Below are 576,716 nucleotides of genomic sequence, written 5' to 3' on the forward strand. Positions count from 1 at the left end.
AAAGCCATTTCAATAAATGGGAATTGGACATCTAAAACCCTCAGACAACTTTGAACATCCCACCCAATGTTACTAATATTAGGGCTAGTAAGTCACTAACTTGCTCACTATAAATTTTCCCAAATATGAGCATTAGCTGGCCCTTATTTTAGCAGTCCTACAGAATGCTGGAGACCTCATGCAGCAAGTGTGCACAGCTGTGCATAGGCCACCACAACCCAAGCATAGGTGAAGCAAACATAGAACACAAAACTGAAGCCAGAGTAATAAGGGGTATGGTGTAGATCTTCTACCATGTTAGGCCAAAACCTCCTGATGGGGCCACTTGAGTCCCTTGAAGAGGTTCAAAGCAGGTTTTGTTTGTTAAAATAATTGTCAACAATTCTTATTCACAAATGAGTAACTTTTATCAATGAATGTTTAAAGGTAGTCTACTCTTCTCTAGGTTGTGGTGTATTGAAAATCTATGTTAAAATTTTAAGCTATCACTAAGTTGTTGGGAGTTTTTCTGGTCCTATTTGCAGGCTAAGGGCTCTGTAGGAAAGGTGCAAGCTGGGTCTGGCTAGCAGCAGTCAGTCTGGAAAGATCCAGCCTTGAGCAAGCTGGGGTGAGTTGTGCCTCTCTGCCTTACAGACAGCCTGCTTTTCTCACTCTGTGTTTTTGGTTCTTGTGTACAAAGGTTCTGGATTTTAAGAAATAAAGCTGTTTTACATTGCAACTTTCCAGAAACAATATTTTATGCTTTTTATCTAATTTCTCTGCTTTTTATGCTGTGAATATAACATAGGCAGGGCATTTAAAGCAGTCTTTCTCACCACTACACCATCAGCAAAAATTGCCATTGGTAGGGTGACCAAGTTTTGAAATGCCTGGTCACTCAGTGCACTTAGACTCACAACAGTATGGGGGCTACTCTAAGCTACACTTATTAGTTGTGTCCAAACTGCAAACAGAAGGATTCTAGGATTGGCAGTGGTTAGCCTTTCAAACCATGCCCCCTTCCTGTGTTACACAGAAGACACGCAGTGCACATATCCCTTCCATTAATGCCACCTCTGTGGGATTAGACTAGGTAATGTTTTTGACCAAAGTTCTCCAGCAGTGTGATATGAAGCAGCTGCAAAGAATCCTGAGGATCTGGTCCACAACTTTTACACAAACCCCTGGGAAGTGAATACCCCAAGTTTCTCACAGCTTGAGCACTTACTGACACTCATTGCATCACACTAAGGCAAGTCATTTGCCATATTAAAGGTATGTCATAAAATAATATATGTCCACAGAGTCATTCCATTTTACTAACTGTGCTGTTTGCTTTGCCTTCATTTTATTTTGAAAAGCGAAGGAAGAAATCTCTTCAGTCCACAGAGCTTTTGTTGTTTCAAGACAATGGAAGTTTAGGTCTGACATGAGAAAGATTTCCCTGGTACAAGCACCTTGTGCTGTTTACTTTCCACATATGGAGATTCAAGGGCAAATACTGCTTTCCTTGCTTCTGTGGCTCTGTAGCTACTCTTCAATAAAGGAGGAGAACCTAGCTGCCATCTCTCACTCATAGAACAGTTTTCAGAGTAACAGCCGTGTTAGTCTGTATTCGCAAAAAGAAAAGGAGTACTTGTGGCACCTCAGAGACTAACCAATTTCTTTGAGCATAAGCTTTCGCATCCGATGAAGTGAGCTGTAGCTCATGAAAGCTTATGCTCAACTAAATTGGTTAGTCTCTAAGGTGCCACAAGTACTCCTTTTCTTTTCATAGAACAGTGAGGGTGGGAAGGAACAACCCTCCCTCACTTTGACTTAATTTTAAAGCAGTTTTAAAGGTGCTCTCGCTTTTGAAGAAGGATTTTGCTCTGTGATTGGATGTTTAAAATTCTATCCACTTTAAGCTTTTTTTTTTTTTTTTCAATCAATTTCCCCCATTCAAGATGTTACAGGCTGACATTTCTGGAAAAGTCCATTTATTTACCTGGAAAAATCTTTATTTGCAGCAATTATACATTAAATGTAGTTGTTCCTTAGCAGCTGCAAAAACAGGTCATATCCCTCCTGTTTTCCTTGAAAATTGTCGGCTAGAATACTAAGAGCTAGAACGGAATGCTGGTAACTGCAGTAGAAATGACTAGCCACATGGTGGTATTTAACTGTGTTCTTGTGATAGGCCTTTTTATACTGAAGTCTTTTTCTCCCCTTCTACACATGAACGCTTGCTTTATTATGGAAAATGGGTTTCTCAGCAGGAAAACAATGGCAACAAAATGGGCCCCTGGCTCAGCAGCCTAATGTTGTGAGAGCCAAGTATCTGGTTAGAATAGGATTGGATATTCCCTAAAATAAGTTCATTAACTGTTTGACCTTTCCTACTAGCTAGGAAGATAGAAGTATCAATGCAAATTGAACAAAAATGCTGGACCACCTAAGATGTTGCTACATCAGCTTGTCAGTGGAAATCGGTTACAAAAATAGAAACCAGCATACTGATGCATAACTAAGTGGAGCTGTAAGATCCAAGCAATGAAACTGACGAAAAGTCATTAATATTCCCAAACACTTTACTGGTAGGTACACCCTTGTTTAAAAGGGCTTTATCTGCTGAGTTACAGTACAGACAGTACCCTTTGCTCAAACATGCCTAACCCTGCTGTATTCCCAAGTTGACAGGTTGCTTCTGTGTTTACCATACTTTACAAGTCACTAAATGTTACTGGTAAAACAGTAATTATTCTGTTTGTGCTCAGAAGTTTTTTTAAAAAGCAACAACATACCTGTGGATTCATTAACCAGAGTGTAAGAGCCCCAGGTTCCTACCACTAGATGCTAATAACACCACGTTCCAGCCGTTTTTCATACCTAATAAAGAAAGATACGTGGAAATATTTTTTTTATCTATATTGCATGTTTGATTTGTTTTCTGGGAGCTTTAAATAGCCCAAGACGGTGCCCTTGTCACACACTAGAAAAAACAAGTACCTATGGACCTTGTTTTGTGCAGGCTTTGTCCTGCCTTTGCATGTCTATTGTCTCTCCCCATGGAACAGCTAATTTCAGCCCCAATCCTGCAAGGATCAACATACTTGCTTAGCTTTAAGCATGTGAATAGACCCATTGACTCCAAACTGACTTTAAAACCATTTTTAAAAAATCCAACTGATACAACACAGTCACCATAGATGTTGCCTATTCTGAATATAAGAAAAAAACAAACAAACAAAACTATTGTAATCTCTGATACCACTGTGCAGTGATAAATAGCAAATGAGAATTTTTAATGGCAACCACTATACATTTCTATATTCTCCCCATGTGTGGGAAGAGAGATCAGATTCATTACATTACATATACATATATGTGCAAATAAAATGTTATGCATCACTTTACTTTTCAAAGAAGGTCACCACAATTTGTGAATGGGAAAAAAAAATCAAAATGACTTTATTTCAGCATAATCAGAGCCAAAATTACATGGTTGCCCATGTGCAACTGAAATAGGCAAATATAGTGCCCATCTTTAAAAAGGGGAAAGAGGGGAACCCGGGGAACTACAGATCGGTCAGCCTCACCTCAGTCCCTGGAAAAATCATAGAGCAGGTCCTCAAGGAAACCATTTTGAAGCACTTGGAGGAGAGGAAGGTGATCAGGAACAGTTAACATGGATTCACCAAGGGCAAGTCATGCCTGACCAACCTGATTGCCTTCTATGATAAGATAACTGGCTCTGTGGATATGGGGAAAGCAGTGGACGTGACAGAGCTTGACTTTAGCAAAGCTTTTGATACAGTCTCCCACAGTTTTCTTGCCAGCAAGTTAAAAAAGTATGGATTGGATGAATGGACTATAAGGTGGATAGAAAGCTGGCTAGATTGTCAGGCTCAATGGGCAGTGGTCAAAATGGCTCGATGTCTAGTTGGCAGCCAGTATCAAGCGGAGTACCCCAGGGGTCGGTTCTGGGGCCGGTTTTGTTCAACATCTTTATTGATGATGGGATGGATTGCACTCTCAGCAAGTTTGCAGATGACACTAAACTGAGGGGAGAGGTAGATACACTGGAGGGTAGGGTTAGTGTCCAGAGTGACCTAGACTAATTGGAGGATTGGGCCAAAAGAAATCTGATGAGGTTCAACAAGGACAAGTGCAGAGTCCTACACTTAGGACAAAAGAATCCCATGCACTGCTACAGGCTGGGGACCGACCGGCTAAGCAGCAGTTCTGCAGAAAAGGACCTGGGGATTACAGTGGATGAGAAGCTGGATATGAGTCAGCAGTGTGCCCTTTTTGCCAAGAAGGCTAACGGCATATTGGGCTGCATTAGTAGGAGCATTGCCAGCAGATCAAGGGAAGTGATTATTCCCCTCTATTTGGCACTGGTGAGGCCACATCTGGAGTATTGCATCCAGTTTTGGGCCCCCCACTGCAGAAAGGATGTGGACAAATTGGAGAGAATCCAGTGGAGGGCAACAAAAATGATCAGGGGGCTGGGGTACATGACTTACGAGTAGAGGCTGAGAGAACTGGGCTTGTTTAGTCGGCAGAGGAGAAGAGTGAGGGGGGATTTGATAGCAGCCTTCAACTACCTGAATGGGGGTTCCAAAGAGGATGGAGCTCGACTGTTCTCAGTGGTGGCAGATGACAGAACAAGGAGTAATGGTCTCAAGTTGCAGTGGGGGAGGTTTAGGTTGGATATTAGGAAAAGCTATTTCACTAGGGGGGTGGTGAAGCACTGGAATGGGCTGGTGAATGAGGTGGTGGAATCTCCATCCTTAGAGGTTTTTAGGCCCGGCTTGACAAAGCCCTGGCTGGGATGATTTAATTGGTGTTGGTCCTGCTTTGAGCAGGGGGTTGGACTAGATGACCTCCTGAGGTCTCTTCCAAACCTAATCTTCTATGATTCTACAAGCAGGAAATTTGTACTATACAACTCGTCTTTGAGGGGAGGCTGAATTATTAGTCTGATGGGGATTATCTGGTCTGTATGTGGCAAATAAATTGTGTATATATGTTTGCCACAGAAAACAGCACTTCTCAACAGTGAATAATTATTTTTAGAACCCAAGATCAAAACACTCAAGCAGTGGGAGACAATTTGGATATAGACTTTGCAATTTGACCCAACTCTAACCAGCAGTGAAGGGACCTAATGGCTGAATTCTACTTTGGTAATTTGTTTTGCACTGGTGGCGTAGAGCAAGGGTGCTGGAACTAGCGGGTTCGTGGGCGCAGCGGCACTCCCTGGCTTGAAGTGGTTTCCATCATATACAGGATTTACAGTTTTGTTCAATGACTTTCAGCACTCCCAGCACAAAAATTATTCCAGTGCCACTAGTGTAGAGGGACCTCCAGCAAGCAGAACCAGCCTTCAGTAATAGCTGCAACATAAGAGGATTTCCTTGGATGGTGTAGAGCCGACTGGATGACTTCATGCCACCCCACCCCTATCATGATTCCCCAAAGAAATGACTGAGGAAAGTGGGGGTGATGCAACCAGGGCATGGCTGTGCTCTGGCTATTCTCAGTTGCCCCTAGGGGACTTCTGCAATGGAGGGTAAGTTAGAGTACCCCTCACTTACTTTAATGCCGAGTACTGCACAAAGTATACAACAACATGCAAAAGTGGCTTAAAACTAATCTTGAACTCTCAGATCCTGCACCACACAGAGCCTGAATAGAACACACATTCTCCCACATGATTTTTGAGGAGCAGAAGAGTATGTTGGAGCATATCAGTGTAGGGATATGGAAACAAGGCAGACAGTTTCAAGTCTAATATTGTTCTCATCCTTTTTGAAGGATATACACAATGAGCTAAAGAAACCCAGACAGTACCAGTTGTACGAACAGCCCACCAGTCAGTTTTTCCACCTAAACATTCCAATAGACATCTAGAGAGTTGAACATTCTTATAACTGCCACTGTAACTCTCCCACTTACTTTCCTCCCTCCTCCCCCACACTCTTAATATGTAACCAAAAATAAATATGTAGCATTTTTAGTCGCTGGGCTGCTGTTTACCCTATAAATTACTCATGAGATTTTACCAGGAAGAATTCAATGGAATCTGTTTTTGCTTCTGTCTTTACATGCACACAACCATGCACCCTTATCAAGCTAACAATATTAATGATTTCTCATTAAAGCTACCCCAGAGAATGTAATTGTCTAATGTACTCTCCAGGCTGATCAGGAAAAATAAATGTTTTTCAAAGGTTCTGTAAAATATATTTCTGCTGTGAAGTAGATCATCAGCCACAAAACATTCATCCTTGGGTAATTATTAGCCAGTTAAATACAAGGGAGTGTTTTGATATATATCCTTGACAAATTTTTGTTTGTATTTTATTGAAGCATAAATCTTTTCTGAACCCTTAACACTATTCACAAAAGTAAGGTTTTTATGAGCTCAGATATCAAGAGGGTAGAAATCTGGCTTTTTTTTTTTTTAAACCTGACAATTTTCTTGTTAACAGGTAAATTAGGTGAAGCTATTTTATATTTAGACAGAAAAACCTCTTTCAGTCAGAAGGGAAAATAGCCAGAACAGATTTAGTCTTTCACCAGAAAATTACTAAGTCAAAAATAGCTAGCTAAACTAACGCTCAATAAACTGTATGAAAAGCGTCATTCTGAAATATCACTCTTCCTTGTATTGTTTCTGTTTGAAGGGCAGGGCTTTTACAGTTTGCATTTGTTATTTTTAGTTATGTTTTATTTGCATTTGATTTAACCCTCCTCCTTTAAAGGAGACAGTATTAACAGTAACCACAGGAATCACTGGATAACAATCTTTGCCACATGACAGGTACCTGAACATTTTGTATCCCTGTTTTCTCTGTTAGGTGACTGGGCTTTCTTTTTTAATTAATTTGTTTGTCTTATCAGTATTCCTGTGCCTTTTGTGACACTTACCTCGGCCTTCCTACACAACTCTTAGCCCCATAATTCCTTCATACCTCACTTATTCCCTCCTACCCTTGCCCCCACCATTCCACTCACTCAGCCCCCTCACCCGATCCCCTGGCACATCGTGAAGTAGAATTGTGGGAAGCCAAGAGGCAGTGAGTGGACAAGTTGGGCGCAAGGAGAGAGCTTGTTGCTATGGGGATATGGTAAAGATGCAAAGGGGCATGAGGAAGAGGAAAAATGCCAGCAGTTTGTATGCAAGGCCTAGTGTGGAGGAGGCAGCTGTACATGGAAGGTTTGGGGTAGGCGGAGCCAAGCAGCTTCGCACTAAGGCCCTGGTGCCAGTGTGGCTTTCTGGTACACCCTGGCAGCAGAACCTTGGGGAGTCAAGTGGCTCTGAGCTTGGGCCCTTGTTCCTAGACCAAGGCCAACAGCACACCAGAAAAATCATGTCAGCCAATTGGGGAGGAGGTGGAAACCTTGTGTCATACTCTCATGACTCCTTCTGCCTGCAGCGAGTGACTCCTGGGAGAGCCACTTCTAGCCCCTTTACCAAAGGGAGGGTCACCGCTCTGTGCAAAGGGCTGAGGAAGAGCAAAGGTAGAGAAATGAGAGATTCATGGGGCTCAGAAAAAAACGCAGAGACAGCTAAGCCCTACAGACTAAGATCCTGGCCTTTACAGTCCTGGGAGAAGCAGCAAAGGTTAAAAAGGAGCACTGCTCCTGCTATCATCAGAACAGGTTTGTGTATACACCAAAAGGGCAAGGCCTTAGCAACCACCAAATATTAAAGCCAATATTACGGTTGAGAGTGAGTATATAATTAAGTTATTTATTTGGATCTTTTATAAAGGAGTAAACTTCCTTCTTCCGCCAAAATCAGGGGGAGGGAGTGATTTTGTTCTACAGTGCATATTGTGGGACAGGTACAGTGCTAATGTTCTGTATCGAACAGGACTTGGGCAATGTTTCCTATCCAAATCCACACTTAGGCTGTGATAATCTCATGTTGTTGTACACTAGGTGAATGTATATTTTGATAACTTGATCAGGTTTATGTGCATACTTGTCCCCAGGCCCTCGCGGCAGCAAGTTCTAGTCTCCATAGGGCTTTATGATGAGTGATTATTTCTCTATCACACAAAATTCTTTGATCTATCTGAAATTGAATTCCAGGGGTGTATTCTTCCACATGCATCATAGTTAAGGTTATTTGTGATTACAGCTGAGTTCTGTTATGTTGTTTGTTTATTTTGGTTTTTCTGTTTTGCCAAATTTGCTTTTGCACAGCATGATGCCACTCACTGTAATGTTACTCTTTCAACCTTAAAAACATGTCCAGTTAAAACAGCAAAATTTTGAAAACACAGCAATGTGGGGACCAAGTATTTTCTATTTTTAAAAAAGGAAGGACATTACAATTTATTAAATATGTTTTTAAAACAAAGCTGGATACAATAAGTGATTGATTAGGACTAATATCAAAACAAGTTACTCAAATAAGGACTTATCTGAGGTATATTAAACCAGTTATAGGTTGTATATCTGGGATGATGAATAGTTTATAAAGGTAATGACTCTTAGCTATTGTGACAAAGCTCTGTCCTTGCCTCCATGGGTCCCGCATTTCCTGGCAGATTTCACTAGCCTCAGAGGCTCACTGTGACGTTCCACGTAACCCTTCTCTCTCTAGAGACAAGGGTCACAGTCTACTGAGGCATTTTCATCATAAGCCAGCGAGGGAGGTGACAAGAAGTTATCCTTCCTTGCACAGTCTCTCTTGTCTCCCAGTCTCAGTGATCAGGGGGCAAAGACGGGGGAGCCCGGGCCCACCCTCTACTCTGGGCTCCAGCCCAGGGACCCTAATAGTATCAGCTATGGTAGCTGACCTTTTAGAAACATGACATGTACAATTCCCTGGGCTACTTCCCCCATAGCAGCCCTCACTTCCTCAAGCTCCACTTCACCCTTACCTCAGGGCCTCCTTCCTTGTGCCTGATATGGTGTGTACTACTCAGTCTCTCCAACAGCACAACTTCCTCCCACAGCTCCTGACATGCACACCCACCTGACTAACTGGGAGGCTTTTAACTAGTTTCAGCCAGCCCCTGATTGGCTTCAGGTGTCCCAATCCACCTAGCTTTCTCCCTGCCTTCTGGAAAGTTCTTAATTGGCCCCAGGTGTCTTAATTGACCTGGAGCAGCTTCCATTTCACTTATCCTGGTACCAGGGATTTGTTTAGCCTGGAGCTAATATATCTATCTCCCACTACTTTTCTATAGCCATCTGGCCTTGCCCCGTCACACTATGTATACTAGAATAAGATTTATATCTATGACAAAGCTGTTACACTTCAGGAGAGACTTAAAATAATTTATAATTTAACATTGCTGTGTAATTATATCTAAAACTGTGTTGCTGACATAACAGGTGAAAATGTTAGCATAGGCCTCATATTTTCCATTTGAGACTTTATAATACACTAATTTTCCTTGTAGACCACAAAGAAAATAACAGTACTTCATTAGTAGATACAACATTGACATCGTCAGAGTTAATACGAGTGACCTGGAAAGGGGAAGTCCTTTCCCCCCACCCCCTACTCCATTTTTAAGGTTGGGGCAAAGAAGGAAAGCATGAAGGGACAAGACTAATAGCTACCATAGATGACAAGACCACAGACAGGAAGATATAAAGCACATGGGGTGAGATTGTCAGAAGCATTCAATGTTGTCCTAACTCTATTCCGATAGAAAGTCAATGGGAGTTTGACCATAAATTTCAATGGCACAGATTTAGGCCACGACTGGTTGTTTTTGAAATTCCCACCCAGGATGCTCGACTGTGGTATTAGCAGAAAGCTGTGATAGGGGATGTAATGTACTCTAATACAGAGAGGCCACTGGGAAAGAAGGAAACCAGTGTACCAGGAATTACAGACCAGCAGACTGACTCAACACATCTGTGTGATTGAGAGAAATGCTATCAACTCCTTACATGTGCTGTCTTTGACCTGGGCATGTGACTTTAAGATATTCCAGTTATAGAAGATTTTACCTGTAGCTTCTACTTTGATCCCGGAAACTCTTGACTTGGATCTGGGCCTAAATGAAAAAACTCTTTTGTTCCACGAGTTTTAGAGATCTTGACAAAAAAAAGTAAGGAAAAACACTTATATGTTCTGAACACAAGAAACTTGTTCCTTTCTGATTTGTACTATTTAGCTAAAAATACTATGGATACCTTCAAGGAGTTTCACAGATACAAAAACCTAGAACATTCCTCAAAGTTGCTCCTCTGCTGGGATGGCTCCAGTGAAAAAAAAGAGATCTATTGCTCATCTTGGGTACTTTACCATCAGCACCAGCAGACCAGAAATCTGAGCTAGAGCTTAACAGCATGCTTTGGGCTATGACAAGAGGACTACAACAGAACACCAGTGGCTTCCAGACCTGTGCAAGCCAACCATTTGTTCAGAGAAAAAAATAATTTTTTGCCAGTTTTGCTAATACTTTTGCCATTTGAAATTTTGCTCACTTTTTCATGTGTTCACACAGTTTGCCAAAATTGTTTGTTCTTTTTGCTGTTATTTTCTTGGAAAGTTTCACTCATTGCAAGACAAGAATAGATTTTGCTAGCAGGAACAGCTTTATCCTTAAAGCAAGTAACAAGGACACAACAGGACTTCTTTAGCATTTCTATAAGAGCACCCTTCACACATCACAAAATCGCTATCATGCAGGTATATGTTATCATGCAACTCTATGTGCCATGCTCCAAAGATCGAGAAAAAATTGATTTTTTTTTTGTTTTTTTTAAAAACACAAAATGGCATCTACTCCAGCCTCCTGGCAGCCGGGGTTGCTGTGCCACTGCTCTTCCTTCACCGCACTGGCAGCAGCATGCTCTCTGTATGCAGCATCCTCTTCCTGTTCTCAGGGCACCTAGGGACCGGCAGCACAGCTCTGGGAGCAGGCATTGCAGCTGCACTAGAAGGCAGAGTCAGAAGGATGTGTGTGTGTGCAGGCTGCAGAGCCAGAGAGGGGTATATGTGAGCACATGTTGCAGAGGCAAAGGGCTTGCAGTATAGGAACAGACAGGTGTATATGTGGGATTCAAGTAGCAGTGTAGTCAAGGGTAAACACCACTAAACTGAATTTACCCACGTCTCATTTGGGGAGTATGCAGTTTAGTTAAAATTAGTGGTAAAAAAGAAGTGGGTAAACTATCTCACTGGTTGTAACGGGAGGAGGAGTGGAGTTACATGATTAAGGAGAAAGTCCCTGTTTTGGGGAAAGAAGGAAACGTTTCTGAGCCTGTAATCTTCCGTTACGCAATTAGTTAAGTGACCAGGGTGCTGCAGCTAGCACTGTGTCACAGCCATATTAAACCGCACACTGTTTACTTGCACCCACTTCACCAAGCAATCTAGATCGCTCTGAATCAGTGACCTGTGCTCTTCTTTACTGATCACTCCCCCAGTTTTTGGGTCATCTGCAAACTATCAGGGATGATCTTATGTTTTCTTCCAGGTCATTGATAAAGATGTTAAATAGCAGATCACATAGAACTGATCCCTGCAGGACCCCATTGGAAACAGTCCTGTTTGATGACAATTCCCCATTTACAGTTACATTTTGAGATGCATAGACTCATAGATACTAAGGTCAGAAGGGACCATTATGATCATCTAGTCTGACCTCCTACACAATGCAGGCCACAGTATCTCACCCACCCACTCCTGCAATAAATCTCTCACCTATGTCAGAGCTATTGAAGTCCTCAAATCATGGTTTAAAGACTTCAAGGTGCAGAGAATCCTCCAGCAAGTGACCCGTGCCCCATGCTACAGAGACCTATCAGTTAACTAGATTTTAATCCATGTAATGTGTGCCTCATTAATGATATATCATTCTAATTTTTTAACAAAAATGTCATGGCATACAAAGCCGAATGCCTTACAGAAGTTTAAGTATGCAATGTCAACACTATTACCTTTATCAACCAAACTTGTAATCTTATTAGATACATATAAAATGATTCCCAATTATCATTCTGATTTTTCTGATTAAATTCTTTCTCCCAGTTGATCTGACTCATAATTGTTATTTTATATATATAAAGTTAATTTGACAGGATCTAGTTTCCATAAACCCATGTTGATTTGCATTATTTACATTAACCTCCTTTAGTTCTTTATTAATTGAGTCCCTTATCAGCCGCTACCTTATCTTGCTCAGAATCAACGTCAGGCTGACAGGATTATAATTACCCGGTCCTCCTATTTACTATTTTAAAAATGTACACAACATTAGCTTTCTTCCAGTCTTCTGGAACTTCCCCAGTGCTCCAAGACTTATTGAAAATCAACATTAATTGTCCAGTGAGTTCCTCAGCCAGATATTTTAAAATTCTTGGATACCAGTTATCTAGATCTGCTGATTTAAAAATGTCTGACTTTACTAGCTTCTGTTTAACATCCTCCAGTAATACTAGTGGAATGCAAAGAATTTTATCACCATATTATGAGACGATATCATCTGTTTTCCCCATCTACAGAACAGTAGTATTTATTGAACACTTTTGCCTTTTCTGCATTTATTATTGCTAATTGTACCTTTCCATCTAATAAGGGACCAATGCCATTGGCAGCCTTCTTTTTGCTCCTAATATATTCTAAAATCTTCTTTCTTATAGTCCTTAACTCTCCTTGTGTCCCTTGGCTTCCTTTATCAATTTTCTACAATTCTTAATTTCTGTTTTATATTCATTACTGTCAACTTCCACTTTCTTCCATTTGTTGTATTTTGATTATTAATAATCATCATTATTATTAACAGCTGCCTTCACTTCCCCTCTGAGGCAGGTTGTTTTTTTTTTAACCAGCTCAGCCTTCATGTTCGATTGTGGCTTTCGGGGCATCTAGTAAGGTGTTCTTAAATGATTCCCAATTACATTCACATTTTTCTGATTAAATTCTTCCTCCCAGCTAATTTGGCTCATAATTGTTTTCAGCTTTTTTTAAAAAATTGGCCCCATTAAAGCACCCTGTATATATATTACTGGACTAGATTTTATTCTGCTTGCACATTACAAATGTGATCAAGTCATGATCACTCGTACTTAAGCTACCATTAACTTTTAGTTCTGTGACCAGTTTCTCTTTATCTGTTAGGACAAGGTCTAAGAGAGCATTCCCCCTGTTGGCTGAAGCATTTTTTTAATTAGGAAATTGTCAGATATAATGTTTAGAAATTGCACTTATGTTTTAGTACTGGCAGCATGGGACCCCCAGCATTCACTCATGATCATACAGTTTTTCCCCCCTGCATATTATAGACAGGTGTGTAAGGAATTGGTCATCCTGTTCCCCAATGTGATTTGTTGGTCAGTATCAGGCACCAACTAGTACCCCATGTTGTACTTTATCTGTTACAACATTGATCCATAAGCATTCACATAATTTTCTTCTGAGTTATCAGTCACTTGGAAACAGGTAATACCATTTCTGACAAAGTGCGACTCCCCCTCCCCTTTTGCCCACTTGATACTTCCTATATAGGTTAAAACCATTGATTTTAACATTCCAATTGTGTGACTAATCCCACCACGTTTCAATAATAGCAACTAGATCAAATTTATGCTCATAAATGAGCAATTATAATTCCTCTTGTACGTTACCCAGGCTCCTAGCATTAATATACAGGCAATTCAAGAATTTCTTCTCTTCATGTCCTTTGGTTGCGTGATTAATTTTGTTCTCAGCATCTTGATTTTGTGCTGAGTGCTCATATCTTCCCTCTTTTTACCATCCTCTTTTGCTATTAATTTAACATCCTCCTAACTACTCTAGTCAGCCTGTCCCCAAGGAGATTGGTCCCCCTTCTACTGAGGAGGAGGCCATCCAAACTATACAGCCCCCTGTCCCCATGGAAGATGGATCAATGTTCCTGAAAACCAAAGACCTCTGCCTTTTGCCACTTACCTAACCAGCAGTTCACTTCCAGAATCTTCTGCCTTCTCTCTTCCTTTGCTCGTGGAACAGGAAGGATCTCAGGGAAGATTGCTTGGACATTCTTCTTCTTCAGCATGCTTCCAAGTTCCTTCAAGTCATCTACTATCTGCGAGATATCTCATGACAGTGTCATTAGTGCAGATATGAATCATCACCAATGGATCCTTGCCCATTGTTTTCAGAAGCCTATCCAGTCTTAGAATGACAGGTTTCAGAGTAACAGCCGTGTTAGTCTGCATTCGCAAAAAGAAAAGGAGTACTTGTGGCACCATAGAGACTAACCAATTTATTTGAGCATAAGCTTTCATGAGCTACAGCTCACTTCATGTGAAAGCTTATGCTCAAATAAATTGGTTAGTCTCTAAGGTGCCGCAAGTACTCCTTTTCTTTCAGTCTTAGAATGACAAGCCATGTCTTGGCTCGAGGAAGGAAAAACACTGTCCTGTTGTCAACCGGTCCCTTGCAGAATGTTCTTTCTATTCTTCTAAGTGTTGAATCTCCAACAAGGATTGTCTGTCTTCCTTGGATGGCTGGAGAATTCTTCGTCAGTAAGCTTGATTTTCTTACAGGTTGGGCCAAGCTGCCATCCACATGTGTCCCATACATGTCTCCATTCCCTTGGATCTCCTGGATCTTGAGAGGTATCTTATATAGTTTGCATGTTGAGGACGTGGTATCCATTTGAAACTACTAATTGCATGGAATTCCTCCTGCTTGTCCTCTCTCTGGTGGCTACAGTCTTCCTATTCTCAGCTGTCTTTAGTTTTGTATAATGCCATCATGACCTCTTGTGTCTGGTGGTCACGAACTGCCAATCCTCCTTTCTGACTCCCTCTCTCACCAGTTCCTTTGTGGCAAGCTCTATTCTTCCCTGAAATTGGGGTACTGGTGTTTGCCAAATCAGATTGTCCAGAAACTCCTCAGCTTCCCTGATTATTAGTAACACCTCAATTTGCCTAATCCTAATCCAAGAATAATCTCCTACATCATAGCCACCACCTTGCACCTCGTGCACATGAAATCCCTTCTGTCTTCAAGCAGGAAAGAGAATATAGCACATCCATTGCAGATCACTATCACAGTTTCATTGCTGGCCATCTTGAAATCACATGTAGTACTGCACCTGAAAGGAAAGCCTCTCTCACTCCTGTTCCAAACTTCCTCTGACACTTCTCTGATAGCTGCCTCTGTTCTTCACTCTCAAGTTCACCTAGCAAGAGCTTTTTATACCAAGTCTTCCCTGCTAGCTCAGCTGCACCCCTCACCACCAGAGAGTGATTAACCAATCAGAGACTTCAATCAACTGGGCTGGTCAAAGGTCCAAGGGCTGGAGCCTCACAGCCTTTATCAAGGCACTGATCAAAGGCCCAACGGTTTACGGATTACTCAGGGGCCTAAGACCCTTCTACACAGCCTGTACACAGAGAAACTAACAATCTCAGGCAGACCAAACACACTACTCACAAAGTCCTGTCACCTCCAACCACAGGGCTGGAGCTGGAGCTCCTCCCTCTGAAACTCCCATTACCTGTCTCTGTTCTTGGCTCTCAAATTCACTTAGCAAAAGGCTTTTATATCAAGTCTTCCCTGCGAAGCTCAGCTCCACCCCTCACCACCAGGGAGTGATTAACTACAGATGAAGTGATCAACAACGTAAGGAAAATTGCACAGCCGTGATGAAGTCAAGCTATGGCCTGGATGTCACCATCACACCTTTGTGATCTCACAAGTCTACAGGGGGATTGTGAGAAGGGGAAGCGAGAGGAGTCTTGTGGGTACCCACCAAATTTAGCTGACTAACGTTATATACAAACTCTGTGTGCGTGGGGGTGGGTGGGTGTGCAGTCACACATGCACGTGATATGACGACAAGCCAGGGAGGACTTCTTCAGTTCACCTCCAACAGCAAGGACAGTGGAGGCCAGTGGCTCATGCTGGGATACAGGCACAGTTGTCAGCACTTTAAAAAGCTTTACAATGAACAATTTTGCCACGAGATTCCTTGCTACTAGTGGGTGTTGGGTGCGTTCTGGTGAATTTTTTACACTTAGTTAATGTTCGTATAGTCCTAGCTAACTAATGTTTAGCTGCCTTGCCTGGGTATTGTAATTATTATCCCCCTTTGACAGATGGGGAAATGGAGACAAGAAGGTTAAATGACATGGCAGAGGCACTGCCAGCCATGTCTAGTTGCCAAACTACTTTAGAAAGTAAAAGCGAACTGTAAGCAGAATAAAGGGCATGCCCTTATTCTAATAATAATACACTGTTCTTAGCTCAAAAAGGATTCCACATCTCCTTGATGGTCATCACTAGTGACAGCAGGTGAATTCCAGTGACCGTTCAGAGAGAGCCCATGCATCATAGTTAGCAGTGAGCTGAAGTTGTTTGTGGGGTGGGACAGGGCAGGGGAAACATTTATCTGAAAATGAAAGAACTTGCTGATCCCACTAGTGTAGTGGGTGGAAACATTCTGGACTGATTTTATCCAGTGGCTGATTTTATCATTTATAGCTCAGTAGCATGAATTGCACGTAACTGCACTCCCTTCTACTACCTCCCCCCGCCCCCACTGCCTCAGTTTAGCATTTGCACAGTTGTGCCAGCTCTGATGCATTCAGATTTACAGTTTCATCCAGGGATGACCTGATGTGAATCTAATCAAATCAGGACCTTTGTTTAGTTTTGATGAATTATATAATTATAAACAAATCCTGAAGATCTTTCAAAAACATGGGCAGAAACCTTTGTTCAGCAATAAGTACCAGTCATGAGGCATCATCCCTTCTTCCCTGTGTTTTGCATAACTGCACATAGACTATCGTTTGAAATTTGCAAATAAACTAACTGGAGCTTGTGTGTTTATACAAACTAGTTCATCACCCTCAACCAAAAGGAGTAATTAGCCCCATCTTCCAAATAATGCTATGGCTATCATCACATCAACAAAATGAAAAGAGAAAAACCACCATATATTTCCTTAATTTAGTAGCTTAAAATATGGACCCAAATCAAACAAAGCAAGGCTTTAAATGAAGATATTGCGTTTCTTAGAATTACAGTGATAACCCTGTTAAATATTAAATCGATTACATACAAAGCAGCACTAATTTCTATTGTTGGCCAAGACTGAAATGTGTGTAGAATAGCAATGAGTTTGCAAAAGGCATCACCGTAGCACTCTTAAAACAGACAAATTTCAAGCTCACTGTGTGGAAAGAGTCATTGGTGCACTATAATGTTAGCAAAGCACATGGTTTCTTCATCATCAGTTAATATGCTCTCTCCAAATTTTTGTTCATGTAAACCAAACATGTGGCACTGCATTGAAAGAAGATGTTGTGTGACTGTAGTAATTCAGTTCTTGTACAAAACTAAGTGACTTAGCTTTTTTGCAAAATGAAAGGAACCTGTGTTCTGCAGACACTTGTAAAAAAATACAAATAGTAAGAGGTCTTACCCAATTATAATGGAAGGTATGTGAGAATATGTGTTATATTGAATGTAATAGATAAGGCACTCACTCCTTGAAAGTGCTATGCTAGGAATTAATTTGGCCTGTATGCAGTTTTCTAACATGGGGCGGACTGGACAAGCTGGACATGGTTAAACTCCATGTTATTTTCAACAAGCAGTTTTTGAACAGCATTCTGACATAGACTGATACCTGGCTGCTCACACCATGTTAGAAACAGCTCAGCAAGAACCATGTCTGAGCTCTGCTTTGACAGGGTTTTCACATAGAGCCCTGTTCTAGTTCCAGGAAGGGTTACCGCCTAGACTGTTCGACTGGTGTTTGCAGCTGCCCCTGGCAGCTTGTTAAGGGCAGGGAGTCACTTACTACAGGTGCTGCTGGAGAGAGGCAACAAGGAGTTTGCACAGGGAACAGAGCTGGCAAAGCAAATGGAGAGGTTAGAAGAAAATAGTAATTTACAGGAAAAAGTTCAGTAAAATGCTGTTTAATGGGAAGAAATTTGGGCTCCCTGCGATCCATGAGCTGGGATTTTTGAGGGGTTATTTTGGTGAAAAAAGGAAGGAGCTGCCCACAAAAAAAAACACACCACTTTACTGAAAAGCTTCATGGACAGTAGGAACTGCAGTATGTTCCTTATGTGCAGTCTACAGGCAGAGCTCACCACCTGGACCAGCAAACTGAAGGCAGAACTTGAACAGAATTTATGGGGGACAGCACTTCCACCCACATCTTGGTAATTTAACTGCTGCTTAATTCACACTTGTAGGCAACTTTTTTGCCTACTGCTCATAATGTACAGCCCAAACAGGTCTGGTCTCAGCGGAACTGATTTGGAACCAAGTGCTGGGGGGGGAGCAGGGGTGGCGGAGGAAAGCAGACCTGTTCCTCTTTTTTATAGGGAGGTTTATTTGTCATGTTTGTTAAAAGTAACTAAGATTTGTTTGGAAGCTTATGATCTGTTGCTAAAAGCTATACTTATTTATATCTAAATGTATTTAAAAAGAGGAAAATTGTCTTGCTTTTCGTGGTCAGCTTTTCCTTGTGTCCAGTGGATTAGGAAAATCACTGGGGCATTGTTATGGGGCAGCAGCTGGAGCCTTTCATTCTCTAGCCTAGGCTGCCCCACAGCATTTCACTCTCCGACCTGGAAGTGTGTTCCTCGTGCTACCCACAGCTGATAAGGAGTTTCTTTTCATTTAAGTTACAGGTATCTGCAGAGAGTCCCAGCTGAAGTCCTCCGAGGCACGGAAACCTTATGTTGTGTGAGAGGAAAGCTCAGGCGCGTGCTATTAGAAAGAGGTAACTAACAGGTGTGATTTGTAAGTTAGCTGAATCTGCTAACCACAGCAGAAACCCTGATTATGTTAAATTTAACTTTGTATCAAGTAGCGTTTCCCTATACTGCGATGATTCAGGAAGCCTATGTTTCTTACTCATACTAGCTAGGCCTCTAAGGGAACAGGCCCATACTGGCTCTGCTGCAGAGCTGCTCTGCTCCAGAAAGTATAATCCCTGTTGGAGCTCCTGGGGAGCAGGGATGCTGTGACACCCTTCAGAACGATGCAGTGTGTATATTACCTTCCACAGCCTCTTGGCTCTGGTGATGGGCATCCTCTTCACCCTCTTGGGTGACTTGCACCCATGTGAGTGCCAGCAGGGAGCTGGGGACACTAAGGAACACCTGAAATTGGGGGTGGCTCCTGCACAGCCTCTTGACCCCCTACCCCCACACTTGTGCACCCATCCAAGAGCCAGCCACAGTCTGCCCTATATTTCTAAGCTGGCTAGTTAGCTATTCAAAGGGTACTACAGTAAGGCCTGTGGTGTAAAAATCTAGACAGAATATTTCGGCAAACATCTAGACAGAAGCTAGAGACCCCTTTGAAAATGGTGCCCACATGGTACTTACTTGGGCTGTGTACGCAGGTTCTGTGGCATTTGTGCTTGCTCTTTCACACGCTGTTTGCACCAGACAGTGATTTATGAGCTGAACATTTTTTCTTATAGTATTTCAATTGGTAGATGCTGGTTCTGCTGTTAGAGCTTTTCTTCAGCCAGCAATTGGCTCCTTGAGCAATACAGCTGCACATCAAAGGCCTTATTAAAAAAACAATCAGATGTAAAAATGGAACCCTGTACACTCCTATTACTACGTATATGAATAAAGGGCCCCATTTTGTCCTTACTGAATTCCGTGGGCGCATGATGACCTAAAGCCATATACCTACAAGTAAAACTTCAACCATTAGGCTAGGCACAATGCAATTTTTATTTTTTAAATAACTACAACAGGTAATATTAATACACGATCAAATGCACTAAGTAAATATCCTTAAATCAAACTCTAATAAGTTCGCAAGCCAGCATTTTTCTTTCTTTGGCTGTCTCTAAATTTTGATTATCCGTGGAAATATTTTTCATTGGTTTGTGTGTGTATGGTGAAATCAACATTTACCCAATATTTACTGATAAAAACTCAAACCCTTCCAAGCCAAATTATAATCCACTTCACAGGACTAAATTTAAAATGCAGCATGGCATGTTGTTATGACAAAATCAAGCACTGACCCTACATTACTTGTGTGCTTCTGTACAAACCTGCTCACTGACTTCAACGGGACTACTCACATGGTTAAAGTTAAATGTGCTGAAGTGCTTTGCTGAATTAGTGCCTCTAGCCTCACAATGCAGAATTTTTGTAGTTGTTATACTTCTACAAACTGCAGAAGATTTGTGCAGCACCCAATATCGGAAAATTCCTGCTATGGCACCTCTTCTGCATAGGTTTTTGTATTAAACAAAGAATATATATGGTAAAATCTGGCTCTTTTCATTGGCATCCATGGACTACCACATGCCTGTTCAGGTAAGGGAAAAAAGTATTTGGGAGTGGAGAGAGTGGCCATTCAGACTTTGAGCTTGCTGGGTTAGGGTACCTGTAGTCTCGTGTGTGGAAAACCATAGCACTACCTAGGGAGTGACCTGTACATTCTTCTGATATCCCTAGATTTGAGGGAAATCCTGTGGATTATCAAGCTGTTTGCATTTTCCAGGGCATGTGTATGCTGGGAGTGTCCCTCAGTCATGGATTTGATTTCAGGTCCACAGACTGAACTGAGGGATACATAATTATTTGAATTCTGTAGTACTCACAATACATAAAGTCTGGTATCCTTACATTTTCATTATGTTTTTCTTGCCTTTCTGTGATTCTTTTAGTATATAACTGAATAGTTGTCAATTTCCTTAGCTGCAAATCAGACAAATTGTGGACTACTAGATTAAATAATATGAGATTAAATAATAAGAGGCCTGTGAGTTCAAATTGTATTGCAGCACCCCTTTGATTAAAACAAGACCTATTTTTTCCTTGCATGCAAGAATGATTAACTTCTTGCCACAGTTGGTTTTGTCTATAAAATATAATGTCACTTGCTATAGAACATTAAGAACCCTTTTCACTGGAAAAAGTAGACCATAGTAAGAACTTGTTTATGGTGATTATGAATTAAGGACCACATTTTGTTTGAAGTCTTTGCTAAATATATAATCCAGGTGCTGCTGGAATAGTTATATACATTTCTGTGCTGAAATCCAATTAGCATCAAAGCCACACAGGAGATGGACTTCTGCTGAATACATCTAGTCTCTGAATTTAGCAGTGAAGCAGCTAATTCACTTTTTAGCCAATATCCAAATTGCTGTAGCATGCACAAGCAATGAAGGCTCCCTCTGGTGGCTAATTTGCCTACATGTTGTCTTTGTTTTTCAGAAAGATTCATACATTCCAAGGCCAGTAGGGACCACTGTGATCTTGTAGTTTGACCTCCTGTATAACACAGGCCACAGAACTTCCCCAAAGTAATTCCTGGAGCATATCTTTGAGAAAAACATCCAATCTTGATTTTAAAATGGCCAGTGATGGAAAATCCACTACAACCCTTGGTAAATTGTTCCAGTGGTTAATTACCCTCAAATATTAAAAATATGTGCCTTATTTTCCAGCTATTGGATTATATTATACCATTCTCTGCTATATTGAAGAGCTCATTATCAAATATTTGTACTTACAGACTGTAATCGAGTCACCTCTTTGCAGAGGTTTTCAAACAGTGGGTCAGGACCCCAAGTGTGGGTTGTGACCCTGTTTTAATGGGGTCGCCAGGGCTGGCATAGACTGCCTGGCTTTAGTCCTGGGCAGCAGGGCTCAGGTTACAGGCCCCCTGTCTGGGGCTGAGGCCCTTGGGCTTGGGCTTTGTTCCCCCACCACCTGGGACGGAAAGGCTTTGGCTTTGCCCCTCCCCCCACATGGGGTGGCGGAGCTTGGGCCGGCTCAGACTTCGGTCCCCGCCCCCACCTGTAGGCGGACACAGTGCAATGAAGTTTGAGAACCCCTGTGAACCCCTGCTTCTCTTATCTTACCCTAATATATCAACATCCTTCTCGAATTATGGACACCAGGATTTGACACAGTAGCAGTAAATTAGCAATATTCATCATAGATTAGTGTATTTGGATTGCTTCTTGAGTAACTTATTAATATATGGTGCATTTCCCCCCTTACTTTGAATAATAGATGATTTTTACTTTGAGGGATGTAGTAAGACTCAAGCAGTCAGATGGTTGGTGCTACCTCTAGCCCCAGGGATGAATTCCCCAATAGAAATGTATTAAGACTTTTAGTTTTAAACTAAAACATAGAATTTTTAAAATGCTACTTAAAGAGAAATTATACAACCTGTCATTTCAAGACCTTCAAAAACTGAACTGGCACTTTAATTCTACCTCAGTTGCACATAGAGAGAGTAAAAAGTAAGCTTCCAGCCATTCCCATTTTGCAGTTCAGAGTTTTGGAGATGTCCTGGTAAAATGAGATTTTAAAGCCTATTAGGAACACTGCAGGAAAGCTGTTCTCAGTCATATAGTCCAGTTAGGCAGATATCCCTGTTAAAAGCTCACCATGATGACTATATGTATTACAGCAAAAATGTAACTTAGCACCTAACATCAAATTGCCCTAGAACTGGCTATGCTATTGCATGAGTCTGATCCTGCAGCTTTTTTCTCAGGCAAAAGCTCTGATTAGGAGTGTGCCTGCATAAGCACCAAGACATGTTTGTTTTTCACTGAGTATCTAAGTCTGAGTTTTGGTTTAAGTGCTTAGTTAAGATATTGTAAATGGCTAAACATATCCTGCATCTCATTGAGCTGCTTTTGTATAAGAGACTTGCAGGAAGTCACAAGCAAGTGCTCCTAATTCAGATAGGCTGAGGCAATTTTAATAACTCTGCTGTGTGTTTTGCTTCAGGCTAAAGTGATGGTGACAGCCTATAAGGTGAAATCTAACTTAGGCTGACAGCACCTAATGTCTGCACAGCTGGAAATGAGACTTGCGAATAGAACTCTGTGTGTGTGTGTGTAAAATGCCTCTAAATCTTGGATTATTTATATAAGGCTTATTGGAACCACAAAGAAAATCAACACCAAAAGTAACCCAGGCTTTAATAGTAACAGCTTTGGTTTACAAATATCTTTGAAAAGGTGAGTGAACTCTATTGGCTCATCTTTAATTTCTTGTACATTTTCAATCTTGCCAAATACTTCAGTACATGGCTTGTCGTACAATCTTTCTATGATAAATAATATGCAATGCTTTCTAATTCTGAGATATTAATTTGCAGTGCTTTTGCCCTTATTCAAATGGTTCATAGCTATCCAAATCTGTAAATTATTATTCCACTAGTCATCCTTACCTTCCCTGCCCATACTGCCCCTGTTAGGAATTGCCAGAATGCGGTTAAAGGAAACCTGCATCTTTAAGAAATGCTCTTCTGTCAGTTTGTTTCATCTCTTAATCCAGTCTCTCCCAGCATCCCCACCTAGCCTTTATAGTATAGGCGAAAGGAAAATCAGACATGGTTGCTAGGATACTAACAGAAAAGGTAAGTCAGCAACACTAGGAGTAAAACAAAAGGATTAAAGTCACCACAGATTTTGAGTCACGGAATAGAAATTTCTAGAGTGAACAACTGCCACAAACTCATGCACCTTCATTAATAAGAGAAAGAACTACATGGAAGCTGCACCTCACACTGTGGAGGAGCTCCTCATAAGCCTCTGCAAAGCTACCTCTTTATCCACTTTCAGATTCCTCCTTAAAACTCTCCTTTGCCACAATGCCAACAACAACAAAAAATCCTGACGACACTTAGGCAGTGGGTGTGCTGAGACCACTGCCTATCATGCTGACTAGTACTGTCTCACTCTCTTCTCGTGCTCCCCTGTCTTTCTGTCTGTATCCATCTGTTGTTTCTTGTGTTATATATTCCTGTGACTGATGGGAGACTTAGAAAGCATGAATCACATCTGCCACACCTCGAGTGTAATCTCTTTGGGGCAGGGGACCATCTGTTTGCTCTGTGTTTGTACAGTGCTTAGCATAATGCGGTCCTTGACCATAACTACGGCTGTTAGGTGCTATGGGAAGACAAATTATGTATAATCTTATGAGTTTTTAACACATTACTTGAGTGCTTTCATAGATTGAAAATTTCAAGGTCAGAAGGGACCATTGTGATCATCTAGTTTGACCTCCTGTCTTAACAGGCCATAGAATTTCTTCACAAAAAGTTTCTAGAGAATATCTTTTAGAAAAACAGGCAAACTCCATTTTTTAAAAAAAGAGTCCTTTAAGATGTCAAATCATACTTTGCTTGTTCAGTAGTTTTCTTAACTGCTTTGTGTGTCTCAAAATGATCCTGAATTAAATCCTTATTTATAATTCCTTTTGTATTTTTATTTTATAGTCTACATATTTCACTGGGGTCCTGGAGCTTGGAAATGCTGCATGCTCTTCAGGGTGAATTCTATTGTGTAACATTGAGTTCCTTGCTTCCTGAAAGACAGACAGAATTTTAAAGCTTCAGGAAAAGAATGAATTTTTAACATAGAGGTGGTATAATTCTTCTCTCACACCAGTTTAATTGAGCTATTCGTGGCTTACACCACTACAAGCCAGCTGAGACCCAGGCCTATGATGTGAAATGAAATTATTTGCACCCTTTCATTTCTCCTCCTATCTTTTCCACACAGTTTCATGTTCCTGACCCACTCCCACCCTCCTTTTTGTCCTACCTCATGCAAGCATGGCCAAACCCAACAACCAGAGGGCCACATTAGTGATGAACTTCATGCTTAGTTTCCTACAGAACTAGCCAATATTTTTCTGACAAATTAGAGCAATGAAAAAGTCCATCCTCTTTCTGTTAATCTGGGAAGCCTGCTCAAGCATCTTCCTCCCTGGCAGATTGTCATCTCCTCATGCCTTTAAAAAAAAGTGGACAGGTAAATATGATTTGAAAAGGTCTCCACTCCAGTCTTCAAACACCACTTCCTCCCTTGCTGAACTGTAATACCATATTAAGATATACAAAAATGGCTGCTTTTCAGCTTTGAACAGGGCTTGACAAAACCCATTGATTTCACATGGTTGTCCTGTACCATAGCAAGTTTGAACAAACCCCAAAACTTAAGGAAGGTGTGAAATCCCTGTGAACCAGCCAAGAACAACACTTGCTAAAACCCATTGCCAAGTTCACCAAGCTCTTGTTGTAACAACGGTTACAATGGGATACAATGGTTCCCCTTGTGCTTCAGGTCATGGGGATGAAAAAGAAATTACAAAGTTTTGTTGTGTGTGTGTTTGGGGGTGGGGAGGCATAGATATATAACTGCTCTATGCAGTTAAGAAATAAAGCATTTACAATGTGTACTGTCTCTAGAAATGGTCTGGAGCTGCAAAATTCATATCCAGATTATGAATTACCCAAAGTTCAGGAGTTTGGGTTCAGCTCGTTTTATATTATAATGGGGTCAGCTATGAAATTCAGATCAACATTTTTGTTTAGAATCTTTAGATCCTAATTCTCATCCCTAAATTGAAGGATGGACAGGTTTTATTTTGGCTTTTCTGTAGATTTTGTTTTAAAGTAAAGTTTGTGCTGATCTTTGAACTCTTACATTCTTATCAAGTTCTGATCTGTTGTAGGACATAGAGAAGAGCCTGTTAGTATGTATTCCACACTGCACAGGTGTGATAGGTTTGCATTTGGCTATCTTGCTCAGGAAAGTCACGTCATATAATGTGTTGCCGTCAAACAGAGGTGAAAGTGCTGAGGATGTGCCTGTTTCTAGCATGTGCCATCTCTCTCATTCACCCGAGAAAAAAATTCAATAGGGAAAAAATGTTGAGTGTTTGTGTGTGGAGTGCTTTTTCTTTTACCATCTGCTATAATTCACACGACTCTGTAGGCAAGTTTCTAGTTAAAACTCTGGAGAGAATTCAGCCCTCCTTACATAAGACATGCAAAGGATCTTGCCCATTTAAAAGGAAATAAAGCGTTCTGCACGTGAATGTGTGTCTATAAGATACAGTAGTCAGTGACAGGTAAGCATTCTGGAATTGTCGCCACAGCACTTTAGTATACCCACAGAAAAACCCTAAGTAGGTTTAAGGTGCAGACCTATGTTGGGAGCTCTTGAGGACCACTCTTTAGGAAGGATGCTGTGTGACCACCCCTCTGTAGTCTGCCTTCCTTCCACTTGGGTGGGGGCCCTGAGCAGCCTTGTGATTAGAATAGTTCAAAGACTGCAATTGTGGCCATATGCACCCACCCAGGAGCCTGCCACAATCTGGCCCCTGGAAAGCTCATGTGCAGTCATCCTTTGTAAACTATCAGTCTATTACCATTAACAGTTCTTTCTACTATATCTTTTCCTTCTACATATTGCACGAAGTGCTGTCCCTGCTCTAGGGGTATCAAACATAGTAACAATTCCAAATCCTTTCCCCTGACTCTCTCAGTCTTGCTGTGGCACTGAGCTCTCAAAAGCAAAGGCAATTTGTAAGACTGATCTCCTTGGGAACTTAAAAAGAAAAGGAGGACTTGTGGCACCTCAGAGACTAACAAATTTATTTGAGCATAAGCTTTCGTGAGCTACAGCTCACCACATCGGATGCATTCAGTGGAAAATACAGTGGGGAGATTTATATACACAGAGAACATGAAACAATGGGTGTTACCATACACACTGTAAGGAGAGTGATCAGGTAAGGTGAGCTATTACCAGCAGGAGAGCGGGGGGAAAAAACCTTTTGTAGTGATAATCAAGGTGGACCTTGATTGTCCAGCAGTTGACAAGAACGTCTGAGGAACAGTGGGGGGTGAGGCAACACGGGGAGGGAGGGGAATAAACCAGGGGAAATTGTTTTACTTTGTGTAATGATCTATCTACTCCCAGTCTTTATTCAAGCCTAAATTAATTGTGTTCAGTTTGCAAATTAATTCCAATTCAGCAGTCTCTCATTGGAGTCTGTTTTTGAAGTTTTTTTGTTGAAGAATTACCACTTTTAGGCCTGTAATCGAGTTACCAAAGAGATTGAAGTATTCTCCGACTGGTTTTTGAATGATATAATTCTTGATGTCTGATTTGTGTCCATTTATTCTTTTACGTAGAGACTGTCCAGTTTGACCAATGTACATGGCAGAGGGGCATTGCTGGCACATGATGGCATATCACATTGGTAGATGTGCAGGTGAATGAGCTTCTGATAGTGTGGCTGATGTGATTAGGCCCTATGATGGTGTCCCCTGAATAGATACGTGGACACAGTTGGCAACGGGCTTTGTTGCAAGGATAGGTTCCTGGGTTAGTGGTTCTGTTGTGTGGTGTGTGGTTGCTGGGGAGTATTTGCTTCAGGTTGGGGGGCTGTCTGTAAGCAAGGACTGGCCTGTCTCCCAAGATCTGTGAGAGTGATGGGTCATCCTTCAGGATAGGTTGTAGACCCTTGATGATGCGTTGGAGAGGTTTTAGTTGGGGGCTGAAGGTGATGGCTAATTGCATTCTGTTATTTTCTTTGTTGGGCCTGTCCTGTAGTAGGTAACTTCTGGGTACTCTTCTGGCTCTGTCAAGGCTCTCCTGAGCTTTTGTTATGATTTTGTTTAAAAACCCATCCTATACATAGAGCAAACTCTGCAAGAAGTGGCATTCGCTGGCTGGGACTTTAGAGAAGAGTTTGCTCACAACAGTGCTCTGAGGATCCTGATAGTCAGTCTTAGTAGAGGAAAGTTGGAGTTAAAGTGGAGTATATTTTTCCCATGAAAATTCATAAAGAGCTCTTTCTATTTCAGTCCTGTTATCAAGCTGTAGCTCAGACTGTGGATGGGAGCAGTTGTTGCCCTCAATGCACTGTAAGTTAAAGTGTGATGATTGCACACCGGCTTTCTAAATTGCAGGTACTGGAATAGTAGAATGCACCTATATGTTTTCCCACATTGCCTGGAATTGTCAGTATTAGTTTTTCTTGCATGGCCGGACATAACTTTAAAAGCTTCGAAGAAAGGGTTATTCTGTGGGGAAGGGATACAGAGGCAAAATCAGTCTTGCTGCTTTGGAGAAAAATAGACTTACAGCTGGTATTCTGAGGCAGTTAGAAAATTGTAGACCCGTTTCAGCCTGAAACAATCTTCTGGAAGATAAAATGGAATGGATTCATACCCTAAAGCTAAAGAGAGAGAGAGAGAGCTGCAGTGATTTGTCAGGACTGTGGCATCTCCACAAGGCAGACTTTTACAACAATCTTTAGGACTAGATTCTGCCTTTACAGCACAGCCCCTTTTAAGAGGTGGTGTGAATCTGACACCACCTCAGTGGGTGTTGGGAAGCATTCTGCCTCTGCAAGGCATCATGCCTCCCAGAACTTCCTGCCTGCTCTGGGAGGAGAGTATTTTCCATGCAGCTGACCAACTCCAGGGGCTTGAGGGCCAGGATCCCTGTGGATTCTCAGCTCTCCATTCTGCTTTCCAGTCCCATTCTCTGCCTACCCCACATCCCTGGATCTTAAGCAGGGATGAGAAGAAGCTGATTCTTTGTCTACGTGAACAAATTGTACCAATTTAACTAAATTGAGTTAGAGGCTGATTCTGGACTAATTCAAGCTAAGTTAGTATAAGGTGTTCTTAAACCAAAATGAGTGTCCATACCAGGAAGTTGCTCTGATTTAACTAATCTAGTTAGCCAAGACCTATGACTCCACTCGAGCAAAACTTGGCCACTGTTATTTCCTTCCATTTGCTCTTATGTAAGAGAATGAGCCTATGATTTTTTTATTTTTCACCAAGGGATAACTGCAGTAAACACCCCACTTAGCCAAGCAAGCTACTAACATCACAAAAACAGCTGCATAAAGAAGGCTGGGAAAATATTTGGAAAATTATGAACATGGAAAGACAATGAATGTAAAGATATGCCAGAAATGAAGTGTTCTAATCTTTTTTGGCTTCCTGCAAAGCCTGATGGATTGGAAGTATAGAGGCTGTAATACTACAAAGAATGAGACCTGCAAAAGAAGAAAAAGCTTTGTTGTGGGAAATCATCAATGCAAGAGGCAGCGAGGTCCACTAGACAGGTCTTTAGGCTGGGCCTCAGGAGATTGGGAGTCAGGCCAGTGGCAAAGCCTGGATCAGATATCACTTAGCTTCTCTGTACCTGTGTTTCTCTCCTTTGTCCATCTTGATCATTTAGACTGTATGCTCTTTGAGGCAGGGTCTCTCTCTTACTATGTATTTGTACAGTGCCTCTCAAAACAGGATCCTGATCTTGACTGGTTCCTGTGGGCACCAATGTAATACCGAGAAAAGTAATGTACCAGAAAGAATAAATCAAGTCAGATATAAAACAATAGGTTGGCGCAGAACAACTTTCATGGAGAAATAATCAAAGGCCAAGAATTATTGATTATGCAGAAGGCAGGAGAATTCAGAGCTTGTTTAAACTGACTGTGCACAAGCAAGATTATCTGCAGATGGACAACCAAAGAAATTACTAGGAGGGAATAAGAGATGGGATTTTAATTTAAATAAAACCAAGACATTTTACAACTTTCATGTTGTCTCATTCATTCTTACTTGAATCTCATCTGCTTGCATTTCAGATCTGTCTAAAGCATGGCTCAAGTCTTCAGAAGTATGTGTGCCTGCCTTATGCACATCCAGAATCCAAGACTTGCACTCAGGTTAAGTTTCCATGCAAGAGTAGGCATGTGTGGGAGTGCACAAATCCCCAGTATCACACCTGTGCATAACTCAGAGTGCCGCTGGGTTCAGTGGAGATCAGGGTTCAAACAGCAAGGTGCTTCACCGTTGAAGGTCTTAACCAGGATTTGACCTCAAATTTTAAAATTGTCAGCTCACAACACTCTACTGGAGGATTTTGCACTTTGGGGCTTGTATTTCTATAACAGTTTAACACACTTTTTACAATGATGAGGACTTTTTTTTCAGTCCTGCAACTACTTCTCCTAATCTGACTGAAACAGCCATATATCCAAAACCAAATTTTGTTGTCACCTAAAACCAAGCTCAGCTCTAGAGGTAGAAATTGCCTGTAAAACAAAATGAAAACAAATAGCACTAAAACTAGCAACAATGCAACCTAAATTACCTGAATGCCAGTGAGGAACACTGAATGAGTTTGAATAACCAAGTAAAATTTTTGTATAACAGCTATGGGGACATGACCCTGTTACAACAATGTGGAATTACAGATAACTGAGATTGAAATAAACCAACGCTGTATTGTATAATGCACCCTCCCCCACCAAAAAAAATTGAATGACAGTGTCATTAGAAATTAATTCAGGTATTGAAATTCTGCCATCAGATCAGATAATTTGTTTTTCTACATACAGCTTTCATTTCAGAGATAGCAGAAGTTGTACAAAATACTGTGGCTGTTGCAGCCCGCAGTCCGTGATGGAATGAATGATTGATATAAGGTGGCTTTGTGGGGCTTTTTTTTTTTTTAGCTCAAATAATGTTATTCACTTCCTGTAGAATATACTGAACTCACAATGCCTCAGCAACTCCTCAAAATACAAGGAAAAATAACCAACCCATTAAAAAATATTTATGGATGAAGCACAATTGTTTATCTTTCAAATTTCTTAAGTGAGAAATCCATGAAATTCATTGTATCTTTATTTAGGAGGCAGGAGTGATGTTTTTTAAAGAGAAATGTGGGATTTGACGACATAATTTACTTACTTAATGATCCATGTTTCATTAAATATTCTGCATACACAATTTTCTCAACTTTTTTTTTCCAAATTACTCTGAATTATTTAATATGGAGATGAAGTTGTTTGATAGTCTATTATACTTCTGGTTTAAGACATATAATTTAAAGAGTGTTATTAACAATATAAGTAGAGGCTACTGGTGCTCCAGTCTTTGTTTGGTAACCCTAGTAATTCAAGATTCTGTAATTCTAGATTAAGACAAGAAATTTCAAGTAGTTTTTTTGATAAATGTAGTAGGGCTCTCAAGCAATTAAAAATAATCATGATTAATTGTGCTGTTAAACAATAATATAATACCATTTATTTAAATATTTTTGATGTTTTCCATATTTTCAAATATATTGATTTCAATTGTAACACAGAATACAAAGGCTACAGTGCTCACTTTATATTTATTTTATTACAAATATTTGCATCATGAAAGTTGAACTTACAAATGTAGAATTATGTACAAAAAATAACTGCACTCAAATATAAAACAATGTAAAACTTTAGAGCCTACAAGTCCACTCAATCCTATTTCTTGTTCAGTCAATTGATAAAACAAACAAGTTTGTTTACATTTGCAGGAGATACTGCTGCCTGCTTCTTGTTTACAATGTTACCTGAAAGTGAGAACAGGCGTTCACATGGCACTGTTGTAGCCGGCATCGCAAGATATTTATGTACCAGTGTGCTGAAGATTCAAATGTCCCTTTATGCTTTGACTTCAATTCCAGAGGAGATGTGTCCATGTTGATGATGGGGGTCTGCTCAATAACGATTCAAAGCAGTGCAGACCAATGCATGTTCATTTTCATCATCTCAGTCAGATGCAACCAGCAGAAGGTTGATTTTCTTTTTTGATAGTTCAGGTTCTATAGTTTCCACATTGGAGTGTTGCTCTTTTAAGATTTCTGAAAGCATGATCCACATCTCGTCCCCCTCAGATTTTGGAAGGCACTTCAGATTCTTAAACCTTGGGTCGAGTGCTGTAGCTATCTTTAGAAATCTCACATTGGAACCTTCTTTGCGTGTCAAATCTGCAGTGAAAGTGTTCTTAAAACAAACATGTGCTGGGTCATCATCCGAGACTGCTATAACATGAAATATATGGCAGAATGCGAGTAAAACACAGAGCAGGAGACATACAATTCTTCCCCAAGGAGTTCAGTCACAAATTTAATTAATGGATTTTTTTTTAATGAATGGAAGCATGTCCTCTGGAATGGTGGCCAAAGCATGAAGAGGCATGCAAATGTTTAGCATATCTGTCACGTAAATACCTCGCAGCATTGGCTACAAAAGTGTCATGCAAACACTTGTTCCACTTTCAGGTGACATTGTAAATAAGAAACAGGCAGAACTATCTCTCATAAATGTAAACAAACTTGTTTGTTTTAGCAATTGGCTGAACAAGAGGTAGGACTGAGTGGACTTGTAGGCTCTAAAGTTTTACATTGTTTTGTTTTTGAGTTCAGTTATGTAACAAAAGAAATCTACATTTGTAAATTGCACTTTCATGACAAAGAGATTGCACTACAGTATTTGTATGACTGAACTGAAAAATACAATTTTTTTTGTTTATCAAAAATAATACAAAGTGAGCATTGTACACTTTGTATTCTGTGTTGTAATTGAAATCAATATATTTGAAAATGTAGAAAAACATCCCAAATATTGAATAAATTTCAATTGGTATTCTATTATTGTTTAACAGTGCAATTAAAACTGCAATTAATCAAGAATAATTTTTTGAGTTAATCGCATGAGTTAACTGCGATTGACAGCCCTAAACATAGTAATTTTAATCCAGAGTATGTTTATAATATATGATCCTCTGATCCAGATGAGACCCACCTTACTCAGTTTAGCATGTGTCCAGAAAGCCCTATGTAGGAACAAAAGAAAATTTAAGTGGTTTAAGCTTATCTAGATAGTTGGGATCTCTTTTTCCTAATCTTGTTCCATTCTTTTAGGGGGAAAAAATCAGAATATAGGTTTGTCTTCCATACTTGGTACAAGTAAATACATTATACAGATTTTAGTTAGCTTAGATAGCACTGAAGGCACAAACTGCAAACACAAAATCTGAAAATGAATAAAAAGGGTTGCAAAAATGCAGTGAGTGTAGTTTTTACATGGATAACTTATCAGGAATATTTGATGTCTTGTGGAAGCAAATTCAGACACAAACACGGCTTTTAAATAAATAAATAAACGAAGAGCCAAGCAGCCTACTCCATACTCTTAAAGCAGTTCTACAATACTATGGTATACTTAAAGGGATATATCATTACAATATTCACCTACCACAGTTATTATGAATTGTCATAGACAGATGAACAGACAGAAGGTTTGGGGAAGCTTGCTGTTTGCAGCCATGAAAGGAGAATGTGCTTCCTGTAGTTATCAAATCCTTTGAGTGTAAAGGACAAATGATAAGGAAAATTAACTCTGACTAAATGTTAAGAAATACAAGTTTTCCTATTGTAATTTCTTCAGTTTTATTGTTTCAAATGCATTTTCCAATGAGTGTGGATAGTGAATGTACAGGCTATTAGGGAAGTGAATTACTATCATGCTAAGTATATTATCTGAGGTATGGTGATCACTGCTATTGACTCTTATTTTAGACTCAAGGATAAAATTAACAATTGTCATACAGATTTGGATTAATTAATAGAAATTGTAGAAGCACAGTAAGTGGCTCCTAAATAGTTTATCTTAGGAGACATTTTAAAGGGAACATAATACAAGAGAAATGTACATTGTATATTTTGATGGATGAACTCTTTTTGCAAACCAGAGTCGAGATGTTTAAATGGAACCTTGAAAAAATTTTGTTCTGCAATTAAAAACAAAAAACTAAACAAGAACACCAGCAGCACACAAGTGAAAAACTTCAGGAGTCTCATAAGTGTAAAACGATAATATTTTGATTTTGACTAAAATCTCAAGGGTAATTTAGTAGTAAAGGAACCCTGCCATATGCATCTCTGAAAGGTATAAAATTATTGCTGGGGGAAAACAAAATACAGAATTATTAAACCATTTTAAATTATTCAGTAAATAACACCACTCTACTCAGTCAAATGCTTTTCAACAGTAATCAAGAGCAGGTGCAAAGGAGCTTAGTGCACTGTTTCCCAGGTTGGTAATGTTACATAGAGATTCAGTCACTGTTGTCTGACAATCCCACATAGGGCAGATATAATTTTGTGAATTATTTGTTTCTAGATGCCTTATTAATATTTTTACGAAGTCTAGACTTATTCATGAAATGAGTTGCTGATTTAATGCATAAATCAAACTTTTGAACGGAGGATCCATATTTCAAAAGAGTTCCAGGTGAACTCTTTCAATAGTGGCTAGGAATTCTGGCTGAGGCAACTAAAATATTTCTTTGAGCTCCCTCTGAAATATGGCCCCTCTTCATCCCACAGAACATAGGTGGGAGTTTAAAGTTATGCTATTGAGAGAGTACAACAGCAGTTACAGTAACAGCAATTAAAGATTGACTGGAAAGCAAAGATAAAACACTTTCATTAGGAAATGGGTATCGTTATTATACATCAGTGTTAGAATTTTAACAAAGTGGGTGTGCAGAAGGCCTAACTATGATTTAAAGTGATGGCTTGTCTGTTCTGGAGCTTTAAAAGTAGGTTTCCCACCATCTTTATGGGCTAAATGCTGGTATTCTTCATTGTTTCTCATCTATGGGTGAACATTACACTGCAGCGTATCCGAGTACTAGCTACCCATAATCTCACCTGCTTTACCACCCTGTGGTACAAATTGTTCCCATTTTGGGGAGGCTAGAATCTGGACAGAAAAAAAGGCCCACTTTTTCTAGCATGCTCCTAGATGCAGACGCCAGGCAGAATTTGGTTCCTTAGCAACTCTTCTAGGAAGCACAGTATAGAAAAGCCTTCTAAACAGAAATAGTCTAGTATGTTTAATGTTAAATATGCAAAAGAAAGAAGTAATCTCAGTTGAAATCAAGAACCTACTTTCAGCTTTGAAAGAAAATAATGTGGAAGGCCAAGAAGGAATTTCAAACTTACTTTAACTTAATTATCCTTAATTTATTACAGTGTTTGACCCTCTGTGTACATCTATATCTCAATGCTTTAATCCCATTAATAAATTATTCTTGGGCTGTCTGCATATACTGATATTTTTAAAGAATAACGTAGAAGTACACAAGCGAAGGCTAAGTGAAATAAATATTTCAGGAACATAATTAAGAGCCAGTGATCCTCAGTACTACAAATGAATTCTTATCAAATCCATTCTGGAGCCATTTAAAACATTCTGCTTCCCCTAAGAATGCATTTATTCTAACTTTTCCCCAAACTGTATTTGTAGAAGTTTTCACATAGTGTGGTATTAATAGAAACCATTCTCTAGCTGAATTAAGAATGAGCAAAAATCTCTCTGGAAATAGGTTTCTGAGAGAGGTTGAATGGACTAAGTGTCTAAAACAACACACTTCAAAAAAAGAGAGAGGAATAGGCCAGGTCCTTTTGGGAAAAAAAAATCCTTCAATTTGGTAGAGGAGCTAGGAGTCATTAAGATCACACAGAAAACAGAAATCCTGCCAGAAATTCAAATGCCACAGTACATCATAAATAAAGGGCTACAATTTACTTGGAGAACTCTCAGCACCCCATCTTTGGTATCAGTATTTAGTAGAACTACAATTAAAACCTTGCAGTGGATACATTTACATTTTATATTATAGATCAAAAGTTCTCAAACTATGGGCCTCCCTTGCAAGGCATGGATATACATCTGGGAAGGGTCCAGAACAGCTATGCTCTAGCACTTCAGAAATAAAAATCTGTGCTGGATGCACTCCAGCCACTCTCACAGATGGGCTTATGCCTGATTGATGCCTGCTGCATTAAATACCTCCCACCCCCAGTTACTTAAAATGTTGTGCTCTAGACCCACCCCTTTCATTTTAATCCCACCTTCTGTATTAATGAGTCGCTGCTCATTCCTGGACAGCAGGGCTGGGCAAATTGGACTTTGGTTCTTTTTCTGGTCTACCACAGCTGTTCATTTCCTGCTAGGTGTCCCTATCATGGCTGGCTCAGAGCTCTGCAGAAGTGCTTGATGCCACCTTCCTCCCTGTTCCCTGGTGCCAGAGCTTGGATGCTTGCACCAGGTAGGAGCTGCTTTGGGCGCATGATCCCTGTGGCTGGTCCAGGCAGGTACTGGGGGGTTCCAGGGCCCCACATGATTCCGACCTGTGCTGCCTTCCCCTTGGTCCCCGTGCAGCTGGAGAGGACCAGTAAGTTGGTCCCTGGCCAGTGGCCACCCAACTTTGACCCTGGGAACTGGAACAGCCAGTCATGGCTACTGGCTCAGCACCCTCATTGACTTCTTGATGCACTGGACCTATGCTGGGCACTCAGTGCTGGTGGACCTGTGAATGCTACATTTTGACCCCTGTCCTCATTCCCAGGAACCCTATGCCCATGTGACTGCCTGCTTTCTGCCTGTGAGCCCAGCACCATGAACTCCCATCTTGGAGGTCAGTGGAAGATGAATCATAGAATCATAGAATATCAGGGTTGGAAGGGACCTCAGGAGGTCATCTAGTCCAACCCCCTGCTCAAAGCAGGACCGATCACCAATTAAATCATCCCAGCCAGGGCTTTGTCAAGCCTGACCTTAAAAACTTCTGAGGAAGGAGATTCTACCACCTCCCTAGGTAACGCATTCCAGTGTTTCACCACCCTCCTAGTAAAAAAGTTTTTCCTAATATCCAACCTAAACCTCCCCCACTGCAACTTGAGACCATTACTCCTTGTCCTGTCCTCTTCTATCACTGAGAATAGTCTAGAACCATCCTCTCTGGAACCACCTCTCAGGTAGTTGAAAGCAGCTATCAAATCCCCCCTCATTCTTCTCTTTTGCAGACTAAACAATCCCAGTCCCCTTAGCCTCTCCTCATAAGTCATGTGTTCCAGACCCCTAATCATTTTTGTTGCCCTTCACTGGATTCTCTCTAATTTATCCACATCCTTCTTGTAGTGTGGGGCCCAAAACTGGACACAGTACTCCAGATGAGGCCTCACCAATGTCGAATAGAGGGGGACGATCACGTCCCTCGATCTGCTCGCTATGACCCTACTTATACATCCCAAAATGCCATTGGCCTTCTTGGCAACAAGGGCACACTGCTGACTCATATCCAGCTTCTCGTCCACTGTCACCACTAGGTCCTTTTCCGCAGAACTGCTGCTGAGCCATTCGGTCCCTAGTCTGTAGCTGTGCATTGGGTTCTTACGTCCTAAGTGCTTCCATCTCTACCTATCTATACTGCAATCTTGAATTCTACTACAGCAGAACCCTGTTTATCTGATCCAATTGGGACTGGGGCCAGATCAGATAATCAAAAATTCAGATAAACTGGAGAATGGGAAAGCGCAAAGCTGTATAGCCATTTAGCGGCCACAGGAGCGTTCACCCACTTCTAGACCTGTGTGGCTGGTTGTTTGGTTACTAGGGAGAGCTGGATAATGGAGGGTCATATAAATGGGGTTCTACCATAGTTTGTACAGCTAGGAAACAGGCTCACTCCTCCCACTGATAAGGTAAGACTGGTGGATGCTGACACAAAAGAGAGGGGGAGATGGGAAACACCCTTCTTGTCATAAACAAAGTTCATTATTCCTCATTATGCACTGGCAGCTGTTGTTATTTGTATGTCTTAAGGTAACTTCTAGGAACCCCAGGCCTCTGCTCTAGAGAGTCCAGTATACATGATGAGGAAGGGTGAAAAACAAAATGAACAGAATTGAGCAAACACAAGTCACAGCTCATGATTTGCCTAACCAATGTAGCTTGGTGTTGTACAAACCACAAATAGTCTATGCCAGAGGAAGCTTCCAATCTAAGACTGACACAGAAAGCACTGGAGATTTAAGGTAGCGTTTTCAACAACACTCAGCATTGGCCTAACTTTGCTCCCATTGAAGTCAATGGTAAAACTCCCATTCAGTTAACAGGAGCAGAGTTAAGCTCAGCACTTTTTGAAAATCCCACCCCTGGAGCATGGGAATAATTTGATACACGTAATTGTTCAGTGACAGCGCTACTGTGATGAGCTTTGGTGTCAACAGGATTCTCAGATGGGCATTTAATAGGGGCTGGCATGGTTGCACAGTGAGGTATTGTGGAGCTCGCCCCAGAGATAAGGGGAAGCATGGAAAAAAGACACAAATGAGAGTGGGAGAAGAAAAGAGTGATGTGACTGGCATGTTGCAGACAGCGATAAGAAACAGGAGATATGTAGGCAGGGGCAGAGTTACAAAGCGCCTAGAAGGCAGGGAGAAGAATTCTGATTCTGTAGGCAAAGTTATGCTGTAAGTGCCTAATTATTTATTAAGTCATTTCCAATTTGTTGCTATTCAGAAGAAAGATGGAAATGGGCCTTGCAATTAAAAATTCCATACACAAATATATGTTTATATGTGCCAAATACCACCTGAGAGTGTAAAAGTGGGAGCAAATCAGGACTATGTTCTTTTAAAAAATGAATCCATCCAATTATTTTTTTCCAGTTAAGACACTCACATTCTAACAAATGAACATAACAGCCCTGGTAGTATTTTAAGGTGATATTTATAAATCTACGTTAATCAGCAAGGAATCAGGGACTGATATCTTAGAGGTTCAGTCCAAACAAACTAAACAAAACAAGCTTCTTAGGTGTTCCTTAATTCTTTTAGGTCAGCCATTCACTTCAATATCACAGGCATTGTTTAAGAGAGCTATTCTCTCATTGCTGTCACCTTATAATTTGTCAGTAACAAGATTTTCCTATTTGCTTACATCCCTGTGTTTGATATCTTTGAAACTGATCAGAATTTGAAACACAGAACACTTCATTGAGTTTACTTGCTTACCAAACCATTGGGGTTCCAAAGAAGATGGAGCTAGGCTGTTCTCAGTGGTGGCAGATGACAGAACAAGAAGCAATGCTCTCAAATTGCAGTGGGGGAGGTATAGTTGGATATTAGGAAACACTGTTTCACTAGGAGGGTGTCAAAGCACTGGAATGGGTTACCTAGGGAGGTGGTGGAATCTCCATCCATAGAGGTTGTTAAGGCCCAGCTTGACAAAGCCTTGACTGGGATGAGTTAGTTGGAGTTGGTCCTGCTTTGAGCAGGGGATTGGACTAGATGACCTCCTGAGGTCTCTTCCAACCCTAATATTCTATGATTATATGATTGGTTGGGCCTCCTTGCCAAACCCTGGGAGATTAGGGTTTCACATTATGTGGCCCAATCATCAAGTTGATGGTGGGAGGGAGGGGAATTAAACATTTTGAAGTTCATGGAGCCAGGGAAATGTGAATTAGAAATCTAATGTGTGTTTACTTGTGCTGCCACTAGGAGTAAATTGTGAGAGACTGAGGGGAATGCCCAGGGCTCTGTCCTTGGCCCTTCGTCATTTTCACTTTCCACCTGTATCTAGACAATCTCATCTACTCCCCAAACTTCCATTATCATCTCCACACTGATGACTTGCAAACCTCTCTGTCCAGCATTAGCCTCTCAGTTCCTATGTAGGCCCCAGATTTTCCCACCAGATTTTCCCAGCTGTGGCTAGATTTTCAAAAAAGCTCCATACCTAGTATGTTGAGCATTGTTGTAAATCTGATCTCTTATTTTGGTGTTCAAATGGGAGCTGAGATCAGGCCCATGAGGATTAGCTGGTCTCCCAGAGGTATGTTATAGGGGAGGGAGATACTGCTAATCTTCAGTAGTTAATGTGGAGGATATCACTGATTTAGGAACTCACACCTGCCTTTCCTTCTTACTTTATTATTCAAGTATTTTTATGGTAACATTTGTTCATTCTGAGTATCCAATAATCTATTAACTGTTTCCAAAGCAAAGATGACAGTTTTATCTCCAATCATACAAGTGTTAATTCATGCCTAACACTAGCATTTAATTTCAGGAAGGGGAACTACACAAAAATGAGAAGGGTAGTTAAACAGAAATTAAAAGGTACAGCACCAAAAGTAAAATCCCTGAAAGCTTCATGGAAACTTTCTAAAGACACCATAATAGAGGCTCAGTTTAAATGTATACCCCAAATTAAAAAACATAGTAAGAGAACCAAAAAAGAGCCACCATAGCTATACAACAAAGTAAAAGAAGCAGTAAGAGGCAAAAAGCCATCCTTTAAAAACTGGAAGTTAAATCCTAGTATGGAAAATAGAAAGGAGCATAAACTCTGGCAAATGAAGTGTAAAAATATAATTAAGAAGGCCAAAAAAGAATCTGAAGTACAGCTAGCCAAAGACTCAAAAAAGTAATAGCAAAATTAAGTACATCAGAAGCAGGAAGCCTGCTAAACAACCAGTGGGGCCACTGGACGATCGAGATGCTAAAGAAGCACTCAAGGATGATCAGGCCATTGCAGAGAAACTAAATTAATTCTTTGCATCAGTCTTCAGGATTGAGGATGTGAGGGAGATTCCCAAACCTGAGCCATTCTTTTTAAGTAACAAATCTGAGAAACTGTCCTACATTGAGGTGTCATTAGATGAGGTTTTGGAACAAACTGATAAACAAAACAGTCATAAGTCACCAGAACCAGATAGCATTCACCCAAGAGTTCTGAAGGAACTCAAATGTGAAATTGCAAGACTACTAACTGTCATCTGTGACCTATCATTTAAATCAACTTCTATACCAAATGACTGGAGGGTAGCTAATACGACACCAATTTTTAAAAAGGGCTCCAGAGGTGACCCCGGCAATTACAAGCAGTAAGCTGACTTCAGGACCAGGCAAACTGGTTGAAACTATAAAAAAAGCACAACATTGTCAGACACATAGATGAACATAATTTGTTGGAGAATAGTCAACATGTTTTTTGTAAAGGGAAATCATGCCTCACCAATCTACTACAATTCTTTGAGGGGGTCAACAAGCATGTGGACAAGGGGGATCCAGTGGATATAGTGTATTTAGATTTTCAGAAAGCCTTTGACAAGGTCCCTCACTGAAGGCTCTTAAGCAAAATAAGCAGTCAAGGGATAAGACGGAAGGTTCTCTCATGGACTGGTAATTGGCCTGCTAAACCCAGGGTTGTGAGTTCAATCCTTGAGGGGGCCATTTAGGGATCTGGGGCAAAAATTGGGGATTGGTCCTGCTTTGAGCAGTTGGTTGGACTAGATGACCTCCTGACATCCCTTCCAACCCTGATATTCTATGATTCTATGGAAAACAAAGGGTAGGAATAAATGGTCAATTTTCAGAATGGAGAGAGGAAAATAGTGATGTCCCCCAGGGGTCTGTAGTGGGCCCAGTCCTATTTAACACATTCATAAATTATCTGGAAAAAGGAGTAAAGAGGGAGGTGACAAAATTTGCAGATGATACAAAACTACTCAAGATAATTAAGTCTCAGACAGACTGTGAAGAGCTACAAAAGGATCTCACAAAACTGGGTGACTGGGCAACAAAATGGCAGATGAAATTCAATATTGATAAATGCAAAGTAATGCACATTGGAAAACGTAATCCCACCTACACATAAAAAAATGATGAGGTCTAAATTAGCTGTTACCACTCAAGAAAGAGATCTTGGAGTCATTGTGGATAGTTCTCTGAAAACATCCACTCAATGTGCAGCGGCAGTCAAAAAAGCGAACTGAACGCTGGGAATCACTAAGAAAGGGATAGATAATAAGACAGAAGATATCACATTGCCTCTATATAAATCCATGGTACTCCCACATCTCGAATACTGCGTGCAGATGTGGTCGTCCCATCTCAAAAAATATATACTGGAATTGGAAAAGGTTCAGAAAAGGGCAACAAAAATGATCAGGGGTATGGGATGGCTTCCCTCGGAGGAGAGATTAAAAAGACTGGGACTTTTCACCTTGGAAAAGAGTCAACTAAGGGGGGATATGATTGAGGTCTATAAAGTCATGACTGGTGTGGAGAAAGTAAATAAGGAAGTGTTATTTACTCCTTCTCATAACACAAGAACTAGGGGCCACCAAATGAAATTAATAGGCAGCAGGTTTAAAATGAACAAAAGGAAGTATTTTTTCCACACAACACACAGTCAACCTGTGGAACTCCTTGCCAGAGGGTGTTGTGATAGGGTTAAAAAAAGAACTAGATAAATTCATGGAGGATAGGTCCATCAATGACTATTAGCCAGGATGGGCGGGAATGGTGTCCCTAGCCTCTATTTGCCAGAAGCTGGGAATGGGTGACAGGGGATGGATCACTTGATGATTACCTATTCTGTTCATTCCCTCTGGGGTACCTGGCATTGGCCACTGTCAGAAGACAGGATACTGGGCTAGATGGACCTTTGGTCTGACCCAGTATGGCCATTCTTACGTTCTTATAAAGTTGCATTTTTCCTTACAAATAAACAGAACAAACCCCTGTTATCACAACACTGTTCTCCAAATAGCCCCAAGTACTCCAAGAGTAACATGAAACTAATAGCCATGAAGGTGTATTTATGGTGTGTAAAACTTTCTACATCTTCAGTTTTATGGACACACTTTTTATTTAGCTTTTACCGACTGCTCCTTTAAGTTCTGTACCAAACTGTACAGACCCAGCATAAGTTTTAAGGATCGTGGCAGCTGTTTATCAGGAAACCATTCCAGTATCACCTGTGGCCATGGTATCAACTGGGCCATTCTTCCATGAATTATTTGACAGCTAACATACGATACCAGTGGCTCCCAAACTTTAACAACCTGTGAACCCCTTTCACTAAAATGTCAAGTCTCGCTAATGCCCTCCTAAAAATGAATATTTCCAAGGATTTTCTCCTTTACCTGAGTATAAATTATAAGAGCAGTGATCTTGGAAATATAAAATTTGTTTTTATGACATGCTTATTACACACTATTTATTATTAATTATTATTTATCATTACAGTATTTTTATTACATTATGAAAATGGCAACACTCTTCCAAGATCTCACACTCATAGCTTCAATCACTTTGAATAAGCCTGTTATAAGACCAGGCTTCTATGTTCCATCAAGGAGTATCAGATGTGAAACAGCGTGAAGGTATTTAAGAAGCCAACTCAAAGAGTTCCTTCTATACAAGCATTCAGGTCTTGAGCAGTCCAGGCAAACAACACACATTACAACAAAGCTTAAACTTGTTCTTCATAATAATTTTTAAAACAATACTAGCTGCCTATTTAATTTTAGAAACAGCAAAAAATATCCACCTCCCTTTGCATTTCTTATCAGAAGTCTTGACGTTTAAATCTCCTCAGTGTGATAGATATGCTTGCTTTGATCTGATTAGGTCTTGGAAGTCCAGGGGCTCCGGGCTGCTGGCCCCGTGCTACCCGGGGTCCCTAGGGACAGCTCTGTCCACCATTAGGGAATTTTTTCCCAAGAACCCCCTGTAACATTTTGCGAACCCGAGTTTGGGAACAGCTGTACTATACTGATCCATTAGCTGGCCCTATTATTTTCAGTCCCAGTAATCTGAAGATCTGCTGCCATATCAGCATTAGCTCATTTTAATATCTCTAAATTAGATGTAGTTCAATTGTGTGTATTTAGGGATGGGGAGCAGCACTCATGCTTTCAGGAGGCACTGTGCCTCCCGCAGCGATGTTGCCTCTGAAACTTGCCACAGGGCCAAGGCACTTCCACAAGACTCCTAACTCAGTGCTGTGCCCTATTCAAAGATTTTAAGTCCAGAAGGCACCATTGTGCTCATCTAGTAGGTGGTACACCCTAGCCCTGGATATCAGTGAAATCCATGGGCATAAGTTGTTTTTCTAGAGCATCTGGTGTATTCAGTGGCACAATTTTTAGGAAGGAAAGGAAAGCTGTTTGCATTTCAAGCAGTCACTGAGAGACACCATTAGTTGTTTCATACTTAAGGCTGTGTTCAATTTTTCTGTTTAGCTAAAAATTTAATTTAAAAATGACAAATGTGAGATGAATATAATCCAAGCTAGCAATGCAAGCCATATGTCTGTTAAATCCGATAAAATGGCTGGTCATGTTTATGAATCAGCATTTGTTTTTGTAGTTTTATTGCTTTACAGTTATAAATAAAAATTCAGTTTTTGCTGGCATATTGTACTGGGAAAAATTGAGAAAACATCAGAGACTAGCTCTTCAAAGAGTTACTGATTATGTTGCAGCACCTGCTCTGCAGCACAAGCTGCCAAATGGCACAGATACATTGTATAATATGTTTAAATTATTTCAATCTGGATTTTAAGAGGTCCATTAACTAGTGACGAAAATACCACCAGATAAACAGTTGCAATCTGTTTTTAATGTACCAGTAATGACTCAGATATACAGAGTATTTTATATTAATTAAAAATGTAACTACACTAACTTCACAGAACACAATATTATTACAGCATAATACCTTTCCAAGACAAATAGCTGTATCCCTCACCATCTGTACAGTACCTCAATCAAGCATAATGAATAATCCCAGACATGTCCTGGAATGTAACTGTTTATTTCACCAGTTATATCTGGAAATTTTACCATGATGAAGAGAGATGCTTCTTCTAGGGCTGTAATTTGAATTGTGTATTTACATCGCAAGACATTATGAAATAGATTTTGTTAGGAACAATTACAAAAGGCATATAAAAAAAGACAGAAAATATAATGCCACTGTATAAATCCATGGTGTGCCCACACCTTGAATACTGGTCCAGTTCTGGTCTCCTCATCTCAAAAAGTATATAGAGTATCTAGAAAAGATTCAGAAAACATCAACAAAGATGATCAAGGGTATGGGATGGCTTCCATCCGAGGAGAAAGTAAGGAGATTAGGGCTGTTCAGCTTAGAAAAAGAGATGACTAAGGGGATATGATAGAGGTCATGAAGGGTGTGGAAAAAGTGAATTCAGAAGTGTTATTTACCCCCTTTCACATACAAAAACCATGGGTCACCTGATCAAACTAATAGGCAGCAGGTTTATTACAAATGAGAAGTAATACTTTTTCCACACAATGCATGACTAACTTGTGGAACACATTGCCATGGGATGGTGTGATGGTCAAGACTATAGCTGGGTTCAATAAAACTAGATATGTTTATGAAAGGTAGCTCCACCAATGGCAATTAGCCAAGATGGTCAGGGATGCAACCCCATGCTTGGAAGAAACACAAGCCTCTGACTTTCAGAAGCCTGGAGTGAAAGAGGGCTGAATCATGCTCTAATTCCCCTGTTCTATACACTCCTCCTGAAGCTCTGGTATGGGTCACTGTCAGAGCATACTGGCCAAGATGGACCATTGGTCTGACCCAGTATGGCAGCTCTTATGCTTATAGCCAAAAGGAATGATTATGACTATTCAGGCCATAGAATTTCACCTAGTAATTCCTGCATCAAGCCTAGCATCTTGTGGTTGAGCTACAGCGTATTGTTCAGAAAGAAATCCAATTTTGATTAAAGATGGCAAGTGATGGAGACTCCTCTGCTTCCCTGTGGTAACTAGAGCTGTGCAAAGTCACATTTTTGTGAAACTTCACTGGAAATCTATCATCCTTGTTTTCATGCCATTTTGTGACCCAGAAATATAATTTTTCATATCAAAATCATGAGAAATTATTAAGATAATGGTAGCACCTAAAAGGGCACATCCCACAGAGAAAGACAGTCCCTGCTGCAAAGGTCAAGGGCAGGGGAAAGGGATAAAACAATTATTGGAATGATAACTAATAAAATGCACACCAGTTTGTTTTGCTCATTTTTTTTTTTTTACACACTAAATACTCTCCCCACTCTCCCATACTTCAGTATTCTTGGCTTTCTCTTATCCCAGCATCAGTTCTGTCTCCCTGCATCTTATTCCAAATATGCACCTGAGCAGTTCACTCAGGAGATAAATAACTAAAGTAGACAACAATCAGCTAGTTTCTATAGGCATCAATCAAGAAGTAGATGCTCACAAGTGGAAACTACATCAGACTCTCTGCTGCTGCCTCCCTGGACCTCTTCCTAAGCAAGTCAAGTGGCCTCTCCCACAGTCCCTCTAAGTTCACCCATCTTTCCCATGACCCATGACTCTCAGGGCTCTCCCCTGGAATCCCCCAAGAAACCCCCAAACCAAAAGTACCAACTTTTGCCTTCTTTGGGCTTGACCTTTCATTTCCATTACTCAGTTCTTCAATGGAATGTCTCCTGGAGCTTTCTCCCTGGAAGTCCCAAACCTACCCTTTTGTCAGGACTCACCACCAAAGCTTGCTGCACCCCCTAGGGGGTGCTCTGAATCTCTCCTGGCCTCTTGCCAGACTTCTCTACTTCAGGAAGGATCCCTGGACATTCCTCCTTGATTCTCCCAGTCTCTCTAGTCCCAGAGAGTGACTGTTGAGTTCCTCCCTGCAACCCCCTTCTGTTCCACACTTCCCTTCTTTAAAGTCTTCAGTTCTCTGCACAGGGAACATGCTTTGTGGGTCTAAATCCCTGCTCCTTTGAACAGAAATGATTTGAAAGCCCTCAAACCTTCAAAATGGCTTCCTAACTCTACCTCCATAATGGAGTATCTTCATAATTTAATAAGTCAGTCAAATCCCATGAAAGGTGTTAGAGATCTCTACCTTTTCAAAGTATTTTTTATTACAAAATATTACTTAAAAGGAATGTGTGTGTGTGTGTGTACCATTAAGTGTATATTTATGCCATTAAGTGTAATTTCAATTATAAAAGTCTCAGGAAGTTAAGATGAAAGGGCGAACCAGCCTGGAACTTTGCAGAAGTGTTTTGCCATGTCTTGTGAAAGACCTAGCTTGGGAAGGCCTTTTAGACTCCCATTCTCCTGACATTGTTACTGTGGTGAAGGTTTGATCCTGGGGTGATGTGAAGGGGGACTGTGTTAATCTATTCAAGCTGGTATCAACTGATTTATGAAGGATTTGGGCTCTTGGCTAGAGACAAATCTGCCAGCACTGGAGGAAAGAGAAGATATGGTCTGGGAAAGATCATCAGTTTTTACAGTGACCATGTATATGTAACCCCTTTACCAGGTGAAGCCAGCAGGGCCAGGTTCAATATCTAGGGGTTCCTCTCTATCAATACAACACCAAACTGGATCGAGCCCCAACCCAGTAACCTGGGAAAATTATAACCCGGGAGCCTCGAGAGGCAATACTTCCCCACTTGCAAGCACAAAGTCTGAGTATAGAAAAGAAACATTTTAATAAAAGGAGGGAAGTAACTCAGCATTAACTTGAGAAAACACTGCAAACAGGGTTCATAAACATAAACCATGAGCAAAAGACCCACTCTCAAGTAACTTGGGCAGTGTCTTTTTTCCTTCAGGTTCTTAAGTCCAGCAACCCAAAAGTCCCTTTCACGTGCCCAACCCTTCTCTGCACCCCCTCACAGTTGATGTCCTTCATCAGTGCAGACCTAGAGTTCAGAGGCGCATCTGCAGAGTTCATCTCATCCTGGGTGGATGGGGGCAGAGGGTAAAGAGGCTTCTTACACACTTCGGTGCTCGAGCACTCGCTCACCACCCCTCTCTGTGGGGCTCTGATCTGGCCCTCCCTGCCAGCCACTTCCAACACCTCTGCACCAGCTGCCTTACTGGCCAGTTGTCAGGTCTCTCTGCCTCACCAGCCACTTGATCACCAGCCAGCTACCAGTCACCTTCTGCTGCCGCCTGCCTCTCTGCTGCAACCTCTGACATCAGTTTCTTAGTAATTTTCAGCTCTTAGCAGACTGGGCAGTAACACAGCTCGGTCTCAAGTGATTTAAGCTCTCTGGTTTCAGCTTTGATTGAACAATTAAAATAGCAAAGAGGCTCCTAATGAAGTCTATTTAGCTCTATTCTTTGAACTTTGGAAGGAACAGGTTAAACTACTCTAGGGAGAACCCTTGGTGAGGGTTTACAGCCTCTTGACTAGGACATCTGTCCCCACCCTTCATACTTTCACAGGGCTCTGGCATTCGAACCCCTGTCTTAACGAGGTTCTTTCAAGTGAGGGTGACCCCCTTATTTGGGACAGATTAAGCACAGTCTGGCTTTCCCGAATCCCTACAATAATTACAATATTGGTAACTGTATTTCACTACCCCTACATTCAGTACTAAGATGATTTGTAACTCAACACCAGCCAAAGTTGATCATTTTGACACCGCTCTATCTGCTGAATATGTAAGCAGAGCAGGAGCAAACTGTATTTACATAAACACACCCAAAGTCTCTCCCCCTCCCAACTAGCTATCAGGGAAGCATTCATTCAGACCCTGCTTACATCTGGCTTTTCCTAAGAGCACACAAAACCCAATGGACAGCGTAATTAATCACTGGTTAGCTCTAGAAACATGCCTCAAAATGAAAACCTGGGGAAGTTTGTATTTTTAACACCAATTCATTTCCCTAAATTCTTTCAACCAAATAGGAGACAAACATGTCTAGGGTATATTTTATTGCTACAAAGTAGTTAACATGATCAAGGCATGTAGTTTTAAGACTATGGTGTCAGGATAGTATAATTTCAGTTTCACAATATTTTTACCTGATGCAAAATGTGTTCTTTTGGGAAAAAGGGGAGAAAAAGTCTCATTCTAGTGTAGCAAGTGTATCTTCCTATTAACTTTATGGACCTGCTAAAGGAAAGGAATTATTTCATTGTTTGAAAAAGATTGACATTGGTTCTTTATTGACTTGGGGAAATTATTTTCTATGGCTGGCTGCTGGGTAGGATTGTTTGAGACTTAAATTAATTGTAGAACATCCTAACAGCCATACACAAAAGGTTATGACTGCTCCATTAGTCAAATTCTATTGCTGTTTATTTTAGACAATATTTAATTTTTCTTGGATTTATTTCATGTTGATGTATTGAAGGTCAAAACCTTGAGGTATATGCAATTTAAAATTATCATTGCTGATGACAATTCCAACTTGAAAATAGGTAATGACCCATGCAGCAAGTAATTAGTTAAGAATTAAAACCGTGGAAAATCAACCGCAAAATTAGCCACGCCTATTTTATTATGCAGGCACTGATAAGGGCTTCATATTTAAGACTGAGCCAGGATTTCAGTTTTAACAAGACCTTCTAGAGATGAAATAATGACTTGATTTAAGAAAATGAAAAGTGAGAGTATTCTTTTAATGGTCTGTTCATTTTTGACCTTCACTATACACTTTTCTGGACTTTTGCATGATGTTTCTCACCAACTTTTAGAGTCCTTTTACACAAAACATATAACACACAACTTAAATTCTCACATGTCAAAATCCCCCTCATTTGAGCTACAAACCCTCTTTCTGGAACCTCTGTGATGTTCTTTAAAAATAATGGACAGTTTCTACTTAAAAAAAAAAAGTCTTAACAAAGCTGCCATTTCCCAGTATTATGTTGAAATGCACAAATCAACAGGATCTGGACTATTTACATCTCCCATGATGCACTGTGGTTCAGCCAAACGGTGCATTATGGGAGATGTAGTACAACCAGAAAACCTGGTCTAGAGAGGAAAATGAGGCACGAAGCACTCAAACTACAGCTCCCATGAGGCATCAACTCAGCTTTGGTGAGCACAGACTCATGTTGTACTGACCCAAAACTGAAACATTTCTATTTCATTTGACAAACCAAAATGTTTTGATTTGGGTTAAACTGACCCACAAGAAAATATTGGCTTTGTTGTTCTCAATGGAAAATCAAAACATTTCAGCAAAATCTACTGTCCCACAGCAAACACTGATTTTTGTGGAAATTGTATTTTCCATAACCAAATCCAGTGTATAAGTCATTCTATTCAGTAAGAAACTTTTCTATATTAAAACACACACACATATATATATATATATATGTGATTTCCCTTTAATCAATGTTTTGTATGTTCCTTACAGTGAAACCACACACATATAAAAGTAATTTTTTATCCACTGCGTCTCTTTGGCACACAGAACTTGTGTTTGCAAAGGTCCCTATTGATGTGCACAAAAATCGAAGCCCTCTGTAAAATTTGGCCCTGTAATGTTACTTTGGGGAAAATTCTGTAAAAACGTGCATCCCCTTCCTTACAGGGGGATTTAACAGAATTTAGATTAGTGAAGAATTTGGCCTGTAGTTGCTAGTGCAATACAAATGAAAGCAGAACAATGCTTGTGCATAAACCAGAGTAGTTTTTTGAAGCATGAAAAATTGCTGAGGAGTGAAACTAGATAGAGAAAAGTTAAAGGCGATTTTTTCCATTCCCCTCCCCACCACACTCGCGACAAATAGTAAATGACAGTAGAAGGCAATATGCAATGTCGCTACATATGATTTCTTAAACCCAGTGAAAGTCACTAAGTAACATCAGCTTTGAGTAGCATACCAGCTTGATGTCACTAAGTATACAAGGTGTTTGGTTCAGAATGCCTGAAGTACAAAAAGTTGTTAGAAAGTAAGTGGAGGGGAGAGTTCTAAGGCTAAATTAGGGGAGACATCAGTTCAACATACTTGAAATCTAACGGATTGTATGGCAATAAATATGTTAGAAGAATGGAATGTTAGCCCACAAAAGGTGACATACAAGTTTATATTCCTCCTATTCCATCCTGTTGCATCTTTTCATAAAAGTCTCTAACTTCTAATCCTTGATTTGTGATTTTTTGTTATACCTGAATAAAATATTAATGACCTATACCCAACTAATCAACAGATAAATAAGGAATATGGGTGTGAAAGCAAGTCTATATTAAAGAAAGATCATATTGTCTGAAACTTCATAGTTCCTCTTGCAAATACTTATCAGTAGAAGATAAGCCCTTAAACCGGGAAAGGTGGGATTTGTTTTGTTTTGTTTTTTTAAGTGTGAGGCTGGATACAGTATGTTGATTTAACATATGAGGACTAGTCCTTAGATAGAGAATCAACGCAGATAAAATAAAAAGTGATCCACAACTTCATTCACTCTTCAAACACCACACTCATTCAGCTACTCAGCACCATTTGAGAACAAACCTTGTTGCAGAGTAGGTGGGTAGTTCAACTTCTAATATTCACCAAGGAACAGAACAATGATGCCTTCTTCTCTCCCATCCAAGTTTGCTCCTATCCTGAGGGACCCAACAATAACCACTACAATGAGCCTGTTGATCTCCTCTCTTTTATACTTTAAAGTTTCTTTAAGCTTTGAGACAAATTATGCTCCAGAATGCACTGCAAATTGGAGGAATAAAGCCTTTCCTAAAGCTTCCCAAACTGCCTCAAGAGATCATACCTCTTGCAACAAATGCTAATCTCACATGATGGTCTCTCATATGCTTTTGCCTTTTACCATCTCCTGGTACACACATTGTGCCTTTTAAACTTTAAGGAAATGAGATCATCAGGCTCCGCTTCCGAGCAGGGTATGTAAATGAGGTTGGAAGGGTGTAGCAGACCATTCCTCCCCAAGTGGAGAAGAGAGCAGGTGGATGGAACGAAGGTTAGGGAAGGAGCTACCTATAATTTCCTGTAGCTTTAGATAAAATTTTAGTATCCAAACATATGGAAGCTTCTTAAATTGAGTTTCCAGTCATTGTGACATTCACCCATCTCTAATCACTGCCCAATGCTAATTCAATAGTAGCAGCATTGTAGTCTGCAGAAGCATGTGGAGACTTGCACCACTGTAAGAGACAATGTAGACACACTCTAGTATTCTGAGGTTTTAGTGATGTAAATTCTCATACTTTGGAACCTGACCCTAACATCTCCCAGAGAATAAGGCAAGAGTAATTTGTTTTGTGGGCATTAGAATAAATGTTTAGTGTAGGGTTTTGTTTTGGGTGGAGGGGCTTGTTTCTAATTAAAGGGTTTAATGGTATAGACACTCTAGAAATTAAATAAATATGCCTCTATCCCTGAGTTTTCACAGTCACACAACCTGGTGAGAAGGGATTTAGAGTTACAGATGACGTTGTTTATGGAACCTTACTTTTGAATTCAATCGTCAGGTAATTGTTGCCTTTAAAACGTTAGCCTTGACTTAAAATTTCCTACATTTAAAATGTTCTATGCCTATGACATACTAACATACATTTTACAAAAGTAACTAGTGATTTTTGTGTGCCCAGTCTGAGGTGTTAAAAGGGGCATATTTGTCAGATGCTCAGCATTTTCTGAGAAGCGGGTTCTTTTAAGATGTACTCAAAAAACGTAGGCCATCAAAATCATTATTCGTTTTTAAAAATCTTTGAACATCATGTTTATTTTTTCTTAATAATTGATTTGTTTACAACTTTGAACTGAAGTTTCTTGATCAAGGAGTAGATTTAACTTTTTAGTAAAAATACGGGGATGTGCACAGTGCTTTTAATTATTGACTAGAACAGAAACTATTATAATGCAAACTTCTTATTTCAGTCAGTATGTGTCAATACAGTGTGTGTATTACATAACCACTGTAGAATTGCACATAGAAGAAGAAACAGAAAGGTCTTATTTATACAGGTGGAAGTTATTGAACTGACATTTGAACCAAGCAATTTCCTCTCCAGATAGATGACCCAAGGAGGAGTGGGGAAGGGCAAATGGAAATTCTCTTATTCTAAATCTGTCTCCCATTCACATTTACCATGTGCTTATGCCAAGAGCCTGGAGGACTTTTAGATTAGGCCTCTAGGCATTGCATTCTATGATTTTTTTTCCCCAGTAAAGAATGTAGTTAAAACTTTCTGTTGACTTTGCCTTCTTGGAATATTTAATTCATGCATGGCAGGCAGGGAGTTATTCGCTGAGTTTGAAGATTACATTTTTAATTTTTTTCACTTACGCTGGCAAGAACAACCCGCTGCAGATGAAGAGGCAACCAGAATTTAAAGATCACCTTTGGTCCAAGCTAATCCTGTTCTCAAAGCTCTTGTGCTGATTCTGGAGTGTAGCGGGAGAGCTTTCTATTCCCGCATAAGAAACCCAGCTTTCAGAGTGACCTTAAAATTGTTCCCTCTTACTTGTGATTAATAGACCTAGGGCTAGATTCCCTCTAAACTGCTCTCCATGGGAGTATTTCCCCTGGTGCTGCTGCATGCATTCCCCCTGGGATTTGGCCAGCAGAGGGCTGTTGGCTCCATAGGAGCTCTGATGGCAAATGTTCTGAATCATCATGGGTGGGATTTTGAAAAGCACTTTAACTTGGGAGCACAGTTCACATTGAAAGTCAATGGGACATGTGCTTCTAAGTCCCTTAAATGAGTCTGACAATCCCACTCCACATCCCCCTACTTGTGTTGACTACTCCTTTTCTCAGCATGTTGTCTGCCACTTCAGAGGCACAGCTGACCCAACTGGCAGGCATACATTGGGGTAGAAGAGTTATGATGGCTATTCGCTGCTGCAGCCTCCTCCCACAGCGTACGTTCACCTACTGGAGTTTCTGCAGTGGTCTACAGTACACAAGCTGGCCCTGGGTTCCACTCAGAACTAGCGGGCTTAATTATATTTGGATAATTGCTGTTCTTTATGGCTCATTCAGCACCTCATGTCCAATCTCTGTTGTTCTATTTTCTCACTCTTGCAGGACTTGGCTCTCTGTTTATAACTGTGACAGAGCTGTGTAGCTCAGGAGTTTTCCTCTTTCACCAACAGAAGTTGGTCCAATAAAAGATATTACCTCACCACCACCCCCTTGTCTGTATGAAGAACTAGGTATGATACGGGCAAGGAAAATAGGGATTGTGAACCAGGACAGAGCTGTGGTGAGGATCAAGGGGAATGTAGACAAGGCACTGTATCATAATTCTTGGTAGCTCCCAGGCTAATTAGCCACAAGCCCTGCTGCCTGACGTTACAACACAAGGGGGCTTGTGGAGTCACTGACACCTGTGCAAACAGAATGTAAAATGCTCCCATCTGTGCAAGCAGAGAACTCTGAGTGGGTAGCAAGTTACACCCACTTAGTGATGTAATTGACTACACAAGGTGCAAGGCAGTGGAGAATCAGAGCCAGGGTCTGTCTAAATCCTGGAAGGGATTGCTGACTACACTACAGCTCAATCAAATAAAATCAGAATCACATATTCAACCACAAATATAAGCACAAAAACAATCATGTTCCCATGTCAGTATTAAAAGCAACGGGGTACAGTGTTCCATTTGGGATACTGTAGCACCTGGAAAGTCATATTAGGACTTAAAGGTGTGGGAAGTAGCACTGCTCCTAAAAGTTTCAATCGAAACTAATGAGTTAAATTTCTGAGTGGAAAGAGCCCTACAGTAGAATCTGAATAGAGACAAATACGGAGTCATAAGGTAAGTAGTGTTCAGGGAGATCAAAAAGGCAACCACTAAGTCTAATGGTTATTGGCTCAGCTACCTACATATAAACTGGTCAGGTGTTACAATGGGGGAAGGCTTAGAGAGGCTGTGTGTCTAAATGTGTATTCCTTGGAACAGTTAGCTCTGGAGCATGCAAGAGGAGAGGCTATTCCTGACTCTATCCTTAGTAGCATACAAGAGGGATTTCAAGAAGTAGATCTAGTTGAACCCACTTATTAGCAGTGATCACAATATAACAGAGTTCAGCATCCTCAAGGGAGGAATCAGATCAAAAAACTAGCACTAGATTCCCCAAGCTATTGGTAATCTGTAAAAGGTCCCCTAAACAGGACTACAGGTTGTTATGGTGGAAACAACAAAGCCTTACAGGACAATGAAAACTCCCATTCAGGAAATGAAACCAGAGGAAACTGTGTTTGCTTTGGAAAGTGCAGTGAGCCTCAGACCCAGAGCTTCCTACATGGTCTGAATTTAAAGAAGTGACACCTGAAGGACAGCCTCAAGTCCAGGCCTTGATCACAGGGGCAGAAGGGCACATGGAATCTCCTCTCCTGTGCCCCCTGTGCAGGGATCAGTGCCTGAGCTCAGAAACTACCACACCAAAAGAGGCAAAGACGGAGAGAAAGCCTGGCCCCTCCTGCTCCCTCATGCACCTACCTATGGAGGTGGACAGCTGCAAAAGAGACTTCATACTCAAGGAGTGGCAGAGAGCATATGGTCTATGTGCCGGGGAGCATCAGGGGAGCCTGGGTCTCCCTGTAGCACAACGTTTTCCTGGTTCATTTTTTGGGTGGCTCAGCTGTGCCTAAATAGCACAGTCTTGCCCTAAATGACTAGACCAGTGTCATGGAGACTTTGAGCGGTGCTTCTCTTGCGGCAGAGGATATACCACTGCCACTTAAGCTGGACCGTGACCATATAGACCAACATCCCAAGAGAAATAATGAGTTCAAAATGACTGCCAGTATTTCAGCAAGGAGGCTGGAGGGGAGGGCGCTGTTGATAATATGTAACCATCTTCCCCTGTCCATCACTACATGTAAACGGGAGATGTCTCAGGCATTTTCCAAGCAATCAGCCAAGCCACTCCACCCATCTGGTCACTCCAGCAGTGTGGGACTTGAGGGTATGACACCACCAAAGCCATCTCAAAAGAGACGATGTAGCAAATAAATGCTACTTACGTTAACAGCTCATGGTAATCACTAATACACACTAATTACTTGAACATGATGTACTGTAAAGAATAGCAGTAACTGTGGTATCTGTCATAAAACAGAGACCCTTGTGAAGAAAGTGAATCGATGGACATCTGACATGTCACCTCACAGACTCCCATAATCTTCTTGTAACACTTTTCTTAGGGCAGCTTTTCCTTGAGCAGATATTACACAATTCTATTTACCTCTTATGTCGGTGTGTTTTTAAAGGCTTTTGAATGTGAAAGCGTCCATGGGCTGACTAATGGGGATAGGAAAAAAGGCACAAAGAGTTCTCTCGAGTTATTTTCATTCTGACTCCTAGATGATTTATAAAACTGTGCACACTGTGAGTAGTTGGAAAGCATGTGCCTAAGCTCTAAGGAAGAGCAAAATAACAAAAAGCAAACCATGCCAGAAAAGGGAGACTTCTCCTTAAGTGAAACAGATTCCTTTTTTAATGAATACTTTGTTAGTTTCCCATGTCATTCCCACATCCAGTCTGTCCTAATAGGAATTATAGGTATGGTAATCTCATTAGAACAATTAAAAATTGAAGATTAGCAAACACCGTCCTTAAAGACCCTACGTCAATGTAACTTCAGAATCAATCTCTTTATTTATATATAAAATCAACTCCAGCCTTGGCTATTTTTAAAGGACAGTCAATTACCTCTACCACAATTTAGTAGAGAGAAACCAGCATGATTCAAGTCAGCTCCAACAGAGGTCTTATTCTTTAGGGAGATCAGATTGGGTATGGACTTGAATATATTCAGCTTTAAACTCAACCAGGCTGTGGGAGTCTGTGAAGGACTCATCATGCATTCTAGACACACTGTTGCATACAAATGCCAACAAACAGAGCTGCGGCATAGTGATCAGCAGATTTCTTTTGTATCCTAACCAGTCATTTCTTTTCATTTTTGAAACCATACTACAAAAAAGCAAAGTTGAGCAATGCAATTATCTTTTTCTATGGATTATCCTTCAAATGTTCGTGTATTTTAAACTGTAGGGGAGAAAACAATAAGGGCACTGATAGCTTTAAGCAAGAAAAAAAAGCTATACACAAGAGACTTCAAAAGACCAAAACGTCTTGTTTGACTATTTCGATAGATGAGAACTTGCTGTTGCGATTTGTAGTTTGGCTAATTCCCCACCGACGAAGAGAAGAAATTACCTGTACTGAGATTTTTAGAAGCCTCTGTGCTGAGAGGCTGTTTCCCACAGAAACAGATTTGTTTTGTTCTTTATTAATCTAGGTTTTAGCAGGCCCAATACCCAACATGGCCAGTCTCCTGTACCATGCTTTTAGATATGACACAGATAAAACATTTGTCACAGTTTCGGCTACAACAGGAAACCTAAAAGATTTCAAAACAAAGGAAGAAAAATGGACCTTCTTATTCACTCACCGGGCATGCTCCACTAACATTTTACATCATGTGATTACTTGTTTCCAAGGCAACAGCTATGCTGCAGAGTACACAATGTCCCATATTTAAGCAAGGGTTTTGTTTATGATCATTGTAAAAATACCCACAAATCTATCATATTAATTTGTGACAATATACTGACACATGTTTACCAATATCTCATTTTTAGCTCATCATGAGCACAGTCCAAGATATTACAAATCTAAGCTTTTTGGTACAACAGTGACAAGATATTTAATGATAATACTGTTAAAACAGTCACTAAATTATATTGAAATGGAATGGTCTCAGTCTGCTATAGAACAAGGATGCTGCACAGCTACTGTGCCTGAATTATGCCTTTATCTTAATTCCCTACACTTTAGCAAAGAGATTTATTGCATGATGCTTGATTTATGTTCAATAACCACAGAGTGACTATGCAAACACCTCTTCTCTGATTAGTCACTGCCTATGGCAAACGTGGCTAGAACACCTTGTCACCCACCTATCCCCAGATATTAAGCACAATATAACAAGGAATTACTTTTACTAGGAGGAGGAGGGCCCTGAGCAGCAGTAGGGTGATGTTGAGAAGACAGGGGTTAACTTGGAAAGGGTGGAAAGGAGGGAAGAATTGGAAAAGACCATGATAACATTCACATTTGTGTGAATTCTGAAGGCTGGGGTTCATAGAAGCTAGAGAAGACAGTTGAGTATGGTAGTAAGTGGAGAGAGCTCCCACTTCATTTCCCTGACTTAATTGACTCATATGTCTTCAGCCCTGGTGTCAAGTTCAGAATGCAGTTTTTGCACTGTAAGCCCCCAAGCTTTCTAAGTACTCTAGCATAGATTCTGACAGAGTTGTGGTAAGTTCTTTGCTCAGTTACTGCAGGGGCTACGCTATTTTAAATGCATTTGTTTTCCAATCTGTCAATTCTTGTTCTTTGAGCATTACTAATAAAGCCTCATTTCACAGTTAAAACATACCTCAGCAAAGGGACTCCAGTGGTAAGTGGTTTTCTGCCCAGAAACAGTGTCGGCAATTCCATGACCACTTCTTTCTGCCCTGAGAGCAGAAGTGTTCTTAATGAATGCACACAGTGCTTGAGATCTGACAGGCACACTCTATTAGTACCCTGCAGACAGTAAGCAGCACTTTGATGTAACCAGAAGTTGAATGACAGCCAGTGCTGAGTGCAGACAATAGGTGTAATCTGTTGTCATAACTCTACTCAGAAGTTAAGCAGCCACATTCTGTACTAGCTGAAGCTTCTGACGGGTCTGCAAGATTAACCTATGTATGTGGACTGTGTTGTAGTTTCCCAGCACAGAGGCAACAAAAGTGAGGATGACAGTGGAGAGGGCCACATCTTATTGTAAAGGATGTCATCTGCTGGCCAACTTCAGATGGAAAAAAGGCACATCTGGAATCTAATGCAGTTTGGGAATCTAGGAACATTGATGAGTCTAAGACCTTGACACTGCAAATTGTTTAGACAATAGGTAGGCAAACACCCTCAACTGCAGGAGCAGTTATAGATTCTACCCATTCCTCACACTATTTGTCCCAGCCAATTGGCTTCACCTCCACTTAATCTGGGTTAAGTTTAAACCAGCAGCTTTTCATCAAAGTTGCAGAAATTGGGACAGCATGGAGACTCTGGAAACATCTGCAGGGTCCTGTTGACTTCAGTGGGAAATAGATTGAGCCCTCTAAATCTGAGTCAATCAAAATGAGACTATGGGCCTGATTCTGATCTCACTTTCATGGGTGTAAATCAGGAGAAAAGACTGGAGTTATGTGGGTATAAAATTATTGTGAAGAGAACTGGACTCAGTTGTAATATTCCATGTAACAGGGGAGAGCCTGAGGCTAAAATAACCCTGATTACAGAAAAAGCCCCAACTGAGGGAATCAAGTGATTCCAGTATAAAATACCCAGGAGACTGCAACTGTCTGTAGATACTGCAGGGAGCAGTAAGAAGGCCTCATTAGGGCCCAGGCACCAGCTGAGAGAGCCTGAGGAGAAGGGCAAACTCCAGGCAGGAGGTGCTGGGAAGCAGAAAGACCAACCAACCCTCAGAGAGGAGGGACTGTGCCCAGCTGAAACTGGGATGAAGCTCTGAATTTGTGTTCTATTTTAAAGACTTTCTTATTTGGACTTCCAGGAAGGAGACACTGAACTTGGGTTAGAGCCTCGTGGGCTTTTGACATGGTCTCCCACAGTATTCTTGCCAGCAAGTTAAAGAAGCATGGGCTGGATGAATGGACTATAAGGTGGACAGAAAGTTGGCTAGATTGTCGGGCTCAACGGGTAGTGATCAATGGCTCCATGTCTAGTTGGCAGTCGGTATCAAGTGGAGTGCCCCAAGGGTCGGTCCTCGGGCCGGTTTTGTTCAATATCTTCATAAATGATCTGGAGGATGGTGTGGATTGCACCCTCAGCAAGTTTGCAGATGACACTAAACTGAGAGGAGAGGTAGATACCCTGGAGGGTAGGGATAGGATACAGAGGGCCCTAGACAAATCAGAGGATTGGGCCAAAAGAAATCTGATAAGGTTCGACAAGGACAAGTGCAGATTACTGCAGTTAGGACAGAAGAATCCCATGCACCGCTACAGACTAGGGACCGAATGGCTCGGCAGCAGTTCGGCAGAAAAGGACCTAGGGGTTACAGTGGATGAAAAGCTGGATATGAGTCAGTGTGCCCTTGTTGCCAAGAAGGCCAATGACATTTTGGGATGTATATGTAGGGGCATTGCCAGCAGATCGAGGGACGTGATCGTTCCCCTCTATTTGACATTGGTGAGGCCTCATCTGGAGTACTGTGTCCAGTTTTGGGCCCCCACTACAAGAAGGATGTGGAAAAATTGGAAGAGTCCAGCGGAGGGCAACAAAAATGATTAGGGGACTGGAACACATGACTTATGAGGAGAGGCTGAGGGAACTGGGATTTTTTAGTCTGCAGAAGAGAAGAATGAGGGGGGATTTGATAGCTGCTTTCAACTACCTGAAAGGGGGTTCCAAAGAGGATGAATCTAGACTGTTCTCAGTGGTAGCTGATGACAGAACAAGGAGTGATGGTCTCAAGTTGCAGTGGGGGAGGTTTAGGTTGGATATTAGGAAAAACTTTTTCACTAGGAGGGTGGTGAAACACTGGAATGCGTTACCTAGGGAGGTGGTGGAATCTCCTTCCTTAGATATTTTTAAGGTCAGGCTTGACAAAGCCCTGGCTGGGATAATTTAGTTGGGAATTGGTCCTGCTTTGAGCAGGGGGTTGGACTAGATGACCTCCTGAGGTCCCTTCCAACCCTGATATTCTATGATTCTATGATTCAATAAAATGGAGCATCAGGAGGGTATTGTTTGACCTACCTTGGAACTGAATGAGTTCTTACTGGACCTGCAAGAGGGGGCTAACGGGCTGGGTGACTGCAAAGTGACACCTGGCCATGAGGCGGGACTCAAACAGCTACTCCAGTACGTCCCATTACAATAATTTGAGAAAATTAGCAATAGATTGGCTCTCCTAAACCAAACTATGGCTTGTTTACACAGGGAGTTAGTGTGTAGAGAACTAGGGTGTGAAATTAAAACATACTAGCTATTCTGCACTAACTCTCCATGTGGACACACTTCTTGTGCACTGAATTCCCTCAGGTGGTTTAGCTTAATACACTTCCAAAGTGCACAAAGGCACTTTAGGAGTGTCCACAGTGGGACTTAGTACATATCAACTACTGCAGGTTTTTCCCTTGTGTAGACAAACCCTAAGGTGATCAGAATGTATCAGTGTACTGTATGACAGTGTGACTGGTCTGGCACCTTACCGCCCCTTTTGGACAGAGGGGAAATGGGGTGTCGGGACCTCGCCACTCCCAAGCTTGCGTGTTCACCTCTCTGGGGGTGGCCTGATGTGGCCTAATGGCCTCTGTCCACACAATCACCCCTTAGTCAGGGTAGTGTTCCCTAATGTCTGGAGTCCATATAAATTGCTCCCAGTGTCAGAGCAGTGCAGTGCAGTGCCTGGGGCATGGGATATGCATCAAAGCGAGAGACTGCGTTCAGTTTACGGAAATCAATGCAGAACCTGACTCTTCCGTCCGGCTTGGGAACTAGCACTATTGGGCTCTGCCATTTGCTTCTTGACTCTTCGACTACTCCCAGGGCCAACATCACCTCAAGCTCTTTCTGCATGGTCTCCCACATCTTCCTGGGAAGCAGGCAGTGATTCTCCCTCACTTTGTGGCTGGGGATTGTGGTGATATGATGGCTGGTCAATGTGCTGTTCCCTGGCTGCGCTGACAAGTCAGCGGGGAAGGCTGATATCAACTGTCGTACCTGTTCCTGCTGTACCAGGCCAAGCTCTTGGCCTATGGCTGCCGCCCCTGGCTCCGCCGGTTTGCTGGCCAATGGCCCCAGTTGGGGTTCTGGAGGGTATAGGGCGATCATCAGGCCTTTCCGGTCTCTCCAGGCCTTGAGGAGGTTCACATGGTAGACCTGAGTGTCTTTCCTTCGCCCCGACACCCAAATTTTGTAGTCGAGAGGCCTATTCATCTGGTCACCTCGAAGGGGCCTTGCCACTTTGCTAACAGTTTAGATTCAGAGGAGGGTAACAACAAGAGGATATGGTCCCCAGGCTCAAAACTCCTCATCTTCACCCCCTTATTATATTGAGCCTCTTGACTACATTGGGCCTGCACCAGGTTCTCTCATGCCAAGGCTCCCAACTCTCGAAGCCGCTCCCATAGGTGGAGGATATATTGAATGGATCCTCTGACCCAGGTCTCCTATTCTTCCCATGTTTCTCTCAGGAGATCTAAGATTCCTCAGGTTTCCTCCCATAGAGGAGTTCAAAGGGGGGAAACCCTGTGAAAGCCTGAGGCACCTCTCGCACAGCAAAGAGGAGTGCTGGGAGAAGCTTATCCCAGTGCTGAGGGTCGTCTTCCACTAAGTTTCTCAGCATTGCTTTCAGGGTGCCATTAAATCTCTCTACCAACCCCTCTGTTTGAGGGTGGTAGACTGAGGTGTTAAGGGTGTGGATATTTAACAGATGGCATAGCTCCACCATCAATCTAGAAGTTACGTTAGTCCCTTGGTCCATCAGTATCTCCCACGGCAGACCAACACGGGCAAAGATCTGCATTGCTCATTGGCAATGACCGGAGCCATGGCGGTTTGTAAAGGTACCGCCTCTGGGTACTGTGTTGCATAATCGACCATGACGAGGATGTACTTGTGGCCCGAGCTGCTGTTTTCCAAGGGCCCCCCCAAGTCCAGGCCAATCCTCTTGAAGGGCGTCCCAATCACCGGCAAGGGCACAAGGGTGGCTTTCGGTACCCCTTTCAGGCTGGCCTTCTGGCACTCAGGGCAAGAGGTTCAGTAATCCCGCACCTCTGGATGGATGCCCAGCTAGAAGAATCTCTGGGCCACCTGTTGCAGCGTTTTCTCCCTCCCCAGATGCTGGCCCAAGGTACTGAGTGAACCAAGTGGAGTAAGTTCCTCCAGAACCACTGCAGGACCAACAGTTGGTACAGGTCTTCTTTCGACTGGGGCTCCTGGACCACCCAATAGAGTAAATCATTATGGATCTCAAAATGGGGGCCTTGCTGTCAGTGTTGGGGTGGGTCTTCCTTCCTCCTCTGGATTGCTAAGCAAGACTGTATGAAGAGGACACTCCGAGGATAGGAGAACACAAGGATGAATCAACTAGCCCCATCTTTCTCAGGCGCACTGGTAGTCCTCCGAGGCCACACCTGGGGGAGGACTTGGTGCATGTCTTAGCAAGGTTGCCATCTGCTGGAATAGTTGCTCCCAATGTTGCTGTTGTGGTTTGCTTGTTGTTGGGCAGTCAGCTCCCGAATCAGCGGCTGCTGCTGTTCTTGCTGCTGCACCACCTGCAGTTGCTGTTGGTTGTCCAACAGCCATTTCAGAAACTTCTCTGGCTCCATCTTGGGTGTCTGAGTCCTTCTTTCAGGCCCTGATCGATGCCCACATTCTCCACCAGTTGTGACTGGCCTAGCACCTTATTGCCCCTTTGGGGCAGAGAGGGAAATGGGGTGTTAGGACCTCGCCACTCCCAAGCTCGCGTGCTTGCCTCTCGGGGGGTGGCCCGATGTGGCCTCATGGCCTCTGTCCACACAATCACCCTCAGTCAGGGAAGTGTGCCCTAATGTCCGGAGTCCATATAAATTGCTCCCAGTGTCAGAGCAGTGCGGCGCAGTGGCCCAAGTCCATATAACCCCCACCTAGCAGCAGGGCCTCTACCGTTTTTGCAGCCCCAAGCAGTGAAAAAACCTGTTGCCGCTGAATTGCCGCCGCGGATGGCAGGAGAGAGAGAAGCTGCCACCTAATTGCCGCGGCGGCGGAAACTCTGCCGCCCTAACTGCTGCCCCAAGCACCTGCTTGGAATGCTGGTGCCTGGAGCCGGCCCTGCCTAACAGCCGAGTAGTGCGCCCTAGCGGCCAGAGTCCATATAAGTTGCTTCCAGCATCAGGGCAGTGCAGCCAAATGGCCAGAGTCCATATAAGTGACTCCCTGCATCAGGGCAGTGCGTCCCAATGGCCAGAGTCCATACATCACCCTTTGCAGGAGGGGTAGAGTGGCCTAGTGGCTGGAGTCCCTATGATTCCCCCCTCGCAAGGGGGTAGAGCAGTCTAGTGGCTGGAGCCATATGATTCACATGCTAGCCCGCCCCCCCCCCCAGGGGGGCAGGTGGCTGGGAGTAGGGGGACCCGGGCCCATCCTCTCCACTGGGTCCCGACCCAGGGCCCTGGTAGTGGCAAGTTCCTCTTGCCACCAGCTCGGCTGGGATCCGCCCCAAACATGCTGAGCCTCACTTCCTACCCTAATCTCTGGGTCCTCCATGTCGAGGGGTCCTCCGGTCTGTTCCCCTGCTGTGACATGCTCCGCCAGGGCGCATCCTCGCTTGGCTAGCTTCCGGATCCTGGAGCACAGACTGTCCTTCCTCAGAAGCTGGCGGTGTGCCTCCTTCCCCTCCAGCAGTCAGCCCAGACTGACCAGCTCTGCAGGCTTTTATACCTGTTCTCCAGTTGGACCATTCCCAGAAGAGCCTCAGGGGGCGTGGCTTCTCTGCTAGGAAGGAAGGGTTAACCCATGCAGTACCAGAGCGGGGCCACTCCACCCCGTCACAGGCAGGTAATAATATCTCCTCTATTAGAGAGTCACTTAGCTATACTCTGTCATTTTCCTATACCAGATTTGGACTGGCTAGAGAGCTTGCTCATACACACCAGATGTGTTCATCATGAAATCCTTTAATGCTCTGCCAGGTATGGCTGAGGTTCATTTAAATAAGGTATATTACACACAGTGCCACTTTAATAGCTGAACAGTATAATACAATTTAGCATTCTTTTATAGCCTTAAAATCCATGTGCATTAAATGTATTTGTCTAAATCCTCAGCTGGTTTTAATTGTCATAGATCTATCAGTGAATTTACACGAGCTGAGGATTTGACCACTGTTCCCTTGCCTTTGGTGGCTATTGTTGGTAACATTTTTCAGAGTGTCAGAGCAGTGTAGCACAGTGGCCCAAGTCCATATAACCCCCACCTAGCAGGCAGGCAGTACGCCCTAGCGGCCAGAGTCCATATAAGTCACTCCTAGGATCAGGGCAGTGTGGCCCAATGGCCAGAGTCCATATAAATCGCAGTAGGGATTATACTAGTTTGAATTACTTATAGCAACAATCTGGGTCAAAATGAGTGTCAGTTTCTCAAAATTAAGAGAATCCATTCAGCTCAGGGCCTAAATTTTTGACACCTATTCTGTATCTGTTGTATTTCAACGTTAGGAGTAGTCTTCCATCTAGACAAGAAGGTCGCTGTCAGACAAAAAAAGAAACAAAAAATACAAGGCTTCATCAGAAGTATGACTGGTATTATACTTAAACAAGTTAATATGCAGCAAAGAAAAATCCTAGAGTTAATTTCCATTTTTTATAAGCAGTACTGCTTGTATTTGTAGATCACATTCAACTGCAAATGCCAACAGTTTCCTGGGCTTATCTCTAATTTTAAAAATATTCTTCATCTTTCTTTGTAAAACAAATTCTGTCTTCCTGGACTGTTCATCTCAGCCTTTGAGTCTATTAATTTAAAAGAAAGTCTGCCTTTTGACCGTGCATCTTTTCTCTCAATCATTCATTCTAAGGGTGGAATCTGAGCTCTCTCTTCTTTGAGGCTATGATCTGATGATGAGCCCTAATCTCAAAGTTTCAGATATATCCCAGCACGCACTAATGGAGGGTTTACCAGTGACATTCATCTCTCTAGATCTGGGGCTTCAGGAAAGGCTGAGAGGAAGGGTTGCTAAGCAAGACTGTATGAAGAGGACACTCAGAGGATAGGAGAAGACAAGGATGAATCAACTAGCTCTTGCGCTAAAATTGACATGGTCGCAAAATCACATTTTAAGATGCAAAAGAAAAATACAGCTTGCAGGAAAGTATAGTTTGTCTGTAAGCTCACTGTGAAAAGTAAAGCCCAACGCAGGAATATGTGCTAAAGCAGTAAGGTACTGCAGGTATCTGATCACACTGAGATGGACACTTTTTTCCCCTGTAAAGAAATATAGGTATTTTAATATGGAGTGACCACACTAATGCTTATTGTTTCAAAGTAACCACAGGGACTCACTCATGACCACCATGCAGAGTTTGCTTTCAGATAAATGACAGCTGCAAGGCGTGTGCATGTGTTCTGAGATGCAAATCTCATTGGGCCAGAGAGACCATCACAGTAGTAAATATGTCATTGTACAGCCTTTCACCCTTAAGACACCCCCAAAGCTTTATAAACTAGTGAATTGAGATTATGCAACTGAAGCACCTAGTAAGTCTTAGCAATAAAATTTTAGGGTGAGAGCGCAAGAGAGACTGAATGTTAGCCAGGACATTGAGTTTGTCCCAACTTGTGTGAAAAGTGCCATGCGTTCCTTAAACTTCCACCGGAAGAGCAACCCGAGACCTGCAAAAGCACCTCTCAGGAAATACCTTACCTGAAAAAAAGACACAGCTAACTTGGCAAATGTACAGGATTACCTGACACCCCATCCTGTCAGAAAGACTTTCAGAAGCCATTGTAGGCCAGATTTTTTAAAAATGTCACAATGTAGGGCAACTGCACTTGTATTTCCCCCACAGTAGTCCAGCAAGGCACTCGCTGTCAGGCTTCCAGCACCCCATGCTGTTGCCTCTCTTGGGTAGAGAAGACACACATTCACCCCCTCCCCCTTCTAAGTGGGGTATCTCCAGGCTGAACCATGATGCCTTTACTGTGCTGTTCCCAGCAAAAGACAGACTGCCTAAGCAGACCTGTTTGCTTTCTCTTCAGAGTCTAACAACTGCGTAACTACTCACAATTAAGATACCATACAGCTCTTTCTATGCAATTTTATTCCTAGGATAAAAGTATCACAGAGAAAACATCTTAAAAACAATATGAGAGAACCCATGCACTTGCTCATAACCTTCCCAGAGATCACTCTAAATCTAACATGCGCTCTGCCAGATAAATAGTCCTGCAAACCCCTCAGAGGGGCTCTCTCCTATGGTCACAAGTTCATTACAGCCTCAGCACAGAACTAGCACCCTCATGAGAAGTTTATTCTCTCCTTTATACAGTTTTAGGTCTTTGATCTGCAGTTTCTGAGTAAGTAATCAGTAGACAATGGTTTTCTCTCCCCAGGTGTAGCTTCTAAAGGCTTTCTAAGTACATCTTAGGAAACCCACTTCACATGTATTGTCCCAAACAAGTCCTGGAAGTTCCTATCGTTTCCTTAAGGTGTACATTAGTCAGTCTCCTAGAAAAGCTACGTACAAAAACACAAACAATTTCATTTCAATACAATGGACCCAAAGGTATTAAACTTAATTCAATAAAGTTTAACTTAATAAGGTTTGTCCAGGAAGTTGCTCTTGGTCACACTCAGCATGCACAGTCAAGACTAACTTTTCAAAACAGCTCAGCTACCATTTAGATACTTTAAATAAAGACCAAAGTTTCGAAAGCACTCAGCATCTCCAATTGCAACACTCATGGCTAGATTTTCAAAAGAGCTCAGCAGATAAGGTCTACACCATAGATGTTAATACATCTATTCTAGACGTCCTAAGTAAGCTAAATTATTCCAGGAAACAAACACAAGTGTACACAAGTGGCCAAATTTTCAAAGTGCTTATCATTTGTTTTCTGCAATAACTTACTGCAGCTAAAACTTTAAATAATCTAAGTGTTCTACAAACATTGATTAGAGCAGTTAACAACATGCTGCTGGAAAGAAGTCTGTCCACTGAAGATAAAATAGCACCACCAAGGATATGAAGAAAAAAAATACTAAAATACTGAAATTTCTGTGTGAACTTTCTTTTGATTTCTTTTTATCAATCATTACAAAACACTTGGATGTATCCATTCTTCAGACTCCTCTTTCCTGTCCTCAGCATTCAGTGAAAACCCTTTTGAGAAAAGGAAAGAGAGGTTGAGATGAAATAAAACAGAGATTTGAATCCAGAGTTTTTACTTCCACGTCAGTCTGAGGGTGATATTTAGGAATCATATTCCCATACATTTCTATATGTTTTAAAACCGATGCATAGCATTTCTAAATTTGCCAAATCACTAGGACTTAAACTTTTCATTCCCAGGAATTGTCCCTTTGGTGGTTGTGTTTGTCTTAACCTTAAACATTCAAGACTTGATGGAAAATTCACCCTCATCACAGTCAGTAGGGTTACAGCCTCTTACCAGTGGTATATATGGCTCCATTTGCCTTCTTAATGTTTAGTATATTTACTTTTTCCTGAATAGGAACATTTGGGTCTGATGGAAAATCTTTTCCAAGTTTCAGATTGAGTCTAGCAGCTTACTTCCTCTCAAAAGGAAAACACAAGGAGACAGAACTCAAAAGCACGTACATTGTTGGACACTAACCCACAGTTCTGGTGCTTTTCTTGATGTACAAATTGAGTCCCTGGTTCTTCACAGTTAATTCTGAACAGGATTTTCTGCTGAACCAATCTCTGTTTTAAAACAATGAGATTTGTACTATGTTGTTACAAATTTCTCTGTTACAATTCGATACTTCTCTGTTATGTTTCACATGCGCTGCTTTATGTTATGCTTTGACTTCAAAGTAGTACAAAAAGGTATAAACATTTAAAGCTTCAATACAGCTACAACTACATGGAGGAACTTTATGCTTCAAAAGACTCAACAAAGTAATTCATCCTGTTGATTGTTCACTGCTTTATGTAAAGCAAACAAAATATATTCCAAAGATTAAGATCAATAGTCTTGAATTGATTAAAATCCCATCAAACTATCAAGCAGCCATTTTTCAGCAGTAAACCACGTTCTATTTAAAATTACAATATATTAATGTTTAGCAACAGTAGCTGACTATTTTGGGCCTACACTATATTACGTGTTCTATATGGATTTACAGCACCATAATTAAAGTTTGAAAATGTGTCCAATACACTTTAATAATGTATTACCAAAAAGTTGCTTGTGATATAAAAATGTATACTTTTGGCTATCCCAGTTTCACCAGATTTCGTATCTCAGGTCTGGTTGCATAAATCATAAGAATGACCACACTGGGCCAGAACAATGGTCCATCTAGCCCAGTGTACTGTCTTCCAGCAGTGGCTGGTGCCAGATGCTTCAGAATGAACAGAACAGAGCAATTTATCAAGTGATCCATTCCCTGTCATCCAGTCCCACCTTCTGGAAGTCAGAGGTTTAGGGTCACCCAGAGCATGGGGTTGCATTTCTGACCATCTTGGCTAATAGCCATTGATGGGCCTATTCTCCATGGATTTATCAAGTTCTTTTTTGAACCCAGTTATACTTTTGGCCTTCACAACATCCCCTGGCAATGAGTTCCACAGGTTAACTGTGTGTTGTGCAAAGAAGTATTTCCTTGGGTTTATTTTAAATCTGCTGCCTATTAATTTCATTGGGTGACCCCTAGTTCTTGTGTAATGTGAAAGGGTAAATAACAATTCCTTACTCATTTTCTCTACATCATTCATGATTATCTAGACCTCTATCATATCCCCCCTCAGTTGTCTCTTTTATAAGCTGAACAGTCCCAATCCTTTGAATCTCTCCTCATATGGAAGCTGTTCCATACCCCTCATCATTTTTGTTGCCCTTCTCTGTACCTTTTCCAACTTGTATATATCTTTTTTGAGATGGTGTGACTAGAATTGCACACACTATTCAAGGCATGGATGTCAGGCCCACTCAAGACTCACCTGGAACAAAGCACTCCCTATTCACACTTTTCAAACCACCAATCAAGCACATGGTCAAACTGTCAAACTGTCCCCACAACAGACACTCAGATACTCACCAACACAGCCTTCTTAATGCAGCCCTTAGCGTACCTTCTCTCAGGCAGATTCCAGGCAAACTCCCTCTGTTAGCCGCTCTGCTGTTCGCTGCTCAGCTGGTTCGCAGCTGACTGGCTTTTATACAGTGGGTGAGGGAACTGGGATGTTTAGTCTGCGGAAGAGAAGAATGAGGGGGGATTTGATAGCTGCTTTCAACTACCTGAAACGGGGTTCCAAAGAGGATGGATCTAGACTGTTCTCAGTGGTAGCAGATGACAGAACGAGGAGTAATGGTCTCAAGTTGCAGTGGGGGAGGTTTAGGTTGGATATTAGGAAAAACTTTTTCACTAGGAGGGTGGTGAAACACTGGAATGTGTTACCTAGGGAGGTGGTGGAATCTTCTTCCTTAGATATTTTTAAGGTCAGGCTTGACAAAGTCCTGGCTGGGATGATTTAGTTGGGGATTGGTCCTGCTTTGAGCAGGGGGTTGGACTAGATGACCTCCTGAGGTCCCTTCCAACCCTGATATTCTATGATTCTATGATGTACCATGGATTTTTACATTAGCATTATGATATTTACTGTCTTATTATCTATCCCTTTCCTAATGGTTCCTAATGTTCTGTTAGCTTTTTCTGACTGCTTCTGCACATTGAGCTGAGTACGAAAACAGTATTCAAATGCAGCTGGACCTGCAGATCATTTACTACTTTAACTTTTGGACACTGGTCTGCAGATGGACCCTGTAACCTCACAAGTCATTACAATTTCTTTTGGAGGGATATTAGCAGAAGTAAAGCAGCGGAGGAAGAAGAGAGACAGATTTTCTTCTCCAGATTCTAGGGAAGGGGTGGTTTGCACCCAAGTGGTTGTTAGCAAGTAGCAGTTCCTGCAGAGAGGACTGCACAGAGACTGTCAATGATGTGTCCATTCTGCAGGGGAAGGGTTCCTGGTGCTGTGTGCTTCCAAATGCCCCTCCCCCCCAGTATCAAAGTAAAGGCCAGGAAATCTGGGCATGTGTGTTTTACATTGGTTATAGACAGAATAAGTAATGTATAATTAGCAGGACTCTCTTCCTGAAGAATCAGAATATCCCTCCCCTTCTTCTGCTCCCGCGGGCACCTTACCAGATTTCTGAGGTTTGTAAAATGTTATCACTAGCATCTTGGCTGTTGCTTCAACATTCTAGGATACATCCAATCTTATATTTTGCCAGGTTCTTTCCATCCCTTCAGTTTTTAACTGCTCTTGTGCAACATGTTTTTGGCCTTATGTTTTGGTATGTCGCCTTTGGAGCTTTAATTCCTTAGGACTGATGCAGCCAAGCATTTCCAATGTGGGAAAACAAATCCAATCCAGATTGGTGCTGAGCGAGCTTGAGAAACGCCCCCTTGTGAACAAACCTGCATAAAAAAGCATTTTGAATTCAGCTCTAGTCTTGTGAGCTTAATTAGATAAACAGATATTCAGAAGCACAAGTCTCAGGCTGGAAAAGAACTTGAATACATGAATACAAAACAGCCACAGATACCTGAATATTTCAGTAACAGTTTATCATTCAACCCATGTTCTCTCTTTTTTTCTGCTCCTTTATCTCCCAATGTCTCTAATTCTTTTTCGGGACAAATATACAAGAAGTCAGAGCAGGGGGAAATGCACAAGAAGAAAACCCACTGAAGGTAGGCCTGCTATTATTATTCAGTGACATCTCTCTTTATAAAACATTTGGAAACTTTCAAGAGTTCTGCGGAGACTTGATTCCCCAGTGCATTGCTCCAGTTTTAAACCAGTATAGGTCCTTGAATTTCAGTGGAGTTACACTGGCATAAAATGATAGTAACAATAGAAGTGTATCAGAGCCTTACTATTCTGTCCAGGTTCTCATACTGTGTCCCTCTCTGTAGTATTAGAGTTCTTACTGTACTAGTCCTAGTAATTCACACTTATTCTCTATTTCTTGTACCTCTGGCACTAAGTTTGCTGCATTAAGCCCCATTTCAGCAAAGCATGTCAACATGAGCTTAAGTCCATCTCTGTTTGGCACAGCTCGTAATGTGCTTTAAGTAATTTCCTGGAAAAGATGGACGTAAGCATATAAAGCTTATGTGCTATGCTCAACCTATGCCTTAGTCTTATCCTTTCATGGATAATAGTGATCGCCTTACTGCTGTGCAGGTGGTTAAAGCTTGCTGGCACATTGAATGAAGTTTATTTGTACTGAAGGGCATGTGATACGATTTTTCTTGTACCTCAAGTGCAGATATGGTCAAATGCACTTCAGAACATCTTAAGGTTCCTTGATTGTAGCACAAAGGGGCACTTAAGAGAGGCATTTAAACTTTTAGGTTTAGATGCTCTGTGTATTCATTTGACAAAGCCAATTATTTTTCTGACTCTGTCTTGTCCAAAGGAAAAGGAGACTTTGAAATCTACGTACAGGTTTGGCTTAAATAAAGACTAACTTAGACTTTGCTTGTTTAGAAGAGCTTGGATAATTTAAAATAAACTTCCAAAGAACATCCCCAGGTTTTTGCTTACTTATCCCAACATTTATTGCAGTCCAAATTCTGGTTGAGGTTCCTGGGAAGGGCTCATATTTCCTTTCTTAGCTACTTATCCCTGCAATAGAAAGGGCATCAGGTGCAGAGGGGGTATTACAGATAGTGAAAATAGCTGCAGAGCAGGACCTACCACACCCAATAGAAAGATTCGGAGACTTGAAGCAGACGAGATTCACTAAGTGGAGGAACAAATCCATGCATGAACTTGAAGTGTGGGAGAGAGATTTCATGTTGAACATAACTATGGAATAAATTGGGATTTCTCAGAATAGGATAGAACAATGTGAAAATCTGACTCAAAACCCAGTTTGGCCAACTTCATGCCATGAATGATCAGTTTCTGTTCACACGCATCTTGAGAGAGACATTGTTATTTTGCCTAAATATGGGAAGTCGTATCAGAACAAGCATTTCTGTGTGTAGTCAAGGCCATTCATGCCAATAGTGCTGGCATATCTTGCCCACATACCCTGCCTTTTTCTATTTAGGAATAAGGGTGCTAAGGCATGGAGAGCAGTGGAGGAAAGAAGAAGCTAGAAAGGGCATATGCTCTGCAGAAATGGCACTGTATACAGGTGATTAGTGATAGTGAAGACTGGCTGCTGCATAACAGAAAGACATGAAAGAAAGAATAGTGATCCAAGCTATGCATTTGGCAAATATGAAACAGTATGGCATTGCATTTGTACTGTCTGAGGGATGAAGAAAACAGCTACCTGAAATCCTCTAACCAGAATGCTGGCATTTAAATAAGAATTTTGGCTGTATAAGCAATGCAGGATCGAGTACTAACAAAGACCAGCAAAACCACTGTGATCTACACACATTATAATATAGCAGGACAAGTGTAAAAAATAATAGTTTCTCAGTGAAATTTGCACTGCTCTATCATTGAAGAACCACCATGGGGAAAATGTCAGGCAATTGAAATTTACAATAATAAGTCCTAAAAATATCTATCAAATCACAAATGATTATGTGAGCAATTCAGACAGTTCAAAGCACTCTATGTTCTACCAGTCCCATCAACTCTTAATATTTTATTTTAAATTTAAAAGAAAAAAGTGATGAACAAATAAACTGAGCTCATTAGAATATTGATGGCAGTTGCATACATTTACATTACAAATCTCTCACATTGAGGAAAATATGTAAACTATTTAAAATTCAACCACAGCTTACCCTATGTGGTCATTAAAATAACAGGAACATGAAATGTCATTCCTTTACACCATTTGAATCTGATCTGTGCAACAAGGCAAACCTTTTGGAATGTCCCTTGCAAATGTAAAAAAAAAAAAAAAAACCCACAACCAATTTTCTTATCACTGCTAGTAACTTATCTTCCATTAAATAACTGTGGAAGTCATCAAATTGGTTTCCCTTTTCATTAAATTTAACTACTCTGGCTTTTTAAGGAGACTGAATGTGTGACTGTTTGGTTCATTTCCCCTCTCCCCCACAAATACTTCTCAACCCATTTCCTTCAAGGCAGTCTGAGTCCTATTTTGGGACACCGATAAGGGTTCTGAAGATATGGAATTTTTCTCTCTATATATAACAGATAAGGTGACACGATACATCAAGCCAAACACATTTATGCCTTCTCCAGAGTATATTAAGTGCAAAGTAACTATCGGTATGCACATAACAACAATGGCAAAAATACAGAGCCCAGCAGTGCAAACCTTACTTACGCTGATAAGCACATCTCTTCAAGGGTCCTCTTACTGAGTTCCATCATCTCCCATGGAATAGGCCCATCCTCAACCCCGGTGGCTTCTAGTGGGGAGGGGGCAGGTGCTTGGGAAGGTAGAGGGAGTGCACACCTTCTGCCCCCAAGTACCTAGCACAAATAGACCTAGCATATTAATACAGCCAGAAGCCACTGTTAACTTCCTGCTAAGCACCCTCTGTGATGGGATCCCTTGTTTAAGGGGATTCTCAAGGCAGGTACCACCTGGATAGTCCCTGGCACACGGGTTCAGTAGAAGTGTGTTCCCAGGGAACAGCAGCAGACCCCAAGGCTGATGTGGAGGCACAGACCGCAAGAATCAACAGGATTTGCTGGCTGGAATCCCAGTTGCTTCACACCTTTGTATTCCATTACAGATCCCACCATTTCCCTGTGACGGAACGACGCAGGAGAACCTCACCAAGCTCATTAGACCCTCAGCAGGGATTTCCAGATGAGGGTAGAATCCCTCAGATCCCTGTAGTTTTGCCACTTCTTATATATGTATATATAGGATTCTTTAGTCTGCGGAAGAGAAGAATGAGGGGGGATTTGATAGCTGCTTTCAACTACCTAAAAGGGGGTTCCAAAGAGGATGGATCTAGACTGTTCTCAGTGGTAGCTGATGACAGAACAAGGAGTAATGGTCTCAAGTTGCAGTGGGGGAGGTTTAGGTTGGATATTAGGAAAAACTTTTTCAGTAGGAGGGTGGTGAAACACTGGAATGCGTTACCTAGGGAGGTGGTGGAATCTCCTTCCTTAGATATTTTTAAGGTCAGGCTTGACAAAGCCCTGGCTGGGATGATTTAGTTGGGAATTGGTCCTGCTTTGAGCAGGGGGTTGGACTAGATGACCTCCTGAGGTCCCTTCCAACCCTGATATTCTATGATTTTTAAATATAACCACATGGTGGACACCATGCAGTGGGTCTGGCGCTCCACACACAACTGAGACATTTTGTTGGTCTCTTTGCAGATCAGTGCTGTCCACAAGTGCCAGCTTTAAAGTGAATTGCTGCAGAAGCTTTCCATGATTTCCTACTTAGCCGTTATTCACACTTGTAATGTGTGTATCATTACAAGATTTCCTGGAAAGCTGCTGGCTAGTGATCCAGGTTAAAAACAAACAAGAAAGTAACTGACCATTTAAACAAGCAGGTTCCATTTTAGCAGTTGCCGTTACTTAGGAAAATAGATTTCAAGCCCACTTACATTTTGAGTTCAAGAGTCTGTTGATAAATTTTGCTGTCACATGTTGTTCCCCATTTTGTTTGTGTACAGTAATTACAATATAGAGGAACAACAAATACATTTAAGCTAGGGTTTGTTTTAAGTCAAGGAGAAAAAACAAACTACCCAATAAGATAGTTAGGAGACTGATGGCTGTGAAAATCACGGAGGAACATGTGATTCATGTAGATTATAAATTAACTTGGCCCAAACAAGCAGTCACAGATACAAACTCAGAAACAAACTATACTAATTGTTCATTTTCTAACTGTAGCACATCTCCAGATAGTTATTTTAAATGGTAGCATAGTCACCTAATATTCTGATGATAACTAGTGTCTTAACTGGAGATGCTGGGTGTATGTCATTGGGCCCCAGCAACTTTTAGCGACTGACTATGTCATCCACAGCCTTGGGTATTAGAAGAGTCATGGTACCTATGGGTTAAGTCTCAATCTTGTGTGGTGCTAAGCACATTGGAGATGGTGACTCAGCACCTCACAGGATCAGATCTTCAGTAGTGTAGAATCAAGAAATAGACATTTCTTTCAGGAAAAACAAGTAACAGACAAGACACCTAGGAAAACAGACGAACCCCTGGTGTAATTCCATTGAAATTAATGGGACTCGAGTGATTATTTTAAGTATGTGCCTCAGTACTTTGCTGAATCAGGGCCTTAAACCTTAGGACACTGACCAATCCTGAGGCGTTTAAAGCCTCCACAACTGGCCAGATCAAAGGTTGGGGGGGAGAGGGGAGTTGAAAGTGGGTGGGGAGTGAGGAGCATTGGGGGCACACCGATGGAAAGTTCTATGGCTGGCGGCATAAGGAGCGAGGGCAGAACTGTTGGGTGGAGCCAGTCCTTTCCAGGGACCCCAGCTTGCCTCACAGGCTCTGCCCACCTAATCACAGTTGCCAACAGTCCTGGTTTGGCCAGGAATTCCCCAGGTTTTATCAGTTCATTCCTGGTAACTTCAACCCGATCCCATCCCTTAGGAAGGTAGCAGCACTGGAGGAAGAGGTTAAAAGCAGCCAAGGGCAGAATGGGATGGAAGTGGAGCAACTCTGTGCTCTGAGAGGAGCTCGTGGGAATGAGCCAGCTGTTCACACTTGAGTGGGGAGGAAGATTGGGGATTAGAGAAGAGGGCATGTTCCTGATCACAGGGAGAGGAGCAGAATAAAGAGGTGTGGAACTGTTGGCATGGGGAGAAGGATAGTGTGACGGATGCATCAATTTCCTGCAATATCCTTGAAAAACATCACTGAATTAAGTTTAAGTATCTTTAGAGGTTTTTGTATCAAATGCAAAGGTTATGTATTGTTGTGGGCCAATATTGTATGTAATCTCTCTAGTGGGAGATGCGATTGAACCCCAGGAAGTGTTATGAATTTCAAAGGACTGTATTGAACAATGTACCAGACAAGAATGGACTTTTGGGATAGACAGTGTCAAGTGGTTTACTCTGGGAATCTCTAGGGGGAAGTGAATTCAAATTCTCCAGCTCTGGTTACACAAAAAACCTGCTTTTTGAAGCTATGCCCTGAGGAGATGCCCACTGTCTGCTGATTATTTGTTCTTGGAGTCTCAAGATCACAGGCCCAAGCTGTATAAAGGAAAGATTAAGGTCATGCCTACACTAGCAAGCTTTTACCAGCACAGCTGTACCAATGCAGCTTCACTGCTGTAAGATCACTCACGTAGCATCTCTATGTGACGGGAGAGAGTTCTCCCAGTGACATAATAAAACCACCTAAACAAGCGGCAGTAGCTATGTCAGCAGGAGAGCATCTCCCACCTACATAGAGCTGTGCAAATGAGTGTTTATGCCGATGAAACTTATGTTGCTCAGGGATGTGTTTTTTCACACTCCTGAGCAACATAAGTTTTGTCAAAATAATGGATAGTGTAGACATGACCTAACCCATTCATGGGCATGCTATGTCTATACTAAGGCTGTTACAAACTTGTAACCACACAAAAAAACCTTGGTGTTGGGATTTGAAGGACTGACATCTATCAGAGCCCTTATTGGAGTTGTGGGATGATCTCTGGTCAGCTTATTAGCATGTGTGTAGGTTCTTTTTTTGTTTTTAATATGTGTTTTGTATTCCTTTCACCTTAAGAATAAATGTGCTTGCTCACAAAGGGCTGCGTAGTAATTTATAACTGGTGGCAATTACAGCCTCCGGGGAGAAAGCAAAGCATAGACACTGGCCTGTTCAGTCAGTCTGGCTTGCTGGGAATATCACAGTGTAGGCAGCCTGAAAAGGCCCCCGTCAGGAGGGGGAGAGATGTGGGTCTCTGCCCAAGAGAGGTGACAACTAAGGAGCTAGGCACTTAGAATGGGTGCTCTCAAGGGATCAGAGTGGGGCGGGGGATACAGGTGCAGTTGCCCTGAGCAGTGGCATAAGATAGGAAAAAGAATTTTTACAGTTAGTTACCAGCTCCTAGAGTTTTAAAGACCAAGCAGTCATAGATACCTCAGAGTTTTGAGGGTTGGACCTGTACATTCTGTGAAACATCACTACAGCAAATTCCCTCTTGCTCCTCAAGCATAGCTTTCAGGGTAGAACATTACAGAACTGTTATTCAGTGGTGGTTTAAATATGCCACAGTAAGTCCCAGTAGGTCTTGAAAACATCCACTCCAAGTTTTTAAAAGTAACTACTAAATGGTATGTCGGTTAACTAAATAGCATCCTTCTGACAAATTAGCATACACTGACGCATGCAATGTACCTAGATGTAAGGGGAAATACGTTGGAAACCTCCAAAACAATCCGGTATTATCTCTCTTTACTGTTAAGCTGAGCCTAGATACACTGGGGACTGCTGTGCCGTACCACAAGTAGATAGATCAAGAAATAGAAGGCAAACTTACATCCTCCAAAAATATCCTACGTCTAGCTTACTGTCTCTCAAACAGCAGCAAATCTCAGCCTGCATCATCCTTCTACTTTGCCTTATTACACACTTTTCATGTTTGGTTCCCTATCAGATGTAATGTAATTCAACTGCACCAAAGTGAATTAATTTGCATTTCTGATATCTGCTGTGCAAAGTCAAAGAGTCAGAGTTTCTGGGATATGTTGAAAAGTTGCTGGTTTTGTTTCAGAGGAAATTTCAGCAGCTTCAGTGGCAGATTATTTTTCTGCCTCTGAGTTAGGCAGATGTATAATTCAGATGTATAATTATGAATTCTCTTAATTAGCCTTACTGCACCAAGGGGCAGAGGTATGGCCCATTGTGAGATCTTATTCCCAATGTTAATGAAACTGGAGGGGATACCTCTCTATCATATAGAAAGGAGCAAGTGTCTCTTAAAAGTAAGTATGTTGGAATAGACAAATGTGTGACTAAAATTTGCTGGCCTGTGAAGGCATGCCTTATCACCTGATATCCTTTCCCACTGAGGAGACAGTATCTGTACAGCTGACTAGCTTGTTTTTATGTAGAAATTTTATTGTAGCGTGAGAGGCTGGCCATACTTTGTGCTAACTTTGTGCTAAATGGGTTTCATAGTCTTGGCCAGGCTCTCTGGCTTAGCACTGCCTCCGGTATGTTGCTGCAAATAATCACTGTATATTATTTTGCTGATTTTTTTAAAAATCTGCAAACATTATGGGACAGTGCTAGGCATTGCCCCAAAGAGCTTATATATACACAAGGAGCTCAATCCAATGTCCATTGGAGTCAATGGGAACCCTTCGGTTAATGTTAGTTGGGTATTGGATCAGGCCAATGATAAGATACAAGAGATGGATGTAACAAATATGGAGTGAAGATAAGAGCATTTTGGTAAATAAGTTACACAGAAAAGTAATCATGCATAGTATAAGAAAGTGACAGTCTCAGCCTACAGCCACTTACGCATTGGCAAGAGTTTTACAGGTATCCTGGCAGAGATGAGTTTTAAGGGGAGATTTGGGGGATAAAGCTTTGACTTGACAGGGAAGTGTTTCCCAAGCAAGGGGTGTTTCATGGGTGAAAGCACAGAGGTGCTTGAGAGGAATTTGAATGAGCAGGTGGATAACGGCAAGAGTAAGAAAAATGTATTTGACTTGGGATAAGTATTTAGAGCTGAAGGAAATATAATTAAGCACCAATTTTATAGATTCCTGTTAGCTTTGTTTTCCTGAGTGCTGTATAGTTGATGAATGCCAGTGAAAATGAGGTAGGATCAGAGGCTAAAATGGGGAAAGAACAAGTTAAAAATTACTTAGATAATTTAGATGTCTTCAGATCACTAGGGCCTGATGAAATACATCCTAGAATATTCAAGGAGCTGACTAAGGAGGTATCTGAGCCATTAGCAATTATCTTCGAAAAGTCCCATGGAAGATGGGAGAGATTCCAGAGGACTGGAAAAGGGCAAATATAGAAATATGAATCCAAATATGGAAAAGGGCCCATCTATAAAAAGGGGAACAAGGACAACCCAGGGAATTACAGACCAGTCATCTTAACTTCAGTACCCAGAAAGATACTGGAGCAAATAATTAAGCAATCAATTCGAAGACACCTAGAACATAATAAGGTGATAAGTAACATTCAGCTTGGATTTGTCAAGAACAAATCATGTCAAACTAACCTAATATCTTTCTTTACAGGGTAACAAGCCTTGTGGATGGGGGGGAAGTAGTAGATGTGGTATATCTTGACTTTAGTAAGGCTTTTGATACTGTCTCGCATGACCGTCTCGTAAAAAAAAAAACTAGAAATGCAATCTAGAAGGAGCTACTGGAAGGTGGGTGCATAACTGGTTGGAAAACCATTCCCAGAGAGTAGTTATAATTGGTTCATAGTCAAGCAGGAAAGGGCATATAAAGTGGGGTCCTGCAGGGATCAGTTCTGGGTCTGGTTCTGTTGAATATCTTCATCAGTGATTTAGATAATGACATAAAGAGTACACTTATAAAGTTTGCAGATGATATCAAGCTGGGAGGGGTTGCAAGTGCTTTGGAGGATAGGATTAAAATTCAAAATGATCTGGACAAACTGGAGAAATGGTCGGATGTAAATAGGATTAAATTCAATAAGGAAAAATGTGAAGTACTCCACACATACAAAATGGGAAATGATTGTCTATGAAGGAGTCCTGTGGAAAGGGATCTGGGGGTCATAGTGGATCACAAGCTAAATATGAGTCAACAGTGTAACACTACTGCAAAAAAAGCAAACATCATTCTGGGATGTTTAAGCAGGGGTGTTGTAAGCAAGACACAAGAAGTAATTCTGCTCTACTCTACACTGATTAGGCTTCAACTGGAGTGTTGTGTCCTGTTCCGGGCACCATATTTCAGGAAAGATGTGGACAAATTGGAGACAGTCCAGAGAAAAGTAACAAAAATGATTAAAAGTCTAGATTGAAAAAACTGCATTTGGTTAGTCTGGAGAAGAGAAGACTGAGGCGGGACATAACAGTTTTCAAGTACATAAAAGATTATTACAGGAGGAGGGAGAAAAAATGTTCTTTTTAACCTCTGAGGATAGGACATGAAGCAATGGGCTTAAATTGCAGCAAGGGCAGTTTAGGTTGGACATTAGGAAAAACTTCCTAACTGTCAGGGTAGTTAAACACTGGAATAAATTGCCTAGGGAGGTTGTGGAATCTCCATCATTGGGGATTTTTAAGAGCAGGTTAGACAAACACCTGTCAGGGATGGTCTAGAAAATACTTAGTCCTGCCATGAGTGCAGGGTACTGGACTAGAAGACCTCTAGAGGTCCCTTTCAGTCCTGTGATTCTATGATATCTTGATTTAAATTCTATTTGCTAAAAGTTAATTCACAATGAAAAGCATCTTCTTTGACCTTTATATAAAGTCTCTGATCTGATAACGTATTACGATAGGCATATAAATGTCACCAACACAAAAATCAAATCCCAACCATCCAGCAAACAAGGAAAACATGGTTAACAGAGTAACTAGGAATAAACTACTTTTGGTATGAACCAGTGATTAATTCAGCTACTACTATGCTATACAGAAAGCCAATAATAAAATCAGATAGTATTCGGTTACAAAGAAAATTACAACCTTCCTAGGTAAAACTGTGACCAAAAATTAAAGCAATCTGTGTGAGGGGGGAGGGGAGGGAATAAAAAAAGCAACATTTTTTGTTATGGTGCTAAATAAATAAATAAATGTTCTAGGGGGGAAATCCCTAGTAATCCTTTAAATAATGAATATTTTCCAACTATTATACAGACAGATTTTCCTGCTGGGTGGCACTTGGTGATTTAATAAAGGTATCATACTGCTAAAATGTGAGTATAACTTTCTATAGTCTGAGCTCTGGTATACGTGTGCAGTAGTCCACTGCATGGAACAGATTGACAGCCATGTAACTGAGAGAGAGACCTGGACAGAAAGGGTTTGTGCCAGTGATGTGTGTTCCTTTACGATGTGTCAGTAGGGACAAAAGTTAAACAAGGCTCTCATCACGCTTAATAGTAAGGTATGAAAAGAATGAGGAATTACTTGAAAGAAAATTTGTGAGGTTGTCTTGGCACCAGTAATGTGTTATGTGAAAAGTTATTTAGGGATACGTTTTCAGCAGAGTTGAAAAAGATTTGTACAAGGGGATATTCAGAGGAAAAATAGGATGAAATTAAGATAGGAGAATTGAAGGCTGAACTTAAGGAAAGTGAAGGGATGAATTATGCTGTGGAAAATATTTCCCAAGGGAAGCAGTGTAACCCCTGCCACTTGGGACAATTTAAATACTAGACTAGAACTCTTACTTGTAAATGTACAATAGGAAACAATCCTGCTTTGGCAGAAAAACAGACTAGATGACTCTTTTCTAGACCCTACCCATCTCTAAGAACATTCTACGTTCATACTGTGAACGGCCAAACGTCCTTATTGGCCAAAGTCTGCTTTCAAATTCACTGCGTGTCTTCCTTGTGCTAGTCTGAGTGCTTCAAATGATTGCAACTGCAGCAGTGGGACAGAGATGGTCAAAGATAACACATTACATTTTGCTGGTTTAACTGGTAGCCACCGAACCACAAGCGTAATGCGCGCTCTGTGTGTAGAATTGGGCCACTGAATTCTACACTTGATGTCATTTCCAAATGTAGGAGATACTATAATATTGAATTGTGAGATGGCCAAGCCCGGGCTAAGTGTGATGAGGTGTGAATCTGAAAGGAAAAAAAGAAAGATACAACCTCTTTGCCAGGCAGCACTCATGGCAGCCTCTGATCTGGGTCACCAGGCACAGCTGGGGAGCCAACCACAATAAGAACCTTTGAAACGAAAGACAGATCTATCCCCTCAGTTAGGGGTGGTGCTGTAACCTCTGCCAGTTCTCCCATTTGTGTCCCCAGTTATTATGTTGGCCATATATGGGCATGAACGACTGAAATAGATGGGGTGTTGTAGTGACTGCCACAGTGAAACAGCTAGCCAGTTATTTAGCTTGTGTTTTAATTAAAAATGGGTGTGTCAAGGTTCCTCCCCCACTCTGAACTCTAGGGTACAGATGTGGGGACCTGCATGAAAAACCTCCTAAGCTTATCTTTACCAGCTTAGGTCAAAACTTCCCCAAGCTACAAAATATTCCACCCGTTGTCCTTGGACTGGCCGCTACCACCACCAAACTAATACTGGGTACTGGGGAAGAGCTGTTTGGACGCGTCTTTCCCCCCAAAATACTTCCCAAAACCTTGCACCCCACTTCCTGGACAAGGTTTGGTAAAAAGCCTCACCAATTTGCCTAGGTGACTACAGACCCAGACCCTTGGATCTTAAGAACAATGAACAATCCTCCCAACACTTGCACCCCCCCTTTCCTGGGAAATGTTGGATAAAAAGCCTCACCAATTTGCATAGGTGACCACAGACCCAAACCCTTGGATCTGAGAACAATGAAAAAGCATTCAGTTTTCTTACAAGAAGACTTTTAATAAAAATAGAAGTAAATAGAAATAAAGAAATCCCCCCTGTAACATCAGGATGGTAGATATCTTACAGGGTAATTAGATTCAAAAACATAGAGAACCCCTCTAGGCAAAACCTTAAGTTACACAAAAGATACACAGACAGAAATAGTTATTCTATTCAGCACAATTCTTTTCTCAGCCATTTAAAGAAATCATAATCTAACACATACCTAGCTAGATTACTTACTAAAAGTTCTAAGACTCCATTCCTGGTCTATCCCCTGCAGAAACCAGCATATAGACAGACACACAGACCCTTTGTTTCTCTCCCTCCTCACAGCTTTTGAAAGTATCTTGTCTCCTCATTGGTCATTTTGGTCAGGTGCCAGCAAGGTTACCTTTAGCTTCTTAACCCTTTACAGGTGAGAGGAGCTTTCCCCTGGCCAGGAGGAATTTCAAAGGGGTTTACCCTTCCCTTTATATTTATGACAGGGTGTGTTCAGAAAAATCAATTTGGCAAAGTAGTTCTTCAAAAGAAAAAAAGCGCTACACCAAAAACTTTGGGCTTCTAAGGAAGCTGAGTTGTAATCAAAGATCTGGAAAATAGACCCCTTCCATTATGGGATCTGACCTGAAAGCCAAACCCAAGAACAGAGGTTTAAACTTGGGAATGCAAATCCTATCTTTCTTCCCAGAACACCCTCAAAAAGTCAAAGTGCAAGGGAAGACCCCTTTCATCTTCTGGTTTGGGCTATCTTTAAGGTACATTTGTGTTCACTAAAAATAGTATCTGCTTCAGCAGCTGCTGCTGAAGAAATGTAACATACATGCCTTCAAAACTCAAACTTATCTTTCAGAAATCTGCAAAATCTGCACACCAAGCCAGATGTCAAAAAATGCTCTGAAGTTAATATAACATGTCAGTGTCAGCAGCTCAAAAATGCAAATGTAGGGCCCAAGTTCTCTAAGAGGAACAGAAATGAACCAATAAAATTCCATACTGCTGACAGTGATTAGAATGAGACTTAGATATGGCACACTTTCTAAATCAGACCGCTCATATGAGAATTTGAATGAGGACTGCATCCTGGCTCCCTATGCTTGATTTAGTATGAAACAGCTTCCTTGATGGAGCTCATTACTTGATCAGGAAGTAGGAAAGCCTCTTCCAACAATATTTTTAATACAACTATTCAAAGATTAGACTAGATACCTTTCATTAGACTTTTTGATGGTCTAGGGTGACACTATGTGGCTAATCCAAGCACTGAAATATCAGCTGCATTTATCTTGTGGATTTTTTTATTATGAAGCTGCTAGATCTAATCCCTTTATTTCTAAAATTAAAAAAAGTGGTATAGCACATCAAGCTTTAAGACTAAAAACTATAAAGTAATAAGCTTGCCTCGTCTTTGCTTCCTATCTTAAACCTTCATGCAATTTCCTTCAATGTTAGCGCAAAGGGGAAAAGATATACAGGTGAAAGATGTGATTACATTGAGAAAGTTAATATTTGTATCCCTTTTAACCTGAATGGTTAGTAAAGTTCAGAGTTTTGTGGATTGGTTCTGTTAGGAGGAGATATTGAGGAATGAGTCAAGTATTTCTCTGATGCAATTTCTTGTTTGTTTACACCAAACAGACATCATGTCCTGCTTCCGTAAACACAGGAGGAATCATTCAGCAGGAGACAGTTTCTTTACTCACAGTTCCAAGCATTTTTCCAGCCAGCACTCTTCCCAAAAACTCTCTCAGTTTTTTCCTCAGGGTCATCTATATATATTTCTCTGGTGCTTCCTTGCTGTCTTCTCTGTCTGCTTCTGTAGAGTTTCTGCCTCTGAGTCTGTGTGTGTGTGTCACACACACATATCGACTCACTCTCCCCTCCCTCAAACAATACCTAGTCCCCTGCATTTGCATTCAGCACTGTGTGAACACCCCTCGCCCCCCCCCAACACACCTCAACTCCACCTATCATCTCAGCGTAGTCCAGAATGGTGACACCCTCTATGACCCATCCCAAACAGAAAGAAAAATAATTGACAAATCACAAATGATACAAGCCTTAACTATTTACATAGTGGCAAAGAATCCTGTAGAACCTTATAGACTAAAAGACGTATTGGAGCATAAGCTTTTGTGGGTGAATACCCACTTCGTCGGATGCATGTAGTGGAAATTTCCCTGGAGAATACATATTGATTCTGCAAAATCTGCTGGCTGCGACAGACCCTGCCCATTTTGTTCTAATGAAGAACTCTTCTCTCTCACAGCCCTTCCAGCCTCACAGCTAAATCCTCAGGTTCTGGGGACAGCCATGCTGCAACCCTGACCCCAGTACCTTCTCAACTGCTCCTTATGGATAACTCTGGGTTCAGTCCTGGGACCCAACTGTATTCTGTACACCACTTCATTTATTCAGGTCAATACTGTATATGGTTCCTATCAAGGTTTATCAAGTTTTTGCCACTCCAAAATGTCCAGCGGGTTTAAGATCATAATGTAAGCTCAGAACTTCCTTTTTTCAATGTATGTGGTATAACCAGCTGATACCTGTACCCATCACCTCATCACTCGCTGGCTTTTCCCACAACCTCTATACAATATTTCATCCTTAAATTCCAAGTTTTCCAACTGTAAGCAGAAAGCTTTTACTGTGGCATTCAGTGGTGATAACTACATACTAAAGGTGGCTACATTTGCCAAATGATATTCCAATCACACACTATTCTGATATGAGGATCCTCTCTTTGGGAAGCTTTTCACTGCTCTGGACTCCATTTGTGCCATCCCACATCCATTGGGATAAACCAGGAACATTTGCATTTCTGCAAGTTGTGGGAAGAGAGGAGACAGCCAGCTTTTCCTGAGTACCCTCATTCCCTTCAGCAACCAGTTCCTTGCTGTCCTGCTTAGAGCAGTGCTTACAGTTAGCCTCTCAACAAGCATTCCTATAAGCATCACCACACCTGTGCCCAGGCCTCTGAGAGACTGAAATCATAGCGCTGCAGTTTTTCCAACTACCTGGCAAGTTGCTGCTTAGGATTTCTGAATCTAAAGAGCCATTGCAGGAATGCATGGTCTGTCCTGACCACAAGCTATCTCCCAAACAAATAGAGGTGACAATGTTCGATAGATGTAACCACCGCCAGAAGTATTTCAAATGAGGTGTAATAATTTCTCTCCAAAGAACGTAGATTTTTGCTGTAATAAACAACTACCACCTCAAGTCCTTTGTGTTCATATCAATACTGCCACCAAACTGTAAGTGTTAGAATCTGTCTCCGACATGAAATGTGTTTTAAAACACAGGCTGAGACAGAAGCAGTCACGAGTCTTGCTACATCACACTCTGCTGACCACTAAAATGGTTTCTGTTTCTCATCCAACCTATACAATGGTTTTGCCTTAGTGGCAAAGCCACAAATAAACCATCTATGATAGGAGCAGACCACTACAAAATGCTGCACATCTGAGAGTACCTGGGCAGTTCTTCAAAGTCTCAATTTTCTTTTTGTCTTTGAAAAGTCCACCTTCACTGATTGTGTGTCTAAGGTAAATTACCTCTTTGTATGCAACTAATTTCTCTGGGTTCAATTTTCAGATTGGCAGCCTTAAGCTTATCACAGACCATTTGTAAATGCATCATTTCCTGTCCAAGGATTTTAGCATGCACCAAGACATTATCTAGGTATAACACACAGGCGAAGAGTGGCAAGCCATGCACTCTCCATTAGCCTCTCAAAATGTGACAGTTGCATCGCACAGGCTAAAAGCCATCAGTTGAAATTGCATGCCTTGTCCTACTGGGAAAGCAGTCGTTTCCTTGTCCCTTGGGTCCACTTCCACTTGCTGATACCCACTTTCAAGACTCAGTGTAGTAAACCAGTTTGAGCCTCCATACAGCATTGAGCATGGTAATGGATAACAATCCTGTTGACTTTATGTAGTTTTCTGTAGTCCACCCAAATTCTGGTATTTATATCTTTTTTCTTAACCAGGCCTATGGGTGAGGCCTCCCTGAAGGCTCAATTATGCCTGATATTTATTCCTCAATTATTCCTGATACATTTCCTCAATGACCATTAATGCCTCTTCCCTCTTTGCTACAAGTAAAAGGTGAGGTGGCTGTTTAATGGGCCAGTTTCCTTTAGTATCAAGCTTTTGCTGGGCCAGTGCAGTACGAACTATACTTTGTTGGATTAGGAGAACAACTGCTGATTCCTAAACAGAAAGTCACTTAAACCATTCTCCTGTTGTTCAATTAAATTTACAGCACAAGTCCTATAGAAACTCTGGGAATTTACCTTCACTGCTTTACCCCTTGTAGTTTTTTTCTATACCAGTATTTAACTAGATCCACTGGTTCATATTTTGGAACCATGATTCTTTTTTTACTATTTGCTCTGTCACACTTTTTTTTGGGGGGGGCGGCAGGGGGGAGTGGGGGGCACAACACCACAGAAAACTGTTCCTGCTTCAAATCCACAAGGACTTTTGCAGCTAAAATTCCCTTGAGATCCTGGCTTTCAAAGCAGGTTTCAACAACTCTTTTCCTTTTCTTTGCTGAAAAGCTACCATAGCATATAGCTGTTATAATTTCTGCCCCGGAGGTGGACTAACTTGTCCACTGCAAACTCATTGCCTACAAACCATGTGTTTCACATGGGCCATATCTTTAAAGGGAATTTCCACAGATTGAATTTGTAGGATAGCATTCCTGTAATTTACTACACAGTTATAAGCAATAATGAAATCCAAACCTATTAGCTTTCCACTACTTCGGCTATCCAGACTTCATGCTTGAATTCCAGAGGTCCAATTTTCAAACCCAGTTGTGGAGCAGGTGTGTTCCCCAGTCACTGTCTGCATTTGAAACCTATTAGGTGGTTCAATTTTGGATCCCCTATTCCCTAGCATTTTTGCATGTCTGGTCTAATACATTATGTCTGAGCTAGTGTCCATCATTCCTATGCATTTCATAGATCTTATCACTCACTCAATAGCCAAACTTAGTGTTGCTTAATTGCCCAAATCTAAACAAAACAGGTGGGGCTGATCCTCCAAACTTTGCCCCTTCAGCTTGGTGTCCCTCTATTTTCCAAACTGGGTGACGAGCTTTCATTAGACACTTGTGATGCTCTGTCCTGTCCTCCTTTTGTTGATAAGTCCTTTTTATGGCCATTTTTTCATGGTAACAGCATTTAAAAGAACTGCCTCCCTTAATTTTTGCATTACAGACAATTTCTCTTGTTTTATTTACTGAATTTATCACTTTTCTTATTCATTTTAAAATGTCGTGAACCAGATTAGAATCCTCCTTTCCATCACATGTATTAGACACAACTGTACTTCCATCCTCTGCACTAATGCCTGCTTCCTTTTCTGGTGAAAGGTGACCCGGATAGATTTAAGTTCCATGGCAAAGTGCACAGCCTCGGATTGTCTTTGGCCTCCTTTTGCTGATCTTGGTTTGTAAGTCCAAGTCCAGCTGAGCATCAATGAAGCAGTCCATTGCCAGTTTATCCTGGAAGTCCTCACCAGTATCTGGATATGCCAGGAACACAAGTCTTTGCAGGCCCTCTAACACTTCCGGTGGAGCCTCTTTCCCTCTCCTTCCAGCTAGGCAGTGGCCAGCTCAGATTCATGGCTCGCTCCAAACTGTATGTCCAGAGCTTGAACCAGGTCTGAATATGTCCATCTGCAGCACTAGCACAGCTAGGCCCACTCAAGCTGAGTGCTAGAAACCCCAGTCCTGTTCATCTTCCCAGCCATCCGAGTCGAATAAGCCTTGCAGAGAGTTTTCCCTCACAAATAATGAGGTTGTTTGCATTATTTGAGCTGGAATAATCTGCCCTCAGAGTTACAGATGGAGAAAATGTCTGGTCTTACTGCAAGTACTCTGGCTGGCTCAATATCACATCCAGACAGCAGACTTCCACTTTGGTTTGTGTCCCTTTGATTTCCTTCATGACATGATTTCTCAGTACTTCAAGACCTTCCAATAGCTCATTTCTGTTAGCAAGTTCACCAAAGCTTTCCTGGCCTACCCTATATTGTGGAAAACCTTCTGGAAGATGGCATTCAGTTGTTGGCCATCTCATCGATGTGTCTTGCCATTCCAGACTGGAAGTGTTGCATGTGGGCTTCTCGTCTGTCCAGACACTTTGTAGTTGCTTCCCCAACAAAGATTTCATCTGCGTCTGCAGGCATTTCTTGGGCCTTTCTGGGACACCTTCATATGCGGTTTGAATTCCTTTTGCGAGGCCTCCACATCTTGATTTAGATTTCATTCTAACTCCTTTTGGCCATTTGTAAATTGTTCCATCTTGGTTCAACAAGAATACCGTCTCACTGTCTCTCCTTGGAAACAGAATGCCAAAGTTCAAACCAGTGCTCCCCTTTGGACTTGAGCAGTTAGCCAAAATTCAGGGTCTTGCAGGTTGTTTCCAACAGGAGGAGAAATTGATGATGAAGGTATTTCTCTGATGCATGCCTGTTTATATATATGTACAAATAATGTACATAAAGTCTCATTTCCTCAAACATTGTGGGAGTCAAACAGGAGACAGTTTCGAGCCTCTTTCCAGCCAACACTTTTCTTAAATGCACTCTCTGAACTTTTTCTCAAGGTTATGCTACCAGTGCTTCTTTGGAGCTCTCTTTTGCCTTCTTTGTCTGCTTCTGTGGCCCTTCTGCTGCTTTTCTCTCTCATGCACAGCTCCCTCAAATAATACCCCGCCCCCTACATTTGCATTCACATCCCTGAAAGCCCCTCCTCCCACATTGTTCAGACTCCTGATTGGCCTCATATGTGGCCTGTGGTTTGGGCAGTATTGTTTCAGCTACCTTACTTCCACAAAAGCAGTATTTACATTTATCCTGAATGAGAGAAGCTGTTATGCTCAGCTTCAATGAGGTTTCAGCCAACTCCTCCCCACCAGCAGAATAATACTGCTAAAAATAAAGTTTAAAATGAACAGTGACATGAAATACTAGAGACTGATTTTGATCCATGGTTAAAAAGATTGCAATAAAATAATGTGAAGTGATTGTCTGTCAATGCAGAATTCCAGCCTGTTTAAATGATCAGGAATGGCTCTATAATTGTTGAGCGAATGTTTATTCAGCTACCTGGAAAGGATCTAGCAGGGTACTAGAACTGAAAGCATGGCTGCAATTATTTTATGCTGACATAGGCTCTGCTCCTGCTACTGGGGCTTTACATTGGCACTAGTTTCCACTCACATGGATCCAGTTTGCAATATTGGGGCCCTTATGAATTGAGGAGCAATTGAGCAGCTCTCCCTTGACTTCTTTGTTCTTCCTCCCCCACCCAGCAGCCTTCCCAGGACTTACATCTGCCCCTCCATATGTCATGTCTGTGGGCTGCTCTGCTGCCACTGGCAAGTCATCATTGGCAAGTGAAATAACAGAAGGACTTTGATGAGTCATTATGTACCATGAAAAGGAGTACTTGTGGCACCTTAGAGACTAACCAATTTATTTGAGCATGAGCTTTCGTGAGCTACAGCTCACTTCATCAGATGCATACCGTGGAAACTGCAGCAGACTTTATATATACACAGAGAATATGAAACAATACCCCCCCCCACCCCACTGTCCTGCTGGTAATAGCTTATCTAAAGTAATCTTCAGGTTAGGCCATATTGTTTCATATTCTCTGTGTATATATAAAGTCTGCTGCAGTTTCCACGGTATGCATCTGATGAAGTGAGCTGTAGCTCACGAAAGCTCATGCTCAAATAAATTGGTTAGTCTCTAAGGTGCCACAAGTACTCCTTTTCTTTTTGCGAATACAGACTAACACGGCTGTTACTCTGAAACCTGTCATTATGTACCATGACCCTTCTCACAAGGTTGGCAGGTCCAGAGGATGTATTAGATATATTGTGACAGGTTTCAGAGTAGCACCCGTGTTAGTCTGTATCCGCAAAAAGAGGAGGAGGACTTGTGGCACCTTAGAAACTAACAAATTTATTTGAGCACAAGCTTTCGTGAGCTACAGCTCACTTCATTGGATGCCCATCCGATGAAGTGAGCTGTAGCTCATGAAAGCTTGTGCTCAAATAAATGTGTTAGTCCCTAAGGTGCCACAAGTCCTCCTTTTCTTTTTGTAGATATATTGTGAATTCACATGCATGACATTCAATGCTAAAATATAACAAGGTAGACATTAAAATTAATCCTAAAGTAGGGTGTGAGAAACTAAGGACTGCTGTACATGGTGGGGTAATGTGGACTACAGGGGAACGACTTCTAAAGCACATTAACATGCTGCACATTAATTGGTCCACGTAGACCCAGCAGCGTGCAGTGCTTTAGAAATCACAGCCTATAATGCACATTAACCTACCATGTTACCACAGGATGCTAATATTTCATTTCTAATATAATTAAGAAAGAAACTAGGATATTTATTTGATTTTTTTTTATCCTCAAGATGGACAAATGCATGCCTTTTGCTTTAAGAAGAGTTAACTATTATTCCTAGGGACATAAAAATAAGTTGTTCAGTCAGACTACTGTTAAACTTTCGCTGCAACCATATTATAGCTGGCTAGAGTACAAGAATAATGAAAAGTGTTGCAATGTACATCATTGTCTACTTTGGTAGTTGGCATGGTTTCAAAACACGAAAATCCCTTAAATTGGAATTTAAACTACATTTTTAATATTCAAAGCTGCCAAAAAGAAAAAAAACTCAGACGTTAATAAAATCAGTGAAGGAACAGAACAAGCTTAAATGAAAAGATAGAAATAAATGTTTTTATTTCTAACAATTACTGTGAATCTCCATTCTCTGATCCAAACCGATGCAGAGTAGCCTGAAAATCTGCCAACTCTCAATACATACTATGACAAGACGTTTTACCCCCTGGACCATGATTCATTTTAACAGCCAATAAAGTGGCAATTAGAAGAAAACCAAAACTGCATTTGGGGGCGTGAAATTCATTTTTATTTTGTTAAGAAAGCTTAAACAAATGGGCTGAAGTACTGTGAGCTTGAAGTTGGATTTATAATGTTGTTTCAATTATGTTTGTGCACTTTTGGATGTCACTTACGTAGATAAAATTCAAAACTCTAAGCATTAAATTTAGGAACTATAACCTCCAACAGATTTATATTGGCCTACATTCTGAGGTCGAAGAATGCCATCTGCCATGATTTTTAAAACATTCTTCAACCTGGATTGCTTCAGTATCCTCCATTTCTGCTTCTCAATTCCATCACCTAGTTTATATTTTCTTTAAGGGTTTCCTGTTTTTGAGAGCTTGAATAGTTTGTAAATAGTCAGTTAGCTTTGGACTGGCCCTCAGCATAGGGGTGAATGTCATTCTCTATGCCTAATATACCAATTAGTTTAGCTGATCTCTAAGATTATCTGTTTGAACTGCCCTGTTTTTCTAGGTGAACTGTTTTTATCATTATTAGCTGCAGCTCTGCTCATGACACAAACCTCACTGACTAAGCAGAGAAGAGCTTTCTCATGTCTTTCTGCTTATTCAATTAAGCTACAACTTGTGTATTCGGTTTTAATAATAATGTTTTATTCCAAAAGATAAGAGTACAGGGCTAAAGGGGACCATACTGTGCCTTTTCTGATACTGACTTCTGCTTCTGGAAAGGAGAGATTTGCTAATAGGTCCACCAAACTCTTCCCTTGGTTGTCTACACAATTTTGGATACTGCTGTTTATGCTTTAAGAACAGAGGCAGCTTGGTTAATGGAAGACACCTATCCCCCTTGTGGCTGTGTAGAACTAATGCGTTCTCCCTGCTGGTACATGCTCCTGCCCCCACATTTTTGAAAAATTATATAGAAGCACCATTGTGCTGCTATGTAATTGTAAAAGAAACATTCTGATTCCTATCTCTTTACAAACTGTACCTTGAAAGTTCTGCTTGGAGCCAGTCCTGTTAGTGAATTAAAAATTGTTGCTACAGAGTAACATGCTATCTGCTCAGTCTCAGGCACATTGGTTCTCCATTTGGTTTTTTGCGTTCTTTAGTCTCAGATAACTCATCCAGACTAAAAATCTGTGTTTTGTTCATTATGTTAGCCATCTAACAATAGTTGTTTTTTTCCTTTTTAGAGCATTAGTGACACCAACAGTGTTCATGTAATATGTATCTATTTTGAATCATTCTCACCCAGCATAGTCATTTAGGGGAAGATTTGCAAAGACACAAATGGGATTAGGTGCCTAATTGGTACTAAAAGTCAATAGGAGTTGGCACTCTATGCAGTTACATTTTTCAATTTTGTCCGTGATCCACCCATAGTTCTCTTCCACTGATAGGTCTGACATGAAAACAAACTGAGTAGTTCAAGGACTGTTATCAGTCCCTGATTTTCCAACAGAGCAAGGAGTAAAGCAGTCTCTGGGCTGGAGTGCTTTAAAGTTTTGACATCTTTAAAACCAACCCACTGACTCGCCAGCATATTACCTTAGAAGCCCCATGCAGTTTCCAGAGCCAATTAGCTAATAAAACACACTGGGTGAAGAACTCAGTTCAGTGCCTGTTTCAGTTCCTTAGGAGTGATTAGTAGCAACTGCTAGAAATACTTCAGTTCAGAGTAGCCTAGAATTGTCAGAATGCTCCTATAAAATTGTATCTGAAAATAGAGACATCACCAGAAATCCCAGTCTGTGTTGCTCATAGACCAACTGACTAACGTATGCTCTGAAGTAGCCTGAATCCGATTACTTTGGTGCAGGCTTCAAAGCTCAGCATTTTTCCACTCAGCATTTGAATTGTGAGGGTGATTACATGGTTGGAGAGGAAGTCCTGTTTCAAATGGTGTTTTGTCTGTTTTGCTGGCTGGGCGCTCCACAGACGATCCTTGCAGTTATGTTATAATGGAGGCGGTATGTTACATTTGTAACACCTAGAACAGATGCTCTTATTTTATTCTGCATAAATAAACTGAAGCCAGTCTGCACAGGGGATTTTCTGTAACAGCCATGCATTACGTATTCCACACAAATAAATGCTGCACAAGATGGGGAAAGCCTGAAAGTTTTATCATTTGCCCAGGAATAGCCAGAGACAAGAATTGTAATTTGCTTGAAGGTCTTTGCTGATGTCTGCTGTTCTTTCATGCTTCCAAAGGCTGTAGAGCTTCGGGAGAGAGTTACAACCATATGTATTTTACAGTCTTGCCATCTATTGTTATGAATAACAGACAATTTAGCTTGAATCACTTTGACTGACTTGTTTTCTAGTTTTATGGAGGATCTCCTGGTTTGGAGAGAGATCTTTTATGTAATGTGGACCATCACCTGCAAGGAGAATACTCATCCGCCCAGATGCACACTGTGCCAGAGGATGAGGACTTCAGTATACAAACGATGAACCAATTAGATTAGAGCATCATATCAGTTTCACCCCTTTAATTAAAAAGAAAAGGAGGACTTGTGACACCTTAGAGACTAACAAATTTATTAGAGCATAAGCTTTCGTGAGCTACAGCTCACTTCATCGGATGCATTCAGTGAAGTGAGCTGTAGCTCACGAAAGCTTATGCTCAAATAAATTGGTTAGTCTCTAAGGTGCCACAAGTCCTCCTTTTCTTTTTGCGAATACAGACTAACACGGCTGCTACGCTGAAACCCCTTTAATTGCCATTCTACACACATGTAGTACTGAGTCCAGTTTATTACTCTCTCATGCATAAGAAACATGCCTTACAACTTTTCTACTAGGGTATGAAGTAACCATAACTCAGGCCGCTTTTAGAGGGCAAGCTCACCAAAATTTGCTTCAACAGTTCAAAGCCTACCCATTGTTGTTCTTCTCATCCGTCTCTGGTAACTGCTTTTCCTGGGCCAGCTTGGTGCTTCTCCCCATGGATGTGGTGGTGTTATATAAATAGCACATCCCGAGAAATTTTTGCAATGGCCTATAGTGTCTTCTCCTACACTGAGGAAGATGACAGTAATCAACCCCAAAACTCTGAGGGCTCCTCACAATGTCAGAGGCTCCTGGAGTAATACTGACCACAACAGCTTCTGGGTTGGAGTACAGCTTTTCTATTCACTTTATAATTTTATGTTAAAAGGCACATACCTGTGTACTGTGACTATAAATAGCTTATTTAATGTGAGTGTTTGACAAATACCCCTGGCGCCTGGTATTGTATTTCCCTGTAACCACTGCCAAAACATATTAGTCTCGCTACAGCAATTAATTTCAGGAAACTCAGACTATAGAGTTATGTTAGCTTTAAATGCCACAAGAAGTAATTAACACAACATGAGTGACATACTTCCTGTCACTTTGAATATTACAGTCTGAAGAATGGGTTGGCATAGCTCCTGCCAAAAAAAGCTACTTGAAAGAAATAATAAATGTGAGCTGACGTTCAGGGGTGAAGTCTGGTAGCAGCACTCCAGAAGGACAAATAGAGCCACTTTGTAAATGGAATTTCTGCAAAACCTCCCTTTGCAGTCGTGAAGCGACAACAGCATATCTACAGTACCTTCTGTCACTAATATGGGCAGATTTACTAGGATTAGCTGTCAAAACCAAACACAGATACAGCTGTTGGGTGGGGGGAAAGTTCATTTTTATAAAACAGAACACTAAATGGAATATTGTTTGTAAGTCTCCACAGTTATCAAATGCAGTTTGGAGGAAATGGATGCCCTCTTTACTGGGTGATGAGAAAACCACAATACTGAAAGTCAGGAGATCTCGGTTCTGCTCCCAGCTCTGGTTTCCATAGATTTGAGGTTTTTAAGACCAGAGGGACCATTAGGATCTAGTCTGATCTCCAGCTAACACAGCAGTTCCTGCTTCAGGCCCATTTCTTCTTGCTAAACTAGAGTATATCTTTCAGAAAGGTATCCAGTCTTGATGTAAAGACTGCCAAGGACAGTGAATCTACATAAGAATGGCCATACTGGGTCAGACCAAAGGTCCAGCAAGCCAAGTATCCTGTCCTCTGACGGTGGCCAATGGCAGGTGCTTCAAAGGGAATGAACACAGATCATCATCAAGTGATCCATGCCCTATCATCCAATCCCAGCTTCTGGCAGACAGGCTAGGTACCCCATTCTGCCCATCCTGGCTAATAGCCATTGATGGACCTATCTTCCATGAATCTAGCTAGCTCCCTTTTGAACCCCGTTATAGTATTGGCCTTCACAATACCCTCTGGCAAGGAGTTCCAGAGGTTAACAGCGCGTTGCATGAAAAAATCCTTTCTTGTGTTTGTTTTAAACCTGCCACGTATTAATTTCATTTGGTGGCCCCTTGTTCTTGTATTATGAGAAGGAGTAAATAACACTTCCTTATTTACTTTCTCTATAATACTCATGATTTTATAGACCTCTATCATATTCCCCCTTAGTTGCCTCGTTTCCAAGCTGAAAAGTCCTAGTCTTATTAATCTCTCCTCATACGGAAGCCGTTCCATACCCCTAATCATTTTTGTTGCCCTTTTCTGAACCGTTTCCAATTCCAATATATCTTTTTTGAGATGGGGTGACCACATCTGCACACAATATTCAAGATGTGGGCATACCATGGATTTATATAGAGGCAATATGATATGTTCTGTCTTATTATCTATCCCTTTCTTGATGATTCCTAACATTCTGTTCGCTTTTTTGACTGCCACTGCACACTGAGTGGATGATTTCAGAGAACTATCTACAATGACTCCAAGATCTCTTTCTTGAGTGGCAACAGCTAATTTAGACCCTATCATTTTATAGGCAAATTGGGATTATGTTTTCCAATGTGAATTATCATGTCCTTAGGTAGATTGGCCTGATGATTAATTACCCTCACTGTTAAAAATTCCTTATCTTGGAGCGTGACAGTGGGTAAGCCACTTAGGGCCAGATTCTGATTCCGTTGCTCATGTTAATACCTTATACTATGAAGTATTCCCATTGGAATCAACTGGAGTATTCACAGAGCAAGGTATTACTCAACTGGAGTAAGGGTATAGTCCACACCCATAAATTCCCTGCATTTTACATTCTCCTTCTATAAAATGGAGATAATGCTTCACTACTGATCAGGGATTTATATTTAATTCATTAATGTTTGCAATGTACTTTGAAAAAAGAAAAGGAGGACTTGTGGCACCTTAGAGACTAACCAATTTATTTGAGCATAAGCTTTTGTGAGCTACAGCTCACTTCATCAGATGCTGTAGCTCACGAAAGCTTATGCTCAAATAAATTTGTTGGTCTCTAAGGTGCCACAAGTCCTCCTTTTCTTTTTGCGGATACAGACTAAAACGGCTGCTACTCTGAAAAATGTACTTTGAGATCCTCAAATCATAAACGTGATGGAAATTCAAGAGTTATTTTCTTTATAGTACAATCTAACAATATTACGAACAGGCAAGATGGATAATTATTTTAAAGAGACCAAATTTCCAACCTCCAAAGGATCTCATTTATTTATGATATCTTGTCTTGTAGATTGTAAGGGCTTTGAGGCAGAGACTGTCATAGAAGTACTTAACCTGTTTTCTTATGGGGGTGTGGACTAGTAGGTGACCTCCTGAGGTCCCTTCCTTCCATACATGTCTATGATTCACTATATATTCGTAGAGTGCCTAGCACATTGTGGGGTGGGAAGACAACCTGTCCGGCATCTTAGCATTACAGCAATATAAATTGCTTACAGCACCTAGAACAATTGGGTCCAGGGCTAGGGCTCCTAGGTGCTACAGTAGTATAAACAATAATTTCTAATGCAGCACTGGAAACTGCACCAGGGAAATTTGGTTTCCCTGAGGCCATACTTGGGGCAGTAATGTTCCTGCATTTCCATAAGTCTGCTGATGCCAACTGGTAGTAATTTAAATCTGTATTTCTAAGAAGTCCTTTCTCCGTTCTCGTGTGAAATATTCAGTTTTTGCCTGATGCAGGTTAGAAGACTGTGACCTACAGTAATGACTTCACAGCTAATATTACATACTATGTTAACTGGCAAGATCATGTGGTTCTACATCAACTGGGAAAATAACGTGTCACCAGTGTGTCACATTCCATCTCTTCCAAAGGTACATCTATACTTATGGCAGTATGTAAAGTACATTTCTTGCACACCCAGATAGCATGGGAATGCATAGCAGTGTAGATGGTGCTGCACTGCTTAGGTGAGTAGAGTGCACTGGATGCCTGAACCCTAGGGGTCTGTACCATACATGGGTCTCTGCATACCCAGGCAGTGCCTCCCAGGTCTACACTGCTATTTTTAGCAGAGAGGTATCACTGCTTCCCTGCTGCCTGAGCCTTTCCCCATTGCAATAAAAGACTCCGGCAGGGAGGAGGCAGTGGGGAAAGGCTGCCCACTGCTGGAGCCTTTCCATGCTGCCTCCCCCGACCAGAGCCTTTCACTGCCACATGCAGGACCGGCTCTCGGCACCAGCAAAGCAAGCACCTGCTTGGGGCGGCACATTTCCAGGGGCGGCGTTCCGGCCATCCTCCCCCCCCCCCGCCCAGCCCCGCTCAGTCAACCAATGAGCCCCTGCATGGGGCGGGGCGGCTGGCTCAGCACGGGGGTCCCGGCCCATGGGCGGTCCCTGCCCTGGCTCCCCACTACAGGGGGAGTGGGGCGATGCGGCTCCTCCCCCCCGCCCGCCACTGCTGCACGTGTCACAAGCGGTGGAGGGGCCGGAGCCGAGCCAAGTGGAGCGATGAGTCTGCGCCCCTCCCAGTGGCTGACCCACCCCCCAGCTGCTCTGTCAGTTGCTGTTTCCTCTGCGGGGTGCGGCCGGGTCTGAGATCGGGCTGGGGTCCCACGGGCAGGAGGAACAGCCCCGAGCACCTCACTCCAAACACTGGGATAGCATTACGCATTCTTTTAACGTTACTAGTAACAGTGGCTTCTGGTGAGCGCCGTTTCTCAAAACTGAAATTACTAAAAAATTATTTGAGGTCCACCATGTCTCAAACTCGTTTCTCAGGACTCGTATTAATTCCAATTGAAAGTACCACTGCAAAAAATTTAGATTTCACTGAATGATTAAAAGACTACACAAGTATAAAAACTAGAAAAATTCAGTTCATATAAATTCTTTTAATTTATGAGCAACTGGGCACATCGGAAGACACTAACGTTTTTCATTACAGGGTATAGTTGAACCCAAATTGTTTATAATTGTGATTTTGTTAAAATTAAATGAGTACACTTGTAGGAAATTGTTTTATTTCACTAACTACAAATTCTCTGTTTTCATTTTTTTAATTTTAAACAGTCAAAAACAAAATAAAACAAAAACATTGCAAAGTACAAACATGTGTAAAAGCCACACACACAAAGAAAGGGGGGAAACCTAGAGCTGGCCCTGGCCACATGTAAACATTGCAATGAGTTTCAGAGTAGCAGCCGTGTTAGTCTATATTCGCAGAGTGTGGATGCAACCTTTCACTACAGCATGTAGCTACACATATGCTACACACTGCTACAAGTGTAGATGAGGTCTAAGAAGCTGCAATATCATGGCCCTTTATGCTATGTACCATGCATCCTCTGCAGTGTTATATTCTCTGCAGCCTTCCACCTCCACATGCAGATTCAGTTATTACCCCACTGAACCAAGATCTCATGCTTCCGCTGGCCAAGAACACCTGGCAAGAGCAATAAAAGCAAGCTGTAGCGCAAGCTCTGTCTGCTTTGAGACCGAATGCAAAAGTTCTTGGGCCAGCCTTTACAGAGTAACCACAAACACTTATTAACCAATATAACTGAGAATCCACAGACCCCCTTTGGGGGCTCCACCTTACTTCATGAACTTTGTTTCCATCTCTTGGTCTAACAACCAATGTCCTCTTTGTCCATCTGTACGATCTGGTCCCGGTGCTGTGAGAGCTCTCTCATCTATATCTTTTGGAAAAAAAAGCCTTCTTATTTATTTTTATGACTGCCATTGCTGTAGTACTTGAGTATCTCACAAACACTAATGAATTCATCTGCACAACACACATCTGAGCTGAGGTAGAGAATATTGTCACATGCAACTGAGTCACAGAAAGAGCAGATGACTTGTCCAAGGTCACCCGGGGAGTTTGTAGCAAAGCCAGAGGTTGAGTCCCTGTCCAGTGCCCCAAACATGACGCAAGTCTTCATCTCATTTCAAATCATTCTTATTAGTATAACACCAGGGCCCCGTTACTGCAGGCACTGCACACACCCGTAAAACACAGTCCCTTTCGATTGAAAACATGGTCAAGAAGTTCTTAAAATTCAGGAACGTTTGGAGCCCAGTGATGGACTATTTATGTGCTCATAGAAGGAACAAAGTGGCCATGGCTTCAGGATACTTTATCCCTGTCAACATTTATTCACAATATATACAATTTGGAAGAGAGCTATTAAATTGTAGAAGTTAAACACAATTTATAACTCAGAGGGTCTGCATAAGAGACAGAGATCAAGAAAACAGCAGTGTTTGTCTGTTGCCAGTTCATTATTTTAAGCTGCTTTGATAAATCCATTTATTCCAGTGATATTCCAATGATAGCCTGTGTGTCACGATGCTGCAAATATTGTCTGTCCAAAGTCCTAAGCGTCTGGTTCAGGTGTCCACCACAGCCCCAACGGAGCACTCATTTTTTTCTGAGGTAGTACACCTCTACGTGTTCCAGCTGAGAGTTTGTACAAAAAAGACATTGCACACTAGCATGCTGTATTGTAATTGAGAGAGGGGCTGCATATTGGCTGACAAACACCAGCAGAGGCTGTCAACTCCACTCTGAACAGTGTAATTTTGCAGAGCAGCAAAACATTGTTTGCTCTCAGAGATTCAAACTGGTCAGTCATACACTCAAATGCTTGCAAAAATTTATTTTCAACGTGACTACTGCTTGTGCATTAGAGTCAATATGAGGAAGGTGCCCAAGAACTCTCCCAAAACCTTACTAACCAGTTGCTAGGAAATTCAGATTACCTGAAGTGAAAAAGGCAGCAGTGTCAGGGAAGACAGTAAGCTGTGAAAAGAGAGTAGGCCCCTGAGGACAAGTTCATTCCTGGTTTGACTCTCTTGAAGTCAATGGAATTACGGCAGGGGGTCAGTTTGGACCCTAAGACAAGTTATGGAATAATAAAACTATTATTATCTTGGTTATCAACTGAAACAGGAAACAAGAGTTACAATAAATGTGAATTATTTCATCCTAGAGAAGATTCTGGTATGAATTGGAGCAGTTTGGGAGTCAGATCATTTGTTCATTATTTATAGAAATAACTTGGATAATGGTCTTCAAGTGTAATTTCCAAGCACATAGGTAATACAAAATTGGAGTGAATGTGAGGAATAATGAGAACAAATGATATCAGATTCAGAAGGACATATAATTTTATGGGTTTCAGAGTAGCAGCCGTGTTGTCTGTATTCGCAAAAAGAAAAGGAGTACTAGTGGCACCTTAGAGACTAACCAATTTATTTGAGCATAAGCTTTCGTGAACTACAGCTCACTTCATCATGAAAGCTCATGCTCAAATAAATTGGTTAGTCTCCAAGGTGCCACAAGCACTTCTTTTCTTTATATAATTTTATATGTATCTGGGCTAATAGGCTGCAAATGTAGCCCTCATTGCAGGTTATTGTAAAAATGGTGACTCTTGGATCAAAGGATCAAAATAGTTAGCATTTCCTTGGTGCAGTTTTGCTGACCCAGAAAGCTGGAAACCAGGGAGAAAGTTTTTCAAAGCTGTCACTGTCAACGAACAGGAGTTGGTGAAACAAGGTGGTGTATTGCAAAAGGGACATACTGAAGCGTATGTTGAAAGAGGCTGTATGGGTGCAATATAGGCAATTGTTGACTTCACCTGGAATACTGTCCCCCCTCCTAAAATAGCAGTCATTGGCCCCAATGTTCATTGCACCTACAAATCAGGTACTTAGCTGAATGGGAACGTGTACCAACAAAAATAGAGGGTAGGTTGGGGCTTTGAAAGACCAGTCTTCTCCTGAATTATCCAAACCTTTAAGAGGTCTGCAAAATAGGCATTGATATCTATTACATTTCCTGCACCTCATGCTTTCAATGGGACTGGATATACCATGAAAATAGCTTCTCTCATCTCTGTATTGCAACATTTCCACTTCTGAGCTTGAACCATACCTGGCCATGCAAGGGTGTGCGGAACTAAATAGCGATAGAGTGGTTGGCAAGAGATAAGTCCAATTCAACTATTTTTATATTTGCTGTATGTTGTTTTCACCTGTTTATTCTTCTCTGAAGATGGTTTGTGCTTTGTGTGTTCCTCGTAACATTTAGTTAACAATTTTTTAAATCTAGAACTGATTAGCCCACTGAAGATTTCTGAAGTAGGCTGCTTAGCTCTTCAACAGCTCTTCTCCTACTTGTCACAGTAAAAGCTCCAATCTTGTGACACATGAATGAGGATGCTCCATGCCTTTCAGGTTTATGGCAGAATTCAGCATCATGACTTTGCTGAGAGAGAGTCCTTTAAACAACAACAGGAGGCCAAGTTCTGCCCTGATTTAAACACGGTGAGAGCCTCCTGGCTGCAGTGAAGCTTCACATGCTGTAAGGTAGGGTGGGATCAGCCCAGAGAACTTCACTTTTGAACATGTTTCCCTGTTGGCTTTGTCTTTTAGTGAATTCTAACTGGCTTTCGAAACAATTGCTATTGGGATTAGGCGATAAGATAAAAGCCAACCCAGGCCATCCCTCATCTCTTGAAATAAACCTGTGAGAATGGTTAGGCATTTTTGTTTTTATTTTCTGGTTTCAGTCAGGCCTAGGAATTAAAGTATATATGGCTGTATGTGCTATGAAAGTGCTATTTATGCAACATTTCTCATCGATTCATAACCAGGAATATATATAAAAAAACATCACAAGCACCTGTTTCAGAATATTACTAGAATATACATTTTCAAACAAGTATCTATACCTTACAGGTATAGAATGAAACCTGTGAAAAATGTTGGGATTTATCCATAACACTAAAAGTATCTTGATACTGTGACAGATATCACAATCCCAGGGACAATCAACAGCCTCTTAGCTCCTGGAGAAGCTGTAATACTCTCCCCAATAGAGAAGAATGCAGTCATACATAAACCATTCATAAATTTAATACAACAGTCCCCAAAGATACAGCATGCAGTTGCACAATCTGTCACAGATACAGCCTCCCCTCCTCTCTAAGCATCATCCTCTCAGATCACCTTGGTGTATAGATGCCATATAGCAAATGAAACAAGTGGAAGGGCTATATGTGCTGGACGCTTTTCTCTCATTCTGAGGCCAACTGCTTGCAGCAATTGGATATATGTAATCCCATGTTGTGGCTGTGATGGAGAGAAAAGTAGCATTTTTTTCCTTCTTCCCTGTGAGAAGAGCATCTGCCAGGTCTTATTCATTAGAACTGTTCTGAGCGGAAGACAACTTGATGACTGGGCTGCCATTTCTGGCAACAGGATTAAATATTTCTCATTATGACAAATTTTGTGGCTGAGATTCAGAGGAGACCATCTTCATGGGGATGTGTCTCTGTAGGGTTCAAATGCTAGTGTTTGTGATATTTTTCCTCACTGAAATTTTAGAGATGCTGGGGAATTTTTAGGGTGCTACAAATGAGCTAGACTTGGACTCCTATTCATGGCTTATATGAAAACATAGCATGGAGGTGTTGGTTCTTTTTATTGGTGGAGATGACTCCGGCATCCTTCAGGGTGGAAAGATTGCCAGGGTTCCCCAAATAAGCAGCAGTAAGTTATTTGCTCCATCTCTTGATAATTAATCATCAGCCTGTCTCTAGTCTTTCTAGCAAGGTCACTCCAGTGCCGATAGCACCGTGTTACTGCAGATAGCACCTAGAGTTCTCCAATTTCCTTGATCCCTCTCCATCTAGTTTCAGGTGTGGATGTAGCAGAAACTGCACTGGGCTCATTGATGATGTCTCAATAATTAGCAAAAGTCAGCTGTCCGTGCTGATTTTTTTAGATCTGTTTGTAGACTTTGATGTTATCAGCCATGAGGTTTTATTGACTGGACTACAGATGTTGGCTGGAATAGAGGGTATCACTCTTAAACGGCTACTTTCTTTGTTTTCAGAGAGCTCTCCAAGAGAGGTTTTAGGTAGTAACTCAAACTCTTCAAGCTGTCTTGCAATTTTTTTTAATTCACCTTTGCTTTTCCATACGTACATACTTTATGAAGTGTACTTGGAAAGAATTGGGGAACTAGTTCAGCAAGCCTCAGATTCACAGTAACTCCTGCAGGCTTTGTAGGGAATCAGCTGAGCATGAATAGTAAGGAGACCGTGGGAGCCGACTTCCTAGGAGACATAGTAGGGAGGAAGCTTAGGAATTAGCAGAACTTTTATTGCTCCCCAGCATAGTGGGAACTAGGCAAGAAGAAAATAGCGAGGCACTCTCTGAAGCTTCCAGGCTTTGAACGCTCTCTAGAACACATGTGGGGCATTATTCTTGTGAATCTCCTGAATTATACAGTTGCTTGTGAACACCTTAGAAAGTGTTCAGGAATGCTAAGTAATAAGGAGGGGCAGTAATGCCACAGGACAAGCAAGGGGTGACTGGGGAGCAGAAAGGAGCTAACTTAGGGAAGGCTGCTTTGGAGGTAGAGATGGTCCTTTCCATCCTTGCCCTGGTCCATGTTGCCTTTGAGGTTAAGATCTCTGCAGGGTCCCTGCCTTTCCCTGACTCCAGTGCCTACTCCCATGATTTCTCATGCAAATTAGTGTATTCTCCCTGCTTATTTTATCAAGTGAAATATATACACATTATCCTTCAATCAGCATAAGCAAATTGTGTTTAAGTTTCTGCACCAGCTTCAGCCTGCTCCATGAAGCGGGTGTGTGGTATACATGTGCATACATACAAGCAGTTAATTGAAAAGTTTATGCAGTGGCATTTCTTCCTTTATATGCTTCAAGCACAGGGACTCACCAATTGTTTAGGAACATTGTTAATCCTTGATTTACTATTTTCTCTCTAAGAGCCTAGCCTATGCATGATGTAAACTAGTGAGCAAGTGAATCGGGTTAAATTTATCTGGATTTTCACTATATAGGATTACAATGGACACTACTGACTTCTTAACCACAGAGAGACTATTGATCTCTCCATTTATTAAGAGCATAAATTAGAGTCAACATTTTAAAACATGAGTGCGAAAAATAGGCATGTTAATCCATATTGAGATTTCAAAACAAAAGTGACCTAATATTCTGTGATGAGGAGCATCTGTCTCCAAATAAAGTTAATTGGAGTTTTAGGTGCTCAACACCTCTGCTAATAAGGTCACTAAGGTACTCAAAGTTTGCAAATTTTGGTCCAAGCTCCTCCAGGACATGGATGCCTGCAAAGCTGAAGGTTCCTCATATAATGCAACTTTGGTTGCAACCTTAATTCTTCATAATAAATGAATGCTTAGAACTTGCACTGTATTGCAGACTGGAGCAAAAAAATGTAGGAGGACTCTAAAATCATGTGATCTATAATTTATATTTTCCTTGGTTTTTAAATAGTGCCTGATGTTAATCCAGACTTCCCCACCCCTCCTTTTATTGGCGGGATGGGGAATTTTGCACTGTGTCTAAAAAGGTACTTACAATCTTTGTCAAATCAGTTCAGTAGTAGACCTGTAAATTGTAAACAAAAACCAGACACACAAATATTTTCATGAATACAAGCACGGTAAAGTTATGTATGATTCCTGGAGTAATATTATTTGAGGGTATTAAGACCACCAGAGTGCATTTGCGAACCATAAAAAGTCTTACAGAGTTTAGTGCCAGTGTGTGTTATTCTTTTCCGTTATTGTTTAAACAATATCAGAAGCCATACAGGTGATGGAGGTGATAACCCAACACACACAATCAACAGTAAAAGTAAATATTTCTTGAAGGATGCCATAGGATTGAAGCTGTTACTTACAATCACGATTGGATTTGCTACCTTCAGGATTGTTTCCCAGACCATTCATTAACCAAACAATAAGCTAAAACTCATAAGAAATATTATTCTGAACAAATAGTTTTCCCAGCTCTGCTCAGCAGCAGCAACACTGGAAAAGATGCCTAGTAAGAAATAGAGTTAATTAATTTAAAAGCGTGGTAACCTGAGATATACAATTGTGCATTTACAAAGGAATCTTCTTCATACTCAGATGAAGCATTACGCCTGAATATGGAAGATATATAAAATTGGTGCTGTCAGCTTAGATAGAGTAGAACAGAGCCATGAGAAACATTTACTGTGCAGAATTTGAAAGAATAATGAGAGACCAAGGTAGCATGCTTTCGGCCATGCAAAGTTTACACCTTCCTTAATCAATATTCTGTTATTAAGATGTCAGGTTTAACTATGTACATTTATCAAAGACTTAGCCAAGGTTTCTCTTTCATTCCCTACGCCAAATTGTTGTAATTGTCAATGGTTACATTAGATCAGATATTCCAGGATTTTCAAAAGCACCTAGATGACTTCCCATTGGACTTGTGCTTCTGTCATGTGGATGCTTTTGGAAATTCCACCCAAACAACATAAAGTCAGACCGTGGAGGAAGTGGAAACAGGAACAATATCACATATTAGATTTTAAAACAAAGGTAGGGCAACCAAAAAGTGTTTCAAGCCTGCTGACTGCAATCAGGGGAAACATAAGGAGAGCTACAAGAGCAGGATGACAACTAGATGTAGTGGCTTAGAGGCACTGAAGTTGTTCTGGGAATGCATGAGTTCTCCAAGAAAGCTACTAGCCTGTCAATAATTAAATTACTTAGGGAGTTTTCATTTTGAAAAAGAGTAATTTTCCTCAATACATTTTTTCAGAACGAAGCATGTGGTTAAGGTTTATGGGTAGAAATTTTGAAGTGCCTAATTCCCACTGGCTTTCAATGGGAATTGATCTTATAAGTCACGTAGGTGCTTTTGAAAATGGTGCTTTGAGACAGCATTGCCAATTTTATTCCCTGCTTTAGTGAGTCTTATTTCAGCTTGCTAATAACGAAAGCCAAAGAAGCCCTTCTCTAGAAAGTGCCCATTATAAAAATGGGTAGACTGGCCTAAGAGAGAAAATAGGACACACATTTTTTCAAAGCCTTCTCTTCAAAAGAGAGAGAGGCACATTTCCGCTGTGAAGGGATATATTTTTTCAGCAGCTTGGATGAGAATTATTGTCAGGATATTTGGATAGATTCACCTTCTCTGCTTCTGCAACTTAGAGGGTGCAAAGCAGCAGAGTATTCCTCTGGTGTGAGGGAATTCAAAACTGGTAAAGCCAGCTTCTATATCAGTTGCCCTCTACTACTCCTGGCATGTGGGGTATACTGGGGAGGGTAGGGACATAGCAAAGCTTCATTCTGCTATGCCATTCCTCCAGCAGTGACTCTTATGCCAGTGGGGTAAGTTAGAGCAGCCCCTAGGCTGTTTTAATTCATGGGAGGGGCAGGATTTTGCAGAATTAGAGAATCATAACCAGCTCCCCATGGCTTTTTGCATCCCTGCATTGAGAGGAGTTTGGACAAATCAAGCCCTGTGCGCTAACAAGAACAAAAGGCCCTGCAACATCAAATGCAGAATGAGCATATCCCAAAAGCTTGAGGGTCCTTCTTTCAAAGGGAGGGATTCAGATTCTAGATTGAACCCCATGGAGTGGAAAAAGCATTGGTGCTTGCTTTAATATGATTATTGGGGCCAATATGGAGGTGAAGAGGAATGAACAAACAATATCAAGACAGATATACTAAAACTACCGCCACGAGTGCAAAAGTGGTAGGAAAATGTACCTCATTTGTATTAAAATATACACTCAATGCACGGCTAATGTTAAACTACACAAGCCTCCTATGTAGGGGCTTCATCACTACCAACAAACACATAAAACAATAGGCACATCTTACCTGTGATCCCCAGCACCCCAAGCCACTACTACATGGACAAAGTAGTGGAACCAGACTGCAAAACCTCAGTTAGGAATTGCAATCTCTGTCATTGATTGCTAGCACCACAGTTTGTTAGGAACAATGGTGATCTGGGCTGGCTTGTCAGGGTATGTGGTGCAGACCTAAGGTTGTCATTGTAAGCGCTTTACGATGAGAGGCTTTCACAATCATTTTCATACCATTATTCCCCCCCCCCGAGAAAAAGCATGCATGCGTGCAAACACACACACACCCTTTGCATTAAAATATGCCCATGGGGTTCAAGTTATGTTTTATTGATGTAAAGTGAAAATAAAGAAGGATGTTAAGTTCAGACCATTATTGTTCATGCTGCTTTGTGAATTTATTTTTATTTAATTTTCCACTTGTGCTCCTGCCAGGAGATATCTATTAGACAGTAAGCAGCAAGAATAAAACTTTATCATTTTGTTTCAAACTATAAAATAATTTACATCACATATTTTACTTACTTTTGTCTTTTTTTTGTTGTTTGTTTTTTTGTTTTTTTAAACCACAAACATTCCAGCATCACACTGTAGGAATAAGAATAAACAATAGAAAGCATAACCTTTTGCATAGTATTAAATGAACAGAGACAGTAAGTTCTTTATTTACAATTATTTTCTAGATAAAAAAATTCATAAAAACAGATGAATTAATATATATTAATAACCCCTAATGGGACGGATTGCCAAATGTACCACTGTATTGTTTTCCACAAATCTCATGCTGCTAAGTACAGTATGTAGAGAGCAAGCATTTATATATTGCAGTGAATTTTAACAAACTGATCATTTTGGTTTTTGATCCATTGTTCCCATCACAGAGAGGTCAAGCAATAAAAGAAATGAATTGTGATGCATGACTTGTAGTTTGAAAGGTCATAACTATTCTATGTTTTTTTAAAAAAAGTCTATCATTTATCATATACATAAAGCACAGTCTCTGCTCACAGAAGCCCAAGTTTTCTATGCATCTCAGTTTATATATGCTGTTACTATATATACACACAGAATGCTGTGTTCATTTATTTTTAAACAGTTTTTCAAGTCTGCAAATGGTACCCTATTGGTATTCTGAAGGGGTTCTACTCGACGAAAATTAAATCAAATGAAACAGAAAGAATCTGAAGAAAAAGACAGCTTGAAAATAAAAGCCAATCATCATTGTTAAGTTATTGAAAATTATGTTCCAGTACTGACAGATTTTGTAGCTGCTCAAGTCCAATGCAATGACAGAGGCTCTTCCCTATAAATAGAACGGAAAACGTTTTTTTCTGAACATGGTATCCCAAATAGGCCATAGAAACCCAATACATGTTATACAAAGGTCAGTCCCTGTATTTACAATCCAAGGAACAATGCTTACTAAGTTTCAATCACTTTGCTACTAAGAATTAGCTAAATTCAATTATGTTGTCATGCCAGCTTTTACTGTTAAGAAATGAGTAACGGTATCTGTTGAAAACAGTTCTGTAAGCCTTGAAAGATCTGCTGTTCAGTGAAAAGTTTGAATCAGACAGTGAGCTATGAGTCTGAGCCAAAAAAACATTCAAGCTTCTGCACAAAAGTCCGGAAGCTGGCAATTGAAGCTGATTAGAGTTTTACCTGGCTGAATAGTCCTGATGCACCCTGAAAACTGTTTTAGTCATTTCAATCTGCAGTTTGGCCAGGAGTCTAATATTGTTTGGAGAGTTCTCTGGCTTGGAATAGTTCTTGTGACTGCAGAGATGCACCGCTTTCTTAGCCAACTTTAAAACAACACAATACAACAACAAATCAATTTATCAAGCTAGTTTGAAAGTGTTTTTCTGGCATAATTGATCATGTTATTCAAAACGTCTTTTGCACTGTACAAGATTATGGAAAAGATCATATGCTTGCTGAAAATTCTTGAAGCAAACTTTGTATTAAATACAAAATTATTTATGAAAAATCTGTGACCCACAAAGTGCTTAGCATTCAAGTGGTTGACATAGTGATTATATAAGCTCAAAAATTTAAGTTACCAGGGCTGTTACCATCTTGAAAAATATTTCTCACCCATGATACTGCAGGTTTTCAAAACAGCTTCCCTTGTAGAAAGCTCAATACATAGGTAAAACAACTTTGTTAATTAGCTACAGTATATTTTGTGACTACAGGAAGACAAGCTTGATAAAAAAAAATCACACAAAGCACATTTCAGTATACACTTCATAAAATTTCATTCAGATCTAGATAGTGCAGAAAATGATTATCTTTTTCTTTTAAAAAGTCAAAGCAACAAACCATAGTGATTTTCCATCCAAAATGCCAACAGCCCATAGTCTTGTAATTAATAAGGAAATAAATGTCTTAATTACTAACTGAAAAGAATCAACACAATATATCACAATATTTCAACACTAGTTTGATCTCCATACACAAAGCCAAATATAACTTATCTTTGAATTGTTATTCATAAACTAAACTGAGTTTCATATAACAACTTTTTAAAAAAAATACTTTAAAGAAGCCATTGCAATACACTGAAACAATGAAATGGCCTCCATCATTGAGTGTTGCACCGAAACAAGTTCAAGCAATTTATTTATTAAAAAAAAAAAAAAACGGGGGGGCGGAGGGGGGAAGAAAACCTGATCATTTCAACTTTGTATTTGAAACAAAGGAAGCCTGGTCACTGCCCTATATATAGGATAACAATGCTACATCCAATGTGTTACATTTTGGCTTCTTTTGTTATTTGCTAGCAGTATCTACATTATTTAACCAAAAAAAAGAAAAAAAAAAAAAGGGCAGGCAAAATCAGAACACGGTTGTAATAAAACATCCAAGGTGCAATATTACAGAAGTTTTCAAAGAGCTGAGCAATTTTTATACTACTTCGGCAGGAAGTGCTTTCTTAATCCTACAAATAGTTAAGGATATTATCTACAGGTTTGTAAACAAATTACATTCTTTTTTTTTTAGGACATAAATAAGTTAAAATAGTCAGAGCAATTTGAGCAGAAACAAGGCAACATGCCAACAAAGAAACTTTATATATAACTATATAGATAGATAGATATATACATATATATAGTTAATTATGTATATATTTCTATGTATATATCTCTCTATATAATCTCATAAATGTTTATTAAGTTTCTCTGTCCAACTGGTGCAAATCTACTGTGCAAGTTAAGCTTTGCAACTTCAAAACCATTATTTAAATTAATCTATACAACTGAATCCATGCCACACAAGCATTTCAAAAAACTCACAGACCAGTGAATTGGATAAATAGCCTCAGAAAAAAGTCCTCTGCATTTACTGCTTAAAAAAAGAGAGAGAGAGCGAGCCAGTGAGCATGAGAGAGAGCGGGGTGGGGGCTGGAAGTGCACCGTACATTCATGCAGGAGGGTTCTTTGTTTTTGTTTTTCTGCAAGGGAGCAAAAAGGGGTATGTAAATCAGCCATTCATTCTTTCCCCAAAACCACTGTGATCAGCAATCCATTCACTTGTCACAAAGTGAGTAAGAGTTCAAACAGCTTCTCAGCCAGCACAGTTTTTTATATATCTATCTATCTATCTATATATATACTTCTGTCGCTGTTTTATTTATTTATTTTTTGCAGTGAACTTTCAGCTAAAGTGATGTCTCCAGGCTATGTATTGGGCTTCCTGGACTAGAAGAGGTAGCTGATTTACTTGTGTCAGTTGTAAGATTTATTCCACTGTCGATAGCACTGTTGTTTTTGTTCAGCGAAGACGGTGGGCTAGAGTTTTGCTTGAGAGCAGGGTCTTCTTCTAGGTCTGTGTCATCGATGAGTGGGATGTGGGGTTGGGAATCTTCTATCCTAAATTCAGGATGAGTCATAAAGTTGTGAATGGAGGTTCTAGATTCTGGTTTTTCTAACCCTTCATAGAGAGAGCTACGGAATGCCTTCACGACGCGGATCTGAGAGGAAAAAGAGGAAAGAGATGTCAGAGGTAACAACCTTTAGAGAACACTGCCAGAGAATACTTTTTGAAAAATGTAGCATATGGTTAGGGCAGTGCAGGCAGCTGAAGTCCATAGTCTCTGGATGTTATATGCATAAACAAGTGGCTCAGTTTTGTGCATTTAGAGTGTCTGTACAAACTGCAATATTAAAACAAATTGAGTTTAAAGCCATCAAAGAACTGATGGGAAGCACCGGTTAAAGAAAGCGAACGTCCACTCATGTGGTACATCCCTAGTAAAAGACAAGCCATGTTAATTTTAATGCAAATGTAGAACCATGCATGTTGATAGTTTTGCAGTGAGTAAGTAGAAAGGCTTTTTTTTTTTTAAAAAAAAGTCTCATTTGTATCGTAAAAAACCCAACATATAACATATCACACTTCACAAAGGGGAAAGCACAAAACACAGTCAGATCGGTACGTATGAGACACACACACACACATACACACACACAAAGAGGAGCCAAATGTACAAACAGGAAAAAAAATGTTTTCAAAGCAAAAGCAAAATGAAGGCAGCCACGAGCACAAAAAGCCAAGCAGACAAAATACTAGGCAAACCCATGCTACCACAAAGTGGGGACACAGTTACCACACAAACACAGATAACTGGCACACAACGACGACACTTGGAAGCCTGGATAATGTGAACACAGAATTGTTGATCCAACTTTTTTTTTCCCTTCATGCATATGTGAAGTAAACACTCGAGTATAGACCCACTGTTTTAGCCATTTAATTTTTTTTTTACTATATAAAGACCTTCTACAAAATAATGTATTGATTGTTGGGTTGCATAGAATAGCAAGTTCTTTCTTTTTCTGTGTCTCAGTTGCAAATATCCTTCATAAGGTTAAATTCTGAAAGCTGTACATTTTATGCCATGTCTGCAGTCCTTAAATTATGTCAGCTTATTATGCTAAGATGACTATTATTTTTAGCCCCCATCAGTAAGAAGACAGGTGAAAGAAAGCAACTAACATCAGCAACTAGGCTTTCACAGCAGCAGTGCTGCTAGTAGGAACTGACGGAGCAAAAGGAGAGAGCATTGCTGGGAGGGGGGGGCAGTCAGTGTTCTGTGTTTGGGGTGGGGAAGAGGAGGAAGCTAACAATAGCCTGTTGACCAATCCATCGGGTCAGAAAAGAAGTGAAGGGTTGCACTACATGTTATTAGTGAGAAAACACAACTTTTGAGGGGAAAAGTCAAAGGAAAAAACAGAATGGCAAAAATATGAACTGTAGGCAATGTTTTATGACTAAGTATGAGTTCTAATTTTTTCACTCATCCCTTAATTTATCAGTGAATTTTTAGTGTTTATTAGAGTGAGAGACCAATGGCACAGGCAGAAAAGGTGTAGGCAGGCATTTTGAAAGCTTCTCCAGGTAAGTTTGAAATGTACTGGGTGATACACATGCATATTACTGCTCTATGTTTGATTACCCATTAGTGGCTGGCCTACAAAGTAGTTATAGATAAACTTTAGAGTTTTCTTCTAGCTGGCAGAGGCCTGTGTCATAGAAGTGGAATGGTTCAGTCAACATACTGGTGTGATTTAGCTGGTAGTATCTATCTAGGTTCTTATACTATCAACCATCAGCGAGCCTGCCTGAGTTTCAAAGCTTCAGCCAGTGGCTTATAAATGTGTGGCAGTACTGGAGAAAGATCGGACAGATTTAGAGGCTGATTTGGATTTGCTTTCTCCTATCTTTTTTCCTGGTTTATGCCCTCCAAAATAATCATTTATCACATATCTAAACTCTTATCAATAGCATGGGGGTGATGGACTGCAAGTAGATAGCCCCCAGTCAGTCCACACACCACTCCCTACTTAGCCAAAGGCATATGGTAACTGCAGGGAAACAAGCACAAAATAGAATGTTAATGTGATCATCTCCTCGCTATGGCTGTGCGTTTTAGAAGGGAGGGAGGGAGGGAAATAGACTGGCAGAGTAGCACAGAATAGCCTGAGCAGTTCTGGGGTGCAGGAAGAGCCAGCCCTCCAAGAGACTGTTGGGGTGCAGGAGAAAAGCAGAGCTTCAGGAGGAAGTGTGGCTAACTTGGTCTCTATGTAGGATATTACAACCTCATTACATCTGCCAACAGACAATACCTAGAATTTGACCTGCACAGTCCCTGATATTAGAGATGTGGGCTTTATTTGAGCAGAATCCTCTTGAATTGTGCCATGGTACTTGATGGATTTATAATATGCACAAATGGAGACTAGGCTAAGAAACACATTTGCACTCATAACTTAAGATAGGATTTGAACTACATTTCCAGATCAGAAAAGCTGGTATGCTAGTTCCCTAAGTTATCTCAGTCTTTGTACCCTTTTCTAAAGTGCAAAGCTGAATGCAAAACCACCACAGACCAACAATAATTTACAACATATTTCTTATGGTAATCTATAAAGTGGGAGTCTGGTAAAAATCTTCATTTGAGAAATTTTTAAGCATGCCTACTGTACACTGAGTTCATAAGGTAATATTTATTTTCAAAAATGCTGTTTCTTTCATATTTTCTTGATAAGATACTTTAGCCGAATAAAAAAAAATCTTTTTATCACTTAGTTATGGCAGCTTTCTCCACCTTATCTATTGGTGTGAAAAATTCACTTTCATTCTCTTGAACATAGTTCATTCTAATCTAGTAGATTTAGCTTCTAGTGTGTCAAGTGGATTTTTTTAAAATGCGAATTAAATTTTTATGTAAACAAAAGTAATCCAAGATTATGCTTGAATTGACCCGGCCGGCAACCTTTATTCGGGCAAAGGTGTTACTGCAGTCACAGTAATCTGTACTCAAGTCTTTACAGGTTAGCAAAGAAGGAACAGATTTTAAAACTTCAGAACTCATATTTAGGTCTTTAACTAGGCAAAACTCCGGCTATGGTCAGTGGGAGTTCTGCCCAAGTAAGGACTGCAGGATTGGCCCAAACAGAATACTGTGTGTGTAGATAAAATTATTGAGCACAGTTTTAAACTGGAGAGGATTCAGAGAAGAGCCACAAGAATGATTAAATGATTAGAAAACATGGTCTATAGTAATAGACTCACAAAGTTCAATCTATTTAGTTTAACAAAGAGAAGGTTAAGGGGTGACTTGATTACAGTCTGTAGGTACATATGTGGGGAACAAACATTTAATAAAGGGCTCTTCAGTCTAGTAGAGAAAGGTATAGAATGATCCAATGGCTGGAAGCTGAAGCTAGATACATTCAGACTGGAAATAAGATGTACATTTTTAAAAGTCAGAGTAATGAACCATTGGAACAATTTGCCAAGCATCGTGATGGATTCTTCATCACGGGCAATTTTAAAAAGCAAGATTGGATATGCTCTAGGAACTATTTGAGGAAGTTCTATGGCTTGTTATACATGAGGTCAGACTGGATGTTCACAATGGGCCCTTCTGGTCTTGGAATCTGTGAAACAGAATGTGTCCAATCTGCATTCCATACCAAGGCTTTGATCTCAATGGGTGTTTTGCCTGAGTGTGAGAACTGTAGGATTAAATTTAGTATTTGAAAATCACCACCTCTTTTACTGCCTGTCAAGACCCAAGTTCAGAGTTCAGTGCTAACCCAGCTATGATTGATCTAACACCCACAATATTTCTGAAATGCAGTTCCCTGCTCAACTTCAGGTAGTAACATGAACATCAGCATCAGAAGAAACACAAAACACTCAACTCAGGTCTTGGCATGTTTTTGTAACTCAGATATTTGAGTGAAACCCATCAAAGAGGTGTTGAGGCACAAATACAAAAGAATTCTCTGATAAACATTCCACATAAAATATACATTTTAAAAATACTGTTCTCTTCTGAAAGTGACTTGGCATCTTGTGGTTCTGTGTGTCTTCCCCAGTGACTTCTCATTTACTCTTTTTAGAAGTAGAATTTTTTTTTCTGACTGCAGCCCTCACAACCAGTAAAAGATTCTGCAGTAGAAATGTAATTCAAAATCCCATTAGTACATGTGAGGCACAATAGAACCCTGCTGATTATCCCAGAGCTATACTGACTCTGGTGCTAGCAAGAGAAAAAATATTTTTAATATTGAAGTCATTGAAAAAAAATCTGAATACACACAGGGGGTGGGTCTGCTGAGCTCATAGGCGCCATTGTAATTGCACTTCCATTTAAACTAGCACTAAGCTAATTAAAATGTGTTGTTTACAATAATATGGTCCCAATTCAACAAAGCTCTTAAGCATGTGCTTAACTTTAAAAATTTGAGTAGTCCCATCAGAGTAATGCTTAAAGACAGGCACATGTTTAAGTGCTTTGCTGAATCAGAGCCCATGTGTAAATACTGTCTATAATTGTATAACATTTTATTCCTTTAAGTTTAGCATTACACTACAGAGCTCTATACAAGCTTGCTTTCATTGTGCAATGTGTAAAAGCTGGTGACACATCTGCTGTGGATATCTTGGTATGTTATGAGCTACGTAGAATTCATGTCATGATATTTTTTTGTTATGATGCCGACAATGCCAAGGGAAGACAAACAATGAGATACAGCCCTCTTTTCTCACAGTAATGGAGACAACAGAAAAAATGAACTGCTTTTAACAGAAGACTGTGGGGACAACACTTCTTGACATAGCTATAAGTTTCCACTTCTTTCTTCTCTGTAGCTGTAATAAAAAAAAGCTCTTCAGTTTCGTCCCACCCTGAAAGTTAGACTTAAAATACTGCATCAGGCAAGAAAAATAAATGATATACAATTTTTAAATACTACAGATTTTTTCCTCAGAAGAAGAAAAAGATTAAATAGAGGAAATATCACCCCTACGTACAACAGTATAAAGGTGAAATACATAGGACCTGTTTTAAGTTCAACAGGTATAGTACAGTTGGTAGCGCATGGGCTTATACTCGAATGTTTACCCAGCTTCAGATAAGCCAAGTATCTTGAGTTTGGTTCACATTCATTTCAGGCTCAAGGTTAAAGACTCACAACCTCTTTTTATTTCACTCTCTCTTGCTGAACCCTTTTGTCCAGTGATCTCTAGCCCTCTGGGAAAACAAACACATTGAATATTCAGACAGTAGAGAGTAAGATACTGCAAAAGCAAATAAATTCAATTCTACTAAAAGGTCAGTAAGGTGATTAGTATAAAAATGTAAACAAGAGGTCAATTTTGCAAAGAGATGCCAACTCTTAGGGGTACCTGGCAATGTCAAGAATCTGGTTGTGCCAAAGTTACAGTGATGGTGTTTGGTGAAGTACTGTAGCTGGCTTGAAGCTTTGAAACAGAACATGAATCATGTATGGGACCTTTTGTGTGTGTTCTCTTGTGGCTTCTTGCATTTTTAGGTGAGCAAAATCAAAAAGTCCATAAACTGGGATTATGTACGTACTGAAGTCACCTTGTAAATGCTCTGAATAGCATGTTCTGTATTGCATGATGTTGAGATTGTGAAAATTAGAAGCTTCATGAAAATGCAATAACTTTTAAGTGGCAATTTTTATGTTTTTTTTTATTTTTTAAAGAATCAAATGAATACATAGGCTATGGGGTCCATCACCCTCTGTCTCCATGCACATACAGTAACTTAAATTAGAGCTCTTAGAAGTCACATGTGTAGCAGCAAGGTGAGAACAGAACAATGGGTGCACTATTCTAAACACAGAGCGGGCCTGATTCTGATCACACTGATGTTACTCCACTGACATTAATGGTGTGAGACCTGAACCATGACCAGGGTATTTACTTTCTACAGCATCTCATCTTTAACATATCACACAATTGTCAACACAACCCTAACATTTTGAAACTTTTCTAGCAAATATAAACAGGGTTTATATTACAGCTGTCAAATGATCAAGAAAATAATCGCAATTAATTGCAAGATTAAAAATAGTCGCAATTAATCGCAGTTTTAATCACATTGTTAAAAATAATAAAATACCAATTGAAATTTATTATAAATATTTTTGGATATTTTTCTACATTTTCAAGTATATTGATTTCAATTACAATATAGAATACAAAGTGAACAGTGCTCACTTTAGATTATTATTTTTATTACAAATATTAGCACTGTAAAAAATAGTATTTTTCAATTCACCTCATACAAGTAGTGCACTCTCTATCATGAAAGTGCAACTTAAAAATATAGATTTTTTTTTCATATAACTTCACTCAAAACCAAAACAACGTAAAACTTTAGAGCCCACAAGTCAAAGTATGAAGGGGCATATGAATGTTTAGCATATCTGGCACACAAATACCTTGCAACGCCAGCTACAACATGCCATGTGAATGCCTGTTTTCAGGTGACATTGTAAATAAGAAGCAGGCAGCATTATCTTCCATAAATATGAACAAACTTGTTTGCCTCAGTGATTGGCTGAACAAGCAGTAGGACTAAGTGGACTTGTATGAATATATGTGTATTATTATACATTTAAACTGATATTCTGTTATTGTTTAAACTCGATTAATCATGAGTATTTTTATCTAGTTAATTTCTTTTGCATTAGTTCCATGCATTAACTGTGATTTAACTTTCTACATTATGGGCCCAAACCTACAGATGTTGACTTCAGTGGAACTTCTGTAACTAGATAAGTTGAGCAGGATTTGGCTGTATATTTAGTTTTTCAACCTAAATAGTTTCACCGTAGGGGAACCACAGAGGGCCAGCTTCTGATCTCAGGTAAACAAGTGTAAATCTGCAGTAACTTTGTTGGAGTCGGTAGAGTACCCCCTCATCTTATAGTAGTACAACTGAGATCAAACCTGGCATCATCTTTTCCAATAACTAGTTTTTCAAAGGTAAGAAGAATGCATGTAAAGTCAGTAAAATCACAAGAAATACCTTACACAGGGTGGATTCTAGAATTCTGCAACATTTACAGACAAGCTTTGAGATTTTAATTCATTTTAAAATCTAATTCTGCTTATTCTATAAGTCATGTTTGCTTTACTCATCTCAATAGCCTTTATATAATTAGCCCTGTAGAAATCAAAGGGACTACTTGTCTAAGGCTGGCAATCTCGTTGAACTCAGGAGTTAAGTGAGCAGGACTTGGTCCACTATCTGAATATGATTTGATACTGATGGCTAATCTCATTTAATTTAAAGTTAGAAGGTCTTGATGGGGAACATCTCCCTATGTAAACATACTAAAGTTCCATCTATTTTTAGAATATTTTATATTAGATTAAAAATGCACCCACATGTACACACTTCTCTGGCTGCACAGTGTGTGTAATTATAGAAAGCTGTACATGCATGGGACAGGTAAGAACAAAGCTGGAAAATGTTAAAAAAATCACTCTAAACAGGACAGAAGGCCAGATTACTGGTACAAGAGCCATTCTTTATACTACAGATGAAAAACGGCTATGGTAAACTAAAATTAATTTTGTGTCAGAGAAACAAGACTATTTTTAGCACCAAATGCTGGATAAAAAATTTATTTTAGAGTCCACTATATGTAAGTTTCCATTATAACTCCTAATATAGTTTTCATTTTCTCATAGCTCTCCAGAACATTCATCTTTTGGGTCAAAAATGTTGCATGCATGGTGTATATGCCTGTAGATAAATTTTTCTGACAAATATGATCAAAATCTCAGCCATCTTGGAACTATGGGAAAATGACAATTTCCCTCTCTCTCCCATGAGAATAGAGAAATCTAACCCCACTTTTGAACAGAACTGCCATAAAGAACAGCTGAAGGTTGAAACTTGGCATGTACTAGGTCTTAAACTGAAGGCTATTGGCCATTAATTTTCTTTTTGAAAATGTAAAAAACTCCAAAGATATAAGTGATTGAAGATACACTTCTGAGCACATTCAGTGGCCACCTGTTAAGATTTTAATCAGAAGCTAAATAGTTGTGGTTTGTGATCTCATTGTGGATTTTGCCTATCTGACCTTTACAGTTGATAAAGGCCAGTTTTACACTCCCAAGTTTTGCCATCGCAGCTGTCAGTCCAGGGTGTGAACAGGTATGATCTCTGACCAGCATAGCAATGTCAGCAAAAGCCTCTAATATAGATGCAAAACTGTAATTTACATGAGAAATAGTGAAAATATCTCAATGAAATCTACACAGAAAATTATCCAAAACTTCCAAACAAAGACAATAGCCCTAACATAACCACAACCCCAAAAAACTCCCCCAAGTACAGAACCTACTGCACATCGCCTGAGCATACGGTTTTTCTGCAATTTTGCTGCCTTTTACTGTATTTTGCAAGTTCTAAACTTTCATTAAAGAAAATTTTGTTACCTACAGTCATCATGAACAGAAAACCTGTCTCCACTCAGGCAGCAACTTTATGTATCACCTGCCTTATATACATGTTTTTATTTTCTAGGGTTTTTTTAGGTTGGGTTGAGTGGGGTGTGTGTTTATTATGTCTTAAAGGGAAACCGTCAGCTTAGAAATCACACTTCTGTCAGAAGATTTATCTACTAATGATATGAGTAACATACAAGTACTATAATTGAAAAAGATGAGAAAAAAAAACAGCTTGATTAATTTGTGGACAGTTAGATACACTCTTTCCCTCTACAGCTAGTCCCTGCCCTGCCTGGTACAGGTAAAAGGGGGCTTTTCCTGCACCGGCATGGATCTATATGGTCCCTTGTCTCTTCCGGTCACCGGTGTGCGGGGGAGAAATGGGCCAGTGTCCCTGCACTAATGTGGTCTGAAACTGCAGGAAAAAGTCACTCTCTAGCCCTTAAAGGGACACACCTTTTCCAACCAGCCAGCCAACAGCCCCCACCACTTGTGCGGTCATTGTGCGGTCATTGTCTTCAGTGTGACATCGCATGTATTTAAAGTGCTTTGCTGCCTCAGGGCTTTATTCAATTAATTATTTTGTTTTCCCAAAGTAACAGGCAGTAAGAAAATTGAAATGTTACTGTAAAACCACGCAAACTGGCAAGGGGCTCAGGGAAAGGGTGATACCTGAACTTAATATAACTTCTTAAAATTGACTAGATTTCCAATTGATAGTATGTCATATATTACTATTCATAGTATATAATCTATAGTATAAAAATGCATGTAAAGTTTGGAACATGGCCATGTTAATGCTGCAGATAGAACCTTAGCTTGTACATTTCTTTCCTATTTGCAATTTCAAATATGCAAACATTGTGATTCATTTAAATACCTGTTTGTGGGGTTTTCAGGGGTGGTGGTGTTTGTTTCTGTTTGCATTGTTATATAAAAGAAAAGGCTTTATCTCCATCTTAGATTCAGGTTGGTTGGAATACGTACCCAAGCTATATTATTGTCTCAAGCTAAGATCAAGAGAGTAAGACACTGGTACTATTGGCCTTATCTCTTAATTAATACTAAAACATTGTGATAACTAAACAGTATCAGCATAATTTGACATCCTGAGAACCAAAATAAAGTATTTTCCTATAAGATTACTTTTAATGAAAGTACTTTATAACAACTGAAATATTCTTATGTTCCCATATCTATGAGAGGTTGAAAACCCACCCAAGTTCTGACTTGGAAATGCATCTCACAAAGTACTCTGGATGTGGCAATATCTGTCTGATCTGAGGTAATATAAGTAATTATATATCATCAATGAAATAATACATAGCTAAGTGCTAACAGATAAAAATCTCTCTCTATATATTAGAGCATCACAAATAGCATGCACTATATATGGAATCATTTCCATGTGTTTTCTTGCTAGTATGACTCCCCTGTGTATTTTAGAGTACACAAGCTATTATATACCACCATTCAGGCATTTTTAATATGCACAGTCAATTCTGAATGGCTCTTATATTACAGACTTCAAGCCACACACATATAAAATTGGATATGTAATTTTCCCTCCTATCTATGTAGTCTAATAGATTGGCTATTATTGGCCACTATATGAAAAATGGGGAAGCGAGTAATCCTACAGTTGGGTGGTGAGGATTAATAAGTAGTTGTTCAGAGCTTTAATAAGTAAAGCACTGTATAAATGCTTAGTAGTATTAGATCTGCCATATGGTTCCTGATATAACCTATGTTGTCATGCTTAAATTTTCAAGGAGTGACTTTAGATTTCTAAATTTTGGGGACCCCAAAATGACATCTCTAAAGGATCTGATTTCCAGCGAGTGCTTTAAGGCATCTCAAGTTGGCCACCCAAAATCACCAGTAACATTTTAAAATGTAGACCTAAATGCCATGATAAATTGAGCCGCATTAATGGATGAATGGTCAGCCCACTGCTACAACTTCAATACATTTATGTTAAACAGGTGTTTTTACACTCCCAAGGAACTTAACATGTGTCATCCTTACTGAATGTCTCACAAAACATTCTCAAAGAGATTCCCAGAAATTAAAAAAATTGGAAGTTCATATAAAAATAAACAAATTACCCCCAATATAAAAGTAAGTACTGGGTATTAAGCCTCTCTCAGACTCATTTAAGCCTTTTATAAAGCTGTATCTACAGAACACCCGTAAACATTCCAGTGTCTTAGATGGTTAAAATATGTTACTTCTCAGAGACTGAGGTAGCATTTATCCAACCAAAGGAAGAAAGGATTTATTATTTAATTATTTATCTTTTAATTTAGCCTAGGTAGTCAGTGTGATGAAGGTCAGTCCTGGAACATCGCACTAAGAACCAAGAGATTGGGGGCCTACAAGAAAAAGCGAGCAAAACATAGGGAGTGCGCTGTGGGGGGTACACCTTCCTGCTGAACGTTGGTCTGATTCTCTTTGATCTTTTGTGCTTTTTTTTTTTTTTTAATTTTATTGAGCCTGAATATGAGAGGGCTTCTGCAAGGGGGGACAGGGGCATCCCAAGTGCAAATTTGCATAAAAAAAGTGATTGGGCTTCATGAAGAAAAAATAGCTTTATCCAGTTGCTGAAACTAGCTAATGATTCTGCACATAAGGCTTTTCATAACCAATACCTAACCGGAGTGCTTCACAAGCAGCACCATCTAAAATGACTAAAATATTATTTTAAAAAGCTATTGTAAACAGATACCCTAATTCAGTAATAAAGCCTTTGCAGTCTACACAAACTAGTATCTGAAGACCAGACTCTAGTTGCTCTCTGATATGCAGATGCACATCCACAGTTACCTTGAAATATCAGCTACTCTGTGTTATTTTTTCAAATGAATACAAAGCTAGCTTCATGGCCCTGGAGACTAACGTACTCTATTTATTCACAGAATGGGTACAATTCAGACAATGACAGTCTAAGCTTCTCCATGCTGCCCTGGCAAGGTACCTCAAGCATGTCCTGATGAGACCCATCTGTAGGTGCAAGGGTGTGTGTGAGAATTTAGACTCCCTGCCATTCAACCAATGCTGACTTCATTGGATTGATTGTTTGAGACCACTGACTATAAGGTGCTGTTGAAACATTTGTGACCCACAGCAGGATAGCTTTATAGTGGCTCTTCTTCTATTTGCCTGAAAGGACCTAGAGGGCTATTAAAGGAAATTGTTCATCCAATGAGAAGGTTCTTGTATTCTGTTCCCCATCCTGTTCAACATGGATACCCATTGGTTAGGGAGGTTAGTAACTAGACCCTGGATGAGGCACCTTCAGTGTGTTGGCAATATCCATCTCTACTGCAGATACAGTGAAACAGATGACCATCTGTTTGAATAGAGCTAGCAGGCTAAAGCTCAATGAAGATGAGACATTGGGCTGGGAGAAGCAACTGCAGAAATTGACAAAACTACATCTTCACCCAAGTAAGGGTGCTGCCATTTGTGACACACGTTTGAAATGTAGGAAGTAATTTACCCCAAAATCAGCTACTGCATACCAGGGTAGCAGTCTCAGCCAACAAACACTCCTTTTTATCTGAGTGTTGTGAGGCAACTATTCCTTTTGGACGCAGATCTTGCTGCACTTCTCCATGCCCCTGTCACTTCAAGATTAGGCAACTAATCCACTCTATGTGTTGAGACCACTCAGAAATTGAAGCTGGTGTAGAATGTGGCTGCCTATTTACTGAGAGCACATTCGATCTTGTGCTGCACTCTCCATAGGTTACGCTGAGCTTCTGGGTGAAATCAAGTTGCTAGTTTTGACCTTTCAAAGCCTTAAACGCTTACCTAAGATTGCATCACTCCTATATTACTACAAATGAGATCACCAGAGGCACTCAAGTTTGAACCCTTTTATAAATAATGGGGGAGGGTTTTTTGTTGTTTTTTTTTTTTCCTGTGGAGGCCCATGGCTTTGGAATTTACTTCCCTCTTTGGTCTGCCAGCATGTAGATTTATTAAATATTCAGACATGCTGCTAGGCCCAACTTTTCTCTCAGGCTTTCAGGAAGAAGACTGACAAAGGGGGATTTTAAAAATATTTCTTTGGAGGTTTATTTTCTATTCAGAACACTGCAGGAATGGAGCTTTAATGCAGGATGAGACTAATTTTAAGCACTGTAAGGGCAACCAGACTATGTGATGGGTGCCTATTGCATGTGGTTGTAAATATAGGAAAAAGCCAGAGTGACAGTACCAGCTTGTAAGGGTGGGGTTTGGTTCACATGGAAAGCTGCTCTTCACTAAGAAATGGACTGAGAATGTCACGGAATTAATTTGTAAAATAAGCATTGATGTGCACCTGGATTGATGTGCACCTGACAGTAGAATCGTTCCCTAAATATTTAAATATGCTTTTTAATGCTTGCTACAATATAAAATGTAGCTTAACACACTTTCTCTTTAAGCAGAAGAGCTGTAATCATGTTTGTTAACATGAGGCAACAACAGAACGATTTTAAGGAAACCTTTTGTAATACACATAAATACATCAAACGTGATGAGGAAATATGTTAGAGAAAAAATTCACTGTTAGAGAAATCTATGTTTACTGCATAGTGGGTGACCAGAAACTGGTATCCTACTGATCTGAATTCGGACCTGTAATAAAAAGGTCAAAGAAGTGTATCTACAGTATACAAAGTAATTCAGCTATAAAGGTGTTTTGGTGGTGGAGTTGTGTGTGGGTTTTTGCTTTGTTTTGCATTAGTTGATAAGTGGAAAAAGGGCAATATAGATAAGTCCTGAATGACTAGTAGGTGAGTTGGCATCTCTGTAGATCTGATGCATTAAGAATACACACTCACGCCCAGCCGCAGCAGCAGATGTGCTGGTAGGAGAGGAAAGAGCATTGGATAACGATACGTGACTAGGGCTAGAAATATTGGTTACATCCTGGTTCTGGCTTGTGACGGAGGACTGTCTCCTTAGAGCCCCCTGAAAGGAAGTGCCACTCTTGAAAGTATTGACTACCTCGATCTGCAATGGAGGAAAGAATGAGACAAGTTGCTTAAGGAATGGACACAGGTGCACAACTGACAGGAATAATAATTAAAAAAAATACTCAACCATGCAACCATAATGAATCAAAGTCACGAGTGTTCCTTTTAACAAGTGGAAATAAATATGGCCAAATTCTTTCCTGGGGTAGATTGAAGCAGCTCCATGGAGCTCAGGGAAACTGCACCAGTTTACACTAATGCAGGATTTGGACCATAATTTTTGAAATTTAAACCATCCTACATATATGTACACACCAATTGATATACACGGATGACATTGGTCAGTAACACTTAGTCCTGCCTTGAGTGAAGGAGACTGGACTAGATGACTTCTCGAGGTCCCTTCCAGTCCTATGATTTTATAATAATAATCTCCATCTTTTCTATTGAGAATAAATATTACTTGATTACTGCCATCTAGATTTTCTTCCAGAGGGGAAACAAAATTCAGTCACCCAACTCTCTAGTAAAAAGAAATACTAAAAACGATTCAAAATAAGAGGATTTGCTTTTTCAGTTTAGAAATTTCAAGGCTGCAAACATAGTAGCTCAATATAATTACAAGAAGCTTTGATATTAATTCTGAATTGTATTATTATTATTAATGAAGGATCATATAAATTAGGCACAATTGTACAGAATTACTGTATTTTGTAATTGCTGATTAGAAAATAATTCTCTGAAGCAGAATGTTTTTATTTTTGGTGCAGAGCAGATAGGAATTATTCAGAAAATAAAGCTAAGTTGCTTTTGAACTAATAGTTATTTGTGTTTCAGATTGCAATGTTGTATTTTAAATTACAGGGAAATATAGACATGTTCCCATATGCCCTGCAATACTGCCTGTCAATATTACACATTGTAGGTTTTATGAATACTCTTATTGTTGGCCTCAGAGGACATGTTTAACATTTTATACAATTGAATTTTCCTTTTCCCTCATGTTTTATATTAGAATACAACTGCTTTTAGATGAAATCTGGTAACAAATACAGTCTTGTACTTTGCAAGCATTTGTGTCATTAATATAGAGAAGTTTGCATTAAGGAACTTCCTAATTAGTTTAACCTACAAAAGAGTGAGCTCTGAGTTTAGAGGGTCTAAACTCCCTCTGACAGCTGATGATAATGAATGATGAATATTAGAGACAAAGCCCTTTTAGGGATAATGCACCAAATTCTCCTTTCAGTTACACCAGTATAACCACAATGCAATGGGGTAGTATTAGTATACATGAAAAGAGAATTCATCCCATCACTTCTTTAAAGATGCTGTCATCCCTGGTTTTATATTCCTGAGTCTCCAATTTCTGGTGACTCCCAAAGCTAGAGTCATGACACCTGCTCCCCCGCACACATTGGCATGTGTTTTGTCAGCCAGTTTTCAGAAAAAAGTGTTGTTGTTTTAAATCTCATTTTAACATGCAGCATTTTATTTTTGCCATTTGCTGATAAAATATCTACAAGATCATTTTAACCAAAAGTAACTCATTCTGATGTTCTTCTTCCTGTGCAGAGAGAACTCAATGATTTAGGTAAATCAATAAAACCATTGTAAAAACAGAATTATAAACAAAAAACTATTGTATTTTTTTCAAACTCAAAGAATAAACCCATTTTCACTTCGAAGAACAAAAAATATCATTGACACTGGAATCCTGATTTCTTGCATGGCCTTAGTAGGCCACACAACGAAGGGTATCATTATTCTAGCTCAGTAACATAAGTTGCTAGTAATAATGTCACCATTTGAAAACACATGGTCATAGAAGTGGACCTAAAATTGTAAAGAAAGCCCTGAGATATCACACCAATGAATACAACTATGCCTCCTCAGCTACAATACGTTTCAGATTCCCCATCATTTAAAGAGTGAGGACGGAACTTCAAAACAGTACATCCAAAACCAAACAGCAAGCATTTTCCTTTTAACTGGAGAGAGCTAGATTAATCAGCCAGGATGGTAATGGTGCATCTTTACTGATTAGATATCTGCTATGAATCTGGATGCAAGTCCTCGTTGTTTTTCAGAGTCAGAAGTATTAAAATGGTATGGTTAGTCTACAATACCAATTTTAGGAATATGCACATTGCTGCATATTTGCTGAAATAGTTTTACCCTCTTCAGCTCGCTTAGGGAGATAGTTGTTTATTTATGGTTTCTAGTGTCACTTTTTACAAGTGGTTTTCGGATGGACGTTCCATAAATAAACATACAGATCTTATGTAATACAGAGGAATAAAGGTTTTTGGGGGAATATCATTGTGTTACACGTGCAGCACAATATGCATTGAAAATTTCCATATGCAAATAACAACCAGTTGATATGGTCACTGACCCATTGTTTTCCCATATGAATCTGTGTAATAGAGCTAGCCAGGTGTTAGCATGGAATTAAAATATATAAACTTTCTATTAGTTCTTAAAAACTCTGCATTAAGCAAACACAAATCAAGGCATTTTGCTGTGCATATTTGCTTCTGCAGGCAGATTCTGGATTGTAAGCCTGATACAAATAGCAAAGTTATAGAATAGGGCATCAGGTGAACCAGTAAGTGGAGAAGGGCTGTGAGTGAGTCATTAGCTACAGTACAGATTGGCATATGAAAACCAATCTATGGCTCAAAACAACATTAATCACACATTAAGGAACACTAAATTACTTACCTGAAATGTTCATTCTCCAAAGGCAGAATTAAATACAGATCCTGGCTTTCCATGTTGTGACCCAGGGTCATGGAGCACTCTCCAACAGAGACAATTCAAAAGGCTTTTAAGACTCCCTACTAACAGCACCAAGTGTATGCCATTGGGGAAGATATCAATGGTAAATTCTAAACCTTCAGACGCCAGTTTCTTTAAACATGCCTGCAACGAGCCTACATAATAAGCCGAAAAGAAGATCTCCAATATAAACACAGGTGGAAAGATGAGGGCAGATCTGTATTTAATATTGTCTCCAGAGAACAAGAATTACAGGTATGTAATTTGCTCTTTCTCCTAAGGAAAGTAACTAAATACAGATCTCTTTTTGTTGAATCTACCGACAGGAACATCTAACAGATGACTACCCCTGCAGAATTCCAAAGGCTGACATACGTGGTCATGTCCTGCCTGAAGTTAATAAGGACTACATGAAATGCAAAACAGGGAGGAATTTGGTCCAGAATGCCTATGACAAAAAAGAGGAAACAACCAAGAATGAAAAGTTACTGTTAAAAAAGTTAGTATGTTTTCTATCAAGATGCAAAATACTCGACATTGTTAGAGCAAATGAAAACGGTAAAGAAGAGAAAGGTAAGCGTAAGTCATGTCACTTTTATATTGTCTTATTTTGTATCCATTCAGTGTTCTCTTTTTAAAACTGAATTCACAAGAGTTGTCTTTGTGAGCTGCACACAATAAAAATATTAAAAAAGCAGGCTGAAAGACTTCCACTCTGGAACAGCCCTCACAGGACTGATAAGCCAAGCTTTTGTGTTCTTATATTTACAATGGAGTACCTTTTCAGCATGGGGATTTAAGCTGGGATGCTGTCATGAATGTTAATGGGTCTCAGGTAGCTGCATCTCTCTGCCAATCAGTGCGTATGGAATTTTGCATAATAAAAGAACATTTTGGCCTTTATGTAGTTACTTTAAGATAATTTCTCTGAGCCTAGCTACCATATCTTTTTACACAAAAGACTTCCCCATAGCTTTCCAGAGAGCTAAATAAATAACAAGGACAGTGTTTATATTGTACATCGTTCCTAGAGACATCCACTGTCCAAATGTCAAAATAATAATAATAAAAAAGACAGCTAGGTAATCTAAGAGCTTTATTCTGCCTTGAATAAGAACAATCCTGTAGGTTCTACTCAAGTTAGGACCTTGTACATTTCTGAATTTCTAGTTTATGTTTGGTATAAAATGCTCTGATGGAATGACGTAAGATGAGTTGGGCAAACTTATTTTGCTTAAATTTCAAAACCACTTGGAAAGTTTGACTTTCATGCTGCTGGATTTGCATTGGACCAAGGAGAAACTGAAAAAAAAAAACACACCCAGAAAATAAGAGAAGAAGTCTAATAAAAAATGATGTATACATGTCTTATTCATATCTGTAATGGCATCTACTTGTTCCAAAATAAGCTTTTTCAAGGGTGGGTTGAACTCTCCTATCTTTAATGTGTAGCAGAGGATCCCCTCTAACTAGAAAAATTTGGATTTTTTTAATGTTTTATTTATTTATTCCTGTGGCAATCACCATAGCATATGAGCATTTTTACACTTGATTGACATTTAGCCTCAAAATGGCCTTGTTTGGAAGAAAAGTATTACTGTATCACCCCTAGAAAAATAAACATTGACTTGACTTATGAGACAGGAAAAAATGGTATAGACTCCCAGCTTTGGGAATCTGAAAAATAGTTTTAGAGGTTTGGAAAACCTCAGAATCCACAATTTTTGTCCATCCTTAAGTGTGGAAGAACTACTGAAGAATTTCTCATAAATTATGTTTTAATTATATTTTTTATCTGACTTGACCTGGATTTTCTACCCTGCAATTTGTCTGAAGACAGACTATTTTAGCTTTTAGGAGGTCATTAAGGCTGCTTCTGCTGTCTGATCAGTCCTGTTTTAACTACATCAGTTTGTTAGAATTAAGATTTCCTGCACTCACAAGAGTTGTAAAAGACTCTGCAAAAATATTGCTGAATTATTGATATAGGTGAAAAAAACCTGTTTTTATGGAAGTTCATATTACTACCTTTTCTTTATGAAATCTTATGTAGCTACAGTGGGTCACTTATGAGAGCTTATATGGTATTCATTTTATGATCCAACTACCCCATTAGGAGACTATATCCATTCACAGATAAGTATACCAATACAAAGGCTAAAAAGCTTAGTGAACATAAGTAGTGAAGACAAGATCAAGTGCACATAGCCAGACTCCTTAACTTAGATTCTTCCTTTCTTTTAAAACAAATTATTTCAGATCTTTGCAAGTATGAACTAGAGATGCCCCTGATTTTTCGGTATGAGGAAGCAACAGTAAAATCGTTTCCCTTTTGCCCAGGTTTGAATGCTCTATTTTTAGAGAAAGAAATATCTTAGCACTGATGTCTCTAACATGAGTTTGGATGAATATTCTTTGGAGCGATGCAAAGATGTCTGACAGTTATCTGGAAAAAAAACTGGATTCATGGTGAACCTTCTTGGGACTTATAAAGCTTTGTTTGTGCATGTGATGTGATTACCTGTCCAGTAACGACTGAACAGAAAATAACCAAAACTTTAATTCACATTGAACACAGAACAAGTGTCAGATGGTGGAAAGTGGCCTAGTCCAGATTTGAACCAGCAATCTAGTGGTGAAAGATTCTACATCCAATTCCCAATCTCACTGCCATCCTCTTTATATATAAAAGGAGTAGATGCTCTACCTTCTTCTTCTGCATCTCCAGAAGTGCATTAGACATCGGAGGATTCCTGCAAATCCTCCAGCTCCACAAGGATGCTAGAGACATCCTCATCTTCTTCCATCAACTCTTCTTTAGATGGCTTCCTGGGAAATGCAGTACAAGCGTATGAATTCATTTGGATGGGGCACAAAAACTTGGTGCATCAAAATGCACCAAATTCAAGGTAATAGAGGCCAACAATTGGTCTTGCACTAATTTGACCTGCATAGTGAAATGAGAAACTCTCCAAGGGACATCTTGTGATTGCATTTTGAGCCCTTTTTAAAATGTGTTGGCCCATTTCCTTTCTCCAATATCATTCCACAGATGTCAAATAAACGTGAAATCAGAGTCACTGAATAAACAAAATAAGGGGGAGGGGAAAAAATCACAAAAACCTACTGGTAGAAAAGGAAACAATATATCCTACCAAAGATAGTTCTACAACTAAGAATAGAAAAGATACAAAGTAGATGGGGGTTAGCAAGGAAACACAATTAATGTTTATTTTGTTTTAAATAGGGAACAAGAAGAATAATTTATCCATGGATTATGAAGGCAAAGATATATAGAACTACAAGATACCTCTCAAACTAGAAGGGGAACTGAAAGGGTGTAATTTGCTTTTTGATGTTGTTTACACTCACCACAACCAGAAAGACATCCTGACAGAAATGCCAACAGACAACACTCCTCCTACAGCCACCAGGAAGAAAATAATGCAAGTTTAGAGAATAACTCTTGCAATCGATAGTTCTCACCTGGGCACACGTTTGTCACTCTTATCTGCAGGGTCCTTGTAACAGTTTGGATTTTCTCTCTTGATGAGTGCTCCTGAGTCAAGGTACTCTGGACACAGAATCCCAAGGCTGGGGATCTGTATTTAATTACTTATCTTGGGAGATTTGGGATTTAATCTGACCCTTAAATCTATGTAGCACCTTTATGCCACCTTTATTTTTCTGTTTTCCCACAACAGCAACACAATAGTGTCACTGCAGAGACCTGATGCACCAGACATTACTCCTTGCATCTACTAATTCCCTACTTCCTAAAAATTTTTTTAAAAAAATGTATCTTTCTTCAGAAAGGTTTGTTAATGTTTAAAATGGAGAAAGGGGAAAACACTGTCATAACATAAAGCAAATATCTACATTTCAAAAAGCTCAACAAAAGCATCTCAGATGAAAATTCCATTTAAGACCCCTTAAACTAGAAAAAAGTGTTCTTAATTATTTGCATATTTCCCTTTAAAGCCCTGTATAAACTAACCAATCTGATATAATGGGGATCACATACTTGTCTTTTCAAAGCTGCTCTCTGTTGTTGCTGAGACTATGTTAACATGCTATTTTGTTGCAATGAAAATGGCCATGTATGTTGTTAAGAAAAAAATATGGATCCTTACTTAAGACAAATGTTATTTACTTGTGGCCATGTTATTTAGTAAATTGATCTACTTCGCATATTTAGGGTGTCAGTATACATATAAACTTAATTTTCTCTATGTACAGAAGTAATTTTCATGTATATTTTTGCATATTTAGTGAAATATTTCTAAAATACGTAAATGATATATTAAAGTTCATAAATAACAGTAAATAAACAAATACATCTCAACTTTTTGATGGATGTTTTAACTTCCTGTTACTTAAAATAACTACAGGATCACATTTTTCGTGAGTGACAGGCAAAGCTGTACATTCCAATTCAGCTAAAAATACATGTCTGAATGTTCTGATGCAAAAAAGATTTTAAGTTTTTGCTGAGCAGAAAGGGGATTTATTTTTTATCAGAATCAAACCTTGTACTTTACCAATGTCACAATCAATTTAAGTTGTTTTATTATTACAGAAGTAGAGGTCACAAACAAAAATCGGAATCAGTGAAAAGCCTACATTTTCCAACAAAATAAAGCATTTTTTAAAAAAGAATTTGCATAACATTTTTGCTCACTAATATAACAGTTAAAATTCTAAAATAGGAGTATTTTACTTTCTTTGTCAGTTGCTATACCTGTGAAATAGAAAATTCATATCAGCTCTCAGTCTTCAAGGAAACCCATTCTTAGGTCTCTAATTTTATTCATATATTACTGTTTTGCAACTAAACCGTTTTGAGTTTCTCTGATTTACTATTTTATGAATTCTTGATTAGGAAATGGAAATGTAGTTACTGGGGTACCTTCCTTTCCATCCCACACATTCTGTATATGGCTCTACTTTGTGATATTATCTTGTCTGAATGGAAAATCCAGTATATAGTTTTCCAGAGATTCTACATCTGTCCTTTTAACATACCTGAGTTTGGATTCTGTTGAGCCCTCTGAACCAGAGAATTTGTCCACGTCGAAGTTCTCTCTCTGCATGGTCAATTTCTTCAACATCTTCATTCATGTCTTCTTCAGGTACTTCCTCTTTTTCAGTGAGCCGCCCTGCTTCCTTTAAAAATTTTAGCCTACTTGTTGGGATGGTTGCAATGACCTGAAAAATCACGTAACAAAAGGGTACTGAAAATTTAAGCCGTATTAATCAGTGATATTATTATAATCTACTCACTGCAATGAAAAATTTTTCAGTAAGACTTGTAATCCTCCAGGAATGCCAGGTAAACATGTTTATAATAGTGCTTTATATTTATATAACTCCCTGTATATGGCTCCCTGCAGTACCAGTCATAGAAGCTCCAACTCCTCTGTTTCAGCTCCTTTAAAGAATACTTGAAAAGCTTGAAAATAAGTAATCCTACAGAGTTAAATGTCAAACCCATTTAGAATGAAAGTGCGTCAGTGTTTGTGCTCTGTTCCTGTTTCAGTAGGAGCTGATTAAGTACTAGAGGTTGAGATGCATGAAAAACAGGGCCTCCCTGAGAAGGGAAAAAAAATCATAACTAGGACAATCCTTTGCAGATGCCAAACTTTAGTCTAAAGGTGGGATGCCTTTGCTGTGGGAAGCTTTGGCAGCTGAGAAGGTTGCTGACTGGATGAAGAAGGGCATCTCAAGTTTGTGACTATGACCTCCCCATCCAGAGATCTGTTGCAGGGTCCAGTTCTTCTTTGCTGCTGGATCCTGGGACTCCAGACTCAGTTTCTGGGTACTGTGGCATGCAATGCTGCCAAGGACATATCAAACCACAGTGTATGCCTAGCTGAATAGGATCTTAAAATGGAAGTACCAAAGCCACACAACTGGACTTGTATAATCGTTCTTTAAAGGAAGGAAATTGCCAGAGATCTGGGCACTTGAGAAATGGGATGAGGTAGAGGCAAAGAGTAGTAGGAAGGTGGGGAATGGAACAAAATGTTTGTGGGGGTGCCCTCAGCAGGTTTGGGTGTGGCAGTGGTAGGGAGAGCTGGGATGGATATGGAATGGAGATGATGAATGCTTTCAGGAGGGACCTTGCTGGAGATGTTCCTGAACTGAATGATCTACAACTTTAAAGTCAGAGTTAAAAAAGAAATGTGAGGTTGAACTTATTTCTTTTAGGAGTCAGTTTTCCAACCCCTGACTAGACAAACTTGATCTCCCTAATTTCAAGCCCAGGTGAATGTTGCTGGTTTAAAAAGTTTGACATGAACTTGAAAATTAACAAAGTGGCTGTGAAATAGTGAGCACTCTGCAGCAGTGGGGAGAGAGAAAGTGAGTGACACGCAGGATCACTGAGATACTTACTGATTCATTTGGCCTCTCTAGGAGTTGAGCCACCATAACTTAACAGCTTTCAAAAAGTTACAGTACTCCTGTGCTAAATGGATTGTATGGGTTTCATTAAAACTGAAAAGGACGAAGTGATATTTGGCCTAGCAAGACTGCATCGTATGTATAGTGACAACACTGCTGTATTCTGTAGTGACTCTGTATGACAGGTCTACAGATACTTCAGGGCCCAGTGAGTGTCTCCTCTCAGCTGGGATGACACACTCTGCCCATGCTTTGTTTTATTTTTCAATTTGGCAGATACCCACCGAGCCAGCTCACTGCAGTGTCAGGTCCAGGCCAGTAGAGGTGGATTCAGGAAACAAATACCATTTCCCAGGAAACTATGAATTTAACAGTTAGAGCCAAGATTTTCAAAAGTAACTAGTGATTTTGGGAGCCCAACTTGAGACACCTTAAAGGGGCCAAACATTCAGAAAATGCAGAGCACTCACCTTTTGAAAGTAGGGCCCTTTCAAAGTGTCTCAAGTTGGTCTCCCAAAAACTGAAGCACTTGGTCTAAACTCCCAAACCACAAATCCTGACTGGATGTGGTAGATACCTGTGGGCCGGGGGGAGTTCCTGAAGACTGGGGTGAAGCAAAGGGAAACACACGTGTTTTATGCTGAACCTGAATTAAACAGGGCAGGTGAGAACGGACTTCTCTAGGGGATGTGGTGAGAGCCAAAAAGCTTCCCATTAAAAGGTTGCAGGGAGAGAGGAGAAGCCTTGTCACAGGTCAAAAGAGCTTGGTATCTATTAAATAAATTATGCATTCATTTTGTTTGTAATAGTCTGTTTACTGGTTGCCCAATAGCGCTGTTGTGTTTCTGCGCTTGCTTTTTTTGTTTTCCCTTCACACATCTGACACAATAAACTGGTAATCTGCTCAGCGAACAAATCAGTGGGCTAAAATCAGTACAGTTTTACAGATATTGAAGTTTTAACTCTACAAGTTTAAGTGCCTAGCCATTTATAGTGACCTCTGCAAACACTCTCAACGTTGAGTGTAAATCAGACAATTGTTAATCAATCTTCAAAGGGTTATGTTGTAATCTGTGTAACAATGCACACAGAACAAAATACAGAAGCAACCCACTGCCCTCTTTTAAATGTTTTAAACCACAAATCAGAACTGAGTGGTTTAATAAATGGCATAATCACCACCACTTTTTTCCCAAAATGAAGATTTTCCAAGATGCTGAGGACAAGTCCTTTCTTAATAATTGCCATTCAACTGACATTCAGATTTTCCCAACAACTGTGATTCAGTGCCTCCTGGGGGTAATTTCATCAGCAAGATCAAGTAACGATGGCACTCAGCTATGATTGCCAGAAGGCATCTGCTGACACCAGATTGAGTTCTTTTCTTCAAAAATACTTGTGGCCACACTGCCCAAGGTGTCTTGCTTAATTTTTTTTTTCAGAATATGGTAGTCATCCAACCCAGAAGCTCTATGTCCATGAAGACAGTTCAGCCAGAATCACTTTAATGGGTGTCACAATTAATTAACTAATTGCAAGGGCAATTTTCCTCTCTCTGCTGGAACTCATGCCCTTCTCTGGATAATGATAAGTCATCCCTGCCTATGATTTATTTTTATTCCAGAGACAGTAAGATACTCTTGGGGACTTTTGTTTGTTTGGGAGGAGGCGAGCTTTGGAATGCATCAGATTAAACCAACTGGCTGATATTTACAAAATATTTTTAGAAGGAAAATGCTCTTGCTTCTCCCTTCAAACACTATCTACAAATTACTTAGATTGGTGGTTGTCTATGCCATCACTTCCAGACAGCTAATCATAGAGTTAATTATTTTACCTCTAGATTTTTGCAGATGTTTGATGTACTCATCTACATATAATTCTATTAACTCTTGGCACCAAAGGTTGTAGCAGACCTTATCGCTGGCACCTGGATTAAAATGCGTCATGAATTATCAGCTGTTCTGAACGCTCTGCAGAAAGCCGCCATCGTTCAGCTGCCAGTTTTCTTCCTCAGCAAGCTGAAGGGATGGGATGGAAAGTACGGGATCAAGGTCAGCAGTGGGCTACACTAAATGAGCTGGTGGATCTCAGTCTGATTCAGAGGAGAGAAGAGTCCATGTCACAAAACGTAATTGGCATTAATTGCAGCATTGCTAGCAATCTCAGCAAAGAAAATAAGTGGATAAGCATGTGCACTGAACTATTCACCCACCTCCTAGTGCTTGTCATTTTGGAACATATTTAAGTGACATTAGTTGGGGACAACTCAGTGGGGAAGCTTATATTACAACTGCCCTTACTATACTTTTCCTGTGACTAGAGAACTACAGTTCTAAGGGCTATAGATCTAGCATCTTTCACAAACAAATTCACTCAGGAAGCACTTAGTCATTGTATTACTGCACACTATTGGAGAAAAAGTCTGAAAATTAACAAAAAGTTTAAAGGAACAATAGTGGTACTGTACTGAAAAACCACGTATTTTTGAAAGGGTCGTTTATTTCCAGTGAAATGCCAAATCTGATAGAGATGGTTGAGCGGCAATGCTACACACCTTCTTATGAATCAAATTACTTTATGACAAAGTGTTCGCAAAACTAGACCTTCCATCCGTTCGTGAAAACATAATAAATGAGTAGAAAACTATACACTGCTACATGACACTTACCTGACCCCAGACGAGTTCTCCTAGTCCAATAAATACACACCACATCCACTGGTCAAGCTGTAGAGGAGAGCAGCTGAAAGGTTTCCCACCAAACTGCACAATTACTATCTGCAGAGGAAAAATGGGGGGGAGGAAGAAACACTTTATCTCTCTTATGAAAATATATTTTCCCCGCATTTACATGAGCTTTTGCGCTCTCTTTCGGTACACTTGTTTACATCTCACTTTGATTCAGCAAATACATTGCTGGGTGGGACATTTAAGGACACTATAGGCATTTGTTGTTTAGCAGATTTTAGCATGGGGCTGAAGCAGGGAGACCTACATTCTGCCACTTGACATCTTATGTGTCACTAGGTCCAAGTCAGCAAAAGAAGCCTCCATTCAAAACACTTTGGGACTCATTTTCAGAAGTGCTGAGCACCCAATCCCTATTGTGGTCAATGAAGGCTTCAGATGGCAGGAGTTTAGGACCTCTGGAAAATCAGACTCAGGCTATTTTAAATAGGGTGCCCATAAACTGACATATCCTGAATTAGACACACAAGGAAAAGTATTATTTTAGTTTGGAATTTATATAGGGAAGAGACCTTTCTCTAGTGTCAACAGTTTAATCCATTGCTGTTATGGTTTAGATTAAATCCCAATCAATTACAGATCAGTCCTGAATAAATTCATTTATCTATACTCAAACTAGCCTAAAACCATATTAGTTATCATACAAACTCCTCTAAACAAATGCAACTTGACATTCACATGTTGTATCAAATGACTGATTGAGTTCTAGATCATGTAATGTTAATTCTAGCATTTTTTCTTCAATATCTTTCCACTCAAACTGTCTTTTTAACAGCATCCTAGTGATAACAGATATGGTCTGAGGCTAGGGCGGCTGTAAATGAACACATTCAATAGTAAGCTGTGAATGATTGATGGAAATGAAATCTAAGACGCAGTACCAATGGAATAAATTGGTAACACTGGACTGGATTAAAGTTTCTTGCATAATATATATTCAAATGTAAAACTAAGTCATTTATGAAAAACAAATATTGACTTGCAGGAGAGATTAGCAAACATCTCACCATAACAAGATTTCAATTGTTCCATGTGAATGAAACGGAATAAACCAGTATCTAAATTGCATTTGAGGTAATGGGATGGAAACGTCTCAGAGCACAGTGCTGACCAGGTTTATCCTGACTCATTTAGAAAAAAAATCTTAATTTTCATTAATATGCTACCTTACTAATAGCTATGCTTGTTTTTAAGTCGTGTATAATAGTCAGTGCTAGGTACCATAAAAATCTATAAACAAAGACTGTCCCTACACTTCAAAGAACTTACTTTCTTAAGTATAAAAAGAGACAATAGTTGGGACAGACACGGGGAGCACACTAAAAACAATAAGTCAATACTGGGCAGTGGTCAGTGTCACTGATAAATACATATACTAGTATAGTAATGCCAATGACACTAGAATACGGGCCAACGCCCTTACTTCTCCTCATCTCCCTTGGACCTATGTATAAAATAGCTGTTTCTCAGTGAATGGGGGAGAAGAGCTAGAAAGGGACAGTAGATTGAAGAAATGTGGGGAGAGAGAAAGAGGAGAAACAAGCAGAGAGAAATCAGGAAACGGGAAGAACACAAGCATAGAAAATCTACAAACAGGATGCTCAGGAGTAGAGCTGGGTGAATTTTTTTTTTCAACAAAACTTCCCCCCCAAGACACACTAAAAAATGCCAATTCAGACGAACCAAAATATCTCACAAATTCACGTTGAATTCAGTGAATTGTTTCAGATTAAAAAAAAAAACCAAAAAAATTCTGAAAAAAGTGAAACATTTTTTAAATGAAAAGTTTTAATTATTTTATTCAAAACTTTTCCTTTACAATTTTACTTTTTAAAAGGTTGAAAAAATTCAAACAAAATGAAAGATTTCATTCAACTTGAAACAATTTTCTTTTTTAATTTTTGGTTTTACAAGTGAATCAAACATTAAATTATTCACATAGCTGCTCCCAGGAGGAGTAAAGCATTAAAAGGAGAAGACAAACAAGGTAGGGCTCTGAGCAGGGGAGATTTTAGGGGGAAAAAAGAGTGCTGGACTGTAGATATGGTACTGAAAAAAATAGCACAAAGGGATAAGGCTGGGTGGAAGGGGATGCAAAGGTACTCGTGTGGTTTCCTTCCCCTTATCCTTTACTGTAACATATTCCTTAGTTTATTCTGAAAGAGGAAAGGAATGATGTGGAAGGCAAAGGAGGGACATTGTTTGACTGAGGAGGGTAAAGAGGCTACCCCTTTTCTCCCTCCCCGAAGCTGTTCTAACTTTCACAGCTATGCCATCCTGACTTCCAGCAAACCTCTCCTTGTGACTTCTATCCCACTGTAGCTGGATTCCTCATTTTTCACTTTGAAAATCTGGTCACCCTGATGTTATATTTTTAGGACTATGGCACAGAAAATTGAAATACCAGATGCAGTTGCGCTGTACCCAACAAACATAGCAAATACACAAGGAGCTACACAAGTTGTTTTGTTTAAATAAACCACCCATGAAATACAGATCAGACTAGGGATTGGCTCTGTCACACCCATACCATATCCATCCACAGGGACAAGCTGAGGATTGCCTGGAGATCACCACCATTTTTTTATAGAAAAAAAATTCAACTCATAAAGCTGAGCTAGCAACAGACAGCCAATTAAGAACCAGTAAATATAATTCAGAGCTGCTTCAATAAGCTTCATTATGCAAAGTTATAACCCCCACACCCAAAAAAAGCCTCATACAATCCCCTCTCCCCCCCTTGCAGAAGTGGACAAATTGGTTGAAGGAATAACCTGATATTACCTAAGGAAAGATTACCTGGCAGAAAGAGAGAGACTGAAAAGCAAGCAGAAGTTAGATTGACTATGCTCTGAACCTTCATTTTTCTCAAATACACAGCTCCCAGTGGCTTCAGTGGCAGTTGCATATGAATTCAGAGAGCAGAAGTAGGCTCTTGGTTGTGTACAGAGACTAAGGTTTGTGTTTATTTTGGAAGAGTTTTTGTTGGTAGGTGGAGAGGATTCGGAGGAGTGGACAGAATCCATCACTCAGGTCTATGAATATCAACTCCCTTCTCCTCTTAGCCAAAAGCCAGGTATGGAAACACCTGGGAATGGAAAAGATCTTAAAGCCCTGTCCACGGCAAGGACTTTAGATTTGGTTGTGAATTAAAACCAAGTAGGCCCAGATTTGTAAGGGTATTTAGTGTTGCTCCACTCAGTGTTGCAAGGCCTAAATGACTTAGGAGGCCTAAGTCTCATTTTCAATAACACATACTTAGGGCTAGACCCACAATGGGATTTAGGTGCCTAAACTGTCACTTTAGGCCCCTTCATCCAAAATTTAGATTCTCAAAACCCCTGCTCAGCAGCTGCCTAAAGTCCATAGGCAACTCAGTGTTTCCTGGAGAAGTCCCTGTGGTACCTACATGTCTGTTGATGGGCAAGCCTAGTCCTGATGCACAACTCCTCACACGTGCCTATGTCCCAGTAGGATTCACAACCTAGGCTTTCTCCCACCTATCTCACCTGCTGGGCCCAATCTGGAAGGCATGCTCAGAGGCCTGCCCAAAACACAGCTGGTGTGGTGCTGCCGCCCCGCTTTTGCTCAAGAGCAAAATACTCCAAATGGTTAGAGCATTCACCCAAGATGTGAGAGACCGGGGTTCAATTCCCTTCTCTAACTGATGTGGAGCAGGGACTTAAAGCCAGGTCTCCCACCTGCCAGGAGAGGGACCTAAACATCCCCAATCTCACATGCTCTCTGGCCCATTGCATATTCAATTATTTTTATAAAAGTGGAAATACTTCAACAGGGCAAATTAAGAGAGACCTAAAATACTTCACAGCCCAAGGGTTAGGGAGATCTCCGGGAATACAGGGGATTAGGTGCTTAAATATCTTTAAATAGTGAGCCCTTAGTGACTTTGTGGAGCTGCAGCATTCCCCACAAAGGGCTTACCAGGTGATGTTTGGCCTAGGACTGTACAGAGGAATGGATGATGTGGGACTAAAAGAATGACACCAGGGGAAAGAGAAGCTTTCTGCAGTGATAGCCAAACCTATTTCATGCTGGGCTATTAGTGAAGAATACTCTAGGGATATCTGATGGACCTCTGGATCCCAGCTGCCAGGAAGGAAGTGGGTCAGTGCCTGTGCCCATTATTAACAAACCAACTTGTTCATCCCTACTACGGACAATAGTAGTAAAAAAGGGTAAAAAGTTATTTGCTACCATTGGTTAATGATAATGTTATTTATAGTCGCCATGGAAAATAATGAGACTTCTTGTTTCAGCAAATCAGTTACTCATTGTGATTAACCATACTTCTTATAAATCTTAACCATAAGTGTTCTTGTGAAAAAGTAACATACTATACTCTCCTTAGCTTGCTTTTACTAGGTTTGTAAATATTAAGTGTTCTAAATTACCATTACTGATAGAAGCAGTATTTTGATTAAAGCAGAATAGGTCTGATACAGGATGAATGAGCATTTGGATTGGTAAGAGACAACCATGGTCACAAAAGCATTTGGTTTTCCAAAGAACAAAGACAGAAAAATTGTACATTTCTAATGAATAGTTGCTATTTCTTGCATGAATGATTACCTGTACAGCAAATGTACCCAGTACAATAGTGCAAAATATAGGGTTTCTAAAAATGCCATCAAAAACATTCCTCTCGCCGTGGATTTTGCGTGCGTTGATTTCATTGAATAGCTGCATCATGACGAAGGTATTGAAGATAATGGTGTAGTGCTCAGAAGGAGGAGAGTGGAGTGGTGCATTCCGACCACTGTCAATCTTAAACATTTTTTCACCTTAATGCAAAAAAGAATAAAAAAGTTTGTTTCTGCTATCAAAAATTCAGCCTTGAGTTTGTGTTGTATTCCCATTCCTTCTCATGGGCTGCCTCCTCGGTCTTGTGTTGTTTTGTTATTTTTTAGCAGCATTGCTTCCACAGTTACTACAATGGAGGCATAGTTCACAACTCAGTTAGCAAAGAAATACAGAATTCCCACTGTGAAGCTTCATAATGTTGACTATAATCCAGTGACTCAATGTACCAGCTCAAATGATTTTCGGTAGGGTTTTTTCTCCCACCAGGTAGGAACGACTCTAAAGAGTCATTTCTTTCATCTCATTTAGTCAGAGCTGGAGACTTGTTGACGCTGCATTTGCCATTTCTAAAATAATTAGCAGCAACCATCCTTCAACAGTCTCTGCATATTACCTCCTAGTATGCCATATTCTTGACAAGCAGTCAAGGATATTAACTAAAAAGAACAGCAGCTAACACCACCACCACCCAATTTTAAAATGATTTGTTTTTGTCCAAGCACGTAATAGATCAGACTATTATTTAGATAACTGAGAATTGATTGTCAATATTAAAAAAGGCAATATTTTGTACAGTATGAACAGTAATTGTAGAGGTTACATAACACTTGGAAATACATCTACACACAGGGCCACTTTACTTATTCACTATACTATTCATATCACAATTCTTAACACACATATACCTATATATAAAAAGAGACCCTTAGAATAAGGGCAGAACATTAATCTGTATGAGTAAAGAACAGAGATAACATAAATGTAAAGGGGAACTTTTGCTTTGCAGCAAACTTTAACAAAGGTTTGTTTATACCAAACATCATTTACTTGGACAATATTTTTCCGGGCTCCCAGTGGTGTTACTGTTTGAATGAGGGGCTTCCACCTCACAAACAGTTATAGCTCTGAGAGAACTGCAGTAAGATCATATTCTACCAGTAGAGTCATCAGAGAACTGAACTTTGCCTTTGATGTTTGAGCAGCTCCAGTGAAAATCAATGGGAGCTGTGCACATGCATCCAAAGGAAGACTTTGGACTACAGTTTTTTGACATACAAAAGTTGTGATTATATAAATGTAGCATTATAACTTAACTACAGGTTTGAAGCTGAAGATAGAGCTGAGACTCTTAAACACAGATTACAGGATATGTATAATCATTACCAAAGACTTCAAACCAAATAATGAAGACCATTATGAAAGGCAAATGGATTTACGCTTAAGTCTGATTGAATTTTTTCCTGGACATGATTATCCACAATTAAATCTTCAAAAATTCCATTTCACTGCATTACTTCATTCCAAAAACAGGATCTACTGCTACCATGGGATAGAAGTAGATAAGGTTGCACGTAACTTTCCATTGCCCACTCTTCTCCCAATGCCATTAGAAACATACTCGTTTTAAAATTTGGTAGGTCAGGCCTGGGACCAAGATACAATTTTTCTATGCAGCAGTTTAAGTGAACAGGACAATGGCTTCTAGATTTATGACACTCGAAAAATAGAGGCAATCAGCATCCAAACACACTTGTAACATTTTTATTGCCAACTTATAGCAGAAATGGGAAAGGAGGAGGAGGAGAGAGAATGAATTTGATTTGCTGAACTCTTATACAGAAGATTGTTGATCAGAGTCCCGTTTAAACAGTTAACTTATGAATTTGATTTGCTGAACTCTTGTACAGAAGATTGTTGATCAGAGTCCCGTTTAAACAGTCTGGAACTGTGGATTACTGGCCTTGGGAAACTTAGCATAGCACATCAAATGATTCCTAAGATTTCACTAAAGAAAAAAGTATTTAGCCCTTTTCCTTACTGAGGCATTCCTCAAATTGCTAACCTGATTGCTAGGAAGCCTTTGGAAAAGAAAGAAGCATATTTTCTTTTTACCATGTAGGATACAGCTGAACCTCCTGAAGCTCACAAGGGAGGCTGCTGCTGCATTTCCTAAGGCTCTCAGGAAATGGGGTGGGCTGTATGCCTCCTCAGAAATATGAAGGGGGCTGGGGACTCCCCTGAGGCTCACTATGTGTGGGGGGCAAAGGTTCTTCTCTCCTGCAGGCCTTCAACAGGGGTCCTTCTCAGCCTTGGGACGCTCACTGGAGGGCCACCTATAACTCCCACGAAGCGTACAGGATATTAGACTTTTAGATGCACCAATTATGAAGGCTCATGTGCAGAGTTTAGATAGTCATAGGCTGACAAGCTTATTGGGCTTTCTAGGGGCCACCAGAATCCTCCTGCAAACAGTAGGTACTAGCTGGGGGAGATCTCCTCTTCCCACCCCAACCTCAGAAACTTAGGCTCGTTATAGGCCCCTCCTTTGCTTTAATAGGCTTGTCAGCCCGCCTAGCATCCAAAATAGGCTCATAGCTGCAGGGAGGAGCCTAGCCCTCCTAAGGCTTGTACATACATGAATGTACATTCATGACAACTTACTAGGGAGTGTATTACATAGCCTGTAAGATATATACTTCAGGTCATCAACAAATGCCAATTTAACATCAGTTAAGAATTAGATAAGCTCATGGAGGATAGGTCCATCAATGGCTATTAGCCAAGACAGTCAGAGATACAACACCATGCTCTGAGTGTCCCTAAGTCTCTAACTGCCAGATGCTGGGAGTGAACGACAGGGAATGGGTCACTCAATTGCTCTGTTCTGTTCTTTCCCTTTGAAGCATCTGGCATTGGCCACTGTCGGAAGACAGGACACTGGGCTAGATGGACCACTGTTCTGATCCAGTACGGCTGTTCTTATGACATATTGTCATGAATACAGTACATTAGCCCCAACTGCTAATTATTATCATCAGCCCCTTGAGCAAATGCACTAATTGACATAGAGCAAGAGTGGCTATTATTCTTCCTGGGTTATTCCTTGCAATGAGAAACAGTCCTTTTCTCCCCTATATCTCAATGTCCCCAAAGACCCCATTATAGAAGAAAAGCATTCATCATCAATAAAGACTGAATTAGTGTAAGACCATGAGTAGAGGGCTGAAATAATAAATTAGCCAATTTTTTTTTCCTTCCAGCAGTCACAGGTGTTAAATCCCAGAATGGAGTCTATTGTTTGGTCTAAATAGATTCTAATTACTAGCTTGTTTGTCTAGATTATCCAGAAGATAGTATTTATCATGGAAGAATACTGAACAATATTATTAGTTCCCAAATTGAAGTGGCTTTTTGTACTAGCATAACTTGAATCTGTACATTTCAGATTCAACACAAATAAAATATTAAGTTTCCTAGTGAAAAGGAGAAGGCTTGAAATTTGAGCTTAGAAACAGACTGACCAGTTTGGTTAACACCCATACTGACCTAAATCTTTGCCAATGCCTTGAACCTACACTTTTCTTAATATTCCAGAAAGCTAGATTAAGCATATCCCACATTTTTACCAAGAAGATATGAAAGGTTCCAGAATGATTCCCTCCATCCCGTCACCCTCCAATTGGGGCTGTTCCATCTCCCCTTATGTCTTTTGGTCTGGAGCATGTCTCAGGTGAGCCTTGACTAAAGCTTAATGCAAATGTTTGGTACTTTGGAATATGCAGTACATTTTGTGGCACATAGCTAGAGATCAGGCCACTTGTGAATGAAGCAGCAGCAAGCTACAGCAGAGACCTCAAGTGAACAAAAATATGTTTTGTTTATCTTACCAACGAAGAGAAGCGTAAAAATGAGAGTGAGCTGGTAGACAGCATGGCCCAGAATGTTCTTCATCATGGTACGTGATATAAGAGGTTTGTTTCTGCCATATGGTCTCCTTAGCAGTAGAGACTCTGTAGGGGGTTCAGTGGCCAGAGCAAGAGAAGCAAAGGTGTCCATAATTAGATTAACCCACAGCATCTGCACAGCTTTCAGTGGAGAGTCCTTAGGAGACAAAATAAAATATAATGTGTTGCTTTGTTTTGGCTTGCTAAAATGATCACTGTCTCCACCATTTCTTCCCTTAACACTCAATGTCTTATTGTGCTATTGCAACGTAGTAACAGCAAAAAGGGTACAGAGCTGAGCAAAGATGAACAATCAGATTTATCTCCAATCATTTCAGCCAGCAGCATTTGCATCCACGCACCTTATTTAGCATCACACTAATCCCATCTGAATAATTTAATTATACAATATACCATAGAGCGTTACCTCATGGATTGTTTTTAAATGTTCTAGAAGTCAGGTTTGGGTGACTAAATATGAAAGACTATCAAAAAATATGTTTTCCTGGGTTGGGACAGAAAAAACTATATTAAAACAATTTAAAATATCAAGTTGAATGTGAATTTATATCCAAATTGTGTCTATAATTTGCTGTAGTACACACATTGTGTTGCCTGGAATTGATCAAAATCTTGGAACAATTCAATGTGAGATTTCGATAAAATAAACTTACAAAATTTGAATTTCTTTTTAAACACAGAAATAAACTACGTTATACAGCTCAGATGTGGACTGAATGTACTCAACATCCTGTTAAAATCAAGTAGGGAATGAGAAGACTGATTCATCTACTAAATCACAGGAAGAGTCATTAGGAACTATGAAGCAAAATGTTCATGCTCTTCATCAAAAAATATTCACTGGACACCCAAACATCAATATTGCTACCAAAGTGTTAACAGATTTTGGTAGGATTAGGTATTTATTTTCCAAACTAGATTAGCAACCACTAGAAGGAGCTATTTGCTCATTTAATCCAAGATGGAGACAGCCTAAGGTCACACCATACAGGGCTTTAGATCACATTACAAACAAACAGAAAACCTAATACAGATCTCAGGTGAAAAGTAATTGACAAATAGAAATATATATTAAATTGCGGTTTGGCTGATGGTCCGTTCTCAGTAACTATACCTCACGGGACTAATAGTAACAACATGTAATTGTGTTTGCTTCTAAGAGCCATAGCAAGGAAGAAAGAGGTAGAATTTTTTTCTTTCAACACATATGAATAATTCTAGTTCCTGTGCCTTTAGTGTGAATCTGAAATAGACAGCATTAGTGAAATCTATTTTCAGACTCAGAGAGAGAGAGAGAATTCTCAGAAATGATATGAGATAGCACTCTGACATTTTATCACATAACAGGGATAACTTACAGCAGGGGTTCTCAAACGGGGGGTTGTGACGCCTTAAGGGGTCACAAGGTTATTACGTGGGGGGTCGTGAGCTGTCAGCCTCTATCCCCAAGCCCCGCTTCACCTCCAGCATTTATAATAGTGTTAATTATTTTTAAATTTTTTAATTTATAAGAGGGGGTTGCACTCAGAGGCTTGCTGTGTGAAAGGGGTCCAGTACAAACTTTGAGAACCATTGACTTACAGTGTGAAACTTTGAAGATCACAGTATTGTTGTTATGCACCATATATTTTCTACCATGGTTCATAGGTGAGGCAAAGGAGTGTCAGAATAATTTACAGACCAAAATAAATACCATTAAAAACACTTGTTTGAAGCCTGCACTTTTCTTCAGAGATGTAAATGTTTATTTTTAATGAAGCCTTCTCGAGCTTTTATATCAGTTTCAATACCAAGGACCAATTGCTGTTTGTCCTTGGTATTGGAGACAAACTGTAAATGTTTGGTCTCTGTGGTGGCTTGAAATTACAGTCTTGATCTCACTAGGGACACAATAAGTTGATTTTCCTGCAAATAAAGAGACTTGTATTTAAAAAACAATGTTCGGGTTTGGCCTACTTGTGGGGGAGGAGGGGGAGAGGCAATCTACTGCTTTGGCAGACGTTGGGCAAGCTAGGGAGCAGAGACGCATTAGCTAAGGAAGATTAGTCAAGATTCTTGACTTCCTGGCCATGGACAGCATTAACTGGGCTTATCAGGAGGAGAAATCAGTTCAGCCATTTGATATGCCGCACCAGCAAAAGGAAGTGCCTGTATTTGTAGGGATGGGGGGGGAAAGTTAAACAAAGGATAAGCAGGATTAACTAGGTCCCAGATTTTGTGGTTTTACCAACATGGAAAGGCCCAAAGCAGTGGTGACCTTATGCTAAGGGTTTCACCGTCATGGCTTACAGACTCCTAGTGCGGAGGTACCTAATATACATAGAAAGGGGGAAACAATCAAGTTTTTAATGAAGAATTTGCCTCATCCTATTTTCACATTTTGTATGGTTAACAAGAGAGCTGCACAGGCATTTTCTATTTGGAGATAACTTTAGAAGCTAGAATTGCTGCCTCAAGTGTTCATCCCCACATCAACGAAAATGGGATCTGTACATTATTTGTAATAAACCGTCATGTGGGCACTCACTAAGGCCTCAGGTATTCCTGTGAATAATCTTACAGCCAGTTTCTCTCTTTGACCCATCTTCACACAAGTGTAGACAGCAGTAGTCAGCTTGGGCAGCAGCACAGTCTCACCAGTTCTCTGTGCCAATTGCCCCGAGTTCCTAAGGTGCCTCTAATAATTACCAATGTGCTGCACAGCTCAGTCAAGCGTAAAACCTCGTTCTAAGCCCAAGCCCAAAAATTAACACACGTTAGTTTGAGCAACCAGCATAATGAAATTTCCACTGTAACTCTACCTGGTTTCTGATTAGTGGAAACTAAGGAAAATACCTATCAGACATGGAGTTTAGTCTTCCATCATAGTTTTTAGTCTTGTGCTGACTCTATGCAGCACAAGAACTGGTAAGTGGGATGCCAGCTGAATGTTCTTTTGGCACTCTCTGGCCACTGACTAAATGGCCAAAGAATCCTTTGATCTGGTAGGTGAAATTCAAAATAATACATCATCATGTAGCCTCCAACGACTGTTGGGAGGAAAGATGTTCACCTGAGATCACCACTTATTTGTCAAGTTCTTTTCCATTTGACCTTGGAAAAGACTACTATTTGCCTAAAGGTAAAAGTCCCTCATATCAAATGATGCTACACTTTATCTTGGAAAACACTTAAAGTACAAATCACAAGAGATTGGCAATAAACCACAAATCTACTGTGACACATACAGCCTCACAAATTTTAGAGCTTGTTAGTTTTGAGTTAAGATGACAAGCTGTAAGGGGATAAAAGGTGTTTTAATCCTTACATTTTAACTCCCACTTGTCTCTCAGCACACACAAACACTCGCCTACATAAGCATCTTTAATGGGACAGTGGCTATTTTGCAAAACTTTGAAACATTCTCTAGGTACAAACATTTTTACTGCTAGTCCTATTAGATACAAGTTTAACAGAAGCTGTCCAGTCCGTTAAAATCTTCTTGCACACTTCTTGATCTTTAGTTCCAATCTTCAGGTGATCAGTACAGTCTAATTCTATTTACTGTGCAGTATTATTAACCAAAAGCACAGACGACTCCTAAACTGTTAGGATTTGTCAAATGCTGCTTTTTAGAATGCTAGAGTATATCAACACTAATTAGCATCTTTCATCCTCATTATACAGGAGTTGAAGAGTATAGTGACAGTTGTACTTAAGATAGTGTTTCATTTCTAAAGTGCGTTTTCAAGTACTTTTAATTTTTGCCAAATTTTTAGCCTTGTCAGCTGAGACTTTCAAGGTTTAGTCTTTGCCAAAATATGAATTCTGTTTTAAAGTCCAAGAAAAACTCATCAATTTTTGAGTACGGAGCGTTTTAAAAAATGTAACCTTTTACAAACAACTACAAAGCGATTCCCTGCCTCTCTCTTGGGGTTTGCTATTCTATTGTAGAATTAAACAATTTCAAATAGATTTATTCTGATAAAAATGTATTAACCTTGGGAGATGAGTTTATTTTTAACAGAATGATTGTAAATTCAAAAGCATAGGACTGTGGGAAATGAGTATGAAGGAGCAGGGAAGATAGTTACAGGTCACTTGGGCAAAACTTTTCTTCATTATATACTTTTAGGATCTGGTTCAATTCCTGTTGGAAGCCAATGGAAACACTCCCAATGTCTTCAATGGAAGTTGAACAGAGTCCTTGGACTGGCAGGGGGAAAAAAAAATCACAGAGCAAGCTCTGTGTACAATTTTTAAACATTAGTAATTTCTTTATTTGAAAAAAATATATTTTCAAACACAACAAATTAACTACCCACACAATTATGTTTGAGTTATCTAAGCGCAAAAAGGAACATCATTATTTAAGAAGTGGGTTACATTTTCTTTCAAGCTCACAAAGTAATTGAAAATTGCTGGAGACCAAGCATGAGAAATTTAATCCTACAAGAACTGTTTTGGGGAAGGAGGCAGAGTAATGATCGAATGACTGAAAACAGGGATTTAAAAGGAAATGGCCACCTCAACCACAACCATGACATCAGCAACATGATGCTGTAATAATTTGTTTTCTATAATATTTGTATTTTCCTCTTCCTCCTTAGTTACCAGCCATTAGCCCTTAACACTAAATATTCTTTCAATATGCTTTGAAATATTCCTGAAGGGAAAAGGCCATCACCTAACCTCTGCCTCCTCCCCATCCACAATATTTCCTTTCTTCCCACCTGTCCATAGGCTCAATTGTGACGATAAGGCATGGCCAAAGTAGGGATCAATATGGAGGTGCACCAGCAATTCACAGGAGAGCAAGGAGATTGTTGCTACTTTGCTTCCCTTTGACAGGATACAACAGGTATTTCACCTCGTTAAGGTAATTTCCACTGGCTTCTGTAAAGCCATTCCTGCTTCCTCTGGTGAATGGCCCTATGATCACACAGTCCTTGTGCCCAGAGGAGTTAAATGAACACAGTTGTTTCCAGTCCCTGTGAAGGTGCTCACCAGGGCCACCGGGGACTACTTGAGACCTTTCCACACCTTGCCAAATACAACTGAGACCCGAGAATTCAGAAGAATAAGTTGAAAGGAGCTTAACCTCTCGGCTTAATGGAGAGACCAGGTCTCAAGTTTCATGTAATGATTCCATGACTGCAATGTAAGCGTACTCCTGAAGTGTGGCTAATGACTTATTCATTGTTTTGCTCATAGGTGTATGTGTCAGAGATGGAATTTACCTGCAGTGACAGACATGTACATTTGTGTAATGGGCAGTAAGGGGAGCTGCGATGTTCTCACAGGTGTGCATTTCTTCTATCAAGCTTAGGCTTTTGCAACAGCACCTATCTCCAGTATATGCCGCTCTTGAGCATTGTTATTTTGGGGCTATGGTGTAAATGCTAACAGCAATGTCCTTTGCTTTTTAATATTGGAGGAAGAAAACCCACTTTCTCCATTAGTTATACACACGCCCCTGCCCCTTGCTGAACAAAATGAGACAATAAAAAGGAGGTATGCTTATTAAAAAGTGGTGATGTTGAAGTGGAGTTTACTTTGGTTTGGCTTTTTCATGTGTGTTTGGTGAGATAGGTACATATGTAACCTTGCACGTTAGTTGTGGCTAGGGCTGCATCTTAGGGTGCATCTACGTGGCAAAAAACCCAGCACCCGCAGCAGGGTCAACTGACTCGTTCCCACTTGGGCTGGAGCCCAAGCTTTGAACCCTGATTTACACTTAGAGATCTTCCAAACACAGCCATTAACACACCTATGAATATGTAGGTCTCTGCTGTGAAGAGGAGGAGGAGAGGCACAGAAAACAAACATTTAAAACACATCAGATGTCTCTGTCCTTTTAAAGCATGAGTAGAAAAATTAGGCAGGGTATTTGAGAGAGTGACAAGTACTTGGCTGAATAGGGTGACCAGATGTCCTGGCGTCATAGGGACAGTCACAATATTTGGGGCTTTGTCTTACATAGGCGCCTCTTAACCCCCACCCCCATCCCAATTTTTCACACTTTCTGTCTGGTCACCCTATTGCTGAATAGCACAAAGCTGTTGATTTTTGCCCCATTTCTCATAATGGATAAGGTTGCTAAAATAAGATGTAAATGAGGATAGCGATATTAGCAATTAGAACAGATTATTCTGGGGAAAAAATTAGTCAGAAAGACATTTCTGTATATGATATTTTTTGTTTTTAATTATTTGAATCAGAAAACACAAAGCATCAAAATGTTTTCTTCATTTTTAGTTGAAAGTTTCCCTGTCCGGATTACTTCTAAATGACAGTGCTGCCATCTTGAATGTACCAGCAATCGCAGTCCAATCAAAAGTAATACTTCTGGGAATATCTGTATGACTGATAAAATGAATGATTCCAGATGTAACTCTGACATGTAACTAATGATTCCCAAACTTAATACCCAGAAAAAATGCTTGCTAACTATACTGTAGGAATTAAGAATACAATGGTGACCAGTTGAAAGCATCTGTTGAAATTGGGTATTTGGCTCTTTAGATTATCAGGCATTCCAGTATCCCTGCTTCACGTCATCTCTACGACTCAGCTTACCTGTGTAATACATGCCCCAGTGAAAGCCACAATCACAGCCACAACGTTAACAGTAAGTTGGAACTGTAGGAACTTGGAGATGCTATCATAGACATTACGGCCCCACATTACAGCCTTCACAATGCTACTGAAATTATCATCCGTCAAGATAATATCTGAGGCTTCCTTTGCAACATCAGTACCTGCAATACCCTGGAAAAAAATTGCAGAAAATTATGATAAAAATGAGTTATTGGAAAGAAAAGGCAGTAGTTAGAAAATAGATCTTTGGACATCCCTTCCCACTGCACATTTATGCTTTGACCACTGAATGAAATAATAGTATTTGGTGAGTACATGCTGCGTCTTGGACATGTTGGATAACAGGTTTGGAAGTATGTGCCGATAGACAGCAAAGGAACACCTTGTGATGAGCTATTTGAGTATTTTATGATAGCAACCGATGCTGACTAAGGAAGCGAACATCCATGTGTCGCTGGAGTTCTCATGTTTGGGTTTTTTTTTAAATATGCATATACAGAATTGCCAGCACAAATTGGAATTGCACAGCTCAATTTGAATTCAGCATCTATTATGCTGTCAATTTCTTCTGTTTTCAAATGCTGTTGCAGTAGTGCCACAAAATGTTGGAGAACTAGTAAGTTGTATTTGGAGGTGGATTTTTACCAAGTCAAAATAATGTCCTATTAAATTGGAGAGTGTTCTTCCTGCTCCACCTTGCTATCAGGGAGAATACTGAATGCACTTTCCTCTACTGGCATCAGCATTCTGTATATTTTCAATATTTATTTTGATAAGATTCTTGCAAAAACCAGCCAAGCAAAACTCCTCCTCTGTTTATCACAATGTGTAAAAGTGGATTCTGAAACTGCATTAAAACTGCTGACGTGCTGATTACAGCCATTTCTAGAAAACGGAAACTTCACCACATGCTTCTTGCTTCACTAACTGAACAATCACTGAACCATTTCACTCCATGCGTTACATAAACAGAAAAACTCCCTTTAAGCAAATCTATGATGCAAATAAAGTGACAACTGGCTATGTTCAGGGTCATACCATTGCAAAGCCAACATCGGCTTTTTTAAGTGCTGGTCCATCATTGGTTCCATCACCAGTCACTGCAACAACCTGCCTCTGCTCCACCTGCGTGCTGTCAATAATACCTGCAAAATATATCGACAATACATAGAATATTCACCTTAAGAATAAGAGGGTCCATTCTGAAGCAAAATATCTGGCTGATGTGTCATGGGCCCCTACAGAGAACAGATTTAGTTCCCATGAACTAAACAGATTTAGTTCCCATGGAAAACGACGTAGTAAGCCATATAAGTGACTCCTGCCATCATTAGGGAGGATCATACGGGGACTGATCCTGCATCCAACAAAATCATTGGCAAAACTCTCATAAGCTTCAATTGGAACAGGATCAGCCCATTATGTGTTTCCTTGTGAAAGATGAAGATTTCTACTATTTGAAACTTTGTTTCCCAATATTATCCACTGAGGCCCCAATTCCCTGATTAACTGTAACGGGACTTGAGTATGTGCTTCAGTGCCTTGTTGAATGAGGACAGACTTAATAAACAGCTTAAGACAGACATACATGCTTTCCTAAATCCAAGCCTTCATTGGCACATCTGGCTTTTTGGGATATCTCCAGGGAAGTTTAGCCTACATACCCAGACCAAAACTGCTATTTTCTGGAGCTATATTAGGATTTTCCTCGGACATATTCAGCTCTGCCAAGTACTGAAGTGACGAATAAAGCAATATCAACTAAACAAGAAATTCTGAAGTAATACATTTTAGAGTACTAGAAGTATAAATAATAATAATGCTTTGTATTTCTCTAATTACTTCCTTCCAAGGACCTTAAAATGTTTTATAACAGGAACAAATTCAGTCTCCTCTCATCCTGATGCAACAGGAAAGTATTTTCCACACTCTACAGATGGGGAGACTGAGGGAGTGATTTAAATTACTTGCCAGAGGTCACACAAGAAACATTATACTTTAGTCATAAGATCATCATTACACTAAGTTTCATTTCCAAATTTAATTTGGAGTACATGATGAGTTGTGTTTATTGCCTTTGATACACATGCTGAAAAAAATGCTATAATTAAGGCCTGCATTGTTATTTAAGCAAAGTCACAGAGTTAAATCTGTTAGATTATAGGATCTAATAATTACTAGTTATTGAACCACTCGTGTATGCTATGTTTATTGTATATACAGCAAACTTTTCAAATTTTGTTATACTGAACATCAAGATCTTAAACTTTTATATCCACCCATAATTTTCTTTCTGTAATACAGAACAATATGCTATATCTTTAATATTAAAGGCGATACTAATTCACTAACAAGGCTAATTATTGCTATTAATCATTTAGGTATCATTTAAGACAATGTTATATTACAGACTGCAAATAGGAATTGCTTCACACGGGGGCATATTGTGCTAGATCAGACACTGAATGAACCCAAAGGAGGTATAATAGCCTGACGCCTAACTATACAAAAATAACCATTCCCATAAATGACCAAATGAAGGAAGACACTGTCCAGATAAAGGGTAACATTTACAGAAGCATTTGAGTGACTTAGGAGCCTAACTCCCCTTTTCAAAAAGGGCACACACACTGAGACATTGAGTCCCATTGATTTTCAATGAGACAGAAGCATTTTTGACAATTTTACCCAACATCTATAGACTGTATTTCAAAACTAGGGTTTGCTGCTTCTCCCATTGAAGAATGGGAGCTTTATCACCAATTTAAATGTAAGCAGAATCAGATGCAAAGTATTACATGTGTTAACAACTTCCCAGATTATTAAAACTAGTTTTTATTTTAATTGATTTTAATGTCCATAATTTATTCTGGTTGTTTAACCTTTCCACTTAAACCAGCTTGGATGGTGAAACTAGATGAGCCAGTTTAAATCCCCCTGAGACACCCATGTCTGCCATTCTCCTGCAGTGCTTCTAGTTGCCATGCATAAGTAATCCCTATTATTTGTTCCCATTTCCCTGGGCTCTGTTGTCATTTCGGTCAGCTTAATGTGATGGAAGGTGACTGGCCCATCATGGATGCTACCATAAATTAATAAATACAAAGTTTCATTAGGTATTTTTTTTATTGTTGGTTACGTTTCTATTCTCATACTCTAGTGTAGTGTTCTCAAAGTGCAGGGCACATCCATAAAGGACTAGCTGGGGACTGACAGTTAAGAGAGAGCTGAACTCCTCTCTGTTGCTATTCTTTCATTTTAAAGAAATAAGTTTCTAGTTACTGTAATTAAATATTCAAAACATGAAGAGGATTATACCTGAGTTTGCAGAGAGCCTGAAACAATAACTGGGATGTGAAATGTCCAGTACATTTCAATGAGAGCTAAGTCAAATGCATATAATGGCATTTTACATGTAAACATTATTAACTGTGTCACTGCCCATCAAAGCATGTAACTTGAACTACCAGTGTGATGCTGTGGCCAAATGGGCTAATGCAATCCTTGGATGCATGAATAGGGGATTCTCAAGTAATAGAGAGGTTATTTTACTTCTGTATTTGGCACTGACATGGCCTCTGCCAGAAAACTGTTTCCAATTTTGGTGTCCACAATTCAAGAAAGATGTTGAAAAATTGGAGAGGGTTCAGAGAAGAGCCATAATTATGATTAAAGGATTAGAAAACATGCCCTATAGTGACAGATTCAAGGAACAAAATTTAGCTAGTTTAACAAGATTAAGGGTTGACTTGATCACAATATATAAGTACCTACATGGGGAACAAATATTTGAAAATGGGCTCTTCAGTCTAGCAAAGAAAGGTATAACACAAGGAACTTGAAGTTAAATTCACACTGGAAATAAGATACATTTTTAATTGTGAGAGTAATTAACTATTGGAATAATTTACCAAAGCTCGTGGTGTATTCTCCATCACTGGCAATTTTTAAAATCAAGACTGGATGTTTTTTTTTTTTCTAAAGGATATGCTCTAGGAATTATTTTGGGGAAGTGCTATGGCCTGTGTTATACAAGAGGTCAGACTAGATGATCACAATGGTCCCTTCTGGCTTTGGAATCTATGAAAAAAGATAACTGTCATAATATGAAGATTTTACACCTGCGTTTCCCAAAGGGGAGGGAAGCAGAAGCTATATAAATTAAAGAAAAAGGCGCTTAGCAACAAATGTTGGAATTGTCGGGGGCATGACTGGTTTAATTGTCCTGATTGGGAGCTCTGCTTGCAAATGTTTGGAATACACTGCACTTAAATACTGCTGCAGTGTTTGGGTTTCCAACACATCAGGGTAAAGTGTAAATGAAAAAAACCAAAATATTTTAACTGGAATTTTTTTTGTTTGTTTTTTTTAAAAAGACCACGTAAACATTTCTGTTCACATTCAGTTTTGTAGCCCTGAAATTACATTTGTTTGTATTTCATTAACAAACAAGGTCTAGACTACCTGGAAGTTTGCCTTTTCACCACATGAACGTAATCCCTTTTATTTTACATTAATCCAGTCTCATAATACTACTTTTATGTATTATGCTTCATAATAAAGATGCTGAAGGAGAACTCATAATGCTTTATCATTAATACATCACTAATACATTTGCCACAGTGTGTCATGGTTAACAATACCTACATTTAAATGGAATCATTTGGGACAACTCAGTTTATAGGAAAAAAAGGAAGCATTTTAATGCACTTTTAATTTAATTACATTTATTTCAATAGTATAGAAATCTTACCAAGGTTTCAGACTTTCACAATGGTTATGAAAGTCTATCAGTCCAGGTACAAATCTACTAACATCTACCCTTACCCGGGGGAAAATTATCACGAAAAAATTAGTATTTAAAAATTAACAAAATAATATTACTTGTGCTCCCTTCCGGCCTTAAACTCTATGAATCCGTGAACTGGAATTTTGAGACTCTTGTTTAATTAGCCACAGACATACGGAATCTTCTAAAGTTGTAAACAAAGGGAAATAAGTTCCAAGGATGGTCATTGTATTGCCTAGCGGAACTATATTTGTTTCCCTTCCTAATCTGCATCTGTTCCTGTGCCACAACTGGTGTATGACATGCAATTCCCATCTGTTCTTCATGATCTCGTTAAAATGGAACACAGTGGTATCTTGGAGAAAAAGCCTCTTTATTAATATCATGGCTAAACCAGAACAGTTCACCCTTTTAGGCTTTAGGTCAATAAACCACTAGAATGCAACCAGAGAAAAAGAGGTCCTACTGCAATGCCAATGGTTTTGATGATATCATGGAACAATATAATCATCTAGTGCCAATGAAACTGAACTATATAAGATATAGGGCCAAGGTAGAGAAGAAGAATGTCAGTGGTATGAAACACAGTCCAAGTTCATTGGACACTTGCATAGACTCCTTAGAGGAATACACAGCTTCTGTGAAGGATATTTCCTTCTCATTCAATCAGCTGAAAAATCATGACAAAACTGGTCCAAATAGCAAAACCGCCAGTAACTTGGATCCCATAAAAGACAATCATCATACCCCAGGACATACCTTTGTGAAAAGCTCTCAAATATTGGATAAACTATCTGGGGTAGATGATCCGAGATTGGGGAGCAATAACCATCCCACCACTCTTGATAAAGTTGAGGCTTATCATACACCCAGAAGCACTGAAAGCTCTGAGCAGTGTACTGTCACTCCTTCCAGAGCCAATTAGTGTTCTTCTAGACTTACTAAAAGTCAGAAAAGAGCAAGTAGGCTAAAATCATCACTGAAGGCAATCTTCCAACCTTCCTGAAGGATGCAATTATCTGTCCCGTTCTCAAGAAAATAACAATTCCCGTTTGCATTGAAATGATATTTCGCTTGTCTACAAATCAAGCAACTTTAGTATAAGGACTAGAAAGGGAGCTGAAGTATATTGCCTCTTCTGGTGGCATTTGGCTAAGACAGTCTGTGACTGAATTTTGAGACTAGTGACAGGCTGGGGAGAAAGGCATTTCAAGATAAATAGGCTTTGATGTTTCCTGACTAAGCCAAAAAAATCTCAGAGAAGGGAGTAAAAATGTAAAATGATTAAAAGAATTTTCCTTGCTAGGACCTATCACAGCACTTCTCTTTCTCGCTAATGCTTGTGGAAGAAAAAGTAATCTTTTCACCAGTTTCCATGAGGTTATGATTTCTTGACCTCCAGAAGGTTGGAGTTACTAGGATCTGCTAGTCAAACTGCAAATACTGATGAATTTGAGTTGACTAAGATTTCATATATACTAGAACTTGAATAAATGATTACTTTATTCTGATTTTTATAAGGTCTAATGATTAGTTTGTGTTTTCAATGTGTGCAGTGATTTGCCTTGGATATCACCAAATAAGCAACACCATTAGCTCTTACTATTTAGTTATTTACACTTCTTTCTTCACCTCTTGTTATTAACACATCCTTTCATGTTCATCTAATAATTTTTGAAGATACTTTTAAAAACCCAGCACCGAAGCAGTTAGTTTCTTGAACCCACCATTCTTTTGCAAAGCACTGAAAACCAGATTCCATTGCCACCTGACATCTGCCAACATCCTGGGCCTCTCACAATCAGTCTCCAAAGTGAAATCATGGCAAGGAGAAACTGCATTAACTGCTGACCTCACAGTGGTTATGAACTGAGACCTAACCTCAATGCTTATATGATTCTACTACCTCTCTTCTGCCTTCATAGATTGATTGCAAGGTCCTGATAACTCACTGACAAGGTTTTGTAGGAGTGGACTTAATAGCATTCTGAAGGCTTCAATCATTCCTCTGAAAAACAACCCAGACTACTGTGATAAACAGCTCCTTATCCTCCAGAACACTCAGATGCACAATCCTGAAAAGATCAAGACTTTTTAATCTTATTTTTAACATTTGCATGTGATGTCATGGTGATACACACTTATCATCAATATGCATCTTTACATCTTCACTTAAACATATACCACTAATGCCATCACAAAGATGTGTCAAATGCTGGTGAGAGATAAGCACTTGGACGAAAAACAGCTAGATCAGGCTTAACCCAGGTAAGACTAAAGTGATTTGGTAGGAAAATGGAAATACTGTGAGCAGCCTGGCAGGACACTGATTTCTACCTTCATCAAGGACATCTGCCTTCCATTTGACAAATTAGCACCAAACATGGGGGATTTACAGAGCTAATCCTAGTTAATGATAGTTGCAGTGGTGAGAAATACTGAGAAACTAATGCTTCTTTTTGGACCAGTACCTACCACAGTTATCCGTTTACTTGTCAATTTCCATATTAAACTATTAACATTCACTCTACCTGGCACTGAAGGTTGAGACTCCAGCTTGCAAAGCACACAGTAGACCATTTCCCAACCACCCACAGCACTTCAGACCAGTGCTCAGAACCCTTTACTGGTTTATCATTCATTAATAGAGCCAATCAAGGTTCTGGTCTACAGCTTACAGGTCCCACTGGGCAGAGACCAATTCTCCGTTCATGACCTGCCTGAACAACTACACTCATCTAAGACAATGCAGCTGAGGGTGAAGCTCAGAAGAGCTGGCAATTAGGGATCTTTGGTGGAGGGCCAGTGATTGTGAAATGGCCTATAACAGGAGACCAGCACGGGCTATTTTCAGTATAAGATGAAAATCGACCAGTTTGCAAAAGTCTCCCTTAATAATTGAGGAAAAAGAATTAATAATAAATATATTTGTATAAAGAATATAATGACAAAAGCAGGCTCACACCAAAAAAAGGTGATGAGCAAGGTCCACTGTATGAGAACCTTATTTATGGTACTGTGTTTATAGGATCTGTTATAGCGTTCAGTGAAGAATATCGATAGGGATGGGACCTGATTCAGAGAATGGGCACTTCATTACAACTCCATTGGTTCACAGTTTCTGTAAGAATATATTTTGGTTTCAAATGCTCACTTTTAGAGTCAGAGAAACAGTTGATGGTAAACAACTTTAGTCCAGTCAGATGCTTACATACAGAGTTTTAACACACAGCTCCACAAGATATGGAAGAACAACTCCAAGAGTCATGTGGTTTCCCAAACTATCTCCCCTTACATATCTCTGATCCGAACCCCTCAACATGATCTGGATGTAGCCATAAGCATCTACTACTCCAGTACAGGACAACAAGATCTCATATACAACTTAAAATGAAATATATCAACTCACATGTCTCCCTACCTTCAAGGAGCTGTTAGATCAAATCCCCTCTGGATCATATTACAGAGATTATTAGTCAGCAAGTGTGTCTTCCATTTCATCTATAAGTAAACCCCTTTCTACCCACTGCTTAGATCAAAGGCATCGACAAGTGGAGCCTTAGGTTTCACTTCATTGCAGCATAAATGCCAGGTTATTTTAACACATCTCAGTAGCAATGCCACCCTTCGAGTTATCTGTAAAATACTATTTGTTTTAAAAGAACAGAACAGATTGGGATTTAGTTGTCCCTTCCCACGTCTGCCAATAAACTGAAACAATGAGAGACAAGGAATGCTAGAAATATGAAGATTCCAGGCACACTTATGTTTAGGCACTACTGGTCCACTATGATGGATCACCTAATATGTATTTCTTTTACAAATTTAATACAAGCAATTGTATTAAATATATCTTTTAAAAATATTTGCTCAGCTCACATCAACCTTTAAAATTTAGATACATTTCCTAACTTTAAAACTTTTACAGGCTCTTGGTTAATCATATAATAATTTAGAGCTTTTACTTAAAAGGAAACTTGAAATAAAATTAGTCACAGTTAAAACCCTTCTTCCCATGAGGCACACTGCCATTACTGTGTTCTTACAATCAGATTACATTTTTTTCTACTCTGCTGCTATGTGAATGACTCTCAGATGTAATAGGGGAAACTGACTGACTATAGAGAGAACAGTGAAACTGACTATTTACAAGAGTGTTTCAAATCCAGAAGTATACTGATAAAAATATAGAAAATAATTTTTCCTCTAGTTTCTTTCAGTTTTGTTAATCTTAGGACCTGGATCCTGCAAACGTACTCACGTGAGTTGTCCCATGGACTATTCACATGCAAAAAGTTAAGTGTTTAAGTGTGTGCAGAATTAGGCACACACTTGGGATGGGGGGTGGGGAGGGATGTAACTTGTAACAACAGTGGGTACATTTTCAGACAGAACTGTGATATAAGTGCCTGGTGCTCCAATATAAACATTACATACTATTAGAATGAAACAGAAAAGAATATGATTGCAGACCCTTGTCCCGCAACCAGATCAGCAGATGCAGACACCTGAGCCCATGCAGAACCCACTGATTTCAATAGGGCTGGAGCAGACACTTGTTTGGGAACATCCAATTACTAGACTGAGGCCTTAAAGGGTAACCTCAAGGCACCAAGGGGCTGCTACATGTTATATACAGAATACATATTATAAAATGCATGCACGCACACACACACACACACACACACACACAGGGAATTCATTTCTAGATTGAAATAAATCTTATCTTCATGTCCAAGAAAAAAACTTCTCAAACCTATTTTGGAAGCTGAAAACTCCAGTGCCTTGGAGCAGCCTTACATATGTAACAAAGTAGTGCCTTCCCAACTTGAAATGCTGAACGATGCCTTTCTGAGTCTCAATGTTACAAAAGAACAAAAAATGCATAATAAAAGTGTCTTATGTTATATAAAAATGATTTTTGCTGGGCAGCATTGTGGCAGTGAAATAAAAAAGTGCTCCCTCCCTCCGGAAGCTGTATGTCATTAAAAATTAAAGATGAAAGTTTGTTTTGTGATGTGTATTTTTAGCCCTAGAGTGAACCTAATGCATCAAAGAGAAAACTCTCTCTGTCCCCCAAGTGACTGAGAAACACGTACCTCAGAACTAGTGAACATTTAAATAATTTCCTGTAACTTTTAAGGGCCCTTGAAGTGTTATAAATGAAAAAAGTTTCACAGCCATGAAGAGCTGCTCTTAAACTGCATTGAATAATTTGTTTTTTCATTTGACCTCATCATCATCTCTAAAATGTTACCAACAATACCAGTTATATAAGATATTTTGCAAAGGAATATCTTTTTCAAAATCTCATACTGCACATACAGTAAATCTTGTTAATATTTTGTTGTTTACTTCTCTTCAACTCTGTTCATTTAATTTTCCTCTTAGGGGAAAATCCTGCATGATTCACTCACACAGGCAGTCTCCAACGATTTGTTTCCTTGATTTTATGACATTCTCAATACGCACTTCCATTAGAATTTAGAACCATGCACCGATATTAGGCTTTAGGGTAAGAATCTGTCTTGCATCTCAGAAGCGCAGCACAGAACTTTTGAGGGCTTTAAGCTGCCTTTGCACCCTTGCAATTTTGGGCTGTTCTGGGGGCCTAAACAGCACCTGGCATAATTTAGTCCTGAAAAGCTAAGCTACAGCTGCTTGTATCTGTCTTCTGAGAAGCAGCGGTGAAGCCCAGAGTACCCACCATGCTACGTTGCTACCCCTGACACATTCCCTATGCCCGGGTTAGAAGGGGATGAGGGAAGGGTCTTCAGAAGACAGTCTATGGCTATCAACTTCCGTTCCTGTGTCAGGGGAATTCTCTTTTAGCCAGAGCCAGGGCTTTAAGAGATCATTTACACCACATTCTGGCTCCTTTACCCAATATACTGAGGCTGGAGGGAGGGTTAGAATCACCCTACATTTTCAAAAGTACACGGCTGCTACTCTGAAACCATTCATTTACAATGGGACTTATGCTCCCCAAAGTCATTTAGATGCTTTTCAAAATTCCACCCTAAGTTCCTGTGTCATCAGTTCAATATACAGGATAAAAGGATGGAGTCAGCAGCTATTTCTCACCCAGAATCTGAAAATACTTTAAGATTAAATCAGACCAACCACTAACACCCCATAGCACATATATCAGCCTGTATCACAGCCCTTCATCCCAACAGCCTGATTGTAGACATAGGCCTTGGAGTATGCCCTCAGGACCAACAGATTCAGGTTTCAGACCAAGGAAGGAACTGGTTCCACAGTGGAGGGGCCTCCATGGACAACACCCTGGAAACAGCACCTCTCTTTTCCATGAAAGAGACTCCATCTTGAGTGCCTCCGCTGACTGCAGCTGTGGCAGTGGGGTGGGGACTGCACTTTATAAGTCAAAACAAACTCCTAAATATACACCTGGAACCTGCAGACAGCCAAAGGGGATTGAGGAATTAAATCAGTTTTATGCCAAAATGGATTCTGCTTTTTAAAACATGTAACCTTGCATTTAACCTCAAATGTGGCAGAACTTCAGTCCTGTGAATGGAGTCAGCATGATGAAAAGACTCTCTTCCTAATACACAGATTCTCAAACTGTGGGGCATCCCTCCCTCCATGGAGGAAAGTTTGGGGCAGGAGGGGGGTGAGCAGCAACACCAGGTGGCTTGTGTCAGCCACACAGTTGGGCCCAGGCAAGGGAGCACCACCTCCACAGCCTCTCCTCACCTCAGTAAGCCACCCAGACTGGGTCAGTTGAACATTCACCACAGTCGCGCCGATGTCTGCTCCAGGCAACCTTCGTGCCCAGGGCTGGCTCTGCCCCCAGAGACCATCAAAACGTGCCTTCCCCCAACCTGGAAATCCAAGGGGGGTGGGACAGGTATTGGCCCTGCCCTAGCAGTGCAACCTGGATGCAAGGTAGAAGCAGCCACTGCTGAGGAAGCCTTGGCTGTGTCATTGGTAAGTATTGGTGTATTTGAAACTTAAAGGTACAGGTAATTTAATTCAAGTTGTGTTAAGGTCTCTGTGAGGTTTATGAGCAGGCTATCAAGCATACTTTTGTGTGTGTATTTTTGTCTGGGTTGTGGGGGACACAACCAAAAATTGGGGGGCTCAGCTTAAAACGTTAAAAACCGCTCTCCTAAAGATCTCAGCAAGAAGAGCTCTTACCCTTGCATTGCTGTTTTTAGGTAAGTTTGAATATATGTATTTTAAATTGTGGGTTATTTTTAATCAACAGCTGCATACAAATATCAAAAAAATCTATAGCTCCTCTCTCATTAATAACTGTTAGTTCTTCCTACTTCTTATTAAGTACCTCTTACCTGCATACATGCTCTTCCACTCCCAGTCCATGCCACATTCTAATCTAAGGGCATGTCTACACTTATCTCTGGAGCGACTGATCCAGCAGGGGGTCGATTTATCGTGTCTAGTGAAGACACGATAAATCGACCGCCGAGCGCTCTCCGTTGACTCCGGTACTCTACCAGAGTGAGAAGCGCAGGCGGAGTCAATGGGGGAGCGTCAGCAGTCAACCTGTGTAGACAGCAGTGTAGACATCATGGTAAGTAGATCTAAGTTTGTAGACTTCAGCTACATTATTCACATAGTTGAAGTTGCGTAACTTATATCGATTCCCCCGCGGAGTGTAGACCAGGCCTAACTGAAAAGCCGCAATGAAAATATTGACAAGCAAGCACTAACAAGAAATCAATTAATCACATTTTAATGAATCCACATTTGTATTTCCACCACTCCTGCAAGAGAAACTTCCTTTGTTATTTCCAGTTAGATTTTTCAGGTAGCCTACAAAGACAACAGACGTGACTGCCTGGGAAACCACGTCTGCCACTCTAGAGAAGAGGAGGGGTAAGGAGACAGGCAGTAAAAGAGTATGGGTATGCCCAGACATGGGCAACCACTTCATAGGATCACTAATTCACAGGGAATATGGAGGATGCATTGTATGGGTTTTCATATTCAAAACACCTGTTTATGAAGTAAACAAAAGCTGGTTTAAAATGAAACCACTTTGACCTACATTTGTTAAATACATGTTGAAACTTTGCTGAGAACTGCATTAAACCTACGAATTGTGCAGTGAGCCTGCAAACTCAGCCACAGAAAGAAATGTCAAAACTTGCACAAATGGCATTTCAGTAAATTCCCTTGTCCTGTTCATCAATGCTAAGTTGTCTATGCAGCATTTGATAGAATGCTTATCCTTAAGATACTGTATTATTTGATTCATCTTATTGATGATGTAAAGGGAAGTTTAAGTGACTTCCCCGAGGTCACAGAAGTCATCAGTGGCAGAGCTAGAAACAGAACACTACCTCACAGCACAGTGCTCCAATCATTAGACAACACTCCTGTATTATAAAAGATGACAAAGCCCTGGTCTACACTAGGAGTTGAGGTCAAATTTACCAGCATTAAATCGATTTAACCCTGCACCCGTCCACACGACAAAGCCTTTTTTTTTCGAATTAAAGGACTTTTAAAATCGATTTCCTTACTCCACCCCCGACAAGGGGATTAGTGCTGAAATCATCCTTGCTGGGTCGAATTTGGGGTACTGTGGATGCAATTAGACGGTACTGGCCTCCTGGAGCTATCCCAGAGTGCTCCATTGTGACCGCTCTGGACAGCACTCTCAACTCAGATGCACTGGCCAGGTAGACAGGAAAAGGCACGCGAACTTTTGAATTTCAAGTTCCTGTTTGGACAGTGTGGCAAGCTGCAGGTGACTGCAGAGCTCATCAGCAGAGGTGACTATGATGGAGTCCCAGAATCGCAAAAGAGCTCCAGCATGGACAGAACGGGAGGTATGGGATCTGATCGCTGTATGGGGAGAGGAATCCGTGCTATCAGAACTATGTTCCAGTTTTCAAAATGGCAAAACATTTGTCAAAATCTCCCAGGGCATGAAGGACAGAGGCCATAACAGGGACCCAAAGCAGTGCCTGAGGCAAGCCTACCAGAAAACCAGAGAGGCAAACGGCTGCTCTGGGTCAGAGCCCCAAACATGCCGCTTCTATGATGAGCTGCATGCCATTTTAGGGGGTTCAGCCACCACTACCCCAGCCGTGTTGTTTGACTCCTTCAATGGAGATGGAGGCAACACGGAAGCAGGTTTTGGGGACGAGGAAGATAATGATGATGATGAGGTTGTAGATAGCTCACAGCAAGCAAGCAGAGAAACCGGTTTTCCCGACAGCCAGGAACTGTTTCTCACCCAGGACCTGGAGCCAGTACCCCCCGAACCCACCCAAGGCTGCCTCCCGGACCCACCAGGCGGAGAAGGGACCTCTGGTGAGTGTACCTTTTAAAATACTATACATGGTTTAAAAGCAAGGATGTTTAATGATTAATTTGCCCTTGCATTCATGGCTCTCCTGGATGTACTCCCAAAGCTTTTGCAAAAGGTTTCTGGGGAGGGCAGCCTTATTCCGTCCACCATGGTAGGACACTTTACCACTCCAGGCCAGTAGCACATACTCGGGAATCACTGGAGAACAAAGCATTGCAGTGTGTGTTTGCTGGCGTTCAAACAACATCCATTCTTTATCTCTGTGTGTTATCCTCAGGAGAGAGATATCATTCATGGTCACCTGGTTGAAATAGGGTGCTTTTCTTAAGGGGACATTCAGAGTTGCCCGTTCCTGCTGGGCTGTTTGCCTATGGCTGAACAGAAATGTTCCCCGCTGTTAGCCATGGGGAGGGAGGAGGCAAAATGCGACCTTGGAATGAAAGCACATGTGCTATGTATGTAATGTTAACAGCAAGCTTTACCGTGAAAGAGTGTACCCATTGTTCTATATGTCTTTTTAAATTCCGCTGTCCCTTTTTTTTTCTCCACCAGCTGCATGTGTTTCAAGGATCACAGGATCTTCTCCTTCCCTGAGGCTTGTGAAGATTAGAAGGTGAAAAAAACGCACTTGCAATGAAAAGTTCTCTGAGCTCATGCTGTCCTCCCACACTGACAGAGCGCAGACGAATGTGTGGAGGCAGACAACGTCAGAGTGCAGGAAAGCACAAAATGACCGGGAGGAGAGGTGGCGGGCTGAAGAGAGTAAGTGGCAGGCTGAAGAGAGGGCTGAAGCTGAAAGGTGGCAGCAGCGTGATGAGAGGAGGCAGGATTCAATGCTGAGGCTGCTGGAGAATCAAACTAATATGCTCCAGCATATGGTTGAGCTGCAGGAAAGGCAGCTGGAGCACAGACCGCCGCTACAGCCCCTGTGTAACCAACCACCCTCCTCCCCAAGTTCCATAGCCTCCTCACCCAGACACCCAAGAACGCAGTTGGGGGCCCTCTGGCCACCCAGCCACTCCACCCCAGAGGATTGCCCAAGCAACAGAAGGCTGGCATTCAATAAGTTTTAAACTTTTAAACTTTTAAAGTGCTGTGTGGCCTTGTCCTTCCCTCCTCCACCACCCCTCCCGGGCTACCTTGGCAGTTTATCCCCCTATTTGTGTGATGAATTAATAAAGAATGCATGAATGTGAAGCAACAATGACTTTATTGCCTCTGCAAGCGGTGATCAAAGGGAGGAAGGGAGGGTGGTTAGCTTACAGGGAAATAGAGTGAACCAAGGGATGGGGAGGTTCATCAGGAGAAACAAACAGAACTTTCACACCGTAGCCTGGCCGGTCATGAAACTGGTTTTCAAAGCTTCTCTGATGCGCACCGCACCCTCCCGTGCTCTTCTAACCACCCTGGTGTCTGGCTGCGCGTAACCAGCGGCCAGGTGATTTGCCTCAACCTCCCACCATAAACGTCTCCCCCTTACTCTCACAGATATTGTGGAGCGCACAGCAAGCAGTAGTAACAGTGGGAATATTGGTTTCGCTGAGGTCTAACCGAGTCAGTAAACTCTGCCAGCGCGCTTTTAAACGTCGACATGCACATTCTACCACCATTCTGCACTTGCTCAGCCTGTAGTTGAACAGCTCCTGACTACTGTCCAGGCTGCCTGTGTATGGCTTCATGAGCCAGGGCATTAAGAGGTAGGCTGGGTCCCCAAGGATAACTAGGCATTTCAACATCCCCAATGGTTATTTTCTGGTTTGGGAATAAAGTCCCTTCCTGCAGTTTTTGAAACAGACCAGAGTTCCTGAAGATGCGAGCGTCATGTACCTTTCCCGGCCATCCCACGTTGATGTTGGTGAAACATTCCTTGTGATCCACCAGTGCTTGCAGCACTATTGAAAAGTACCCCTTGCGGTTTATGTACTCGCCGGCTTGGTGCTCCGGTGCCAAGAGAGGGATATGGGTTCCCCTCTATGGCCCCACCACCCTGAGGGAATCCCATTGCAGCAAAGCCATCCACTTTGACCTACACATTTCCCAGGGTCACTACCCTTGATATCAGATCATCTTTGATTGCATTGGCTATTTGCATCACAGCAGCCCCCACAGTAGACTTGCCCACTCCAAATTGATTCCCAACGGACCGGTAGCTGTCTGGCGTTGCAAGCTTCCACAGGTCTATTGCCATTCGCTTCTCAACTGTGAGGGCTGCTCTCATCCTGGTATTCATGAGCTTCAGGGCAGGAGAAAGCAAGTCACAAAGTTCCATGAAAGTGCCCTTACGCATGTGAAAGTTTCGCAGCCACTGAGAATCGTCCCAGACCTGCAACGCTATGTGGTCCCACCACTCTGTGCTTGTTTCCCGGGCCCAAAATCGGCGTTCCACTGCATGAACCTGCCTCATTAGCACCATGATGCCCACATTGTCAGGGCCTGTGCTTTGAGAGAAGTCTGTGTCCATGTCCTCATCACTCTCATCACTGCGCTGACGTCACCTATTCGCCCGGTTTCGCTTTGCCAGGTTCTGGTGCTGCATATACTGCTGGATAATGCGTGTGGTGTTTATGTGCTCCTACTTGCCAAAGTGATCTGAGCGGGCTCCATGCTTGCCGTGGTATGGCGTCTGCACAGAACAAAGGTGCGGAACGATTGTCTGCTGTTGCTCTGACGGAGGGAGGGGTGACAGACGACATGGCTTACAGGGTTGGCTTACAGGGAATTAAAATCAACAAAGGGGGTGGCTTTACATCAAGGAGAAACAAAAACAGCTGTCACACAGAATGGCCCCCTCAAGGATTGAACTCAAACCCCTGGGTTTAGCAGGCCAATGCTCAACCCACTAAGCTATCCCTCCCTCTGCTATTTCAGGCAGGACTGAATCTCCATTGAAGTTTTCAAGGTGCCCCTGACAGACTTCACCAAAACAATTGTTGGCCGTTGATTTCACGGAGGGAGGGAGGGACGGGGGAGCAAATGAATACAAAACAAATCTGGTCTATTTCTTGTTTTGATCCTCTCCATCTATCTTTTACATCTTTGGCTGGCAGCAGACGGTGCAGTAGGGCTGCAAGCCATCCACATCATCTGGCTGCTCGGCAGAAGATGGTGCAAGAGGACTGCTAGCCATCCTTATCTCCTGCCTGTCCGGCAGAAGATGGTGTAATAGGACTGCTAGCCATCTTCATCTCCTGCCTGCTCACCGTAAGATGGTACAATAGGACTGCCTGCAGGACTAAAAAGAATGACCTGGTCGAGTCACTCCTAATTTAGTCCCTGCACCCATGTCTGCCCAGGCGCTCCTGACCGACCTTACCGAGGTGGCCAGGAGCACCTCGGACACGATGACGATGGTTTTCAGGCCTATTGCACCGTCTGCTGCCACAAGGCAATGGGTTGCTGCTGTTGTGTAGAAATGCAGTACTGCGTCTGCCAGCACCCAGGAGACATACGGTGACAGTGAGCTGAGTGGTCTCCATGCTTGCCATGGTATTGCATCTGCACAGGTAACTCAGGAAAAAAGGTGCAAAACGATTGTCTGCCATTGCTTTCACGGAGGGAGGGAGGAAGGACCTGATGACATGTACCCAGAACCACCCGCGACAATCTTTTTTGCCCCATCAGGCATTGGGATCTCAACCCAGAATTCCAATGGGCGGCGGAGACTGCGGGAACTGTGGGATAGCCACCCACAGTGCAACACTCTGGAAGTAGACGCTAGCCTCAGTACTGTGGAAGCATTCTGCCAAGTTAATGCACTTAGAGCATTTTGTGTGGGGACACACACAATTGACTATGTAAAAACGATTTATAAAAAAACGACCTCTATAAATTCGACCTAATTTCGTAGTATAGACATACCCAAACAAAACAAAAAAACCCCACTTTTGTTGAGTTTCCTCTCACCTCCCTTCCCTTCTCTTACACATTTCTCCTCACCTCCCTCATATTTCCCTCTGTTTCTACCCTATCACTAAAGCCTTGTCAACACTGGAAAGGGCTTGCTGGTGTAACTATAGTGGCAAACCCTCCTAGTGTAGACACAGCTTATACAAGCAAAAGAATGCATTTTACTGCTATTGCCTTCTCAAACAAAATAAGCTCTCCACAAAAACATTTCATAGAATCATAGAAGATTAGGGTTGGAAGAGACCTCAGGAGGTCATCTGGTCCAATCCCCTGCTCAAAGCAGAACCATCACCAACTAAACCATCCCAGCCAGGGCTTTGTCAAGCCAGACTTAAAAATCTCTAAGGATGGAGATTCCACCACCTCCCTAGGCAACCCATTCCAGTGCTTCACCACCCTCCGAGTGAAATAGTGTTTCCTAATATCCAACCTAGACCTCCCCCACTGCAACTTAAGACCATTGCTTCTGTTCTGTCATCTGCCACCACTGAGAACAGCCTAGCTCCATCCTTTTTGGAACCCCCTTTCAGGTAGTTGAAGGCTGTTATCAAATCCCCCCTCACTCTTCTCTTCTGCAGACTAAATAACCACAGTTCCCTCACCTCTCCTGGTAAGTCATGTGCCCTAGCCCCCTAATCATTTTCACTGTGCTCTCCAATTTCTCCAGTGGGTGGACCAAAACTGGACACGATACTCCAGGCGTGGCCTTACCAGTGCCAAATAGAGGGGAATAATCAATTCCCTCGATCTGCTGACAACGCTCCTACTAATACAGCCCGATATGCTGTTGGCCTTCTTGGCAACAAGAGCACACTGCTGACTCATATCCAGGTTCTCGTCCACTGTAATCCCCAGGTCCTTTTCTGCAGAACTGCTGCTTAGCCAGTCGGTCCCCATCCTGTATTGGTGCATGGGATTCTTCCTTCCTAAGTGGAGGACTCTGCACTTGTCCTTGTTGAACCTCATCAGATTTCTTTTGGCCCAATCCTCCAATCTGACTAGGTCACTCTGGACCCTGTCCCTAAACTCCATTTTTTTTTATAGTGGCATAACTGCATCAATGTTAGGGCTTTTCCCAGTAGAGAAATGTTGTTAAACAATCATACCCCTGACCAACACTTACTCTACTAGCCAAAGTTTCTAGCCCAAACCTGGCCTGGCCTAACTCTCTGATGAGTGAAACAATTGTGACATGAGAAATAACACAGCTAGCTCCTGGCTCCTCCTCTTCCTCCCTCCACTCTGCCCTCCCAACAGTACATTGCTGTGTATCTGGATTGTAATATCAAAAACAAGAACAGTAGGTGACACTATCAGACAACGATGGCTACTATAAATACTCACGCACACATGGATTATTTGCACTCACCTTTCACCAAAGTGTGTTTGTCTGTGGGAGACGAGCGAGCAAGTACTCGTAGTTTTGGCCAGATCTTGTCAATACGTTCTTGCTCAACCTGAAAATAATAATACAATCATCAGCCTGTCGTAAGCAAATCTGGATCTATGTTTTCCTGCCTAGCAAAGTTTTCACTTTTCACACTCAAAACTGATATGAAAGGAGAATCAGGCCCTACACTGGTAATCTGGAGCCACCTCTCTCTGAAATGACCAGCCAAATGACAGTAACAGCCTGCACTACTGGTAGGGTAGGTAGGGCCATGAGACACTGAGTTCCCCACACTGTCTTACTGAATTGCCTTGATTGCTGGCTGAAGTAGGTAGGATTCACCGTAGGGACAGAAGTGGCCTTTTTATTGCCTTACGGAATCACTACACTCAGGGCTGGATTACCCAATAGGCAGACTAAGCACGTGCTTAGGGCACCAGCAAAGCAGGGGGCACCAAAAAAAATGAGATTTTTTTTTTGAAAAAAATTGATATTTGATATTTCAAAAAAGCATCCAAGTAGTCATCATGGGAAAAATCAGAACTTTGTTAGACTTCCTTACACTCCACTACATACTCTTCCCATCGTTTTTCTGTTCTCTTTTTATTAATTATCCCCACCTAAACCAGAGGGGCATCCTACTAATGTAGATCGAAATAATGCGAGGAAATCAGATCCTGTCATGTATTGCAATAAATTTATGTTTTATTATTGATATATTCTTCTGAGTTATATTCTTGTTGGAGCTTGTGGTTCAGTTTGACCCATTTTTAGCAGGCCATATCTCAAAATATGGGAATGCTGGCAAAGGGAACCCATCATACTTATCCAAGACAATATGTGATGAACTCATTGGTCTAATGAGTGACAAAGTTTGTTCAGCTTTAGTGGGTGAAATAAGTACTGCTGGGTACTTCAGTTTGTCTGTCGACTCTACACCTGATCTTTCACATATTGATCAATTGAGCATTGTACTAAGATATGTGTCTCCCACAGCTGGAAAACCAGTTGAACGATTTATAACATTCCACAATTTGAAAAGCCACGCTGGTGAAGAAATGGCAAATCAAGTACTGGATTATCTGTGCCAAGTTTGCAAAATAGATTTCTCAAAGTGCATAGGTCAATCTTATGACAACGCTGCCAACATGTCAGGGAGTTATCAAGGAATGCAGAAGAAGCTTTTAGAAGCCATATTCATACCATGTGCTGCACACTCTCAATCTTGTTGGCCGCAGAGCTGTTGATTGTTGTCCGGTGGCAGTACGTTTTTTCTCAACAGTCCAGCTACTTTATACATTTTTCTCTGCCTCAACACACCGATGGGCAGTTCTTAAAATATATTTGGGCAATGATCGTGTGTTGAAATCTCTTTCTAATACTCGCTGGGAGGCACATGCAGTGGCAACAAGTGCAATTCTGGAGTCCTACTCAAAGATTGTGGATGCATTAGAAAGTATAGCTGAAGACCAATCACAAAAGGGAGAAACTATATGAGAGGCAGAAAACACTGCAAACAAGATGCAAGAACTAGAGTTTGTATTCATGTTGACCATGTGGAATGAAATTTTACAACACTTTTACCACACAAGTCAAGCTCTCCAAGAAAAAGAATTGGATTTGAAAACATGTGCAGACCTCTGTCAATCATTAGCAGACCACTTACACACTTTGAGGAATGATTTCGAAAGATTTGAAGACATATCAAAAGATATCTTGCCTGATACTAACTACAAAGAAGCCCAGTCCCGCAAGCGAATCAGGAAAAAACAAGCAAATGATAGTGCAACAGAAACAGCATTGAATCCTAGAGACAAATTTCGCGTATCTACTTACTACGCTATAATTGATACACTTGAAGCTCATATGAAGAGGAGAGGTGAAGTGTACAAAGTAGTATCAAGTAGATTTTCTTTTCTAAACGATATCTGACGAACAATATTCAGAAGGTTCCCAAAAGCTAGTTGACTCATACCCTGTTGACTTGAACATGAATCTCTGTGGAGAAGTACGGCAGTTCCACTGTTATATGCGCGAAAGTTTAATGAAACAGGAAAAATGAAATTCAGTCACATTGATCTTCATGACACAATATTGAAAGACGGAATACAATGTGTATTTCCAAATGTAGAGATCGCACTACTTATTTTTCTAACACTGATGATTACTAACTGCTCTGCAGAACACTCTTTTTCTCAGCTGAAAAGAATAAAAAACCCTCAGAGAACAACAGTGTGTCAGGACAGACTTGATTCACTTTCCTTATTGTGTATGGAAGCGGACATGCTTCGTCGAGTCAGCTTCGATGAACTTATCCAGAATTTTGCAATCAGAAAATCTAGAAAGAAGCTATTTTAATTTCAGCATACATGTAAGTTTTGTGTCATTTTGAAAAATAAAATTTTATTTTACGGTACAGTATTGATTTTATTTTGAATTACATATGGGGGGGCACCATAACCTTTTCAGTGCTTAGGGCCTCTAAAGGTCTTAATCCGGCCCTGACTCCACTCCAGAATCTGACTCTAAAAGTAGCAAGGTGGAGTTCTATATCTGCAGTGTCTCGAGGGCTCCCAGATTGAATGTGCTCAGTCTACAAGTAGAAAGATGTTTCTGTTCACTAGCCTTGCCAACTCTAGCTGGGATCTGGAAATCCAGCTGAGTTCTTCATCTCACACATCATCACCAAGAGAAAAGGTTCTGCAGGCCAGACTGTGCCCTCAGTGTCCCACAAGCAAACTCCATTGTCTGACAGTTCTGCCCTCATGTTGTCTCAGTAGGTTTGCTTGGGTGTAACCACTTATGTAGTCTCATCTGAGAATGGAGCCACATTTTAAATGAGACTCGATGCAAGAAGGCAGAGCTCCAGCTAAGCTGCAGCATTTAGAGGCTGACTCCGTATGGCTGCCAGTTGCTAGTGAGCTCTGAGAGCCCTGCTGTTGGGTTTTTGGGGAGTTTTTTGGTTCATTAGTTGGGGGGTGGAAGGTTAAAGAACTTTTCTGAATTTGTACTTTTTGAAACAGTCTGATATCATGGTTCAGAAAAGAGCTCAACTGGGTTAGCACTACTGTGATAGTGTCACTGATTAGATAACTTTCAGAAAAGTTAAATGTAACATGCTGGTTTATCAGAGGCATTTGAAATAACAAAGGAGTAATACTGGAAGTCGAACCATCCCTTCGGTCAGGCTGTTGGGCTGGTCGTTGTCTACTGAAGTGAGGGACATCACAATAGAAGAGAAATACAGTGTGTTCCTCCATCCTTCACTGTAGTTTATGAAACATAACATCGGAAAAAGTTACTTTATATTCAATTCATGAATTACCTCTCCCTTCTCGTTTCGGATCCTCCTGTTAAACTCCTTTCCCTCTATGCAGAGAAAATCTTCTCCTGGATGAAGAATTCCACACTTTATTGCGATGGCACGAGCTGTATTGATGTTGTCCCCAGTGACCATGCGGACTGTAATTCCAGCTCGCTGGCATTTTCTTATGGCTTCTGGGACCTATAAACACAGTACAATATACATAATCTGCTACGGTTTTTTAAATTGCCATATTTTTTAAAGGTGAACAATTCCTAGAGATAAAAATAGGACTTATAAAACACGAACAAAATCATGGCACAGATCAGGAATATCTAAACTGCCCATCTGAAAGATACTCTCACAACTTGCCCGAAGCCCCATAAGCTACCCCTAGTTTTTACTAAAAAGGAGTCGTTTGCAGCTGACTTAAACCTTAGTATAGAGGTACAGCCTGCTGAGACTACAGGTTTCAACATGGAATGCTCCATTTGATCCAACAAGAACACCATTCCTTCCTTCTTTTTTCCTTCCGTGTTCTCCTCAGATATGACACATTGGTAAACATACAATTTTTAATAAAAATGTATTGAATTATAAGGATGAACTAAATACATTGAAGCTATTTTTCTAAAATGATTTACAATTAATATATCTGTTCTTCAGATGAGTGATTATGTTATTACATATATTCTGCCCCACCAAATCTTGGCTACATTGAATTAAAGTTGCAAGTACATATCAATGGTTTCAGTGATTGCTATTTTTTTTCAGAACATTTTAGTTAAAACAAAGTAGAAAACCAAGAAACTCAGAAATAAAGCTGTAGTTTCACATGAAGTAGCAGAATCCTCCCGCTTGACTCCTGCCCATAGAGGAGCCTGCCTCCTAGCTTCATTTTTGAATGTGAAGTTTCCAAATCAAAAACAAAAGAACAACCAGGCACCATCGAAGAGGAGTTTTATCATTTGTTTCATACATACATACATACATACATGTCTGAGTATCACCACACTAACTTTAAGGCTAGTATGCAGAAATATGCTGCTTCTGCGTCTAATCATGCTTGGCAACCAACTGCCACATGGAGTCATAGGATTGACTGACCTTGATTTGAGGGCCACAAAGTTCCCCACCCACCCGTTATCTTGTGGAGGGGAATCCTGATGCTGCAAAATGGGGAGTCTCACATCTGCAAATCTCTGTATATGGTTGGGATCACGGCTCTTCTCCTGCATAGACTAAGTGGTGCATAGCAGTGTGGTTCTGTGTGTGTGTGTGTCCAGGCGTTCTCCAGTCAATCCCCTGTGCCTTGCAAAGTGCAAAAATAAGTTTGCACTAAATATCTGGCATATATATTTTTCTTCAGTGTTGAAGGCTCATTGTGTACACAGAATAAACACAGGGGTATGCATGGAACCCTGTCAGCCGCACATCCTCTATTTATGTCATCAAAATAGCTGGAATTTTATGCAAAGATTTAAAAAGTGGTACATCATTAAATATACTTTTGGAACAATGGTTTCTGTAGTGGTGAAATGACATACAGCTAAATGCTGGCTAGAATATGCAGGAATAGAGAAGCTGATTTGCCCATTCCTTCTGCCTACGACGACTCAGCACCAGCCTGATAGACCCTGAGGATGTCATGCTATTTCAGAAGCAAACATATTGGGGGGAGGCATCACAGGGAGAAGTGGAGCTCGACAGAGGAGATGGAGCCCACTTTCTACTAAAGACCCATACCTCTAGTCTTGGGGTATTAGGAGAGAGGAGTCTAAAATGGCCCCCTACTCTCCCTCCTCCAGATTAGATTTTTGATGCAACCTCTTCCTTCTGACAACTCTGTTTTGGTGTTTTCTGCAAGTACTATTGCTCCGTGGTATCAGTCAGCTGAGGTGGTCAGCTCCTCCTGCATGCATTTAGAAGGCTCCGTGTATGTTTACGACATCTCCATCATCCTTAAAAATCTGGGACTGCACTCCCCCCACTCCCCGAGGAGGAGGCAGGGCTTAGTGGTTCTCCCAGAGTGGAAGATCCATCTAGAGCTCCTTATGCTAGTTCACACAACATTACATTTCTCCACAGCAAGTGGAGCTGCAAGACCATGATTTGGCCCATAAAGACAGCCAAAACAAAGGACATTGAGATAAAACATGATTCTCTGGAAATGAAATGAAAACTGACTTTTTTTCATTGTACATTTCTTCATCTTAGCAGCTATTTTCATTTAATAAAGAGATGCTTCTGTTCCAAAGTCCATGACACACGTTGCAAAAAGACTTTCATTACTTAGGACACAAACATTTTAATTAGGTAACTGCACTTTTCAGATATTAAACAGCACAAATGTTCTACTACTTTTGATCAGCCTCTTGCTTCTAGTGGAAAATAAGTTGACAGGGCTTCAGGAAATGCTGAAGAAGAGCCCAGAGAAGCTGCCTAAATATTAATAAATTTGCTATAAATACCCAGTTGTCATGCTGTACTACCAAAATGATATTCAGTATCAAAAACTCATGCAGAAATGCGACTTCATTATTCCAGCTGTGCACAATGTGCTTCCATAGATTATTTATTATTCAACTTATTAATTAAAGCTCAGGGAAATTCTACAAGAATGTATAGACACTAAATCCATCCAAACCTTCCTGGCCATGCAGTGGAGTCATGGGCATTTCTAGCACAATAAATGATTGTTCTTTGATTGTCATCTGGGAGGTCATTCAAAAAAAAAAAAAGGTTCAGTATTAGGTAATTAAGTGAAAATCAATATGCTGTAGAGAGATAGGAAAAATATGCAACAGGGTTTTTCGTTTGTTTTTTGGAATTATTATAAATAGTGGATCAATACGATCAGTTAGCACCCTTTTACAGCGAGAGAGAATGGAGATAAACAGGTTAGAGACATTCATTTTAAAACACCAACACTGCAGTTTTCATTCCCTGGTCTATCACGTACTGTACTGTCTTTGCAGGACCATTAAGTATGACCTTTAAAGATAAGACAGTTAGGATAGTGGTATCTTAAAAAAATGCTTTGCTTGCTGTAGACCTATTGAAAATAATGCATGTTCCAACAAAGTTTGCATAGTCTGCTGTAATGGGTAGTAGATATAGGTTGGTCTGAATAACTTATTTCTTCAAGGATAATATTTATTTATTAAGTCATAACCCTGAAGTCGGTGCTGTAAAAACCAGAAGAAAACACAGCCCATGCCTAACGAGCTTACTCTCAAAGCAAGCATGTTGTTCTTAAAGTTCACCATACAGCATCTGACCCACTAATGTAGATGCAAGCCAGTGAAATTCAAAACAAAACACTTTAGAGCAATCTGAGTAAGCACATCCAGCTGTTTTTGCTTCAAGACTCCTAAAAGCAGAAGGAGAATTATCACAAAGTATTAGAAAAAACTATGGATCTGTCTCCCTCAAAGTTACCCTTTGAGGGGGTCAAGATGTGGAGAGTTGTCTTTTTAGGAAAATCCAGATTCGATTGTCTGAGTACATTTGGAACTCATTATGGAAGGGACAGTTTTTCATGCGTGTGCACACGCCAACTCTATACCACTCAGTGAATGATAAAAACAGTATGCACTAATGTAGTTCCTTTCCCCCCAGAGGATCCCAAAGTCCTTTACAAATAAGCCAAACACCCCTGTGTGGAGTAGGTGAATAACACAGTATCACAGAAAAACTCATTTCAAGTTCATATCCATTCTTCTTTATTCTAAAGGTCTCGACTAAGCAAGATAGTTAGAAAATTCCTAATAAGCATTCACCTTATGAATTCAAAGCCCTAGCAAAGTCATTTAGGACAGTGGAGTGATGAAGCCTATGTGTGAGTGGATGTACACCAAATGAATGTAACTGATGACCCCACTATCAAGAACTATCAGATGCATCCAGATCCTAGAGTGAAGTGTTATTAAAAATATATGGATCTAGAACAGGAGTGAGCCTTGAGAAAAAGTGTATTGGGGCCAAATCCTGAGAGGTACTGAGTACCTTCCACTGTGGTTGACATTAATGGAAGCAGAGGGCACTCAGCACTTTGCAGATAGTGATCAGTCAGCACCTCACAGGATTGGCCCCTAACTGTCTTATCACATCCAAATTCTGAGACTTTGTATTCAGACACAGTCTAAGCTTAAAACCCCTGAATTCACTGCCTGCTATAAAGATCAATAGAGCTATGGACTGGTTTTGAGTCCAAAGAAAGTATTAGAATCTGCTAGGAAAGCCCCTTTTATGTATATCAAGGACATGGGCCATTGAGGGCCATTTTATTAAACATAATTTATTGTAATAAGCATGTTTGTACAATGCAGTAGTTTTGGTGAACGTGGGAGACAAAGGTTGATTGCTAATATTAGTAAGTGAGAAGCACCTCATTCTTTCTGAAGGCAGTACGTGTTTTCCTGTATCCATGTTTAAACTCAGTTGGTCAGCCCAGATAAAATGAACTCTTAGTAATCCAGAAATTAAAGTAGAAATGTAACTAATATTAAATTGCATTGTACATATCTTCAGAAATAGTTTTAAAAACACAATTATTTGATGAATATTCAACACTAAATTTGTAATTTGGACACAAGATTGTTACATATTTTATCAAATTTAACAAACTGCATCATCAAAAATGATATTTCAAAATATAGAAATTTTGTAACTTTTACAACCATAGTGAAACTATTTTGGATGGTAGAAACTTTCAACCCAAGGACATTTTTTAAGAATATGTAAAAGTGTGAAAGATCTAAATGATATCTCTTTCTCCTTGATATACATAAAAGTGGCTTTCCCAGCAAATTATAATACTTTCTTTGGACTCAAAACCAGTCCATGGCTCTATTCATAACAATTAACCTTCTCTCTGAGAAAGTAATCAAAGAGAAAATTAAGAAGTTATATGATCATAGTCTATAAGTATGTATACAGGGAGAGTACATCCAATACTTCAGGGCTCTTTAATCTACCAGACAAAGACATAACAAGATCTAATGGTTGGAAGTCGAAGCTAGGAATATTCAGACTGGAAATAAGGGGTACATGTTTTAACAGCAAGGGCCTCTGTCACTGATCATTGGAATAGCTCAGCCAAGAAACAGAAGTGCTAGCCATGTTAGTCTCTATCAGCAGAAAGAACAAGGAGGACTTGTGGCCTTAGAGACTAACCAATTTATTTGAGCATGAGCTTTTGTGAGCTGTAGCTCACTTCATTGGATGCATTCAGTGGAAAATACAGTAGGAAGATTTTAGATAGATAGGTAGTTAGATAGATATACACACACACACACACAGAAAACATGAAAAAATGGGGCTTGCCATACCAACTCTTAACGAGACCAATCGATTAAAGTGGGCTATTATCAGCAGGAGAAAAAAAAAACGTTTGTAGTGATAATCAGGATGGCCCATTTCAAACAGTTGACAAGAAGGTGTGAGTAACAGTAGGGGGCAAATTAGCATGTGGAAATAGTTTTTAGTTAGTGTAATGACTCATCCACTCCCAGTCTTTATTCAAGCCTAATTTAATGGTGTCCAGTTTGCAGATTAATTCCAGTTTTGTGGCTTCTTATTGGAGTCTGTTTTTGAAGTTTTTTTGTTGAATAATTGCAACTTTTACGTCTGTTAGGGATTCAACTAATGGGATGTTAGGCATAATTAAAAAAGGGATCGAGAATAAGATGGAGAATATCTTATTGCCCTTATATAAATCCATGGTACGCCCACATCTTGAATACTGTGTATAGATGTGGTCCCCTCATCTCAAAAAAGATATACTGGCATTAGAAAAGTTTCAGAAAAGGGCAACTAAAATGATTAGGGGTTTGGAATGGGTCCCATATGAGGAGAGATTAAAGAGGCTAGGACTTTTCAGCTTGGAAAAGTGAAGACTAAGGGGGGGTATGATAGAGGTACATAAAATCATGAGTGGTGTGGAGAAAGTGAATAAGGAAAAGTTATTTACTTGTTCCTATAATATAAGAACTAGGGGCCACCAAATGAAATTAATGGTCAGCAGGTTTAAAACAAATAAAAGGAAGTTCTTCTTCACACAGTGCACAGTCAACCTGTGGAACTCCTTGCCTGAGGAGGTTGTGAAGGCTAAGACTATAACAGGGTTTAAAAGAGAACTGGATAAACTCATGGAGGTTAAGTCCATTAATGGCTATTAGCCAGGATGGGTAAGGAATGGTGTCCCTAGCCTCTGTTTGTCAGAGGGTGGAAATGGATGGCAGGAGAGAGATCACTTAATCATTACCTGTTAGGTTCACTCCCTCTGGGGCACCTGGCATTGGCCACTGTCGGTAGACAAGATACTGGGATGGATGGACCTTTGGTCTGACCCAGTATGGCCATTCTTATGTTCTTATGTACCTGCACTACTATTTATCATTGAAAATCCAATGTTATTTGCTATGCTCTAACTTTACTATAGAAATAAGAACATCCTAGAAGTCAATATAAACTAAGAGGATAGTCCAATCTCATGCTTCAGGACATAAACCGATAACAAAAGGGGCTGGGAAGGAATTTTTCCATCACGTTCAACATTGCACAATTGGTTACATGCATTGCAAGGGTTTTCACCTTCCTGTGTAGCAGCAAGTATGGGACACACTGACATTTGCATCATTACAAAGACGTTTTTCCTTCCAAAAAAGTAACAACATTCACTAACGTGGTAGAATTAGAAATGAGCCTAATGCTTCTAAAGCAATTCAGACAGATGCTCACTTGGCATGAGACAGCTCATGTGGTCATTTGTGCTGTTCTTCTCTCTTCCATTTACCTGGTAAACCAGAGGTCGTAACTAGGTGAGCCAAATGCAGATCACTAAAATAAAAGCTGGGCTATAAGAGTAATAAATCTGAGCTTTTCATGGGCCCTAAGTAAACTACTCCACCTTCAGGATACGTCAAGAATATCTGCTGTTTACAGAATGGCTCTCAGTCAGTACAAATAATGTAATAGCATTAACAGGCAAGAAAAAAAGAATGAATAATGGACAGAAGTTTATCTGCCTATGACCTATGTATCTATGACCTACAAGTAGCATTCCCACCTCCCCCTGTGAGTCTGGTCTGGAAACCTCTTTTGGTCAACCTGAAGATGTGGTAGCACTGGAAAATAGCACCAATTAAGCTCATAAGCAATCTGCAACTTGCGTAGGTGGCTCCCAAGTGATTGACTGAGTTGCCAGATTTTGTTATTCTGCATATGTCCTGCTTGTAAATTTAAAATGACCTTAGCAGCAGTTTTGAACAACATGACTCCCTCACTTACAGGATTTGAGAGATTGAGATGACAGTTTGGAAGCCAGAAGTAGAATATGGGGCACAAAGGAGGAAAATTATAGTCCCAGTGTAAAGAAGAGAAAATGAAGGCTTCTATTTGAAATGCCAGTTCTATTAAGCAAGTTCATTGAGGCAGAACCTAGTTTCATATGCACATCAAAATAATATCTAAGAAAAGATATAATCCTATTCTTATTTTTGGACAGCTGGTGGGCAGTGTCTAGTTTAACTCTGTGTAGAGCAACTATACTCAAAATATTGCTCATATTTTCTTTTTTATTTATGTAGGTAAGAGACTACATTGGCAGACTGAGTGGGCAGTAGAAACTGACACATCTCCAAGCTGTTTCCACAGAACCTAAGCTTACATTTACAAAGAATCAAGCTTCTAGCATCTATGAATGCAGAGAAAGCTTTCTGGATATAAGCTTAAAGTAGCCTGATGCAGCAATCTCTATCTGAATCTGCTGACAACCAATGGGCCAAACTGAGATGTGATGTAAAAGATAGTGGGTGCAAGTTGGCAAATGGGTGAGTGATTGACGTGTGAACAAGATTCATTAACCCTGGCTCAGGGAGGTTGTCTCAAAATTCAGAGACAGATCTCTACAGGTACAAGATGCTGCTTTAGTTGCTTGCCTTCTTGAATATTTCCAAATGTAACATCAAGTACAAAACTTAACCCAACATAAAAGATGTACAGCACAGCTTGGGGTGAAGATATAGAAGTGTGTGAGAATTAACCAGTATGGGTAAATCAGAGAATTTTTGAATGGGTGAACCTACATATAGGAGTATACAACACTCAGAACAAGGTCTCTGCCTACTAGCTCTCAGGCAAGAGAGAAAGACAAAGCTAATCAATAACTGGTTTTATTGCTGCTGAATTCATCCAAACAATTTCTATTTATTATTGAGGGTAATGCAACCACAAGCAGGCTTTTTGCATTAGCTGTGGGCTTTTTTAAAAATAAATCTGATAGAGATGTACATATTCATAATAGGCACAATTCTCAAACCCTCCAAGAAAGGTGTCAGTGGGACACCTTTGGCACAGCAGAGGTTAAGCATCACTGTAGCAATCCATGAGGTTAGGTTTGTGAAAGTAGAAAAGGCTATATTTTCACTTGTGCTAACTCCCAGAAGCATCTTAGGAAAAGAGGAAATGAGGCTTTCCCTCTAAAACGTTATTTAATGTTAAAACAAATACCTGAACAAGTTGTCAGAGTTATGACTTTTCATTAATTTTATCACAGCTCCATGACTTGCCATTTCTTGCAGGATAAATCATGACTTCCACCAAGATTAAGCTAATTAAAAGACACATTTATAGTAATATTCTTCGCTCTTCTGTTTTTTCCTCTAAAATGCTTTAAGGTGCAGTGAGTGAGGTAATATCTTTAATTGGACCAACTTCTGGTGGTGAGACAGACATGTTTTCAAGCTTACACAGAGCTCTTCTTGACGGACAGTGACATTTCTACATGATATTGTCAGTTTTGTTCTGCTAAATTAATGGAGTCCCTGCTAGAAACAATGGCAATTTGGGGCTGTAATGGCAAATTCTGTCACCTAACTACCCTTTAACTAAAAGTCAGCTATTTCCTTCCTAAGGAGCTATCCCAGAAGAACATGTTTTTTGCAGTTTTATTTTCCTCAAATACTCTGTTCCAAGACATTTTGGCAACTTTTATTTTACCATAAGTTATGGACTTCTGAGAGTTTTTAGTAATTTGAATACAATTTTTAAATGACTCATTACTCCATTGTTTTAGTACTATATTAAAAAAAAGGATTGGAAAAAATATGAGCCTAGACTCATCTGAAGTTTTTTGGCAAATTCTTGGTGAAATTTTGAAAGGGCGTAAATTTTACTGAATGTTTTGAAATGAACATGTGTTGTAACATTTTCCATATCAACATTTAATTGTGAGGGATTCAATTAATTAGTTAAATAATTGTTTGGAAATAAAATGTTTTTCTGACTTCATTTTCTTTGATCTATTAAATAGACTTCAGAGTTGACCTCCTTATTGTTAGCACCACTATTCATTTTTTACTTTATGCTCATAAGAAATAATTCCCCATGAGATAGGAGAGCAGAAACAGTTTTCTCACAAAAACACACTAACAACAGTCACATTAAATGAGAGTTTTCAGATCATTGAAAAAATAACTGTCAAATCCATTCCTTGGGTTCATCATTCAATAACAGAATCCTAAAAATGGTTAAACTAACTTAAAATGCTATTTTCTTAACAATATGTTAATAAGACACATAAATCTGCACGTATATAAAAATATTGGACTTATAATTCACTATAATATAAAATACATAGTAAAATGTGATAGACTCGGCTTGACTCTCAACTCCTGTTCCAACCACTAGGTCTGACCACCCTCATCCTGGTCATGACAGCTTGGCCTCCACTGATCAGAATTAAAGCATGTCAAATCATTAGCTCATATTAAAGTAGCCTGAGCGAACAGCAAATAGTGACAATAAAGCAACAGTGATTATCACAGACCATCCCAACAGACAACCAGAACATGGTACTTACATCACTGTATATAAAGTTCTTCTTCAGGTATCTGTCCACGTGGATCCCACTCTCCTGACTCAATGTGTGCACTATACTAAACTGTCACCAACCTGCAGCAGCACCTCTGCCGTGGCAGCACAATCCTAGCTCTGACCGGTGAGGAGGGGAGACACATGGGGGGAAGGAAGGGAGCACCCTGGAGAGTGAGCCCAGCGCACACTCACCCTGCAGCAGCAGCTCCTGTCCCACAGGGCTGGACCCAGCTCTTTTCTCCAGGCGTGGCAGCCTGGGGTATGGGTCACAGTTCCCCTCAGTCCCCTCTTTGATGCCTCATGCCGTATCCTTATAGGTTTCATTCACAGCATTCTGCCCAAGGTAGTATCAGTCGCCCTATGTCTATGGGTAAATCTCCTCTACCAGTGAACCTCAAAGAATGGTTCAGTAGTCCCAAAGGGAAGATGTGTGGACACAGGGCCAAGAAATACAAAGTGAGGGGGTGATAATTTTATTATCAGAGAGATCCTTTGACTCCTTTGGAATTTTCTTCATCTTCAGCAGATGAAGCTGTCACTTCATCAGTGCCATTTATGATGGGTGATTTTAAAGCTTCAAAGCTCCTTAAAAGGATGGCTGAAACCCTAGAAATACCACTAGAAATACTCCAGGAAAAAATCATACAAACTGTTGGATATCTTATACCCAGTTATGTTTAGCAATGCCTATTAATGGCGGGATTCTAGACCCAACCAACAATCTTTGGCAGACCCCACCTTCCATCTCTGCTACATCAAAGCAAGTGGACTGTCGATAACAAGTTCCTCAAAAAAGGTTTTGAGTACTTCTATATTCACCCAGTTCCAGGATTATTGGTTATGGCTACAAATGAAAAGTCAAGACATCCTGCTCCACCAAAGTCCGCCACAGAAGATAAGGAACCAAAAAAGTTGGCTCTTTTTGGAAGGAAGACTAGACTCCTTGTCTAGTTTAAATGTCAGAATCTCCAACTATCCAGGCTTCTCTAGCCAAGTATGACTACCTTTAATGGGATTAAGTTTCCCAGTTCCTTAAGTCTTCTCTGTATGCTTTAATTGCTGAAACGACTTTACAAGCAGCACTGGATAGTGCTGACACAGCCACAAGATCAGTGGCTACTGGTGTCACAATGAAGAGAACCCCGTAGTTGGTTGTGCCTGGTATCCCCAAAAAAGTCCAGATGGTGATGGAGAAATTATCTTTTGAAGGACATGATTTATTTAGCTCAAGAAAATATGTCTATGCATCCAGCTCACAAGTAGTATTTATATTTTGTGGTAACTGATATATGTTAACAATTCAAAGTCCTCCTTCTTGGTCCCTCTACTGCCCCAAAGGGTATTCACAAAATGCCTCTGCATGGTAGCTGCCCATTTAAGGAGACAGTGTGTTCAGGTTTACCCTTACCACGACAATTGTTCAATTTTGGGAAAGTCATCTCACTCAAGTCTGTCTTATGTTACTGGGACCCGTGGCGTCATGTATTTTCAGAATACCATATGCCAAACTTCACCTCAAACCCTTTCAGAGGTGGCTGAATTTGCAGGTAACGGATCCTGAACAAGTCCTATCACCTCTTCTCTGGTCGAATGATGCACGAAATGCTTGTCACAGCATACCTTTCATTTCCCCATCCTTCAGCAAGACATGGATAATAGATGCCTCTAGGAAGCACATCTGGATCATTTTCAGACTCTCAGGCTGTGTCCCCCTTCATACTCCCATTTAGAGATAAATGTTTTGGAACTCGAGCAATAAGTCTGATGTGCAAATTTTTCCTACCTCTCTTATAAGGAAAAACCACACAGGTCATAGCCGACCATACCACAGCAATGTATTTAATAAATAGGCAAGGAGAGGCAAGATCAGCTCCTTTTTTTCAAGACGTATTTCTTCTTGGGAGTGGTAAAATCAGAATTCTGAAAAGTCAAAAATCTTGACATTTTCATGAACTGAAAAATCTGTAAAAATATTTGCATTTGATCAAAATATTTTGTTTCTATAATTTTGAATTTTTTTTTATTTTAAACCTCTCTTTTTTTTGGTTATAAGTTAACTTAAATTTCAAACTGAAAAGTAATTTCAAATAAAAAAATTGAACTGTTCAATGTCCATTTCAAACTTTTTTCAAAAAAAAATTCAACAGGAAATTCATTGAAACAGAACTTTTCCCACGAAAATTTCTGGGTTTGATAAATTGGCATTTTCTGACAAAAAACCATTTAATCAAAAAATTCACAACCAGCCTTATTCACAATCTGCCTCCTTCCCTACTGCAACAGAGTATTTTTATTCAATATTCTGAGTGGCAGCTAGGACCACTTTTATGGGACCACTTTTATGCCTTCGAGGCTCTGCAGGGCATATGCATCCATAGACACTGCTGATTAAAAGATTTCAAGCTTGTGTGCATAGAGCACATGCACACCAAGAGTGGGATCCACCTGAACAGAACACCTCGAGGAGCCACCAGTAATGTAAGGTAACCATTCTTTTTTTGCAATTCAACTGTAAACAGAATTGCCCAAAATTTCCCATTCTAAAGGGAAAAAAAACAATTAAAATCAATTTGTAATATGCACATTAAGGGCACTTTGGTAATGAGTAACACTCATGCACAGAACCACTGTAATGTTTAAAAATTCTTTATGAAAATATACATTGTTGTCTCCTATTTTTAATTTAAGTGTAATAACCCTGGAGCCTATCACAAAGGCTATATGATTTTATTGGCGTTATAGAAATGGGCTAAAACAAAACCTTTAAAACCAAAACCCTATGAAATTTTGGGGACCAGTGGAAAGTCACAGTCTGAATTCAGAAGATCAAGCAGTACATAGACTACTTTACACTATTTTTATCCCTATCTTTTAATTGCATAAAGGGAATTAACCTCTGCTCTCAGTTAAATAAAAAGTGGTCATAGTAATTTTCTGGAGCAGGCACAGAAAGATTTTCAACAAACACCGTCCTGGGGAGCACACTTCTCTTAACAGAACGGTGCAAGGGAGATATTTTAGGAAATGTAAATCATTTTTAAGTTGGTGAAATGAGCTCTGCACTACAGTGCCAACTAAATATACCACTAAAAAATGAAATTATGGTTTCCAAAGTCAGCAATAATAAGGATAATGAGCAATATTTTTAAGTAAAGTTTTAGCTTGCTATAGATGCTTGGCCACAGTAATTAAAATCAGAAACTCAACTCCAATTCATTATACAATGAATAAGCAATTTGGTGACCGGCACTATACGTCAAATGTTGACTGCAATGCATTTCATCTAAAAGCTGCCAAAACTATGATGGAATGAAAAAAATATGTAATATATCACTTTGATAATTACCTACTGTTTCTTTATGGGCTTTTTTCAGTAATGAGGTCCTGCATCATCAACATAACGAGTGTACCCATTCGTATCTTATAATAAACAAGTACCCCAAGGGAACATCAATAAACAATTCATCAAAGCCAGAGTTGTTTGACACTACTTCAGCACTTGCAGAAATACGAAAAGAAAGCATCCCACAAACACTGAATTCAGATTTAGTCACACAGTCGGACAAGGAATTGCCTTTGCTTTTGTCTGACTCTGAGAAAGAAAGATAAGCTAACAAAATATTAGCTAGGCATAGGTAAACTGCAGTCTCGTTGCAACATCCAAACCCCTTAACACTAGAGGGCACAGAAAACAATGGACAGAAGTGAGTTCCAAGCAATTTTATCACCTTTGGCCATAAAGGTGTCTGGTGGAATTACCATGAAATCAGCATGCCTACAAAAAAGGGACAAAAAACCTTGAAAGAATATTTAAACAACATGGAAAATATTTAAGCTACTTGGAAGAAGGGATGGGGCAAATGAATTTGAGGACTGGCAAAGCTCCCCTTTATTTACATCAGAGATCTTTCAGTGAGTCATTAGAAAATAGCGCCAGATGGTTAGCAGGTATAAACTGGCGTAGCTCCGTTGACTTAAATAGAATTATGCCAATTCATGCCAGTTGACGATCCAACCTATATATTTTGATTTTAAAAAATTATTCGTATTAGAAGTAACATCTATGGGACGGTGTCTGACATCTAATTTATGGTTATTAACTCGAGGGGAGGCAGCTTGTTTTGCCAAGAAAAAGGAAGATCTGTGTTTCAGTGTAACACAGATTTCACTTAAGATATTTAGTCATTTTGGATTCGATTCTGCCAGGACTACTAGGGAAGATGAGGACTACACACTCGCAGGCAGATGTGCTGCCAGAATCTTTTCTGGGGTGGGGTAATGGGATGTATAAACCCTAGGCTGAGCACAGGCAGAAGGCAGAGGAAGGCTGATCACACCTCTGAGCAGCTGCCAGGATTGCCAATCGTGGAGACACGCAACCACAGCTGTGACCAATAAAGAAAACAAGCCCAGCTATAAAGGAGGGAGACACAACAGCCCCATGACAGGCTGCCTCTGAAAAACAAGGAGACAAAAGGAGACCATAAGCCCTGAGGTTTAGGGGCTGATAGACTCAATATAAGTTAAGAGTTTATGAACTGGTCTAGCTGCAGACACGTTGAAGTAGATCAGTGAGGGGAAAGCTGGGACCCCTAGAGAGACTACAGTTTTTTTACAATTGTAAAAATAACAGAATATACAGAATTGTAACAGAATTGTAATGAAAGAAGTGAAATTATGCATATTCTTCATGGAAATAAACCTGTGCTTAAAGCCACTAAGAAACATCTGAAAACAAACTTTTCAGTTGAATTGAAGTACAGATGATACTGCATATGCAAGAAGCATGGTGAATCAATGCACCTACATATGCAAGTTCTAATCTCAATGCGGCCAACTATATCAGGATTTAACATTTCAGCTAAGCAGAAGCTGATCTTCCAGAACACAGAATCTCATTATCTGAAGTAGGGCATATGAATAATTTTCATTATTTGCACTCCATAAATAAGGTGGGTTTTTTGTTTTTTCCCCTCAGGGATTCATAAGATTTTAAAGTGATTAGAACCCAAGATTATAAATAGAATACACATGTTAGTAGCCATGGTATAAAGGTTTTAAATGTATGACTTTCAGGATTCCTGCATTAACTATAAATGAGTCATGCAGGTCATCCCAAACCGAATAAAACTCATTAAACTGTCAGAAATGCCGTTTTGACTTCTTGCTTCTACCTAATCCACATTTTATGACACACCAGGAAGGTTTTGGTTTTAAAATCAAAGTTGTTTTAAGTTGGAATCTCAGGTTTGGTTTGGGGACAGAAGGATTAGTGGCCAGAGTGCAGGTGATGATGGATAAAATAAATGTTCTTTATCACATGAGTGAGTAGCTTATCACATGGCTGCAGAAATAGGGAATTTATCACAGAGAGGGTTTTTCTACAGCATTACTATAGTTAGAAATATAAAATACTGGCTTTATTACAGCATTCAGGGAAACATAAGACTCACACATACTCCTTCAGAGCAGCCTAGTGTGTACATTTGATGTTCTATTAAAAAAAAACCCCACAGTATTTCCTAAAACGTACAACATTGCGGCCAACCTGATATCCAGGCAAGGAGGATTCAAACAGAATGATTAAAAAAACCTACTAAAAAAGATCTATCGTGCAAATTAAATGGGATGTAAGGGCAGGAAGGAGAGAGATTGCCACCAGACTGCCACTGCCTTCAACACAAAATCTCACTGCCTTTGTAAACGGTAACAACATTATCAATGGATGGTCAGGTTCCAAAGTGAATTATAGTTATTAGTTCTAGACCACAGAAGTAGTGTGATCTAATGGACTGAGCATGTGACTTGGAGCTGGGAATTCCTTATTTTTACTCCTAGCATTTCTAATTTATCTTGGCTTTATCCTCTGTGTTATACGGTTTCCTCAACTGTAAAATGGGAATAATTCCCCCCCATTGGTTTTAATGATTAATAATCAAGCACTATATAAATATATCAGATACAAACCAACCATCCCCTAACCTATCCCCTACATTGTAGTCTTAACGGGAGTGAACACTGTTCTCATTATCATGACATCAGAGCGCCTCTATTTCTTACTGTGTTCTATTATTTTATTTTTATATAAAAAGTCATTTTCTTTTTAAGTTTTCAAATAAAGGCTACAATCAGCCAAAGACAAAGTATAATTCTGCAGACACTTCACACGTGCAACACTAATATTGATTTCAACAGGAGTGAAGATTCTAACCGACTTTTTACATATGGTGGCAGAATAACATCTGTGAATTTTAGGTTTGGATTTTTAACCCTTCAGTTGCTAACCTCTCCCTGGAAAAGACACTTGAAAAATGTTGTCCTCATCCAAATATAACATTAAAAACAACTTGCCATCTGGCAACCCAGAATTTGCAACTGTAGTACAGTCACCGATGTGCCAAAGTAACAAAGAGCTGTTAATTATTGTTACAGAAAACAGAACTTCCTCCAGAGCAGATTTATTCTATGTTGAAAGCAAATATCAATTCATACTTATGCCTGCAACTTATTTTCTCAAAGGCAACCCATCTCTGTTCCTCATACAACTTCAATATTGGACCCTCACACATTACCTAACGCAAAGTTTCTCTCTTATTTTCTAGATGACCGTTCACAAGGGGAGCTTTTCTGATCTGACTTCCTCTACAGTACTCACTGAGACAAAATGAAAATCTTGCCACCTTTTTCTTGCAATAGTTCTTATAACCCTATTTTTGCTATAATTAAATAATGCCAACTGAACAATCAAGGTATTTTCTCAGTTATAGGGTCTGCACCTAAGTTTTTGAGTCATCCAATTTGACTAATTAGAAAATTAAACAAAAATAAACAACTTCAGGAAATACAGTTCTTTTACTTCACACTTAAGTATCAGATAGTAGGCACTTTAACTTGTACGTGTGACATACCTCAGGCCTTACTGGATCTTCAATACCAACTACACAAATGCAGGTCAGGTCAGTTAAAATGTCATTTTCACTATCCCAGTCTGGTTCTGGGTTGCTGCTGAAGTCCCGGTATGCAATGCAAATAGTTCTCAGTCCATCACAGGCCATGGGTTCAATCACTTTCTTCACCATCTCATCCCGGTCACGGGGTCTGAAGACACGAATCTCACCTGCTGCATTAATGATTCTAGAACACCTGTAAGAAAAGGACATGAATTGCATTTGTTTGGTTACTGGTTTCCATTATACCTGCTCATTTCATCCAACAGCACACTTTATTTTTTTTGTTAGTTTTAATTTCTAGTGCACTTCACAAACAAAAACAGATTCATTATTCTAATGATGGGTAAGAGAATGTACCTATGATTTTAACAATTGTTGGGCACATTTTAAGATGCTTTTATCTGACATTTCAGTTAGACTATGTAATTTCCATTAGGTCCATAATTAGTGAAGAAGTTACACACAAATTGAAAAAAAATCTTGCTAAGTCAAATGTGTGGTATATGTTCATGTCAACTAACAAGAGGACATTTGGATTTATATCCCTACGTGATAAAAGCACATTTCAAAAGTGCATCTGTTTACAGTCTAATGGGGAGGGAGGAGACGAGAGAGCAGAGAAATGCCAGCTGCAGTATGCTTTGGCGGCTAATAGAAGACAGGAAAGATGACCATCGACACTGGCCATCCAGACAATTGTGCAAGACTAATTACTTTTAAAAAGGATAAAAGATTAATCACATTAAAATGTATGTTACATTCCTGCAATAAGGTTAGTGCCTATTACTTGGAAATATTAGTTAGTTTCCAGCTTCAAACCAAGACAATAAGGGCTTGATCCTACTTTCACTGAAGTCAGTGGCAAAATCCCCATATATTTTAGTACTGTGGGATCACTCCAAGTCACAATAAATAAGGCAAATAGACACAGTACACTTACTTCTTCAGAACAATTTCAGAAGCACCTTTGCTGTACATTCGGAAACTGCCATCTGGCATTTTAACGACAGTGCTCATTGACTTTCTTACGGAGTTAAACGTGTATACTTTGTAGAGTTTCTCCTCTGGGATTAGATTCCGAACTGGCTGGTAATCCTGCTTCAGTTGCAGGACAAACCCCAACAGGCCACATTCTGTCTTGTTGCCAACCTGACGAGGCAGGCCACCTTCCTTTTCTGGTGGCTGAAGGGAAGAAAGCATCAGATTTCAGCCCCTCGCTCTCTCATGTTTGGCAGTATACTGTACTTTTCAAGCCCAATAAATAATGAGGTCCCAGGCTACTAGTTAAGATCTAAAACCTTTAGAGTAAAGTCATAGCTCATCCAATTTTAAAGAGCCAGTGGAAGTTTTATACAATTAGAACAGACTGAAAGCAATCTATTTGATAACGGAGCAACATTTTTCTTTTTAAATAACCAGTGTAATTCTCTTCCACCTTTTTATCCTCTGGCCATTCGAGATTTTATGATGGTTATGGTACGTGCCCTTAAAAATAAATGTATTTTCCTCGGGGTCAATACATGTTCACAAACAGACCACCACCTTTTCCCATTGTATTGCTCTGAATCATGTTGCTTTGCTGTTTTTCATGGCATGGTAGATGTTTTAAGGTAACATTCATCCACTATAATTTTGAAGCTACTTTGTTTTTAAAAAATAAATCTACTAAATCATCTAATCAGAAGAATAAATAGCCAATGGTATTTCCAGGGATCCATGAATATAATGTCTGTATCAATAGTTAAGTACTTCTAAATATCTATGAGTTACTACAGTATTTCAGTCTGCTACTTCAGACTGTAAATGCTTTATATGGGAAAAAAAGAGGGTTAAGTTATGACAATTATACTAACCCAGCAACTCTAGCAATTCTGAATGGTACTACCCTTAGAAGAAATGCTTTTCTTGGAAAATATTGATCCTCCCTTGCTAAGGTAAAAAAAAAAGTACAAAAGAAAACATTAGAAACAATACTGAGTATCAGCTGAAATAAAGCTAAAAAAATAATAGTTCTGTCATTAATACTGCTCCAAAAGACTTTAGTGGTCAAGTTTATTAGCTGAAGACTATTGAGGTCTTCAACCATCTTGCACTCAACAAAGCTATCAAGTCAAATTCAGCCTTCGCATAAGCAGGCAAAACTCCAATGAAATCACTAAAGTTGATGCATTAAATCCATAGGGACTAGAAGTGGGGAAAATCCTTTCACAATTTTGATTCGCAATGTTTTGCAATATTTGAAATAAACTTACACTTAGGCCCTGATTCAGCAAAGAATTGAAGTCATTGTCTTCAATGGGACTTAATGATTTGCTCAAGTGCTTTGCTGAATCAAAAGTCTGCTTAAGTGCTTTGCTGCATTCAGAAATATGTCCACATCAGTGGTGGATTTAGAGTTAGTGGGGCCCTGTGCTCAGCTTCATTTTAGCTCCCCCCCCCCACAACAGGGGGAGCATTCCCTCTTATCTCCCCCCCCCGACCCTTGTTTTTCTTTTTTTTCCCCTGCATTCTCCTCTGGGGGCTCAGGGCTGGGGGGTGCAGAGTCTGGGTGGGAGTTAGGGTGTGGGAGCAGGGTCTGGGTGGGAGCAACGGTGTGGGACAGGGCTCAAGATTGGGGTGCAGGGTCTGGGAGGAAGTTAGGGTATGGGAATGGGCTGGGGCTGGGGATCTGAAATCAGGTTTGATTTTAGTTAACAGCTTGTTTTGAATGTAAACAGGTAAACAAGAAAAATATTACTGGTAGCATGAAAATGACCGCTCCTTAAGCAGAGGGGCCATGGTTTGAGTTTCCGGTGGAAGGGGTATACCTCTTTAAGAGCACAGAGGCATGAACGCGACTCATCCCCCCAGGTGACTAGAAGAGAGGGGAGAGGATACAGGTGTAAGTCAGGCAGGAGAAGCCTTCTTTCACTTGGACCAAGCGGAGCAGCACCCACCCTTGAAAGAGATGAAATACCAGGTTTGGTCAGGATCTGCTAGACACTCCTTTCTATGGCACCTGGGAAGGAATATATCCCTCCCTGGCCAAGGCAGAGTGTGTGTATGTGGGGGGGATTCACCTTCCACACACCAGGTTCGGAGGGGCCTTAGACAAGCTGGGCATGGAATGAGAGTTAGACTATTATGTTGCAACTCATTATGTAAGAGTGGGGTGGATGTCCAGTGCCGGTACTCTGTAAGGAAGGGATCCAGAGATCAGATAAATGGTTTGGTAAAGGATTTAAAGGAGGTGTTTGTTAAAGGAGTGGAAACAGGGGGGTTCCTATGACTGGCATGGCAGGAAGCCAACAACCCCCCCACCCTTTATAGCCCACCTTAATCCTCATTCAAGGGGAGTGGGGATGGTAAGGTCCCAGCAGCAGGTTCGCTGGGGACCAGAATAGACAGGTGGGGTGGGGGGCTGACAGAAGCACCTCAGGTGGATACTGAAATTATTATGGATGTACCTGCACTGTACACTTATCTGCTGGGTATGCCTCCACATTTAATAATAAAGCTGCAGCCTAATTAAACCACATCCAGTGTCTCCTATCCTTCATCCGGTATTGACAGACAATGAATGATGCAGAAAGATTTTTAAATCTGCTAGCAAGTGTCCACTTTCCCCTTTAGCAGCTGCTGTCTCCACACTCTCTGTATACTATATTAAAACAAGCATATGGTGGTGAGAGTTGGCAGTAGCACTTCCTTTCCTATACTGTTTCACCACAAAATCTGTATGCCAAACTAGCCTCCTTGCAGATTGCTTTCGACAATTCACACGAGAAGCTGCTGGATGTGATAACTTCAAACTGTGCCCTCTGTAAGTTTATTTCCTGCTTAAATCTGCAGTTTATAACACTCAGAACAAAATTAAAAGGGACAAAGGGACTATATATGAATAATTAACTGGAAATACTCTGCTGATCTTTTGCATTGTATGAAAGACACTAGAAAGTCTTTTAATTATGATTTGTGCATAGAAACCCATGTTTTTGGGTGTTCAACCTCTAGAACACATTACAAGCTACTTTGGCTATTAACAAGATTGTTTGCTTACATATTGCTTGGTAAAATCTTGCACTGGAATGGAGATGGCCGATGTGACCTAATATGTCTGTCTAAATTTTGTAACTTTTATTATTCCATATGTACTATAATACCTTTAGTTAGCTCATTTAAGCCTTTATGTAATTTTGTATAATATTAATACTCTAGGTTTAGACATTCACTTGTAAAATATACTGATCAATTAAAAACAGTAGTTTTCACCTTAGCTGCCCCAAAATGTTTCTCGGTCAAAGTAAAGCTGCATAAAAAGGCTTTTTTCTAAAGCTAGCATTGACACAGGACAGAGTTAGGATGCATGTTGTACATACCTATTCTATGGGTATGTCTACACTACGGAATAAGGTCGAATTTATAGAAGTCGGTTTTATATATTCGAGTGTGTGTGTCCCCACAGAAAATGCTCTAGTGCATTAAGTGCATTAACTCGGCGGAGTGCTTCCACAGTACTGAGGCTAGAGTCGACTTCCGGAGTGTTGCACTGTGGGTAGCTATCCCACAGTTCCCGCAGTCTCCGCTGCCCATTGGAATTCTGGGTTGAGATCCCAATGCCTGATGGGGCTAAAACATTGTCGCGGGTGGTTCTGGATACATATTGTCAGGCCCCCCTTCCCTCCCTCCCTCCGTGAAAGCAAGGGCAGACAATCGTTTCACGCCTTTTTTCCTGAGTTACCTGTGCAGATGCCATACCACGGGAAGCATGGAGCCCGCTCAGGTAACCGTCACCCTATGTCTCCTGGCAGACGCGGTACGGCATTGCTACACAGTAGCAGCAACCCATTGCCTTCTGGCAGCAGACGGTGCAGTACGACTGGTAGCCGTTCTCGTCGTGTCCGAGGTGCTCCTGGCCACGTCGGCTGGGAGCGCCTGGGCAGACATGGGGGCAGGGACTAAATTTGGAGTGACTTGACCAGGTCATTCTCTTTAGTCCTGCAGTCAGTCCTATTGAACCGTCTTATGGTGAGCAGGCAGGCGATACGGATTGCTAGCAGTCGTACTGTACCATCTTCTGCCGAGCAGCCATGAGATGTGGATGGCATGCAGTCCTTCTGCACCGTCTGCTGCCAGCCAAAGATGTAAAAGATAGATGGAGTGGATCAAAACAAGAAATAGACCAGATTTGTTTTGTATTCATTTGCTCCCCCCCGTCTAGGGGACTCATTCCTCTAGGTCACACTGCAGTCACTCACAGAGAAGGTGCAGCGAGGTAAATCTAGCCATGTATCAATCACAGGCCAGGCTAACCTCCTTGTTCCAATAAGAACAATAACTTAGGTGCACCATTTCTTATTGGAACCCTCCGTGAAGTCCTGCCTGAAATACTCCTTGATGTAAAGCCACCCCCTTTGTTGATTTTAGCTCCCTGAAGCCAACCCTGTAAGCCGTGTCCTCAGTCGCCCCTCTCTGCATCAGAGCAACGGCAAACAATCGTGCATCTGAGTTGAGAGTGCTGTCCAGAGCGGTCACAATGGAGCATTCTGGGATAGCTCCCGGAGGCCAATACAGTTGAATTGTGTCCACAGTACCCCAAATTCGAGCCGGCAAGGCCGATTTAAGCGCTAATCCACTTGTCGGGGTGGAGTAAGGAAATCGATTTTAAGAGCCCTTTAAGTCGAAATAAAGGGCTTCATCGTGTGGACGGGTGCAGGTTTACATCGATTTAATGCTGCTAAATTCGACCTAAAGTCCTAGTGTAGACCAGGGCTAAGAGCTTCACAGAAATGATCTGCTACTTATTCTGCAAAGCAAATCATCTTTAATCGCATCAGACCACTTTAAATTTCATAATTAATGCTATCACTAGTGCCCTATCAACCCACAAGATAACATTATGTAACAATTTAGCACTTATTGAAGGACCAGTGCTATATATCATTACAAAAGACACTACCTCCCTCTGAGATCATTAACCAGCTTCTGGCACCTGAGAGTATCAGTTGATGGAAATACAATCACTGTATGTACTGAATAATGAGAATATCATCAGTGGCAATTTCGTATACATATGGAAGTAGGCAGGGGCTAAATAACTGATTAGGTAGATATGCTACTAAGGAAGGGTTAAAGCTAAAAATGATACTCTCTAAAGGTGACTTAAAAATACTTCCATCTTTTAGTTAGACTGGGGAGTTACAAAAGCTTCCAGATTCACTATAGTACTTATTAAACTTCAGTTTTCATGGCTTGCCTGGTCCAATCCTATACTGGTAGCAGTATGGGCAGGTTACCTAAGCCTTTCCAGTTTGAATTTCTATGAGTTCATGCAAAGTACAAAGTCTTCAATTGGCTCACCAAATGCTTTTATATGCAGCTGGTTGAGCTACTCTGTTAGAATAATACTGCTTAGGAATGTATCCCCTTTTTATTATTGATTCCAATAAACTAATTTTGCCAGCGTATTCTATCTATAACAAATGCTTCTTTTAGCTCTACTTGTGATAGAAAAAAACAGGAAGACAAACAGAAGAGAAATATTTTTAAAAAACATTCTTTCATTTTAAATGATAGAATAATTTCAATTTTACAGTTTGTGTACTGAGCCAAGGGAAAATGGCCAGGATATGGAGGGTTTATTTATTTATTTATTTTTAATTTAAACCTAAATGCCCAGAATTTAAAGATAACTTGGGAAAAATAAGACTGTTCAGATGATGTGTTATTTTTTCATTTCCAATACTGTACAGAGGTAAAGCAATTTCAGACAACTGAATGAATCTATAGCATTGCCAAATCTGGAGATGTTCCATCTCGCTGCACAGTTTAGTTTAGTGTTTTAAAATTCTCTGCTACGGAAATCATCTAAAAAAAGATAAAACAGTCACACACTAGATTTAAAATCAAAGTGATCAACTTGTCTTAGAGAAATACTCTGGTGTGCAGGTTTATTTCAGTAAAGTAAAGATGACAGAAGAATTAGTATTTCCTTTCTAAAACCTTATTTACAAGACATTTCAGCCAGGTTGGAAAATAGGGGAAAAGTAGTCAAATTCTACTCATGCATAACTCTCTAAGGGCCAAAATTGTATAGCTTAATTGTATTATTAACCTAATAAGGAGCCACAGTTTATCAGATATGTAGTTACGTAATAATAGCTCAGAAATAATAGTTTACAATTCTCACAAGATTATCGACTAACCATCTAAACTGAAATAATCTTACCACCATAACATAAAAAACTTGTTGTGGAAATTCAGTTAAATTGAAGTCCTAAAAGACATCTTGAAATTGGAACATCATAAGGGATTGAAAAAAAGAGCAGTTAACTTCTCAGAGCTGGTTTCATAATCATCTTCCTATCAGAACTAATAGACTAGCTGAATTTCCCTTATATAATATTTGATCTCATTTGTTGGATTAAAAGCCAACGCTACACTTAGAAAAACTGCCAATCTTTAAGAGTTTAAAGACTTTTCAGCATTTATGCACAGTGCTAAAGAGACTCCTTTAAATGTTACAACTCACTTTTATTATCTCCACTACCCAGGGTGGTACAGTTTATCTTCTTTGGCCCGCAGGAAGATTTTAAATTTTTGAAACACTAAACTGAGGTAAAACCCTCCTTTTATTTCCCCTCAAAGTCTAGTCAGCTTTAACACATCCCAACTCTTTCCATCAGAGGCATTTCCTTAAAGATGGACAAACTTCAAACCCGAATATCAAAATTTCCTCCATTTTCTGTATAAAATATCACTCTGACTCCTATAAATATGCATCCAAGGTCCTAACATCCATTTCCTATGTACATAACAGTGATTGGTATCAAGTACTGGTGCTAAACTTTTCCTGGGAACCCTGCTACAAATAAGAATGAATATCTTCTATAATTTGGTAACAAAGGGCTAGTCATCAGTTTTCTAAGCCACTAAAACATGGTCTTCACTAGTCACTTCATATGCCAGTGTGCATTGTGTGCAAGAGGTACGTGCTCTTTAAAATGAGAAAAGTTTATTTCATATTTATTTTATTTTTATACTCTCTCTCTCACGCGCATGCGCCTTGGCAGAAAACTCACCCTTCCTACACAGTTTCCCCACAGCTCAATACCTTCCCTGGCTCTAAAATCCCTCCTACTGCTCTAGCTCATAACCCACCCTCCTGATTCTCCCTAGGCTCACACCACCAATAGAACTCCCACACACAGACAACCTCAACCTCTCCCCCGGCAGCCCAACTCAGAAAATCCCCATATCTGGAGAATAAAGGTTCTGAGCCTGGTAAGGTTCGGCGCATGGAAGGGGATTTTAGAATTTAGAAGGGAGTTGGGTTGAGGGACATGGTGGCTGGATGGATTGACAGCTGTGTGATAACGAACTGGTGATCAAGGGGGTCAGTGTGGGATTGTGGTGTGGAGCACTGTAAGAAAGGGAGACAGAGACAAGAAGCCATAACTGGGAGACTAAAAGGCACAGAGACAAATAGCTAATAAAAAAGGAGATTCTTCAACCCTGCCCTTTACTGAGATTTGTCCCAGATTTTCATTCTGAAAGGGAAATCAGGGAGAGGGAATATTAGGCAACCCTTTTCTTCCATCTCCCCCCATCCATCTCCTCCAAGAAAATGGTAACATCCCTCCAGTCAACTTTTTCACTTTGAAAAATCCGCTGGGAATCAGGCACCTGCAGTTCCCACCACTTGTTTTGGGTACCAATCACCACTGTTCTAACTCAGCACGGAAAACACAAGACCATGAACTAAATCCTGAATATCACACACTAATTGGTTAGAGACATTCCAACTGATAAGCACACAGATCTGTTATCATGCAAGATGTGTTCCTATTTTCTCGGTTATAACTAGTTCTGATACACTGTATTAGTGTGATCACTTAGAGCAATCAGTGCAGGTCACTGAAAGGGAGCTGCAGTGGGCTTGATCTGAACCCAAACCTAAATCAAAAGGTCTTGCCTATGTATTCTAACTACATCATGGGAAGTCCCTGGAGCAATAGTGTTTGTTTGCAGCTGCCAAATTACATAAGTTAAATTTTTTTTTTAAATTAACCAACATTGTTTTTAAGGTCAGGGGTTGAAAAGAAAAAATTACAAAGAGAAACATTTTCTTATAATATCACATTGCATGTTGAACAAATGATTATTGCACACATTTTTGAGGTACTGTTCAGCTTTTGCTTTGAGGAGTCTTATTTCTCTTTTGGGGGGGAAGTATTAGTATCATGTCGCAACAAACTGGTAATGCCAATGATCTACATATAAAGCATTGAAACTAGGGCTTGAATTGGGCCAAGTTGTGCTGGTTGGAAACCCTGGTAGGTTGTTGTTTTTAAAAAATAAGCTCCCATCATATACTCCAGAATCTCAGGTTAAATTTAAAACAGTAAAGCTCCAGATGTTTTGATTTTGGGGATAGCCTTGAAAATGTGAACTAAATATAATCAATGCAGTGATGTCTGCCTAAGTTTGCAGACAGCCTCCAATAATAGCTGTCAGAAATGTGAACTATATCATTTCCCTCCATAAAGGTATTAAATCTGACACTGAATGACGCATATTTAAAGGTCAACGTTGTTAACTATTTAAGTTCTGAGCAATCTAAAAACAAGCTCACCAAAACCATCCTTCAGAAATGTTAATGAACTGTGATGGGCTGTCCTTTCATTGCAGATTCTATTGTACAGTCCACTGCCTATTATACACTGAACATATACAAGCAATCTCACATTATTTTGGACTGCAAGTTAAATTGAAATTGGGGGCTCAAAGTTTAAAGGCCTAAACAACTTTTTATATTGTATTTTATATTTTGCCAACAAAAGTAATTAGCAGCCCATGGAATTTAGGGTAGAGATGCTGATTTATTTCATAACTGTTTAAATATCAAATAAGCTCAAATTTATTGTCCAACTGATAACAGCATCATCTTCTTTAATGTCCAAGTTACAATACTCGGTAGAATAAAATAAGATGCAATACACTAACAATAGCTCAAGCAAATGTAGTTACTTAGGCAGACTTGCAACTGACACAGTTAAATCAATCACTTCAGTTAGATTTCTATTTAAAGTCAGGCTTGCTACTTCCTATTAGATCATTAATATTTGTTAATCCTCTGAAAACATTTCTGCAAATTATGTAATAGTTTTAATGCAATCTCACTGTGTTATGTAATTTCACTACCATGATTTAAGAGATATATATATATATATATATATATATATATATATGGATTGACCATATCTAAAAGTTTACATACTTCAGCATCCATTGTCTCATCAAAAACAGAAGTGCAATCATCGTAAAAAAAATGGCCAGTTGTACTTATATAATGTAGCAATGTGACATTTCCTATCAGCATGGTAAAGTCGAGAGAGCAGAAGTGATGTGGCTCAGTGAGCATGGCTTCATATTTATTTCAACCCACATAATAGCAACAAGAGAGAAAATTATATGGAAATCAGAACTATCCAAAAATCCCAGAAGAATAATGGTTACGAAAGATGATGAAATCAAGCATAAAGAACAGACTGAAGAGCTGGTGGAGCTCTACTCCTTGCCTGCTGCACTGTTAAATTTTTAATAAATGCACTGCCTTTAATATTAACAGCAAATAACTAAATCATCTGTTTAGTTTCAAAGACCAGTTTGTGTGTGATGGCTTTAAGTAATTTAATTATATGGTCAGAAACTTTACAGCAGCACTGAAAGCTGTTTCCCCTCTTTTCCTATTAAGATAAAAGACTGGTATGTCATTACTCTGGTGAGAATTTTCCCAAAGCGCAAAAAGCACAGATTAGAAATAAGGTATCTGATTAACACAAACCACCACGCAGATTGTCCCAATAAATTTTCTCATATATGCAAACTGCAGACTTAAAAACTACGTGCAGTGTTTACATGAGCATGCTTTTTTTTTTTTTTAACTATGTTGATGTATGAAAGAATAATTAGCACAGCAACTAGAGCTACTTCCTAGTTCCACCAGCTCCACAACTAGGAAGATAATAAATGGAGAGGTTATGGTGGAATCCATTGTTACAGCAGATTTGCAAGCTGTTTAGACGTTACTTTAAGGGACTTCTGAATAAACTGTAGACAATATATATAGAGCAACTCAACCAGCAAAGCTAAATTTCATAAACAGAATCTACTCTGGACATGAATCTAAGGAGGTTATCAGTAGGGAGCTCAGCGCTGATTTTCCATAAAGCAGGTTTGAGTTCTTACAGCTCAGTATATGAACATCCCTTATATGATACAGAAACTGTTTAAACTCAAAATCTGTACAGCAACAAAAATGTCTGACACTACTTAAAAAGCAAGGATTAAGGATAAGAAATTATTGCTACAAATGAAGGTGGCATTAAATAGCTGTAAAATGAGAATATTTATCATGACATGCAGGTGAAAGAAAGATGGACATGGATGGATGTAAGCAGCAAGCACTATCTACCCACCCTCTCTCACATACTTGGCACTTAAATGCATTCATTGCAGGATTTTCTGAGATCATGACATTTATTTACAACTCACTGATTTGGTTATTTTTGCTTTTACTTTTTATACAAGGACAGCCTTTTATGAATTTCCTCATCTAATCTATAATTAACTCCAGTTTAAGAAACTCTTTATCTGAGTGGTCCAATAGTAATCTTACACAGTAGTAGTAGTTGGCCTTAATAGCAATCTATTTTATGTCAATATTTTAAATAAACCTAAGGAGTTGAGAATGTTTATTTATTGCTGGATTGACATTTACAATTGAGATCATAGAATTTATTTTGTTGGTATTTAATAAGTTCCATAACTATCCTACGATTTCTTGAAAATAATCTTCTCTATGCTGTTAGAGGAAAACCTACCAGGTCTTATCAATCTGAGGTGTTTTTAGGTGCTTACTACTTTAGAATCTAAATAATGATAGTAGTATACATTTCTTCTAGCCATCTATTAGGAATATCTTACAGATTTTCCACATCTAGTAAATACTGATCCTTCATTCTGAAGGTGAAATTAACTCTCATTTAGAGGACAAGAACAAAGTTTAAACACCACTAAAAGTAATCAAATTATGCTTATATTATGCAAGGGATCCAAGTGGTGCATACACTTTGTGTTGGCCCTCTGCAGAGATGTGAATTCTACACAAGATGAAGGAATGATTATACATTTTGAAAGTATTAACCTTGAAGCTATCAGACATGAATTTGTTCTAAAAATCGAAGACTGTTTGCTATAACCCGCATATTCAATAGGTGCAATGTGTCTGAGTGTCATAGTCCTTCCTTAATGATTAAAAAATATGCATTAGTCAGTGCATGTTACTGAGAGCTACGGTGTGCAAAACTATTGACCTCTGTTACTATGAAAACTGCTGGTTTAAGAGGCATTACTAGAGTCACTGCAAAATGCTATAAGAAAACAATATTTGTGTTATTATTTATATTATCATAAATGCCTAGGAGCTCTAGTCATGGACCAAGCCCCTACTGTGCAGGGCACTGTACAAACAGAACAAAAGGCTGGTCCCTTCCCCAAAGAGCTTACAGTCTAAGAGTACGTCTACAGTGCAATCAGAGGTGTGACTGCAGGAAATGTAGACACACCCACACTAGCTTTGATCAAGCTAGTGCCAATGGCAATGAAGCTGCAGCAGCATGGGGGGCAGAGCAGGGTGTAAAAGCCTTCTCTGGACACTGGATATGTACTCAAGTGGTTATACCATGCTGCTGCTTTATTTCTCTTGTTATTTCAGCTAGCTGGACCAAAGCTAGCTCACATATATCTACATGTGCTGCAGTCACCCCTCTGATTGCAGGCATACTCAAAGAATAAAGAAAGAGACGACAGATGGATACAGACAGACAAGGGAGTACAAGGAAACAAAATGACAATATTGGTCAACACAATAGGCAGTGGTCTCAGCTCAGCAGCTGTGTAATCATCATGAAGTTTTTACAGGCATCACAGAAAAAGAGAGTTTCGAGGATAATGAAGTAGCTTTACAGATATTTACCCCTCAAACATTTGAGAATGCCTTATTTGCCATACACTAGCCAACACCATTAACACACTATCAAAATGCATTGGATCAAACTAATTAATGTATAATTGCATGAATTGGATTTGCTATAGCAGCACGGATTCTTACCCTGTCCTATTACATTTGTAAGAGGGATAAATATTCACTTTGAAAGCTTCCAGTTAGGTTCCTGTCTTATTAGCCACATTATTGACTATATATTTTTAAATTTACATTTTGCTAATTCTTTATTGTGATAGAGGACAAAGATTTAAGAGCCATACAGTCTTAGCAGATAAAATTTTGCAATTCAATTGTAAATCCTCTTTTAAATTCTGTATCACAGAATCAAAGAAGTCAGAGATGGGAAAGACCACATAGATCCTCCAACGATGAAGTTTTCTCATGTTTTGGTCAGTCTAGTTTTAAAAATCAAAGGCAAAAGAGATTCCATTTCCCTCAGGAGACTATTCACCAAACTAATAGTCACTTTCAGATAAGCTTTATCTAATATTCAAACAAAATTTTCTCTCTTAATTTCATCCTAACGCTCCAAAGTAAGACACTAGTTCTGCTTCAACTTTGGTGATTACACCAGTCGGTTAGCTGCACTGTCCCCCCAGACAACTTCTTTTAATAGTGCCTTATAGGCTACTCCCATCACCCCTGGAAGTTTTTGCTGTTCTAATCCGAATTTAGTCCAGTTTATAATTAATATTCTATATTCCAAAACAAAAAGATGTTAAGACAGAATTAAGGTTGAATGCATCTGCATCTTAAAACTAAAACCAATATTACTGAGCTGTTTATATTTATCCCCAAACCAAACATTACAAACACAGGAAATTCAGAGTTTACTTTTAACTTAAAGGAAATCATGTGAAGGTATGAAAACATATGGTTGAGGCACCCAAACAACCTAAATTCTGCCCTGGAGTGATCAAGTGATTATAATTAACTCATTTTAATGTGTTTTGGTTCTGGATTAGATTAAACTAAACTGATTTTTAAAACACATCAGGTATTTTTCTCCATATTTTCTCCTGCATGGTGCCAATACAAGGCAGAGTTATGGTAGTTTACCATGCACTAACATGTTTCTTACTGATACTAACTCTCAAACTTAAATCTATTTTAATGTCTTTTTTTTGTTTTGGACTGTCTTGTTTTCTCACATTTCTTTGTTATTGTCAACAGCTGGACTTCGTATTACATATTATTGGAAATCTGTGACTATCTCTCCTGTAGAATTGTGGTATAGTAACATATGGACCATCCCTGTAATGGAAAACCTTTCACATCATCTTTAGTTAGATTCTCTCAATATTAAGCTTATCCTGAATGAGTAATCAGGAATGTACTATGTAGTATATTAAAGTTTTATTGTGATTTGCCTTAACGTTTTTAAAAAAATTATTAAAAGTTTCACATATGAACACTAAACAAGAGTCCCAAAGAGAATGGTACCTTGCAATATTTCTAAGGATTTGAAGATATGTTACAGCAACCTTAATTTAAAAATAATAATGGATAAGAGCAGATTCAACAGTACACCGATGTAGTGCAAAACACTCAGAGCACGCTGGCCAGTTAAGGTCTTTCCAGCTTCTTTACATCTCTGCATCCCAAAGCAGTCAAGGTACCTGGACCCTGGTCTGCAAATGGATTTACTGGTTTAGAGAGCTGTGTTGGTGAGACTGCAATTGAGGAGCCCAGTCTCTGAGTTCCAATGTCTGCGTTTGAACTGCTCCCTCTATGATGCCACCTCACTGAGATAGCAGTGCCATGGGGAGACTTTCAAGCACAAATACTAAGCCCAACTCTTTAAAGGGTGTCTGGCCTAAGTACTATACCAGTGAAAACTCTGGACACTTGTGTCCAGTCTCTTCCCTCATACCACTCACCCATTACAACCAATGGATTTGTTGGATGCAAATTAGCTATAGAAGAAGGGTGGTGATTGATTGAGTTAACTCTGATGTCCATTTAAGAGTTAAAAGAGCTGGTTGACATGTTCCTGCTTCAAGTCAATTCATGTTACCTATATGGAAAGATTCAGGAGGACTTACTCCATTATTAGGAACACTTGAGACAGGAAAAGGCTGATAGATGCTAAATTTCTGAAAGGAACCCATTTTTAAATTTTTTCTTTAACTCACCACGACCATTTTGCCTTGTAAATTCTCTGGAAATTTTTTTTGTAAGTTTGGGGAAGATGCACTGCATTCTTCATACATAACAAAGATGTTGAACCCCTGATTCAAGTGCAAAATGGAATGCAACCTTAACTGTGGAGTTGCAACCAGCACCTCTATAACAAGAGAGAAATTAGACAGTTGTCACTTTGTTTTAGATCTGTTAAACTGAGTTTTTGCTAAGTGTTGGTTGGAGACTGGCTTCACTTTTATAGCAGGCACAGAAAGAAATTCTGAGTGGGACGGTCCAGAGGATGATAATTACATTTTGCAACAACTTTTGAGGTTTCAAAAAACTGGTTTCATTATGCATTCAAAAGAAAACATACGCTTTTGAATGTATCCATGAAAATGGAACTGTGTCAAAATGTCTTTTCCAAACTGAAACCTGAGCCCTTTGATTTGAGAAGCGGGGAGGGAGGCATGCATCAGCCCGAGTGCTTAAAGCAAATGGCCAGGGATATGGGAGACCCAGATTCAAGTCCCTGCACTGCCTGATTCATAGCAGAGTCTTTTATCCCAGATTATTCTGAATCAGGCACAGTAGGGACGTGACCCTAGGCCTCCCATAGGCCACTGCCCTTACCACTAGGCTATAAAGTGAGGGTCTCTCTCTCTCTCTCTCAAAAAAAAAAAAACAAACAAACCCACCCTTCCAGAAGAAAACAATCAAAATCAATGTATTTCCACAAAACACTTTGGCTCTGACAAAACAGAAAATGTTCCAACCAGCTCTAAACTTGAGTCTGAACTTAATAAAAGCCTCTGTCTGACAGATTTGGTATCTTAGAAGCGTGATAATGGGATACAGAGCTTTTTATCTCTAGGTAACTAGCTCAAATCCAGCCCTAGTCAATAGAAACTGAAATATTCTCTCTGGGCTGGAAATGATCCAGTATATCACCTTTGAAGGATTGAACAACAACATTTAGTCAATACTAGGATCTGCAATATGCTATATGTCTATATTTTAGATTTGTTGCTAGGTGACTATTATTGCTAACCATGAATTCGTTTCTTCTTCGTTACAATTATTCATTTCAGAAAATCATAGATAATCCATAGTACATTTAGTATTGTATTTGCTTATATTTAGTCACGAAAAAACTCAATGAAGTTACTTAAAAATCAGATTACCTTTGATTTTAAAAACAGATAATTCTGTTAATTTGACAAGAAAATTTTTTCACAAAAAAATTGACACACTTTTGTCATCTGTCTCTTGAAATTTCACATGAAAGCCAAAACAGGACACCTACTCCTTTCTCCAAGTGAACTTGCTTTCAGCCCATTGTCACTTTAACTATCTCCTCAAATCACCTGATTAGGTAATGTTTATGTTGGGAAAGTCCTATGGCTTGGTAGCTCTTTTTCAATCCCAATGTTTGAACTAGCCAGTTCTCTGTGGCACCGGTATTTGAACCTTGACATTCTGGCACATTTGACAAGAGAGAATTCTCCTTCTCAGATGAACAGTGCTCACCACAAAGATACAGTGGGTGCTTTGTCCAGATGGCCAGGAGAAAAGGGGCTGTTACCTCTAAAAGGTCTCAATCTGCAACTGATGGCAGAGGGGAAGATTTCCCTGGATGGGGGCATGGAGAAACAGGAAATGGCTGGACCAGGTGTGCGTGTGTGTGAACTGTCCTTCCAGGTGACTGGGAGAGGAAGGGTATTTATATCCCAGGCAGTGCTGGTGAAACCCTCTCTTACTGGGATTGGGCTGGTATAACCCATCTTCCCATCCATGGTATCGGAGTAGAACCTCTTTTCTCTATGATCTGCTGTGGGCATTATGCTTGTCACTCTTTTTCTTTGGGGGCTGAGAAAGAATTTTCTTTCACCACCAGATTGGCCAAGGTGGGGTGTTTTTTTTTTTCCTCTTTCCCACAGTGGGTCAGGGACCTCATGGAGCAGGCTGGGAGGTTAGGTTAAAACATAGCATCTTAGTAAATAAAAACATGTGGCAGATACCCAGTGCAGGTACTCATTAGAGAAGGGATGTGGTTATTCGACAAAATGGATTTAAAGAGCAACTGGTTGGGACCGGGTTAGAAAGGGGCACGGGCTGATGGCAGCTTCCCAAATAGGTGGAAATGATTAAGGAAATAATTATGACCTGCACTATACAATTTATTGCCAGGTATTCCCAAGTAGTTTAGATGAATAAATTTGCAGCCTAATTATAGTATATCCAGTGCTTCCTGTCTGTCTTCCAGCGTGGCTGGACAATGAGTGTCCCAACTGACTTCGTTCAAGTTCAAGATAATCCATGAAAATCCTGAGAGAGGACCTCATTGTGTCACACATCCACCACTATTATTGCCCCCAAAGCAGGACTTACTGCCTCAACGTAGAGGGGTCTTTTATTGGCACTGTCACACCCTAAATATGGATTTTGGTGCCTCATTTGGGGGCTTTTAATAAACATTTGGTTTTCCTTAGGCTTTTCATAAAAGATGCCTCATTAGTGGGAAACTCTGCCTGCAAAAACAAACTTGTCTGACTTGAGTACAGAATTGCAGTTCCCGGAGCGCAAAAATGAAAACCAGGAGCCTGACTGAAATAGAATAGGTTTGATAAGCATTCACCCAAAAACTACTTAATAAACATGCTTCTCCTTGGGAGTGTATGATGTATCACCATTAGTGACAACGAAACTTTGTGAAATGTCACTGCTTGTTATATTGTAATGCATAATGCTATGTTTATTGATACTTCTACATTTCAAGATGGCACAGACCATTTTTAAATTAAGTATCAGCTAGGGGTCTACATTATTATTAAGTGCTGTTATTGAGTGCTATGCCTTCACTCAGTTGGCTCCTTGATGTTTGCAATATTACATTGGTTTTATCTAGTCTAAGTTTTGGGTCTAACTTTAAGTTCTGGGTTATGCTGGAACACACTAAAAATGTCCCCAAATATTATTTTCTACTATCTCAAAAATATTGATAGAATACCCATTTTTCTCTCCAGAGTTGACATTGACATCTCATGTTTAATAAGTCATATTATTGCAATTCCAAGTTTCTTAGGCTTCCTCCTAATTAAATTTACTAGTCGGCTCTCATAATTAAGCCAGCCTTTTGACTAGGACTTCACTAACACATAATTTAACACAGGTTGTGGAGTCTTCGTGCTGCTTTCTGCTACCCACTGCATACTGTTTTTAACATTTTGCTTCTGACTTTTTAAGGTTCATTGTGGAGTGACCACTGCCTACCACATATTAGCCTAATAAATCAAGCTTTTATTTTAATTAGTGTTAATCTCCTCAATGCCTTATTTCTAGTGTGTGTCCAAAGCGGGGAAGGGGAGGAGGGACCCTGATGAATCTTATAGCTATGTCATACATCTCACCTGGTCTAATGAAATGAACAAGAACACCGCTATTAGTAAAATGTGCCCTAGGGAATTATGACAATGGTCTTACTGTACAAGCATTGCGGACATCACTTAAAAGGGATTTATTGTTTACAAACCTATGCCCTTTACACTTTCACATCAAAACCCCAAGACCTAACATCAAGGAAAGAGCAAAATAATAAATAAATAAAGATGGTTGACTTGTCAATTACACTGAGTTTCTGTCTTTGCAAATCTAGTCAGTGTTTAAGAATTTCTATTTCTGGTTTGGGAGTATATCTGAAATAGGAACATTAAATTATTGAAAAGGTTTTACTGAAGTAAAGTCAAACAATGCTTACTGCCTTTCTGGTTGCAGCACAATTACAGACAACCCGTACAGTTTATGGAACTAAATTTAGTAAATGCAAAGCAAATATAGCCACAGGGAACATCAACGTAAATTTTATCACTTGAGTTAAGCTACTGATTATAGCTGAAACGTAAATCTTCTCTCTCAATATTATTGATGTGCAGAATAAGGAAAGGGTTTATGCAAAGGTAAGCATTTCTAAACAGTTATAAAAAGTATCCACAATAGGTATTTCAATACATATTACACACAATTTATTCTACAAAAGAACTTGTTTTAAAACCGTGTGTGATACCACTTAGAATGTGGTAAGTTAAAGTTATTTTTTTATTGCTTTTTGTTTTGTTATTTTGGTGTGGATTTTTAAAATTTCATTTGAATCAAACTCAGGGACTCAAACATAGAACACGTTAAATTAAACAGATGCTTATATTAATGTTTACTTTCGGGGGGGGCATGATTACCAGAGTATGAGAGACTTGCTACACAGACCTTATGAATTCACTTCATGAAATCCAGCTGGGTGGCCCCACTCTCACTTCAAAATATTGAGAGCCATAATGCCCTTGCTTGGGATGACGGGGGACTGTAGTGGCCCCATGCCTCTGCCAGCCAATCACAGCATCACTATGTTACACTGTTTGATTGTTCACTCAGAACTAAAAGGGCACAGGATTGGCTGCAAGGCTGGGCCACATGCCACTTTCATAAGAAAGATTCCACAAGAAACCTCTTGCCTCCTGCCTTTTCCAAGGATGTCTGCTTTCCACAGCTTGACAGAGCATCCCTACCAACATACTACTGAACTATGCCATGAACTCCTCCCCCTGGCAGTGAAGAAAGATGTGCAGTGCCACCAACATGTAACATGTAATGAATCCCTCAGAAATGGTGCAGCACAGCATCAGAAAGAGAGCATAAGAAATGCACAAAAGCACGAGGAGCCTTAAAATGATGACTAATGGGTTTAGAAGCTTGAACAGGCTGCACAGCAAGATATGTACATGAGCAACACTGGTACACACTTCCTAGCAGTTGAGATGATTCAACTCTCTGGACAAATATTCTGAGTGACCAACTATTATCACTGTCTGTGTGCATATTATAGGCTGGTCAAGTAACACCACCTATTATTAAGGTTGCCAGACACTCCCTATCATAAGATCCTTTTTTCAGTGACTTGTAACTTTGCCAACCTTTAACCATTTAGGTTGTAATTTTCCACACTGGGTGCCTTCCTCAGGGTGAATTCTTCTAGAAAATTTCAGCCAAAACAGCCATTTCTGAGAACAAGGTTAGCGACAAATACATTACTTTGACCATTTCTGACAACCTTTTGTTGGAAAAGTGCCCCTATGCTTTGGAGATGGAACTTGAAATTTGGCAGTAGGGTGGCCTTTACGTCAAGGATGTGCCTTTTGCTGTGCCAGTGAAAATCAGGATGACCATATTTCCCTATGCCGAATACGGGACACCTGGTAAAATTACTCATATTCAAGCGAGTTCAATGGCAATCAATCATACAAACGTTCAAATTAACATCAATTTGACTGTGCCCATTAAAAATAAATACTGCATAGTTGGATTCTTTTTATTTACCTTATCTTTAAGGCTTTAGGGTTCACACAGGGACGGGTAATACACACAACCCTATGCCCCCACAGGGGGAGAGGTGACACACACACATTCCTAAAAAGAAAAGGAGTACTTGTGGCACCTTAGAGACAAACCAATTTATTTGAGCAAAGCTTTCGTGAGCTACAGCTCACTTCATCGGATGCATAAAGTGGAAAATACAGCGAGGACGTTTTTATACACACAGCTGCTGGCCAGATAACCCAGATGCCTCCTGTCCCCCAGCTATAGCCCAGGCAGGAAGGGGTGAAGCCCTAAGGATGGATTGTGCACCAGGGGCTTCAGCGAACCTGGCCAGAGAGGTGGCTCAGCAGAGGAGGGTGACTCAGGATGGAGCATTGTGTGTATAAAAACATCCTCACTGTATTTTCCACTTTATGCATCCGATGAAGTGAGCTGTAGCTCACGAAAGCTTATGCTCAAATAAATTGGTTAGTCTGTAAGGTGCCACAAGTACTCTTTTCCTTTTTGCTAATACAGACTAACACGGCTGTTACTCTGACACACATTCCTGTTCACCTGTCTCACAGGGATGACCAACTTACCCTCTCTGTCTGGCACTATCTGCCCTCCATCCCTGGCTGAGCCTGTGGGACAGACCTGCCTCTCCTGTTACCTGGCATCGCATCTTTCTGAGGCAACATGCGGGGGGGGGCACGCAGGGTCACATTCCCCCACTCCCAGATTTCTGCCAGGGTTCACACCAGAATGTGGCCAGTAGCAGCCTTTCGGTACTGTGCAGGAGGGAAGGGACGGGAGCTACTTCCAGCTGCAGGGGAGGAGGGGTGGGGGGAAGGGATGACCTGGCCTGTGTCTTTGCAGAGTTCATCTCTTCCCCTCACCCCACTGCTCCCGAGTGACTGGAAGCAGCTTGTCTCTTTCTGCCTGCATGTCAAAAGGCATCTAACACCTTCAGGCTGCTGCTGGCCACCGACATAACCCAGACGCCTCCTGTCCCCTGGCTACAGCCCAGGCAGGAAGGGGTGAAGCCCTAAGGATGGATTGTGCACCAGGGCCCAGAGAACCTGACTGCAGGGGCTTCAGCAAACCTGGCCAGAGAGGTAGCTCAGCAGAGGGGGGTGACTCGGGATGGAGCAGCCCTGTGCTCCCTGGGGGCAGGACCCAGGGCCGGCAGGGGGCGGGGGGGTTAAGAGGGTGCAAAACCCCTGCCAAGGGTCCTGCTGTGGACCCTGTAGGTTCGGGGCGTGAATAGGCTGGAAATCGCTTCTTCCCCTCCCCTCCCCCCCCCCCCCGGCACTCCAGAGCTTAGATGAGAGGTGGAGAGGCTTCCCCATGCCAGCACTGTGTGGGGCTCTGGCACATGCAGGGCTTGGCTCCTCCTGGCCAGCGCCCCGGGCCGGAGGGTCTTGGACTTTCCCAGGGCACCAGCCCAGCTAGAGGCACTGGGGGAAGGAAGGAGTCTGCCAGCCAGGCTCTTGGTGAGCTCAGCGCTCCGACCAGGGGCTGGTTCTCCGCACAGCACTGGGAGCGGGACGCGCCCCGCTGGTGGGGCTATAGAGGAACAGCGGGGCTGGGGTGGTGGAGGTGAAGGGGCAAAGCAGGGACAGGACAGCGAGAGGGGAAGCACATAAGGGCCAATGGGTGGGCAGTAGAGGTGACACATAACCGGCTGCGGCCTGGTGCCTGCCCACACTTACCAACCACCGCAGCTCGCTGCCAGTGCCAGCCGGAAATGGGACAGGGGGTGGGGCCCTGCTGGTCAAGAGCTGGCAAGCAGTGGGGGCTGTGCTGACGGACCAGCAGGGGGAATGGCCGGCCCCGCGTGCTGCATCTTCACCCTACCACCAGCCTTACACGCCCACCCCCATTTTTGGCCACTGGACCCCTCACTCACCGCTGGTGGGCAGGCAGCTGGTGAGCAGAGATCTGGCCAGCAGCTAGACCCGCCACTACTGATGTGGGGAGACAGTAAATATGGGACAATTTGCCCATTTTAAAGAAAAAGTTGGGACACCTGCAGGAGGGCTTAAATACAGGACTATCCCTTTAAAAAAGGGACATCTGGTCACTCTAGTGAAAATCAACCCAAATTTGACTAAGTTATATGCTTTCGGAAAAAAGTCAGTTTGCACATGTTCAGTGGAAACTTTTTAAATTCAGCAGCTACATTCCCTGAATATTCCATCTACATTGGGCATGCTTCAGCCCTGAAACTGCAGGTCTGGGCTGCTGCTGCATGCCAGATCTGAGCACCTGAACTGAGAATAGGGAGACTGCCTCTCCTGTGCTCTCAGGGACTACCCTGCTGGGTCCAGGCAGTATGGAGGAGAAAACTGCCTGATTCAGATACAGAGGGAAAATAACGGAACCTGTGGGACATGAAGTAAACTGGGACAAGGACCCTGGGGTGGGCGGAGATGGAGCCTGGAGGGGAAGGAGAGGGAAACAGGAACTATTAGTTGGACTGAGGGGAGATTCCCTGGGAGCAAGGAGAAACACTGGGATAGGGGACTGGTCTGGGTGGGGAAGACGACTGGAATTTGGAGCCAGCAAGTTAAATGGGGGAGGAGACTGGGAGCCAGTAGGTTGGGGGGAGACTGAGATCAGATGAGGACCTAGCGGGGAGAGACTGGGGACTGAGAACTGACTGGGCAGGGAAAGGAGGCGAGAGGAGATAGATTAAATGAGGAGGCAGGGTATGAGGGGAACTGGGACTAGCTGGGCAAGGGGAGCAAAGGAGGTGGTGGTGATAGACACTGGTAAATTGTGCCTTGAGTCCTGTGTAAGAGGACCTTGGTCTCTGTACCATTGACACACCTGTCAAGGTATCAGGCTGGAGGCACTGAGAAGCCATAGGAGCCTGGAGCCTCAGATGTCTCCCTTCTGGGATGGGGAATGACGCATGGCAAAGAGTATAGCAGGTTACTGAGTGGGCCTCCCTGTAACACAGAAGGCATTGAATAGGAGGGTCAGCATGATAGCCAGGCAAGAAGCAACTCTCTTGAAGCCATTACAGTGCTCAGGGCCTGACATAATCCCAAGTAGGGGGCCAAAGGATGAGCAATTTACACTAGATTATCCCATACTACTCAATTTACTCATTACAATAAGGTCTTAAGCTTGGCTATGAGAAGATCTAGTCCGGAAGGCATGAAGATGAGTTCCGTTCACTCTATGATGAGGGAAATAAGGCAGTTCGGGGGAGGGGTGCACTCTCTTATAAAGAGCAGCGTGATGATGTCAGGCTTGCACACCAGGGACACCAGAACCCACACATTAGGAAGTGAGAAATATGCCTTGGAAAGGAAATTCTGCGGGGAAAAAAATGGTTTGGGAAATATCAAAACATTTCCATTAAGAAAACAAATGAAGTCTTGTGTTGTCTAAAAACAACACCCTGGTTTGTGGTCAGTGAAGTCTTCAGCCTGTATGTCTTTGCACTGTGAACAGCAGTGTGCACAAAACTGTTTCATTCCAGCACAAGTGTGAGTGGAACACATATCCAATGTCCAAGTAAGGCTGAGCACCAGGTGTAGTCCTCCATATTGAGTTATAGAAGGTCTCAAAACTTTCTTTTCTCTCATATGTGCAGGGTGAAGTCAGGTGCGTCATTGGCAGGAGGGGGTGAATTCACATAGGCACACAACTATATGCTTCTCAGACATAATTCAGCGGGTAGGCAGGTGTAACTCTGTGGCTATGCAGCAGCACTCTCTCTGTAGAACCAGATTTGCTTACATTTCCTTACCTTATAAGCAAAGCACAATGTAACTCTAACAGTCGCAGCCCTCTGAGAGAGTTGGGGGTAAAATGCAATTCTTTCAAATAAAAATGATCTAATATTCTCTTTCATTTGGAAGGGTACCAAAGTGTTGTGGATGCAACAGTGTTGTCCCCACCCTAGTATGGGTGCACATTGTACTTAAAGATAGCCATGGAACAAGGTAGCATCTGGGGTTGGCATGGTGGGGAGGAAATAATTAAGGGTGGGGGAGCCAGTGAAAGAAGAAATGGGTGGCTAGGACCTGACATGGACTTGTTGAAAAGCAAAGGTAAAACGCTCAAGAAGGTCAGAGTCCCTAAAGTGTACACCCTAAATATATATCAGTGGAGGGATGAATTAAGAAGAGAGTTCCCATAGGCTAGTACCAAGTAAATAATAAGGCATTTTAAGAAGACTCAGTACTGCCACCCTCTCACAGAAAGATGGAATTTGGGAGCATAGCTAGACTTCTCTCCCTTACCTTATTTGAGGTACAAAAATTAGTTTTGTCTGATAGTTTATTCATCATTAGTCAGGAAAATAACACATCCAGTAGTGCTTAAACAACAGAATACAAAGTTCCTAAAACAATGTGCACAGCATTTCTATTTAACAGAATTAATGTCCTAATTCATCATGCAGTATTCTGGAGTGGCTCTTCAGCAGTGTCCTGTCTTTTAAAAAGGTTGTTTGCTTAACCCTGTTTGATTTGTAAAGCCACTGTAGTTCTTTGTGTAAAACTGGTATTAAATTCTCACATCTGAAATGATCATCTCCCTGAACCACACAGGAGACAATGAGAAAGTCCACACGAAAAATAGATATGCCTGAACTCAGCAGTTTACACCCACTCAGGTAAAAATTAAAAAAAACCTCCCATCGAGATAATCTGTTTAGTGGTAATTTTCTCATGTGCTGTACTGAGTTAAAGATACCCTGCCAATCAACTACATCAAACAAAACAGTGTGCCAGTTTTGGCAAAGTTGAGTATACTATCAAAATACCACAGGAAGGATTTGGGGATGAGAAAGATTAATAATACTATGTACTAAATTATATATCACACCAATACTTCTGTATATAAAAAATAGAGAACAAATCTCCTTTGGCTCAAAAAGGCATCAGACATAAACATAACACATTTGTTCCAAAACAAAAGCTTAGTTAAGATATAGTTAAGGTTGCCAAGTGTAATCCAAGGGAAGACATACCATTGAACAAATCCATAAATAACAGACATTAAAAGCTATGGAGTTTTCAAGCTAAAGTTTCCTAAACAGTTCTGATCCATCCTTCACATCCCGTTCACACACATTATATAAAGTGATAATACAAAAGCTAAATCATGTTAAGATAATGTTATGGAAATGACAAATCAGTTAAAGCCAGGAAATCCAAAATTCAAACTTATCCTGTAATTCATTCCATTTGCACCTAGTATTTCCAGCATGTATTGAACATATCTGCTGATAAAGGCAATCCTAAGGTACAACTGGTAGAATAGTTTACCTGATCACATACAGTAGCTGAAGGATTCTGCTTTCCCTAACTGACCTAAACTCCATGCAAAGCCTTCTTTCAGAGAACAGGCAGTTCTTAAATCTCAAAAAAGTGGCAGCCAAGGCCACCTGATATGGCACGTGTAACAGGCTCGTCTTTAAATATGCTCTCAATTCTCCTTGGTTCTTTAACTGTAACATTTTTGCGCATAGGAAAAAGACGATGCATTCAAACTTATATACATTATTGATTGATTGAAGTTCCCACATTTGCAGATAAGTCTAAGTTATGAATTATACATTAATAGTAATCACTGCATGTTAATGTCTGGACTGGAGTGCAATACAAAATTAAGCATTATTCAAATTGTGGTGATCTCATCCCCTTGCATATAAAGGCCTTGCAGGATCACAGGGCTCAGATGAATCTTCACAAGCAGTGAATAAACGATATTCCATAAACTACAGTCAGCTGCAAATATGTAAACTGGGAATGCCAAGTATGAAACTTGAAGGAATAAAGTGATCAGGCAGGAAAGAGTTCTTACTAGTCCAGACGAGTCCAAAGAAAAATATTAAAAATGCACTCTGGTAGCCTTAACGACAGGGAGCCATTGTCTGGACTGGCAGGGGCAGATGGAAAAGGACTGTTGCTCTTTTAAGGGTCCCCTTTCTTCCTTCTCCACCCCCCCACCCCCGCCCCAGATTCCTCATCGGTTTGAGGGGGATGTGACATCGACCAAGTGGATTGACTGGCCAAAGGGGCTCAACTGCACTCTGCTGACTTCCATTTGCCCAATAGATGGGCATACAAGTCCTTTCCCTGTGGCGAGGTGCCACTGAACACCCAGATCAACAACTCTCACTTGCAGGACTGGGGTTTGGGGAATCTGCTGTGGGCACTGTGTCAGTTGCCTTTTTTGGGCCTTGGGAGGAATTTTTCCCTCATTACCAGATGGGCCAGGACAAGGGTGGGGAAGGGTTTGCCTTCCCCACAGCAGCTCAAGGACCTGGTGGGTATGTCCACAGGCAAGGTTCAAGTTGTTGCAACATAGCAGTTGGCAACTGCACCAGTATTTTCCCTCAATGGTTCAGCAAGGCTCTCAAGCGTCTAGCTGTTACCTCTTGTGGGTGGAAACCCATGTCTCACTCCCTTCTCACCAGGATACATCCAGGCTGCATAGTTCTCTGCCTTTCCAAGCAAAGATGACTGCCTAAACAGTTTCTCCTTAGAAACTGAGAGCAGAATGATTGCTACAGATATAAGTTACTACATAGCTCTTTGTACTCAAGCGTACTTTATTCTTCAGGTAAAATGCATCGCAGATAAAACACATAAAAATAATAAAAGAACCTGCACACGTGCCTACAGGACATAACCCACTCCAGGGGTTTCTTTGTAGTTACAGGTTAATCAGCATTTCTGCTCAGCACAAGCTCACAGTTTTATGAGGCCTCAGTAGGCCAAGTCCTTCCAATCCTCCAAAAAAGATTCAGGTCCTCTGTAGATCAGGGGTCGTGTCCATTTGGTGGATCTGGAGGAAGGTCCTGAGTCAGTTTAAAACACAGGCTTTTATCCAAAATCTTTTCTTTGTCTGTTGGTCTCTGGAGAACCCAATTTGAACTAGCATATGCATATCTCCCCAGAGGGTGCTAAGGCTGACAACAGGAAGTTGATTAACATCCCCCCTCTCTGCTAAAGAAGTGCTGTGGCAGAGCTCCGACCTTGTCCCCATGGGTCCCGCACTTCCAGGCAGTTTATGCTCAGAGGCTCACTGCGACCCTCCACATAGCCCTTCTTTCTCTAGGGCCAGGGTTACAGTCTACCGAGCTCTTTTCATCATAAGCCAGCCAGGAGGTTGGTGAGAGAACTCCCACAGTCTCTGTTGTCCCTACGGGCTTATTCCAGAACATAAGCCTTCTGTCCTGACAGGGGCCTGTCTTCCCCTCCCAGGAGGTGTTTCTGTAGTGGTGGGTTGGAGGGAACGCGAGCCTGCCCTCTACTCCAGGTTCCAGCCCAGGGACCCTAATAGCAGCAGCTGTTGGCAGCCGACCTTTCACCGCCAGAGTTGCTACATTTCCTGGGCCACATCCCCACAGCTCTCCTGCTTCTCTCTCTTAACGCCTTCTTCTCCCTTACCTTACGGCTCCCTTTCCAGTGGCTTGAGGGTGTCTTCATTACCCAGCCCTTCAGCCGCATTTCTTCTCCTCTGGCTTCCTGGCTCTCCTCGGCCTGACCGGAGTGAGCCCTTTTATAGTATCAGAGGGGCTTTAATTAGAGTCAGGTGTTCACATTAGCTTAATGGCGTCACCTGACTCTTTGAAGGTTAATTGGAGTCATGTGTCCACCCTAGCCTGGAGCAGCCTCTGCTCTGGTCAGTCAGGGAACAGAAAACTGCTTATCCAGTGGCCAGTATATCTGCCTTCTACTACTCCGCTGTACCCAACTGGCCTGGGTCTATCATGGTACATACAATGCCGCAACAACACATACACAACTGCATTTTTAGTATTATATCCCCCAAAGGCTCTAATCCTAATTCAGTAAGATTTAACTTAGTTCAATAAAGTTTATCTTAATTCTGTAAACGTTGTTCAGGGTATTGTCAATCTGGCACAGACAGTACAGGTCATTATTCAGTGAAGGGGTCCAGTTTTCTGATAAACTGGGTTTGGAAGGAAGGCATTTAGATTTAGAGGAAGGCATCCCCTAAAGACTTCATTTTACAACGGTGTCAGTCAAGCACCTTTTCCAAGCACAAAATTAATATGAATTGAAATAACACAGGAGACATGTTTTACTCAATAATGCAAAGGACTTTATCACAATCTTTTTTAACCAGCTTCTTTCAATTAGTAATTCATTCAGTCTGGTTTAATGAGAATTAGTAGCTATATTTATTTCCCTTATTATATAAAACTGCAATGGCAAACCATGCTTCTTATGTTCTGCTAATTATCACTTCTAGAAGCAAAGGAAACTGACTAAATGACCCATTATTAATATTTATTATGTATAAAGCACCATATGCCATAATAGGTCATTTTCTTCCAGCCTAAATTATTCTGTGAAAAGATTTGACATATATTTTATAAAAAAGCTTTTACGAAAAAGCTATTTTACTTCAGAGTTTTGTGGTGAGTGCATTGCTTCTAATAATCATAAAAATAATACCAAGTACTGCATTGCTTGCTCCATCTACAATGTACTTACACTAAGTAATCTTTGCAACACTTCTATGAACAAGAGAGTATTTTTTTCTTTTTCTTTTTCTTTTTTTTTTTACAGATGGAAAAGTTGAGGCCGAGAGGTTAAGTGACCTGCCTATAAAGCAAAAAAATGCATGAGACAAGACAGGATTAGAACTCAGAATTTTTCATTCAGAGTCTTATGTTCAGACTACACCTTTCCATCATTGACTCCTATGTAAATCATATACTATAACAGAAGAGAAACTGGAATAAGCTATTCTTTTTTATAAAGAGAATTTAAAACATTTCTGAAGCAACGTGAAACAAGTATTTACTATGTTTTTCAAAAGGAGTTTCCACATTTTATTTTCAGTGTCCTTTATTTTCATTTTCAGTATTATGTTGCACTCCAATAAATACATTCTACAGATGTTGGAAATAAAGCAAATGATATTTCAAATTCAAATTAAATTATGGTTCTAACGGCTAGCAGATTTAGAAACAACACTCCATCATTTTAGCACTTTTGGAATAAGTGCAGTAGTGCATCTGGCTATCAGTGGTTCTAACACAAATTTAATCTGTCTCACTGCTTTTTTAAAATATAATTTTATTTTAAAATAAGATTTTAAAGGCACAGGTTCATTTGTCCCTATTTAATTAGTCAGCACAGTCTGTGTGTAATTCAAAATAGGGAAGAATTTAAGAAAACACAAGAAAGAAATGAACGGCCATACTGGGTAGGACCAAAGGTCCCTCTAGCCCAATATCCTGTCTTCCAACAGTAGCCAATGCCAGGTGCTTCAGAGGGAATGAATAGAAGAGATAATGTAATATAAGAACATAAAAAACCAAAACTCCACATTACAGAGCATTTGTAAAATACAATCTATTCCTAAAATAGAAATCAAAGAGCAGACGTGGGGAGATAAGGTTTCATGATATAGGCAGTAGATCCAAACTACCTACACACATACCATGGAGCCATAAGCCTAAATCCTAAAAAGTGTAACTTCATACTCCTGCTGCAACCAGAGAACAATACAATTTATCCTTTAGGAGGAGATTCTAAAAAGTAAAGCCTTCCCTGCTATGTGTGGATAAAGATCTTATGACACTTTTCATAAGAGTGGGTAGATGCTGCTAACATATTGACCCTTCCCCCCATTCAAGTTTCCTCCACAAAGAGGACTTCCTTATATACAGGGAAGTCAGTTGGCTGACAAGTTAATCATCTGCCTGTCAGGTGACTTCTCAGTCTCACAAACCTCCCCCGAAGTCAACCAATGAGATTGTTAGCAATTTTTTCAGCTTAATTTTTTAAGTAGGAAACTATGGAAAGGATAAAATAGAATTTAGGCCATGTCATTTAGTTGGATGTCATTTTGGATTAATATAAGTGAAAGTTTTCCTCCACCTTTCCTCATTCTTTACCATTTCTGTCCCTCTTTTTATTTATCTATCTATCCCTCTCAGAATATTGTTAGCAGTGATGGGTGAACTTGTCTTCAAAAAGTAAGATGTGGCCTGAGCCTTCATGTATCTCTGAGAAAGAAGGCACCTTCAGCTACACATTAACGTTGGAAGAAATGGCTTGATTTGTGTGTTTGTTTTTTTTAAAGACAAAAATTGAGCACAAAACCAACTTCCCAATTTCAGGTAATGAAATAACTAGACATTTCTTTGGAAGAATAAAAAGCTATTTTATTCTGGCTTTCCTTTGAACTGTTCACCTTTGAAATTAACTGTTCACCTTTTTTTAAAAAATAGTATATTCTGACATATAATTTCATAAAATCTGTTTTAAAGCTTCTATGAAGGCATACGTGTGTAAGCAGGGACTCAATGAGCTCTCCCCTGACATCTAGAGGTGAGCTGTGGAAAAAGACTTGAGAAGCTGATCTTGTTTGTATGAACAAGGGGACTTGTTTAATGATTAGGGGACTGGAACACATGACTTATGAGGAGAGGCTGAGGGAACTGGGCATGTTTAGTCTACGGAAGAGAAGAATGAGGGGGGATTTGATAGCTGCTTTCAACTACCTGAAAGGGGGTTCCAAAGAGGATGGATCTAGACGGTTCTCAGTGGTAGCAGATGACAGAACAAGGAGTAATGGTCTCAAGTTGCAGTGGGGGAGATTTAGGTTGGATATTAGGAAAAACTTTTGCACTAGGTAGGTGGTGAAACACTGGAATGAGTTACCTAGGGAGGTGGTGGAATCTCCTTCCTTAGAAGTTTTTAAGGTCAGGCTTGACAAAGCCCTGGCTGGGATGATTTAATTGGGGATCGGTCCTGCTTTGAGCAGGGGGTTGGACTGGATGACCTCCTGAGGTCCCTTCCAACCCTGCTATTCTATGATTCTATGAACACACCCACCCTGCCTACATGCTCAGCATGTTGGGATTGCTTGCCCAAATGATCACTTGTGGCTGGTGTTGGATCCTCAGTCTCCTTGTTATTGGGGCAGGAGTAATAAAGGGTTGTTATCCTTGTTGTATGACCCGAGGGCGGCAGAACTGTACCTGGCATACCCCAATGGAGGGACTCACCCTCAACTGAACGGCACTCGCTAGGCAGGGGACATGGGTTCCACATCCCAATGAGTTTAAAGAGGGTGGGGACAGGTAGTTGTGTCTGTTGGTGTGGGCTCTCTTTAAGGATCCTAGACCCCATTTGATCCTTCCTCTCTATGGTATAATAAAAGAGCTAATTTAGATTCAATTGAGAGTCTTGCTACACGCTGCAGAGCTAAAAATCACGGATACCTAGGTCTACAGATTAGACCTACTTTGGGACAGTGTCTCTATTGCAAGAGACTGCCCAGTGTGCACCAGCAGTGAGGCTCCCCCATTAACAGCTGAAATCACTGAGAGCTGTGTTAATATTTATGAACTCTAGTTGCAGTGTTTTCCCAAATTAATCCTGAGTTAATTCCCTCCTTTTATTAAAAGTTTTTGCTATACTCAGACTCTGTGTTTGTGAGAGAAGAAGTACTGCCTCTTAGAGGGGCCCAGGGGGTGGTGTGTAGTTGTCCCAGGTCACTGGGTGGGGGCTATAGCCAATTTTGTGTTGTACTGTTGAAAAAGAACCTCCTAGATACTGAACCCGGCCCTTGTTGCTGCTGGCTCCACCTTGCAGAAATGTATTCTTGAATAAGAAATGCCAGTTTTGACTCATCTGAAGAAATTTAATTTGAAAATATGTAATTATCTATGGAGCGTGCCAGTATATTACAGTGACCATCAGTAAAAACTGAACATCGACAGTCCTAGGTACTTACAGTAGCCATAGTATGCAGAGCAGGAGAGACTGTAGGACAAGATATACAGGGGAGTAGTAAACATTGAGTAATTAGTAATTCCTTGCTGGTGTAATCATGCATTCAAGTGTACCGTTTACAAGCAGTAGGTATGTGTTTTATTGTTCTCATGACAGCTAGGGGTTTCTGGTTAATAAAGGATGGAAGTGATTTGGATTTGGTAATCTTTCAGACAGGAACATCATGTCAGCAAGTTTATATTCCTTCTAAAGATCTTGAACCTCCAATACAAGATGAGCGTTCAACAGCAAACCTCCTTAAATTTCCAGTTTGTCACCTGCACAGTGATTAAAATTAATGATGTAATTTGTACAGAAAATATAGAAGTGCATCTTGGAAAGATGAAATTATGTAAATGACAGTAAGTTGCTACTGAGAAGTCACTGGTTAGGTCCTTTACATGGAATGGCTATGCTGATCTCGATGTATCTGCTCTCCTCTGATTTAAAAAAAGTTTTTCAGTACTTGATTCACTGACCTTCAAAGTAAAAACAGTCTGTAAAAGAGAAGCATGTTTTGTGTACTTAGCATGTCTCAAGTAAGTTAACTTCTGACAGAAGAACCACCATATGCCCTTACAGATAGCTATTTTTGGATGCAAATATTTTTCTCACAAATAAAAAGATCGCTTCAGTTGGATTCCACTTCTATGTTCTCAACATCCACATACAATTTTCATTTATTCCTGTAAGGCAGCTAATTAATTTCCTATTTTGCTAAAGGCTTATTTTCAATTATTTACACCTTTCCCAAGTAATCACTTTCTGAGATGCAATTCCTTATGCTAGTTCTCAGCCCAGAGGCAATTTGCGCGCATGTGTGTGTAAAAACCATGAAGAGTGTCCATTCAGGTATTCTGAATTAGACTTTTTACTAAACGTAGGTGCACTTTTTGATGGAACAACGCTACCTTTTCTATCCCAGTATTTATTTTTACAAGCAAACCGCTAGGCTGATATCTCTAGAATTCCTTTCAATATCTAGAAAATTAAAATTCAGTTTCTCAGGGCAATTTTTAACTCTCTCCACATGTACATACATATTTTAATAAGATCTTTCATTAGAACAAAAAAAAATCTAAATCACGCCTTCATCTCTCACCCAGAAGATCTTCTCTTTTATATAAGCCCTTTGGGGGAAGACCTGTCTTCATATTATCTTGTACATTGCAAAGGATGCCATTGGAGCATAACCAAAAATAAATTACAGCAACAACAACGGGCAACATTACACTATTAGATAGATGATATCATGAAAAGGAACTGCATTTTTTCTCTGTACTGCCACTCCAGTAAACTTGTACACATTCTTTAAATTCTGTATTGGTTTTACGTTTCAATTGTGCTTTTTTCAGTAACTAATTAGAGACTCCTACCTATTACAAATATTTAAATGGTAAATACATGAATTATTGAACTAAAATTTAATTCTTCCAGAGCATTAATAGAAGGAGTTGGGTTTGTGTGTTTTACATTTCAAATCATATTTTGGCAAAATTACACACGCTTTAGTGTGTTAGAGAGGGAAATTAAAGTTTTGCCCTTTCCCTTAGAAATATAACATCTATATGTTAGCTGGTAACAAACAGCACAGCTCTATTGTACCTAGTAAATGACATTCTCTGCCCCCAAAATTGTACCATCTGATTTCAATATATGGGGCCAGATATACTCAGCTAGTGTGAATTGGTGGAGCTCTATTGACTCCAGTGGACGGGACTTATGCAGCACAAACTGAGGCATCCATTGTCAAGACATAATAAAGAAGGATTTGGTTGGTGAAGTTTGGCCTGAGCTGAACACTACTAACTTGAGAGCTTACTGGAATCTCCATTTAACAGAGGCCTATTATACCATAAAGTAAAGGAGACATTTACCATAAACATATCCACTGTGATTCTAAGAGGGGAATGAATACCTTTTTGGTTAAAATCAAACTTGCATACTAGTACGTTATTCAAGAAAAGTTATGGCTGCTAGCTTAGACCAATATTAGCACTCTTTATTTCCCAGCAACTCCGTGGTATGCCAGTTAGAAGTACAGCTACTCAAAGTGCAATCAGAATATTCCCAAAACATAGATTTTGCTTTCAGATTAATAGAAGAATTAAACTAAATCCCCTCTACAGTTTACAAGCAAAAGTGTATGAGCTGTAATCTCTCTGGGAAAACATCTCCGAAAGTGGTCTCATAGTTATTCTGGAAAAAAGGCTTTCTGGAGATTAGCTTGAAAACAGCAGTAACATTGCTCCGAAGTGAACTGAATGCCAATTTAGTTCATCCCATATCTTGTTCTTAAAAATATTATAAAGGGCTAGATTTAATGGTATTGTAACTCTAGTGGAATAATTTGTCTCTGATTTCTCAGGGAAGTGAAAATATTTTATCCCAAGCAGTGACATTGTTTTCTTTTTGTATTTTTATCACTGGCTCTATTGCTCTTTAAAGAAAAGATGACGTGATGGCAGGGCTGGCTCTAGGTTTTTTGCCACCCGCAACTGCCCAAGGAAAAAAAAAAAAAAAGGGATAGCCGGAATGCTGCCCCAAGCACATGCTTGCTTTGCTGGTGCCTAGAGCCACTCCTGTGTGAGGGGGAACTCATCATTACTCGTTCAGCGGTGTATCTTGACTAATTTTATGGTCCAATATATAATCACTTAATGTAAGTTCACACAATGTGCAACTTGAAGAGTATATAGATCTGCATAACTATTAATAGAACAAGCAAACTTTCATCTTTGTGACATAATACACATGCCCTTTGGGTGTCAGCTGATACCCACAATTTCGTTAAAGTATGCTCAAAGAATGTGTGACTAAGTATGCATTCTGAACAAGCAGAAAAAATAATCTTGGACATCTGGTCCTGAAAACAAACCTCTTTATGTATTTTATACCAGACCTATTTATGATCTAAATAGAATGAGTGCTGTGGAACAAGGACCTTAAATTTTCTACATCAGAGCTGAGATCTTTGAGACACCTTCCCTTAAACATGTCATAAATATAATCAAAAAATGAAGGTAACTGCTTATAATACAGTTGTGATTCTCATTGAAGTCCATATTGTAATCACTGAGCTTATAAGACAGATAATCACCGCTGACAAACAGATAAATCCAAATACTGGCGCTATATAAATCCTACAGTGGAGATAACAATTAAGGATTTACCTAGGATTTCATCCATTTATCTGTTTTACAGAGAAATAGAGTTTATGTTCAACCCAAAGCTAAAATGAACTGAAATGATAATGCATAGTGATTTACCTTTTTCAATGTACACACATGATCCACTTTAATCAGGAGCTATGAGGTCAAAACTTGGCCAGGAATACAAAATCATATTGAAACTAAAATGTGATTACTGAATTACACTGGATAGGAAATTAATTTTCATCAACGAGGACGTCACTCCAAGAGAAAAGGGAAACATTCATTCAGTTTGTCCAGGATCATTAGTATATCGCTTTGGAGAACATATTGCTGTCCTATTACGCAGTACTCTCACACAAATATTATTTCCAGTATTAAGATGCTAGGAAACTTTGAACTGGCACAGAATTTGGATAGAGATGCTTCTTCAACATGTTATAATCTCGACAATTTAAAATGAAAAAACAAACCTAAAACGCAAAGGACATGAGATTGACACTGCTTTCACTCTACCAGTAACACCTAATTCAATTGCCAATTTACTCACAAGCACCGTTGCACACTTCTTCCACACTGCCTCTCATCGATGGGAAGAACTTCCCAATGAAATCCTCTTCAGTCCTCCCTGAAAGCCTACCTCTACAATGATGCCCACACACCTCTATTGCCTGGCAGTCACTTCTGACTAGTAGGCGCTCTCAAACAATTTATTCAAAATGCGTTGTTACTTTTTACAGTTAACTTTTGTCCCCCGTCCCAGTTTGTCTGTATATTTATCTGTGGCATCTTGTCATCATCCTGGTTTGACAGCTCTTTGGGTCAGGGACTGTCTTTGTTCCTCTTGTCGGTATCGTGCCTTGCGCAATGAGGGCCTGAACCTAGGCACTACCACAGTATACAAATAATGAAAAAGCCGATCACACATACCACAAGCTAATGGGGTGCTAAGGTACTGAAATATATTTTAACTCACATATCAGCCCCTTCATGGGTTCTGAAGTCTTTAGCATACAGGACTAAAACAACCTCTCAAAGCAACAAGGAATATCTACCCTGTCAATCACCAGTGATCAAATCACAGGACAAAGACAGGACAAGACACTCCCATTCCTAGAGAACAATAATAATCATATGCCATGTACTAGAGAAATGAAACATGTAAGATGGTGAGATCCCTGTAAAGACAAAACAGAGATGCTCTCAGTATCTCCATCTATTGTTGTTTATCAAGACTAAGCTCCTCTCCAGATCTGGCCCAGTGTTAGGAAAAAGTTGAGTCAGATCTCTCAGCTCAGACATGTCTGTTTATTTTTAGTTTTATGAAAGCCACTGCATTAAAATGCTTGCTCTGAGTGGTGACGCAGCAGGACGTACATTTACACTAAGCCAGTTGAGAACGGAAGGTTGAAATTAGTCAGGTCATCTAAAAATATGGCTCAGGGTAGCAGAATGTTATACTTCCATTGCTCAAAGACTCTAAAAAGAAGTAACAAAAATACAGACCCTTGCTGCAAAAACACTTTCACCATAAACATACTTGACAACCACTGAGATTTCTGTCAGGCTTCTCGACAAACTCCTCTTCCTATAAATGGTTATTGCTAACTAATGCCTACATATCATCACTCCTAAAAATCATGCCAGGGATTACAAGAGACACAGCATTTTGTTAACGAATTCTTAAACAAAGAAAACCTTGATTTGGATTTAGTAGCTCACCAGAAATTGGACTTCTACTTTCTCACGTTTCTGCAAATATACTATCTCTGTCTGTATTTTGGCTGACAGCTTTTAAAATCATATTAATGTGTATTTTGGCCACTCCAGGCAGTTCAGTACAAACGTGCAAATAGACAAAAAATTATTTCATAAGCCTAAAAAAGCTTCAGTGTACTCTATAAAAAAGTTTCAGGTTATAGTATTAAGATTGGTCTCAAGTTGCAGTGGGGGAGGTCTAGGTTGGATATCAGGAAATGCTATTTCACTAGGAGGGTGGTGCAGCACTGGAATGGGTAACCTAGGGATGTGGTGGAATCTCCATCCTTAGAGGTTTTTAAGGCCTGGCTTAACAAAGCCCTGGCTGGGATGATTTAGTGGGCGTTGGTGCTGCTTTGAGCAGGGGATTGGACTAGATGACCTCCTGAGGTCTCTTCCAACCATAACATTCTATGATTCTATGATTGGAATAAAAAAAAAAGCATCATTTGCCCTTTCAAATGATAAATAAATTGGGGCAGCAGAAATCAGAATTTTGTAGCCTCCTCCCATATAGTGGAATCTACAGCCCCTTTAGATATCTGCTCCTTCCAGAGTGTCCTCCTTTACACACTGAGTTAAATTCATCATCCATTTAATTTGGAATGAATATCCATTAATCCCACCAATCTAATTCTTCATATTTCAAGAATTAAGGTCCCAATCCTGCAAAGTCTTGTGCGCATGAGTAATTTTAAACTCAAATAGTCTCACTGAAGCCATTGAAAACTATTTGTGCAAGCAAAGTTACAAGTGTACAGCTTGGACCCAGAGTCACATATTGATTCAACAATATCAGAGGTTTCAGCATATAATGTGGCCCTTGTTTCTGGGACCAGGCATGGCAGTACTCATCCCTCCAATAATCAATTGTATTTTTTTTAAGTTATAGAACAATGACTGATAAAGAATATATGGTAACATTTCCATTCTTAAAGAAAGAAACAAAATTTGTACATTTTTGTCCCTTCTACTCTCATTTTGGGGACCTATTTAATATTTCATGATCAATGACAAGTTATTGAAGTATTAACAATGCTTCAAAACCCATTCAGCTTCTCCTGCCACATTTCACTTGATTGACTGCAATAAGCCTACTTACCAGAATTTTTGTAGTATAAGCACTGTTGATGGCAATTGCATTAACCAGCAAGTCGAGGGTTTTGCTTGGTAGAGAATCTGGGTCAGGGATCTCTTTGTAGTGGGCATCACCAATGTAGGCTTGTACTACTGTCATCCTGTTGGTTGTTAGTGTCCCTGTTTTGTCAGAGCAGATGGCCGTCGCATTACCCATAGTTTCACAAGCATCTAAGTGGCGGACCAGATTGTTATCCTTCATCATTTTCTGATGGAAAGCAAAGTAAGAAAGCCTCAAAAATTTGCTATGACAGATTTTTAAAATCTCTCATCATAGTAAAAATGCATAAAGTTAGATGTGACTATTAGAGTGTAGTCACGCTTGTTTACCAATGTGTCAGTGTAGAGAACATATAGTAGTCACCCCTTAAAATGCTTGCCAATTTTGCTTTTGATGAATGGATTTGCAGTGTACCCATTCTAAGGAACTGCTTGAATACCGATATAACATTATTTAGCTATACAAAACATTAGCTAAAACAACAGGCCATTTTAAAACAGCGATCACTGTAAGAAATATTAAGCACTCATGTAATTTTATAAGTTTTTCTTAAACTACTACACAGATTTTTGTTTTCCTTCAGCCAAGCACCGTAATGGTAGAGATTTAACAATTAGTAATTAACTGTTTAAAAATAAACTTCCTGCCAGATCAAAATTTGCAAATACAAAAGAGTGTAAATAGAAGCTAAATGACAACAGCAAGCCTCAGATGAACCCAAAGCTACCCACCTGTAAATCAATTAATATTATTTTATTTTAATCTTGAACTGAACTGCAGTACTCTGAAAATAATCTGTTTTAGTAAACTCTTTTTATTCGGCTGCGTTAGGCTCTTTTACAGTATTTCAAATCCCAGTATTATTAGATTTGTAAGGTAAAACTATATGCTCTTGCATCATAAAATGCATTATCATCACCGGGGCAATGAATTTTACAAAAATTTGCTACTGTGAATATTCCACAGTACGGCTGTGATCTTTACCCTTGTGCCAATCTGTCATACTCTTACTCAGAGTGGTCCCTTATCCCAAGTGAAGTCCCACTGAAGTCAGTAAATCTATTCTTTGGAGCAAGGTATCCCGAAATGCAAACAATGGTGTATCACAATCTGGCCCTATGTGTGAGTATGTATTTATGCAACTGATTTAACAGTTGATTGCAATGTTTAATGGTTAGCACACAGGGCTGTTTGGACATGTGGGCTCTATTTCCAACTTTGTTACTGCCTGGCTGTGTGACAATGTGGAAATCACTTCACATCTTCATGTTCTCTGTGCCTCAGTTTCTCCCTGTGTAAAACGGAGATAACAGAATTGTCTACCTTTTTAAAGCGCTTTGAGATTCTCAGATGAAAGTTTTATATAAACACAATGTGCTGTTAGTAGATTAGATTTCTAAAGTAATCTGAGAATACAGAGTTTGATAGGGGAATAATCTACCACTCCAAAATCCGTAATCCCAGTTTTAATTCCCTTAAATTCCCTAATGGAATCATTTACATTAGCTATGGGCAACTATAACAGCACTTAATAATACACACACAAACACATGTGGAAACCTCATGTCTCAATGTAGAGAGTTACTGAAGAGAACAAAATCCTTCCCAAAAACTATACTGATGCAGCAGGGAATAGGAAGATAAACAGATATTATATACAAAAAGACTGTGCTTCTCCCATTAATAAATTTTCACAGTGAATTTCTGAGAGACTGTCTTCAATAAGTTTCAGAGTAGCAGCCGTGTTAGTCTGTATCCCCAAAAAGAAAAGGAGGACTTGCGGCACCTTAGAGACTAACACATTTATTTGAGCATAAGCTTTCGTGAGCTACAGCATCCGATGAAGCGAGCTGTAGCTCCCGAAAGCTTATGCTCAAATAAATGTGTTAGTCTCTAAGGTGCCACAAGTCCTCCTTTTCTTCTTGTCTTCAATAAGTAAATGTTTTTAGTGTTTGTTTAGTACATTTTTCTGCAATGCACATTTACAGAAACGTCAATACATTTATTTTGTTGGAATTTTTTACTTTGAAGTACCTTTAATATGTTTAAAGAAGCTTCAGTCAAAATGCACATTTTGATTATACTGATGTGTGATCCAGCTTTCTACCAGCCACATAAAAATTAAACAGTGAGTCAACTGCCAAACTAAAACATATTGAGAGTTGGTTGAAAGAGCTCTTTTTTCCCCCCCACTGCTTACCTTAACAGAATAAGCCAGAGAAATAGTGACCGCAAGTGGAAGTCCTTCAGGAACAGCAACCACAAGCACAGTAACACCAATGATGAAGAACTTGACAAAATATTGAACATAAACAGGAGTGCACTCGGGCAACCACTGCTTCTTGTTGACAACAAAAGTGTCAACAGCGAAGTACAGTACCAAAATTATTACAGTAATGGCAGACATCACCAAACCTGAAACACAAAAAGTAACAACTATTTTTAACTACAGGGAGCAATAGTAACAAATCAAACCATTTGCAGTTTGTACCCCACACTTTTATCTAATCTGATTTGAACCCATGCTCTTAGGCCACAGGGAAAAAAAACACATCAACAACATTCAATTATTGTGAATCATATAAATGTAAGATCAGGAGACCGTAGTCCATAGATAAAGTTTTAAAAGGAGCTTTTGGGTTATTTGTTACATTCTTCTGAACTCTATACTACACCTGTGTGTTATCACATTTATTTTTAAACACCTCTAGCATCAGCATCTTATTGATCACCCTTGGAAAACTGTACCAACTGCTTAATTTAATAAAAGATTTCCTGTTGTCTAAACTAAGTCTTCCTTTTTCAATTGCAGGACATTATCCTAACACCACCCTATTACAACAGAATTAACCTCTGCCTGTTCTGTGCAGTTACCTCTCAGGTATTTACACACCATCTCCACATGCTTTTTTTTTTTTAAATAAAAGCACATCATAATAGACCTTGGCGAAAGGATCTGTTGTCTTTGATTTCTAACATAGTTTGTAGAAAAATAATCTGTTGAACCAGCAGCTGGGCAAGATTGCAAAGGTAAAAGTGAATTTGGCTATAAGGACAAGTATTTACATATTTTATAAAAATAATAAAATAAACAGCAGTGTTCTCAAAGTGTTGTTTTGTTCCCAAATGTTAAGCATTTGACCGTGATGCACAGCACTGTGCAGAAACATGACATTTCATACGCAGTAGGAAATCTTACCACCAAAAAGCTGCATTCACTCTATCATTCAGATTTATTGGCCACACATTAGTCACTTTTTTAAATACGCAAGAACTAGGAAGCAGTTTGGTCATTTGGAATTGTTATAATACTCAAAAGGTAAATGTATTCACAGTTAGCTCATAATTTGCTACTGTTCTGAAACCAGGGCAACTATAATTGGTGTCATATGAACATGTTAACCTTAGATTTAGGACGGATTGTAAATTGCATTTTTGTTCACTAATCAGGACTACATGATAGGCCAAAGGAACCAAGCAGCATACATTATTCTAACTTGTATCAGGTTGACGTGTTTAATAACATGGCAAATATTTTAATACTTCAGTTATTTTAATACATTTATATAAATCATTTAATAACTTTAAACTAATGCACAAGTTTAAAAACAAATAAAATATTTTAAAGCAATAGAATATTCTTCTAACTAAGGCACTCTACCAAGAACACTTTATGCTCCCTTCTTCTTGTCCCAGCACTGAAGAAAGTGGGCCAAGTCACAGACTTCTAGTCAGCAATTTATTTGGAGCAAGTGCTTCTTCTTATGTTTTTGAAAATTCAGAATTAGGCACAGGATATCTGGCTATGGTTGTGATAAGATAAACTTTTTTTTTTGTCCCTCCACTGGAAAGGGTGCAATTTCATCAACAGTTCCCATTTCCATCAGTGGAAAGAGGCAATTGGAAAATTTTTCTATTTGAATTTTTATTGTGACATTTGGACCTCTTAACTGACACATAAGAAGCATGCAGTGTAGCTATAGTCATGTCAGTCCGAGGATATTAGAGAGACAAGGTGGGTGAGGTAATATTTTTTATTGGATCAACTTCTGTTGGTGACAGAGAAAAGCTTTCAAGCCACACAGAGCTCTTCTTCAGGTCTGGCAAAGGTACTCAGAGCATCACAGCTAATGCAAAGTGGAACAGTTTGTTTAGCATAAGTAGTTAGCACATATTCTAAGAGACCATTCAAGGTAGAGTGGCCTGAAGAAGAGCTCTGTGTGGCCTGAAAGCTTAGACTGCTCTGCACTACAGACTGATATCAGTATAACTACATTGCTCAGGGGTGTGAAAAATCCACACCCCAGAGCAATGTTATTATACTGACACAACGGCCCGCAGATACAGCGCTATGTCAGTGGGAGAGCTTCTCCTGCTGACATCGCTACTGCCTTTCAGGGAGGCAGATTAACTACACCGATGGGAGGGCTCTCTCCTGTCAGCTTAGAGCATCTTCATTAAAGTGCTGCAGCTGCGCTGATGCATCACAAGTGTAGACTTGCTCCTTGTCTCTCTCACCAACAGATGTTGGTCTAAGAAAAGAGATTACCTCCCTCACCTTGTCTCCCGATGTATGAAAAAAAAACATTTGTGACAATTAACAGTTAATATTACTAATATTAATATTAGCCAGACGGAATACTGTATCTGAGTTTTACTGTAAACCCAATAATCATGGGCCTTCTAGAAAAATCTTGTCCCTCAGAGTGTTTGCTTCTCTTTTGTTAGCTTGGTAAAGTGGTTATTTTCCTTTATAACCGTAACATTTATTAAACAATGGGCCATATTTCCAAATGTATCATTACCATCATTTGAAATCTAAATACCAAGACAGCCTCAATGATTCTCTGGAGTTTGTGTATTTGAAAGATTTATTCAGCTATGGCCAAATAACTACAGCCTTCATAGTTCCATTGTAAAGTGTTCCCAAATTTGAATCAGAAAATTTAAAGAGCATTTGCCTTCTATGTATAAGAAATCAAGTCAAAATTGCTCCTACTATGCCAAACTGCCTGATCATATGGGGCAGGCTCAACCAATCTGGGAAATTAAATATGATGCGACTGAACTGCTTTATACCACATGACCTATCCCAATAAATTAACCTGTACTAGAAATACACAAAAGAGAGTAGCAATATAAAGTTTGAGTATATCAAGACAGAGCAAGGAAACTGGTGCAACACCGACAGACCCTGGTCGTTGGCAGGTAGGATCGAATCTGGGACCTTTCGAGCTTAGTGCATGAGCCTCTGCTGCATGAGCTAAAAGCCAACTACCTGCTAGCTAAGGCTGTAGAACAGACTCGTTAATCTCTCTCTCTCTCTCTCTCTAAGTCGTCTCGGTGCCATTAGATGGGATAGAACACCACACCCAGGTGGTGTGTGTGGGTTACACTAGCATTTGTGGAAAAAATAGAGTGAACCACTGAGACACCATGGATGCAGTTGAAACTCAAACTAAGGCTGTTTTTAAGTACACTATCATCAGCAGATTTATTTTTCATCCCCCCACCCCCTTTTTTTGTTGTTGAAGGAATGGAATAAAACAGGTTCAGATTTGGTAAAAAGCTACTGTGGGGGGTGGAGGAGAAGTGGCAGCGAAATTACACCAGAATCCATTGAGGGAGAAGAGGATCTGGCTCCAAGCCTGAGACGATATTATCCATTTTGAATGCACATTCTCAGGCATCCTGAGGGGACAGGAAATTAAATATCTTGTAATTACTGCACTTGGGAACACTGGCTATGAGAAACTGCAGTTCACTTTGATTCAAATATTCACAACAACCCAAGTTGTTTAGAGCTTCTAGTTTCTCAGTTTTCAAAGTATGCACAAAAACGATCTTAGGCATACAATTCTAGAGTACTGTGATAATTACTTTCTTAATATTTTAATAAAACTATCCCTTTTCATAATCATTTGCTTTGAAATCCTATAACGTGATCCTCACCACAGCATGCTGATATCTAGTTAGTTACCCATTCATACCTGCTTTGCCTATTTGGACGGCTAGTTTGGTCAGCTTTCCCTGGAGGACAGATTTCTCTTTCTTGTGCATACTAGCCTTCTTCTTTTCTTTTTCATCTCCCTCTCCTCCTTCTGCACTCTTCAGTGGCTGCATCTCCATGGCAGCAGCACCATCCTGTTGCTTGGCTAACAATGCAGAAGAAAACCATTACTCCAGAACTTTTAACCAACAAAATTTCTAACCTTTTATTTAAAGAAAAAATCTCTGAAGTTGTTTATTCATACTAAATTCAACTTGTAATAGTCCCACATGCGTACTGGTAGTAACATGGATGATTAATTATGAATATATGCAGTACCCTGATCCTGTATCCGGATGTCCATAAGAGGCTTTGCTCATCTGCACAAAGGTCTGCTCATTTGCAGGATCAAGGTCTGAGACTGTAAATTCTTTGGGACATATAATGTGACTTTATAGTGCCATCTACATTTATAGCATTCAATACCTTCTTACTATTAATAAGAGTGGGTGTGTGCACGCGTGCACGCAACCCCTACAGACATGCCAATTGTTTTACAAATAAGAATACCTCAGTACTTTTTAGATAATCCCAGAGTCTGAAAAATTTCAACATCTATCGTCCCTCTGACTATGCCTTCTAGCACAATTAAAAAGTATCTGTGTAGTCATGCGCCCCCAAAATCTTTATGAATAAAATTTAGAGAAATAAAACCACTCCCTTCCTTCAGGAGAGATGGACTTTTATGGTACTGGGATTGGATAGGAAGTATAGAGGGAGTACGCAGGGGAGTAGAGAAACCGTACCGAGTATCTAAGGCAACAATAGTGTCTAAGGCAAAACTGTCTTTTTTTTAAAGGTCAATCACCTTCCTGTGTGTGGTCAGTGTGGTAGATAGAATAGATTATATGAAATGGAATGAAATGAGACAAAATCATTCTACCACATTTTGATATACATCATCATTTGTATGAAACCAGATTAATTTAACTAGGAGATTGAAAGGCTCTCCTTTGTTTTAAGTCATTATTCATGAACTGTCCTTCTATTTAGTAGTCATCTAGCATGACAGAGTTAATCTCACTAGTTTCTATTCCATCTCACTCTGCAGGAGTGCATTTAAATAATTCTCAGAGGAAAAAAAAAACATCTAACAGTACTTATTTTGTTTACTTGGCAGGTTCTGAAGTAAACATAGTTAATGATCTCTTCAGTATAATGAAAAAGCAATTAAAACTTTTCCACAGAGAAAGAAAAATATTTACATTAATTTCTCCCTCAGAATATACAGTATATTAGAAACAGCTAACACTCTTTCATTTTCTTATTATTCAACAATACCCATGTATTTCTGTTTTTATATTATGAGCCAGATCAAATTGCATTAAGATTCGCTTTTGCTATTGCTACATGTAGTGTTATTTACCTTCTCCCTGCAAAGAAAAATACATTTATACAATGTCATTAGCTAGACAAAGCAGACAAGACTTAAGTAAAAATAGCATTTGGAAATTCATTAGCAATAAATAGTATATCTGGTTTTGTAACTTGCACAAGAAAAAAATGAATTCAGAATGAACTTTGTAACACACACATCTTCTATATAAATGGTGAATTTGAAACACTGATTTTGTTAATCTGTTTAAATTCCGGTATGTGAAAAGTCTATATACTACAATTTATTTTTTCTTGCATTTCCAATATTTCCCTGACCTTGGTTCACAAAGTGTCTACTATTCATTTTTCCCCCCACATTTTGCCATCACATTGTATGTTCAAACAAATAAGAAATTTCCCCCACACGTCTTCAAATTATTTTATTTGCCACACAGAATCTATCAACATGCTAACCATAACAATCCACAACCTGCTTAGTATGAAAGGAGATTACCTTTATTCTGGCTGTTCTCCATATTCCCATCCTGCATTTTGCCTATATGATGAAGAATTGTAACAGACAACAAAGAACAGACAATAAACAGTCATCACACTGACAGAACACCACAATGGGAATTTAAATAAAAAGGGCAGACGAAAATAATGAATGTGTTTCACATACACATTTATGATCAACAGGCATTATCATAATGTTTTTATTTAGATACATAGTTGGACAAACTCAAAGAACTGCAACCAAGTCCAATATTCTAACAGCTAAAATAATCCCAGTCTTGTTTCCTTTATTGAAATAAAAACAGTGGTGCATATATTTTGGAAAAATGAACTAACTTCGGGAAAAATATAATAAAACATTCAGTATGAGCTAAAACTCAAATAGTACTCTCAAACTACAGTTTCATCCAGATATGATTTAGTATATGGTTTTACAAATGAATGCTAAAAATTAATGCTATGATTTAATTTTGATAGAAACAAATTATAGTAATATTTATAACACCAGCCTTGATTTTAAAATTGACATATTGGAATTAAATATCCTGGAAAGGTGATATTACTCAGCCAGGAAATGTTTTACCCTCTGTAACTCTGAATGCGAACTGACTAATTCAGACACTTTGGCAGCCTAAATCATAACTGGCCAGTTTCAAGTTGCATACAAGTCTTGGAAATGGGAGGCCTTGTGCATCTTCTACAGCGACACGACCATTTCTCATATGGAAAAGATCAACATTTGAGTCTATGAATGTTATACCCACATGGTGAAATACATTCTCATCTTTTGTTGGCTGCTGAGTGTTCACAATACTTAACATAAAAATTCCACTATGGAAGCAGAGTAGTGAATACATTTTCATGGCACTTTTGGCCCATTCTTCATATTAAATAGACGGGGAGAGTTTGCCAAAAAAAATAGCCATTAATTTTTGTTCCTTAGATATTATATTACAGCTGAAGTCAACACATAGGTGGACATCAAAGAAGCAGAAATTATGCTTCAACTAGTTTATTAACTAACTCTAGGTACTACTGGAACACATATTTGTTATAGTAACATAATTGGGTGGCTAAGAAATAGACTGTAGAGGATTACTATTTTAATCCATCTATTCCTATCTTGTTTGTATTTTCAGTGATTTAGAGGTCAATAAATACTGGCTTCTGTTTAAATAAAACTCAAAGAACAGAAAAGTTAACACAACTCCTGCATCAGAACTTGGAACTAGCATACTATGATTTCTAAGAAATTTAGAAAGAGATTAAAATACAGAATTATTGTGAGAGAAACAACACTGCTATGCTTTGATGTTCTTAGGACTCAGAAGGTCCATTGAAGCATAGCAGAGTACACCTACATTTTGGATTTACAATGTAATCACTCTTTCTCAGGTCAGCAATGCTTGCATCAATACTTTGTCTATATTTATGTTAAAACAAAGCAATTATTCCAAATCATAGGCTATTCACATTAGTAGACATCAATATTCAGGTCTGTGTTACCAGTTCTAGTCCACAGACACCTTTTTTCTTTTTGCCAGCAGCAAGAAATGTTTTTAAAATGCAGCAATTATTAATTCTGAAAGCACGACAATTTATAAGATCACTGAAATGTACGTATACTTCCGTTTACTTTGGTAATTTTTTAAATGATACAACAATCTTTATTCCCACAATCAAAACAATGTGAATTGAATATATTTAAAATGAATATTTATGTTCAAAAGACCAATGCTTTTGATTAGACATGCTTCAATCAACTTTGAACATTTTTTAAAAAGTCAATTTTTTTAATCTGTACAAAGCTGCTCAAACATTTTTGATTAATCTAAAAATTATAGTAGTGTATTCTTAAATGTAGCATCTTACTGTCTAAGAAAAGTTTACTACTAGACTGTCTTTTAATATGTATGGCAAAAGATATGAAATATCCCTGGAGATTTTGATTTCTGACCTGAGGAAAAGCTGCCTTTGGAGTCAAAGTCTTAATTTATGGCAGATACAGTCTATTTCTTTTTTGAAAGGTAAAACATTATTGAAAGACTTCTAAGAGCATAGTTAACATTTCCTCATGCCATAAGTGACTAGCACCAAAATATGCTGCTTTTCTAGATACGTCAAAGTACTTAATTCAACTATACATAAACTACTATTGTATGCAGTGTTGATGTAGCTGTGCTGGTCCCAGGATATTAGAGAGGATAGAAGAAGAGGTCCGCGTAAGCTCAAAAGCTTCTCTCTCTCACCAACAGAAGCTGGTCCAATAAAAGATGTTACCTCACTCACTTTGTTTCTCTATTACACACTATACCTATTGCATAAGGAGAAATATAGGAATTGCCACTTTGGATCTAGTTTAATCTAGTCTGACACCTTGTTTACGAAAGTGGCCTGTATAAGATGCTTACTATTCTTACTATTCATGCAGAATAAACGACTAATTCTTTTTTAAATCATGCTAAATTCTTTGTCTCTAAATTATCATGTGGCAGTAAGTTCCAAAGCTTAGTTATGCATTGTATTAAAAAGTTGGTTTTTATCTCTTTGACGTGTTGCCTGTGAATTACACTGTTTGACTTTTGTACTCTTGGCATTACAAAATAGTAAATCGAAGCATTTGATTGACCTCTTTAACATTCATTATTTTATATAATATTTTGCATTTATTCATTTATCTTCTAGTCACATTCTAAATTAATCCTCTTCTACTCTCCTCACATGAAAGTTTTTAATGCCACTAATAATTTGCATTGCTCTCTGTATACCCCTCCTATTTCTACTAAATCCTTTTTAAGATGAGGTGAATAAAATTGACCACCATATTCTAGGTGAGTTCACTGATTCACATTATGCTTTTTCCAGTAATATTCTCTATCGCTTTTTTAATACAATCTAACATACTGTTGACTTTTTTGAACATTATTTCACATCAAGTTGATGTTGTCACTGAGATGGTCAATGATTACGTATGGGTCTTTTTCTTGATTAACTACAGTTAATTTAGGACATATCAATGTGTGAGAGAAGTGAGTACATCAAATACCAAAATCAATTGATTAATAATTGCAGTATTTCTTGAATAGTGTATTTGGTGAATACATTCAACTGGACTCCAATTTTTCATTCCATTGTGCATTACTTTGCATGCATCAATACTGGATTTAATCTGTCATCATGTTGATCATTCACCTAGTTTTATTGGGCTCTTTTGATGTACCGCCCAAGCCTTACTCCTGACTAACTAGACATTTTATCTCATACACAAGTTTTACCCTCTTTTCAAGATCGTTAGTGCATCAAACAAAAGACGTCCTAAGAACAGATTCTTGGGGTGTCCACTACCAATCTCCTTCCATTTTGAAAACTGCTGATTTCATGAGAAAACTTTGCTCTTCTTCCTTGCTGTGATAACTTAGTTCCCTTAACTCCTTCTTGTGAGGAATTTTAATCAAAGGATAAATTATGCCTAATAGTTCTTCCCTTTCCACTATTCTGTTGACTCCCTCAGAATTCTAATAGACCGGAGAGGCACAGTTAGTTATGCTGTGCTTGCCTCTAACCATATCATAATCATCTAGGTATTTAATAACTCTATCTTCAGTTACTATTTCAACTAATTAAGGTAGTGAAAGCTCATTTAACTATCTGATCTAATGAAAAGAGAACTCTGCAGGGGATAACAATATATGAACCAATCTATTACAAATAAAAAAAAAAAAGTCTGATCATGCCTCAAGGTCTAGCTACGTCATTTCCCAGGGTATCAGAATTCATGACTAGAGCCATTGCTGTCCATTAACAGGAGCATCGTTGTTCGGTCTTTCAAAGAGAGCACATTTATTTGCCCTTAGTAACACTGCTAAAACTCAAAAGGTTCCCAATGAGGCACAACCAGTCTTCCTGAGTCAGAAACAGTGTCAGCATATTACTGTGAGTGAGAGAGAAATTTGAAGATTGCCCCACAAAATATATATCTCTGCAAAACAATGGCTGATACATGCACGTAGCAAGAAAAAAATTTCAAGGATATCCTAACATTGCAATTTTATCTAGTAACATATACACTCAAACCCAATGGTTAAATGGCAAATCAATATCAAAAGGTGCCCTAAGGCACTGACTCTCCAAATGTATTCATATTGCAAATCACTTGTTAAGACTCAGGTAGACAATGTTCCCTTCCAACCTCCCAGTGCTGATTCTACTCCTTTCCTTCACATGATAGTTCATGAAACCAGCACAAGCAAGAAGAAAGAATTAAAATAAAGTTACTTTACTGTAATTGTGGTGATTGTTTTGTTATATCCAACTCAATATGATTCTGTGCTGTTTGTTTCCTGTTCTTTGTGGTGTTCATCAGACCCAAATTTCTCCTTCTTGTGTGCATCACTGACTGCCCTAACCTCTCCAGGTAACGTCACACTTCGCTTCTGTCTCCGTGTATGTTTTCCCACACATCAATAAGATGGATCACAATTGAATTTACAACAAAGAAACATATGAAAGATTAATATAAAGAGAGTACCAATGGGAGAATAGTGGGGGGAAAGGCTTTTGGGTTTTTGCTGTTCCAAAAAGCCTCTGGAATCCAGAGGTGAGCGCTGCACTTGACTATAAATTAGCAGGATGCAAGGATTTGGGATATATAACCCTTGGAATTGAGAGGGTCATCCTCTTTCATTTTGTGCTAGGATCTGAATGACATGCTCATCTATGTGAATTCTTTAGAACTGTAGGGGGGGATAAGGAATGGAGCATTAAAAAACTGTCATGACTTTTTTTATTGGGGCTATTTTTGCACAAATATTTTCCTGGAAATGAGGGGGGAAGGTAACAGTGGTAGGGGCTGTGAGGGCAGTGGAAGTCAGTTCAGTTTATTACAACTCCTCTCCCTTTTCCAATCTGGAATACCAGGTTGAGACGTTTGGAAAGAAGCATCATTGCCCACATGATATGTTGTGCACATTAGAGGCTTGTGACACCCCCATTAATTGCTTGCTTTGTGAACATGTGGGTGGGCTACAGGGGTCAGTACCACTGGCTTTCTGTGTTTTGTTGTTGTATGGTTTTGACATCTATTACATTGTGTTGTCTTCACCTTTATTAAGATTTCTGTCCTTTGCAACATGATCAGGGCACTGTCACACTCAAGCTTCTTGTTCCCTTTAAAAATAGTTATTTCATTCAAATCTAATTTAGACCAGTGTGGCAGGATAACTTAATACTATTGCTGGCATTAGGATATATAAATCATCACAAATAATTACAGGAATCCATAAGAGTGACCTGGAAACTGAATAGTGGGTGGCAAATGCTGTTTAAAAACTCTTTAGCAGACTCTAATTACATTCTCCTCTGTTAGAACAGTCCCAGGAAATGTATGGTACACCATAATGATTTTTCGAACTGTCATCTTGCTCTGGAAATGAATTATTCCCTCATCCCCAAACCAATCTAATCCTACAGGTAAACAAGATCAGAGACATACAGCAAGTCAATATGTAGTCAAAAATATGATGGGGAAAGTGATTGAACAGAATTACTAGTAGTTCTTTCCTGTTGCGTAGTATCAGATGCAGTGGGTTAGCAAAATTGAGACTAATAGCAATGGAGTATCTCCAGTATCACAAAAATGAATAGCAACCTTTTCTGAAATCATTGTCTAATTCAACTTCCCTACAACTCTGTAAATCCATTATATTAAGGAATTACAACTTATTTAATAGGAATCCCAGTGGTAAACACAGACAAGTGACCTGGGATTGTTTAACCTACTGTTAACTATGACAATGTTTTACCTGATGACATGTCTCCTTCAAACAAGTGTGATATTTAAGTATGAAAATATAAGATTAAAATAACATTAAGTCTCTGACCTGAGCTTCTCAAAAGCAAGGAAATCCAGAATTAAGAATAAGATAACCTTCTGTTAGGCAACCAGAACACAGCCACTCCCAAATTCCAAAAAGGCTACCAGTTATTCCTAATGCATTCCCTGCAAGTCTTTCCAAGTAACTGTCCAAGTACAAAACTCATTGTATTATGTTGGAAAATGACATATATAGCTGTTTACACTCCTTCTGCCACCCACGTGTAACTCTGATCAATCCTAAAGAAAACTATGCATGTTCATCAACGGAAAATGCATCCCACAGTTTCAACGCAAGACATGCCGTAACAACCCTGTATTGTCACAGAAGTGCTAGACTGATTCTAGCAACTGAATTTTAATAAATGTTAGAAAGAATGGACAAGTTAACTGCAATTGGGAAAACTGGAACAGTGTTCACTTATTCTGGGTGCTGCAGCTGATTTACTATATATTCTATCATTTATTCTGAGTACTGAGTTGTGGAGTAACTCTCATTTACAGTCATACACTTCCCAATAGGATAGTATACTTCCAAAGATAATTGGGGATCTGAGCAATTTAGCTTCAACTACACAAGACAATCACACATATCTGTAAATGCTATGCTGCTGAACACACCGACACTCAGTGCCTGGCTGTATGCTGGCTGGGAGCATACAGACAGGGAGCTAGAGCAGCAGAGAATTCTAAGGAACTCAGGGTTACAGGACAATCAGTGACACAATCATTCACTGGTCTGAATTACACCCCAAATCGTTGCACTGGTTTCCTGACAGCTTGCCTGTCCAGCTTCATGGCAGCCTGCCTGCGTTCTCACCTGCCTGAATCCTGGCTCCCAAGCTCGAAGGTCCCATGCAGCCTGGGTTCCAGAACTTGCAAGGATATGCAGCTCTGGGGCAGCCCACCAGGCTGACTGCCCCAGAGCTGGAGTTCCATTCCCTTTCACGGAAAATATCAAGACATTTGGTTTTCATTCCAAATCAGAATGAAAACAAATTTCAAAATATCAAAATCCTTTGCAAAATGGAATTAACTTTCTCCACCTAGTGTCAACTGACAGCTGGAGACCTAACCTTTAAGTAATTCTCTGCTTAATTCCCTGAAGATATAGACCTCAAAATATAAACTAATCGTCATGTTACTTAATGTAAAAAAGAAAACATTATACCCAAACTGAAGACATTCAAGCAGTTGTAGCTATAATATTAACGTGGTGGACTCCTCAGCTAGAAAATGCTTTTAACATGCATTTGCCAGATCATGACTTGAGAACAGAGAGGGGGAGAGCAATAAAAATTAAGCTAATTGGGTTCATCCGTTTGAATGAGGAGGGAGAAAGGATTCCTCCTTGCTTTGCTTTTCCAGTCTTCCTTCCTCTGGACTTCCAGAGGTTCCCGTGGCTCTTAGGAGACCTGCAAGAGGTCAGTAGTGTGTTTGGGGGTGAGAATGAGAGCATGTGTGGAGAAGGCATGGATCAAAATTTAGTTGGCACAGGCAATGGGAGGGCATGGAGAGTGCTTCTAGAGTGGGAGACAAGAGGATGAAGGAAGCAGGTAAAGTTAGGAGGTGTCAACAGAAGAAAGGAGAATTAGATTAGTGGAAAATGGAAACATAGAAACAACAGAATCAAGGTTATTTTTCTCCTCCTGCAGACCTTAAGAGCTATTGTTGCCCAGCAGCCCCATTTCTGAGCCTTAGAAAACTGATTGTGTCTCCTCCTTCCCACAGACCTTTAGTGGGCTTTTTTGCTCCACAGCCTTAGGAGGCTTGACAAGGTCCCTATCAGTAGCTCCCCAACTTTCCCCATCAACCCACTGGTCTAAAGCAAGATCCCAAGTAGGATCACTGGGAATCTAGCAGTCTTATTTAGCTCTGTTGATGATCTAATTTTAATTAGCTGGGACAAACAAGTTTCGTAAGGTTTGCAGTCATTGTTGCTCCTCAAGACTTCATAACAAATACTTTCACATTTCAAAATGCATTTTAAAATATATAAAGAAAATTGTCCTAATGAATTACTTTCTGCACAACTTTCATGTTAAGGGTTTTTTGCTTGTTTGTGTTTTCCCCTCTTTTAATATAGAATGGCAAAAGCAAGATACTAAAATTTCATATTTAAAACCTTTTAATAAAAAGTCCATCTGTCTATCTACACTGTTCTGTATCTAAAAATATTAATGCATGCATCCATAAAAACAAATAGCAAACAATTATTCAGTTTCAGTTGCTAACTACTGAAAAGTAGAAAAACGGTTGGAATTCATAGATATAGTTTCTTAACCTGCTATACAGTTGGAAAAAGCATGCTATGGCAACTGTTTATTCAAGTATGTCACTACAAGTCTAACCAAGGAAAACACATATTTTTGTTTTGAAATTACACTGACAACTGAATAATTATTGGTGTGCCTCAGCCTGCTTTTTGTAATGTGTTGATTTACAGCTACTGTACAAGAGCATTTCCTGTAAGAGTGTTACACTATATTTGTTAGACAATCTAATATTCACTACTGAGCGTGCATTAGATATACATTCATGTTTCTTGAAACTGCTCTTATATACATATCCTGATTATCCAGTCCTAACTGAGGTCTTGTAATGTTTAACTTTCTTGCTTTAAAACTTCATTTTCTCTTAATTAAAAAAAAATGTGGTCCATTGTAACTACTCTTGAAAAATGAATTACCATCGCCACAGTCTTGAAAAAGGCATAGTCATAGTGCAGACTGGAGCCAAAACCTTGGAAATTACCCCAGCCAGCCTCACCCAAAACACTCTAGTCCTAACCTGAGGCACACAGCACTACTTTTCCAGTCTTGTTTCTCCTCAGAACACATGCTGCAAGGCATGCTGAACTTGGGGTGGAGCGTTCTCATCCATATGGATCAAATTTCATGAGAAATTATGCTGAGAGCATCACAAGAGAAGATGGGAAAACAATTCACAGAATACAATCAAATGCATGGAATCTGACTTTTTACCTTGAGCATCATACAGAATTGGATTTACAGGTGTGTGTGTTTCTGGGAACCAAAATTCTGAGACGAACATGGACAGTGACTATAATTTCCGGGAAAAAGAATTTAGTACACCACTTGATTTGAAATATTGATTTAATATTACTGTAAACTCCATCACATTACCAAGATGAAATGAATAAGGCCGAATACAGCAGTCCTTTAAACACAGCTCAATAAAAATGACTAGGGTTCAGTAGAGAAACTAAGCTGGAATCACATAGTGCTCAATCCTTCAGCATGTTGTGCAAACTCTGGCTCTGATCCAGCAAAGCACTTCAGCAGCTGCTTAACTTTATCAGGGCCAGAGTGCTCAGCACCTTGAAGAACTGAGCCCTTAATGTAGTATTGGTCCCTTGGGGTACTGAAGGAGAACATCTATCAAGGCTTTATTGTATACATATGTTTGCCTTATACGAAATGTACAGCAAGTACATTTATTATAGCAATCAAACACATCAGAGCAGGGAGAATGAAATAGTCATTAACTTAATGGTTCTCTGTCGCTAAGGTATTTGTCAACCAATGGAAAAACATGGCTTGGGGGTTCCACTTTTCCAACAGGAGTGTGAGTGTGAGAGTGTGTGTGTGTGTGCACGTGTGTGTATAATGGAAATGATCTTAAGGGTCTGCAGATTGCTGCATTAATTTTAATACAATTATTTTAAAAATGTGCAGAGGGTTTCCCATGCCATTGCTTTGCAGAAAATACCATCCTGTTGAAACACAGTAGTGTTTATTGTGATGTCAGATCTCCAGCTTACCTTAATATGCACATTACAATGGCTTCAGCAAGGCACAGAATCTACTTATATCACAAATATGATGAATAATTATGAGAAATAGTATTTACATTCCACCACGTTATTGGTGATGTAAAATAGTGCAAAGCTATAAGGAACAGATACTACTGCACAAAAAGTGATTAAGATTGAAAAATGTAAATGATAATCAAAAATAAAAGCTATTCCAAAAGCTTAAACTAGTATCTACCCATTCCATTCAATACTGTAATTAGACTACCAGAACAGGTATTACTAAAGTATTAGCATGCTAAGAAATGGGGTCAAGAAGCTGTACTAAGTTAAAGTCAAAACTGATGTAATAGGATTTTATTGTACACAAATGCAGCCCTTTAAACAATTTATGCTGAAGGGCACAAACTTGCATAAAAGTGTTCCTCTTTTCAATCATAATCTCTGTCAAAAGGGTGTTATGAATAGTGCTTAGTTAAAAGATGCCACCGAAGTGCTACATGTTGCATTTGAGCCAGATTCCTGACCCCAGTACTATTTCCAAAAACTACATTGAGACTATGAATGCTTATGAGAGTGCCACTTGGAACAGTAGAACAAATTTATACTAGTGCTTGGTTTCAAATCTATGTTAAAAAGCATGTAAAGAGGAGTTTGACATTAAAAATTTTAAGAAAAGACAACTTCTTTTAAAAGCTTTGGAAACAGGACATACTTGAAAAGTATACTTAATCACCATTTTTAATTAATGGTAAAAGAAATATCAAAATTCCTATTTGTTCCTCTCCCATTCTTAGTTCAGCTTGAAGAAAAGATGTAAATTGCCTGTGAGACACAAAATTGTTGTGGCGTCTCTTATAAGCTGCTGTACAGTATATGGAGTAGGAGCTCTCACAGGGTAATCACATGCACATACAACATCTGTGCAGTTCATAAGAGGAAAGCTTATATAGTAAGGAGAGAAATCCATCAAATAAAACAAGCTAGGTGTTCTTGACGTACCATTGACTAAGCTGGCATTTGCATTATCAGTGGCATTTGCACCTGCTGCACCATCTGTAGCTGAAGGAGGGTGGGAGGAGGGATGGGAAGAATCTACTGAGTAATAATGGATAAAAAAGAATAATAAATAATAATATGAACAAATTTACATGACACAAACAATAACATTTATGGACTAGTGTGACTTTGCTTTTTCCAAAAAAAGATTTGTTTTAAATTAAGCAACATAAAGGCTGAAAATGAATGTCATTACAAAGATGTTACCAAAGTCAGAAACGCTCCCCCTCGTACATGGAATATTTAAAAAAAGAAGAAATATGAAAGACACATTTAACAAAGTTAACAGAGTTGGTGAGAACTGTCTATACACAGTACTATGTATTACTATACCTCTGCTCCTTTATGCAGACATTTTATTTGCTTTATTTGCAAAAAAATTGACTTTAAATAGGCTAAAATACAATTTGGCTTGAATAAATGCATTTATAAAACCTGTCAGTATTTTTCAAAATGTACAATATATTGCTACTAAGACAACTAGTACAGAGGTTCTCAAACTGTGGTCCGTGGACCACCAGTGCTCCATGAGCTCCACTCAGGGTCCGCAGCTAGCTCCCTCTAAGGTGCGCGCCCGGGCAGCCGCACACAAGAGGAAGAAGGGCCACCCACCTAATTAGTGTAGTGCAGCTGTGGCTCCACTACTTAGGTGCCTGGACCCTGGAGAAGACACACATGTAAGGTGAGGTGGTGGCCTTGGGGGGAATAGGGGGTAGGTGGGTGGGGGCAGTGGGGTGAGAAGAGGGGGTGGGGGAATTTGGGATGTGTAGGGCTGAGGCGGCCAGAGAAAGAGATGACTTTCCCCACCTCCAGGGCTGTGGCTGCCGCAGAGTTGGCTCTCCTTCCCAGTCTCAGCTCTGTGGCGGGGGAGAGACCCTACTCCTTCCCAGTCCCAGTTCAGGGGCTGCTGCGGTGGGGGAGAAAGTGAGAGAACCCCCTCCTTCCCAAACCCAACTCAGGGGCTGTTGTGGTGGGGTAAAGAGGGCACATCCATCACATTAGAAAGGTAAGACTACGGATATTAAAATATTGCGTGCTTTTATTTGTAGAACAAAAAACATCACTTATTATTAAGGTTTTTTTTTCATAACGCTTTTATCCAAAGCGCTTTACAATAGTTAGTTAATGGTACAAACAACATTTGGAAAGATCATTAAGTGGTCTGCCGAGACTCTCAGCAATTTTCAAATGGTCCGTGAAAAAAAAAGTTTGAGAACCACTGAACTAGTGCACACTATATGCATAGGTCCAAAAGTTATGCAACAATAACACATTTAATATGCTTCACTGATTTCAATTAGATTACATTTTTCAATAGTACATATAGATATTTTGGGAAATACAAAATACAGCAACTTGCCAAATTTGGTCCCTGCATTTTTCAATTTCATCTATGATAAAAATGAATATAATAGAAAATAAAATCCCAGTTTAGATTTCAGCAATCTTCCTTATTTTAGGGGAACTGGTCAGACTAGAGGTTCCTTCATAACAGGAGGAGAAAAGTTCCCTAAAGGTTTTATTTATTATTATTAATGCTCATTTGCACTAGAGTTGAGAGAACAATTCATAATGAATAACTGATTCAATGAATTTCACTTTGCTTTCTGTTGGCTAATTGTTCACAACAGAAAACAACTTTCACATTTACTCCTTTTTGAAACAAATGAAATTCTTTAATGACTGATGCTTGGCCCACAATTGATAATTTCACACAGGTTAGTTATTCAACTTAATGTGAATAGCAGTGTTGTGGATGGACCTAGTGCAAAATGAACACAATAAAATACAGAATTTGAAATTCACCGTATAGTACATATATGCAAATTTCAAATGGCATATTTGATTACAATACTCATAATTCATAACTGATTACTTACATTTATTTTCTCTGAAGTTGGATACTTACATGAACCAGCACAGCAATTAAACTGTACATTTAAAAATTCAATATACAATAATTTACTTTTCAGGAATAATTGAGCATCCAAACTTAAAATTATGATCTGCAGCACTGGTAATGCTTGAGCACTCAAATGTTTGCTGAAAATAAGCATGAAAGGGTCTCAAATGAAGTCAAATGAAATCAACTTTTGAATTTGAACAGAATATTCAAGGATAATTTTTCCAACCCCGATTTTTTTCAGCCCTGATTTGCACCATAATCTCTCAGATGGCAGCAGCTAAAAGCCTCATCCTTCTAACTGATCTGATAGATTTCTTACTCTACCTGGAAGCTGATGTCCATCCTCCTTTTTCATACCTGCATGATGATTTTTACAAAATGTTAATGAAGAATAAAAGCCCACAACCAGAGAAAACTGACATGTAAACACACAATTGGTAGGATTTCAGAAGACTGCAGGTTTATATAAAGGGAACATATATTTTGGGGGAATAAGGCCCTGATCCTTACATGTCGCTCTATGCAGGCAGATTCCTGCACCCACACAATGGTGCTTGCAAGAGAAGAGCCTGAATTGTGAAAGCATTTGGTTGGTGTTGTAGCTGTGTGGTTCCAATCAGAGTTAATGTGTGTTATATGAAATTCTTGTGCATTGCTCTGAAAAGCTCTACCCCTCAGTGTTTCTTTAGAATCACCACTTGTTCTATTAATCTGCCATGGCAGATTTGCTTCTTTTTCTTTAAAGACTACAAACAATAGAGCTTGGGATATACACCAATATACAGACACCAAGCAAGAAGATATACAGAGGGGGTTCTCCCTGGTCCAAAGCAGACACTCATTGCAGACAAGCTGTGTTAGCTCGAAACAAATATTGAACTTTTAACATCCCGCTCACCCTGCTGACACAGACTGTCAAAACAGAAACTGTTGGTACTGTAAAAGCCTGATTTTGTTCCCCCTGTTTTCAATGAGAGCAGGATTGGGCCCTAAAAAATAACGGCATAAAATAGTCTACCTTGGGAAACTGCAAATGTTTTCTCTTTAATGATCTTAGCCTTTATTATGAGTAGTGGTTATTGTGTACTTCTGTTTGGAGGTTATGTGGTACGAAGAATAGGTTTTCTTGTAGAAATGTGGCGTTGAGCGCAATCACTTAAGCCTTCCCAACAGTCCATTTTGCCACTCTTCATAAAAATATTAGAGGGCAGATGTTAGTAAATGGGGAATTTCAGGTCCTGAAAACCATCTAAGTCTACTCTGTGTGTCTGCAGCCTCAAATATAAAAACATGCAATGCAGGAGAAAGATAAATGATATCCCAAAGGAACATGTAGCTCAAGTAAAATCATTAGGTGAAGTTATAATTGCTTTTTTATTGCTGACAAGTTATGAATTTTTAGAAAATGTCACATTTTATGTTTCTTAACCCTTAAACACAACTGAATGCTTGAGGAGGATAGTTTAAAAAAAAATCCCTTTTACACTCAGGCCAGAAATGCAGCAACCAGACTTGAACAGATTACACTGACGACTGTGTGTGTATGTAAACCTGGACAAAAAAAGACAGTAAACCAATTTTCTGCTTAGTGTGTAGCCAATAAGCTTAGTAAGTTCTTCTGACTTCATCCTGCAATAAGATCAAGATCTAAAGAGACTGCTTGATTTGACTGCCTGGCACTTGTAGTTAAATCGTAACCCTCATTCAACACTTGCTGCCACTTAGACTAGTTTTCTTCCAATATTCCTAACCTGACCTGTCAATCTTAGAAAATAAAAAGGTGTCTGTGAACAAAGCGTACTTAAGTTAGTCTATAACCAGAACTACAAAGACTGGCACTCACCATTTACATCACCAAAAAGGCACAATTTTCCTCATTTCATTTTTCAAACTTAAATCAGGATGCTGTTTCTATGTCTGACTGATGAAGACTAATATTATGTAAAGGTGCAAAATTTATGTGAGTGTAGATTTATGTGCAAACATAAAGTGTTGTGATGGGAAGATCTACCCTTATTTTCCCATTCATTTGATCACACATTACAGTCTGCAACTTAAAATGAAAAACTTTTAATCACGACTTACGTATTAGTAATATATAGCTCTTGCTGTATTCCCTCACATACGTAATGACAAAAAATATACATGAAGACAGTACTTTAGATACTTTTAGTGCTTTACCGATAAAGGACCTACAAGAATAATTTGAGACCACCGAGATGTGCTATGAGGAGGTTACCTTTCTTATCTTTCTTTTCCTCCTCTTCTCCACCAGCCCCTAATAGAGTAAATATGATGCCTGTCTGAGAATTCACTCCCACAGCGGTTACGAGCATTCGCCCAGAGCCCTCCATGACATGGGTACCTGAAATGACAGGATAAAAGAGAAATTGACATTTTTGCTAATACTTCATACAAATACTTCCTGAATGTGTTTTTTAAAGACTACTGCCAGGGTAGACAGTGGGTCAGATTCTAACCTCAGTTACACCAGTTTAAATCCAGAGTGACTCCAGTCAGGCCACATGCCAGTGAAACAAGCCCAACCACTGCATACACAATAAAAGGTGCTTTATTACAAATCTCAGGGTGCCTGTGTATCGATTAAATAGATGAAGTTTATTTTAAAACTTGACTTCTGCTGTCAACTTGAAATTGATGCAATTTTTAAAGGTAAAAGTAACTTCAGATATTACACTTGCATCCAAGCCAATTATTGTGATTTTAACATACATTTTGCTGTTTTTACAAATGTTTTTCTCCTGTTTTGTGTGAAAGACACACACAAAATAAAGGGGAAAATGGAGCACATAGGAAAAGCAGCAAAAGTTATTATACACCAACGTCAAATTCAGAAGCAAAATTTAAAGTAAGGAAAATTTCTCATCTTTCAGTTACAGTAATCTCAGTTGTTACTTGTAATAAAATATTTTCAGATAAGTATGATTTTGAAGTTGATCACACACCTTTAAATATCGTGAAAAAAGTTGTGAACTGTTGCACAGCTAATTGTGTTTATCAAATTATGATTCATGGGAATATAAGAACATGAACTGCTTATTGAGATAATCCCATGTTCCCAACACTAAAGAAGTCAAGACTCAGACATATTTTCATGGCATTACTAACTGAAGGATAATGTTTTTCCGAGGAAAAGGAGAAGTCTGCACCCATATGAAGATGATTCAGTCTGAAAAGGATTTTTTGAACAAATTAAACTGATAACAAGGGAGTTTTTCCTGAAAGGGATAATCTATTTAGTTAACATTTAACTGATAATATGTTAATTATGGAACCAAATCCTTTTTGAAGAAATCTTCTGTGCTTTATTGTCTAGAGATTGCCTGTTTTCAGTACTTATAGCCAAACACTTTGCCCACGTACACATATCAAATGAGGGATCTACATCACACAAATCTATCATGCCTGTCTACATGGTGTGTTAGACTGCAACAGTGGGGTGTACATTAAGCTGGCCCATGTGGATGCACAGGTATGCACTAAAAATTCCCTAGTGTGCAGTACTGTGGTCTCATTTCAAACAGTACTACTTTAATGCAAACTAGGGAATTTTTTAATGTGTGCGAGCAGGGCCCACGAGGGCCAGTTAGCCAAAGTACCATGCAGACAAGCCCTAACTCAAAGGTTCTAACTTCTTCATAGGGTAAGCCACATCTTGAGAAGCTGTCTCAGGAACTTCCCTCCCTACCTGTGTGCAATTACACAGACCACTTTCCTTTCCATTTGTGATTATGTAATATTCCTATAATGGCAACTACAAAAATTGCTTAAGTGGAAAAGTAATATTGGGAATTTATTTAATGCGTTTTTTGCTGCATTTTAATTCCATTTACTGGAAATCAAAAAGAGAGAGAGCACGCTGTGACAAATCGGAGGACTGGGCACCAGAGACCATAGTCTAAGAATCTTTACTAGAAATTAACGCAGTATTACATGCAACTAAAACTGTAAGCTTCTTAGGAACATTTCTAGATATACAGTAGAGGAAGCAGGATGCTAGTCATTTTGAGAAGGAAGAAAATGCATAAATAGGGCAGAACTTTTTGGAAAGAGTTACAAGTAGCCCACTTCCCCAAATGGGGCGAGGGGGAGGGGAAGAGGGTCAGTATTTTAAAAATAGAGAATTTGCAACAAAGTTTACTCTAGACAGTTTTATACTGAACACTCTCATAAAGGTTTTTTAAGAAAAGAACAAGCTTGTGCAATATTGTACTTTTAAGGCAATTTAATACAAATATGAAAAAATGTTGGTCGGTCAACAAAAGATAAGAGCAAATGTGCAAAGGACAGTGCCAAAACTTTGACAATGCTGTCACTTAATTTAGTGGTGAAGCCCTAATCTAAAGTCTTTAATAGTCAGATAATGATTGGATAAAGGGTTGAAAGACCAGACAAAGCTGATACTGATTTACTCTCCACATGTTCATAACCTAAATAGTGAAAGCTAAAGAGTAGGTTGTTGCCTGTACTTTTTTAGCTTTTCCTTTATGAATGCTGAAATATTTAGAAAACAGATGCGAAAAAGGTTGGAGGGTCACGACCCTAAATGTTTTGTATGTCACTGTCCATTTAGTATGCAGTGCTACAGCTGTGTTGGTCCCAGGATATTAGAGAGAAAATGTGGGTGAAGTAATAAGGATATTACCTCATCCACATATCTATTACCTCACCCACTAAACTACCCTTATATTTAGAACATCTTTCCTCATATCTAACCTAAATCTCTTGCTTCATTACTTCTTGTCCTACCTTCAGTGGTCATGGAGAACAACTGATCACTCTTTATAACTGCCCTTAACATACTGTCCATTTGTTATCAGGTCCCCCTCCCCTCAGTCTTCTTTCTCAAGATTAAATATACCCAGGTGTTTTAACTCTCTCTCATAGGTCAGGCTTTCTAAAGTTTCTAAACTTTTTTATTTTTGTTCTCCTCTGGACACTCACCAATTTGTCCAGAACTTTCCGAAAGTGTAGTGCCAAGAACTGACACAGTACTCTAGTTAGGGTGAGCAAGTGTGAAAAATCGGGATGGGGGTGGGGGGGGTAATAGGAGCCTACATAAGAAAAAGACCTAAAAATTAGGACTGTCTCTATAAAATCGGGACATCTAGTCACCTTAAGTCTAGTAATGAATAGAGTGGGACAATTACCTTCTAAGTCTTACTCCGTTTAATACACCTCAGAACGATATTAGCCTTTTTCACAACTGAATCACATTGTTGATTCACATTCAATTTGTGATTCAGAATAACCTCCAGACCCTTTTCAGAAGCAATACCACCCAACCAGTTTTTCTCCATTTTGTAGCTCTGATTTGATTTTTCATCCCTAAATGAAGCAGTTTGCACTTATCTTTATTGAATTTCATCTTGCAGAAATTGGACCTATTCTCTAATTTGTCAAGGTTGTTTGGAATTCTAATCCTGTCCTCCAAAGTACTTGCATGTGCTCACCACGGATGTGAAGTTAGCAAACCCAAACCAGGGAGTTGGGAAGGGGGAGGGAGCTACTACTTTGAGCCAGCCTCAGAGGAAAGATCTCAAGGATCTGAGGTACTAGACTTGCCAGAAGCTGGGGAACAAGTGGGTGGACATACATCAAGGAACTGGAACTGTGCCATGGAAGATTACATTTCTGGCTATCCAGCCAGAGGAAGGCTGGGATGCTGCCCAAACTTATGTAACAGACAAACTTGAAATTAATAAACGTCCCCTTTGGTTTCTGGTTGGTAGTCCAACCATCTCCTGCTGCAACACTGTCCATTGTTCCTGTGAAGAATTTATCTAAGCTAGTGGTGATGTCATTGTCCTTGTCCACACTGTGCATGCTCTGTTGGTGTTTACAAACTTACAAAGAGATGTAATCCATTGCAACTCTTGCATCTTTTTCATGTGTTGGGCATCCACTTGGCTTGCGCGGCTGCATATGTTGTTTTTGCTGGACTCCGACTGAGTTATGCATGCCTTCCTGTCTCAGGTCTCTTTTCTGGTAGCATTCTGGATTCTCTATTATGTCTACAGCATCAAAGCACTGTCCACCCTCTATAAGTTTCATTCTGGACTGGCTGATTTCCTTTGCTTGACAAATTCTAATTGCTTTGTGAAGGGTTAATTTTTAGTCTTACAGTAGTCTCTCTGAGTTTTTTGTTCCAGATCCCAGTTGTGATCCGGTCTCTTAACAGGAACTCAGCCTCACAAAATTGCAAAGATGAGCTCTTCAGATTTAGATCAGTCACAAGTTCTTCTATGGTTTCACCTTCTTTGTGTATTTTCTCTTTAAAATAATTTCTTAGATGTTTCCTTTTTGGATGCAGTGCAGTACACCTCACATTTCTATAATACAGTTTCACAGTTAGCCTCCTCTGCCTGATTGAACTGAAAACTGTTAAACACAAGTGCTTCCGAACTAGCTATTGACAGTCACAAGACTACCTTCCGACTCTGCCTTTCTGCTGGCACCCATTGCTTGCAGATACAGAGTAAAATACTGTTTAAACCTTTGCCATTGTGCTCACTGCAGCTTGATGTTTTGGGTCCTTGTCCAGCTGGCTGGAAGAACAGGAGTATTGCCTCTTTAATGACTCCTCCCAGTACAGGTGGTTAGATGGGAGGGGGGCAACGTATACAAGGATGGAGCAGGGAAGAGCAGGAAGCAGCTGGGCCAAGTCTGGGGGAGTGAAGGAGAAGGAGGTCACTGCCCTTCCTGCCGATCAGAAGGGGGTGAGTATTTATATCCCATGCAGTCCCTGGAGAAGCCCCTTTTCACCTGGATCACAATGGCAGCACCCCGCACCCCCAAACTCACGGATATGAAAAAGAACTAGGTCCCCTCACAATCTGCTATGTGCATCCTGCTAATTGCCCTTTTCATTGGAGGCTGGGAAGAAATTTTTCCCTCACCACTAGATTACGGAGGCTGGGTGGTGGTTTTTCACCTTCCCCACAGCAGGTCTGGGACCCAGTTGGGTGGGGTAGTGCGTTAGGTTATGTTGTCACAACAATTAAATTTGGGGGCAGATATTCAATGCGGGTAACAGTTTTGGAAGGGATACACTGACTGGATAAAATGGATTGGGAAAGGATTTGAAATAAAGCATCCCTTAGAGGAGCTCAGGAAGTGGGGTTTGGGGCTCTGTGACTAACACAGAAGGGAGCTAACCCTCCTCCTTCTATAGCCCCCTTTATCTCAATGAGGGGAAGATGGTTGGATCCCAGCAACGAGATGGCTGGGATCAGGTTGGGGATAATTTAGAAACGATTAAGGAATGATGATGACCTGTACTATGCAATTGCTAGGTAATCCCAGTTATTTAAAATGAATAAAGTTGAAGCCTAATTACACCACATCCATTGACTCCTGTCTTTCTGCTGGCATGGCCGGACAATTGTCTTCCGCATTTCCAGAGAGTTTCAGCACTGGTGGGGGCTTTTTACTGCTCCATTCGTCCACTCAGGGTATCTGCTTAGTTCCTTTTCACTCTTGATACCATGTGGTGCTCAGTGATTGCTCAGTGCTAAAGGAGTTAGCAAGACATCTCTTGTGTTGTGGTTCTGGTTTCAACTGTCTGTGTATAACAAGAGTTTCATTCACAGTGCCCCTTCCAGACTCTGACTGGGAAGCCCAGTCCTTAAAGGCACAGTCCCCAGTGCCACATCATTAACATTGCTCCATATCTAAAAACAAAAGGAACTTCCATTGATGCCTGATCCATAGTTCTGAGAACTCCCCAGTGCAAGATTTTCTATTAAACATAGAAGTGCCTACAACCACAGTAGAATACCACTAGGAAAGCTCCTGAGTAGGCTCCATGGAGCCCCCCACAGCAGCTGGCTGATGACCAATTGCAATATGAACCAGTTGAGCTGGGCAGAGTTCCAGATTCCATGCATGAGAGGGGGAATATTTTTCATTTTGCCACAGGGAATCCTGCTTGGTTTTCACAGCTGCCAAGCTCTAACAGCCATGGAAATATTCTTCCTCTGTTTTTCACCAAATTGCTGAACTGAGCCCTGAGTCACGGTTCATTTTGATGCATTCTTTTGAAAATTGAGACGTCTGATACGTCAACCCAGGTCATTACAAAATAAATATGTTGCACCACATTTTCTTAAGAACATAATTCTGTCCATCAGATAAAACAGTGACAGAAAAACATTCATCATTTCTCTCCTCATCCAGATTCAGGGCCAGGAATAAAGCAGCTATTTTCTGCAGAAAACCAAGTAACACGCCGAGACTTGTCTAAAGTAGCCAACCTGCAGCTGATAGCAATGCTTTTATAGGTTAAGATAATATTCCCATTTACAACCTGGCACTTAACCTTCCACCCTTTGTTTTTGTTTTTTTTATATGAACACAAACAAGCTGCTAAGCATCTTCTTACATAGTCTCTATATAAACTCCAGTAGGCCCCAAGCTTGTTTTCCACTCCTTTGTTTTCTCCCACCAATTTACAACCCTCAAACACACCCACCACCAGCAGCCACATCTTTCTCTCCCACATTGATAAAATGAAAATAGAAACATAAAAGAATGCCAGTGGAGTGACAGCACATAGATCCTTAGGCGCTAGATAATGAATAGAACTCAGTAAGTAGAAAAAAACATTGTAGAGTGGATATTTGGGAGAAAAGTAGGCTGACATTTTAGAAGCTGATACCAGTGGTGTCACAAGTTATTAGGTGACAGTGCTGTGATAACTACAGATGCTATACTGTCTCCATACAGTAACGTGTGTTTTGCAATCACTACAATTAATTTGTGCCACCAATGTCCCTTTGATTGGTTTGGCAAACACAGCATAGTGTGAAGTTCTGTCAACAGCTTGCTGAGGCTGATTTGGGCATAAATATCTCATCAGAGCCCTAAGACCATTCCAGCAGACAAAATACCAATTAAAATGTATTGATAGACAGACATGTTAAAAAAATTTCTTAGTGCACTGAAGATTGTTCATATTTGGAAATGCTGTTTGTCTTCAATACAATTTGATTCCCTCTAGGATATTTTGCTCTCTTTTAGGTTTCTCTCAGCCACATTCTAACTGGTATTCTAGATTCTGAAATCCAATCTTTGGTACGTTGGGGGCTGGAACAACAAGGCACTCATGGGTACTTGGTCAATAACACCAGTGGTCAAATGTATTGAATATTGACTACCTTTGTCGAGACCGTGTCTGAACTGGAGAACCAAGCCAAGTTACCAACAAGTAGTTTTAAAAATAGTTGTTGAAAGCTGCAGAACAACAGAGTACTCACAGTGAAGTTGGTTCAGAACTATGTTCATTATGGAGGTTAGAAGAGAAAAGGGAAAATAGAAAACTGGACTGAGAGCACATTTTCTGTCATTCAGAAATGGGAATGGACTCCCATACAATCCTGATTTTCTCCCTAAACCTAAACCTCCAGCATCTCCTTTGGTAGCTGTCTCTCCTCCCATCTTTCTGTTAGCATCCTTCAGACTCTGTCTGAGGTCCTCCTGCTCTCCACACAATCTCTCTGCACATTATCCCTGAGTAACCTCATCTGCTCTTACAAAGTCACATGTCTCTGTCAACAACTCACAAATCTGTTTCTTTATCATGACCTTCTCTGTGATTGCCCTGTCTTGCCTCTCTCACCTTTTGCCTGGCCACGCTATCGCTATCCCATCTCAACTTCACAAATACAGAGTGCCTCTCCATTTTGCCTCTCAACCCCTTCTCCACTGCTGTAGAGACCATCATCCTGCTTCTTCTCATCCAGTCTTGGAATCTCAGTATGATTGCACTCCTGTATCCTTCTTCCAAAATATCCAAGCTGCCTCCAAATCTCAGGGGCTCTGCTTTTCCACATCTCAAATCTGACTTTTCCTCTTTGCCTCTATGACTAAGTCTTGTCGCTATCTTGATTATCTTCCAACATCCTCTAAACAAATGTTGCTTCCCTCAGCCCAGTCAAAGCTATGCAACTACAATCTTCTCCCTGGCCCACCACTGGGACTGTGGCACTTCCCTATTTCAGATCTCTCCACTGGATTCCTCTCAACTTCCACATCAAATTCAGACTTCTGATCCTCCCCTTTATGGAAGCTAGTGAGCTCTCCTCCCACCTCCACCTGAGACAACAGGAGAGGGAGCAAAGTTCAGTGGCCTTTTCCCTCTTGGAAAACGTGCTCTCAATCCAGTTTTCCATTTTCCCTTATTCCCGTCTCAGTTCCACAACGAACACAATTCTGAACCCAGTTCTTTCCCAGAAGAATATACTACTCTATTTATTTGTATCCCAGTGGTGCTTGCAATGTGCTAGGTACTGTTCATGGGGTGAGCTGAGACATGAGTCGAATAACAGGTGAGACAGGTATGGAAGAAGAGAGCCTGGGCCTCTGCTGGAGAGAAGATCTTGTGGATCTCTCTCTGCTTCTGAAACCCAGGTGCCAGGAGGCAGAGGGGTCTTCCCTCTGCTTATGCACAGGAATGCGGTCCCTGTCTTGTAGTCTTCCTCCTGTTTCCTTTCCCAAGAGAATTTTCCCCTCCCTGTGGATACGGCTTCCTGGCAACATTATATATTCTTCCCTATGACTCTGGCGATGGGGCTCCCACAGAATGGGACCCCTAGTGATGAGGTCTATTTTCCAATCCCACTACAAGCCTGGGGTCCCATAGTTATGATGTCCACAACAGAGGAGTTGTGGGGAGGGAGCTGCCCTGTCTCCCAGCTCAAAAGGTAAAATGTAAAGAGATAAGCTGTCTTCCTCTCATTCAGTGTCTCTGTGCACTGGTTTAGCTTCGCCCCATGAAAAGGATAAGGTCCCAGCTAAGGGTGAGCTCTTCTCTCCCGCGCAGTTAGGGGAAAAGGAGGAATCCAGCTCTGGTTTTCTCCAATGAAAATGGGAAGTTGCACAAAATTAGCTGAATGTTTAAAGTGAGGATGAACTAATGGCACTGAAGCTGACAGAATTTGGGAGGGAAAATCATCAACCTAGAGGTGTGTCAGAGGAAGTGAGCAAGAAACATCAATCACTGACAACTGAGCTGTTCAGCCTCATCCTTTGAGTGGATGGGTGAAAATGAAATGGACATAAAAATATGAACAGATGGATAACCTCTGACTCAACCCAGATTAACATTTCTTCCAAGTAAAGCATTCAAAATTGGCTACAGTAAGCGGTGTCTTTATCACTACTACTGGGCTCAGAGTCTAACTGAATGCTAAATGAGCCAAGAAAAAAATTGCTATTTTTGCCAGTATTGGCCTCAGCTTACCTTGCAGATCCCAGTGCGTGCTTTTCCCTTATATCTGTAAAAGTTGCACAAAGGAAACACTCTGGTACAGGTATAAAGGAAAAGTGAGATTACCTGGGCAGACCTGACCCACTTTGGGATGATGAGGAAAGGCTCAAACTATCCACAAGCTATGCAGGAGTAGCTCAGAAATAAAGCAGGATCACTATGACCTTTCCTGGATATTGTGTTGATATTTATGGTAGCCTTAATGTGATTTTATTCACCAGCCTTTTTAGACACACTAATACATCCTGTTTTGTCATATGGCATGTAAAGAAGGGCATCCAAGCAAAGTAAACTGCACCTCTGCTCCCTCCCTCATCTTCTCAAGGGTGTCACTTTAAGTCTCAAGCCTCTAAATGTCCATGGGCTAGAACCCACCTTCCTCTCCCTCCAGACTACAATTTTAGGGTTGCAGTCTTGTGCTTGTCCCAGCAGGCCTGATTTTAGTCCAGCACCTACAGATCTGTTCTCTCAGGGGCCTCTGACAGCATTTGCCAGTGATCAGCCAGCTTTCACAAAGCATAGTACATTTATTTAGGATAAAAGTGCTACAGAGAAAATATATTATAAAACAATATACAGTCTACATGTACGCTAAGCTTGCTAAGCGTCACACATCTTCCACATGGAGCCTCTGGTAGCTTTCAAAGTCCTTCCGAGCCTTCCAGCAGAGATCTTCCCTCTTGGTTAAATACTCATGTACATTTGGGGGGTCACGTGAGGGACCGTGACTCAGTTCAAGCTGACCCTTTTTTGCCCAGTTCTGAAACAAATAAAACTAATCAATACCCCTTTCCTCAGGGGAAAGCTTCAACAGCTGGGTGTCTGCACTGCCGATACTGGGACTTTGCATTACTCACTCCTGAGTCACTCCAGATTTCACACAAAACCCACCCAGCAAGCCAGGAACACAAAGATGCATATTACACTTATTGATGCAAAAGTCCATGAATATTCTATGTACTTATGGCATCTTGTACATCTTGATACAACTGTCTGACATTTTCCATGCTTCCAAGGTCACACATCTGTCATATCTCCCCAGTGGAAGAGAAAGAGGTTAATCCCCTTCACCCAGGTAGGAAACAATAGAATGCAAGGGGAAAACTGAGTCACACATTGTTTCATAAATAAATAAAAAATTTCCCAGTTCTCTACACTAGTATTTCAAAAGAAATTGCTTCTAAGAAAGGGCATGGGTTCCTCCTTGAGGTGAACTGCCTCAGGAACTGGGATCTGTCAGCAGACAGACATTGTGTGGTCAAAAATACAGCAAATAAGAAGGCATTGTACTATACTGAAAGTATGAAAGTTCTTAAAAAACATTCCAACTACCACTTCTATCAATACTGTTGCATTTAACCTATCCTACCAGTTAGCACAGGCATTATCCTCAAAGTGGAAGTTTTCTGCACAAATGTATATTGGTTCCCCCCCGCCCGCCACCAATTACACATAGTATATCATAAATCTATGGCAACTACCATTTCCAATATAATGTGCAGACACTATTTTTCAATGTCATTCTGATGCAAAGTTCAAGAGAGTAGCTTCAAAAATGGGCACTAGATATCAACAGCTAAGTTAAGCCGAAAAGAACAGCAGCAGTGCAACTTTCTTCCAATTTCCATATACATCCATCACATGTATGGCTATGAAAACAAGAGTTTTCAGAGGGATCAGAATTCTGGAGCTACCCTGTGTATCCAATAATTCATTAAACCAGCAAAAAGAAAGTAAATTTACATATGGTATAGAAGATGCTTGACACTATATAGAAACCAAAATGTTCATCAAATAGATGAGCAAACCAATTCAATGAAGCTATATCTCCAGGAAATGCTGTATATGGTCATTTAAACAGCTGGACAGTGCCACAGAATAAATATAGTTAAAATAATTTTAGCTTCTAAATATCTCTTGAAATGAGATAAACAGAAGACAGAAAAAAGGTGAGACTACATCTGACCAAAAAAGCTGACAATAAAGAACATTCAAGTGGATAACAACAACAAAAACCCTACTGATCAAAGCCCAGTCCCTTCAACTAAAATAGAATCACCGCCTGAATGTTCTGAATTCCACACTGTCAAAAGAGATTGGCTTGCAGACAGTGTGTGAACAAAAGCCATTCATTTTGTGTCAGTCACCGAAATGCTCTTAACTGATTAGTGTTACCCCCTTCACCATCCTCTGGTGGCTCCCCCACTCTCCTATCCCATTCTTGATTACAATTACCCTCTCTTTACCTGCTGGCTAGTGATGCCTTTCCCTAATGGGTCACAGTAACAGGGCTGCACTCACCTCTTGCGAGCGCCCCCTAGCCAAGTGTATGTGCCTACACTCTCTCTCTACCTGTTTTTGTGGTGGGTCTTTGCTGACTTAGCCCTCCGGCCAAGTCATACACAATCTGTCTGAGATAAAAGCAAAGCCAACCCCTTTCAGGGTACAAGTCCAAAAGGGACCTCTCAGTGCCCTCTGTAAGATCTCTCTCAGTTTGTCCCTGCTCCAGAATAGAGCAGGGCCCCAGGGCTCCTTCTCTGGAAGAAATGTCTTTGCCCTCTCAGGGCCTTTCTGGCCCCAGCTATTCAGCTGGGCCTCTAAAAGAGTTAGTTACACCTTCTGGGGTCCTCAATGTCCAGGCCACTCACCCCAGTGACTAATGGGAGGTTGGGGGGCCCCAGGCCTGCCTCTACTCCAGGTCCCAGCCCAGGGACCCTGTAGATAGCAGCTGTCCACCATGTCCCTTTAAATAAACTGTACTGCTGCTACAATTCCCTGGGTCATTTCCCCATGGCTCCAGCACATTCTTCACCCTTACCTCAGGGCCTTGTCCTGTTGAAGTCCCAGCAGCCAGCCCAGAGAACCATCCATTCTCCTCCAGCTCTAGCAAGGAACTGCTCTCTCTGTGCAGCTCTTAGTCTACTAGCCTACTGGGCTCTGCTGGGCTGCTTCCTCCTCAGCCTCTCTAGGCAGCTTGGGGGACCACTCTACTACCTTCTTCTGGGTCAGGATTTGGCAGGGCCACAAACCGTAATCAGGAATCAGAGGACTCAGGGTCTAGTCCACCCCATCACAGTCACTTAAAAGTCCTGGGGTACACCTAGAACTAACATGATGATGTCAAGAAAAGAAACTCTGTGTTTAGATCTAAAGAGTTTTTTTAGATTAACAGATAATTGATTGTATGAATCCATGAGGTCCTTTTATAAATTTACTAGAGCAACTTGAATAAACTAGGCACAAACATATTGTACTATATATAAAGCCTTTACTGAGCTAACCTTTTTGTCAGAGAATTATTGGCTGACATCAAAGTGATGCAGTGTGTAGTTTCCCCATGGTAACACAGTAAATTAGTCTTGGTTTTACATAAGACTGTGAAGCATTAGCCCTCTTCCAAAAACTGCCTCTTATAAAGACTATTAAAAATGGAAAGGGATATTTCCAATTCATCAGGACTGAATTAGTGCTGATAATTAGAGCTGGTTGGAAAATTTTTGGCAAAACATTAAAATCGAAATGTTGTGTGGAGACATACTGATTTTAATGAAGTTATTGTTGAGGTGGTTTCTGAAATCCAGGGCGTACCCTCAGGTGTCACTTCCACAGATAGATTTTTGATTTAGGACTCTCTAACAATTGTGATCTGAAAAGAGACGTTCTGACACAATTCAGTTTTGCTAAAGGTTTTGTTTTCATTTCAATGTAGAACAAAAACAAATGCTGAAATCTCAAGAGAGGCCACAAAACAGAACAGTTGTTCTCCAGTCAGCTGTGCCAACAATCTCATTACCCCTCAGTATGTAAACGATAATGGTGAATGCATGAAATGTCATTGCGCTACTGTGCTTCTGCATTACCTTGGATGCCAATCTACTGAAGCTCAATTCAATAACCTCATATGTCATTTCTAGACACACCTGCACTAAGCTTGCAGAATCATAACTGAAGAAATGTGAAGTTCAAGTCAGAAGGAATAGCAAATACTTAGAGAATTCATTATAGGGGTTCAGTTAAACTACAGGTTTTGTTAAACAAGAACCAACCTAAAACCTCATGCAAAACAGAATCTTTTCTCAAGCTCACAAATGTTTAAACTTTTAAACTGTGTTTTAAAGTCATGTATTTGATCTGTATTGGAACATAAATATGTGTTTTAAAATACCAAAAGAAAGGTTATGCTTTATGGATCACTGTCTCAGTCAGAAAGAAAGCCACACTCACAAGATTTCAAGCTCAATCCCACAGATTTAGGAAGGTCATAAATATCCAGACTTCTAGTTATCAATCTGAACTGAGCCTTGCCAAAGCTTTTAGACTCACCCTTCATGTAATTCTAATAAGTCTGGAGACTATATTTAAAAGTGAATTTAAAGTTTAAAGGGACATTTCTGCGCGGGTAATGAGTACCAGTAGTTCAGTAAGCTGCATCTAACCAGTAATTTTTGAAGAGCTCTTAAATATCTACAGACAGACAAAAGAACTGAATCTTCTTTCACTTTACACTGGTAACTCCACTGGCATCAGTTAAGTTATGACTAATATAAACCAGTTTGAGTGAAGAATCAGACTCTAAATCTTTATTAGCTATAATTATGTACTTGGAACTATGGAAAAAATTCATGTTTCCTCCTAATCTATTCACTGAATAATAAATCTTAAATCTTGTATGTCAGGTTCACGTGAAATGAATTTGTTTATTTCTTTCATTCATAAGACTTCTTTCCAATGTGAATAAAATCAATTTTTTCCTACTGTGGGCACCAGAACTTTCACAATACTTACATAGTTCAGAAAAACTCAGATTTTTGAAGCTGCTAATAAAAGGTTAGTTTTCAAGCATGGAAAAGAAAATATTTTAGTGAGCGGAAAATTAATGAAACATATATGGACTAGGAAGTTAGGCAGAGACTATTATGCGACCACAGACATTTTCTGGACAATAGTGTACCTAAAAGTTAGTGTGTCCAGAAATCTAAATATCAGAGAACGAAACTGGTTAAATATGGTGAAATGGGCATGAAGAAGCAAGTGAAAAATAACATCTCACTTTCAGGGCTCAAAGTAACTAATATCAAAACTGCAGTGGACACATATTCTCTATTTGCAAATCCAGGCAACTATTTTAGCCCCTTCCCTGCAACTGCTAAAATAGAATTGATGTTATCAATAAACTGAAACATCTATCAAAAATCCCTCTAGAAAAGAAAGAGAACTTTCCATCAAAGTCATTATAATTGCAGAATAACCAAAATAATGTGGAGCTTTTAAGGTCGGATGCTTTGCTCTGAAGGTTTCTGCTTTGCAAGAAGCCCAGACTGGAATATTTACTGGCAGGGAATCGAGACAAAATCTGATCTGTTTTTCTCCAGGCAGTTAGTGACCTGATTCCTAAATCCAGCTTCATTTTTTATTTTCAGAAACTGACAAAGCACCATGGCCCCAAAATGTATTTTATTTGCTCTTCAATAAACTGACTTCTCTTTGGTTTTGGATCCTTGCTTTGCCTTGATACAAATGTACAGGTAGACACTAAATTAAGTTCAGATACAATAACATTGTGTCATTTCCAATTCAATCATTATTTATATAAAATTAGAATTAGATTAATTCTGCTCTTTTATGCAACTGTCCCATATTTGTAACTAAATTCACGAACACTGGGACAAAATGTGTAACATTCAGTCTTCGGAGATGTACAGAAAATTAACAATTACCTATCACACAGTACCCTAGAACATTGATGAGTATAACAGTGAGGTTAGTCTCATGTTCAAAAGTTCTCTATTTATGATTTAGGGATGTATTCAAACAAGCAGCTTTCTTGACTAAGACAGAATTAAACAATGCATCAGCTTCAATCCATGGATTTCTTTGTGAATAGAGGACAGTTTGGTTAAACAAAACTGTCTTCATCTGTTGGCTGATGCAAGTCTTGCCCGCAGTGCAAAGAAATTTGCAGATGAAATGAGAAGATGCAAACTGAAGCATATGATTCTATATATGCAGACCACTTTTCCTTGAGTTTAGGCCAGATTTGCTTACTTGGGTTCCAAAAAATACTTTGTACCGCAACCTGCCCTTTGGATACATGTCCCCCTGAGTGGTGAAGGCAAGTGGGGAAGTACTGGATCCATTTCTGGTTGAGAGTGTCAAGGTTTCCATTAGGAAGGCAGGTTGCTCGCTTCTGTTAAGGGAACTATGGTATTGTCACTGCTAAAAAAACAAAATGAAAAACAAAAAAACACCCCAACCCAATTATCATCCAGTTTCTAATCTGCCATTTCAGTTTAAGATTGTGAAAGTTGTGGTGAGACAACTTCCCAAGCTGTCTGATTTCTTCAGCTCTCTGGTAACATGCTGATATTGTTTATCAGGTGTTTTTGATACCACTGACTTGCATATGAACCCTTGTAGAAACAAATCAAAGTACTGCCCTTCAGTGGCTTTGTTTTCATCTCCGGGAGAGCTCCCAGAGGACAGTTTGGGGCAATTGCTCTCATTCGTCTAGGGCTCTCAGAATAGCCATGCCTTAAAGTTATAGACTAAAAATGAAGTCACTAAAAAAGGCACTGCAGATCAGAGCTCCCCCAGGACCAATTACCATTTCTTATTACCTTACATGGGGCACATACAAACAGTATGCACAATATTCATAAGCGTTGCATGTTTTAACAGTTTTTTATTGACCTGAAGTACTACAATTCTGGATCTTTGTAAGCTATCTTTTCTTTTTCCCAAAAAATATTAACGTCTCTACATACTGCTCCTTCTATTACCTGCCTCTATCTTGTCTTATGAAAACATTATAAGTTTTTATCCTGATACTTTCCAAGTTGCCATTAACTAATGCTAAATCAGAGTGAAATTAATAAGTATATACAATGTCAGCATTGACAAGAAAAGGTCTCATCCAGATTAACCAATACTGAAAGAAGGAAGCACCTATTCATAAAGGGCCAGATTCTGCCAATCTTACTCATGTTGAGTGGTACCTTTATACAACCGGATCTCAATCAGAGAGCAGAGATCTGCATGGCTCTTGGAAAGTAACATCTTCATTATGCCAAACAGGCCCCCCTCAGCCTGTATGCAGGATTTGTATAACAGAGAAGAAGCTAAGTATGAGTTGGTTAATGTACTGCATCCTGGCACTCTAGCTGAGACAATGAAATTGATATGCCTATTACATGTTCCCCTAAATCTATTTTAACATCCTCAATTTTTTAAAAAATGTGTTGAATGTCAGTACAATACAACTAGAAAAGAGATTGCTTATTTTGGTTTCGGGTGAACTCTTTTTATTTTTCAAGGTGGTTCTAAATGTGTTAATACAGGTGGAAATGAACCATCTGTTTTAGTCAGCACTTGTATGATAAGAACTGCTTCTCAAGTAGAGCAAATGACTGTGTTGATGATTAAAAGGGATATCAGCAGTAAGACACAGCTTAATTATGTCATTGAAACTCTGAATGATTATTAAAAACACCGTTTCAGGTGCCAGAAGGGTGAATTCAATATCAACCTACTTCCTGCTTCAGTCTTTCAACAGATTTAGTCTGACAATGGCATTGAAAATGAGTTTGTGGACTTCAATTGTAATGTTTTATAGCTGTTCTCTGTGATGACAAGACAGAAGAAACGTTTTTCATCTTCGGTGGATGATTCAGGAGAAGACAATGTCAGACTGCAGCCCAGATGAGCTTTGGTTTATCCTAGTTTTTAGTCCTAGAGCTGAAGGGATGTTATCATTGAAAATATTTACCTTGACGCTCCCAGAATAGTCTACCTATATATTTCATATGTAAAAAGACGAGGAAAATCTAAGATGTTTACAGCACATTTGCTACACAAATTTGTTTAAAACATTGGCCACGCTAACACAGTTTTGCCATCGACCAGAAACTAAATTTTAAAACCCAAGTAAAGATTCTTGTTCCCCCTCCACAACAATTGGTCAAAATGTGTATAAACCAAGTTACATCTTAAATACAACTGTTCTCAGCCCAACATATATGGGGCTAAAGGCTTCCTTTATTGCAGCCCACCCACTTCTCTGTACTTTGAGTTTGTACTTTGCACCCACAATAAATGTTTAATGTACTGTAACTATGGAAGGGATAGAGCTACAATTTTTATTCCCATCAAAATTCAATTGGTTCATGCATGGTGTTGGTAATCCCTCTACACTTATCAACATCGCTGGGATTAGAGAATTCTTAGCCCTTCCCAAGAGATGCTCAGTCCTTGCAGTATGAGGCACCAAATCAGAGAGTGCCTAAGAGCCAACACAATTCAGAACTCTTATAGAATAGTGTCAATATAAATTAGTCAGTCAGTTAATGAAAGTTATGAAAGCTTGCACAGCACTCATTAAAATATCACATTAATTCTTCACCATCTTTGTCATTACACAATAAAGGGAATTTTAAAAGTGCTTAAACTTTGTCTAATTGTGTCATAAAATTATAAAGCCAAGCTTCTCTCTTTAAGTAGGCAGATGTTTGGGGGTTTTGGAAGCAGGAGTGGGGACATCGTATGTTCTTCCCCTAATTTGACTGCTATTTTTTTCCTCTGCTATCTTTTCAGGACAAGACATCTGCTAACATTTTCCATGTTTTCTTTCAGTTACCAACTGACAGCTATACACATCCAAATAGCTCTCACAAAATTCATGTATGGGTCGGAATGTGTGTACTGCATATCAGCTGTCATCAAGAATATTATAACAGTGGCTGTTTCAAATTATAAAAGCTCGTGATGTTTCATGATAGAAGCTTCTGAAATTAACACAAGTATTAGATCTACTACAGAAAACTGGACACATTCTAGCTCATGGCAGCTTATCAATGGCTGTACTTACAATTTCATAAATCATATCCGCTATCAATAGAAAAAAGGATTTTTTGCAAAAATTGAAAAATTAAATATAGAATACAGCAAACAGATGGCTATGGATTAAACATGAAACTGCTATTCACCAAAATGATGGTTAGTATCACAAGGAAGACACTATGCAAGACTTAGACATTAGAACACAGCTCCAAGTGAAATATTTTATCCATACATTGATTTCACGTTTAATCTCTGCTCTGTGATATAGGATTTGCCATACTAACCCAGACCACTGATGAATCTAGTTTGGCATCTTACCTGTAGTAATGGCCAGTGCCGATGCTTAGACCTAACAAGTCCTATACACTGTCTGAGAGCTTGTGAGAAGTGTATTTTGAGAGCTTGAGAGAGAGAGAGTGAGTCCCCCCACTCTTAGTTCTTTTGTCTGGTGCCATAGCGGCTTGCAGCAGCAATTGCAGGGAAACTCCCACTCAGTCCTTGTAGTGCTGGCCTTAAGCATGCTCACAGTAGATGGTATCTTGGGAGCATTTAGGTGACAAACTCTAACAAATCTCTACTATGAATGTAGAAACAGAATTTTCAAAGGCTTATAACTTGGCCAAATATAGGTATTTTTTCCACAGAAACAGTAAAAAAAAAAAATTCCAATTCCAGCCTCAGAAGTTAAATTACCAAATAAGTTTCTCCGGAATACCACACATGGGAAGGGGGGGCAGAAACCTCATCAAATATAGTCCCAGAGATGTGTAGGTAGAAATTGGAAAAGGTATATAAAGAAGCTGGTAACCGGACCCTCCTTGGGAATTTCAGGCTTGACAGGATGATGTAAGCTGAAGTGGCACATTCCACTTACGATATACCTGGCTCCCAGTATTTTCCATGGTCTCTGAAAGTCTGAGGGGGTGACAACCCTAAGAACTTTTATGCTGTATGCTTCTATCTTTGGGGGAACTTTATTCGTTTTGCACTAATTTGGGTTTTAATGTCCTTAAATATGTGACTCACCAATCTCATCTATTAAAAGAAATTTTCCGTAGCCACTGAAATTCATAGCCAGTTATTTGTGACAACTGGAAATTGCACCCCAAATTCATCCAGGTTACACAGTGAATAATTCTGCAGTCAGTGGAAACTGCAAGTGGAATTTAGATGGCTTGAATGTAATTATTTGATAAGAAATTACCAGGTTGCTGGGGTTGTCTGTTAAGTTCATGGTGGGACCCTGGTTTAGTGAGGAAAAGCTCCTTGTAGAATCACCTACCTGTTTAATGAATCCCAACATAAAGATACTATCCACAAGTAACATCTAGAAAGGATCCTTTTAATGAATAAAAATTGAAGAGTCTATTTTAAAATAAATTCTCAGGTTTCTAATAGATAAAACTCTCCAAGGTTTGTGCCTAAGTCAGCATACAACAAATAAATGGTATTTCTGAAGTTACTGACAACTTTTCAAAATCTAACCACACCTCAGGGGGGAAAAAAGAGCATCAAAATTTTGATGTGCGAACACTACTAATTCAGAAAGAATAAAAAACAGACTCACCCGATAGCAGCATAGGGTCCTTGTCAACAGATTTGCGGACTTGGTCTGACTCTCCAGTTAAGGAACTTTCATCAATTTTAAGGTCATTTCCTTGAATGAAAATCCCATCAGCAGGCAGGAGATCACCTATTAGTTAAGCCCAAGGTAAAAGAAAACCAGAGAGACTTAGTAAGATTGGGGGTGGGGGGAAATTCTATAACATAATTAATATTATAAAACATTACTACAACTCAACAACAATTAAAATAAGCATTTAACTAAACCAATAGCTCTCAACCTTTCCAGACTATTGTACCCCTTTCAAGAGTCTGATTTATCTTCCATGCCCGCAAGTTTCACCTCACTTAAAAACTACTTGCTTACAAAATCAGACAAAAAAATGCAAAATTGTCACAGCACACTAGTACTGAAAAATTGCTGACTTTCTCATTGTTACCATATAATTAGAAAATAGATCAATTGGAATATAAATAATGAATTTACATTTCAGTGTGTATTATACAGAGCAGTATAAAGAAGTCATGGTCTGTATGAATTTTAGTTTGTACTGACTTCGCTAATACTTTTTATGTAGTCTGTTATAAAACTAGGCAAATATCTAGATTAGTTGTTGTACCCCCGGAAGATCTCTGTGTACCCCTGTTTGGGAACCACTGAACTAAACAACTGATGGAAGACTACACGTTACAACAGTTCATGTCAGCCTCTATATTCCTGGTCCTCCCAAACCCTATTTATAGGGAGTCTGTGGAGGGGAGGGCCAAGATCTTAAGCCAGTGCTATGTCACTCCTAACATAGCACGTGTTGCACCTTCAAATCCCACCGAAGACAAGTTTAACCTTTTTTTTAAAAAGCACTTTTTTAGCATGTGAAGTTTGCCATCCCAGAGAGAAGTAGCAGGCAGCCTCCTCAGCTGCTAGAAAATCAAAGGGAGATGGTGAGCTCCCCTTGCTGATCACTGATAGGGTTTATGGGATTTGACAGGGCTGCTAAGTTTTGTGCCCCTCATGCAACACTCAAGCACCTGATAGACCTATCATGAATTCCCACAGCCTAACTAGATCCTCATTTTCTGGGTTGCAGACATGGTTCTGCAGCTGCTCCGCCTACATGCAGAGCCTCTGTTGCAGGCAACCAAGCAACTACTCACAGCCTCCCCCTCTCACTGCTCCCTCTGCAGCATCCAAGAGAGGAAGGAGCAGTTGGCAGGATCAGCATTAGAGCTCATGAGAAAAGTTCAAACAAAACATCGTTTCACTGAAATCTGTGGATTGGGTGAAATCAGAACATTGCGCAGAGGGAGTCTGATTTTACCACAGTACTGACAGAACCCTCTGTGCCAAGCAGGTTTCCTACCAGTTGTCCCCCCGTCTCCTTGGCAGCCAGCCTGGGGAGCTGCTGTGGAACCCAGGCTTCCAGGGTCTGCAGCTCCCGGGCAGCCCCCAAGGTGGACTGCACCAGGGTTCCATTCTCCTTTGCAGAGAATCTCAAAATTGGGGGAGGGAGGAGGTTGTTTCTCATCAGAAAGAATCCAAATATAGAAATATTGAAATCTTCCATAGAACAAAATTACCTTTTTCTGTACAGCTCTAATCAGTAGCATCATTAGCAACAGTAATTGGAGACATCAAAGGCACACAGTAAAGGGCCTGTTACTAGCCTCCAGCTCCCCCACCTTGCCATGAGAAAACTCCTCCATACACACTCCCCACCTGCAGCAGAGAGCCTAGCACTCTCCAGGCATCCCCCAGCATCCACCTAACTATCCAGCACCCCCAGACACCCTCTCACAATTGAGAACCTCCATGTTCTGCTGCTCCAAGTCCTGCTCCCACCACTGTGGTGTGCTGACCACAAGCTATTATGAAAATTATCTGCAAACATGCGAAGTAGCTCATCAAATAACTTGCCTGGGATAGGAGTCTGACAGCTCCCTGTGCATGACTAGAATGGCAAGATAGCAGCAAGAAGGATCTGCTTTTGTGGTGGGAATAATTAGAGATTCTGAATATCAGAAGCTTAATTTTCAGAAGTGCTGAGCACTTTCAGCTCCTATTTAAGTTAATAGAAGTTGTAGGTGCTCAGCATTTCTGAAAGCCAAACCAGTTTTAGTTAGATGCCTAACTTTAAGGCATTGAAGATTGTGTCCACATTTCTTTTCAGTCCTGCTTTCATACTTCTGCTTTCTCACAGGTTCCACTCTAACCAGTTTTCATTAGCACCACTAGCATGAGGCCACAAAATGGCAAGCCCACAGGTCAGGTCATGCTCTTTTCTTACCCTAACAACATTCACCTTTACTATTGGCAATTTCAGTAGTGAATCATTTTTGCCTTTTATGTCATTTCTAGAGCAGTCAGTCCCAAAATTAACTTTCACCCCATTATATTGTTGATTGAAACATCAGTCTTTCCCAAAGTTACTAAAGACCAGATAAGTAGTTGTGAAAATATATCTGTGGAAACTTACCATATTTAACCTGTGCAATGTCACCAACTACTATCTCTGCCACTGGGATTTGAATAACTTGTGCACCTCGGACCACAGTAAATTTCTGCTCCTGCTCAATACGACTTTGAAGCCCACGAAATTGCTTCTCCTTGCTCCAGTCATTAAAGGCAGTGACCAGTACAACACAAATAACAGAGAGCAGAATAGCGGCACCTTCAATCCAGCCAGCTTCTGCCTCACCTTCATCTTCAGCTCCTCCTGATACAGTAGCACAACCTGGAAAAACAAAGGCAGAAATAGCCATAAAAGAGAGCTGTTTAGTCAAAGCAAAGTTTAGACTGATTTTATCAGATTACAAAACAAAGAATTAAAACACAGCCAAAGAATTGATGGAAATATACTAAGTATCTGAAGTATTGAAAGTAGATGTGTTAGAACAGCCAAGCTTTGAGAATACAGAGGCAGAAATTCAGGGGGAAACAATGAGTGAGAATAGGAGGAATGTTGATCAGAATCTTCAGCTGTTTTAATGTTTCTTCATGAACGTGTACATCTTGGGTAAACAAGAATTAAATAGATGGGAGAAAAGTAGCCTCAAAATCAAAACCAATATGTGAATCAAATATTCCCAAGGAAGGAGAGGATTTATTCAGAGTGTTAACAAGGAATACAATTGTGAGTAATAAGATGAACTGGGAGCAATGAAATGAAATTAAGAAAAATTTAAGGTAAATATCAGAAAAACAGTGAAATCCATATATAATTCGACATGCTGCACTTAGTTACTTAGTTTCACAAGGATAGTTACTTAGTTTCACAAGGATTTCAAATTACTTGATTTCACAAGGATTTCACAAGGATCACGAGTTACTTAGGATAGTTACTTAGTTTCACAAGAATTTGTTACAAATTAACTAATAGTAATTTGCTTAAAACATTAAAAGTGTGGACATTACTGCATCAAATTTACATTTTAAACACATTTACATCCCTGCCACAAGCACTGAAATGTTAAAATAGTTACAAAAGACAAGTTTAGAAACAATATGTAGTCTGACTGAAAAATTAATGAACTGAATATGTAACTTGTGTGACGGGGCAAGGCCAGATGGCTATAGAAAAGTAGTGGGAGATAGATATATTAGCTCCAGGCTAAACAAATCCCTGGTACCAGGATAAGTGAAATGGAAGCTGCTCCAGGTCAATTAAGACACCTGGGGCCAATTAAGAACTTTCCAGAAGGCAGGGAGAAAGCTAGGTGGATTGGGACACCTGAAGCCAATCAGGGACTGGCTGAAACTAGTTAAAAGCCTCCCAGTTAGTCAGGTGGGTGCGTATGTCAGGAGCTGTGGGAGGAAGTTGTGCTGTTGGAGAGACTGAGTAGTACACACCATATCAGGCACAAGGAAGGAGGCTCTGAGGTAAGGGTGAAGTGGAGCTTGAGGAAGTGAGGGCTGCTGTGGGGGAAGTAGCCCAGGGAATTGTACATGTCATGTTCTAAAAGGTCAGCTACCATAGCTGATACTATTAGGGTCCCTGGGCTGGAGCCCGGAGTAGAGGATGGGCCCGGGCTCCCTGCCACCTTTGCCCCCTGATTAATCACTGAGACTGGGAGACAACAGAGTTTGTGCAAGGAAGGATAACTTCTCCTCACCTCCCTCGTTGGCTTATGATGAAAATGGCTCAGTAGACTGTGACCCTTGTATCTAGAGAGAGAAGGGTTACGTGGAGGGTCACAGTGAGTCTCTGAGGCTAGCGAAATCTGCCAGGAAATGCAGGACCCACAGAGGCAAGGACAGAGCTTTGTCACAACTGGTTTCAAAAGTGGGATTTCGTTCACAGCATGGTGGAAGAAAGAGGTTTTTTTTAAAAAGGTCACTGGGGTTTTGGATTTTTTTTTGTTTTGGTTTGTTTGTTTGCTTTGTACCACAATGGAGGAGGTGGTAAGAGCTCTGGTACAAGCCACGGCAGCCCAGCAGGAGGCCACCCGGGTTCAGGCAATAGCACAACAGGAGTCTATGTGGCTACAGCAGGAAACCAATCAATTATTGATGAGCCAGGAGACCCAAGATCGTGCCCTCTTGAGAGAGGTGGTGGACCAGCTGAAGATCCTCACCACCCAGGCCCAGGGGTCTGATGGGATGCGAACCCTGAGGACCACTGGTTGTCTGCCAAATATGACATCAGGAGATGACATAGAGGCATATCTCCTCTCATTCGAAAGGACTGCTCAGCGTGAGGCGTGGCCCCAAGAGCAATGGGCCAGCATTCTTGCCCCTTTTTTGTGTGGAGAGGCCCAGAAGGCCTACTTGGACTTGCCTGCCACGGATGCCTCTGACTATACCTGTCTGAAGGCAGAGATCCTAGCACGATCAGGGGTAACAGCAGCGGTAAGGGCCCAGAGTGTTCCATAAGTGGAAATACCAGGAGAACAAACCCCTGAGGTCCCAGCTATTCGACCTCATACACTTCACACGGAAGTGGTTACAGCCCGAGGTGTGCAGGTTGGAAGAGATTTTGGAGACCCTGGTCATAGACCATTACATGCGGAGACTGCCGCCAGATCTCCGCAAATGGGTAGGCCAGAATGAGCCGTCCACATACGATGAGATGATCACACTGGTAGAAAAACGGATGACAGCCAGGGAATTGACCCGACTACCCAAGGAAGGCCCCTTTCGAAGCAAGCACCGACCCCAACCCTGGAAGATTGGACAGCCAAACCACTGGGGAGTCCTAGGTGGAAGAAGGGGGAGGGGGGCAAAATCCAGCAGGGACCCCAGAAGGAAGGGATTTGCCTGAGTGGGGGGAACTCTGGGACTAAACCCCCTAATCCCTTGGATAAGGGAGTGATTAAAAGCAGTTATAGATGTTATGCATGTGGGGAGTGGGGACACATAGCAGCACAGTGTCCCAGCACTGAGGAGCCTATGCAATGTAACTTGGGGGATTGAGAGGTCCCATACTCCCTTATCCAACTCGCGGGGGTTGCATTAGCCCCGCATAATTACACCAGGCCAGTGAGGATAAATGGAGCAGAGACTACAGTGCTTGTGGACTCTGGGAATACTATCACCCCCATATCGGGTAAGCTGGTAAAAGATAGTCAGCTGCTACAAGCCAAACAAATAGTACTGACGTGCGTGCATGGGGCCGTGAGCCATTACCCCACCATCCCAATGGAGACAGAGGTTCAGGGAAACCCCATTGAGGTGACTGTGGGCGTAGTTCCTAAACTCCCATATCCTGTAGTCATTGGGAGGGCCTATCCAGGGTTTGATAATTTACTCCCCCCGGAGAGGCTGGAGGGAGGTGGGGACCCTGAGGACAGCGACTCGTCACCAGGGGAATGTCAACCCCCGATGTTCGCTGAGATTTCTCAGGATTTGTTCTCAGCCCCCCCAAAAGACCCGGAAGACAAAAAAAGAGAGGAAGGCCGCGAAGGCCTTGGGAACCCAGATCCTGACCCAGGGCCAGAAGACCTCCCCCGATTAATCACTGAGACTGGGAGACAACAGAGACTATGCAAGGAAGGATAACTTCTCCTCACCTCCCTCGCTGGCTTATGATGAAAATGGCTCAGTAGACTGTGACCCTTGTCTCTAGAGAGAGAAGTGTTACGTGGAGGGTCACGGTGAGCCTCTGAGGCTAGCGAAATCCGCCAGGAAACACGGGACCCACGGAGGCAAGGACAGAGCTTTGTCACACTTGATAGCTTTCTGTTTATTCAGTGTTAGCAACTAGATGACTTAGATTGTATGTCCTCCAAGATAACTGTATGAAACAATATTTAATGAATCTTTGCACTCTTATGTGAGGTAATTCACCTGAAAGGCATACATTCAAAGTCTGTTTACCCCAACTGGTCTTTTTATGAGAAAAATTTGTTTTGACTATGAATATTTTAATATAGTAATCAAAGATAGATGTGTGTGTGTGTATATATATATATATATATATATATATATAAAATTAGGCTCCTTGAAAAAAATTAGATACAAGAAAACTAAATCATAACACTAAAACGATCTCTCCAGATTAACAGATATTGTAATCAGTAACTTCCTTACAAAGAAATAATATTAACACTAGGCACTCCTCTTTGCACATCATTCTTCTAAGGAAATCCCAAAGTACTTTATAATTTTTTGCTAACTAATCCTCCGAAAGTAACATGCAACTGATTTGAATAATTTTCCCAGACTGTATTCAGAAAAGGGGGCTAATTTCTCTCACATATAATTCTGCTTCATAAGGGGCCAAGTCAAATAGGAGGTGGCTTCCAAAATCAGGCAGCCACATGGCTTGCAGATTATTCTGACATCTAATAAAATTGGAGGTCAAGGAGAAGGAGCCTTTTTTCATCTGCAGGAGTCTGACCTTGGCAAAGAAACCTCCTCAAACCAGTGATAGAGGAGGGGGCAGAAAGTCCTAGCTCCCCTCACCCAAACAATTAATTATACTGGCTGCCTTAAAATGAGGTAGGCCTGGAACCAGTTTGTCCCTACTCTGGTGGCCATGCATTGGAATAACTAGGGGCTGTACTACTCCCAACAGGGAGAAATGGCCAGCGTTTTAATTTGATGGATTTATAAAATGTGCACCTATCACAATTCTCTGAGTGACTTTACAATTTTAGCCATTTATATTTAAAAATTAAATGGTGGATCAACAGCTGGCATCAGTTGCCATAGTACCATTGACTTTTTGTCCAGCTAAGGAACTGTGCTTACATATAAATGGTAACATTTGACAAAAGTTAATGAGGGGGAGGGGAAGACCCACCGTGGACCACCAAAAGATTCAACCTTATACCAGCTGAATACAGAAGAAGTCTGAATAAAAAGACGCCTTACCAATATGCCCTGAAGGTCAAATTCTGACCCTGTCTGACCAACCAGTAAAGCAAATCCCAAAACAGAGAGCCTTCCTGTGAGAATGCCCAGAATTCAAATTAACAGACTGCATTAGGTTCCCATTCTGAATGTTGAGCTATTACTTGAGAGGTCATTTTTGAAACAGCCAAGAAAACAACCAAGTATGGCTTTACAATTCAAAATTAATCCCTTGAATTACATACAGAAACATTTTGGTAGCTAATGTAGTCAAAAGAACACAGGTGAAATGTGCTCCACATGCAAATTACTACTACATAAATGGACTACTGGACTCTGCTTTAGAAGATGTTTGAGTGGTTTTAGATGATTTATAGTGTGACATTGTTTTAGTTGGCTCTTCCAAACTATCAGCTTCACCTCCACCTTGCAAGGACTGAGTTTTCCCCCCAACTCAATGTCATCTCATCTTGCCCAAGCACAAGACAAGAATCATCCACCAACTAGATTTGATGAGGACATGCTGCACAGTTAAGTGTCATGACCATACTGTTCATATTACACTACCTCAGTATCTCCCACACTGGTCTCACATACAGATTGAAAAAGAGGGGTGTCAGAATAAACCACCAAAGAAACAGAACAAAGGAGACCTTGTAAGGTCACCTAACCTCCTGGGATCTATCCGATAGGGCTGAATGAAGCCATTCAAGTATGATAGATCTATTCCTAATCCTTTTTAAGTCAACAGTCTCATGGTCAATAGGATCAAACACTATGGAAAGAGATAAAAATGATCAGAATCAACAAATGACCTATGCCCATCATTAAGAGAAGAACACTGACCAATGAGGTTAGAGCAGTGTTTCTGCACCATGCCCCAGCAAAAAAATGAAGGAACAGGGTGGGAGAATGAGTTGACTGCAAGATGACAACAGAGCTTTTACCTGATTTTAGTCTGAATCAGGTCATGATCTAAGAGAATTGCCTTATTTAACACCCTCCAAATCATCAAAACCAACTCAAATTAGGATCCAAAGTATGCCAACGAACCTGTGCTGCATCAGAAACCACAGAGAATCAAATGGTTGTGAAAGTGGCCAAAGGATCCCAAGTTAATGTACAAGAATCACACACAGAGATGATGTGTAGTGTGAACGGGACAGCTCAGCTCTCAGGCAGTTCCACATACCTCCTTTGGAATTTTATTAATTATTATTACTGCCTCTGTGGCAGGCCAACTTTTCCTGTTCTGAGCAACAAGCACTGATAATTTGCCTCCAAGTATTTCCTGCTAATAGACTAACATTGCATAATACCTACAATAAAGAGCCAAGTCATCAGCTTTCGACCTGAACAGTTACATGAACATAGCCAGGAAAGGAAAGTGCTTGAAGGTTACAATTATGCTACATCCTTCATCATTTGTAGCACCTCTGGATTCTTCTCTTCCAAGAGCATAATACAATAAATGATTGTTAGATGAATAAAATAGCCTCTCACTACAACAGAGGGCTTTGTTGCTATTATTATTCCAAATGACTAATGGATTTAATCATTGTTTCTGATACAAGTTGGTGAAGCAGAGTAACAGTTACTTGGTGTATTGTACCCTGCTATTAACTTACTATGCATTGACCGGCTTAAAGAACAAAATTATTGCAATTACTTCAGCAAAACATTTTATCTGTGAAAGTAGTTAAGAAAAACTTCAACTTCCTGGAAAACACACAAAGATCCAAACATTCAGTTATTTAAGCACTAGAGTTTCTTTTTGTAGGTTAACACAGAAATCAGTCAATTCTCAAAACGTGAACAATACCATACCTACTATTAGATCATATTACAACAAAATAAGAAGGCTAGTTAAATGGAAATTAAAAGAAATGGTCATAAGAGTGAAATGCCTCCAAACTGCATTAAATTTTTTTAAAAAAACACCACACTAGAGATTCAACTAAAAGTATACCCCAAATAAAAAAGAAAGAGTAAGAGTACCAGAAAACACCCCCATGGCTAAAACAATAAAGTAAAAGAGGTGGTTAGAGACAAAAATGCACCCTTTATAAATTAGAAGTAAAATCCTGTTCAGAAAAATAGAAAGGAACATAAACTCTAGCAAGTCAAGTGTAAAAGTGCAGGCTGAAAAAAAATTTGGAGAGAAATAGCAATAGACACAAAAATAAACAGCAAAAATATTTTAACTATTCAGAAGCAGGATGCCTGCCAAACAACCAGTGGGACCCCTGGATGATCAAGGTTCTAAAGAAGCACCAAAGGAAGACAAGGCCATTGTGGATAAGCTAAATGAATCCTTTGCATCCATCTTCACTGCAGAGACTGTGAAGGAGATTCCCACACCTGAGCCATTCTTTTTAGGTGACATGTCTAAGTAACTGTCCCAACCTGAGGCAACGACAGGGGAGCTTTTGGGGAAAAAAAGACAAATTAAACCGTAATAAGTCACCAGGATCAGATGGTATTCACCCAAGAGTTCTGAAGGAACTCAAATATAAAATTGCAGAACTAATAACTGTGGTATGTAACCTATCATTTAAATCAGTTTCTGTACCAGATGACTGAAAAGTAGTTAATGTGACGCTGATATTTTTAAAAGTCTCCAGAGGCGATCCTGGAAATTACAGGCCAGTAAACCTAACTTCAGTACCAAGCAAACTGGTTGAAACTACATTAAAGAACAGAATTATCAGACACATAGATGAACACGATATTTGGGTAAGAGTCAACATGGCTTTTGTAAAGGGAAATCACCAATCTATTGGAATTCTTTCAGGGGGTCAACAAACATGTGGACAAGGGTGATTCAGTGGTTATGGTACTTGTATTTTCAGAGAGACTCTGAGGTCCTTCACCAAGGCTGGTAAGCAAACTAAGCAATCATGGGATAAAAGGGAAGGTCCTCTCATGGATCAATAACTGGTAAAAATATAGAAAACAAAAAGTAGGAGTAAACAGAGAAGTAAATAGCAAGGTCCCCCAAGGATCTGTACTAGTACCAGTGCTATTCAACATATTCATACGTGATCTGGGAAAAGGAGTAAACAGTGAGGTAGCAAAACTTGCAGATGATACAAAATTACTCAAGATCGTTAAATCCAAAGCTGACTGCAAAGAGTTACAAAGGGATCTCAAAAAACTGGGTGATTGGATAACAAAAATGGTAGATGAAATTCAATGTTGATAAATTCAAAGTAGTGCACATTGGAAAACAGAATTCCAACTATATACACAAAATGATGGAATCTAAATTAGCTGATACCACTCAAGAAAGATCTCTGAAAACAGCCACTCAATGTTCAGCAGAGATAAAAAAAACTAACAATGTTATGAAGCATTAGGAAAGGGATCGATAATAAGATAGAGAATATCATAAGGCCACTATATGAAGCCAAGGTACACCCACACTTTGACTACTGTGTGCAGTTCTGGTCGCCCCATCTCAATAAGATATATTAGAATCAGAAAAAGGACAGAGAAGGGCAAGAAAAATATTAGGGGCATGGTACAGCTTCCATATGAGGAGAGATTTAAAAGGCTGGGACTATTCAGTTTAGAAAAGAGATAACTAAGGCGGAATATGATAGAAGTCTATAAAATCATGAATGGTGTGGAGAAATTGAATAAGGAAGTGTTATCTGAAGGAGTAAAACACAAGAACCAGGGGTCACCTAATGAAATTAAAAGGCAGCAGGTTTCAAACCAACAAAAGGTAGTGCTTCACACAATGCACAATCAACCTGTGGAAATCATTGTCAGGGGCTGAATGTGAAGGGCAAAACTATAACCGGGTTAAAAAAAATTAGATATATTCATGGAGGATAGGTCCATCAATGGCTATTAGACAAGATGGCCAGGGATGCAACCCCATGTTCTGGGAGTCCCTAAACCTCTGACTGCCAGAAGCTGGGACTGGACAACCGGGAATGTTCAATAAATTGCCCTGTTTTGTTCACTCCCTCTGAAGCATCTGGCATTGGCCACTGTGAGAAGACAGGATACTGGGATAGATGGTCCGTTGGTCTGACTCAGTATATCCATACTGATGTTCTAACAGTCAACTTTCACGTCGATGAAATACACATAAAATGTTATCATTAAGACACAGAAGAGTTGAGGATTGGGTTCAGATACCTCAGACTATGCACAAATAAAGAATGCTATTCATCCTAATACTGCATTTGAGAACTGTGCAAATGTTTGGAACAAAAATGGTGAAACCAGCCCGATTTTGTTGGAAGCTCAGAACTCAGAGTAGGTTCATGGAAAGCTCTCTCAATATCACAAGTTTTCTGCGTGAACCTGGGATGAGTCATGGTTTAGTTCCAAACCAGATGGAAATATGGACATTTCAACAGACCTTCACTTTTATTTTTAGTTTACTGAAATCAAACTAAGCAAAAACTCAACAGGTGGCAAGCTACATGGACCAAAGCTGAAGAAAAACATGTTCACACAAACCTCAAAGTCAAAGTGCTGAGCTCTGCACAGCTTTAACTGTTACACTGTAAACTTGTGAATAGGGTAATTAATTTCAACTTTGCAGATAAGCAACTTAGGAAAAAACATTCTACTAGGTTATAATTGGATGTTTCAAAGTGAAATCAATGGAAATCAAAGATAAACTTGCATTCTGATGAATGCTTTAAGGGTGAAAAGGAGTACTTGTGGCACCATAGAGACTAACAAATTTATTTGAGTCTTTAAGGTGCCACAAGTACTCCTTTTCTTTTTGCAGATACAGACTAACACGGCTGCTACTCTGAAACCTGACTTTAAGGGTGGTGATTCATTTAGGAAATCAGAGTTTGGGAACATTTGACTATAACACACTTTTCCTGCAAAAATTGCATGCCTTCATTCAAAAAACATAGCTGTAGTTGACAGTATAGAAGAATTCTGTCAAGCCCTTCAAACCTCACAATTTTACTCTGCTAAATCCTTCAACACTATCATTGAAATCATGGAAGCAATATTCCAGTGAGCAATGAGCTGAACATGCAAAGTTGTTCCATTGAGCTGATGGCAATAAAAAGCATAGAGCTGCTGAAGCATACAGTAAAGCTTAAAATAAGATAAATGCATCTTGATCTGAGGGGAGTGTTTTGCTTTTGTTTCTTTGTTTTAAATACAGTAGTGTGTAAAGTAAGCCCAGAGCATCACTGTTGGCATCAGCAGAGATTAAGATACAGGCAAAAAGCATGGGACATGTCCTCAGCTTGAAAATTCTACTTTTAACTCCTGCACTGTTGCCAGAATGTGCATGTACCTTCAATAGGAAGTTTGCTCTTGAGGTTAAGGCATTTGACTGGAACTCAGGAGATACAGGCTCAGTTCTCAGCTCTATCACAGACCTTGGGCAAGTTCATTTCTCCCTCTATACCTTGGTTCCCCACCTGTAAAGTCTTCATCTTGTCTGTTTATATTGTAAACTCATTGGAGTGAGGTTATTACGGTTTGTACAGTGCCGATCACAATGTGGCCACAATCTCAATTGGGCATCAAGATGTTCCTGTCATATAAAAAAATAGAATAGTTGGCAGAAAACTCCTATGCATTGATTACTGTAATGTTGTGGAAACATAGATCTTTTCTCCAATGGTATTCAGGTAAAGCAGCTTTCAGTTGTATCTACTGTTCTTTATAACACCCATAGGAATAGAATTTTGTTTTTTTCCTCTTTGTTAACTACCCATTATTTAAAATTCCTGCCTCAGCTCATCAAACATATGTATGTGCAAGCTAATAACATTAGGAAAAGAGTCCTGATCTCATCCAGGTCTGATAAAATGCCAGTGAATAGTTGTGATTCTCTCTCTCTTATGGTTAAAATAGATATCGTTATTTTGCTTTGGTTTTCCTTTATACTCCACAGAATTTATTCTGTTACAAGGCATAAATATTGTTATCTAAATGAAGATATTTTTAAATATAAAAATACTTGAAATCAAAATACTGTACTTGACCTACTGCATTTAAATCTATCCGCATATATTTGGTCTAGCTGATTGAACTTGCCTGAGTTTTGAGTTTGATGTTATTTTGTCAAAAATTACAAATAAGATGAACTTGCGGTTTTATGAAGCCCCTTAAAACACACACTAACATATTTTCTTATTTTATTTCTTTGTTTAAGATATACATATGGAAGACATTTTAAAGTATTTTCTGGGACTTGGAGATCAAGGATACCTATTGTACTTGAACAAACTAAGGGCTTATGAATCCAGCAAAATTTGGATTCAGACTAGTGTTGGCTACAAAGACAAACTTCTATCCAACTTCTTCCCTCCTTTTCTATACTCCAGTGATGGGGTCTCAAGAGCAGAAGCCTGTGTCTAGTAGACTTATATCAGTCAGTCCAGATTGCCTCAGATTTCTGCCTGACCCATTTGCCCAATAGATGACAATAACATGAGCTGCTAGTAACAAACAGCATTGCTAGAGCCGTGAGAAATTTCTGTTTTGAAACCCAAAACCACAAGAAACTTGGATGGCTTCGTGTTTCACTATGTATCTAAAACCAGGTCAAATCTGAAATGCCTTATGATTTCACCTCAAATTAGCTGCTACTCAATGGACTTTCATTAGTTTTCATGATCTTTGTACAAACCAATTTGAAGTGATATTGGATAAAGGGGTTGGATAAATTCCTGTGATATGAATTAACTCAATCTCACATTACTCTAATTATAGCAATAACTTACATTTTGGGCAACTTAAATAGAATTATGAACAATAGGTCAGAGTAGGCATTTCATAGGGCACGTATAGATATTGGGATTTGCAGACAGGGGCGTTGAAAATGTCACCTGCCCTGCAGGGGATTACCTATCCTGATGGGGGTATTAAGTGAAATTATACTGAGTTCCTGCTTTAAAAAAGGCACATTAGGGGAAGTGGATATTCAAGACTTAAAGTTTCTATGTTTGCAGAATTCTCATGCACATATCTGAGGAAGAAAAATCAAATCTTCCCTTTTGTTTTTCCCTTTGCCATTACTCTAAACATTTTCAAGTTTTACAGTTCCTGATAGATAGATAGTTACCTGGGGATTGTAACCATCAGTGTAAGAGTTAATGAAAAATAGCACTTGGTTTCTCAGATTGTCATGGAGAGAGGTAGGAGAAAGTCAATTATTAGATGACCTAAGGTAGGTAGCATCTTATTCTAGGGAGAGTTGCAGCACAAGATGGCATATTAAAGTATTTAATGTCACATAAATCTATCAGTCTAGCGGTTTCTTTTATCCTCCTCAAATAGCATTCTTTGAGATTACACTATGTCAGAATGAAGCAGATATTAACTTAAATTACACCAAATTGCATAATCAAAACAGAAAATTCTGCCAAAGATTATAGTGCCTCTTCTGCCAAGAGATGAAGGGATGACTGCATTTTAAGTGTGATGTGTTCAGAAAAGTAAGCAGAAATATGAACTAAATGGATTTGTAGTCCGTAAAAATGTCATTCACCTTTTATTTTTTTTCACCGCAGAGTTTATGTTGGTGAGAAATAAACAACTTTGAGATTAGAATTCACTAAACCCTTTTTCCCTAGCACGCACAGTGACAATTTCTGCCAGCTACTCTCACAAGAGAACAGCAGGAGAAAAACAAGGCACGGAAAAGAGGAAATAATATATGAACCTAGAATGTGACCAATGACCATTTAGGACCAATGCTGTGCATTGTGAATATTTATATTTATTGTTATAACTGTTGTAAAGTATCATGAGATAGCTCTCAGGTTGTCACAGGGTAGCACCACTTCATGGTGTTGCCACAGAATATATATTATAGCCTGGGATTTTATTATTACAAGGGTACAGATTGAAATGTATCACCACAATATTTATTTCTCACTGTAAATGTGGTCTATGTGATCTACAATAGTCTACACACTCAAGTACACAGATTATTATTATAATAAAGTGTAAACCATCAATTTAATTCACAATATTTAGCATATGTCCTATTCAATAGAAAAGTTAAGATCCAAAATGTAGTGTTTTTCTTTTGACGAGTTTTTTTAAAAAGAAAAATATTAGACTTAAGATCTGTAAATATGAATACATGCTATAAAAAGAAAATACCGGTTATAAAAAGGAAACCATTCCAGTACCCACAATTCAGGAAGGACATTGATAAATTGGAGAAGGTTCATGAGTCATGAGAAAGATTACAGGATTAAAAACCACACTTTATAGTGATGGACTCAAAAAACTCAATCTATGTAGTTTAAGAAAAAGATTAAGGTGTGACTTGATCACACATGGGGCACAAATATTTAATAACTGGCTCTTCAGTCTAGCAGAGAAAGGTATTCCTCTATCCAATGGCTGGTAGTTGAAATTCAGATGGGAATAAGGCATACATTTTTAACTCTGAGAGGAAGTGATCATTGGAACAATTTAGCCAGGGTCGCAGTGGATTCACCATCACTGACAATTCTGAAATCAAGATCCAATGTGGGACCACTGTGACCACAATGAGACCATTGTGATCATCTAGTCTGATCTCCTGCACATTACAGGCCACAGACTCACACCCACCCACTCCTGTAATAAACTTCTAACCTCTGGCTGAGCTACTGACATCCTCAAATCATGATGTAATAACTTCCGGTTACAGAGAAGTCACCATTTATACTAGTCTAAACCTGCAAGTGACCCATGCTGCAGAGGGAGGTAAAACTCCCCAGAGTCTCTGCCATTCTGATCTGAGAAAAAATTTATTCCCAACCCCAAATATGGTGATCAGTTAGACCCTGAGCCTGTGGGCAAGACCCACCAGCCAGACACCTGGGAAAGAATCTCTGTAGTAACTCAGAGCCCTCCCAATCTTGTGTCCCATCTCCAGTCATTCGGGATTTTTCCTACTGGCAGATTAGATGATCACAATGGTCCCTTCTGGCCCTGGAATCTCTAAATGTTTAGACCACCCCAAAAAAGACTTGTGGTTAACAACTAGAAACTGTACGCTCAGGCTGAGACATGAGATTGGATGGAGAAACACAAGTCAATCATTTAGATGTTCATCTCTCAGTTTTCAGCACAGAGATGGTAGTTCAAGCCCCACAAATGGATGAAGTCACCCAGAAATAGAGAGGAGAAAGAAAAGGGGTGGGCCTACCAGAGAGATTGGGGGTGGGGGGGCATGAAAGGTTGGAGAGGGCCTGTCAAGAGACATACTAAAGGAGTGGTCAGGGATGCAAAAGAATCATAAGACTGTGTCCAAAAAAGCCAGGGGAGAACTAGATGTCAATCAGGATGGTACTTCTGAAAAATAGCAGGGGCTCAAAAATAATGAGGAGGGAGTAAATGCCTAAGTGTGTCCAAAACAATCATTAAAATGATGAGTGCAGTTTCAGTAGAGGGAAGAAAATACAACTGAAAGAGGAGAAGATTCATAAGGGAGGTGACAGAGAGGGACTCACAGCAATGACTGCAAACAGTACATTCTAAGACTTCGGGAGGTGAAGAGAAGAAAGGAGAATGGCGACAAGGTGCTAACCAAAAGGGTAAGTATAACTGAGCAATAGAAAAGTCCAGAACATGCTTGTACTGTGGCGGGAAGGAGAAGAGGAGAGAGAGAGATGTAAACGAGGAAGGGGATCGGGTTACAGGAGGAGATGAAAGGGCTTGAGGAGGAAAGCAGACAAGAAACCTCAGTGTCACTAACAGGAGAAAAAAACTTGGTGGCTCTTGTTGAGCCTCTCTTTGAACTTGGCAAGAACCTACAGGGAGAAATGGCAAAATTGTCACATAGCAGTGTGTGAGTAGTTACAGCTTTTAATTCTAGGTATAACAGGAAATGATGTCAGAGCTGCAGATAGCAATGTAATTTAAGTTGTCATGGGATAAGAGGAAAGATCCTTTCATGGATTGAGAACTGGTTAAAAGACAGGAAACAAAGGGTAGGAATAAATGGTAAATTTTCAGAATGGAGAGGGGTAACTAGTGGTGTTCCCCAAGGGTCAGTCCTAGGACCAATCCTATTCAACTTATTCATAAATGATCTGGAGAAAGGGGTCAACAGTGAGGTGGCAAAGTTTGCAGACGATATTAAACTGCTCAAGATAGTTAACAATAAAGCAGGCTGTGAAGAACTTCAAAAAGATCTCACAAAACTAAGTGATTGGGCAACAAAATGGCAAAATAAATTTAATGTGGATAAATGAAGAGTATTACACATTGGAAAAAATAACCCCAACTATACATACAATATGATGGGGGCTAATTTAGCTACAACTAATCAGGAAAGAAATCTTGGTGTCATCGTGGATAGTTCTCTGAAGACGTCCACGCAGTGTGCAGCGGCAGTCAAAAAAGCAAACAGGATATTAGGAATCATTTAAAAAGGGATAGAGAATAAGATGGAGAATAGTTTATTGCCCTTATATAAATTCATGGTACGCCCACATCTTGAATACTGTGTATAGATGTGGTCCCCTCATCTCAAAAAAGATATACTGGCATTGGAAAAGGTTCAAAAAAGGGCAACTAAAATGATTAGGGGTTTGGAATGGGTCCCATATGAGGCGAGATTAAAGAGACTAGTACTTTTCAGCTTGGAAAAGAGGAGACAAAGGGGGGCTATGAAAGAGGTACATAAAATCATGAGTGGTGTGGAGAAAGTGAATAAGGAAAAGTTATTTACTTGTTCCCATAATATAAGAACTAGAGGCCACCAAATGAAATTAATGGGCAGCAGGTTTAAAACAAATAAAAGGAAGTTCTTCACATAGTGCACAATCAACCTGTGGAACTCCTTGCCTGAGGAGGTTGTGAAGGCTAGAACTATGACAGGGTTTAAAAGAGAACTGGATAAATTCATGGAGGTTAAGTCCATTAATGGCTATTAGCCAGGATGGGTAAGGAATGGTGTCCCTAGCCTCTGTTTGTCAGAGGGTGGAGATGGATGGCAGGAGAGAGATCACTTGATCATTAACTGTTAGGTTCACTCCCTCTGGGGCACCTGGCATTGGCCACTGTAGGCTGACCCAGTATGGCCATTCTTATGTTCACATTAAATGCAGATGTTTCTAGGGATAATAATTAAAGCATGAGAAATACAGAATATGACATATTAGCAGCATGCTGCCTAAACAAAATGTTTGAAAAGTTTTCCATGAGATATCAGAGGGTTTTTTAAAAGCCGTTTTGATTAGGATAACAATTATAATTAGGACTCCTCTAATTTCAAGCTGAGGCATCGTAATTTTCAAATCAGAGAAAGCTTTATATTAAGGAATTTGAGAACATCTGTATTCATCACTGAGCCCCCATCTATAGTATTTAGCTCTAAGCAACTGTGCCACCTACACGTGTCTATTTTTACATTGCAGAACACCTTGTGGAGCCTAAGTTCCCCAGGAAAATCTCATAACACCCCCAGAAGTAATTTTTGAATCAATCAAAGAGTATGTGTCATCAGAGAGATAAGAGCTCCCGTAGTTTAAAACGTATTAAATCATTCTCTCTAAAAAGTCATATTTCCAAAGCTGGGCCTCCAATATGAAACTTGAAAACTAAGACTCCACCCAAACTGCATGAAAGCACTTCAAACAAATTGAGTATCCATAGATTACTTTTTATTTATCAACAGGGCTGCCCAGAGGGGAGGGCAAGTGGGGCAATTTGCCCCAGGCCCCGGGCCCTGCAGGGGCCCCGACAAGAGTTTTCAGGGGCCCCCACGAGAGTTTTCGGCTGCACTTCGGCGGCGGGGGGTCCTTCAGTGTCACCAAACACACCTGGAGTGAAGGACCCGCCACCGCTTCTTCTGCTCTGGGTCTTCAGTGGCAATTTGGTGGCGGGGGTCCTTCCGCTCCATGTCTTCAGTAAAGTGCCCCAAAGACTCGGAGAGGAAGGACCCCCACTGCCGAAGACTCCAGGCCCCCTGAATCCCCTGGGCGGCCCTGTTCATCAATAGGGCTAGCATCTGATATTAGCATTATGAGCAACATTACCTCCTTGTATGACTTAAACATGTACATTTGAGTAGAAAAGAAAAGTACATTAACCAGGGACTTATGATAATGATAGGAAAAAACTTCTATTCATTAACAGGATCTCTTAAGTGGCAAGAAATATTGTAATATATTTTAAAAAGAAATTTCAACTTATTGTGATGTCCTTTCCTATGAATCAAGTTTCAGACGGGTAGCCTTGTTAGTCTGTTTTAGCAAAAACCAGGGCTTTGGAGCAGAGCCCAGAGCTGGAGCGCGGAGCAGCTCCGGAGCAGTGGAGCTGCAGGTTTTTGCTTGAAGCTGGAGTGGAGCTGGAGCACAGATCCAAAGCCCTGGCAAAAACAATGAGGAGTCTTGTGGCACCTTAAAGACTAACAAAGGAGGTGCTGTAGTCATCATGAACAGCTTGGATTATGAACAAGAGGTTGCTAGAGAACTCTCCAACAACACATTTTACAGGCTACTATCCTCTGATGCCACTGAGGAGTACCAAAAGAAACTGCACCATCTGCTCAAGAAACTCCCTAAAGATACACAGGAACAAATCCACACAGACACACCCTGAGAGCCCTGAACAGGGGTATTCTATCTGCTTCCCAAGATCCATAAACCTGGGAATCCTGGATGCCCCATCATCGCAGGCATTGGCACTCTTACAGCAGGATTGTCTGGCTATATAGACTCTCTCCTCAGGCCCTACTCACCAGTACTCCCAGCTATCTTTGAGACACCACTGACTTCCTCAGGAAACTACAATCCATTGGTGGTCTTCCAGAAAACACCATTGTAGTGGGGCAGTTACCCCATTCCACGACAAAAAGGACTAGAACAGGCCAGAGAGGCTGCGCAGACCAGCAGCCAATCAGGAGGGGCTTCTGGAGAGCCAGTCAGGACAAAGGGAGAGGCAGCCAATCAGGGCTGAGCTGGGTCCTATATAAAGGCCGCCTAGCAGAGGAGAGGGCAGTCCTCCTGAGATGAGGGAGATAGCACCTTGGACACAGCAGTGCTGGGCAGGCTTGGGGGGAGCAGAGGAGAGCTCTGGCCCAGTTACCTGCCAGGCTGCAGCCCCTGCTAGAAAGGGTCGAGAAGGTACACTGGTCCAAAGGGGAAGTGGCCCAGGAAAGATAGGCGGACAAGAGGGGAGAGAAGGAGGGCAGAGAGAGGCTGCCGCTAGAGCGTCCCTGGGTCAGGACCCAGAGTAGCAGGTGGGCCTGGGTCCCCCATTCCCACGCTTGCACTGCACCTGGCCACAGAGGAGTGTGGCCGAGACAGACTGCAACTTGCCCCTGAAGTGAGGGGCTAGACTTTGGGGTTGTGGTTGGCCACTGAGGCAAGTGCAAACCAAAGGACTGCTGTTGACTGCCCACACTCCACAGAAGAGGGTAAGAACAGAGTAGGGGGCACTGCCAGAGGGCAGTATCCCAAAGAGGATGCTGCCAAGTGGGGAGCAACACAGGTCCCAAACTAGCAGAGCAGACGACGGGCGAGACACCATGCGCAGAGGGCGCTCCATAGCTGACAAGAGCTAATTCCCGGAGCAGCCAGCAGGAGGCGCCAGTGGAGGTGAATCGAGACCCTGTTACAACCATCCTGGCCACTATGGATGTAGAAGCCCTCTACACCAACATCCCACACAAAGATGGACTACAAGCCGTCAGGAACAGTATCCCCGATGATGTCACGGCTCACCTGATGACAGAACTTTGAGACTTTGTCCTCAGCCACAACCATTTCAGATTTGGGGACGATTTATACCTTCAAGTCAGCAGCACTGCTAGGGGTACCCGCATGGCCCCACAGTATGCCAACATTTTTATGACTGACTTAGAACAACGCTTCCTCAGCTCTCATCCCCTAATGCCCCTACTCTATTTGCGCTACATTGACGACATCTTCATCATCTGGACCCACAGGAAGGAGGCCCCGGAAGAATTTCACTGGGACTTCAACAATTTCCACCCCACCATCAACCTCAGCCTGGACAAGTCCACGCAAGAGAACTATTTCCAGGACACTACTGTGCTTGCTAAGATTGCCTTTTGGAATACGTTTGGCTCTAGAGGTATTTCACTGTTACTAACAAGGGTTTTATTTAATAATTAAAGAGACCTCAAAGTAGCCAGCTCGGCCATTTTTATTTTAAATATTATTAGTAAACGCATAAGAGAAAAGCATATACATACCAATTTTCTAGAGAACTCTCTTTTTAGTCCAACAGCTTGTACCGTTCTCTCATTTGGTTCTAAGGTTAGCTTACAGCTTGGTACAATTATAGGGCTGCATATAGTTTCACCTTCACTTACATCCTGTTTCTACGACAGAAATCTTATTTTTACCCATAACATCTGTTGTGTACTATCTTAACATAGCAAATCCTGCAATCCTAAGCATCTGTTCTTGATTGTTAGGCCAATACCAAAATACTTATTCCTTGGTTAACGATTCTTGAGCCAATAATTGGTAGCAGGCTAGTATTTTTCTCTTCTTAACAGGACACCCAAGGCATTAAGGGGAAGTGTGGCTCATAAACACGCTATAGGCCTTTTAAGAAACCTGGATTATAAATCAACATCACCATACAATAAGCCATATGTTAGAGGGTCTAGCAGGTGTGAAAGTATACACTGGTGACACAGTAATTTGGGGCACCACTGCCACGGAACAATTGAGGAGAGTACCGAGAGCTGCGTACTGAGGAAATTGCAAGTGCTAATAACTTTCAGCTGAATGAAGCCAAATGTCAATTTCAAACAGAAATAACATACTTGGGAGAGACATGGACCTCCAAGAGACTCTTTCCTAATGAATCAAAGATTCAAGCAATGCCGAACATGCCAAGACTTGAGATACATGGGGAATTCAAAGGCTACTAGTCATGTTGAATTACATCAGTAAATTCATACCTAACTATATAGCTTGCATGACTCACCTAACGCATCTCTACCACAAGATCACTGAGTGGGCATAGGCTCCAGAGTATGAAAGACAGTTAAAAGATCTATAGCCCAGTCTGACATAAGCTCCAGTGCTGCAATTTTTTGACCCATTGAAAGACATCGTATCAGTGTCGAAGCTAGCATGGGACGTTTGGGTGGATCCCAACTTTGGGTGGGTGGGCAATGGTGGGGGGGCAGGAGGGATCGCAGGCCCTGCCTCCACTCACCCCTTCCAGTCCAGCCGGCATAGCAGGGGGCAATGGATGCTCTGGCCAGGGCCCCTCCCCCCCGCCCGGGTTTCTGCGCATGCACCCAGCTCTGGGAGGAGATGCAGCTCTCCAGCATGCATTGCTCCTGGCATCCCTGTCACACCACCACCTCATGCTGGGTCGGCTCCCCAGGTTGGCAGGCCTACACTTTTTGATGATTGGTGCTGCTGGGGGTATGTGCACCTGGTGTGTGGCATCCTCCAGGTTTGGGCAGGTTTGGGTTAGCACTGGGGCTGGAGCAGAACCTGGACTGGGGGGTTGGGCTGGGATGCTAAGTGGGTGGGCCAAGGCCCACTCATAGCTATGCCCCTGCATCATACTCCCTCCTCAAGATGCTTCAAAGTGAGCAATGGGAATCGTACTATTACAATGTCATAGAACCGATGGGTTGCCAGTCTCACATACATCTAGGTTATGACTGCCACAGAGACAACGTGCCCACAAATTGAAAAAGAGACACTTTGTCTGGTATATGGATTACAAGATTTCATGACTTCCTCTATGGTCATATCTTTACAGCAGAAACTGATCACAAACCACTGACTGCAATACACAAAAAGGGACATTGAGTAGCACCACCAAGCAAAGAGTGATTAAAAATACAGAAGTCTGATGTGATCCTGGAGATCCAACTGGATGCCACTTTAGTAATGGCAGATATTCATAAGAGCATATGCTCCATCTGTTGGAACACAGCCTGATAACTTGGAATAAACAGTAAACATACATGTAAAAATGGAAAAAATGACACCTGTTGTATATCCAGGCATATGGGATGAATCGGAGACAGAAACATGAAATGCTGCCAGCCGGAGGGGGAAATAAATGCTTCCCACCTGCATATTCCCACTGTACAAACAAGCTCTCAGTTTGCTCTTGAAGGGGACAGTGGGAAGGAAAATATTAGTACAAATAAATGAAAGGCACATGGGAATGACCAAATCAAAAAGGAGAGCCAAGGAAGTTGTAAACTGACCACAGAATAAATAGTGATGTTAAAGACATGGTGAGCAGGTGTGGAATGTGTCAGAAATACAGATATTCCCTGCAGAAAGAACCAATAATACTGTACGAAAAACTCTGAATTCATAGATTCATAGATATTTAGGTTAGAACGGACCATTATGATCATCTAGTCTGACCTCCTGCACAACGCAGGCCACAGAATTTCACCCACCACTCCTACAAAAAAAACCTCACACCTATATCTGTGCTATTGAAGTCCTCAAATCGTAGTTTAAAGACTTCAAGGAGCAGAGAATCCTCCAGCAAGTGACCCATGCCCCATGCTACAGAGGAAGGCGAAAAACCTCCAGGGCCTCTTCCAATCTGCCCTGGAGGAAAATTCCTTCCCGATCCCAAATATGGTGATCAGCTAAACCCTGAGAATATGGGCAAGATTCATCAGCCAGATACTACAGAAAATTCTTTCCTGGGTAACTCGGATCTCACCCCATCTAGTAGCCCATCACAGGCCATTGGGCCTATTTACCATGAATATTTAATTACCAAAACCATGTTATCCCATCATACCATCTCCTCCATAAACTTATTGAGTTTAATCTTAAAGCAAGACAGATCTTTTGCCCCCACTGCTTCCCTTGGAAGGCTATTCCAAAACTTCACTCCTATGATAGTTAAAAACCTTCGTCTAATTTCTAGTCTAAATTTCCTTGTGGCCAGTTTATATCCATTTGTTCTTGTGTCCACATTGGTACTGAGCTTAAATAATTCCTCTCCCTCTCTGGTATTTATCCCTCTGATATATTTATAGAGAGCAATCATATCTCCCCTCAACCTTCTTTTAGTTATGCTAATCAAGCCAAGCTCCCTGAGTTTCCTTTCATAAGACAAGTTTTCCATTCCTCGGATCATCCTAGTAGCCCTTCTCTGTACCTGTTCCAGTTTGAATTCATCCTTCTTAAACATGGGAGACCAGAACTGCACACAGTATTCCAAGTGAGGTCTCACCAGTGCCTTGTATAACGGTACTAAAACCTCCTTATCCCTACTGGAAATACCTCTCCTGATGCATCCCAAGACGGCATTAGCTTTTTTCACAGCCATATCACATTGGCAGCTCATAGTCATCCTATGATCAACCAATACTCCAAGGTCCTTCTCCTCCTCTGTTACTTCTAATTGATGCGTCCCTAGCTTATAACTAAAATTCTTGTTATTAATCCCTAAATGCATGACCTTACACTTCTCACTATTAAATTTCATCCTATTACTATTACTCCAGTTTACAAGGTCATCCAGATCCTCCTGTAGGGTATCCCTGTCCTTCTCTAAATTGGCAATACCTCCCAGCTTTGTATCATCCGCAAACGTTATTAGCACACTCCCACTTTTTGTGCCAAGGTCAGTAATAAAAAGATTAAATAAGATTGGTCCCAAAACCAATCCTTGAGGAACTCCACTGGTAACCTCCCTCCAGCCTGACAGTTCACCTTTCAGTAGGACCCGTTGTAGTCTCCCCTTTAACCAATTCCTTATCCACCTTTCAATTTTCCTATTGATCCCCATCTTATTCAATTTAACTAATAATTCCCCATGTCGCACAGTATCAAATGCCTTACTAAAATCTAGGTAAATTAGATCCACTGTGTTTCCTTTGTCTAAAAAATCTGTTACTTTCTCAAAGAAGGAGATCAGGTTGGTTTGGCACAATCTACCTTTTGTAAAACCATGTTGTATTTTGTCCCATTTACCATTGACTTCAATGTCCTTAACTACCTTCTCCTTCAAAATTTTTTCTAAGACCTTGCATACTACAGATGTCAAACTAACAGGCCTATAATTACCCGGATCACTTTTTTTTCCCTTTCTTAAAAATAGGAACTGTGTTAGCAACTCTCCAATCATACGGTACAATCCCTGAGTTTACAGATTCATTAAAAATTCTTGTTAATGGGCTTGCAATTTCTTGTGCCAATTCCTTTAATATTCTTGGATGAAGATTATCTGGGCCCCCCGATTTAGTCCCATTAAGCTGTTTGAGTTTCGCTTCTACCTCAGATATGGTAATGTCTACCTCTGTATCCTCATTTCCATTTGTCATGCTACCATTATCCCTAAGATCCTCTTTAGTCTTATTAAAGACTGAGGCAAAGTATTTGTTTAGATATTGGGCTGTGCCTAGATTATCCTTGACCTCCACTCCATCCTCAGTGTTTAGCGGTCCCACTTCTTCTTTCTTTGTTTTCTTCTTATTTATATGACTATAGAACCTTTTACTATTGGTTTTAATTCCCTTTGCAAGGTCCAACTCTACTTGACTTTTAGCCTGTCTCACTTTATCCCTATATGTTCTGACCTCAATAAGGTAGATTTCCTTGCTGATCCCTCCCTTCTTCCACTCCCTATATGCTTTCTGCTTTTTCTTAATCACGTCTCTGAGAATGCCTGCTCATCCAGCTACAACTGCTGCCTATGAATTTTTTCCCCTTTCTTGGGATGCAGGCTTCCGATAGCTTCTGCAGCTTTGATTTAAAATAATCCCAGGCCTCCTCTACGTTTAGACCCATAAATTCTTCAGTCCAATCCACTTCCCTAACTAATTTCCTTAATTTTTGAAAGTCAGCCCTTTTGAAATCAAAAACCCTAGCTGCAGATTTATTTTTATTAATCCTTTCATTCAGTTTGAACTGAATTAGCTCATGATCACTTGAGCCAAGATTATCCCCTACAACCATTTCTTCTGAGGTCCTCACTACTCACCAAAACCAAATCTAAAATGGCATCCCCTCTAGTCGGTTCAGCAACTACTTGCTGAAGGAATCCATCAGCTATCGCATCTAGGAAAATCTGAGCCCTATTATTATTACTAGCACTTGTCCTCCAGTCTATATCTGGGAGGTTAAAGTCTCCCATGATCATGCAGTTTCCATTAGTATTTACTTCATTAAAAACATTAAAAAGGGCTCTATCCATATCCAAATTAGATCCCGGCGGTCTATAGCACACCCCAAGCACTATCCCAGGGGAGGCTCTAATAGTTTTCTTTCCCAATTTAATTTTTGCCCAGACTGACCCAGTCATATCCATTTCATTGCTTCTTATTTCTTTACATTCTATCTCATCATTGATATATAGTGCTACTCCACCACCTTTACCTTTATTTCGGTCTTTCCTAAACAGCACATACCCTTCAATACTTGTAGTCCAGTCATGACTACTATTCCACCATGTTTTTGTTATCCCTATAATATCTGGTTTCACTTCCTGCACCAATAGCTCTAGTTCCTCCATTTTGTTACCTAGGCTCCTCGCATTGGTGTACAAACATCTTAATTTTTGCTGTTTGGCCTCACTCACATTCTGTACCCTATTAGGCACGGTCATTTTACTACCAGTATAACCTATTAGACTTGTATCTACACTGCCCTTCCTCCTACCCACGGCTGAATTCCATTGTACAAAGTTGGAGTTGACATGTTCTACATGGGAAGAGTTGACATGTTCTACACCTGGTTATAAAGTGACTACTTTACCAATTTCCCAAAAGTAGTCACATTTGAAGATACCACAACTTCAACAGTTGTAAGGCACATTAAATCTGTATTAGCATGCCATGGATTTCCAAGAACAGTAATAATGGACAATGGACCGTAGTTCAGGAACAGAGAATTACTGGATTTTGCTAAAATGTCTGGCTTTCATCATGAGGCACACCTAGTCCCAGGTATCCAAGCCAATTGATAACCTGAGTGTGAAGTACATATAGAAAAGAACTTGATCCAAAAAAAGCAGTGGCTGAAAGAGAAGAACCACATTTAGCACTACTCAGCTATAGAGTTACACCACTACAATGTGGGAAATCACCCGCTGAAGTCCTCTACAACAGATGACAAGCAAGCACTCACTTACGAGATAGTGGATGAAAAGAAAGGATGACTAAGGAATCTGTGATAGTGAGGAAAACACAGGGAAAATACAATCAGACAAAATATTACATTTATGGAGCAAAACCTCTTCCACTATTAAAAAAAAAATTCATAAGATTATGGCAAGATGGCCACTGGCCAGTCAAAGCTTCAGTGATCAAAGAAGAGTTACCTCACTCATAGTCAGATCAGAGATGAAGGCAAAAATCTTATGATGCAATTATAAACATATGCAATCATAAACAACTTGAAGTCTTTAAACCACGATTTGAGGACTTCAATAGCTCAGACACAGGTGAGAGGTTTATCACAGGAGTGGGTGAGTGAGATTCTGTGGCCTGCATTGTGCAGGAAGTCAGACGAGATGATCATAATGGTCCCTTCTGACCTTAATATCTATGAATCTATGAAACTTGGCCAAGACAAGTGAAATGAGAGCAGGCGTATAGGCTGAAAACAATTCACAGATTGACCCTGTTATTGACTATGAGACTGAACAGTCTGTTACAGAGAAAGATTTGACTAAATTTGCAGTACAGCAGATCGGGAAGATTGCCGAGATGCCCTATCAGACTGATTGAAAAATTTTAGATTGTGTTCAAGTAACCTACAGATTTAAGTCAAGTATTGTTATTTGTAATAGTTTGATAGCATTTTAGTTCAGTCAGGAAGTTTTAAAAAGGGATCTAAATAAGGGAAGAGGTGGTATAAAGTAAGTCCTCTAGGAAATGTAGAGATGCCACACTTCCCATACACTGTAGATTTCCTTTACATTTTGGTATCCTGGGACACTTCATGTTGGGACAGAAACAATAAAGCCCAGGAGAGGGAAGTTGCAGGCTGCAGCTGCACAGATTAGTAGAAAATTTGTCACCTCATTTCTGTACATAGTTCTTGTTCATATTAAAAGGTTCATCTTGAAACCAGTCTGCTAGTCTGCATGATACTGCCACCTACTGAATTACCAACACCATTTCCTGAAGTACCTTGTGTGTTCTTCTGGTGTGAGCTTGACGTGCTTTTGATATTTGTTGAGGACACAGCACAAGACAGAATAACAGAAAGTTCAAGATGCCAATGACCAGTTCCTACATATTCACATATTTGAAGAGATGTCACAGAAATGACTAGAGGTGAAAACCTCTTCCCATATTCCATGATGATTCATTCAAACGTGAAAAATACTTTCTAGTTATTTGCATTAAAGTAGAAACCAGATTGAAATTCATCATGTTGGGTTTGAGACATGCAGTTGTTTCTGTAATCATTCAAACACTAGAGATTTACTAACACAAATACACAACATAAATCTAAAGCTTGTTATGCTTGACTATTCACCAAGAGTGGTATTTGTATGTTTATTTCAACGTAATATTGGAAATCCTCAGTTCATACTGTTTTGATTAGTTATATAAGGTACTCAGTAAAGCAAAAGAAAAAGACCTGAAACATAACGTAACTAACGAACAGAATAATTTTCAAAGTTCAAATATTAAATATTCAGCTCAGGAAATACATTTGAAAAAAAGTTCCAAATAACTAATCTGATATTTAACCATCTGATCACAAACATTTTGTGAACAGAGGAAGAGTTGCAATTCACCTCATACATTTATTGAGACTTATTCACTCAGCTCTAGAAGTCGTCATTTTCAGCAAGATTCACGGACTGCTGCTTTTGGGAAAACTGCTTTTCTAAAAAGACACTGCTGAAATGCTGGGTTTTTGCCCCCCACTAAAGTAACTGAGAGAAGGATTAGACCCTTACTGTTTTATGAGAATTTTTTTAGGATGTAATATATATACTTATATGCTTTATTTTTCCAGTGATTGAGTTCACCCCATTTTCCTGTGGTGTCACCAACAATGATGGTTTCGAAAAGGCTGATAGGGAAACTCTAATCAGAAAACCAGGTTCTCTATGTCTGGTTGAGCCAGAAGCCTGAGGGCTGGTCTACAGTAAAGCTCTAAGTTGACCTAAGTTTTGCTATTTTTCAGTTATGTAAGTTATGTAACTGAAGTCAGTGTAACTTAGGCAGACGTACAGTGGGTATCTACACCGTATGTGTCAAAGGGAGACACTCTCCCACCGATTTACCTTCCACCTCTCAGGAAGGTGGAGTACATACATGAATGGGAGACTGCTCTGCCATAGATTTAGCTTGTCTTCACCAGACCTACTAAATCGACACCGCTGTATCGATTGCAGTGGTGATAACTCATCAATATTATTGACATCCTGTAGTGACCGTTTTCCCTGAACATGTCTTATGCTTATGAATGAATATAGCAAAAACATATTTCAATTAATAAAGCAGAATGGGAATCAAGCCATTCCTTCCTTGAAAACTACAGAGCTCTCAGCTACTTTCAACTTCTCTCTCATCCTAATCGTATTTTAATGACAAGTTGTCTACCATCCTTCACTCAGCAGAAAAGTTGCAGCAGACAATGCAAACAGCAACATTTTCTGTAAAGACTTGTGAGGCATTTGGTCTCATGGCACCATAGGTCAATCAAGAAAAGTAATACTCCCTTGAATATTTAAAATATGTTTCTGGGTGTCTTTGGGAGGGAGCTTATTATTCTGCTTTTGCGTCTTGTTTATTTCTTACAGGAGAAGCAAATCATATGTGATATTTCCAGATTGTGGAAAATTGCAATACAAAAATCAAATCACAAGAAAGCAGAATATTGAATGAGCAAAGCCTGACAGATGCTATTAGGTTAAAAAGATGACAACTCACAGAGACATTATGCCCAGGTCGGGGGAGAGGGAAAGGAAAGGTGAGACTCAAAATAGACTAATCTGGCAACTTTAGAAAATGATAGTGTTGTGTACAATTCTCCTGAAGCCTTGCATCATCAAGGAGTAGACCACTGATAAACATTTCAGAAAAATATAGCAAAAGACATACTGTAAATCTATTATGACGGAAATTTGCATAAAAACGTTTTTTTAAAATAAAAGTAATTAATTTCACTTATGTTCGCAGTAAATCATATACTTGCGATGCAGCCCAGTCAAAGTTTGCAATATAAATATTTTCACACATTATTCATTCTGCAATTATAAACATCCATAAACAGATTTACATAATTACCTAGTGTACAAGTTACATATACAAATACAAACGTTGAGTTAGTCAAAATATCGCAGTGAAATAATCAGACTGCTTTTAACTCAGTAAGCATTGAATTATCTAAGTTAGTTATACAAGAAATGAAAAATGACAGTCAAAAAGGCAAGGGTCATGTTCAGATTTGATGACGTACAGCACAGTGCAAATGATGCGTACAGGAAAGCCTTGTCCACATTAGAAAGAGTTTTCCAGTATAGCTATGCCACATGGAACAAGGACTTGAACCCAGGTGTCTCATGTCAGAGTCTCAGGCTTTTTCATGAGCAAGCTCAAAATGTGTAAGTTTTGTTCCAGTGTGGAATGAACACAAATGTAAGAAAGCCCTTAACAAGGTCTCACACCACGGTCTCTTAAGCAAAATAAGGAGTCATGAGATCAGAAGGAAGGTTCTCTCATGGATTAGCAAACTTTGAAAAGATAGGAAACAAAGGGTAGAATAAGTGGTCAGTTTTCACAATGGAAAGAGGTGAATAGCAGAGGCCTGCAAGGGTCTGTGCTAGGATCAGTGCTGTTCAACATATTCACAAATGATCTGGAAAACAGGGTTAAGAGTGAGATGCCAAATTTCCAGATGATAATAAATTACTTAATTATTTAAATAAATAAATAATTAAGTCCAAAGCTGACTGCAAAGAGTTGCAAAGGGATCTCGAAAAACTGGGTGACCGGCTAACAAAATGGCAGATGAAATCCAGTGTTGATAAGAGCAAAGTAATGCACATTGGAAAACATAATCCCAACTATATATACAAAATGATGGAGTCTAAATTAGAAAGTACTCTTGGAGTCAGCGAAGACAGTCTCTGAAAACATCTGCTCAGTGTGCAGTGGTCAGGAACTATTGAGGAAGGGATAGATAAAAAGACAGAAAATATCCTAATGCCACTATATAAATCCATGGTACAGCCACACCTAGAATGAATACTGCATGCAGTTCTAGTTGCTCAACAAAACAAAACAAAAAAAATCAGAAATGGAAGAGGTACAGAAAAGAGCAAAAAAAATTATTCGGGTTATGAAACAGTTTCCATATAAGGAGAGATTAAAAGATAGACTGTTCAGTTTAGAAGAGACACAACAAAGGGGGTATAAGAGAGAGGTCTATAACATCATGAATGGCGTGGAAAAAGTGAATAGGGTTGTGTTATTTATCCCCTTCACATAACACAAGAGTCAGAGGTCACCCAATGAAATTAACAGGCAGCAGATTTAAAACAAACACAAGGAAGTAGTTCATCACACAACACAGTTTACCTGAGCAACTCATTGCTAAACGATGTTGTTAATGCCAAAAGTATAACTGGGTTCAAAAATAATTAGATAAGTTACTGGAGGATAGGTAAATCAATGGCTATTACTCAATATGGGCAGGGATGCAACACCATGACCTGGGAGTCCTTAAACCTCTGCTAGAAGCTGGGACTGGATGACAGGGGACGAATCACTCAATAATTGCCCTGTTCTGTTCATTCCCTTTGAAACATCTAGCACTGGCTACTGTCAGAAGACAAGATACTAAGCTAGATGGACCATTGTTGGTCTTACCCATTATGGCCATTCCTATGTTCTTACATCAAAAACCTGAAGTTTTTCATTAAACTGAATTCTTGTTTTCTGGCCAGCCCGAATGTCTACATTAGGGCTTTTGCCTGCATAGCTACATCAGTTATGGGTTTGATTTTCTTCACATTCCTAACCAACATGGCTATGCTGGCAAATTTCTGGACCATAAAACAGCTGAACAGAATGATACATTATGTTATATGTATCATATTAAATTAATTATACTGTCAGAAAGTATGATCTCAGAGACCTCCAGGGGTATGACTCACATAACTGGAATGCTAATATATATGTATATCAGTTGCCTATGAATGAAAAAATAGAAACAGAGGGGATGCCTTTTATACCTGAACATATACAATAAGCAACAGAACTGGAAATGGTCATCATGATGCTAGTGCAAACAAGATATTATGAATAAAATACAAATGAAGAAATCTAAGGATATTGTAAAGTCAGTGTCTGTATTAAAAGTTGTCAACCTTAGAAATTTGCCGACTTTTCCTAAATAGACAAATTCAATGCTGTATTTTCAGTGTTCTATATACAGCTCTATACTTGTTCTAAAGCATACTTAGGGAATACTGCAATTGGTAAGGTTATTTAGTTTTTTGAGGACAATTGGCAAGTTTTTAAGGGCAAGCATAGTAAATGCATGATCATGGGGAAGGTCTGAATAAACGTCTGCTCAGTGAAATGAGATGGATGATCACAACAAGACTCTGTGCTCTCAGGGACCTCAATTAGCTAGGCCTTTTTGGGGGGAAATATGCAGTAAAGTTAAGCGCTTGTGGGCTTTTTTGTAACACATGGTGGATAATTTAAAAAAAAATAGAAAAAGTAAAAGGGGAGATCATTTTATATTTGCTGAATGATTGGGACAAATTATTTCAGCATATTTTCTTTTCAAGATTAAAAAAAAATAGCAATGTACCTTTTTATAAAACCACTTCAATTCTTCTGCACTTCATTCCAGAAAGGACCAGAAATCAAAATACCAAAATGCTGTGAGAACAGCTATTCTCAGAGAGTCAAATCCAGAGATATGTAGAATGCCCATTGAATTAAATGAGTATTGTGGCTACTCAGCACGTTGGCATGTTATTTCCAAACTGGAAGAAGCCAGGAAGTACTGGAAACCTCAAGAGAAAGGCAGTTGTTAGTCACAATGAAATTTCTATCCCAATTAAGTCTAAATATCTGAACCAAACTGCAAAACTTGTGGATACTTCCCTATCAGACATGATACCACCATGTGCAAAACACAGTAAGAAACCTAGTGGTCACTGACCGCAAATAAACTGAATTTAACATATGAAAAAGGGATAACATCAAAAGCAACTAAACAGAGGCTAGCTAAGAAAAGCAATTATTCCAAAACTTAAGAGCTGAATTCACAATCCTTATTCAGGGAAAATGCTTATTAATTCATTTCTACAATAGGATTTTTGCCAAGGAGAACAGCATGCATGAGCTCATAATAGCTAAAAATCACATGAGTGGATGTGTTAGAGGCTATTTTTAAATTGTACTTTACATAAAAGGAAAGAGTAGTAAATGCAAAACAATATTCTTCTGAGGATCAGAATTCCCTTTTAGTGCAAGAGACAGTCTGACTTTTTATTAATTTATACTCAAATAAAAATGTTTTTTAGCTCAGCAACATGTACTATTTTAAAAAAGGAAAAGCTGAGGTTTTATTTTCATAAACACATCCAAAATTACCTATCTAAATACTAACTGATAAATTTACCAAAATTAAACATTTTATGATAATAGAAAAACTACTTTCAATTTCCTGTCACTCTGACAGACCAAAATTTCTACAGATAATTGTGAGAACTTAATTTGTGCATTCAGAAAGCAAGCTGAAAAATGACCAACAGCAAGAGAGACTGCATAGAATAGTTACAACAAGAGTGACGGATATTAAAAGTAAAAAAATCATTATTAACATTTATCCATTATTACTTATTATTATTATTATTATTATTATTATTTCTATTACCATAGCACCTGGGAGTGCCAGTCATGTTACAGGACCTACTTCTGCAAGGCGGTGTACAAACATAGAACAAAAAGATATTACCTGCCCTAAAAAGCATGTTAAGACTGGATTTGGTTCAGGAAATCTTATTGTCCTACTACCCATAGTCGGACAATGAGAGATATATTTTTCTTATCAAAAGAATCTGAGACTTTATACTATGCCCTTCATAGTGCTCCTGGATCTGTCTTCAGGTGGCATTAGAGAAAAAAACTTTATCAAGGCCTAATGACTGAGGAGATATCTGAGGCATTAGTGATTATCTTTGAAAAGTCATGGAAGACAGGAGAGATTCCAGAAAACTGGAAAAGAGCAAATATAGTACCTGTCTATAAAAAGGCAAATAAGGACAACCTGGGGAATTACAGACCAGTCAGCTTAATTTTTGTACCTGGAGAGATAATGGAGCAAATAATTAAGCAATCAATTTGCAAATATATAGAAGATAATACGGTGATAACTAACAGTCAGCATGGATTTGACAAGACCAAATTGTATCAAATCAAACTGATAGCTTTCCTTGGCAGGGTAACAAGCCTTGTGGATGGGGGGGAAGCGGTAGACGTGGTGTATCTTGACTTTAATAAAGCTTTTGATACTGTCTCGCATGACCTTCTCATAAACAAACTAGGGAAATGTAACCTAGATGCATTTACTATAAGGTAGGTGCATAACTGGTTGGAAAACCATTCCCAGAGAGTAGTTATCACTGGTTCACAGTCATGTTGGAAGGGCATAATGAGTGGGGGTCCCACAGGGATCAGTTCTGGGTCCAGTTCTGTTCAATATCTTCATCAGTGATTTAGATAATGGCATAGAGAGTACACTTATAAAGTTTGCAGACGATACCAAGCTGGGAGGGGTTGCAAGTGCTTTGGAGGATAGGATTATAATTCAAAATGATCTGGAAATGGTTTGAAGTAAATAGGATGAAATTCAATAAGTACAAATGTAAAATACTCCATTTAGGAAGGAACAATCAGTTGCACACATACAAAATGGGAAATGACTGCCTAGGAAGGAATTCTATGAAAAAGGATCTGGGGGTCACAGTAGACCACAAGCTAAATATGAGTCAACAGTGTAACACTGTCGCAAAACAAACAAACAAACAAACAAAAACCACCATACATAATTCTGGGATGAATTAGCAGGAGTACTGTAAGCAAGACATGAGAAGTAATTCTTCTGCTGTACTCTGCACTGATTAAGCATCAACCTCAGTATTGTGTCCAGCTCTGAGCGCCACATTTCAAGAAAGATGTGGACAAACTGGAGAAAGTCCAGAGAAGACCAACAAATATGATTGAAGAGCTAGAAAACATGACCTATGAGGGAAGATTGAAAAAAATTGTGTTTGTCTAGTATGGAAAAGAGAAGACTGAGAGGGGACATGATAACAGTTTTCAAGTATATAAAAGGCTGTTACAAGGAGAAGGGAGAAAAATTGTTCTCTTTAACTTCTGAGGATAGGACAAGAAGCAATGCATTTAAATTGCAACAAGGGAGGTTTAGGTTGGACATTAGGAAAAAATTCCTAACTGTCAGGGTGGTTAAGCACTGGAATAAATTGCCTAGGGAGGTTGTGGAATCTGCATCATTGGAGATTTTTAAGAGCAGGTTAGACAAACACCTGGCAGGGATGGTCTAGATAATACTTAGTCCTGCCAAGAGCACAGGTGACTGGACGAGATGACCTCTCCAGGTCCCTTCCAGTCCTATGATTCTATGATCATGCATGGATGTTAAATGAAAATGTTGCCTTTATCAGAATGCTCACTTGAAATTAAACAAGCCGCAGAGGTTTGCAGAGTCACTGATTAAAATCATCTCTGTATTCTCCTTCAAGAGGAGTAACAAAGTTATCTTAAGTATCAGGGGGTAGCTGTGTTAGTCTGTATCCACAAAAACAACAAGGAGTCTGGTGGCACCTTAAAAACTAACAGATTTATTTGGGCATAAGCTTTCGTGGGTAAAAAAAAAAACACTTCTTCAAATGCCTGAAGAAGTGGTTTTTTACCCACGAAAGCTTATGCCCAAATAAATCTGTTAGTTTTTAAGGTGCCAAAGTTATCTTAGGCACTAAGCCCCGGAGCACTTCCTACAAAGGAGGGAGAGATCAAAGTTCAGAGCATGGTATTTATAATGTATGCAATTCTTGACAGAATAGGTAACCCTCTGCTGCTCCTAAAAACATAAATCTAGCTCCGTGATGTGTGAATGTCAACATGTTTAAAAAGTTTGGCTTGGAAAATATTTTGGATACTTACTGGAATCTCTTAAGTCTGCAACACCAAACTGCAGATCACAGAAGAACAACATGTGAAATCCTAGCCCCACTGAAGTTAATGGGAGTTTTGCCATTGACTTCAGTAGGGTCAGAATTTCACCAGCATCTTTTGTGAGTTTTCCAGTACTTCCTATTTACAGCAAGGTGGTAAATGCCTGAAGACCAATATCACAGGATCACTTCCTCTCCTCGTCCCAGTGAGAACCAGGAAGCACAGAGGCTCATGGAAATTGTGACAGAGGCCCTTGAAAAAGGGTCCCCTATTCTTTACAAACAATTCTCACCTCAGACCTGACAAATTCATTTCACCAAACATGTGTCTTACAGGATATTTATCCATAAAGAGTGAGAGGTATGTACAGGTAATAGCTAAGGAATCATGTATTTACATTTAAAGTATGCTTTATGGATTTGGAGTAGAAATTAGTCACCAGGGGTAATGTGTCTTGGTAATGGCCTATTTAGGCAGGAGAAGGTTGTCATCCTGTGTCATTTAACAGGTCATGCAATGTAAGACTCATTTGTTCAGCCTTGCTCAGCATCAAGATTCTCAACGGAAACCCATCAGAGACAATGGAAACTACTTAAAGATAAAAAGGAGTATTACAACTAGATGGGTTCACTTTGTTTCAGTGTAACACAGGAGGAGGAAAAGCGCTATGTATCTATTCACTGAGTGAACCCCTTGTGGAGTGGAAGGGATTCATGAAAATTTGGATCCTGGTTCTTGTGAAACCTGCCAGCTCTACAATAAACAAAACTTTGGGGGACAAACCTAATTTATTAGATAGGAAAGGTTTTATGATTTTGAGTTGTATTGTAGCCATATTTCCACCACTATCCCCATAAGTGCTGGAACTAGGGATGCACTCCTTCACTTGAAGTGGTTTCTATTATATACAGGGTTTACAGTTTGGTTCAATGGCTCTCAGCACTCCTACTATAGAAATTGTTCCAGCAACCCTGACTCTCCCTTGCTTCTAGTTAAATATGTTATCTCTCTTAAATAAACCTATTTATTTTCCAAAACAGTGGTTTCAGGTAAAACTGGAGTACACTGCACCTTTGGGGGCAGAGGATCTTGGATTTCTCTGAGTAGCCAATGTTAGTGGTTGGATATCACAGAGGAATGATTCAAAGAACCGACACAGAAACTAACTTATTTAAACACAAGCAGCTGCTAGCATCAAGCCACTTTGACCCTGACAGGAGCTGTTCCTAAGTCAGAACTTCAGTAAAACATTAAAAACAAATACATAGTTAGTTCAGACCAAATACTTCATAAACACAACCAGATCCTTAGAGTCTGTATCACGGGGACTTTGCTCAGTAAATCCTTGTAAACAAAGCCCTATTCTCTCCCTCTCTGCTTAGAGAACAAAATCATTAACCAGGGTTTACAGGGTGACATTAATTGTCTCTGTAATAGATGCCCATGTTGTTGTATCACTCTGTGGCTTTTTTCAACACATAAAATGTGCTTGTTTCCAAATATATTACTTTTTTTAATGTTTCACTTTAAAACAAGATGTTCTAACCAAGATTATTTTACAGGGAAGTTGTATATAAAAGAGAAACTACCAAAGTGGTGCAAAACAATTCTGTAAAAGGTAATTTCCTCACCCTCCACAGGCGGAATTGACATTCATTTCAACAGAGCTATTACAAATAATCAAAGCACAGCATTTGTGATTTGCTGACTGATTTCTCAAACAATTGTTTTATCATACGTCACTAATTTTAATAGAACATGTTTCTTTGGCTGCCCACCGATGCTAAAAAATATTCAACTGACCAAGTATTTACTGGTTAAGATAGTTTTCAATATATTGCAAACCAGAATAATTAAGCCATTGCAGCTGCAGCAAATCAAATAGTGACCAGGAAGCTAGGAGTTTAAACTGGGCTCCTGTTTTGTTTTGATTTCATTATATCTAGCACCTCCAAAGCTCTTCACCATGAGGTGTTGCTAGACTACATGTACTGGAGTCAGTTCCTTAGATTGAAGTCTCCTTATCACCTTTAGAAAATAATGGCAACAGACCAAATTAATCACTGGTGTCAGTAATTTTCAGTGGAATTCTACTGGGGATAAATTTGGCCTAGAAGTTTTCTCCAGGATAAAAACAAAGATACAAACATTTGCTTCTTGTTTCAAGTCCTTGAGAGTCACAAATGCAGGAGGACTTGGAATGCAGCTTCAATATAACAAAAAGCAAATTACAATTCTTAGAATTCACCAATATCCTTCCATTCGAACACTTGTGTTAATGTTGCAGACAGACAGGCTGCTTATAGACAGGTATTTACTCACTGTATCATCAATTACATAGCTACCCTGCCAGCTATAGCACTTTTCTTTGAATTTGTTTTTTTCTCCATTCACAGGTAGAGGTGGATGGGAAATGTTTTTCTGTCCCTCAAGAAAATTTGAGATTATGAAAATTTTCCTCATCCAGAAACAAGGCAAAAAGTTGAAATTTGCACACACACACAAAAAAATTGTAAACAAAAAAAGTCACAAAAATTTGGATCAGATCACTCTAAATGTTTCATTTTTATTTCAACTTATTTTTGACATTTTTAAATTAACAACTTAAATGTTTAAATGAAGAGTCACTTTGGCCCTAAAAATGGAACTTTTTCCCTTGGACTTTTTTCTCCCCAATTTTTTTTTTTAAACAAGAAATTTGTCAAAATCAACCCTTCTCTGAAAACAGTTTCAGTTATGACGAATCTGCATTCTCTGACAAAAAAACGTTTAATCAAAAAGTCCTGACCATCTCTATGCATAAGCCTTCAAAACATAAGACTGGTCCATAGCAAGCCAGGGCCAAGAGGGAAGGGGACCAGGGAGGCTATAGAAAGACACAAAAGAGATGAGGTCCTCCCAGACATATTTTGAAATATCAGCTGCAATTTCGTGCATTTTAGAATATTTTAAAACATTTCACAACAAACATTTTGTGCCCAATAAACTACATGTCCATCTGGTATTTGCCTGGAATTCTGCAGTAGGGCAGCCTGCATGGGGCAAGCTAGATTATTTTATAATATCAATAGATGAGCACCAAAACCCAGCAAATGTTCCTGTGCATCTCCCATCAGATGCACATGGAAACTTTGTGCATATAAAATAATCAAAAAGCTAAAAACACTAAACAAGCACCCAATCCAGAAACACAACCCAATCCAGAAACAAAACAGCATATTTTTCCATTCGTTTTATAACTAGAAATGCAAATCTCCTTTCCATCCCAGTGCCCCTTCACAGCACTTTCATACTGAAGAAGGTCTAGATTATTTTTAAAAATGTACATGTAGTGTTCATAATGGTTTAGGCACCTAATTCTAAAAGAAAAACTTAACTTGCCATCTAGCTTGTGTATATTTATCTCTTCACTTTTCTGCCAGTTTAATTCTCCTTTCCTTTTCTGCTTTATTGCCTCTCTCCATCCTATTGTTATCATCTCCCTCACTTAGCTCCAACCTTCATTGTCCCCTTCTCTTTCACCCATCTTGAATCTCTCTCCCTCTACCACATTTGGAGATCTTTCACAAACTTCTCCCACTCCATGTCTATGCTGGGGGGTGCTTCTCCCATTTTACTACTCTGGGTCTGACCACTTTCTTATTTTCCACTTTTCTGTGGTCCTTTTCCTATCTTCCTGACATGTCCTTTGGTCCTTCTTGCCTCAGTCTGCTCCTTTTTTCGTTCTCCCTTTCTTAGCCCTGAGGTCCCCTGCCTCTAGTCTCCCTATCTATCTCTTTCCTATCTCTTCCCTCCTCCCCTTTCCCTGCTAAGGGACTTTCCAGGCTCTCTACCCCCAACTTGGGCTGTGCATTTTTCAATTAACCCCCTTGGGATGCCTCCTTGTTGAGTTTCCATTCCCACTTCTTAGGATTTTCTCTTCTTCCACTTCTTCAGCATCACTGCACTGTCACTAATTTATTACAGGCATCCAAATAGGAATGTGTTGAGAAAGATGGGGAAGAGTTATCACGCAGTTACAAAATCAGCTCTTGAACTGCACAGTTAATTACTTTTTAAAATCCCACTCTTTGCTATAAAGTTATAATAGGTGAAAAACTGTGTTAGTAAAAGATTAGTAAATTATACTTTAATCTCTTGGACCGGAATGCAAATCAGGCTGAAACCAGAGTTAATTAGAATCATTGCCGGAAAAAAAGACTGAGTTTGTAATGTACAATTGTGGTCTCAACACAATCATATTCATTTTTTTTAAAAACGAAGAACAGATGGATGCTTACTGAAATAGAATGAACGGTGTATTCCAAGGGGCCAGTAGGTCAATATCTAGCATTTTCCCTTTTTATCACATTAAATCTAATTGCAGTGGAATGAAACAATAAAACATGCACATGTATATGCATTTCTCCTCTTTCTAAGGATTCCCTAGGAGGACTCCTGTTCTCCTTTCACTGGATAATCCTTTTTTTAAAATCTCAAGTGTACCCATATGGATTGGAAGTTGAATGTTGTCGCATTCTTTTCTCAAGGGCCTAATAGGATGCCTAATTTTAAACATGTATGTACACTCTTTTAGTTTTAGACATTTTGTCTCAAAGGTCTTCCCCCCCTCCCCCATTGGTTTCTCCATAGAAGAAGTGACAAAGTCTCATCTTCAGAGTTCTGTCACTCTCAAACAAAAAATACCTGTCTTATTTTAGGCATGTGGTGTTAGCTGATCTGGAAACACTAATATATATGAATGATCTGTGTATGGAGGCTTTGTTTTCTGCATTGCATATTTGAAATTCATAAGTAATACCATACAACATAGCACCTATTTTTGAAACAACTTAGTGGCAAAAACATTTCAAATTGAAAAATCTGACAACCGTGCAATCAACTAGAAGTTAAGGCAGGATCTGAAAAGCAAACTACATTCTTAAGCAAATCCTTGAAGTGATTTTTTTTTTGTATTTAACGAAATATTGGGTTGCTGTCACTAAGAACCATATCCTGCTTCACCCAGTCCCAGCCTATGGAGGAGGGAAGCTAAACTGAGGGACTCGGAGCAGACTAGGCAGCAAGCAGAGGCTCCGCACATGGCTTGCTGCAGGACTACATGCAGTCAGACTGTGAGCAGGGGGCAACCCCTTCCCCATTTCAGGACATAAAAAACAGGCAGGAATTGGACACTGTGGCACAGGGGAGCGGGCAAAGGTTCCCCGCACCATAGAACCCCCATGTGGAAGCAGTCTAGACGATCAGTGAGGGCTGGAGGGGGGCAGCAGTCCCTTCCCCATTTCAGGCCATAGAAACAGGGAGGAGTTGGGACACAGTGGCAGGGGGGAGCAGGCACTGGTTCCCTGCTCCATAGAAACCCCCATGTGTTCAGCTCGGAGTCCCGTTTAAAAAAAAAAACCAACAACAACAACAAAAACAATTCCCTGCCACAACTGGAAGGTAGCAGTGAGAGGGACGCAGTATAGAATCATAGAATATCAGGGTTGGAAGGGACCTCAGGGGGTCATCTAGTCCAACCCCCTGCTCAGAGCAGGACCGATCCCCAACTAAATCATCCCAGCCAGGGCTTTGTCAAGCCTGACCTTAAAAACTTCAAAGGAAGGAGATTCCACCACCTCCCTAGGTAACGCATTCCAGTGCTTCACCACCCTCCTAGTGAAAAAGTTTTTCCTAATATCCAACCTAAACCTCCTCCACTGCAACTTGAGACCATTACTCCTTGTTCTGTCATCTGCTACCACTGAGAACAGTCTAAATCCATCCTCTTTGGAACCCCCTTTCAGGTAGTTGAAAGCAGCTATCAAATCCCCCCTCATTCTTCTCCTCCTCAGACTAAACAATGCCAGTTCCCTCAGCCTCTCCTCATAAGTCATGTGTTCCAGTCCCCTAATCATTTTTGTTGCCCTCTACTGGATGCTTTCCATTTTTTTCACTATTATTATTATTTGACTATTTCATAAATAGTGCTCAATCCACTCCCACATAAAGCCAGACAGTGTCAGGTAGAGGTACAATTTCACATATAGCCCATACAGCGGGGAGGGGGGAAGAAACCTCCCATGCTCATCTGGCAGGTAGGAGAGGGCTCTGGGCAGCTCAATTCAGCCCCAAAAGGCAGTCCAGACAGTTAAGGGGGAGGAAACCTTGCTGTGGCATGGGACACAAGGCCCTAGTAGATTATCTCAGACCAAGTGGGGTCCCCAGAGAGGGCCAGAAGAGAAAGAAAGAGGGGAAAAGACAGAGAAAGCCAAACTAACAAGCCATTCGGTTACAAGCCATTCCTTGTGTCAATCAAGGAGGCAGAAGGGGCAGCAGCTGATAAGCAGGCTCAGCATGACTCCAGAGGGACGCAAAAAGGGGAAAGAAATGGTTTCACAAAAGGGAAGGCTTAATTTTCCTTTTCCTCTGGCACCAGTGGAACAGGGTAGCAATAGAAGAACAGATTCACAAAGGGAGGTAGAGTTCATTTGAGGGGGAATGGATAGAAGAAGGAGAAGGAGGGGGGCAGTGGGTCCCTCTCATAGCAGTTGCAGTGTACATGGATGTTTAGGGAATCATTTTGCAGTTTTTCCCTGGTGTAGCCAGAACACAACAGGAGGGGGGGGAATTTGAATCGCCCCGCCCCCGCAAGTTAGTTTCACTACCACAGAAACCCAGAAAACAATAACATCACACATACGGTGGACCCAGGGCAAGCCAGGGGCACAGTCCATACAGCAGGGGCAAGTGGCTGGGGAAGCCTGGGGTAGTGCACCAGAGTATCAAAGTCAGCCTACAGATTGCCTATCAGGCTTGGGAAAGTGGGGGCTCCAGGTGTAGCTCTCGCTCACCCAACTGAGCTAGCAGCGTCCGATGGGGGCCAGTTAGCATGGAGCTAATATGATTAATTAAATGTATTGCATATGAGGTTGTTTCCACAGCACTACAGGCTGTACAAAGTGGAACAGGTCACACACATGCAGGACATCCCACTCAGGAGCAGGAAGGCCAGTCAGCAATGTGGCCCATTACAGAGGAACAGGTGCTGCGGTACATGCTGTCATTGACAACCCGTCAACTGGCATCCTCCACAATTTCAAATAGCCTTTTGGCCATTACGTTTGTCAGTAGGCTAAATGGCTACCCAGATCCTTGTGGGGGTTTCTTTGTTCGAACGTTTTTGGTGGGATGGTCATATAGAGGTGGACCCAGGGAGGATTCCCGTCATCCCATCAGGGTTTCCACACTCAGGGAGCTCCTTCACATCCTCAGTGTCATATGCACAGGAGGTGTCCCTCTTCAGGGCAGCATTCTTGACAGCTTTTTTTTTTTTGTGGTTTCAGGACCAGTAAGTTAGTTCCTGGGTCCATCAGGGATTCTATGGGAAGTGCTTTGGAATTTCGTGACATAAACTAGCACAAGCATGCTGTGATATTACACTTGTGAAGGTCAAAGACTGATGAAGTTGGCCAGGGTGCATTTGTTACTCTATGGGAAGGTGGCAAGCCTGGGGTCTGCCCCGTTCGGGTGTTGAGGGCCTACATGGCAATAAGGTGGAAGGGAGACGGCCCCGTTTTTGTACACAGAGACAGGAGTCTCCTCATGGCATATCAATTCATTACCATGTTTAGACAGGGGCTAACAATGTTGGGGCTGCCAGCCCATGAATTTGGTTCCCATTCATTCAGAATAGGGGCAACTATGGCAGCAGCGCAGATAGGTATGGAAGCAGATGCTATTCAGGCAATTGGGCGCTGGTAGTCTAATGCATACCAAACGTATGTAAGACCACAGGTGGAAAATCAACGTTAATCAGTTGTGTTCTCATTTCAGATACGGGACAGCCGGCTATACACACAAGGGTGTGGATCTGTGGGCACAGTATTGTGTTTTGGGTGCATAGGCATGCATCCAGATTGCCCAAGGGCTCCCAGCTGGGATTCGGTGGCAAAGCATTACTCAGTTGGGACACACAGACGGGCATGTTATGGGATCAACTGATACCACTGTTGTATGCTGTGAGTGCGCATCGGTGGCCATCGGACACACTGGTGATACACCCGGGAGAAAATGATCTGGGAACACTTAAAGGGGTGGAGTTAATGCTTTGAACTAGGAGGGACCTGAAGCAGATCCTGGGAATTTTTCTGGGCATTAACACTGTCGGGTCAAATATGCTTCAGTGCAGGGTCTGGCTGTGAGTCATGAACCCCGCCAGGGTGGACAAAACCAGGTATGTGAACGGGGAAGTAGCCAAATTCTTGTTGCCTTAGGGGGACACAGTAATTTCACATCCTGGCATATTCTATGTGGCACCAGAGTTATTTCGGAAAGATGGGGTGCATCTGTCAAACGCTGCCATATTTTTGGCTGATATAAAAGAGGGTGTTGAGAGATGTCTGGGAACCCTACTGGCTGTGGGGAGGAGGTCACCAAGCTAATGGATAGCGCCTCCTTGTGGCAAATGTTCAGTTCAGGTACTACATAAATTAAAGCACAAAAGAACGGATAAATGGCTTGGAAAAGGAATTAAGGAGAGATGCTTGGTAATTGAGCAAGCTAGAGGCATTTGAGGACTCCTCTGATTGGTACAGAAGGGAGCCAACCCCCCATCATTATAGTCCACCTTACCCCCCCCACCCTTACAAGGCGGGGGGCGGGGGGTGGTAAGGTCCTGGCAAGGGAATCGGTGGAGGAACCTGGATAAAAGGGTGGGGGCTGGTGGAAGCCCCCACCCCTGGAATTGGCTGGAATTGGAGGTGCCTGGCAGTCGATCTGCTGGAGGGACATGAATGGAAAGATGAGGGGGAGGGACTGGTAAAGCATTTATCCCCCTCCCCCCACAGTTAATAGAGGGGGTTTCACCTGCACTGCACATTTTATCCGCCACATTAGTCCCAGACATCTAATAATAAAGTTGCAGCCTGAATCAACCCATATTTAATGTCTCCTGTCATTCTTTCGGCATAGTCAGCCAATAAGAACCACTTCCTGCTCCAGCCAGGCCCAGCCTATGGAGGAGGGAAGCTAAACTGAGGGACTCTACCAGTACAAGGTGGGGAGGTTGAGGGGGACGGGGTTCAGGTCAAATATTTCCATTTCCATTATATTTCTAGGCTGCTGACTGCTTAATCATTTATACTGACAGAAGGTTTGAAATCTTTCATTTAAAATTTGAGATTCTAAAAAGATTTGTTTTATTGAAGAGTTGAAAAATTATTTGAGCATCCACAGCTTTATTCTTGGAAAATTCTGTTTTGACGGCTTTGAGATTAATTCTTTGATCATATTTTTTGATTGCTGCTTTTCTGTTGTCTCAGCTTCCCCAAGTAATTTTTTTCTCCTTTGATAGTGTGGCTCCAAAGAAGCGTTAATAGTCAAAAATTGTGACAACAATGGGATCAAAGCTGGATCAATGTATTTATTTATTAGCAGAGATGATGAGGACTCAGATTCTAATGCTATATTGCCCTTACACCCCCTCTAATATAGGACCTGCTTTTTCACTGGTTTAGGTTTGTTTAGCATCTGAAAAGGAAGGCCCCTTATGTTAAACACCCTCTATCAACTCATAAAATAATGTATCAGAAATTAGACTTTTATCCCAAAGATTCAGTCATTTGAGACTCGGCTGGAAAAGATGGTAAAAACCAATCTGTCATAATTAAGGAATAAGATCCAATTAACCTGGAATTAATTTCCAAAGTACTAATCTTATATTTTAGAGCAACACTCTGTCATTGGATGGAGGCCCCAAAAATTAAATTCAGGTCTTCCAACCTGTAAATAATAAGAACATAAGAATGGCCATACTGGGTCAGACCAAAGGTCCATCAAGCCCAGTATCCTGTCCTCTGACAGTGGCCAATAGCTGGTGCCCCAAAGGGAATGAACAGACAGGTTATCATCAAGTGATCCATACCTTGTCACCCAATCCCAGGTTCTGGCAAACAGAGGCTAAGGATACCATTCCCGCCCATCGTGGCTAATAGCAATGGATGGATCTTTCTTCCATGAATGTATATAGCTCCCTTTTGAACCCCGTTATAATACTGGCCTTCAAAACACCCTCTGGCAAGGAATTCCAGAAGTTGACAGTGCGTTGTGTGAAAAAGAATTCCTTGTGTTTGTTTTAAACCTGCTACCTATTAATTTCATTTGGTGGCCCCTTGTTCTTGTATTATGAGAAGGAGTAACCAACACTTCCTTATTTACTTTCTCTATACCACTCATGATTCTATAGACGTCTATCATAACCCCCTTAGTCGCCTCTTTTCCAAGCTGAAAAGTCCCGGTCTTATTCATCGCTCCTCATACGGAAGCCGTTCCATACCCCAAATCATTTTCTGCCATTTTTTGAACCTTTTCCAATTCCAATATATCTTTTTTGAGATGGGGCGACCACATCTGCACACAGTATTCAAGGTGTGGGCGTATCATGGATTTATATAGAGGCAATATGATATTTTCTGTCTTATTATCTATCCCTTTCTTGATGATTCCCAACATTCTGTTTGCTTTTTTGACTGCTGCTGCACACTGAGTGGATGATTTCAGAGAACTATCCACAGTGATTCCAAGATCTCTTTCTTGAGTGACAACAGCTAATTTAGACCCCATCATTGTATATGTATAGTTAGGATTATGTTTTCCAATGTGCACTACTTTGGATTTATCAACATGAAATTTCATCTGTCATTTTGTTGCCCAGTCACCCACTTTTGTGAGATCCTATTGTAGCTCTTCGCAATTTGTCTGGGACTTAACTTTCTTGAGTAATTCTGTATCATCTGCAAATTTTCCACCTCACTGTTTACCCCTTTTTCCAGATCATTTATGAATATGTTAAATAGGGCTGGGCCCAGTACAGATCCCTGGGGGACACCACTGTTTACCTCTTCCAAAGTTTTAAAGGAAGGTAGAAAGGTAAACACTTGTATCACTTTACCAGAATTGTTCAAAGTACAGTATTGTTGGGTGAGAAGTTTGCACAGGCAATGTGGAGTCACAGGGCATTTCAGCTGTTTCCCCTCATTCTGTTTTAAGACAAGAAGGTTGCTAAGATTAAGTCATTTGAAGAATTTTGTTAGTTACTGTGGGATTCCTTGATATGAGGCAAAATTGTGAAATAATTTTCATAAGAAAGTCATTGAGCAGGGTTGCTGAATTTTAATTTTCCCTGATGTCATTCATATGACATCTCTAAGGGTAAAATTCTAATCACTTAGGATGAGTTTGTTAAAATAAGGCAATTCTCTATGTTTAAATTTAGCGCCACTTGATATTTTCCATGAAACCAAGAAATAATTTCTTAGCCCTGGTCTACACTCGGAGTTGAGGTCAAATTTACCAGCATTAAATCGATTTAACCCTGCACCTGTCCACATGACGAAGCCCTTTTTTTCGACTTAAAGGACTTTTAAAATCGATTTCCTTACTCCACCCCCGACAAGGGGATTAGTGCTGAAATCGGCCTTGCTGGGTAGAATTTGGGGTACTGTGGACACAATTAGATGGTATTGGCCTCTGGGAACTATCCCATAGTGCTCCATTGTGACCGCTCTGGACAGCACTCTCAACTCAGATGCACTGGCCAGGTAGACAGGAAAAGGCCCGCAAACTTTTGAATTTCAATTTCCTGTTTGGCCAGCGTGGCCAGCTGCAGGTGACCATGCAGAGCTCATCAGCAGAGGTGACCATGCAGAGCTCATCAGCAGAGGTGACCATGATGGAGTCCCAGAATCGCAAAAGAGCTCCAGCATGGACTGAATGGGAGGTATGGGATTTGATCGCTGTATGGGGAGAGGAATCTGTGCTATCAGAACTCCGTTTCACTTTTCAAAATGCCAAAACATTTGTCAAAATCTCCTAGGGCATGAAGGACAAAGGCCACAACAGGGACCCCAAGCAGTGCCGAGTGAAACTTAAGGAGCTGAGGCAAGCCTACCAGAAAACCAGAGAGGCGAACGGTTGCTCCAGGTCAGAGCCCAAAACATGCTGCTTCTATGACGAGCTGCATGCCATTTTAGGGGGTTCAGCCACCACTACCCCAGCTGTGTTGTTTGACTCCTTCAATGGAGATGGAGGCAACACGGAAGCAGGTTTTAGAGACGAGGAAGATGATGATGATCAGGTTGTAGATAGCTCATAGCAAGCAAGCGGACAAACCAGTTTTCCCGACAGCCAGGAACTGTTTCTCATCCTGGACCCGGAGCCAGTACCCCCCGGAACCCACCCAAGGCTGCTTCCCGGACCCGCCAGGCGGAGAAGGGACCTCTGATGAGTGTACCTTTTAAAATACTATACATGGTTCAAAAGCAAGCATGTTTAATGATTCCATCCACCATGGTAGGACACTTTATCTCTCCAGGCCAGTAGCACATACTCAGGAATCATTGTAGAACAAAGCATTGCAGTGTATGTTTGCTGGAGTTCAAACAACATCCGTTCTTTATCTCTCTGTGTTATCCTCAGGAGAGTGATATCATGCATGGTCACCTGGTTGAAATAGGGTGCTTTTCTTAAGGGGACATTCAGAGGTGCCCGTTCCTGCTGGGCTGTTTGCCTGTGGCTGAACAGAAATGTCCCCGCTGTTAGCCACGGGGAGGGGGGAGAGACTAGCACTTTCCCTTTTTTTTTCTCCACCAGCTGCATGTGTTTCAAGGATCACAGGATCTTCTCCTTCCCAAAGGCTAGCGAAGATTAGAAGGTGAAAAAACCACACTCATGATGAAATGTTTTCTGAGCTCATGCTGTCCTCCCACACTGACAGAGCACAGATGAATGCGTGGAGGCAGACAATGTCAGAGTGCAGGAAAGCACAAAATGACCGGGAGGAGAGGTGGCGGGCTGAAGAGAGGGCTGAAGCTGAAAGGTGGCGGCAGCGTGATGAGAGGAGGCAGGATTCAATGCTGAGGCTGCTGGAGGATCAAACTAATATGCTCCAGCATATGGTTGAGCTGCAGGAAAGGCAGCTGGAGCACAGACCGCCACTACAGCCCCTGTGTAACCAACTGCCCTCCTCCCCAAGTTCCATAGCCTCCTCACCCAGACACCCAAGAACACGGTGGGGGGGCCTCCAGCCACTCCACCCCAGAGGATTGCCCAAGCAACACAAGGCTAGCATTCAATAAGGTTTAAAGTTTTAAACTTTTAAAGTGCTGTGTGGCATTGTCCTTCCCTCCTCCACCACCTGGTAGTTATCCCCCCTATTTGTGTGATGAATTAATAAAGAATGCATGAATGTGAAGCAACAAGGACTTTATTGCCTCTGCAAGCGGTGATCGAAGGGAGGAGGGGAGGGTGGTTAGCTTACAGGGAAGTAGACTGAACCAAGGGGCGGGGGATTTCATCAAGGAGAAACAAACAGAATTTTCACACCATAGTCTGGCCAGTCATGAAACTGGTTTTCAAAGCTTCTCTGATGCACACCGCACCCTCCTGTGCTCTTCTAACACCCTGGTGTCTGGCTGTGCGTAACCAGCAGCCAGGCAATTTGCCTCAACCTCCCACCCCACCATAAACGTCTCCCTCTTACTCTCACAGATATTGTGGAGCGCACAGCAAGCAGTAATAACAGTGGGAATATTGGTTTCGCTGAGGTCTAAACGACTCAGTAAACTCTGCCAGCGCACTTTTAAACGTCCACATGCACATTCTACCACCATTCTGCACTTGCTCAGCCTGTAGTTGAACAGCTCCTGACTACTGTCCAGGCTGCCTGTGTATGGCTTCATGAGCCAGGGCATTAAGGAGTAGGCTGGGTCCCCAAGGATAACTATAGGCATTTCAACACCCCAATGGTTATTTTCTGGTCTGGGAATAAAGTCCCTTCCTGCAGCTTTTGAAACAGACCAGAGTTCCTGAAGATGCGAGCGTCATGTACCTTTCCCGGCCATCCCACGATGATGTTGGCGAAATGTCCCTTGTGATCCACCAGTGCTTGCAGCACTATTGAAAAGTACCCCTTGCGGTTTATGTACTCGCCAGCTTGGTGCTCCGGTGCCAAGATAGGGATATGGGTTCCCCTCTATGGCCCCACCACACTTAGGGAATCCCATTGCAGCAAAGCCATCCACTTTGACCTACACATTTCCCAGGGTCACTACCCTTGACATCAGCAGATCTTTGATTGTGTTGGCTACTTGCATCACAGCAGCCCCCACAATAGATTTGCCCACTCCAAATTGATTCCCGACTGACCGGTAGCTGTCTGGCGTTGCAAGCTTCCACAGGGCTATTGCCACTCGCTTCTCAACTGTGAGGGCTGCTCTCATCTTGGTATTATTGCGCCTCAGGGCAGGGGAAAACAAGTCACAAAGTTCCATGAAAGTGCCCCTATGCATGCGAAAGTTTCACAGCCACTGGGAATCATCCCAGACCTGCAACACTATGCAGTCCCACCAGTTTGTGCCTGTTTCCCGGGCCCAGAATTGACATTCCAAGGCATGAACCTGCCCCATTAGCACCATGATGCCCACATTGCCAGGGCCCGTGCTTTGAGAGAAGTCTGTGTCCATGTCCTCATCATTCTCGTCACCGCGCTGACATCGACTACTCACCCGGTTTCGCTTTGCCAGGTTCTGGTGCTGCATATACTGCTGGATAATGCGTGTGGTGTTTAATGTGCTCCTAATTGCCAAAGTGATCCGAGCGGGCTTCATACTTGCCGTGGTATGGCGTCTGCACAGAAAAAAGGCACGGAACGATTGTCTGCCGTTGCTCTGACGGAGGGAGGGGCGACTGACGACATGGCTTACAGGGTTGGCTTACAGGGAATTAAAATCAACAAAGGGGATGGCTTTGCAAGAAACAGAATGGCCCCCTCAAGGATAGATCTCAAAACCTCAAGGACAGAACTCAAAACTGGGTTTAGCAGGCCGTTGATTTCATGGAGGGAGGGAGGAGAAAATGAATACAAAACAAATCTGGTCTATTTCTTGTTTTGAGCCACTTCATCTATCTTTACACATCTTGCTGGCAGCAGACTGTGCAGTATGATCGCTAGCCATCGTCGTCTCCTGGGTGCTCGGCAGAAGACGGTGCAGTATGACTGCTGGCCATCGTCTTCTGCTGGCTGCAGATTAAAAGACAGTGCACTGCCGGTAGGACTGAATTGCCATGAGACGAAACTTAAAAGGGTAATGACCTGGCTGAGTCACTCCCATGTTTGTCCAGGCGCCCCTGACCTCATTGACGTCGGTTAAAAGAGCACCCAGGAATACGACGACGACGGCTACCAGCCATACTGCACTGTCTGCTGCCAAAAGGCAATAAACTGCTGCTATGTAGCAATGCAATACCACGTCTGCCAGCACCCAGGAGACATATGGTGACGGTTAGCTGAGCGGGCTCCATGCTTGCCGTGGTATGGCATCTGCACAGGTAACTCAAGAAAAAAGGCACAAAACAATTGTCTGCCCTTGCTTTCACGGAAGGAGGGAGGGAAGGGGGGCCTGACGATATGTACCCAGAACCACCCGTGACAATGTTTTAGCCCCATCGGGCACTGGGATTTCCACCCAGAATTCAAATGGGTGGCGGGGACTGTGGGAACTGTGGGATAGCTACCCACAGTGCAACGCTCTGGAAGTCGACGGTTGCCTCAGTACTGTGGACGCACTCCACCGACTACATGCACTTATAGCATTTGTGTGGGGACACACACAATCAACTGTATAAAAACGCTTTCTACAAAACCGACTTCTACAAATTCGACCTAATTTCGTAGTGTAGACATACCCTTAGATTATGGGAAGGCCTCTAATTTTACTTTATGCTGTCACCATTTAGTGGATAAGATACTTGAAGCATCTATTGATTTTCACTGTGCAAAAAGAATTATAACTTGCACATTAATTTAACATAGATGTAGAGTTCCTTCAGTATCTGCATAGTCTATAGAGGATTTGTATGCTGTGGAACCAGTAAAATGGGTCCTGAAGTTGGCACTGGTACTGGTGGGGTTTGACCAAAGAGTAGGATATAAATATATGTTTGTGATTTAGGTGGTATTTTGGAACAACATTAATACTGGCCTTATAAAACAAAGAGAATATGGTTATTTTTAGGCAGTCAATACTTTCAAAAATAGAAGATTTAAAAGAAGAACAGATTAGAGTTTTATATAAAAGACAGACTTGAAGGTTAATTTCTTCAGTGTACCAATCTTAGTTACTCCATATTTGATTCGTTCATACACTGACCAATTATTACAGAATCATAGAAATGGGACCCCAAGAGGTCATTTAGTCCATGCCCCCACGAGGCAGGATTAAGTATACCTAGACTATCCCTGAGAGATGTTTGTCTAACCTGTCCTTAGTCACCTCCAGCAACGGGGATATGACAAGCTCCCTTGGTAAGTTCCAGTGCTTACTTTTTTATTCTTACATTAATAAACTTCAGGAATTTGTTTTAATGGCTGGAGAACACTAAGTAATTTGCATCAGTCTCTGAAACTTTGATTCTCGAATCCTAGAATATGAGTTTGATCCCACAAGGTTCTGAATACTCTGATCTCAATCCAGCAAACACTTAAACACATGTTTAATTTTAAGCATAAGTAGCCTCCTTTAGTTCAAGTGATTTAAAGTTTCCTCATGTTTTGAGAGCTATGCAATCGTTTTAGCAAAATTAAAATGCTACATACTATGGGAAAACCCTGTATGCTGATTGCCTGGGTGAAGAGAAGGTAATGCTCTATAAATTTGACTACTGTAATTTCAGTCTTAATTCACTTAAACACTTTGTGCATCAATTCTAACTACATGAACTGAAATTCCTTCGGGGATGCTCAGAATTCCCAGCTGTTTTATTTATTTGATGTTATTTAATCACAGGCTAAAGAAATGGCTCATTAATTACTGCCTTTACTTTTTTTCCCCTTCAACAACTCTCATTAACTCTTTATCCACTGGGACCTAATTTAACTTGTTTAAGGATGTCACATATGATGTCTTTATTGATAAAGGGGTCCTGGTTGACAACAAGGGCTCCAAGGTGCTAAGGTAATAAAAATTAATAATAATATATTCATGTTGGCAGATACTGCATGCATTCTAATACAGTATTTGGTTTTAATGAGCTTTTTTTCCAATGTCTGACTACATAGTATTGACATGTACATGTTGCCTAAATTACAAGTATTTGTTTCTTCAAGGTAGATGATGTGTTAGCTTACATGAGAATCGAGTCCAAGGCTTCCCCAGCAAGCATTTACAAAATTTAAGAATAAGTTGATTTCATCTGAGAAATGAAAACTCAGACAAACCATCAGAGAGAACAGAGTCCATAGAGTGTTTACTTCTTGGAAACATAATATAAGTTTGTAGTCTTAGCAATAACTATAAGAAAAAGATCAATAAGAATTTGGTACTGGAGAAGTGAGAGACTTCAAAGGCCTGCCACCTGCAACTACTAAAGCAAATACATAACACATAAAGCATCAGGTGTTAGATTAAGTTTGTTGGTGTGGTTTTGGGGGAAGGGGAAAGTGGGGGTAGCCAAGGATAGGGAAAATTATACAATACATGGCCAGATTGTCCCTGGCATTTGTGTAGGTGCATAGTGGGGAGCCTTCTGTTCCCCTCCTCTCCCACACTCCCTGGTTGAGAGCTAGGGATTATCAAAGCCTCTGGATTTAGGGGAATGAATGGGAGTGTATGGCTCCCTCTGTAAAACCTAGGGCATGATTCTTCCCCATTGGGGAGGAAGCTGGAGGATACAGGGCTATTTCCTTCCAAACAAAGGAGAGAGCAGCCTGCACACGTCCCCTGCATGCCGCGTAGTAGGGAAAATGAGCCTCACAGAGCTTTCTCTGGGGCAGAACATTGTCAGCATGTGTTGAAGCCATGCCGGATAATGCTGGCTGTTTATTGCTGATTCTTTATGGCAGGATCACCTTTTTAACTCCATCCTAGATATGAGGGAAGTAGAAGTGACTCTTTAGGCAGAGCGAACTGGGGACTAGGACAGAAATGATTGTGCATGGACCCCAAGATCAGACAAGATTTATGTGAAAGCTTGTTTGAGTCACAAATATAACTAAAGCCCCCAGAAGTGGGTATATATTTGGACCAAATGTAGTGTGACTCAGAGCAGTGTGCAAACTTCATTTCCTTGCACATACAAAATGCAGAGAAGTGAGTAAAAACCTCAATGTAGTCCCTGGATTTTTACCAGACTATGTGACATTGCTGATTTTTCCCTTGATGCCTCTATTCTCCTCTATCTACTACCCCACAAATCTCTGAAATGTGCTCTTGTGGCAGAAAACTCAGAGCAAAGACCTTTCTCATAAGCTAGCTGGCCTGCAAAGGAGAAAATAAAACCACTGACTTCTGAATTAAGGAAACCAAAATGTCAGCCATGAAAAGACACTTCCCTAATAGAACTCTGAAATGTCTGGAAGGAATGATGCATCATTAATTTTCTACTGTTCTAAAAATCCTTCTCTTAATATTAGTACTGCGACGGGGCAAGGCCAGATGGCTATGGAAAAGTAGTGGGAGATAGATATATTAGCTCCAGGATAAACAAATCCCTAGTACCAGGATAAGTGAAATGGCAGCTGCTCCAGGTCAATTAAGACACCTGGGGCCAATTAAGAACTTTCCAGAAGGCAGGGAGAAGGCTAGGTGGATTGGGACACCTGAAGCCAATCAGGGACTGGCTGAAACTAGTTAAAAGCCTCCCAGTTAGTCAGGTGGGTGCGCATGTCAGGAGCTGTGGGAGGAAGTTGTGCTGTTGGAGAGACTGAGTGGTACACACCATATCAGCACAAGGAAGGAGGCCCTGAGGTAAGGGTGAAGTGGAGCTTGAGGAAGTGAGGGCTGCTATGGGGGAAGTAGCCCAGGGAATTGTACGTTATGTTTCTAAAAGCTCAGCTACCATAGCTGATACTATTAGGGTCTCTGGGCTGGAGCCCGGAGTAGACGGTGGGCCCGGGCTCCTCCCTGACCTTTGCCCCCTGATTAATCACTGAGACTGGGAGACAACAGAGACTGTGCAAGGAAGGATAACTTCTCCTCATCTCCCCCACTGGGTTATGATGAAAATGGCTCAGTAGACTGTGACTCTTGTCTCTAGAGAGAGAAGGGTTATGTGGAGGGTCACAGTGAGCCTCTGAGACTAGCGAAATCGCCAGGAAATGTGGGACCCACGGAGGCAAGGACAGAGCTTTGTCACAATACCTATAACCTGTACAGGGAAGTCCCGGTATCCATTGTACTTCCACTGTATTTCATACTCACTGAAGTCCAGCCAAGTGTCTGCCACAACTGTTATGTCCCTGCAGACCTAGCGTCAAAGCTTGGAGGGAACAGGATTTCACTTACACAAACTGATTTGGACCTATACAAAATGTTGTACTCCAGTTCAGTTGAAGAATTGGATGGAGTTTCAGACCTGCCTGAATTTCAGCCCAAAACATTCACTCACCCCTAATAAAAGGCCATCGGTAGCCTGTTGGTTTTCGAATTATTGCCTTGAGCAGACAGTTGTACTTATGGCTGCTCTATAGGACTCCCCATGTTCCTTAATTCCATGGGAATCATAACATGACAAACCCTTTCAAAAACTACCACAGTACCCTTCACTTTACACATGGAAACATGTTCAATTACAAATTCAACAGGGAGGCGAGGAGCATTAATGTCAGTTACAGCACAATCATGAGAGCTGGTTGGTGTTTTCTGCTGGAAATATTTTGACTGAGAATGGAGTTTCCATTAAAAATCAGTCCTGCAGAAAATTTCAATTTTTCATCAGGAACCATTAAAAAGAAAAGTATATTGTTTTGGATCAATTTGATCCAAACTGAAATATTAGTTTGTTAAACTGACCCGGAACATTTTGTTTTGTGTCAATTCAACATTAAAACTGTATTTTCCTGTGGTGGTGCATTTTGGGAGCTGTCTAATGCCTCCATTCCCTCCTATTGGCCGTGATCCCTGGCTGGTCTACAACTTCCATGATGCAAAACTGACTGAGTAGTGTGGCGCATCGTGGGAGTCATATGCTTACAGGTTCATTATGGAAGATGTAGTCTGGCCAGGGAGCCCAGTCCATAGGAACAATGAAGGCATCAGGCACCCAAACTACTACTCCCATTTCCAAAAATAAATAAATAAGTTGGTTTGGAATCTTTCATCCTGTGAAAAATTTAAATATTTCACTTTTTTTGCCCCAGCTCAGAACAAAAATGAATGTTGAAATAGGATTTCCTACTGGACAGAAACTCTGTTTCTCACAGCTTTTGTCATTCCTGTTGCTTTCAGACAATGCCCATTTCAATTACTACATTAAGTTACTGGGAAGGTTCAGTAGAGGAGTAAAACTTGGATCCTTGTTCTGCTTGGGGGTGTCTGATCCATTATCCTAGTCACTGATTATAAAATCCTTGTTACACCTATTGCTCTTTGGAAAGCATTGCCCAGGGAATCTCAGGAAAATGAGGGCAGCCAATTGACAGAACACAGGTAAAGGGGACTTCTAAAAGCTCCATACAATAAGAAAAATGGCGCAATGATGTTTTCCATGTTGTTAGAGCAACAGTCCCTAGGCAAATCAAATGTAATTGACAAGTACCATAGAAAACTGACGCAGGTATTTAATCATCTTCACATGACAGCTAGTGCAGCAGGAACCACCACGTTGCAAACATACTCATCTTACCACGTAGCTTGGCATGTCCTTGTGTGGTATGACCCAAGGTTCAGTTCAAGAAACAAGCACATTAATTTGTCAATAGAGTTGTTAAGGCCCTTTGGTTTTGGCTTTTACCAAAAACCTTCCTAAAAATTCCCAGATTTTGAAAACACCAGATTTTTGCCATTTCTACCCGGATTTTATACCTGCTCAAGCTCTCCAGACCCGTCTCCCCATCTCCCCTGGCTACCTTAGTGTGCTTGTGCAGAGGAGAACTGCCAGTTGGTGCCTGCTGCAGCTGCACAGTGGGGGAGCAAGACAATCAGGGAGCCTGCCAAGACCACCAACTACTGCAGCGATGGGCCACAGGGATAAGGAGGCTGCACCCATGAGTTTAGACCCCCTCCTGACCCATTTCCCTTCCCCCCTCCAAGGGCTTGGCACCCCATTTTATCCCCATGCATGCCAAGGACCCTTTCTCTCTACTCCCTCTTCCCCTATGAGTATCTGGACCCAGGGCCCCCCTTCCCCTGTGAGTGCTGGGAACCCATTCCACTCCTCCCTGTGAATGCAGGGCACCCCCACAAATCCCCACTCCTGTGAATAGCTGGGCCTGGGAACGTGTCACTGCCTGGAGAGAAGCCCCCGTCTGCCTCACTTGCCAGTCAGAATCCCTTCCTGTGCCCGGGCCGGGAACAGTCACTCCAATCCGCCAGTGGCACTGGGGAGTGGAGCTGAGTTGCAGTGCGGAGGGTCCCCCTGCTGCTGACAGGTCTCTGCCTCAGTGACTGGGATCTGATCTCTCCTGGCTCCCAGCCTCTGTGGCCCACCTCTGTGACAAGACAGATGGTTTGTGGATGGGGGTTCTGTTGAAGTACTATTCCTTGCTTATGCTCCTTGATCTCTTTCCTGTGACACCAAGCCATCCTTGCATATGACTGCATTTCTGAAAATAACTGTTTTAACAAGGAGTTTTATTTTTTATTTTTGTAATGGAGATGAGAAATAACAGTTTCATCAACAATAAACTCTTACTTTTCTCTATTGATTGCTTTTCTTCTGTCCTCCTGCTCCCCAATAATAACCCTGATATTACCCCGCAAACTGTGAAGTTAATTTTTTGCATTGATTTTCATCCATTCTTTAGTTTTTGAAATAAACACAGATAAAAATCCTTGGGAAAAAATAAAAATAAAAACTGGAAATGAAGGGGCCTTAACTAGGTTATAACAATATTTTTTAAAAGACCTCGTAGGTTCTTTTTACTCAACACCTAATATAGAGACAAATTATGCTTTAAATCTCCAGCTAACATGTTTTTAAAAATGGCTGCTCTTGTCCACAGTAAGAGCAAAATCATGTTTAACTTGTTAGTTGTTTATTTATATGACTTTATATAAGTCCAGTAATTTGAGACATCCCCCCTGAAAAGAAATTTCCCCTCATTTTTAAATGTCTGAAGGAAAAAGGGAAGCCTTACAACATACTTTAAAGGTCAGATTAATACACTTTTACTAACATGATACATTTTCCCCATGTAAACGTAATGTCACAGGGTCAGGCCAGATGGCTAGAGGAGAGTGATCCTATTGGGATCCGGTACAGCAGAGTGATAGAAGGCAGATATATTAGTCCCAGATTATGCAGGTCCATTTTCTCTGGGTAAGGTAACAGGGGCAGTTCCAGAACAAGAAGGAATTTGTTGGAACAAATTCAGGCAGGCAGGCTGATTAGGACACCTGGAGTTAATTAAGAAGCTGCTAGAATCAGTGAGGGCAGGCTGACTAATCAGGGCACCTGAGTTTAAAAAAGACCTCACTTCAGTTTGTGGCATGCGTGTGAGGAGCTGGGAGCAAGAGGTGCTAGGAACTGAGAGTGAGAAGGCGTACTGCTGGAGAACTGAGGAGAATAAGCATTATCAGACGCCAGGAGGAAGATCCTGTTGTGAGGATAAAGATGATATTGGGAGGAGGCCACGGGGAAGTAGCCTGGGGAGTTGTAGCTGTCGTGAAAGCTGTTCCAGGAGGCACTTTAGACAGCTGCAGTCCACAGGGCCCTGGGCTGGAACCTGGAATAGAAGGTGGGCCCAGGTTCCCCCCAAAATCCTCCTAACTCCTGGTCAGAACCAGGAGGAGTTGACCTGGACTGTGGGTTCCACCAGAGGGGAAGGTCTCTAGGCTGTTCCCTGTCCCACATTGTGGATCAGCAGAAACTGCGGGGATTGTTCTCCTTTCTTTTTCCCATGCTGGCCAGTGATGAGGTTAGCTGAGTGACCAGCAGGTTTGAGCCACTAGTAAAAGTGGCCAAACTGAGGGTTGCCGTGAATCTCTGAGGCAAGCAAATCCACCAATAAGCGCAGGACCCACTAAGGCAGAGAGGAACTTTGTCACGGTAGCCAGATCCTTCTAACAAAATGTTACTAACAACCTAGGGAAGGCAAACATGTTAAAGAACACTTAAATCAAATACTGTTATGGTAAAACATGAACCCATTTCCCCATGCTGTGTTGCTGAGTTTTCCAACATATCTTCTGTGTCTCAGACATGTGACTGATTCCCATGGGAATCCCGAACATTTTAAATACAGTATCAAAGCAAAATTCATAGCTTGATGGCACACAACAAAAAAAATCAGTCATAAGTGTATTTTCAAAGATTTTTTTCTTCATAAATTACAAATAAAAATGGGGCCCTAGTCTGCAAATCCTTACTCAAGCAAGTAAAGGCTGCTCAAGCGAATAAAGGGTTTGCAGGATCGAATCCTAGTTTTATATATCCTTCATACAAGCAACATCACAATGTCAAACTATACAGCAATAGTATTAAAAATGCAAAAAACCCTTTAATATCTGTTTCAGTTGGGAAAGAAATTTATCTAACTTCTTTCTCACCTAGGACTCAAATTGCACTCCCATTAAAGTCACTGGCAAAACTGCCAAAGATTCCAGAAAGAGCAGAACATTAGTATGCAACAAGGATATCTCGTTATATATAAAGGAATAATAAATGATAAAAATATGTACATAGTGTATAGTACACTGTATATATGCATATGAATGGAAAAGAAAGAAAGGTCTTTAAGGAATGTAGCCAAAGGACAGTCAAACGAATGAAACAGCATTTCTAGACTATATTTAGAGGAAGACATTCTTCATACATTTGCCAAGTCATTCACATAATTTTACAAAGCATGTCTCATGTAGCTCCACTGGTCTATGAGAGAACTGAAAAAAACCCAAAACAAAACAAAAAAACCGTGGATCATTTGCCTGACATGGTAATTTGGAAATGTGGAGGGGACCCACTCTCATGTACGAGAATTAGAGAGAATTCTCCAGACACACAAACAATTTAAAACTTTCTACCAATACCACAGTAGGACACTGCAGTACAAGATCTGTAGGTAAAGCATGGGATCATGACATAGTCCCTCTCATTTCTCTTTGAATTAGGCTTATTGAGAGCTTAATGGCCAAAAGATTTTTAAAAAGTAGCATTAGAGTAGGTCAGTGAGTGAATGATTAATTGGTCAGATCTTCAGCTAGTGTAAATTGTCATAGCTCAATTCACTAGCTGAGGATCTGCCCCTATGGATCTATGCTGGATGATAAGACATAACTGGTACATAAACTGATTACATGCTCCTTCTGTATTATTTGGTAAATGGTCTTCCAAAATGAGTAAATGCATAAACTAAAGCTGAGCTCAAATGGCCATGACAGAGAATTTAAAAGACATTTTCAAAGAAGCATTATAAGAAAGTTAGGATTTTTCTTTAAATATTTTAATGCATGTCTTGGGATTCAGCAACTTCTTACAGCTCTGCAAGAAAAATGCAAGTTCATGTATCCTTAGAAAAATGTTATCTCTCAGATTTTAAGTAATAGTCCTAGGAGTTAGAAGAAAACAAAAATGCTGACCTAAAAAAAAAATCTCATGTTAGTATCATAGGAAGACAAACAAAGAAAAACATTTAACTCAACACCAGTGAAATTTACAGATAAGTATAAACTGTTTTTACCTTCATTCCCTTCTCCAGGCGGCTGATAAAATGAGAGCCCCAGAGATATGATGGCTGCAATTTCCAAGATTATAAGAGTCACATCCTGTAGCGCTTCCCAAACTAGCTGTAAGAAAGTTTTTGGCTTCTTTGGAGGTATAAAGTTTTGCCCAAAAATAAGCTTTCTTTTTTCTAGATCTGCAGCAGTGCCAGGTAATCCTGTAAACAAATTAAAAACAATTGATTCAAGTGCCATGGAAACAAAAAAATGCCCAAATATATTAGTATTCGAATAAACTGAATTTTCAAAGTAGACTTGCAAGCTTTATCACCTATGGCATATTAGACAGGATAGCAGATTTGCCACTTTTAAACTTTTCGTTTTGCAAAATAGTTCTTTTGTCCCTGTATTCTGAGCAGAGGCCTAAAACATGTTTTCAGAAACTTTTAAGGACACATTATTTAAATAAAACCCCTTACTGTCAGTTATTAATTATATAGTACCCCAAAGTAGTATGTTTACTTTTACGAGATCTAAATATATACAATGGTTTGAAAAGTGAACAATTTTTTAAAAAGTAGATTGTAGAGAGTGCCATCAAAATATAATGGGCAAGGCTGGGACATCTAATGGCAGCTTTGGGACAGCTGCCAAAGAGTACAAATCCTGGTGCTGAGCTCAGGTCCTCACTGCACAGGCCCACAGGAGAGAAGCAGCGTGCTAAACTTCTGGAGGAACCTTCTTGCAACATTTCCAGTAACAGTTCTGGCCACGCACTAAGCATTTGGGCGAGCTGTGTCCAGCCCTTCTTGGCTGAAAGAAGAGTCACAGTGCCACTGGATGTTGTGTGTACAGGAAGTAAAGATGGAAAATTGGAGAACAACCAGAAATATATGTTTGCAGGAGACCCAATTTAAAAACGCTTCTGTTTCATGCGTGCGTATTTGTGCGGATATGTTTCTGGCTTGGGTTTGAATGATTGTCCAATTCAGTTGATCACCTTGCTGTTGGAGTGTGTTCCTCCTAGCTTTTCCCAAAAGGAAGGTTTACAAATTCCCTTCCTCATATGTGGCCTTTTACCTAGACTTTAATTATGTACCTTTTAACTTGTCATACAGGAATGTTGGACTATCAAGGTTCCTTCTCCACTCTGAACTCTAGGGTACAGACGTGGGGACCTGCATGAAAAACCCCCAAAGCTTATTTTTACCAGCTTAGGTTAAAACTTCCCCAAGGTACGAACTATTTTACCTTTTGTCCCTGGACTTTATTGCTGCCACCACCAAGAGTCTAACAAATATAACAGGGAAAGAGCCCACTTGGAAACGTCTTTCCCCCCCAAAATCCCCCCAAGCCTTACACCCCCTTTCCTGGGGAAGGCTTGATAAAAATCCTCACCAATTTGCATAGGTGAACACAGACCCAAACCCTTGGATCTGAAGAACAATGAAAAAGCAATCAGGTTCTTAAAATAAGACTTTTAATTAAAGAAAAAATAAAAGAATCACCTCTGTAAAATCAGGATGGTAAATACCTTACAGGGTAATCAGATTCAAAACAGAGAATCTCTCTAGTTACAAAAAGACACAAACAGGAATATACATTCCATTCAGCACAACTTATTTTATCAGCCATTTAAACAAAACAGAATCTAACGCATATCTAACTAGATTGCTTATTGACTTTTTACAGGAGTTCTGACCTGCATTCCTGCTCTGGTCCTGACAAAAACAACACACAGACAGAGAGAACCCTTTGTCCCCACCCCCTCAGCTTTGAAAGTATCTTGTCTCCTCATTGGTCATTTTGGTCAGGTGCCAGCGAGATTGTCTCACCTTCTTAACCCTTTACAGGTGAAAGGGTTTTTCCTCTGGCCAGGAGAGATTTAAAGGTGTTTAAGCTTCCCTTTATATTTATGACATGGACAATATGTACCAGAGACTTTTATACACAGAGTAGGAAATTTTATCGGAACCTGAGTGTTGGTAGAATTTTTATTACAAAAGCCATTATTTTCCCACAAATGCTTGCAAATCTTAGAAATTAAATGCTTTCCCATAAACCCCAGATACTGCTCTCAAAAGCATGCTGCATTGTATACTCTGATGGATTTGATACAGTCTGTCAAGAAATTATATGGGATATCAATTGGATTTATCAATACATTGAAATTTAAATTCAACTGCCACCCTTTAATGCAATCACCAAGATAAATATACAAACAACTTTATTCAGGTTTAACACTAAGCCAGAACAGCGAAGGTTTAATTAGACTGACAGAGTGGACCACAGGGTATTACTAACAAACCTATAGTAGAGGCCTCAGCAATACAGTGGTTCCAATCATTGCTCTTCAGCAGAACTCAGAAGAGCAATGGATAATTGCTCCTCCTTTCCAAGACCTTTGTCCATAGGGTCCTTTATCTCTGCATCTCTACAATATTGACATGAGACAACTGGAAGAGATAGGTTTCAGAGTAACAGCCATGTTAGTCTGTATTCGCAAAAAGAAAAGGAGTACTTGTGGCACCTTAGAGACTAACCAATTTATTTGAGCATAAGCTTTCGTGAGCTACAGCTCACTTCATCGGATGCATACTGTGGAAAGTACAGAAGATCTTTTTATACACAGAAACCATGAAAAAATGGGTGTTTACCACTACAAAAGGTTTTCTCTCCCCCCACCCCACTCTCCTGCTGGTAATAGCTTATCTAAAGTGATCACTCTCCTTACAATGTGTATGATAATCAAGTTGGGCCATTTCCAGCACAAATCCAGGTTTTCTCCCCAGCCCCCCACAAACCCACTCTAGGTAATAGCTTATCTAAAGTGATCACTCTCCTTACAATGACAGGTTTCAGAGTAACAGCCGTGTTAGTCTGTATTCGCAAAAAGAAAAGGAGTATTTGTGGCACCTTAGAGACTAACCAATTTATTTGAGCATGAGCTTTCGTGAGCTACAGCTCACTTCATCGGATGCATACCATGGAAACTGCAGCAGACTTTATATACACACAGAGATCATGAAACAATACCTCCTCCCACCCCACTGTCCTGCTGGTAATAGCTTATCTAAAGTGATCATCAAGTTGGGCCATTTCCAGCACAAATCCAGGTTTTCTCACCCTCCACCCCCCCACACACAAACTCACTCTCCTGCTGGTAATAGCCCATCCAAAGTGACAACTCTCTACACAATGTGCATGATAATCAAGGTGGGCCATTTCCTGCACAAATCCAGGTTCTCTCACCCCCTCACCCCCCTCCAAAAAACACACACACACAAACTCACTATCCTGCTGGTAATAGCTCATCCAAAGTGACCACTCTCCCTACAATGTGCATGGTAATCAAGCAGGAGAGTGAGTTTGTGTGTGTGTGTGTGTCCCCGGGAAAAAAAAAGGGGGGGGTGAGAAAGCCTGGATTTGTGCTGGAAATGGCCCACCTTGATTTTCTCACCCCCCCCACTTTTTTTTTCCCGGGGACACACACACACACACACACACACACAAACTCACTCTCCTGAATTCCAATTCAACAGTCTCTCGCTGGAGTCTGGATTTGAAGTTTTTCTGTCGTAATATCGCAACTTTCATGTCTGTAATCGCGTGACCAGAGAGATTGAAGTGTTCTCCGACTGGTTTATGAATGTTATATTTCTTGACATCTGATTTGTGTCCATTTATTCTTTTACGTAGAGACTGTCCAGTTTGACCAATGTTCATGGCAGAGGGGCATTGCTGGCACATGATGGCATATATCACATTAGTGGATGTGCAGGTGAACGAGCCTCTGATAGTGTGGCTGATGTTATTAGGCCCTGTGATGGTGTCCCCTGAATAGATATGTGGGCGCAGTTGGCAACGGGCTTTGTTGCAAGGATAGGTTCCTGGGGCCTCCAGCTTTCACCCTGACCACACCACACGATCCACTGTCTACAGCCAAGCTCTGCGATACAACCGCATTTGCTCCAACCTCTCAGACAGAGACAAACACCTACAAGATCTCTACCAAGCATTCTTTCAACTACAATACCCACCTGCGGAAGTGAAGAAACAGATTGATAGAGCCAGAAGAGTTCCCAGAAGTCACCTACTACAGGACAGGCCTAACAAAGAAAATAACAGAACGCCACTAGCAGTCACCTTCAGCCCCCAACTAAGACCCCTCCAACGCATTATTAAGGATCTACAACCTATCCTGAAGGATAACCCAACACTCTCACAAATCTTGGGAGACAGGCCAGTCCTTGCCTACAGACAGCCCCGCAACCTGAAGCAACCACATTCCACACAACAGAACCACTAACCCAGGAACCTATCCTTGCAACGAAGCCCTTTGCCAACTGTGCCCACATATCTATTCAGGGGACACCATCACAAGGCCTAATAACATCAGCCACACTATCAGAGGTTCGTTCACCTGCACATCCACTAATGTGATATATGCCATCATGTGCCAGCAATGCCCCTCTGCCATGTACATTGGTCAAACTGAACAGTCTCTACGTAAAAGAATAAATGGACACAAATCAGATGTCAAGAATTATAACATTCATAAACCAGTTGGAGAACACTTCAATCTCTCTGGTCACGTGATTACAGACATGAAAGTTGTGATATTACAACAGAAAAACTTCAAATCCAGACTCCAGCGAGAGACAGTTGAATTGGAATTCATTTGCAAATTGGATACAATTAACTTAGGCTTGAATAGAGACTGGGAGTGGCTAAGTCATTATGCAAGGTAACCTATTTCCCCTTGTTTTTTCCTACCCCCCCCCCACGTTCTTGTTAAACCCTGGATTTGTGCTGGAAATGGTCCACCTCGATTATCATACACATTGTAAGGAGAGTGATCACTTTAGATAAGCTATTACCAGCAGGAGAGTGGGGTGGGGGGAGAGAAAACCTTTTGTAGTGGTAAACACCCATTTTTTCATGGTTTCTGTGTATAAAAAGATCTTCTGTACTTTCCACAGTATGCATCCGATGAAGTGAGCTGTAGCTCACGAAAGCTAATGCTCAAATAAATTGGATAGTCTCCAAGGTGCCACAAGTACTCCTTTTCTTTTTTCTGGAAGAGATAGTGAGACACCATGGGCTTATCCGGTCACAATATGCTGATTACTCTCAACTATATATTTTATTCTCAACTGAAGCAGCCAGTGCCACTACTAAAATGTCAGAATATCTAAATTATCTCTGGGATGAAGAGAAGCTGGAGCAAGCCAAATCCAGGCAAGAGCAAAGTAATGCTTGTCAGAAAGGGAAAATACTTGGAAGAGCTGGGCAAGATGTCTTTACCTTCTATCAAATGCATACAGTCTCCATTCACCGAAGTGCAAAGCCCCTGGACCTGGCTGGTCTCCTCGGTAAGTTCAGATGACCAAGTAACATCAGTTTTTAAAAATGTCTTCTTTCACGTCAAGCTTACTAGGCAACTTTGTTCCTTCCTCCCGGATGAGACCCTGGCCCCAGTGATTGGTACATTTATCACTTCTATGATGGATTACTGTAGTTTATTGTATCTGAAGCTGAATGTGAAAAATAAAATACACAGGCTCCAGCTGGTACAGACGGCTGCCTGCCTTCTCCATGGCTCAGACCCCAGTGACCACATCACACAATGTGCAAGTCTGCCCACCAGCTCCTGGGCTGTTTCTGATGCCAGTTTAAGGCCTTGGTCCTAATTTTCAAAGCAATTAATGGATCAAGCCTCTGCTACATCAATCTATGAACCACCATGACAGCTGTGCTCCTCTGAAACAATGCAGATCCCAAAGCCCAAGAAGCAGCACATAACAGCTGAGGACAAAGCATCTTCTGTCGAAGGGTCTGGCTACGGAACAATCTTCCAGAGGAGATCAGGTGAATCCAAAGTTTGGCCACCTTTAGGGAATGTTGCACAACCTTCCTCTTTGAGGAAGCCCTTCCACTATAAGTGACAAAATTCAAACACCCCTTTTATTCCCAAAACCTTCACATCTCTGCACATTCTCTTCCCACCACCCCAAAAAAACCTACCCGAAGCAGAATTCTAACCCCATGAAAAGAGAAGTGCCAGAGACTCCATGAAGTCCACTAGGAACCTTGCTGTTGCTACGGATTTTATGTGGAGAGCTCTCAGATATTATGGTGACGGCAGTACAAAACTCTAAGATAGACAGACTTTAAAGGGATCCTCAGTGAGGAAACTCACACTGGATTGGGAAAGGGGATGGAAGTAGTGCCTGAAAAAGAAAAATCATTTTGTCCACAATAAGGAGTATTTACAAGCTTCACTTGGCCAGCTACAGCAGGATAGAAAAAAAACTGAGTGGAGAAGGTAAACAATTATTCATTCAACAGGATAAAATGAAAGTTTTAAATACTAAGGAAAGTAACTACAGCTCTAGCAAATTGAGACTTTCCATTAAAGATAGTGTCCAGCGTCAATTATATTGGTACATAAACAGTGAAGTCATCACTTCCCAGGATAATACACTTGTGTGAACATTATTGTCAAGATTCTCATACCAAAGATACCTGCCAAGCTCATATGTTAATGAGCAGGTTGGCACAAGTACTTAGAGTTTATAAATGAATAGCCTACAAAGCAAAGGGGATCCAGACACTAGGACTGACTCCTGAGAGGAAAGGCAGCCATATCTCAGAGACACGAGTAGGCTGGATCTCAGACACTGCAAGGCTAAGAACCAGACCAGGACTGAAAACAGGCAGCTTTTTACTTGACTCAACTTGATCTTCAAATTTATGCCTTATCAAATTTAACTGATAGCCAGCTGGAACCTAGAATTATTTTTTTATTTCTTTTAAATGAATCTTGCTTTCTTAAAGATGCATGGTCTTAGAGTAATTACTACACTCCATTCTCAGAGACAAAGAAAACAAATTGCTAGAAACCCTTGGTCTAAGGCATAGGGCAATATTCCAAAGAGCTATTAGTGCAGCCATGTCAGTAAGGTAAAACAAACAAGCATAGTAATGAAGGAAGATAGGAAAAGGGGACTGAAGGTTGTGACGGAATGGTAACTGTATTATACTCTACTGACAGTAGGTGGCATTGTGTATAACATACAGTAGACCACCAGTTAGAAGTTAGGAACACCAGAGTTAAGAACTGACCTGTCAACCACACACCTCATTTGAAACTGGAAGTAAGCAATCAAGCAGCAGCAGAGACAAAAGTAAGCCAGTACAGTACTGTGTTAAGCATAAACTACTAAAAAAATAAAGGGAAAGTTTAAAAAAATGATTTGACAAGGTAAGGAAACTTTCTGTGCTTGTTTCATTTAAATTAAGATGGTTAAAAGCAGCATTTTTCTTCTACATAGTAACGTTTCAAAGCTGTATTAAGTCAATGTTCAGTTGTAAACTTTTGAAAGAACAACCATAACATTTTGTTCAGAGTTACAAACATCTCCACTCCCCAGGTGTTCCTAACTCTGAGGTTCTACTGTGCCTTATTTAAGCTAACCTCAGCCATACCTGGCACCACATCTCTGGTGTATCTCTTTGCCAAGGAGACACTCCTCCGTCACTTGCTTTCCCCTACCCTCACTCTCTCATTTTCACTGGGCTAGGGAGGGTCCCTTTTCGATCGGGTGTTTGTTTGAAAACTGGACACCCAGCAACCCTTGGTACAGGAGCCTGACCTGCTGTTAGCAGCCTGACAACCAACAGGGGTGGGCACACTATGGTCCGTGGCCCGGATCCGGCCCACCAGCTGTTTTAATCCGGCCCTCGAGCTCCTGCTGGGGAGCGGGGTCTGGGGCTTACCTTGCTCTGGTGCTCCAGCAGGGTCGAGGGCTGCTCCACGCGGCTCCTGCAAGCAGCAGCATGCCCCTCCCCAGCTCCTATGTGTAGGGGCAGCCAGGGACTCCACTCTGCACGCTGCTCCTGCCCCAAGTGCCTCCCCCACAGCTCCCATTAGCTGGGAACCGTGGTCAATAGGAGCCTCGGGGCGGTGCCTGTGGATGGGGCAGTGTGCAGAGCTACCTGGCCCCGCCTCCACTTCCAAGCCGGAAAAGGGACATGCTGCTGTTTCCAGGAACGCTTGAGGTAAGTGCTGCCCAGAGCCTGCACCCCTGTGCCCCAAACCCCTGCCCCAGCCCTGATCTCCCTCCTGTCTTCCAAACCCCTCAATTCCAGCCTGGAGCACCCTCCTCCACCCCAAACCCATCATCCCCAACCCCACCCCAGAGCCTGCACCCCCTAGCTGGAACCCCCCCCCATGCCCCAACCTCCTGCCCCAGCCCTGATCCCCCTTGGTCCCAACCTGGAGCAGCCTCCTTCACTCCAGAGCCTACAATCCCAGCCAGAGCCCAAACCCCTTCCCACAACCCAGCCAGGGCCCCCCCCCGCACCTTGAACTCCCATTTCTGGCCTCACCCTGGAGCCTGCACCCCCAACCAGAGCCCTCACCCCCTCCTGCACCCCAACCCCAATTTGAGCATTCATGGCCCACCATACAATTTCTATTCCCAGATGTGGCCCTCGGGCCAAAAAGTTTGCCCACCCCTGGTGTAAAAGTTGTACCCGACAAAGATTCTGCAAAAGAAATCAATTAAAGGAGATGTAAATTTTAATAGACCTCATGATCTATACGTTATTGGCATAAGAAGAGGGCATTTAATATTATATTCTGTAATGTGATTTTTTTTACATGTATTACGTTCACTTGCTTTTATGAAGCATGAAATATCCAGGATAATTTTTGCATTAAACTGTTTTTTTTAAATAAAACTTTTTTTTAATCAATAAGTTATTCAACACTTTTTTCTTGATCCAAGTATTTTGGAAAGGAAATTCTTTGGACACATTTACAAACCACACAGTTATGGTTCAGAAATGTTGTGACAAATTATCACAGTGTGATTCTCTGGCATGACAATATTTTCAAAAGCTTTCAGCCTCTACAAAGTTATTTTTATTTGATTTGAAATAGTGAGGGGGGGGAAAGGAAATTAAGTGATTGCCTGGAAAAAATTAAATTGCTGACTCTACTTTTGTGCAGTATATTAATGCATTTCTGCCTTCTGTATGCAAACCAGGTGATTCAATAAAGTAATACATTTCTACATATCTATTGCTTTTTGGGCGGTGGGACCTGGGGGAGATCGGAGGAACCAGAAGACCTAATAATCAATTATTCTGCCTGTTCCTTAAGCATATGGCACAATTACCGCATACTGGAAAAAAAATCCATCAGTTAAATAGCCATGAATGTCTCATGGAACAATTTGTTTGTGATATCATCTCCATAGCAACCAGTTGAAGCATCACAAACAGAGGATGATTCCTACTTTGGTATAAGTAGCAAAACAAGATCATTGCTAATAGTAAAAAGCCAGTAAGAGTGAAAAACAAAATGACTTATCAGACCAGTTATCAGTAAACATAGCATGTTTCACAGCTGTTTATGATGAAGGATATAGAATAATACAGAATCCTCAATGAGCTACTGTGGGTATTTTTAATTAAGGGCCATTGCAATTTTTGACTTTACTCCTAATTACAACAGCTCATGAAATTTCTGTCAAAACGGAATGAAGAGAGAAAAATGGCAAGAATTGCACTTTTTTACAGTATCATCTTAGGAATTGTTGTTTTAAATGGAAGGCATTGTCCTGGAAGGACATTAAAAGCCCAACGATACTGGTGACTGCCTACTATGTGACAGCTCACATGTGAAACAGGGCTCTGGGGGCTATTTAAAGGGCCTGCGGCTCCCCTGCTTTTACAGCCCCGGTCCTTTAAATAGCCCCCGGAGCCCCGCAGCCGCTACCCCAGGGCTCCAGCAGCAGGGCTCTGCAGGCAATTTCAAGGGCCTGGGGCTCCCAGCAGTGGAAGCCGGGTTGCTCCAGTACGGTGCACCGGCTCTTGCCGGTACACCGTACTGTGGCATACTGGCTTACTTTCACCTCTGCCCCTTTTCCTTTTCTGTGGTACTCCTTCCTAGGCAGTCATTTCCCATTGTGTACGCGTGCAGCTGATTGTTCCTTCCTAAGTGGAATACTTTGCATTCATCGTTATTGAATTTCATCCTATTTACTTCAGACCATTTCCCCAGTTTGTCCAGATCATTTTGAATTTTAATCCTATCCTCCAAAGCACTTGCAACCCCTCCCACCTTGATAAAGTCTGCAAACTCTAAGCCATTATCTAAATCATTGATGAAGATATTGAACTGAACCAGACCCAGAACTGATGCCTGCAGGACCCCACTCAATATGCCCTTCCAGCTTGACTGTGAACCACCGATAACTATGCTCTGGGAATGGTTTTCCATCCAGTTATGCACACCTTATATTAGCTCCATGTAGACTATATTTCCCTTGTTTGTTTATAAGGTCATGTCAGATAGTATCAAAAGCCATACTAAAGTAAAGATATACCACATCTACCACTTCCCCTTGTCCACAAGGCTTATTACCATGTCAAAGAAAAATATTAGGTTGGTTTGACATGATTGCTTCTTGACAAATCTATGCTGACTATTGCTTATCACCTTAAGTGTCTGCAAATTGATTGCGTAATTATATGCTCCCTTATCTTTCCAGGTACTGAATTTAAACTCACTGGTCTGTAATTCCCTGCATTCTCCTTATTCCCCTTTCCATAGATAGTCTTTATTTCTTTGGCCTTTATTTCACCAGGCCTCCATTAGTTTCATATTCAATAGGAGTTATTTTTCTCCTCTACTGCCACTAGCCACAAACCTGTGGTATAATTTGCACAGGTTTATAGAGTTGCACAGATCTTGCATGATTTCTCAGCATTCTAAAGAGTTACATAGTGCCCTTGCTTTAGAAATACTAATCTGCTTGATCTAATTCTGACTCAGGAAGCAAAGTAACTCGCCTTCCCAAAAAATAGGTGAGGTTTTGGCTCTAGTGATGTTACATCAGCGTCCCATATTACAAAAGGTCAAAGGCTTAAGAACAGTTTCCAACTGATGCTTCAAAATCTAAAAAGTACCAATATTTCAAGAACGTAATGCACCTTCTGTTGTAGTGTCCTTCCAGCTATTGGTGTCCCTGAGATAGAACTGTAATCTGCTGAAAAGTATCTATTAGATGGCAACATTGCGTTGTCAGTTCTTTTAACCAAGAGTGAAATTTTACATATAAACTCCCTTACTAACAAAAAGGTTCTTTAAAAGTATTGTCTTTGAGCCCAGACCTACCAGACGTACAAATTCTGTTAAATATTTGTTTACAATAGGGATCCTAAATATATCCTTTCTGAAACACATCTCGCTCAGCATGCATCTCTTGTGGAACCATAGTATACTTCTAGCTCTACCTAATCTCAAACAGGATGACATATGTCTGATCACAAAAGCACACTATCTTGCCTGATATACATATCATACAGGAGAGAGAGAGCGGAACAATTTAAAGTGAAGAGGTAAGAAGTAGGAGCTATCAGCTTGGGTTTCTCAAACCTGCACTGCGAGTAAGTGTTAAATCCACAGCCAAGAGTAGAAATGAGCAGACGTGAAGATGTTACACCATGATATGATGAGATCCTTGGTCAGATGGAACCATGAAAGCAGATGGTGTATGACGACACTTATCCACAATGCTATATTGTAGTCAGGCACATACCAATAGAAAAATGCAATGAAATATGAGACTACTGGGATACTATGGCTTTTGAGTAATAAAGCTTGAATACCTTTAAGGTCTAATCTACTAGGTCAAATCATTGTGGGGGAAGACAGAGAGCTTAGTTAGCATGTGCTTTAATAGCACGTATGCCAACTAAATAGGTGCTGCACTGGACTGTTTTACTCTTGCAGGATGAAATATTGGTAAGAATACAGAAGACATGTGCCTAGACACTGAAGGCCTGACAGACAATACAAGTGCATCTCCCATTGCTAGCTAAACAAGGATCACATCATCCTGCAGTTCTCACCTGGACAATTCCACCTACAAGCCAAATGCTTTCACAAGCGAAGCATTAGTGAATCAAGCAAAACTACTGAATATTCAAATTCATCTGTCTATATTTTCTATCAGTGTTAGAAGCAAAGGATAGCTATTTTGATTTCAGAGTTGCAAAATCAATATGAGTTTTATTACAAAAGAGATTGCCTGGGAGACTGCACAACAAGAAAGCCTTCAGTAATGTAGAGGAAATTTTAAAATGGCTTCTCATCTTACCCAATTTGTTGTTTTAAGTTTCGTTCTTGGAGACATTAGCAAGCATTTATCTAGGCCATATAAAAATAGATTGTCTTCTATTAACTCTTATCAGTTTGAAAATCTTTGAAAATAGAGTTTGTTGGTTTCAGCAGGCTAGACTAGAACTACAGTATTGAATAATCATTTCCTTTTAATATATGTGCAAATTATATAGTTTAGTAAGGTTTATTACCAGTTTTCATTACTCTAGTTTATTTATATTTTTTCTATAAGCTCTTGAAAAAAGCCACTACAGCCTATAAATATGTTGCAAGGAACTCATTAGTGCACATCTTATAGTCTTTACACTGCTGATGCCTCCCTACTGGAATCAGAGCCCCATTGTGCTAGGCACTATACAGATGCATAAGAGATGGTTTCAGCCCCAAAGGCCTACAATCTAAATAATCCACACAAGTGGCACAGCAAAGTGAATCGCACAATGTGTCACAGCAGACTAATGGGAGAAGCAGGAATAGAACTCAGCTCTCCTGATTCCCAGTCCAGTGCCCCTCTATCCACTAGACCATGCTGCCTCTTCACAACTAGTGATGACTCTTCTCTTGGTCAGGTGGTAGGGGCTTAGACTTTTGTTCTATAACAGCTTCATCTGTGAAGTTCTGCAACTGTGTGCAACATAATGACATCATAGGAGGCCACATAATTGCAAGAGTATCAGTAATAACCACTATCTATCTTTGCATAAATGGTTTCCACTTATACATTACAACTGGAGCTCTAACTCCCTCAGCACTGATTTTTTTAAACACTCCCAAAGACTTCACTTTAAAGTGTATCTAAATCCACCACTTTTTAAAAAAACTGAAATTACTGAATTGCTTAAAATTATGTCTGTTCTGTTTCTATCTTCTTTCCTTCACCAGCATAACTAGTCAAACAGAAAAAAAAAAGGAAAAAAGGAAACACATGAATGACCAAATCCTGCTCTCCTTACTCACATTAGAGTCACTGATTTCAAAAGGACTACTCACATTAGAGTCACTGATTTCAAAAGGACTACTCATGTGTAAGGCAAGGACGATTTGGCCCCAACTCTGTGCTTACAAACAAACAAACAAAAAAACACCTAGAAATATTGTAGGATTTAAGTTATTCTTGCTCCTCATCTTTTGTCTAAATGTTAAACTATATCTTAGAACAAGCAGTCTCTCAGTACTGTCTCACAGGGAGCTTCAGTTAACTTACAGATGTTAGTTTTCTCTTAGGCTTGCTGCAAAAAGTATTTTAGAAAATAAGGATACTGGGATGTTATGAAATGATAGCTTCATTTTAATCCTGGTGAGATAAGTAAAATGTTCATATTCATTATTCAATCAGCTTTCACAAAGGAATATTTTAAAGCATATTTTGTTAACAATTAAGCATTGTGTTTCCATGATAATTAAGCACATTAAAAAATGGAAACTGGAAAAAGAACTGAATATAGTAATCTAGTTCAGCATGTAAGGATAGGGGCATCAGCAAATAACAAAAGATTTTTCATGTCTTAAAAAGAGCAAAGATTATGTAATTTGGGGGTTGTTTTTCTAGACTATGAATATAACTAAAGTAAATGTTAGAAATACATATATATAATAATAATTTGCATATTTACAGTGATTTTCCATCAGTAACTCCCAGTACCCTTTCAAAGCTACATCAGCATTATTATTCACATTATTAGCCCCATTTTACAAAACAGAGAGAGGTTAAATGCCTTGCCCAAGATAAAAAGAAAAGAAAAGAAAAGAAAAGAAAAGAAAAGAAAAGAAAAGAAAAGAAAAGAAAAGAAAATGAGCTCACGAAAGCTTATGCTCATATAAATTTGTTAGTCTCTAAGGTGCCACAAGTACTCCTTTTCTTTTTGCAGATACAGACTAACATGGCTGCTGCTCTGAAACTTGCCCAAGATAAGTGGCAGAATTAGAAATCAGTGGCCTACCGTGACATTTTTAGTAAGACTACAATGATTCGATTCTAAACTTGAATGCCTTAAGTGGTCCAACCATTTTAGTGACATTCCACCAAACAGCATCCTAAAAGCAGTGTGACCTTGCACATACACTCTACAAAATGGCATCCTCCACGCACATTTGAGGGCCAAACAAAATCTTCCCATGGGGTAGATCCAGTCCACAGGCCACCAGATGGAATTCTGGGGCATGCAATGCATGCTTTCCATGCATAGACCGCATGCCACCGTTAAGAACTGAATCCCGATCTCCTGAGATTCTAGCCCATATTCAATCAACTAGACCATAGATGCCCTTCAAGATACCAAGTAGTAGTTTTATTAGTGCCAGGAAGAACTGTTACTTCAATACAGTTGTTTCTTAGGTCTCTCCTTGTGATTCTGTGCACCCCTGTATTCACACCCCACTCACTACTGCAACAATTTTTGTACAAAATATGCAAAATAATATCATTGTAAAATATACGTAACAATCCTGTATGAAGAATTACAGATACTCACTAATATTATGCTTTCAAGTCTGTGACTAGGAGGTGTTTAACCCAGGCACTTCAGGGGGAGTTGATCAACAGATTTTCTCCAGACAAAGGAAGGAGGCCAACACCTCAAACCAGATCTGACCCAAATTCAATGGCTATTTATTTGTATCAGAGGTTGCAGCAACAAGAAATAATTTGCATTGTAGCAACCACCAGCAGGGGGGAACCAGCACGGAACTTTAACTTCTAGACCTCATGGTGCTTTAACTCAGCATGAACTAATGAACTCCCGGCAGGCTGTTGGGGTCAGAACAGAGCCGACACCCAGGGTTACCAGGCAGGTGTCGACTGAACCCCTTATTGGCATGGCTGAACCCCAAAACATTACATCCCCCATCTAGCCACCCTATTTGTTTTTGTTTTTTTTAAATAAAGTACAATTGTACTGAGCAGATACAATCAGCCATTTTAGGTAAATCATTGCAATCAGTTAGTACAGCGGGACCAAAAATGGGATACTAGTACTATACTTTCTCTATAAATCACTTGATTCTGAGAGCAGGACTTCTCTACAAATGTGAATTTCATTTAACAAAACAGGAGAGAACCTTGCCACAATTTCAGAGTGGTACTAAGTGCGCACGTAGCGTGTATTGCAGTGATCCAATCTGAAAGGAACAAAGGCATGGGAGATTATAGTGAGGTCTACATCCAAAAGGCACATCCTTCTTGCCAAGCACAGGTAGCGAAAAGCTCTCAGACAATTGCTGCTACCTAAACATCCAGCAACAGTTGAGAGTCCAACATGACAATAGGTAGCAAGTCCACATAATTAATACATAATAGCAGACATATTACCATGAAAAGGAATACAGTACTGATATCATCTCAGCCATTTCCCCAGATCCTTCCCACACACTGTAATCACCATCTCTCATCTTAGATGGTAAGCTTTTGGGGGCCAGGGATGGTCTTTTGGTCTGTGTGTGTGCAGCACCTAGCAGAACAGGGTCCTGGTCCGCTGTCAGCAATACAAATTAACAACAATCTGGATTGAGCCACTAGCAGCTAACCCTCACCCATAACCCACCTGTGACATATTAGGAAAATCACTCAACCATGCTGATTGTATCAGACAGTATCCAAGGCAACAGATTTAAAAGAATCAGTGTGGCTCTCTGTCTATCATCAGGAGATGATGAACCAACAAAACTAGTGACTTTTCCATACAGCACCTAAGCCTAAAACCAGAACAGCAGCAAATGAGTATTCCTGATGCTGCAGGAGCAGTTGCAACCAACATGCTCTCAGCAATCATTTTCCAAAAAGGGACAGGCAGCTAACTGGAGGTATCATCAATGCCTAGAGATGGTTTCTTAGGGTGCCTTAATTGCTAATAAATAGCAAATTGCCATTGGCTTCTTCCCTCCCACCCCACAAATGAAAGCATTTTGATTTAATGTATTTTGGCAGGTACTGTGCAAAATCTCCAATCAGGAGCAAGCCCCCATTATACTAGATGCTGTACACACACACACACACACACACACCAGGAAGGCAGGTGCCTTGCCCCGAAGAGCTTACTCCTAATTCAAAATGAAATTTAAGAAGTGTGACCATGAGACGAAGTGGGGGATTTTCTTCTTTTTTCCTTGTTTTTTCCAATGGTTTGCATGCAGAGAGGGTGGGACTCAGTTTCCCTGGGTGTTACTGGTTTAACAAGGTGATGGGAGAGGGAGTTTGTTGTTAAAGAGGACCAGCAAGGGAACTTGGGACCCCAGCCAATGGCCTGGAGAATGGATACCCCAGCAACTGATGACCTGGCGACCCAGATGCCCAGCTCAGGAGTCGCAGCCGGTTCTGGCCAGTGGGAGGACAAGGGGCTGCAAAGAGAGGACCCCAGTGACCTAACCAGCCAGTTCCAGCCAGAGGGGACCAGAGGACAGAAGAGGGAGACGAGGCCCAGGCAACCCTGTTTACCTGGAGAGAAGACAATGGACAGAGGTGGGGCTTGGGCCGGTGATATCAGATGCCCAGCTGGGAAGCAGGGGGGCTCTGGGCTGGAGAGGGAGAACAGGAAGAGCCCACCTGGATGCAGGGGAGACTTGGATGTGCTGTGCTGAGGGAGGCCAGGCCAGGCCTGAGGGCCCTGAGAGTTTCCTATGCTGTGTTCAAATGCTCAGTAAACCCTCCTGTTTTACGCTGGCTGAGTGTCACTCCAGTCTAGAGAACAGGGTTACATTACTCCCTTTGGGAGTGGAGGCCCTGGGGGTCCAGAGCGAGTGGACTCCCTGAGGGGGCCCACGGTGAGAAACAGGTGTGCTAAGGCTCAGAGTGGTGCAGCTCCAGCAGGTGGACGGGCTTAACCCCCAAGAGAGAATGGACCCCCGAGAAGGCCTGTCTCACTGAAGGGGGTTCCCCCCACGGAGCGCACAGGGCCAGGAGTGGACATGACCTGTGAGTCCATGACCGACCATATGAACAAAGTGGACAGGGAACTCACTGTTACAATAGTTAGTTATAACTTGATGGATCCAAACCATTTCACAGGGTTTTTCTTGCCCTTTATAAATAAATCAAATCAGCTATCCCTGACTGAAGCTCAAGATAGCCATCTCTGGCTGTTCTATAGGATCATGCTGTAAAAGCAGCTAACATCTGAGCAGTGCAATAGCAGAGAATGGCAATCATGCAAGATTAACAAAGAGAATCCAAGGCATCATTTTCTTAACCATTCCAGGAAATGGTTGGGAATAAGCAGCCATAAATAGAACTAGAAATGTATGGTAATATATACACGCTGCATAGCTATATACATAGCTATAACTGCTATTTTTCCAGAATCCTATAAAGCAATTCCCCACGTCAAAGGTAGATTTTAATGAAACTGCTGACAAACCCCATCCCCTCTCTTCCCTGAAACACATTCACCACTTCCACAGTAAACATTTAACAATTATTTCCATCTTCTGTCTCCTGACAGACTGTCCTCACGTTCTTAATCAAAAAAGACAAATAAAGGAAGATACAGGGCTGTTTGTCCAGAATTAGTACACTCCCCTGAACCATAACCAGAGAGGCAATAAACTGGAAGAAGGTATAAAATCTCAGTGGCAATTCCTTGCACAGAAATCCTCAACAATGAGCCTATCATCTCGTTACTAGTATCATGTAGCCAAAAACAATGTGTATCTACCTTGCAGATTGCTGCCTAGGGACCCCTAAGTAACTCCAGCACTTCTGCATCTGACAGGTTGAAAATCAAGCAGGGTTAGGAATGCTAGCAGAACTGATAAGAAAAGGTAAGGAAAGAATCCATTGCTCTCAGTAGCTTGCCTGCTGACTGTGGTAAGATTTACCTAGAGAGGAAGACAATTGCCAGAGGCATCCACATTAGGAAGGAAACATAGTAGGGTGGTTTGGTTTGTGTGTTTCAGGTGTATTTTATTGATAACCTTAAGATTTGAGGTCTTCCTTTTTTAAGCCCATAAAAAGACAAACACAGATGGAGTTCAATATAGAATTTTATTATCTGCTTATTGTGCATAGATTTGTAAAGGCAGAGAGGGACTGCATATGGAAAAATGAAGCACAGAAAAGCCAAGAGAATTGTCCAAGGCAACACAGTGAGTCAGTGGCCGAGTTGTGAATAGAACTACAATCTCCTGACTAGTCAAATTTGTGCTCTCCACCGGACCAGTGAAGAAAAGTGCCTGGAAACACTCTTCAAAGTATAAATTCCTTAATTCCCAATGACACCTCTGGTGTAAGCTTTTGGGAATTAAACCACAAGGAACCGGATACCTTGTCAGAGCCTCTTCACCTGAGTGAACCGGTAACTCTGCATGCCAGAACCTCTGGAGACAGCAGCGATCAAACAATTTTCGACAGAATTTCAATTTTAGATAATTTTGCTCCAGCATATTTCACCATTTCATGTGCTCATAAAGCTCTTTAATTTGAAAACTATAATGCCCGGAATCTGTACTGTATCACCAAGGGAACAACCTCATGTCTTCAATATATTTTCAACTCGCCTCAGTGCCTTTTTTTTTTTTTTTAAGTTTTTTAATAAAAGGGGACTGCTAAAAAATATTAGCCTTCACCTCATATAAAACTTTAATTTGTCTAACTAGCAGGCTATTCTAATTAAATGCAGGACTTTTAAAAATGTTTGAACCAGACCCATCATGAAAATTGTTTGTCTCAGACAAGGTAATTTACTGAGAATTTCTGAGAATGTAGCAGCATAAAGATCACACTTCAAAAATAGGTTCAAATTGTAATGGATAACAGGAAAGAGATAATTCAATAATCTGTGTAAAAGAATCTAACAGAGCATAACTATGAGTTTATAGAAGTTCTGAAAGCACCTAAGATAACACTATGCAGCAGATCAAAAACACCCTCCAAATTCATTTTCATTATTTTAATCATAAAAGCTTTTCGCCTGTGCATTATAAATAGTACTACATGAATTATTTTCAAATTTCAAGATTGCATAACAAAACCAGCTACTTTACTCTTCCCTTTTTTTTCTTTTTTTTTTTTTAGATTAGGGAAAAATGAGAAAAAGTTTAGTACCCTCTCAACATAACTTAACACAAATATAATGTACACAGGTGCACAGCATTCTCTGCATCTCTCAAGGCAGGAAACTTCAGGAGGCAATGCAGTGATCCTGACAGCTGAAATACGTACACTGTCAAGTCCTCATGGGCATCAATAAAAGCTGTTACGCAGGCTACACCTAGGGTCCATATATATTAGGGGGAAGTTCTACATGGATTTATATCTCTTACACACACTGACTTCAAAGAGGTGTAACTTCAATGCAACATGCTTCAACAAGCACCTTCACTTCCATTGTTCTCCCCATCACCTCTTGCAAAACCATTGACTTTAAAGAGGTTGCAAGGGATATCAGTCAGTACAGAACTTGGCCTTGTGTCTCTAAGAAGCTGAAGGACTATATCAGTTGCCTCTGGTTTTATATATCTACAGCAGGTCAAAAACAACGGGGGATATTTTCCATGAAAATGTTTGTGAAAAAATTGTCCCATTTTTGTAAATTTTCTAAATATGAAATGTTTGACTAGCTCTACTTATAACCTTTATAATGGCCATCCAGTAAAGGACAACAAATATTTCAACAGGTCCAACATTTCAGGCATAACTTTCAAGCAGAAACAGTGAGCCTAATTTGTGTGTGCATTCTACTGCATATGTGTGCACAAGCTGGATATTTGCATGTGTACTGTACATGTGTATGCCCAAGTGAGGAAAATAGCTTTTGTAGGCAGAGACCGCCCCATAAAATTTAAAAGCGTATATTTCAAATGTTTCATCTTAAATTCATGAGGTTTAAAGTAACGTTTCCCTGTTAAGATTTAGATTTCAGAAGATAAGCTGTCTGACCTATAGCCCAGTTCCAAATTCCTTTGTCTGGAAGAATAAGAACATTTGTTTGCTTTTATTAGATTAGCAAAGAAGAAAGTGGAGATGATGAAATTAATCAGAAATCTGAATTTATTTTTATTTTGTTGATGAATGTTTGAGCAACTGGCTTTGTAGTGGTGAGGTTTCTCCTATTAGTAATTTAAAAAATATACCCATATGTCAATTCCCTATGGAAAAAAAAAGTGCTTTCAACTTAGATTTACATATTTCTTCTCAATGCAATGACTTCACTGTATTCCCTGAATGACCTTATGTCACTTGTAGTTTTTTGAGTAAAACATTATGATCTAAACATAGGCAACGAGTGGGGGAGGGAGAGCACACGAGGTCACAGTCGTCCCCCGCGCCCCCACACTCCAATTTTTGCCAGATGGGAGTTGGGCTGAGTGTGGCTGAGGGGACCGTGCCTGGGAAAGGCACTAACACTGCCTTTCCGCTAACTCTTGCTAGGTGATGCCCGGAACAGGGAAGCGAGACGCAGCTGGCATCAGATAGTGAAGCCTGCGTGGGGTGTGTGTGAGGCTGCAGAAGAGAGTTTGCGGCAATGAGAGGTGGAAAGTAGTGGGGGCCCAGGAGTGCTGAGGGAGGCAGCAGGGGACAGGGGTAACAGGGGGAATACAGTTTCAGGGGAACTGCACTTGTAACATATTTTATTTCATTTTTTTCTAGCAGGGTATTTAAACATGCTTAAGTCCAAGGACTTGAGCCATTCCAGTGATTTCAGTGGGACTACTCACATACTTAGAACTGAGCATATGCTTAAGAATTTGCTGGATTGGGGCCTTAATGTCAGAATATATTATAAATAAATAATAATTAAGAACTGGAAAGTCACACTATTAAACTTTGTGACGTTAATAGCAAGAGGGGGTCAGTTGTGAAGCTTCGATCCAAATTCAAGTTCCTAAACTTCAGATCCAAACCCAACCCACTTCACAAGAGTGTTGGGACTTGAAGTTCTGAACTGGCCCATCATAAAAATAACCCTGAGCTGTGAAGTTGAAATCTGGATCTAGATCTGATCTTCCTCATGTTTCTGAGTGGTTCAGATTCTGTGTCCTAATTTTGGGTCCATCTCTAGTTAAAAGTGAAGTGTAAAGAGAAAATGGTATTGTAGGCAAGCTCAGAAACATGGACTTGACTGTCCCAGCTAACTGGGCTGTGCACAGGAGATTAAGCACAGAAATCTGTTTTAATTTACTTTCCAAAAATTCTTTCAAACCACTCTGCTCCTGCCATGAAATCTGTTTTTACAGGTTTGCTAATAATGACCCATATTCATCATTCTGTGAAACTATAGATACCAGAAGATGCCAGAGGACACATCATAGCCACCAGGAGAGTTAGTATGAAATTTCTGGTACTTGTGATGCTCAAGAGAGCCTATGTCTCCTTGTAAACCCAGAAGAGAGAGCAGATTTCAAATGAAGAGGAAAAATAATTTTATAAGGTTCAATTAAAAATGACTCCTGACATAATTATTGGGTGTCTATATCATAACAAGAGCTCTAAAAAGATCATATCAAAGGATTGGTCTGCAAATATCTCTGTTCTTCAAATTGATATAATACATCAGTACAATCCAGAGCTTCTTCATGTGTAGTTCTCTTTTAGAACAGTCTACACCTGCTATTACATAGTATCACAAAATAGGACATCAAATGTAGCTCTAGAAATCAAAACTCCTTTGTCTCTTGAGTACCTGCCCTGAACCCTGCTGCATGCCACCAGAACCTTTAAATTGTCTCTCTCACACACACAAACACTTAGCAGTTACCAGTCGCCTAAGTAAGGAAAGATCAGTGGGTCAATGAAACGTCCTCAACAAGTTAACAGAATACATGACTGTTTAAATTCAATAGACTCAAGTCTATGAATAAGTAAAATCCCAGTTCTTCTTGACTACTTGGTAAGCAAAACATTCTGAATTGATTGTGGGGATATTTTGCCAGTTAACTTAAAACCCCTGTAACTGAATTTTAAAAGACTCATTATCAACTAGGTGATCAATAAATAGTGCAGTTGCTGGATTCGTTTACTCACTGCCTCTTAATTGTTTTTTGAAATAGTGATAAAGAAATAGCTTCTGTTTAAAGAAGATAAAATACAGTGACAGAATTCATTGTTGTGTTAACAAATAAAAAAATTATGTACTAAATATTTTCACTCACTTACCACTAAGTCACTCACTTTCTTCGTACCACAATTTTGTTTTATAACAAGCCTCATTTCTGCAAACAATTACATACTTGCTTAACTTAAAGCATGTGCGTGTTTGCAGGATTGTAGTCTAAACGTAACACATCTCAGAGGTAAGAGGAAACTAAGAGATTGGTTTATTTATATACACTTACAAAGACTAAGAAATGAGGGAAAAAAGATACCAAAAATTAGGAACAACAACACTATACTGGAACAACAGTCATCACATATAAGATAATGTGCAAACAAATATTAAATACATAAAAAAGGACTTGAAAAGCTATAAAGAAATGAAAAACATAGTCCTCACTTTTCAACATTTACATGGCTTGCCTCAGTGTAACCTGGCTTCTTATAGAACTTCTCTCCCAGTCGTGTGTTTCAATTTGTTAGTCTCTAAGGTGCAACAAGTCCTCCTTTTCTTTTTGCGGATACAGATGGTTGCCACTCTGAAACCTGTCCCCCTTTAGTGTCTTCTATAAGACGGGTGGGCACAAGAACTGGACTGCTCCTAAGAAGCTCTCTCCCACGGATTTATGTTCCAAGCACAGTTCTACCAGGATCAGTCAACACAAACTTATCCGGAAGATGAGGTTACCTCCAACTGGGCTTCTCTATGTAAGATACCAATCCACTAGTAAAAATACCAGCATTCAACAGAACTATGTCACTGCTACAGAATTCTATGGGATGGTCCAAAAATACATTACAGAAAAGTGATCATTTTCTATTCAATTCCATAGGACTTTTCCATTAAGGATGACAATCAAGATCACTCCAGGAAGACTTCACATGACAAAAGAATGAAACACTTTTCCAGATGGCTGACTCTACTGGCTGATAAAGTCTTTGGTGAGAAAGAGCTTGTGAGGAGATCTATCCCCAGATAGAAGGCAGAAAGTTTAGTCTTAGGAGAGGGGGAAGTATTTTTGCTTTGAGATAGACTGCCCACCTCCTAATCTAAACCAGAGGCTGCAGATTCTCACAGGGAGTCTGAGAATTTAAAATGTCCTAAGTTTCAGCCAGGACAAAAAAAATATTTTATTTTATTTTTTACAAGTAATATATGATGGTTTACTGAAAGGATCTGCCTGTTAGCATATTTTTTGCTTAATTAAGCTGGTTGATATAGAACATAGATCTGCACGCTTAGATGAAACAACCCCCTGAACCTTTTCAGAAAACAGAACCCAGAACAACTGCACATTCCCCACAGAGGATACATGCCAGTATATTGAAAGGTGTTGTAAGAACTGTGTATTGGATGGTTTTTGTATTAGGAATCATTTTTCTATTAACTCTGTTGCAGTTTATCGCAGCAATCATTGATCTGTTAGTTATTACAGGCATTGGTAAGTCTGTTATTTAAAAGACACAAAAGGTTTCTGCAGTATTACCCATATGTAATACAAGCACTTCATAGGGACTACTTCTAACATATGTTTGATAGGATTTTAGGAGAAGGCTGAGGGTTTGCTTCTCAGAACAATGTAAGGATGGAAGAAGCTTTTTGGTAGGTGGCTAGCTGAATTCCTTTGTGAATAATTGTTTTAAATGCTGCTGGGGTATTGTTACCAATATTACCTAACTTTGAGATCTTGTGATGAAAAAAGTGATCTAAAAGCACTTTACAGAGGAGGACAGTATCATTATTCTCATTTAATGATGGGGAAACTGAAGCACTGAGGGGAATCAACTTATCCAGGGTCCTGCAACAGACCAATGGCCAGCCCAGGAATAGAACCCTGTTCGCCTGAGTCCCAGTCCAGTGTTCTATCCACTAGGCCATGCAGCCTCCCATATTGCACTGTTAGGGCACTGTAAAGGTTCGGAGTCACCCCTGCAGCGCCTCCTGCTGGTAATTGTCAGGAATTAGCTCTTTTCCAGCAGAGCGCCCTCTGCAGACCAGTGATCTGCCTTACCCAGGACCCGATGCCCCTTTCTCTGGGGTGCTGACCCTCTGGCAGTACCCCTACACTTTCAGGTTCTCGGTCTCCCCACCCAGGGGAACCCCCAACCTCTAATCCCACCTCACCTCAATCTGGGCTACTGCCAGTCCCCATTTAGCCCCCTGTATTGGGGGCAGACTGCAGTGTATATGCCACTCATCACAGGCAAGGGGGTTTTGGACCTGCTGCCTCCTCCTACCCATGGGCTACCTCTCTGCAACCCTGCACCTATTCAGCCTTAGTCAGGCCTGCAGCCTGAGGCTTTCCAGGCCAGAGCTCCCAGCTCCTCTGGCCCTTCCCCAGCCCTGCTCCAGTCTAGGGGTCCTGCTCAGCACCTTACAGCCAGGCCCTTCTCCCTCTACAGGCAGAGGGAGACTGACTCGGCTCCTGGCTCACAGCCTCTTATAGGGGCCAGCTGGGCCTGATTGAGCTGGCCACAGCTGCAGCTGCTCCCTTCATCAGCCTGAGCTTTTCCCCACAGCCCCAGCCCTCTCCCAGGGCTGGCCTCAGCCCTGTCAGGGCCAGAGTGGGGAACCACCCTGCTACAGGCAACTTGTATAGGCATCTCTTTGTTACTATTTAAATCAAAATAAATATGGAGGTAGTAATGTTGTTTACTTTCCTAAGGCAAGGAGCAAGTGTTGTGTGACCACAATATACCAATCAAAATAACCACCCTTCCTGTTTAGTCTGTTTCCATGATATGTTTATTTTCTCTCCTTTCTTTTTAGAGAATTTTGACCTACTAGGAGGATTTTTCTGAGGTGCTACCTCTAAGTGTTGCTACTTTGGCAACACTTTTTAATTTTGTTGCTATTTGCATCTGTTTCATCAGCATTCCTCTGAATAACATCAGCTTATCTCCACAGCAACTGAACCCATCATGCACTTAAATGTGCAGCCTCGCAAGAGGCAGATCACTCACCTTGGTACATTTTCAGCTGTTGTGAGTTTGGGAAATTACTCGACATATATAAATGTGAGACCAAATTTAAAAGATATCACTACAGTTGAGCCATTGGTCGGGAAGATGACAGTACACTAGCAACTTGACCAGTGGCAATCTGGCATCGCACAAACTGGCATCATTGCTAAACCAGTTGCGAGACAACCAAGAAGTGAACTGAAAGTTGGGTTCCTATTAGGTTGCATCCCACTAACTAAGGGCAGTGAAATAGACTCTCTTAGACCCCGCAGAAACCCAAGCATAAGAGAGAAGGTGCAGTTCACCCACTCCTCCTACTACCGTGCTCCTGTCCCATCATCTCCCACCAGTCAGAGCAGTTCCTCCATACTGGGCTTGTCTCTGGAGCAGCAAAGAGGCACTGCAAAGGACAGTAGAACCAACTTCACATCCCCTAATAGTAGTCGCTGAGCTTGCCCAAAAGCTGAGTGTTGCGCAGACATGGGGAAGACAAGAGGAGAGAGCAGCTTCACCCCTCAAACCATCAGCCCCACAACCCACTCAGCAGCCTCACCCTCAGCCACTCCAAGAACACCAGCCCGAACCACCACCATCTTTAGGCTGGTGGCAGCGTGTAGCACACAGGTAGCTACAAACTGCAGCGAAAAGCCTGCTGGGTCCATACTGCAGTATGTAGCCACATGTGTCAGTAAAAGCCTCTGGCAGAAGGGAGGCAGCAGGGAAAGTTGCTACAAGGTGTTTTTCAGACATTTTAGTGATCACAAACAAACAAACAAACAAAGGCTGGGAACCATAGACCAATAGTAAAATCGACTATTGCTGAAGAGGCAGAAGGGTTGCCTCAAGCCAACTCAAAGAAAAGTAAGAAGCGGGCTTGGCATGGAAATCCAGCACCACTCTTAATTACATTAATATTTTTAAAGGTAATAATTATTAGCATGGTGTGACCATGATGCCAGCTCATAGTACTTGCACCGCAATCCTAATCTGCTTGCCTAAAACCGGAGAGCTGTGTGAAAGCCCAGAGTTAGAGGTAGCTGTGGTGACACAGGCAGTGCAGCAAACACAGTTATTTGTATTGGGGAAGGGTCCGTGCCATTATGCTAAGCACGCTACAAACGAACACAGTGACACGATCCCTATCTCAAAGGGCTTACAGCCTCAGGAGCTTGGTCACAGATACATTTAGCAGGTACAGAGTGCTCTCCAATTGCTCCATCTTTTTATTTATTTTTACAAAATATTATTTTAGGTGAAGAGAAACGGAGCATAGGCATGGCAGCCCAGTCTCTTCCCCAGCATCCAGTTTCCCGGAAGTGGGTTCCTCTTAGGGTCCAACACAGCTGCTTAGGAGTAACGGGACAGAAATGCGGCAACCACAGCCTGTTTCAGTGGGGGTGAAGGCACTAGTGGTGGGCTGCCACAAGAATGTTCCTCTTGGTAATTTTGTTCCTCTTGGTAGCATTCAGTTTCGTGCAAGTATGATATTTGCTCCGGGTTAGCACTAAGACTTGGTATCTTGTCATAATGTGAAAATAGACAGCTTTTTTTAAGTCCTGTTTTTACATGACTAGTACATTTAAAATGCTGGATTGAGCTATTATGGAACCTTTTGTGGAAGACAGTGTTATTTTATCCTTGTGCCACAATACAATAGAACTTAATAAGAACCAGTATCCCAATGGACATTTCCCATTTTAGCATACTAAAAAGCTGAAAAAGAGAAGGTGGCCTCAGATATTAAGTTCACGTTGTCAATTTACTCCGCATGTCCCAGCACAAATAACCTATTTCAAATAAAATAATCATAAGTTACAGTGCCTCAGACTCTTCATCCATTTTACTTTTCTAGTGCAAAGCAAACTATTAATTCAAAATGGACAGTAAGCACCTTTAGAAAGAATCCAAAATCATAGCACCTCATTATATTCTTATTTCTCCTCCAAAACTTTATTTTAACAATAGTTCAAGCATTACAGGACCTGATCCAAAGGCTGTTAAGGTCCTTCCATTGTTTTCTATGGGTTTTGGTTCCCTAATTAGCAATAATTAATTCACTACATGAATACATCTTGTTCATTTTTGAAGTGTCACAAAAGAAAGCTTCTTTATGCAATGGCAGCAAATAACTAAAAAAACCAAAACATGTTATGGTTATTTAAACTCTCAAAATACCACCTCCGTATATTAATCATATGTTACATTTTTGGAAGCTTCCTAGGCTTTTGCAAAAAGCCAGCTGTCAAATTAAAACTTATTTAATCAATTTAAGGTTTAATAATTTTTCACAGCACAGTAAAGTTGCATACTTTCATATTATTCACGCCAGCTACTTGAGTATACTTAGAGCCCATTAATTAATCACTTACTGAATGGAGTTTAAGGATATACTGCAAAATGCATAAAAACGGACTTCAGGACCTACAACAGTGGTCCCCAAACTGTGGTGCATGCCCCCATGGGGGGGTGCAAAGGAATGTCTGGGGGGGTTGTGGCAAGCCTGGGCCAGCCCCTTGGGGGGTGTGGAGGGAGCACCATCCAGCCCCGCTCTGCCCCGAGTTCTGCGCCAGCCTGGCCCCAGTCCCAGCCACCTGGACACTAAAAGTCCAGTTACCGGCAGTAACTGGCCTCAGCCCTCCACCACCAGGGAGTGGGAAGAGCAGCAACTGCTGCTGGAGCCTGGAGGAGCACTCGGGGATAGCTCCAGTGGGAGAGGTACCAGCGGCTCCCCAAACCTGCCCCGAGCGTGGCTCCCCCTCCCCTGCCCCAGTCACCCCCACACCATGCCCCCCCTTCATCCTTCCCCACACACCCTCCACCCGAGGTGGGGGGCAGTGTGTGATTGAAAAATTGGGGGACCACTGGTCTACAACAATCTAAACATTGCTAATGTGGCCCCTAGTGTCTGACAATAATATTAAGAATGGCTATATAATGTCCACAAAGGACTTCCAACTCTCCATCACTTTTTGTTTTAGGCACTATTTCATTGGTATCCATGAAAATTGTTGCTGGATTATTCACCTACTATAGCTTCTTCAACAGGGTAACAAGCCTGGTGGATAGGAGGAGAAGTGGTAGATGTGGCATATTCTTGACTTTAGTAAGGCTTTTGATACTGTCTCACATGACCCTCTCATGAACAAACTAGGGAAATACAACCGAGATGGAGCTTCTATAAGGTGGCTACATAACTGGTTGGAAAACCTTCTCTTGGGAGATAGAAGCAGAAACCTTCTGGAATTTTTTGATTAGCTTTAACTTTTTGTAACATAACTAGCTAAACAGCTTCAGACTGGAAATAAGGTGTATATTTTTAATGGTGACCGTAATTAACCATTGAAACAATTTACCTGGGGTCAAGGGGGACTCTCCATCACGGACAACTTTTAAATCAAGATTGGATGGTTTTCTAAAAGATCTGCTCTAGGAATTATTTTGGGGAAGTTCCATGGCCTGTGTTATACAAGAGGACAGACTAAAAGATTGCAATGGTCCATTCTGATCTTGGAATCTATGAATATATGAACAAACATTTTTGTTGGTATATTTCCAAGCATCCTGGCTAGACCATTCTTGTAGCTATACCTTAATATTTGCTAAAGTAAATATTTGCACATAAGTGTGCAATGACTTAAAAACTAAGTTATAATAATTTTATTCGTGTATTTTTTGCATCAATATTGGGGTCTTTCCCTCACAATGTGTATCTGAGTTATAGCCCACTGTCTCAGCTCATTTTATGCAAGGTGGACAGCTGCAGCTGAAGCAGATCATTATGCAATAGGAGGATAGCATAGTTTTAACATCAGGGAACACTGTCAAGCAGGAAATGTTAAACTCTTGTAAGGGAAGGAAGAGAAGGAAAAAAAACAAGAAAAAGTAATAGAAAAGAAACATGAAGAAGTGGAAAGAAAAAGTAACTTTAAAAATAATGAAAATGACAAAAAATGTAAGTGTTCAAAAGTTGGTTTTTTTTATTATTTTGTGGTATAGGGCTGTATATTTTGATGACCAATATTTATTAGAGTCAACTACATTCCATGCACAATTAGTTGGAACTCTCTAAACTTACTCTTTGGTGTATGTTAACCAGCACGAGTGACTCAAATATGGCTTGCTCAGGCAGTTTTTCTATGCATTGACCTTCATATTAATGGGACACTATCTCCTGAATGACACAGTAATTTGGAATTTATTCTCCTCCAATCTGGAAAGTGACAAACTGATAAATGGAATGAAGGCATCAGCCCTCATTCAGTAGGTAATAGACTTAGACAAATACTGTTCAGTTAGAGAGCATTAGCTACTCTCTAACCAAACCAGAAGTAAAAGCAGGGCGGAAGACAGAAGATCCCAGTCTAACACACTATATAAAGATAAATCATGTTTGATGGCAAAGGACATTAATATACATGTGAAACACAGTGATAACTGTTGAAATAGTATGCAAAGAAAAGAAACTCTCTTCTCAGCATGATATTTGGGTTAGATCTGAAATATACATTGACCTGAGGGTAAGTGTCTGATCCCCTGGGATTAGTAAGACCCTCACATATGATGAACTAGTTTTTCAATAACCACTCATTATTTTAGACCTGTTAGTCTGGATGGGAGCCAAGGCCTGGAATGCCTAAAGGGGACTGTGTTTGGCTTCTGGTTAGCCAGTGTGGTACTGCAGAAGCTCTTTAGACACTGATTTGGTGAACCTAATTATAGAATAAACCACCAGCTTGGGGGGATTGTCTGCCCGATTTCTTGCAGTCTGCCTTGAGTGTGGCATTCTCTGTGTGGCCTATCACAGATACCTGGTCACAGCTACAATTTAATAACCTTTTTTTAATATATATAATTCCTTTGTACACCAGATTATTCTCCTAATGTGGTCCCTGCCTCATCCAAAATATATACAAAAAATCAATTCAAACTGGAATCATGGTGTCCAAAGTTTTACGCATGAGCCTAATAGCTCAAAGGCTACTGCACAGGTCCTAAACTAGGAAGTTTTTACAAATAACCTTCAGTGGCTATTGAAACATCACACAGTAAAGGGCACCGCACTTGTATTGTAGTTCAGATTTAGAAGTTTATGGAACAGAATGTATTTCAACACACTTTACTTGAAAAAAGCTCTGCTGATTGCAAAAAATATTTACATATTAATAAAAAAGTTCAGTGGAAACTGGAAAGGCGCTTCTAGCAACTACAGAAATTAAATTTAGAAATGTTTTATCAAGTGTACCACCATTTTTTATTTGTAGCTGTAATGCAGCATTTTCTTTAGTATCCAATGGCCAGCTGCCTATCCTCCTCCGCCATTATTCATTATGAAAGAGACCTAGAGTAGTGGTCAATGCAGGGCAAAAATATTTCATTAATGCAGTCCTGTAGGCATGACACTGTTATATCAGCACTGAAGAAGAAGCAAACAAAGACATTTACTATACACACTACTGAAACATTTACAGAAAGTTATATGTTAAATATAATTATTAATAATAAGTAATAGGGCATTAATATTGCCATTAAATAGCAAAACCACCCTCTCTTTCAGCATACTGAGTGACATAGGATAAAGGATCACTGCTATGGATAAAGCAGTACTTTGAAACACACATCTGCAGAACATGTATTTGTTGCCTACTTGTTATATAAATGATAACCAGAGATGAACAGAATGGGCATGCTAATGTATTCCAGAAATTCTAAAGGATATTTTTCTATTCTTTTAATTCTGTTATCTTCCTTGCTAAACAGTTTTACCACTAATTGACTGCTATGTCTACAACTCTCATTTAGGATCTTCAACCACCTCTTCAAACAGTTTTTCACCCATCCCTTCTACTCCTCTGTAGCAAAAATGTTGTCAGTTTTTCCAGTGATGAAAATTATACCATCCAGAGGGAGCTCTCATCCTCCCTTTCCTGTCTCTTGCTCATTACCCCCCTCCTAACTTTCTCCTTGAATCCCAATACTAACTTTGAAGATTCCTCCTATGATCCTCTAAGTCTGCAATTCTGCAAAGGCTTATGGCACATGGTTACTTAACTTTGCACACGAGTAGTTCTATTGACTTCAAGGGGATTACTCACAAGAATAAAATAAAGCATGTATGTAAATCTTTGTAGGATCAGAGCCTAAATATGCCCACGTATTCTTATTGTGTTGCATCTGTATTACTTTTAAGCTGGTATTTTATTTTGCTTCTCATAAAAATGTTACACAAGTTGTAAGACTTCAAATGACAAAGTACATGAAAGAAAAATACTACATTCATCTGATTGGTGGAAACCTGTTAGCAAGAAAAACCGAAAAAGAATTGCATGAAACAATAATACCAAATATTAAATAAGACTTAATATGGCTGTTCTTTGATGTAGTATTAAGGTTGTGAAAGAAAAAGGAAAAGCCAAAAAATTCAATTCATGCCATTATGAAAACAGAAGGCACACTCACAAAGCCTAGGAAAACTTAACTTCCTGAGCTCTTTTTGGGCCACAGCCTTTATTTTCAATTAAGTTTAGTGTATATGAAAGTCACAGGCTGATAAACCTTTTATTCAAGCAGCAGCCCTGTGGATGGGCAGCTCAGTGCAAAGGGCACTTGAATTGCTAACCGTGACCTATAAGAACCGCTTGGTAGAAGAGAGAGGTTATTAAAACTTTATTCAGTCCTCAGTGTCTGAATAATACTTCCAAGAAGGATACCAATTATGTTTACTTTCCATCTTTTCCCTTGCATGTGGATACTTAAACATTGGACAGCAACCATCATCTGATTTGCCATTAAATGGAAACCATATTGAGTCAGACTGCCTAACATGAAAGACACTGGATCCCAATAACGATCCTCAACACATCCAGCCTGCTCATTTGCTTCACCCTTTATTGTGATATAAACATAAGTTCTTAATTTGTTAATAAGCTTGTTTTTCCTCCACTTTATTTTCTTTTTAAATATACTCAGGCTCAGCTAAATAAATATTTAAGATTTAGACATCTAGACTGGAACTAAGGGTACACAACAGAATGCTAATGTTAATTTAAAATTCTTCTTGTGTTAATCCATGTTAAAGCACTAGACTTTGATATCATGTTGTTTATCTTCTCTATATTACATTAGTGAATTGAAGAACACAGGTTATTGACTCAGTCCCTTAAATGTTGCATGTATTCAGTCCATCTGATCTTTCCACATTATGGATACATAATAAAAATTCTAATATAATTGTAAATAGGAAAAAAAAGGGTGTGTGTGTGTGGGTGGGTGTATAGCTAAACAAAATAGTCCCCTGAAAATACCCCAAATTACTGTTCTACATGGCAGACTAATAGCATGTTAAATTTCAGTTAAAAACAATTAAGACATTTCAGTTTATGGGAATACAAAAAGTGACATAAAATGGTTAAAATATTTGTTTACCTTTATGTAATATCAACAGCCAAAGTGACAATGTGAAAAGGTTACCTTAAAAGTTACTGGTGGCTTGACACCTTCCAGAACAGAGTGAGTCCAGAGTGAATTTTTAAGGTCAAGTATGGAAGCCTATAGAAAGGTTATAACAAATATGCTGACAAAAATTTAAGAAGAGCAAAACAATTAGTGTCATTATATCTAGAGCTGACTAGAGAATGACCATTTCTGGTTCACACCAACTTTTGAGGTTTTGAAATTTGTTTTCATTCCACATTGGTATGCAAACAAAAAACCTTTGAACATTTTAGTGAAAATGTAATAGTGTAAGGGGGAGGAGTATGTGTGCACCAGTCACACACTACAGCTTGGTGATTAGAGTGCTGGGCTGAGATGTGGGAGAACCAGGGTGAAGTCCCTGCTCTCCCCATTTCAGATCAGAGTTTTTCCATCATAGATCACTCCAAATCAGGCAGAGCAGAGAGTTAGTCCTGGATCTTCTATATCCCAGGGCAGTACCTTAACCACCAGGCTATAGTCTCCCTCTCTCTCTCTGCTCCCCTCCCCAGACAGAAAAAAACTTTCCCAAACTACATTTCAAGGAAACAGATACTTCTCCAAAAAATGTTTATGAAACAACATATTTTGCCATAATTTCATTTTGGTGAAATGTTTCACCCAGTTCTAATTATAGCCCAACAAATATAATGGGCAAACAAACGTGTGTTACATATCACAATGTTTTACTGACTATAACACTTAGTAAAAACATCTACTATCACCTCAGAATAACACAAGAGAAACTAAAAACACTAACCAGCAAAAAAGAGGTGAGACAGCAACCAGCCACAAATCAGACACTTTAAGGCTGGAGGTGCTTGACTCTGTCAAATGTAAAGAACCCGTCACTGAAAGGCATGCTAGGAGAAGGTTCTACAAAAGGTTGACATTAAAGAGGTGAATATTAGTAGAAAATAGACAATCAGAAAGAGAGATTCTGCTGGGAAAAAGACAGAATAACAACTTGTCTGAGGATTATGGGATAGCTGGTTATCATCCAACATTGTCAAAACTAGACCTTGGCATTTGGGAATCTTTGTCTTCGTAACTGAAATAAGATGCTTTGGGGAATATTGCCAGTTCCTTACAAGTAGTGTATCACCAACCTATCCCTTAGTGGTACTGAAACTGAGGCCTGATCAAGGAGCTGCTATTGTGGTTTTGAGGGTACCCAGGACTGAGAGACACCTCATTACCCCTTGCCACCAGTGTGAGGGAGTATTGCTTGTACTTAACTGGGTGCCAGCTCTCTGACACCACCAGCCTGTTAGCCATTCAAGCACTCTCTGCTGCAGGTTAACCTGCAAGGCAAAGTAACAACAGTTGCATCCCAGTCCTTGAATCCCTTTGAAGCGTTCCCCTGTAGCATGCAGCCCTTATTCACTGAATATTCACAGAAATACCAGGTCTGCTGTCCCCAAAGGAACAGTGTACACATCAGCTAGTATAATTCAACTCGAGATCAGCATCTTGCTTAATAACACAGCACTTTGATGTATTTATAGTGAAAACAAAAACCAAAATTTATTATCAAAGATTCAAGAGATAGTATAATAAAACAAAATCATAGCATGCTTTCTTGAGACTAAACTGACTAGCAGGTTGACTTCTTGTCTAAAGAAGTTTATCTCACCCTCAAAGTCCTCTGCAGCATTTCAACCAAGGGTGGCTGAGATCCTGTTTTCATGAATGTAAACGCACTGTCCATTTACTTCCCAGATGCAGAATAAGGGGATGTCTTCTTGCCTTCTACTAATATTCCCCGAAGTTCATTGTCTGTACTCAGAAACAGTATGACCAGCCATGGTTTGTTTTTCCTCTGTGTTGCTTCCCCCTTGACTTCCCACCTCTGATAACTTCATATGTAAATGGGCACCTATTGTGTTAGTTTACAATGCTTAATTTACACCTGTCACAGAGGTAGGTGAAAATACAGCTCTTGTCTGACATAAAACCTGATTCTTCACCTCTGCTGGTAACTCTCATACACAACTCCTTGCATAGTACTTGTACATACATTTCACAACAATATTCATGACTACTGACACCCCAACTTTCATTTAAGACCTCACAATACATTCTTTGGTGAACCAGAATGTAACCCAGCTGGCATTAAAGGGTTCTGGGGTCACAGCAGCATTTTGTCATAGTTTGCTGTGTCATTTCCTCATTCAGCTGCTGAGTATTCTGTTTTTTCCTCTACTCTTTCTTTCCTGTTCCTGAGGCGAGGGCCTCTTCGCCTTTTAATTAGTATAACAACGTCCACACTCATTACATTAATTCCTCCAAGATATAAAGATGTTTTGACTACATAATGTTCTATACTAAATGTTTGTTTTAAAAATTTTTTTCAGACACACAAAGAACCAAAACACTGGTTTTTAAAAAGAGCCTTATACTGCAATCTTAATACTAAGTACAGTACTTGCAGTAACATGCACTATGATTAGTAGTGTTTGCAGGATTAGACCCTCAATCCCTTAGAGAAGGCTGCCTGCTTATGATGCTAATGATGCACAATTCATCTTGGGAACTTTTTGCACATTTTCCCCCTATGTAGTATCTTTCTATTATTGATTTGTACCAAATTGCATCTAAGGTTTCTGTGCAGCGTTCCCAGAGATTTTTGTGCGTGTGTGTTATGAAAACTGCAGTTAGGGTCCCTTCCTGCTTCCATTGCAGTCAGCAGAAGAAGGATCAAGACTTTTATGTCTGCTATCCAGCAATTATTCCTGCTAACATGCAAGGCGGAGGCTGCTGTGCATACGGCGACTAGATAGCAAGTGAAAGAAATTGAGAAGGGGGTGAGAGGTTGTCAAGGTTCCTTCCCCACTCTGAACTCTAGGGTATAGATGTGGGGACCTGCATGAAAGACCCCCTAAGATTATTCTTACCAGCTTAGGTTAAAACTTCCTCAAGGTACAAACTTTGCCTTGTCCTTGAACCCTATGCTGCCACCACCAAGCGTGTTAAACAAAGAACAGGGAAAGAGCCCACTTGGAGACGTCTTCCCCCCAAAATATCCCCCAAAGCCTTACACCTCCTTTCCTGGGGAAGGCTTGATAAAAATCCTCACCAATTTGCATAGGTGAACACAGACCCAAACCTTTGGATCTTAAGAACAATGAAAAAGCAATCAGGATCTTAAAAGAAGAATTTTAATTAAAGAAAAAGTAAAAGAATCACCTCTGTGAAATCAGGATGGTAAATACCTTACAGGGTAATCAGATTCAAAACATGGAGAATCCCTCTAGGCAAAACCTTAAGTTACAAAAAGACACAAAAACAGGAATATACATTCCATTCAGCACAGCTTATTTACCAGCCATTTAAACAAAAGGAAATCTAACGCATTTCTAGCTACATTACTTACTAACATAACAGAAATTCTGAAGAGCATTCCTGATCTGTTCCCGGCAAAAGCATTACACACACACACAGAACCCTTTGTTCCCCCCACCCCCATCCAGCTTTGAAAGTATCTTGTCTCCTCATTGGTCATTTTGGTCAGGTGCCAGCGAGGTTATCTTAGCTTCTTAACCCTTTACAGGTGAAAGGGTTTTGCCTCTGGCCAGGAGGGATTTTATAGTTCTGTATACAGAAAGGTGGTTACCCTTCCCTTTATATTTATGACAGGGGTTAACAGGCCCCGAATATCGGGACTGTCCCTATAAAATTGGGACATCTGGTCACCCTAGCTGTGTGCACACTTCCTCCCCTGTACAGATCACTTTTGAGCTTGCTATAATCTGCCCCTCATTGAAAAAGTGCGTGTATTCCCAGTGCTATAAATCTGACACTTATTTAAACTCTTTAAAAAAGTGTCAAGGCCAGATGGAGACAATTATTTATTAATTAACACTCAGAGTCAGACTTAAAAATATATTATATTTTGTTACTTAATCATTCTTTCTCCTGGTTAAATATCCTAAAGCTGTTTCTATCTGCTATAGTTTCGCCACATTTTCTCTCTTTCTTTGTTATGCATGCTTTGAATTTGCTATATTTGCACTGCATCTGTTGGTAAAGCAAGGATTGTTTTATATAACATTGCTCTGTATAATGTCATAGAAGAGGACTGCAAAATTTAAATAAAATAGTTTACCAAAGATTAAACAAAACTGACTTTGGCTGATTTTAAAAGAGTCTGGCTTCAGTACTGAAGCCACAACTTCCTAAATTTGCACACCTCGAGGATGAGGACTGTTGAACTGTTCCATAAGCTGTCCTGAATCTTAAATTCATCAGGCTATTGCCATTAGTACCCTTGGCTTGTCCTTGAGATGGCTCTCTCCACCCATGACTCACCCTGCTACAGCATTCATTTTACTGTCAGAAAATTGAGCTGAGTGACATGGAATTAATCATGCACAGAACTCTGTGTGTGCTAAAGACAACTTCAAGAATCCTAGGGCAACAGAAAGGAAAACTGAGCAATCAAATTCTGTTTCATGCTGCTTTAGAACTGTTATCAGCAATTTAATTTGCCTGCCTTCAAAATGGGTTAACTCACAATTACATTTATCTGTAAGAAAGAAGAATGAGATCAGGCTTTGCTTTTATAAGCAGTCAGTTTAAGGGGAGAAAGTACTTACCTTGAAAGATTTGAATCAGCTGGCCACTACTGTTAATGCATCTGTCAAAAGCAACAGATTGATAGCAGAGCAACAGTAAAATTGTTGGTGGGCTGCCTTGCTCCTGACACATCACACCACTATTTGCAGTAATTGTTTGGGTATTTGTGCATATTGAATCTTTTGTGGCTAATTGTCTCAGAAGTTTATAAAAGAGGACCATAAATCTTGATGATTTGGTAGTACACAAGGACATGGTTTCAGAGTAATATTCTGTCCAGAGCTTCTAATTTGAACATTGTTATCAGATATGCTGAGCCTGATCTATGGGAGAAAAAGTTCACGGAATGACAACAGGCCGCTTGCTGACATGCGTTTGATTTCCTATAAACCTAACACATTTGTAGGGGGATTTGCTTCTCAGTGAGCTGGTATAAAACTCTCATTTACAACCAGTGATCTGAACTGTATCACTGTGGGAAAGTATACCTTTGAGAGGCTCAGGTTGTCTAAAGCAGAGGCTCATGTTGTATAACTCAGAGGCAGCTGGAATTGCGACACTGAATGAAGCAGATGTCTGTCAAGCACATTGTCTCTGGGTGATTACCAACCACCACATCACCACAAAAACAACAACAAAAAACCTTTTGTAGTGATAATCAAGGTGAGCCTTGATTATCACTACAAAAGGTGTTTTTGTTTTTGTTTTCCTCTCCTGCTGGTAATAGCTCACCTTACCTGATCACTCTGGTTACAGTGTGTATGGTAATACCCATTGTTTCATGTTCTCTGTGCATATAAAATCTCCCTATTGTATTTTCCACTGCATGCATCCGATAAAGTGAGCTGTAGCTCACGAAAGCTTATGCTCAAATAAATTTGTTAGTCTCTAAGGTGCCACAAGTCCTCCTTTTCTTTTTGCGGATACAGACTAACACAGTTGCTACTCTGAAATACATCACCTAAGCTTCTCCACTCAAATACTCTCTCCTGCTGTTATGCTCAATGAATGATGAGTAAATGATGATTGTGTGTGTACCTTGCCGAGCTTAGTGGGGACCTGAACCATGCTTTGGGCCTGTAGGCACTATGGCAATGCAAATAAAAAATAGTAACAATAAGGTGCTATCCTTCTCAATTTGAAGTGCTCACATCTAAACAAAGGTATGTATTAGTCTACTTTTTCAGGTTTCAGAGTAACAGCCGTGTTAGTCTGTATTCGCAAAAAGAAAAGGAGTACTTGTGGCACCTTAGACACTAACCAATTTATTTGAGCATAAGCTTTCGTGAGCTACAGCTATGCATCCGATGAAGTGAGCTGTAGCTCACGAAAGCTTATGCTCAAATAAATTGGTTAGTCTCTAAGGTGCCACAAGTACTCCTTTTCTTTCTACTTTTTCAGAATCTCTACATACAACTGCTTAAAATTAACAAGAACTTGATACCACAGAGAAGGCACTAGCTGCACAAAGATCACTACTCTAAAGGGCAGATGAGAAACTAGAACATGCCAAATCTTCATGTTTGATTCAGAAGCACAACTATGCAGTAGATGAAGTTTTGAGGCCAAACTCCATTGAGAGTCAAAGGTTTCAGCCTTCTTTGTTTGGATAACTTATCCTGTAAGCAAATATGTCTACATATTTTTTGCATTGATAATTGCAATGTTATGCATGACACTAGCTATTGAATAATCCCTTGCAACCTTATTTGCCTATACATTTCAAGTGCCTGAATTTTCATAATTGTCCATCAGTTTTAGCCCTGGAAAACAAGAGGGACTAAAACAGTTTGCATTATATAGAGCCTGTATAACAAATGTCATAACATAAATCAGCAAGCACATTTATTCATATTTTACTCACCTTTACACGAAATATATAAAGTATACGAGAAGAAGAGGTACATGTCAGTGAGACATGAGATAGGTATCAACTATATATGTGAACACTGGATAAAGTCCCCAAGCTACAATATTCAGATCCAGAGTTTTGGTTAGGACCCATAATCAAAAAACAACATACACTTCATGTTTCTAAACCACTATGTCCAAAAAAGTATTCATGTCTTAATATCAGAGAAAAGCTCATGGAGGCTTTAGCCTCCAAAGAATGGAATGGTTCATGATTCATATGGCTGAAGGAAGCCCAGGTTCTTTTACAAGTGTATAATTGCTATCTTGTCAGCTGTGCCCCTCCACCAAAAAAATCAAATCTAATACCAGAACAACAGACACAAAATCTGCCAAGACATCTTCACTGTTATGATGATCAATACCTACCACAAAACACCTTTCAAGATCCATGGGTCCTATACACACCTATCAAAGCATATGGTGTACCCCATCCAGTGCATTAAATGCCCCAATAACAGCTATGTGGGTGAAACCAGATATTCAATGAACTCACACACACAGAAAAATGATAAAAAAAGACAGAAACCATATCACCCTCCGGCAAACCCTTTTCACATAATGATCACTCCACATCTGACCTCTCAGTCCTCATCCTGAAAGGAAATGCTTTCAAAAGACAACTTCATAATTCATAATTTAACTTCATAATTCTACTGGACACTAAAACCCATGGATTTACAGAGACACTGGTTTTATGGCTCATTACAATAATCTGTAACACATCCTACTGCCTGCTAACCCTTATTTGCCCTCTGTATTGTAATGGTCTCCCTCAGCATGTGTGAAACTCTTTATGCTTAAATCTGTCCCACCTTGCATTTAGCTGACAAACTCTGGTTACTTTCTCCAGACCTGAACAGAGCTTTGTGAAGCTCGAAATCTTGTCCCTTCCACCAACAGAAGGTGGTCTAATAAAATATATTACCTTACCTACCTTCTCTCTCTCAAATCTAATGGAGTTTTAATTGGGAGCTCGTAGACAATAAGAAAAAGAAACTTATTGGGGTTTTTTTAAGTTTCAATTTCTACCATGTAATGCAAAATTGAGATTGAGTAAGATACCCTTTTCATGCTGTTGCTGGATTCAATCTGGCACTTATGCTGTTGATAGTTTGTTGGAAGGATGAGACTTTAACTGTTTTTGTAATTCTCAAAATATTAAATATAATCTAGCTTTCTGTTATTTCTAAAATCATATGCAGTTAAAATGTTGCATTTAAGGTCGTAAGTTTTAGATTCTTTTATCCATGCATCTTCTGATCTGGAAAAATATGAGGCCACTAGGCATGACAAGTATAAAAGCATTATCTTTATATAAAGGTTTAATAACAAATAGTAGCAGAATTTTGAATCTTGAAAAGAGTTGAGGAAACAACTTGCACGTAGACAAGGGATCAGCTAACTGGAAAAGTATCTTAAATGTTTAAATCAGCTGCCATAAAATAATTTTTCTGCAGTATTTCATATTTCAGAGTAATTGGACTTGGATCAAAATGATCAGACTACAGTGATTCAGCTATTCAAGAAACTGGTCAAGAAGCCTTGGCATGTATTTAATTTTGCAGTAGTTAAGAATTCCAGGTCCCTAAGTAAAATTATTCAAGAGCATGCGACTTAAATTTTGTAATTTTTCATTACAAATTCTCCTGAAAGATTCTCTGTCTACAATTGTCTTGTGGATGTTCTGATTCTTAGAAACCTAACCAATTTAAAACTGTATTGTTGTTCACCAGGTATATTGTTGGCAATATGGTTGAAAAATCTACAGCACTGAAAAGCAGGGAGATAACACAGGGCTTAATAAAACGTCCCAAATTTTTTCAATAACTTTCCACGAATATCAAGATTCTGTCTTGAACTGTAAAAGCAATCTAATTGCTTTTTTGCTATTATACTTCAGTCATTATATTGTTTTCCCCAGTTGAAATTTGTCATTCTTTTTCCCTAATCCTGTATTTGTTGCATCTCATAGACTTACATTTCTATCACTTCTAAGCAAAATAGTCAAATTAACACTGCACCCGTCATCTGGCCTACAATGTGCTCCCCTTCACCCCAGATGATTCCTGTTAGGGACCTGAATAATCTATATAGAAAAATTCAGAGCGCCAGTTGCTGGGTTGGATATGGGATACAGTATATGCACAAGCAAGCTAGCTCCCTCATTCTTAGGGCTTCTCCCAGAGTGCCCATTTATAGCTATATTTGCAAACACTAGATCCTGAAAGGAAGCCAGGATTAGGGAAGAGAAATTGTGCCTCTTTAGTTCTGGCACTTGTTTGACACAAAGGAGATGCTGAGCTAAATCTGTGCATACCTAGCACTTCAGCCTCTGTTCTCTAACCAGCTCTCCCAAAAATCATATAGATTTTGTATAATATAAGGAAGAGGAAAGAATCTTCTGGGAGTTGGTGTAAACCCAAATCACTATAAATAATACATTAACATAATCTGAATTTCTGCTTAATAAGAACTCAGGATCTGATTTAAGTGACTAAATGAGATCATCTGCATACTTAGTGACTGAAAAAGCCTTATTTATATTTTCTGAGTGTCCAAGTACCATAAGAAACTAGTAATAAAATAACTGATTTGCCTTGAGGTATAGGTGCCTTGAGAGTGCAGGCATGATTATTTTAATTATCTCTTAAGTTCATGTCTAGAGGAACTATAAAGACAACCAGGGGAAAAGCAAGAAACACCTACAAGTTAGCAAATAGTTTTTTATATCTAAACTGATTTTGAAAATTCATAGCAATACAGTCTACTTAGGAAAGTATTTCCCCATTTTCAATATCTAAACTTAATTTTATAGCTTTTGTAAATAGGTTTTCAATATTGTGGTCTGACACATTTGTTTGACAAGGAAATTACTAGGACTATCCAGATTAGTTGTGTGACATTCACATTATTCCATGTGAAGGCATGTACTTAAGAAGTAATGAAAACAAGCCCTACTGAATGGTTCATAAGAATTAGAAGTGTCCATCATCTGAATGAATTGATTAAAAGGACTTCCAAACTTAAAATTCTTTAGTGTAAATGACACAAACTAAACAGTAAGAAATGTTTTTTCTCCAAATGTTAAGGAGCATTTTTGCAATAAAAAACCCCACATTCTACAGAAGATGGGAACTTTCACACACTATTGGGTTAGGCAAAATCTCATTTCCTAAGACCTTCTTAGAACAAAGCTGGTGTAAGCAAGTCTTTATGAGCTCTCCCCTGACACCTAGTGGTGAGCTGTGAAAAAAAGACTTCAGAAGTTAATCTAGTTTGCATGGACACACCCACCCTGCCTAGGCGTTCAGCACGATGGGACTGCTTGCCCAAATGATCACTTGCGGCTGGTGTTGGATCCCCAGTCTCCTTGTTATTGGGACAGGAGTAATAAAGCGTTGCTATTCTTGTTGTGTGAACCGAAAGCAGCAGAAATGTACCTGGCATACCCCAATGGAGGGACTCACCCTCAACTGAACAGCACTGGCTAGGCAGAGGACATGAGTTCCAAACCCCAATGAGTGGAGAGAGGGTGGGGACAGGTACTTGTACCTGGTGGTGTGGGTCCTGTTTAAGGGTCCTAGACACCATTTGACCCCCCCCCCCCGCCCCATGGTATAATAAAAGAGCCAATTTAGACTCAATTGAGAGTCTTGTTACATGCTGCAGAGCTGAAATCACTGATACCTAGGTCTAAGTATTAGAGCTACTTTGGGACAGTGTCTCTATTGCAAGAGACTGCCAGGGTGCACCAGCAGTGCACTAACAGCTGAAATCACAGAGCTGTGTTAAGTGTGGGGGAGGTGGAAGACATCTTGGTGAGCAGGCAGCTGGTGGAGAAGCGTGACCAGAAGGGTGGAGAGGCGTGGCAAGCGGGTAGCAGAGAGGCATGACCAGCAGGGCAGCTGGTGAAGAGGCGTGGCAAGCAGCCAGCAGGGAGGCTGGTGGAGAGGGCCAGACCAGAGCCCTGCAGAGGTGTGGCATTGGCCGCTGGGGTGACAAGCGAGTGCCCGAACAGTGCAACATGTAAGGTGCCTCCTTCTCCCACCCTGCCTTCCACACAGGATGGGAGGTGAACTCTGGGGCTGCACTGGCCAAGGACACCAACTGTGAGTGGGGTACGGAGTAGGGACGGGTACGTTAAAGGAACTTTTGGGTTGCTGGATTTAAGACCCTGAGGGGGAAAGGACACTGCCCAACTTACTTGGGGGTGGGTCTTTTGCTCATGGTTTGTGTTTATGAGCCTTAATTGCAGTGTTTTCCCAAATTAATGCTGAGTTAATTTCCTCCTTTTATTAAAAGTTTTGCTGCATTCAGACTCTGTGCTTGCGAGAGGGGAAGTGTTGCCTCTTAGAGGCACCCAGGGGGTGGTATGTAATTGTCCCAGGTCACTGGGTGGGGGCTCAAGCTGGTTTTTGTGATGTATTGTTGAAAAGGAACCCCTAGATATTGAACCCGGCCCTTGTTGCTGCTGGCTCCACCTGGCAGAAGGGTTACACTGGGAAGAACATTAAAATCCAATACAGTTATTAAAATTGAAGCCAGAGTTCAGCAGGTGTAACCATAAAGCAGTCACTAATACATAACCATTTACAATCTTCTAGTAGATAAAACAATATAATCCAGCTCATTTTACTGATTTTAAATAAGTCAGTGGGAAAGTTCCACTAAGTATGTGGTGTGTGAAAAAGAGAACTCTTACAACAGCCAAGCATTTGGCATTGGATCATTTGGTAATCATGCCAAGAGGATTCGGAAAGAAAGGGATATTTTTGTGCAAGCTTAACTGAAGATGATATTGACATGCATTTGGCTTAAGAGCTGTAGATGTGTTTTTATCCCTTGAGAGACAAGACAGAGGCCCAATTCTGCAGCTGATCCATGGGTGGAAGTCCTCATGAAGTCTTGAAATGAAACAATATTTCAGAGGAAATATGACACAAGATGTGACTGCCAGATTGGCCCCCATGTGCACTAGACACAGATAAACAAAAGAAACAAATATAACCATAAACAGTGTGGATTGCTGAGAGAAGATGGGGTGGGATGGGAGCCAAGGTGGGGGGAGGGGAGGAAGACAGGTGACTGATGTGAAGAAATAGGAAGAAGGGAGGAAAAGAAATTTGCAACAAAGGGCGTGAGTAATAAGACAGCACAGAGAGCATTAATTATTAACAAGTAGAAGACAGCTGTCAGGTTCAGGATCTATTGAGCTGTATCCTCCCCGTATTGTTGTATGGCTGTGAAACATGGACACTATGCCGCTCAGACTGGAGGCGTTTCTCACACAAAATCCAAATGCAGTATATTAGGCATAAAGTAAAATGACCTCATCTGTAATGCAGATGTTTACGGTCATTCCAGTCTACAGACTACTGGGGACATTGTCCACAGACAGCACCTTACGCTTTTTGGACAATGTTGCAATAATGTCACAAGACGTTCCAGAGAATGCCATTCTCCATGTGGCTTGTGACGTCGGCAGAAAATTTCACCAACCGAGGGGTGGAGGGAACCCAGAGACAGACCCCCTGGTTCATCAAGTCTGGTTCATCAAGTCTGCTCCAGTGTTGGGCTCTCGGACCATCAAGCCCTTCTGGCCGCACAGTAACGGACCAAATGGCAAACGATTGCTAAGGCTGACTACAGCTAAGTGTTGAAGAAGAAGACGACGACAGTATAAGGGGCCATTTATCCTTATATTCTACCACTATCCTTTTAAGAACTGTAGGATAAAGGAAATCCAGCTGCTTTGAGTTATAATCATTAGGGGGTCATGTGCCTTGCACATACTGCCCTGTTGGGGGCAATGTAGAACTACCCCACCCCAGGAGATAGTCTATCCTCCATAGGTGTGAAGGAGGTGGAGAGAAGTGTAATATTGTCTGGTTCTTAAGTGAGCAGCCTGGGGGAAAGAGATTCCTTGTGTGTTCACCACCATGGGACACTGCTGGAACCTTTACCCAACATAAATTCCAGTGTCAAAATCTGAAATGATCACAAACAGCCACCAGAAGAAGAAGAATAAAATCACCAGAGCAGGCATTTCAGTAATCTCCACCCCTGCCTCCAAGAACTTGAGAGAAGAGCGATATTGTATCATGTCTGAAAGGTTATCAGAGCCAGCCCTGAGCAGACTAAGTGGCAAATTCCAGGGTTGAGAAGCCCTCATGAAAAGAGCCCTGCAAGCTGAAAGTGGCAGTGCTCCACCTCAAGAGCCTCCACTGGCAACAACCTTAGCAGTATAATGCCAGGATATGTGGCACTTACTGCACAGTGAGGATAGCTAGTCATTCGCTTCTAAACGATTTCACTTTCTATAACTCTTTTTGGAAACATTCCACCGGGGTAACATTCTAGTGTTTAATCTCTGCTCAGAGTTTAATATGTAAATCAAACTAATTCAATGGCTTTTACTTTTGCACACTTCAGCACATACGCGGTCAACCTTGAGATAACTTTATACATTACACTAACATTTATCAAAACTGTGTATAATACAAAAGATTCACTTTTAAAATTTGAAAAAATATAAATTTATCAGCTAGAACTGGTTCCCTTATATCCAATTCCTTACTTCTGTAGCATTTTCACATGATGTGACCTTTTGACTCGTCACTAAAATCAAGATCCTATACAACTATAGAACAAGAGTAACTCCAAACAGTCCTTACTCTCTGAGCTAGCCATGCACAGATGATTTGATCATGCACACTTTGCTAGGGTGCTGCAACAACATAAATGCACTGACCATGTCTTTCTTGAGGTACAACAATGTGGCATGGCTCAGAAGGCTGCTATGGCCCAAATCCCTCCCTCTCCGCTGTACAGTTCAGCTTTGCACACTGGAATGTGGACACTAGAGATGGTTGAGAAATGGAAATGAAATTCACAAACTTGCGTTTTCATTCCTGGGTGAAATTTTTGTCAGTTTTCTGACCATCTCCCTGGAGTGATCCCAGGAGCTTCTGCAGGGAGTGCACTTTATGCATCTGGAGCACACCTCTGAGCAGGATCCTGACATGAAGTGGCTTTAGGGGGAGCAAATGTGGCAGGAGGACATTATCTTAAGCCTCTGGGTCTTCACCACGTCGCCAGTGCGACAAAGGCAGCTCCAGACCTAGGAAAAGGCAGCAGACCCAGTTCCTCTACCACCCTTTGGCTTAGGAGAGCTAGGATTATACCCCCTCTACTCCTGCAAAGTTAATTGGGCCAGACCAGGACACTTTCTTTCATCATGTTGATCTGCCCTACATCTCAGCTCACCTTCTCCAAAATAGAGGGGACATGAGGGGTATTTTAAAAAAATGTATGTTGACCTATGAATGACCATAGTTCAGAATGATGATGCAAGTTCGATGAGTCAGACCTCCAAACCTTAAGCAATTGCAGCAGACTCTCTAAGATCTGTCCAGCACTAATCTTGGAGCATTGCCAACCACCACTTATTTCCCCCACTTCATTATACCTAGTGCCTTGTCAATGACAAGATATTCACAATTTGTCTACAACATTTAATAGCTCTTTTAACTGCCACATGAACTAAGTCTATGGCAAACCATCCCAGAGGCCACACATCTTTTAATGCTAGAGGGAAGTTCCCAAATGTCCTGAATATGCTCTTTCACAGTACATCTGTTTCTGTTCCCCTCTGACAAAAGGTGTATTCATGGGGGCGTGGCAGTACACTTAAGGGGGTTGAAGCATACACATCATCAACACGAGCACTAAAAAGGCAAGTAAATGCTCACTCAGCTCGCATATAAACATTTATAGGCTGAACGTGGTAGTGGTAGGGGTTCTGGAATAAGAGCCTGGGGAAAGGGGTATGGCGATGGGTGTGAAACATTAGGGAGAAGCATAGGGGAATTTAAGCTCTGCATAACAGGAAAGAAGGGTGGGTTGACCTGTGAGGAGGGAGGGCGAAGAGGAGCTTCTCCCAGAGTTCAAGCCCTGCTTTCCTCATACTCAGCCCCCCTTCCCCGCACTCCTCTACAAGGCTGCTTACCCCCTCCTTGACTCTACATTGTCAGCTGTATCATGGGCCAGCAGAACCAAGGAGATTCTGTGCAGAATAGGGAAGAGGGCTTTGGGTGCTGGCTTAGTCACCAACAATTGACTAAGCTGCCAAGTACTTCTGCCCTTGGTAAATAAAGACAAAGCTAGAACTCGAACTGTTTGAAAGCTTTTGTGTCGGTGTCTGTAGCCACTTTATTTAACAACAAAAAAAATCTTCTGTTCAGAAGGAAACACATTGATCATGACAGCAGGCAAACCCATATTGTCTCCCCTCTCTCTGGGTGCTGGATCACAAAGAGCATTTGATACCATACAAGTTACAGAACAGCTATCTAAACTCTCACCTATATGTTTGAATATACTTGTGGTCATCTAAATTCTTAGGGTGTTTTTTACACACCATGGCTGCTAAGAACTTTGTGGAAGCAGCAGGGATAGAATATGGATTGTCCTGCTACCATTAAAGCAAAAGACTCTTGATTTGCTGTTTGCAGTTTAGGACTTGACACACACTTGCATACTTCTAATTCCAGCCAGTGGAGGACAGTGGAATGCAACAGAAGGAATTTAATGGCTACATCTCATCTGGCAAGCCTTCAGGTTCAGCACGTTAGCAATGCAAGGATATCGTGGTGGTTAGTGAACCCGCGGTGCTTAAGGTGTTTGCAAGAGAGCTCCTTTATTCTGTAATGGATTGCACCTGGCCATGCATAAATAAAAGAGCTTCACAAGACCCCACCAGACTCAGTTTGGGAAGTTGAGCCTTTAAAGGCACAGTCTTCGAAACCACATCTTCCCTTCCAAGTCAAAACTTAACAACTCCCCCCCCATATTAATGCAATACACAATTACAAACCTATAACGAAACTTACTCACCATGTTCAATTAGTCTTTGAGGTGCCCTGCACTCTCACTTGGACCTGGAGGAATCCCCTGGAAAATCAATGAGATAAACAACCAGAACAAGTGGATGTGCTACCTCTTGCCAGCAGCAGTGCCCTACTACTGCTATCCAGGAGTAGCCTGTCCACTTGCTCTTGTTGTTTCATATCTTGAGGCTCCATTATCTCAGTTTCCTTTGGTTGTTGCCTGTCTGAGACCTTCTTGTGCAACAGCAGACAAAGTGCCTCTTATCTTTCTTTCTTCTGGGACTTGGAGAAAGTATCACTTATTCCTACATAGTATGTGTCAATCTCAGGTGACAACCTCAGATAACCCTGTGACAATGTCTAGTGACACCCCTGCAGTTTGCAACCATTGTTTCCCATCATGGTGAGAGCATGACATTTTCTTAGGACCCCAATTCATACTGAATGTTTTGATTGGCCTTATCTCTATACACTTGCAGGTCCCCAGTGACTCTGACATTAGTTTCTAACAGTGCAGGTATTCTTGTTGTCAGTTTTCTATTGACTAAGATGTCAGCTGGTGACTACCCATGATTCACTGATGCAGTTATATAATTCAACAGTGCTAAATATGGATCAGGGTCAGACTGCAGCCTTTCACTAGGTGCTTTATTTTGACATTTTCTACCAATTCATGGATTGGGGACAATAGGGACACTTACTTTACTGCAAACTGCTTAAACTTATGCCCACTTGATCCATTGTCAGACATTATGATGTCAGGTATACCATATCTAGCAAAAAGAGATTTGATATGCACAGTCCTTTGCTTAACTGTAGTGTCTTCTAGTAAGGCTCTCAGGAAAATGAGAATAATAGTCTAGAACCAATATATTATTTTTTTCCAGGCAGCATAAACAAATCTATGCCTACTTTTCTTTGGGAGCCAGTTTTTCCCATGCCACCAACACAAACACTTTTGCTTGATTTGGTGTGTATACCTGGCTTAAGCAACAATCTTTAACAGTTTCCTCAACATCACTTTTCATTTGAGGCCAGTAGAAAACATCTCTGGCCCTTCTCTTATATTTTTCAATCCCTGAATGACCTTCAACATATTTTTTTTTCCTGTAGTACCTGAGGAATTACCATGCTGAAACCTTAACAGAATCCCATCTATTTCTGGAAGCTTCCCCTTAAATTGATAATAGGGACTGGGAATATGCCATCATAGCCCCCATGTGCTAATGGCCTCTATTACTTTCTACAGAGTCTAATCCTGAGCAATAGCTCCGGTAATCACAATCCACATTTCATCCGATATTGGACAGGTTTTTTCCATTTCAGGTAGTGGTGCTGTCACCACCCTCTTCGTGCATGCTGTGCAGACTCGGTGGTGCTTGCAAAGTGATATAATACAATTCATGCATCTTTTCCCATGTGCCGGCCATTGACTTCGCTTGTGTTGGTTGCCACAGCATGCACAGCGCCATGTGCTATTTTTGCTGGACTCCAACTTTCTGGCATGACTTTCTGCCTTAGGTCTCTTTCCCTGTGGTATTTTGGATTCTCTATAAATTCTACAGTGTCAGAGCACTGTCCATTCTCCAAAGCCTTCATTCTGGATTGGGTGATTTCCTTTGCTTGTCAAATTCTAATTTCTTTTTCAAGGGTTAACTCTGGGTCTTATGGTATTCTGTGTTTTTTATTCCAAATCCCAATCATGATCTGGTCTCTTATTGAGGACTCAGCCCCACAAAATTTCAGAATTCAGCCTTAGATCAGTCACAAAATCTTCCATGGTTTCATCTTTTTGTACTTTCTGTTTAAAACATTTCTCAGATGTTTCCTTTCTGCATGCAATGCAGTACAGCTCACATTTCTGTAACACAGTTAGCCTCCTCTGCCTGAATCAGCTGGAAAAAAGTTAAACACAAAGTGCTTCAGAACCAGCTATTGTCAGAAACAAGGCTACCTTCTCACTCTCTTCCTTTCTGCTGGCACCCATTGCTTGTCACTGTTTAAACTTTCTCCAATTGTTTTCCACACTTTCAGAAAGTTTCAGCTGTGGTGGGGGCTTTTTACTGCTCCATTCTTCCACTCAGGGTATCATCCTAGTTCCTTTTTACTCCCGGTACCATGTGGTGTTCAGTGATCACTCAGTGCTTAAGGTGCTCGAAAGAAATCTCCTTTATTCTGTGTCTGATTCTGACTGGCTGTGCATAACAAGAGCTTCACAGTGCCGCACCCAGACTTTCCATCTAGGAAGCTTAGTTCTTAAAGGAACTGTCCCCACTACCACAGATGTGTGTGGACTCCAGATTTTACATATCGTAAGCTAATTGTGTCAAGTCACATCCTGGGTTGCTTCATAAAACCTGTCTTTGGTATAACAGCACCGATGTTTGTTTAAAATTGAATTGGAGGTTGAAAACAAGTAGGCCTTGTGTTTTCTAAAGGCCGTTTAATAGTCAAAATCAAGTACCCCATCACAAGCTAAAATATACAAAGTGATAACAAAAAAATTGCCAGTATTTACTGACTTTCAAACATACACTATTTTGTAACTGTGAACTATTTGTAGGATTCTAGATGTATAAGGTTCATTTTACAATGTAGTGATTTTTCTATCCTAGTCTGTCTCACTTTAAAGTCTTGATTTCCATTGGGAAAATTTCTTATGTAATATTTAAAATTTGAAATAAAATGCTGAGGAGGCATGGATCTTAATTATTTAGTTTCTGACACATACTGTCCCTTTAAAAATGCAGTGTGACTGCAGATCTAAAGGATGTCTCCATAAATAAGTTATCTTTTTGAAGCTGTAATAAAATTCTGAAAGCATTCTGACAGTTCTCAGCTAATCACAGAAGTACAGTACTATTGAAATGCAAAAACACGTGACTGAATAATAGTTGGCAGGACCAAATCATTCTAGAATGTTGGGGGTTTCTTTAAAAATTAGGCTCAAAATGAGTCCCTTTAAGAAAAACTGCATGACATTTTCCCCAAGTATTTTGATTCCTAGAAATTAAAGACTGAGTACAACTACACAAGCAGCTTTGTGCTTCTATACCACATACCTGTTCTGTGATAAGTGGAAAACATTACAAGTTAATGAAAGAAACCTCAAAAGACCATTCATTAATTATTCTTTGTATACATAAAATGCTATTCAGTTAATCTCTTTGAATACAAGTCAGGCAAGTGTGCATGGACTTAGTGGGCCAAATTTTTTGCTGGAATAACTCACTTCAATGGAATCATGCCGGGGTGAATTTTTCTCATTAACTACAACTTGAGTGTGTAGATTTATTTTCACCTGGGAAAAAACAGCCTATGTTCTAATCCCATAAATGACTTCCCCCAGCACGTTAGTTCAACTTGCATGCCCTGTTATGCACAGAAGTGTTTTTGCTGTCAACAGATTATACTTGAAAAACAAATCACATTTGAGGTTCATAATTATCCATATATGGCCAGTTTATATGGAGTACTGACTTCTGGAAAGGAGAATATAAAGAACAGGGTTTAGGAATTTAAATGGCTTGTTCTAGAAGTTACCAAAATTCCTCAATACTAAGGTAGAGCAAAGCAATTCATATACTATGAAATGTCAGGTAAGAACAAAAAAGCATAGCATATCGTTTCCTCCAAGATACAGTAGTTTCCGGTGTTTACTGGAAGATGTCAATTTGACAATTTATATAAAATCAAAACTTGCTTTTAACTGAATACTAGAGTAATCAAGCTAAAGATTAGGAGTTACACTGCAGTGCCTGATCTCTTGTGGAACAGCGAGGCAGCAAAGGGATTAAAACTGAAATTCCATTTGGGGTTTGTCACAATCTTCTCTGGCTTTCAGGTGTGGTGTGGTGTGGTGTGGTGTGGCATGGCGTGGCTTGAAATCCGCATGTCATAGTAATCCCCAGCAGCTTTTTAAAATGATTTATTTCTCTAGGAAGTTTAAATGGGTTTACAAAGTGTTGCCATGTAAATATCATAAACAAAACAATAATTACCACAGTGCGGTTTTTGTTTATTTAGAGAAGCAGTAATATAATAATCAAATCTCTCTATTTAACAGGATGTTACCATATTAAAGAGTGAGTCTCTCTATACCATCCAGGACATGTTGCTCTGTTAGTTTTATTAAATTATGTGAAATTGCTAACTCTCATATTTATCAAACAATGTGGGTCTATTAGATGTTAATGCTAAGAAAAAGTGGACGGGGTGCTGGAGTTTTTATAGATGAATGTACTTTGAGTAGTGTATAAGTAGTAGCCAAATATCGAAGTATCTATTTGACCTTTTGACTATTTTGCTAGGTAACTGATCTCCTAATTTTTCTCAAAAAGAAAAGGAGTACTTGTGGCACCTTAGAGACTCAAATAAATTGGTTAGTCTCTAAGGTGCGGCATCCGATGAAGTGAGCTGTAGCTCACGAAAGCTTATCCTCAAATAAATTGGTTAGTCTCTAAGGTGCCACAAGTCCTCCTTTTCTTTTTGCGAATACAGACTAACACGGCTGTTACTCTGAAACCTAATTTTTCTGAGAGCCTCCTGTGTTTTTTTGAGCCATTCCTCCATGTCTGGACATTTTTTTCTTTTTCCAATGACAGGTTGTTAGTAGTCTAGCAGCTACTGCAAATGAGACATTAATTCTTTATTTCTTTGACTGTAACTATTTCTAGGAGGATTACCAAAATATTATTCACTAATAAATATCCAACAATTTGTAACATTTGGTTATAAATTGCATCCCAATACTATCAAATAACTGGGGATGTCCACCATACCTGCAAAAGCTCTCCTCTTTCACCACAATTTCTCTACCATTTACCCCTTTCATTTCTCTCGGTGTATCTTTTAACCTGACTGGCGTGAAGCACCATTGAAACAACTTTTTAAAGACATTTTCTTTCATCATGCTACAGACTGATCCTCTTTTCAGGATCAGAGCCCATTTCTCTGGGGTAATTTGTCTATCCAAATCTTTTCCCCACCATCTCATATGTAGACATTTCTTTATTAGTGCCTTTAGCACCTCAGTATTGTGTTTCTAAGCTTTCTAGAAAAGTTTTATACAGAAAACTAACATTTATAGAAGTGATGGCTTCTGGTGATCAGGTAATAAAAAAAATAATCAGTAACTAATTTATATCACTCTTTCCAAACCACTTTCATAATCTCCAGCTGCTTTCAGAGTCTCTTGGAGTGATTTGTAGCAGGCAAAGGTTAGAGCAATTTCCAACTCCTTCAATATACTGAGAGTCCAGACCAGCACAAAGCAACCCCAAGAGTAGGAGGAACACAAGTGTGTGTCCCCCTGTGACTGCATTAAATACTCCACTGCTGCAGATGAGGATCTGCCCAGCCCCTCTTCAATTCCCTAATATTTACTGAAGTTACTGTAGTAACTTTATTTAAAGGAACCTCTGTCATGGCCCTGAAAATGCTGTTCCTTATGAGATTTCTTTCTAGCCCCCAAAAGTACCCTGGTCAAGTGGCAGGCCCATGCCTCCACTTCTCTTTGGGGTTGGACCCACAATCCACCTACATTCTCCGTGGGATCCTGGTGACCAATCATGATACCTGGCAGACCCGGACACTGTTGGGGGGGGAGGGCAATTGACCCCCAAACTACAGCCCTCTGGCAAGTGTAGAATTTGCCCCCCCACACACATGTGCGGCCCCATTGGCCTGACTGAATCTGCTCCCCTAAATGTAGAATTGAAACTACGCCTATGATGGCAGACCCAATAGGCTTGGCACATAAACAAGTGTCCCTTCAGAAGCTTGTGGCCACAGAAGAAGCTTCAAAAAATGTATGATTTATTTACCCAAAGGGTGCACAGCATTAGGGAAATATATTTAAAACAACTAAGAGACCTATACGCATGCTGTTTTTCTTACACTTGGCGGTTCCTCTCAAGCCCCTTGGTAAATATGGGCCTGTGTCTGCCTGAAGCAGCTGATAACTTCTCCCCTGCCTCTCTGTAAGGAAGATCTTTTAACAGATAGTTTTGTTTGATTTCCAGGTTCTCAGCTATGTCACCAGGGATGGGGCTAAGCTGCCACTTGACAGCAGTTAATCTGTGCTGGGATGCTCTTTATCTAGGCCATTGTTTTACCTTTCCTGCCTGGTTTCTCTAACAACACGGTCTGATCTAACTCCATAGCAAGTAACCCATCAAAAACAAATGCACTGAGGCATGCACAATACTCATACAAAATAATAAAGATGTTTCCCAGTTCTTTTCACTCTTCACTATGCTAATAGTAGTTAACGCTGGTACATATTGAGTTATGAGGTCCACTGTACATATCTAAGCTTTACTATCCACCTTGGTACTGTGAGCCCAGATGTCACTGATGTTTTCAAAAACAACCACTATATTCCCCAGCAGTGTGTTCCACACAATTATTATATCTTGCATATCGAACAGGAGACTTTATCCACTTTTATTTTCCAGTGCCCTCATGTTCCCACAAGCAATCCACACAGAAGTATATTTTCAGGCAAGACCAGAAGATCACTTTTTTGCTATTAGGTAAGTAGTTGAGGGCTGCCAGCTATAAATTCGAATATGCTTTAGATAATCCTCAAAACATCTGAAGCCAGATCCTCAGCTAGTATAAATTGGCATAACTCCTTTGAATCAATGTATTTATACCAGCTAAAGATATGGCCTTTGAGTTCGTACCCATACCTAACCATGGAAATTTTTGAAGAGTTAATGTCGTTATAACCCAGTCCTGGAAAGCTCTTGGAAGACAGCTGTTATCATATGTTTACAGTTATTGCAACCACTACCATTATGGTTTCAGCTCATCACTCTATGATTCTTCCCTTTACACTATTTTAGTTTTATGGGATTAGTGCAATCTGGAAATGCTCTGGAAAATGGGATAAACAGTGCAGAAGCAAAATTTGCGAACAATACAAAATCACTCAAGATAGTTAAGTCCAAAGCAGACTGTGGAGAGTTACAAAGGGATCTCAATAAACTGGCTGACTGAACAAAATGACAATTGAAATTCAGTGGTGATAAGTGCAAATTAATGAACATAGGAAAACATAACCCCAATTATACATACAAAATGATGTGAGCTAAATTAGCTGTTCCCATTCAAGAAAGATCTTGGAATCATTGTACATAGTTTTCTGAAAACATCTGCTCAATGTGCAGTGGCAGTCAAAAAAAAAAGCTAACAATGTTAGGAACCATTAGTAAAAGGATAGGTAATAAAATAGAAAATATAATACCACTATATAAATTCATGGTACGCCCACACCTTAAATATTGCACGTAGCTCTGGTCACCCCATCTCTAAAGAAGATTATCAGAAGTGGTAGAGGTACAGAAATGAGCAACAAAAATGATGAGGGTTATGTAACAGCTTCCATAAAAGGAGAGATTAAGAAGACTGGGACTGTTCAGTTTAGAAAAGAGATAACTAAGAGGGGATACACTAGAGGTCTACAAAATCATGAATGGTGTGGAAAAAGTGAATAGGGAAGTGTTATTTACCCCCTTCACATAATACAAGAACCAGGAGTTATCTGGTGAAATTAATAGGCAACAGGCTGAAAACAACCCAAATGCAGTACATTTTCACAGAGCACACAATCAGCCTGTAGAACTCATTGCCAGAGCATATTGTGAAGGTTCAAAAAAGAACTAACTAAGTTCATGGAAGATAGGTCCATCAATGGCTACTAGCCAAGATGGTCAGGGATGAAACCCCCATGCTCTGGGTGTCCCTAATCCTCCAACTGCCAGAAGCTGGGACTGGACAACAGGGGAAGGGATTGCTCAAAATTGCCTTGTTCAATTCATTCTCTTTGAAGCATTCGGCATCAGCTGCTGTCAGAGACAGGATACTGAGCTAGGTGTACCAGCGGTCTGACTGACCCAGAATGAATGTGTTTATATTCTCAGTGTAAAGAATAAATGAGGAATCATCATGACACACTGCACATTGGGCGAAAGGGAAAACTGTCTCCACTGCAATCCTATTCAGCGGGCAACATTACGGAGAGCAGGAACAGAGGGTCACATTCCCTTGTATTAGGCACAATCTTGCAGCGGCAGATCAAGTCTGTCTCCATTGTAGCTAGCATTTCCTTCACAGCTGCAAGGATGTGCAGTTTTAACTTCCTTCTCCTGAGTAGGCTTATTCATGAGGCCATCTTTGGCAAATGTAGCCTCAGAGACTGGCTTTAAATACCTCTGTGAAAAACAGCAAGTTAAATTACATTAGGGAAACATCCAAAATTACTGGTTTTAAACCCTAAACCTCAATGCAAAGTAGTATGGTGATCACTAAGTAAATTGCTATAAAAGCAATAAGGCTGTTTTCTTAGCAATACCAAGAGGTATTTTCCATTGCTCTGCCAAGATTCACAGCAGTCACCGATATGTTTAGCTCTTTCTGGAATTTATCACTGCAGTACAGCTGTTGTCTCAGCCAGAGAAAACTGTCAGCCTCCTGGAGAGTCTTAATTAAATAAAAGGCAATTTTGCAGGGTGGGGGAAGTATCATTAAGGAGGCAGCCTTACTATTTGTAGGCCATTTGCATACATGGTTTTGCTGTTTGATTACGTTTATAAATTACATCGAAAGAAAAAGCAACAGCAAAATTATGGCTTCGCTAAGACATTGACGGAACTTGGACTGAGGTCGTGACACTCTTCTGCTATTTGTCAATGAGAATTATTAAAGATCTATGGCCCAAAATGTTGAGCGTATGAATCAAAAGTTAAACATGCGAGTGGCCTGATTTTTGCAGGAGCTGAGCACGTGCAGCTCCTGCTAAAATCAATGGGAGTTGTGCTCAGCACTCACTGGTAGCAGTGGGGAGAGAACACAGTTCTCTCAAGTGCCCAAATATAGCACAAGGTGCCTAATTTTAGGCTTCCAAGCTCAGTTTTGGGCTCATATCTTCAGCACTCACTTGACAGCTTTGATGTAAAAATGTGTCCACATCAAACAAGGTTTTTATTCCTTGTCTCTAGACCAGTTACTCATCTTCCTGAGCAACCACTGCTCTACTCCCCATGATACCATGCAATTCTTCTCCAGTTTGATACTGTGGTTAATCAGCCACCACCCTACAAACCAGGACACCACGGGCAGACTGAGGGGATGGGAGGGGTTGCTTAGAAACCTCTTATATGAAGATATGTCCCTTTACACCTATTAGAATTGCAGGAAGGGGTTATTTGCTTGGGCCTTGTCTACACTACGAAATTAGGTCGAATTTATAGAAGTCAGTTTTGTAGAAAGCGTTTTTATACAGTCGATTGTGTGTGTCCCCACACAAATGCTCTAAGTGCATGTAGTCGGCGGAGTGCGTCCACAGTACTGAGGCTAGCATTGACTTATGGAGCATTGCACTGTGGGTAGCTATCCCACAGTTCCCGCAATTTCCGCCGCTCATTTGAATTATGGGTAGAAATCCCAATGCCTGATGGGGCTAAAACATTGTCATGGGTGGTTCTGGGTACATATTGTCAGGCCCCCCTTCCCTCCCTCCCTCCGTGAAAGCAACAGCAGACAATCGTTTTGTGCCCTTTTTCCTGGGTTACCTGTGCAGACTCCATACCATGTCAAGCATGGAGCCCACTCAGCTAACCGTCACCGTATGTCTCTTGGGTGCTGGCAGACGTGGTACTGCATTGCTACACAGCAGCAGCTTACTGCCTTTTGGCAGCAGACAGTGCAGTATGACTGGTAGCCGTTGTCGACGTATTCCTGGGTGCTCTTTTAACCGACGTCGATGAGGTCAGGGGTGCCTGGGCAAACATGGGAGTGACTCAGCTGGGTCATTACCCTTTTAAGTTTCATCTCACGGTGATTCAGTCTTTTAATGAGCAGCCAGGAGATGACGATGGCCAGCAGTCATACTGCACCGTCTTCTGCCAAGCACCCAGGAGATGACCATCGCTAGTGGTCGTACTGCACAGTCTGCTGCCAGCAAGATGTATTAAGATAGATGAAGTGGATCAAAACAAGAAATAGACCAGATTTGTTTTGTATTCATTTTCTTCTCCCTCCCTCCGTGAAATCACCGGCCTGCTAAACCCAGTTTTAAATTCTATCCTTGAGGGGGCCATTCTGTTTCTCGCAAAGCCACCCCCTTTGCTGATTTTAATTCCCTGTAAGCCAACCCTGTAAGCCACGTTGTCAGTCGCCCCTACCTCCATCAGAGCAAAGGCAAACAATCGTTTTGTGCCCATTTCCCTGGACTGCCCGAGCAGGAGCAGACGCCATAGCAGAGCAAGCATGGAGCCCGTTCAGCTCACCGCAGCAGTTATGACCACTGTAAACACCTCGCGCATTATCGTGCAGTTTATGCAGAACCAGCAACTGAAAACACAGACGAGAAGGCGACGGAAGCGCGGTGATGAGGACATGAACACACTTTTCTCTAAAACTGTGTTCCCCCACAATTTAGAGATCATGGTGTTAATGGGGCAGGCTCATGCCGTGGAACACCAATTCTGGGCCCGGAAACAAGCACAGAGTGGTGGGACCGCATAGTGTTGCAGGTCTGGGATGATTCCCAGTGGCTCTGAAACTTTTGCATGAATGCACTTTCATGGAACTTTGTGACTTGCTTTCCCCTGCCCTGAAGTGCAAGAATACCAAGATGAGAGCAGCCCTCACAGTTCAGAAGCAAGTGGCAATAGCCCTGTGGAAGCTTGCAACACCAGAAAGCTACCAGTCAGTCGGTAATCAATTTGGAGTGGGCAAATCTACTGTGGGGGTTGCTGTGATGCAAGCAGCCAACACAATCACTGAGCTGCTTCTATCAAAGGTAGTGACTCTGGGAAATGTGCAGGTCATACCAGATGGCTTTGCTGCAATGGGATTCCCTGACTGTGGTGGGGCCATAGACGGAACGCATATTCCTATCTTGGGACCGGACCACCAGGGCAACCAGTACATAAACCGTAAGGGGTACTTTTCAATGGTGCTGCAAGCAGTGGTGGATCACAAGGGATGTTTCACCAGCATCAACGTGGGATGGCCAGGAAAGGTACATGACGCTCGCGTCTTTAGGAACTCTGGTCCTTTTAAATGGCTGGAGGAAGGGATTTACTTCCCAGACCAGAAAATAACTGTTGGGAATGTTGAAATGCCAATGGTTATCCTTGGGGACCCAGCCTACCCCTTAATGCCCTGGCTCATGAAGCCGTACACAGGCACCCTGGACAGTAGTCAGGAGCTGTTCAACTACAGGCTGACCAAGTGCAGAATGGTGGTAGAGTGTGCATTTGGACATTTAAAGGCGCGCTGGCACAATTTACTGACTCGCTCAGACCTCAGCAAAACCAATATTCCCATTGTTATTGCTGCTTGCTGTGTGCTCCACAATCTCTGTGAGAGTAAGAGGGAGACATTTATGGTGGGGTGGGAGGTTGATGCAAATCGCCTGGCCACTGAATACGCGCAGCCAGACACCAGGGTGGTTAGAAGAGCACAGCAGGAAGCGGTGCGCATCAGAGAAGTTTTGAAAACCATTTTCATGACTGGTCAGGGTACTGTGTGACACTTCTGTTTGTTTCTCCTTGATGAAAACCCGCCCCCTTGGTTGCCTCTAAATTCCCTGTAAGCCACCCGCCTTCCCGCCTTCGATCACAACTTGCTTGCAAAGAAATAAAGTCACTATCATTTAAAAAACATGTATTCTTTATTAACTGATTATAAAAATGGGAGATAACTCACAAGGTAGCCCGGGTGGGGTGTGGGAGGAGGGTAGGAGGGAAGGAAAAGACCACTTTAAAACTTGTTGAATGCCAGCCTTCTGTTGCTTGGGCTGTCCACTGGGGTGGAGTGGTTGGGTGCCCGGAGCCTCCCACCCCGCGTTCTTGGGCATCTGGGTGAGGAGGCTATGGAACTTGGGGAGGAGGGAGGGTGGTTAAGCAGGGGCTGCAGCGGCGGTCTGTGATCCTGCTGCTGTTCATGAACCTCCACCAGACGCTGGAGCATGTCCGTTTGATCCCGCAGTAGCCCCAGCCTTGCCTTGTGCCTCCTCTGATCTTCCTGCCGCCACCTTTCCTCACGTTCATCGGCCACCGTCCTGTACTCTGCTATTGTGTCCCTCCACACAGCTCTCTCAGTGCCGGACGACAGCATGAGCTCAGTAAACATGTTATCGCGCGTGCGTTTTATTTGCTGCCTTATCTGAGATAGCCTCTGGGATGGAGGAGGGAGGCTTGAAACGTTTGCAGCTGCTGGAGGAAAAAAAGGGAGTGAAGTATTTAAAAAGATACATTTTACAGAACCATGGCTATACTCTTTCACGGTGAACAACACTATTCACATTACATAGCACATGTGATTTGGGTACAAGGTCGCATTTTGCATCTTCTATTGCGTGCCTGCGGCTTTGGTGTTAGAGATCACACACGCAGGGCCGGGGAACAGAATTCGGCTTGCAGGCGGCCATGGTAAGCCATAGTCTTTCGGCTTCTGGAACCTTCATAACAGCAGCCCCCTCCTTTCCCATACCAAGCAAAGCCCGTTGAGTTGGCATTTACTGCTGTGGTTTTCCTGTTAACGTGCAGCAGCAGAAACCAAACTAACCCCCTCCCCCCATCCAATTCTCTGGGATGATCGCTTTTCCCCTCCCCGCACCACCTGGCTGGTATCAGGGAAGATCCCTGCTAGCCAAACGTGAACAGCTCAGCGCCAATGCCCCCCCACTGCGTGGCTAACTGCGGGGAGGATTTCTTTTCAGCCACAGGCAAACAGCCCAGTAGGAATGGGCACCTCTGAATGTCCCCTTAATCAAATTCCCCTATTTCAACCAGGTTACCATGAACCGTATCACTCTCCTGAGGATAACACAGAGAGATAAAGAACAGATGTTGCTTGAATGCCAGCAAACACCGGGACCATACGCTGCCAGTCTTTGTCATGCAATGATACCAGATTACTTGCTACTAGCATGGTGTGGTAAAGTGTCCTACTATGGAGGACAGAATAAGGCTGCTCTCCCCAGAAACCTTCTGCAAAGGCTTTTAGAGTACCTCCAGGGGAGCTTCATGGAGATGTCCCTGGAGGATTTCCGCTCCATCCCCAGACACGTTAACAGACCTTTCCAGTAGCTGCACTGGCCATGAATGCATCCCAAATCCTCAGGGCTAATTAATCATTAAAAAATGCTTGCTTTTATAATGTGTATTGTATTTAAAAAGGTACACTCACCAGAGGTCCCTTCTTCGGCTTCGTTGGGTTGGGAGGGTATTTCAGTCAGGGTGAGCAAAAGATCCTGGCTGTCGGGGAGAACGGTGTGCTGTGTGCTCTCCCCAAGCTCGTCCTCCTCCTCCTCATCTTCCCCATCTGCAAAATCCTCAGGCATGGTGGAGAGAACCCAATCCTCGGAGTTCATGGACAGGGGTGGGGTAGTGGTGTCGGCCCCCCCTAGAATTGCATGCAGCTCAGCGTAGAAGTGGCATGTCTGGGGCTCTGTCCCGGAGCGTCCGTTTGATTCTTTGGTTTTCTGGTATGCTTGACTGAGCTCCTTAAGTTTCATGCGGCACTGTGTTGCGTCCCTGATGTAGCCTCTGTCCCTCATGGCCTCTGGGATTTTTTGAAATGTTTTGGCATTTCGTCTTTTGGAACGTAGTTCTGATAGCACGGATTCCTCTCCCCATACAGCAATCAGATCCTGTACCTCCCGTTCGGTCCATGCTGGAGCTCTTTTTCGATTGTGGGACTGCATGGTCACCTGTGCTGATGAGCTCTGCATGGTCACCTGTGCTGATGAGCTCGCCTGGCCAAACAGGAAATGAGATTCAAAAGTTCCCCGAGGCTTTTCCTGTACACCTGGCCAGTGCATCAGAGTTCAGAGTGCTGTCCAGAGCAGTCACAATGGTGCACTGTGGGATAGCTCCCGGAGGCCAATACCCTCGAATTGTGTCCACACTAACCCTAATTCAAAACGGCAATGTCGATTTCAGCGCTAATCCCCTCGTTGGGGAGGAGTACAGAAATTGGTTTTAAGAGCCCTTTCTGTCGAAAAAATGGCTTTGTTGTGTGGATGGGTGCAGGGTTAATTCGGATTTAACGCTGCTAAATCTGACATAAACTCGTAGCGTAGACCAGGCCTTGGTGCTGGGTGGGACAGGTTGCAACTTCTCAGCAAATACTAGCTAGTGGGAGTACAGTGTATCCTCGAGATAGGCTATTTCATCCTCTGAGGCTTTATAGCCGCTTAAACTGCCCTAAGCTCAGTTGAGCATGTTTCAGAGTAGCAGCCGTGTTAGTCTGTATCCACAAAAAGAAAAGAAGGACTTGCGGCACCTTAGAGACTAACAAATTTATTCGAGCATAAGCTTTCGTGAGCTGCAGCTCACTTCATCGGATGCATACAGCGGTGAATGCATCCGATGAAGTGAGCTGTAGCTCACAAAAGTTTATGCTCTAATAAATTTGTTAGTCTCTAAGGTGCCACAAGTCCTCCTTTTCTTTTTTCAGTTGAGCATGAGGACCACCAAAGAGATCAAACAGCTAGAAAACTAAATCATAACGTGACTGCTAGTTTCTGGTCTCTTTTCTCCTGTATGTTTATAAATCTTTTAAAAGCTTAATGTTTAAGTCTAACAGCATCTTTTCCATCTAACTTTTACTGTAGCTTTCATCTCTCTTCTTCCCCACTATGTTTTTAATGTGTTTTAGTTCTCTTCTAACTGAAATTCTTCCACTGCCTTTTCTCTTCTGCTGTTGTAGGGTATTAACTCTCCATCCTTTGCTTTGTTTCTCCAATAAATGTTTTGCTTTTTCCCTGTCACTCTCCTAGAGGGTCTCACTTCTTGTGGGCTTTCCCTTTACCCACTTCTTTTCCTGTTCTTCCCCTTCAGATTTGATGCCAAAATCCACACAGAACTCTGCCTTTAAGGCCTATCCTACTGCAGCTTTCTCTACCACTACCATTTGGTGTTCCTTCTCCCCAGACCACTACTGTAATGCATCTCTCATTCATTGCTCTTGTGGATATGGCTGATGGTGAGGAAGCAGCACTGCCTGGGGTGGGCCGGTAATCTGTTGCTGTTAGGCAGAAGCAGCCAAGACACAGTAATTGGATTACAAGGGATTGCAGGAATGGTGACTCATAAGTAAAGCAGGAGTAGCCAGAGCTAAATATGATCTCAAGAAATACTCCATATTCAAAACACTGGGAATGTCAATGCTGGAGCTTACCACCCAGCTGCAGTTAATATCAAAGTACTTCTAGTTTATAAACACCACTTGACTGCACAAAATGACAATGTACAGGCACATTCTCTGCAATAACTGGTACATGCCTCGGAGTTAATTTACTAGGTTTGAATGACATTAATTAGAAGTAGTTAAAAACAAATGACATCTCAAAGACTTGACACAATAAGCACTGCTGTCTAGTGCCAGACATTTGTTCTGCCTATTCAAGTACACATAGTACTTATGATGATTTCAGTGTACAGTGGCACCTTTCATAAGGCAAATAAAGTCACCAGACAGACATAAGTGACAAATATATGAAGCACTGCATGGAAGTAGAATGCATAATATGTTACTAAATGCTATTTAAAGCCTAAGGCCTGAGATTTGAATACAAAAGTGTTGAATGTTCTTTCTTCCAAGAATGAGGATAAAAAGATGGCCTCCTTATTTATTGTGACATTTCAAAGTAGTAGTAAAAGCCCTTCACTGCAACCTTCAAAAAGCAAGGTTTATAATCTATACAATCTATATATCTCAGAATTTCCCCTTTATGACTGTGGTTATATGCACAAAATTGTGCTTATAACAAAACTGCAGTATACCACCAGTGTTGGTATAAAGTTAAGAGTAGGATATCTGAGGTTTCCAATAAAGACAATACTCAAGTTTACAATAACCCGAATAGGCTGCCCTTTATTTTGATAGTTTGTTAGTGTGTATGAAATACAAAGAGCCTTCTAAAGTACAAAGAAGAAATTCTTATTAGATGGAGACTGGGTATGCTGGAATCCCTTCTTAACCATTTCTGCTTACTGTAGCTATACTGTAGACCAGTGGTTCTCAACAAGGGGTACGTGTACCCCCTGTAGACCAGTGGTTCCCAACCGGGGTATGTGTACATAGAGGTCTTCCAGGGGGTACATCAACTCATCAGATAGTTGCCTAGTTTTATAACAGGCTACATAAAAAGCACTAATGAAGTCAGTACAAATAAATTTCATAGACAAAGATTTTATACTGCTCTGTATACTATACACTGAAATGTAAGTAAAATATTTATATTCCAATGGATTTATTTTATAATTATATGGTAAAAATCAGAAAGTAAGCACTTTTTCAGTAATAATGTGCTGTGACACTTCTGTATTTTTAGGTCTGATTCTGCAAGTTTTTAATTGAGGTGAAACTTGGGGGTACAAGAGACAAATCAGACTCTTTAAAGGGGTACAGTAGTCTGGGAAGGTTGAGAGACACTGCTATAGACAGTAACCACAACTTCCAGTGTTGCCTGGCTCCAAAATGTCAGACACACAACCATCAAATGTGCCTGGAAGTAAGCAAAAACGCAGCAAATATAGAATCTTGCTTCATCGTGAGATTGGTCTTGAAGAGATGAGAAATGTGGTGGGGCACAGAGTGAGCATTTCAGACAGCCTCAATTAAACAAACCCATCGGGAGATGCAGCTCCATTAAAAGCATCAACAACCAATTCACTAAATCCTTCTTTGACCTATTACATATTTCTAGCTCCCCGTTACCCTTTCACATCTCTACTCTTCTGTTCCATTTTAAGGTATCCATTACTCTCCACCCAATACTGAGGTATTACTTTTAAAACCCTTGGTGCTATGGATGAAGTAATTATTCTCTATGAAATGTGATTTCAGACATATGACAAAATGCTTTCTGAAGTCTAACTTCAACACTGAGGTTACGTGGAAGTGAAGATCAAGGACTTGTTTCTAGTCAAACTCCCAAGTGAAAATCTATTACTTTACTGCAGCCAAATTTTTCTAACAACCTGATCAGTGCTAAAGAATAGAGTTGGCTAGCAAATGACTGCATACATAACTAAAGAATTAACCTTTCCCAATGAAGGCTTCTTTGTTGCACAGTGTCTTGGATAAATTATTTCCCATGAGAACACTACAGGAACAGGTCTGCCAACCACAATAAAGATTCTAGAAGTGCGAGTGAATCTACTAACCACTCTCTATTGTATTAGGTGTGGAAGGTCACTGGATTCCCCATTAGAAATGGGGAGGGAGTTTGAGTCTCTTGGAGAAGCTTCTCCATGGATCTGCTTAAGTAGCTGAACTTTGAGGGCCTGTCTTCACTGTGTTAAAAGACCCGCAGCTGGGCTCAGGTTCATGGGGTTCCCGCTGTGGGACTATACAATTGCAGTGAGACCCTGTGAGGAGGGAGGTTCTCAGAGCCCGCCAAGCCCAAACATCTACACTGTAATTTTAAAAACCCACTCTGAAACTCAGGGCTGTGGATTTTTAAATCACAGTGCAGATGTACCCACAGATGCTTATCTAAGATAATAAATGCAGAAACTTTGAGGTTATTCCCTCACAGGCTTTACAGGTACATGTATTTTAGCAATACAGACAATGGGGTTTGGGTGCTTTATATACATTGGTATTTTAGCATCACTGCAAAAAGTTCTACCACCTGATGCAATGTTACAATGCAATATGAGACAGAGAACATAGTCCGGCCTTGTTCATTTTGTCCTCAAGTCTCAGAGCAAGAAGGTTTTTGTTGAATGCCTGAAAACTGAAGCAGTTTTACAACCCTAAGTAAAATATTTATATAGAAATAATGTAAAATGTGCTTACTGCAACTTTTTGTGGGGGGTCTTTTTTTGATTGGCTGGAAGAAAAGAGAATATTGCCCCCTTTGATTTAGTTGGGGTCGGCCCTGCTTTGAGAAGGGGGTTGGATTAGATGATCTCCTGAGGTCTCTTCCAACCCTGATATTCTATGATTCTTTAAGGGCTACTCTTGCATCTGGTAACAGAGGTGAAGGAAGGGGGAAATTTACCTATATGGAGTGAGAAGCAGCATATCTCCTTGAGTACAAACACACTTGAAAGTACTTGCATTTACTGTAGTAACTTGTAACAGGAAATGAGTATCAAGTACACAATCTTCCCAAAGAGATGCTGTTCTGTGAAGGAGTACAAATTCAAAACCTTCCTTTTGCCAATTTTATCTTAGGGAATTGCATCAGCTCACTCAAAATGTCTCAGAAACAGACATTTCTGTCCACCCTTCCATTTCACCCGAAAGCTGTAATCTTTTCATATTCTTTAATAAAGCATTTAAAGAGACAGTAGCACGTCCACATTTTACAGTATAAACATACATAAGTGGCATCCTGTGATAGTATCAGACTTCCCAATAAATAACCTTTCACTTCAGGGGTCTCAAACTCAAATGCCACATGAGGACTAGTACATTGGCCTGAGGGCCGCACCACTGACCACCCCCATACCCGCTGCCCCGGCCCCGCCCCCACTCCATCCCTTCCATGAGGCCCTGCCCTGCCCCTTCCTACCCCTTCCCCAAAATCTCCACCCCAACTCCGCCCCCTCCCTGCCCCCAGGGGGTGCAGGAGGGGTGCAGGGTGCGTCAGGGGGCTCAGGGCAGGAGGTTGGGGTGCAGGATGCAGGAGAGGGCTCAGGGCAGGGGGTTGGGGTGCAGGAAGGATGCGGGGTGTGGCAGGGGGTTCAGGGCAGGGGGTCAGGGTGCAGGAGGGGTGCCGCGGCCAATGGGAGCTTCGCGGGAGGTACCTGGAGGAGCGGCCAGGGCAACACACAGACCCCTGTGCCTCCCATCCACCCCCCAGGCCGCTTCCCGGAGCGGCACAGGGGCAGGGCAGGCAGGCAGGCAGGCGGGGAGCCTGCCCTGACCCCGGTGCGTGCCGGGCCGGAGCCACTCTAGGTAAACACTGGGGGGGCCGCAGGGAGCTGGCAGGCCACACAAAATAACCCCAAGGGCCGCGTGTTTGAGACCCCTGTTTTAATTCAAATGGCACTTTCCCAAGATACTTATAGCAACGGTTATCCTACAACCCTCTCAAAAATGGTTCTGCAGTGAAAAAGGAGAATGCTACTGCTGCTGCTTCTTTAGTTTACATAACACAGTGCCAAGCGAGTGCTCTGTGCTCATGTTTTGTTGATGAACCCTTTGCTGGTAAAGGACCTTGTTTTTTTCATTTGTTTTCACAAACAACATCATCTCCCTTTCAGGGTGTAAGATTTATGGAAAAGGAAAAGAATGTTACGTTTGCTCAGCTAAAACAAAAAATGTCAGCAGAAGTTACAGACAAACTCCTACAGCTACACAAGCTAGGCCTCACTGCCCAGCTGTTATAGATTCAGCAATATAAAAGTGAGCATTTTCACATATATTTTTAAGACTACTTAGGCATTATTTATATGGGCTATGGCCAAGGTAATATTGCTGCAGGAACCCTTAATTTAGGAACACTCTTGAGTATTGACATTTTAAGGGGCAGATTCTGCTCAGAATTAAGCCAAAGTAAATCTGGCATTATTGCATTAATGCTAAGAGAATTACTCCAAGATTGTACAAAGGTATCTGAGAAGATGATTAACTTAGTTCATGAAATTTAAAGATTGTGGTGTATTCTTCAACACTGTCTGTTGTGGCTTCTGAAATAGTCCCCAGATCATTAGATCAGAGGCTCTAGTCAGCCTTTGGAAACAAAGCTGTAGAATTGCTTACGCAATTATACACCATGATTATATGCAGAAATGGTCAGATGCATTTAACTGGCCTCTCTACTCGTACAAACCCTTTGCTGAATTCTTTCTGATTCGACTCCATTGAAGTCAATGATGTCAAGACACCAGAGAATGAGGCACCAACCATTGTAATACATGTGCGCGCACCAGTCAGGTGCTCAGCCTATACTTGCATTATTTGTAGGCTTGGCAGAATTCACTTTTTATTTTTGTTATAATTTCAATAGAGAGTATCATTGTTTATTTTGAAGCAATCTTTTTCAATTTTTATTTATTTAAATTTTCACAGTTGTGGAAAATTATTGGGGGTGGCCAGACAATGGAGGGAACATTAATTAGGAATAACAGCAGACATGTAGATTCAAAAAATTAAGCTTTATAACCAATCAAACACAAATTGTCAACATCACGTGTTGCTGTCTTCTGAACAAAATGGTCTTCAGAACAGGGTTAGTGTTTCTAGTGTAAAAAACCAAAACCACAAGTAATGGCACATCACTGCCTCAACATTTTCAAAATAGTTTCAAGACACTGAAAAATTCAACTCAAAACTAGAAATTCTCAGAATTAGTGAGCAATGCAAAATTGGGGAGAATGGGAACTCTACTGCTCCCTACAAATTCAACTGGAGAAGTCAGTACTAGCAATCCCTATAATAAGGCATAACAGCACAATTTAAAGCAATCTAATGTAATCAGTAGAACTTCTAGGCAAGATTGTCATATCACAATGTTCTATGGTTTGTTTTTTATTTGCAGTTATCTAATATGAAAATTTCAAGTATTACAAGGACAATCACAGGAAATTCTTTAAATCAACTGCCGCATAAGCCAAATTAGACAGAAAATGAAAATATGCAAGTGAGAAAGGAGACAAGCTGAGGAAAAAGTGAGGGGGTAGACAAAAAAGGAGGAATGGTTCGTTGTTTAGAGCAGAAGCCTAGGACTTGGGAGACCCAGTTCAATTTCCTGCTCCATGACAGACTTCCTGTGTGACCTTGGGCATGCCACTTAGCCTCTTTGTACCTCTGTTCCCCATCTATAAAGGGGGAAAATAGCCCTTTCCTAATTCACAGGGGTATTGGGAGGATAAATACATTACAGATTGTGAGGTGCTCTGCTCACATAGTATTGCAACAGGGGCCATATGACTACATTAAAAAAGAGGTCAGTCCTGGAATAAACAAAATTCCAATTTGCCTAATGATCATGGAGTTCTGAAGTTGCCATGCAGAAAGCATGTGGAAACAGGGTCTTCTATGCCCATACTATGTATGTACACCACTATAAGTACTAGGGGCACAATTTGCCCATAACTGCATAGCAACAGCAGCTGACCTAAGCATTCTCTCCAGCCCTGTGCTGATGCTTCTGTTCCCCAGGGCAGAGCTCAAATCCTAGGGAACCTTGTATCTCAATTTGCTCCAGTACTGAGTGACTGGAGCAGTGGTCCCAGAGAATGGAGCAGGGGGCCTGAATAGGCTTGCCAATTGTGGTTGGATGTATTCCTGGAGATTTCATCACAAGACATAATCTTTAATTAAAGATTAATCTTCTGTTCCTGGAGACTCCAGGACAACCCTGGAGGATTGGCAACCATAGGCCTGAATGGTAAATGGTCATAGTAATGAAATTCTGCAGATAGAAGGCAACATTGGGCAGTATAATTTGGAAGAATAAGATGAGGTTTGCCAATTTTGTTCCTGGCTCTGTCTCTAGATTATTATGCGGTCTTAAAGCCCCTTTACCTTTGTCTGTTTCCCTTTTCATAAAATGGAACTATTACTTCTACCCACCTCTCAGGGGTATTAGGTGAAGTCATGTTTGTACACTGCTTCTAACAGATGAAAAGCATTATAGCTGTTCCCAGCTTCCTATTATAACATAAGAAAAGCTACTGGAGACTTTTTAAGTAACGGTAAACAATTTACTTAACACTTTGCAAAGAATTGTACAGATAAGTGTTGCTACCTTGGCTCCAAGTGCAGTAGAAACCTGCTTCTGCTGATAAGGCGTATTGCATGGTGACTCCCCTCATATAAAACACTATGGTAACTTTGGTTCATACAATTGTTACAAAGAGCTATAAAATGATCATTATTACAGGGGAACGGGGCAGTAGATCCAGGGAGGGGGACTGGAGGGAGTTAGCACCCCCACAACAGAAATATTGTGGGGACTCTGCCTCTGCGTAAATTCACACATCCCCAAGAGAGAGAGGAAGTGCAACCGCCACAGCTCCCGACCTCAGACCAGGGGGCAGGCCCAGGAGCAAGTAGGAATCCCTGGGACCCTCCTTACCAGCCTGGAGCTGGCTACTGCTTCCACCTAGCTTGGTACATCCCCTCACTCCCAACTCCTATTGTTTTCACCCACCCCCTCCATTCGCAGGGAGCTTCTGGCCCCACTTAGGGGAGAGTAGGCAACAGACTAAGAAATATGAATAATTTGGCATGCAAATGTCCATTCAGAAATCTATGTACTTTCAATCTTGGGTACAAAAGTGGAACACTGGAAAGCTTGAGGGTAAATATCTTTTAATTAGTAATTAATTAGTAATGGCTTAAAATATTAAAACGCAGTTGCCTTTGACAAGTCTACATTTACCAAGTTTTCATCATACCACAGCAGTCGCTACATGTCACAGTCTTTGGGTAGATTACCCGCTCTGAGTTTCCCCCTTGTACCCCTTTGAGTTACATGCCCTCGCCTCCACTTTTCTTTGGGGTAAGACTCATAATATGATCACATTCTGACTGAGTCTCCGGGTTACACCTCCTGGTAACCAGCGGTGACACCTAACAGGCCCCGTACTGCAAGAGTTTTCCTTCAGGAACCTGTGAACAGTAACCTTTGCAGAGACACAAAAGCACCTTCTTCAAAGCAAAGTATGATTAATTTGCCAAAAGCACTCAGAAATGGATTTAAAACAACAGATCTATACGCAAGCTGCTACACTTGGCATTTCCCCTTGTTAGACATAATTTAACCTTGGTGCACTGCCTTTTCTCTTGGGGAGCAAATTACACTCTGCTTGCTGCAGACCCTCACTCAAAGTCAGTCTGTCAACCTGCTGCAGCTGACAACTTTTCTTCTTCTTTCTGCAGGGGAAAATCTATTAAATGATCTGCGCATTTTGATCTGCAGGCTTTCACCCCAGCAAAACAGCTACATCACCAGGTTTGGGGCTAAGGAGTTGTCTCTTAACAGCCACAAGAGTAACTGTTGTGTTTGGGTGTGTGTTGGGATGCTCCTGATATAGGCCATTGGGTTGCCTTTCTTGCTTGATTTCCCTAACAGTTGCTTGATCCAACTCCACAGTGAGTAACCCACCATAAACACAGACAGAGAAGTTTGCCCCACCTTCACAAAAGATGTTCTCCACATTACATATTCGGTGACACTGCTGAACCAGTATCTCCAATGCCAGAGTACTAAACTTAAACTTTTCAATGGCAACCTACTATAAAGATGGATGACTTGAGACTATTTAAGTGATGGACAATTATTTCATTTTTAACATGTTAAGTCAAAAGAGCTAAATCAAGTAAAACTAAGCTCAAAATCTTCTTCTACTAAGTTTGAGGCTGACAGAACAATCTGACAATTAACATTAAGTGTACCTGAGACAAACAGTATGTTAAAATACTAAATGTGGATAGAAATTCTAAGCACACCTATGGAGCTATAAAAATGTGTTGTATTTCTTAAAGGAATTTTTAAAACACCTATTTTAAAAAAAATAAATTTAGGGTGTGACAAAACATTTCCCTAACTGATTTGTACAGTAAAGGATCAATATTCTTTCTATCTCAAATAATTTCCAATCAATTTAGAGCTATTGCACTCCATTTCATACTGATCATTAACATAAGTAGAATAGGTGCTAAGGGCTGTCCAAAAGCAAGTTTGATTGAATGTATTTCCCTTTTTAGTGAATTTTCATGACACTTGAAATAGTGAGATTTCCATTCTGGAAAAAAAAACAGAAGGCAGAACATTAAGTTTGAAACAAAGTCAGATGAAACAGAACAGACTGTGATGGGTTTGGTCACAGAGATCCCCTTGAGACTATCACCTGATGTGCTGAGACTACCTGTGAGCCCATTTTCTCTGCCAGTTTGGGCCTCCAGAACCCTGCCTTGTCAAGCCAGACCCAGGGTCTGAACCACATCCCCCAAAGCTGCAAACTTAACTGAAAACAGCTTAAAAAGTGCTCCTGTTTCCAGCACCCAGATACTCAGTTCCCAAATAAATCTGTTTTACTCTGCATACATCTTATACAGGGTAAAATCATAAATTCTCCATCCTCTATAACACTTATAGAGAGATATGCACAGCTGTTTGCTCCCCAGGTATTAATTACTTACTCTGGGTTAATTAAAAAGCAAAAGGTGATTTTATTAAATATAAAAAGTAGGATTTTAGTGGTTCCAAGTAATAACAGACAGAACAAAGTAAGTTACCAAGCAAAATAAAACAAAACACGGAAGTCTAACCCTAATACATTATGAAACTGATTACAGATGAAATCTCACCTCAGAGATGTCCCAATAAGCTGATTTCACAGACTAGACTCCTTCCTAGTCCGGGCCCAATCCTTTTCAGACCAATGTTTTAGTTTATGGCCTGGGTCCAGCAATCACTCACACCCCCATAGTTACTGTCTTTTGTTCCAGTTTCTTTCAGGCACCTCTTTGGAGTGGAGAGGCCATCTCTTGAGCCAGCTGAAGACAAAATGGAGGGGTTTCCAGGGCCTTTTATATTTTCTCTCTTGTGGGCAGAAACCCCTTTGTTCTCCTGTGCAAAATCACAGCAACAAGATGGAGTTTGTAGCCACCTGGGCAAGTCACATGTCCATGAATGATTCAGCTTTTTGCAGGCCAATGCCTTTAGGCACAGTTCCTTCCCTGCTCCCTTCTTTCCCCAGGATGGAAGTAAGCTAGTGTAGACCTTTAAAGGGTTTCACTTACTTCTTTCACTTGCTCAGCTACTCTGGCCAATGAGTTGTAGGAGCAGAGCACAATCAAGCTCTGCCGCCTCCCGGCTGGAGAAAAGCCCAGAGAGTAGGAGTGCTCTGCACCAGACCTATATCCATGATCTGGGCTTTTCCCCAGCCGGGAGGTGGCAGAACCTTGATTGCACTCTACTCCCACATTAAGAAAGGGATAGATTAGACAGAAAATATCATAATGCATCTACATAAATCCAGGGCATGCCCACTTCTTAAATACTGCATGCAGATGTGGTCGCTCCCATCTCAAAAAAGATATACTGGAATTGGAAAAGGTTCAGAAAAGGCCAAGAAAAATTATTAGGGGTATGGAACGGCTTTGGAACGTATGAGGAGAGATTAATATGTATGACGAGAGATTAACGTATGAGGAGAGATTAATAAGACTGGGACTTTCATCGTGGAAAAGAAATGACTAAGGGGGGGGATACGATAGAGGTCTATAAAATCATGACTGGTGTGCAGAAAGTAAATAAGTCAGTGTTATTTACTCCTTCTCATAATACAAGAACTAAGGGTCACCAAATGAAATTAATAGGCAGAAGGTTTAAAACAAACAAAAGGAAGTATTTCTTCACACAACGCACAGCCAACCTGTGGAACTCCTTGCCTAAGGATGTTGTGAAGGACAAGACTATAACAGAGTTCAAAAAAGAACTAGATACATTCACGGAGCATAGGTCCATCAATTGCTATTAGCCAGGATGGGAAGGGATGGTGTCCTTAGCCTCTGTTTGCCAGAAGCTGGGAATGGGCAACAGGGGATGGATCACTTGATGATTACTGTTCTGTTCATTACCTCTGGGACACCTGGCATTGGCCACTGTGAGTAGACGGACCTTTGGTCTGACCCAGTATAGCCGTTCTTATAGATTCATAAATATTTAGGTCAGAAGGGACCGTTATGATCATCTAGTCTGACCTCCTGCACAACAAAGGCCACAGAATTTCACCCACCATTCCTGCGAAAAACCTCTCACCTATGTCTGAGCTACTGAAGTCCTCAAATCGTGGTTTAAAGACTTCAAGGAGCAGAGAATCATCCAGCAAGTGACCCGTGCCCCATGCTACAGAGGAAGGCAAAAAACCTCCAGGGCCTCTTCCAATCTGCCCTGGAGGAAAGTTCCTTCCCGATCCCAAATATGGCAATCAGCTAAACCCTGAGCATATGGGCAAGATTCACCAGCCAGATATTACAGAAAATTCTTTCCTGGGTAACTCAGATCCCACCCCATCTAACATCCCATCACAGGCCATTGGGCCTATTTACCATGAATATTTAATTACCAAAACCATGTTATCCCATCATACCATCTCCTCCATAAACTTATCGAGTTTAATCTTAAAGCCAGATAGATCTTTTGCCCCCACTGCTTAGCATTTGTCATTATTTTATACTCAGGATTTCATAGCTCTGTTCATAGCTTTGAATTCAAATTATAGATCAACCCAATGGTGAGAATTTGTGGGGTTTTGAAACAAATTTTGAAAAGTAAGTGATCTAAAGATGAAGCTTCACTGTCATAAGAAACTGATAAAGGTCTGAATCTTGAACAAAACAGTACTGCATTCTCACCACAGAAAAGGCTAACTTCATTCAGTAAGAATTTTAAGCAAAGTATTAAAAATTAGTTTTTACCCAAGCTGATTAGTAATAAATGCATGTTGCTGTTATCAGTAAATGATGTGAAGAAATAACTTATTTTTACTATCAAGTGTTCGAATCACAAGCAACAGTCAATGTATTGCTCAAACTACTTCAGAGCCTTAATGCGTTTTCAACTTTATAGCAGTTCACTAGCATTTTCTTATATCCCATATCTACAACTAAGCAAGAATTGGGTAGTACTCAGCAAAAAGAGCTTTAAAATATCCTGGATTGCATTCTATTATGGAAACTAGTTACAGCACTCACTAGAATGTGATATGTAAGGACTGTGCATTGCATGTAACTGTAGAATTAAAAACTGATGAGCAAAATCAATTGTGAAAACTTGAAGGGCAGTTTCACCTTGCTCAGGTAATTAGACCTCATAAATTGTTTGTAAGAATGCTGACTCTGGGTTGTGTGAAACTTAAAGATCTTTCCTCCACCTACTGTAATTGAGGTAATAGAATTAAGATGACAATTCATAAAATAATTACACTGTAACTATTCTGATTACTACAAGAATTCCATACATTTACTCAAATGCCAGAGTATATCCTCCTTGTCTTTATTCATAGACACATTTTACTCAAGTGTTTTTACTAAACTTTTTTCCTTTAAAAAAAAAAAATCTGTTCAGTTCATATTTTTTCTTCGTGATAATCCTACTAAAAATTTAAAATACTGAGTATTTCATTACTATGAAGATACTTATTTGGTCTTGAATACTGCCAGTTTCAATCAACTCACCCATTACAATCAAGCATTGAAATAAAAGTGCTCTTTTTGACAAAAGCTTTATACGCTCATGGACTACATCCTGAAAGCAAGGTTTTCTGTACAACTACTCTCAGTTCTACAATACAGCTATGTCTCTACCTAAAATGATTGCTAATGCATGTGATACTCTAAAATTTACAAGGACTGACATTCCCTGCTTACTTGCCACACTGTTGAAAGCAGTGTTAAAAGCACCTGACTAAGATAAGTGCTTTGCAGACAGATGAAAAATTACAGTTGATCGATCACTACTGGCCAATGTGAAGAGGTGTGTGTAAACATCTTGCTTTTGAGGGCAATATTTGTTTCATGTATCCAAGAGAATAGTAGCCTTCTTATTTTAATGCAGAAAGGTAAATTGCTCTAAACCTGAGTTAAAGGTTTGGGTTTTTTTCCTGTATGACTAAACCATCTCAACAACTAAGCATAGGTTTTTGAAAGTGAGCAGTGGGGTTTTTCTGGAATGTGTCAATTTTTGGTGTCCAGTTTGACTCTTCAAAAGGGCCTGACTTTCAGAAATTGCTGAGCACTCTGCCTTTGTCAGGCATCTTTAAGTTGTGAAGTTGGACACCTAAATATTAAGGAGCCTGAAATCGCTAGTTGCTCCTTTGGTCATAGTTATTGAACATTCACAATATTTGACTGTTCACCTTTCTGCTATAAATCATACAAAGTAAATTACAAGACTCAAACCATTTGTTAATATGAGATTCCAACTGCATTAAACAATTGAAATTATAAACTGCAATTTCAATTTAACTCTTGAATATAACATTGAACAATGTGTCTTAGAATAACACTTAGCTCTTATATAGCAATTTTCATCAGCAGATAGCAAAACACTTTATAAAGGAGATCCCCATTTTACAGATGGAGAAACTGAGGCACAAAGAGACGTGACTTGACCAAGGTCACCCAGCAAGACAGTGGCAGAGAAAGGAACAGAAGCCAGTTCTCCTGAGTCCCAGTCATGTTTAATGTAATTCAACTATTGCATCAACTGACTAACAAAATAGTGAAGGTAACCAAATAATATCTGTTGATTTAAAATTACTAGTTGGGGTAAAGAACCAGATTTGCTGATATTGCCTGGCAAAACCAGAAATCTTGGTTCTAAAGAAACTTCTAATTTATTCCTGTACACTAACCCATTAACTTGCATGAACTGTTTCCAGCTTCTGAGTGGCAGCAAGCTGTAATACAAAGAGCGCACTCAGATAACAAATGCATAGGACAAATCCAGTCATAAGAACATAAGAATAGTCATACTGGGTCAGACCATCTTGCATAGTAGCCATTGGTGGACCCATCCTCCATGAACGTATCTAATTCTTTTTTGAACCCAGTTAATACTTTTGGCCTTCATAACATCCCCTAGCAACAAGTTCCACAGTTTGACTATGCGTTGTGTGAAGAAGTACTTCCTTATATTTGTTTTAAACCTGCTGCTTATTAATTTCATTGGGTGACCCCTGGTCCTTGTGTTATGTGAAGGGGTAAATAACACTTCCTTATTCCCTTTCTCCAAACCAGTCATGCTTTTATACATCTCTATCATATCCCCTCTTAGCTGTCTCTTTTCTAAGCTGAACAGTCCCAGTCTTTTTAATCTCTCCTCTTACAGAAGCTGTTCCATATCACCAATCTTACCCCCCCCCCCCCGACCCGGCCTTCTCTGGACTTTTTGCAATTCTAATATACATTTTTGAGATTGGGTGACCAGAACTACACACAGTATTCCACTTGTGGGCATACCATGGATTTATACGGTGACATTGTGATATTTTATATTTTATTACCTATCCCTTTCCCGAACATTGAGTGGATGTTTCTAGAGAACTTTCCACGATGACTTAAAGATCTCTTTCTTTAGACCCCATCATTTTGTGCGTATAGTTGGAATTATTTTTCCAATGTGCATTTCTTTGCACTTATCAATACTGCATTTCATCTGCCATTTTGTTGCCCAATCACCCAGTTTTGTGAGATCCCTTTGTAACTGTTTGCAGTCAGCTTTGGACTTAATGATATTGAGCAGTTTTATAGCTGCACATTTTGCCACCTCACTGTTTACTCCTTTTTCCAGATGATTTATGAATACGTTGAACTGCACTGGTCCCAGTACAGATCCTTTGAGGATCCCACTGTTTACCTCCCTCCTCTGTGAAAACTGACGTTTTATTCCTACTCTTTGTTTCCTATCTCTTAACTAGTTACTGATCCACAAAAGGACTTTCTCTCTTATCCCATGACTGCTTAGTTTGCTTTCTCTCTTATCCCATGACTGCTTAGTTTGTCTGGGACCTTATCAAAGGCTTTCTGAAAGTCCAACTACTCTATATGCACTGGGTCATCCTTGTCCACGTGTTTGTTGATACCTTCTAAGATTGGTGAGGCATGATTTCCCTTTACAAAAGCCATATCGACTCTTCAACATATTATGTTCATCCATGTGTCTGTTAATTCCGTTCTTTACTATAATTTTAACCAATTTTCCAGGGACTGAATTTTGGCTTACTGCCCTGTAATTGCCAGGATCGCCTCTGGAGCTTTTTTTAAAAATGGGCATTACATAAGCTATCTTCCAGTCATTTGACATAGAGACCTAAGTGATAGGCTACATACCACAGTTAGTAGTTCTGCAATTTCATGTTTGAGTTCTTTTAGAGCTCTTGAGTGAATATTCTCTAGTCCTGGTGACTTATTGCTGTTTAATTTTACCAATTTATATCTGGGACAGTTCCTCAGATTTGTCACTAAAAATAATGGCTCAGGTGTGGGAATCCCCCTCAGATCCTCTGCAATGAAGACCGATGCAAAGAATTCGTTTAGTTTCTCTGCAACAGCCCAATCTTCCTTGAGTGCTCCTTTAGCACCTCAATTGTCCAGTAGCCCCACTGATTGTCTGTCAGGCTTCCTGCTTCAGAGGTATTTATGTCTTTAGAGAAGAGCAGTGCAGCCTCTTCTGGTGTATGAGAGCTGAAATTGCCACTCACTACACTTTTTTGCCACGAAGGAAAAATAGTTACAGTATGTAGGCCAAGGCTACCTCCCCATCCTCTACACAAACTATTTAATTATTAAAGACTTCCTTTTCTTCAGGCATCCCTTTCAAAGTCTAGCATTGCATGGATCTGATAGCAGTCATCTCAGACCCCTCAGGTACACTCATCTATAATTTATCATTCAGAATTTCAGTTGACTGCAAATTTGAGCTGACAAAAAAGATTGATCAAATTCTTACATGAGAGTGGAAAGAAATGGCCTATGTTATAACATACAGAAGCACTACTCTTATTGTACAGGCTCCTGAAGGAGTGGAAAGTTGTATATTTAAATATAAAATTTCTCAATACTAGATTTCCTTTAATATGATTAATTATTCAGAACGTCAAACAATTCTGCAACTCCGTTGTATTTGGAATACATCTGAAGTTAAAATTATTCTTAGAACACACAGAAATACAGATAAAAATACAAATTCCTATACAGGATTATGGGCCTGATTTCAAAACAGCATGTTAACAGTAATCCTAAATCATCACGTTACCCGAGTTTGGTCATAGTTGAATTACTGCCTGCGGTGATTGAAGCTACAACCTACTTTTCCCAGCCCAGACAGCACTTATACTGGATCTCTTCACCACTCCCAATTATATCACAAATTGAAGATAGCACAAAGGAGACGCAGGTTCTATTCTCAGTCAATTCATCTTCCAACAGTAGGGGATACAAGTGAGGCAGAGCCATCCCAGCTATGCCCAGCTCTGACCTATTAAAGCCAGTTAGAGGAGCAGCATTAGTCAGGATTTGGAAAACGCACAGCTCAAAAGTTTAGGGATGTTCAGATCCAGAGTTGGTTTGACCCACCATGGGAATAGGAATCAGTTGTGAAATACAATCTAAATCCTAATTCTGATACTGAATTCCTCTTCACTATAAAAATGCAATGTTTAGATTCCACTGAAGTCTATGAGACTTGTAACACGTACTTCAGCGTTCTGCTGAATTGCGGGCCTAAATTAAACATCCCTGTGATTGGACTTGCCACAACACAGGTCTCTTAAGAATGCACCTACTTGCCACATTACTCAAGGGCCTAAAGTCAGGTAAATGTATCTAAAAGCCCATCTAAATATGACTATGGAATACAACTGCCCTAAATGGAGTTAAATATGTAATCATTTAAAAGCTTTCTGAAATCGTACACTGAAATGCACAAATTTATAGCAAGCTTAAAGGAAAAACATGCTAAGTTGTGCGAAGTTGAACTCCCTAAAAGAGAACTTATTTGTGTATTTCCTCATAGTCCAGTCCTGCAAAGTAATGAGTGCCTTCAACTGCTAACAACTTCAATGGGACTACAAGGCATTCAGCACCTTGTTTGCAGCAATTAGCTCATCTCAACGGTAGACACACTATCCTCTGGGTGAAAAGGAGAGAACTACAGCTGCACTAAAATATTTCACCTACTGAAGGGCTGAGTAAAAAAAGATATTTATTGTTAAGTCACGGCAATAATGTTTCAATTTAGTGGCAAATGTCACAGCTTATAACAGGACCAACATGACTACTGCATTAAATGTATATTTGGACTGTGTTAGAGGCATACTTCCAATTCAGAGTCCCACAGCAGCTGGATATATGTGCAGAACATGATCTTTGGTTTTAACAAATAACCCTCTGAGATCATACTAGGAAAGTATTTCCTGAGATAATAAAACTTATTATGCAAGTTCCTTAGCTAAACATAAGGTCATTGCCAAGAATGACTTTGAGCGGATCACTGCAGACTACGTGACTCTGGGAAGAAGGATAAAGGAGTTTGAGGCGCAACTGGTGTTCTCGTCCATCCTCCCCGTGGAAGGAAAAGGCCAGGGTAAGGACCGTCGAATCGTGGAAGTCAGCGAATGGCTACGCAGGTGGTGTCAGAGAGAAGGCTTTGGATTCTTTCACCATGGGATGGTGTTCCATGAAGGAGGAGTGCTGGGCAGAGACGGGCTCCACCTAACAAAGAGAGGGAAGAGCATCTTTGCGAGCAGGCTGGCTAACCTAGTGAGGAGGGCTTTAAACTAGGTTCACCGGGGGAAGGAGACCAAAGCCCTGAGGTAAGTGGGAAAGTGGGATACCGGGAGGAAGCACAGGCAGGAACGTCTGTGAGGGGAGGGCTCCTACCTCATACTGAGAATGAGGGGCGATCAGCAGGTTACCTCAAGTGCCTATATACAAATGCACAAAGCCTTGGAAACAAGCAGGGCGAACTGGAGGTCCTAGTGATGTCAAGGAATTATGATGTGATTGGAATAACAGAAACTTGGTGGGATAACTCACATGACTGGAGTACTGTCATGGATGGTTATAAACTATTCAGGAAGGACAGGCAGGGCAGAAAAGGTGGGGGAGTAGCACTGTATGTAAGGGAGCAGTATGACTGCTCAGAGCTCCGGTATGAAACTGCAGAAAAACCTGAGTGTCTCTGGATTAAGTTTAGAAGTGTGAGCAACAAGAGTGATGTAGTGGTGGGAGTCTGCTATAGACCACCAGAACAGGGGGATGAGGTGGATGAGGCTTTCTTCCGGCAACTCGCAGAAGCTACTAGATCGCATGCCCTGGTTCTCATGGGCGACTTTAATCATCCTGATACCTGCTGGGAGAGCACTACAGTGGTGCATAGACAATCCAGGAAGTTTTTGGAAAACGTAGGGGACAATTTCCTGGTGCAAGTGCTGGAGGAGCCAACTGGGGGGGAGCTTTTCTTGACCTGCTGCTCACAAACCGGGAAGAATTAGTAGGGGAACCAAAAGTGGATGGGAATCTGGGAGGCAGTTACCATGAGTTGGTCGAGTTCAGGATCCTGACACAGGGAAGAAAGGTAAGTAGCAGAATACGGACCCTGGACTTCAGGAAAGCAGACTTCGACTCCCTCAGGGAACTGATGGGTAGGATCCCCTAAGGGAATAACATGAGGGGGAAAGGAGTCCAGGAGAGCTGGCTGTATTTCAAGGAATCCCTATTGAGGTTACAGGGACAAACCATCCCGATGTGTCGAAAGAATAGTAAATATAGCAGAAGACCAGCTTGGCTTAACGGTGAAATCCTTGCGGATCTTAAACATAAAAAAGAAGCTTACAAGAAGTGGAAGATTGGACAGATGACCAGGGAAGAGTATAAAAATATTGCTCGGGCATGTAGGAATGAAATCAGGAGGGCCAAATCACACCTGGAGCTGCAGCTAGCAAGAGATGTTAAGAGTAACAAGAAGGGTTTCTTCAGGTATGTTGGCAACAAGAAGAAAGCCAAGGAAAGTGTGGGCCCCTTACTGAATGAGGGAGGCAACCTCGTGACAGAGGATGTGGAAAAAGCTAATGTACTCAATGCTTTCTTTGCCTCTGTCTTCACGAACAAGGTCAGCTCCCAGACTGCTGCGCTGGGCAACACAGCATGGGGAGTAGGTGGCCAGCCCTCTGTGGAGAAAGAAGTGGCTAGGGACTATTTAGAAAAGCTGGACATGCACAAGTCCATGGGATCGGATGCATTGCATCCGAGAGTGCTAAAGGAATTGGCGGCTGTGATTGCAGAGCCATTGGCCATTATCTTTGAAAACTCATGGCGAACGGGGGAAGTCCCGGATGACTGGAAAAAGGCTAATGTAGTGCCAATCTTTAAAAAAGGAAAGAAGGAGGATCCTGGGAACTACAGGCCAGTCAGCCTCACCTCAGTCCCCGGAAAAATCATGGAGCAGGTCCTCAAGGAATCTATCCTGAAGCACTTACACGAGAGGAAAGTGATCAGGAACAGTCAGCATGGATTCACCAAGGGAAGTTCATGCCTGACTAATCTAATCGCTTTCTATGATGAGATTACTGGTTCTGTGGATGAAGGGAAAGCAGTGGATGTATTGTTTCTTGACTTTAGCAAAGCTTTCAACACGGTCTCCCACAGTATTCTTGTCAGCAAGTTAAAGAAGTATGGGTTGGATGAATGCACTATAAGGTGGGTAGAAAGTTGGCTAGATTGTCGGGCTCAACGGGTAGTGATCAATGGCTCCATGTCTAGTTGGCAGCCGGTATCAAGTGGAGTGCCCCAAGGGTCGGTCCTGGGGCCGGTTTTGTTCAATATCTTCATAAATGATCTGGAGGATGGTGTGGATTGCACTCTGAGAAAATTTGTAGATGATACTAAACTAGGAGGAGTGGTAGATACGGTGGCAGGTAGGGATAGGATACAGAGGGACCTAGACAAATTGGAGGATTGGGCCTAAAGAAATCTGATGAGGTTCAACAAGGATAAGTGCAGGGTCCTGCACTTAGGATGGAAGAATCCAATGCACCGCTAGAGACTAGGGACCGAATGGCTAGGCAGCAGTTCTGCGGAAAAGGACCTAGGGGTGACAGTGGACAAGAAGCTGGATATCAGTCAACCGTGTGCCCTTGTTGCCAAGAAGGCCAATGGCATTTTGGGATGTATAAGTACGGGCATAGCCAGCAGATCAAGGGACGTGATCGTTCCCCTCTATTCAACACTGGTGAGGCCTCATCTGGAGTACTGTGTCCAGTTTTGGCCCCACACTACAAAAAGGATGTGGATAAATTGGAGAGAGTCCAGCAAAGGTCAACAAAAATGATTAGGGGTCTGGAACACATGACTTATGAGGAGAGGCTGAGGGAACTGGGATTGTTTAGCCTGCAGAATGAGGGGGGATTTGATAGCTGCTTTCAACTACCTGAGAGGTGGTTCCAAAGAGGATGGTTCTAGACTATTCTCAGTGGTAGAAGATGACAGGACAAGGAGTAATGGTCTCAAGTTGTAGTGGGAGAGGTTTAGATTGGATATTAGGAAAAACTTTTTCACTAGGAGGGTGGTGAAACACTGGAATGCGTTACCTAGGGAGGTGGTAGAATCTCCTTCCTTAGAGGTTTTTAAGGTCAGGCTTGACAAAGCTCTGGCTGGGATGATTTAATTGGGGATTGGTCCTGCTTTGAGCAGGGGGTTGAACTAGATGACCTCCTGAGGTCCCTTCCAACCCTGATATTCTATGATTCTATGATTCATTGTATGCTTTTAAAACTAGATCTTCCTTTGCTGTCATGCCCTCATTTTCAAAGACCTTTCTCCCTAAAACCTGATGTTCCTGCAGATTATGCTCATTTCAGGACAAATAACTTGCTGATATGTATTCCTGAATATCCCGTGTCCTTCAAGAGGACTGGCTCACGTTTCTCATCCCAGCACAACATTTTAGTTACCCAAAATGGGCTTTCTTCCTTATCACTGGGCTAATGTTGTGGGCTATTCCCAGGTTTTCAGTCAGCTGAAGAGTGTAAAGTAGTCTATTTTTTTTTTTAGATGATTGCACTGTTTACCTGACTTCAAAGAGTTTCTCTTCAATTCTGTGACCAATTTTGGCCCTCAATAATTTCCACGGTTATTAAGCAATCTGATAATTTTATTTTCCAAGAATATTATTGGAGCCAGTAAAGATTCTGATGTTTACTGCCAGAAGATCAAACGCAGAAAAATTTTAGTAGCTTCGATCAAAATGACAAATACTAATTTGCTGAGCCAACAAATATATTATGGCAAAGTTTCTAAAATTATTCGATTTATCACAAGTATCTGAAGAATTTGAAAGTTAACGTTTCATTGGGTGAAGTAAAAAATGTAACTCGTGTACATTTTACACTTGAGATGCAATTAATGTAAAATTGTACATGTATTCTAATACATGTGGAACACAAACCATAAAATGCTAGTGAATAACATCTCACAATGGCAGTCTTGTTGATCAAAAACACAACTGGACCTAGAAGATCTCCTCCAGACTGAGATCATCGGAAATCGAGCAAAAGCCATTTCACCACACACTAGTGAGACTCATGCCTTTGGATGGAGCGTAGTAGAGTTCCAGAAAGTTCACCCAGAGACTCTGTTGACCTAGCACAGGTTTCATGCTTTAAAAAGGCAAATGCATCATTAAGATGCTTTTTTCTTATAATTAAAATAAATAAAGGTGTCAACACTCCAAATGATGTCATGGTGGCATTTATGACTTCAAAAAAGCCACTTCCATTCTATGCAAAGGCCAAACCTCAGAATAAGCATTTCCCTGGCATGATGCTTCTTCACACCCTCCTCCAAAAAAGAATAGATTTCAACTGTGTGAACACTATGTGGAAGGAGAGATATGAGTAGACACTTGGGCAACAAATTTTGATTGATTGCATAGTTGAAAAGAAATTACTTATTTACAAAAAAGGGATGTTGATAGACTATTTGCTATCTCAGGTACTATTGTGTAGTAACAGCTGACCTTTTTAATGGCAACCACCACTAGCTCTAAAAATATAGGTCCAGATCATCTCCTCCCATGAGAAACTTCACAGATAAAGGCTTGGTGGGGAAGAAGCAGTTACTACAACACATATAAGAACTTATCAATGCTACTACCCATTTCAAATCAAACATTTATAGGGACTCATGCTTTGTCTTATAAATTTGTACTGTTAGTTGTTGTCAGGCTCATCACAAAAAACTGTCAGTAGTTGTGAATGTACAGCATTCCCTGTGGTGATACAATTTTCTCTAAGCATCAAGCTAAAACAAGTTCCTTCTACAGAGCAAGATGAGCTATCAACTTGAACCTTTGTGTAGCCGAGTCCCTTTCACCTTCTGCAAAACAGAAGCTGAACATAAATAATAAATAATAGTAATAATAATAATAATAATAATTTGCCAACAACTAAAGTTGCTGCTGTCTTCTCCTGGAAAACATTCCCAGCTCAGTATGAACTGTATAGTAAGGCTGTAACCTTTGATAAACTGAATGACTGTATTAATTAACTTTGCTTGCCAGCTCACCTTACTTACGCATACTGGCTTAATATTAAATATAATGTCAGGTGTTTGCCTCTCAAAAGACCGGGACATGTTCATTAATTAACTTTGCTTGCCAACTCACCTTAATTAGTTGCTGAAATATTAAATAAAATATAAAGTGTTTGCCTTTGGAGAAAAAATAGCTGAGATCACTTTATACTGACTATAATAGATTCACAGATTTTAAGACTAGAATAAACTCCCGCATAATATAGGCCATAAAATTTCACACAGGATTCATATTGCATAGTTTTTTTAATTCACTGACTGCAGACATTCCAGCACTTGTTATATTCTTTTCACTGCATCCTGATAACAGATGTCCTTATAAAATGTTCTTATTGCTGTTTCTGGGTATATATACACACAAAGTAAAGTTTTTCAGTCTGTTCCTAGTGCTATTGATAGGAGTTATTAAGCTCACCTATCCTAAAACCAACCTCTCTTTTGGTTGCAACTCTACCCTTGTAAACTTTTTTGAGATAATATACAGGAGGTCCATTATTTGGTCTTAGAGCACATCTTTTTTTTCTTACTGTAAATATTACCATGTAAAGAACATAGCAAAAGGTGTTTGTATGATGACCCCACACAGTCCATTTTGGTGTAACTTGCTTCTGCTGTAGTGACTTCTGGTACAGTGAATTCTCTTTCTACAAATTGCTATTCCAGATATTTATTGTGTGTAGCTCTTAAAAAAAAAAAAAGAGAGAGAGAGATTCATCTAGAGAGGACTTAATCATGTTTCCCAATGTCTAAAATGAGAGAGAACAGACTTCAGCTAGTGAGAAGTACGGTTTTAAAATAACAGTGATGACTACACTACTTTATCATGCTACCTGCTCCACACTTATCCACCTTCATGTTTTCTTTACCAGTAATCTATATTTTCTTTTAACAAAGTCTATTAATGTAGCATCCATAACTTCAGTTGAACAACGACAATTTCTCTGACAAATGTACAGTGATCCTCAGTTGAAGCAGTGCACCCCAGACCACCGGTTTCACCACAGCTCAAGGCACTTTTGGTTTATAGTAAATCCAAATTGAAGTTATTTTACAAAGCTTGAAATAAAGATTCTAATTAAAGCAAGTAAAGGATTTGGAAACATACGGTTACAGGTAAAAGAAACATACAAGACACAATCTGTAGCCTATACTTATTAACAAGTTGCTTTCTTGTCTAATATGGTATTTCTCATCCAAAGGTTAGTTCTTACAGTGCTAATTAGTCCAGAAAGCTGGGATCCACTTTTCATGAAACTCTTACACCTCACTGACACAGTGTCTCATCCTGTAATGGATTATCATTTGGGCCATTTCTTCTGCTCTTATACAGTCACAAGCTATTGTCTCTTTTCCCAGGCCTTGCCCCTCCCCCCTCCAAAAACTCTCCTGGGGTTTATTTGTCTTTTGTAACAGTCTCCAGCCTGCATCTCATTCAGACAATAAACATAGGCTGTCTCCATGGATGTCCATTGTTCTCAACGTTGATTGAGATAGCTCTGAGGCCCTTCTCATCTCAGGTGACAAGTTTTACTTCAACAGTTTTGAAAGCCAATACCTCACATGTACGTAACTAAAATCATTTACTGTACAAACATCTCACAATAACCATAACAACTAGCTAGTTCTTAGCTTTTGGCAGACACACACACACAACCCCTTGGGTGAAATATTAAGAATGTGGTTTGACACAGGAGTAATATACCTATTTGTGTCATAGATGCTACTAAGTCACTCATATACAATCATCCATAGATCTCAAAGTATTGTACAACGGTAGGTGAGTACTAATCACATTTTTTCAGACTGGGTGAGTGAGTCTAAGGTCACAAAATGAGCTATTGGCAGAGCTGAGAATAATAGCAAAGTCTGATCCCCTAATCCTATACCCTAAGCCCCTGGATCACACACTTTTTAAACTGATGGAACCTCTCTCTCTCTCTCTTTAAGGAAGACAGAGATACCATTTGAAAACCTTGCCCTATCTCCTTCTCTGAAGTCTTGAGTAGGAATCACTGATATTGAAAGGTAAATGACTTTTGGGGTAGGGGGGTATAGGTGAGAACAATAGAAAAGGTTTTGAACAGATGGCTAATAGCACACAACAACATGCATGCGTAGGATAGGGCCAAACCAATAGGTCAGTGGTGGTAGATGGACTTTGTATTGTCTTTCAAAGATTCATGAATCCACAGTCTATTCCTTATACTTAAAGAAACTGCATAATGATCTCACCTAACTGTGTGAAAACTTTTGCTAAAAGTGGATGTTTTATTGTAAATGCTATATATAAAGTCCTTTAGTAAGCTACAAAGGCAAAAGTTGGAAAATAAATGCTAACCTTTTAATAGTATCAACTGGAAATTGGCAACAAACAGAGATAGGAGACTTAGTCTACATGAATGGATTAATTACACTGTTTTTGTTTAGTGTTTAATGTAAGCTTTACTCATAGTGATGCTGGAATATTTATCTTTAATCATCGAGATTTAATCTGATCCCACGATTTTGTAGTTAATGAAATCATAATCAACCAGCTATGCAAATAATGTTAAATTGAGTGCCATCAGTCTGCATAGCAATACAGTTGCATCAAGGAAGACAAAGTGAGAGCTTTTGGGAAGAACTAAGACAACTCAAAAAACATCCAACTCAATGTGAGTTGACCAAATAAAAACCAGTCCCCGAGTAACAACAAATCCTTGCAACAAAACCCGTTGCCAACTGTGTCCACATATCTATTCAGGGGACACCAACATAGGGCCTAATCACATCAGCCACACGATCAGAGGCTCGTTCACCTGCACATCCACCAATGTGATATATGCCATCATGTGCCAGCAATGCCCCTCTGCCATGTACATTGGCCAAACTGGACAGTCTCTACGCAAAAGAATAAATGGACACAAATCAGACGTCAAGAATTATAACATTCAAACACCAGTCGGAGAACACTTCAATCTCTTTGGTCACTCGATTGCACACCTAAAAGTTGCAATTCTTCAACAAAAAAACTTCAAAAACAGACTCCAACGAGAGACTGCTGAATTGGAATTAATTTGCAAACTGGATACAATTAACTTCGGCTTGAATAAAGACTGGGAGTGGATGGGTCATTACACAAAGTAAAACTATTTCCCCATGTTTACTCCTCCCCCCCACTCCCACTGTTCCTCAGACATTCTTGTCAACTGCTGGAAATGGGCCACCTTGATTATCACTACAAAAGGTTCCTGCCCCCACCACTCTCCTGCTGGTAATAGCTCAAAGTGATCACTCTCATTACAGTGTGTATGGTAATACCCATTGTTTCATGTTCTCAGTGTATATAAATCTCCCTACTGTATTTTCCACTGAATGCATCCGAAGAAGTGAGCTGTAGCTCACGAAAGCTTATGCTCAAATAAATTTGTTATTCTCTAAGGTGCCAAAGTACTCCTTTTCTTTTTGTGGATACAGACTAACACGGCTGCTACTCTAAAACGAGTAATTATAGAATCCCAGAAATGTAGGGCTGACAAGTGTACCTAGACCATCCCTGACTGGCGTTTGTCTAACCCTTTATTAAAAACCTTCAGTGATAGGGATGTACAGACATGTCTTCTTAAGGTGGTCTTTTTGAATAAAAAAAGGAGGTGATTCAGTACAAAAGGAACTGTGCTCCAAACCTAAGGCCAGCATGTAGCCCCACAGGGGAGTAAAGAAGTTAGGAAGACCTGCAGGGAGTAGAGAATAGAGGTGGTGCAGGAGGAAAGGACAGACATGCAGGCTGCTGCAGTTGAGTAGACACAGCTGATGGCAAGATGCATGAAGCCGATTCAAAAGATGAAGAAAGCCAACGAAGGGATCTGAATAGGGAACTGTGGGAGGATAAGGCTTTCATAATTAGCATTGACTATTTTGTAGTGTAAGAACGAGCCAAGATGCAGGAAAATCAGGGAGCAAAAGCAGTGTGCTGAATTCTGCATCTGGAATAGAAATGCTAAAATACCCAAAACAATAAAAGCAGGAAATGTTTTCACAACCTCATCAAGTGCTTAGGAAAAGGAAAATAGCTTATAGCTCCTTTCAGTTTCATATCTCAGACACAAGAATATGCCAGTGAAAATCCCATTTCATAGATGTTGTAAATGAATACATTGCTTTGCCCCATTCATGCTTACATTGTCGGATGCAGAAAAGATCTGCATTATATAAAAACATGCCTAACCTATGGTTTCAGAGTAACAGCCATGTTAGTCTGTATTCGCAAAAAGAAAAGGAGGACTTGTGGCACCTTAGAGACTAACCAATTTATTTGAGCATAAGCTTTCGTGAGATACAGCTCACTTCATCGGATGCATACTGTGGAAAGTGTAGGAGATCTTTTTATATACATTTTTTCATGCTTTGTGTGCATATAAAAAGATCTTCTACACTTTCCACAGTATGCATCCGATGAAGTGAGCTGTATCTCACGAAAGCTTATGCTCAAATAAATTGGTTAGTCTCTAAGGTGCCACAAGTACTCCTTTTCTTTATGCCTAATCTATCTGAATCTTTGCATTGAAATTTTAACCCTATACCATGTTGTGATAGAATCACATCTAAATAATTGGACTATTGAAGTATATTTATTGGGCAACTGTTAATACTAAATGTGAAATATCTTTTACTAATAATCAGCTGATCAATACAATATTGTATGGAGTTTTAGAAGCTGTGATCGAACATCCATGAGGAATTACAGATAGATGAGCAAACACATTATCCTTGTTATTCATAACACACTTGAACAGTCCTCTCACAGCACTACATTAAATCATAGCACTCAGCCTACTCCTCAGATACAGAAAGCTTTCCACAGCACTGATCAATAGTGAAAACTTAACTGACCTCTTAAGAGAATACCTGTAACTAGCAAGAAGGTTGGGTGTAGCAATATCCTATCCTGAAGGGCACCCTGCAGCAAAAACATTTATATTTCCTATATCTATGTAATCTGGAGATAAAGTGGCATGATACAACTTTTTGGGGAGAAATTTAGTAGAAAACGATTATTTTTTTTACAATATAACACTCGAAGAGGGGCAGCACATAACTTGCAGCCTAAGGGGACCAGGAACCATAGTGGCCTTAAAGCAACTTTGCATTCTTCTGATCCTTGACTTTTCCAGGAACTTAGAGCCCTGGGAGAATGTCTACATTCTGTCAGCCTCCACAAGCTGCCCTATGGGTTGCAGTGCTACCTGGAATATCTGCAGTGCAATCTGCTGCAGCCCCATCACAAGCAAGTCCCCTGCAATGGGGCCCGGGAGGGAGTAGTCTTCCAGAGCCGCTGCACTCGAGAAATCCTTATCCACCCATATAATGGCTTTTAGGGCCCCTTTATGCTGACATGGCCCTCTTACCTGGTGTAAAGAGCTGGAGTGGAGATAAAGATCTCACCCAGCATCTGTACATACAAATAACTTTGTACACACAACCGTGGGATTGTCGGAGCCGCTTAGGAAGCAAAATTGAACCTTTTCCAATTTCTGCTACAGCAGAAACACTGAAAGGCATTTTTTTAAAATTTGTATTTAACAAGGAAACATTGGCTAAGGATTTATGTAACCAATTGACAAACTCAAACTCACACAGGATACCATTGATAACTAAACCCTGCAATCACTTTCAAACAAAATAAATTGAATTTAAAGACAGAGAACATCTTCATAAACAAAACTGTTCAAAACAGAAAATGACCAAAATAAAGGGCAACGTGCAGAGAATTCTCCTTAGAGAAATTAAGGCTGCCCCTTCCAACAGAGTCGGCAGAGGCAAGACATAGTGACACATATTAATATCTATCTGAATATCTATTCAAAGGAAAATATTTTGCTCATATAAAAAGGTATTGTCTGAGTGCCTTAAGTTCAAAATTATAAAGTGCCTGAGACTGATCAGATGAATGTTAGTTAAGTTGTTGGAGATAAAAGTAATGAATAAGCCAGTTTCATCAAATGGTGACAACACGACCCATCACATGGGAAACCTAGGATTCAGAGTTGGGTTCTAGGTTCAGGCCATGTATCTTAAATCTCCCATTTAGCAACAATTTGTGCCACAATCCAATGAGGCTGATTGGATAGAAGAGGCCTTGTGAAACTGCTCAATTTATTCTCCAGGGAAGGCTGCCAGACGTCACTTTGTCCAGTACACTGAGCCTAAGAGAGCAATGCTGGCATCATCCCTGAAGGAACAAATTCATGTGCCCACAGTGCAAGGTGAGCTGTCCGCTGTAGCACCTGCAAAGGAGAAGATTCAAAGAAGAAAACAGCAGAACAAGAGACTGCAGGAAGGTTGAGACACATAATAAATTATTGTTGATATCACTGTGCAGCAAGCAGAAATAGATTTCTCTCCAATGATTTTAAGCTGCTAGTTGCATCAACATTAGTGTCAGAAGCAGTACCTCGGGAGAACTGGGACAGGAGGAAGCACTGCCAGCATCTCACGGCAAACCACGCCACACTTTGCTATCACTGTTACAGAGGATTAACATCAGGAATTTAAAATAACATCTATCGTTGTTGGGGAGGGGAGAGTCTGATTTGGCCTTAAGCGCCTTTGTGTGTTGCTACCGCTAAAACAGTTACCAGTGCTTGCTATGAAAGCTATTTTTAATTATTTCAGACACTTGCCGATATTTCACTACACAAATTTTTTTAAGGAATCAAGGCTAAATCTTTCACTCTCCTAAGATGGCTGTTAAACATTCATCTTCTTTGAGCTCTAATACCACCTTACTCTTAGCTTTTATGCAGCATTTAATAGCAAATGTATGAGCATACATGTGAGTTAAAGAATTTTGTTCACTCTTTGTACTTCATTAAAAGTAGGTCACTTTAAAAGAGGATAAGACAACCTGAGCTTACTGACTTCTGCCATCGGATATTACAAAGGTAAGGCCACTCCAGCTACACAGTGATGGTTAAAAAAAGCACGACCAGAACATTAAAAAAAAACCCAGCTAATCTCTCTACAGATATCAAAGTCACTATAGTTACCCTACTAAAACTAGAATGTTACTCTGTGTATTTCTCTTTGGGTATAATACATCATATGAATGATAAAATAGTCTTTCATTGAGGGCCTGGATGACATTTCACTTCCATAGTTTGTGGTCTGGGTTCTTATCTCATTTTTTGGTATATTTATGTCCACACAAAAACTGATACAAGTGTGCTGGAGTGCAGCAAAGAGGATATAATTGATAACGTAAAGGAGCTGTAACAGCGGGACATATTTAAAGATCATGGGTACAAGAACAACTTATTCTTCCTGTACTTATTTTTTCTTACTGCTAATTACTGAACGTTGCTTAAATTCATTTTTATTTGTTGACCATCCCTCTTGGTACATCCCTTTAAAATACCAGTGACTGACAAATGGCCAACACCAAATGAAATTCAACCCATGAAAGCCACCACAAAGCAAATAGACAAGTCTTGCAGTATGTTCTGAAGATCAGCAAAATAGGGACAAGTTTAATCTGAGGATGGTTAGTAAAACCATTGCAACTGATTTCTGCTAGGTTAACACAAGACAGTAGCTTCTAAGACACCCAAGTCTTAAAATACATACAGCTTTATGGATCAAGATAAATAACTTGAACTTTATCCCACTCTTGCTATCCAGACTGAGATTTTCAACCCAGTTTCATAGCCCTCAGGGGGTTCAAGAGAGCTGGGATGGCATTAAACCTTTTTGGTATTAACCCCAGCTAGAAAAGTGGTCCATTTGCAAAACTGTACCTGAGGTTGAAGGCAACATACTGAGACTCAGACCTCACATGCAGCTTGGATTATCTGTGAGATGTTCACTTAATGATGTATATGGTTTTATATTTTGAGTCACATTTATGCATAGTTAAAAATAAACAACACAGCAAATCTAGAATATGTACAGCATACAAAATACAGACAATACTGAGAACCATTAGTACAGCTCAGCACAGGTGCATTCTGACAAAGGTGATCTGTAGTGACCATAACAATAGCTGCACACAAATGTATAAAGCACTAATATCTTTGAATCCTAAAGATCACTAATTTTAAGGACCTCAGGTATGACAGACATTATATAACATCTTTAAGATTGTTAAAATGCATTAAGTGTTAGTGGTGGTTCCTTTTCCCAGTAAACCCAATTTTATTAGAAAAGGAGGTCTTTTGTAAGTATCCTTCTTAAAGGAAATAAAATGTTCTGTTCGAAGCCCATTAGTTAGTTTGGTTTGAAGCCCATTAGCATTAAATGTTGCATTCCAGTTAATTTGTCATTTATCTAGGAAAACCTCATTGTAGAAACAAAACACGAGACGATTCTTTAATCCCTCCCCAAATCAATCTGGTAACAGCAATGTAGCATTCAGATTAAATCCTATTTTGAAGCTTTTGGAGAAATTTAGACCATTTGATGTACTGATAAAACAAGAATCCACTAGCACCTTGTCTTCTGGCTGCCCTTCAGTGTGTTTTTAACCTGAAACTGAAAGTTATTTGCTTGGAACTGAAGAGCTAGGCACACTGTTCCTTAGTCAGGTTCGTGTACATGATGAAAGAAGAGAAAAGGTCAATTGTGTCAAAACGTCCTTGCACCTGATGAACGCAACTGCTCAAACTCACCGGGTTAAGAAAACAATAGAACAAAGGATTCCGTACTTCACTGTCACCATACAAGGCGTGTACAAAACGAGCAGATCACCCACAGTAAGCACATCTCAGCACGTGAATAATTTTCTAACCTTACCCCGTATTTGTGGCTTGCTTTTTTTTTTAATGAATATATATAAAAATGCAGTAACTGGAATTACTCAAGAAATGTCACAGGGTGAAAGTGAAGAATTCTGACTTCAGTGGGTCTGCAAAAAAGGCACAGACAAAAAAAAGCCACTTTCCCCTCTTCAGTGCTGGTTTCACTTTTTACCTTTCTAAATAAGTCACCTGCCAGTAGAAGTGATTTTTGGTTAGACAAAAAAAGTGTCAAAGGCTAAAAGTCAAGGAGTTAAACCTCATTTTCGACAATATATTCTTGAACACTGAAAATCAGTCAGATGATCAATGTTCAAGATATCCTCCTTAGGGGTATCATATCATAGCATGAAGAATGCCAAATTGGGTAACATTCACCATCCATGCTGAGATATGCCAGAGTGCTGACTCTCCTGACAAAGCAGAATACATTGCAGCTGCTTTCAGTTTCTTTAGCAGCTAGCATTGCAGCAAAAGAACTTCAGAGTGCAATACAATTATAAAACAACAGCTCTAAAAGTCATCATCATTCCTTTAAATTTCAGAACTTATGCACTGGATAAGGAGTAAATGGGGCAACCACAGGCAAATTCATGACACTCCATCTGCCACCCCAAATGCTAACTTGTGGAAATGATTCTAAATTAGGAGAAAAACTGAGTGCGTTTAAAAAAAAAACTAGATTAAACTGCAGAACTAACTGAATTGCCTAGAAGGGAGTCCATCCTAAGGGTTACGAACAAAATCTGATATTTAAACTTTAACTTTCCAATCTACAACGTTGTGGACATACATCTGTCTCCACTACATTAATGCTACGTAGAACACAGACCAGTGGTGTTTGGTCTTTAGTAGCTGGAGAGAGAGTCTCTCAAATGAGGGAGTCAAAGCCAAGAAGTCCAACACAGGCAGGCCAGACACTGATGCAATGTGTCAAGAGATGAGACGGCTCTTCTCCCCCTTTCCTGGTTGCTTGAAGAGAAAAATCTCTCCAGCACTCCAATGAGGGAATGGGGATATCCCTGTTTTCTTCCTCTACTCGGCATCTGGGTTTCACTCAGATACTAGAAGGGTGAAGAATTGAGGCAGCTCTCATACTGCTAGCTCAATTTGGTTAGCATTCTTGTGTTCCTCCTCTCTTGCTGGCTGTGCATAGGAACTACACCTAACTGCACGGAGATTAGCAAAGACTGTACCTTCTGAGGTTAGGGGAGGGAGGAGTCAGACTACAGTGCAAAAGGCACAATCTTAGGAGTGGCACTGCCTTTGGGTTTCAGGATCTGATGATTTATAACAGCAGCACCTGCAGCCAATGACTGAGACTCCCAACTGATAGGGGAAAAAAGCCTCTGCACTTTTTAGAGAGTTTCATACAAGAGAAGTGGAACTAAGGGCTGGTAAATTTAAAAATTCTATTATTAGAGAAGCAGCAACAGCTGTATCTAAACAGCTATTCCTATGATACAACAAACACACAATGCAGCGAATGTAGCCACAGTTTGTATGGGCCGCTGAGTTAGAGCTGCTAATAAAGATGGGAGAATCTATACCATTTTGCCTGCCCTGAGTCAAGGACACGGCAACAAGTTTCTGGAGAGAGGTTCTTTTTTTTCTCTGTCACGTTGGTAGCTTAGCAACTTCTGTTTAACAAACTATTTCAGATTGTTTCAATGGCGTCAGTGAAAACAGACAAGTGCAAGTTAGGCCAGATTTTATACCACAGGTAAAACTGCACCTCTCAGTGTGGAGCTGTGCAAGAGAAAGCTCTACCTCTGTGGCTTCCTGTGGGCTCTGCCACTGGGAAGCTGCTTGAGACTCTGGAAACTCTGCAGGCAGAGCATCCGTGGAAAATGTAGTAGAATAGAACATTGCCTGGCTTTCCTCTCTAGGTCTGCACTTACAAACAGATCTTCTGGTGGACCAACTCCGGTAGGTGAGAGAGACAGAGCTCTTCCTCAGGTCCGAGCATTGCAGCTAAATACAAGGTGGAACAGATAGTTTAGCATAAGCAGCTACCACGTATTCTAAGAGACCATTCAAGGTCAAGTGGCCCATTAACACCCCTGCAGTCATAGGACAAAAATGGGAGTTACATATTGTTGTAATACGTTCCAGTTTCCTTGTTAAGTCGATGATTTTCAGTGTGCACTAAATGCCTCCAACAACAACTATGTGGTTGAAACGAGACAATCACTACGCTCTTGAATGAACTAACACAGGAAAATTATAAAAGACAAAAACACCACAATACCTGTGGGTGAACACTTTTCACAAAGCCATCACTTCATATCTGACCTATAAGTCCTCATCCTCAAAGGAAACCTGCACAGCACTTTCAAAAGACGAGCTGGGGAGCTTACATTCATAACTTTGCTAGATGCTAAAAATCATGGTCTTATAAAGACACTGGATTTATGGTTTATTATTTATATATATTCATAGCCATTTATAATGACAAGGAACAGTCATTTAGCCAGAGCGATAAAACGAGAATGATGCTATCAAACTGGTGGTTAGGGCACTCGCTTTGGGAAAGGGAGACCCAAGTTCAAGTCCCTGTTCTAATTATTAATTATTTATACAAAGTGGAACAGATTCCATGGGCCAGATTGAGAGAGACCCTCACCAGAATATCCCATTGCCTGGTGACTAGAGTGCTCTCCTGCAATATGCGAGACCAAGTTCAAATCCATGCTCCACATCAGATGTGGAAGGGGGGAATTGAATCTGGGTCTCCCACATCCCACTGTCCTAACCACTAGGCTAAAAACTATAAGGAGATCACCACCATAGTTTGCTGGGCCTGATTATCTACTGACTTACAGCTTGTGTAGTCATTTAGACCTGTGCAAAACGGGTGTAAAATTCTACTTCTACCTAATAATCATTTTGCACAAATCTACATGTCTACACAAGATGAAAAGTAGCAGAGAATTTGATGTGTCTAGGGTCAGCGTTGTCTGCATATATTTAATGTACATGGATTCATCAAAGTAGACAGGCATAAAGTAAGAGAAAGTCATCAGATACTACCAGCATTCTTTCTGTGAAAAAAACAGGGCAGTGATGAACTCGCTGAACTCAATGTCAAAGCTCAACAATTAATGCAACAAACACAACCTTTAGAAACATTTTTGAAATATTGTCTCACATTTATGCTACCTACCATACATGTCCTATTAAAGTTGCTTGAAATTACCTTATTTTTTAAGCACAGAAGCAGTAGCTAACATAGATAATTTGCTCCAAAAGGAACCGTGATTCAGTTTCCCTAATAATACCTTCAGTTCAGAGCACACTGCCCATGCATAAGACAGACCAGGAGCAAGTAAGATAACCAGTGAGGGGGAAAAACCAGCCTGAATACTTACATGAATAAATTAACACTAGCCTCAGAAAACTTGACGTTGTCTCATGTAACAAGCAAGGAGACACTTGCTAGTTTTCTCCTTTATCCAAATTTCATTTAAAGTAATACCCAGTTCTAAACAGAACCTTTTAGTAGATAATTTCAAATGTCAAGCTAGCAGGTGAGCTGGCTTATATTGACTTTAAAAGCCCCATAGAGAAAGTGCACCTTGCACTATTTGTTTAGTTTCCCACAACAAAGTGAGCAAAGCCAAAGTCAGTCAGCAAATGGCATGACATTCTGAAAACAGACACAAAATGAGCAATCAAATCTTATCACTTTGGGGGGAAAAAAGCCATTCAGCTGAGATGCTTATGTTTGGGTAACCTGAAAGAACGTTTGTTGTTCTGCTAGCTAAATAATAGAAGTATATCAAGATAAAGAAAATACCTACAACTGACAAGAATGCATTCACATACCCCACCAAATCATTAGAAACGCAGATCTCATCTTGTCAATATATGATCGGTATTGTAGCCCAATGACACAGGAGGGTCAGTGGAAGACCATGGGATAAATCCCACCCTATTAACCTATCTCATTTCAGGTGCTAATCTCTCATCTAGACAAGAGTGCATGGCCTGGATTCACCCCCTGAACCCAAAGCTGTGCAGGGAAGACACCACCCTATTCTGAGCAAACTACAACCCAGGTGATGTCTTCCCTTCCCCCTCCACCATGTGGCCTTGGAGGCTAAACAGCAGCAAGTAACCAGCAACTTTGTACCCAGTAGGAGCAGAAGCACCCAAAGCAAGGACCTCCGGACATGGAGAGAACTATTCAGTTTTGACTGGAATTACTCTGCTCTGTGCTGACTGGGTGTTTGTTCCAACCCTCCCCAACCCTCAACATCTCTTCATCTCAGCTTCATTCCAAACCTGCCCCATCCCCCTTACCTCTTGTCTTCCCTTTTCTTTCCATTTAGCTGATCCCCTCCCAACTATACCCAGGTCCCTCTCCACACACCATCAAAAATAATGGAACTAACACAGTGTTTGCCACCACCACATTGTTCAGCCTGCTTGTATGTCCTCCTCCTCACCTGACCCTGTGTCTGTCTGGTCTGTTTAGACTGTAAGCTCTTCAGGGGAGGCACTGTCTATTGCTCTCTGTTGGTACAGTACCTACTACAATCGGGCCCCACTCCTGGCTAGTCCTTAGGCACTACCAGAATAAACATGATTAATCATAATAATGTGGTCACAATTTGAAATGCGTGGTAGACAGGTACTAATTCCTCACTAGTAGAAATTTTGCGCTTTGATGCAATAGTGGAGCATGACAACTCCGTCCCCATAATATCCACTGCTCTAATACTTATGTTACATTTATACAGGGGACAATAACTAATTTCTGTGGGTCATAAATGTATTCATGCTGCATGACTCAAAGAGAAATCCACTTTTCACATCAACAAAGGAATACTGAATGTCAAATACCATTTTACAAATGCTAATCTCACCAACTTTATACACAACTCATATTTTAAATTTATCACTGTGATGCCTTTTTTGGAGGAACAGGGAGAGAAAACAAGCTTGTACCTGAGCTAGAGATAGGCGCCAAAAATACCCACTCACTTCCTAACTCCAAATTAGGAATAGATTGCTAGCATAGACCTCCAGTTAATTGGCATTGTGAGGTATTTACAATGGGTATATAGATTTCAGTTCAATCTGTAATTAAATTCCACTTCATGGGAATTTTCAAACACTAATAAAGCCTGCTGCACTTGAATATTTGTGACCCTGCTTCTAAATAATGCCAAAGGATAGAAATTCAATGTTAAAATACACTTTCTTGTTCAAATCCCTATTGGTTATGCAAAATGCATCAGCAGCTATCCATCCTCCAAACATCAACACATAAAAGAGCTTCAACAGGCTATGAGGTTGAGAGATAGTGGTTTCAGTTATTAATCAAGTTTGCTGCCCCATGAGGCAGTGGGCTCTGGGACAGAATATACATTTGGGTGACTGGGCTCACAACTAATGGTGACCAGTGGAGTGGTCTCTAACTTTGAACTTCTCAGATACCAAAGCCAAAGGTCTGATCAAAGAAAATGCCATACTGAAATCCAGAAGAATAAACTGTGGGTGAGAAAATAGCAAGCATGAGGGTTTCTCAGAAATTTCTTATGTCCAATTGGGAGGGCTCTGTTCTGGTGCTTGCTAAGAACTGGGAGGTACACACAATATATCAGCTCCTTTGCAATATGATGAGACCTCCCTAGTCTAGATCAAGAAAATGGCCAGTCATTAGTCTCCCAAGAATATGTGAGACTGAAATAAGATACTATGTGCTGACAGATTGGCCTGAGACATTACACATAAAAGCAACCCCAGGAGACTCATCCAAGACAACACATCATTATCAGTTAAGTCTGGGCTGTTTAGGAAGTAGAGACAAGTGTAAACAATGAATCGTAACTACATCCTGTTGGTTTCCTGCTGTGTTCCCTATTTCTGTGTGAAGATGTACTTATATTCTTTGAACTCCTGGAAAAGCCAACCTGTTTGTATACCAGCTTACTGCTGATGCTGAGCTAAGAGATGGATTTAGCTTCTGGAAACAATATTAAAATGGTTTACATGGGCTTTATAGAAGTTAATTTTCTTCTGCTGTTATGTGTGTGTGTTAAGTGTAACATTTCTCATACTGCAATTTTAAAATGTTCTGTCCCACTAGAGGTGTTAACACTGCCTGGGGAAAGGGTCACTGGGGCAAGTGGCAAGTATAGCACAGCTTGAGAAGTTTTAATTTGCAGCAAATATACCCGAGATGTGCTGAGTGTTTAAACGCAGGTTTTACATCTCCAGTGAAGCAGTCGCAGTTACTGTAAAGCTGTTACAGATGGTACTAACAGTGCCAATATCCTAAGCAGGAAGTGTCCTTGAGGGAAATGTCATAGGTTCTACCCACTTAGCCCCACTCATAAATTTAAGCAAACACTAATGGTCAGCGGAAGTTGAAAGAATGTGTATCGGGGTATAATTTTCCCCCCAGATTAAAGAAATGGACGGACTGGGATTCTGAGCAGCATCAAATTCCTACATATATTATTACCAACTCTGAGCTCTACTCACACAAATAGTGTATACTCCTTTCCCAGGGGTGCCATCTGTCTATTCTAAACAGCATGCGCTATATAAGTTCCCTATGCATAGTCTTCTTCCTGAGCATTTCTTTAACTGTTATCAGATGTCATTCAAAATCTACTCTGACACTTCTTTCCCAATATGGCCTTGGGTCAGATCCAAAGTTTCTCCAGAGAATGCATGTGGGAAGAGCCAGATGAACAGTAATAATCTGGTTTCTCCTTTCCATTGTGGTGAATGGAACGGGAGCACAATCCAAGGATCCAGGCTAGGAAGGTATAGCAGGGTAAGTGGCAACTCCACTGTATACCCCTCTACCCTTTTCTCTTGCCTCCTTCTGGAGGTATCAAGGCTGAAAAAATGGATGCTATACGCTGCATTGTTTCCACACACAATACCATAGGGAAACCTAGCACAAATTAATGCTGGCTGGGTCAATATTATCTTGTAGGGGTTCAACTTTTGCAAGGTAGAACCCAGCAGGAGAGTGCACGTCAGCAGAGATCAGGCCTATATTGCCATGAGTTCAAAAGGTGACTGGGAGAGTCCAGCTGCAGAAAAAAAACAGGGCACCCAAGCAGATGGCTCTTGTCTCCAGCACCTACTGTGGATTTTGGGGGCAAACTTTCCACCCTCTGACACAAATAACCTGGAGGAAACTAAGTGGAAACTTCCAGAATCTTCCCACCTTTGGCAGGCAGCATTAACCTACATAGGAGAGCATTGGCCCTTATGTTCCCAATGAATTCAGCTCCATTATCACACTGAAGGATGGTAGGGATTTGCAAAGGAACTTAATTTAGTTTTGGATAAATTTGTATTAAATGCCCAGACAATTCCAATACACTTGGGGTAGTATTCACAAAGGGGGCTTTGGCACCCAACACTCAGCTGTTCCACTGTGTAAAGATAATTAATCATTAATTGGCACAGGAAGACTGGAACTTCGGTCTCCCACCTCCTATGTGAGAGGTCTATAAAGTCATTCTAACCCTCTGTCTGGCCCAATGAATATTTAACTATTTTACACTGTGGAACAGTTTCAACAGGAGAGACTGAGTGGCACTCCTGCCCCGCCCCAAAAAACCTATCGCCCTGTGGTTTGGGCACCATCTGGGGAGATGGGATACCCAAGTTCAACTCCCTGCACCACAAAGCAGGCAGAGAGAGACTGAACCCTGGTCTCCCATATACTGGATGAATGCTCTAATGACCAGGCTAAAGATTATAAGTGGGGTGTTGTGTCGATTTAGATATGCTCTGAGCACACTTATCCAATTGGGCTCCAAAAGCAGCACAGGAAAGGAAGACTCCTAGTTTGTGAATCACGCTGGGGCTTAGGAGCGAGTTAGGTACTGAACAATTGGGCAGTGTCAGGACTCAGTGCGCATGCCTAGCTGCTAAAAGTTAGTCACCTAGATGTCTTTACCAGAGGAAACTTAGGAATCCAGGAACTTTAGGTGCTTACAATGTTAGACGGCAGATAAGCAGGTGTTCTGTGAATGCAAGCAGGGCCTAAAAGTTGCAGTTAGTCATCTCCAGTGGCAGTTAGATGCTTGTGTGCCTCGGTGAATCCCACCCTCGTGTTCTATGCGACATCTGAACAAGGAAAAGCAGCAACAGTAAATGGGCATGGAATACTTCAGTTCTGATGAGCAAAAATGCTCAAATTGGAGTTCCCTCTGTTGAGAAGTGCTGCTGGCAGGACATCCTCCGTGAGGTCCAGTTGACTTGGGAACGTGCTTTCCCCCACTTGTTACACTAGAGCTCAGACTTTTAAAACCTTCTGGACATGGTGCAAAGTGCAACTTCTTTCTTAGGTGGGGTAGGAGTAGGGGTCTAAGAAGACTGTTAGAAGGTGGTTTATTATAATTGGAGGTGCGGGGGGGGGGCAATCTATTAAAGTGGTCATAGAAAAATATGAAGGCAATATGTGCTCTATTTAGGCACAAAAAGTTCCTACATACTGCATATGATAATGTGAACAAAGTTAAACATGTATTTAAAAGTTAGTCCCTTTCTCTACTTGTCTGAGAAAATAGAAGTTTAGTATGTGAAAAGGCTAGGACACATGCAGGATCAGACCTTACCTCACTATGCTAACTGGGAAGGGCTTTGGCAGCAAAAGAAGATGGCTTTCACTGTTTAAAGCCCTGCTTTTCTTTTAGATACATGTATGTACATACACAAATCAGGGGTAGGATATGAATATCAAGTCTGAATCCTGCATGTGTGTTGGCAAACAGGCATGAAATAAAAATGATTTTCTGAAAACACAAAAGAAAGGAATGAGTTAATTAGTGCAGCAATCTGTAAGGAAAACATGCATGGGCATATCTTTCACTGTCTTTGAGACGCTGCTCTTGGGTTCTGGAGCAAGTATTTTAATTAAAATATCACACAATTTTCAGAAAGTCACCTAGTACTTAAAATTAATCTAGAACAGCTGTGTAAAATGGTCCTCAAAAGTTTAAATATCTAGACTTTTACATTAATCTAGATGTTAAAAAACATCTAGATCCCGCATAGAAACTGTCAAACTTTCAGCCAGCTCAAACAAAATCAGGCACAAACAAATTAAAACTCAGCCTATGAATTACTAATCTCTTCCCTTTCATAATCTTCCATTTGCTCTGTTTTTGTCACCATTTACAGTGTGTCAGATTTCACCACAACAATTTCTTAGAAGCCAACATTTGTTTCCCTGACACTAAAAACTAGAAAAGTACATATAGTGCTCATTGAAAGACTTCATTGTTTTCTTGACTCTTTCTGTTGTATAATGTATCTTCTAGTTTTTTATGCTAACCTTGTTACAGTTATCTCCCTCTCTTCCACTGTTGCCTTATATTTTTCTAAATTTTGCATCAGTGCATTCCTAGGAGCATTCCTTCCCATTCTGTGGCAATTTCAATTGCTGTACAAATGTCTAGCTTCCACTTATTTATCAGTTTGAAGGTTTTAATTTTTTTGTAAATCAGTCTGGTTCAATACTAAACGTCTGTATTAAAATAATTTTTATTTAAATAACTTTTAACTTACATTACTGTTCTAACATTTAATTATTCAGAGTACCTTTGAAAGGATTCAGAACTGATGGAAAGCTCATGTGACCATATTTTAACAGAAACAGGCTGGAGTGTCTCCACTGGTTTATATAGCGTAAGTCTCTGTTCCGGCTTTGCTAGCTTTGTTTGTTGGTCTCTCCTGTTTTGTGGCACCAAATAATTGGTCCATTTTGTTACACTGTTGGTTTTTGCTCCTTAGTGACTCTGTTTGAATGTTTTAATAAAATTATGTAAGGCTTTATTGGATTGTCATAACTAAAAATTAAATGAACCCACACTTGTTCAGCAGCCACTGTCAATTTATATCTGCTGTATAACAACCACCCATTTGAAAACAAAAACAGTGGGGAAGGAGGTGCAAGATACACATTACACAATTCCTTAGCAAGAGGATAGTTACCGTACACAAAAGCTGGTTTCTGAAAATGAATATATGGTTAAATTGCACATTGATTCTTTCTGCTTCTCATAGTCTTTTTACAGAAGAGACGCTGCTAGAAAATGGGGTGATTTTAGTTTTGACTGTTAAATCCAGAGGTGATTAAAATCCAGGTGCCATTGACTCAGCCTTTAAAGTTTGGGTCTTAAATGGTTTCGGTTTGCACCAACCCCATTTCTAAAAGACTGATACGTCAGATAATTACTGTACAGCAGCTGACAAGCTTATTCTCTGGTGCTGTAACACCATCGCTAAAATGTAACATCTCTTGGAGGTGCTGCTTCAGACATGACAGCACAGATATTACCAAGGCAACAGCTGCTTCTTTAGATGGATGTAGAAGTGAACAAGATAACACATGCATCAGTATTAAAGACACCTTTTGCTTTTACATTTCAGGATCTCTGAAAAACTGTCTCACATGATTTCTCACTTAAATAATTAATATATTAATTACTATTAAAAGGAATGGATAGTTTTGCTGTTCTCTGAAGAAAAAATGTCTTGCATATCTTATATTAGCGCACACTACATAAAATGTTCGATTCAATATATTTACATATTAATTTCTGGAAGGAATACATCTGATATTCTTCCAGCTAACTCAGCACATGGTAACAGCAGTCTTTCCTCCTTCATAAGGTATCATTACACTTGAGGTGGCCTCACAGACTCAAATTCCATGGAAAGTTATACAACTATCAACAGAGAGCTGTTCAACTGGTTCAAATGGTGTCTTGTACACTGACAGAGAGCTGGGTGCTCCTTGATTTTTGTACCACCATGTTAAGAAAAACTATTTAAAATATTTTAATGAAAATTAATTTGAGCTCAAGCAGGGACATATTCGTATTTTCCCCACAGAAAGGGTTTTCATAGGCTTTTCAATAAAGCCTAAATAGTAGCTTTCCAATACAACAAAGCCATACTTTATAGCAAGAAATTCCTTAAGAATAATGAGAACAAGGATCCACACCACATCTACAGTTAGGAAACACAAGATCAATGAAAATGTAAAGAAGAGTCTAAAGAAGACATGTAACTGACAAAATATATTATATGTTCACTCGGTAAATCTTACTATATTAATCAGTATGCTCTGTCAAACTCTTTTTTAGCATTAATATATGAGGTTAGATATTTAATAACCAGAATTCAAAAAGCACAAGAAATGGTATGTACAACAGTATCAACAAGGGTTGAGTTATATTTGCATTGTCTAACTTAGGTGCCATAATTTCAAAGGCTTTAAACCAGACCTCAAACAGCCACTTTGAGTTTAAGTGGTTCTTCCTAGCAGTGTGTAGGCACTAAATCAAATATCAACATGGGAAAGGTATAGCAGACAAAATTCTTCACTAATTACACCTTATAAACTTCCTAATATGATATCATACAGGCAAATAGACTCAGGTCAGATATATTTCAATATGGTGAAATGTCAAGTGTCAGCTTTCAGGTGAAATTTTTCTATCAGCTCTTACACTTATTCAATACACCGTGAAAATAAATTGAGTGTTGTAATGTTGAGGTGGTACTTGCTCCGTAGATCTGTGCATGCAGAGTAACCACCACAGCTCTCTCATGTAGCCATGCACAGGATCCTCACCAACCAAAGTTCGTGGATCTTGTAATGGAGAGGAAGTGGCCTGGGGTCACACAAGCCCTGCAGGGAATCTGCAGCATTCAGCAATGTGAAAATGTCCTTTGGGGATTTTGGGGGGTGGCTGCTGGTAGAGGAAGCACAAGCAGCATGGTGTCACTGAAGGTAGGCTGGCTGAATCTTTGGGCTGCAGAGCCACATGCTTCCCTACAGATGGCCCTCAAGGGATCTGTGGCATCCAAGGATGCAACTTGTTACTTATTGCAAGAAAGAAAACTCCATGGGATGGGGTGATTTTACCCTCTGAAAATGTATACAACCAGCTTGGCAATTTTCTGGACTCTTGGTCCTATTACTATTCTAGGTGCATGTGAAACTCATGTCCATATGAACAAACTCCATTTTGATTGTTTCCTTCATTCCATAGCAAAAGAAGATCCTATAGAATGTCATCTTAATAGTGTTGAATGCAAATGACAGTGAAGAGAGATACAAGTTTTAGTAGAATGCATGAGGCTCTATTTTTAAAAATATATTTAAAGTTTGACCTATCACTATCCCTTTGAAGTTTGACTTTTATCCCCAACTAGATAGATTCCCAGTGTACAAAGCCATCTCTGCATGTATTCAAAAATATCTCAATATAGTGTACAATCAGTCCGTAAAAAGAAAAGGAGTACTTTTGGCACCTTTGAGACTAACAAATTTATTTGAGCATGCATCCGATGAAGTGAGCTGTAGCTCAGGAAAGCTTATGATCAAGTAAATTTGTTAGTCTCTAAGGTGCCACAAGTACTCCTTTTCTTTTTGCGAGTACAGACTAACATGGCTTCTACTCTGAAACCAATCAGTCCGTAGTATTCCCACCTAAAAGACATGTTTCCAAGCCACAAGTTTAAAAATAAAGATCAAAATTGAGGGCTTGGGAAACGTTATTTTATATGACGTATCACATGCAGATTAATAGTGGAGTCAGCATGCCATATTACTTGGTTCCATGCAGTCTGTCTGGGTATAAGGAAAAATGTTCCGTTTGTGTTTCAAACTGTGCAGAAAAAGTAATTAACAATTCCATCCAAGCATGCATTAGGCTAGGCTTTCAGCTGGTTAAACTGACAAAGCTCCCTTGAAGCCCATGATGTTCTGATGACTTGCTCAAGCTGCAAATCTGGTCCATAAAGTTCCACAGATATTTAACGGGTGTACTGAGTTATGTATCTCAGAGGTATTGCCATATTTGTATATTAGCACATACTGTACTACACCAAGATCTTCTCCACAGTATTCCTGTTGCATGGTTTCTTCTACAGTATATCATGATATGTGAAGGTTGTGGTACTTCTAGAACTTGCTGCTCATTTTTTGGTAGTTTTGCCTAGTAAATCATTACTAAGCGGACTAAGTCTTTATCATAGTGCCAACACTTGACCATAATAGGTAACTGAAAAGCAGTATGTGTAGGGCTAAGAAGAATTTATTTAAGACAAACACGTATCTATTTCCCAAAGACTCTTTTCCTTATGTAAGCTTATAATATCACATTACATGATATTATAATAAAGTGACATGCTTATCACTAAACTAATACTTCAGGAATTTCAGTAATTAGTTCCTTACTCATGTCGAAATGAATAATTTTAAAAGGTTACTTAAAAAAAAAAGAATCAGACATTAAACTAACTTCTACCTCTGAAACAAGGGGGGGAAATATTAAAATGAATGAGTGGATCTTGGTGGCATTACAAGAGAAGACAAAGACAATGAATACTATAGCTTCAAAGACAGTGTTATTAACCTAATGTGTTCCTTTCTCTTTTAGATATGAAAATACATTTACCATTAAATGCTGTGGGCAATTTATGAGAATAGACTATTGAATGATTATGCCTCAGCTTATTAAATGGAGGAAGGCCCAGTGTTGCAGTTACCAATAGAAAAAGCAAATACTCATAGTCAAATAGTAACCTAAGCAAAATTATCTACGGTATTACCAGAAGTCAAGGTAAGTCATAAGAAAATATATACTGTATATTGCCCTTTTGACCAATTTAATATCCATAACCTAAAAGTTCTCTTCATACCACTAGATACCTGTATAGAATAACAATTACTTCAAAGTAATTCTCCTCTTGCGCCCCAAAAAATATCCACAAGTTAGAGCATCCTCAGAATGCAATTTTCTTTTGCTATAAAATTGGAGCTGAATTTCTCATTTAGTTATTTGTCTGCTATTTAAAATGGAATTAGCACATTCACAACTTGAATATGCAGCCCTATTTTTACATTCTCACACTAGCTTTAACAAGTAGCCATATTTGACAAGCAGGTTGTCTAGGTCTTTATTCATTTCTCTTTTCAGAGCTGTTTTTCCTTTGTAGTGGTATACTGTCATTGCTGGGAATAACAGAAGTGCTGTATGAATCCTAGTTCAGAAGGGAAGCAAGATTACCCCCTCCACCATTTACTTTAGGTGGAGGTCCTTTATATGAATCTCACCACCCTGCACACCCCTGACTCAAATGAAGAAAGGGAAACACATTTACCTTCTGTTGGTGATGTCTGTAAATGCCTGCAGAGGCCCTCTGTGTCCCCATACGTCTCCTTAATTTTTACTACTGCTTCTGTTCCTCTGAGTTCCATGAGGGAGCGCAGCTCCTCCAGCGAGCACCCAAACTCTCCTGCATGGTTGGCCTCGTTTCTTTGGTTCTTGGTATAGAAATCGCTGTTTGTCATGTCACCCATTGTTGCTGATTGTATTGCTCCACTCTGTGCACTAGATGGAATTTTAAAATTGCTTCAAAATAGTAAGGGAGGAAACTCAAATTCCAACCTAAGGGATTAAGAAGAATCCAGTGGGTGTTCAGTGAACTCAGTGGAGAATGCCTCTGATGACTGAGGTGTCCCTGACCAAGTGATAGTCCGCAGGATGGCTGCTTTCAAGGCTGCAGACCAGCTCCATTCCATTCACCATTTCCCATTATGCTGCACTCAGGCTGTAGTATCTACATGGTCATCTCTTCCTCCGGACCTTTGGGATCAAAACACAAAGCACATGTTAGAAGAGTGAACCTAAAAACTTCAGAAAGAGCCTTTGAACTTCATTCTCCCAAACGTAGTCCTTGATTAAAAAAAGCTAGATACAAGAATCTGCACGTTGCTGCAGTTAGTCACAGCCGACCCCAAAGACTGATACTGCTTAGCTGTGTCATACATAAGGCTCTTTCCAGCTACAGCAGCAATAGCAGTGTTCCTTACTTTAATCAAGTCCCAAGAGCGCCTGCTAAATGAGATGGCTCATGAATATTAATAAGTAAGCCATTAGTCCAACAGTCTAGATGTGCCTCTGGTATGTGGCTCTGGTTCATACTGCTATATCAATCTTTCATCTGAAAAGAACAAAACACCCATGAAGGACTACAAAGTAATAAAAATTAATTGAACACTATTACTTATGCCTTCATCCATTACATAAACCATTTTTCAGCACAATAAAAGTAAAATGGGGGAGGGGGGAGAAAGAATAGGAACATTTTCATTACCAATCCAGAATACATTTAAATAAATTAAGCATTGCAGCTTTGTCAGATATGAAAATAAACACACACAGGAAAGGAGATAAAGCACCTGAGTGCTTCAGGCTAAACAATGAGCACTGTCTCTCATAGGAATGGGAAGGTTTCAGTTTGCTTTCCTTCAGCACTAGCTGCTGACTCACCAACACATTCGATAGCTTTGGCCTGAGAGCTACAAAGCATTCAAATAAAGAAAGGACTGTACTTATACAGGGTTTTTAACATGCATACTCCTGAAGAGTCACATTTGGACCATCTGGAGACCAACTGACTACTTTCTAAGCCAGCCTTTAAAATCTGCTCTCCTTATGCAGAGTCTAATGAACTTGGTTGAAATGCTGTTGAAACCACCTATTATACTTTGTCACAGAGTTTTAACAGAGATTAAAGGTTTCTTTTTTGCCTGAAGTGGGATAGTGCCTGTTCACTGCCTAATCTATAGACCCCTGAATATTTCTCACATGACAGAAAGGGTTTGAGTATGGTATCAGATTAATGAATGATGGACCTCTGACTGTCAGAGTGGATTTTTTTTTAAGCAGCACACCAGTCACAAAGAAATGAATTGTTACAGCAGAGTGCATGCAAAGGGAAGAAGAATGAACTAAATGTTTTTAACCTCCCATCTTTACATTGTCAGGACAACCTTAATTTCATGCCCACATACAGCTAATATCGCTACTGGGCCCACTGAAATGAGCGTGTTGCCATTGACTTCAAGGGGATAATGTAATCAGTGTTTAATATTTCCTATTTGCCCACAATTACATTATCCGTTTTGAGGCTGCTTAACACACTAGCTAAAACATGCAATATGGACCTCTAGCAAAAAATACATGTCATTCCTTTGAATTTCACAGAATACCAGAGCATCAGAATTTTAAATTGCCACAGCACAGAATCCAGGTAGTAGTCAAATGTTAGATCAGAGTTGTTCTTCCCCACCCCATGCTCATTGTCAAATTTCTGGTGGTGATAATTCGGCAATGCAGCACTTCATGTATTCTTTTGCAGGGCATCAGAATTTGCCGGGGAAACTCTGTGTATGTTGCACAATAAACACAAAGGTAAAGAGAAATTGGAATGAATAAAAAAAGACCTTTTATCCTTCAAAAAGTAATAACTGCATCTTCAGAAGATAGGAGGTATCCTACTTTCTCTCACACACAAGCTGCTATGGTTGAATGCAAAACAGTCATTGCAGCATCTATTTAATTACAGATACCTCAAAACACAGCAAGTTCAAAAATACCTCTATTTGTGTATCTAACAGATTTTTTTCTGAGGGACTGGTAGCCAGATTTGGATAAAATGGGAACCAGCTCAAAACATTGTTTGGGTTTGATTAAAAAAAGTTTGTAAAATAGAGAGGAAAAGTTTTGTATCCCTGCACAACATGCATGATCCCAAAAGACAATGAACTCCAAAACTCCCACTGCTTGGGGAAAGAGCAGACATCAGCACATCTTAGGATCCGGCCATTTATGGTTTCATCTATGAATGGTTGAAAGCCAGGAAACCTCACCAGAAAGCATGTTAGTGTTTGAGCTGAAATATCAGCCAAAGACGGTGACATGAACCAATTTGGGTTCAGTAATGAAAAAGAATAATTAAAAAGACAGATTGCTACTTGCAGACAGGCACAGAAATGCTATTTATAGAATGTGTGTGTCTAAAGAATTTGACCACGGAGTATCACAGCACCAGACATAATGTAAAGAACCTGCAGCATTTACATAGCAGAAAGCTCATTGCTATTTTTTGTTTGTTTGTTTTTCTTTCTTTCTTTCTTTCTTTTTCTTTCTGACCAAGTCCTTACAAGTGGTTCATGAAACTTCAAGAAAATCAATTATTAGTTCCCTTTGATGAATACCACCTACTGTTTTCATAAGTAACGCAAAGTGTATTAAAGCTGGATGTCAGATGTGTCTGCCAGAGGATTTTTCTCTGTGGGATGTTTACAGTAATACTACTGTCAAGCAAAACACACTTTTTAAAATCATAGCACCATCACTATATATTAATATTTGTTCCTACTCTTGGAAATGCCACTTTTGTCATTTGTCAGACAACATTAGCCAGGGATGTTGTTCCTTTGCATATGATTGAATCATCTGCCTGTTTAATTTTTTATTTGACTTTCAATTAAATATTAATCAATAAACCACTAAATTGAGAGGCGTACTTCCATTAGTGCTCAAGCAAAAAGTATTTCTAAGTTCATGTGATCTTTGGAATTCACCCAGTGGCATGACACCAAGGAAATAACATCCCTAGTGTTTTTCAAAGGCAGATGGTAAAATATAGAAAGCACAAAGCATGATTAATATTATTCACTAATAATGAATCTCTCTAATCCTGTGGAACAAGATATAAAGGCTTCATTTCATCCTGGAATATTTTATGAAAATTCTAGGAACTTTGCCAAGTGTATGCCAGTTGAATGTGACTGATAGATGGGCCACCTCATCCTTACTGAGATTAATAATTCTTTATCGAAAGCTGAGAAATCCAAAACATGAGATCAGTATAGTGGCATGACTCCCAGTGGGGCTCCAAGATTTGTAGGTTCAAAGTGAAACTCTTCATGTGAGCTGAGCAAAATTCAGAATTTCCATGCCATGGGAAATTCCAACATTTCCATATTTGGTTTCATCCTGAAACAGTATGAAAATACAAATTTTTTCATAAAACAAAATTCTGAAAAACAATTATTCAGAAATGTCAAAACATTCTGTTCTGCCATTTTTGATTGAAATGAAACACTGACATTCCTTAAATTGGATATTTTTGTTTTGTTGAATTGACCTAAAATGATTCTTTTCATGTCAGATCAACAGTAAACTACATTGCCCTTGCCTTTTGGGAGTTGTAATTTGGGCCCCCATTGTCTACTACAGGCTGGGTTCCCTGGAGGACAACATCTTCAACAATGCAATGCGGACTCAACTTACTACTCTCAGTGGTGTCTCCGGGAATCACATGACTGCGTTCTGGGAGATGTAGTCCAGCCAGGGAGCCTGATGCCTGTGTGTCTGTGCCGTATCTAGCACAATGGAATCCTGATCTTGCCTAGGGCCTGTAGGCACTGCTCTGCACTTGGTAGGCAAAGCATGCTCTCTAGAATGTGCTGCAGACAGGAAGAGACAAGCTCATCATAGCCGATACATTTATACTGAAAAATTAATGCCAGACCTTTATATGTTACATTCTCTCTCTAGTCTAAGACAACTGCTTTTTGTCCGTTTGGTTTTTTTTTTTCTTATTGAATAATCTCTAAAAAATGTTAGACAAAATTTTTAAAAATGCAGATTAAAAGCGGTCACTTACAGTGGTTGAAAACATTGGTTGTAACACATCAATCTAATGTAGCACCTTGTTTATACGTAGTTCAGGTAGGAAAAAGACTTTTCATTCCTACTGTCAATATCCACTACCAAAGTTTAAATTTAAAGTAAAAATAATCATTATTTTACTCATAAAAGAAATGTAAGACAATACCTTCATTTTGCATAAGGCAATGTAATTCTTGGATTGTTTGTTCTTCAAAGGTAACACAGATTTTTGCTGTGTGAATACACTGAAACCAGGGATTTTTTTTAATTCTTATTTGGAAAGGCTTTGCCTTGAGGAACAGCCATTCATTCCTGCAGCACCCCAGTCAAATATTTTTCAGTTTCCAATTGTCTGAAGGCAATATATGCCAATTAAATAAGAAGTGATTTGGATGAACTAACTGCAGGCCTGCTGGGAAAACTATCCTTCTATTTCCTAATCAGTAAAATATCATCCCTGGAAGCTTGTAAATGTTTTGATAATGCATTAGAATGATGCCTATGTAAATATCATTGCCAAGAATGCTGGTAGCCTGATTTTAGTGGAGTTCCACTGAAATTAAACTGGTGTAACATATTAGTAGATCAGCCCCGGGTTTGCCATTTCACAGAACAAGGATCATGAAATCCTTGTACACTGTGAAGGTTTGGGACAAGCAAGAACAGCGCACGATCAATCCCAGAACTAGTTATTTATTAAAGATTTGGCTGTATTCACCATAAGATCTAAGCTTTCATCTAAAACAAAATAAGTTCCCAGTCCTTCTAGTGGTGAATATAACCTTGATAGTTCAGAATGATGGATGTTTTGTCTGACAGAATCCACAGCAAGCCAAACTAATAAAACACACTCTGAGAAGTACAAGAACACTCTCTCATCTTAAAAGAATATTAGCTTTGAAACATAATTATCAGGAGCACACTAAATGCAGAGGAAACTAAGAAATAAGACTCATTGAATGGAACTACTTTTTCACTTTCACAAATGCGTATTCCTGTTTGATCCCTGTCTTAGGACCCAAGAGTGGATCAAGAAAGAGAAACGGTCTTTGCAACTAAATATGCTCTAGAACATGCTTCATAATATGCTTCATAATGGCATCTCTACATAATTTATTGCAAATTGAAATTCATAAACAAACTGGTAAATAATTCATCCATATTGAATACACCATGGTGGCAAGCATTACAAACAAAAACCTAGTGCAAAAAACTTCACATATCTTTATATCTGAGATGCTGAAACTATTTCTTATTCTAAGGCCATGTCTACACTACCACTTAAGTCGTCAAAACTTATGTCACTCAGGGGTGTGAATATTACACACAGAGCGACATAAGTTTCACCAACAGAAGCACCGGTGTGGACAGTGCTGTCAGTGAAAGAGCTTCTTCTGCCACATAGCTACTGCTGCTCGTTGGTGGTGGTTTAATTATGCCAGTGGGAGAGGTCTCTCCTGTAGGCATAGAGAGGCTACACGAGAGATCCTACAGCAGCACAGCTAATTGTTACAGCTGTGTCACTGAAAGCTCTCTAGTGTAGTCATAGACTAAAATGGAAATATTACATTACCACATCATACTGTCAGAAGAAAAGTTTGGTAATTTTTTTTAAGTAGTGATCACTTAAGTAAAGGTTCTTCAAAACAACAATAAAGAAATTCAAGAAGCTAGGAAAAAAATAGAATACTAGTTTAATCCCAGACAACCAGGCAAATACTGTTGTAATGCCCAAAGTAACAATTCCTCTGTCCATTCACCATGAATCAGTGTCTCTGCTCAGTATTATAAAGCTGCTTTACCTAACAAATAAAACTATCAATCTTTTATAGGTATATTTTGGATCAGTTATACTCCCCTACCCATGTTTTGTTAAAAGAAAAGGAGTACTTGTGGCACCTTAGAGACTAACCAATTTATTTGAGCATGAGCTTTCGTGAGCTACAGCTCACTTCATCGGATGCATGATGAAGTGAGCTGTAGCTCACGAAAGCTTATGCTCAAATAAATTGGTTAGTCTCTAAGGTGCCACAAGTACTCCTTTTCTTTTTGTGAATACAGACTAACACGGCTCCTACTCTGAACCATGTTTTGTTAATCATTTTTCTTTTATTCTAGAGGCAGATATTGCTAGAACTATGATCCCAAAGAAAATTTTCCTCAGTTAATGGGTCTTATTAGACATGAGCAATTTCCTAGTGACTATTAACCCATGTAAAAAGAAAAGGAGTACTTGTGGCGCCATAGCCCTGGTCTACACTAGGACTTTAAGTCGAATTTAGCAGCGTTAAATGGATGTAAACCTGCACCCGTCCACACGATGAAGCCCTTTATTTCGACTTAAAGGGCTCTTAAAATCGATTTCCTTACTCCACCCTGACAAGTGGATTAGCGCTTAAATCGGCCTTGCCGGGTCGAATTTGGGGTACTGTGGACACAATTCGACTGTATTGGCCTCCGGGAGCTATCCCAGAGTGCTCCATTCTGACTGCTCTGGACAGCACTCTCAACTCAGATGCACGATTGTCTGCCGTTGCTCTGATACAGGGAGGGGCAACTGACGACATGGCTTACAGGGTTGGCTTACAGGGAGTTAAAATCAACAAAGGGGGTGGCTTTACATCAAGGAGTATTTCAGGCAGGTTCCAATAAGAAATGGTGCACCTAAATTATTGTTCTTATTGGAACAAGCAGGTTGGTCTGGCCTCTGATTGATACATGGCTAGATTTACCTCACTGCACCTTCTCTGTGAGTGACTGCAGTGTGACCTAGAGGAATGAGTCCCCTAGACGGGGGGCGAGGGCGGGGGTTTGCAAATGGGTACAAAACAAATCTCGTCTATTTCTTGTTTTGATACACTCCATCTGTCTTTTACATCTTTGGCTGGCAGCAGATGGTGCAGAAGGACTGCATGCCATCCTCATCTCTTGCCTGCCCGGCAGAAGATGGTACAAGAGGACTGCTAGCAATCCATATCGCCTGCCTGCTCACCATAAGATGGTTCAATAGGACTGACTGCAGGACTAAAGAGAATGACCTGATCAAGTCACTCCAAATTTAGTCCCTGCGCCCATGTCTGCCCAGGCACTCCTGATTGACCTCACAGAGGCGACCAGGAGCACCTCGGACATGACGATGACAGCTACCAGTCCTACTGTACCGTCTGCTGCCATAAGGCAATGGGTTGCTGCTGCTGTGTAGCAATGCAGTACCACGTCTGCCAGCACCCAGGAGACATACAGTGACGGTGAGCTGAGCAGGCTCCATGCTTGCTGTGGTATGGCGTCTGCATGGGTAACCCAGGAAAAAAGGCGCAAAACGATTGTCTGTCCTTGCTTTCACGGAGGGAGGGAGGGAAGGGGGGCCTGACGACATGTACCCAGAACCACCCGTGACAGTGTTTTAGCCCCATCAGGCATTGGGATCTCAACCCAGAATTCCAATGGGCAGTGGAGACTGCGGGAACTGTGGGATAGCTACCCACAGTGCAACACTCCGGTAGTCGACTCTAGCCTCGGAAGCGCTCCGCCGAGTTAATGCACTTAATGCACTTAGAGCATTTTCTGTGGGACACACACACTCGAATATATAAAACTGATTTCTAAAAAAACAACTTCTATAAATTCAACCTAATTTCGTAGTGTAGACATACCCTTAGAGACTAACAAATTTATTTGAGCATAAGTTTCGTGAGCTACAGCTCACTTCATCGGATGCATACAGTGGAAAATACTGTGGGGAGATTTTATATACATAGAGAACATGAAACAATGGGTGTTATCATACAGACTGTAACAAGAGTGATCAGGAAAGGTGAGCTATTACCAGCAGGAGAGTGGGGTCGGGCCGGGGGGGGGGAACCTTTTGTAGTGATAATCAAGGTGGACCATTTCCAGCATTTTACAAGGACAGTAGGAAGGGAAATAAACAAGGGGAAATAGTTTTACTTTATGTAATGACACAGCCACTCCCAGTCTGAGCTGTAGCTCACGAAAGCTTATGCTCAAATAAATTTGTTAGTCTCTAAGGTGCCACAAGTCCTCCTTTTCTTTTCACCATTCCTGATCACTCTTGTTACAGTCTGTATGGTAACACCCATTGTTTCATGTTCTCTGTGTATATAAAATCTCCCCACTATATTTTCCACTATACGCATCCGATGAAGTGAGCTGTAGCTCATGAAAGCTTATGCTCAATTAGTCTCTAAGGTGCCACAAGTACTCCTTTTCTTTTTGCGAATACAGACTAACACGGCAGCTACTCTTAACCCATGTACAATCCTACTCATCTAGAATGACTGCCAATCAGATTATATATACAAAAATAAAACTGTCACCAATAAACAGAGCCTTTTCCCCTTTCTGTAACAATATAGATGGGGAGAACTAATAATTTAGGAAATAAAATGATCTGTGGTAGCTGATTACACTACGTACCCATTTGAACCAAATAGGACACAAGGTCTAATCCTGCAACCCGTACTTTCATAACAGGTCCCAGTGAAGTCAATTGAAGTACTGACATGATTAAAGACTAAAATAAATGGAGCCTTTTCACTGACTTCAACAGGGTGAGATTAGGCTATACAAGTGAAATCTTTGACTTCAGTGCGGCCAGGCTTTAAATCAACGTTCGGATGGTTTGTAAAGGTGAGACCCGCAAGACTACTGGTAAGAGACTGAATTTTCTTTACTGTTGCCAGTCGCCTGACATTGGTCAGAATTAAAAAAAACATTAGAAGCCTTGTCATGTGACAGGGGTCAGTTTCCATTGACTCCAGTGGCTGTCGTAAGTGACTGCAGAATTGGGTGGTAATTTAATTGTGTTAAATCAGTATAAAGATTAAACATATTTAAGAGATTTTTAACAAAAGGGAAAAAAACCTGATTTTATGCAAAAGCATTTTTCCCTAATAGGATCTGTACAGGTCATGCATTTTAGAAAGCTGCTTTTCCCTCTCTCATTTCTTGTAACCACTTTACTACCAAGAACTTACCTCAACTTCTTTGACATTCATGGATAAATGAGGCTATCAGCTTTGTACTCTCCAGAGACGAAAAACCTGCATTACATAGCAGTAACTGGATTTTTCTTATTCAGTAACCACCTCCACAGATCCATACTTTTTAGAGTTGTACTTTACAACCCATCAAAGAATTGTAAGACACTGAACAATGACCAATTCCACACCATATAGCCTTTTATAATTCATACTGTTTGTAGCTACATCACTATAAACACGAATACCAGTATAATGCAGATGTCTCAATAAGAGCTCATTTTCCAAGTGTGTGTCTTGTGACAGACCCAGACCAGTGGGGTACAGGAGGCTGGTAGAAGGCAAATATACTGGCCACTGGATGAATAGTTTTCTGTTCCCTCAGTGACCAGAGCAGGGGCTGCACTAGAGCAATCAGGAACCTGCTAGAACCAATTAAGACAGGCAAGCTAATTGAGACACCTGGAGCCAATGTAAAGTAATGCACATTGGAAAAAATAACCCCAACTATACATACAATATGATGGGGGCTAATTTAACTACAACTAGTCAGGAGAAAGATCTTGGAGTCATCGTGGATAGTTCTCTGAAGACGTCCACGCAGTGTGTGGCGGCAGTCAAAAAAGCAAACAGGATATTAGGAATCATTTTAAAAGGGATAGAGAATAAGATGGAGAATATCTTATTGCCCTTATATAAATCCATGGTACGCTCACATCTTGAATACTCCATATAGATGTGGTCCCCTCATCTCAAAAAAGATACACTGGCATTAGAAAAGGTTCAAAAAAGGGCAACTAAAATGATTAGGGGTTTGGAATGGGTCCCATATGAGGCGAGATTAAAGAGACTAGTACTTTTCAGCTTGGAAAAGAGGAGACAAAGGGGGGATATGATAGAGGTACATAAAATGATGAGTGGTGTGGAGAAAATGAATAAGGAAAAGTTATTCACTTGTTCCCATAATATAAGAACCAGGGGCCACCAAATGAAATTAATGGGCAGCAGGTTTAAAACAAATAAAAGGAAGTTCTTCACACAGTGCACAGTCAACCTGTGGAACTCCTTGTTGAGGAGGTTGGGAAGGCTAGGACTATAACAGGGTTTAAAAGAGAACTGGATAAATTCATCGTGGTTAAGTCCATTAATGGCTATTAGCCAGGATGGGTAAGGAATGGTGTCCCTAGCCTCTGTTTGTCAGAGGGTGGAGATGGATGGCAGGAGAGAGATCATTTGATCATTACCTGTTAGTTTCACTCCCTCTGGGACACCTGACATTGGCCACTGTCGGTAGACAGGATACTGGGCTGGATGGACCTTTGGTCTGACCCAGTATGGCCGTTCTTATGTTATGTTCTTATGTTCAATTAAGAACATACTAGAATCAATTATGGCAGGCAGGCTAATCAGGACACCTGGTTTAAAAAGGACCTCCCATCAGTTAGTGAAGGGCATGCAAGGAGTAGGGAGTGAGAAGGCATGCTGCTAGAGGACTGAGGAGTATAAGCATGATCGGGCTTCAGGAGGAAGATCCTGCGGTGAGGATAAAGAAGGTGCTGGAGGGAGGCCATGGGGAAGTAGCCCAGGGAGTTGTAGCTGTCATGCAGCTGATACAGGAGATATTGTAAACAGCTGCAATCCACAAGGCCCTGGGCTGGAACCCAGTGTAGAGGGCGGGCCCAGGTTCCCCCATCCCCCAAACTCCTGACTGGACACAGGAGGAGTTGATCTGTTCTGTGAGCAACACCAGAAGGGAAGGTCTAATTTAGAAAGGGATCTGGCCTGTCTCCGACCCTCTAGGTGGGACAACAGAGACTGTGGAGATTGTTCTCCGTTTCCCCCATGCTGGCCAGTGATGGGGTTAGCTGACTGAACAGCAGGTTTGAGAATCTAGCAGAAGTGGCCAAACTGAGGGCTGCCATGAATCTCTGAGGCAAGCAAATCTGCCAAAAAGCGTAGGACCCACCAAGGCAAAGGAGGAACTTTGTCACAGTCTATATAATACTGTGCAGCAGAAAGGGTGTTAGCTTCCCAGACTCATTAAATAAGAGATAAATTGATGAAAATAAAAAAAAATCACTAAAAATGGTTTCTATAAGAAACATAACACTAAACTCAAAGGGACATATCCCTGAGCGGACCCAGGTGCAGGGCCCACTGGCACAAACTTCAGCAGTTTTGGAGGTTATGGCACCAGAAAGCCTTCATAACTACCCTCCACTGGGAGACCCAAAGGGGGCAGGCTTGGCCAAGAAAGTCATGTGGTCCAGAGACACACAGAGTCATTGTACCCCCATCAATAGTATCTCTAGGGGTGGCTTTTTGGAGTCAAAGATACGAACTAAAACTAATTCTCCCTTCCCCATGCGGCCCGCCCCAACAAAGCAGGAGCCATGAGAGAGGATCAGAGTGAAAACTCCAACTGAGCTCCTTCAGGATGAAACACTAGAGAAGTGTGGGATTAGCTGGCACATATAATGTAATTTGCACATCCCAGTGCCAGTTTGGTGGAAATAGCCCTCCTGGAGACCCAATTCAACGGGCAAAATCTCAGATTTTATATATATATATCAGGAAAAATTAGGCTATAAAACAAGGCACTGTATATCTTCATCCCTCTGATTGTAGCAATGGACATGTTGCAGATTTGTTGTTTGCCAATTGGTTTCAACCTATTTCTTACAGATTTCTACAGCAGAAAAAAACCCTAACCACCAACACCATTTTATAATTTAATTTATTACCAAATTAAATACAAAATTACATCTGCAAATCAGTAAGACCAAACCTCCAGTATGTAAAAGAATTTAAGGAACATATTTCCTTTAGTGGATTTTTCACCCATTGAGATCAATGACACAATTCCCTGCCTGTAATGGGGCAGGATCAAGTCCTTTACCTGCAGTTATAGGAACCATATAATTAAGTAAACTTGTAGTAACACGTATGATATTTAACTTTTTTATTGATCATTTTCTAATAAAAAGTTTAATATTATGTTGAGGTCCATTACAGGATGAATTTGGACCACAATGATCCAAAAACAACATCAGTGGAAAGTTTAGATTTACTACATGCAAAAACCTAAACAAAACAGGTTAATGCCTTGTTATTTTCCCTTTGTCTTGTTAGAAATTATTAAAATATAAAATGTCTATTACCCTAATGAATGCAGAGTTTCAGAGGAAATTATCTGGCATTTTCATTTCATTGGTCAGATCTGAGTAGTTCTTTTGATTCACACTGCAGTGAGTTTGTGATAAAAAAACCATCACCCTAAAGTGTGCTATTTCAGAGGATTTTGGCAAGGTGCTGTTGTACAGCATATTTTGCACTCCATGTTTCTGACAGCTGATTGCATCTGGTTTTAACCGAGCAAATCCCCAAAACCTCTTAAAGCAAAGGGTTTATCTAGTTACTTGCAACAAGAAGGGTCTTCAACTTGACAGTTATTAAATATGACAGTCTTCCTTTATTCAATACTCTTTCAATATTTTTGGAACCTCTGTTCAGTCACTGTTCACCAGGAACACTAACCTTGTTTCTTACTGTAATTTGTGTGTTTTACTAATTTTTTTTATTACAGAAAGACGGTTAAAGTTGCTATCTACACTTCATACTTTAAACATAACTCAAGTTTTAATAACTTAGTAAAAATGAACATTTTTCCTGATAATTAAGTGCAGAGTTTTGCCTCATTTTACCTTTCTTTTTTCAGATATTGAATAGGTTATTGGAATTATTTTTTATTTTTAAAAAATGAGAATTATAAAAATATATCTGGTTATGAATTAATGATCCATTAGTTATGATCTAATAAGAAATTGCCAAAGTTTGCCTAGAATCGAAACCAAGTGTTTAAGTTTTGAAACAATTTGGATAACTTTTCTCTTTCCATGTGTGTCTGCACTTCCTAAACTTATATTTGCAGTTATATTAATATGTTAATACCCCTAAAGAGGCTTTTCATGTAGCTTTAAATGTCACTAGTTTAAGGTTATTATACTGGTTATAGTTTTGTCATTCTGTGAAACTAAAATGGTTAAATGACAGGTTTCAGAGTAACAGCCGTGTTAGTCTGTCTTTGCAAAAAGAAAAGGAGTACCTGTGGCACCTTAGAGACTAACCAATTTATTTGAGCATGAGCTTTCATGAGCTACAGCTCAAATAAATTGGTTAAATAAATAAATAAATAAAGCTCACGAAAGCTCATGCTCAAATAAATTGGTTAGTCTCTAAGGTGCCACAAGTACTCCTTTTCTTTTTGCAAAATGGTTAAAGGCATTCCATTTATTTTTAAGTTTACATAAAAAGCATCAGTGAATTTGAGAGCATTTTCTATGTTGGATGAAACACAGAAAAAACTCTGCTTTCCATCCCCAAAGCAAAGTGGAAGAGACTGAGCCAATTGGAATTATGATCTGATTCTGATGAACCATTCTCTTACATTCAGAATTTTAAAATTGCCATGATTTGTGTATAGGGGAGAATGGCAGAATACTAACCTAAGCAGAGAGACTGAAAGCTGAGGAAATCCAAACTTTTCCCCATAAACTGGACTGGGCCCACCCACCTAGGGTGACCAGATGTCCTGATAAAATCGGGACTGTCCCGCTTTTTAGTTCTTTGTCCCGCGTCCTGACCGATGCATGGTCGGGACGGCATTTGTCCCGATATTGCGGCTTTAGCTGCTCCGGCATTTTTTTTTTTTTTGCTTCCTCCATGTGTCCCGATATTTTGTCCATTTCATCTGGTCACCCTACATCCACCTGTCAGTGCACAATTGTCTGGCCCAATTTTATATGACCGAAGCAATGGTCTTCCATTATTTCACATTAATATATTATTTCGTAATCACCACAACTACTGACAAATGTGTCAGATATTCATTCTTCATTATTCTATTATCATCCTGTCACTCCTTCAGATGACCCTTGTCAATCCTCTTCCTCCCTGCTGTCCATTGTCTACAAAGATCATAGATGTTAACATCCTCTATTTATCATTGATTTTCCCTCTCTCTCTCTCGATCATTCTTTCCATAACTGAGTTACTTTAGTTGCCCTTTTTTTCAGCTCCTTCCAATACTGAATTGCGAATTAGAAGCAGTATTGTAGTATAAGTGAGGACTTATTAGTACTATATATAATTTTTTATGATGTGATGCTTGTAAGTAAGCAGCGCAAATTCTCCCATCCTCCTTTTTGTGTCAGCATATCACATTGCAAGCTCATCTTTAATTTACTGTTCCCTATCACCCATAGCCGTTTCTTTACCTTACTGCTTTCTAATGAATGTTTCTTCCTCCCTTTTAATATCTGAGCATTTCACATATTACACTCCCAGTTACCTCCAAACGTTTACTGCAATGGGAGAAAAAATTCATTATTGCTGGTAAGCAATGCTGCTATATTATTCTCTCCACATTATTTACTTGTTCCAAGTGTCTGGTGACAGAAATAGACCAATACTAACTACTGGTTTAGTTGGAATGATAAATAGTAACTGGACCCCTGGCTAAGTTACCCAAACTTCTGGGATACATTTATTATTAATCATCTTTAAAACAGGCCTATCATCGTGTGTGTGTGTGTATGTTTTGCGTTGAGTGGGCTAACCACTGACACTTGCATATTCTGCCCTATAATACAAGGACATTGATGAAAAAGCAACAAGTTTAACAACAAAGTAAATTATAAATGAGTGAACAATTTTTTGCTCGGCAACTTTATGAAACTTCCCATGTGTTTTATCAAAGGACCTTACAAGAATTAGACACAAATATAACTTAGCACCTGCTTCAGCCTCATTTATGTCAATGAGACTTAAGCATGGAATTAAACTTAAGCACAAACTTCAAAAAGCCATGCTGAATGATAAGATAATCAGAGGACAATAAATTAAATGTATCTTTATTTTATTAACAAACAAGACAAAGCAGGCAAACTTACAGTAAACAAAGCCACTCTCTTTCAAAAACAAAGGATATTTTTAACATTAAAAAACTAGCACACAGTTGTACTTGATAAACTTTACAAATAAAGAAAGAATAATACTGAAATATCAGATTTTCTAAGGTTCTCTTGTGAGGTAAATTCCTATCATCTGTATTGCTACCAGCTCATATTTAAAAATGGTGGTAGGCCCAAACTTCTGCAGCTTTGAATTCCAGATCTGACCGTGAACTTTCCCACACCTCAGTGTGCATTGATTTGGCTGGTAACTGGAAGAAGTTAGAACTGCAGATGTTGGTCTGAGCCCAGCATTTGGCTGGAGCCCCCCGCCAATTTTAAAAGGTCACACCATCAATCTGTTTATTTTAACCACCAGCCATTAAAAACAGTTGTGATTTTTTTTTCTCTTGATTCTGACAGGAAAGCTTTTAGCATTTAAAGGGACTATCCAATAAAATGTTAGAATAAAACGTGATATATGGTTTCTGAAGTATGTTTAATCTATGAAGAGACCCAAAGCTCTGAACACACATTTGTCCCTGTGAACTTTCTACTGGAATGACAGAACCAGAGCTACAGGTGAAGTACCTCAGCATCATGTAAATCAGCATGAAAGAATTAGGGAGAAAAAACAGGCAACTGATTGTGTGATACCAACCATCAATCAAGGTCACTGATACGAAAATTACAGATGAGGAGGTTTTAATCCTCAATGGGCTTCAGTTGTGAAGGACAAAAAATGATGTTCAGCAGTGATTTTAAATAGGGCATTCCTAGAAGATTGATTTTTTTAATCTACTATATATCTTTTTCTAGATACTTTCACAACACTCGATCTGCTCTGCACCAATTGTTCGTTCTTATATAGCCTTAAAATGTTTTGGAAAGAGGTAGAAAAATTATAGATTTACAATATAATACACAGTGTAAATGCACCAACCACAGAAATTATATTCTTCCTGTCTACTGAAAACATATGAGCAAAATCAGATTTTTTTAACACTACTGGAAGAAAAATTGAAGGACAAAACTAAATCCACTGCATAGAGCTGACAGATCTAGAGGACCACCACATTACAGCAGATCACCATTTTATTGCAATTCATTCCAATTGACAGGAAACACCACCACTTGCCTCAGGGAAAAACACTTTCTGTATATACATACATATACCAAAGCTGACATCTAGAAAAGCTTCATTAATCCTAAAAATGTGTCAGAAGAAAGGGTTTGGGGGAGCATAGGGGGCGAATTCTAGAAGCAAATGAAAATCCGTGCTCATATGCAAGTCCCATCCTTGAAAGAGAACATGAACAGGATACAAAAATAAAATTTTCCCCCTTCAAAACTGGTATGTTTCAGACACCACTCATTTTTCTGTTTCACATCAGTAACACTTGGAAAACTACTTAACCTTTCTATTTTTATCTGGGTGCATTCAAATTACCAATAATGTACAATGCGCTGTAGCAAACCCACTGATGTAGGGTATAATTTTCCCTCAGGCACATTATCCTAGCTGGAGGCTCAGAAAAATAAGCTGATAAAACAGCAGCACACATCAATTGGTGGATAAAAAGTGATTTCAGCTGTGTAGAACCTTGCAGCACAGCACCTTAAAAATCATACAAAAAATGTACACAATAAAACAGGATACACGTAATGACTATGCATCACCAGTTGGGTCACGTGACAAATATCACTGCGAACAGAGGCTAACCCTTTTAAACAGACAAGCAAATTATCACCATCATTACTCAGATGTTAACATTGCGATTTATTTAAAAGCCATGCTTGGTAGTTGTATTTAATATCTTCTCCCTTGTTGACTTCAGTTGGGATTTCTTCAAACCATGAGAGTTTGTAATTTTCTTTTCTATTTATAGCCCTTGCTAGGCTAAAAATAAATCTGTTGCTTTTGGAATTGTAATATTGTAACATGTTTGATGAAAAAAGTCCAGACACAAATATAAGTAACTAGCAGGTAAGAAATGGAGATTCAATGCCTGAGGCTCCTCAGAATATTATCTTTATCAGCACCCAGCAATACTGCCATAACAAGAATAGGGACACACTGAAATATGGGATAAACTGTGAAGAAAAACTATTCTGAACTGTTCTGCAGTCTCTCTAAGGTATCTCAACAGCCCTCTTCCAGTTCATCAATGGACACTGATGTAACTAACGGTTTAATCAGCAGTAGCACACTTAGCCCCCAATCCAACAAAGCATTTCAGCATGTGCTTTACTTTCAGTACATGAGTAGTCTCACTAAGTTCAATGGGACTGCTCATGTGCTGAAAATTGTGCACATGGCGAAGTACTCTGCTAGAGTGAAGACTTACAAAGTAGCTAAGCAGTTCTGGATCATAATTCAGTTGTAGCTACTATTGTTTCTGTACCTCCTTGCAATTAGGAGTGGAATCTAGTTTTGATCTCCTACCACTGGGAGTGGGCCTGCACCATGAAAGGAGAGTTTGTGGGGAAGAGGCAGGAGGATGAGGTCAGCACTGAACCACGAGTTGGGAGCTGTAAGGATGGTTGGGAGCTGTAAGGATCAGTGCCATGACCCCTTTGCACACGTGAAACACAGGTCACATGGCTACAACTCCCTTGGACAAAGGGCAGGAGAGGGAGTCATAGCATGAGTAGTTCAGAAAGAGCCAAGTGTGGCTGCTCTCTGGTTATGTCACTAATCAATAGTGGCATTGTTACAAGTCTCATGGCTGCAGTAGCTACCATGAGCACCCCAGGGCTATGGGCCCACTTCAAAGAAAGTTGTTCTCTAACATGACTAGTGATGAATTAGCACAAGAATAGGACAGCCCTGAAATTTGCAGAAAGACAGCTAAGCCAGAGGTTGTTTACTGCAACCAGCAGACTGGATTTATCTTCCCTTGTCCAGTGATTCTAGTCCTGATGTAGGATGGGTACGAGGCAGCCATCTGTAGGTAACGTGGAAAGGACCTAAATTTGGAGTAGCAAGACTGGAAAGTGGAGATTACAGAGCTAGAGAGGTTTCAGAGTAGCAGCCGTGTTAGTCTATATCCGCAAAAAGAAAAGGAGTACTTGTGGCACCTTAGAGACTAACACATTTATTTGAGCATAAGCTTTCGTGAGCTACAGCTCACTTCATCAGACGCATGCAGTGGAAAATACAGTGGGGAGATTTTATATACAAGGAGAACATGAAACAATGGGTGTTACCATACACATTGTAACGAGAGTGATCAGGTAAGGTGAGCTATTACCAGCAGGAGAGCAGGGGGGTGGGAGAGGAACCTTTTGTAGTGATAATCAAGGTGGGCCATTTCCAGCAATTGACAAGAATGTGTGAGGAACAGTGGGGGGGGGGGGGGAGAAATAAACATGGGGAAATAGTTTTACTTTGGGTAATGACACATCCACTCCCAGTCTCTCTTCAAGCCTAAGTTAATTGTATCCAGTTTGCAAACTAATTCCAATTCAGCAGTCTCTCATTGGAGTCTGTTTTTGAAGTTTTTTTGTTGAAGAATTGCCACTTTTCGGTCTGTAATCGAGTGACCAAAGAGACTGAAGTGTTCACCGACTGGTGTTTGAATGTTATAATTCTTGACATCTGATTTGTGTCCATTTATTCTTTTCCATAGAGACTGTCCAGTTTGGCCACTGTACATGGCAGAGGGGCATTTCTGGCACATGATGGCATATATCACATTGGTAGATATGCAGGTGAACGAGCCTCTGATAGTGTGGCTGATATGATTAGGCCCCATGATGGTGTCCCCTGAATAGATATGTGGACACAGTTGGCAATGGGCTTTGTTGCAAGGATAAGTTCCTGGGTTAGTGTTTTTGTTGTGTGGTTGCTGGTGAATATTTGCTTCAGGTTGGGGGGGCTGTCTGTAAGCAAGGACTGGCCTGTCTCCCAAGATCTGTGAGAGTGATGGGTCATCCTTCAGGATAGGTTGTAGATCCTTGATGATGCATTGGTACATGATACAGTTCTGTGGTGACCCAGAATCCTATTTCCGACGTCTCTGACTCAAGGAATATTTCCAACACACCTCTGAACAACATACTAACCCACAGAGACCTTCCTACCAACACTGCAAAAAGAAGGATTCTGGGTAGACTCCTCCTGAATGTCGAAACAACAGACTGGACTTCTACATAGAGTGCTTCCGCCGACGTGCACAGGCTGAAATAGTGGAAAAGCAGCATCACTTGCCCCATAACCTCAGCCGTGCAGAACACAATGCCATCCACAGCCTCAGAAACAACTCTGACATGATAATCAAAAAGATTGACAAAGGAGGTGCTGTCGTCGTCATGAATAGGCCAGAATATGAACAAGAGGCTTCTAGGCAGCTCTCCAACACCACTTTCTACAAGCCATTACCCTCTGATCCCACTGACGGTTACCAAAAGAAACTACACCATCTGCTCAAGAAACTCCCTGAAAAAGCACAAGAACAAATCCGCACAGACACACCCCTAGAACTCCGACCAGGGGTATTCTGTCTGCTACCCAAGATCCATAAACCTGGAAATCCTGGATGCCCCATCATCTCAGGCATTGGCACCCTGACAGCAGGATTGTCTAGCTATGTAGACTCCCTCCTCAGGCCCTACCCTACCGGCACTCCCAGCTATCTTCGAGACACCACTGACTTCCTGAGGAAACTACAATCCATTGGTGATCTTCCTGAAAACACCATCCTAGCCACTATGGATGTAGAAGCCCTCTACACCAACATTCCACACAAAGATGGAATACAAGCCATCAGGAACAGTATTCCCGATAATGTCACGGCAAACCTGGTGGCTGAACTTTGTGACGTTGTCCTCACCCATGACTATTTCACATTTGGGGACAATGTATACCTTCAAATCAGCAGCACCGCTATGGGTACCCGCATGGCCCCACAGTATGCCAACATTTTTATGGCTGACTTAGAACAACGCTTCCTCAGCTCTCATCCCCTAATGCCCCTACTCTACTTGCGCTATATTGATGACACCTTCATCATCTGGACCCATGGAAAAGAAGCCCTTGAGGAATTCCACCATGATTTCAACAATTTCCATCCCACCATCAACCTCAGCCTGGACAGTCCACACAAGAGATCCACTTCCTGGACACTACGGTGCTAATAAGCGATGGTCACATAAACACCACCCTATACCAGAAACCTACTGACCGCTATACTTATCTACATGCCTCCAACTTTCATGCAGACCACACCACACGATCCGTTATCTACAGCCAAGCTCTATGATACAACCGCATTTGCTCCAACCCCTCAGACAGAGACAAACACCTACAAGATCTCTGTCAAGCATTCTTACAACTACAATACCCACCTGCTGAAGTGAAGAAACAGATTGACAGAGCCAGAAGAAGTAACCCAGAAGTTACCTACTACAGGACAGGCCCAACAAAGAAAATAACAGAACGCCACTAGCCGTCACCTTCAGCCCCCAACTAAAACCTCTCCAACGCAACATCAAGGATCTATAACCTATCCTGAAGGATGACCCATCACTCTCACAGATCTTGGGAGACAGGCCAGTCCTTGCTTACAGACAGCCCCCCATCCAGAAGCAAATACTCACCAGCAACCACACACCACACAACAGAACCACTAACCCAGGAACCTATCCTTGCAACAAAGCCCGATGCCAACTCTGTCCACATATCTATTCAGGGGACACCATCATAGGGCCTAATCACATCAGCCACACTATCAGAGGCTCGTTCACCTGCACATCTACCAATGTGATATATGCCATCATGTGCCAGAAATGCCCCTCTGCCATGTACATTGGCCAAACTGGACAGTCTCTACAGAAAAGAATAAATGGACACAAATCAGATGTCAAGAATTATAACGTTCAAAAACCAGTTGGCGAACACTTCAGTCTCTTTGGTCACTCGATTACGGACCTAAAAGTGGCAATTCTTCAACAAAAAAACTTCAAAAACAGACTCTAATGAGAGACTGCTAAATTGGAATTAGTTTGCAAACTAGATACAATTAACTTAGGCTTGAAGAGAGACTGGGAGTGGATGTGTCATTACACAAAGTAAAATTATTTCCCCATGTTTATTCCCCCCCCCACACACACACACACACACAGTTCCTCAGACATTCTTGTCAACTGCTGGAAATGGCCCACCTTGATTATCACTACAAAAGTTTTTTTTTCCCTCTCCTGCTGGTAATAGCTCACCTTACCTGATCACTCTCATTACAGTGTGTATGGTAACACCCATTGTTTCATGTTCTCTGTGTATATAAAATCTCCCCACTGTATTTTCCACTGCATGCATCCGATAAAGTGAGCTGTAGCTCACGAAAGCTTATGCTCAAATAAAGGTGTTAGTCTCTAAGGTGCCACAAGTACTCTTTTTCTTAGAGCTCGAGAGGAGAGGCAGCATTACTGGTATGCACTATGTCAATTCAAGGGCACAAGGTATACGTGATCTCGTTATAAAACAAAATTCATGGGACTATATTTTCCTAGTTAGTTTTGGTAAAATAGGTCAAAGAGGCTTACTATGCAGATACGTTGATCAAAACCACCTACAAGTATCTGAATAAAATAAGTGCCTCCCAAATCCAATTTCCTAGTTTTTGGTTGCATAATAATAGTATGTATTGCATTAGGCAAATACCTACAGAATATCAATAGTTAATATCCTCTGGACCTTCATACACCATGCTACGACAGTAGATGGGTAGTGAAGTGCATCCCTCAATAAAAAAACTTCTGTAATACCAAATTCAACAACAGAAGGAGATGGTGAAGGTAATTCTGCCCTACTGATTGAGCTGGTTTGCCCACCTTTTTAATTTGAGTCTGGAAAGCGGGGTCAAACTGGACCCTTGGCTGCTTCTCCACTGCTTTTACTTGAAGATCTAGAAAACAGCTTTTTCTTCTTCCACAATTGATATGATGATCACTACCTTTCCTTTCTGATGTGGACCTTGCGCATCTCACCTAAAGATGGGATTGCTGCTATGTGCTCTAATTAAGGGTAAACCATAAGACCATGCAAAAGTTTCAGCTATTGTAGAATATAGACACTTGCTGAATTTAGCCATGCTTCTTTCAAAGAGCATACACCTTTGTTCCACAGATTGCACTGGTTTTCATTTAATTTCTGGTTGCAATTTAAGGTGTTGATCTACAAATCTCTTTTCAACTAGAAACTTGTGCATTTTAGAGACAACCTCTCCCCTCATGCCTTACCATGGTAGTTGCAGTCAGCTGGGACATCTGAGCTGAAACTCCCTAGGTATATTTGTTATGGAGCTGGCAAAGGGTTTTCCTTAGTGTAGGGCCTTCCATTTTAGAATCGTCCTCCTATTTTGGTGCAACAGAGCCCAAGTGTGCTCATCTTCTGGGTGTGTAGTCACTTATTTATCTATGCTTTCTGCAAAGTGGCAGGTTATGTGAGGATGAAAATACTTGATCTGTGGCTTCAATGTGGTGTTAACATTGGGCCAATTTGCATTTGGTCAAGTACATATTTTTAAACTGCAAATGCACATAGAGCACTAGATGGATGCATCTTTCGTAAACCTAAATTTATAATTTCATGGCCCAGGCATATGTCTTCAACATACAGGAGAGATAGCAGCTGGTGAAAATAGAAACTGATTTCTTTATATATATTCTTGTCCAAGCAACTATACAAGATTTGACAAAATGGCTGACAAGCTATCCTGCTTGTAAAATAAAGAGAGCCTGGGCTCAGAAGGAGGGGAATAGGGCAGAAGAGAAGATCCGAAAGAAAAGAAAAAAATATTTACTGAAACATAATGTTTAGTCTAAAACCCATTGATGTTTGGCTGAACACTTTGTAGTGGGGGAGATATGGACTTAACTAGATGAAAAATATAGGTATACATCCACAGCAGTCAAGTTAAAGACATTCCACAACATTCTCCCATAACCTTTTCCTTATATCTAAGGTCTATCCCAATTAATAGAGAAGAAAACAGAATAAAGTCTCTTTTGTTTCCTCACTATTTTATTTTTCTGATTTTTTTAACTAAACCTTAAAAACAAAATTTTTTTTAAAACAATTACTATCTGGAGAAACAACGCTATCTCTTGCAGCTTTAGCAATTACAAAAACTGCAGGTAGTTTCAGAACATGAGTTTCAAAAGCGCCACTGTCACTCTCAGCTGCAGAAGAAGCTGAAGCAGGGTAAAAATAGACACAAAAAGAAGGCTCCTACATGTTACTGAAAGCTGTTTTGAGTTCCATTGATGAAAAGCACCTCCATAAAATAAGAAGACTCTACAAAGTGGATTTAACTAATCAATTCTGTGGATAATGAATGATTCAGAAATACAACCACTTTATTTTCAGATGCCAAGTACAGTTTGCAGAGCTGCCAGTTTAAAAATTAATTAAATAAAATCATTTTAAAGTAAAATGAGCACATATGATATGGAGTTACTGAAAGAATAAAAGAAGTAGTCAACATTTTATTTATTGATGTGAAAACATAAACGCACACAAAATGTTCTGGGTTGTCTCCTATTAGTAATTACTATTAAGTAAAATCAGAAAACCACGAGTTTCCATCTCAATCAAAAAAAAAACAAAAAACAAACCACCAATAGAAATGATATTTGGAAAAAAAGAAGCGGTAGACATCCCACCAGAAAAGTCAGTTTCTTTTTTTAATTTGTCCTATCGGCAATAATTGTTCCGGATGCAAATTAGCATATTTACATTGTTTTGTTGGATTCTGTATTTTCCTAGGGGGGAAAATAATAATAATACCAAAAAAAAAATTCAGTCAGTTTCCACAAGATTTCTATCCTCATTTTTAGATCGAAATGATTTGGATAAGTATCTGAATATTTTATGGTTATCCAAACTAAAGCTCTGAAGTGCGCCCATCACTAATGCTCATCAAATGTTTGCTACAAACCTAAGCTTTTGAAGCAGACACCAACTCTAAATCTTTGACTTGAAAAAGATTCCAACAGATGTGTTGTAGCATCACAGATAGGGACACATTTTAACTCCAGTGACAAAATACAATCTCTCTCTCTCTTTCTCTCTGCAGTTACAACATTAGTGTGGAATTACCCACACTCTTCCACAGTTATGCCCTCATTCTGCAAAGGCTGAGATACATACGTTTAAGGCAATTCTACTGGATTCAATAGGAGTAGTCACATGCTTAAAGTTAAGCACATGTGTAAGTATTTCCAGCATTGGGACCTTTGTCATTAAGCTAGAGGTGCCCTCAGAGGTTCACAATACATGCGCTCTTGTAAACACTGGTGTATTTTGCCAGTAAACAAATACTCTAACCTCTAAAGAAGTCATCACCCATTCAAAAGAATGCCAGAAAGCATAAAGACTTTAACATTAAAGCTGGTTGCAATACCTATTAAAAACTTTCTTTTGGTCAGAAAATGCCATTGTGTCAAACCGCAAATGTTTCATGTAGATATATCAATTTCAATTACATTTTCAATGGAAAGGTTTCTCAGGTCCAGGATGGACACTCTGTTCAATTCCCAAAGAAGAGAGAGAGACCCAGATTGAAAACCTGACCTTTGTGATCCAAAAATAGATGTTTTGATAAACTTCAGAAGTTTTCATGAAACTGAAAGGTTTGGGTTTTGTTCTAACAAAACAAATTTCAAAACCCCAAAAGTCTTTGTGAATGGAATTGTTGGTCTCCAGACAGCTCTAATAAGCACTTACATGTTTACAGAAAACCCTGATTAATTATACACAAGGGTTACAAACAGAACATTTTCCAACACATTTCTTTCCCATTGAGTTGCTGGTCTTAATAGTTTCCATGTTAAATGACTTATTCTCCTGTAACTCATTTTACACTTTTTAAATACTATTTTGTATTTAGGTTTTCCTCTCACACACACACAGTAGAGACTCAGCATATAAAAATGGAAAATAGAAATTTCAGATTTAAGGCTCTATGTACCAGGAAACTCCTTTTCAGTCCAAAGCTCATACAACATCACAAGCTAGTTAAATGCACATGTTCCAGTGTGGGAATTTATTTATCTTTGAAAGAAGTTTAAAGCCAAGAGTGAGATATTAGATACTTGCAAAATGATGAGTGATGGGAACAACATGTCTTACTAGCCAGCACTGCCAGTGATGGTCATGGTTATCTATGGATATATCAAGACTAGGATGAAAGGTGGGGGGAGGGCTGGTCAAAACTTGTTAGCTAACATGTTAGGGTTTTTTTTTAAAAATCCTAGTATAGGCGAGGCCTATGAGGTTAGTACCAATGTTGTACAACACGTACAGCTTTACTGCTCCAGATATAAGTAGTTCAGGATCAAGTAATGTTTTGTTTGGTAGAATCCATCCAACTGGGTGAAACACGTTACTTAGATGTATAATTCTCATTGCAAGAGTTCTGCCAAAACTAACCTAATTCATTGTACCAGAAGAACAATTCTCTCTAGCACCACCCAACAAATGCATAAGAGAAACAGCTATTACCAATTTGCCAGATTCCACAGACCACGGCAAAACATCTAGATCTATGTGGCTTATTACAACCAAAACCAAAGTACAGCCCAGCTCACAAAAGCCTACCAAAATCAGCCCGCATTTATCAAAAGAATCTCTATTTAATCACTTAATGCACTAAGATTCAAAAGAAAACAAAAAGGTAGAAAGTATAAACCAAAAATCAGCAACCATATTCCTGTTCCATCCAATAACCATTCCTGCAGCCACAACAAACCTCTAAGCCCATTTCACAAAAATAAAGTGAAAAATACCGCCCAACAGAATTTATTTTTTGTAAGATTTTAGCTTAAGTGATTAAATGAACAAATTTAATTTGCAATTTAAAGGACAGTGAGTTTGGCTCCCAAATGCCACTGAATTTCAATGGTATTTGGATGCCTAACTCCCTTTGGCACCTCTGAAAATCCTAGTTCTACATTTAGCAGGTTGAATTTTTCCACAGTGCTCTATTTGTCTGAACTCATTAGAAGTCAAGGTAACCCTGGCAACTTTAACAGTAATTTCTCATGCCCCAATAATGCCATTAACTGAGAAATGAACTCTTAGCTATTAAGTTATTTTCATCATAAAATTTTTTTAACATAAAGTGTGGTTCATTTAAGTATTGATTAAATCACCTGTGAATTAGATGAAAACATTTCCTTTAAAAATAAACTTAAACAACTTTGATTTTCTGTGATTTCTAATAGGACCTGTAGTTTCCCAGTCCTAGGGTAAAATTTTCAAAAGCACCTAAGTCCCATTTTTAAAAAGTGACATAGGCACTTATGAGCCTAATTCTTATTGAAAGACAATGGGATTTGGGAGCTTAAGTCCCTTCTGAAAATGAGATTTAGTCTCCTAAGCCATTCAAGTGTTTTTGAAAACTTTACCCCTACATCAGACCCACCCATATTACTGTTTTTCTTTCTCTGTCATCACTGTCTCTGTATATAATTTATTTTCTTACCTATTTAAGCTTGTAAGAAGTGCATTTCTTTTAAGCTCAGCGCATATGTACATGAGGGGAAGTATGAGGGGGTTAAAGCACTAGACTGAGACTCAAGAGATCTGATTTCAAATCTCAGTTCTGCCAGAGACTTTCCTGTGTCCTTAGGCAAGTAACATTTTCTCTCTGATCCTCATTCCCCATTTGTAAAATGAGGGGAAAAAACGTAAATTTTTCCTTTCTTTGTCTTTATAGATTAGGAAAGGGGTTGTCTCTTATTATGTGTCTGTTCTGTACATAGCACAATGGGGCCCCAGTCTCAATTGGAATCTATAGGCATTACAGGAATACAAACAATGTACATGTAGTATGTACGTCTAGATTGACCCATCTTTCACAGGAGGAAAAAAAGACCATCCTCTCTGAATGAATTCTCCACTGTGCTCTCCCACCCACAAAACATATCCACTTTACCTACATAATAAAAAGGCTGAAAAATCTTATAGCATTCTGCTCACTGGCTGTCTGCATACATCACAGTCAAAAGGCAATGACACAAGAAAATCTGTATGTATGTGCCTGTTTATCTGTTTCTCCAGTTGACCTGATCTGTCACTTGAGAACAAACTGGGAGGACAGCTTATTTGCTGAATTTGTTTACCCATACGGTCATTCAAGATGTAGTATAATGCTTAAATTGGTAACAGTCAGATTAATATAATCAATTACTCAGTTCAGAGCAGACAGGAATTCATGCTGTAATGGCAAAACATTTATTCTCCTGTGATTAAAACATCCCCCGGTTAAACTGGTATAAAGAGGCAACCAAATTAGAGATACATAGAAGCCACAGGACTCAGAGACAAGGGCCTTTGCTCTTCTGAATGGCTCACCAGTTTAAAGGAAGAAACATGAATCAAGCCAAGATAAATTGTCAAATTAATTGAATAATCAACGCAGATTAGTTTGTCATTGCATCTTGTCAATGATATTTTCACACTGACATTATTAGCAGATACATATTTCCAGTCCGTAAGATACTTCACGTGCACTGGACCAGAATGAATCCCCAAACCCTTATACAACCCACTTTTCTTTGTTTTAAATGATGTGTGACCTAGAGATCTTTCTGCCACTCAAGTACAGGTAAAGGGAAGAGTAAATAGAGCTTGATCCAGAAAGGTAGTGAGTGTACTTCAATTGCTTTTGAAGTCTATGGTAGTTGTAGAATTGGGAAATAAACTGATTCCCACAAAAGACAAGTTTCTTTTTACTAACATGGATTTTAAAAGACTGTTCACAAAAGCAAAAGACATGCATTAGCAGGTGGAAGGAATTATGTTTGTACAGTTTTCAGCACTCTTGTTATTGATGTCACAGTAAAGAAATGTTGCTGCTGAATTAATTTCAGATCCTCATCTTCATGTCACATTTCAATCCACTTTACTTTTTGCTAACAAAATGGCAAATTTGCAATTTCAATACTGAATTTTCCTGACCAAATCATATCTCAATTCATAATACACGTAAAGTTGTTGGTGAACGTTTTATAAGGGACATTAATTCAAACAGCATAGCTTAAATGGTTGAAAAAGACCTATAGAAATATTTCACACTGTCTAACAATGTCTGCAGGCAGAAATGCTGTGCTGTAGATAGGAGTGCTATATAGTGATTGCTTCTCACCAATAGACAGCACTGATTTGCTTGGGCACGGTGGTTTAAGCTGCATTTGGCTTAGAAGTAGGTTCCAGACGGAGAACAAGGGAATCACAGAAAGCAGAGGCAGAAAAGAAGTATTAAGTAATCTTACAGAATTGTTCCCTAAAGTCCATTTTCTAGTGATTTCTCCAGTCTAGAAATTGCATAGCATTTGCCTAACTCTACTCTCATTCATATCAGTGGAATATTTCAATGGAAACAGCATTAAGTCGATGCTAAGCGCTTAGGATACAATTTTCAGAAGTGATAGGCTTCTACTGCTTGTTATTGACATGAAGATGAGGATCTTCTACTGCTCCCCCAGGGGGACAATTAAAGATCCAAATAAGGTTCACTGTAAGCAAGATCATCCTAACACCTCTCCCTTTTAGGAAGTAATCCTGTAGGTCATCTAGCTATACTCTATCCACTGATACTCTCTTGTACCATCCTAAATAGTCCTTTCCCCATCACTAGTGTTAATATCCATACACGTCTCCTCCATCATGGTTTCTTATGCAGGTTATACATAGTTCCTTTAATATTTCTTCATAAATCAACCCCTACATCTTCTTATTGTCTTTCCTAAGGTATACTTGCCTTTGCTCATTGACTCAACCTGCCATCCCTGTAAACAAGAGATGCTCGTCCTGACATTACCCATTGGCTAATCCTAGCTAAGCGTGTAAAAATATGAAAGCATTCAAGACAATTTCAGGCAGCATACTGTTTTCTTGGGAGGAACTGTTGTGAAGGAACACCTCCTGGGGAACCACCAGAGGAAGCCATATTGTAGACAACTGCAATAAAGCTGGAGTTTGTTAATTAACCTTGTGTCATAATGAGATCTTATGTGGCAGATGATCCAGACACAGAACATAAAACATGATGGCAGTGATAATTGAGTCCTGGACAGCAGGAGAGACCATTCACAGCTGCACTGTAGATATCAGAATACTTCTAAGAGTATACTATTTGAATACCAGGCTGATAACAGAAAATGAAGGGTCTGAAGCGTCCAGAAATGTTAAACCTGCAAACTAAGAATTTAGCTCAAGTATGGAAGAGCTGGAAAAGAGGAATTTAACCTCTATGTGGATATTACTATGGAAGATAAAGAGGATGCTGTGAAAATAAAACTATTTTGTTATCTGATTGTAGAAAGGGGGAGGGGGAGATAGATACGTAAGAATGTGTGTGGAAATTCCCTTAGCTCATCACACATCAGAAACAATAATGGGCTGTTCTGATACTCACTGTAACCCCAAGAAGAATGAAACAATAGAAATATATAGTTTTTTATTTGGGATCGAGTAGCTAGGGAGGGTATAGATGAGTACCCCTCTGATTTTAAAATGCTAGCACCTGGCTCCAGATTTGGAAATAGATTTGGAGACCAGATAGTGGGCGGGATAAGAGACTCAAGTACAAGAGAAGTTGCTGAGGGAAGCTGACTTAACTTTGGGGAAAAGTTTGGAGATACACAGGGTTGCAGAGCTACCCAAAAAGAGGAGATTATAACCATGAAAAGGGCAGTCAGCAGAAACTACCCACACACTACATAAGAAAGCAAACCCAGATACACCATTAGCAGATAACAATACAAACACATGCAAGTACTGTGTGAAAAAAAACATGAGACACGAAAAGAAACATGTCCGGCTTATGGGGAAAAAATGTGACAGATTTAAATCATTTTGCTGTCAAGTGTTTGTCCAGAGAGAAGAAAAACAAATCTAAGATACACACAGTAATTCAAGAGCACAACGGTGAGTATGAGGACATTATGTGGGTGAACGAACAGCTAGTAAACACAGTGCAAGACAACCCTACTAAGCACCAGAAACTGTTGCATGCAGACACGTTACTTTGAAATTGTATCAATCTCTTTCCATTCAATCTGGGCACAAGTTATAACATTATCCCTATCAGGCTGGTGAATCCAGATATACAGTTGGAAGACACTAACCTGCTGTTAACAATATACAATCATAACACACTACAGCCCATGGGGAAATGTAAAATCAAAGAAAGATAAGAAATACAGACTGGACTTTGTGACCACAGATGATGAGACAGCACTGTACACTTCTAGGCAGCAGGATCATCCAAACCATGAACCTGATAAACTACATTTTCAGAACATAAAGAAATTGGATAGTGGGGTGACTAAAGATATGTTCAATAGTATTATCTAGGACCAGGAGATGATACAGAGGACATATAGAGATGAATTTCAGGGAAACAGATGGCTAGATAGTGTTTAAAAAATAAAAGACTGACACCAATGTGAAGCCAGTTAAATTGCCAAAAAGAAAAATACCCATTGCATTACTACAGCCACTGAAAGACGAACTACAGAGCTTGCAGAAATGTGGAGCTTCAGCCACGGGCATTGGGGCTCAGGTTACAGGCATCCTGTCTTGGGCTGAAGCTCTGGGGCATTGGCTTTGTGCCCCCCCCCAACCCAGGGTGGTGGGACTTGCGTGGGTTCAGGCTTTGGTCCCCCCCTCCTGGGGTCATGTACTAATTTTTTGTTGTCAGAGGGGGGGTCACAGTCCAATAAAGTTTGAGAACCCCTGGTCTAAAGCAAGACTTTTTACACTACATAATGTAAAAAATGGATTCTGGCACATCAAACTGGATGAAGAATAAGGTGGATTTAATAAGGTGGATTATTAAAAGACCTGCTCATCTGAGGGATTTCATGTGATGGATTTCCAAGTTGTACAGGTGTACAGCCAGACAAACGGATAAGGTGGTGAATGCAATAACTGCAAGAGCAGTCAGCATTCGGAAGGAATATTTTCAATTATGTTATCAGTTACTGTTGGGTGTTAGTTTTCTTTAGAAGAGAATGAATGTAACAATATGAAAGTGCTAGCAGACACTTTCAGGCACCATACTGTTTCCTGTGGGAAAACTGTTTGGAAGGAACACCTCCTGGGGAAACTACCAGAGAAGCCATGCTGTCGACAGTCATAGTAAAGCTGGAGTCCATTAATTAGCCTTGCGTCAGAGTGAGATCTTACAGAGCAGATGATTTGGACATAACGGAGCATAAAACAAAGGGCTTACTGCCTCATTAGGTAAAACAAACATTTCAGTTTATCCAGTGGACCAGGGTTACCCAGCCTCTTATTGTTTGAAGTTCTCTGTCAAAGGCAATCTTTCACTAAACAAACAGAACAAGCTTAGCCAAGGGAGACTGGCCATTTTGCAATAACAGTAACTGGCTATTTTGCATTAACTAAATTTCTATATGTAAATAACTGTTAACTCTAACCTCTGTCACAATTTATGTCTGACGTACATACAGTAGCAGTGACCTGACATCATGCCTCTGTCAAACTGTTAACTATCTTGGAATCCAATATAGTTTCTGGTAATGAATTTTAATATACTAGCAGAATTTGCATTGGCTTCTAACACGACTACTTATACATTGATTCTATAAGAGGAAATGAACATCTGACTCGGATCTCATCTGATCAGCTACTAAAGAATCAGTTGTTTGGCAAGAGTATGTAACTGATGTTTATACTTAATACAGAATGTGATTGCTTAATCTAATTAAAAATACATTGAAATTAAAAGTTGTCAAGGTTCCTTCCCCACTCTGAACTCTAGGGTACAGATGTGGGGACCTGCATGAAAACCTCCAAAGCTTACTTTTACCAGCTTAGGTTAAAACTTCCCCAAGGTACAAAATTATTTTACTCTTGGATTTTCACTGCCACCACCAAACTTTATCTGGGTTTACTGGGAAACGTGGTTTGGACACGTCTTTCCCCCCAGAATCCTCCCAACCCTTGCACCCCACTTCCTGGGGAAGGTTTGGTAAAAATCCTCACCAATTTGCATAGGTGACCACAGAACCAAACCTTTGGATCTGAGAACAATGAAAAAGCATTCAGTTTTCTTATAAGAAGACTTTTAATAGAAGTAAAGGAATCACCTCTGTAAAATCAGGATGGTAGATACCTTATAGAGTAATTAGATTCAAAACATACAGAATCACTCTAGGCAAAACCTTAAGTTACAAAAAAGACAAACAGACAGGAATAGTCATTCTATTCAGCACAGCTCTTTTCTCAGCCATTTAAAGAAATCATAATCTAACACATACCTAGCTAGATTACTTACTAAAAGTTCTAAGACTCCATTCCTGTTCTGTCCCCGGCAAAAGCAGCATACAGACAGACACAGACCCTTTGTTTTTCTCCCTCCTCCCAGCTTTTGAAAGTATCTTGTCTCCTCATTGGTCATTTTGGTCAGGTGCCAGCGAGGTTACCTTTAGCTTCTTAACCCTTTACAGGTGAAAGGGTTTTTCCTCTGGCCAGGAGGGATTTTAAAGGGGTTTACCCTTCCCTTTATATTTATGACAAAAGTGATGCACAGAATTAGGCTGAAAATGGTGGCCAAACTTTAAAAATAAAATCAGATAAAGACTAATCTATTTGATTTATTAATATTTTACAAAAGATCCATTATGTAATTTATGAGCAGGGTGAAACCTTGTTAAATCTGATATGTGATTATGCCCTTCAGTTAACAGTTATAAGACACAGTTAATGGTCCACACCTAAAATACAGCCTAGTGTAGTCTGTCTGGAAACTAGCACCATGTGGGTAGAGGGTTCAGCTAAATTTTGTTTTGGGTAAACATGCATATGTGAGAGAAGGCAGAACACAGAACAAAGGCAAAATAAGAAAGAAAGCCAAGCCTCTAAGCACAGTGTGATCTGGGGAAAAGCTAGAGAGCTTGGGGCTTGGTGTTGGCTAAAGAGGCTTGGGACTGTAAGTTAAGAACCTCTCTTTTTGTTCTTGGTTCCTTCTGCATTTGGAGAAGTATATTCCTTGTAAATAGACAAGACTGCAAAGACAATATCAGACTCCATCAATTTCTGCTTCAATTAGAACCTCCTCAGTGCCCCAAACTTTGACTAGCTGCTCAGGTCGAAAAAGGGCAGCATAACATATGCTTGCAAATGCTAGAAAGGTGACAAGAGGTGCTATATTGATACACTTGTATAAAAGTACCATGCTGTAAAAAGTTTAGTTGCAATTGCAATATTCTCAAAATGGACACAGGTGGTGAAAAAGAGGCTAGTTTGACAATTAATGTTAACATAAGACAAATCTTTTACACTTCACTGTGAGAACAACCTGCTTAACAGCTATGCATTATATAGCCAGGACCTTGCAATTTGAAGGAACGCCTTCCTCACCGTTCCATATCGCTGCTGCTATAATCAGTGGTGACACTCAAGCTCTTACCCTCTGGATTTAAGAAAGATGGGGTAGTGATAGATCTCAGTTTTGGAACCTACTCCTACCCCATCCCCAGTGTGAAATAGGCTTTCAGAGTGCACTGAAGATCAGCAGACAGAGATTATCTATTGCATTTACCCTTAAAATTTAGGTTGACATAGCTACAGTGCTCAGAGGTGTAAAAACCCGACATCCCTGAGCACCATCGCAATGCCAACCTAAGCCCAGATATAGACACAGCTAGGTCAACAGAAGAATACTTTCATTGACCTACTTACCATCACTCAGGGAGGTGATGTTCCTACAGCAACAGAAAATATCCTTTGTCACAGTAGGCTAAGCGTTCTGCTGACGTAGCTATAGTGCAACATTTTGCCACTGTAGTCCCTGTAGAGTAGACGTGACCTAAGGCTTTTAGAGAAGGAGGGCTGATGTTGGTGCGAGGACACAGAATTTGTGAGAGATTGTGGTGATTGACTTTAGTTGGGTAGATGGGACTAGCAGTTAGCAGCTAGTTTTATTTGTCTCTGTAACCAATACTGGACACCAAGAGTTTTGGGGTTTTTTGGGGGGGGATGGTTTGAAAAGAGGCAACTTTTTAATTAACAAATAGCATAAGCACATTACCATGGATAATTAACCTCCTTTCTGTGGTACTTTTTTTAGACACAACGCATTCAAAGCCAGAATGCAGGGTGTATATTTTACTGTATATTGCACATCCCTCACTAATTCCATTATATCTTTCATCTAATGGAAGGTGAAACTTCCAGGCAAGATGTTTTAACAACAGAAGCACTGAAATGCCATTGCCATCAAATTAAGAGCTCCTGGTAAAACATAACATCAGGTATATGGATAACATGGAAATAGATCCAAGATGCTGGTAACATTTTTTCCACCTGCCCCTCTCTCTATTAAATGAACACCACAACTGAATGAAGGTGGTTTTTTTTAATCTGCCATTGTTACAAAGTAACTCCTACAATATGCCTTAAACAGAAAAGAGGAGATAAATCTTTTTTTCTTTTTCTGAACTTTGTACTTTTGTCACTTTCATTTTCTCCCCCTGCCTAGTTTCCTCTCTTGTTCATGTGGCCCTTCCACAAAGCAGCAAGGGAAAGGAAAATCTTTCAAAACAAAACAAACCTGAAAAATTGGATTCGGAAACCACAGAGTTTGAAGACAGATGTAAGTTCTGAAAACTATTTTTCACTTTTTGAAAACTGATTGAATTTTAATTTAATTGGAGTGGATGACAATGCCCATTTGATGTTCTAAACCATGACTAAATTGTGTTACAACTGATCTTTCAATCCTGTTTGCTCTTCTGGTCCCAGCCAGGATCTGACCTCATAAGGCCCTGCAGCTCCTTTTACACCTGAGACTGCTGGGCTGCTTACATGAGGCCTCTCTAGGCAAGCCTGGAGAAACCACCTTCACTGCTCCTTTCCTGTCACTTCACGGCTTTCTGGGTGTGATGTAGTAGGACTGCCGAGCCTCCTGTAGGGAGCCACAAAGGCCAGGTATACCACACCACACTCCCCAACCCCACATGGGCAATTGCCCACACTATTCCAGAGAAATGCAATGCACCAGTTAGGATTGTCCAGCCATTGCTTACATATAAAGATAGCTGAAGCTTAATGCAGGTACTGGTTGCTTGAAGGATGATCTCAAGAATACAGTGTGGATGGTGCCCACTCCCCAACTCCCTTATTAAAGGTTTGTGCCCATCATTCTTCAGTATGGCCCACCATTTAAATACTGCTTAACCTCTGGCTGCTTCTGAAGTCCTACATGGCTTGCAGGCTAGAGCCAACCCAGGTACTGAAGAGCTGAATGATCATATTTTGGATCAGATAGCAACAAAATATTTAAATTCCAACTGCGGGGCCAAAATTGTGTTGTTTCCTTCCCGCATACAATTTTATTGAAAACAGAATTGTAACTGAGACCAGGACTTTCCACAATCCAGGGAGAACACAACTTGACTTTCAGAGTAAAGGCAAGTTTGCACCACTGATCATTAGAAAAAAGCTCCGTTACTTATAACAAAGCAAATTGGATAAGGAAACCAGTGAAACACAAATGTGGGAGCCATTTCAATGACATTTTTAGAATCATAAATGAACTTTAAGGTCAGATGTTGCAAATGAGGATTAACTAGATTCAAGATCTTACTAGGACATCTTATAGATGTAGAATTGCTGTTACTATATAAGAAACAGTCCTTTAAAAGTGGTCTTACTTCAGTCAAGTATATTTTAAAAAGTGATTTGAATACCATCAAAGCAAGATTTGTTCATATTTCCAGCTGTAATTCCTATTCACAGTAACTATCAAGACAGTGTTTCTAAAACTAATATTTTCTAATGCTACAAAATGGTATAAAAGTCACACACTACTTTCAACAGATGGTATATTTCTAAAAATAATGCATAGAACGGATTTCAGCTCTTTTACATTTTTACAACGTGCAAAAAATAGTGCAACACTTGAATTCTAAAATAACTTATGACTGAAACAATGACATATTTCTTAACACTAGATAAACACAAGACAAGAAAATTCCTTGAGGGTTTACATTGCTAGCATAAAGATGTTTCAGGCAGTTTACAAATGAAGCTACCATCCTACACTTGTCCACATGCTTAACTTTAAGACCATGAAACCATTTCTACAATAGAACTACTTATGTGCTTAAAAATAAATGCATGGTTATGCACAAGTGTTGGCAAGATCAGAGTCAAAGTGTGGTACATCAAAAAATATTCCAATGACCAGTGAAGTAGGAAATTTTACCCAGCTGCAGCTCGATTATCAATGTAAGCATGCCTCAGTGTTTTTGAGCCTTTATCAGATGGATATAGACTGGGCAATCAAGTTATATTAGATGCTAATACAAATACATAAAAACAAGAGCAGCATTCAGTGATGTGGAGGCAATAAGCCTGCTATTCCCTAGAGACTGAAGTGAACTGAATTGATCCGAGCAGGGGAAAAGATGTGGTTTTTCATTAGAGAGTGAGTGGTGGGCACGTAGGGCAGCCAAAAAAATTAAAACAAGCCACTAGTACTTCAGCACATCTACAATAATAATGAAGAAAATCAGTACATTGAAGCAGGGTGACAGGTTCGGTCACAGAGACCCCATTGGGACTGTCACCTGATGTACTGAAGTTATCTCTGAGTCCGTTTTCCCTGCCAGCTTGGAACTCCAGATCCCTGCCTTGCTGAGCCAGACATGCTAGCCTGCTGCAACACAGACCCAGGATCTGGGCCATGCCCCCAAAGCTGCAGGCTTTAAGTGAAAACAGCTCCGCAGGTTACCTGACTCCAGCCCCAGACACCCAGCTCCCAATGGGATCCAAACCCCAAATAAATGCATTTTACTCTGCATAAAGCTTATAAAGAGTAAAGTCATAAATTGTCCACTCTCTATAACACCAATAGAGAGATATGCACAGCTGTTTGCTCCCCCGGTATTAATCACTTTCTCTGGGTATATTAATAAATAAAAGTGATTTTATTAAGTATAAAAGGCAGGATTTAAGTGGTTTAAGGATTTAAGTAATAACAGAGAGAACAAAGTAAGTTACCAAGCAAAAAAAAAAAAAGAAAAACACGCAAGTCTAAGCCTAATATATTAAGAAACTGATTACAGGTAATCTCTCACCCTCAGAGATGTTCAATAAACTTCTTTCTCAGACTAGACTCCTTCCTAGTCTGGGCCCAATCCTTTCCCCGGCACAGTCCTTGATAGTTCTAACAGACATCTTAGGTGTTAAGCAGGGGTTCTCTCATAACTGGCCTTCTCTTTGTTCTGCTCTACCCCCTTTTATAGCTTTGGCACAAGGCGGGAACCTTTCATGTCTCTGGGTCCATGCATCTGAAGAAGTGGGTTTTTTACCCACGAAAGCTTATGCCCAAATAAATCTGTTAGTCTTTAAGGTGCCACTGGACTCCTTGTTTATCAAGATCCTAAACCACCATTAATGACCGACACTTTGCATAATTACAATAGGACCCCAGAGTTATACTTCATATTTCCAGCTTCAGATACAAGAATGATACATGCATACAATAGGATGAACACACTCAGTAGATTACAAGCTTTGTAATGATACCTTACAAGAGACCTTTTGCATAAAGCATATTCCAGTTACATTATATTCAAATTCATAATTGAGCAGGGGGTTGGACTAGATGACCTCCTGAGGTCCCTTCCAACCCTGATATTCTATGATTCTAGGATAAGCATTTTCATAAAGCATATAGAGTGCAATGTCACACAGGGATTTTCTTTTGTTACAATATTTTTTAAAAAAACAACATTCAGGCAGGCAGCAGGGCTTATACTAGAGTCCAAAATGCCATGCTTTATCGTCTCTGTAAGGGACAGGGTGTTAATTTAGACCTCAAAAAGGTGCTGTTACATTCTGTCTCTCACAGTCACAGTGCAGCAAGGGTAACACTAAAACTTGTATTGGCATGTAAAGCCTAACCAGGGGGGCAGATGTGTTACAGGATATGCTGGCCCTTTAAGACAGGTTACAGACCCAGCCCATCCCTGTTACTGTAGTTCCCAAAAGAACATGAGAACTATAAGCTAGAGGGTAAAGCATGTTGGAAAAGAGGGCACGCATATAACTAACCTCCCTTTCCTCACTGTGAGATAGAACAGGGGAGGGAGTATGACCTATGGCAGGTCTCTGCTTCAGACTGTCGAGAAATGAGTCGACTGTAGACCTCTCTACTGCAGGAGGAGACTGAGAAAGGACAAGAGCTGCGGGTTTCTCCCTAAAAGTGGAGGAAGCAAGAGAGCAGTAAGAGTGACCTGGGTGCCAGCTAGTAAAGGTTTCGTGGAATATGCAGTGAGGAGGACAAGAGGAAGGTACATTCGATGGGATGGGGGGAATGAAGCAGGGATGGGTTGGAGAGGCCTCTTCATTGAGGAGGCCTCTTCATTATTTAGAGTCCCAGAGCTGGAGCTCATGTAAAAGGAAAGCAACAACTCCTCTACACCTCCCAGAGACTGCTGGAGGAAGGGCAGGGCAGTGGCTATGGAAGAGACTGGATAAAGATTGACGAATGCCCCCTTCCCTCCCATATAGCCAGGGAGAAAAAATCTACAGAGTGCCCATGATCCAGGTCAAGAGACTGGAGTAAGTCTGATACAAGCCCAGAGAAGAGAACAGCTATTGGTATTGTCGTTTGGTTTGGATTTCCACTATGGATTAAGTCACCAACAGCCACTCTCCATGGCAGTAACAACCTTGTACTTCTCAGATGCTTGTTATGAATATTAGTACTTGCCGTGGAAAGCATATACTGTCCAAGTATTTGTACAAGATGAACATGACCTGTTTGAACATGACCAGCACTTAGTCAGTGACGTGAAGTACTGTATTAGATGACGTAAAGCCAAATTTTGGCTGATAACAAGACCTCTGAAGTTGCCCAAGTGAAGTTTCAAAAATGAGATGACTGAATAATTTTCTAGGTCAGATGGAAATAAATTTTCTTTGATGCCTGTGGACTTTGCCACATGCAAAAATCCCATTAGCAAAAATGGAGCAGTAAAACTTAATCCACATGATGCATTAACATTGAAAACGTATCCCACTTAGCTAAGAAAAAGCAAACATTTTTCACTTGATTTTCGCAGCATTCAGTTGCTTACAAATTATTCCATAGATGCTTTTATCATTACACATAGCCTCAGATGCTTTAAGTGATTTAATTCCTTCACCTTACATTAAATCTTGGCCTTTAATTATAAATCACAAATTGTCAACACTACTGTTAAGAGCTGACATTTGTCTTGATAATAACAATGTATCTTTTCCACGGAAGATTTTTCATTGTTTTGGGACTTTACATCTCCGGTTAGGAAACATGGCACTGACAGCATATTCATACACTAGTTTCCTTAATTACAAGAGAATTTCGTATTGCTACTCTAATCACAATTTGTGGGTGTATGTGAAACCTTTCTAATAAAGAAAGGAAATTGAGATGGCAGATGCATGAAATCTTAGCTTTGTCATTTACAGAGGGCCTAGTATTAAATAAGCTGTTGTTCAAGAAATTACATTTCTTGAAACCCACACTAACACTGATTAGGTCAACAGCAAAAATTCATATTGTTAATCACATTAAGTATTTTTTTCCTAAAAATATGTGTCTCTATAATATAGTCACTATAATGCATGCAATGTATCTCCAAGAGACACTAAAATTCCAGAATGACAAGGTGGGTGAGGTAATATCTTTTATTCACAAAAGAAAAGTTTGAGCTTACACAGAGCTCTTCTTCTGGTTGGACCAGCCCCAAAATGCCTCAGGGAAAGCAAATGTGACATTTCCCTACCCCCCGCTGTCCCTGCTGGGTCATGCATCTTATAGAGCTCAGCTGGACCTCAGAATCAGTCTCACAATTTTGATTAGTGTATCTGGAAATTAGTGAAGTAATCACATGCCCAACCTACAGTGCTGACTATTTTCTGTAATTTGTATCTGATATTAATGCTGTCTTACTTAATTCCTCACAGCTTACAGAGATTTTGTGCTTTACTCACCCTTTTCTTGCATGTTGTGTTGCCTATTTATGTAAATCTGTCACTGTGTGTGCAATTTGTACATACAAAACTTTTCTTTTTCCATTATTATATATCTTTGATTTCCTAAAAAGAAAAACCTGGTGCTATATTTCTAGATATGCTATAGAACAGCCAGATCAATGTGCGAAATATTAGGAAACCTCCAGACTATAGTGTCATAACTCACTGTGTCCCAAGCTCTAGGTGAAAGCAAAGCAGAGCCTCCAGCTTTGCAGAAGGCTTCAGCAGGATAGGCTGCTGTGAGCACCACACCTTATACATAAAAAGCTCAGATATATTTCTTATGCCAATTCAATGCCTTGGTCCCAATTTTTCAAAGTCATCAGTGGATGAAGATACAGCAACATCAGTAAGCACATCACCAGCCAAAGTAACGGCACTCCTCTGGGCCATTGCAGCTAAGAAAACTAAGAACATTAGAGCTAGTGAGAGAGAGAGGGTGAAATCTTGGCCCTATTGAAGTCAACAGATGTTTTGTCAGTGAATTCCAGAAAGAACAGGATTTCACTCTAAGCTATCCTGGTTGAGGGGGGTGAGCTGTGAAATGAGCCATTAGAGGATATTAGAACAACCCAAAGCCTGACAGCTTGCCGAACACATTGCCATACCTCGCTTTTGATAAAACCTTCCCACCATAGTTGGAAGGCTCTGACTGAAGGTAAAATAAAACCCACACTGAAAGCCTCATGGAGCTTTCTCATGCATGGGAAGGGTCCTCTATTAAGTCCAGTATGGACCTAGTAATACAGCTGTAATTTACCTGGGCAGCACTTAGATACAACAGTGATGAGTGTTACAGAAAACCCATACATATGTACCTGCTTAGCGTGAAACTGAATGCACTGGAAATGTGAGCCATAATTCTATGCTTAAAAATCTCAGATTAAGAATCTTTCCCCAAATTTGCCAGGAAGTAGCAATTGCCTTCAGCTGTAATAGCGTACAGCCATGGAGATGATCCAGCCGGACATTTAAAGGATTTTCTTATTTGAAAATACGTATGTGAAATGTTTTCAGCTGTCAGTGGAGTAAAACGCATGTAGTGGGACAAATCTGAGAGCTTTCTAAGACTACTCTCCTCCTGCCGAGGGCACTCCATTTTGAACAGCTCTCTGAGTGGAGACAGCTCACTGAGCTGCTTCTCCTTCCATTTAGGCTGTCTTGTGCCCCTAGGAGAGTTATTTTGTAAACCTCAGCATTGCCTGCCCATATTTCTCATTTAAGTGGAAGCTTTATGCCTTGGGCTGTCTGCCCAAGTTGTTAAGTGTGACAGTTAACCTGAAATCCCTTTTTTCCATGGATGGCTCCCCATTCTCAGTCTCGTCATTGAATCTGGGCTTTGTGGTTATGTGAAAGTCACAAAAGGAGTAAGCTGAATGCATTTCTAAACTAATAAAACAAATTTCATTTTCCCTTTGTTCCCTCTCCATGAGTATATAAAGATCATTGTCCCTGCCGCAAAAGGACTGAAGATCCTCCTCCGAAGTGGGGCTATCACTGTTATGGCAGCTCCAGATTTCACACCTCTTTACTAATAACCAAAGCAACGAAGAGAGCAACTGCCTGGTAATACCACAAAGGAGGTGCTACAGTGCTCACAGAGCTCTTTCAGAGTTGTCAGGCAGTGCTAGGGTAACCAGATGCCATGGGATTTTATTGAAAATAGAACAAAGCTCCATTTTCAGTAAAACCCTTTGAGATACCAAGATTGTCCCTGCTAACCACGTCATTCTGTATAAACTAGGACATCTGGTGACCCTAAGGAAGGAGGGTAATTAGTCACATCCCTGTAATCCTTTCTCCTTGAACTATCAGTGGTAATAGTGAGCTAATATTGGAGTATCTAATGACATCTTATTATATAATATCAGTTGCAGCACAAAAATATGTTTTATCAGTTTTGTCTTTTCAGACAGAATTCCATTTCACCCACTTGCCCCACATCTGAACATTTTTTAAACACACTGCTAAAGGGGAACTTGTTTCTCTCTTACTGGGTTAGAATTCATGATCCATACTAGAAAATGCTTCATTTTCTAATTAAAAGCAGAACTGATATACATTTCAGATAAGCATCTGCAAACGCATAGCTATATATTTCATTAGTCTAGCTGTGTGTTCATAACTCCATTAAAACACAGGGTGAATATATTTGAAATTCAGATGTAATTGAAATCTGGCCACATGAAACAGAAAATACTAAAATCTTGTAAAGTGCTACTGAATTTAATCCAGAAGGATGTAATCCAACAAGGAGCAGAAGTCATGACACATACCAGGAGAGAGCCTGCTCTCATGATGTATCCAGTTCAATTTTACTGATTCAAGTGATTTAGTTCATTCAGGAAGCATGACTATAGCCTTCAAAATGAACTTCTGACTTCTGTGGTTTACCACCTCTAGTTTCAAGATCAATAACTGAAATTCATAACCTCCATGATCCAGAGTAAAAAAGGAAAGCTCACAGCACTGGAGCCTATGGAGTCTCGCCAGGATAGAATTTGGCACTGAATGCATTTCAAAAGCACTCACTTAAAGGAACTTCAACTTTTGCTTTGAAACACAAAGTACTTTTGTGAGGAAGTGCTGAAAAGCGTAATTTTGAACTGTTAGTATAAATCTGCACAAAATGCTATTATTATTTCCTAAACTTTCAAAAGGCTGTCTTACTATTTCCTATCCCCCTTCCAAATTTCCCCTCCAACAATGTTTGGATTGTAGCGTATCTCTCACTTAATCAATTCCCTGCCATTGTAGGAGCCTCAGGCATTGGCACACCTCAGTCCCTCCTGTTTTCTTTCTGTAGCACATATAGTTTAGCCTCCTGAGGGTTGTAATACTTTTGGTCTAATTCTGGTTGTTGAGGTTAGATTGGGGGTGGCTGGGTGTTGTTTAGTGGCCTATGAGATACAGGTGGTCAGACTAGATAATCTGGTGGTCCCTTCTGGCCTTTAAACTCTGTGAATCTGTTATTTTTGTCTATGAAATTCAGCTAAATCAATTTCAAATAGGATGTAATGCATGTTACATCACAATGTATATTAAAAGTAATATTATAATACAAAAAAAACCCCAAAAATATCACTAGCAAATAAATCTGCTGCAATGTGAGTTCAGCTTTTCTTCTAAATTACTTTATTCTGCAATGATAATCAGTCATTTAAAATTTGCACTTTTAAAAATATGTAAAATATAGGACAGTTAAAAACATTTTCATAGCAATCCCCATCTGCACTGCTGGCTCTGCAAACAGACAATGGACCTTCTCGCTGTTACAGACCCTCACCTCTGGCTCAGAGTTTATAGTCATTAAAGTTCTTGTCCATTATATGCACTACTGGTGTAACCTACATGGACACTGAACTTTCTTTAGTCTGCATACATAGTTGCCCTGGTGGATAGCAATACTTAGTTAGCATTAAAGCATTAGTCGCATGTACCTGAAATTCTCAGAAGAACACAGATTGTATTCCTGAAGTGAGAGAGAAAGTATAAAAGTATGTGAGACACAGACACATTACAGTTAGATTGCATAAATGGCCATAAGAAGATGAATTTACCTTAGTCTGTAACTCCTGAATGCTGTGAATGTGTGTGGGGAAGAGGCGTACTTTGCTTACTTGTAAAGGTGCTTTTTCTCCACCCCCTGTGGCTTTTTTTTTTTTTAAAGTTCACTGCTGTCCTGAAGAACAAAAGTGAGTGAGGCAGCTGTACACAGAGAAAGAGGGCTTTCTTGAATGTAACACACACTCGAAATGGGGCAACATGGAGAGATTGGGGTGAGGGAGTTTGTGGGAAGAGAGATGTTCAGTGGTTTGTTTTTAAAATAAACCTTGTAAATGAAAAACAATTCCAAAATGTTTTACGCCTTCATTTGCAGCATCCAGTTCTTACTACTTCTGGGAACAGGGTAGCAAACAATATGGACCACTGTTTGCATTTGCTATGGCAGTTCCTGGGTTTCCTACTCCTTGGTATATTGTGCCTATTCAAGTAAAAGTAGTCTCCACACTTTGTGGTTATTTCTGGCTATATGGTCATATATAGACAGAAATCAGTGGAATTACTCACTGGGCATATAGTTAAGCATGCATGTAAATCTTAGCAAGATCAAGACCTTAAGCATGCGCCTAAGTTCTACTGAAGTCAAAGGGACTTAAGCATGTTCTTAAAAGTTAAGCACATGCTTAAGTGCACTCTTGATTCAGTTTTTCTTACACTCTGTGTTTATCAAATACATATGCCCAAAAAGGTTAATCAGCTGTAGGGGGTTATGATGGAAGAATATTTGGAGAGTAAACAGTTTCTATGTTTCCTAATTCTGTGCGTCCACTGGATCAGTGTTTAATAACTTGCCTGTTGAGTTTAGCACTGATATTTCTTCCCAGCTCGTTATAGCTAATATCAATAAATAGACATTTGACCACATTCTAACATACCTTTCACAGCAATAATTGTATACCATGAACAAAGTATTTTGGTATGATTAATCCATGCATGAAATTAGTCATACCTTCTGACCAGAGATTTTGTATATGACTTTTATTGGCTATACTTTCCTTCACAACTTCCATTCTTTGGCTCTGTTTTTCCTTACATTAGGGCTCATTAGCTTTATAGGACATAAAGATCAAACTGAAAAGTACAGCTACCTAAGAAGCCCAGAGTGGGTTCAGTAATAGTGTAATCGGATAATATTGTTTTAACATTAAAATATTAAGCTTTCAAAAATAATTTGCCACAGATAAACATTTTTCAACATCACTTTAAAACAGCAAACTTTTTAACAGGAAAAAGGGCACCAAACCCCCAAAACACCAAATTCAGGATATTTAAACAGGGAGATTATAAAGACACACAAGAAAAAGAAATATATAAAATTATATACACTATTTACATTAGTAGTAATATTGCCAATACTTTGGGTTTGCTGCATAAACATACACTCAAGTTACAAAAGTCATCCCAAGTGGATTTACTTTCTAGAAGACAAGGCAAATGTCCATCCAGTGGTGATGGATTTTGTTTAAGCTACATTTTATTGAAACGTTATGCAAGAACATTTTTAAAGCCATATTCATTGTTCTGTTTTTCATTCACATGTATCTTTAAATCCAGACTTCCTAAACTAACACATATAAGCTTTTGAGTGATGACAAAATTTAGCATACACTTTAAACCATTTTTAAAGGAAGCATGAGAAAGTGATATTGCTTATTTCATCTCTTACTGGTCTCAAGCAAATCAAATAAAATCATTTAAAAACCAGGAGTGTATTTTGAAATGTACTTAGATGCTCCACCCCAATGGATAATTCACAAGCTTAAAGTTAAGCACATGCTTTGATCAACTGGAATTAAGTGCTTGGTACCTTGGCGAATTGAGCCCCTTAAGAGCCTTTCTTAGGACAGATCTGGCTCCCTTTGACTTGCATGGTGCAATATCAGCCTCTTAGTGCTCATCAGATAGTCATTTTTCCGAAAAAGACTACAACTCATTTTCACTTTGCAAGGAGCTGTACATGATTATACAGTATTGCTGTGGAACTTAGAAAGACTCAAAGTAACCCATAAATATATTACGTAGTTATTCAAAGTCCAAATGTCACTGTGACCTTCAAAAGTACATAGTACACTAAGCACAGAGTCAGCCAAAACGCAACTGTGTCCTGTACATGTGAACAATACGTACTTGGGAGAAAAATATCAAAAGCTACTCTAGGAAAGAGGTAAGCAAAAGCCAAATTTCACTTGAAAGCAAATCCAGCTCAATATCATGTTTACGCAAAGCTAATATATTGTTTACTCCATTGTTTTAAGAGGGTTTTTTTTAAGTCTCTGAAGAAAGTATTTAAGCACATGCTTACGTACAACCATACAATTAAGGTGCTGTACTGAATCAAGATGCTTTCTTGAATCGGGTGTCTAAAAAGTTAGTATTTAAAATTAAAAGGGAGCAGTAATAGCAATGATGATTCTTGACCTTTCTGGTACTTGGTATCCTGGAGGATCCCAAAAATACTTTTTTTTTTTTCAGATGAGTCTCCTTTAAAGAAAACTATTTGAAATATTTAACAAATTTGAAGCTTTAAACCCCCCTTCCCCCCAAAAAAAATTACTCCTAGGGTTAAGAAAGTATTTGGCTTTCTGCCACATACTTTGTGAATCTATTTCTTTGAAGAGCCAGCACATTATTTGGCATTGTTCTGATATTTGTGTGTCGCTCAGCACTACTGGATCATTACTGTCCTGTAAGATTTTAACCATCATCTTCCTTGGATAGCTGTATACAAGGTTTCTTGCAATAGTTTAATTTCCTGGCCCAGATAATTTGATTCCAGATAGAATACTGTTGAGCATCTAACAGTTTAGGTTAAAATCAGAAGTAATCATCTCTCTCTCTCACTCTACTAGACAAAATAATTGTCTAGTAGAAGTCCATTATAAGGTCATAGGAGACCATGATTTCAGGTGAGGAATAAGCATCAGGAGCAGAGGATAACAGACAATTATCCTTGACCTATAATGAGGGAAGGCCTCTTACCCCCAAATAAAGCAGGTTCTCAAACAAAAGATTCCTTTAATCTTGAACTTTCTCTGTGTGACATCTCAGTAGCATTTTGAAAACGACAATGAGGGAATAAAATAGAAACAATCAAAGAATGGCTGAGGCAGAAAAAATTAAACCCCTGCTGCAAAAACAAATAAAAACCACATAGGTGGAGCCAGAGAAATAATGAACTGAGGGGCAGGGGGAGATGAAATGGGACTTTAACTGTGTTCTAATAAACGTAGTATTTGAAAAGGCAGTTTAATAATTTAATTTCATCTTTAAGAAAAGCACCTCGTTTAAAACATTTTATAGAAATTAGGTTGTTTTAAGTGTGCACCAGGAGTCTTCAATACTTCAAAGATTTTGCTGAAACCTACTTAATTGTGCATGAATGCATCTGTTACAGAGTTTCAGAAGTGACCTTTACACAAGATCTTTAATTTCACATCACCTGGGACATTTTTACTTAGAGCTTGTCTTCACTATGGAGACAAGTTGACCTAAGTTACGCTACTCGAGCTGCACGAATAACGTAGCTGGTGTCGACGTATCTTAGGTCAACTTACCCTGGTGTCTTCACGGTGCTGAGTCAATGGGAGATGCTCTCTGGTCAACTTCCCTCACTCTTCTCAGAGAGCTGGAGCACTGGGGTAGACAGGAGAGCGCTCTGCCATCCATTTAGTGGGTCTTCACGAGATGCGCTAAATCGGGAGTGGGCAAACTTTTTGGCCCGAGGACCACATCGGGGTGCAAAACTGTATGGAGGGCCGGGTAGGGAAGGCTGTGCCCCAGAAACAGCTCGGCCCCCGCCTCCTATCCGACCCCTCCCACTTCCTGCCCCCTGACTGTCCCCCTCAGAATCCCCCACCCGTCCAACCCCCCTGCTTCTTGTCCCCTGACCACCCCCTCCCAGGACCCCCGCCCCCCCGGGACCCCATCCCCTATCCAACCCCCGCAGCTTCCTGTCCCGACTGCCCCGACCCCTATCCACACCCCACCCCCTGACAGCCCCCCCGGGACTCCCTTGCCTATCCAACCCCCCAGCTCCCTGTCCCCTGCCATCCCCCGAACCTCTGCCCTATCCAACCGCCCCCTGCTCCCTGTCCCCTGACTGCTCCCCAGGACCTTCTGCCCCATATCCAACCTCCCAGCCCTGGTCCCCTTACCATGCCGTTCAGAGCAGCATGTCTGGAGCCGTGCCGCCTGGCTGGTGCCGGATGTGCTGCCCTGCATGAGCACGCAGCCCCGCCGCCCAGAGTGCTGCCCACACGGCAGCGTGGCGGGTGGAAGGGGAAACTGCGGGGGAAGGACCGGGGGCTAGCCTCTCTGACCTAGAGTTCAGCTCAGGGGCCGGGCAGGACGGTCCTGTGGGCCGGATGTGACCTGTGGGCCGTAGTTTGCCAACCTCTGCGCTAAATCAATCCCTGCTGCATAGATTGCAGCAGCAATCTCCCCGTAGTGGAGACAAGCCCTTATACCCATTTCCCAGTAACCTGAGCGTTGATATTGCTCACACACAGAGAGAGAGAGCATGCACATGCACTATGAAAAGTAAGAGTTACTAGGATGCCACCAAACGATACTGGCCTCAGGGTTGTTACCTCCAAGCTCTGCACCTAGTAAAAAGAGATCCCATTGTACCCCACTCCCCTGTTGAACCGTGGGTTGCAAAATCTGCACAAATACATTAGGAGGAAATCCAACCTTAGATGGGTACCCCCAGAGTTCTTTTGTGCTCTTGCAGCAGTCTTTAAAACGTCACGCTGCAGCACAGGGTTTAGATATCTAGATTGCTCCTTGTCAGTAATATTTCATTAAGGTGTCAGCTTACAGCCCATCAGAAGTAACTGATAACAGCAAGACAACTATTATGTTCTGTGTCTACATTTTAACTGTCTGCATGGGTCATTTTACTAAACACAGTTGACCTTATTATTTGAATGTGAACCCTATAATGGCTTTGTTAAATATGCATGGGAGGAATTTTTTAAAAATCACATTAACCCATCATCTCAGTGCCATATTCTAATACCTTAAACTCATGCTGAATGAATAATTCCAGTGAAGTAAGTTGCTAAATATGTCACAGTTCAGGGCAAGGGCACCTATTCTTAGGCTTCTAGATCTCCAGCTATCACCTCTCTTGGCTGGACACTTGCGTCTTTCTCCCTGCTTATTGGGGGGTTTTCCAGGCTGCACAGCTGCCTGCCTACATTGAATTTCCCAGCAAAGTAGATGGCCTAAACAGACTAGTGCCTCTGCTTTGCTTTCTCTTTGAGGGTTAAGAGCAGTATAATTGCTCAGGGTTTTAAGTTACTACACAGTTCTTCCTAAGCAAGTACATTTAATCTTAAAGTAAAAGCATTACCGAGAAAACATTTAAAAAAACAACAGACTCTACACACATGCTAATAAACTTACCAGCTATCATTCCAACTCTAACAAGAGCTCTGGCTCCGTGGTCACAAGTTCCTAACAACTGTTACCTCAGAACCAGCACCCCCATGAATCTGAGAGTTCCTTCTTTATCCGTTTGGGTGTTGGATCTGTCCTCATGTAACAGGTGATCAACAAAGACAAGGCCCCCCTCCTCATTCCAAAGCTTCAAAGGCTGAGTTCTTGCATATCGGGAAGAGTTCACATTTGCACACACTTTCTCCATGAGAATTCCTGGGAAACTTTCAAAAATTCACAGTCTCAAATCAGCCTTTGAAGCTCATAATACTTCCCAAGGTTTACATTAGTCAGGTTTCCTCCCTAGCGATGTTACATACAATTCCACAACTCATTTGCATTTTTAATACAATGAACTCCTTAGCAGAGCTGTCCTGTCCATAGGGCAGATCAGGGCAATCTCTCTGGAGCCCATGCCACTGCACTTCAGGAGGATGTGAGGGGCAGGGCAACCCAGGGAGCTAACAGGGCACATGGCACCTGCAGCAGGGGTCAGGCCCGTGCCCTGCACTCACCAGCTTGGGCATTTATTTCTTTTTCTTGCCTGATGCTTTTTCTTGCGGGCTCAGGTTCAGGCTCAGTCTCTGTGGCAGCATCTGCAGCAAGCAACCCAGTGCCAGCCCACTCCGCTGGCTCCCAGCGTCACCTGCCACCACAGGATCCTAGCTCCCCCCAACCACTAATGACAGGGCAGGCTGACCCTGACCCTGCCCTTCCACCCTGGACAGACCCTTCTCTTTTCTGGTGGGACCCTCCACTAGCACATGGGGGCCCCCTCACACAGGTGAGTGCTAACCAGAAGTCTCCATCATCCCTCGCCCATCACTGGTTTCCCCCCAGTGCCCCACACCTCCCCCTTCCACTGCCCTTTCTCCCCTCTCCCAGCACTGGGTGGGATCCTCCAATGCCACCTCCAGGCCAGGGCCAGCTCTTATCAATCCCCAGGGTCCTCCTTGCCTTTCAGCTCTCCCAGCCTTAGGGTCCCAGAACTCTGCTCTCTCCACCACCCACCAGGACCATCCTCCATCCACCTGCTTTTCCACCTCCCCTCCCGCTCCCAGCCCTCAGAGAAAACCGATCTTAGAGCCCCTCCTCCATGCTGGAGGGTCCTGGGCTCCCCCAGCACCAGGCACATATAGGCCCTCCAAGAGCCACACAGTTCCCGAGAAATGAGGTCTCAGTGCTGCAAATGTGTAATTACACTTAAAAACAAACCCACTAAGGGTAGCAAGACCATATGCACCTGGGAAGTGAGTTTGCTGCAAGGAAGCCCAGGAAGGTGGATTTCAGAATGTAAGCAGTGCGACTCTGATTGTGATCGGTGAGATTTTTTTTTTAGTTATATGTACTTCATTATAATTATAAAAAAGAACTACAATATAACAACAACATTATAATTATATAGCTGAGTGCTATCAATATTTAACCTGCGACCAGCAGCTGCCCCTGAAGTTCACTGTAATCAGATTTTACCTGTATAAAAAATGTTAAGAGGGGGGCCTATAAAGGCTGATTTGCCCCAGGCCCCACACCCCTTAGGGACACCCCTGCTCCTTAGATACTGAAACTTTATTCAATAAGGTTTAACGTAATTCAGTAAAGTTGATTGCTACATCTGTCACACTATTCATTTGTAAGAATATCACAATGTAGTCATTATTATGAAAATTTGCTACACTCTGCAAATATGTACAAATACATGAGGCAGTACTCTCCAGTCCCCTTTTTTTGCCACGTAAGCATGAGTGGGTACATGGTGGACGTAAACAGCTGGAGATGGTCAGTGGAGAACTCTGTTTGCATAAGGGAACTCTCCACTGGCAGAAAACTGACGAAGGCAGTTCCATCACCTCCTGTATAAGTCATGCCCTCCAACCCTTGTGTAGCGAGAAGGAAGTATGCCAGGGAGACATGGCAGAGCTGACCGGTACACACGGTATAAGGTACTACTGAACATGAGTAAGGGTATCACCATCTGGCCCTACATGTGTAGTATCCCTTCAGTAGAATACAGGCTCATAACAGAGTGAGTACCACTACAACAGATTTCCCTGAAATCAAGTTTTGCCAATAATATGAATAGATAATACATCAGAAAGATAATGGATCAAATTTTCTCCATAGCTGTGCCAATTGACACCACTAAAGATTTTGATCCAATATATTTTCCTGTAAAATAGGTTTTAAAATTAACACCACACAGAAACTAAGCAATATTTGTTCTCACAGGGCTAGATTCTATGGGGACGTAAAACAACCTTGCTACAGTGATTTCAACAGATATGCAATTTTATACCATGTGATGATTTGGGAAATCTGTCTGTACAGATTGATGGTATGAAGTTATTATGAAAAGTGAATCATAGACTGTATCAGTGTACATGGAATCCACTATTTGCTTCTAATAGCTGCATCATAACCACCACCACCACCACCCAATACCAATTCTATGGTTTGGAATAGAACTCATGAGCTGCAGAAGGAAGATTCTGGGTATCCCTAGGAGCCCTTGAGAGAGTAAAGGTTCACTCCTTTGGTGAGAATTTAGAAAATGTACAAGAGCTGCTGGGGAAGTTCAAGAAAATGGCATTATTTTCCAGGCCTGGGCAAACTGATCGAGAGAGTCCCCACTCCCAAGAGAGGTTCCAAACACCAGGTCTGCACCTGAAGCACCTAAGTGCCCCAAGATCCAAAGCAGCTGAACTCTGCCAGACCCACCAAGGAAAGAGTACAAGGGATCCAGCATTTGGATCCCTTCAGAGGAGTCTAATGAGAGTCTAACAGGTGGAGCTTGACTAGATCATCTGTGACATACCAGACAAGTATCTGGCCCATAAAGTCAGAACAAATGATCCATCAATATTTTCGTTAAACTTTAATAAATGATATACTTGTAAACATTTTCAAACATGAACATTAAGAAGAAAAAAACTAGGTGGGAAACGTATCTTTTTTGAGGTCTCTAACCTGAATTTATTTTTATTATTATTATTAAAAGTATCTGATGTTTATACATGAACTAGTTAGTATTAAAACAAACATCCTTTCAAGCAACTTCATTGGTCTAAATTCACACAAATATATCTACACATGAGAAAGATTCCGCCATGATAACAGAATAGATTATCTGTTAGTGGGGGGCGGGGGGAGAGACAAATGAATTTTGTTCCAAAATTAAAAGCATTTCTACATTAAAATCTAAAGCTCTGTAAGTTTGGGTTTCTTTTAATAAGAGCCATGCAGCCTTATTTAAGTCATTTTTCTTTTCCTTTATTGAGGTAGACAGAATAATGGAAACAGAGTTTGCAAAATCCCTTTCAATCTTTGCAAAATTAATACTTAATTATATGCTGTTTTGTTAGATCTCCTTTAAAATGAGAATCCAGGAATTCAATAACCCAGTCATGTAATTTTGGCTCCAGGCTGTTCTCACAGGTGTTACTATGAGAATTCACTCCCCATCATGCTTTTTTTCTATAATTTTAATGACAAATATAATCTAGAGACGAATGACCTAAAAAAAAAAAAAGAGAGAATTGTCCCAAACCTTTAACCAAAACATGAAAATAGTTTGAAAATCTTTTTTTTTAAAAAGACAGATGCTCGACTGTTTTAAGATGGGACAGAAAGAACGGTCAATCCCAGATTATAAACGTGACTCAAAGGGTTACAAATTCACGTAAACAATTTAAGTGCAAAAACCCTTACAAACAAATCCCAGCCATTATAAAACCCTAAAATTACATGTTAACAGTAAGTTTAACAAGAAACCAAAACAGAAGGGCTCATCCAGTGTAAATGCGTAAGAATGCTGGGACCTTCAGGAAGGTAATTCAGAAACCTTCCAACCCCATTCCAACAGAGGTTGGAGGCTCATCAAGGCATTCTCTCAGCCCCATCACTTCCAGCCTTATAAGACTTCTTAGAGGCAGACAGGAAGTAAGACTTTTGGTTTCCCTTGTGAGATTTAAGAGGCTAATGGGAGGAACCCAACCACAATACTCTGACAGCCTTAAAACGTTCTTTACAACCAACTGTAGCCTTTAGGATGCTTGCTAATCAGCTAGTCATTGGTCCTGTGCATCTAGGTCTCAGCTAAATGAATCTAGTCAGGTATATTTTATCTGTTGTCATCTTCACATTTTTTTGCCACAAAGCACAATGCCTGACCCAATACAAGAAAAAATCCTGATGGTTTTTATCTGAGGAAGTAGCAAATGTCAGTCTCTAATAAATAAAACAAGCAGCAAAGGAATTTTTTAAAGCAATACTTTTCAGAGGAGGTTTTTTCGAGTGGTTACAAAAACATTTCAGCATTTGGAACTAGTGGCTGAGTATGTATTGTAGCCAATTTGAGAGATGCAACTGTTCTAATAAAAATATTTGCAGCATTTAATTGGCTATGAAGTCCAATCCTTGTTTGCCTTACAGTAATGTCAGAACAGCTGCTGATTTGAGTATATTACTTAAGATTTTATCAAGAAGTTGCCAATTCAGCTATAACTAAGCTTGGTAATGACCCAACTAAGGTCCTTACCATCTTCTGGCTCTTCAGTTACCTCTTTGAAATAAGCTGGCATAATTCCCATAGATGTACTCACATAACAAACTATCATCGAAATAAGAACCCTTTTTGCTGTCTCAGCAGAGAGGCCAAATAATGGATTAGCCTCCCACACCAATTATTCCAGTTCAGGTATGAGGCACAGTGGAAGGATAACAAGGCTGGCAGAAGCCTGCATTGTCACTGCTCATTTCATGGTTAAATGTCAGCTTTGGGGCCGTCAATCCAATAGGTGGATGCAACAGACAGGAAAGCACAAAAAACAACAAGACAATATCACCTTCTAAGCTATCTATTTGTCAAATAATAATAGTGACCTTATTTTTCAGTCTGTCAAGGGATACGTTTTTAAAGCACTGGCTTACTTTTAACAGTACAAAATAAGGAAAGAAATAACTTTTAGGGGTTTTTTTTGTTTGTTTCTTTTTGTTTTTTAAAGAAATATACTCATGGAGAAGAAAGAAATGCACACTATTTACCCTACAGAAATAAAAGCCTAATTCAAACGATGCAGTCTCTCGGGTATAAAATATATTGAGGCAGGGTTTGTTTTATATATTACACGTATTTATGAATGGTTTTTTAAAAAGCAAAAAATATCCTCCAGTCATCCAAATACAAATTTAAGTATGTTAGTAATCTTCAAGTGTCAAAACCCCAGACCACAAGAACTGACTGTGTGTGTTGTCAAGAGTCACAGTTTCAAGGATTTAATTCTTCCAAAACAAAAATATGATTCAACCACTATGACCTGAAGTGGTGGTGGGGTCTCTTCTGCCATCAGTACATGCACCTGACTCCCACTAGTGCAGTTGTTCTCAACCTTTCCAGACTACTCTATCCCTTTCAAGAGTCTGATTTGTCTTACGTACCACCAAGTTTCACCTCATTTAAAAACTACTTGCTTACAAAATCAAGACATGAAAATACAGAAATGTCACAGCACACTAGCACTTCGGTAAGCATAATAGTGCTTACTTTACCATTTTTACCAACTAACTATAAAATAAATCAACTGGAATATAAATATTGTACTTACATTTGAGTGTATAGTATGTAGAGGAGTATAAACAAGTCATTGTCTGTATGAGATTTTAGTTTGCACTGACTTCGCTAGTGCTTCATGTAGCCTGTTGTAAAACTAGGCAAATATCTAGATGAGCTGATGTACTCCTGAAAGACCTCTGAGTATCCACGGGGGTACATGCACCACTGCACTAATGGGACTGAGTGTTAAAGAAACAGTCTTCAAACAATACACACCTTAACTGCTCACCACTGGCCTAATCCTGCAAAGAGCAAAGAACCCTCAACCAGGTTTGCATCAATGGAAATTGAGGCCTCTCACCATTCTGAAGGAATAGGACGTTTCTGCAGGATGGGATCACATTGCTCCTAACATTATTTAAATGAATATCAGTCATAAAATGTAGTTCCTCTACTACCTACAAGGCCAGTACAATATTTTTTCACTGTTTGGATTTAAATAGGTCTGTACAGAAACTTGCACCCTCAAGTATAATGGTATAATAAATGTACTGTGATTGTGAAAATCCCTGCACCTGGATTTGCTAATGGGTGTCAACCAATCAGAGTCCAGGCATGTGCATATTACATGATTATATTTCAGTGAATGTGCTCTGAGTTAGTTTCCGTTTCATTACAATGGAATTTAGAACTGCATTATCTCTTTCTACAGTTTCCTATTGAGTTTTGGATCAAATTTTAATTCAGCCATTTTATGTTAACTGTCCTAAAAACTCCATGAGTATTATTCTGCTCCTGGTTTTCCATTCCTACTTAAAATTTTCTTCTGTATTTGCCTCATTGTTGTGTTATCCTTTCTTAATAAAATTTATGAACAGAAAAAGAATATGGGACTAAATGTCAAAAAATAAAATTAAAAATTTTCAAAAATTCAATCCCAATACAAAAAATGTAAGACCAGGGTACTCATACACCATTGATACAACAACCTGGAAAATAAAAGGTTATGTTTCTCCGAAGTGCATATGTTCATTTTTATAATGAATATTGCATTTCTGGCACATGCGTGGCAATGATTTGTAGAATTACTCATACTTGAAGAGCCTATAAAGTGGAAGTGATAAACTTAGCCTACACTTTTCAGAGTAACAGCCGTGTTAGTCTGTATTCGCAAAAAGAAAAGGAGTACTTGTGGCACCTTAGAGACTAACCAATTTATTTGAGCATGAGCTTTTGTGAGCTATAGCTCACTTCATCGGATGCATACCGTGGAAACTGCAGCAGACTTTATATACACACAGAGAATATGAAACAATACCTCCTCCCACCCCACTGTCCTGCTGGTAATAGCTTATCTAAAGTGATCATCAAGTTGGGCCATTTCCAGCACAAATCCAGGTTTTCTCACCCTCCACCCCCCCACACAAATTCATTCTCCTGCTGGTGATAGCAACACCATAAAATAGTATCTATAGTATTGTTACCAAAAACAATTTAGCATAGCATTTACAGTATATCTGTAATTTAGTTATAAGCACTGAATGAAAATAATGATTTACAAGGAAAGATTTGACAAACACTGAAGCATTGTCTGAACATTTCTTATCCCTAATCTTATACACAGCATGGGGAACAATGAGAGCAGACCTCTGTGTTGGCCACGAGAGTCTGTTCCTCATGAGAGTATCACCTTGGAACTAGAAATTCAACACTAGATGAGAGGCAGGAGAACTCTTAGCTTATGCTCAAATAAATTTGTTAGTCTCTACGGTGCCACAAGTACCCCTTTTCTTTTTGCGGATACAGACTAACACGGCTGCTACTCTGAAACCTGTCTTACCGGCCTGCATCAATTGACCAAAGGGATACTGACATGGCTTTTCCTGTAATAGCTGCCTGAAAGAATTCCTTTCACAGTTCTAAAAGATGTTGCTCTGTATTTTTCTCCATAGACTGTAATAACATCTCAGTAGTGAAAAGAGCATATTCTGTCTTTAATTCTACTTCTTGAAATGAAAGTCAGCTACTATTTTGCAAGCATATTGAGGTATATGTGCAAACTGATTATTTAAATACAGGTAGGTTTTTTCCCCTAATGTTAAAGTTGTGACACCAAACAAGTCACTGGAAAGTCTGAGATGTTAGTGATAGGATACAGAATTTTCCCCTACTTAGGTCCCTATCTTGCAATTACCTCTGCCTCATGCTAAATTGGGACCTAAATTAACTCAACGGGTCTCAATGGAGGACTGTGGAGATCAGGCCCCACCAGTCTCAATCATGTGTAGTACACTAGACTGCATTCTTGTTACATGTCAAATTCACTGTGCAGAACTGGACTGGTGTCCACTGTACTTAAAAAAAACTGCTGTCACAATTGGCACTTCTGTTGAAGTTTCACCAGAAACACAATAGACAAGGAGGCTGAAGTGTTACTTCACCATTAAAAACCATCTTCGGGTCATTAAAATTGCACTTTTTAGGAAGTAAAATGCTTTTAGAAAGAAATCAAAACTAGCATGAACTATCAAATGCAAGGTTATTTTTAAAAAAATCAAGGTCAGCTCTTCTTCCACTTATACCTCTCTTACAACATGTATGCTGCAGTGCAAACTTTTGGCAACTATCTCAAATATTTCATCACAGTCACAATTATTATTATTAAACATTGTGCAACTGGTTTTTGTGGCCCACCATGTTATATTCATTGAAAACTGTTGGTTTATAGCTGCATTATGGATGATATTATGCTCACTGGAAATTATATAGCATTCTGAATTAAAAATATTGCTTTTATTGTAGACTATTTACAGGAAAAACAGCTAAGGCACTTGCTGACATCATGTACCATTGGCAATCTTTTCAAGGCTGCTCTAAAATCATGCACAGTTGAAATGTCTGAAGTTCCTTTACTCCAACTTTTTAAACTGACTTGCTTAATAATAGCATGATGCTAGCAAACCAGGTGCCGACTCTTTCCAAGGCTTTAGGCTTCAGCCAAGCCCTGAAAAATTCATTGCTAGAAACCAGTCTAGCTCACTTGTGTGTTAGTATGATTAAGATGGGTATTGAACTTATAACAATGTGTTTAGACTTTATGAAATGCTTGTAAATTGCTGCATGCATTAATCTCACTGAAATAACTTTATTATACTTCATACAATAATATTTAAGTTTCTGCTTTATAGCAGTAAAAAACTGTTAGCCCTGAAACTGTCATCCTGTGAAAAGGGATTGTCTCCTGCTCAGTAGGTTGGCTATCAAAACTAAATGGGCAATTGCTGGACATCACAATACAATGACTTCGTTAATTGCCCCTTCATACTCATGAAAAGGCTACATGCAAAAGGGCTCATCCCTTCAGCTTGAATTCTGGAAGAAGGAAATGAAGATATAATTTTTTTTCTTAATTTCCTCTCTTTTTGAGTTTGGATTCAAAGGGCAGGAGCTGCAAAACAGAAGCAGAGATCCTCAGGGTCAGCCTGGGTTAGTCCTACAAGACATTAAAGTACTGACAGGTTACTACAACTCTATCACTTTTTAAAACCATAGCCTATAATTCATTTGTGTATGTGTGTATATATCCACATATATATAGTTGCCTGCTTTAACCTGCCAATAAGTCTCTCCTTTCTTTCTCCTAAATAATAAATTCTTCATTAGTTTACTATAGGACTGGCTACAAGCCTTGTTCTTGGTGTAAGATCAGAGGTACAGATTGACCTGTGGTAAGACACTGGTCTCTTAGGAATCAAGCTGAATCTTTTGTGATCTTTGGTGTATGGCAACCAACTATTACTATGTCCAGCTTGCCCCAGCAGGCTGTCCATGACTCCATGGTAAGATTGTTCTAGTGCTTCAGGAGTTCACATTTGTTACTGGGTTGGTAAAAACTAATTACAGAACATACAACCAGATTGGGGCGTCTGCCCTGCTTTTGATAGTCTGCACTGAGGTTGGAATTCATGGTTGTGAACCACTTCAGACAGCATGACAAACAGTCTCTACAAACTATGAGGTAAATTCTGAGTTTGCAGTCCAGGAAGGGGCACTGTGTTCTTCCATTGCTGCTGCAGAAATGTGGAAGGGAGGCAGACACAAATCACTCTTCCAGTCTCCTCGTTGCTCCAGGGAGGGAGTAAATTAACCGGTATATACCTGTCACTGTGTACTCTCCCCAGCACACCAGTGTAACTACACTGCCGAATAAAGACATCCCTTATTCTCTCTTGCACTGATGGCCCTCTGGTTAACAGCTTCTGGAATAGACTAGTGTGAACTTTTCTCTCTCCTACTGCTTATCTGGAAACGTTATTCTGTGCTGTAGTGTAATGCTACTAATGTATGGAAAACTATGAAACAATAAAGGAGTCTGTACAGGCCAGAGCTCAGCAGTGCTTGAATTAGGTTTTCAGTCTGCATGTCTGTATTCACTGGCATGAAGAAAGGCTTTTTTGGACAGAAAGGCGCATTGCTGTGATTGATGGGATGGGTGTCATTGCCTTTGTTCTTTTTTCAAGATTCCTTTGGATTTGTTAATAATGATAAGACAGCCAATACAGAAGATCATTTCATTTGTATAAGACAAGACCAGTTCAAGGGCTACATGAAATGCATTTCTTAAAGGAAACCCTTTCATAGTCATACATCTTAGACTAGAGTGTCACTAGTACGTGTCAGTGAAGGAGGCACTGTCAATAGGAGTATGCTGTTCACTGAGAGAACAATGGAAAGGTGGCAGAGGCATTTGTGTATGTTTTGAAAAATAAAACTGTTTGCTGGCATTAGGCGAAAAAAATCATACAGATTTATAGTAATTCTTAACAGAAAGTTTATGATGCAGAAAATTTGGTGTTAAGTGTTTGACATTTTCTTGGCATTACATCTATCCTCAGAAAAGAAATATGAATGCTGAATTGAATGTGAATATTCAAACTTCATCTTTTGGCTTTTCTATTCTGGACTGTAACAGATCTCCAGGCACTGACTTCTTCCTCGTAGGAATCCAAGTCTTTCTGAATTTGCCTATCTCTAGGTAGAGCCCTACCAAATTCATGGCCATGAAAAAGTGCCACGGACTGTGAAATCTGGTCTTTTTCTGTGCTTTTACCCAGTATTATACAGATTTCATGGGAGAGGCCAGCATTTCTCAAATTGGGGGTCCTGACCCAAAAGGGAGTTGCGGGGGGGGGGGGTCACAAGGTTATTTTAGGGGGGGTCATGGTATTGCCACCCTTACTTCTGTGTTGTCATCAGAGCTGGGTGGCTGGACGGGGCAGCTGTTGGCCGGGCGCCCAGCTCTGAAGGCGGAGCCCCACAGCAGCAGTGCAGAAGTAAAGGCGGCAATACCATACCCTGCCACCCTTAGTTCTGCACTGCTGCCTTCAGAGCTGGGCAGCCGGAGAGTGGCAGCTGCTGACCGAGGGCCCAGCTCGGCAGGCAGCAGCACAGAAGTAAGCATATAAACACCATACCAGGCCACCCTTACTTCTGCACTGCTGCTGGCGGCAGCTCTGCCTACAGAGCTGGGCTCTTGGCCAGCAGTCGCCATTCTCCAGCTGCCCAGCTCTGAAGGCCGCGCCACCGCCAGCAGCAGCGCAGAAGTAAGGGTAGCAGCACCGCACCCCCCCCCCCACAATAACCTTGCGACCCCCTCCCACAATGCTTTTTTTGGGTCAGGACCCCTACAATTACAACACCATGAAATTTCAGATTTAAATAGCTGAAATCATGAAACTTATTATTTTTAAAATCCTATGACCACGAAATTTACCAAAATGGACCGTGAATTTGGTAGGGTCCTAGGCATGAGACTACCCCAGAGCCATCAAATGGATTAAAAAAAAAAATCTTTCACGGAGTAGTAAAGGGGGAAACAATGTGAAAGATTAACAAGGCTTTTTCTTTTTTCTGTCTTTCATAAGATTCCATGCTCCGCTTATTTTAAGAAAGAAAAAGTTGTGAATTATGTACAAGGAATCATGTTACGCTTACTTGATCCGCTCGGTTTTCTATACTTGCATAAAATGTCTCCTTGCTGGACTGCTCTGAGCGCTGCGGTGACACAACCCTTTATGAACACCTTTAAATGTGCCAGGTGAGCAATGAGCTCTGTGGCAATCACTGGAGGGATTTTAAGCAGCTGGTGGCTTTCCCATCCAAAAAGAAGCCACCCCACCCACATACACACAGCAAAAAAAGCAAACTTCACTGGGGCTGTGGGAGAAAAAGATGCAGACAGAGAAACATGTTATACTTGTTTTTCAAGAGAAAGATCAACAGTTTTCACCCTATCTACAGACATATTTATATTGCAGCCTATTGGTACAGCGCAAGGATCAAATGGCCTGGTTGCCTGCCTTTGGTCTTCGATGAGGAAAACATATCTTGCTTAGAGAAAAGGAGTACTTGTGGCACCTTAGAGACTAACCAATTTATTTGAGCATGAGCTTTCGTGAGCTACAGCTCACTTCATCAGATACATACCGTGGAAACTGCAGCAGACTTTATATATACACAGAGAATATGCTTAGGATACCCTTCTGCCCCATCTCCCTGCTCAGTTATCCTAGCAGTATTTCTGCACAAGGGCCTCATCTATGGGGAATAATGGGGATGTCTAACCAGTTGCTAGGTAACAATCTTTGCATTCTTCCTAGCTGTTAGCGGCCTCCGCCGCTGGTCCAGGATAATCGGTTCAGGTCACTTATGGTGATCTGGCTAGTTGCTGAGAGTGTATGACACCTGGGGACACATCTCTAGAGGATTTCAGGGAGTCTGCCTACCTGACTTTCTGTTGGACCAGTGGCTGACCTCATGGGGGGGGGGGAGGGGAGGAGTGGCCAGGAATGAGCCAATTAAGCTCCTTATAATATTGTTGTCAATCTCAAAGAGAAACTGCCAAGTTTAGTTACTCTTTCATGCTGAAAACATACTTTCCAAATTGAAAAGCATATTTACCCCAATCTTATTTAAGCAGAAATGACTAGTTCAGTGTTTTTAGTTCCCATTGTAATAATTTACTAAATTATTGCACATGTAACCTGAGCCTTATTCTTGACTTTAGCACTCCATGGAAATGATCAGTTTTTTACCAGACTTGTGACTCACTAGTTCACTATTTCTTTACTTTCTGCTTCAGAATAAATTACCAGAAAAACTTAGCTGTAATCAGTTTACAACAGACTTAACCAGTTAAATTATATTAAACTCCTCTATTATAAGCAAACAGCTTAGAAGACTCCACACAAGATTGATGCACTGAGTACATAAAAACTTGAAACCCACATTCCAAAATTCATCATACCCCCTTTGAGTTTGATTTACATTTTCAATAAAACTTCAGTTCATTCCCCTCTCAGAGTTAAACTGTGCATATCCATATGCATATTCAAACAAATATGTGAAGATATATATACACTCTGTTTTTCAAGTACAAATGCACAATCTTTCTAGGAAAAAATATAAAATACAGTAAACAACTTTTCATTCTATTTTTGTGACCTTAAAGTTTTAAGTCTCATCATTTCTCTTTAATAACTGCTTGGATGTGGGTAACAACTTAATCAAGAAAAGGCATGCAGAATAATATATCTGGTACACTCATCCTCTTGGTAGGGTAGGCATTGAGTTACCATTTTATGAAGAAATGGAAAGCAGGCATCTATAAAAGTTACAATCGTGGAACTCATGACTTCAAGAAATAGTTTCCAAAACAAAGACAAAGACCTATTGAAAGAACAAGCAAGTAACAGGTTTCATGCTTGTATTTTCCACTCAATATTTTGATTATTTACAATATCCTCCAATAAGTACAGTAGAGAAACTACTGTGATGCATAACAAAGAGTATCTAGTCCCTTTTTACAATAAGACGGTACAGGTTTTACCTGTGAATCATGTATCTGCACCTCAGATACACCAACCCAAGCTGCAGCTCTTGTTACCTGAATGACAGGCTGTAGCACAAAAGAACTGACCCACAATTTTTAGTGCCAAGAATCTTTTTTTCTCCCACAGTGTCACACCTCTGTCCCCGATGAGATTTCTATATAATTCAGAGACAAAGAAGATCCTAACAATAAAAAAATCATCAACTACTTCGTAAAATGATCTCTGAAACTAGAATATGAAATTCAATCCCCAAATGAAACAAAATACATAGGGTAATTCCACAGATCTAATCAGGGAAGGACATTCCGGATTCATATAACTTCACACTGCGCTGCAGATGCAGTATAATTTTATAGGTTAAAAATTCTACTATCTGCAACCTTCAGTCAAGAAATTTGGGTTACTTTGGGGGGAGGACTACAGTTCTGAAATGCAGCAACCACTTCATGTGTAGAGGTGAAAGTATCCTGCCTATAGCACCTAGTAAAAGAACACAAATCCTTGCAAAAGTCTCCTACCAAGGGGCTCGTTAAGAGGCCCATGTCTGCCAGAGATAGCCCCTTCAATAGAAAGATCAGTAATGCTGCCTCTAAACCATATCACTGGGCTTAGTAGAATTCTCAGAGAATTTAAACTTAACCCTATAGTCCTTACCCTGTGATATATTTTGAACAGATCATTTACAATCTAACGAGTTCCAAGTACACTCCTAGTCATAGAACGTGTGGGTGAATGGTTAGAGAACAGAACTGAGAGTCAGGTTGCTGAGTTCTGTTCCATTCTCTGCCACTGATTTGTGTGTGACCATGGTGAAATCACGTAACTGCTCCATGTGTCAGCTTTATGTATCTGTGGAGCATGTATAATAAAACTTACTTTCCATTGTAGTTCATTAATTAACTATTTGTGATGCACTTGGAGATTCTTAGACAAGAGGCTTTACAGAAGTGCAAAGTACTGTATCATTTCCATCACCATTATTAGAAACTTTGGGGCAAAAAGTACAAATAGTAATCTCTTGGGATTCCCCTCTTTGGCAAGGAGGGCAGCCAGATAGCTACCGGAGTGGGACAGGAGGGAAGCATCTTGTTAGTTAGGAGATAAAGCCTTTCAGTCAGACTCCAAGAGGGAACACTAAAACTAATAGGGAAACAATAGTGTGGCAACTGGGAGGAAATCAATAATTAACAGAAGGTCACCCATCTGATCTTGTTCTTATTAGACTACTGGAAATGCTAAGCACTGAAATCAACAGGCAGTCTTTTGTTTAGGCTTACTGAAGAAAATGTAGCACATCATCTACACAATCATGTGACTAAAAACCCTCAACTACACTAAGGAGAATTTCTGCCTAACTGGCAACACAGACGGAAGTAGTTTCTAGAAAAAGGCAAATTTCAAGACATCTGAGTCTGGCTACATCTCAAGAGACTTTTGAGTCCACCTGAAGCAGAAACATAATCCTATGTAATATGTAACTACTCCTAATTTTGACCCCAATTAGAATGGAAACGCGCAGGTATATGCAAAAATAATGGAAAGTAGTTAACAAAATATTTTAAAAGCCTTCAAAAGGTATTGAAGATTCTTCTGAAATGAGCAAAAGTAGGGGAAGAGGTTTTTTTTTTTTTCCAATCCAGTTTGTCCATTGCAAATATTTTCTCTTTTAGACTTTAATAACTTGTTTTTTGGGACCATACCCACTCACAAATCAACCTGTCAGGATAAGATGGTGCTGGAAACAAGAGATCAGAGACTTGTGGCAAGTTTTGCCATTGACAACTTGAGCAGGTTTGTGATCCAAACTCTTTGAATCCAAGCTGCGGTTAAAAGTGGGTGCCTCTGGTCTTATGTTTCTGGATTCTCAGAGTCATCTAGTATATATGTACTGTGACTGACAGGGAGAACATATAATCCCCCTTTGGACCAAGATGAAGAGATTATCCATTAAGAATGAATCTGGCGTCCAATGAAATGTCAGGATCACTAGTCACAGCTGAAATTACTGGAGTGATACCAATTTATACTAGCTGAGGATCTGACCCATGGACTCCGCTTTGAACCATTTGAGTACAATGACATTATTTCAACTTTTTAGGTCTATGATGATATACCTATGAGGACTCCCTCCCCAAAATGTGCCACTGAAATTTGGCCAATAATAGCTTTACAGAAGGAAGACTGACTGTAGAACAGGCCTTTGTGAGGACCAGGGTAATTGCAACCACCAAACCCACTAAAAATTATGGCTAGAGTAAAATGACCTCACCCTCCAAGGCATCAGAAACACTCAGAAAGGGAGACAATCTAAATATACCCACCATCTGGTTTGCATCGAAGTGTTTTTCCTCGAGCTGGCGGAAACTTTCCTCAGACCAATACGTTGTCAAAGAGATTGAATTGCACTCAGGTTCCAAGAAATCGGACCTTGTGCCAGTACAGGCACCACTACTATAGAAAGCTTCAGTAAAATTCCAATAAATAAGTAAAGTATTTCTTGCCTTGTGAATTTTTTACAGAAGCCTGAAGTTAGCTACTGTAGAGTAGGAGCATGCTGCTGCTGCTGCACTCTGAAGTCTACCAAAGACTTGGGAAGAGATGGCAGAGAATGGGGCAAATTGATCCTTGGTACCAAAAACTCTAGACGTTTTAATTCGTCCATCATTGTCATATCTAGTGTCCGCTGTAGATCCCTCATGTAGGAGGATTTTCAACTCAACAGTCTGGATTAGTGAACCTAAAGAATATGGAAATCTTGACTTTAATCACAAATCTTTCAGAAACTCTGAATTATTATGTTTATGTATCTATTGTAAATAAACATTACTTCTTTTGGGCTCCCCTATTAGCAAAATTCACTGCTTGATAGTTCACACCTCAGCTACACATTCCACCATCAAATAAAGTTTTTCTAAATTCAGGAAGTTACACTTGCATTTAGTTTCATTCTTTTACTCTACAATGAATTCCAAGCATAAAGCAGACTCTTAATACCACTGCCTCACACTGACACATATCCCAGTGTTGTGCTAACTACTAAATATAAGCATAATTTCAGTGACCACTGATATGCATGCAGCTACTTCTGGATGATAAAGATTAGTCTTTCCACACCAGTTAATTCATGGCTCTACTTTTTTTCCAAAGAAAGCTTATTCAAAACAATTTCTACAAGCATACAAGAAAAGAGAGTTAAATCAGGCTTTGTAACCATATGAGGAAACATTTTCAGCAGAACTGATTTAGCTGGGTAACTTCTAAGTGCAGATGGTGCCCATATCATCCATGCTGAAAATTTACCTTATATATTTACATGCTATCTTCTCCCCTCTCCCCCAACATGGGTACAAGCTCGACTGTGCAGAAAATCACGTATTAGTTCAAAAAATTAGCAGAAATCTTAGAGGACATAATAAACAGAAGACTAATTAATTATATCTTACCACAGTTAAACCTGTCTTTTCCATGTGCAGCCTGCTATCCAGCATATTTTCCACTAAGTTCCTTCAGAAGGAAAGCCTGCCCCATGCAACGCTATTTGCCTTGACTCTTCCACTTTTGGCTACACAAACGCTTACCAGTTGCACCAATATTTGAGTGGCAATTTATCATTTCAGATTTTAGAAAGAACTGCTGTCTCAAACAAACTTTATAGGACAAGGTTAACAAAAAAGTACCAGCCATGACTCAGCTTCTTGCTAAAGGTAGGTAAAAGTAAAGTAATTTGATTTACCTTCAGTAATTTTACACAACTCTCTTATTAGATTAATGTACAAATAATGCAGCATTGCAGTGTCTTGCCAGCAAGACAATTCAAAGGCTTCTAATGGCAGCTGCATACCAATTTGAGAGTCAAATTGCCAGTGACAGATATAAAAGTACACGCAAAAAAAGTGGCACTGTCTGTATTAAAAATAGAGAGTGACTGTATTCAATGTAAAATAACTTGCCAATTTAAGTACATAATCTTTCATTTTTTGAAGCTATTATTTTGAGATTGTAGACATTTCCCTTACAACACACAGACTTAATCTTCCTTTTTCCTTCAAGATCATTCTTCATTGAATATGTAGGACACTGTCAACACCAGCCTAGCCAGACTTTTAATCTGTTCAGATAAAGCACTTCCGTATAGCCTAAATCTTTCTTCTATAGTCAGCGTGCTTATTTGTTAAGTTATCCCAAATTATACAAAGGAGTAAGATTGGGAAAATGTCTTACAAGCATATGTATAGTACATAAAAACAGTGGATATTAAGATAAAATATTAGCTAAGTGCAAATCTTGCATGACCAATTATTTCTTAAACTGTTGCAGATGAGTGAAATCAAGTAGATACTGATGGAAGTTAGACCACTCCATTTTAATTCTCTACAGTCAGTGCTTTTAAGCTCTCCCAGTATTCACAGATGTTGTCCAATTTTGCTTATTTAGTGTTGGGCAGTGTTCAAGAAAACATCCCAGTCACCTGCTGCAAGCATGTTACAAAATCAATTATTTCAGACACGAAACTTGCATCAGTAACACTAATTCTGCAATTAAAGAAAAAAACATTTTATCCTGGATACCACTATCAGTTGGAATGTCTCATCTCAGAGATACACACTGATGAAAACCATACAATATAAGGTATTGGTATATATGAAACATACAGTATTTATGTCAATATATGTGGACCTTGCTGAATGGTGGTTTTGCCAATGACATTTACCAGAAGACACTTGTTTTTATTACTATTTATAAAAGGATAGAGGCCCAAATCAGAGACCAAGGTCCCACCCCCATTGTGATGGGCAATCCAAAATAAAAAAAAGATGGATCCCCAAAGAGTTTTCAGTCTTTATAAGATTTCTCCTGCTTTAAAAAGAAAAGCACAATAGCATGCTATATGTTAGATTTTAAACATAGCACATAGGAAACAGACCCCTTGATAAAGAAATGAGATTTTACAATTTCCTAGTAATGTGTTATTCTTAACTTTACACATATCTACCTATATTATAAAGGGAAGAATGCTGAAATTGGGATTTGCCCTGGGTGATAGAAAGTAAATTTAAATTAAACTTATCCAAACTCTTGAATCTCAAAAATGCTTGGTCTCAATTCAAAAGAGAGTTTGTTCTCAGTTATTTATCCAAACTGGTCTGCCCACCCTTAATGACCAAAACGTTCGCCTAAGTAACCTTATTCCTGTACTGAGTAACATGGGTTATGCTGCATACCCAAGACTAAACTTGTGAGAAATACTTAAGATGACCAGAGCTCCAGTGCAAATCAGTTGCATTACTGGTTTCACCCCTTGTCAGATGTAATGATATGCACGAGCACCAACTGGTTTCAACTCAAGCCCAACATGAATTGTCAAAAACATTGCTCATAAGGGCATGAAGAGGAAGAAAAATGCTGAGCAGCAGCTGTCACAGCGTGGGAGGACAGAGAGAAAACTGAGGGGGGAAACGCCAACGATTTTAAAAATGTTTTTGTCCAAGTACATGAAACTCAAACCAAATCATTCTTTTCAGAGTAGGGCTCTTTGCTAAGTTTATTTACATTATTCGGACTAATTTTATGACTCACTCTCTTATTTTATGATGATGTTTATGCTGTTTCTTAGACAGCTTGTATAAAGGTTTTGATGAAAGACTTCTCCCCCACTGCAGAAAAAGCAGTCACGTGGCTATTTTGAAGAACATACTGACATCTGTTTATGCAAGTATATTAAATGTTAAATGCTAAATAAGTTGCAAGTCTACTCCCCAATCTTCCAAGCTTACATGCACTGGTAGACCTCAGCACCTATTTAGAACCAGTTTCAGGTCTAAAACTTAGTACATTGTCCCTGAACTTCTCCCCTTTATAATTCTGAAAAATGTATTCAAAGGGTGGCATTAAAGCCAATCTAGGAAGCCTCTTGGCTATTTCCACTCTGTTCCAGAGAAAATTATATTTGGCAGGGGAAGGGACAAAGTGCAAAATTTTAAACAAAGAATGTAATTTAATACACTATGGTTTCAAATTAAATTCTGCTTAAAATGAGTTGCAGAGCTTCATTGTCTAGATTTACTGTACCATTTCCATTTTATTTTAGTTAGTGTCATTTGTTTTACATGTACAGACACATTTCCCTGCCAGCATGCCTCAACCCTGATCTGGGGAGGAGGAGAGTCTTCCTCTAGTGACAACAAGGGTAGTTCGCTCTCCATTGTCCATACAAAACTTGGCCTCTGCCGAGTCTGCCACTTAGTGCATACCATGGTGCTGAATTTATGATGTTGGAGCAGGAACTGAAACGCACCAAATTAATCTCATAGAGGGGCCAACATTCATTACATCGGAACAACTTTTAATTCTCACTGAGGCAGGCAGAATTCAAACTGATGGCCTACATGTTAAATGCTGTGCAGCTCATTAGAAATGCCCTGAGATTTCCTGTCCCTGTGAAAATACTAATTTGAAGAGGGGATGCCATAGATATGTTGTATTACGTACACAAAATTATGTTACAAGAATATTAAGGTTGCAAAGTCAAGTACTCAAAAGTCAGGAAATGCCAGAATTAAGGTTGGCCATGAAACCCTATAGCTGGCTCCTTGTGTGTGTATGCACTGCAATGACGACTTTAATTACATAATCACCCACTTTTTTCTTTCATGGGTCATCCAAAGGGTTTGAATTCAGGACCTTGAGATCCACTTACCTCAATAACATCAACAGGAGGACACAGGGATTACACAACTATTTGTGAGACAGAAGTGGAATGTTAGGTATCAGGATTCCTGGGTTCTTCTGCTAACTCTGGGAGCAGTGTGTTGGTTGATGAATACAGAAAGCATAACAGCACATACATTTAGCACAGTCAATCTGAAAGGCAACATGCTTCAGTGGAGGAGGCTTGTGTCTGTCAAATCAAAGACTTGGATTCTATTCCCTGCTCTGCCTGAAATAAACTTAGGTAAAATCTCAGTTACTCTATTTATAAAATAATGGAACCATACTTGCCATAGAAGGCTTAAGGCAGGAAAATGAGGCCTTGGTCTATGAAAGAGTTGTGAACTTCTCAAAAATATTAACACCTATCCATGGAAGAAAACCCACTGTCTACTAGCTCCCATCCCAATACACTTTCCTTATGCCAAACGGTATTCTGAATTCAGTGTCTCCCCTTTCCCCCCGGCCACCAATCAGTGGCAGGCATTATAAAATTTCCAGTTGCACCAAACTTAGTTGGTCTGATATTTTTGTATTCATAAACTGCATTGTAATCCTCATTCCATGGGCCTGTGGAGTTCACCTTGGAACAGTGAGTCCCAATTTATACAAATTGAGCTAAAGTACATTTAGCCACAACACATATTATTCCCAATTAGCGTGTTGGAGCACAGATACCTAGACCAAGAGAGGAAGAGAGAGATGCTAATGTAACACATCAACAAGCACTAATAATCTGCTGCAGGAATTTGGAGGAAACAAATTAGGAAAAATAATCAGGCCTTGGCAGCACCCACAATACCAGCCAACTTGGCTATCATGACACAAAATGTAGTTAATACATGTTAAATTTATTTATTTTACAAATTAAAATTGCCTCACGTCTTGTGCATATGCTGACAAACTATAGCCTGCATTAACCAGAAATCCTCTCAGCTTCTTTTGCTACTTTAAAAAGTTTCTATTAAAATTCTTACCCAACTCCATGCAACATCCATTTTTTCTTGAATAGATGTTCTGGATCATTCCAACCCTCTATCCTCTACTGGTCAGCGAGGGACATTGCAAGGATGGTCTTCCTAAGTAACTCCTCTACCTGACACTATATTAAAAATATATCACATTTTCTAATATTTACTCCTTTTTACAATTGGTGACAAACTCCTAGCCCATAATTTCCACAAAAATGGCAAGAAAAGGGAACTTTTAAGGAAACACTATTATAGAATTGGGGGGATACATTTTTACTGAGCTACTCTCATCCATAATTGAGTTTGCCTGGTTTACCTGAGGAAACCAGCTTTCCACAAAGCTTAAATGAATTCAAGGTCATTGAGAAATAAAAAAGATTAATCTGCTGCTCTCATAGTAGACTATGTTCTCAGCGTGACGCCAATAGGGACCAAAAGTGTTAACTGTAACCTGCAAACAGCCTCTGTGTTTCATGGACCAAGTGATAAAGACAAATGAGAATGGTGCTTTGAAAGTATGCACCTGTGCAGGCAAGCACTATTGCTGGATGTTCAAATGAAAGGATAAAAGGAGGAAGAACACTAGCTGCATTTCAAAGCATTAAAAAACCCCGCACAAGCCTTTTACGTGACTATATTACGGATATTAGTATTACGCATAACTAGTATTACGCGTAACAGACAAATGAACGACACATTATATGTACTATGGCTGCATATTTAAAAACAACCGGAGTCCTGATTTTATATGAAATTCATGTCTCATTTGGAGATTTAACAGACTAACGGTTCCACTATGATTTGTGTGTGTGTTTTTCTGACCCGAGATCTTGCGTATCACAAGCGTGGTGGCTACTCCATATTTTGCCCAAAGAATACTAAAAATGAATTTATTAATGTAAAAATGTATGTAAACTATGATTTGTCCAATCATGAATTTAATGCCTATTTCAAACATGGATGTGAAGATTATGACTATTCACTTGACGGAGAGGCAGCATCCAAAACTACTGCAAGGAAAATGTTTGGATTTATTGGAAATGGCATTCAGAACCTAGAATCTGTTTCAATCTAGGAAGATTATCCAGCCTACCAAGGACCTAAATCTCTTACCCTGGGTGCACTTTGTGATTGTCATTGATAAAAAGTGTTCGCTAATTGTACTAAAGGAAAGAGTAGATGGAGGAGGCCCTCAGTCAGCGTTTGACTAGTTCAGGATTAAGGCAAAACATCTAACCTGAAACAATCCCAGATAAATCCCAAGACATCAACTCTACTTCTTCCAACAGGTAGAACTCTCTCAACCTAATATGTGTCAAATGTCAATGCTCTAAAAACTGGCATTTCTGATTTCTAACAAAGCTTCCTCTACATCATCTACTGCTGTGGTTTCTACTTCATTTTACATTAGAACCATCTGTTCTAATTCCCTTTAAACCAGGGGTGGGCAAACTTTTTGGCCCAAGGGCCACATCTGGGTATGGATATTGTATGGCGGGCCACAAATGCTCATGAAATTGGGGGTTGAGGGTTCCAGCTGGGGGTGTGGGCTGGGGATGAGGAGTTGGGAGTGCAGGAGGGTGCTCTGGGCTGGGACCAAGGGGTTCGGAGGGCAGGAGGGGGATCAGGGCTGGGAAGGGGCACAGGAGGGGGTCGGGGGCAGGCTCCAGGCGGCGCTTACCTCAAGCAGCTCCCAGAAACAGCAGCATGTCCCCCCTCTGGCTCCTATGCAGAGGCGTGGCCAGGCAACTGTGTGCTGCCCTGCACACAGGCGCTGCCCCTGCAGCTCCCATTAGCTGCGTGTCCCAGCCAATGGGAGCTGCAGGGGTGGCGCTTGGGATGGGGGCAGCGTGCAGAGCCCCCTGGCTGCCCCTACGAGTAGGAGCTGGAGTGAGGATGTGCCGCTGCTTCCAGGAGCCATGCAGAGGGGGGCAATACCCCAATCCTGCTCTCCAGCTGGAGTGCTGGAGCAGGGCAAGCCCCAGAACCCACTTCCCGCTGGGAGCTCAAAGGCCAGATTAAAACATCTGGGAGAGCCGGATGTGGCCCCCAGGCCATAGTTTATCCAGCTCTGCTTTAAACACTGCATTTCACACCCATGCCTAGAGAGTACTTGCTATACTACAGAATGTATATTATACATCTCAAAGACTGCATGGTAGAGACTCTAATAATGCTTTGCATATATATAGCACCTTCCATTTGAAATCCTCAAAGCACTTTACAGAGATTAACGAATCAAGCCTCACATCAGCCCAGCAAGATGAAGTGCTCCTGGGCTTGACTCATCGAGCCCAGGTGCACCAGGGAGTGCCATTTATACCCTTCTCATTCCTGAGTTCATGGAGTATTTATCCCCAAAGGAGAGTTTAAAGCAGAACTACCCCCTCCCTCATTGGGGGGCACTCCCTCAAGTGGAAGCACCATTAAATTCTGGCCAGCGCAGACTGCCAAGGAGACGTGGTAAGTTAGGCCTCCTGTTGGACCAAAGTTTGTGTGCACGCACATTGCCTCCTCACTCCAAGTGGACCTCCCTCTACCGGGAGTGTGTAGCCTAGGTAGCATGAGTGGAAGCCAGGATATCACATTCAAGAAAAACTGTGAGAAATATAACCCAGTTCTGTGCTTTAACCAAAAACTTTGTCCTTCCTCTTTCAGGCTGGAGATATGCCTGAAAGGTAATTGAAAAGTGGGTTTAATTTTTTGGCATTTGGTGCAAAGTGCACATCTTCATCCAATCGTTGAAGTCTCTATATGAAATATGGGAAACTTTTTGACGGGTCTGGACATAAATGGCATATTTTATCTCTCCGTTGCCAAAAAAAAAAAAAGGTGTTGCTAAGAACTAGATAATGGTCCTAAAAATCAATGTCCTCCCCTGGAAGACCCAAACCCTTTAAACAGATATGGGCAGCCTTCCAAAAAAAGTTATCAGTTAATGGTGCATGGTGGGTAATTAATACAGGTATATATTTTAAGTTCTACATTCATTTCCAAGCATGATCCTCAGCAACATTCAGGACATCATTAACTGATCTGCCAATCTACCTTATATGTGCCATATAAAACAATCTAGAATGTATATTACGGTTTGGTTTTTTTTTTTAATGAAATGGTTCCCCATTAGATCTTTCCAGTGACTACCTCCCATTACCCATTTTAGAAAGGGATACAAAGAGGGGTGGATTTGGCAGGGGCTCCTAATGGAGTAGGGCAGTTAGTTTCTATGAATCTGCTTATATCTTGGAGTATTTCAACTCTCACATTTTTTTCTCCAGCACCTTTTTTGACAATTTTTAAACACTTTCTCTGGAGAGCAAACAGGCAAATTAGACATCCTCCTAAGCCATTAAATATTTCTCCCTGTGAAGATCCACTGGAGCTGGAGGGGTTTCTGTAGTCACTGGATCAGAAGTCGTCACAGGATATCCTTTTAAGCACATTCCCACCAGTACCCAATCTCTTGCAGCCTAGAAAGGACTCCTAGAATTTCCTGTCTTTTAGTTTTCACATAAACATATCCCAGTGAAGGCTACTGTCCAAACCTCACTTAAAAAAAACAAAACATGCATGCTAATGTATCAGTTAGTTTACAGAGAACAGAGATGAGACTAATAGCTGAGCTCAAGCACTCCCCAGTGGGTGCTCTGCTAGCTTAACTAGAAGAGGAGGCACACTAGCTCATGCCAACAGAGACAGAGAGTTATACATATTCTTTGCAGCACATTAGCAGCACAACATGCTGCCAGCATGAGACCAGACTATTATGCTGTTTATTAGAAATACCTTTAATAGAATGGAGATATTTGTTGGAGTCAAATCCAACCACAGTACCTTGTGGGACTAATTACTGTAAATTATACAAGAACTTCAAGTTAAGATTTTTAACAAAGATTGTGTACGTCTCCTGTACTATACAGGAGGGTCATAATGCTCTCGTCAAAACATTGCTTTAGTCCTAACACTGCATAAGACTGATCTGAGGAAAACTGAAACATAATGTTTTGAACTAAATCTGGTCAAATATCAAAATTAGTATTCACTGAATTAACTATAGTTTAATATTACCATCATGCAATAAATATTACATTTGATAAATAGTCTGACCAACGATGGAGCTGGTTGACTACTGGAAAAAACACATTAGTCAAATAATATTGGTTAAAAATTGCAAAAGTCAATGAATATTTGCTTACTGAATACTATCCAGCCACTTTTAATATGAACAATAGCTAATATAATCAGAGACAAGGGGCTTTTGATTTTCAATATGTATATTACTGTTCACCAGATATTCCTCAATATTAAACCATGGATTTAGAAAATGTAAGCATATTAACTTAAGCTAAATGCAAGTGGAAAATGGAAAATATTAAATAGTAGATGGTACCTATTTTATTACATTTTTTCCCCAGATAAAAGGCAAATTCTGGTAATTTCCCCTATAGATAGGGCCCTACCAAATTCAGTCCATTTTGGTCAATTTCACGGTCATGGGGTTTTAAAAAAAAATCATAACATTTTATGATTTCCACTATTTAAATCTCAAATTTCACGATGTTATAATTGTAGGGGTCCTGACCCACAAAGGAGTTGTGGGGTGATCACAAGGTTATTGTGTGTGTGTGGTGGGGTTGGGTTGAATATTCACATTCAATTCAGCATTTATATTTCTTTTCTGAGGATAGATATAATGCCAAAAAAATGTCAAACACTTAACACCAAATTTTCTGCATCATAAACTTTCTGTTAAGAATTACTATAAATCTGTATGATTTTTTTCGCCTAATGCCAGCAAACAGTTTTATTTTTCAAAACATACACAAATGCCTCTGCCACCTTTCCATTGTTCTCTCAGTGAACAGCATACTCCTATTGACAGTGCCTCCTTCACTGACAAGTACTAGTGACACTCTAGTCTAAGATGCATGACTATGAAAGGTTTCAGAGTAGCAGCAGTGTTAGTCTGTATCCACAAAAAGAAAAGGAGTACTTGTGGCACCTTAGAGACTAACATTTATTTGAGCATAAGCTTTCGTGAGCTACAAAGGAAGTACTCCTTTTCTTTTTGCGAACTATGAAAAGGTTTCCTTTGAGAAATGCATTTCATCTAGCCCTTGAACTGGTCTCATTTTATACAAATGAAATGATCTCCTTTATCGCCTGTCTTATCACTATTAACAAATCCACAGGAATCTTGAAAAAAGAACAAAAGCAATGACACCAATCACAGCAATGCTCCTTTCTTTCCAAACAAGACTGTCTTCATGCCAGTGAATACAGACATGCAGACTGTACACCTACTTCAAGCACTGCTGAGCACTGGCAACTAACTCTTATTGACTTAAATGGGAATTGCACATGCTCAGTAGCTGCCAGGATCACATCCTATAGTTGGCCTATGGCTCCCATTTCTCAGACTAGGGTCCCCTCCCAGAGCTCCCATTTCTGAAAAAAAGAAAAACAAAGCAAAACATACGAACTAGTGACATCTTTCTCCTCTTGTGGATGGCTGGTTTACCTTTTCAGGAAAAGCGTGGGCCTTGCAACTTGGCCTCAAGCTCTCACATTCTTCAGATGACTTCAGCTACACAGGTTTCAGAGTGGTAGCCGTGTTACTCTGTATCAGCAAAAAAAACAAGGAGTACTTGTGACACCTTAGAGACTAACAAATTTAGTTAGTTAGCTACAGAGGTTGCTGATGCCACAGCATTATCCAAGGCTTCTTACTTTCCTTTGGCAGCATTCATCTATCTGCAGTAATAGAATTCTTGAAAAAGAATTCTGTTTGTGTCCACCTTGCACAAGGAGAATGGAAATAACACTAGGGCTGGTTAGTACTGTCTGATCTCACTTTACCACATATTAAATCCCATTTAACTTTGGGAAATGACAACAAATTGGGAAATGGTCACTTCCTTATACACCAACATCCCTCACAAAGATAGCATCATTGCCTGCCTCAAATGTTTACAAGATAATGGACAACACTCAGATATTCACCCCAGACATTGCCAAACTCATCCGTTTCATCCTCATCCATAACAATTTTTACTTTTAACTACAAACATGTAGCCCCAACCATGGGAACAGCCATGCATACTAGGATATCTCCTCAATATGTCAACATCTTCATGGGTCACCTTGAAGACGAATTTCTGGACAAATGCACCACAAAACCAATGATCTACCTGAGATGGATCAATGTTAATTTTATCCCCTGGACATACAATCTATACTCCCTCACAGATTTCCGCCATAACTTCAACCACCACCACTCATCCATTAAACTCTCTCCATAACACTCCCACACTAGCATGAACTTCCTAGGCACCACAATCAGCTTCAGCTGTGGAACCCTACAGACAACTATACACAAGAAACCCATGGATCATCACACCTACCTTCACAGATCCAGTAACCAGCCCAAACACACTAAGAAATGTGTTATCTACAGCCAGGCACTCAGATACCACAGAATATGCTATGAGGAGAAAGTCTGGGATATATACACTTTAACACACTCAAAACCACACGCACAAAACAACAACACTCCACCAGAGAAGTAGACCGCATCATGGAACAGGCCACCTATATCCACCAAGGGAACCTGCTGCAATACAGAAATAAAAACCCCTATGACTGCACACCCTTAGTTGGGGTATCAAATGGGGTATCAAACCATTACAACCCATACTTGGTGGGTACCCCATCCTGAAAAATAATCTTTCCTGAACCCCCTCTTCTGGCCTTCAAACAATCCCCAGCCTCATCATCAGAAGCAAGCTCCCAACAGTAACCAGGACACACCAACTCAAAGCTGCACCAGACTCTGCCAGAAAAACAGATGCAAAACCTGTAGATATATCTCTACTGTTACAATGATCAACACTTTCCACAACACACCTTTCAAGATCCATGGGTCCTACACGTGTCTATCACATGTGGTATGCCTCATCCAGTGCACAAAATGTCCCAACAACTATGTGGGTGGAACCAGACAATCACTATGCTCTCAAATGAGCTCAGACAGAAGAATGATCACCTGTGAGTGAACATTTTCACAAGGCGATCACTCCATATCTGATCTCTCGGTTCTCATCCTGAAGGGAAATCTGCACAACGTCTTCGTCTTCAAGCAATGAGCCTAGATTCATAACTTTTCTAGACACTAAAAATCATGGGCTGAATAGAGACACTGGATTTATGGGTTACTACAACACTCTGTAACCTACTAACTTCCCCTCCCAGCTTTTCTCCTCCACTCTTATGACTAAAGAGGTGTTAATGGGCCACTTGAAGTGTCTGTTAACTACTTATGTAAAACACACTGTTCCACCTTCTATTTAGCTGGTTTCAGAGTAGCAGCCCGTGTTAGTCTGTGACCGCAAAAAGAAAAGGAGGACTTGTGGCACCTTAGAGACTAACCAATGTATTTGAGCATGCCCTTTCATGAGCTACAGCTCACTTCATCAGATATGCTCACGAAAGCTTACGCTCAAATAAATTTGTTAGTCTCTAAGGTGCCATAAGTACTCCTTTTCTTTTTTCTTGTATTTGGCTGTAACACTGAGTACATTTCCCAGACCTGTAGAAGAGCTTGTCTCTATCACAAGTCCAATAAAAGATATTGCCTCACCCAGCTTGTGTCGCTAATAAATTAGGAAATAACACTTAGTGGTCACATTTTCCTTAATATTTACTTTAAAAATGTTAATGGCTTTGCCTTTTTAAATTATAACAGAAGCCTTTTGCCCCACTAAAAAACCCTAGACTTCATCATTAATGTCATTTCCATTACTGTTGAAATAAAAGCTAAAGGAGTTATAATTACATGGTGTTATAATTACACTGATTATTTTGGGGAATATATGAACCCAATTATGTTCTGTATTGCAATTATTTACGTCTGACAAAATTATATGGATTTATTTATAGCTTGGGGAGGGGTTTTTGTGGTTTTATTTAAAATATGGATGAATATCACGATGTGCATAATATCCTGGAAAAATTGTCCAAGGACAGGAATGGGGGCTTGAAAGACAAGCCTGTGAGGTTCTACCCCTATCTAACACAAACCTCTTCTGTAGCTCACTTGTCAGATAAATACCTCAGTTTAATCATCCACAAAATAGGTATATTACCACTAGTAAAATAGGATTGTTGTCAAGCTTCAATATTTTTGTTCACTATATTTATAATAAATCCTCAGCTTAAAGGTACTATGCAAGTACAAAGTTGAGTTGAATCTCTTCAATGTGCACTTCAATAACTTACACAGAAAAATCATGCCTACTTTTCTGAAAATATTTAATAGAGGCCCTAATTCAGCAAGGTACTTAAGCACATGCCAAAATTAAAACACTTGAAAATGAGGCATGTATGAGTACCTTGCTTAATTGGGATCAGAGAGCTGTAGTGAGGCCCCATATTACTACAGCTTCATTGCCTCTATGAATATGGATGTATGCTATAGAACACTTACTAGTTTTCTAAAGAGTTATATCTTAAATAATTAAAACTAAGCTACATTTGCTAAATGAACAAATTATTGTGTATCTCAAGCATTAATTGTATTTATTTGCCTCCTTTTTAATCCTCAAAAATTCAGTAGTTCATATCTCCAAGTCATTCGTGTGAATTAGCAAAGTTCTACTTTATTAGTAATTACAACAAACAGCAAAGTCTGAATTCAAGTAATGGAAAAAGTTAAGTGTATTAAGCTATAGATATGGCAATAAAAATACTAAGTAGCATGAGTTTAAACGTGTTTTTGAATATAAATATAATTTTACATGCACTATTAATGGTGCTAATTTAATAAGATTAAAAAGGAATGTTATATAGAGTAAGATGTTGCATGACTATTCCTGTATTTCATAGCACCTAAATAAGGTCAATATTAATCCTGAAATAAGTTGTAAGGAATTGTATGACTTTTGAAATAGCTATGTGCACTTTTTGCTACATATTTTAAAAAAAGTTTATGAACCCCAAACGCACAAATTTCTTGGCAATCTTAAATCCTATTTGGGAGTAACAAACTGTGTTTGAAAATGGTTGTCAAGGATGTTTATGTCTTTTATGTTAAGCAGAGCTGTGCTTGACAGCAATTTTCAGTCACAGTAGTAGTATCCATCACCTTAGTACCGGCATGCCTCCCAAATACTTAAAAACCACAATAGCACACACTACATCTTCCTTCCTTCCTTCTCAGACTTGAAAAGAAGTGACTCAATTAATGTACAGGGATTGTGATGTGGTGTGTGTCCAATTTCATGCTCATTCTTATATTTTGCAGACATGAGTTCCATAGCTCCTAAGAAGTCTGTATCTCTTGTACTCACAAGCCTCTCCCTTTTCATTGTTCTATTGGAACATAACTGTCATGGAAGGTCATGGTCACAGGGAGAGAAGAGGTACCTCAGAGAGATGACTCAAACCTATGTAGACTTCTGAATATAAGGGCAGAGACCTTGAAATGGACTCTATATTGCCAGGGAATCCACTGCAGCAAGCAGAACAGGAAAATGTTATGCTTACCCTCCTCAGTGTGTGTGATTAACCTAAAGAGAAAAATCATCTGGCAGCTGGCATTAAGGTTCCTGGGGAGCTAGTTATGAGGCTCAACAAAACCAAAAAAAGTCAGTGAGGAAGGGACTGGATATGGTGTGCGTGACAGGGAGTTTGTTATTGTTTACACATGAAAGAGTAACTTTGAATGGAGCTAAGCTACATAGTAAATTAAAACAAGTATTTTATATTAAACTATCAGTTCTCCCGTGTCTGTGGTGTGCATAAACAAAAATTTCAAATGCAGAATATTAAAGAAACTAAACAAATAGAAGAAGAGTATGAGTGCCTTCACCTGTCAAGGATGTCTACGGCTGCTATTGCTCTTTGGATTTCACTTCTTTGGGTTTTAGTGCATGGTGACCAAAACAATGAAAGGAGTACCGTGAAGAATGAGGAAACAGCTTTAGCCTTCATAGGTAGCTTGAATGTAACAGATGGCTTTGCAGCCATTTCTATGGTCTCTTGCCTTTTGGCCCGAGCTCATTATAGGATATTCCTCTCTCCACAACTGATTCATTTCTTCTCCTTCCTTTACTTATCACATTTCCAACGACCTTTTCCTCCTCTTACCCTTAGTCCAGCAGTGACAAAAAGTTTGCTCAACTGAGGGCCTGGAAATGCCCAGAATAGCATCAAATGTTTAGCACAGTGGTACAGTCTATGATCATTACAAGTCTTGATCCTCATGCCAATGTTGATTGTAATGCCACTATTGTTGCCTGTGGGCTGTACCTTGGTTCTAAAGGAAGTGATGGTTGTGGGCTATATTTTACAGTGCAATACGTTCTATTTGGCCCACAGGCTTCACGATTTATGACTTGACCTTCAGGAATCCTAATACCTCCTACAGAGTGCCGAGCCCCTTTGGTTCCCATGGAGACATTTCTATACTGCAGAGCAGACTCTCAGAACCTTGCAGGCATGCTATTATCTCCCACCCTAAACTCCAAGTACCACAAACTCTCCTACCAGAGGAGAAAATAGAGCTATATTTCTGGGTAAATTTATTTATTAATTAATTGATAGCCTTTTTAGCTATTTTTTTTTAACTTTGTATTACATTTCCTCTCCTTCCAGGGTCTCACAACTAAGATTCTGAAAGCATACTGCTGACCTGATGATGTGGAAAAAGCTGAAGTACTCAATGCTTTTTTTGCCTTGGCCTTCAGACAAGGTCAGCTCCCAGACTGCTGCATTGGGCAGCACAGTATGGGGAGGAGGTGAGCAGCCCTCAGAGGTGAAAGAACAGGTTAAGAACTATTTAGATATGCTGGACATGCACAAGTCCATGGGTCTGGATCTAATGTATCTGAGGGTGCTGAGGGACTTGACTGATGTGATTGCAGAGCCATTGGCAATTATCTTTGAAAACTCATAGCAATCGAGGGAGGTCCCGGACAATTGGAAAAAGGCAAATATAGTGCCCATATCTCTCTCTCTCTTTTTTTTTTTAAAGGGGAAGGAGAATCCAGAGAAATACAGACTGGTCAGCCTCACCTCAGTCCCTGGAAAAATCATGGAGCAGGTCCTCAAGGAATCCAGTTTGAAGCACTTGGAGGAGAGGAAGGAGATCAGGAACAGTCAACATGGATTCAGCAAGGGCAAGTCATGCCTAAGCAACCTGATTGCCTTCTATAATGAGTAACTGGCTCTGCAGATATGTGGAAAGAGATGAACGTGATATATCTTGACTTTAGCACAACTTTTGATATGGCCTCCCACAGTATTCTTGCCAACAAGTTAAAAGAGTATGGATTGGATGAAGGGACTATAAGGTGGATAGAAAGCTGGCTAGATCGTTGGGCTCAATGGGTAGTGATCAACGGCTCGATGTCTAGTTGGCAGCCGGTATCAAGTGCAGTGCCCCAGGGGTCTGTCCTGGGGCCGGTTTTGTTCAACATGTTCATTAATGATCTGGAGGATGGGTTGGATTGCAAGTTCGCGGATGACACTAAGCTGGTGGGAGAGGTAGATATGCTGGAGAGTAGGGATAGCGTACAGAGTGACCTGGACAAATCGGAGGATTTGGCCAAAAGAAATCTAATGAGGTTCAACAAGGACAAGTGCAGAGTCCCACACTTAGGATGGAAGAATCCCATGCACCCCTACAGGCTGGGGACTGACTGGCTAAGTGGCAGTTCTGCAGAAAAAGACCTGGAGATTACAGTGGACAAGAAGCTGGATATGAATCAACAGTGTATCCTTGTTTCCAAGAAGGACAACAGTATTGGGCTGCATTAGTAGGACTGATTATTCCCCTCTATTCGGCACTGGTGAAGCCACATCTGGAGTACTGCGTTCAGTTTTGGGGCCCCCACTACAAAAAAGGATGTGGACAAATTGGAGAGAGTCCAGCAGAGGGCAACAAAAATGATTAGACAGCTGGGGCACATTACTTATGAGGAGAGGCTGAGGGAACTGGGATTATTTAGTCTGGAGAAGAGAAGAGTGATGGGGGATTTGATAACTGCCTTCAACTATTTGAAGCAGGGGTCCAAAGAGGACAGAGCTAGGCTGTTCTCAGTGGTGGTAGATGACGGAACAAGCAGCAATGGTCTCAAGTTACAGTGGGGGGAGGTCTAGGTTGGATATTAGGAAACAGTATTTCAATGGGAGGGTGGTGAAGCACTGGAATGGGTTACCCAGGGAGGTGGTGGAGTCTCCATCCTTAGAGGTTTTTAAGGTCCTACTTGACAAAGCCCTGGCTGGGATGATTTAGTTGGGGTTTGTTCTGCTTGGAGCAGGGGGTTGGACTAGATGACCTCCTGGGGTCTCTTCCAACCCTAATATTCTATGATTCTATGACCTGGTTATGACGCAGCTTAAGACCAGAAATGGAAAAAATTGACTTTATCCTCTTATATTTAACTTTCACTTTCTCTAAGTGAAAGATAAGAGAGAAATAAAATGTGCTTAAAGAGCAACTACACATCATGAAATCGTGACATTATATTTGCATTCTTTACGTCCAAGCAATAAATAAAAGCAAATATGCTTCACCCTATCCCTAAAAATTCTTATTTCTAGCAACAGCTTTAATAATACCCTCCTAACCCATAAGGGACCAATAAAAGAGGGTTGGATGTCAAGACCTCATGCACTGAATTTTAATGCTTCAAAAGACTGTTGGAAAAAATAATCTGAATTATTTTCCATTTTCCTACCATCTTTTCTGATATCATGTCATTGTGTTTTGGATTAAATATTTTCAGTATGTTTTTAAAAGGCAAAAAGAGGACTCCTAATTTATTTTCATTTTATATAGTAAAGTTAAGGATAAGGAACTTCTAGTATCAATCCAGGAAAACCCCCTGCAAACCCAACCCAGCTGGCCATTGTCCTGCAAGTCTGTACGGAAGGAATGCCTACGCAGAATTTTTATTTCTGTAAGACTCCTGCTCCAGTGTCTTAACCTCTTGGCATTCTCACTGCTTCTATTAAATAAAGCTGATTTGGCACAACCATCTCAACCTGCAGCTGTCTGCATAATAATAATTCACCATTACATTATTACAGAAGCAACTAGTCATAGCACAATGCACATGCACTATTTGTTTTTTCTGGAATGAAGTCAGAACCAGAATCTTAACCAAGGGCTAATGACTCTGCATACAGTGCAAGAAAATGCACACAGTTCTCTTCAGCATTTCACAGGCTGTATCTTGTGAGCTGTTTGTAAACTAATGTCCCTTTAAGCATTAGAGAAAAATAAAGTGGCAATTCCATTTCATTATGAGTGCCAACATGGAATAATCATCTCATTGCGACTGTATGCTATTGGTCCCTTAGCATCAAACATCAATAGGGATATTTTTAGAACAACATGCAGAATCATTCATTATAATTCGAGCAGCGAAAAGAAATGTAGTAAACACGCAGTGTAAAATTAAATGCCTCTCTTCAGTCAGGACAACAATTTCTTCCAAAGCTGACTTACAAATGCTACAAATCAATGTTTTCTCCTGACATTTTGGACTGCACACTTCCCCAGCAAGTTGGAATAGCTGACTGGAAACACCATTCTTTTCTAATTATGTACAGTATAGGAAGGGTACATTTCTAAACAGCAAAGATGACAGGATGGTGGTAGCATATTATTACACTAACATGAGCATCTAAGGTTATATCACAGACTACAACCATTACAATCTATTCGTCCATCCTGTAAGACGAACTCCGTGCACCAAGTACTGCACATGCCAAACCAAACAGATCCTGTATGTCTGAACAATGCAACTTTTTTTTTTTACTGAAGGTCTGTGGATATATCAAAAACTTTGGCTATCACAAATATGGATACCAGCATTCAACCAGTTTTCACAGGCCCTGGGGGAGGAAGAGAGAGGAATTAAGGTGATCATGAGACCTAAATCTCTGCCAACTGGGAAAAGGGTCTGAAGCAATCAGCTTGCTGATAGGATCATCTCTCCTTTGCACAGAGGGTATTAGCTGTGTTGGCAGGTGGCGGGAACACAGGTACTCCCAGTCAGTATGAGGGGGTCATGAATCAGTGTTCATGTCACGCTCTGTCAGTACTCAGCCCAGGGAAGCTAATGATCCAACCAGCGGACCAAATGCAGTGACGAATCCAGGTCACGTGCCATGTGAAGCACATAGCGTCTCCTGTTCTTCTTAGCATATGCGCAATGAGAACACCTATGTAATGCTTCAAGGGCTAGTGTGTGGAATTTGATTGGCATTTTGACTAATAAGCATGCTTTGTGGTCGTTTTAGTTGTAGGCTTCCCCGCATGCTACGGACTGTGCTTGACCTCAGATGTGGAGATCAGCAATGAATTTTTCTGCCACCGTAGATCAGTGGTACCAAGGTGGTATGTGGAGGAATTTATTCTTCACCTAGAACACTCAGTAAACTGGACTAGTTGTTTTTTAACACTATTTTAAACAAGATAACTGAGTGCTGTCACCAATAACATGGCTGTTGTGTCAACTTCTAACTTTAGTTGGGGAATATTAATGGGTTTGTCAACTCAGGAGTAGCAGAAGTCATTTAGCGTTGTAATGCATTGTGGCCCTGAAATTTATTCCAACCTAAGCCCAAAGCTGGGGCACAATAAGAGTGAGAACAAGAAGGGCTTTCCATATGGAAGATATGTCTTGTTCTGGTACAAATCTTCCTATGGGGAGGGCTTGTTGGGGAATACCATTTGGACTGGTGAACTGGGGCTTGAAGGGTCAGTGAGTGGAACAAAAAATGTCTGTACTGGGCTGTTTTCTTTTTCTTCCTTCATAGTTTCATAGAATCGTAGGACTGGAAGCGACCTTGAGAGGTTATCTAGCCCAGTCCCATGCACTCAAGGCAAGACTAAATGTTATCTAGATTTTTTTGCTCATTTGTTTAATACATCTTCAGCAGCATTCAAACCAAACTGAACTCCGCAGAGGTTTTTACTGACCTCTCACTTCACTGGTAAATTTTAATGTCTAGTGAAGCAATATTGGTCAAATATTTAGTTATTTAAAAATAACCCATCTAAGTTTTCATTGAACATGTGCTTAACAAACATGTCAAAAGAAAATAAAGTTTAATGGGTATTTTCATTATATCTGAAATAATTTACTCAACATTTTTTGCCATCGTGTAAATACAATGACTTATCTTACTATATAGTGAAGGCATTTCTATCTAAGATTTTATGCCAGGCCAACCACCATAGTACTGGAGCATTACAAATGGATCAGAATATTGTAGTTTGCACACCACTAGTGGAACACACACCCAGGGTATTGAATAGATTTTTCGCTTAAGAAACACAAGAAAATGTGATGAATCATTTTGATGCAAGTTGTTTGCTGTGGTCCAAGTCCTATAGTCTAAACTCAGTCTGTAATCAAGCACTGAAATCAAGGAGAGTTTTGGCTAAATAAACATTTGTCCCCAAGTGGATTTACATTTGCTACTGCTATATATTTTAGCATACCAATATTCCAAAAGCTATTGCAACTGGTGTTAATTTAGTGATGCTACTAGTGAGGGATATTAGAGGTAACATGCTCTAGTAGACTGAGCACACAACTGGGAGTTCTAATCCTGACATTGCCACTGACTGTCTGTGATACTTTGGGCAAGTCACTTACGGCTGCTCTACACTGGAAACTTACATCAGCACAGCTACGTCTCTCAGGGGTGTGAAAAATCCATACCCCTAAGTGATGTAGCTATGCCAGCCTAATCTCTGGTGTAGAAAGCATTCTTCCATTGAACTAGCTACCATCTCTCGGGGAGGTGGATTACCGACGCCACGGGAAGAACCCCTCCCAATGGCATAGGAAGAATCCACACTGAAGCACTACAGCAGCACAGCTTCAGCTGTCCCACTAACATTTTCAGCGTAGACATATACAGAGAAATGAAGGATATCTCAGTGTCCCCATCTATGAAATGGAGAAAATTCTTAGCTCCCAGTGTGAAATTACAATTGCCCCAATTGATCCTTCAATGTGCTTTCTCACAACTGCTTCCAGGATTGCTGTTGCAGCCCAGTGATACAACACTTCTGTTCCTTTTCTGGGTAACAGGCACTTTGAAGTAGGGGACATACTGGTTAGAGAGACGCTTACTTACCTGAAGTGTGATAAAACAGAACAGTATTTTGCAATTTGGTTACCATTTCTCAAACATGCTGTCTTGGATACCCAGGTGGCCAATCCATACAAATTAGGATTCTTATCTTATTGACCCACAGTTTCATACTGAAGTTTATTTTATCTTTTCTGATGATGGCACACTTCTGTAACTATCCTTCTATTGCTATTTTAAATTATATATTGCTGCTGTCCATTGACTATCTTTGCAACTATCTACCCCATTTCTTTTTCTTCATCTATTAATTTTATAAAACAAAATATAAAAACTGAAATATTACTACTGCTACAGAACTTTCCCCTTACATCCATATGACTGTTACCAGTCTAATTTTCCAAACAAAATTAGAAATTATGTATACTTATGCATGTTTTGCACAAAATTGCTTTACATAACAAAAACAAAAACAAAACAAAAAAATGCCCATTGTTCATAATTATTACTATATGTATAAAAATACCAAACGAAATGTATATATGAGTAAGTTATAATAGATAACTTTTAAGTAAGAATAATGTAAAATAAGTAAAACTTAGCCTAACAAAATATCTCAAATAGCTATGTTGAGCAATATGTTATCTATGAGCAAGACACACACACATACACAGAATCTCACAGTATACACCTCTGCATCCCATTTACAGTATAGAGTGCAACTGCTGTTACATTTTAAGGCTTTAGCAAATGGACTCTAAAGTAAGATTTGCTAATTGCTAGCACAAAGCCTGGCAAGGAGGTGCTCAAAAGGCAGCACAGGTATACTAATCAGACAGACAGATTTCTGTTTCTTGATTAGCAGCCAGACCAAGCTGAAGCCTCCATTCAAAGTAGATTTATTGCTACCTTATTGGCTTAAGGAAAAAAGAATCCTATTAAAAGCACAAAGGATGCTGTCATTAACTTTACCACCAAACTCTGAACTATGATTTAACCAAATCAAGCTAAAATGAGATGTTTTAAAAATAAGTATTTCACTCATATTTTTCTTCTATTCAATTGACACTTTGGTTTTTTTAATTAATTCAAAACCTAGTCATTTAAATGCTGAATCTTTTTAAGCCTGACCAGATAATGTAGGATATTAATGTAACTAACAAACATTTTTCCCATTCTCTAAAAGTAAATCTGAAAAGCACAGCAGTATGAGCTAAGTAAAAGTATGGTGCACATCCTTCCTTGCTTCTGAAAATATTTGCTTTAAAACTTATTAGATATAGCAATATGTTAAAGGTAGAGTTGAAACACTTCAGTACAAGGTCCCCTTGTAGGGTAAATCAGCTGTCATCCATTCTCAGAGCATTGCTGTAAGCTACACATAGGGAAATGTATTTAAATGTATTAAGGAAGTTAGGTGCAATTTAAATACATAAAAGAAGTAGTTACAAGGTCATGTCCTTTTAATAATTTTTTGTGGAATTTGAAATGATTATATCCATACCTACAGAAAGTGCAACTACAGTAATTTGGCTATTTAAAGCTATTTAAATTTAATTACAGATATTTAAAGTGAGATCTGAATAAAGTACGAACACATTTCTTTTACTAATTATATAAAAACAAACAGCAGAACACGTCATCACACTTTCAGAAACCAAATTACAGGAGGAAATCCAGCATAAAAATCAGTCAAGATTCTACAGCATCTTAAAAGGTGTCCAGAATATTATAAATGTGGGATGGAGAGAGAAAGAAAATTAACCCTCTGAGACTGTTTCCAAGATGCATGGTGAGAAATTCAAAGAGAAATGCACTTACAAAAGTCACTATGAAAGCACTTAACAGTCTGATGTCCAGCTCAATATTACCATGTTTTCTCTAACCTGTAATTAATGAAAATTTTAAACTGTCCTCAAAAGCTATCTCAATACATACCCATAAACCCTTTTTATATGTGCATAAAATATGGGAGATAGCCACTGACCATGTGCAATTGGAAAAAATTGACCTTTCCAGTGGAAATGTAAGTATATTTAACTCTGATGTGCTGGGCCAAAATCAATTCTCTACAGGAATTCAGGGTGGGAAAATAAGTCATGCAGCATTACAGTGTACAATTTTTCTAGAACCCATATTCTCATGCGTTATTTGCAAACCTATTTGTTTTACCAGCACTCCAGGGCAAAGATGAAACACTTTCTTCACAGATAGCAATTTCCACCAAAATGAGAAGAATGTGAACAAAGTAAAAGCTGTATGTGATCAAAGACCTTCTAGATTCCTGAGTCAAGCAGTTCTCGTGAGCAAGGTAGGAGAGCTAGTCATGCAAACGGACGACCTTTCACAAAATTAAATTCTAGTCAAACACATCTTGCAATATAAGGTATTACGAAGCAGGTCTGTAAGCTTTCTTTCCAGGTAAAAAAGAAAAAAAGTTCTTATTTTAAGCACCATTCATCAATCTCCTACTTCATATTTCCACTATTAACCAAATATTCTAGAAGTGAAGGCACAATTTTTCCACACTGAGCACGTCTGCTATCTTACAAACAGCCTAATCAGTATAATGCCTTCTTCATCCTTTAATATAATCAGTAAAGGGATGTAATCAAAAGGTTGAACAATCATAAGTCTTGATAAATACATAGTCCTTCTTGTGTAAGTGTGCATGGTGAAATGAGGAGTTTCATTATGAAAGAATGAACAATTCTTTTTAGCAACTTCATAACTTACCTTCCAGAAGGTAAAAAAAACACTGGGCTAAGCATATGCTTCTGACAGTTCAACGGTTCCAAGACGGCCTAAAGTAACCATCTCATTAGTCAAAGGTAGCAATGTGTATTTTAAAAGTAACTGGCTAAGCTTGTATAGGACAACTTAAAGTCACTAAATCAAAGGCTGGACAACAGATTGACTGCTGCCTAGTCCAAGTCAGACAGATGAACTGTCAGTTCCGCAACCAGAGATCAAACAGGCAGAATCTCCCTTTACATAATGGGCAAAGACTCCAGTAATCTTACATGTTTTTGTTAAAGCATTATACTTATGATCTGTATAAAGCTTTTCCAGGCAGTATTCATTAAATATTTTTTTAATTTTTCTTTAAAAATCTGATCTGTGTACAGAACAACAGCTATTACATCATATCCCACAGAAAGGCTTTTTTCAGGAAACACTTGCCATACTCTAAAAATTACCATGAAATTCCCTACCTTTATATGTAACAGTATACTCTAATCCATCATAATGTAAAGGAGCTATGATTTTTATCTCAACATTTCTCTACTTTTAAAAGTGCACCTTAAAAATTTATGACAAGCTGTGAAAAATAAACCCATTTCGGACTTGAATCTTTTCAAATAAAAACTTGATATATACCTTTGTCTAGCATAAGGTCATACATATTATGGTCATATTAGTTACATTTATCAGCCAAAAAGTCTCTCTGTACTTCTTATGTTTTAGAATCTTTCTTTGCCCTCTGTTTAAAAAATCACTAACATTTGAATACCAATAATGATAAAAGCATCCACATGTTCTCTCATTATTAAATAACTGGTTTAAGCAAAATCTTTACCACTTTGACTTGAAAAACAGAAAAAAATCTATACTCTATTTTCAACCTCCAAAATCTCATTGGATTATTTCTGCCATGCAGTTTCTGTTTCTTCTTAAATAATATTCTATAGAAGTTGAATTACCTTTCCAGAGATTCATAGGACATGAACTAAAATCTAATGCATCATTCAAACCAAGTCTCCACACCATTTTCTCATCAGCTTCTGCCTCCAAGAAAAAAAGAGAATTGACAAATAAACAAGCACAGAACAGACAGGGGAATGCTCTTATTTTTTATTTTCATGCTGTGGATGTCGCTACTTACTTGGCTAAGATATCATCACAAATCCAAAATGATTTCAATTACACAGCGGAGTAATCACTGTTCGGCATCTGTAAGGGATTGATAAGCTGAGCTACATTACAGGAGTCCCTCTGCAGACTGTACCATTCCTGACCAAGCAGGTGGGGGAGAGAGCTGATATTTCTGTCAGAGCATCTTGCTAGCAGAGTGCAAGCACAGGGTACATGTATTGCCTGCGGTTTAAGATTGCTGAAGAAGGAAGGCGAACAGCAGCTACAGTAAGGGAAGAAAATGTTGCTCTGTAAGGAAAATGGACTGAACCACCATGTTGTTGTTTGTGGTTTTAATACTTCCCTTGGGATAATGACAAAAACGGAAGATGGCAAACTACCAGGAATATGACACTTACTCCGAAACGGGAGAAACCTTCAAGGACAAGGACTGTCAAGTTCTATCACTATCATTTGAGAAGAAGGAGGGGGGAAAGGTTCTGTATGGAGGGGACTAGAGGAGGTGAGGGAAAGCAACAAATTCACTTCATCTTTACAGTGATCAGACACAGGCTGCAGAGCTATTTTCTGAATTTCAGGTTATAGACCAAGTGCTTTCCAATTTATTTTTTTAATTTAGTGACAAATTCAACAGCCAACAGAATGAACATTTCTGTATTTCAAATTATGTTACCTAGAAATCATATTTTACCACTAATAAATATGTTTGCAAGCAAAGGTAAAAAACAAAAACAAGATCAGCACAACACAAATACATCCTGTAAATTCCTGTTATTCCAGAAAAATGTTTTGTGCTTCTGGGTCTGCAGTATTCGTACAATATTTATGTTTATTTCACAGTATTATGCTCTTACACAAATTTAACAGCCAATACAGTACGAGCACATAGCCAGCACTAAATTTAATTTAAATTGATCTCATTAGCATGTATTGTAAAACCAAATAAACATATGGTAGTAATGTTCAGCATTTTTTACCGATTAGGACATAGGAACCCTTTTAATGCTTCATACTAAAAATATCAGGTTGTTGTTACTGGAGAGAACCATCCTTTTGGGGGGGGCACAGTTTTCTTCAAACTGTAGCATCTAAAATGTTAACTTTTCACTTTGAGGAATTATTGCATATTGTTTTGAGGCAGCTACTTTCTACGTAGTATTTTTAGAAAGTTACAACTTCATATCTGGAATTAACACAAGAATGTATTGGGCTGGAGCTGTGGGGGTATAAACTAGAGTTCATACGGTGCCAGAGCTGTACAATAAGCATTTAAAGCACTTATTGTGAAAAAAATAATCCAACTGCTACAGGACAAAAGGAGAGCCACCTGTTCTTTCAAAACATTACATTTTACATATAACAGCACAGTTCATTACTGTCAACATTTGCCCCAAAGCATATGTACAGTGTAAGCATATTTACAAATGTCTTTTAAACATTCAAAATATTCATATTGTCCTAGTCACTGTATTTTACAAACTACAAGCTCAGATTCTGCCTGTGAAACAACACATTCTATATAGAAACTGACGAAATACAGAGAAAATGCATCTGTTTCTTAAAGCATGTATAAAACATTATGCCTCAAAGTTGAAAGCTTTTGCAGAGTATCCTAAGGACAGCAGTGTTTCGTGACTGCGCTGCCTCTTAGACAAGAGCGGGCAATTACAACTAAGCATACCTCCCTGAGCACTAATAGGAGTAGCTGTACTGATGCTCTGTCATCCTTGCTTACTTGCTGCTCAGAATATCAATTCAGCCAGTTAAACCAAAAGTCTGCACTGCACTGCACCAAAATGGAAGCTATTAAAAAAAAAAAAAGACCCAACCCTGCTAAGAGTACTGATCAGAGAATTTTAATCTTTGTTGATCAATGGGGAAAAAAAAGAGGTGAAAGTTAAAATGGGCTTGGAACTAATACAGATTTTTCTAAAATGAAGCTGCCATTATCATTGGAAAGCTTCAAGCAATACATGCATGTCATGACTTCCTATGCAGTGATATTGAGTTGCATTCAACATAGTTCTGCACACTCTTTTACTAAGCAAGTCTTTGTTTCTAACTGTGTCTTTAAGGAACGCTGAACCCAGTTTCACATCTGAAATCAAGCTAAACAAAGCAATCATAGCAGAAAAAATGTTACAGTTTAAGATGTGTTCCACTTAGGTTCAAGAATTGTAACTGCTAGTGCTCTCTACTGCTCTGCTAGAGTGCTAGTATTGTATACTGCACATTTTCAGTTATTAGAAGCCAGATTTTTCCATGTATCTGAATACAAGTTCTCAATCTATTTTTTAAAACCTAGACGACTGATAATATAACTAAAGCCAAAAGATAATAAACAAGGCAGATTAAACAACAATTTGTTCAAGGTGGAGTTTGGGGTTTGCGTGGGGGGAAGAGGAGATCAATCAAAGGAAAGCTCTAACAAAATTTTAAAGCCCTTATTCAAGGCACCTCGCTGTCGCCAACTAGCATATTTGTTCCGAAGACTGCATATCACTGATCTACTGTACCTATAATGAAACTATTGAGTCAAACCTTTAGAAAATGCTTTCATTCTTTTTGTTGTGTAGATTAAACAGGGGGAAAGAAGGAAGGAAGAAAAATAAGTATATATTCAAGAAGGAAATATCCTAGCTATTTTTGTATGATGTAAATGAATTACTGAAGAACCATTCCGGGAAAACAAGTTTGCACATAAGTATTCCCAGTGCTCATTTAACATAGGGCCTCAAAAGTGCTGTACCAGGTAACGTGATGATCAAGCTATTAACCTTGTTGCTAGTCTCATCAGTTAGGGGCCTATCTCCCAGTGCTGTGTGCAAGTTACCGCCAGTGTTGGTATTACCTTCATCGTAATGCTATGAGTCATCTCGCTGTCACTGGGCAACAAGGGCCAGCTAAGATTACTGAGCAGAAATCCCACAAGATGTGCCTCCTGGAATAAGAATGGAGCGGCTAGATTCAGAGACCGCGCCCTGCACTGGGAGAGCAGTGCAGTTTTGTGTAGTTATATTTATCTTTCCTTGGGGCTCATACGTACAAAATCTTCAAAGATGCCACAGATCCTCTCATCGACAAAACAAAGCTGTTGCAAAAAGCCAGCACTACTACAAAATCTGCACCAGGTAGTAGTCTGAATCCTCAAAGAAGAATGAAGTTTTACTTGCTGAAAAACTTAGTACATTATTACACTAGTCAAACCTCCTGATAGATTCCTTGCAAAACTGCCTAGCACAGGGAGTACCTGCTATACATACAGTGCAGATACTATAGTACTTGGGGAGACAACATCATGTGGTTTACACAGAACCCGTCAGTACACCTTTCGCGTCTAACAATTACAGCCCAAAATAACTTATGTTTGTTCCCAAGAATATACCACATCCACATTGCATATTAATACTACCAACAAAGTTCTGGATAACCCAGCCTTTCCTGGAACTAAGAAATCTCAGCTTGTTTTATTGATTTTGAAGGGGTTCAGAGGAATATAGTTTAGCTCCACCCAGCAACAACTTAACACCTGAATTCTTTGGTGCAAAGAATAAAATTAACCAAATTTTTATGTATGTGATCAGCCACTTAAAACCACACCGCATGTAGAAGTATTAAAATGGTAGTTACCTACAGAAATATTCAATCAGAACATGGATTAGATAGTATTATTTGTACTACCTTTTGTGATTAAAATTCCAGTTAAGGTGCTGAAAATGTTCTGTACTCACAGGTGCTGGAACTAGGGATGCTGGGGATGTGGCAGCACCCCCTGGCTTGAAGTGGTTTCCATTATATACAGGGTTTACAGTTTGGTTCAGTGGCTCTCAGCATCCCCACATATAAATTGTTGCAGCACCCTTGCTTATACCAGTGGAATCCAGATACTTCTGTCCCACACCAGTAGCAAATGAGAACACAAAAATCATTCAGCAGTTAATATTTTAAAGACCAAGCCCTGCTTGTGCATACTGTATGGAAATAAATGTTACAAGGTCCAGGCTTTGGGGATTGGGGCATTATTTACAAATACGTTGTACGGATGTAGAAATCAATGTATAGAAATCAAATGTATTATTTTACCAGTTAAACCTCAGTATTTAGGCAACACTTTGTCATAGGACTGAGGGGCAACGATTCTTAGATGTCCTGAAATTGTATCATTATCTTCTCTTATAAATTCCTATATTCTGGAAATTTTCTCCACTTGAGTCTCTGTATGAAAAATGATTACTGAAAAGATTTTTAGAAAGCCTAAATTTTAAGAGCTTAAATTGCTGTAAGACTGGTCACCCATCAGAGAGACCATAAAATCTTATTATTCAGCAAGGTGTCCTCTGCCTTATTCTCACGGAACAGGGAGTTCTGGCTATGAGATGGTTGAAATCCTGAGTGCTACACTACACAGAGTAGGAAACAAGAGACTTCTCATTTGAGAACAGGTGGAAAGAAATTCTTTGAAATTAACCTGACAAAAGACCAACTGGCTAAAATAGACATGTGAACGCTTGGGAAAGCAAAGACAAAAAGGATGGTAAGCTTGGGCTGTTGAACTAGAAGATACCACTGGCAAAACTCAGGTCATGACTACACTAGTGGTGCTTTATAGATATAGCTATACCAATATCGAACTTCTAGTGAAGACACAGCTTATAGTGGCAGAGTTGCAAATTTGTCTATTCCTCCACCACCACCCCGCCCCACTCTCTTGCTCTCTCTCACTCACCCACACGCAGTATCAGTAAAAGCACAGTTTTGCTGGTATACAGTCTACCTTAGGACTTTCTGCTGGCTCATCTCTGACAATCAGAGATCACACCCCTGATCGACATTGCTATGCTGGCCAAGGTTGTAGTGTAGACATAGCCCAAGAAACATTGCCCTGGTGAGTCAAACTTCAACTGACTATTTTGAAAATAAGTGCCGAGCACATCCAGGTACTGGAGAACCCAGAAGACAAGACTTCCTCTGGCATAGCACTGTTGGTCAGGAGTTTGAAGACATGGGATCCCTGACCAACATAGCTGGGCCAGCAAAAGTCTCTAGTGTAGATGCAGTTATTCTAGCAAAACTGAGCTTTTGCCATAAAGCTTGTTTCACTTGGGTTGAGAGAGGTGTGGGGACAGAGAGAAATAAACTATATCACTAAAAGCACTGCTTTGCCATTATAAGCTACATCCAAATTTAGGAGCACTTGGCCGATATAGTATATCAGTATGCATATTCTGGTAAAGCGCTCCTAGTATAAACATGGCCTGTGTCTACTTTCTTTGAACAATTTTATTCCATGCATGCTGGAGGTTGACATCATGAGCAACTCTCATTTAGGACCCCTTTGAGAACAACAATTTAAGATAAGAAATTTTGGAGCATGATTTTAATACCTCTTGCAGAACCTTGGGACTAAGACACAATTTTCTATGAGGCTATGTGAGAAAATGAGTAACATCAAAAGTCAACAGCAGACTCCTGATATTTTTCTAATTTCAGCCCAGCCACTTAAAGCAGAATAGCAAACTGGCAGCCTTTCATATTTTAAACCTCATTTATTGGGTTAATTTGCTAAACTTTAAAAAACAAGAGTGAAATCTGTTTTCAAATGGAATATTTCTCCAGTTTTGCCACATTTTATAGTAATATTTCTACTAATACAAACAGCTTGTATTTCAACCCGGCATAAACATGTTGCAATAATAGAAAGCAATGAGACTTAATGGATGAGGCATGGGACAAGGACCCAGGAACTCCCAAATTCTAATTCTGACTCTGCCCTAATGGATTGTGTGGCACTGGATAAATCACTCTCTCTGTGCCTCAATTTCCCCATCTATAAAATAGGAATAGTACTCACCAGGTTACATTATAGGAGTGCTAAGTAAATCAAGAGGGTAACATTTGTACAACACTTTCAACATGCAAAGCTTGAAGTATTACTTTCAGAGTAGCAGCCATGTTAGTCTGTATCTGCAAAAAGAACAGGAGTACTTGTGGTACCTTAGAGACTAACAAATTTATTTGAGCATAAGCTTTCGTGGGCTACAGCCTACTTCATCAGATGCATAGAACGGAACATATAGTAAGAAGATATTTATACATACAAGAGAATATGAAAAGGTGGAAGTTGCCATACCAACTCTGAGGCTAATTAATCAAGATGAACTATTATCAGCAGGAGGGAAAAAAAACTTTTGTAGTGATAATCAAGATGGCCCATTTCAGACAGTTGACAAGAAGGCGTGAAGATACTTAACATGGGGAAATAGATTCAATCTGTGTAATGACCCAGCCACTCCCAGTCTCTATTCAAGCCCAAGTTAATGGTATCTAGTTTGCAAACTAATTCCAGTTCAACAGTTTCTCGTTGGGGTCTGTTTTTGAAGATTTTCTGTTGCAAAATTGCCACCTTTAAGTCTGTTACTGAGTAACCAGGGAGGTTGAAGGGTTTTCCTGCTGGTTTTTGAACGTTATGATTCCTGATGTCAGATTTGTGTCCATTTATTCTTTTGTGTAGAGATTGTCCAGTTTGGCCAATGTACATGGCAGAGAGGCATTGCTGGCACATGATGGCATATATCATATTGGTAGATGTGCCAGTGAACTAGCCCCTGATGGCGTGGCTGATGTGATTAGGTCCTATCATGGTGTCACTTGAATAGATATGTGGACAGAGTTGGCATCGGGCTTTGTTGCAAGGATAGGTTCCTGGGTTAGTTTTTTTGTTGTGTGGTGTGTGGTTGCTGGTGACCAGTCCTTGCTTATAGACAGCCCCCCAACCTGAAGCAAATATTCACCAGCAACCACACACCAAAACTGCTGAACTGGAATTAATTTGCAAACTAGATACCATTAACTTGGGCTTGAATAGAGACTGGCAGTGGCTGGGTCATTACACAAATTGAATCTATTTCCCCATGTTAAGTATCCTTACACCTTCTTGTCAACTGTCTGAAATGGGCCACCTTGATTATCACTACAAAAGTTTTTTTTCCCTCCTGCTGATAATAGTTCATCTTAATTAATTAGCCTCAGAGTTGGTATGGCAACTTCCACCTTTTCATATTCTCTGTATGTATATATATCTTCTTACTATATGTTCCGTTCTATGCATCTGATGAAGTAGGCTGTAGCCCACGAAAGCTTATGCTCAAATAAATTTGTTAGTCTCTAAGGTGCCACAAGTACTCCTGTTCTTTTTGAAGTATTACTGTATGGGACACTACCCTTTCCTTTCAAGCAACAGTGTTTGAGAAAGCTGGACTGCTTTTTGGAGATATGATTGTTAAGTTACATTATATTATATTATAATATTATCAAATATGGAATGTGAATGTTGCAGGTAAGTCTGTGTATTTACTGTTCCTTTAAATTGCAGCTCTATTATATGAATTCCATTTATTTTGCAACCCCACTACCACCAATAATTACTTCCCCTCCTAACCCATGAATGACAGGAGTTGAGTCCAATTTCTAGCCCCACTTACCTCCTGGAGTTTTCCAAGCCAATCATACCTGACACACTATGCCTCAGCTCCTTATCCCATGCCACCAGAGCCCTTCACACCCAAATCTCGATTCCTCCCTTACCTTTTAGTCACTCCCCGGTAAGAGATTGAACTGACTCCTCACTCCCAGCACAAACCCCAATTCCTCTTTCCAGAATTGCTAGCAAGAGGTAATGTCATCCCTCTCCCCACAACACTCCTGATCCCCCATCCCATCACCTGCCATATCCCACACAAATTCCAACTACCTGTACAATTCTCAAATACTTTGCTCCCTGCAGTGACTAATTACAGCCTTGCTTTTCCAGCTTGTGTTGCAGTATGCGTATGTAGGCACTTTCGTTCCCCTGCCTGTCTCCACAGAACACTGTTAGTGATCATGGAGAAAGCAGCCCATTCCTGCATTCTCCTCTCTATGAACATGCAGGGCCACTTTGTCTGAGAAGGATGGAGGAGGAGAAAGGCCCCCCAGACTCTTCTGAACACAGCAAAGGATAAGGAAAGTAGGGCCTATGACCGGAGGAATTGGAGTTCATAATTAGCTTGAACTTCCAAAGAAACTCACAGCGAACCTGGTTAACTGTTTATCTCTGCCAATGCAATGCCAGAAGACACGGTGGGATGAACATACTGTCACAGTTCAGAGCAACTGTGCCTGTATTTCCCCTTGGTGTCCTGGCAAGAGCACTCACTCTCAGCTTCCACCTCCCCTCATGTTGCCTCTCTTGATTGAAGACATACATTTCATTCCCTTCTGGCCAGGATAGGTTCAGACTACACAGTTCCCTGCCTTCCATGTTTATTTCCCAGCAAAGACAGTCTGCCTAAAGTTAAACGGACCTGCTTGCTTTCTTGTCAGAGACTGATAATGGAGCAATTGCTACAGATATAAGTTACCACACAGCTCTTTCTACACAAGTGTACTTTATTCTTAAGATTAAAAGCATTAGAAAGCACATTAAAAACAATAAAAGAACCTGTACATACCAATACATTTACCTGAGTTCATCCCAACTCCAAAGTGGGCTTTGACAGGAAAAGTCTTTCAACACCCTATCCTCAGGGTTTCCTTGTAGCTACAAGTTCTTCCCAGCTTTAGCTCAGAAAAATAAGTTATGAGGCCCAGTTTTATGAAGCCTCAGTTGGCCAAGTCCTTCCAATCTTCCCTAAGGATTGGAATCCTCTGGGGACAAGAGGTCCTGGATCAGGAAAACCACCCTGAATCTGGAGAATGCATTTTGAACAAGTGTATGTGTTTCTCTCCAGGAGGAATGGCTACAAAGGATGCTAATGGAGGAAGTTCACTAGCATCCCTCCTCCTACTAGAGAGGGTACATAGTGCTACATCTACTCATACACAAGTGCCTTTTTTAATACAATGTACCACAAAGTGTTAACCCTAATTCAATAAATGGTAACTTAATTCAAAAAGACAGGGTGGGATGACCACACAAATAAGCATCATCCTAATATGTGAACCGACTACCCAAAACTACTCCCACTTTGGCCATATAACAATCAGCAACCTCAGCACTTAATTTAACAAAATCTAATTTCAATGACTGAAATTTAGTTCCTCGTAATCTGAATGGCCTAGGGTACACCTGGATATTTTGAAACACCACTACCCTGACACTCATTCTTTTTAATTAAAGATGCAATCCTCTCTATCACCTGAGGCTCAGAAAGATACTGTAGTTTAACACTTAGAAGAAGCCTTAACCAACAAACAAGGACCTAAAGCATAGGTGCTGGAACTAGGGGTGGCTTGAAGTGGTTTCCATCATAAACAGGGTTTACAGTTAGGTTCAATGGCTCTCAGCACCCACACTATACAAATTTGTTCCAGCACCCCTGACCTAAAGAGGTTGTATGAAGAATCCTCTGAGGATGAGACCAGTTTGGAGATGTGACACCTAGATATATATTGAATATGCTTAGGAATAATCCATTTCTTTCAATGTGTCTTCCATTTGCACTTCTCTGTGTGTCTTTTGCTGAAATAGGAGTAATACCAAATATCTAGTGGCATATTAATCTGTTTACTCAATGTCATATACTGTTGCTACTGGGGCCCTTGGCAGTAGATACTGGCTTTCCACTCCACTCTAACCACACTCTGTCCTAGCTACTGGATAAGTTTGGCATATTTTTTCTACACTCTCTTAATATAATTGTTTTTCTTGGGTAGATGGAGATCCTGGCTCCTGCTGGACTACTCTTAAGATACTGGCATTTCCAATCTCAAGTGAGGATTTCTGTTGTTATTAAAGAAAGGCACAAGCTGCAAAAGGTGGATGTAAATGTAGAGTTCAAACAATTCGAAACTTGCAAACTGATTGGGACTAGAGTTATGATTAATCGAACTGTAGATTGTGAAGTGGAGATCTGGGTTACAATTCCAAAGTACATCCTCCTCAAAGTTCAAGGATGTTAGGAACCAGAGTTTTGGTTCAACCCCATCCACTGTCACTAGAGCAAAGTACTGTCAGAAGAACACAAGTGTTTAATGCCCTCTCTTCCGATTGTCAGTTTCTATGTCATATCGTGGAAAATATTCTCTGAAAATATTGTTCTTGTAAAGTGGATTAAGCTATTTTGAAAATGGGAACTCTGATTTCTAATAGCATCCACACACTGAGTTATTTTGGAATAGTTCCAAAGTTACTCCATGTGTAGACAAGCCCTGAGATACCTCACATGCTTGTTTTTCAAGTGTGACAAACACCCAAACTGCACCATGCCACTCACCACAAAAATGCTGCATCCTTTCAATGTTTTCTTAGAAACCCTATATACCATCCTAGGGACTTATATATTGATGAGTCATTCTGCATTAATAAACCCAAATGAGTGACAACACCATGCCTGAGTGTAGCCAAGGACAGATTAAGGTAGGATTCATGGACATCAAAGTTTGGATCTAAGTGCACATAGTGAGGCCCCTGCCACCAGAGATGCTTAGAGACTAATGGAAAAGCACAAGTTTGCATCAGCAAGGAGCCAGGAGAACTTTGGCTTGTTGTGGGATGGGGTCCTTTGTTTGGAAAGAATCTAGATCACATGAAGGCTTAACCCACCACTGACCACAGACATTGAAGAAGTGCCAGTCACTGGTTAAATTTTAGTTAGGTGTTCTCAGATACATATTTGTAGCTCTTGCCCATGGCCCAACAATACCTGGATTCACATGCTGCAAATATGTTTGTAATGGGGCAAAAAAACAGTAAAGGTTTTACATCGCTGCTTTTGAGCACCAAGAATTGGGAGTTAAGCATGACAATACCTCAGAAAATACGATTTTGCTCTAAAAACATAATTCTGACACATCTAATTGAGAGAAATCTGGCAGCTCACTGCTTTACCACACAGGAAAATCCAATTTGGGAGCATCCCAGAGGAGTGGGAGAGTGCTTGCTTTCTCTTCAGAATCTGATAACAGAATGATTGCTACAAGGGGGTGCAGAGCTTGTCATAGCACCTACAGTAATCACCCTCTTTTTCAGAGCTAATATCAATACATATTCTGGCATCGAGGTTTGTGCGGTGAGTAAATCTCTTGAATGACTTGATGTTCAGCAATAAAACTACAAATCATCATGATTATATCCCCACAGTCCCTGCCTACTCTTAGATTGGCACGTACTACCACAGTTCTCTTCTGGCATGTGCCCTTGCCAACTGCGTAGGCATAGAACACTCTGGGCTCTAACACCTGAGACTCCACACCACATAAAAAATGGTCAAAAAACCCTAAGAAAGTGGAAGTGAATAAATACTGATGCCTCACAAAAAAGCCAACAGAGGAAAGACTAATTTACAACAGCAAACTAGGAAGGGAATTGTAAAGCAATTGCAGACCTAGCAAACAAAAGCATCACTCTTTGATCTCCCTATTAAACTGTTGCAATGTGTAGCATGCACTGTCTATTAAGGGGCTGACATAGCAAGCTGCTGAATAGTCTCACCTTCCATTGCAGCTAATGGAGCTGAAAAGGTTCAGCACCTGGTGGATCTGACACTAAGGGAATAAACTACTAATACTGTCAATTAAAAAAAAATCTAGATGAGGAGAATCCTGGGGATATGATGAATAACTGATTTGTATATAAATAGAATAATTTTAGGTTCCTGTAAGAATACTAAAAATGAACAAAATGCCATACATGGAAGAGGGTAATAGATCATGCTGGCAGCCATTTTAAGTGTGCTGCAGCTATTCAAACTCTAATTTGAACAGCATCACTTCTTAAAGATATATTCTGGTAGGATGCCTCAGCTTTGCTACAGATATGTGAAGATTTATTTCAACGTAACACTGGTTTGCAAGCACTTCAATAATAAAATCTGTGAGTTTTTTTACATGGTGGTTTTCTTTGCAATTACTCACATTTTGCATTCAATCAGATTTTTATAAATTGACTGTTACAAGACTAGAAAATACTGCAGATGTGCAGCCTCTAAAACTTGGCTTTTCCCCCCAAAAGCTCAAAGGAAAAGAAGGTAATTCAAGCCCCAAACCTGTAAACACTTATGCATATGGACTTCAGTGCAACTACATGTGCGCTTAAATTTGTACGCCTGCCTAAGTGTTATGACTGAGGCCCAAATTTGCAGAAAATGATGTTTTTCTGCGTTCAAAGATGCTAGCTGACCTTGAGGATAACAATAAAATTAGACATCTTCCAATATGTGCTCAGGTCCGTTCAATGACAATATTTGAATTCTCTATGTTCATCTACAGGAACACAGTTAAAACACAGACAGTCCATACTAACTTCATTTAATACTTCTGACTTCAACTTGAAGAGGAAAACTAGATTTCTCAATAGCTAAGAACCTGGAATTGTTCAGAGAGAACTCAAAATAAATATATGCACACTTCCACAAATAGTTGTGGCAATGTACCTTAGTTCTGACTTACAATCATCCAACTGACTAAAGAAACATTTACAACACAACTCTAATATACTAAAAACTATATATACAGCAATTCCTCATTAATAATTAAAAATGTTCTAAAAGCCTGAAGGTTAACAAAAGTTTAATTTTCCCCAACAGCTTTATGAAAATTCTAAGGCCTGGTCTACACTACGAGTTTATATCGGATTTAGCAGCATTAAATCCGAATTAACCCTGCACCCGTCCACACAACAAAGCCATTTTTTCAACATAAAGGGCTCTTAAAACCGATTTCTGTACTCCTCCCCAATGAGGGGATTAGCGCTGAAATCAACATCGCCGTTTCGAATTATAGAGTGGACACAATTCGAAAGTATTGGCCTCCAGGAGCTATCCCTCAGTGCACCATTGTGACCGCTCTGGACAGCACTCTGAACTCTGATGCACTGGCCAGGTGTACAGGAAAAGCCCCAGGGAACTTTTGAATCTCATTTCCTGTTTGGCCAGGTGAGCTCATCAGCACAGGTGACCATGCAGTCCCACAATCGAAAAAGAGCTCCAGCATGGACAGAACGGGAGGTACGGGATCTGACCGCTGTATGGGGAGAGGAATCCGTGCTATCAGAACTACGTTCCAAAAGACGAAATGCCAAAACATTTCAAAAAATCTCAGAGGCCATGAGGGACAGAGGCTACATCAGGGATGCAACACAGTGCCGCATGAAACTTAAAGAGCTCAGACAAGCGTACCAGAAAATCAAAGAATCAAACGGATGCTCCGGGACAGAGCCCTAGACATGCCGTTTCTACGCTGAGCTATATGCAATTCTAGGGGGGGCCGACACCACTACCCCACCCCTGTCCATGAACTCTGAGGATGGGGTACTCTCCGCCATGCCCGAGGATTTTGCAGATGGGGAAGATGAGGAGGACGAGGAGCTTGGGGAGAGCACACAGCACACCGTTTTCCCCGGCAGCCAGGATCTTTTTATCATCCTGACTGAAATATCCTCCCAACCCAATGAAGCTGGAGAAGGGACCTCTGGTGAGTGTACCTTTTTAAATATAATACACGTTATAAAAGCAAGCGCTTTTTAATGATTAATTAGCCCTGAGGACTTGGGATGCATTCGTGGCCAGTACTGCTACTGGAAAAGTCTGTTAACATGTCTGGGGATGGAGTGGAAATCTTCCAGGGAGACCTCCTTGAAGCTCTCCTGGAGGTACTCTAAAAGCCTTTGCAGAAGGTTTCTGGGGAGAGCAGCCTTATTCTGTCCTCCATGGTAGGACACTTTACCACGCCATGCTAGTAGCAAGTAATCTGGTATCATTGCATGACAAAACCTGGCAGCGTATGGTCCCGGTGTTTGCTGGCATTCAAATAAAATCCGTTCTTTATCTCTCTCTGTTATCCTCAGGAGAGTGATATCGTTCATGGTAACCTGGTTGAAATAGGGGAATTTGATTAAGGGGACATTCAGAGGTGCCTGTTCCAACTGGGCTGTTTGCCTGTGGCTGAAAAGAAATCCTACCTGCAGTTAGCCACATGGTGGGAGTGGGGGCCATTGGCGCTGAGCTGTTCACGTTTGGCTAGCAGGGATCTTCCCTGATACCAGCCAGGCGGTGGGGGGAGGGGAAAAGTGATCATCCCAGAGAATTGGATGGGGGGAGGGGGTTAGTTCAGTTTCTGCTGCTGCACGTTAACAGGAAAACTGCAGCAGTAAATGGCCAACTCAACGGGCGTTGCTTGGTATGGGAAAAGAGGGGGCTGCTGTTATGAAGGTTCCAGAAGCCGAAAGACTATGGCTTACCATGGCCGCCTGCAAGCCGAATTCTATTGCCTGGCCCTGCGTGTGTGATCTCTAACACCAAAGCTGCAGGTATTCAATATAAGATGCAAAATGCGACCTTGTACTCAAATCACATGTGCTATGTAATGTGAATAGTGTTGTTCACCGTGAAAGAGTATAGCCATGGTTCTGTAAAATGTATCTTTTTAAATACTTCACTCCCTTTTTTTCCTCCAGCAGCTGCAAATGTTTCAAGCCTCCTCCTTCCCAGAGGCTATCTCAGATAAGGCAGCAAAAAAAACGCACGCGCGATGACATGTTCACTGAGCTCATGCAGTCGTCCAGCACTGAGAAAGCTGTGTGGAGGGACACAATAGCAGAGTACAGGATGGTGGCCGATGAACATCAGCAGAGGTGGCGGCAGGAAGATCAGAGGAGGTATGAGGAAATGCTGGGGCTACTGCGGGATCAAATGGACGTGCTCCAGCATCTGGTGGAGGTTCATGAATGGCAGCAGGATCACAGACCGCCGCTGCAGCCCCTGCTTAACCACCCTCCCTCCTCCCCAAGTTCCATAGCCTCCTCACCCAGACGCCCAAGAACGCGGGGTGGGAGGCTCCGGGCACCCAACCACTCCACCCCAATGGACAGCCCAAGCAACAGAAGGCTGGCATTCAACAAGTTTTAAAGTGGCCTTTTCCTTCCCTCCTACCCTCCTCCCACACCCCACCCGGGCTACCTTGTGAGTTATCTCCCTATTTTTAAAATCAATTAATAAAGAATACATGTTTTTAAATTATAGTGACTTTATTTCCTTCGCAAGCAAGCTGTGATCGAAGGCGGGATGGCGGGTGGCTTACAGGGAATTTAGAGGCAACCAAGGAGGCGGGTTTTCATCAAGGAGAAACAAACAAAAGTGTCACACAGTATCCTGGCCAGTCAGGAAACTAGTTTTCAAAGCTTCTCTGATGCGCACCGCTTCCTGGTGTCTGGCTGCACGTATTCAGCGGCCAGGTGATTTTCATCAACCTCCCACCCCGCCATAAATGTCTCCCCCTTACTCTCACAGAGATTGTGGAGCACACAGCAAGCAGCAATATCAATGGGAATATTGGTTTTGCTGAGGTCTGAGCGAGTCAGTAAATTGTGCCAGCGACCCTTTAAATGTCCAAATGCACACTCTCCCACCATTCTGCACTTGGTCAGCCTGTAGTTGAACAGCTCCTGACTACTGTCCAGGGTGCCTGTGTACGGCTTCATGAGCCAGGGCATTAAGGGGTAGGCTGGGTCCCCAAGGATAACTATTGGCATTTCAACATCCCCAACAGTTATTTTCTGGTCTGGGAAGTAAATCCCTTCCTCCAGCCGTTTAAAAGGACCAGAGTTCCTAAAGACGCGAGCGTCATGTACCTTTCCTGGCCATCCCACGTTGATGCTGGTGAAACATCCCTTGTGATCCACTACTGCTTGCAGCACCACTGAAAAGTACCCCTTACGGTTTATGTACTGGTTGCCCTGGTGGTCCGGTCCCAAGATAGGAATATGCGTTCCGTCTATGGCCCCACCACAGTCAGGGAATCCCATTGCAGCAAAGCCATCTGGTATGACCTGCACATTTCCCAGAGTCACTACCTTTGATAGAAGCAGCTCAGTGATTGTGTTGGCTACTTGCATCACAGCAACCCCCACAGTAGATTTGCCCACTCCAAATTGATTCCCGACTGACCAGTAGCTGTCTGGCATTACAAGCTTCCACAGGGCTATTGCCACTTGCTTCTGAACTGTGTGGGTTGCTCTCATCTTGGTATTCTTGCGTTTCAGGGCAGGAGAAAGAAAGTCACAAAGTTCCATGAAAGTGCCCTTACGCACGCGAAAGTTTCGGAGCCACTGGGAATCATCCCAGACCTGCAACACTATGTGGTCCCACCACTCTGCGCTTGTTTCCCGGGCCCAGAATCGGCCTTCCACGGCATGAGCCTGCCCCATTAACACCATGATTTCCAAATTGTGGGGGAACGTGGTTTGAGAGAAAAGTGTGTTCATGTCCTCATCACCGCGCTGCCATCACCTCCTCGCCTGGTTTTTCAGGTGCTGGTTCTGCATAAACTGCACAATAATGCACGAGGTGTTTACAATGGTCATAACTGCTGCAGTGAGCTGAACGGGCTCCATGCTTGCTGTGCTATGGCGTCTGCTCCTGCTCAGGCAATCCAGGGAAAAGGGCGTGAAACGATTGTTTGCCGTTGCTCTGGCGGAGGGAGGGGCGACTGACAACGTGGCTTACAGGGTTGGCTTCCAGGGAATTAAAATCAACAAAGGGGGTGGCTTTGCGAGAAACAGAATGGCCCCCTCAAGAATAGAACTCAAAACTGAGTTTAGCAGGCCGGTGATTTCACGGAGGGAGGGAGGAGAAAATGAATACAAAACAAATCTGGTCTATTTCTTGTTTTGAGCCACTTCATCTATCTTTACACATCTTGCTGGCAGCAGATTGTGCAGTACGACCGCTAGCCATCGTCATCACCTGGGTGCTCGGTAGAAGACGGTGCAGTATGACTGCTGGCCATCGTCTTCTGCTGGCTGCAGATTAAAAGACAGTGCACTGTCAGTAGGACTGAATTGCCATGAGACGAAACTTAAAAGGGAAATGACCTGGCTGAGTCACTCCCACGTTTGCCCAGGCGCCCCTGACCTCATCGAGGTCGGTTAAAAGAGCACCCTGGACTACGTCGACGATGGCTACAGTCATACTGCACTGTCTGCTGCCAAAAGGCAATAAACTGTTGCTGTGTAGCAATGCAGTACTGCATCTGCCAGCACTCAGGAGACATATGGTGACGGTTAGCTGAGCAGGCTCCATGCTTGCCGTGGCATGGCGTCTGCACAGGTAACTCAAGAAAAAAGGTGCAAAACGATTGTCTGCCCTTGCTTTCACAGAGGGAGGGAGGAAGAGAGGGAAGGGGGGCCTGACGATATGTACCCAGAACCATCCGCAACAATGTTTTAGCCCCATCAAGCACTGGGATTTCTACCCAGAATTCAAACGGGCAGCGGAGACTGCAGGAACTGTGGGATAGCTACCCACAGTGCAACGCTCCGGAAGTCAAAGGTTGCCTCAGTACTGTGGACTCACTCCGCCGACTACATGCACTTAGAGTATTTGTGTGGGGACGCACACAATCAACTGTATAAAAACGATTGCTACAAAACCGACTTCTATAAATTTGACCTAATTTCGTAGTGTAGACAAGGCCTAAGAGAGCCTGGACTCTCTCTGATTAAAAGATCACGTACAGCATTTTCTGTACCCAACTTCTGTCCAGAGTGCCACCTGAAGTGTTTGCATTATTTTACTAATTTATTTGGTTGTCATGTTCTAGCTGACTTCATTGATCCAGTCTACTAGAAAGCTCTAAATTGCTAGAGAGCAACCCTTTTGACAATTTTAAAGATATCTAATCAGTCTTTCATTTTGTATACTCAGCAATGAAAATGTCACCACTCTCGAGTCTGAATGGCAATATAATTTGATTTAAAAGGAGGAAACCGATTGTGTATTCATAGACAAAAAACCCCAACCACACCACATGCAAAATTTCACAAAACCGTGATACAAACCAGAGCTGTGATTCACTCCTGATAACTGTTAGTCATACAAATATAATTCAGTCTATATTTTTAACAAATCATTTATTACCATCTGTAATTGGCTTAAGGAATTCCTGTCACCATGGAAATAAACAGTATCCCCTGGAATCAGCAGGACCATTTGACTAGCAAAGAAGCACAACCAACTGGCTCAACATAAAGCCCCATCCTCTTGGCTGGGAGGATAATGAGAAACTTGGGAAATGCTCAGGGCCTAATAATGGAAAGGCAAGAAATTTCCCCTGTATATGTTAGAGCCAGGACTGCCTATTCTGCATGTAAAGTTATAGGGCCAATCATACTCCCAATAAAGTCCATTGGAATCTTTCCACTGACATCAATGGAAGCTGGATTTTGCACATAGAGAACAGTCACTCGTTCACAGAAAGTAGAAATAACTATTTGTGATCAACTAGAAAGCTTCCCTAATTTTTGTTCTTTAAATTAGTTTTGGCAGGCAATTCTACAGGAAAGAACCCCACAATACAGGGCACAATTAAGCATGCTACTTCATGTGTCTTTTCTCAGCTGAAAATAAAAATAATTGAATAGAACCCAACATCAGAACATAAGAATGGCCAAACTAGGTCAGACCATTGGTCTGTCTAGTCCAGTGATTCTCAACCTGTTTATCATTGTGGGCTGCATATGCGGCCCACAGAGTGTTACCTAGGCCACAGGTTGAGTACCATAGTGCCCCTCACACAAACCCCTATACCCAGAGCCCTCCACCCAGAGACCCGTCCACAGAGTGGGGCCAGGAGCATATCGCTGGGCACAGAGCAGGCAGCAGGACCCCGAGACCCGGCGTGCGGGGATCCCGGACCCCGCTGCATGGAGCGGGGGGCAGCTACAATCCCAACCCTGCCGCTGCACAGGGCTGGGAACAGCTGGGACCTCAATCCTCAGGCTGTGTGGGAGCAGAGGACAGCCAACAGCCCGGACCCACACCCTGACGATGCGTGGAGCTGGTGAGGGGGAGGCAGGGGGGAAAGCAGCAGGGACCCCAGACCCAACCCTGCTGCTGCGTGGGGCCGGTGGGGGGGGAGGAGGAAGTAGCCAGGACCCCGGACCCAACCCTGCCAGTGGTGCTGTGAGGGGTGGACGGCAGCCCAGAGCCTCGACCCCGAGCTCGCCATACGGGCTGGGAGGCAGCCAACAGACCAGCCTGTGGCCTTTAGCACACAGCTGAGCTGGGTTGCAGCTGTGTGCTAACTGGGCTGCGGGTTGAGAACTGCTGATCTAGTCCAGTATCCTGTCTTCCAACAGTGGCCAATGCCTGATGCTTCAGAAGGAATGAACAGAACAGGCAATCAAGTGATCCACCCCAGTCATCCACTCCCTTCTTCTGGCAATAAGAGGCTAAGAACACTCAGAGCATCAGGTTGTATCCCTGACCATCCTGGCTAATAGTCATTGATGGACCTATCCTCCATCAACTTATCTAGTTCTTTTTTGAATCCTGTTATAGTCTTGGCCTTCCCAACATCCTCTGGCAAAGAGTTCCACAGGTTAACTGTGTGTTATGTGAAGAAATACTTCATTTTGTTTTAAACCTGTTGCCTATTAATTTCATTTGGTGATCCCCAGTTCTTGTGTTATGAGAAAGAATAAATAACACTTCCTTATTTACTGTCTTCTCACCAATCATGATTGTACAGGCCTCTATCAGATCCCCACCCCCCACCCCTTAGTCATCTCTTTTCCAAGCTAAAAAGTCCCAGTCTTATTAATCTCTCATTTGGAAGCTGTTCCATGCCTCTTATTTTTGGTGCCCTTTTCTGTACCTTTTTCAATTTCAGTGTATCTTTTTGGCAATGGGGGGCAATATAAAGGCAATATGATATTTTCTGTCTTATTATCTATCCCTTTCCTAACGATACCCGACAGCTTTTTTGACTGCCTCTGCACATTGAGTGGATGATTTCAGAGACCTACCCACAATGACTCCAAGATCTCTTTATTGAGTGGTAACAGCTAATTTAGACCCCATCATTGTATATGTATAGTAAGGATTATGTTTTCCGATGTGTGTTACTTTGCATTTATCATTATTCAATTTCATCTGCCATTTTGTTGCCCAGAAGTTCAAATAATGTCCACTACTTCACTGGGTATCAGAATAAGTTCATTCCACTTTAAAAAAAAATTACAAAAACATACTCTAGCAATTTTAATGAGGAATTTGAGTAAGCCTCAACCACCTTATGGAAAGGTGTTTCAGAAATACATGGGGTGTGCCATTCGCAAGTAGAAAAAAAAAAGTATACCCTTGCCAGTTTTCCATTTGTGCAGTTTAGCACTTTCTTTGGTCTAATCCTTTGTTCAGGTATCGTTCTACGTAGGGTTTCGGCCTTAACTATACAATAAAACAACCAGCCAGTGCTAAATCATGAACTATTTGCAGTGCATCATCAGACTAATATATGCATAAATCTTGTACACTGTTTTAAAATTGTAAAATGAACACTGTTGCTAAATAAATTGACTATACTACTACTGTAATCAGTCATCTTCATTCAATCAATAATCAATTTACACTTGCTGTCACAGGCAGTCAAGTGCCATGGGACAGCAATTGTTGTATGTGAAAGCACATAGAGGACCTACAGTTTGTTCAGAAAAGACTTTTGGGGGGAAACGGTGGTTGTCACATAGCTGGCAGAAGGAAGCCATAAGAATGGCAGATACACAGAGTATAAGCTATTCTGCTCACAGCTCGTTATATTATCCACTCGTTCTGCTCTGTGATAGGAGCTACGCCAGCCTGCACCCACCTCTTCACTTCTTAGCAAAAGAGCTGTGGAAAGACACTTGTGGTCTGTGGAGGGTACCTACAACCTGGGAGGCTACCTACAAGCCTCCTGTTTACATGGTATTTGAGTCAAGTGGAAGAACATAAAGGAGGACACAACTCAGGGACTGAATGGGAAGAAAATGATTTCCCCACTGTATCAGAAAGGTCTCAGTTCCACGTTATCTGTATTGGGGAGCTAAGAGGAATAATTAACTCAAACAAAACAAGGCCATTCTGAAATCATAATATTTTGCACACCAAAAAAAAAGTATTCTTTGCCATAACAAAATCTGGCTTTTTTTTTTTGCATAAAGGTTCTGTTCCAGGAAAGCACTTAAGCACGTGATTAACTTTGGCAATGTGAGCAGTTTCATTGATCTCTATGGGACTAAATCATATGAGCAATGGGACATGTGATTAAGTGTTTGCAATATTGGTCCAAAAGAAAATAATTAAAGTATTCAATTTTAATGAGGACATAAACCCCAAGTACATGAGCCTAAAATCTGGCACTGAAGTGTTTACATGTTAACAGCACAGATCTATGTCATTCTATTAATCTTTCTCTGCTTTACTGTGCTAGAATCATAGAATATCATAGAATATCTAGAATCATAGAATATCAGGGTTGGAAGGGACCTCAGGAGGTCATCTAGTCCAACCCCCTGCTCAAAGCAGGACCAATCCCCAATTAAATCATCCCAGCCAGGGCTTTGTCAAGTCTGACCTTAAAAACTTCTAAGGAAGAAGATTCTACCACCTCCCTAGGTAACGCATTCCAGTGTTTCACCACCCTCATAGTGAAAAAGTTTTTCCTAATATCCAACCTAAACCTCCCCCACTGCAACTTGAGACCATTACTCCTTGTCCTGTCCTCTTCTACCACTGAGAATAGTCTAGAACCATCCTCTCTGGAACCACCTCTCAGGTAGTTGAAAGCAGCTATCAAATCCCCCCTCATTCTTCTCTTCCGCAGACTAAACAATCCCAGTTCCCTCAGCCTCTCCTCATAAGTCATGTGTTCCAGACCCCTAATCATTTTTGTTGCCCTTCGCTGGACTCTCTCCAATTTATCCACATCCTTCTTGTAGTGTGGGGCCCAAAACTGGACACAGTACTCCAGATGAGGCCTAACCAATGTCGAATAGAGGGGGACGATCACGTCCCTCGATCTGCTCGCTATGCCCCTACTTATACATCCCAAAATGCCATTGGCCTTCTTGGCAACAAGGGCACACTGCTGACTCAGATCCAGCTTCTCGTCCACTGTCACCCCTAGGTCCTTTTCCGCAGAACTGCTGCCTAGCCATTCGGTCCCTAGTCTGTAGCTGTGCATTGGGTTTTTCCGTCCTAAGTGCAGGACCCTGCACTTATCCTTATTGAACCTCATCAGATTTCTTTTGGCCCAATCCTCCAATTTGTCTAGGTCCCTCTGTATCCTATCCCTACCTGCCACCATATCTACCACTCCTCCCAGTTTAGTATCATCTACAAATTTTCTCAGAGTGCAATCCACACCATCCTCCAGATCATTTATGAAGATATTGAACAAAACCGGCCCCAGGACTGACCCCTGGGGCACTCCACTTGACACCGGTTGCCAACTAGACATGGAGCCATTGATCACTACCCTTGAGCCCGACAATCTAGCCAACTTTCTACCCACCTTATAGTGCATTCATCCAGCCCATACTTCTTTAACTTGCTGACAAGAATACTGTGGGAGACCGTGTCAAAAGCTTTGCTAAAGTCAAGAAACACTACTTCAAAGTAGTACTTGTCTACTTTAAAGACGCTCCTCCTTCAGAAGCTAAACCCTGTCATCACAACAGGGTGTCAGATATGAAAACGTCATCATTATAGGTGAGATTAAAACCTTTTGCAATCATTACATTTATCAATCCTTATGCAGTAATAAGACACAAATACATCTACATTTGATAAATATGTATAGTGTTGAGGCCTGAGAGAGGCACAGTATTTCCATCACTGAAAAAATACTATACTCAAATTATTTTATTATGGGTGTTTTCTCCATTTTAAAGATAGGGAAACTGAGGCACGAGGCGAGCAGATGACTTGTCGAAAGTCCCACAAAGTCTATGAGAGAGCCAGGAGATAAGCCTAGATGTGCTTAGTTCCAGGCCAGTGGTTTAATCATCCTTCCTCTCAGATGGCCAAAGGTATCCAACCTAATCCAGATGGTGAACTCTTGCTATGTAACAAAAATACGTTTTCAACACAATTAAAGGATTTTTTAAAGATTTTTTAAAGAAATATAAGACAAGGACAAGATCATTTTGGCAGCAAGAGGGGGAAATAAAGATGTCAAGGCAAGAGGATTTCCTCTTAGCTTCTGCTATCAGGAAAAGCATGAGTTGATCCCACTTAAAGGCTTTTTCATGGCTTTTGAAACAGAAGTTTCACTACCTATGAAAGAATGTAGTAGTATTGGAGGGAGGAAAAAAACATACAAAACTAGACCAAATCAGAACAGCACTTTCACATCTGAACCTCAACATTCTCTGATGGGAGCAACTTATAACTAAGTGTTTTTGCTATTATTTTTATTTAAAACCTTTGCTGTCTTATTGTTTAGATTGAAGCATGGATTGTCATTCGTTTGTACCATACCTCTAATACAATGGGGCCCCAGCCCGGGTGGGGCCTCTATGTGGAAAGATGGCTCTGTGGCAAGAGTGCTAGTCTGAGACTCGGGAGAGCCAGGTTCAGTTCTCTTCCAGAGGGCCAATGAACTCAAGTGTTGTTGTAAAGAAAAGCACTGTGGGCAATAATAAAAAATAAAATGAAGTTTCATAAGCTTGTATAATGCTGTGTCATAGGAACTGGTGGAACAATCATTGTAAAGTTTTTAAACAACCAAGTTAAAAAAAATTAAAAGTGATTATGTAATGCCGACGGACCCCATTCGTCGATGAGCGGGATCAAACCTGGGACCTCTGAAGCTTAGTATAGGAGCCTCTACTGCATGAGCTAAAAGCCACACAGCTGTAGCAAACTCCTCGATCTTGAGCTGGGCTTGGTGCCACTAGAGGGGGACAGAGCACCACACCAAGCTGGCACAGGTTACAATTACATTTAAAACCCACAGATCCAATGGACATTTAACATACATGATGATAATCACTATGAAATTTTTAATTACATTCACAGAACTACTCTTTTACAAAGAAAAGGAGTACTTGTGGCACCTTAGAGACTAACACATTTATTTGAGCATAAGCTTTCGTGAGCTACGGCTCACTTCATCAGATGCATGCAGTGGAAAATACAGTGGGGAGATTTATATACACAGAGAACATGAAAAATGAGTGTTACCATACACTCTGTAATGAGAGCGATCAGGTAAGGTGAGCTGTTACCAGCGGGGCGGGGTGGGGGGGGGGAGAAACCTTTTGTAGTGATAATCAAGGTGGGCCATTTCCAGCAATTGACAAGAACGTGTGAGGAACAGTGCGGGGGGGGGAGGAGAGGGGAATAAACATAGGGAAATAGTTTTACTTTGGGTAATGACACATCCACTCTCAGTCTTTATTCAAGCCTAAGTTAATTGTATCCAGTTTGCCAATTAATTCCAATTCAGCAGTCTCTCGTTGAAGTCTGTTTTTGAAGTTTTTTTGTTGAAGAATTTCCACTTTTAGGTCCATAATCGAGTGACCAAAGAGACTGAAGTGTTCGCCGACTGGTTTTTGAATGTTATAATTCTTGACATCTGATTTGTGTCCATTTATTCTTTTACGTAGAGACTGTCCAGTTTGGCCAATGTACATGGCAGAGGGGCATTGCTGGCACATGATGGCATATATCACATTGGTAGATGTGCAGGTGAACGAGCCTCTGATCGTGTGGCTGATGTGATTAGGCCCTATGATGGTGTCCCCTGTTGTTGGGGGGGGAGATAACCTGGATTTGTGCTGGAAATGGCCCACCTTGATTATCATACACATTGTAAGGAGAGTGATCACTTTACATAAGCTATTACCAGCACGAGAGTGGGGTGGGGGGAGAGAAAACCTTTTGTAGTGATAATCACCCATTTTTTCACGGTTTGTGTGTATAAAAACGTCTTCTGTACTTTCCACAGTATGCATCCGATGAAATGAGCTGTAGCTCACGAAAGCTTATGCTCAAATAAATTGTTTAGTCTCTAAGGTGCCTCAAGTACTCCTTTTCTTTTTGCAAATACAGACTAAAACAGCTGTTACTCTGAAACCTGAATAGATATGTGGACACAGTTGGCAAGGGGCTTTGTTGCAAGGATAGGTTCCTGGGTTAGAAGTGAGCTGTAGCTCACGAAAGCTCATGCTCAAATAAATTGGTTAGTCTCTAAGGTGCCACTAGTACTCCTTTTCTTTAATTGTGTATGGTAACACCCATTGTTTCACGTTCTCTGTGTATATAAATCTCCCCACTGTATTTTCCACTGAATGCATCCGATGAAGTGAGCTGTAGCGCACGAAAGCTTATGCTCAAATACATCTGTTAGTCTCTAAGGTGCCAAAAGTACTCCTTATCTTTTTGCGGATACAGACTAACACGGCTGCTACTCTGAAACCTGTCATTTACAAAGGTGAATTATAAATGCTTGTGAAAACTGAAAGGCTGACAAGCCTCAGAACCCCAACTCCTTTACATATGGAACAGACACAGTATGGGCAAAAGCACTGCAAGCTTCCCCATATTGCCCATGTCAATGTGCCTCAAATTTGATCAGGTGGGAACCGTCTCTGTGATAAGACGTCGCTCATTCTCTGGTAATTGTCTATGCTCATTCTGTCAGTGGTTTCACTGAGACTACCCAGGAGGGTGCCCGTTAGTACCATCTCTGATGTTTTGTTTGTTTATTTACATAGGTGATGTGAACAAAACTGACAAACCCATTCATGTAGCCCACTGGACAACCAATTAATGGTAATGACTTTCAGCCACAACTGATAGAAGGAAATGCAGTGGAGCTGCCTGCTGCCACACCCCTCACTCAAATCTCGTAGCATCATGCATCCCAAACACTCACCCCCTAGAATCTCTAACACTGCTGATTGCCATTTCTGCTTTTCTTCATTAGCACACTCTCACTTCACCACGAGAGAATTCGGGTCCCAATCCTGCAAGTGCTTAACGATACGCACAGATTATTGCCTCTGAATCTTACTCACACAGAGTGTAAAGTTAAACAAAATGTACATGTCTGTGGTGTTTAGATGTTGCTTGTAATTATTACAATTGGGAGCACTGGCTGTTGGGAGTCTGAAAGGACAGGAAACAGGAAGGAGTGGAGAGGCGTTGAAGAGGCTGAGGGAGAGCTACTGAGGGTGCAACAGCAACTTGGAAAAGAGGTTTCCACTTTAAAAAATAAAGTTCTGTTGAAGTTTGTTAGTACCTTGCCTGGCTACTACAACAAAGTCTTTATGGGATGAAGGTCCCAGGACTCTTTTGGCATGTAAACACTGCAATACAAGACTGAAGGCCCAGCTCCAGCTGGCCCAGGTCAGCTAAGTCAGGCTTAGGCCTACAAAATTGCAATGTAGACATTGGGGCTCAGGCTCTGAAACCCTGACAGGAGTGAGCATCTGAGAGGCCAGGCTCAGAGACACTCACCCTTATCGGAGTTTCAGAGCCAGGGCTCCAGCCTGAGCCCGAACATCTATCCTACAATTTTTAGCCCCACAGCCTGAGGCAGCTGACCCAGGCTATGAGACTCGGTGCCACGATTTTTCATTGCCCTGTGGACGTGACCTCAGTTAACTTCTCCCACCTGTTCTGCCTTACCATTCAATCTTCTCTCTTTCCATCCTATATCCTTCCTGCATTCCATCCTCTCCTACACGTTTCTCTGTTCCTTGAACAAAATTTATCCTTTTACCTCAGTTCCACTTCCAGCCCCACTCAACAAAAATAGTATATTAATTAGAGTTTGGCAAAAATTTTCTGTTAAAAATAGTAAGTTTGCTGAAAAATGCAGTTTTGGAGCATCCAAAACTATTAGTCAACTCAGGCCACATAAAAAATAAGGAAAATAAATTCAAAGTCAAAACTGTTCATTTCAACATTTCAAAACAAATCACTTTGATGTTATGCTTCAAAATGGTTTCATTTCAAAATATCGTTATAAAACAATGTTCAAATCTTTTCACTCAACTCAAATTTTTTTTGGGGGGGGCGGGGGTTTCCATTTCAGTGAAATAAGAAAAACTCACACAGAAACAGTCAGTTTGAAACTAAACACCTCCCCTCCTCCCCCAGAATATTTTATTATGGTTACCAAACTAAAAAAAAAAAAATCAATTAATTGCTGAGCCCTAATATTAATTGATTACCTAGTCTTTCCGCACTTCTTTAAAATCCATCAGAATGTATATATCCTTTTGGTCTACGCAGACAGTGTGCGCACACTTACATACTGTAGCAGGGTGACCACGCCACTCCAGCCCTGAATGGGTTAAAAGCAGCCCTGGAGAAGGCTGCAGCTGGGAACAGCTTGGCTGACTGGGGGAGGCAGCCGCAGCTGGGGCCATGCCCCAATCAGGCCACAGCTGGCCTTTTAAGAGGGCTGTGGGCCAGAAGCTGAAGAGGCTCACTCTAGCCCTGGCCTGGGAAGGGCTAGCTGTCTGGGAGCAAGGTACCTAGAGCAAAGCGGTGCTGGGGAAGGGCAAAGGGAGCTGGGGAGCTCCAGCCTAGTAAACCCCCAGGCTGCAGGTCTTGTTAAGGGCCCGAAAGGTACTGGGGCTGCAGAGGGACAGCCTGAGGATAGGCAAAGGCAGCAGGTCCTAACCCCTTGCCAATGATGAGTGGTCATTATACTGCAGTCCGCCCCTGTGAGTGGGGGCTAGCTGATAACTGGCAGTAGCCACTGAGGCAAGGTGGTTTAGAGAGTTGGGGGTTCCCCAGGGAGGGGAGACCCAGAGTGTAGGGGTACTGCTGGGGCAGAACCCCAGGGTAAAGGGCACCGGGGTTTGGGAGGGATACAGATGCCAGCAGCAGGCGAGACACTGGCCTGCAGAGGGCGCTCCGAAGGCTGTAAAGAGCTAATTCCTGAGACGACTAGCAGGAGACGCTGCGCCGGTGAGTCCTCGTCCCGCTACACATACATATAGCAGCATTCAGTGGAGTCTCAGTGTGAACATAATGTTTATGTACATGGCTGTATATTTGTAGTTCTTATCCTCCCCTAATACACACCACCCGTTACCATCTGCTACCATTCTTTGCATCTTTGTCTATATTTTAGATTGCAAGCTCTTTGGAAAAGGAACTCTAGGCTTGGAAGGGGTTTTTCTTCATCTGAATGTATGGCACTTGGTACAGTTTTAAGTATGCAATAAATAATAGTGACAACATCCTCAGTCCCTCTAAAACATTAATTCCTGGCAGAAAAATAAATGCGACATAACTACTGGCACATCTTGAACTGAAAGTTAGCCAGGGTGAACCGAAATGCACTTTGCTGGTGCTATCATATGATTCTGGAGAACTTAAATTTTAATTCAAAAAAATTATGGCCCTTGGATTTCTTAAAGAAAACCATCTCACTTCTCTATGAAACCGTTTCCTACAAGTTTTATTTCCTAGTGCTTTGCTCAGACATTTTTCTCCCCTGCTAAAAATATTCCACTATAAACAGAACTTAATCTGGACAGGACAGGTTTTACCTTGGAAAACTATACCCTTCTTTTCTCCACAGAACAGGAATATGATCTCCTTTGCCTAAACTGCTGCAGTTATTCCCACCTGCATGTATGGGCTGTGTGATTGGGTGGTCTGTCTCTGTAGGAGGCTGCAGGAGCTTTTTTTGTCTTTTCCTTTAAGTTTAAGTTCTCTTTGCTGTTCGGAGCAGCAGCAGCGTGTGAACAAAGGTCTTATAAAGTGTGAAAGGTAGTAAATTTTTCTTTTGTTTTCATTCTTCTCTGTTAATCACTGCATTGTTCTCTTTCTTTCTGCCCTTTCTAGAAGACTAGGGAAAAGGACAAATAGACAAATCTATACTCAGGTGTACAAGTGAATGGTGGTGGTTGTCAGGCTATAAATTACTGGCAGATACAGATTAGCCAAACCTTGTTGGAAGCACAGATGCAGCAGGTTAGCAAATGGGAACAGGAGGCACAGAAAACTGGCTAAAAAACACCTGAAAACCTTATGGGAAAAGGAGCTAGCTATGGTTCAGGGCTAATGCGGTGCCCCATTATTTTGGACTTAGATCCTTATGCTATTATTCATTGTAACCATTGCTACGGTTTTGGTTCCTTTCCCTATTATGTGGAAAACTCAAATTCCATTTCCCTCCTCCCTGACTGGAACCTATTTTCTTTATAAGCCAATCTAGACACTTGGTCTTTCACAGGCTGCGTCAGCGGCGTAACTCAAAGACTTCTGGCCTAATTCTGATCTCACACACTGGACTAAAGCCACTGACATCAGAGTTACATCAGTGTAAAAATGGAGAGAGTGAGAGAATCAAGCCCTCTATCTTAATTCCATCCTGGAAGCAGTTGGGTCAAAACCAGGGGCATTACTCCTCCTTGTCCTTCATTCCACATGGTTCTGACAGTTCCTGCTTAGTCCCTCTATTCAGCTCTGCTAGAGCAGAGGAGGAGGGGGAGGTGTTAATCTCCTTCAGAAAGCAACATCTGACACATAGCCAGTGGGTGATAATGGCTATATTCCAATAAATTGACATACCACCACTCATTTACAGTGAAATTAAACTTGTCTACAGGAGGAGTGAAAGTGCACTGAAGTAATTCATAACTTACATTCTACTTCTGTATAAGCAGTGTCCCACTATAATGTGATCCTCCTGTACATACATTAACAGGAAGAAAACAGTACATTATATTTTCTATATATGTAGTAACTGACACAAAGTAATGCACTACTGTTCAGTTCTCAAGATTTAATAACTAAAATCTTCAGCTAATTTAACCAATAAAATGGAAATGCATTCCATACAGCAAAAGAAAATTAAACTAAACATGGCAATTAGCAAATGTACTGAAAAACTAAAAATGAAGCATGTTATGAACATGCCCTAGCTTCCCACACATTCCTCCTCCTTGTACCACAGAGTTAAACCAGCACCATCATAACAGAGGGAAAGAGGGTGGCAATAGCTTTATTTACATATAAACAATTATGTAACAGTAAACAAAACAATTCATGAGCATTACAGCATAACAAAAACCACAGTTAGAACCTCTCCAGATGGGAATACCACCCAATCCCTAAAGGGAACCACATTCCATTTCACCCTCGGAGTTGCTACACATTCCCACCTTCACAGGGAGTAACTCATGCCACCCCGTACCTTCTACCCTAAAACAAAGGCCCAGTCTGTACTCCCTGAGCTAAGCTCATCTGTACGGTGTGACTCCTAAGGAGCTGTACTAAGTCAAAAACAAAAATGAATTTATTCTATCGTTACTCTGTGGCTTTTGGTAAACATGCATTTTACCATTAATATGAAGTGTTTTTATGGTCTCTGTTGTAAAAGATGCACCATTTGTCAGAAAACAAAGAATTTTCTGTCCATAAAGATGTTCCAAATGTCAAATGGTACATATTGCACTACAGACACTGCTTCACTTCAACCATAACACTACATCAATACCAGCGAAGCAATTTGCAGATCCAAGCTGAAGATAACCCTGACAAGCTGAAGATAACCCTGACAAGCTGACAGACCATCCTTGAAAATAAATGCCGGTTCCATATCAGGGCCAACAAACGCTGGCATGATTTTTTTTTTTTTTTCCAAATGAAAATTCCTCTCCCCAAACCCATCTCTCCAACTTGTGTTATTTCCAAGGCTATATGGGTTGTTTCATAACCTACCTAAAAACCCACGAGGCAACACAAGCTGAATTGCCTCCTCTCCTCTTGTAATCTGTGTCTATTTGTACAAGATTAATTTATGTATGAGATGTGTACAGTAAATTCCTGTGCAGTAAATCCAAGACACTGACTAATAAAACCCAGTTTGTAAGGCAGGTCCCTCTAATAAAAATGTGACTTGTTGGGTTTACACTTTCCCTCCATCTCAACTAATTTACTATTCAAAGAGTATTTTTGATATTATTTTCAAAACCATGGCATCCATTCTTTATCCAGAACTTGAACTTATTTTAAGTTGTCACTGTATTACTGTACTCTTCGTCACATGAAGAAGAGACAAGGTGGGAAACGATCACCTGGTTTTATAAATTAAACTGGGCCTCAACAGATGAGAAGCCAAAGGGTAATTTGTCATATCCAATTAAACCAAGCAAGCATCACAAAGGGAACATATAAAAACAATATATGCAAACTATATATTCCCAATCAATGTGAGTGAAGTTACCATACTCTCAAATTCCTCACCAATGAATGAATAAGTTTAAAATCCAAATTGTTTTTTACCGTTCACATTTTTACGAGAGTTATGCACTCAATTGTGCAAGAACAAACCACCCTATAAAAATCCAGTGTGGTGACTTTCAGGGAGCGGGGAGAGGAGGAGGTTTGGTTCTTTCCTCCCCCAACCCAAGTAAATTGGGTCCTTATAAGGAACAGGTGAATTAATTGGATATAACAAGAATTTCACCCAGAAATCAAAATTAAACCCAAGTTCTTGTCTATTATTGTGCTCCTCTATATGACTTAATTTCTGTACTGCCAATTTATTACTATCCAACTGGAAGACATCTTGACAAATTGTTGAACAACCAAATGCAAAAAGAAAATATTACATTCCCAGCGAAACTTCTAAACCAGAAATATACAGATATAACAAGGTTTGAATACTTCCAGGCTTGTAAGGGTCTCATGTCAATTTTTTTCCTACTTCTGCATCATTTTTAAAAGCCTCTTTTCAGTATTTGTGGCATAAGCCCTTGTTGCAGTGCAGAGACAGGTATAGAAATGTGTGCAAGGAAAGGAAGACAGGATGCTATAAAGAACTGAAGTTATTCCTTTTCATTCAAATTAATTTGAAAGTTTTAAACAGAAAATGTTCATATGGTTATAACAATGCTATAGTTGCTTGTAATGTCGAGTTTACTATGTTTGTCCTGGAAAGAATGGGGCAGTCTATTACAGAGGTAACTTTTAAAGAAAACAAACCCATTGAAGGGATGAAAGAGAGGCCCATTTGTGGTTCATTACTATGTCAACAACTCCTCAGGCCTGACATACCCATTACACCTCACACACTGTAACGATACTTAAAAAGTGGCATGTAATATATCGTTTGAAATCTAACAGCATAGTGTTTATTAATGTCACTGTGAAATGTGCATCCCAGTGCTACAAGGCAAACAGCTCACTGGTCTAGGGTAATGAGTTTCAAGGTGGCCTGACCAAGTCCGTGGTTATAGCCTGTATCTAACAGGCCTCATGTAAGATGATAGAAAATTAACAACTTACTGATCATCAATATTCTTGTATGATGTATGCACAGGGTGAGTACAAAAAGTTTCGGATATGCACTAGAATTGTATTATTAGGTGTGTTTGGCAATCAACGCACAAGCACAGACTGCCTTAAACAAAGGAATGTGTATTTGATTCTCTGACCAGCCCAGTTTTCAGGCAAAGACAACAAAGGTCCATTTTTACATACCTAAGGGGAGGTTACAGCATAGCATCCAAACCCAGCAGGAGAAAGAAGCTTGGTCTACGTTTTACTTTTCAAAAAATACACTGCAAAAGTTTACTTGCCGATAAAGATGGGGCTGAACCTTAAGTGATGAGAAATTGAATCAACTGATTATTGTATTATAAAAGCGTACAGAGGTTTTTTTCTGAAAGCTAATGACACCCTGGTGATTAATATAGTGTTAATACAGACATTTCACAATCTGGATACTTAATGATTTAAAAATCTATGACCAAATAGGGAGAAACAGGTTCCCTCCTAGACAGCTATTTATCTGTCTCCTATGTACATTAAGCATGGTGGGATCAAAACCATGAAAGCCCTATTTACATACAGGTGGAGGGAACACCACAGGAAGTGAAGAATAGCATGAGATCACCCTGCCTGTTGAAACAAAGTCATTGAACTTTGGAAGATAAGCAGAGACAGAAGCCATCTTTGGCATCCATTACTAGATAGACAGAAGGGAACAAAGATATAGCAAACTAAGGGCTTGTCTATACTTACATTTTATAGCGCTCTAAATTGCTGGCTCAGGGGTGTGAAAAATCACACAGTCCCCGCCCCGAGTGCAACAAGTTTGAGCACTTTAAAGCACTAGTGTGGACAGGATCCGAGCGCTGGGAGCCATGCTCCCAGTGCTCCGAGCTATTCCCCTTGTGGAGGTGGATTACCAGGAGTGCTGGGAGAGCTTCTCCCAGTGCTCACATGTGACCACACACACTTCAAACTCTGCCATGGGAGCACTCCCGCAGCAGCACTTTGAAGTTTCTAGTGAAGACGTAGCCTTAGAAAGATGTCCTTCACCAATGGGGGAGGCTGAAGACCAGTGTCCCCTCTAATGTTTCCCATGCACGTGCAGAATGAATTTTGTTACATGCACCAATATGGAGGTGATGTGTGACACATCACCACCTCTATATTGGTGCACGTAACAAAATTCATGCGGTGGGGGGACAGGGATGAGGGCCTCAGGGCTGGGGCAGAAGGTTGGGGTGCAGGCTCTAGCTGGGGGTGCAGGCTCTGGGGTGGGGCCAAGGATGTGGGGTTTGGGGTGCATGAGGGGAGTCTGGGCTGGGGCAGAGAGTTGGGGTGAGGGCTTTGGCTGGGGGTGCAAGCTGCCTGGGGGCTACGGTGGGGAGAGAGGACTCACCCCAGCTCTCTCCTCCCGCAGCAGCACCTGGGCTCAGGGGGGGCAGGAAGAGGCACCTCTCCCCATCACAGCAGGTCCGTGCTGGGGGAAAGGCATCTCTCCCAACACAGCCCTGAGCCCCTGCATGAGGCTTAATAGGCAGCTGCGCAGCCTAGAGGGCACTTAGCTGAAGACTCTAGGGTCTGAATGTAGGTAAGAAACCTATTTATGTGAACGTCTTTCACTTGCGAATACAAGAGAAGCCAGAGCCTTGTACTTCTGTGGAAGGGTCTGACTGAAGGAAAGTCAGCCATGGCTAAAAGAATTACCGGTGAGAGAAACTACCTTGAACAAAGCCTGTACCTTGATAGATTAAGTTTCACTTTTATTTGCTTATAACAGATTCTAAATTTATTCCTTTTTTGCTCAGCATCACTTGACCTATGTCCTATTAAAAAATGTGTTTTACTTTTACTATAAATCAAGGCAGTGCTGTGTTTAAATGGAAGAGTGTATTTACCTCAGTTGAATTAATAAGCTGTGACGTGCTTGTGTGTCTTTAGAGGAACAAATTAACCTCTTTTCTTCTCTGAAGTGTCCAGGAGAGGGCTGGACATTGCACAGAATACAGCTTGGGAAAAATGGGGACTGGGAGTGTGTTGGGATAACCCTGCAAGTAGTAACCAAAGCTGCTGGAAGCCAAAGTGGGACTGTAGACACGGTACTAGGGTCAGAGCTGCTGAAGCAGGGCTGTTTAGCACACAGATACTCAGGTTGTGACTTGCATGCTTGTAGCCTGGTTGGGACCTACAGCAGCAAAACATTGTGAGACACCAGAGTTCAAAGTAAGTGACACAACCCCTTACTGGTCTAACCCCAAACCTGGTGACAGAGAGAACGACTAATTTATAGTGCTCTGTTGCCTTGTCATTTCAGAGTAACAAGACATAACACTCGAGCATCAAAGTGGAAACAGTGAAATGAAGAAAAGAGACCTACTTTAGTGTTAAAGATGACTTTTGCATTGTGCTCAGACTCTGACCAATTCCCCATGAAGGCAAATCCACTACAAATAAATCTGCCAGCTCTCAACAGTGCATACACAGGGGCTGCCAGATAATTTACACAAAATACAGGAGTGAACATAGGAAGGCATCACCTTCAACCAGAGACTAACCAATCCATTACTTAGGAAAGGAGTTCTCCTAGGGGTTCTAGGAGAGGTATTAGGAGGCACTGGGGGGCATGTTGCCTACTGGTTAAACACTGGACTGGGTGGGATCCAGGAATAGAACTAAAGTTTTTTCTGAATCTGCCACTGGTACATCACTTCACTGCTCTGCGCCTCAGTCTCCTCTTCTTTACAGTGGTGATAAGGAGACTGATTTCCTTAGTAAGCACTTGGAGATCTACCAATGAGAAGCTCCAGACAAGAGCTTGGTATTACTACTATTACTAATATATTTGAAATGTGACTGACAATTATAAAGGCACAATATTTCAGCCCCCACATTGCCTAGCTATTCTTCAACTTTCCTCACAGTGCATGAAATATGGCTCACAGACTCACTCACTCTACTCATCACCCTATTGGCCCCAATCAATATCACCCAGTGTTGCAAGGAGACCAAAGTTATGTACTATTCACTGGCAATAGCTATCTTTCACACAAAGGAAAGTAATTTCACAAGTAAAGATCCAAGAGTGACCTCCGAGTTTCTCTTGAATCAAAAGAGATTGAATTCTAATGTACAGCCCCGCAGCAGGACTGAGATCCTGTGGATCCTACAGGACCTATTGCCATAATAGTGGGTGTGGGGTAAAAATTCAAGAAACCATGCAGGAGCAGGTGGGAGTGGGAATTGCAGGGTAGGACAGGAGCGGAATTAAAATAGTCCCACACAGGGCTCTAATTTTAATGTCCCAATGGATGACAACATACATGGTGAGCCATTACTTGGAATTTTCAAACAGAAAGCATAATTATTCATAGTGGAGCATTCCTTATTGTACAGACAGAGAGATGTTAAACACAGATTTTTCAGATGTCTCAGTTCTGGTCTGCTTTTCTTATCAGCAAGTTGTCACTGATTGTTATACTTTAGTAACCAACAACAAACAGCAAAAGACAATATATATTGGGACTATTATATCCACTGAGCCAAGTATGAGAGAGAAGATTAAGTCATGTGCTCTGGATTGTTAATATGCACCTCTTTGTCATAAAGGGTTATGTCATTTACTTATACATGCTGACAATGAATTCAAACAGAAAAGACTGGTGCCTAGTCTTTGTGTGTACCCTTGACAAGCCTCAAACCCCTTGAAACTGGGTCCTAGCCACTAGGAAATATTTCATAAATATCAATTGCAAGCAATGTACAAGCAATGGTGCCCAAAAACCAGAGAAATCACCCATTTATGGTTTAAAATGTAATCAATTAGGTAAGTGCCAATTAACTCAAAATTAAGGAGAGAAGTGAGCTAGTATTTTTTCTGTGGGTCATAATTAAACCCAGAACATACTTGCATCTGTGATTGCCTCTTCCACAAAGGCATCCAATGCAAATCCATCTTTCTAGAGCCTATAAAGCCACCTCCTGCTCACTAAGTCCTTTGTGTAGGAAAGCTCTTCTAAGGTGGCTGACATTTACATACATTCCTCACCTTTACCACCACCTTGATTGGCTCACTTTGGAGAGAGCCAGAGAATTTGTGGGGAAGAGCATCCTAATGATTAAAGCAGAAGACTCAAACTCAGGACTGTGAGGTTCTATTCCCGGCACTGTTGTTGACTTATGTGTGATCTAACATTTGTGCCTCGGTTTACTATCTCACCATCTTGTCACCACAAGCGTGCTCATGAAGAAGTCATATGATACTCTGAGTAGGAAGCAAACTAAAGATAGATAAGCTTTTGACGTTTCTACTGCTGTTGAGTTTAGGTTGATCAAAGTTAAACTGCTTCAAACTGAATTAAAAGTATTGCATATTGTGTATATTATAGCACTGCCTAACAGCTTGAGTGAATTCCTAATATTCCAAAGATAATTTGTCAGCTTTCAAAGTCATGATCAACAGAGATGAACCTCTGAAAGAATAAAAACTGCCAGAAAGCCAGAACAAGTAAACTGTTAAATATGGTTTACTCTAAGAAATTACTTGTCTCAGATGAAACCTTTAAAAACTATACCATGAAAAAATCTCTTTTCACTAAGGAACCTCCTGTATAACCTCGCTGAGAAATTGAGAAGTATTGTAGACGTGGGGAGTGAAAAGAATATACTAGACTTTGATTGTTTGAGTCATTCGTGCGTGCGTGCACACACAGGAGACTACATACTTTTTCTTCACTTGTCCCTCCGAATGCCATTTCTTTCTAATATAGCACCTTTGATTCTAAAGATACTTTGCACTTTATCACTCTGTAACAAATCCTTTTCAAGAGTAAAAAAAAAAATAAAAACCCCACATACCCTTCATAGTGTGGCCCAGTGGCCCTTCAGAGATGTGTTGTAATGATGTGTGGATTTCAGAAATAAGTTTAGAGATTTTCAAACTCCAAGCCCCTACAATTTATGCTTTGATCTTAAGTGGCATAGGTCACTGCAAATGTGCAAGGTTCACTGTAAGTCAGTTTACATAATATTGAATATTTGCTTTAGGAGCATTTCCTTGCTTTCATGAATAAGGATGTTATAACCAGGGAAAGAAGCAGTCAGAATACCGAGATTAAGGAGATTTTATTAATGAGGGAAAACACTGTTTTCCATTGTTGTTTGCATTGCAGTAGAGTGCTAAGATGACAATCAGGACTGTAGTCCTATTGTGCTCGGCTTTGTACAGTGTTGTCCCCACCCCAAAGGGTGTGCAATCTGAGCCTCCACAAGCCACTTTCACAAACAGGCTTGAAGACCACACAGTCTAAGAAAACAGGTCACTTTTACAGAATACTTCAAGCAAATCGTATAGTTAAGCAAATATCATAAACATGATTGGGACAGGAGGAGAGAGACTGGAAGGAACTGAAGATGCTTCTTGTGAGCACATTTGTGCATTGGCCTTGGCCCTAACAACTTTTCACCAAAATACAACATAGTGAACATGCCTTACTATGTTAATTTATGACCAAATATTTCAGTTCTACGCCAAGAAAAATCCCCATTCACTTCACCAAGAGTTTTGCCTGAATAAAGGCTGACTAAGACTGCAGACTGTGAAGAAAATAATGGGATGGTAAAAAGATTGAACAGAGGCTGCAGAATTGTATTTTCCTTCTGTTGCTCTGTCATTTTTTCTGTAACTTTTTCAACTTTGAAAAATTTAGAGTGTGGCAAATAGAAACATGGAACGCTTGCAAAGCTACAGTGTGGCAGAGTTAAAGTTCTCTTACCCTAATAGTGGCCTTAGATTCTCATGTCTTAACTACTGCAATCTTCTCCAGTTTGGCCGAAAAAAAAATTATTTTTAAATTCACATCTTGCCACCCCTTAAGTGTAGTCAGAACATTGCTGCATAAATGATCTTCTGGCTCACCACTTGGATTGCATCACCCCTCTCTTTTCATTGTTCGTTTTCCTTTTAAAAGTTCTTCATGGTCTCTTCCCACCCCATCGATCAACTCTAATACAGAGTTGAAGCCTCCCTGACATTTAGTACCACTACAAAACACTTTCTCCCTATACATTTTAAACTATATGTGCCGAACCCAAAGCCCACTGAAATCAACGGGAATCTTTTCTTTGCACTGACTTCAATGGGCTTTGGATCAGTCCCTATATTTGCATTTGTTTTCAGGATGGCTATTTGGGGGATTGCTAAAGTAGAGAACTACCCAAGATTTACCACTAGCTATAATCTCATTCACTTTAGTCACATCAGAGTGTATGTTTTATTTTCACCTTATAACATCATAAAGTGCATTGACAGATAGAAATGCACGTAGTTTAACAAAGTAGGAGAAGAAATACAGTTTTGTTGTTGGAAGTTATGTCTGAGCCCACTGGGCACAGATTTTATTTCCCTTTCAGTACAATATCTCAAGCTGGATTGACAGCCAAAGCATTTACAGTGGTGAATCACACATCTTCAGCATGACAGAATGCTATTTCCCAGAGGCCAGAGAATGGTGGCAGTGTAAAGAATTCTCCACTGACAGAACAAGTGGAGTCACACCCATCTCTGGAGGTGAGCAGGCACACAAGATTAGAAAAATGGAATGAGCAGGTGAAGAATGGTGGTCAGGTAGATCAAGGGGAATCTGTATAAAATCAAAGAGGCTGGTAAACTGGAGCAGGAAGATGATTTGCATTAATTGTGAGCTATAGTTTCCTATCTCTGTTTTCATTCACTTGCCCACCATCCAATTCACACTTAATGTACATGTCCAGTGCTGCTGGTGAACATGGTTTTATAAGCAGGAAAATCTTGTTTATTGCCATCAGTTTAAAAGAACACTTCAAATTATTTCCTATCACATTGTGCACCTACCATTCTAATTTAACCTGAGAGAATAGGTCTGACCAGAGAAAGTAAAAATAAATAAATAAATTCAGAGTGTGGAATGCTCTTTTTCTTTTCTCTCTATTTAACACTTTGGGGCAATCTCCCCAACAAATAGTTTTCCGGCTGGCTCTCTGGCAAATCCCAGATGAAGTACCTGGGTACCAGATATCAGCAGTTCTATGTAAGCTGCAACTTCATCTTCAGTATGTGGCTTGTGCCAGTTGCTTGGCTGGAAATCATTACAGAGGAACAAAACTATATTTCTTATTTTCCTCCACTTTTGAAAAGCCAATGCACTTAATGTTGAAAATTCACCGCAATGTAAAAACCTCTCACACACAGTTTTTCCTTTCACTCTGTCTTACATTCCTGTGCTTTTGATCAGTTTTCTAGATGATGGCAGTGACGAGAAGAAACTATCCTTTTTTATAAGAGTTTCCTTTTATCTGGAGATGGAAAAGTCCCCTTCATGGAGAGCAGCAAGCCTGATTTTTAGATTTTGTAAAGTCAGTAGCAGACTCCACAGATTTCTTTAAGGGCTTAAATGAGAAAAGATCCCCTTTTGACTTTCAGTTTGAAGGTTGCCTCTTGGGAATATAGCTGCTTCCCCTCCCCCAAAAAATATCTGGGATGCTGTAGGTTTTGTTGACATCTGTCCAGAAAATCTAGAGTAAAAACCTAGCTTTCATTTAAGCCTAACCCAATTTAAACCTGGCCGTAGTGAGCTGAGATTCAAGATATCACATAGTAGGTACCAGTGCTGTGCAATTTAAACAAAGCCATGCTGAGTTGCACACAGGGACCATCCTTGGAAATAGTGCTAAATAGCTTAGACCAAGCTAAACTAGGATGAGTAGCTCTTGCACGTTTCAGATATATCTGCTGAACTGCGTCCTGCAGGCCAAGATACAGGAGACTGATTACTAGATATGGAACAACCTGACAATGGGGGGGGGGGGGCGGGGGGAGCTGTGGGAGAAATTGCTGGTATTGATAAAAAATGATTGGTGGTTTTAGAGAAAGAAGCGGAAATTAACATGAAGATTAAGGATTAAGCAAAAGAAGTGGAAGCACCAAAAAAAAAAGTCACTAGAACTCAATCATGAAAATTAGATGAACAATAATCATAGATTTGCATTTTATTAAACACTTTTCATTCAAATAAAACTCCTAAACACTGAGCTATAGTAACTGGCCACATGATATACAAAGCGGAGTATCACTTTGCTTACCACTGAAGCACCTTCACCCATGGGGGTAGAACACAGCAAGCATTCAATCATGCAAACTCTATAGTTTAAAGAACAAGTAGTCTAAATACCACAATCTAGCCCTCTGTTTTCCTTTCCTAAGATGGTCTCCTAGTAAGTATTGGAGAGTACAATTCTATGGAGGGGGCTGGGTGGAGACAAACACAACAGGAGGGGTGCTGCCAAGACTGCACCTCACGTCTGTGTGTATACCACCAGACTGGTCTGCCCTGGTGTGGCAGAAGGCCAGTGCCAAAGGGGATGGTGGGGCAGAATCTTAGTCTTGCTCCCCAGGGGCGTACAGGTCAATAGGCCTTGCACCCCCAGAAGCAACTGCTACTGTGAGAGCAACTTGCATGGTTATATTGGGGGGTGGGGGGGAGAAAAACATCTTGTGCTCCCCTGAGTTCCTGTGTAAGAGCTTCTTAACATCTGTCCCACTGTAATTAACCTCTGTATCCCAGGCCAAATTCCAACTTGGGTAACTGCCCCTCTTGTCATTTTCAAACAGCTTTCTTTAGTAACAACCATGGTACTTCAGATACAAACATCAGGAGGGAATGAAAATTCAAGTCACTGCCCCTCACTCAAAAGCACAATGTTACAATACATTATAGGACAATTGCAATTATCTCTGTATAATCAGAACATTTTATAGCAAATCTAATAAAAGGAGAGAAGGGATTCAAAATAATTAAAACTGGTAAGAAGTTATTAAAATGGATTTTAAAAAGAAAAGCTGAACTTGCACCCTGCTCTATTAAAAACCCTATGGAATCTTTAACAACCCGAATGTCCCAGGATCCAAGTTTCACAACTCATTCACCGGAACAGGAATCACTAAATATCTAGTGCGAGAGCATGTTAGAGGCAAATACACCAGTCACTCAACCACCAGCCCCACTTTCCACCATAATCAGGATTTTCATTGGTGTCTCATCTGATTACTAGATTCTGAATCTTGCTCAACTTGTGAGCACCATTAAGAGACCATGTTAAATCCAGGCACTCCAGTCAGATGAAAAACAGTATGCTTATACAGTGTGACAAGGAAAAAACAAAACACAAACATTTGTCTTTATGATAATCTCAATGTCATTTTCAATGGCTAGTATATGTTAAATAATAATCAAGACTGCTAAGAAGGCAGAGAAAAGACATTAAAACATCATGGCAACATCTTGTAGCTTTTTTTAAAATAAGCATCTTATATATTAATTTCACGTTTGATTCACACACACAAAAATCAGTGTTTGAGTGACCCGAACAGCAGGCTGAACAAGGGTCATTCTAAATATTGTACATATATTTGTGTAAGAAATACAGCAGGGGATACAGTAACACACTTTTGATCTATTATAAAAGGAACCCAGGAACTTGCCCCATCTTCAGCACTCAAAAAAAAGAGTGTACTTTTGTCATTTTAAAAACCTATTAGGGAGTAAAACATAGTAGAGAATACCAACCTACACCCACAGCAGCAGACACAACCAGGGGGGAATAAACCTTTCTAAAATTAGTCACAGACCACATCAGTTTCATATGCTACCCCTCAAAGGTAGCATATTGGTGAGGTATAACTAAATGCATGGAAGAACTTGTCTAAAGAGACGATGTCTAAAAAGCAATATGTACACAGTCAGAATATCACCTAGCAATTTTTAAGGAAACATTACAATGAATAGCATTGTACTATATAGCCAAAAAGAATCATCACACTGTGTGCCATAGTGGATAGAGCATTGAACTGGACCCAGGAAACTTGAGTTCTATTACCAACTCTGGCAATGGCAGGCTAAGTAACCTTGGGCAACTCCATTTGCCACACTATGCCTCAGTCTCTCCCCTCCCATCTGTAAAACAGGGACAATAATATCAACCTCTTTTGTAACGTGATTTGAGATTTACTGATGAAATGTGTAATATTAGAGCTAGGTATTACTTAGCACCATACCTACCGTTATTGTCTCTTTAAACCTAACAATGGCATAGTATTAAAACTCTTGACCTATTATAAATAAAACTGATTTGAAAGATTTAAATTATTTTTATATGATTTGAAAATAAGTTACCTTTGATACCAGTAAAAGTAGGAAAAAACCCACAGAACTGATCTTCAGATGCAGCTGTTCAAAATGCAGGCGTGTACATTTGGATTCCTAACTTGCATATGCAATGACGAGAATGGCAAATCAAACAACTGCAGGCACAGAGGCACCTACATTGTTCATAACTCATCTGAATAACTGTTCCCATATTTGCACACGAGCCATGAAAATTGGCTGGCTAGCACATCTTCCTCTTCCCTGCCAAACACTGGAGACTGGCACGCTAAAATATTTAAAGATGGACTATCATCATAGAAATTTAAAACAAAAGAAAACACAAAACTACACAACAGGTAGAGGAAGAGTAATCAGGGACTCTCTCATAAGCCAGGTCTACACTACAAATTTCTGTCACCATAGTCGTGTCAAGGGTGTGATTTGTAGTTGACTTATTTGTGCTACCAAGGCCTCTACTGTAGACACAATTATACTTGCAAAACTACATTTCTGCTGATGTAGCTTGTTTTGCTTGGGCTGGCTGAAATAAACTATGCTGATAAGGATGACAGTTTTGCTGGTATAGGCTATATCCACACTAGGTGTGCTTTAGTAAAATAGTGTACTGGACGGTATAAGCACCCCTAGTGTAGACCTGGCCTTACTAAGTGTGTGTACAGCACCTAGCACAAGGGGTTCCTGATCATGGTTGTGCCCCTAAGTGATACTGTAAGGGGTATCATAACATTTGTGTCAAGAGAAAATAAGAGAATATGTGAAAACTAAAAGTAAAGCCTCAGCTTCCAGAGTCAAGGGCAATCAGCGTTAGCTACAGGCATTGTGCACCAGCCTGAGCTTTCAGGTGGACTTCCAGGAGAGCCCCATGTAGAGTGCAGCCTGACCTAGAGGTGAAAAAGACATGGAATATTGTTGCAAGGTCCAAATTAAAGAGAAATGACTACAACCTCTTTGGAAGCTGCACACAACTGAAGGCGCTCAGAGTCATCACCACCAGTCTGAGAAACAAGGAGCACCAATGGGTCCACTAGGACTTGAGTCCAAAAACCATTCCAGTAAAAGGCAGGTGAACACTCAGTTGTTGATGCAGATGCAACTGCCACCCATTTCTTCAAATGCTTCCCAATACCAATGAGTGTCCCTCTGGTTTCTTTGGACTGAGTTACACTTTTTAGCAAGAGGCTTGTGTAATTAGACACTGCAATCTAGATTCCACAAAGGGCAGACTGCAGTCCAAAGCGTCTCCTCATCTCTCCCTTAATGGCTTACACAAACAGCAAAAAGAGTGACACAGTGAAATTCCTTGGATTTCATATATGAGGCACTTTGGAAAAGAACAACAATTACAGTACATTACCCTCAGTGACCTTGATGAGGAAGAAGTAACCCCAATAAACTCATTGGCTAATCTGAAAATCCCACAGGCAAATCAGCAGTACCTCCTGATTAATGTTATTTAAAGCTGCAATGGAATCAAATGGATACATTTCTGAAATAATGTATTCAACTCTTGATATAAATGCGAGTTTCAGTTCTTCAGTTGGGGGGGAGGGAGAGAGAGAGAGAGACGGAGACGGGGTGGGGGGAAGAGAGAGAATTCTATAGAATCCAGATTATGTTGGGGCATTAGCCCACTACATCTTAATGAACATCCCTAAAAATGAGAGCCTCAATATTGTGTATTATCATGAGAAACACACAACTTTGTTTCAGAGTAGCAGCCGTATTAGTCTGTATCCGCAAAAAGAAAAGGAGGACTTGTGGCACCTTAGAGACTAACAAATATATTTGAGCATAAGCTTTCATGAGCTACAACTGAGCTGCAGCTTATGCTCAAATAAATTCGTTAGCCTCTAAAGTTCCACAAGTACACAAAACTTTGTTTAGGTGATAACATTTCAAACTCATCTATGTTCCTTTACAAAAATGTTGAAAGAGTTGAATTTTTTTTAAAAATTGTCTCCATTTTCATAACTGAATTACAAAAAGCTCGTTCCGTAATAACAGTATTTCTTCTTTAAGTCTTTTAATCTCCTATGGACAGGCATTTAAATGTCTGACTACTTAAATATTACTGAGAACTGTTCATTTCAGGAACATATTGAAAAAAATGATGTTAGATAGTGGCAATTTTTGCTCCTTACCCTTTATAGAACCCATTAAAACCCTTCATTAAAGCAATATTGATAGACTACTGCTGTGAAAGAGATTATGTCAATTAGTAGTAGTGTTTAAAACACTGCATTTATTAAATAATAATAAAGTTACTAGCATGCTCTTCATGAACACATTTTTTCTCCTGTTTTAAACTGATAAAAATATAGACAGACAATGATTAGGATATGCAAAGTTTAGATTAAAATGAATTTTTACATACATCTGTAAAAAGCAGCCAGACTAGAAATTCGTCAATAAATAATTTTGAATCCATCTGGAAACATTCACAGTGGTACCTCCTATTAAAAGTAAATGATATTAAATGGTGAATACCTATATTACACAAAATATAATATGTTTGACAATTTAGTGTTTACCCTTAGTTTGTCATACAGATAACTACATAACTTTAAATTCGTATTTGCATGTTCTAGGTATTCTGTTTAGTTATTGTAGAGAAATTTAGGTAATACCAAAAATACTGTGGTATACTTACCTATTTATCTAAGGCAAAAGTAGAAAGGTTGTCGGGGGGGGGGGTTCTTTTTTTTGATGTTGTTGTTTTTATGGTGACCACAAAGACGGTTTACTTTTGCCTAATTCATAATGGCACATTTTAGGAACAGAAAAAGATTACGCTGGAGCAAAGGTTTAATGTTGCCATCTTTCTATGTGAGTTTAAGGTGCCACAGAGAAGATAAAAGTTAAGGCATTCGTAGCAATGTTTGTGGTCACGTTGCATGAATGTAATATTTTCTATTTGATATTTTTCTTAAAATTTTTATCTTATGTACAATTATCCATGCTGTTAAAGATCTATAATAGAACACTTACAAAAGTACACACACCTAACAAGGGCACATTAAAAACAGCCCAGTTAATGTTGCTGCAATACATTGTGATGGGGGTGTACTAACCCCACACTGAAGAAAGAGTTAAGGAGCTGCTCTGGGCCCAGACATCACTGGCCCACCACACCTGCAATGTGTGGAAAGCTGGAGGGGCGGTTAAAGAGGATCAGACTGAGTAGCACACTTGTTGGAGGCAGCCCATGCAAGTGAGCAGACCTACTGCTGCTGGGGCCCCTGACTATCGATGGTCTAACCTAACCGGCTGGGGAAAAAGGACTCTGAACATTGGCAAGGTCGAAGACTCCTTCTTTGGTTTATTTTGCTTACATGTTTTTGCTTTACCCTCTTGCCTGGGAAGGCTGCCCCACTGCAGTACTTCCTTCCAG

General features: G+C 40.4%; 1 protein-coding gene across 4 annotated transcripts; it reads right to left on the reverse strand.

The window, feature by feature from the left end:
• Nucleotides 1-110,735: 110,735 nt before the first annotated feature.
• ATP2B2 (ATPase plasma membrane Ca2+ transporting 2) lies at nt 110,736-440,779 on the reverse strand. Of its 4 annotated transcripts, XM_077821228.1 has the most exons (22): nt 440,581-440,779; nt 332,547-332,744; nt 273,962-274,219; nt 271,492-271,617; nt 252,039-252,164; nt 250,124-250,156; nt 247,837-247,896; nt 237,186-237,227; nt 235,296-235,460; nt 231,506-231,720; nt 229,270-229,512; nt 191,888-192,129; nt 190,906-191,140; nt 174,140-174,319; nt 170,794-170,881; nt 152,458-152,564; nt 151,399-151,590; nt 144,763-144,976; nt 140,864-141,075; nt 136,196-136,303; nt 132,145-132,327; nt 110,736-111,047 (listed from the first exon to the last, which is right to left on the reverse strand). In XM_077821228.1, exons 1-22 carry the CDS (start codon nt 440,777-440,779, stop codon nt 110,736-110,738), a joined length of 3,738 nt encoding a protein of 1,245 aa, XP_077677354.1. The 4 variants fall into 4 exon arrangements, with proteins under 4 accessions (XP_077677354.1, XP_077677355.1, XP_077677356.1 ...); XM_077821229.1 differs by lacking the exon at nt 250,124-250,156 and having other exon boundaries at nt 247,837-247,929; XM_077821230.1 differs by lacking the exons at nt 247,837-247,896; nt 250,124-250,156.
• Between the last annotated feature and the right edge of the window lie 135,937 nt (nt 440,780-576,716).

The sequence above is a fragment of the Eretmochelys imbricata genome, chromosome 7 (assembly GCF_965152235.1).
Source record: "Eretmochelys imbricata isolate rEreImb1 chromosome 7, rEreImb1.hap1, whole genome shotgun sequence".
NCBI lineage: Eukaryota > Metazoa > Chordata > Testudines > Cheloniidae > Eretmochelys > Eretmochelys imbricata.

Excerpts from the sequence above, each read along its gene's own strand:
- ATP2B2 (XM_077821229.1), bottom strand. The coding sequence starts at position 440,779 with ATGGGTGACATGACAAACAGCGATTTCTATACCAAGAACCAAAGAAAC. Across the intron at positions 144,977-151,398 it reads CTGGGGCATGTATTACACAG|GACTCTCCACTGAAAGCTGT; the intron begins GTAAGCTGAGTC and ends TTGTCTCCTAAG. Across the intron at positions 141,076-144,762 it reads TTTTACGCTTCTCTTCGTTG|GTGAAAAAATGTTTAAGATT; the intron begins GTAAGATAAACA and ends TTTTGCATTAAG.